Raw genomic sequence first — 576,716 nt, forward strand, 5'->3', positions numbered from 1 at the left:
TTTTTTATCCATTTTATAATGCGGCTGTAACATAACAAAGTTAATCGGTCTGAATACTTTCCAAAGACACTGTATATAACAAGGTACATCACTGTCTTGGTGGAGCTGAGATTCAAACCTGCGAACTCAACAACACAATGCATTCTTGAAGCTATTGGCTTAACCAATAGCCCAACAAAACCAACGCACTGCAGGACTCACAAATGCGACCATCACTGCGCAATGGTAAATTAGCCATTTCGCTACATCTAGATTATTTGAAGGAAAAAAAACTACAAAAACATCAGCATTCAATTAGGATAGTCTAATGTCAGCATGACTGACATACCCAGAGATACTGTATACAACATACGTCACGACTACAGAACAGACAGATCAGAGGCCGTATGTATCAAGTGTCTCTGAGTAGAAGGGCTGAGGATTCATTTGAGCTTTTAGATCACAATGAATAGGATTCCATGAGGACCTCATCCTTGACCAGCACCCCTACTCTGAGATGATTGATACATACGACACCTTGTAATTGTGAACTCAGAGATTACACAAGCCATTCATCTAACAGCGGAACATAAACTAACCTGTCAGACTACATGTCATTGTAATTATACATCGTAATATTTATGCAATTGACTATGCTTGTGAGGGTTACAATACAATGACAAGAACTGTCATGACACAAAACCAACAGGTCCTTATCATTATATTTGAAAGCAGATTGTCTACCTGTCCATCAACCTTAGTACCATTTGAATGCAAACGTCGACCCTGTGTTTATGGTGTCCATATTAGGACAGCCACCATCTCCTGCAGAGACAAAGTATGTCCTTATATGGACACCGTATGTTTAACAAATGACCAGTACATCATATGCCCTTGTGCAAATACTGTACACCAACTGGCCTACACAGCAGCTCAATGTACTTTCTGTTCATGCTCTTAACACAATGTCTTGGAGGCCCTGTCCAAGGTTCTGAATTTTCTTGGCAAATCATATCCAGTCTTCCCCCAGTGAGCTGTCTACTCACAGCAGGTAAAATCTAATAGGCCCATAGTAGACGACAAAGAGAGATGGTGCTAGACATATCTGGATCTGCTTAAAAGAATCATGATGACACATTGTCCATGCAGTTTTAAAGATATAATTTAACAACCCCCTGGTTGTCATGCAACCTAACTCACTTAAATTGAGTTGCCTAATTACCTCAAATTCACTACCCCCGCTGCTTGTTTTCCAATTGGTGCCCATCAAACTGTGATCAACACTTGACGGAACCCAACAGACTTTAAGTTGAGATTGATTCATTTATAATGTGTTTACAAGTATAATACATGTTTATGTTTTTATCAGTGAGTGCTTTTGCTGTCACATCTTCATCCTCTTGGAAGCTGTGTGTGTGTGTGTGTGTGTGTGTGTGTGTGTGTGTGTGTGTGGTGTGCGTGTGTGTGTGTGTGTGTGCCTGTGCGCGTGTTTAATAGATAAATGATAGAAATATATTTTGGAAATACAACTCAAAACATTAGAACCATCATACTGAGCTAGCGCTTATTTGTATAATTATGGACGCAATCCAACACATTGATATTATAAACCTAAAAGCGGTAGACTATGGCTAACATTTGCAACAACTCCTGGCCACAAAACTGCACCCGGGGAGGGGAGTAATAATTTGTCACTAATAGACCCATATATTTGAGCCTCACTGAAAGAAAGCCTTGAATAATAACCAGACCAGGTGTCTCACTCTGATCAACGAGCACATCTCCCAAATAAATCCCATGGACCATCAAGAGGAAACTGGCCAATGGGAAACACATTATCATGGGTCACCAAAGGTGAGTTGGGAGAGATGGATGCTGACTAAAGGAGCAAAATGTCACCTTCGAAATTACAAATCTATATCTAGTGTTCACATTAGGAGACGGAATCAGATAATGGAATCTCACTCTTCTGTTGGTGAAGGACACGCCACAAATCGAGTCGTTCAGGTGTTTTCTCTCTTTCAATTCTTTATCTTATTTTCACCCTTCTATTTTGTTGTGAGTGCCATGGCTCAATATCTAATTATGCTACCTACACTGATAAAAGAGGGGAGTGAACTTGGCATTGAAGACTTGAGAGAAAAAAAGAGGTATGATTGTCATGATTGACGTTTCGAAACAAAATAATTGTACTTTCTCATCCCATATCATATCAAATATTTAAGGAATTGTATTTCCACATCTCTATACCCTTTCCGAATTAATGCAAATGATTCTGTTTGCAATCGCAGACCTTGTACAAGGGAATCTTCAAATGGATTCCACCCCAAAATTAAACATGCAACAAAATGTGATTCATCCAGCAATGTTCCTTGCAAACGCTACTTTGACGTCAAGTGGCTTCACGTACTATATGCATTCTCCCAATATACAGTACTACACATGGATTTATCGTACAGTAAAGCTATCAGGCTGAGTTGGTGATTTAATTTGGTGAGTACAGTACTGTGTCCTTTGTTTATGGTACACATCAAAGGAAATGGCAGCGTGTTAATGGAGGGTCTGTGTTCTCAACGTCGGCACTCGGCGAACTCAGACACAAATGGAAGCGGATTAATGTCAATTAGAATAATTGCTTAATCAATTGTTAGCCCACGTCTTCACGCGTTTCCAAGGCGAGTGCTTATTAGATGGTGATTAGATGGTGCCCTTGATTAATTCAATTGTGCTTTATTTAAAGGAGAACTGTTCACGTTTCAGAGAAATGGTTGACCGTCATCCCGAGTGAACGTGTCTGAAAAGGAGAAATTCAGAACTTGAGGCGAGATCAAAGCAAATGCGTTGCGTGTCATTTCCTCTGCAAAACCTAAAACCACAATGCATGTTCAAAGCTAAGGAACATGACTATTGTCAAAGAAAATGACAATAATTCGACTGTAACACCCTGTATTTTTCCAAAACAACCACTCTAACCCCTGACGTGTTATGATAAGTTCCTTGGAAAGGTTAAAGGCCAGCTAAACCAAATTAAATCTATAGGGTGCACCGTAACCCTTCCCATGCATACCCTCTTAGCAATGCATTATAAGCACAATCTTAAGGCCTTATGAGCTATACATAAAGTACTATAAAGCACAACATATAACATACCAGCAGCTCAGAAATAGCTATAACTATATGCATTAAACATTATGAGCAGGCGCCATAAGACCTTATGAAGCAAAGTGTTATAATGCATTATACTCTATGAAGAGAGTATTCATAAGAAGTGTTACTGGTGCAGCGGGTATTTTGAGGCTGAACAGGACACACAGAGGCAAAGGAAAGGTGAAAACAAGGATATCCTGTTGTTTCATTTTGAATAAACTTAAGCAAATCGCTGGATGAACAGGCTACACAAAGTACAGCTATTACGTCGTTACCTAAAAGGCTCTTCTCTCTTCTGTAAAACAACAGAAGAATGATGCCTGTTCAACGCTAGGAGAACAGAACTGGAATTCTAATTAGAACATCCCACCCATTGTCAAACATAACCACAAGTGCTATGTCGGACCACCTGACCTGCTATGACTCGTTCGCTGGGTGAAACGAGGGCAACTAAACCAAAGGTGTATTAGTGGTTAAGGAATAGATGAATTGCTGAGATGTCTCCTGACAACTGTTCGCTTCTTAAGAACAAAGGTTAAGTGAATGCAATGACGTATACCATGTACAGATTGCTCTATACAAAAACTTTGCACGGCACATAAAATCAATTTGTGGACCGGATTTGGCCCGCATTCCTCCAGTTGAAGACCCCAGACCTAGACTGACTCAACACACACCACCTCTGCAAATAGCACTACATTTCGTTATAGAAGAACAGTGAGTTGAGACGACTGAGGATTGTCACACCATCAGACTCATGTTACAGGGGCCCCAAGAGACTACATGTGATAGGGGTCCTTCAAAAAGAGAAATGTGTGTCAGTTTGATACATGTCTCAGTGACAGCATGGCAATTAGATCTACTGTCATCTGCAATAGTCTTTCTCCTCTTTCAAGGCAACGCACACACACATGCAGAAATGTGTGTAGGCACACACGCACCAAAGGAGGCTGGTGGGAGGAGCTATTGGAGAACGGGCTAATTGTAATGGCTGGGATCTCTATGGAGTAGGCTTTGTACCTGTTGGTATTTGGGGCTTGGTGAGAATGCAAGGCTACTACTGTCTCTGCACAATTCCCAGGCTTTTGTGGTGCAGGTATTAGTGATCTCGCCTTTGCACTGCAGGTTCCATAAATCGATCCCCTGTTACAGTTCACTCTCTCTTCACATTGGTCTGTATGGGAAAAGTATTGGACAGAAGTCACTCTTCCCCATATAATGAACAATAGCAACAGTATACGATAGAGCTCACTGCTTTAGCAGTGGGCTGGTATAGAGCTATTATCACTCAATGAGGGATTGTATGGAATAATAGCATGCTATTGATTCACCGGTGAGGTGTAAGAACCAGATGTACTTGTATGTTCTCCCTGCAGTCGCTTCGATACCACCCTGGGAAGCACTTTGATTTCAACAGGTGGCCTCCCATCAAAGCACTAACCAAGCCCACTCTTACACATCTTGCCAAGAGAGCTCCAGCAGGTACCTGGCTCTCTCAGGTGAGTATGAATGCGGGCTAATATTACTTCAATCAGCAACGCAACACTGATAAATCCATGCCTTGCTTTACTGTTGTCCATGTGTAACCCTTGTTAACATGGTGCTTTGAAAGGTACAGTCCGTATCCTTCCGCCCACTCTCTGACCACTGATAGTTATCTACCTAGGTCCTAGGTTATACAAATGAGCTGTGCACGTGTTTTGGGTATGCTGCGGAAACATAGATTTATATCCTTGTTCCTTGCACATTGCCGTCCTTCCAGAGCATAATATGGATTCATTGGGAGTCTTCTCATTGTAACAAACTCCTTTCTGTATAGTTGTTGACGTCATTTCCGGTCACAACTTGCAGACTTGTTTTCGAGTTGCTGTGCGTTTTGTTGCCAACCTGTTTTGCTACCTGACAAATTTACGTTTTTTACTTTTTAATTACCGTTTATAATTATTATTTTTTTTCCTCAACTTTTTCACTCCGGACGCTTTATCTGGACACGATTCGTCAGGACCTCCAACAGCCGAAGCTAAGTAGTAACATTAACATGATGCCTTCTAATTGCAGTCGCTGTACTCGCCTTACGGCGAGGATAGCTGTGCTACAAGCCCAGCTTCAGACGCAATCGCTAGGCAAGGGTAATTTCAGTGTAGGAAAGGATGAAACAGTGTCTGTGCCACCAGTAAGTACAGATAGTAGTATAAATCCCCTGGCACAGTCCCCGCAGCCGGACAACTTTCTCACGGTTTCTGGAAGGAAACGCTGTAGGAACGCTCAACCGGTGTAGCTCATTCAGCCGACAGAAACTTTCAACCGGTTTTCCCCATTAAGCAGCGGGTCGGGTCGGAGTCAGAGGCCGAGTCTTCTCTGGTCTCTACTTCTCCCGTTACGGGGTCTGAGACGCCGAAGCTTCCCACCATTAGCTCTGACAAATTGAAAACTCTAGTCATTGGCGACTCCATTACCCGCAGTATTAGACTTAAAACAAATCATCCAGCGATCATACACCGACGTTAAGGCTAATCTGAAGATGGTGCTGGCTAAAGCTAAAACTGGCGAGTGTAGAGAGTATAGAGATATTGTTATCCACGTCGGCACCAACGATGTTAGGATGAAACAATCAGAGATCACCAAGCGCAACATAGCTTCTGCGTGTAAATCAGCTAGAAAGATGTGTCGGCATCGAGTAATTGTCTCTGGCCCCCTCCCAGTTAGGGGGAGTGATGAGCTCTACAGCAGAGTCTCACAACTCAATCGCTGGTTGAAAACTGTTTTCTGCCCCTCCCAAATGATAGAATTTGTAGATAATTGGCCCTCTTTCTGGGACTCACCCACAAACAGGACCAAGCCTGACCTGCTGAGGAGTGACGGACTCCATCCTAGCTGGAGGGGTGCTCTCATTTTATCTACCAACATAGACAGGACTCTAACTCCTCTAGCTCCAAAATGAAATAGGGTGCAGGCCAGGCAGCAGGCTGTTAGCCAGCCTGCCAGCATAGTGGAGTCTGCCACTAGCACAGTCAGTGTAGTCAGCTCAGCTATCACCATTGAGACCGTGTCTGTGCCTCGACCTAGGTTGGGCAAAACTAAACATGGCGGTGTTCGCCGTAGCAATCTCACTAGGATAAAGACCACCTCCATTCCTGCCATTATTGAAATAGATCATGATACCCCACATCTCAAAATAGGGCTACTTAATGTTAGATCCCTTACTTCAAAGGCAATTATAGTCAATGAACTAATCACTGATCATAATCTTGATGTGATTGGCCTGACTGAAACATGGCTTAAGCCTGATGAATTTACTGTGTTAAATGAGGCCTCACCTCCTGGCTACACTAGTGACCATATCCCCCGTGCATCCCGCAAAGGCGGAGGTGTTGCTAACATTTACGATAGCAATTTACAAAAAAAATAAATGACGTTTTCGTCTTTTGAGCTTCTAGTCATGAAATCTATGCAGCCTACTCAATCACTTTTTATATCTACTGTTTACAGGCCTCCTGGGCCATATACAGCGTTCCTCACTGAGTTCCCTGAATTCCTATCGGACCTTGTAGTCATAGCAGATAATATTCTAATCTTTGGTGACTTTAATATTCACATGGAAAAGTCTACAGACCCACTCCAAAAGGCTTTCGGAGCCATCATCGACTCAGTGGGTTTTGTCCAACATGTCTCTGGACCCACTCACTGTCACAGTCATACGCTGGACCTAGTTTTGTCCCATGGAATAAATGTTGTGGATCTTAATGTTTTTCCTCATAATCCTGGACTATCGGACCACCATTTTATTACATTTGCAATTGCAACAAATAATCTGCTCAGACCCCAACCAAGGATCATCAAAAGTCATGCTATAAATTCACAGACAACACAAAGATTCCTTGATGTCCTTCCAGATTCCCTCTGTCTACCCAAGGACGCCAGAGCACAAAAACCACCTAACTGAGGAACTCAATTTAACCTTGCGCAATACCCTAGATGCAGTTGCACCCCTAAAAACTAAACACATTTCTCATAAGAAACTAGCTCCCTGGTACACAGAAAATACCCGATCTCTGAAGCAAGCTTCCAGAAAATTGGAACGGAAATGGCGCCACAACAAACTGGAAGTCTTCCGACTAGCTTGGAAAGACAGTACTGTGCAGTACCGAAGAGCCCTTACTGCTGCTCGATCATCCTATTTTTCTAACTTAATTGAGGAAAATAAGAACAATCCGAAATTCCTTTTTGATACTGTCGCAAAGCTAACTAAAAAGCAGCATTCCCCAAGAGAGGATGACTTTCACTTTAGCAGTGATAAATTCATGAACTTCTTTGAGGAAAAGATTATGATTATTAGAAAGCAAATTACAGACTCCTCCTTAAATCTGCGTATTCCTTCAAAGCTCAGTTGTCCTGAGTCTGCACAACTCTGCCAGGACCTAGGATCAAGAGAGACGCTCAAGTGTTTTAGTACTATATCTCTTGACACAATGATGAAAATAATCATGGCCTCTAAACCTTCAAGCTACATACTGGACCCTATTCCAACTAAACTACTGAAAGAGCTGCTTCCTGTGCTTGGCCCTCCTATGTTGAACATAAATAAACGGCTCTCTATCCACCGGATGTGTACCAAACTCACTAAAAGTGGCAGTAATAAAGCCTCTCTTGAAAAAGCCAAACCTTGACCCAGAAAATATAAAAAACTATCGGCCTATATCGAATCTTCCATTCCTCTCAAAAATGTTAGAAAATGGTGTTGCGCAGCAACTCACTGCCTTCCTGAAGACAAACAATGTATACGAAATGCTTCAGTCTGGTTTTAGACCCCATCATAGCACTGAGACGGCACTTGTGAAGGTGGTAAATGACATTTTAATGGCATCGGACCGAGGCTCTGCATCTGTCCTCGTGCTCCTAGACCTTAGTGCTGCTTTTGATACCATCGATCACCACATTCATTTGGAGAGATTGGAAACCCAAATTGGTCTACACGGACAAGTTCTGGCCTGGTTTAGATCTTATCTGTCGGAAAGATATCAGTTTGTCTCTGTGAATGGTTTGTCCTCTGACAAATCAACTGTAAATTTCGGTGTTCCTCAAGGTTCCGTTTTAGAACCCCTATTGTTTTCACTATATATTTTACCTCTTGGGGATGTTATTCGAAAACATAATGTTAACTTTCACTGCTATGCGGATGACACACAGCTGTACATTTCAATGAAACATGGTGAAGCCCCAAAATTGCCCTTGCTAGAAGCATGTGTTTCAGACATAAGGAAGTGGATGGCTGCAAACGTTCTACTTTTAAACTCGGACAAAACAGAGATGCTTGTTCTAGGTCCCAAGAAACAATTAATCTTAATGGTTGTACAGTCGTCTCAAATAAAACTGTGAAGGACTTCGGCGTTACTCTGGACCCTGATCTCTCTTTTGAAGAACATATCAAGACCATTTCAAGGACAGCTTTTTTCCATCTACGTAACATTGCAAAAATCAGAAACTTTCTGTCCAAAAATGATGCAGAAAAATGAATCCATGCTTTTGTCACTTCTAGGTTAGACTACTGCAATGCTCTACTTTCCAGCTACCCGGATAAAGCACTAAATAAACTTCAGTTAGTGCTAAATACGGCTGCTAGAATACTGACTAGAACCAAGCAATTTTGATAATATTACTCCAGTGCTAGCCTCTCTACACTGGCTTCCTGTCAAAGCAAGGGCTGATTTCAAGGTTTTACTGCTAACCTACAAAGCATTACATGGCTTGCTCCTACCTATCTCTCTGATTTGGTCCTGCCGTACATACCTGCACGTACGCTACGGTCACAAGACGCAGGCCTCCTAATTGTCCCTAGAATTTCTAAGCAAACAGCTGGCAGGGCTTTCTCCTATAGAGCTCCATTTTTATGGAACGGTCTGCCTACCCATGTCAGAGACGCAAACTCGGTCTCAACCTTTAAGTCTCTACTGAAGACTCATCTCTTCAGTGGGTCATATGATTGAGTGTAGTCTGGCCCAGGAGTGGGAAGGTGAACGGAATAGCTCTGGAGCAATGAACCGCCCTTGCTGTCTCTGCCTGGCCGGTTCCCCTCTTTCCACTGGGATTCTCTGCCTCTAACCCTATTACAGGGGGTGAGTCACTGGCTTACTGGGGCTCTCTCATGCCGTCCCTGGAGGAGGTGCGTCACCTGAGTGGGTTGATTCACTGATGTGGTCATCCTGTCTGGGTTGGCACCCCCCCCCCCCCCCTCCCCCTTGGGTTGTGCCGTGGCGGAGGTCTTTGTGGGCTATACTCAGCCTTGTCTCAGGATGGTAAGTTGGTGGTTGAAGATATCCCTCTAGTGGTGTGGGGGCTGTGCTTTGGCAAAGTGGGTGGGGTTATATCCTTCCTGTTTGGCCCTGTCCGGGGGTGTCCTCGGATGGGGCCACAGTGTCTCCTGACCCCTCCTGTCTCAGCCTCCAGTATTTATGCTGCAGTAGTTTATGTGTCGGGGGGCTAGGGTCAGTTTGTTATATCTGGAGTACTTCTCCTGTCCTATTCGGTGTCCTGTGTGAATCTAAGTGTGCGCTCTCTAATTCTCTCCTTCTCTCTTTCTTTCTCTCTCTCGGAGGACCTGAGCCCTAGGACCATGCCCCAGGACTACCTGACATGATGACTCCTTGCTGTCCCCAGTCCACCTGGCCGTGCTGCTGCTCCAGTTTCAACTGTTCTGCCTTATTATTATTCGACCATGCTGGTCATTTATGAACATTTGAACATCTTGGCCATGTTCTGTTATAATCTCCACCCGGCATAGCCAGAAGAGCACTGGCCACCCCACATAGCCTGGTTCCTCTCTAGGTTTCTTCCTAGGTTTTGGCCTTTCTAGGGAGTTTTTCCTAGACACCGTGCTTCTACACCTGCATTGCTTGCTGTTTGGGGTTTTAGGCTGGGTTTCTGTACAGCACTTTGAGATATCAGCTGATGTACGAAGGGCTATATAAATACATTTGATTTGATTTGATTGAGCTGACGTATCTGGATGTGATCTGGAAGCTGCATTCTGCTTTGCTCTTTGCCATTGAGCTGAGGACTGAAAGTGACAGACAGTGAATGAACTCTACTCCATCTTAATATCAGCGGGCCCCCGCAAGCTATGTCTAAAGTGGGCACACATTCATTTTTTTTCTCCTCCATTTTTATTATTTCAACAGTACCAGTACTGCTCAGGGTGATTCACTGTTGAATGAAATATATGTATTGTATGTTTGGATGTCAATTTTCTAACTCCTATTACTACAGAATATTCTAAACTACTTGTCTGCTGAGTGGAGGAATGTGCAGGCCTTATAGTAAGAACATCGTTAGGCACTTCATTAAGATAATTGAAAAGTCACACATTCACTCAGTATTTCTGTGTAATACCACACACACAAGTTGCTTTTGGATGTCGGTAACGACAATATTTATGTCGAGGTAGTTATCAGTAAAAATAAGAAAAAAGACAACCACAGTAATAAGGAAAAAATATTACGGTGAATAAAGTCAGTGTCTTGAACACTTCTTAAGGCTCTAAGCTCGCTCAATAGCACAGTCCAATACTCAAGTTTTGCAATCCAAATTCAATCCAAATTAGAGTACTTTGAGAGTACGGTGTCCATATTAGGACAGCCTCAGTGTCACAAGGATTAGGGACTACACCAAAAAGACAAGGGCAGTCGACCAACTCTGAGTATTAACTCTCTCGGTCTCTCTCCAGGGGGACTTGTCTTAAGTCCTGGTCCATGTTACTTCCCGAGCGTGATATTGTGGGGACGCTGGACTGGGCTGCTCATTGTCATTCCCATCAACCTGATGACGTCAAGCCACAAGCCATGGAGATCGCCACCCCGGAGATCCAGCACTGTCTTTCTTCAGCCGGAGAGAAGACACAAACACACAACTGAGTTAGCATCAGTACTTTTGTGAGGGATGAAGACAGGCCCTTTTCAAAAGTTTAGCTGTTCACTCAGACATCTCTGTAGAGACGACACAGCCTGATCCAAATTGCTCCAGATTTAAAGTGTGATTGACATTTCAAAAACAGTCTACCGATTTGCCCAGGCTATTTCCTCTAGCATGACACACTCTCTGACCCGTTTTTCCCAGCAGGTAGTCGACCTATGCTACTGTGTAATGGCTGAAAGCCAGGACCCAGTAGAACCATGTTCAAAGCATACCAACACACACTCACAGAGATAGACACACACACACTGCACATCTGAGAGTTACATAAAATATGAATAACACCAAAACACTGTGAATACACAGTGAATAGGTTGTAAGTATTGGGTTGTTGGCCAGTATCTGTTTGCCTTGTGTCCTGGGGATGTGCATACACCCGTTTACAACGACTATTCTGAACACCACAAGATCAAGGACAACAAAAAAACGTACTCTAAAGCACATTATCTCATACATTTAAATAATTGATTAGCATGAATGTCTAACAATAAGGTACCAAGTTGGCTAACATGTCTACCACATTCACGATAGTACTATTTCAGCCAAGCTGTCTGTCTCCTGTCTAGTTATTTTGTCTTAAAGGAGGTGAAATAGAATCCTTGATTCATAGTGTCTCCGTTTGCGCTGTATCACACACAGGAGGATCTCGCAGTGAGTAACGACAGTGCGATATCTTCCCATAGCAGAGAATCTGAGCTCTGCTTTAGCTACAAAAAGCCTCAGGTCTGCAGTCTGAGCAGTATCGGTACGCTGTCGCGATCAGACAGAGAGATGTAGAAAAGGTTAGGTATGCATGAAGAAGCCTCATGAATAAAGTGGTAGGATATGCTTTCAGGCCGACCAGACTTTTGTTGGAATGTGTCACATCCGTATATCAAATTGACTTACAAGCTAAAAAAAAACGGTCAAGTATCAGGGTGGACTCCCTGCCACTGGCAAGGTCTTGTGCATGAATTACACATTTTATGATATTTTGTATTGGGTCGCTCCATGAAAAGATGGCCTCTTGCATCCCTTTGATATTTTAAGTAGATATTGTGCATCAACATTACATTTTAAAAGCCTGTTATGTTAAAATAAGTGCCCTTCAATATAGACCACATGGATAATTCAGTAAATCTGATTTAGTTTTTTTATGAACAAAGGCTTGCTAAAGTGCCAAGATTCTGCAATTCAGCACCTCTGTCAACCCTGTATCACTTCCAGAAACATTTCAACCCACTTAATCCAAACATGTATCCAAGGTTTACCATCATTGTAAAGCCCTAGTTATTTCCGAAGATTATTATTGGTTTCACGTGATGTGTGTATGTCTGTCCCTCGTTTTAATGTCAACAATCTTATGTGAGCTGAACTCTCACTTTATTATGGTGAAACCATACTTTTTTTACATAATTGTTTCTCCAATAGAAACATTGAACATCTAATAGTCAAATCATTGTGTAAAAGCAAGGGACTGGTTCTAATCTTTTTGGCCATTTTCTGTTGTTTTTTTCATGGACAATTGACTGGATCGAGCATAAAACATCAACTGTGTAACCTACAGTTGAAGTCTAAAGTTTACATACACTTAGGTTGGAGTCATTCAAATCTGTTTCTCAACCACTCCACACATTTTTGGTTAAAACACTATAGTTTTGGCAAGACGTTTAGGACATCTACTGTGTGCATGACACAAGTAATTCTTCCAACAATTGTTTACAGACAGATTATTTTACTTATAATTCACTGTATCACAATTCCACTGGGTCTGAAGTTTGCATACACTAAGTTGACTGTGCTTTTAAACAGCTTGGAAAATTCCAGAAAATTATGTCATGGCTTTAGAAGCTTCTTATAGGCTAATTGACATCATTTGAGTCAATTGGAGGTGTACCTGTGGATGTATATACAGTGCATTCGGAAAGTACTCAGACCACTTGATTTTATCCACATTATGTTTTTCGTTACAGCCTTATTCTAATATGTATTAAATAGTTTTTTCCCTCATCAATCTACACACAAAATTCCAGAATGACAACGCAAAAACAGGTTTTATTATTTATTTTTGCAAATTTATAAAAAATGTAATATTACATTTATTTAAGTATTCAAACCCTTTACTCAGTACTTTGTTGAAGTACCTTTGGCAGTGATTACAGCCTTGAGTCTTCTTGGGTATGACACTGCAAGCTTGGCACACCTGTATTTGGGGAGTTTCTCACATTCTTCTCCACAGATCCTCTCAAGCTCTGTCAGGTTGGATGGGAAGTGTCGCAGCACAGCAATTTTCAGGTCTCTCCAGAGATTTTCGATCAGGTTTAAGTCTGGGCTCTGGCTGGGATACTCAGGGACAATCAGAGATTTGTCGCGAAGCCACTCCTGCGTTGTCTTGGTTGTGTGCTTAGGGTCGATATCCTGTTGTAAGGTGAACCTTTTCCCCAGTGAGAGGTCCTTAGCTCTCTGTACTTTGCTCCGTTAATATTTCCCTCGATCCTGAATCCCAATCTCTGACGCTGAAAAACATCCCCCAGCATGATGCTACTACCACCATGCTTCACTGTAGGGATGGTATTGGCAGGTGATGAGTGGTGGCTGGTTTCCTCCAGACATGACCCCTGGCATTCAGACCAGAGAATCATTAAGTGCCTTTTGGCATTCTCCAAGCGTGCCCTCTCTTACTTTAGAGTGGCTTTCATCTGCCACTCTATCATTAAGGCCTGATTGGTGGAGTCCTTCTGGAAGGTTCTACAATCTCAACAGAGGAACTCTAGAGCTCTGTCAGAGTGACCATCGGTTCTTGGTCACCTCCCTGACCAAGGTCCTTCTCCCCCTCAGTTTCAGCTCTAGAAAGAGTCTTGGTGGTTACAAACTTCTTCCATTTAAGAATGATGATGGGCACTGTCTTGGGGATCTTCAATGGTACCCTTCCCCAGATCTGTGCCTCAACACAACAATCCTGTCTCGGAGCTCTATGGACAATTCCTTCAACCTCATGGCTTGGTTTTTGCTCTGACATGCACTGTCAACTGTGGGACCTTATATAGACAGGTGTATGCTTTTTCAAATCATGTCCCATCAGTTGAATTTACCACAGACGCACAATTGGCCCAGCGTCATCCAAGTTAGGGGAGGGTTAGGCCGGCCGGGATGTCCTCCCATCGCACTGTAGCGACTCCTGTGGCAGGCCAGGCGCTGACGCGGTCACCAGATGTATGGTGTTTCCTCTGACACAAAATTAATTTTTGTGGATGGGTACAATTTGTATGTATAAAATGTATAATAGTAATATTTAAAACAACTAAATCTGGTAATGTTGTAGACATTTATTTAAATTTGCATTTGGGCCGCTTCTGGGGGGATTCTGGTAAGATGCCGGAAAAGTCGTCTGAATTGCGGTAGACGGAAACGGCCTGATGTACTTGGGCCGACACTGGGCAGTCATTGATTTTGATTCTGGGCTAAGCCCGGCACCCGATTCCCGGTCCGATTCAATCAGTTCTGGCCACCGGAAGATGGCCGCTTCTGGGCCGATTCCTCATTGCTAGCTGGGGCCTTTGTTGTCGCCGTCCTAGCGTAGGTAAGGGTAGCCTACGGTTACCGGTTCTAAAAGGATGAAACAGAAAACAAACATTTGTTACAGCAAGATAACTTCTAAATACCAAGGTTCTCATCTCTTTCATCACGGCCATGGATAATTGTAGCCTACATCATGGAGGGGGTTTTATGCACGTCCAAGCATGGCTAAAATCATGTAGGCCTGCCTACAATACATAGATCAAAAGGGAATGTCAGCTCACTATTTTGTTCCTCTCAAACTTGATCTTTTAATAAAGCTTTGGTGATCAAGATTTATTTCCAAGCGGTCTAACAAGCCAAATACTTTTTCAAGAGTCTTGACTAGTCTACTTGATTACATTGGAGCAGGACAAAAAGAAAACAGCCTTCATTGAGACAAAGGGATGTTTGGTTTTTAATCAAATAAAACCAAAATGGGGGAAAAACATTGGTGTTTTATGTTTCTAAATAGGAAGTATACAGGCACATCTTGTTCCATGTGCAGATGGGCAGTGTGCGTCATGGTTGGACAGGTTCCGTTTCCACCCAAAATTCATGCTGCGTTACCACTAAAACCAGCTTTTGGTTGTTCTTAAAAAGCCCTTCAGTGCTTCCTGAAAATTGCATTTTGGATCGTATTTTTAACAACACAAATATTTCCACCCCGCCCATCTGAGTGCTAGCAAGCTGATATAAGACAGGTGATTTGTTTAGTCTTTGCATTAAGAAATTGCAAACTGACGTGTATTTGACATTATCGCCGCCTTAACGAAAGCTGGAAATGGAGCTCTGGTAGGCCGTCCTTGTAAATATGAATGTTCTTAATTGACATGCCTAATTAAATGTTAACTAAATCAAAAACAATGGTCCTTCATCTCTAAGATGCACTTCTATATGTACTTACAATACAGAGGGAATGACCCCCCCCCCCCCCCCCACCACCAAAAAAACTACCGTATTACCTATAAGTCTGGCTCCAAAAATTGCTGTGTTCAAATCCTGCCTCAAATGAACCCTTCATCTACCTCGCTTCACAGTAAAGCCGCTGGCCTGACAAAAATATTTAGCCCTGCCACTCTTCCGATATTGGATATGTCACCCACTATTGCTTGTGCCATGGGCCACTGTCAAACTCATTTTGCCCATAGTTATTTTCAGTACAACGAACCACACCATGGCTTTGCGATGGATGAAGCAGTTCATGAGAGGAATACTGAGAGGGGTAAATATACGGTGGCTCGAAAGGCTGTGTTTCAGATTAAGAAAAGACAATCTTGGCTCCCGGGAATAAGAGCCACTATGTCCATCTTCTGTGAAGGACATTCTGTGACAAATAAGTAATTGTGTGTAAGCAATTTTGCTGTCCAACATGAACTTATCCTGCCTGCCTTTTGCACGTTTTCACTATCCTATTTATTACACATTGCACTATTTATTGTCTGTTATGGTCTTGTCTATGTATTATCTTTGTGTCTGTTTGTTGGATGGCTGAAGCACTGCTACTTGCCCCAAAAGGATAAACACAATTGTTTGAATGTAATTGATTTTTTTTATGACATTAAGAATACAGTACGTTACATACATTTTGAACAAACTGACACTGCAAGAATTGCAGCATAGGGATAGCCCTCTCAGAGAGGTGACGTTTGTGGGGCTATTCAAACAAAGTTGGAATGACGCCTTAGGTGGCTAAGAGATGACAAACTGAATTGCTTTTATGGAGGACTGGCTTGACAACACAGTATATTTTCATCATGAGCAAAAGTGTTTCGTTTTCTAACTAAAGTTGCAAAGAAAATGTTGTGGTCCATGTGGTCCTTGTGAAACATAAGAGACCAACAAAATGTATACAATTGTTGGGAAAACTGTCACACTAATTTATGTGGGAAAATGCATAATACTTAAATGGCAAATTTATCTGAACGTGGGGAAAAAACATCACCCCAATTCACTGAGATTACATAATACGTTTAAACCAGCATTTCCCAAACTCGTTCCTAGGGGACCGTTTTGGTTTTGGCTCTAACACTCCACAGACGATTCAAGTTCATCAAAGCTTGATGATAAGTTGATTATTTGAATCAAATACCAAAACGTTGGGTTCCCGGGGACTGAGTTTGGGAAGCCCTGGTATAAACAATACTCCAAGCTTCATGCTACTTGTCAAACATAGAGAACTGATACAGTACACGGGCCGTTAGGGTGGGCTTGGGGTGGGATTTGGAGGGTCTGTGGGTGGCTTCTGACCATTTATTTGGATAATTGTTAAGAAGAGGTTTTGTCCAAATTGGATATTTATTGAATATTACATGAATCCTGTAAATTGCCAAATTGGGTGCAATCGTTATTTTCTAGGAGTTCAAATGATCTTTCAACAAAGTAATGCTCCAGGAATGCTAATCTTAGCTGTTTCTAAATACAGAAACCGTTTCAGAAAAAGCTGAGATAGTGGGGGTGTCAAAATCCTCTTTCTTGTGCCATTTGAGTTGGAACTATTCTTAGTTTTCATAGTACACTATCATTTGAGTCCAGGTATTGTAGGGATCTGACAATCTGTGCAGAATCTGTGTATCTGGAAACGTTCAACTAAAGCTGAATGTTTTTTGACGTTCGAAACCCATTTGATTCTCAGTATTTGGTTTCTGATAAATCCAGGAGCACATGTACGCGGCACAATAGCTGATAAATTCAACTAGGCCAAGACATGATTAAAACAAGTGGTTACTATTGCTGTGTAACTTTGTATTGAGAATTTAACAAAATGATTGCATCTCAAAAGACTACCAAGGATGTACCCCAAGGTTTGGCATTGTCCTTGTTTCTCCATTCCATTTTCCATTATTTTCTCCCAAGGACAAGATACATGTTGAAATGCATTTATTTGAATGCTTAAGGTTAATTGCGTGCCCTTCTCTGTGCACTTAAGTATTTATTCATGCCATGCCTGTAAATGTGTTTTTCTTTTCCGTTTTGATTGCTATCAAAACAATACATTTCCAACCTAGAATATATTTGTTCTATTCTCACATATACAGAGCCTACAAAAGTATTCATAACAGTTGACTTATTCAACCTTTTGTTATTACAGCCTGAATTCAAAATTGATTAAATAGATTTTTTTTCTTAGTCATCTACGCACAATACCCAATAATGACAAAGTGAAAATGTAATTTGAAAAATGTTAGCCAATTTATTGAAAATGAAATAGAGAAATATGTAATTTACAGAAGTATTCACACCACTGAGTCAATACCTTATATTTACAGCTGTGAGTCTTGCTGGGTACGTTAAGAACTTTGCACACCTGGAATCTACAATATTTGCACATTATTATTTTTATAATGCTTCAACTCTGTCATGTTGGTTGTTGATCATTGCTAGACAGACATTTTATGTCTGCCTTAGATTTTCAAGTGATATTAAGTCAAAACTGTGCCTAGGCCACTCAGGACAATGTAATGTCGTCGTGGTAAGCAACTCCAATGTACATTTGGCCTGTTTTAGGTTATTGTCCAGCTGAATGGTGAATTTGTCTCCCAGTGTCTTTTGGAAAGCAGACTGAACCAGGTTTTCCTCTAGGATTTTGCCTGTGCTTAGATCTATTCAATGTATTTTATTCAACAACAAAAAACTCCCTAGTCCTTGCTAATGACAAGCATACCCATAACATGATGCAGCCTCCACCATGCTTGAAAATATGAAGAGTGGTACTCAGTGATGTGTTGTGTTGGATTTAACCCAAACATAACGCTTTGTATTCAGGACATGAAGTTCATTTCTTTTCCACATTTTTTCAGTTTTACTGTAGTGCCTTATTGCAAACAGGATGCATGTTTTGGAATATCTTTATTTAACCAGGTAGGCTATTATATACAGGCTTCCTTCTTTTCAGCCTGTCATTTAGGTTAGTATTGTGGAGTAAGGTCAATGTTGTTGATCCATCCTCAGTTTTCTCCTATCACAGCCATTAAACTCTAAATGTTTTAAAGTCACCATTGGCCTCATGGTGAAGTCCCTGAGTGGTTTCCTTCCTCTCCAGAAACTGAGTTAGAAAGGACGGCTGTATCTTTGTAGTGACTAGGTGTATTGATACACCATCCAAAGTGTAATTAATAACTTCACCATGCTCAAAGGGATATTTAATGTCTGCTTTTTCTCACCCATCTACCAATAGGTGCCCTTCTTCACGAGGCATTTGAAAACCTCCCTGGTCTTTGTGGTTGAATCTGTGTTCGAAATTCACTGCTCAGAGTCCATGGAACTTATTATGTGACTTGTTAAGCACATTTTTACTCCTGAACTTATTTAGGCTTGCCATAACAAATGGGTTGAATACTTACTGACTGAAGACATTTCAGCTTTTAATTTTTCATTAATTTGTAAACATTTCTAAAAACATAATTCCACTTTGACATTATGCCGTATTGTGTGGATGCCAGTGACACAAAATCTCAATTGAATCCATTTTAAATTCAGGCTGTAAAATTATTATTTTGTTCATTCTGAAGGCACTGTATATAATGATCCAACCAGGAATTAGTCTTGGCACCACATGGGTGTCACATGGTCAGGATAACCTCAGCGGCCCTAATGTGGATGTTTCATAAAGCTTCTGCAGTCAATAATACACATTCAACAACTGTGCTTTACTGACCATTATCACAGCGTTTTACCAGGGTTTCTCAATTCATTCCTGAGGCACACACAAGGTGGGCACAGTTTTACCCTAGCCCAGTACTAACATCCCCTAATTCAACAGTAAATAAATGTATCCCAAATCCCCTGATGAGAGGAATCAGGTGTTTTAGTGCTGGGTTAGTACAAAAACGTACAACCCTTTGTGGTCTTTTAGGAATTAATTGAGAAACACTTCCCTATACAGTGAACCCCCATCTAGAGAACAACCAGTCCATTTCCTATATTTATACTTTTATTTCTCTTCAAGGTAGAAGTTCTAATAACAGGTCCCTGTCATCCGGTATATAACAATAATTAATTCACCGCGGCTGTGGTCTGGGTAATTTGTTGTTAAGTTCAGCCGGGAGTTCCGACGAAAGAGACAGAAAAGAAAGCATGCAGCCATTAAAGTGAAGCCGTATTGAGCCCTAATTTGTCATTTCTCCACCAAATGTGACCATTAGAAGAAATGGATAGCTATTTAATTGTCTGGCTGTGGCTATCCTTCACTGAGCCAGCTGACAGGAGTGTCAGTATTAGCTGAAGCCTTGTTGGATTTCCTCCTCTCCAGGTTATTTCAGTTTGACATAAAAAATTGAATTCGTCAGGTTTGTCAAGCTCTCTCTCTATCTAACTCTTAGGATTATGTTTAGAAGCATAATAGCCTGTCTAAGGACAGCCGTTGAAGCAGTTTGTTAGCATGTTTTCTTTCTGTTTTGTGGACATGATTGGAGGTCCCTATTTTTCTAATGACTCCACTTGCCAATCAAATATTAAAATAATATAATATTCAAACGGAAACAGCAGGGAAGAACGTAATGTATAATCATGTATTATTTAAAGGGTGCATTATTGATGATGTTATATAACATCATAGTGTATTATATAAAACCACCTGTTTTAACCCACCCAGGGACCACAGATGTAAATATCACACCTTACATTTGTGTTGATGTGTAAATTGGCATGTTGGATCATTTGCACTGTGTTCAAATAAGTAAGTCGCATGAATAAATGAAAAACGGAGTAAATGGCAAACGCATAGAATAACAAGTCTCATGTGTGGCGTTACAAGAACAAAACTAGAAGGATATTGGATTATTATTATGTCAGTATTTTAAAAACTGGAAACAAATCGAGTGAGTGATTTCTACCTTCACTTGAAGCAAAAAAACAAACAAAAAAAAACATGTATTGAGTGATTTCTATATTAATTTAAAGTTTTTTACGGTAATGAGTTTCAGGCCAGGTCTGTTAAACTGGCACTCTATGCATCACTTTGCTTTTGAGCAAATATATTGAATATAATACCTCATTTGAATGTTCTACCAGGTAGAACTTGTGTCTTTGTGAAGTTACGAATGCAATCATGACAAACCAGCATGCTCTTAATTATTAAAAAGCACATATTCTTTATTAGCCATAATAATTCTCGCTACCATACAGCCTCGCAGGGTGGTTCTCTCTCCAACACATTGAACCAATGAGCAGTTCATCATGTGGCCCGATCTAGACAAGGAAATAGTGGCTTGATTAATGGGGTCGATATGGCGCTAACGGGGGGTACTAAAACATGTCATGTTAATCATGGCAACCGCTTGTGGGAGAGATGGTGGAAATTATTTCATTACCATTCGAACAATCTAGCCGCACTGCGTAAAACGCCTCAAGCCCTGCAGCTATGCTGCAGACAGACCTCCCAATGCATGGATGCCACAGACGAGAGAGAGAGAGAGAGAGAGAGAGAGAGAGAGAGAGAGAGAGAGAGAGAGAGAGAGAGAGAGAGAGAGAGAGAGAGAGAGAGAGCGAGCAAATTAATAAAATAATATCTGTCATCTCAGAGGTGTTTTCAGGAGAGATTGGAGGGGAAATGGCAAGAATAGTATTATGTTAAATTGTATATCCAACACAGAGTTGGGTCAAGGCCTGTTAACTATGCATGTTTTTGGGGAGTTCAAGGTGTGTGTGTGTGTGTGTGTGTGTGTGTGTGTGTGTGTGTGTGTGTGTGTGTGTGTGTGTGTGTGTGTGTGTGTGTGTGTGTGTGTGTGTGTGTGTGTGTGTGTGCGTGCGTGCGTGCGTGCGTGCGTGCGTGCGTGCGTGCGTGCGTGCGTGCGTGCGTGCGCATCTAGAGAGTTGATCAGGTGAGGTCATGGGTAATATACCCACATTGGAAAAATGTTTTTGTTCATAGGCCGCACCGCATAAATTGCTACCTGTCCAAGCGCTGTTGTATTTGTCACAAGTAATTAATTTCTGTACCATAAAAATGTTAGCCGGCTTGATGGAATAGGTAGGTTCATTAACCCTCTAGCCCAGGCTTTCAGGGCACTTAACAATGTAATGGTAGTTGGCCCCTCAACCACCGTAAGCAGAATATGTGGCAGAATGAAACCTTTGGGATGACTGCTTCACCAGAGGGATAGGCACGGACAACAACAAAAAATAAATGGGAAAAAAAATGTTTGCCTGCTAGGGTCTTGGATTCTCTAAATACTTACCCTCTCTGCTACTACCCCTGCCCAGGCTGCCCAATGAGCACATCTGGAGACGTGTGAACACCCTCTTTTTCCTCTCCTCCTCCCAAACCTATGCCCTCCACCTTTATAAAACAACTCAACGCCACTATTTCCTATCAGCCAGGTCACACATGATATAAGTCAGCATTCAATGTCCACCCATGTCCGAGGATGTTGGGAGATGATTTGGGAACTGGCCACTAGGGGCAACAGTGCTTTAAGTAGGCTTCGATTGCAACAAAGGTTGCAAGTTCAAATCCAGCGATAGAAAGTTGTGTTTGATATTTTTAAGCCTATCCCAAACCGTAACACTTACCTTAACCATTCATGCCTAAAGCTTTAGATTTTTAAGTGAAAGCCTGAACTGAACCCTAACCATACAAATTCAGAGTTAATGCCCGAGCTGAACCCCAACCTTACAAATTCAGAGTTAATGCCCGAACTGAACCCCAACCTTACAAATTCAGAGTTAATGCCTAAACTTAACCTTAAACACTTCAAAATTTGATGTTTGGAACATCTTAGAAATTTGACGTTTGAGAAACATGGATGAACGTCTAATTCTGGCGTGTGACTGTGAGCCCTGGTAGTTCCCATAGCCTGTAATTGGATATAATTCATTTTTTCACAGTTTACAGATGTAGGATCTTAATTTGAGCCAGTTCGCTACATCGTGAATATAATCCTGCAACAACAGGAAATGTGAATTATAATGTGGATTATAATGAATGGACATTTGTGTAGGGGTTGCTACATTTTTTGTAAGGGAAAATTAAGTCTGCAATTTCGAAGTGGAAATTACAAACTTCAGAAGACTTTTTAAACCTCAAATACAAGTTTAACATTTCTGCAACAGGATGATCAAATTAAGATCCTTCATCAATATTTCAAATTTCATAGACTTTCATCTTCTAGGGAACAATGGCGCATTCCATCACACGGATATATATGAGAAGCTCAGCCCTAGCGAATGTAAGTGAGAGAAGGAATGAAATACATAAATTAATATCTGGGAGTGACCCTGAACGGTGATGATATGGGGGCTACTGCAGCGAGCCGCTCTCACTTGACGGGGTGATTGTCAGTCGCTGTTCCTCCAGCCCCGTGGCTCTAGACTTCCCCAGCTTTCAGGGACATTATTCACAAAGTGGATGTAGCTCTTAAAAAGAAAAGGCCTCTGGATGTCTTGCGCTGATTGACGTGTGTATGGGCGGAAGTGTGCAGCAGTCTGGGTACCATACCCTCCACTCCCCACGGTGTGCCGTGTGTGGCTCGATCCACTTTGAAGTGCAGCCAGGCTACGGCTAGCTCCATAAGGCAGACATCAACGCCCTTTTCTCATGAGCAATTAGTTACACAAAGGACTTGAACTCCAGTCTCTTCACAAGTCATGGTGCAGCCCTAGGCACCTCCAGGTAGTGATTTGAACGCATCTCCCGCTTCCTAAGCTCTGCTGAAGGGCAACACCGCCATCCCCTGTGATCTATGGTTACCCATGACAACAATTATTGTTGTGATTATCATCGCCAGATGTGTACAATTAGCACCTCAGTGACTAAGAGGAGATATTCCTAAATTGTGATTTGGCTGGCAGATCACTGCTTGTTGTTCAATCACACAGTTGTTTTTCAGTTGCCTGAGGTGCAGGACGTCAGGCGGTTTGCTTACAGCTAATCAACAATGTTATTCGTTTTCCTCAATATAGACTTCAATCAGGTTTTCTTGATGTTGACTACTCCTGCTGTAGTCATTCCGCTATAATTCATTAAATGTTCATTCTCACCTTTATCAATTGCTTTACTTTGTGAAATCTTAGTTGTATAGTGCTGCACCAGTTACCTGTGGATTTCATTAGTAGAGATATTATTCACCCTACTCATTTTGTTATACCTGTTGTCAAGGGAACTAAGTGAATAGTCAAGTGAATAGGGGCAGCAGGTAGACTAGCAGTTAAGACTGTTGGGCCAGTAACCAAAATATCGCTGGTTCGAATCCCCGAGCCAACTAGGTGAAAAAAATCTGTCGATGCGCTCTTGAGCAAGGCACTTAACCCTAATTGCTCTGGATAAGAGTGTCTACAAAAAATAATATGTTAAATAAAGGCTGATTAAATAAAGTTATTCCTCCTGACAGGCTGTTCATTTCTTTCAAGGTTTTAGTCTTGTACTTTGACAGCATGGTTATTTGCATAATGTTGTCCAGCGATGAGTAATCTGCATAATCTGTCTGATGGTTTATCAGGAAAACAAAACATGAACTTTAAAACCACCTTCTTTGACTGTTTTGCACCAAAGCATCAATAAGAAACACAAGTTGACTTCACTTGGCCTCAGGAAGATACAAAAAAAGATGAGTAAAACCAGTGGAAATAAAATCTGTCCAATGTATTTTTAATCTACAATGTCAATTAAAAAAATATTCATTAAAAAAACATCATTAGGATATTGTAGGGCAATAAAAAAAAAATAACACCAAATTCTGTCTTTGATTTAGATCTTCTGAATGTTAGATTTTGAACGTTTCATGATGGAATGTGTAACTTTAATGAAATGTACATAAACTCCGCAAAAAAATAAACGTCCTCTCACTGTCAACAGCGTTTCTTTTCAGCAAACTTAATATGTGTAAATATTTGTATGAACATAAGATTCAACAACAGACTAAACTGAACAAGTTCAACAGACACGCAACTAACAGAAATTGATTAATGTGTCCCTGAACAAAGGGGGGGGGGTCAAAATCCAAAGTAACAGTCAGTATCTGGTGTGGCCACCAGCTGCATAAAGTACTGCAGTGCATCTACTCCTCATGGGCTGCACATGATTTGCCAGTCCTTGCTGTGAGATGTTATCCCACTCTTCCACCAAGGCACCTGAAGGTTCCCAGACATTTCTGGGGGGGAATGGCTCTACTCCTCACCCTCCGATCCAATAGGTCCCAGACGTGCTCAATGGGATTGAGATCCGGGCTCTTCACTGGCCATGGCAGAACACTAACATTCCTGTCTTGCAGGAAATCACGCACAGAACAAACAGTATGGCTGGTGGCATTGTCTTGCTGGAGGGTCATGTCAGGATGAGCCTGCAGGAAGGGTACCACATGAGGGAGGAGGATGTCTTCCCTGTAACGCACAGCGTTGAGATTGCCTGCAATGACAACAAGCTCACTCCGATGATGCTGTGACACACCGCCCCAGACCATGACGGACCCTGCACCTCCAAATCGATCCCGCTCCAGAGTACAGGCCTCGGTGTAACGTTCATTCCTTCGACGATAAACGCGAAACTGACTAACACCGCTGGTGAGACAAAACCGCAACTCATCAGTGAAGAGCACTTTTTGCCAGTCCTGTCTGGTCCAGCGACGGTGGGTTTGTGCAACAGGCCTACAGGCCCTCAGTCCAGCCTCTCTCAGCCTATTGTGGACAGTCTGAGCACTGATGGAGGGATTTTGTGTTCCTGGTATAACTCGGGCAGTTGTTGTTGCCATCCTGTACCTGTCCCGCAGGTGTGATGTTTGGATGTACCGATCCTGTGCAGGTGTTGTTACACGTGGTCTGCCACAGCGAGGTCGCATACTGTGCAGCAGGGACCCTGGGCATCTTTCTTTTGATGTTTTTTAGAGTCAGTAGAAAGGCCTCTTTAGTGTCCTAAGTTTTCATTACTTTGACCTTAATTGCCTAACGTCTGTAAGCTGTTAGTGTCTTAACGACCGTTCCACAGGTGCATGTTCATTAATTGTTTATGGTTCATTTAACAAGCATGGGAAACAGTGTTTAAACCCTTTACAATGAAGATCTGTGAAGTTACGAAGTTACGGATTTTTACGAATTATCTTTGAAAGACAGGGTCCTGAAAAAGGGACGTTTCTGTTGTTGTTGCTGAGTTTAGTTTGTTTTTAACACCCTGATCCTACATTTCAGAGTTGGAATCCGAGAAGATACAAACTACGTCCTACAATTTGACCACACAATTGTTCCTCTTGCAAAAAATATTATGCAGGCAGTTTCAAGTAGCACTTTGAGCCTTATGTCTGAGTATTTTGTTCACAATGTTTTTAGTTGGGAGTAACCCATGTATTATTGCCACTTAAATATAGAGTCCTTAATTGAAATAATAACAAAGTGTCCTCCCCTCCCCTGTTTTGATAAAAAGCTAAGGGAAGTACTGACCATCCATGTTATCAAATGTATAATTTTAACCATGTTTTGAGGCTGTACATTGTTTGTTTACATTTATTTTCTTTCGAAACATTGAAATAAAACGCGCTTGGGGCGATACTTGCTAACATAAGCCAGCATTTAAAGTTTTAAAGGTTCTCACGCACAAAATGCGTATCAGCCAATGAAAAGCGTTGATTTACCTGCATGTCACAAAACGCTAAATTGTAGCTGGTTCCACCAGATACTGTATCTCCTTCCATTACCTCGTACCCCTGCACATCAACTAGATACTGGGACCCTGTGAATATAGCCAAGTTATCGTTACTCATTGCGTATTTTTTCCTCGTCTTATTTTTTCTTTTTTTTATGTTTCTATTATTTCAATTTTCTTCTCTCTGCATTGTTGGAAAGGGCCCGTAAGTAAGCATTTTACTGTTAGTCTGTTGTTTACGAACTATGTAACAAATAACATTTGATTTGAGTGTGACCACGGACGTTTCTCTAATTAATTTTACAGACAAAAAAGAACACACTTTGTCTCTTGTATTTTGTTGACATTTGGAAAGTTCCCATCAGGCCTGTAATTACATGTTTTATCCAACATGTACTTTATTCGCATAAAAAGGTTGGATGGAAACCTGTTTACTGAGGGGAATTTTCCCCCCCATTATGTATAACAATGTTCCTCAACTTCAGATCCTGGAGGGCAAGGAATCATGGAGGTTTCACCAAGTGGCCCTTGAAGAAATTCAAAGGAGAATGAATACTAAGTTCTCCATTGTGATATGACTGCTCGGGGTCTTCAATTTTGCCTTTCTTGAATGCTGTAAGATACAAAGCCATACATCGTTGAATCGTTAACTAGCCAGCTTAAATTTCCAATGAGATGAATGCTTTCCTTATCCTGAAACATGTGAATGACCACCCTTAAGCTGTAACATATTTGGCAACATTATTCTCAGCAAAACAAACAATTCTTCTATCTGTCAGTGATAACCTCAAGTGTCTGAATGTAGCACTCTGCTAGTGTTCAAGGAAGTTGGACTCCAAATCCATACCTATTTGGCACATTTCCACCTTTGGTCATCCAGTAAAATCAATACCAAGGCAGGCTGTGGAAGTGAGCATATACAGTAGCTTGATGTCAGGCATATCAAGACTGTCTGAATGGATCGAATTGTTTCGATTTTACTGTAAGTTTCCGTTATGATATTTGAGTATTTTTTATTGATATGCAGTATGAGGTAGCTATCTTAGTGGAGTTGTTTTCGTTTTTAATCCAGACTTCCCTTCGCATACCATTGGGGGGCACCCGAGTGGCGCAGCGGTCTAAGGCACTGCATCTCACTGCTAGCGGCGTCACTACAGACACACCCTGGTTCGAATCCAGGCTGTACCACAGCCGGCCTTGATTGGGAGTCTCATAGGGCAGCGCACAATTGGCCCAGCGTCGTCCGGGATTGGCCTGGTGTAGGCCAACATTGTAAATAAGAATTTGTTCTGAACTGCCTTGCCTAGTTAAATAACGATTAAATAAAACAATTGTAAATCAAATCTAATAAGCGGAGTGGAGACTGGCTTCAAGGGTTCTCCAATAATACTGTACTTTCTTGGCACATTAGTGGATAACATCACCGAGAGTGAGGTAGGTGTGAGATTTGAACATACAGTATGAGTCGCTGAGGCTTGGCCAGACTACTAGCCGTTCATCTTTCCCTATCACTCAGTCTTCCCAGGGGATTCAGAGAGAGAGAGCAATGCCTCAGGAAGGAAGGCCCAGTATGTGACCATTATCTGAGTCAGTAATGAATCACCTCAACGGCAGACCTGTCAATGTTTGGCTCCTCCCCTTGAAATGTCATATTGAGGTGGGTATGGTGACTGTTGTTTTGCCAAAGTGGCTGTCACTTACTGTGCTGGCCACAGCTTTTTGTTTTGCACAACATTATTTGAACTCTATTTCTAATCTGGACATACATAATCTAACCTAATAATTATATAATCTGCATGTCAAGATTGAAACTGTAGGTGGTAATGTAAAGCAAATGAAAAATAAGAAATGTCATTATTAGTTTTATATTAGGATGTTATTGACACACAGATTTGTATTTTCTGCACCCTGACACACATTACAGTCACAAGCAAACGCACGCGCACGCGCGCACACACACACACACACACACACACACACACACACACACACACACACACACACACACACACACACACACACACACACACACCCCTGTATTAGTCTACCTATCATCGGTGCAGACCTACACCCTTACTCTGTAGCTGGCTGGATAAACAACAATACTGTTGATATGGTAAGGAACCACTTGGATAGATACTGCCTGGCAATTGAGAGGAAAGGGATTCGATTCATCTGCTTAAAAAAAGGCTAACTATTCTGTCCTATGGTTGGGTTGTGTACTGTGATTTCTTGGCCGGGCATACCATTACATAATTCTGTTGCCTGAAAATATCCCAGAGCTTTAAGGAGAGGAAATAATCTCGTAGATTTAAATCAGTGCTAATCCTCATCCTAGCTCTCACATCATTCCAAATGACGGTTCTGCTATCTTCATTATAGAAATCGTCATAGAAATGAGTCTCTGCAAATGGAGCGACTTATACTGGGTCGTGTTCATTCGAACACATTTTGCAACAGAACATGAACGTTTCTCATTAAACAAGTCCAGGTAGTCCCTTCCTTTTTTAAATGACTTTCCTTCCATTTGGTGCCTAATAAACATGTATTGCTCAGCCTAATGTCAGAGTTTGTTATGGTTCTTGTCTCAACTGAACCAAGGACAGTAAGTGAGCGGACAGCATCTAAACTAGACAGCTGTAAACTAAGTATTCTTCCCCATTGTGATTCCCTGTGTCTAATTGCATTTCAATGGAAAGTGAAATGAATGTAAATTAGTAAATGAGACCCTGTTGAATTACATAAGCAAGGAAAGGAGTAGCGTTTTCGCCAATGTCCAAGAAAACGAGAGCGCCACACATGAAAACAGTTGAAATAACAATGGAATGTGTTGGTGTGGAAGGCTACCTTGGAACTTGTTCACCAGTCTGCCCTACCAAGCAAAAAGGCAGTGCTGATCATAGTGTGGAACTGAGAAAAAGTGTTTTTATTTACCTTGGTTTCACAGCAACGTTATGCAGTTACTGCTAACATGACCCCCATTTTCTCCAAAACACAATAGAGGGAGGATACTTGTCCACATTATTAAGCATGTATTTAATTGGGCAAAAATGACATTAACACATTTTTGACCAAATGAGCAGTTACTGCCTGTTTGCTTGGTAGGGCAGCAGTGACTAATGAATGTTTAGTATGTCTGCTTTAACCATTAATTCAGTGTTAGCCTATTAGCATAAAATCACTATGAGCTGAGATCCACTACTAATGACAAAACAAGTATGTGGATGATTATATACATTTCTAAATACTTATATGTTACTCATACAGAATTAAGTACACATATTGCTATATCATACCACTTCAAGCTGCTCACCAAAGGAAAAGAAGTAGGAATGATTTCCTGCTAATGCCCAAAGGATTCATTATTCTTCTATTGGCTCAGCTTGGCATTAAACAGCTTTTATTTATAAGTGTATCCGGCAGACTGGACCCAGTTCAAGGACATCAAATCGAAGAGAAAGGAGCTTCATCTTTCTCAAACCATACCTGAGAGGTGGACTAGCTGGCTCTGCCGTCTAAACATCCCAGAAAAAAAAAATCACCAGGCTTCTTCTCTGTTTCGCAGTAGTGTGATATGAGACAGGATTTAGAGGTTGGGTTCGAATTAATTAATCCTGTTGACACTGATTATTTGGGAATCTGACTCAGATAAGCCTCCACCTCTGAAGAGCATGGCGACTGAAAGAATAAAACATAAACTAACTAACTATTAGATTGTAACATGCTAATGTGACAATCCATTAGCCATTACAGGATAGGTATTGTTTGAAACATTTTAGAAGATACATTTTTCGCCTAGTTAAGGTTGGTCTAAAAATGTCCATGCTACGCCAAACAGTACCTATCCTGTAATGGCTAATGGAGCATGCACCCAACATTTTTCGATTGAGCGCTAATGGCCAAGTATATTATTTTGTAGCCTCCAAATGGACCACATTGAGTGCCATTTCAGTCTCACTGGGCATGATGCCTCATGCCTCTGTCACTATACATTCATATACAAACCAATGACTCACTGCAATTTGAAGTCATTAGACAGATTACTCTAATGCAATCAGCTATCTTCTTGCATTTCAACACATTTTGCCATGGTGCTAAGAGAAAATGTTGCTGTTTTAAAGTCAACACTTTTTTTCCCCATTACACCTCCAGCTTACCGGACACCCTAGACCCTAGATCCACAGATGATGCAATCACCATCGCATTACACAGTGGCCTATCCCATCTGGACAAGAGGAATGCCTACGTAAGAATGCTGTTCATTGACTATAGCTCAGCCTTCAACAGCATAGTACCCTCCAAGCTCATCATTAAGCTTGGGGTCTGAACTCAGCCCTGTGCAACTTGGTCCTGGACTGGCCGCACCCAGGTGGTTAAGGTAGGAAACAGCACCTCCACTATGCTGATCCTCAACATAGGGGCCCCACAAGGGTGCATGCTTAGCCCCCTCCCTTACTCCCTGTTCACCCATGACTGCGTGGCCACACACACCTCCAACTCAATCATCAAGTTTGCAGATGACACTACTAGTAGGCCTGATTACCAACAATGATGAGACAGCCCACAGGGAGGAGGTAAGGGCCCTGGCGGAGTGGTGCCAGGAAAATAACTTCAGGAGTCAACAAAGAGAGCACGCTCCTATTCACATCGATGGGACTGCAGTGGAGAAGGTGAAAAGCTTCTAGTTCCTCAGCGTACACATCACTGACAATCTAAAATGGTCCACCCACACAGACAGTGTGGTGAAGGCGTCACAGCAGCGCCTCTTCAACCTCAGGAGGCTGAGTAAATTAGTCTTGGCCCCTAAGACCATCACAAACTTTTACAGGTGTACAATTGAGAGCATCTTGTCAGGCTGTATCACTGCCTGGTACGGCAACTGCACCACCCGCAATCGCAGGGCTCTCTAGAGGGTAGAGCGGTCTGCCCAACACATCGCCAGGAGCACACTGCCTGCCCTCCAGGACATCTACAGCACCTGACATCACAGGAAGGGCATAAAGATCATCAAGGACATCAACCACCCGAGCCACAGCCTGTTCACCCCTCTGTCATCCAGAAGGCGAGATCAGTACAGGTGCATCAAAGCTTGGACCAAGAGACAGAAAAACAGCTTCTATCTCAAGGCCATCAGACTGTTAAATAGCCATCACTAGGCGGCTACCACCTGGTTACTCAACCCTGCACCTTAGAGGCTGCTGCCCCATATACATATACATGGAATCACTGGTCACTTTAAATGGAACACTAGTCACTTTAATAATGTTTACATACTGTTTTACTCATTTCATACGCAAATACTGTATTCTACTGTATTTTAGTCAATGCCACTCAGACATTGCTCATCCTAAGTTATACATTTCTTAACTCCATTATTTTACGTTTAAATGTGTGTGTATTGTTAGATACTACTGCACTGTTGGAACTAGGAACACAAGTATTTCACTACACCCGCAATAACATCTCCTAAATACTGTATGTGTATGTGACCCAAGAATTTGATTTGATTCAATGTTTTTGCCATGGGGTAGGTAATGTTTTGTAGCTCAACTCATGCTTTTGTTCAAATTTTGCCATGAGGCTGAGAGAAAACGTAGCAATTTTAAAGCTAATTTCCTGCAATTCACATTTTGTTATGCTATATATCAACCGGTGGAAGACCCCCGGGGGACTCATGTGTGTTCTAGCCTTGATAACAGTAGTTGATCCAGATGTGTTAGTGCTTGGCTAAAACAAAAATGTGCAGCCCTTGAATGACTTGAGAAAAATTACTATTTTAGGTAGAATATCATTCCCTACGAAAAACACTATACCCTAATACACAGACTATCATTAGCACAATATTGACAACATCCTCTCTCCAGAGCGTTCGATAGTCCGAATGATTAAGTAAACAAACCAATATTAAGGAGTTATATTTTCTAGCTTCCTCAGGATGCATCCAGACTACACTGATATGCGACAGAGCTGGATGCCAAAGCAGAAAACTAGGTTATATTTTTTTGTTGGCAGTTCATGAAAGAAATTCCACAAAGCAAATCCACAATAATTTAATTACCTTTAAGGTGGTCTATGGGGAGGGCCATTTAATTGAAAATGATAGAGTGTAAATACTAAAAAAGGTGGCATAAATTGCCATTAAAGGGATAGCTCACCCAAATGACACATTGGTTTTCTTACCCTGTAAGCAGTTTATGTACAAGGTATGAAAGAAATTCAAGCTTTGGTTTATTTCTCTGGCAGAGTCTGGCATTGTTTCCCAATGCTAACATTGTAGCATCTGTGGAACAAGTCCAATTCAAGTCATGGGACTGATATTAGCATTTGTTTGCGCAGCATGTTCAAATCCTTAATAAGTGACTTTGGTGAACTTCACAATTCATTTGAGATACTTTCAGATGATTTGGACATGATACGCAAAAAAATATATAATATCGGTCCCGTGACTTGAATGGGATTTGATCCACAAATGCTAAAATATTAGCATTTGGAAACAGTGCCAGGGAAACTAAACCAAATCATGGATCTCTGTCATACTTTGTCCATAGATTGAGTACAATGTAAGGAAACCAATATGTAATTTTGCAATTTCAGCAAACTCTCTCTTTAAAACAAACTTAGTGGGACATGCATAACTAAATAAAAAATGATAGACTAGACAGATGATAGACTAATAGACGAGATGATACGATAGCAGCAGAGGACTTGATTTAATACAGTCACAGATCATCCCACTGGGGTTTGTACAGTACATGAACTGTACATCTTAATACAGGTTAATGGAGACAGAGTTCTGCCATCAGACAGATAAAAGGCCCTGAGTCGCAGAATCTGACTGTGGATTTGCTTCAAAAGGTTGAAAACATCAGATTCAATTTCCTTCTAAATGGATGGAGGGCACACGTAATGTTCTTGATGTGAAGATAGGATGTTATTTTGTAAATGAGGATCCTGAACTAGAAGTCATCGGATCTACTTTGTTGCTGATCCCCCCCCCCGTCCATTGTCGATTTGTTGCATTGAATTAGTACCGTGACAGTCCATTTTGGTTCAGCCATGTATGAAGTCACAGGAATGGGATGTTGTCAAAGGCTCAAAAACTTGTCTTGGTTAGTATAGTCTGGAACGAGAAGAGCACGTCCATCCTGGAAATCGTTTCTAAATGAATACAAGGCATGTTGAATTGAAAAAATGGCTCCCTGTGAACTTCAGTGCTATCTATTGAGTTTAAAGAGGCGAAACACCTCTGACTGAGAACCATACCTCATGTGTACACTTTCAGACAACGCCGGCAGAGGGATGACACCAATAATGTCGAGAAGAGCAAAAGGAATTGCACTGCAATGATGGAGAGTCCGTGGAGTTTTCATAGCCTAGGTAAGGTGAACCAATACACCATGGATCCCTATTAAATCAAAATCATTAAAATCATTGTTTGAAGGCCCGTACTCTGTGCGTGAACACACTAAATTCTTCAAATGAAGGACTTTGGTGTTCTATGGGTCGGGTGGTTCTGTGTCTTTAAGATAAATAAAGTACTGCGATAGATAAAACGCTTTGATCTGAATTGTGTTATATAAAGGCTTTTTATCTATTATATTAGGGTTACAGTATTTTTTTCTCTCACTTGTATGACATGCACCGAGTACATAAACATTAGGAACACCTGCTCTTTCCATGACATTCAGTAGACTGACCAGGTGAAAGCTATGATCCCTTATTGATGCCACCGGTTATATCCACTTCAATAAGTGTAGTGGAAGGGGAGGAAACAGGTTCAAAAATAATCCTTGTTAAGCCTCGAGACATGGATTGTGCATGTGTGCCATTCAGACAAAATATGAAGTGCCTTTGAACCAGGTAAGGCAAAGCAACGTTCAAAAGTCTGATGATTACAACTATTATTTGAACCACTTAAGACTAATGATACTAAAGGTTCTAGTATTCAGTATAATTCACATATTCAGTATAATTCAGTAGCGGAGTATGGGTAAAATCAATGGGGATGTCAAGCCAGGTGAAAAAAGCCATTTTACAACGTATGCGTCACTGGCGTGCATTCATGAATGCCAAGGGAAGCCAGGCTTTCCCAAAAATGGTATCAATAAAAAATACTTTCCCACTCTGTATTTCATAATTGTCCTTCAAATCGCAAGTGGCTGAATGTATCTCACTGGAAAAAAACATCAGTGAGCGAAACAGTGTCTCTCTGTCTCAGCAGGTGATCAAAAAGACATGGTTGCCACCCATAGGGTTGAATTCAATAGCAAGGGAATTATCCACCAGTGGCAATAGCTAGTCACTGGAGGACAACGACACAACGAGCTGCATTAAGGGAGGCCAAATGCTCGCTGGCTTCCCTTGCTATTGAATTCAATCTTCTGGGCGGCAACAATGTCATATTCTTTTTGACCAGACAGCATCATATGGATGGGCTACACCTACTGAAACAGAGTGGTGCTGTTTCGCTCACTGTGACGCTTTCACTGAGGAGATAGAGTACATTCAGCCACTGTGATGCTATCACTGAGGAGATAGAGTACATTCAGCCACTGGCGAATTGAAGGATCATTATGAAACACAGAGGTGAAATATCAGCTATTTTATTATTATTATGATTATTATTAGTATGTATTTTGTATTTATTCAGGAAGCCTGGATTCCCTTTGCATCCATGAATGCACTGGTATAACTGCTGTTACAATTGACAGTTGCTCAAGTTGATACGTCGTGAATAAAATCAACTATATTACAAACGGGTCTTTCCTTCCCCCCCTCGCCCTTCTCCATGACAGTTAAGTGTCCTGAACAAGGCTTTCATTTGGACCATACTCTATCTATGTAGCATTTAGATCTTGCAAGGTCACCGACGGTGCATGGAAGAAAGAGCCATCCTGCTACGTAGATATTATTCTGCAATGTAATTCTTCTATGATCCCGTTACCCCTGCAGTTCTTGTACTAGGCACAAGAGCAGGGATGGGTAACTGATGGCCCTTTTGTAGGCCCGTGGACCAATAATATAGATATTTAGATTTTGGGGTGGGGAACTCATTCAGGGTCTCAACTTCCTGTTGAGAGTTACAATAATAGAATTCACAAGGTGCAATTTTGAAATTTGGTTGTGCATCAGCAGTCACTTAGTTAGCCTATGTCAGAAAATGTTTTTTTTTAGCGGCCAGCTATCTGAACTTGTAGTAAGGATGGTCAAAATACCGACTGGGGTGGGGTCCATTGATCATCAGTTATCACATTAAAAACGGCCTCCATTCTATGGCAAAATGTGTAGGGGGGGGGGGTACCAGTAAGCAGCTTGTATTGACTGCTTGCCTGGAGAGGGGAGCAGGTACACAAACACTTAACCGTGTACATTACAAAAACCATATACACTACACCTATTTCACTGAAGCAGTCAATGCCGAAGCCAGCTTGCCACCCTGCTAATAGCAGTGTTGTTGTATAAACTGCTATAAATTGCTATTCTGTTGACAGCTGCTGCCACTGGATGGCTCTGTGGAGAGGACATGGAACCTAAGAGGACTATTACAGGGTGATTTTCAGAATTGTTACTTTGTGATGTTATAAAAAAGCTTATTGTCAGTGTTCAGATGCCTAGTTATCAAATAGTGTTGAGTTCCCAACAATGCCTCCTACAGACATTGATTGTAGAGTGTTATATAAAAGGTGAACGAATGAAGAGTTTCCTTCCAAAATGCCATTTAACCACTTTCAGAAATGTTGGTAAATTAGCTTTTATTGAAATTATGAAAGAGATTGATGTGTTTTTTCACTATCTAACCATTGGATGGAGTTGTTCAATGACAGAGATGTATTTGTTTAAAATAAATTAATGATGGTTTAATTTCAGAGTAAAAGCGATCTATCCACCACACTCAGAGAAATACAGTGCCTTGCGAAAGTATTCGGCCCCCTTGAACTTTGCGACCTTTTGCCACATTTCAGGCTTCAAACAAAGATATAAAACTTTATTTTTGTGTGAAGAATCAACAACAAGTGGGACACAATCATGAAGTAGACCGACATTTATTGGATATTTCAAACTTTTTTAACAAATCAAAAACTGAAAAATTGGGCGTGCAAAATTATTCAGCCCCTTTACTTTCAGTGCAGCAAACTCTCTCCAGAAGTTCAGTGAGGATCTCTGAATGATCCAATGTTGACCTAAATGACTAATGATGATAAATACAATCCACCTGTGTGTAATCAAGTCTCCGTATAAATGCACCTGCACTGTGATAGTCTCAGAGGTCCGTTAAAAGCGCAGAGAGCATCATGAAGAACAAGGAACACACCAGGCAGGTCCGAGATACTGTTATGAAGAAGTTTAAAGCCGGATTTGGATACAAAAAGATTTCCCAAGCTTTAAACATCACAAGGAGCACTGTGCAAGCGATAATATTGAAATGGAAGGAGTATCAGACCACTGCAAATCTACCAAGACCTGGCCGTCCAAATCCGGCTTTAAACTTCTTCACAACAGTATCTCGGACCTGCCTGGTGTGTTCCTTGTTCTTCATGATGCTCTCTGCGCTTTTAACGGACCTCTGAGACTATCACAGTGCAGGTGCATTTATACGGAGACTTGATTACACACAGGTGGATTGTATTTATCATCATTAGTCATTTAGGTCAACATTGGATCATTCAGAGATCCTCACTGAACTTCTGGAGAGAGTTTGCTGCACTGAAAGTAAAGGGGCTGAATAATTTTGCACGCCCAATTGTTCAGTTTTTGATTTGTTAAAAAAGTTTGAAATATCCAATAAATGTCGTTCCACTTCATGATTGTGTCCCACTTGTTGTTGATTCTTCACACAAAAATACAGTTTTATATCTTTATGTTTGAAGCCTGAAATGTGGCAAAAGGTCGCAAAGTTCAAGGGGGCTGAATACTTTCGCAAGGCACTGTAGCTAGGTGAGACAATCACATATCACAGTAAAATATATAGGATACAAACATTCCATTCCTGCAAAACAATGGACATATAGTGTTTTGTAAAACACATTTTCATACTCATCAAAATTCTATTAATAAAAAAATCTGAGAACAGTAATATTTTACACACACATGAAGGTATCCATAAGCAATCATTTATGACAAAAAAACACATGAATAATTGGTGGATATAGCATTTTGGAAATTAACTCTTCAAATATCCCTTTTTATTCAATATCAAAAGCAAAACAGGTGTGTAGCAATTCGGAGACTAAAATACTCAAAAGTCGTCCATTGATCAAACAGTCAGAAATTATCAAATTATCATAAATGCAGAGGGCAGTTCATCTTCCTGAATAAACCGTTGTGGTTCAAATTCTATGAAATGTATTTATAAAGCCCTTTTTACATCAGCAGATGTCACAAAGTGCTTATACAGAAACTCAGCCTAAAACCCCAAACAACAAGCAATGCAGATGTAGAAGCACGGTGGTTAGGAAAAACTCCCTAGAAAGGCCAAAACCTAGGAAGAAACCTAGAGAGGAACCAGGGTATGTGGGGTGGCCAGTCCTCTTCTGACTGTGCTGGTTGGAGATTATAAGAGAACCCATGGCCACATTGGGCCAGATTGTCCTTCAAGATGTTCAAACGTTCATAGATGACCAGCAGGGTCAGATAATAATCACAGTGGTTGTTGAGGGTGCAACAGGTCAGCACCTCGAGAGACACTGTGGCACCGTCCAACGACACCCCTGGACAGGGCCAACCAGGCAGGATATAGCCCCCACATCACTAGAGGGATATCAATAGACCACCAACGTATTACCTACCCAGAGACAAGGCTGAGTATAGCCCACAAATATCTCCTCCCCTGCACGAGCCGAGGGGGCGCAAGACCGGACAGAAAGATCACGTTAGTGACTCAACCCACTCAAATCGAGTATAGCACAAAAAAAGCCTGCCATGATGTGACACACCCCTCGTAGGGATGGCATGGAAGAGCTCTAGTAAGCCAGGGACTCAGCCCCCGCAACAGGGTCAGAGGCAGAGAATCCCATTGGAGAGAGGGGACCGTCCAGGCAGAGACAGCTAGAGCGGATCCTCATTCCAGTGCCTTGGCGTTCACCTTCGCACCTCTGGGCCAGACTACACTCAATCATAGGACCTACTGAAGAGATGAGTCTTCAATAAAGACTTAAAGGTCGAGACCGAGTCTGTGTCTCGCACATGGATGGGCACACCATCCCATAAAAATTGAGCTCTATAGGAGAAAGCCCTGCCTCTAGCTGTTTGCTTGGAAATTCTAGTGACAATAAGGAGGCCTGGTTCTTGTGAACGTAGCGTACGTGAAGGTATGTACGGCAGGACCAAATCAGAGAGATAGGTAGGAGCAAGCCCATGTAATGCTTTTTAGGTTAGCAATTAAAACCTTGAAATCACCCCTATCCTTAACAGGAAGCCAGTGTAGAGGCTAGCACTGGAGTAATATTATCAAATTAGCTGGTTCTAGTCAAGATTCTAGGAGCAACATTTAGCACTAACTGAAGTTTATTTAGTGTTTTATCCAGGAAGCCAGATAGTAGAGCATTGCGTTAGTATAATCTAGAAGTGACAAAAGCATGGATGAGCTTTTCTGCATCATTTTTGGGCAAAATGTTTCTTATTTTTGCAATGCTATGCAGATGGAAAAATTATTCTTTTAAATATTCTTGATATGTTTGTCAAAAGAGAGATCAGGGTCCAGAGTAACGCTGAGGTCCTTCACAGTTATATTTGAGATGACTGTACAACCATCAAGTAGAATTGTCATATCTAACAGAAGATCTCTTTGTTTCTTGGGACCTAGAACTAGCATCTCTGTTTTGTCCGAGTTTAAAAGTAAAACAGTTGCCGCCATCTATTCCTTATGTCTAAAACACAGGCTTCCAGGGTAGGCAATTTTGGGGCTTCACCATGTTTCATCAAAATGTACAGCTGTGTGTCGTCCACATAGCATTGAAAATTGATATTGTGTTTCCGAATGACATCACGAAGAGGTAGAATATATAGTGAAAACATTAGTGGTCTAAAAACGGAACCTTGAGGAACACCAACACTGACAATTGATTTGGCAGAGGTCAAACCATCCACATAGATGAACTGATATATTTCCGACAGATAAGATCTTACCCAGGAAATAACTTTTCCGTGTTGACCAATTAGGGTTTCCAATCTCTCCAAAAGTATGTGGTGATTGATGGTGTCAAAAGCAGCACTAAGGTCAAAGAGTACGAGGACAGATGCAGAGCCCTGGTCTGACACCATTAAAAGGCAATTGACCACCTTCACGAGTGCAGTCTCAGTACTATGGGGTCTAAAACCAGACTGAAGTGTTTCGCATACATTATTTGTCTTCAGGAAGTTCTTTCAGTTGGAATAGGGTACAGTAGGCAGCTGGAAGGTTTAGAGGCCATGATTATTTTTATCATTGTGTCAAGAGATATAGTACTAAAACACTTGAGTGTCTCAATTGATCCTAGGTCCTGGCAGTTCTGAGCAGACTCAGGACAACTGAGATTTGGAGAAATACGCAGATTTAAAGAGTCTGTAATTTGCTTTCTACTAATCATGATCTTTTCGTCGAAGAAGTTCGAACAATTCATCACTGCTGAAGTAAAGGCCATCTTCTTGAAGAATGCTGCTGTTTAGTCAGCAACAGATAAAAAAATAAATGTTGGATTGTTCTTATTCTCATCAATTAGGTTGGAAAAGTAGGCTGATCGAGCAGCAGTGAGGGCTCTTCGAAATTGCACGGTACTGTGTTTCCAAGCTAGTCGGAAGACTTCCAGTTTGGTGGAGCGCAATTTCCATTCCAATTTTCTGGAAGCTTGCTTCAGGCCTCAGGTATTTTCTGTGACAGGGAGCTAATTTCTTGTGACAAATGTTTTTAGTTTTAAGGGGTGCAACTACATTTAGGGTATTACGCAACGTTACATTTAGATCCTCAGGTGGTGAACTGATTTTTGTACTGCAACATCTTTGGGTAGGTGGAGGGAGTCTGGAAGGGCATCTAGGAATCTTTGGGTTGTCAGAGAATTTATAGCTCGGCTTTTGATAATCCTTGGTTGGGGTCTGAGCAGATTATTTGTTGCGATTGCAAACGTAATAAGATCGTGGTCCGATAGTCCAGGATTATGAGGAAAAATATTACCTCCACAATATTTAATCCACTGGACAAAACTATGTCCAGTGTATGACCGTGGCAATGCATACGTCCCAAAACATGTTGGACAAAACCCACTGAGTTGATGATGGCTCTAAAAACCTTTTGGAGTGGGTCTGTGGACATTTCCATGTACATATTGAAGTCACCAACATTTTGAATATTATCTGCCATGACTACAAGGTCCAATAGGAATTCAGGGGACTCAGTGAGGAACGCTTTATACGACCCAAGAGGCTTGTAAAACAGTAGCTATAAAAACTGCATGACTATAAACTCAAAATAAAAAAATGCTGTCATTTTTTCATAATAATTGTTTTCTGTCATGAATGTTCGCAACATCTCCGCCTAACCAGGAGCAAAGGCCTCATTTAACACAGTAAATTCATGAGGCTTGAGCCATTTTTCAGTCAGGCCAACTACATCAAGGTTATGATCAGTGGTTAGTTCATTGACAATGACTGCCTTGGAAGTAAGGGACCTAACTAAATGTAGTCCTATTTTGAGGTGTGAGATATTATCAACATTTCTTTCAACAATGACAGGAATGGAGGAGGTCTTTGCTGCTGAAGTACACTTTGACTGCTTTCTGAGTTATTCAGCTTGAATGAATGACTCCCAGATTATATTTTGATGCACAAGTATGAGAACCAGGGAAGTGACAGATAAACAGATGATCAATCTGTTGTTGTTTTCCAAGACAAAATCAGCAACCATTACAATATCTATTATACATTGATGCAAAGTGGATATTGCTGATTGAGTATATACATTAATTTGAAATAAATAAATTGATTGAAGTTGAACCCCCAGAGAGAGATATTTGAAAAGAAAACTTCAGAGAACAGATTGCCCTGAATCTAGAAATGTAATTATTTCAGGGAGTGTCAAATAAATGTAAATACTCAATTCATCAATATGCACGTTGTATCGATCTAAAATAGATATTGTAATGGTTGTTGATTACACTGTCAGGCATCAAATATTAATATTTTACACTTGATTGACACTTAACGACAGGTAAAGCTCTTTACGTGTGTAAAAGTCAATGCAAAAAATGACAATATGTTGTTGGATAAAATTATGTATGCATAATTAATCGGATCATTTACAAAATGTACCAGTCATTCATTTAAAAAAAATGTTGATTCATATATCATATAAAGTACGTGTGAACAATGCAGCAAAAATTCAAGCCAAAATGTGCCATAAACAATTAGCAACTAAGTGTTCATAGTGTTGCATGCGCTTCCATTTTACACATTTGCATTACCTCAAGGTGCAATACCACCACACCGAAATGTGTGGCAGTGGCAGCACACAAGCATGAGGAGCATCAGTTCATTTCACTGTTTGTGTTTTAACCTTAGTTCTACTTTCTCCCAAGTCGAAGAGACAATACTGGCTTCATATTTATTGGAGACATGGCCTGCATCTCCTTCACAGAGAGCTGTTATTGAACAGATCCTGGTTGTCAGGGAGGGCCAAAACCCTCTCCTGTGCACCAGCTAACTGACACTGTGAGGTGATTACTGATGAGGTGCAGGAAGTGTGTCCCTTTGTGCTTGGATGTGTGGTGCTTCAACGGGTAGTCGGGTACAAACCCAGTGGCTTTTCAGTCGAACAGAATTCAAAAGAAATCGCTTGCTTTTCTAGCCTATGCCATTATGTGTCAAAATTCCCCCTTTCTTTTCAGTGTGCAAGGAGCAAGACTGTCACAGTAAGCCTAGCTTTTAGATCAATAGGAAAATGCTACAAAGTATGCTTTTCAGACAGTCACTATGAATGTTGCAGTGTATCCTTAAGAATCCTTTTTGAACTTCCAACTAGTGGCATTTTCCTGACCTTATTCCTAAAAGTGTGTGTCCATTTGTTAATTAGGCATATCACGTTGACAGGCTGCATAATGCACGTGTAGGAATCAGACAGTGGGCAAGCTGTCTAGTTACAGCTGTGTTTGCCTCTGTTTTTGGTTTATATTTGAGGTTATATACATTTCATTTCACCACATTATCGCATCTAGTAACAGAGGCCAAGCATAAGTAATTGCATAATATATATTTTTTAAACATTTATAAATAAATAAATAAGAAGCTACTGAGTGGGAATCCTTCAATAACTGGATATTATGTTAAAACTAATCAGAAACTAGGGGGTTACAACCCTGAATGATGATTGTCTGACAGCCTCGGTATATCAGACTGTATACCACTGGTTTGACAAAACATTTATTTTTACTGATCGAATTACGCTGATAACCAGTCTATAACAGCAATAAGGCAACTCCGTGGTATATTGGCCATATACCACACCGCCTCGGGCCTTATTGCTTAAATACACACTTTGTATAAACACAGTTTCTACCTAATGAATTGGTGCTGCTCCTTAAAAAATAGAATATCTACATTTTTAACATCCAAATAACTTCAAGGACCCACTCATATCTTTGACTACTCTCTGTTGGCTTGAAGAACACCTTGATATTGATATGTGTGATGATTGGTATTATGTAAAGTAACAGAGCTTTGTCTAGCTTTTTCACATTTTTGGTGTGCTGCATGTTTTTTCATTTGCATTTCCACGTAGCTGGAGTAATGATTTGAGGAAACTAGAGAGATGGAAAGAGAAAGAATGATACATTTTCTTCTATATGTCAAGGGTCCGAAAAGCACGACCTGTCTCAAGTTGACCAGGCTTCATAACCTTACAGAAAACATATTCACCTATACCTAATGTGCAGTGGAGAGCAAGGTAGTTGGTCAAAATGACAGAAAGAGTAGGCTTTCCCATTTTCTTTCTTTCTTCCTTCCTCTACATGCAAGCCTACGGTCTCATATCTGACACAATCCAAGATCCTTTCCACATTCATTAATAATGAATAATTCACACCACAGCCTAATATGAGTCTATTCATTGATACATTTTCAACATTTCCTACCACACTCCAAAAGGATTTCCAATTGAAATTAATACAATTGAGGTGAAAATTACAAGGACACGCTATAAATGAATAATTGAACTGCACTGTCCAAACGTTGATATTTAGCCTCCTTGCAGATTACTCACTCCGCAAAAACCCTGAACTGAAAAACATGGCACAGTTAATATCCTACACGCCGGACACATCATATTTGAATGGCCTTCATTGAACGTTGAATGGCAATGAAAGTTTGACAAAATTCCACCATCCATTCTGGATTAAGATGAAAATCCCCCAGTGCCTTAGCGATGATTAGATGAAAATGAAAAATACTCACAGTATGACAAATCAATATCATACGATCTCATTTTATTTAACATTATGCTAAACTATGCATTCTGCCCTGGCTATTAAAGGAGATTATCAAACATTTTGAGGGGGCACCGTTCATTTCGGTACAATATCCGATTTAGACGTCAAATATTTTGACAGGAGGAAATGCGAGTTTGCGGTCCCGGGGGATATTATGCAACTAGAGCCTCAGATTTCCCAGAGTGCAACTCTCCTCTTTTCCGAGAGGAAAATTAAATCCAGATTTAAGCAGGCTGCTGAGTGATCCAATTACAAGACATGGCATGGCATGACTTCATCCTCTGTAATAGACTGTGCAGCATGCTAGCATTGGCATCCAGGCATCTCAAGCCCCTGTCACGAAACCAGATGTAGCGTTAGACATTTTACCTTTCCATTTACATTTAGTCATTTAGCAGACGCTCTTATCCAGAGCGATTTACAGGAACAAGTAGGGTAAAGTGCCTGGCTCAAGGACACATCAACAGATTTATCACCTATTCGGCTCGGGAAATCAAACCAGCAACCTTTTAGCGATTATGATCTCTTCAGGAGATCTCATTAAGTCCCGGGATCGCAGGTGTCGACAATCAACAGTGCTCCGTGGAGAGTTACATGAAATGTATAATCTTTGTTATCAATCTGTGTGTGTTTGGAGTAAATATTAACATTTGTTGATATGTTTAGTGGCACATGGGTGGTATCCATTTATATTATGACAGAGGGATGTCTTTGCTGTTGGGGTACGCTCCTAGAACAAAATGTGCTACCTAAAACCAAATAGGGTATCTGGCTGTCCCCATAGGATAACTTTTTGAAGAACTCATTTTGGTTCAAGTTAAAACCCTTTTGGGTTCCAGGTAGAACCCCGTTGGGTTCCATGTAGAACCCCTTCCGCAGAGAGTTCTACCTGTAACTAGAAAGGGTTATCTTATGGGGACAGTCACAGAACCTTTTTGGAATCCTTTTACTAAGAGTGTAGGGGGTAGCTCTCTTGATTTAAGAATGACTCACCATTTGATGAGGGTGTTAGGCACTTTGATTGTACTGGAAGAGGCAATAGATCTTGAGGGAAGATTGTACCAATAAGGGTGAAAAGCAACTCTTTAGAGTGTCAAAGACAATACCAATGATGCCTACACACAGCTTGTGTCATTACGTTGCCGTACAGGAAAGTGAAGCTATTGTCGAAATCCATGCTCCACATTCACAGTCGACATCACGCAAAAACATGGAGGAGAGCCACATTTTGTTCATGTCTGGGTACCCTGCGATATTCGATACAACTTCTGATGTACAGTGCATTCAGAACGTATTCAGACCGCTCAACTTTATTCAAAAACAAGTTAATTAGTAAAAAACAACAACAGCAGTATCATTTACATAATTATTCTGACCCTTTACTCAGTATTTTGTTGGAGCACCTTTGGCAGTGATTACAGCCTCGAATCTTCTTGGGTATGACGCTACAAGCTTGGGGGGTGGGGTGGGGGGGGATATACAGAAAATAGCTCTATTTGGTAAAATACCAAGTCCATATTATGGCAAGAACAGCTCAAATAAGCAAAGAGAAGTGACAGTCCATCATTACTTTAAGACATGAAGGCCAGTCAATGCCGGAAAATTTGAAGAACTTTGAAAGTTTCTTCAAACGCAGTTGCAAAAACCATCAAGCGCTATGATGAAACTGTCTCTCATGAGGACCGGCACAGGAAAGGAAGACCCAGAGTTACCGCTGCTGCAGAGGATAAGTTCATTACAGTTACCAGCCTCAGAAATTGCAGCCCAAATAAATGCTTCACAGAGTTCAAGTAACAGACATCTCAACATCAACTGTTCAGAGGAGACTGCGTGAATCAGGCCTTCATGGTCAAATTTCTGCAAAGAAACCACTACCTAAAGACACAAATAATAAGAAGAGACTTGCTTGGACCAAGAAACACGAGCATTGGACATTAGACTGGTGGAAATCTGTAATTTGGTCTGATGAGTCCAAATTAGAGATATTTGGTTCCAACCGCTGTGTCTTTGTGAGACGCAGAGTAGGTGAACGGATGACCTCCTCATGTGTGGTTCCCACTGTGAAGCATGGAGGAGGAGGTGTGATGGTGCTTTGCTGGTGAGACTGTCAGTGATTTGTTTCGAATTCAAGGCACACTTAACCAGTATGGCTACCACAGCACTCTTCAGCGATACAGCATCCCATCTCGTTTGCACTTAGTGGGACTATGTTTTGTTTTTCAACAGGACAATGACCCAACACACCTCCAGGCTGTGTAAGGGCTATTTGACCAAGTTGAACAGTGATGAGTGGTGCATTAGATGACCTGGCTTCCACAATCACCCGACCTCAACCCAATTGAGAATGGGATGAGTTGGACGGCAGAGTGAAGGAAAAGCAACCAACAAGTGCTCAGCATATGTGGGAACTCCTTCAAGACTGTTGGAAAAGCATTCCAGTTGAAGCTGGTTGAGAGAATGCCAAGAGTGTGCAAAGCTGTCATCAAGGCAAAGAGTGGCTACGTTGAAGAATCTATAATCTGAAATATATTTAGATTAGTTGTACACTTTTTTGGTTACTACCTGATTCCATGTGTGTTATTTCATAGTTTTGATGCCTTAACTACCATTCTAATGTAGACTACAGTAAATATAAAGAAAAACCCTTGAATAAGTAGGTGTGTCCAAACTTTTGACTGGTACTGTATGTACTTGGGGAGTTTTCTCCTATTCCTCTCTACAGATCCTCTCAAGCTCTGTTAGGTTGGATGGGGAGCATCGCTGCACAGCTTTTTTCAGGTCTCTCCAGAGATGTTCCATCGGGTTCAAGTCCGGGCTCTGAATTGGTCACTCAAGGACATTCAGAGACTTGTCCCGAAGACACTCCTGCGTTGTCTTGGCTGTGTGCTTAGAGTTGTTGTCCTGTTGGAAGGTGAACCTTTGGCCCAGTCTGAGGTCCTGAGCGCTCTGGAGCAGGTTTTCATAAAGGATCTCTCTCTACTTTGCTCCGTTCATCTTTCCCTCTATCCTGACTAGTCTCCCAGTCCTTGCCTCTGAAAAACATCCCCACAGCATGATTTTGCCATCGCCATGCTTCACCATAGGGATGGTGCCAGGTTTCCTCCAGACATGACGCTTGACATTCAGGCCAAAGTATCTTGTTTCTCATGGTCTGAGAGTCCTTTAGGTGCCTTTTGTCAAACTCCAAGCAGGCTGTCATATGCCTTTTACTGAGGAGTGGCTTCTGTCTGGCCTCTCTACCGTAAAGGCCTGATTGGTGGAGTGCTGCAGAGATGGTTGTCCATCTGGAAGGTTCTCCCATCTCCACAGAGGAACCCTAAAGCTCTGTCAGAGTGACCATCAGGTTCTTGGTCACCTCTCTGACCAAGGCTCTTCTACCCCGATTGCTCAGCTGGCAGGGCAGCCAGCTCTAGGAAGGGTCTTGTTGGTTCCAAACTTCTTCCATTTAAGAATGATGGAGGCACCTGTGTTCTTGGGGACCTTCAACGCTGCAGAATTATTTGGTACTCTTCCCCAGATCTGTGCCTCATCACAATCCTGTCTGAGCTGTACAGACATTTCCATCGACCTCATGGCTTGGTTTTTGCTCTGACATGCACTGTCAACTGTGGGACTTTATATCGACATGTGTGTGTCTTTCCAAATCATGTCCAAACAATTGCATTTCCACAGGGGGACTCCAATCAAGTTGTTGAAACATCAAGGATGATCAATGGAAACAGGATGCACCTGAGCTCAGTTTCGAGTCTCAGAGCAAAGGGTCTGAATACTTATGTATTTAAGGTATTTCTACAAACCTGATTTTGCGTTGTCTTTGTGGGGTATTGTGAGTAGATTGATGAGTAAAAAACATGTAATCCATTCTAGAATAAGGCAGTAATGTTGCAAAATGTGAAAAAAGAGAAGGGGTCTGACTACTTTCCAAATGCACTGTAGTTGCAAAGTAGCTCAAAAGTAGTAAGGAGTTGCAAAGTAGCTAATTAGTGAAAATGCTAAAGTTACTCAGGCCCAGTTAAATAAAAAATATAATAACAATGCATGATGAGCCTTCAACACAAAACTCGACTATTGTTTCTGTCTTAAGTAATCTACTGTCTTTATCAGGATTGAAATGCACTGTATACAAAATCTTGTACTGCACACTAAGAAAATAAACATTTTCATGTGCCTTTCACAAATGTCTAATAAACAATGTGTCTATTTCACAATAACCTGTGATATTGGGTTGAGTCTTGCATGATGTTAAGTGCACTATTCATGCAAAGGATGAATAAGCGACAATCACAGGTATAACTTTAATGGAATATGTGTGCTAATTAGCATTTTCAAATCTAAACGTAAATAGAGACAAAATATTGATTAAAGTTCTTTGTCCGAGAGAGATTGACATGGTAATCAAAATGTCACCTCAGGGTAAGCTTACACGAAAAACAGCCCTGAAAGAGATTCTAAAACCCCCTAAGAGAAAAATTTATGATGGAAAAAAGATTGGAACCATTTCCCTGTTTGACCGCTAGCTTATATAGGTATTATGACACCTCCACTGGGGCTCTATTGTGTATTGTTTCTTCGATTCTCTACTCTATTAAACTGATGATTTTATCTCATTTGTTTTGTATGATCTAGATAAATGTCCTCTCACTAAATCATCACTAACCGTCAGTGGTTTGTTGGTTTTTGTTTGAAAGGTTATTAACAAGGTCAGCACTCAGGTATTTGCAGGGAAATTGTCACTCTGTGTATTCTCAAATTAAAACACTGTATAAATGGGGCTACAACATAATTAGGGTTCAGCCATAACAGGTGATAAACAAATTGTGTAATGAAGTGCTTATATGGAAATTGTATAACACATATCATAGGTGTGGGATTTCATACCTTGCCTCTCTTATATACCTTTGTCAGTGTAGTAGCACTTCAATGACAGGAAATATAGCCTCTAGCAGTGCTTCCAAACCCTCTTGGGCATCACCAGGCTTTTCACATATTTGTTGCAGTCCTAAAGTGGCACGCCTGATTCAATTAGTCAACTATCGCCAAGCTCTTGACTAATTGAATCAGGTGTGCCAGTTCAGGGCTACAGCAAATATGTTTAATGTCTGGTGGTCCCCCAGGAGAGGGTTGGGAGGCATTACCCTACATTGTAATATCTATTTCCTTTCATTGCACTGTTTTTGTAAGTCATTAGTTTATGTGGTGAATAATTTTTACTTTGTAAATAAATCAATGCATACACATAGCATATGGTATAGTGCATTGTAGGTACAGCAAATACTAGCTAAACCAATTTATGTTTTAGAATTAAGTGCACTATTCATGCAAAGGATGAATAAGTGACAATCACAGGTATAACTTTAATGGAATATTTTTGCTCATTTTGTGATACCTGTGGGTGGCTCTTTAAAGAGCCATTTGGGTGGCACTGGGGAGGAGGAAGAGGATGGTCATGGATGGATCACACCACCGTGTGCTGTCATGGTACTGCACCAGCTGGAGAGAAGAGGTAGGTGGTCAGGGTATCTATCCCTCACTTGATCAGCTTCCTTGGTGCCATTGTTGGTTCCAGCAATCCGCAGCTTGGAACTCCCACCTCTGTATGTGTCGACCGCCGGGACCCCTGGGATGTTCTGAGGACGTTGTGGAGGATGCAGGTAGCCTTAACACAGACCTCGACATCAGGGCTGGCTCTAAACTTTTGGGGGCCCTAAGCGAGATTTGGCGAAGGAGAGAATAATATAAGTTATAAAGTATATTTTGCCATTGCAGCTTTAAAGCAAGTTTTCTGTAGGTCTACATATTTTACTATGATTTATGCCATGTTAAAGATGTCTGAATGAAAGTGACTAACAAAATCAATGGGGTCCGTTGGAGGTGATTGCCCCTGGGCACGTACCCTGAGTGCCCAGTCAGTATTCAGCAATGATTACCACAAGTTTAGATAAATGTCTTGACAAACTTACCAATCTAAATATTGTTAGCTGAAATTGCTAATTGAATGACTGTCAGTGACTGACAAAAACAAGAGAAAAACTGCTGATGCACAAGCAAATTGTGAAATTGCATCTTGTGTATTTTTACGGACACATCACAGACACACTGACAGTGTGGTGAAGGTGGCGTAACAGCGGCTTTTCAACCTCAGGAGGCTGAATACATTTGGTTTGTCACCTAAAACTGCAAGGCTTTCCAGAGGGTGGTGCGGTCCACACAACGCATCACTGGGGATAAACTACCTGCCCTCCAGGACACCTAGAGCACCCGATGTCACAGGAATGCCAAAATGATCATCAAGGACAACAACCACCTGAGCCACTGCCTGTTCACCCAGTTACCATCCAGAAGGCGAGGTCAGTACAGGCGCATCAAAGCTGGGACTGAGAGGCTGAAAAACAGCTTCTATCTCAAGGCCATCAGAATGTTAAACAGAAATTGTTAGATTACATGATTACATTGCTGCACTGTCGGAACTAGAAGCACAAGCATTCCGCTACACTCGCAATAACATCTGCTAACCATGTGTATGTGACCAATACAATTTGATTTGATTTCTACTATTCTAACTCTCAACAGTATGTTGAGACCCCGACTGATTCCCCCCTCAAAAACATATTATTGGTGGTGGGATCCTCAGAGCTTGATCAAAGGAAGACTCCCAGAAAGTCCCACCATCACTTCCCCTGCCATAGGCGCCGACGTCGATGACTCTGAAGCAGTAGTTTGCATCGACCACTACCGAGAGGATGATGAAATAGGTCCCCTTGTAGTTGTAGAACTGGGACCCAGAGCATGGTGGTGCCTGGATAATCACATGTTTTCCATTGATTGACCAAAGGCAGAGAAAGTTCCACTTCTTGTTGAACTCTTTCACAATGGCCCTTCAGTCTTCCTCCTTGGAGACAGGCATGTACTCTGGTACCAGATCATCCTAGACGGCTTTCGCCACTGTGGTCCAAAAGGTGTCCAAGTTGCAAGGAATCTGCAAAAAAATAAACAAATAAAAGGTTAATATGATTATTTAGCCTACGCCCTGCTACATTAATTACATCTAAACAGTAGGCCTAGTATAAGCACTTGTTTAAATAGCCCTTACGCAGCCGGGAGGTGTGCGGGGTCATTGTCCTGTTGAAAAACAAATGATAGGGCCTCCCGGGTGGCGCAGTGGTTAAGGGCGCTGTACTGCAGCGCCAGCTGTGCCATCAGAGTTCCTGGGTTCGCGCCCAGGCTCTGTCGTAACCGGCCGCGACCGGGAGGTCCGTGGGGCGACGCACAATTGGCCTAGCGTCGCCCGGGTTAGGCCTCCCTCCCTTGGTCGGTAGGGGTGTCCTTGTCTCATCGCGCACCAGTGACTCCTGTGGCGGGCTGGACGCAAGGCTAACCAAGGTGGCCAGGTGCACGGTGTTTCCTCCGGCGCATTGGTGCGGCTGGCTTCCGGGTTGGATGCGTGCTGTGATAAGAAGCAGTGCGGCTTGGGTTGTGTATCGGAGGACACATGACTTTCAACCTTCGTCTCTTCCGAGCCCGTACGGGAGTTGTAGCGATGAGACAAGAGCTACTACAACAATTGGATACCACGAAATTGGGGAGAAAAAGGGGTAAAATTAAAAAAAAAAAAAAAAAAAAAAATGATAGTCCCCAAACCAGAAGGAATTGCGTATTGTTGCAGAATGATGTGGAAGCTATGCTGGTTAAGTGTGCCTTGAATTCTAAATAAATCACAGACAGAGTCACCATCAAAGCACCATCACACCTGCTCCTCCATGCTTCACTGTGGGAACCACACATGTGCATCTCACAAAGACTCATCAGACCAAAATACAGATTTCCACAGTTCTAATGTCCATTGCTTGTGTTTCTTGGCCAAGCAAGTCTCTTCTTCTTATTGGTATCCTTTAGTCGTGGTTTCTTTGCAGCAATTCGACAAAGGCCTGATTCACACAGACTCTTCCGAATAGTTGATGTTGAGATTTGTGTGTTACTTGAACTCTGTGAAGCATTTATTTGGACTGCAATCTCAGGTGCAATTAACTCCAATGAACTTATCCTCTGCAGCAGAGGTAACTCTGGGTCTTCCTTTCCTGTGGCGGTCCTCATGCTAGACAGTTTCATGTCTTAAAGTAATGGACTGTCATTTCTCTTTGCATATTTGAGCTGTTCTTGACATAATATGGACTTGGTCTTTTACCAAATAGGGCTATCTTCTGTTGTGTCTTTTCTATGGATTAAATGATATGTGACATGCTATTTTATCAAATCAATTCTCTGTAATTAATATTACCTGATTAAACGAATGACGTAAATGTAATTACCTAGGAAATCGGGGCACCACGGAAGAATGTTCATAGAGTTGTTGTCTTCCGAATAAATAAATAAATAAGATCTGGTAATCCTTTATATCAATAGCAGTCAATTATTAATCGTCACCTTATTCAGTCTCATCTGAACGTCGTAAAATTCTTGGTTATCTTCACGAACCCGGGCTAACAAGTTGAATCAGCAATACAGCATTTGGTTTAATTATTTATTTACTAAATAATCACACAGAATTACATACACACAGGATGGATCATACATTGATTACTAATCATGTCACAAAAGTAAATGTCCCTAGGGGACAAAACCGATACAATGACTGTTTACACAAAGAAAGGGGGTTGAGTTTGAATGAAAGAGGAGGAAGACTGAGGAACAAAAGGATTGGGTCTGTATCTGACCTTGAGAAGCTATGCTATCGTAAGCACAGAATCTTATACATTCTAAATAACTGCCCATTCAGAAAAGGACAATGCAAGAAATATATTTACTCTGAGCTGCGCTTCGATAGATTGGTCGAAGATGGAAGGCTGGGATACGTTGTAGTCTGTCATCGTGTGGTAGAACGGATACGTTGTAGTACCTTGTCGTTCTGAAGAGATTCTCTGTCCTTTCCAAGACCACGTACGTTTACAGCTGTTGCTGGTAACTCAACATCTAGGATGTTTCACTTCTTTAGTGAATAAGAGTTCAAAGTTCATACCAAGCTGCCATACTAAGCTCATGCTGTATTCTGGCTGGTGTAGTCAAAATTCCTCCTTCCAGCGAGGCGATCATCTCCTCCACGTTGAAATTAGACCTTTTAAACGTATGAACACCGGCCCTCACATCGTCAGGAACACAAGTTAATTTAGTTAGGTTGTAGTTGACATTAGGCCTTTTAAACATATGGACATCATGGTTGACTTTCGTCAATGGGCTTTTGTAGTGGGGGAGAGAAGGGCATGTTTCATAGTTCTCAACCAATGTCTGTTCACTTGGGCGGGGCCACTGAGTGAGCATAGTTAACTTATGAAAACAATTCTCTCATTTAGAAGTTAAAATTATATTTAATCTTTTCACAAATAGTTTCATATTTAAACATTTAAATTGCACAACAATTCCATGTGAATCTGATAACTAGAATGTGTAGACTTTAATAATGTCTCAGACGATAACTCATCTGACATCATATTCTTTAAGTACCAACGGATGCTTTCACCTGGTTGGATGACCGAAATATTGTTCCGTTCCCAACCTTTTGATGTTACCATCCTCTATGTTAACAAAGGGCTTTCCAAGAGTCCATTCTGTAGAGTAGAGAGAAATTTGGGAAAGGTATTTATGGGTGGTCATATACCTCACCAACAGGGCAACGTCGTGACAATTCTGTATACCACCCCTACCTTGCTACAACACAACTGATTGTCTCAAACACATTAAGAAGGAAAGAAATTCCACAAATTAACTTTTAACAAGGCACACCTGCTAATTGAAATGCATTCCAGGTGACTACCTCATGAAGCTGGTTCAGGGAATGCCAAGAGTGTGCAAAGCTGTCAAGGCAAAGGGTGGCTACTTTGAAGAATCGCAAATATAACATTTTAACACGTAAATATAACACTTTTTTGGTTTCTATATGATCCCATGTGTTATTTCATGGTTTTGATGTCTACACTATTTTCTACATTGTAGAAAACAGTAAAAATAAAGAAAAACCCTGGAATGAGTTGGTGTGCCCAAAAAGTTTGAATGGTACTGTATATATACTGTAGGCATTATTACTCTGTGATTACCATTTTGTCCATTGCTAATTTTAATAACCTTCTAACCTTTAAATAATGTGCTACCAATTACATTTTGTATGTATACATGGTACTCCCCGTGCTGCTTTCTGGGCTGCAATGGGTTGACCCAGAAAAACCTTGAGAACCACTGTCCTCTATCAAGGCAAAGAGCAAGAGCTTTCTCAACTTCAGTCTCACTGTAGTAGATTCATGAAACATTTTCAGTGAACTAGCTTATATACAGTTGAAGTCGGAAGTTTACATAAACTTAGGTTGAAGTCATTAAAACTTGTTTGTCAACCACTCCACAAATTTCTTGTTAACAAACTATAGTTTTGGCAAGTCGGTTAGGACATCTACTTTCTACTTAGGACAGATTATTTCACTTATAATTCACTGTTTCACAATTCCAGTGGGTCAGAAGTTTACATAAACTAAATGAACTGTGCCTTTAGACAGCTTGGAAAATTCCAGAAAATGATGTCATGGCTTTAGAAGCTTCTGATAGGCTAATTGACATCATTTGAGTCAATTGGAGGTGTACCTGTGGATGCATTTCAAGGCCTACCTTCAAACTCAGTGCGTCTTTGCTTGACATCATGAGAAAATCAAAAGAAATCAGCCAAGACCTCAGAAAAATAATTGTAGACCTCCACAACTCTGGTTCATCCTTGTGAGCAATTTCCAAACGCCTGAAGGTACCACGTTCATCTGTACAAACAATAGTACGCAAGTATAAACACCAGCAGCCAACATACAAGGGAGCAAGGGAAATGAACATACTTTGGTGCGAAAAGTGCAAATCAATCCCAGAACAACATCAAAGGACATTGTGAAGATGCCGGAGGAAACCGGTTCAAAAGTATCTATATCCACAGTAAAACGAGTCCTATATCGACATAACCTGAAAGGCCGCTCAGCAAGGAAGAATCCACTGCTCCAAAACCTCCATAAAAAAAGCCAGACTACGGTTTGCAACTGCACATGAGGACAAAGATCGTACTTTTTGGAGAAATGTCCTCTGATCTAATGAAACAAAAATATAACTGTTTGGCCATAATGACCATGGAGGAAAAAGGGGGTGGCTTTCAAGCCAAAGAACACAATCCCAACCATGAAGCACGGGGGTGGCTGCATCATGTTGTGGGGTGCTTTGCTGCGGAGGGGCAAATGCTCTTCACAAAATAGATGGCATCATGAGGCAAGAAAATTTTGTGGATATATTGAAGCAACATCTCAAGACATCGGTCAGGAAGTTACAGCTTGGTCGCAAATGGGTCTTCCAAATGGACAATGACCCCAAGCATACTTCCAAAGTTGTGGCTAAATGGCTTAAGGACAACAAAGTCAAAGTTTTGGAGTGGCCATCACAAAGCCCTGACCTCAATCCTATAGAAAATGTGTGGGCAGAACTGAAAAAGCTTGTGCGGGCAAGGAGGCCTACAAACATGACTCTGTCAGGCGGAATGGACCAAAATTCACACAACTTATTGTGGGAAGTTTGTGGAAGGCTACCTGAAACCTTTGACCCAAGTTAAACAATTTAAAGGCAATGCTACCAAATATTCATTGAGTGTATGTAAACTTCTGACCCACTGAGAATGTGATGAAAGAAATAAAAGCTGAAATTAAATCATTCTCTCTACGATTATTCTGACATTTCACATTCTTAAAATAAAGTGGTGATCCTAACTAACCTAAGACAGGGAATTGTTACTGGATAAAATGTCAGGAATTGTGAAAAACTGAGTTTAAATGTATTTGGTTAAGGTTTATGTAAACTTCCGACTTCAAATGTCCTGTATAGCACAAACACTTTCCTCCGAAATACACCCTAAAACCGGACACGTTTCACATGCAGATGTCCAATGTGTCCCTTTTTTTCTATATTGTTTCTATCCCATAAACACATAGACGGAAGCTACACATATGCACTTTCTCCTGTGTTTGATCTACTTCAGTTTCTGAGACTGCATGGCAAAGCATAGTACAAGTTCAAAAAACAATGCATGTGACTCCCTTCACACACCACAGCCTTGGTACGGCAGATGTTCATCATATGAGTCGCAGCGGTGTGGATTGTATCCCATTGAAAAGAATGGACTTCCACCGAAAACACACAATTTGATGCAAACTGTGTGCAGACAACTTAACCCTAAACTTAATAGCATATTTTGAGAAATGTGTGCTGTGCAGGAGTGACACATCAAATGCCACCTGGCTACAGTTCTGATCTATATTCTCAATATTCCTTTATATCTAATTTACAGGAAGCTGATCATAATCAAAAAAAAGGTCAGCAGATGAATTGATCAGTTAAATGTTTTGTCTTAATTACAACGCTCTTATTAAACTGTGTGCACTTCCATTGCCTAGGTGATCGATTGATCGCTGAAAAAGAACACCGAGAGAACAACCTTTTCCAAACATCCGTCAGATCATCTGCAAAATGTGGCCAGTCTGCACGCTGTACATTAGAGGACTTAAAGGACATGGATGAGAGACAGACGGTCCATGTTTCAAGGTTTTAGAACGCTGGCGTGGTGTCTGGGACCCATCGCACCTAGCCCACTGTGACACTATCTACCGATTCAATCTACAATATGCTGATTCTATCATAATAAAGAACATTGGCTAAATCCCTGAGGGGAAAGGTTCTAATAGAAAAATAATTCTGCCCTTGAAACACTCCGGGCCGTCTTCTGATGAGATGATGCTATCTTTGTTTAGACTTCAACATCTAGGGCAGGGCCATGTGTGCTCATATATTTAATTAAAATACCATTGCCCGGTGCAAGCCCCAACAAAGCCTACTTATCATTTGTCAGCGCTCCCTTTCTACTTTAATTCAAAGATTATCGGTGTTGATTGGCACTTTTAAACAGAGTGAGGTGGAACCTAAACCAGTGCTGTAATGTGAAGAATATATCTGCTTGTCAAAGCTCAGGTGTTCAGGGACATCTTTTTTTTCTATTACCTTGACGTAAGGCCAGACACAGGCTGAATACCATCAGGCTAAACATGACTCGCCATGTCACTCTATTCTTCTGATCATCGCACTGGACATGACAAAATAACATGAATGGGTAACAGTTTACAATAAGGCACCCTTTATGAAGAATTGTATTCCAAATAAACTGGCTGTGGCTTCATGCGAATGTCAGACGACCTGTTTGCTTGTGGCATCCGGAGCAATCCAACTCCCAAGTGACTTAGTGCCTCGACGCCGGCATATATTTAAAGGTCTGTCATGATAAGGCATATTTGACATTCTAAGGCATATTTATGAGTGAGATATGTTTTGGGGTGGCTTGGGGTATAGCCAAAGCTACAGGATGATGCATGAGACACAGAGGGACTCGCAACGGAAATTGACGATATGTATGGATGATTTTCTGAATGTTCGATATGAACATGGTAGGTGTATAGTAGGTGTTTGATAGACTTTCAGAATTCAAAGCAGTTTAGTGTAAAATAGCTGACTACAGTAGGGGAGAGTGGGGTAACCTGAGCGATATTTTACTTTCAGCATCTCTCTGTCAAGGGAGAGACAGCCTACAGGGAGTAGGTGAGGGCACTCGGAGTGTGGTGTTAGGAAAACATCCTCTCATTCAACGTCAACAAGACAGAGACAAATGATCGTGGACTTCAGGAAACCGCATAGGGAGAACCCCGCTATCCACATCACCGGGGCAGCAGTGAAGGTGGCTGAAGAAATTTGACTCGTCACCTAAAACCCTTAAACTTTTACAGATGCACAATTGAGAGCATCCTGTCGGGCTGCATCACCGCCTGATACGGCAACTGATCCCCCACAACCGCAAGGCTCTCCAGAGGGTGGTGCAGTCTACACAACGCATCGCCAGGGGCAAACTACCTGCCCTCCAGGACACCTACAGCACCCGATGTCACAGTAAGGCCAAAAATATTATTTATTAACTAGTCAAGTCAGTTAAGAACAAATTCTTATTTAATTCTTATTTACGGCCTACCCAGGCCAAACCTGGACGATGCTGGGCCAATTGTGCGCCATCCTATGGGAATCCCAAATCACGGCCGGATGTGATGCAGCCTGGAATCAAACCAGGTACTGCAGTGACACCTCTTGTACTGAGATGCAGTGTGTTAGACCACTTCACCACTCGGAAGCAAGTATTAGGTAGTTGTAGTTGTTGTGGAATTGTTAGATTACATGTTAGACATTGCTGCACTGTCGGAACTAGAAGCACAATTATTTCACTACACTCGCAATAACATCTGCTAACCATGTGTATGTGACCAATACATTTTGAACATTAATCAATCAGCAGCACTCCTCAAAATCCCCAACTTTTGAAAGCTCTCCACGATAAACCACAGCTTTGGCCATGGCCTTTTACACAATGGACCCCAGGGTAGCAAACATTGACACAATCCCCTCTATCTTAAATCAATGTTATCTCAACAGAAAAGGATAGGGAGGCAGTTTCTTTTATTTGCAAGGACTGTCAGGTCGTCCCAGTACACAAAGCCATGAGATGACATTGATTCACCTTTCATTTGGAATTCTGCGGGGCATTCAACCATTGATTTTACAGGGAGAGCCAGATATGAAATGAGCCATTTTATAGAGGTCCTATCTGACCTACTCTTCCACTGGTATTCATACATGCAATACAAATGTTCCTGAACACACACACACACACACACACACGCACACGGCGGTTTTCCAATAAAAAAACATTCTGTTTCTCATCATTTACTATAAATAACTTCACAGCCATATTAACAACGACCCACTGGGCACAGATTCCATTTAAACATCTAGGTTTGATTTACATTTGTTTGAGTTTTCAACTAATGTGAATTCAACATGAAATCAACAGAAATATTCACCATGTCAGTGGATTTAGGTTAAAATTTGGTATTAAAAATAAGAGGAAAGGCCCTTACTTTGACGACTTTTTGCAAATCCAATCGGTTGTCCACGTTGACTCAATGTCATCACACTGAATTGTGTTGTTGAAATGAGGTGAAAACAACGTTGATTCAACCAGTTTTTGCCCATTGGGTAGACCCACCAGAAAGATCAAATGGTATATTGAAAAACATACAATAAAGTTCCAAATGTTGATACTCTGTCTGTAGAAGTGCCTTCTATATGTTTTCTCTCAAACCAACAGAGGACATCTTCCTTTCAAGCCACAAATTGCAACTGCATGCACAATAACAAAGAGGGGTCCCACTCCCTAAAGAATGTGTCTCAATTGCTGACAGAGCTGTCAGAACAAGCAATGATGAAAAAACACAACTGTATGTTAATTTTGTCCCAGAATGCTTTGTGAACATTCAAATTCTTGTTCTTGATTTTAAAGTTGAGAGTTTATTTTCTCATGGCCGACAGGATGGATGGCATGGACAGGTGGTGGAGAGGAAGGAGGGCTGAGGGGATAGACAATGTCCTTCCCTGTCAGAACCAAGGATAACTCCGGTTGCACGGAATGACTGGGGGATGTGTTGTCAGAAAGGATTTTCTTGGGGAATTTGAAAGTTGAAATGAATAATTGTGTATGTGTGCCCTGTGTACCCATGTGGGGAAAATAAGCTTCATTTTTCTACAAAAGGATAGTTGTGATGCACTGCCCTTTCCTCAGATTTCATTGACTTTTTATGAGAATTAAGTTGAATATGTCATTTGGTAGTGGATGCCTGGTATACTTTTGCTTGCACCGATCATTGTGTTAGGGGAATCTGTACAAGTTTCCATGTACAGTGTGTGCTACAAAAGACAACAGATGATTATTTCTTTCAAACGTCATGTGACCTGTTCCATACATAGCACATTAGGCCCACGCCATCAATTACAACTAGTGAAGACTTGAAGAGAAAGCCTATACCAGTTTGGTTTGTCAACCCTGCAGTCTAGAGCTAAGCCTACTACTATAATACCTGTACACAGTTGTTTAAAGCCTAGGAAACCATTCAAAGCAAATTGATGGATAATGTATTAAAGTTATTGTGTTCATAAATAATACGTGAACCAAAGAGAAACGGAACTCCTCATCTCAACGCCCATGGATAAAAAGGGAAGTTGCTTTGCCTTTTCACATGAGGCCCTTACTGAGATGCCACAGTCTAAACATATATCAAAGCCTTCCCCTCACAGAACTAACACAAATCTACAGATGAAGACTAATTCGACATTTTATCACATTTCAAGTGAATGATCTGCTGGCCAAAAAAAGTTAGTGAAACCATCCTTCACACGAGCAAATTATCATGTAGCGCGCGCACACGCACTCGCACTCGCACACACACACAGGTTGTGCAGTTGTGTCAATTCCAGACCTGTGTTTACTCCTGACGGGGCAGTTTTGTGTCGAGTCAGCATGTACACGGAAACGCCGGAGGCGAGGGCCTGCGGGGCCGTTTAGGATTTAGCGTAATGACACATTAATAAGGAGGAAGGAGGCCAGAGTCACTTTTTCAGGACATTTTATTAACTCACCCGCTTTGCAAACGCCAGTCAAACTGACACGCGTCGAGGGCCATAGCTCTTCACTGCTACCGGCGAGAGAACCAAGAGGAGATCCAGCCTCATGCATATCCATGAGAGAGGAAGGAAGCATCGGGCCCGGTCACTCTTTAGACGAGCCTCCCATCTCCTTGTAATTTTTCGCTATGACTCAGCCATCAATCACAACTGCGACCACATGAATATGGGATTGGAAGTGAACATTCTAATTTTCCTACTGCTTTGTATGCAAAGCCATTAAGGAGAGGTGCTGAATTTCAGAGACTGTACATTTGATTGGGGGAAATGTTGATGCTATCGTTTGAAATATGTCAAATGCAACAAAGACAATATTTTATGTTCAGTACAATGCTGGCATAACAATAATTGTCCTATCAAATTTCACCTCACGAAAGGAATCTTGACATAGCTACCGGTTGAACAACGTGATGCTATGTCATATTGGGTCATTACCACCATCACATAGCTGACCATGATCCTGCCACAAAGTATTGGAACAGTGGAACCACTTGGAAAATGCTAAATGTTCAAAGGACAATTCAACCACATTTTGACATATTGGTTTCCTTACCGTATAAGACGTCTACGGAAAGGTAAGACCGAAATCTATTCTCTTGCCCCTAACTGCAGCAGTCTCCATACCCACTCAGTTGAGAAAGTCAATAATCTGATAAAACACCGTAATGAAAGATCTGTAAGTAAAAATCAACGTCAATATTGTAACCAATCAGCACCCCAGGGTTAGACCCATCCATTGTTATAAAGGCCAAAATTCATATGAAAATGAATGATTACTTACCCGCCGTTCGTCGTGGAGTAAATTGATTGACGTTCACTCAGTTGCTTTCCCACATATACAGAGTACATTAAACCAGCAGTGACACATCCTCCTTTATTGTGTTCATGAAATAGCTGAATGTATTGGGATTTCTTCGAAACAGAGCTCAAACAACACTATCTTCACAACCAAGGCCTTGCTTCGCCTTTTGGAGTAACAGCAATGTAAACCCAACAAAAAAAAACACAGAACCTTTGCGATAACTACGTGGTAAATCTTAATCAGTCATTTATTTGTTGGCAAACAAGTTTCACTGTTACAACAAATATTAGTTATGAGGTCATTCAACTTGGAAACCCATACAAAAATGAATAAATAAAAAGCCATAATCATACTCATAATAAAAACTACTCTGTGCTGCTGAATTCTTTACCTCCATTTATCACTGTACTTTGTCATTTGAACAAATAAATAAATATATTTCCAGTTGTTTTTCCTCACTCGAAAACTTTTGCAGTGCCCAGTTACTTATTGATGTTCAATTTGTTCACTTTCTCTCCGAGAAGCACCTGTCTCTTAACTGATGAGGAAAGAAAATAGCTCTCTCTCTCTGCAGGCCAACTCTTGGCTAACTTTTCTGACACTTGTGATTTCGTCCCCTTCTATGGTGGGTGAACCAGAATTCTCTTTCTATCCACACAGTGAAGAAATAACCAAACTGTAAAATAAAATGGTTTGGAAAACATTTGTGGTTACACCGCTATGTACGCTAATAAGTGTTTTGTGATTTTTTTTTTGTCGGTGTTATTTAGTTTTGTTGCTTTGTTTATTGTTTCTTGGAAAAAAATAGGCAAAATAATGCTCAAGACCAGCACAACAAAAAGGAAATGCTCCGAACCAACTACATTTACAGAGACAAAGGTTTGAGTGGAACAAAAATTATACTATTATGTGCAATGCTAGTATCTGTACATTTACATAGAAATACCTCAGAATTCTCTGTTATTAGTTTTTTCCCTCCATCTTCTTCAACGGTTATTATTGTTACGGCAAAAGGAAGAAAAAAAACAAGAAAAACAAAAATATGCTGTAAAGCACACGTGATTTAAATTCCTTCATTGTTCAAAATCTGTTAATGTCGAACTTGCAGGAACACGTCAGCACAAAATGTACTGCAAAATCACCATAGAGGAAGAACCCCCCTTAAAAAGCCAGTATGGATACAGAAGTATAATAAAATAGTCTTATTCTTGATTTGTTCCGATTTTTAACTCTACACATCAACTAGAGGCAGAATGTATTTTGGGTCCGTTTGTAGTTCCTTTGGACTGTCAAAATACATTTCAGAGCTCGAGATCCAGCTGTCCCGTGTGTTCATCTCCCCTCCCACTGAGAGAAAACACATCAATCCATACAAGGTTCGGCATCTCGCAAAAAAAGTGAAATGCACATCAATAGATTTCTCCAACATCGAACCGAGTCAAGTCGTATTATCCACAAAACATAACAGTTTCAATATTCTGTTTGCTGTCAGTATTGAGACAGGCATCAGTTTCGCTTTTCAAATTCGGGACACGGAGTAAAAAAAAAACAGGGGAACGTGTAGGGCGAAGGGGAGGCAGAAAAAAGCGGGAACCACGGCAATAAGGAATTGGGGCAAATGGGTCAGGGGGGTTGGGTCTGTGGGCCTATAGGCTGGTGACCAGGTGCGAGGGCTCCTGGGGGGCCTCTTCGGGGGGCAGATCCTCCTTGTTGGGGGGCACAATGAACCCGTCACTGCTGCCCCTCCCCAGCTGGTAGTAGGAGTGCAGCTGGTGCAGGTGGTTACGTGAGCCCAGGTTGGGCATGCTCTTGTAGTAGACATCGTCCTGGCTGGCCTCGGGGCTCCTGCCCCCTGCCGGTAGTCCCTCTCCTGCATCTTTATCAGCAAGGGGGGCAGTGGAGGTGCCGTTAGCTGTGGTATCTGGTAGGCCTGCCAGCACGGGCATGCTGGTGTAGAGGGAGTCCCTGTGGTGGTGCGGGTGGTGGGGTTGGGAGCTGGGCAAAGTGGGCTCCACGTCTTGGGTGTTCTCGTTGGTGAGCAGGGGGAAGAAGCTCTCACTGTTTTCCTGCGGGATCCGCCGGCGGGACGAGGACGAGGTGGTGGTGGCCGAGGAGAAGGCTGGGTGGTGGAGGTGGGGGAGCGGAGGCTGATGCGGCAGGCCCTGGTTGTGGAGGTGGTTGTGGTGGAGGTTGTCAACGGGCGGCAGCAACGGTGGTCTCTGGGGCAGAAGAGGGGCGTTGGACTCCTCCCGAATCAACTCCAGGCCCAGACCCTCATCGTGGAGGTGCGGAGGGAAGGAAGACTGATCATCCAAACCCAGCGCCACATTCATCCCCATCCCCCCCATCCCCCCCATCCCTACACCCATCCCCATACCCCCCAGACTAACATCCTTGCCTCCGTTGCTCACGTTGTTCACCAGCTTGTTCATGAGGTTGCGGTTTTGCTCGTGGTTGTTCAGGTAGGAAGGGATGTAATTGGAGGTCAGCTCTTTCAGGATCTTCTTCTCCAGCGTGGTCTCCTTGTGGTTGTAGCCCCGGTCGATGATCTGGACACAGTCACTGATGTACTCGGCACTGGCGATGCTGTAGCTGTTGCCGTGGTTACCATTCAGTGGTAGAGTATCCATGACACTTGTATCCCGGGCATTGTTCAGGATTCCCTCTGGGGAACAAAGAGGAAAAGAGGAGAGAAGCTCATATGAGAGGGACGGAAGTAGCGGTCGCTCATTAGAATGGCTAAATGTCAGCCGCTTGGACGTGGTCATGCACACATTCGGCTTTCTTTCCGTGTGTTGTGGAACCTTCAGGGTGGCTCACCGATTGTGATATGTTGGCCTATAGGTCAACAATCTTTCACTTGATTTTTGTGTTGTGTACATATGGTATGTTCACAAACTGCAAGATTGTCTCAATGATTCAACGTAGTCAGTCAATACTAGATACACTTACCTTTACTCAAGCAACACACAAGTACTCAAGCAACACACAAGTACTCAAGTACTAGTAATGCAATCTACATTTCTATCGCGATCCTCTCTGTTTGGCTTGTGTTGTGATGTTGTTGGGAATAACTTTGTCCAAACATGAGAACATTTATACGTGTGACAATTGACAACATGTAAGCTTTAGGCACATACACTCAACAACAACAAACCACAGCCATGCATTTCCTTTTAAGAGTGAGATATATTACCTACAGCTCTGTTTATACATTTCGACCCCAGTTCTATTATCCCCGACTTAAAAGGTACATTCAGCAATACGCCATATTCATAAACTGGGGGCTATTTCCTGCCTACAGCCATCGACAAAAACAAAATTGAATATAGGGATGAGCCAAAAGTAGCAGTCATGGCAGATTTGAATTGTGTGTGTTTTTTTTATGCCTGTTAGCATGGTGATGTCATACTGCTGAGTCTACCTTTAAGAAAGCGTAATCTTTAAATGGATTTGTCCATAGACTAATGTAGAAAGAAAGTTAATGGTAAACTTAATGACTCCGCAATGATACATATAGGCCATAGAGGACATGGTGATAAGGGGTCAGCTTTACAGTTATACATTAGGAAAATACTTTCTGTTCTCTCATGCAGAGAAAGTATGGATGTTTTATATTAAAATGTCCACGGTGTCTTATAGGGATGCGTCAATGCAAATGTAGGAAATGTCAGCATTCAGCCTCACACAAGGTCATCAGGATATTTAAAAGGTGTTTGAAAGAGGAATGTCTAAAGTTAAAGCCTCTCCACCTCTTTTTTTTTGTTGTTGCAAAAACTGTATGTAGGTTTGACCTTTGTTTTCTGCAAAGTGCGGCTGAACTTGTTCTAATGTAAAACAGTAACATATGCCGGTGGTGACCAAGTTCCAAGATTGGCATCGGATTTTGATTGGCCAACATTTGAGATGAATTCAATCTCTTAGGACCAGGAGCATGCTGGCTACTTTGGACAATTGAATCTTATATTATGGATTACAATGTCAGCTATACAGGATGACAATATCTTATCAGAGGAGGCTGGTGGGAGGTATAGGAGGAAAGGCTCATTGTAATGACTGGAATAAATGGAACGGTATTAAAAACATCAAACATATGGAAACCACATTTGACTTTGTTCCATTAATTCCATTCCAGCCATTACAATGAGCCTGTCCTCTCATGGCTACTCCCACCAGCCCCCTCTGGATCTTATTATATAAAATGGATGCTCCTTGGGGCTGATCGATTTGCAGAAGACATCAAGTTCTTTCAAGGCATCTCCTTTGTGAATATATTTGATGGACATTCTCCAGAAGTGGGTGATTATTTCAGAGGAGCGTCTGACATTTGGAATAGTTCAGTTCTACTTCCAAATAAGATGACTGTTTTCTCATTCCCCCTTTGTCAGCATAGAGTGAAAAGAAAGTAAAGCTAAGGTCAATTACATTTGGTAAGCAATGTTTAGTTTGACTCCCATACTTGTCTCTCTGTAGGGGTCTTATTGACAGCATGAGGAAAAGGAAAGACAAAGAAAAAACCACAAGTAAGCATAACAGTAACAGGTAGAAGAGACGTTCACACAGGCTTGATGATGCGTTTCCAGAAATGACCTCCCGTTTGTGATGTCACCATGCGTATTTGATAACACTGTCTTAGAAACTATAACCAGAGTATATTCAAGGGGGGAAGATGCGTTTACATATATGACGTACACTATTCATATTGTTATTACATTACATGCTAGTAATCTCCATTGCCAACAAACACTTGTGCACATGCCCCTATCACTCTCCCATCGGTTTTTGGTAAGCGGTGGCTAAAGTTAGCTGACATTTGAAGTGGCTTTTTAGAGAAAACCAAATCATGGATTTCAGTAAGTCATGATAGTACTATTTGGACGGGTTCATCATTGATACAGTAATTGGCTCTGCTGGTGTTACTCCATAAAACTCCTATTTGACAGTTTAGTCTTGAAAGACGAACAACCATTTCAGAAGTATTGATCTGACTAAATACATTTCAGTCACATTTTCAGACACAATTTGCCTGACATGTACTTTTAATATATTGGACAGCTTTGGTAGAAAATTCTCTCGTTTTGTGCATTATTTTTAATGAACTGCAAAACAACAGTATTGTAGTGCATTGATGTTGTTTTTTGCTGGTTGGGAAAACATACTGCTTTACAGATTTTGAGGTTCATAATTACCAATGGGATACTGGCCCTTTACATAATTACCAATGGGATACTGGTCCTTTACATAATTACCAATGGGATACTGTCCCTTTACATAATTAGGAAGGTTCAGGCGGCTTAGTGTCATAAAAATTGCCAACATCATGTTGTCTTATTGGAAAGGAGCCCGGAAGTAGAAAAGTTTTGTTTATGCTACTTCATTAGGAGCTCACCTTCTGTGTTTTTTTTTAAATATTAGAATCATTGATTGGGAGCACTAACAGAACAAGGATGTTCCTTCAACAATCTACCAGCAACACTTTGAAGTTGCAGTGCACACAGCAAGCTTCATGGACAACCACAGCAAGCTTCACGGACAACCACAGCAAGCTTCACGGACAACAGTGCAGCAAAACATCAAACGACTGGTGGTGTTTTCAGCTCCCAATTGGCGTGCTGACGTCCCTTCCCAATAGTTTGGGTTTGCTGCACCATTTCCCCACACTGAATTATGCATGCCAGGCAAGTGAGGCACATGAATGAGTTTGGAGTGTGACAAAGTGATTAGTGACGGAATGGCATGCCCCAATGGGAAGCCACCATAAACCCCCTCCCGCCAAAAGCCTCCAGCAGGTCTTTTGGGGACAAACGCAGATTTGTGTAGCAAAAAAAGTCATGTCTAGCGGCATTCCAGCGACATTCATGAAGGAATGAAAAGAAGGCTGGCACACCTTGCATGTTGTACATGCCCACTGACGGGTTGTTATAGACGGCCGATTCCCCGAGCAATGTGTTATAGGGATTGTTAGTGCCATGGGGACGGAGGAGAGCGTTAGTTATAAGATGGTTAGCCATTGCCCCTGGAGCAGCCAGATAGAGACAGAGGGAGAGAGAGAGGGAAGTAAGAGGGAGAGAAAAAGAGAGAGAACATATGTATCAGTCAGGCAGACGCAGCCGAGGCAATGACAGCAATACACATTCACATGATCATTAAGGGCGAGTTGTTAAACAGTCGGGCTACAGTCGTAGCAAAGCTTGAAACAGACATGATCATGGTTTATCACGACGGCAGCAGTGAGGTGGGTCAATGATGACTCTGCTTATTCAATGGGATAAACGTCCATTTAGCATTGTTGGAATTGGTGTGCTCACATTCAAGAGGTAGAATTGTAGGGGGGGGGGGGGGGCCCAAATTGACCATGTCATTTTACAAATGCTTTTGAGCTGAATGTCATTTCCCCCCCTCCCAATTCCACCCCATGTACAAGGTACAGATGCTCGCTGACAGTGTGCAACAGTACATACATAGACATTGTTTTGAAGCATAGACATACACAAAACGAAGACATAACACTTCAATAACATACCTGGACATAACATGGTCAAATTACCACTCTACAGTATAGAACATGTTCACTCCATTTGATTTGAAGAAGGATGTTATGAAAGCTTTTGGCAGGTAACATTTCCGGGTTACTGTATTACGTTGTGTAAATGGTCTACATCTCCCATATCATTTGTCCAGTAAAATATTGCCTTCACTTCTTGGCATTCATCTTTCCCATAGACAATCCCCTGGCAGAAATACCCTCAAATAAAACATCCTCATGGATGGTAAGTGCCATTACAGTGCTGATTGTTGTCCCTTCGCAGTCCCTTTTCCCTGTACCACGTCTTTCTACTTGACTTCGTTTGAGCAAAAGTGGAGGTTTGTGAAAATAGAGGCTCTGATTCTACTTGTCTAATCGTCACTCCGGACTATGCGGCAGTGACTGATGCCTTTGCCTGTGGGACTCATCTGTTCCCAGATCAGTTCTAAATAAACGTTTAACTTTGAGCAATGTGACTAAATGTATCTAGACTAGAAGATAACACAAATTCTATGAATGAGGAGGTAGTTTGGATGTGGGTTGAATGCCGCACAGCAGTTAGTGAAGAAAAAACAGACTGACTTTTTGGGGAAATTGAAACATTTTGCGAAATCTTGAAATATTGTGAGTTACGGTATCCAGTTGAACATATCTGCAATAAGCTCCTGTTTATATGTTATGTTCAAATTGCCGAAACATCTAAGAGTATGTTTTCTCTCTTCAGATTCAGAGCACATAATATGATATTATTGAGATCCTAACATGCGCTCTATGACATACCCCATTCAAGTGTGCAGTGTGTACCAATGACTGCATAAATATCTCCCCCCCAAAAAAAATTCAGCAGAGGCGGAAATGCATGCCAATTAGTTCTGCCGACGAGGGACACTGTTCTCTCGCAGTGCTCTGAATCTGTCAGAGCCAGGAAAAAAAAAAAGAGAGAGAGAGAGAGAGAGAGAGAGAGAGAGAGAGAGAGAGAGAGAGAGAGAGAGAGAGAGAGAGAGAGAGAGAGAGAGAGAGAAACGAAGGAGACAAACTGGTTCTCTAATGACCGATAACTCTGGTCTTGTACATACAGTGCCAGGGAATGTCTGTGTGTCTCAATTCTACGCCTGAACCAATTCTGAAAGGAGAGGTAGAGGACTCAAGGAAATGGCAAGAGTTGGAAGATGTATGACTAATTATGATAGCTAACTTTGAAGATTGTGTACAGCTCCGTTACGCATACTGTACTAAGGGCATAACGCACTGACCTAATGATAACATGTTGGGAATGAGCTAACAGTTACAGTATGTGTAATTTGGCCAGCAAGGGCATAATGGGAATGGTACAGAGGGGAATCTTCTGTTATGTGTGACTACAGGCGATATTCTGTAGCTGTGCTATCGTCTTAGAACATGTATTATTGACTAGAATTTGAACCTAAATCAGTTTCCTGTTGGGTTGTCTACTCCTCTGACCACACAGCAAAGCATGAACAAAATGGCCGACATTATAATTGCCCAAAGGACGACAACAAAAAAGATTTAAGTCCAATCAGTTATCCAGTTGAATAACTTCACCAAGTGAGTTTTAAGAGGCATATCATTTTATGAATATTTCATTGCAGGAGTATCTTCAACTCCAACAATCACGTCGATGCATCGGAACAGAATCACAATATCACAATTTACTCAACTAAACTCCTATTTTAGACTTCATTTGCATACATTGTTTGATGTGGCTATTAATATGGATGTATGTATACATTAGGTTATAATTTCCATTTGATATGATCACTATGTACTCATTTCTTGTTGCTGTTGCTTCTCTTATTCTGAAGCCTTCCAAAAATACCAGCCTAATTTTAAATTATAAACAGCTCCTCCCCACCCTCTGTTGGTTCCCCCACTTATTGGGTCTGTGTTTGATATATTGGACCATTTCCAAATCATGAATGCGGGGATAAATTAAACAAGTCGAGGCTATCAAGATGATTGCATGCTTCCCTCTCAAGAGGAGAGAAGTATGGAGTCAGCAACAGTTATGCAGAGACTGAGGCAAGGAACTGAATATTGAGTTGAAGAAGGACTAGCAGGGAGAGACGTATTCTCTTCCACACATACTGTAATTCCATAATAACATTGCAGAGAAGAGCAAGGAGAAGGTTTGTGATGTTTATGACGCTTCAGAACATGATGTGCTATCCTGCGCCAGACTGAAAATGCATCTGTGCAGACTTAGTGTTTATTCTCACGCTTTACACATCAGACCTGACGCATTTCAACGCCTTGAGCTGAAAACGTGTTAATTAATTTACTCCCTCTTCCTGGTCTTAGTGATATATCTATGGCAGTGTCTTCTAGGCCTGCCCACTCCACTGAGCTCCACTCCTTTCTCTCTCTCGCTCCCCCAGCTAAGAGCCAACATCTTGGGATGACGCTCGTCGCTGAGTGCCTAATTATTGAGATCTCGACACTTCCTCTCACCGTCGAACATCAATCCATCATCTAAACTGCGTATTAGTGTCCGGGTTGAGAGGGAGAGGGCGAGCGGATTGAGAGAGTGAGGTAGTGGCAGGGACTCAACCCCTCCGTCAAGGGACCCAATGTCTGGAGAGGAGTCGTCCCTGAGAAATGTCAGGGGGGTGGCATCATCATCTAGTGCAGATATGGTCTAGGAGGATTATATAATGCCTCTGACACTCAGACCTCAGAGTCTGCACTAGACGTGTGTATTTATTTGGACCGCTATCCAACGTGCTACTGTGTATTTATTTGGACAGCTATCCAATGCGCTACTGTGTATTTATTTGGACCGCTATCCAACGCGCTACTGTGTATTTATTTGGACAGCTATCCAATGCGCTACTGTGTATTTATTTGGACAGCTATCCAACGTGCTACTGTGTATTTATTTGGACCGCTATCCAACGCGCTACTGTGTATTTATTTGGACCGCTATCCAACGCGCTACTGTGTATTTATTTGGACCGCTATCCAACGCGCTACTGTGTATTTATTTGGACCGCTATCCAATGCGCTACTGTGTATTTATTTGGACCGCTATCCAACGCGCTACTGTGTATTTATTTGGACCGCTATCCAACGCGCTACTGTGTATTTATTTGGACCGCTATACAACGCGCTACTGTGTATTTATTTGGACCGCTATCCAACGCGCTACTGTGTATTTATTTGGACCGCTATCCAATGCGCTACAGTGTATTTATTCGGACCGCTATCCAATGCGCTACTGTGTATTTATTTGGACCGCTATCCAATACGCTACTGTGTATTTATTTGGACCGCTATCCAACGCGCTACTGTGTATTTATTTGGACCGCTATCGAACGCGCTACTGTGTATTTATTTGGACCGCTATCCAACGCGCTACTGTGTATTTATTTGGACCGCTATCCAATGCGCTACTGTGTATTTATTTGGACCGCTATCCAACGCGCTACTGTGTATTTATTTGGACCGCTATCCAACGCGCTACTGTGTATTTATTTGGACCGCTATCCAACGCGCTACTGTGTATTTATTTGGACCGCTATCCAATGCGCTACTGTGTATTTATTTGGACCGCTATCCAACGCGCTACTGTGTATTTATTTGGACCGCTATCCAACTCGCTACTGTGTATTTATTTGGACCGCTATCCAACGCGCTACTGTGTATTTATTTGGACTGCTATCCAACGCGCTACTGTGTATTTATTTGGACCGCTATCCAATGCGCTACAGTGTATTTATTCGGACCGCTATCCAATGCGCTACTGTGTATTTATTTGGACCGCTATCCAATACGCTACTGTGTATTTATTTGGACCGCTATCCAACGCGCTACTGTGTATTTATTTGGACCGCTATCCAACGCGCTACTGTGTATTTATTTGGACCGCTATCCAACGCGCTACTGTGTATTTATTTGGACCGCTATCCAATGCGCTACTGTGTATTTATTTGGACCGCTATCCAACGCGCTACTGTGTATTTATTTGGACCGCTATCCAACTCGCTACTGTGTATTTATTTGGACCGCTATCCAACGCGCTACTGTGTATTTATTTGGACTGCTATCCAACGCGCTACTGTGTATTTATTTGGACCGCTATCCAATGCGCTACAGTGTATTTATTCGGACCGCTATCCAATGCGCTACTGTGTATTTATTTGGACCGCTATCCAATACGCTACTGTGTATTTATTTGGACCGCTATCCAACGCGCTACTGTGTATTTATTTGGACCGCTATCGAACGCGCTACTGTGTATTTATTTGGAACGCTATCCAACGCGCTACTGTGTATTTATTTGGACCGCTATCCAACGCGCTACTGTGTATTTATTTGGACCGCTATCCAACGTGCTACTGTGTATTTATTTGGACTGCTATCCAACGCCCTACTGTGTATTTATTTGGACCGCTATCCAACGCGCTACAGTGAATTTATTTGGACCGCTATCCAACGTGCTACTGTGTATTTATTTGGACCCCTTATCCAATGCGCTACTGTGTATTTCCATGATTGTTTTGGGAGATAATTGTCATCATATCACGAAATTGGGAGATAATTGTCATCATATAATGAAATTGGGAGATGAGCATTTGTGGATGGTTCAACTTATTTTTAAAGAACAAAGCAATTACCATTACTTTCTTGGTTTTGCACTTTGTTGGTTGACAGCTGTCACGAAGACGGGTATAGCATTTACAAATAGTCCTGCCTCAAATAAATATTTTGCTGTTGTCCAACTGCTTTTTGGTTAGGCAAATGTATTCATGCTTTGTGCAATTCATATTGGCATTTACTTTGGTTCTTGGTTCCATCAGGTGCAAAATCCACCCTTTTGAAAAAAATGAAAAGTTTCTTAATTTGATAAATTAGCACATACACTAACTGCATTATCACATTGAAAAGCTTCATTATTTTACAAAAGTCAAGGTCATTTGGGATGAGTTGCTATTTGAATAAAGTAAGGGATGAATACTTTTTTATTAACAGCAGGACAACTTTCTAAACGAGCAGGTGAGGGGGAGAGGAATGACTCATCTTAAAACACGAAACTAAAACATGTTCATCCAACTCTTCCCCTATTCTAGTTCTGCCACAAGTCACAAAGTGGACCATCTCTTGTCAAGTGTGAGAACAACCCATAGACTAATATGCTGACTTGAAGGATCGCATATTTCATAGTCAGGACACTGAATGAGCATAACGCAGGAATCTCCAACTCCAGTCCTAGCGAGCTACTGTGTTTGTGATTTTGGTCCAGCCCAGCACTAACACACCTGCTTCAAACAATCACGGTCCAGACAGACGACCATTATTCGGCAATCATTCCAAACAGGTGTCTTTGTGCGGAAGTGGAACAAAAGCACCCATGAGCTCTTCAGGACCCAACACAAAATCCTTCCGCTTTTGTCACAAAGGCTATTTTTTCCCCTTCTTCCTCCACATCACACAACGTTGAAAACCTAAAGGAGAGGCTAGTGGGTTGCGGCGCGTTCAAGCATGTGCGGAGCAAATTGACTGAATATTACCTCTGTTCAACGATGCCGAGCTGTTGATGTCGCCGGTTATGAAAGACGACTCTGACTGTTTCCTGACTGTGTCGTTCCACATCCGACGGATCCGACTCTGCAGAGGGGGAACATTACAACTAACACATCAGTGGGGTTTTGTAACGGTAATGGAATCAGTGCTTAAAGGTGGCTTCCAGTTAGGATGTATACAGTCTGTCTTGGGTGTGTGCAGCAACATTCACCATAAAAACACACCTCAACTCTGTGCTGATACATTCATTCAGACCTCTTGTTGCTGAAGACGTACACAGTACATTACTGTATTCTTTGTTACTGTGTTTTTCTGTAAGGCTTTGTGAAGGTTTGACTTCCACATCTCACAATAGTGTTATCGCACTTGAGGCGTTGCAACTGTTATTGCTACCTCTCGTCGCTGTTATTGCTACCTCTTGTTGCTGTTATTGCTAAGTTTCACTGGTGTTATTGCTACCTCGCATAACTCCACACTGCTGTAAAAGTCAAGGCCATGTTCAAGTGAAAAAGTGCTTGTGGGAGCAGACTTACCTTCAAATAGTATTTACAGTATTCAGATACTTTAATCGTTTGATCGAGCCTGCCTGCAGTAAAAGCATGGGCAGGGTTTGCACTTTTGGGACTATTCCATTGGTTCCATTGAGAGGTACAGGCTCAATCAAGCACAGCTTAAGTCTTTGAGAGAAAAACATGATAATTCTATTTCAACCCAGCGCTGTGTGGGAGTTGGGTTGATCAGTGTTCATATTTCAAAGGTCTCTTTCTCTGTCCAAGTCTCACTTCCAACTTTCATTTAGAGAGAGAACCCTACCTCCCTAACCACCCAGAGCCCACCGGTTTACGATGTACTTTGCTAATTACACGTTCATTTAAAAGCCTCCGAGTTGCCGATAAATTACAGGGTGTTTACGACCGCTTCCGTTCACATGCGGTTGATGGCGAAAACTCGGCGTAGCGGTTAGCCGTTGTGTCAATGTGCTGCTATATGTAATTAAAGGGTTAATTATGTACGCTGAGACCAGCTTCCGTCGTGACAGGCTGATAGACTATTTGCATGATTCATAAATGTATTGTTAACAACCTATTAATTAACATTGACCAAGTAAATACACTAAATGGGCTACAATGAACTTTCCGGGTCAACATCAGCAGATAGAATGAAGTAAAAATCTATATCAGATATGCTCGTAGTCAACCAAGTACATTGCCATTTGAGGTGAGGTGAGAGGAGAGGCGCTACCTACCTGTGAACCGGTGGAATATCTCCCTGGTGGGCGGGATGCTGAGCTCTTCCCAGAGCCAATGGAACTCTCCACACTCTTGCCACTGCAACAGTGGGTACGCAGACACTTTCCGTACTCTTTACGCACCTGTGAACCACACACACACACACACACACATTCCCATTCAGATGCAGAAAACCAAACAACTTTTTGGTGATACTGTGAGAAAATGAATACTGTAGTTAATAACTACATTACACTCTAGCTTGCTACATGGTAATAAGCCATGTCATGTATAATTCTGAGCTAACCACTTTGCATTTCATGTGTGGTTTGAGAAGCTGACTAAAGCTCATACAGCACGCTAATACAGAGGCATATTTATCAAGCTACTCAGAGTCAGAGTGCTGAATTAGGATCAGTTTTGCCTTTAGATCACAAAGAATAAGATTACATGGACAGGACGGGACCTGATCCTAGATCAGCACTCCTTCTCTGAGCCGCTTTGTGAATACAGTCCCTGAACCACAAGGTTAGAGTAAAACACACACCTTCTTCTGGAGGACACAGTGGAAGATGAAGATGAACATGCCCTGCAGGGAGTTGAAGATGGTGAAGAGGTAGGCCATGATGACCGTGCTCTCGTTGACGTACATCAGGCCGAAGGCCCATGTCAGGCCCAGCAGACAGAGCAGCGCTATGGCCCCAATCACCCACGATCTGAAAGCAGAAAGAGACAACGTCAACATTCTGGACGTTCTCAGAACTGCTAGAGAAGTAACAACTCAACTTGAATACTTGCGAAAAGATCTTTGATTTTTGTAGTCTGTAATTTCCTAAAGAAATGTATGTGAATTATCACAAACTATCACCAGTGATGATTGTGGACTAGGGCCTGCATTCTGTCTGACAGATCCCTGTGCATACATAGAGTGGGGCAAAAAAGTATTTAGTCAGCCACCAATTGTGCAAGTTCTCTCACTTAAAAAGATGAGAGACAAAATGAGAAAAAAGACAGGTGTCTTTTATACTGATAACAAGTTCAAACAGGTGCCATTAATACAGGTAACGAGTGGAGGACAGCGGAGCCTCTTAAAGATGCCACAGGTCTGTGAGAGCCAGAAATCTTGCTTGTTTGTAGGTGACCAAATACTTATTTTCCACCATAATTTGCAAATAAATTCATAAAAAATTCTGGATTTTTTTTTCTCATTTTGTCTGTCATAGTTGAAGTGTACCCATGATGAAAATTACAGGCCTCTCTCATCTTTTTAAGTGGGAGAACTTGCACAATTGGTGGCTGACTAAATACTTTTTTGTCCCACTGTATTCAGTAGCTGATGGTAAAACTCTAACTATGTAAATATTTAATTGTCCCAGGAAGCTACAGGTGGAAACGCACAAACAAGGTCTTAGTTTGGTTTCGAGACCAGATACAGGAGAGGTGACTTCAAAGTCAACCAAGCCTCTGAGGTGGTCTGAAGTGGTGACTGTTCTCAGACTTCCCACTTAGCATTCTGTCGGCAGTGCACAACTCGGAAGGAGCATCGCTCACTGAAGCAAAACAAAAAAAACGGCATTTAAAAACGTTTAGCTATCTTGGTCTGTGAACATACAGATGAACCAAAAAGAGAAGAGAAACGCAGGTAAAAATAAATGTCCACCAGACAGACAAAAGTCCAAATCTAGATGAAGGGAAGGAGGGAGGAGAGAAACGAAGCGGAAAATCGACAGGAGGAGTGGAATTAAATTGAATCGTGTGTTCGCCTGCTCCTTGGGGACACCTATCATTTTTCTCTCGCTCGCCTTCTTTCAAGAGTTGCACACATTATTCATCAATTACATGACAGACCATCAGATAGTGTACTCTTTAAAATTTGAAAATGGGAGAGAGAGACTATTACTGGACCAGGAACAGTGGAAAACTCAAGGTAACTCCCCAATATTAAAATAGTACTTGGTGTATAATTAATACATAGACAATAGGCGATACAGTTTGTATGACCTCGGGGCTAGCAGGTATGGCATAATCACTGGAAGACAAATGAATATGAACACATGTAAACACAGTATTTTGAATGTGCTGCCCGAGGGTTGTCCCAAAAGCCTCGACAAATAACGAAGCTCTGAATAATTATGCTAGTATAAACCGAAATACCAGTGCACTTCAAATCAATGAAATTATGAAAACAATTACTTTTTTTCAAAGCTTAAATTGCACAGTGCATGACTACTTCTCCCGTGAGAAACTGGGAGACTTGTTTCAGCGTTCTGAGATGACTTCACCAGAAGCGTACCCATTTGAGCTAATATTGAACAAATGTGAGGTGTGGGTGAATATTCCTTCCCTACGACTTGACGGAGAGCTTCACTAAACATTTACTAAAGGCATGTGGTGGTATAAACATGACTCATTACTTTGTTATGATGAAATGTATGGATAATGAAGATAGTGTGTCATGAATGGATGACCTGTCCATTTTACTCTTACTTGATCTCAGGTTCGTAATCCTCATAGCTGACAGGAAAGAAATGAAAAGCAAAATGAAATCAATAACCAAACAAAACTCCAAAGCAAATATTCCATTAATATGATTCTGAATGACACAATATAGTAATAGGAGAGGGGGACAGACACACAGACATAAAGACAAACATGAAATAATAGTCCCCAAAAAATGTCTCATCAAATAAAGTACTATATTGATTACATCCAATAGTCTTGAAGCCAGAATCCTCTTACTCTCACTCACTCACTCGAATTTTGCGAGTCAGTTACAGGTGCTAAACGTAATTATCGTATTCACAAGCGTCTCCACTCCTCAATAAAAACGGGAGGGCCTAGCATTTCGCCTCAATCGTCTGTAATAAATGGGCCAGGTGCGATAGCAAAAATAAATGATTTATGGAATTATTGGGGCCAACCATGAAACATAATATTCACAGATCTATCTTAATGACCTGTTGGGAGAGGCACTTCATCAAGCTGATTGCCCCCTCAGGTAGATCCAACGAGGGTGGAAAAAAATATAAGAGGGAAATATTGACCTGGAACTAGGGCAATATTGCAGAGGGATGGGCGACAAACAGTGTGTGGGGGTGGGGGGGGTGTTAGGTAGAGATGCCTAAGGACATAATAGAAGTATCAGGGAGGTCAGGATATGAAGAGGTTATTTTTCATATCTTCCTTGGTTTGTATCTGGTCGCCTTTGCTTTTCACTAAGAATTGAGGATGATAGTTATTTTGCCGTAAGGGCTATCTTGGAAAAATCTGGTTCAAGGTAGCAGATATCCTCAGCAACCATCATTTCCTCCTGTTCTCACTCACTCACTCCGGAAATGTTCAAAATACTGTATGAACTGTATATGAAGAATTTGGACAGGTTTACGTGTCATTTCAAAATGCCTGTCAAAAATGCACAATATACTCCAGAAAAATATAAACATGCAACAATTTCAAAGATTTTACTGAGTTTACAGGTCATATGAAGAAATCAGTAAATTGAAATAAATACATTAGACCCTAATCTATGGATTTTACACGTATGGGAATATAGATATGCGTCTGTTGGACACAGATGCCTTAAAAAAAAAAATAGTATTTTTGGGCATTCAAATTTGCTATCGATAATATTTGAGAGAAATAAGCTTTTGTGCATATGGAACATTTCTGGGATCTTTTATTTCAGCTCATGAAACATGGGACCAACACTTTACATTATTATATATATATATATATATATATATATATATATATATATATTTTTGTTCAGTGTATATTCCTGCATCAGAATTATATATATATTTTTTACTAAGTTGAGAAACTCTCCTAATTAACCCCCTACCACTTTCAGTCCTACAGACCTGGGCCCATTTCCCAAAGCTGAAGTGGCTCCCGTAGAGCCGGTGAATACCCTCGCAATGATGCCACTCCAGCGTCACACTGAATGGTTCCACCACAGCAAAAACAGCACTTGTGCGCTTTCACCGGAAAAAACGAGGGGAAAGTGCTGATTGTGTTAATAGTCGGGTAGAAATATCAAAAATGAAAATAAATTGAGGAGCAAAGTGTTCCAATCCAAAACAACCACATTAAACTGGCACCAATTTCCTTTTTGAAAAGAGACAAATTAGTCAATTCTGAGAGGTGATATGCATTTCAAATGGCTTGAGATCGCATTATAGCTCATTGCAATTGGTCAATTGAGTCGCCTTTCACCTCAGCATAAAGGCGTCTCATTGACTAGTTGAAAGGAAATAGGAAATGCTGTTATCTACTCAGCAGGATGCCAGTGGTTTAACTAAAGTTTTGTGTACAAAGAAATGTCAATGACATCTCGAATCGATCATACCATCCTAATTTGCATATTCCTTCAGGGTCTGTTGTAGGGGAATTCTCAATACGTAGATACTTTATTCACCATGAAGCATATACAGGACACGTCTACTCACAGCGATTTCGAAGTTATTAAAGAGACGTGTCTTGAACAATCTTCAGTGCGCATTCCTACGTTTCTCAGCACCTTGTGGACTGCAGTCATTAACGCTCAGCAAGTTCCCAAATATAGGGTTCGACAAAGTTTGGTAAAACGTTTGCGCAAGAGAGGAAAACAACGGCCAATTTGTGCCAAAGGAACAACAAAGCTAAATCCTACAGAGCACAAATGATTATGGGGTCAACTACAACAGGTTACGCCAACGCAGCACTCACAACACACATCGGATGAGGAATTGACACGGGAAAGAGTCTTTGTCTATCGGGAAAGGCAATGGGGACCAAAACAATGTGGCATCTTACCAGTGCCATTCCACAATAAGAATTCCATCATAATAACGATAGCTAACATGAGGAAGAAAATATAAAAGACAAAAGATAAGAGTTAAAAAACAAAAACCTCAATAAGACAAAGCATAGCCTGCGGTGTTATTCAAGAGAAGAGAAACTGAGTGAAATGAAGTCAATGTGCAAAGAGAGAAAAAAAAAACATGGAACCTTCATTTAAAAAAAGCAACGTGATGACATCTGAACATAAAGTGAGACATCAAATGATGAACACACCGCCAAATATAAGAAAAAGAGTGAAGAAATGTCCTACTAAATTATGACCTAGCAGGAGTCTGGACATTCTTTACAATCCAGTAGAATGTTTTCTTCAAAATCAAAACGCTCACTGTGTCAGACTTAAAAACAATCCATTATTTTCATCATCAAACAATTTGATTATTAGTAGCAGGCTAAATTGTTAGCAGTAGCCTAAATCATTTAGAACTTTAAGATTTGAAACTGATACAGTCCATTCAAAGCAACTAATAGTGTGGTTAAAATAGCAGTAGGCCTATTCGTTTTGTATCATATTTGTTTTCATTGTCACAGGTGCCATTTTGGACATAGCCATGTGGAATGAGATATTGTACATGCATCTAGAGGTAGGTCTATCAGACGCCAGAGCTGGGAGAGAAGGGGTCATGACCCTTATGTCGTGGTCTGAGAGACAGAGAGGCCGGAGGTGAGGCTTCTGATTGGCCGAGGGAGGCAAGTGTGACAAATCATATGATAGAGAGAACTCTCCACAGAGAAATATATCCTCTCCACAGACAAACAAGGCAATGCATCTCAAAGAAATAATCTCTATAGCTCACTCACAGTATTTTTAGATGACATCTCCCTTGATGAATAGCTAGGGGAAGTTCAAAAACTGTACTTACTATATTTTGAGATGTAAACAATTTGTTACTAGCAACTGATCAAATCATCCAATTATACAAAATGGTGTGCTTACATTTCTCCATAGTTACATTTAAAGCCACTCAGTTGGTGACTATCAACTCAATAACCCGTTCAAAGTCGGGTCGCACTATCAAAAGCTGTGTCAACAGTGTTAGCACTAACACGGATGACACTCACAACCTGGGCTGTTGTGGTGACCCCTGTTACCGCCACACCGGCAGTCATGAGTCATGACCACAGTAAAATCCCACGTGACCGTTGAGTCGCTGTAATAGCGCTTTCTAAGGTGATGACTCATTCAAAACAGCCATACACATAGAGCTTCTGCATAGGCTTTATAAACCCCCCAAATAATAATCATTAGGATTGTGCTATTCAATACATAGCCTAACGCATATAAGGCATGTCAGACAAAAAAACATTAAACAAAACTGATTTAAGATGTCTTTGGTACATAATTGGTCTAGCTTATACTCCAAAATTAAACAAATTAGAGTAATTACCATTGAGTGTGGACTGTATTATCATGCATGCTGGGTGGACTGGTTACCTTATGCTACACTCCAAAATGTATATCAATGTGTCTGAGAGATAATGTACAGCCCTAGGCGATGCTGTTGGTTCATTGATTGTGCAGGGCTGATTACAGTTAGCTATTGTCATAATTAAATGGGTGACACTTTACCTTTAGCTATAGAGAATATCTCACCACCATGCGTTACCCATCGCCTACAGTCTCTCGTTTATTCTTTCCTCGAGCGCGCAGACAGGCTGTCAAAAGTTTAGTGAAACATGTTTATTGTGAAAACATGTCACTATGGATGTTCTTGAACAGATTTCACTGAGTTTCCCAGACTAAGCCCTGGGTAGCTACAGGAACAAGGTTGGAGAGGCCATGGCATACAGAGTTTGGGCTGAATATCACCTGTCGGGAACAGCGAGAACACGCTCCTCAAACATTAGATGAGTGAAATAAGTGTTCTTAAATGTATTTCCCAGCTGTTCATATTCAACTCCTGCTCCTCCACTATAAAACCAAAGTACAGTAGGTGGGAAAGCTACAGTAGCCGCCTCCATCCGCTATTCGAGAGCGTACAGATGACATGTCTTTGTCCCCCTGCCCCTTGTTCCTGCCCATTTGAAAATGAACCTAATTCTAGATATTACACAAGATTACATTGAGAATAGCCTGACGGGTGAAAATATGATCACTTGATAAGAGAACAGCTGTGCAATTTGAGGCAAGGAAAAGAGCGCAAGCTTTTCTTTGCTACTTTCTCAAATGATCAATAGCCTATAGTCGCACCATGCAACTATACAAACCTTAGAATGTCTTAATTACAACATACAGTGCATTTGGAAACTATTCAGACACATTGCCATTTATTATTTTTGAAGCCTGTTTTTGCTTTGTCGTTATGGGGTATTGTGGGTAGATTGATCAGGGAAAACAAACTATTGAATCCATTTGAGAATAAGGCCGTAACGTAACAAAATGTGGAAAGAGACAAGGGGTCTGAATACTTTCCGAATGCACTTTATGTTGTAATTTCTAAGACATTCTAAGGTTTGTATCATTCACAACTACAGTTGCCAAATCATTCTAAATCGAGCATTTAGGACCTGTTTCAAGTGATCACTTTTATGCTCAACATAGCCAGTTCATATGCGCCCTCGCTCTGTAATGGTAAAAAAATATCCTTTCTATTTTATTCAGCTAAGTTCAATTATATTATTCTAACTATAAAATCAGATAAAATAAAATAATGGTACAGGACTTATAAGCATATCTTGTCAGCTAAATGAACAAGCCTACAGCTTATGGCATGGAGCATAGCCAGATAATATAGGCTTACAGTAGACCAACTCATATTCTGTTCTTCTGAAATACATTTTCTCTCCAAGCATAATGCTTCTTTAGACCTGACTAAAATAAATAAAATATTTATTGTGATGGTGACCGCCACAGCCCTAATCACAAATAAACAAAACCAAGCTAAACTCATGGTCACCCTAGCTCCAATCAGAGTCCACAGAGACGCAACAGTACGCACGGCCCATTATAACATATAATCATATTCACAAACCTCATTTTAAAATCGGTTGTTATTGAGTCACTGACAAATGTCACAACAGACTGCGCAGCTCTGGGCTTTGAACTCTGCCGTGCCAACACGTCTCAGACCGCTATCGATACTATCCAAGAGAGTGCTGATGACACTGATACAGACGGCTCTGTCTAGTAGGGTGTTCTGTTGTCTATTAGGAACGGGATACACAGAGCAGGCATCGTCTGGAAAACGAGCCTCGGCACTGCAGGCAATGTGAGTGTGTGCCTGCGTGCGTGAGTAAGAAAGAGTGTCTACTGTATGTGAGAAAGAGTGTGACTGTGTGGGTGTGTGTGGCGGGGTGTATAGTGTGTGTGTGTGTACTCGCTGACAGAACTAGGCCAGCAGGGTCTCACTCCACTTTGACAAAAGCATTGACAGGCGGCTGGAGATGATGCCTAGCATTACAGCCATTAAACACAGTGATGCTTCTAGAGTGTCTTCGAACTGCCGGACAGGGAAAACACAGAAGCTCTTTATCCATCAGTAGGATATAGGAATGGTAGACAGAGGCAGAAAAACTACTTAAGCCCGGCCACAAAATAAGTCTACCCTGACACCTGGTTGGACTAACACCCCTAAGTGAACCAGAAAAATGCTGTGTCATCGTTTTGGCTGATTCCTTTCGTCTCCTAGAGGCGCAAAGGGCCTCACGGTGTCATTGTGAACTAATGTAGTGTTCCCAGACACCACCGACTCCACTTTGTTCCAAATGACCTTGAATTACTATTTAGTCACTTAACAAACAGATACACATCATGACCAAAAGTATGTGGACAGCTGCTCGTTGAACATCTCATTCCAAAATCATGGGCATTGATATGGAGTTGGTCGGCCCTTTGCAGCTACAACAGCCACCACTTTTCTGGGAAGGCTTTCCACAAGATGTTGGAACATTGCTGAAGGGACTTACTTCTATGTGGCTTACCACTTCACGGCTGAGCCGCTGTTGCTCCTAGACATTTCCACTTCACAATAACAGCACGTACAGTTGACCAGGGCAGCTCTAGCAGGGCAGAAATTTGACAAACTGACTTGTTGCAAAGGCCGCATCCTATGACAGTGCCACGTTGAAAGTCACTGAGCTCTTCAGTAGCGCCATTCTCTGCTGCCAGTGTTTGTCTATGGAGATTGCATGGCTGTGTGCTCGATTGTATACACCTGTTAGCAATGGGTGTGGCTGAAATAGGCGAATCCACTTACTTTAAGGGTTGTCCACGTACTTCTTATATATAGTGTACCACAATCATAGCTAGACATGAAATACAAAAATGATTCAAATTTAAATCAATGACCAAACCTTCAACATTTTATCTAATCTCACCATTGAGACCGATTGTTTTGCGGTGATATCACAATAGGTGGTTAATTTGTTTTCACAAAACACAGTGAGCATATTAAACACATTCATACTAATTCCTTCATTGTCACTCAAACTGCAAGCGCCAGTACACTGTGGGGTTTATAATGTCATTCAGAGTTCCATATCCCGAGTGGCAGGGAGCGCACACCCAGATGCACACACCCACACACACTCCCATTTATGAATATTCATCCGTGTGTTAGCGGATGCCGACGGGCCAGGTTCATTCTACCAGATTGTCTCGTGGCCTTTTCCCTCAGCCGACCAGTGTGCTCTTCCGATAATGAAGTACGCCTGCTGGAATACCTGTCCTGTTTTAACCCTTGCCTCCCCACCATGACACAACCTTTGGTGATAATGAGTTATGAACCTGGAGGGCTCTGCTTCCTGCATCTCTGCATGGCCCTTCTCACCCTTCAGATGTGTTTTGAGAGGTTCACAGGTAAAAAAAACGGAATAAGTTATTCTAAGCAGCGACACATGGTATAACGACACAGCTTCCGTATCAAAGTCTAGGTTTAGTACGACGTACATAACATTGATTGTTCAATATAATTTTGCTGTTTCGGCTGCATTTATGCAAAATTGACTTCGTTAACATTTGTTCAGTATATGTGGCCCGTGCCGGGATCTAACCCACAACCCAGTGGTGTATTCATCCAACTGATTCTGTCGCAAAATGGTTCTTAAAACGGAAGCCAATGGCACGAAGCGGGGAGGGAACTCTCTCAATATGTCGCCCCCCCCCCCCGGGTGCACATTTTTTATTTTTTTATTTTTTGATGATTTGGATCAGTGGTGTAGTGCTAGGGGAAAAAACAAACGTGCACCAAGGGGGGGGCCCCGGGACATAGTTTGGGAAACCCTCCTCTAACACACCGAGCCATCAGAAACTGTTCTGTCATATACCAATGTACTAACTCCCATGTACTAATGTCATGTCTGGAAGGTCTCAATGCCTGAGAGGACGAGTGACTTACTTGATGTTGTCGAGGCAACCCGAGTCGGGTTTGAGGATGGCGGTGTGGTGGAACATCTTGTACAGCGCGATGCCTAGGAATATCACGTTGAGCTGGGAGAGATGGACGAAAGAGAGGAGGGAGCACAGCTGAAATGGAGTTTGTGTGTTTGTTGTTGTTGATGCTTTCATACATTTTTTAAATCGGGGAGACATTGTTACAGTTGAGTTGAGTATGTTGTGTCGAAACCCGATGTGGTTTCCCACTTTGCCAAGTAGAGCACAAAATTATATGAAAATTGTATTACAGTATAACTGCCACATATAGAAGTGCCATGTTGTACTTGACAATGAAGTTGAACTAGTTGGCTCCTGATCAATGCAATGGCTGGAGTCTGTCCAAAATGAATGTACTAAACATGCAGTTAACCATAGGAAGCAAACTACATTTGAGACTGATAGATTTAAGACTGTTTGCAGTTCTCCAAACTGCTCTCATCAGGAGTCATATAATGTCAAACAGAACTGAACATATAGGTTCGGTAGAAATACCACAAGTATAGCCCAATAGAGGAACCAAGTAGTATGGAGCATCAGAATTGTTGCTGTTATCATTTTTTATGCCTCAAACATGAATCAGCTAAAAGCTCAGATGTCATTGTGGACAAGAGGTACAGCTATCTCAAGATGGTAGACGGAGTCCTTGTATTTTTCCCCAGTATATGCTTATGCGGTTTATGAGTGTCTGCTTGTGTGTGCATGTTACTGAGTCTGTGTCCTATCTCTGTGCCTCAAGGTACAAAGTAGCAGCAGAGATAGCGTATGATTCCAGGCGGAAGTTCTGGGCGAAAATCAATCATTATCGTGGAACGGGATCACTCTGAGACTGAATACTGAGCAGTGTTCGTCTCTCCTCTCTCCCTCGCCAAAGACATCTCTGTCGGTTGTGCGGAAAAAGCGACTAACCGGAATAATTCACAATTCACATCCTCATCCATTTCCCGCCATGACACCTGACCAGCAGTGGCTTATATTACAGTGGAAAGTGGATGTTAAGCTCTCTCTGGACCATTTAAGTGGTGCCCTGAGGTGCTAAGTAGGGTTAATGAGATAGTATGGTAGTGGGAAAGTAGGGACGCTTACCATAATTATCAAGGTTGCCGGTCCTATGAAGCTCCAAATGAAGTAGGTGTCCAATCGAAGCCAGCACCTGGAGGGGAGGAACGAGACAGAAGAGAGAGAGAAAGGACGAGCGAAGAGAGAGGAGAGAAAAGAGCGCGATGAGAGAAACGCACAGGACATACATCAACATGGAGGCTGGAGTGACAAAGAGAAATGAGCACTTCAAACACAGTGCCCGCAAGGGGGTAGGAGAGTTATGACCGTTACATGAGGGTTACATGAGGGTTTGGAGGGAGGATTTGGGTGGTTTCAGTGTCATAACTTCTTATTGGCTGTGATGGTCACAACAGTGTTATCAAAAGGACAAAACTCTAATGTGGCTCCGGGCTGAAGTTTCCCCGAAGTAGCCTTGCGGTTAAGAGTGCCGGGCCAGTAAACAACGGTTCACTGGTTTGAACCCCAGAGCCGACTAGGTGAAAAATCTCTCGATGTGCCCTTGAGCAAGGCACTCAACCCTAATTACTCCTGTAAGTCACCCTGGATAAGACCGTCTACTAAGGTACCCAATCCTAACCTTAACCGTTAGTGGAGGAAAAAGCTCAACTACATCAGGATCAGCGTCAACTTCCCCCTACTTCTCTAAAAATGATCCTGTGTGCAGCTGGTATGTTCATTGGGTTAGAGGTTCATTCCATATAAGGAATAGAATAGTAGCACAGAATTGATGCTTCGAAACGTTTGCACAGAAAATAATAGGAAATTCTGAACTTCTTAATGGAATTCCATCCCCTTAATTTAATTCCATTCCCAACACACCTCCTGATTTGACGGACTTTAAATTTAATGGACTTCAACCATACAGACACTAATACCATTTTCACACTATTGTGCCGACCAAACCATACTTTGCTAACTCAGATACATTTTCTTATCACATTTTCCTTTCGAGTACAGTTCCAGCAACTAAAGTGGATGTCTTACCAGGCCAGCTCAGAACAACTCGCCTCAGCTCGGGAGTGTGAAAAGCGCCATAGAGACAGATGAACTGTCCAGCCTCGTCGTGTTAACCAATGAACCACTCTCACGGTCACATTACCATATTAACAATGCAACACCGTGTGCTTGCTTGACTTCTCCGTGGCAGTTACTAGACTCTAGTTGGTTGATTGAAAGCGAACGGGCCCAGATATGAGAGCGCATGGGAGCAGATGTGGGATGAAGGTGATACTGGGAAGGCGAACGACAAAAAATGAAGTTGATTCATGACCTTCCGGCTAAATTATTAATAGTTTAATCTCCGGCGCCGCGCGATAGACCTCCATTTTTGGCCATCGGAAATTACAGTTTCCTACTCTGTTGTCATTTGGATGACAAAGAGGCAAAATGGAAGTGGCAGCGAATTAGCCGTAATTCAATAGCATTTTAAGGCAGATTGAAGTGTGAAGAGGAGTGCGCACTTAGCTTCGGACAGCGCAGGCCATACTCAAACACAGGGAGGAAACCCGACAATGCAACTCAAGATTTAATTATAACTTGTCACCTCATATCCCAGACTACGAGAGTGAATGTTCAAGAAACACTGAAAAGAGATTCATTTTTCTTACATTCATTTCATGGACATTTTCACACGGCATAGCCCTAATGGAATTTTTCAACGATATAAAGTGTCGGTAGCGTTATTAGACTTGAAGTGAAAAGCTCAAAAGCCTTGGCCAGGTTTTTACTAATACTTCACACACTAACATGCTCGATCACAACCCGATGCCTTGATAAAAGTCAAAATATATATAACCAGAATATACCGAGACAGAAAACAATGCATGCATTCCAAATGGCACCGTATGAGCCCTATGGGCCCTGGTCAAAGGTAGTGCACTATATAGGGAATAGGGTGCCATTTGGGTGCCAGTGGCTGTTCATTTTGTATTACTGGGACTTGATACTTCTCCCCCTGGTCAAGAGATGATGTAAACACACACAAGTAGTCAATATAATTTAAAAACATGTTTTTTTACCACGTCTGATCACAGAAAAGCAGATTTATTCAAAAGGCAATGGCTGTCATTTCTGCCTTAGTGCGTGAACCAGCAAGCCTCCCTGCCTCCTGTCCTCTCCAGTCATGACAGAATTCTCTGTTGCCTTTTGAGTCTATCTATTTTCGCTTGTGTCAGGCTGAAGCTGTATTGGTGGCCATCTCCTCAGAATCCTCTTGGTAAAGAAGCTAAGGGAATAGAAACCTGGGAAACCTAGGTTCCCCGATAAGACAGAGTAGCGTTTTCTCTCCCAACGTCTAGTGTTGGGTACTCACGTCGGTGACACTGATTCACAGCAACTTGACACATTAGTTTAGCTCAAAGAGACACTTTGTAGAGGGGGGAGAAAAAAGCGCTACAAGACAACTGAAAGAGACTTTAAGTCGCGCGTGACGTTTTCTCTCTCATGATGGGCTCCAGCTACGCCAAGTTGTTGAAATGCAGTTTGTCTATTGCAAAATGGATAGAGTGGCCCTTAAAGTTTGAACAAACTGTCATTATTAATGTCAGACAAATGACCAAGTAAAGGATTTATGGTGAAATGTGAGCTAGGTGCCTTTTTTGGTTGCAATGTTGTGATTAGTGAATATGAAGTGAGTTAATCTTCTTATGGTATAACATGGTATATGTGCGTGTGTGGTGTGTGTGTGTGTGTGTGTGTGTGTGTGTGCATGTGGTGTATACAAGCGCACTTGAACATGTCCAGTATGACATGTTTGATGAAACATCTCATGAGCAAACTGCTGATGCTGATGCTGGTTTATATTTTTTCGATCGGCTACAGATTTAGTGAAAGAGGAACGGTGTCTCCGTGTCATTGTTAGGACGGCGGTTCATGTTCCAGAGAGAAGCGCGAGAGCAAATCAAATGAGCATCTCGAACATCTTCTGCGGGGAAACAGAAGAACCGATGAAGACTGCCGTCTCGCCGTCTACCTTTCTCTCTTCGTCTCCGTCTAGCGCCCCCCCCCCCCCTCCCCAATCTCTCCATCTATTGCTCCCTCAGATATTGCTCCCTCCTTCACTGCAGCCGAGGTGAGTAAGACATTTAAACGTGTTAACCCTCGCAAGGATGCAGGCCCAGACGGCATCCCCAGCCGCGCCCTCAGAGCATGCGCAGACCAGCTGGCCGGTGTGTTTACGGACATATTCAATCAATCCCTATACCAGTCTGCTGTTCCCACATGCTTCAAGAGGGCCACCATTGTTCCTGTTCCCAAGAAAGCTAAGGTAACTGAGCTAAACGACTACCGCCCCGTAGCACTCACTTTCGTCATCATGAAGTGCTTTGAGAGACTAGTCAAGGACCATATCACCTCCACCCTACCTGACACCCTAGACCCACTCCAATTTGCTTACCGCCCAAATAGGTCCACAGACGATGCAATCTCAACCACACTGCACACTGCCCTAACCCATCTGGACAAGAGGAATACCTATGTGAGAATGCTGTTCATTGACTACAGCTCGGCATTCAACACCATAGTACCCTCCAAGCTCGTCATCAAGCTCGAGACCCTGGGTCTCGACCCCGCCCTGTGCAACTGGGTACTGGACTTCCTGACGGGCCGCCCCCAGGTGGTGAGGGTAGGCAACAACATCTCCTCCCCGCTGATCCTCAACACTGGGGCCCCACAAGGGTGCGTTCTGAGCCCTCTCCTGTACTCCCTGTTCACCCACGACTGCGTGGCCACGCACGCCTCCAACTCAATCATCAAGTTTGCGGACGACACAACAGTGGTAGGCTTGATTACCAACAACGATGAGACGGCCTACAGGGAGGAGGTGAGGGCCCTCGGAGTGTGGTGTCAGGAAAATAACCTCACACTCAACGTCAACAAAACTAAGGAGATGATTGTGGACTTCAGGAAACAGCAGAGGGAACACCCCCCTATCCACATCTATGGAACAGTAGTGGAGAGGGTAGCAAGTTTTAAGTTCCTCGGCATACACATCACAGACAAACTGAATTGGTCCACTCACAGAGACAGCATTGTGAAGAAGGCGCAGCAGCGCCTCTTCAACCTCAGGAGGCTGAAGAAATTTGGCTTGTCACCAAAAGCACTCACAAACTTCTACAGATGCACAATCGAGAGCATCCTGGCGGGCTGTATCACCGCCTGGTACGGCAACTGCTCCGCCCTCAACCGTAAGGCTCTCCAGAGGGTAGTGAGGTCTGCACAACGCATCACCGGGGGCAAACTACCTGCCCTCCAGGACACCTACACCACCCGATGTCACAGGAAGGCCATAAAGATCATCAACCACCCGAGCCACTGCCTGTTCACCCCGCTATCATCCAGAAGGCGAGGTCAGTACAGGTGCATCAAAGCTGGGACCGAGAGACTGAAAAACAGCTTCTATCTCAAGGCCATCAGACTGTTAAACAGCCACCACTAACATTGAGTGGCTGCTGCCAACACACTGACACTGACTCAACTCCAGCCACTTTAATAATGGGAATTGATGGGAAATGATGTAAATATATCACTAGCCACTTTAAACAATGCTACCTTATATAATGTTACTTACCCTACATTATTCATCTCATATGCATACGTATATACTGTACTCTATATCATCGACTGTATCCTTATGTAATACATGTATCACTAGCCACTTTAACTATGCCACTTTGTTTACATACTCATCTCATATGTATATACTGTACTCGATACCATCTACTGTATCTGCCTATGCTGCTCTGTACCATCACTCATTCATATATCCTTATGTACATATTCTTTATCCCCTCACACTGTGTACAAGACAGTAGTTTTGGAATTGTTAGTTAGATTACTTGTTGGTTATTACTGCATTGTCGGAACTAGAAGCACAAGCATTTCGCTACACTCGCATTAACATCTGCTAACCATATGTATGTGACAAATAAAATTTGATTTGATTTGATTTGATAATTGGGAGTCATGTGAACGCTAAAGACGCTAACCATAACGGCTTGACATTCACACGGCTACGGCTAGCGTTTGAGCTTGCATTTTCCACTGTTAAACATTTTGTCAAGTCAGCAGAAGTCCTGTTTGAGAATAACCGCTCAGGTTATAATGAGCAGAAAACGCTATTCATTATTAAGGGGTGATGAGGAGCATTAGTTATTGCAGCAATGCCAAATATATATCGTTGGAGGCTAACGACTACCACACATTGTTTTTACTCAAAATGAGTCAGCCGAATCAGTATGGCTGTGGGAATGTGTGAGAAGTAAACTGACTAACTAAATGTGCAAATCAAATGTAGTGTCAGGACAGGAGTTTTTCTTGTGTAGGTGACGTGACGAGGAACAACTCTGTGCCCTTTTATAGTCTACAAGATGTTTCTATTTCAGGTCACACGTTCAGGAAACCCCTCATCTGGGAACATATTCATAAAGAGTCTCAGAGTAGCCATTTTTACATCAGTAGATGTCACAAAGTGTTTATACAGAAACTCAGCCTAAAACACCAAAGAGCAAGCAATGCATCCTAGACCAGCACTCCTACTCTGAGACACATTATGAATACAGGCCATGATCTTAAAATGAATAACAATTTCTCTAAAAAAAACAAAAAACAGAATGGCACAGCAGAATGGAACTACATCTCGACAGCCGTTAAACAAACAAACGCCCAGAATAACCTTACTGAACCTATCACAACCATATTGAATAGTTCAGATATGGCCAACAGCCTGGCATTGTGTACCAGTCATGCTGGTCATACAGATGACTTCTTTGAACAAGCCATTATTTAATTTTTTAAAACTTTTTGAATTAAAAAAGTATATGTTATTATAGTATAATACATGCCACTTAGTAGACACTATTATCCAAAGAAACTTACGTTTTTCATATGGTTGGTGCCAGCAGGAATCAAACCCACAATCCTTTGCATTGCAAGCGCCATGCTCTACCAATTGAGCCACACAGGACCATATTGGCTATGCCACCAGCAGCCTTGCCTCCAAGTAAGAGCTTGTCTAGAAGTGTTTCCCAAACAGGTCCCAAGACCCCCTGTTGTTTCACACATTTGTTCAATTCGAACCCTAGCACACCAGATTTGACTAATCAAGGGCTTGCTGATTAGTTTGAATGAGGTGTACTGGAAAATATCAAATAGAGGAACACATGGTGCTTGCTGAGAGGTTTAAGCAACACTGCTTTAGAATCTAGACCATAGTAGTTAATGGGTTAATGGTGGGCATGGCATGGTTCTAACGACAGGGTTCCCTACAGCGAGGTTCTAACGATGGGGTTCTAAAGCAGTGGTTCGAGTTCCGGTAAATACTCACACTCGATCCGTGCCGTAGCTCCGGTAGTCGACGGCGGCCGACACAGCCACAACGAGCGCGGGCACGCCGTAGCCCACCAGGTAGAAGTAGCGTTTGCGCGAGTGCTCACTCTCGAACACCTCCACCAGCATAATGTAGAGCTGCACACCCTCCAGGAACATCCAGGTGAAGGCAGCCAGGAAGAAGAAGTGGAGCAGGGCAGCGAACACAGCACAGGCAATCTGAGGAGGGGAGAGGAGACAGTCCAGGTCAAAGGTCAAAGGCTTAAAATCGGACAGAAAACGTGTCGATGTGCAGCTAAGAATTCCAAGAACAATACGGACGACAGGTGTTACTCTCTCATGATTTTATTCATATTATTAAAACATGTATTTTCTATTATTCAAAAGCCCTTTAGGGCGTGAAACGTCAGTCTCATGCATTTGACAAGGTAGTAGACATAAATAAACAAGGAACTAATTACTTTTCAAATGAGCGAGAGTTGCTCCATGCTTCAAATGAAAAAGGGCATGATATCACCAACTGGAATGGACAGGAGCGCCAACACTGTGCATGCACACCCGCGTGCACACACACACACACACACAGTGTACTTGCAACGACTGTAATTGATCCGATTATTGGAGCAATTGGTCATACGCGAGGTCATTTGTTCAACGGTCATTGAAATTGGTTTCAATTAAATGACTCTCAGGTTCAGTGGCCATCACCGCAATGAGGAGGAGTGATCTTTAAATTGCCCAGTGAATCAAGACCATCACATCTTATGAAAGGGAAGAGTAGAGGGCAAAAGCACAGCCTGCAAACGTCCATCGTTCAGCGGGGTCCACGTTTATGAGAGCAGGTGTGTGTCTTTCTGTGCCTGTCAATGCACTAATTGTGGAACAGACTTTACATTGCGTACCTCACACACACACACACCCCCTTTCACTGCTCCTCCAACTCCTCTCACCACCCTCCCTACTGCACCCTGTTGATAATGACTTTGCCCTTAGTGCAGAACTCTACCAGATACCTACCACAGCCAGCGACAGTCATTAAAAACAGTCATGGCCTAATCCAGATTATCAGCAGCGTTTAGAGATCAGTCTACTGCTCTACATCATGACGGGAGGTTTAGTGCAGTGGCGGGTGGAAAGGGGGGAAAAGGGAGAGGGTGAGGGGGAGCGTGTGTGTGTGGTCATTTGATAGAAACACAGGAGCTTGAGCTGTGTCAGGTGAAGTAACAGGGTGGAACTGGGAGAACCAGGGGGACTGGGGAGGAACTGGCTGAAGGAGTATTTGGGAGAGATGCTTAGAAAGGTCTAGATGAGGGCAGAGTCAGTGTTGGCTATAGATATCCCATGGTGTTAATTATCATTGTGTGTGTATATATATACACACACACAGTACCAGTCAAAAGTTTGGACACCTACTCATTAAAGGGTTTTTCTTTATTTTTACTACTTTCTACATTGTAGAATATTAGTGAAGACATCAAAACTATGAAATAACACTCAAAAAAGTGTTAAAAAAATAAAGAAATATTTGAGATTCTTCAAAGTAGCCACCCTTTGCCTTGATGACAGCTTTGCAGCTCTTGGCATTCTCTCAATCAGCTTCACCTGGAATGTTTTTTCAACAGTATTGAAGGAGTTCCTAAATATTCTGAGCACTTATTCACTGCCTTCCGCCTCTCTGCGGTCCAACTCATCCCAAACCAGCTCAATTGGGTTGAGGTCGGGTGATTGTGGAGGCCAGGTCATCTGATGCAGCACCATCACTCTGCTTATTGGTCAAATAGCCCTTACACAACCTGGAGGTGTGTGGGGTCATTGTCCTGTTGGGAAGAAAATTATAGTCCCACTAAGTGCAAACCAGATGGGATGACGTATCGCTGCAGAATGCAGTGGTAGCCATACTGGTTAAGTGTTCCTTGAATTCTAAATAAATCATTGACAGTGTCACCATCAAAGCACCCATACACCATCACACCTCCTCCTCCATGCTTCACTTGAAAACCACACATGCAGAGAACATCCGTTCACATACTCTGCATCTCACAAAGACTCAGACCAAAGGACAGATTTTCAACGGTCTAATGTCCATTGCTCCTGTTTCTTGGCCCAAGCAAGTCTCTCCTTATTATTGGTGTCCTTTAGTAGTGGTTTCTTTGCAGCAATTCGACCATAAAATCCTGATTCATGCAGACTCTTCTGAACAGTTGATGTTGAGATGTGTCTGTTACTTGAATTCTCTGAAGCATTTATTTGGGCTGCAATCTGAGGTGCAGTTAACTCTAATGAATGTATCCTCTGCAGCAGAGGTAACTCTGGGTCTTCCTTTCCTGTGGCGGTCCTCATGAGAGCCAGTTTCATCATAGCACTTGATGGTTTTTGCGACTGCACTTGAAGAAACTTTCAAAGTTCTTGAAATTTTCCAGATTGACTGACCTTCATGTCTTAAATTATTGATGGACTGTCACTTCTCTTTGCTCATTTGAGCTGTTATTGCCGTAATATGGACTTGGTCTTTTACCAAATAGGGATATCTTCTGTATACCACCCCTACCTTGTCACATCACAACTGACTGGCTCAAAAGCAGTAAGATGGAAATAAATTCCACAAATTAAAAAAGGCACACCTGTTAATTGAAATGCATTCCAGGTGACTACCTCATACAGATGCTTGAGAGAATGCCAAGAGTGTGCAAAGCCATCATCAAGGCAAAGGGTGGCTACTTTGAAGAATGTCAAATATACAATATATTTTGATTTGCATAACACTTTTTTGGTTATTACATGATTCCATATGTGTTATTTCATAGCTTTGAGGTCTTCATTATTATTCTATTCTAATGTAGAAAATAGTAAAAATAAAGAAAAATCCTTGAATGAGTAGGTGTTCTAAAACTTTTGACTGGTAGTGTATATATCATGTCCAAACAATTGCATTTCCACCGGTGGACTCCAATTAAGTTGTAGAAACATTTCAAGGATGATCAATGGGCACAGGATGCATCTGAGCTCAATTTTGAGTCTCATAGCAAAGGGTCTGAACACTTATGCAAATAAGGTATGTGTGAATTTGTCATTATGAGGTCTTGTGTGTAGATTGCTGAGGAATTTTTTATTTACTTTATTTACTGTAACGTAACAAAATGAGAAAAAAGTCGAGGTCAGAATGCTTTCCGACGGCACTGTATATCCTCCAAACACCGGCTTCGAGGGCATTATCACTTTTATGCAACAGGTTACCAACCTATTCAAATAATAATTTACATATTTTCCAAAAAAAAAGGTATTTTGACAAATGTATTCATATTATGTTATCTTTCCACAATATATAGTCCCGACACAAATCTGTGGTTGCCACCCAAGCCGGCTGGTCGTTTGTTCTATCGGTTTGGTTGCTAGAGACGTGACCAAGTCGTTCGGTCTTTTTGTTCCATTGCCATACAAGTTGGCAACGTTCTTATCCTTTGCTTGCGAGTTAGCAAACTACAGCAAAAACAGTCACGCCAAACAGTGCAGCCAGAATAACAGAAAAGTAGTTGCATTTGTGTTTGTTTAAGCTGTTTTCTAGTGACATTTATTTGGATACATTCATAACAATGAGCTAATGATGCACGATTTCGGCTGGCATGGAAAATGTGCTCTCGCATCAGGACACTGTTGTTCAGAGGAGCTAGCCAACAACACAGCTAAAACAATCACTTCAAACTTAAGCTGGAAAGACCGCAAACTAGCTTCACTTTGTTTCATTTTAACTGTTCTATTGACATTTCTTTGTATAGATCCATAAAAATGTTGCTGATTCATGATTGACTGGCTGAGAAAAGCTGCGTGCATGTCTGTCTCATCCCGACTCCTGACCCCAACACATTCATTGCTATGGTACAGCTGGAGATCGAATTTCAATACTGAAACAATGTTGCAAATGTCAGAGAGACAGACGGAAAGGTCTGTACAAATCTACGCTATTGAAAACCAATTGCTCGTCTAAAAGAAATGGGAGATAATGTCTAGATGCTTGGATTTCAAGTTTCTAAATTGTCTGGTTGGGCTGATGACAGTGGATTGCAGTGGATTGCACGTCAAACATTTCAATGTCACAGCCGGTGGTAACTTGTGGAATAGACACCGTCTGGAATGCGGTTTTAACCAAATAAGCATTCAGGATTACACCCACCTGTTATATAAATTCCAAAAACAAGTTGAGGAACATGATGTACTGTGCTACTCATAACCATGGTTACATACAGCTTCAAAACAGAATAATTTCAAATATATAGCCTAGGCTATGTTCTCATGTTCACTTGAGGTGTCTAAATTAGAACAGACCATTATATTTGTTCTAGAGGAAACACACTCAACCGTTTGCAACATTCACTTATTCCAATTAAGATAGCAGACAGAATTTATATCCATTGTACAACATGTCTTGTTCTTCATCTTTTCGCCCTTCAAAAAACCCAGATGCCCTAGTAAGTGTACACTAAAACCTTGATGTTCCAGTGGACTGCTGAATTGCCTTTTCGAGTGTAACTGGTCGTCAAGAGATGAGAGCTGTAGTGAAGCTCACACTGAATGCTTAAGTACCAGACATATTTTTTTTAACAAGATCCAGGCAGAAAGTACTGCGTAAAGTCAGGACAGCCAAATAAAAACAATTTAACTGATCAGATTACACTGTAATAGGAAGATGTGCGCATAACGATTCAATAGGGTTAAGGTTCAAGTCTGATGGATTTTTCTCATTTACTAAATTCTTGGCTTAGCCCATGTTTGTTGAGTACTAACCTTTTTAGTGTTTGACCAGGATTTTTGTGTGAACTGAATAACTTTGAAGCAAAAGTTTCACTATAAGGAATGAAAAATGAAACCTGGTTAAAGGTCCTGTGCAGTCAGAAATATGATTTTCCAGTGTTTTATATATTACCACACTATGAGGTTGGAATAAGTGTGAGAATTATGATAATGCCCTTTCAGTTTTGGCCTGCCGGGCGACATCACTATGCGGAAAATGAGCTAATAGACCAATAAGAACACATTCCAAACCTCTCTGCCAATAACAGTGAGTTTCAGTTTCCCCCTCCAAGACAGTTCTAGCAACATTCTTACTTGATAATTTGCTCTTTGCTAATAAGCTACACTACATGACCAAATGTATGCGGACACATGCTTGTTGAATGTCTCATTCCAAAATTAAGGGCATTAATATGGTGTTGGTCCCCCCTTTGAAAGCCTTCCACTCTTCTGGGAAGGCTTTCCACTAGATTTTGGGACATTGCTGCAGGGGCTTGCTTCCATTCTGTCACCAGAGCATTAGTGAGGTCGGGCACTGATGTTGGGCGATTAGGCGTTCATCCCAAAGGTGTTTGATAGGGTTGAGGTCAGGGTTTTGCGCAGGCCAGTCAATTTCTTCCACACAGATCTCGACAAACCATTTCCTTTCTATATGGACCTTGCTTTGTGCTTTGTGCACAGGGGCATTGTCATGCTGAAACAGGAAAGGGCCTTCCCCAAACTGTTGCCACAAAGTTGGAAGCACATAATTGTCTAGAATGTCATTGTATGCTGTAGCATTAAGATTTCCCTTCACTGGAACTAAGGGGCCTAGCCTGAAACATGAAAAACAGCCCCAGACCATTATTCCTCTTCCACCAAACTTTACAGTTGGCACTCTGCATTGGGGCAGGCATCCGCCAAACTCAGATTCATCCGTCGGACTGCCAGATGGTGAAGTGCGCTTCATCAGTCCAGAGAAAGCGTTTCCACTGCTCCAGAGTCCAATGGCGGTGAGCTTTACACCTCTCCAGCCGACGCTTGGCATTGCGCATGGTGATCTTAGGCTTGTGTGCAGCTGCTCGGCCACAGAAACCCATTTCATGAAGCTCCGGACAAACAGTTATTGTGTTGACGTTGCTTCCAGAGGCAGTTTGGAACTCGATAGTGAGTGTTGCACACGAGGACAGACAATTTTTACGCACTGTGTGCTTCAGCACTCAGCGGTCCCGTTCTGTGAGCTTGTGTGGCCTACCACTGCGCGGCTGTGACGTTGTTGCTCCTAGATGTTTCCACTTCACAATAACAGCACATACAGTTGACCAGGGCAGCTCTAGCAGGGCAGAAATTTGACAGACTGACTTGTTGAAAAGGTGACATCCTATGATGGTGCCACATTGAAAGTCACTGAGCTCTTCGGTAAGGCCATTCTACTGCCAATGTTTGTCTATGGAGATCACATGGCTGTGTGCTCAATTGTATACACCTGTCAACAACTGGTGTGGATGAAATATCCGAACCAACTCATATGAAGGGGTGTCCACATACATTTGTAAACATAGTGTATTTTTTGTCTGTTTTCAACCATTTTAATTGAAACAAATCACAGTAAGGTAAGTAAATGTTACCCAGAAACGATTTGAATCTTGAGATCAAAACAGCTGCATTGGACCTGTATCTACTGTATCTAGCAGGTGGGCCTTGGTGATAATGATGGTATGATAACCTGGTGAGTGTATATACAGAGAACAGAGCCATGTCTGATTCAGACCGGATGAACCAGGTGTGTAGCCTCTCAAGCTGATCAGTAACACTAATGGATCTAATAAGTGCCAGGTTGAAATGAAAACACATGGGCACTGGCCCAAAAAGGACTAGATCTGACACCCTGGATGCGTTTCAATAGTTTAATTTGGCTCCCTCTCCTCCTTTCCTTTATCAGAGAACTGATTTGGGAGACAGGTGTTAGATAAAACATCAGACTTAAATCCCCAACAGACTTCTGACTCGTTGCTTTCACTGTTTCAGATTAGTGCAGAAAAGGAAGACCAGACAAGGATTGGGAGAAACTTTAGACTATTGAGATGAGTCCCCCAGACTGGCTCAAAAGTAGAAACCTCCCCAACTTTTCAGAGAGACAAAGAGACACAACCCTAGGCGCTCCACTAACGTACTGCTCTCATTGAAAACCATTGAGTGGGCTGTGTCTTTTGCACATCAATCGTCCGGCTTGGGAATGTTCTTACCGGTTGGTCAGCTCGGTTGATCCCCACCAGGAAGAGGGACTCTGCTATGAAGAGGCTGATGCAGAGGTTCTTGTGAATGGTGTTGCGGTCGCTCTGGAGGCCCCGGAAGAAGCAAAAGGTGAACAAGCTGATGAGCAGGCAGACCAGAGAGAGCAGGATGCCAACCCATGTGATGACGTCCAACAGCATGTCATGGACTGGGTCTGTATTCTGGGAAAGGGTACAAATAAGGAAATGCATTACATGAGATTACTGGATAGGAGTAGAAGACGCTCCACCAACATGAGACGAGGCGCAAGCAAAAAACAGAATGAACATTAGGAAGGAATAGGCGCAACTGTCGCTCACAACCAAAAATCACAGATGAGATTAACATAATTTTATATATTCTACCCGTCAACAGTTTTAGAACCCTATTCAAGGGTTTTCTTTATTTTTTGTTAAAAAAAAATCTACGTTGTAGAATAATAGTGAAGACATCAAAACTAGGAATTAACACAAATGGCATCATATAGTAACCAAAAAAGTGTCATACAAATCAAAATCAATTTTATGTTTGAGATTCTTCAAATAGCCACCCTTTGCCTTGACAGCTTTGCACACTCTTGGCATACTCTCAACCAGCTTGAGGTAGTCACCTGGAGTGCATTTCAATTAACAGGTGTGCCTTCTTAAAAGTTAATTTCTTCCCCTTTTAATACGTTATACGTTAAAAGGTTGGCTGAAACAAGGTAGGGGTGGTGTACAGAAGATTGCCCTATTTGGTAAAATACCAAGAACAGCTCAAATACGCAAAGAGAAACGACAGTCCATCATTACTTTAAGACATGAAGATTAGTCAATGCGGAAAATTCCAAGAACTTAGAATGTTTCTTCAAGTGCAGTCGCAAAAACCATCAAGCACAATGATGAAACTGGCTTTCATGAGGACTGCCCCAGGAAAGGAAGACCCAGAGTTACCTCAGATGCAGAGGATAAGTTCATTAGAGTTACCAGCCTCAGAAAAACCAGCCAACAAGTGCTCAGCATATGTGGGAACTCTTTCAAGACTGTTGGATAAGCATTCCAGGTGAAGCTGGTTGAGAGAATGCCAAGTGTGCAAAGCTGTCAAGGCAAAGGGTGGCTATTTGAAGAATCTCAAATACAAAATATATTTTGAATTGTTTAACTGCAGATGTGGCCAGGGCAATAAATTGAAACGTCCATACTGTGAAATGCCTGAGACTACGCTACAGGGAGACAGAACGGACAGCTGATCGTCCTCGCAGTGGCAGACTATGTGTAACAACACCTGCACGGGATCGGTACATCCGAACATCACACATGCGGGACACATACAGGATGGCAACAACACCTGCCTGAGTTACACCAGAAACGCACAATCGCTCCATCAGTGCTCAGACTGTCCACAATAGAATGAGAGAGGCTGGACTGGGGGCTTGTAGGCCTGTTGTAAGGCAGGTCCTCACCAGACATCACCGGCAACATAGTCGCCTATTGGCACAAACCCACCGTCGCTGGACCAGAAAGGACTGGCAAAAAGTGCTCTTCACTGATGAGTCTCGGTTTTGTCTCACCAGGGGTGAAGGTCAGATTCGCGTTTATCGTCGAAGGAATAAGCGTTACACCGAGATTGCAGGCAATCTCAACGCTGTGCGTTACAGGGAAGACATCCTCCTCCCTCATGTGGTACCCTTCCTGCAGGCTCATCCTGGCATGACCCTCCAGCATGACAATGCCACCAGCCATACTGCTCGTTCTGTGCGTGATTTCCTGCAAGATAGGAATGTCAGTGTTCTGCCATGGCCAGTGAAGAGCCCGGATCTCAATCCCATTGAGCATGTCTGGGATCTGTTGGATCGGAGGGTGAGAGTTAGGGCCATTTCCCCCAGAAATGTCTGGGCACTTGCAGGTACCTTGGTGGAAGAGGGTAACATCTCATAGTCAGAACTGGCAAATCTGGTACAGTCCATGAGGAGAAGATGCACTGCAGTACTTAATGCAGCTGGTGACCACACCAGATACTGACTGTTACATTTGATTTTGACCCCTCCCGCCTTTGTTCAGGGACACATTATTACATTTCTGTTAGTCACATGTCTGTGGAACTTGTTCAGTTCATGTCTCAGTTATTGAATCTTGTTATGTTCCTACAAATATTTACACATGTTAATTTTGCTGAAAATAAATGCAGTTGACAGTGAGAGGACGTTTTTTTGTTGTTGCTTAGTTTACATGATTCCATGTGTGTTATTTCATAGTTTTGATGTCTTCACTATTATTCTACAATGTAGAAAATAGTAAAAATAAATAAAAAACCCTTGAATGGTGTTCTAAAACTTTTGACCGGTAGTGTAATTATTGAGGGTATTTGTGTTGTAACATTATAACTACACTACATTGTGTATTGAATCAATCAAATAAATAACTGGCCAAAATGACTGTCGCAGTGTTGACAATCTGATTAACATCTGAGAATAAAGGTATTTTCTTGTTACTGATGTTACACTCAAATGTATATTCACTAATAAACTCAAAACAAGATGAAACTGACTTTTGGTAGGGTCACCATCGACCTCTCCACACAATGACCTAGCTGTCACAGATTGGACCACATGTGGTAAGGTGGAAATGGCATGAAAATGTGTCACCAGTGTGTTCTGGCTAGTTAACAAATTGAGCTACGGAAATGGCCACAGGTGGCTGTGAAAGGCACTATGGGTAATCTATTAAAGGCCCAGTGCAGTCAAAAATGAGATTTTACTGTTTTGTGTACAGCATATACACTGAGTATACAAAAAATTAAGAACACCTGCTCTTTCCATGACAGACTGACCAGGTGAATCCAGGTGAAAGCTATGATCCCTTATTGATGTCACTTGTTAAATCCACTTCAATCAGTGTAAATGAAGGGGAGGAGACAGGTTAAAGAAGGATTTTTTTGCCTTGAGACATGGATTGTGTATGTGTGCCATTCAGAGGGTGACTGGACAAGAAAAAATATTTAAGTGCCTTTGAATGGGGTTTGGTAGTAGGTGCCAGGCACATCGGTTTGTGTCAAGAACTGCAACGCTGCTATGTTTTTCAAGCTCAACAGTTTCTCGTGTGTTTCTCGTGTGCTTCCCACACATCTGTGGGAAGCATTGGCGTCAACATGGGCCAGCTTCCCTGTGGAATGCTTTCGACAACTTGTAAAGCTGTTCTGAGGGCAAAAAAGGGTGTAGAGTGGAGAGTGCAACTCACTAATATAATAACATGTCCCAGGGAAGCGATTGGGGACATTGCCCAGTGTAGGGTGCCGTCTTTCGGATGGGACGTTAAACGGGTGTCCTGAATCTCTGGTTACCAAAGATCCCATGGATCACTTTTCATAAGATTAGGGGTGTTACCCCAGTGTCCCAGCTAAATTCCCTGTCTGACATACCATCATGGCCACCTATTCATCCCCAGCTTCCAATAGGCTCATTCATCCCCCTTCCTCTCCCCTGTAACTATTCTCCAGGTTGTTGCTGCAAATGAGAACGTGTTCTCAGTCAACTTACCTGGTAAAATAAGGGCAAAAAAATGGACTGTTTTTCTTCTCAACAGCCTTCAGCTGTGATGAACATGACAGCAAATTGTATTTACATGGAGTGATCCTGAGGATGTCAGTTTTGTAGAGCAGATATTCAATCACTCAAAATGTGTGTGTGTGTGTGTGTGTGTGCAATCTCAAAGGCCTGTGCTTACACAATAGTCCTCAAGGACAATATCAGTGAGTCACAGCTAGAGAACGCACTCCTCACTGTTTGTTTTACTGGAAGCACACAGTATTAAAGCTGGGACAAAAAGCCAAAAAATACAGACACAGCTTCCGTCTATACATTTCGGTGATTTTGCTACTCAACGTTCCCGTAGAATGCTCAAAAAACATGATTTGGTCAGCAGCAATAGCCTTTGCATTAGGTTGATTCCTGCTACGGAAGTATCTGTCTGTTCCCGTTTCGCAGTCGGTTGTGGACTCTCACTCCGTCTCCCCAGTGTGCGTACGGAGGAGGGAGAAACGCATTGAGAAGCTCAAGCATAGTGTAGGTCAAAATGCTATTGTGGGGGAAAAGACAGCATTTCTCACCTCTTAATATTGAGTTAATGTCACCACTTTACAACCGGAGTAGGCTGCAGTTAGGGTGATTTTGGCGCAGTCTAGGCCTAGCGCTATAGGACACAAGTCTACATTTACCGATAGATTAATCACTTAGCCTACATGGCTATCGAGCAACACTATCATATTTGGAGTTAGCAATCTAGCTAAGTGTTTTGAGCTCCCACTTCCTCAGGGGGTGAATAATACAGCCTATTAGGACAATAGGCCTACGCACGAAGATGTCAGCAAATTCTCTGAAGAGCGCCCCCAATAATGGGATAATTCTGGATCCCATTTGGACAGGTTGTACTTCAAAATATTAATCAATCATGCATTTCCTGGACATGTTAGATGAAATAGCTGTTTGTTTAAAAAAATATATATTTTATTTGAGGCTACCATCTCAGTTGTCTTACTTGGCACTGGAATAAAAAATGTCTAGAGCCCTGCCGGTAATGTTAAGTCACTGTCCATTAAAACATTAAAAACATTTGTTGTTATCAAGCAAAAGAGTTACATTTATCACAATATGACTCAAGCACCTCCTCAAAACCTAATCTACGAGAAAAGGGTCAGATTATTGCAACATTTTATTTCACACATCACCATCATACACAGCATACATTTTTTTCACACAAATGAGCACTTCCTCTGAATCAAACTTCGACCCGAGTCAGCAGTATTAATCTCCACTGGGGGGCAGGGTAAGAGGCTAAAGCATCCAGCTGGGATTTTCTACAGCCTCCATTGTAGTAGGGGATGCTTTACATAAAGGCTTTTTGAACAGGTGCGCGGAGCATGGGCTAACACTAGCGGAGAGAGATGGGAGAACAGACGCTGATCATTAAGGGGCTGCTCTACAATAACAGTCGACGCGCTACCCTGAGTCTGGGGAGAGGCGCTCTTTACATTTTCTTGCCTGATGAGCCGTTGTGTATACATCAGGGGGACAGGGGGATGACACGACTGTGGAGCAGTGTGCCGTAGAGCAGTGTGTGTGTGTTTGTGTGTGTGGCTGTCTCTGGTCCTCCGTACTACAAAGGCATCTCATGCACTGGGTGGTGGCAGATGCAGACTGTTTTGAAAAGGGGGCCTAGGGTGAGTTGAGCTAGCGAGCTGTGCCATGGCTTCAGGCTCTATCCATCACAATCTTTACATTAATGGGGGGGGGGGGGGGGGGGGCTGAGTCAAAACGAGGTGGAGGCGTAGGGTGCATCCACACGTGTGTGATCGATCTACTGCAGTGACATCTCTTTGTTCTGGGAGGGTGGATGATCGCTAAGGTGCCAACGGCCACAACTTTATCACTACGATGAAGACCATTTTCTGGGGGCTCGACCGGGCGTCCGCAGCGGGAATGGGAACGAGGGTCCCGAAAGCAGCGGACCGTAATTCGCTCCAAAATTCAGTCTGTCATGGGAGGCCAAGGAGTCATACCACAGGACATGTTACTTACTGGGGCGGTACGAGCCTTGCGCAGATTCGATTTGTCTTCCCTCCACCCTTTAAACACACATATATTTCATTCTGGTTGGATGCCTTTGGGAGATTGGGTTTGCCCCTGATCTGTTACCACAAGGCACAGAATAGGACCTCAGGTTGATGGGAAGTCAAACGCAGAGGTGTATACATGTCAACTGCATTCCCTGTCACCCTATGCCCTGACCACTCCAATCAAGTCAATCCAATCAGATATCACACGATACCAAATGAATCACCATTGCACCCTTCATCCTAGCAGGGGTGCCTCCACTGTGCTCTGGTCGTGCTCAGATCCACTGGGCCAATGGGAGAGAGAGGAGATGAGCTTCATTCCTTGATATACCTCAAAGAACCACTTGCAGCATGAAGCCAATCCAATTAAATTGAAAAAATCTGCCTGGATGACGCCCAGGGAGAGAAAGAGAAGGAGAGAGAGCTGGAGAGAGCTTTGAGTCATCAAATACGTCAGGGCAGGGCACATGTTGTGGTAAGGGTAGCAGAGGCCCTACCAAGGGGTGTCGAGCGTTGAATTCACGTACAGGCAAGCATTTACGATCTTAAAGAGCCAGGAGGAGGGAGTTTACATTCAGTGCATGTGCCTAATAGAACCGTACAATATTCACAGCGACGATAACCGTGATATACCGTACTGCCAGTGGTGGAGCCTTCTAAAGCGGAATGCGTCCAGATAACAGTCGGAACGTAGATCTTTCCGACGTCATCTTTACTTTTAATAAACGTACAATAAAAGCACATGGATGACTTGCCACGTCATGATATAGATGGATGGAAAGCTACATATGTGGATGGATGGATATATGGAAGAAATAAGTTAGAATTAAGCAATAAGGCCCGAGGAGGAGGGGTATATGGCCAATATACCACAGCTAAGGGATGTTCTTAGCTTAGCTGTGGTATATTGGCCGTATATCACAAACCCCTGAGGTGCCTTATTGCTTTTCTAAACTGGTTACCAACGTAATTAGAACAGTAAAAAGGAATGTTTTGTCATAGCTGTGGTTTAAGGTCTGATATACAACGGCTTTCAGCCAAATCAGCATTCAGGACTCGAACCACCCAGTTTATAATAAGTTATAAGTTAATATAGTGGGAACTGTGCACACTATAACTGTGCCCTCTATACATTTCAAAGCCTGAACGTATCAGGTGAACGTATCATGATTTCAGATAAAGACACCCCACCAGAATACGGATGTATGAGGCCATTGATTTATACACTGGTGGACCCTAGGGAATGGTGCCACTTACAGGTGGCTCAATATTACCCCCAGCCAATCGCGGCATACACACTCAGCACCTAAGTAATGGCTTGTAGGTGGAGGGACAACAGGTCTATCTTTCTAAGTCTCGGCTGGGTCTTCAGATGCAATTTAAACAGTGCCCCCACAAGCCTGGGGCTGTCTTGGAAATGGAAGCTTAAATTCAAAGGAGGGTGGTTCGATAAAGAGTAGACTGTTGCTGCCTTGGGTAGCTGGCTGGGTGGGTGTTTGGTGTAATTTTGGGCCATGATATTTAAGGTATTTAAGAAGAACGTCTAAAGCAGGTCTTTCCAAATGTTGGTCCTTTAGTAACACTGGTGTACTTAGTTTTTTAAAAACTCCAATCCCTTTGTTATGTTTGATTAATCTTTTCTATGGGAACTGGAATGCACATGACCTCACCGTGTAGAAAACAAAAAGGCCTTTGAATCGAAAATATTTCATGTAGGTAACATCAAAATAGATGACACCATGTCTCTGTTGTATCAGACAACCGCATATTAAAAAATATCAAGTTGGATATTGATAGGAATGACAACCTGCTAGGACAGGTTGAAGCAATTCTCAAAAGCCATTGGAACCTTCCATTGAAATCACAACCAAATCTTCTCTGAGTAACTTCCAGCTGGAAGTATTATTGTACATTTTTAACATACTATTTCTATGCTTGATGAGAGAGCAGTTGGGAGTTGTATGAAGAGGAGACAGCGTCACGCTCTACTTTGACAGAGCACTTAAGCAATCACTCTCATCCTCACGCGAAACTCCCTCGCAATCACTTCCCTTCCAGGAGACACAAAAGCGACATAATCTCTGACTGACACACGGCTGGTTACAGCCCGTTTGGGTTTATTTTGGTGTACGAGGCCGACTGATGTACTTCAGTGCGGCGGGCAGGAACAGCTGACAAATGGGACGGCTTTCGCCATCAAGCTAGATCATGTTGGTGCACAAAAGTCCACGATCCTTTCCTTACTGTTTGGATGGTAGCTACCTCATCCCCTGTCGTTGACAGACATGGTGTTTGTTTGCTGGATTTGATAGTGAGTCACACTGTCAACTCCCCTCAGGACTGTTGACTTTTTTTGAAAGAGGACAATGCTTCAGCCAGTATAAATAAAAGTACAAATTAAATGTGCTTGACAAAATATACAAAGCACAGATTACTTTGTCATCACAACCCTTCAATAAGTGCTAGTCCACAGAGTATCAACGAGTCAAACGACGTGCCAAGAACCTTGGAACGATGAACTAGACGTGTTTGAGAAAGAAGAAAAAAAAGCTATGTGGAACTTTGTATACTGACATTTCACGGTATACTGCAGTATTCTGGAACCCCATAGGGCTGGGTCCCATAACCCCTATGAATAGCAAAGATGCATATTTGTTCTTCTTCTTTGGCAGTTCAGAAAGGTGATAATTGACCACAAAGACGACCATTGACTAGAAACCTAATTCCTCAGAGAGCCAAAGCCTGTGGATTCTGAATCCATTCATTTACAGTACTGAGCGAACATGATCGTGAGACGGTGGGGTCAGTTATCGTTGAAAGGCACCTCATTAGCTGTTCCATGTTGTATTAATGGCTTGAAACAGCATAGAGAAAAATCACTAAGTTCATGCTTCTGATATGGGTTATTTACTCTAGGTCAGCTTCAGAATGTCCAACAGGTTGAGTTCTGATTGAAAACAGGTCTGTTGGGAAACCACTGCATAGTGTGTATTAACTCCGGAGTACTATATGCCATTTCCTATACATCACAGGCGGCTGGTGGCACCTTAATTGGGAAGGACAGGCTCATACTGTAGGAATGGCTGGAATGGACGGAATATATTGACACATCAAACACATGGTTTCCTTGTGTTTGACACCACTCCATTCCGTCCTGTAAATACTTCATGAACACTACTACGGCCTCAACACCACCACAACATAGTCCAAGATAAAGACATATTACAAATGATTACCAATGTGTGCATAAGATAACGCTGCCACGCTTTCAGCAATACGCATCAACGTATCAAACAGTGCATTATCGTAAAAGCACTTCGAATTTCTTATTGTTATTTTCTGCTGGAGCACCCAGTCTATCTGGCTAAATTACAGCAACATGAAAGATGACGGTGATAGTGGGCCTCTTCCTTCTCAAAGTGAGGATGGCAATTGCAGCGTGACTATCTCTTCTGGCGATGGTGCTAAACAAGACTACAGGATTGTTTTGTCGCCATGGAGACAAAATACGGACATCCCAATTGATGGAATTTTTGTTGTTAACTGACATTTAACGGTTTTCTCCCCCCCCCATTCACTTGGCGCTTCTGGATTGGAATGCCTTGGCAGTTTGTCAAAAGATGCCTGCATTTCCTTGAAATGTCTTCCGATGACACTGCCTTTTCGACCGAGCAGAAACATAGAGTAGATGAATGCAGACATTTTGGAATTGGGATGTAAGAACCATCTACTTTCCCCCTGAATGCAACACCAGCATCCAGCGGTTTCCACACAGTGAATCACATGACAAAGCACTTCCTTCACTCCTATTCTTCACAGCTTCCCTCTGTATTCATGGCCCTGGCTAGAGATCGAGGCTAGAGCACACTAGCTCCCCCAAGCCAAGTGGCTGAGTGACAAACAGTGACTCCTGCTCACTAGGGGTAAACCTCTCTGGACCAGAGTGGCTGGTTGGCTGGGAGTGGGGGCAGACTGTCGCTAAGGGAGGTCCAAGGGCCTGTGGTTATATGGCCTTTGGCCAACTGGGACAGGCATTATAGAGTCCTCTTTCCTCGCTGACTAAAGCTAGCCTTGGGGGTCTTGGGGCCTTCAGCGGCGTGGCCCTCAAACTTGCAGTGACAGAAGTTATCTTTCTCTTTTCTGGCCAACAATCCCTTCCATCTCTCTCTCCCTTGAGAATCGCCGGTAACAGTGCCACTTTCACACCGCCGCACAGCGCAAACTACAGGCCAATCTTTCATGTGACAATCCTACACATCTCACATTATATATCCTCTCACTCTCTCTCCCTACCCACCTCTTTTCTTCTGTCAAACAGTCCCACACATTTTATTATATTTTGACTCTCTAGAACTCTCTCTTTCAACCACAGAGCAATGACAGAACTTACAGATATTATCTCCCATGTAAGAGAGCAGTAAGACGCAATAAGTAAATTAACACTTTCAAAATAAATGCAACCTTTCGCTAAATCTCTCTTTCATAAGAGTCTTTGTTCCCCCCGGAAACTGCAAGGGTTGAGGTTCGGGAATGAGAAGACATTTGAAAATTAGGAACAGCTGAAATATGCCGTGACCCCTGGGTGGCCTCTCACGGTAATGAGATGGTAATGAATTAAAATCTTCCCATAATGTCCAAATTCTTCCTTTAGTATCATGTTTATGGTTTTCATATTTAGCCCTATCCACATAGGCCAATTCCCACGAGTGTAAGGGGTTAAAAAGGAGCGGCAGGTAGCCTAGTGGTTAGAGCTTTGGGCCAGTAATCCCCAGCTGACAAGGAAAGACATCTGAGGTTCTGCCCCTGAACAAGGCAGTTAACCCACTGTTCCTAGGCCATCATTGAAAATAAGAATTTGTTCTTAACTGACTTACCTAGTTAAAAAAAACATTATTTATTTTTAAAGATGTGGATTCTCCTTCAATCCATCAACCTGCGAATATCGGGGTGTTTGGAACATCTAACCATGCATTCAGGTATAGAAAATTATTTTAAGCTAAGTAGGTACGCGGACGACTCAATGAAAGCCTCAACGATCTCTTGAAACCTCAAATGCATTTTCCTCCTGCAAGGGCCATTCTCTCCAACTACTTCACACAAGGCCAAATAGGGAATGGTCCCCACATCGAACACACACTCAACACTAAGGCTGCTTTTGGCACAAAAAAAAGCTCTTAGATTTGGATCTTAACTCAGTGCCACTCAATAGTGGTTCTTTCCTTTCTTGTAGAATGTGCTGCTGTGAAGGTCACAAAATAGAGCTATCCATCTGTAAGGCCACGCTATAACGTATGGTTTCATGGGATTTGTATTGCTTGTACTGGATCTGGGCTGAAACAAAAAATGGCTGAGCATGGATTGGGATGAGATGGTGGAAAAGGCCTTACCTTGACCTCCACATGAGCCATAAGGACGGCAAAGTTGGTCAGGTGGGTACAAGAGCACGTGGTGTGAGTCCGGTTGGTGCCTAGCAACCGGCAATCCTGCGTCGACCAGTACCCCGTCATGGTCCTCTTGGAATAACTCCAGAAAGAACAGTTGGGGTTAAAGCTTTCCTTGGATTGCTGTGGGGGACAAACCACATAACAATTAGCATACGGGCCCCAGCAGCACAATGACGCTAGTGGGAGGAAAAACACAAACACATTGATTGAAGGTTGAGTGATCCATTCTAAAAAGCCAACACTCTGGCTGGGTTAAACAGAAACGCATGGAGCTCATTTCAGGTGAGCCTCCCATAACCTTGACGTGCCACAACAGCATAACTCTACAGTGCTCCATTTCAAGACTAAATATCTCAGAAATAGCTCCTTGATTCCCTTTTCCGGTGGCGGTGCGGGTTTCCCCCCACTGCGGCGGTTGGTTTTAGTTTAATGGCGACGGTGAGCGCCGATGGAGCAGCCTTTCATTGTGTTTTTCGACCTTTCACTTTAACCTTCACTGTGCGACAATAGACTGCCCCGCTGTTTAATGGCCGCCACCGCCGCTCTCTGTCAGGCGGCAGCCTTAACGACTAGCTTCTCCCGCTATCTCGCTGGCCCGTTTTAAAACAGTCACTTTTGAGCTTAATGCAGATAAAGGGGTGAGAGGAGAAATGTGTCAATGCATACAAATGCCCTATATGAATGCCCTATATGAATGCCCTATTAGAAATGCCCTATATGATTGCTGGAAATAGGTCTGGTTTTAAGTTGAACTCATGTGGAAAGCTGCCATCTCTTGCAGCTAGATATTGCCTGACCACTTCAAATTGCACCTTAATGCTGTGTGCGTTTGAGGGGATAGTCCATAGCAGAAGTGTGTAACCCCAATCCTCAATATGCTTCTCACAATGTTGCTAAAGCTGTGACTGTGGAACATAGGCTGTGTCCCAAATGGCACCATATTCCCTATGTAGTGCACTATACTGTATAGGGAACAAGATACCCTTTGAGAAGCATCCATAATCAGCAGATCCTCTCCAGACATACATTTCCCGTCTGATTGAGTTCTCCTCCACACAGCCAACCAATGACTAGTTGGATATAGTGCAGCATGGACTGGAAAAACCAGACGAGGTGACCTTCTGTCCCATTAACCACTTTAATTAGTCCATTAAGTGCGGAGGCAAGAAAGCGAAACAATAACTAGAGGACAGCCACAGTCCTCTGGGACAAGTGATCCAGAACCTCTGATCTAAGGGCTATTAATTGTATAGTGATGGAACTAAACACTAGAGCGAAGAGTAGTATAGCCTGGTCCCAGATCTGTTGGTGCTGTATAGCCAAATACTATGGGGGTGTTTGGTATGACAATGACCACAGTAATCGGCAAAACGGCACAAATAGATCTGGGACCGGGCTATGAGAAGTACTCCTATATATCATTTTTTATTAATTATTTTATTTAACCTTTATTTAACTAGGCAAGTCAGTTTAAGAACAAATTCTTATTTAACTTTTAACCTTTATTTAACTAGGCAAGCTGGCCTCCCCCAGGCAAACCCGGACGACGCTGAGCCAACTGAGCGCCGCCCTATGGGGCTCCCAATCGCAGCCGGATGTGATGCTGCCTGGATTCGAACCAGGTACGGCAGTGTCGCCTCTTGCACTGAGAAGCACTGCGCCACTCTAGTCTCAGCATACCTGCAGTATAAACCATCCTCATATATTTGGTCCATCTTTTTTAGAAGACTTAGAAGACTCTTTTAGAAGACTGAGAAGACTCTTTTAGAAGACTGAGAAGACTCTTTACAAAAGTCTACTGTTTAGAAGACACAGCACAGAGCAGTTCAGAAGACCACATGTTCTGTCACAAGTGCAAGTCTAGGGAACCACATACACTTATATAAGAGCACTGTTTTATTGAGATTAGACCAGTGGGCCGAGAAAAAGGTAGGAACGCGGCAGTGGCCTACATTATCCTCAGACAGTTCTAGCACTGTGTCTTCTGACAAAACTAGGAATTAAGCGAAAGGCGGGTGGTCCCCGGTAATAACTGCATTGACCCCAAGTGTGACATTTTCCAGTTTCATTTTGAAAAAAACATAAGCTCTCTCTCTCTCTCTCTTATATTTTATTTTAGTGTTCCTCTCCCTCTCTTTACCGCTATCGTTCGCTCTCTGATCTTTATTTTTTTTCCTCAAACTCCTTCTCCTCACAAACTGTCCCTCCCACACACTGCACACACACAGTCATCTGCAAGTTACTCTCAAGGTCTTTCAACCTGCCTAATAATGGCTCTGGGCGCTGTTGGGAGTCGTGCGAGGGGAAGATAATGCAGTCGGGGAGGAAGTTAATGCTTCGGCAATGACTAACCAGCCTCCAGGGACGACCAATAGAACGCTAGAACGCTGCTATCACCCTAGCCTTCCAGGTTAGACAGTTCTGTTCTTAAACTAATAGGGAGAAAACTAATGAAAACAAAGTTGTGCATCATCAATATGTTATGATAGATTACTCTTTGTTCTTCATGCTTTCTTCTTGTCAAAGAAATTGAGGTAAAAATTGAAGGGGTAACTTCATTAATTTACAAGTCGAAAATGGATTCCCAAACTGCTCCTTTTAGAAGAAAAAGGTGTGCCCACCAAGGTGTTTAGTAGTGAATTCAATGATAATCCCAAAGTGTGTGTTTTGTGTGCGCTTGCACATGTCCGTGTGTGTGTGTGTCGTACCTGCAGGTGTTTCAAGGTGAATATGACCGGTTCGGACAGGTAGACTTTGTTGCTTTCTTTGTTGATGGCTGCTGTGATGACGGGAGAATTGACAATGACAGAGTAGTTGGTGGCCATGGCTTCCCTGCCCAGTTTCATGCTGGCATTCTCTGTAGACAGGTAGGCTCCGATGTGCTTATACAGGACGAAGGCCATCCGGATCTCTCCTAGGAAATAAAATATGACATCATGGCCTGAAAATCCTCTCCTAATCTCCTCCCCTTTGTTTGCAGTGACAGGTGAAAACAAAAATGGCAGAAGATCATCATTAGGCTGGCTTTCACCTGTTCAGTTCTTTCAGATCAGAGCGATTAAGGCGAGGGAGATCTTTAAGGCAATTGAGACAGCCCCTGCCACCACTGACATAGCCTGAATGTGTGTTATTGAAATGTATTGATCATATTTTACCATAGAATAGAATGCTATTGTATACAGTATGTGACTGAAAAGGGGTTAAAGGTTTATGTTGAGGTTTGAGGTTTAAGTAGCAGGGAAAGTAGTGCCAGAAAACAAAAATAAATCCAAAGGTGAAAAATTGTCTAAATGTTTTGTATTTTTTGTGAATAAAGGGATAGTTTGTAAACCTAGCCTAGACATTGCTAAGGTTTATATGCCTATGAGAAACCCAGTCAACCTTTGGAACCGTTTTGGAAGTGCCTTGCTCAAGGGCGAAACGGCATTGGATGCACTACAGTTTAACTGACAGATTGTCAAATGTTGCGGTTCAACAGAATCAATATGTTTTGAGGTACGGTAACTCATTCCTTTTAGATGTTTGATTCCACAGGATTAGGGAGAGTTGAAACTATTTAGGCCAACTAATATGGAAAATTGTTTAAATGCCTCCGAGCATGTTATCAACGGCAATAAAGGTGTCGAGGCTGAAAAAAACACCACAGTAAGGTACGAGAGGTCATTTTAATTCAACTTCAACGAAACGTCATTATTGCCTACACTGACAAAGGGAACAGTTACTCTTCATTATTTCCTTATCTCTCTCCTGGCGTCCTTCTTTAGGCTTCCGATATGAAAGCACACTCCCCTCCCGCCTCGAATCACTTACTCGAGATGAAAGGAAAACAATGTGTGCGTGCGCTACCTCTCGATGAACGGGAAAAAGAAACACAGCTCCACATATAATGAAGCACTGCTGGACATAAGCGTATTCATCGAGTGGAGAGTGGTGAGCACGCGGAAAGAGATTAGTTCGTTTGCATGAACAAGTAATAAAGTCCAAAAATTGTCAGCGCCGCTCCCATAGATAGCCCCGTATTGTGTATAATAGCCTCATTACAGCTTAGAAGCAGCTCTTGAACACAACTAATTCCGCAACCGGGGACCCTCCTTTGCCCATTTGAAGTCAGTAAAAAGGCACTATACTTTATCAGACCTTGTGTTAGGGGTGGCAAACCCCCCTCATGGAGGGCTTACCCATCTGCTAGGCTCTCTCTCCAGCCCTTATCTAACACACCTGATTATACTAATTAGCTGCTTTCCATGACCTTGATAGCAGGCAGAATCAGGTGTGTTATAACATGGTTGGAGCAAAATGTAGACCCAGTAGCTCTCAAGGAGGGTTGGTCACCTCTGCCTGAAACCAACACTATTGTGGCACTCTTTCCATTATATTGATGTTATTCAAGGGAAACTATGAACTTACGGTGTAACGGGTATGTAAATTCAACTGGTACTTATACCACTTCTAAGGGTGGATTGAAACCAGACAAACTGATGCGTAAGAAACGCAGCAACTCAATGGTTTTCAGTAAGAGCAGTGCATTGGGGGAGTGCCACGGACATGGGTTTTTCTAGAAACTAGGGTACCAGGGAGGATTTCCTACACCGGATGACTTGTTTTCGCTGTTTATAAGTGATTGATAATAATCTGACAATTTCTTTTCATGTCATTACATTAAGATATAAGAGGGGATCAATACTGTAGCTATATTCAATACAATTCACGAGTTGATTTAAAACCTCTCTCATAGTTGGTGTGTTGACAGATTTTTCACATACTGTAAAACATTACTATTCTGTCCTTGCATTTACGGCAGTGTAAATTGTTGTTATATCATATATGAATCATCTAAATGAATCATTGAACTTGAGCCCTGTAAGAATCCTGGATCTAGCTGTTGGACAGTTTTTTGCGTCGAGATCTCAGAAATGCAGTGTACCCACGTAACATGTTGTGTCAGCTTATGTTACATGGGTGAAAACAGTTCATGGGTACACAAATCCACAAAAATATAAGCGATTGTAAAATCGAATGCTTCTAACCGAAAGAGTCACCTTATTTTGATACCAGTCTTGGTCGTTTTAACTCAAATATAATTACGTCTTAGTCATATTTTTGTCTTTGAATAATGATTTAGTCTAGTTATTGTCAAAATTACAGTGGGCCATTTTAGTTAATTAATCTAATTTTTGCCACATGACATTCGTATTGCCTCAATCTATAGTAAACATATATCACTGACTTCCATGTGAACAAACATACATAGCCTTGTCCTACCAACATATTTTTATGCATAACATCCTATTCTCTTCCCAACAGTAGAAATATGACAAACATGTACACTTCCTTCAGAAAGTATTTACACCCCTTCACTTTTTCCAATGTGGTTGTGTTACAGTCTGAATTGATTCAAATGTAGATGTTCTTGTCACTGGCCTACACACACAATATCCCATACTGTCAACGTGAAATTATATTTTTCAAAACTATTACTAATTCAAAGCTGAAATGTCCTGAGTCAATAAGTATTCAACACATTTATTATGGCAAGCCTAAATAAGTTTTAAAAAATACAACATGTGTTTAACAAGTAAATAACAAATAAAATAAGTTGCAAGGACTCATGCTGTATGCAATAATAATGTTTAACTTCTTTGGGATAGGGCGCAGCATTTTCACTTTTGGATGAATAGCATGCCCAGACTGAACTGCCTCCTACTCAGTCCCAGATGCTAATATATGCATATTATTATTGTTATTGGATAGAAAACACTCTCAAGTTTCTAAAACTGTTTGAATGACATCTGTGAGTGTAACAGAACTCATATGGCAGGCAAAAACCCAAGAAAAAATCCAAACAGGAAGTGGGAAATCTGAGGTTTGTAGTTTTTCAACTCAGCCCCTATCGAATACACAGTGGGATATGGGTCATTTTGCTTCCACTAGATGTCAACCGTCTTTAGAACGTTGTTTCAGGCTTCTACTGTGAAGTGGGAGTGAATGAGAGCTGTTTGACTAAGGGGTCTGGCAGCAGCCTCGTTCTCAGTCACGCGCGTTCACATGAGAGGTATCTCTCGTTCCATTGCTTTTCTACAGACAATGGAATTCTCCGGTTGGAACATTATTGAACAGTTATGATAAAAAGATCCTAAAGATTGATTCTATACTTAGTTTGACAAGTTTCTTCGACCTGTAATATAACTTTTTGAACTTTTCGTCCGACTGGACCTGAACGCACATTTGGATTTACCAAATGCCCTAACAAAAGAAGCTCTTTGGACATAAATTATGGACATTATCGAAACAAAATAAACATTTATTGTGGAACTGCGATTCCTGAATAATATTTATAATGCTATTTCTGACTAATGTTGACTGCGCAACATGGCGGATATTTATTTTGGCTGGTTTGGGCTCTGAGCGCCGTACTCAGATGATGCTTTTTCCGTTAAGTTTTTTTGAAATCTGACACAGCGGTTGCATTAAGGAGAAGTGTATCTAAAGTTCCATGCATAACACTTGAATTTTCATCAACATTTATAATGAGTATTTCTGTGAATTCATGTGGCTCTCTGCAAAATCACAGCATGTTTTTGAACTACTAAACATAACACACCAATGTAAAATTAGACTTTTGGATATAAATGCACTTTATCGAACAAAACATACATGTATTGTGTAACATGAAGTCCTATGAGTGTCATCTGATGAAGATCATCAAAGGTTAGTGATTCATTTTATCTCTATTTGTGCTTTTTGTAACTCCTCTCTTTGGCTGGAAAAATGGCTGGGTTTTTCTGTGGCTTGGTGGTGACCTAACATAATCGTTTGTGGAGCTTTCGCTGTAAATCATTTTTGAAATCAGACACTGTGGCTGGATTAACAGGAATTGTATCTTTAAAATGGTGCCTAATACTTGTATGTTTGAGAAATTTGATTTAGGAGATTTCTGTTGATTTGTATTTGGCGCCCTGCAATTTCATTGGCTGTTGGCAAGGGGTTCCGCTAGCGGAACGGGGTTAGACAGGTTAACATGATTTTTGAATGACTACCTCATCTCTGTATCCCGCACATACAGATAATTGTAAGGTCCTTTGGTCGAGCAGTGAATATCAAACACAGATTCAACCTTAAAGACCAGGAAGATATTCCAATGACTCGCAAAGAAAAGCACCTATTGGTAGACGGGTAAAAAAAATATATAATAATATCCCTTTGAGTATGGTGAAGTTATTAATTACACTTTAGATGGTGTATCAATTCACTCACTTACTACAAAGATACAGGCGTCCTACCTAACTCAGTTGCCGGAAAGGAAGGAAACTGCTCAGGGATTTCACCATGAGGCCAATGGTGACTTTAAAACAGGTAGAGTTTAATGGCTGTTTAATGTTTAATGGCGTTATCAAACGTTGCAGATAGAAATTTCATGAGTAGAGACAACGTTATTTCTTATTTAACATGTCTGAGAGGCATGTTAAAGAGATATCCTACCTCATTTGCACATGCTGTATTTAGATTTTTCTACTGTATTATTGACTGTATGTTTGTTTATTCCATGTGTAACTCTGTGTTGTTGTATGTGTCGAACTGCTTTGCTTTATCTTGGCCAGGTCGCAGTTGCAAATGAGAACTTTTTCTCAACTACTTGGATAAATAAAGATAAAATAAAATGTTGTCTACATAGCACCTGGCTATGCAAAGCAGTGGGGAAAGTGGGAGGGTTGAGTGAGACTACAAATTCAAAGACAGCCTACTTTTCTACTCTCACGGGAAAGAAAAACATAGCTATACTGTTGTTTTACTATTCAACTCATGTATGCTATTGTTTTTAATTTCATAAACCAACTTGTGTTTCTTAACCAGGTGTAGGTTAGCTAACTAGAAGGCTGGTGTGACTAGTTAGCTACGGGGAAGCAAGAGTCACTTGCACAATGTGTATAATTGGAGGAGGAGCCGGAGTGGAGCAGTGGGAAGGACACTCATCTTGTCCCACTGCTGTACAGAACTGTGCTGTGCATCTATGCCTCTAATATGTGGCCCGTTTCAGGAAACTAGGCTATGTCGTGGGTCACTACTTCACAGGAGAGCTGTTTGAATGTTAAAAAAATTCAAATGTGTTTTTTTGGCAGAAATGAACATGTGAACTTTCATGTGTCTTAATAACAATCATATGTGCCATCTGTAAATACCAATAAAATTATGAGCCTAGTTGGTTAAGCCACAGAAAAAGTCAGCAACCTTCCCGCTAACCATGATTGGCTGAGATAATGAGTGGGTTGGACATGCCGAGAGATGAGTTTGGATTGGTCTGCCATATAGCACGCTTCTGTCTATTTGAGGTGGTCAGTATTTCTAGGTAATCTTGTTTAACGAGGCAATTTTTTAAATGTTTTGTGTAGTAAAACTGCATAAGCCTAATGTCAAGTTAAAGTGTACTGTTAGCTAGCTAACATTAGCTGGTTGGCTCACTAGCTAACGTGTATGGATGCCTGAGACACCGAGGTATCTCTCCCCCTTATAATTTGGGATCAAATATGCTCTGAAAGCAAACATGTTGACATGAGTACCCTGATATCGGGGAATTTGTGCCATTCTGAAAAAAATGTTAGATATGCTCTCCACTTTCTGGAGGACCGAGTTTTCAAATCAGTGGAATTTGAGTATGATCGCTAAGGAGATGGAGAAAACACCGGTCTCCGGATTACACCTTCAAACTAAGGGCAACCATGGCATTCGACAGGAGATGCGTCCATCCATGGTGTATACGGACGGGTAAGACAGTTTAGCTAGCTAAATTTCAAATATTACACAATTTTGAGAGATTGTGATTTCATTTCAAGTTAAAGTGTACTGTTAGCTAGCTAATGTTAGCTGGCTGGCTAGCCAGCTAACGTTACATGTATGATCTTATTATTCGTATCTCAGAGCCATTTGCTTGGCTATTTATTGCCTAATGTATGCTAGCTAATATTAAACCTGGTTGGTAAGCTACCTGCAGATTCATGCAGGGTAGTAATGTCATGAGTTGGGATTGTGGTTCATTGTTTAACTAGCTAGGTACATGTCTTAACAAAAAACTAATCTCAGTGTGCCAGAGTGCAGAATAAATGCTGAATTTACAAACGCTCAACACGCGTTGAAAATGGCTGGTGTCAGTAAACGTCAGCAAAAAGCTTAATTAAATTGTTGCCAGCAGCACAGTTACATTCACCAATGCTCTGGATAACATGAAAACAGCCTAACCAGCTCTGCTAGGGCAAGTAAAATGGTCAGAGTGTGGTGTTCTCTCATTATGAGTGGGGTGTTCTCTCATTATGAGTGGGGTGTTCTCTCAGGCTAGCCAATGTTATGCAGTTAGCTTGGTTGCTTAACTGCTGTTGTGAGGTCAAAACGTTTGGATCTTTCCCTACTCATCGGCAAGAGCGTCCAGTGTGCTGTGCGCTCTGAACGCTCAGAGCGAAACACTCTGAATTTAAGAACAGACAATCTGATGACACAGTTGCAGGCACCAACGCTCTGGAGAACATAAAAGCCTAACCAGCTCTGCTAGGGCGAGTAATGTTCAGTGAGCTGTTCTCTCATTTGTGTCTGGAAGCAGCTAGCAAGTTAGCTTGGGTGCTTGACTGCTGTTGTTAGTCCAGAATGCTCGGATCAAACCTTAAAAATATGGGTGGGGCTAAAGCTTAAGAGGATGTGAACGATGTTGAATGGGTGTAGACAAAGAAGGGCTCTCCAGTAGTAGTACTAAAAATTCAAAGGCTATTTTCTCAAAAGTGAGTTTACAAGTTTATCAACTTTTAAAGCAAAATTACTTTCCCATTGTTCCGCAACTGTATGCCATTTTGTAGCTCTGAGTCTCCATTTTTATCCAATGTAAAACATTTAAAAAAACATTTCAAATGTTGCTACATAAGGCCGATTTGAGCCAGTCGGTTACATATTAATTGTGATTGTCACTGAAACGCTCTCAATCTCTTTCAAAAAATTTGACCAGTCCTCTTAGTAGTCAGATTTTAGTCACAGCGATAATTTTGTCTCATCTTTGTCTTGTCTACTGCGCAACACCCAATGCTATTCCTATTATTTATTCTGGACACAATGACAGCCTAGTGGGTTCTCCACAACATGATCTGGTAATGAAAGAAAATCATAAATGCATTGTGTTTTCCATGTTACACCTGCAATTTTATAACAATACAAGAGGCTTGAAGTAGCCAACTTGAATTTGAATTTGGAGCTCAGAAATGGAGGTACTGGGATAGGTCTACCTTGAAAATCGGACATTTCCTCAATTTGGTGTAATTATTGTAGCAAAATTATAAGTTATCTCGTTCCCTTATAATTATTAGTGATTACATTTTTGATCGGCTCTGTGAGAGATGTGGCCACTTTCGTTTGTTTCCTGTCGCTTCAATTGTAGGGTGTTGCACTACTCTGTTGCGGTAAAACCAGGTGCGGTTAATATGAGGATGACAACATCTAATGATGGCTTCAACAAATCCTTCCGTTATAAAAGGAACCAGGTTTTTGTGACTGTGTTGGCAACATAGGCCACAGGAAAATCTACATTTATTTGGTCAGGCAAGTCCACATTATTCTCACATATTTTAGAATATAATATTAATTTGAATATAAATGCATTGGCAAGGCCTATAGAATGTGTTATTCTTAAAAAAGTCTAATACTCCATTACCCGTTTATGTTGCATGCTTTTTGGGGGCGGAGGGCTATATGTACAATTATATAAGCTACAGAGTATGCAGGCTTTCGTTTCAGCCCAGCACCAAGTGACGGAACAAAATACTGCACACCTAAAAGCTGTTCAGGACTGGAGTTGGAGACCCTTGATGTACAGTAAACATTTATTTAAGGCAAAGCCATTTACCATTTCTCCCATGCTGTTTCAAAGTGCTCGCCGACAGGGTGATGGAGTTGCCTTGGCCACTCTGTGGGAATTTCAGGTCGGGCAGATTTCCTTCCGTACTCATCCTGGCCACCTCCAGCTCTGGACAGAGGGAAATGAGAAGAAAATGACCATTTAAATAACCCTATTATGAGGGGTGCAAGTGTTGACAGTTGATGCAAAGAGAATGCCATCTGGGATAACATGAGCATTATGAGTCAAAATCCATGCACCCATCACTATGGTCTGTCAACCTACTAAAACATGTTAGCATTGAACAATAGCTTTACATTGTAATATGAAACTCAGTTCTGCTCTGACTGTGTGCATCACAACACTGCTGTTTCAGTTCAGAAACAAAGCAGACAAGCAGGTAACAGCAACAAAGTAATTAGAACCCCCCCCCCCCCACCCACATCAACGGTCCTTGGGTGTGTTGAATGAAGTATATCGTCTGATTTTGGAAAGCTTTGAAGACTAGCGTCTCGCTGAAGCCTCTGATCAAGGCTGAGCTATACACGTCTCACAAAACTTTCTTCATCGAGTGAGGAGGAGTTCAGGTGTAATCCAGGGAGCCTTGTTGCACACTTCCTCGCTTTGTACGGTTGAAGAATAGTTGAAGCCGTGGAGCGCTTTGGCCCACACTTCAAGGAAGCTATAATTTTTCAGGGTGAGCTGAGTGGAAAGCGATGGGTAGACAAGATAGAGACGGATGGTGAAGACAGCCAGGTTTTGGCGCACTGGCTCAACAGCTGTTGTGTCTGAGGCAAGATCATAATTTGTGGTTCAAAGACTGCGGCATCGTATAGCAGCGGAACAGGAAGCATTTATAGGAGATTGACAAAGAATCCTTTTATTATTTAAAAAATATATATATTTTACCTTTATTTAACCAGGTAGGCAAGTTGAGAACAAGTTCTCATTTACAATTGCGACCTGGCCAAGATAAAGCAAAGCAGTTCGACACATACAACGACACAGAGTTACACATGGAGTAAAACAAACATACAGTCAATAATACAATATAAACAAGTCTATATACGATGTGAGCAAATGAGGTGAGATAAGGGAGGTAAAGGCAAAAAAAGGCCATGGTGGCAAAATAAATACAATATAGCAAGTAAAACACTGGAATGGTAGATTTGCAGTGGAAGAATGTGCAAAGTAGAAATAAAAATAATGGGGTGCAAAGGAGCAAAACAAATAAATAAATAAAATAAATACAGTAGGGAAAGAGGTAGTTGTTTGTGCTAAATTATAGGTGGGCTATGTACAGGTGCAGTAATCTGTGAGCTGCTCTGACAGTTGGTGCTTAAAGCTAGTGAGGGAGATAAGTGTTTCCAGTTATAAGCAATATCGTACTTTTGACGTGCTTGAATTTAGTTTGAGAATACAATTCAAAACACTGACAGAAACCGATCAAAACAACAGTACCTCTATTCTTTTAAAGGCCCAGTGCGGTGACAATTATGTTTGTTCTGTGTTTTGTATCATATTGTACAACAGCTGATGAAACTAACACTTTAAAACATTTGATCAGTGTTATTTCCTGATAGTTGCTGGTCGAAAATACAATCTACAAAGGATCATCTAATCAGCTTGTTTGCATAGGCGCGAGTTTCACCTAGCCTAATGCACATCACCAGGCGATAAATTAATGATTAACCCCTTACTCTGGTGCGATTTGGTATAATTTGGCTCCTGAGTGGAGCAGCGGTCTAAGGCACTGCATCTCAGTGCAAGAGGCGTCACTAGAGACCCTGGTTCGATCCCGGGCTGTATCAAAACCGGCCATGATTGGGAGTCCCATAGGGCGGCGCACAATTGACCCAGCATCATCCGGGTTAGGTTGACCGGGGTAGGTTGTCATTGTAAAATTAGTATTTGTTCTTAACTGGCTTGCCTAGTTAAATAAATAAAAATAAAATGATGGTATAATCAGGACAATCCAAACATTACACTGTTGATTTGATGTGCATTTGACATTTACTGTACTTTTCGCACACATTTGTTGATAACGAAATCTTAAAATATGGGGAAGGTGCAACATAAGACAAAAAAAATCCAAGGGTTTGAGTGAGAGGTGGTGTCTCCAAGTGGCAACACACCTCTCCAGTGTGCACAGTTCATACATCATTTCAATGCATGTTAATGACTCAAAGAAGAGTCTTCAACTATAACGTGCTACTTTGAACTCTCCTAGCTGTGCTGTTGAGGTACAAGAACAAGCACACATGTAGTTGTGTTTGAATCACAATCTGTTCAGGTTAGCATAATTTGAAAGCGTGTTATTTTGCCAACATAGCTAAGTATCTAAGTAACAAAATAAAGTCTTACAGTGTGAGGCTTTCACAAGGCAATTCAGAGAAACCGATCATAACCAGGGGTACGCACAATGCCGTCGGGGGTACGGCAAATAAAAATGTGATTCACGTTTCATGTATTTTATTTTACAATTTCTTCACATTTTCAAACAGTACATTTATATTTTCAAACAGGGCAATACATTTGGGTGAGTTTTTTTTTAGCTTCGTTTCACTGCCAAAAATAAAATGAAACCATCCAGTGTTCAGCGAAATAACAACACAATGTCATATACAGGTAGCCTAGTCAAATAATTAACATCCAATCACATTAACCGTTGAATTTAATCAGAAGCCACTGCCAGATTTCTGGATAGGGCTGCGCTCAGAGTGTCCTGCCTTGGCAAATTGTGCTGTTAAGACACTGATGCCCTTTGCAACCACGTACCTATGTGAGAGTGGATTCTCGGGCCTCACTAGCATGAAAACTAAATGCAGGCACAGACTGTGTGTGGAAAAATATTTAAGACTGACTCTCTCCAATACAACCCAACATTGCAGAGTTATGTGCATCCTTTCAAGCACACCCTTCTCATTAACGAGTGGTGAGTTATTCACCATTTTTGATGAACAAATAAGGTTTTATATGTAAGATGGCTAAATAAAGAGCTAAATTATTTATTTTTATTTGTGCCCTGGTCCTATAAGAGCTCTTTGTCACTTCCCACGAGCCGGGTTGTGGCAAAAACTCACATTTATTAAACATGAGAATGAGTGTATCGTATAGTGTGTGTGTGTGGCAGGCTTATAATGATGGTAAAAAAACAACATTTGAGAGTGTGCTGACCCTGGTGCTAGAGGGGGTACGCAGCTGGAGGTTGAATGTTTGAATGGGTACGGGACTATAAAAAGTTTGGGAACCACTGCAATAGACAAACATCGGCTCCTTTTGTTCAGAACAACCCAGGTTATGACGCCATGTCATCTTGTAACTGCACATCAAGCCTAGTGATCATCAACGTTGACACTGTATATTACAATAGTCTTATGATATGGAAATGTGAAGCGCACGTTTGGACTTACGGGTGTTTGGCTTGATTGTGTGACATCAAAGCGGTGATCATTTTAAAAGGTGATCCTACAGCCTTCTTAGACTCAACAACACTGAAGCAACTATCAGCAGACATAAATAAATAAATCCCTAAAAACAGATCACCCGAGAAGAAATATTAGACACTTAAAACATTCGCGCGGAGAAAAACAACAGGAATGGATCGTTTTCCCATAGAATTCTATTTAACATTTTGGGACAAAGTAGCGTCCCTATTTACACAAATGTGACCCGGTTCAGGAAGATAGGCATATGTCGCACATCACTACTTCACAGGAGAGGCATTTGATTGTCTTAAAAAAATATATCTAAATGCCTTCTGGAGCATGTGAACTTTTTTTTTTTTTTTTTTTTTTTTTTTAACCAGGCAAGTCAGTTAAGAACAAATTCTTATTTTCAATGACGGCCTGGGAACAGTGGGTTAACTGCCTGTTCAGGGGCAGAACGACAGATTTGTACCTTGTCAGCTCGGGGGTTTGAACTCGCAACCTTCCGGTTACTAGTCCAACGCTCTAACCACTAGGCTACCCTGCTGCACTTAAATGTGCCTTAATAACAAACTTGTATTTATAATGCCCATTACCCCACTGAAGACATTCTTTAAAAAGGTATTTATGCTTAATCCAGTATCAACTAATCTATAGAATGTACTGTATTACATAGACAAAACTCACAAATTCTACAGCACAATGGAAGAGTCATGTCTTCAGTGTAAAACTAACAATTTCTCAATCAATGCCTTCTGGGAATGTCCAGATGGGCGGAGCTAGAAAGTTGTCTTTCAGAAGTATTACAATGTAAATGTACTTTGAATCCATCAGTCTGCATATTTCAGTTAGATACCCTATAGGTTAGATGATACGAGCACGAGTGTATAGAGCTACAAGCCCAATAAAAAAGAAAAAGAGTTCCAAACCTCTCTGCCAATAACAGCTAGTTTTCCCCTCCCCACATTCTTGCTTGAAATATTTTTTTGCTAAAAAGCTGTTTTTGTCCTTTTAAAAAATATTTTTAGTAAGGTGCTTAATTGATACTCAGAAATGGTTTGATATTGGTATAAAAATGGCTGCATCGGGCCTGCAAATACTACACTTGAATTTGTCGGGCACAATGGTACCAATGGAATATTCCCAAAAGTGCAAACCCTGCCCACCTGTCACTTCAGGCAGGTCCAATCGAATGGCTAAAAGTATTTGAAGGAAAACCAATACTATTTGAACACAGGCCTGGACAGAGATGGGAGAGATGCCATCAAAAGGTCTCAAACTTCTTTTAACGTCTGGCTTGAAGGCCAAGGTTACCTCAAACGCACAAAACAACTACAGAGGAAAGGCATAATCCGTCCTATTGTCGTTACCCTAAAAAAAAAAAAAATTGTTCTCATGCCATGCTTTCACTTTTAAAAAGAACATTAACATTCCGATTCCTTTGGAGATGGCGACATGTATTCCTATTCAACTGGAAAGATACAATGGCAGAGATACCTACTGTAACAATCCCAAAATTCCAGGGCTAACTGAGTCAGTTGGAATGTTTTTCATCCTGGTGGATGAGCGATGACAAAAAAGGCTTAAGACTGGCTTTAGGCATGGGACACAGCCGCAATAGATTCTGTTGTGCACGGGGTAGCATTCAAAGCTGATTTAAATAATATGCTAATCGGCAGAAATCTGCTCATAAGATTAACGATGAGAGGGAGTGATGCACACACGCAAACACACAAAAGGTGTACAGAAGCTTAACATACTGTATATGCAGGCAGGCACGCACACACCACCAACCCCATCCATAGGCGCGCGCTCGCACAGACACACACACTAACAATGTTACTGGGAGCTCGTTTAGTGAGGTGTACATACTACCAGTAACCAGAGCATGAAAACAGGAAACATCTCCTGGATTTTGTATTGCTTGTGAGTACATTAAAATGTATATTTTTCACACAAAGGAGTGGCGTAGAAAGTAATACATTCAGTGGCTTCAGAAGCTATTCATACCCCTTATTCCACACATTTTGTTGTGTTGTACCCTGAAATCAAAATTGATTAAATATACATTTGTTCTCACCCATCTACACACAATACCCCACAATGACAAAGTGAAAGCATGTTTGGAAATGTATTTGAAATGAAATACAGAAATCTCATTTACATAAGCAGCAGTGAGTCGTTGTGGGTAAGTCTAAGAGCTTTGCAAATCTGGATTGTACAATATTTGCACATTATCATTTTTTTTTTAATTCTTCAAGCTCTGTCAAGTTGGTTGTTGATCATTGCTAGACAGCCATTTTCAAGTCTTGCCATAGATTTAAGTCAAAGTTGTAACTAGGCCACTCAGGAACATTCAATGTTGTCTTGGTAAGCAACTCCAGTTTAAATTTGGCCTTGTGTTTTAGGTTGTTGTCCTGCTGAAAGTTGAATTTGTCTCCCAGTGTCTTTTGGAAAGCAGACAACCAGGTTTCCCTTTAGGATTTTCCTGTGCTTAGCTCCCTTCTGTTTATTTTTATCCTAAAAAAAACTCCCTATACCTTGCCCATAACAAGCATACCCATAACATGATGCAGACACCACCATGATTGGAAATATGAACAGTCATCCTCAGTGATGTGTTGTTGGATTTGCCCCAAACGTAATGTTGTATTCAGGAAAATAAGTTCATGTTGTAGCCACATTCTTGCAGTTTTACATAAATGGCTTATTGCAAACAGGATGCATGTTTTGGAATATGTTTTATTATGTACAGGCTTCCTTTTCACTTTGTCAATTAGATTACTATTGTTGAGTAACTGCAATGTTGTTGATCCATCCTCATAAAAATGTCTAAAAACATAATTCCACTTTTGACATTATGGGTTATTGTGTGCAGGCCAGTGACACAAAATCTCAATTTAATCTATACTAAAATATAAATGTAACATGCAACAATTTCAAAAACTTTACTGAGTTACAGCTCATATAATGAAATCAGGTAATTGAAATACATTCCTTGGGCCCTAATCTATGGATTTCACTTGACTGGGAATACAGATATGCATCTGTTAGTTACAGATATCTTTAAAAAAAAAGTGAGGGCGTGGATCAGAAAACCAGTCAGTATCTGGTGTGGCTACCATTTGCCTCATGCAGCGCGACACATCTCCTTTGCAGAGTTGATCAGGCTGTTGATTGTGGCCTGTGGAATGTTGTCCCACTCCTCTTCATTGGCTGTACGAAGTTGCTGGATATTGGCGGGAACTGGAACATGCTGTTGTACACTTCAATCCAGAGCATCCCAAACATGCTCAATGGGTAACATTGTCTAGTGAGTATGCAGGCCATGGAAGAACTGGGACATTTACAGCTTCCAGGAATTGTGTACAGATCATTTTGACATGAGGCTGTGCATTATCACGGTATCTCTGTGCATTCAAATTGCCAACAATAAAGTGTAATTGTGGTTGTTGGTTTATGGTTTATGGTTTATGCCTGCCAATACCATAACCCCACTGCCACCATGGGGCATTCTGTTCATAACGTTGACATCAGCAAACCGCTCGCTCACTTAACGTGAGGCCATTTGGACGTACTGCCAAATTCTTTAAATGACGGAGGCTGCTTTTTGGTAGAAAATTAACATTAAATTCTGGTGGACATTCCTACAGTCAAGCATGCCAATTGCACTCTCCTGTTAAAATTTGAGGCATTGTGTTGTGTGACAAAACTGCACCTTTTAGAGTGGCCTTTTATTGTCCCCAGCACAAGGTGCACCTGTGTCATGATCATGCTATTTAATCAGCTTCTTGATATGCCACACCTGTCAGGTGTATGGATTATCTTGGCAAGAAGAAATGCTCACTAACAGGGATGTAAACAAATTTGTGCACAACATTTGAGAGAAATAAGCTTTTGTGCATATGGAACATTTTTGGGATCTTTTATTTCAGCTCATGGAACATGGCACCAACACTTCACGTTGCGTTTATATTTTTGTTCATTTCTATTTTAAATTGAGGCTGTAACACAACAAAGTATGGAAAAAGTCAAGGGGTGTGAATACCTTCTGAAGGCACTATACATTCTGCATTAATTGCCTTTGAAAGAGCAAACATCAAAGCAGTGGACACACTGCTATGTTGTGGGTCTCTCAATACTAATGTACTTGGAGGGGTGGTCACCTGGGACCGCGGGTAACAAACAAACCTTATTGGCTGGCAAACTAGGCAGAGCAAGGCCTAGTAAATATGTCACTGTGCATGATTAACCTGACTACCTCCATGAAGGATATAAAAACACATCTGCCGAGGGGGTGGGGAGGTAGTTTGCTGTGAGGGGATTGTTTTGTTTCCTTTCAAACGGGGCTAAGATCCCTTAATATCCTGATAAATTGAGTGCCAGAGACAATAAATTCCAATTTTTTTAATTCCCCAATGCTGGCTGCTTCTTTCGACTTGGCAGACCTATATTTTTTAGGTTGCCATGGTAGCAAGAGACTAAAAAAATCCCAAATCCCTTTAAGCTAAGGGAGATATATCATCTTTCCTTAATGCTCAATACACTGGCCGTTTCTTCAGCTCGCAAACATGTTTAATTTACTCGCCTCTGTCCCCTTCCCCCGTTCCTTACAACTGTTTTCAGCCACCGTTTTAAATGTGAACTGCTGATTTGTTTAGTCCACAATTCAACAACTGATGAAGCCAGTTGTTCAAAATGTTTGTGTCATCCAACAGATCTTCCTGTTTCATCTCCCAGGGGCACGGGGAAGAACATTTCTCACAAAAACACACAGCTAAGGGCTTATCGTGGGAGAAGAGTGTCAACATTCCACTTTCACTCAACTGCTATTAGTATATTTCAATCCCCAAAAGATCCACAGGCCTTGACCAGGATGCATAGAACCAGGGTTAACTCAAGTTAAGGAATTTGTACAGATATAAATAGGGTAATTTAAGATAATTAGGTACATTTACAGGTGACCACCAATGGAGGTCAACTACTCCCAACTGGGATGAACTTGCCCCCTAAGAGTCTGGGAATGTTTAGTGGTTGACATTTGATCTCTTTTGGAATTCTCAAGAGCCCATTGGCAGTTATTAGAGCACCCAGGATCAATAGCAAGAAGTAACCTGAACTATGGTTGCGTCCCAAATGGTATCCCATTCCGAATTTTGTGCACTTCTTTTGAACAGGGCCCATAGGGTTCTAGTCATAACTAGTGCACTAAATCGGGAATAGGGTACAGTTTGGTACGCAAACTAATGAGCAGAACCAGAGATGAGACACTTGATATAGCTATACTTAATTGAAAGACAACTTAATCAAATATTCTGGAGAACAACACAATTAAATCAAGTATTTTTTTAAACCAACACTAGAACCACTTAATTTATTACTGACATTTTTTTAAGACATGACCCCATTCATCCTTGACTTTTCCTAAAAAAGTCTATATAACACACTATCAATATTAGAATCGTATTATCACAAACAGATCTGGAGATATAACCCGTTTAAGGAGGGCATGTCATTTTTTTGAATGGTTTTCCCCGTTTACCTCCTTGGCCAGACCTGTTTTTTTTTTTGCAAGTAACTTGTTCGCCAATGCCAGTGAAGTACAGAAATAGTCCTTGGAGACATTGCTCGTCTTGCCAACGTAAGGTTCCACAAGCCTCACCACCACATTCTGCAACACTCGAGCCTGCATGAACAAAGTCAGACTGGAGCTCCCTCCCTCTGTGCAAAATAAGACACCTGAACAGCAGTTGTACTCCACAACAGTGCTGAAGAATGACAAGAGGAAGGGGACCCAGTGAAGAGCGAAACGGAGAATAAGAGAATATTACACACTACAACCAAACAAAGGTATGTCAAAGTGTGTCAAGCAAGTAAAAGCTACGGAAATTGTGTCAACTGTTAGGACAAGGGACAGCAGCTAACTGAAATCCACCTGATGCCATTGTGTGAAGAAGCACATAAGCACGAGCTGACAATAACTTACTTTTTTTTAAACTTCTGTCATATCGACACCTAGTGCTCTATTTTAAGAAACCTAATGCAAAGGTAAATCTAAGCGCAGGATAGATACTGTTCCAGGGATGTGTCTGAAATATTTGAGCAATTTTCACTATTACAATTATCGGAGAACTTGCTGGCGTTGGCACCAAAGGGCTGGGTTTGATGAATAAACATGTTGTGGGTGTGTCGAGGCCCCTCACTGGCCAATCAGAACATTCTCCATGGCTAAATATGTGGTTGCTTCAACTTGTGTATTTACGTTCTTTCATGTGCAGTACTGCCTTGGAATCAACTCCAATTCCAATGTTAGTTCGTTACAGTTCCAAATACCTTCACTTGAAACCATTTGCAGTCTACAAATAATTGCATGGCTTCAATAGCATTCAAAATGATATAGGGGCTAGGCCTACTGTAAATTGCAGTATGGCTGAGCATGGACAGGCCAAAAATGGTCAATAAACAAGATTAAATAAATTATGCATAAGGCCTAAAAAGAGAAGAAATAAGCACAATGAACTTGTTTTAAATAGGCTGTGTCACACTATGACACCATTTCTCCCTGTGGGCAGTTACTATTGAAACAACGCAGACTATGGAGTGTTTAACGCACATCCAAACGTTTCACAGTGGCTGGACAAAGATCCAATAGAAATAGAAAGGGAGAACGTCCACTCACTGTTATACTGCTCCCAAATAGGCTTGCGTTTAATGAACATACACGGAAGCATCTTACAGGTGGCATTCACACATCTCCAGAAGTTGCACTGCAAGCTCGTTGTCGCCATAAAACCAGGAAGGTGTATCATTCTAATAAGTTTGGTTGTAATAAAATGTAACGAAAAACAAGCAATCAGTAAAAAAATAAAAATAATAATAATAATGCCAAATGTAATGATATCATAAAAAATACAAAAAAAGACACGCACTGCTGTTGAACCAGCCTTTGTTATAGTAGGCCAAAGGGAGGGATTGGGTTTTTAACATATGAAACGGAAAGCAAGCAGGTAAACACGAGGTTACACGAGGTTACAGGTAAACACGAGGTTCGCTGGTATTCAGGAGGTTCTCATCTCTTCATTTCACAATGGGCACTTAGCCTACATCATGGAGGCTTTACGCACGTCCAGAACTGGGCCTGCGTGGCTAATATAATGTGGGCCTGCCGACAATGCATAGATACAAAGCTCCCTGTTTTACTCCTCTCAAACCTGATCTTTTAATAAAGCTTTGGCGATTAAGATGTATTTCCAAACGGCCTCAGGAGCAAAACCCTTTATCGTCAGTCTTGACTACTTCGCAATTGTATTGGGCAGATTTTTAAAAAAGAAGGGGGAAAAAAAACATCATTGAGAGGAGGGGATGATGTGCTTGGTTTTGAATAAAATACAACAAAACATTTGTTTTTATGTTTCTAAATACAAAGTATACAGGCACCAAAAGCACATTAGGTTACTCTTGTTCCATGCCCACGGCATTTCGCTACACTCGCATCTGCTAACCATGTGTATGTGACCAATACAATTTGATTTGACTTGATTTGAAATGGGTGGTGCGCATTTCTGCTGTCAAAATTCATGCCATAACCCACTGCGTTACAGCTAAAACCATGTTTTGGTTGGTCTAAGTTTCAGTGCTGCCTGAAATTACCACTTTGGATCATGTATTTAAGGACACACACACACACACACACACACAAATATTTAAACCCTGCCCATCTGAGCACTAGCGAGTTGATGTAAGACAGGTAGTTTGTTGAACCTTTGTCAAACGTGGCGTTATGTGCTGGAAAATGTCAAACTAAAGTGTTTGACACTAGTGCCGCCTTAACGCCAGCTGGAAATGGAGCCCTTACATTCATTATAATGCAATTATTGCTTTTTTTTGCTGAGTTTCACTACTTATCAAGGCCACTTGGCACTAATAATGATGTTTAGGCTACTGAAGCTACTGATGTATTCATAATTTGACTCGCGTCTTGACCGTGCATCTTGGTGGTCGGGGTAGGGTGTTGTTTATTTTGACGTTGTCAAAATAAACTGTTATTGTGTTCCAACACATACGCTTTCTGTTTCAGAGTTAAAATTGATGCATCATGCCATTTGGTCCTCTAAATAGCTCTACAACAGCAATATAGAGTAGTTAAATAGTACTACATCAATATCCATCTTGCCTCCGTTAGGCGTATGGAACAACCAGTGGATAAGTTGTTCTACAGTATTTCCTATTATCACATTCAAGGTTCTGAATGAACTTGAATACAGTCACTTAGAATTGGCCCCCTCATTAAACTAAGCTCAAACAATGATCACTAAGACTGTGGCTGCATCTCCAATGGCATTCCTTGTGTAGTGCACTACTTTTGAAGAGGGCTCATAGGGCTCTGGTCAAAAGAAGTGCACTATATCGGGAATAGCAAAGCCCTCTCGCTTACCCTCTGTTTACCAAGACGCAGCACGATCATACAGGAATTTATTTAGTTTGTCCCAACTGGTTCCCCTTGGACGACCAGAATAATCACATTAGGATTGCTAATGCTAATATTAATGGCAATTGGAGGCGAGGCTGAAAATGTAGTAATCTGTTTAACCAGATGTGATTAGACAACAGCCACTGTTCTTTGAGACGAGACACTTTTCCTGCTGGCTTTGCCTTGAACAATTGTCTAATCTTTTTTTTTAAATAATCAAAAAGCTCTTTGCATATCTTGTAACATTATAATATAATACATGACATTAAGCAGATACTTTTGTCAAAAGTGCGTGCATAAATACATTTTGGTATGGGTGGCCCCAGCGGGAATCAAACCTACAATCACGGAGTTGCAAGGGCCACGCTCCATCTTGCTTTGCGAAATACGCTTTGCTATTCCCGATTAATTCAAAGACTCAATAATGGACACTCTGACAGTTGTGGCTGCTTCGCGTGATGTATTGTTGTCTCTACCTTCTTGCCCTTTGTGCTGTTGTCTGTGCTCAATAATGTTGGTACTATGTTTTGTGCTGCTACCATGTTGTGTGGTACCTGTTGTCATGTGGTGTTGCTACCATGCTGTGTTGTCATGTGTTTCTGACATGCTATATTGCTGTCTTAGGTCTCTCTTTATGTAGTGTTGTCTCTCTTGTCGTGATGTGTGTTTTGTCTTATATTTGTGTTTTTACTCCCAGCCCCCGTCCCCACAGAGGACCTTTTGCCTTCTGGTAGGCCGTCACTGTAAATAAGAATGACTTCTTTAAATGACTCGCCTAGTTAAATAAAGGTTCAATATTTTTGTTGTGCTGAAAATAAGTAAACCAAGTCATATGGGACCAATGTTATATATTCCAGAAGTATATATTCCAGAAGTATATTAGGTATCAAGAGATGAGACAACATCACACTGTCCTACGATGTCTATGAAAAGGTTTGCAAAACATTCAGTATTTCTTACACATCCTAGTAATCATGTTTTGGCAGGTTGACAGATCACCTCGTCTTCACCAGTGTACATATAAGTGCCTGAAGATTTCTGTTTTTACCACACCAATCAGTTATATCGCTGTGTGTATGTATTTATGTATGTGTGTATGTGTGTATGTGTGTGTGTGTGTGTGTGTGTATGTGTGTATGTGTGTGTGTGTGTGTGTGTGTGTGTGTGTGTGTGTGTGTGTGTGTGTGTGTGTGTGTGTGTGCGAAGATCTAATTTCATGTTGGTGTCGTGCTAGTGGCTGTGTAGAGCTTTAAGTCTGTACTCACGGATGTTGTTTGTGTTCTCCTGCACGATGTCCGTCTTGAGCAGGTTGTCGGCCAGGATGAAGGCCCCCTGCTCCACCGTATCCAGCAGCATGGTGGCTGCTCTCAGCTGCTCCCCGGTGCTCAGGTCCCTCCACGCCGACTGGGCCTGGGGCTGAAGCAGGTTGTTCACGGTCTCCACCATGGCCTGCACCAGACAACATGGAGAGTTAGCGACATGAAGATAGTGGAGGGGGCTAAGCAACCAGAGCATCAGTATGGAGGTAGCAAGGCAAGGGATCAGTATGGGTTATGGAAGCACTTCAGACTGTACTATCACCAGTGATATTAACAATGGGCCATTTAAAAAAAAGTGGTAGTTAACAGGTTATTAGGGATGTCAATTCAGTTATGCCAGGACTTTTCAGAGGAAGAAATATTACGCAAGGTTAATCACAGATGTTTGCAGGATCTTGGGAGATGTTAGATATTACCAGAGATTTTCGAGAAAGTCATCTCAAATAGGGCATAGCAACATTGCGCTAAGGTGAATATGTGTAGACAAACTGTTACGGTGAGTGAATGAGGACCCAAAAGCGAACTAACTTAAACAGAGCTTCTTTAATAACCAAACATAGGTAGGCTCAGATAGACCGGCAGATTCCGACAGGACAGGACAAGGTTACAGCAAACATGACGATAGTCTGGCTCAGGCATGAAACACAACAAACAAGAATCCGACAAGGACAGGAACAAAAACAGAGAGAGATATAGGGACCTAATCAGAGGGAAAAAGGGAACAGGTGGGAAATGGGGTGAATGGGTAGTTAGGAGGAGACAAGGCACAGCTGGGGGAAAGAGGGGGAGAAAAGGTAACCTAACAACGACCAGCAGAGGGAGACAGGGTGAAGGGAAAGGACAGAAACACACAACATGACAATACATGACAGTACCCCCCCACTCACCGAGCGCCTCCTGGCGCACTCGAGGAGGAAACCTGGCGGCAACGGAGGAAATCCTCGATCAGCGCACGGTCCAGCACGTCCCGAGAGGGAACCCAACTCCTCTCCTCAGGACCGTACCCCTCCCAATCAACGAGGTACTGGTGACCACGGCCCCGAGGACGCATGTCCAAAATCCTGCGGACCCTGTAGATGGGTGCGCCCTCGACAAGGATGGGGGGGGGGGGGGAAGACGAGCGGGGGCGCGAAGAACAGGCTTAATACCGGAGACATGGAAGACCGGGTGGACGCGACGAAGGTATCGCGGAAGAAGAAGTCGAACTGCGACAGGATTAATGACCCGAGAAATACGGAACGGACCAATGAACCGCGGGGTCAACTTGCGAGAAGCCGTCTTAAGGGGAAGGTTCTGAGTGGAGAGCCAAACTCTCTGACCGCGACAATATCTAGGACTCTTAGTTCTACGCTTATTAGCAGCCCTCACAGTCTGCGTCCTATAACGGCAAAGTGCAGACCTGACCCTCTTCCAGGTGCGCTCGCAACGTTGGACAAAAGCCTGAGCGGAGGGGACGCTGGACTCGGCGAACTGAGATGAGAACAGCGGAGGCTGGTACCCGAGGCTACTCTGAAAAGGAGATAGCCCGGTCGCAGACGAAGGAAGCGAGTTGTGGGCGTATTCTGCCCAGGGGAGCTGTTCTGACCAAGACGCAGGGTTGCGAAAAGAAAGACTGCGTAAGATGCGACCAATAGTCTGATTGGCCCGTTCTGCTTGACCGTTGGACTGGGGGTGAAAGCCGGAAGAGAGACTGACGGAAGCCCCAATCAAACGGCAAAACTCCCTCCAAAATTGAGACGTGAATTGCGGACCTCTGTCCGAAACGACGTCTGACGGAAGGCCATGAATTCTGAAAACATTCTCGATGATGATTTGTGCCGTCTCTTTAGCAGAAGGAAGCTTAGCAAGGGGAATGAAATGAGCCGCCTTAGAGAACCTATCGACAACCGTAAGAATAACAGTCTTCCCCGCTGACGAAGGCAGTCCGGTGACAAAATCTAAGGCGATGTGAGACCACGGTCGAGAGGGAATGGGAAGCGGCCTGAGACGGCCGGCAGGAGGGGAGTTACCGGACTTAGTCTGCGCGCAGACCGAACAAGCAGCCACGAAACGACGCGTGTCATGCTCCCGGGTGGGCCACCAAAAACGCTGGCGAATGGAAGCAAGCGTACCCCGAACGCCAGGTTGGCCGGCTAACTTGGCAGAGTGAGCCCACTGAAGAACGGCCAGACGAGTAGGAACGGGAACGAAAAGAAGGTTCCTAGGACAAGCGCGCGGCGACGGAGTGTGAGTGAGCGCTTGCTTTACCTGCCTCTCAATTCCCCAGACAGTCAACCCGACAACACGCCCCTCAGGGAGAATCCCCTCGGGGTCAGTGGAGGCTACTGAAGAACTGAAGAGACGAGATAAAGCATCAGGCTTGGTGTTCTTAGAGCCCGGACGATAAGAAATCACGAACTCGAAACGAGCGAAAAACAGCGCCCAACGCGCCTGACGCGCATTAAGTCGTTTGGCAGAACGGATGTACTCAAGGTTCCTATGGTCAGTCCAAACGACAAAAGGAACGGTCGCCCCCTCCAACCACTGTCGCCATTCGCCTAGGGCTAACCGGATGGCGAGCAGTTCGCGGTTTCCCACATCATAGTTACGTTCCGACGGGGACAGGCGATGAGAAAAATACGCGCATGGGTGGACCTTGTCGTCAGAGAGGGAGCGCTGAGAAAGAATGGCTCCCACGCCCACCTCTGACGCGTCAACCTCGACAACGAACTGTCTAGAGACGTCAGGTGTAACAAGGATAGGAGCGGATGTAAAACGATTCTTGAGGAGATCAAAAGCTCCCTGGGCGGAAACGGACCACTTAAAGCACGTCTTGACAGAAGTAAGGGCTGTGAGAGGAGCTGCCACCTGACCGAAATTACGGATGAAACGACGATAGAAGTTCGCGAAGCCGAGAAAGCGCTGCAGCTCGACGCGTGACTTAGGGGTGGGCCAATCAATGACAGCTTGGACCTTAGCGGGATCCATCTTAATGCCTTCAGCGGAAATAACAGAACCGAGAAATGTGACGGAGGAGGCATGAAAAGTGCACTTCTCAGCCTTCACAAAAAGACAATTCTCTAAAAGGCGCTGGAGGACACGTCGAACGTGCTGAAGATGAATCTGGAGTGACGGTGAAAAAATCAGGATATCGTCAAGGTAAACGAAAACAAAGATGTTCAGCATGTCTCTCAGGACATCATTGACTAATGCCTGAAAGACAGCTGGAGCGTTAGCGAGGCCGAAAGGAAGAACCCGGTATTCAAAGTGCCCTAACGGAGTGTTAAACGCCGTCTTCCACTCGTCCCCCTCCCTGATGCGCACGAGATGGTAAGCGTTACGAAGGTCCAACTTAGTGAAAAACCTGGCTCCCTGCAGGATCTCGAAGGCTGAGGACATAAGAGGAAGCGGATAACGATTCTTAACTGTTATGTCATTCAGCCCTCGATAATCTATGCAGGGGCGCAGAGACCCGTCCTTCTTCTTGACAAAAAAAAACCCCGCTCCGGCGGGAGAGGAGGAGGGGACTATGGTACCGGCGTCAAGAGCTACAGACAAATAATCCTCGAGAGCCTTACGTTCGGGAGCCGACAGAGAGTATAGTCTACCCCGGGGGGGAGTGGTTCCCGGAAGGAGATCAATACTACAATCATACGACCGGTGTGGAGGAAGAGAGGTGGCCCTGGACCGACTGAACACCGTGCGCAGATCGTGATATTCCTCCGGCACCCCTGTCAAATCACCAGGCTCCTCCTGTGAAGAAGAGACAGAGGAAACAGGAGGGATAGCAGACATTAAACATTTCACATGACAAGAGACGTTCCAGGAGAGGATAGAATTACTAGACCAATTAATGGAAGGATTATGACAAACTAGCCAGGGATGGCCCAAAACAACAGGTGTAAAAGGTGAACGAAAAATCAAAAAAGAAATGGTTTCGCTATGATTACCAGAAACAGTGAGGGTTAAAGGTAGCGTCTCACGCTGAATCCTGGGGAGAGGACTACCATCCAGGGCGAACAAGGCCGTGGACTCCCTTAACTGTCTGAGAGGAATGTCATGTTCCCGAGCCCAGGTCTCGTCCATAAAACAGCCCTCCGCCCCAGAGTCTATTAGGCACTGCAGGAAGCTGACGAACCGGTCCAGCGTAGATGGACCGACAAGGTAGTGCAGGATCTTGAAGGAGAGACAGGAGTAGTAGCGCTCACCAGTAGCCCTCCGCTTACTGATGAGCTCTGGCTTTTACTGGACATGAAGTGACAAAATGACCCGCAGAACCGCAATAGAGACAGAGGCGGTTGGTGATTCTCCGTTCCCTCTCCTTAGTCGAGATGCGGATACCTCCCAGCTGCATAGGCTCAGCTCCCGAGCCGGCAGAGGAAGATGGTAGTGATGCGGAGAGGGGGGCAACGGAGAACGCGAGCTCCTTTCCACGAGCTCGGTGACGAAGATCAACCCGTCGCTCAATGCGAATAGCGAGTTCAATCAAGGAATCCACGCTGGAAGGAACCTCCCGGGAGAGAATCTCATCCTTTACCTCTGCGCGGAGACCCTCCAGAAGACGAGCGAGCAAAGCCGGCTCGTTCCAGCCACTGGAGGCAGCAAGAGTGCGAAACTCAATAGAGTAGTCTGTTATGGATCGATTGCCTTGACATAGGGAAGACAGGGCCCTGGAAGCCTCCTCCCCAAAAACAGATCGATCAAAAACCCGTATCATCTCCTCCTTAAAGTCCTGATACTGGTTAGTACACTCAGCCCTTGCCTCCCAGATTGCCGTGCCCCACTCACGAGCCCGTCCAGTAAGGAGAGATATGACGTAGGCGACACGAGCAGTGCTCCTGGCGTAAGTGTTGGGCTGGAGAGAAAACACAATATCACACTGGGTGAGGAACGAGCGGCATTCAGTGGGCTCCCCAGAGTAACACGGCGGGTTATTGATTCTGGGCTCCGGAGATTCGAAAGCCCTGGAAGTGGCCGGTGGATCGAGGCGGAGATGGTGAACCTGTTCTGTGAGGTTGGAGACTTGGGTGGCCAGGGTCTCAACGGCATGTCGAGCAGCAGACAATTCCTGCTCGTGTCTGCCTAGCATCGCTCCCTGGATCTCGACGGCTGAGTGGAGAGGATCCGAAGTCGCTGGGTCCATTCTTGGTCGGATTCTTCTGTTACGGTGAGTGAATGAGGACCCAAAAGCGAACTAACTTAAACAGAGCTTCTTTAATAACCAAACATAGGTAGGCTCAGATAGACCGGCAGATTCCGACAGGACAGGACAAGGTTACAGCAAACATGACGATAGTCTGGCTCAGGCATGAAACACAACAAACAAGAATCCGACAAGGACAGGAACAAAAACAGAGAGAGATATAGGGACCTAATCAGAGGGAAAAAGGGAACAGGTGGGAAACGGGGTGAATGGGTAGTTAGGAGGAGACAAGGCACAGCTGGGGGAAAGAGGGGGAGAAAAGGTAACCTAACAACGACCAGCAGAGGGAGACAGGGTGAAGGGAAAGGACAGAAACACACAACATGACAATACATGACACAAACAGGCAATGGTAAATCTTATGTTTCCAAGAGAAACAATGACATTATCTAAATAATTGAACAGGTGAAAGCCAGGCTGTGGCTGATGCATTTCCATGAATGTCCCATGAATGTATTCAGCCCCAATAATCCCCATATTGCTCCATGCTACAGTATCACATGCATACAATTACAGTGAAACAGAATACTTTGAAATATTCCTAATATATTATTCAGTACAGGCAGCCAATAGCGTACAGGTTGTTTTGTTTTCGGCTCCTCAGGACGACCACTCTCTGAGGAACACTATTGTCTATTAATATTGTTTAACCTCAATTATGTTTTCCCTAATCCCACAATAAATTAACAGTCAGAAACCAATAAGCCAGGGTGAAAGAAAAGAGAGCATTCTCCGGAGAAGACGAACAATTTAGAGCAATTAAAGATGTAGAAATGGCGATGGCAAGACATTTGAATAGAATATTAATTGGTCAAGCTGAACCATTCTATCCCTCTGATGCAACAGAAGAAAATGCATAATCATAACTGAAAATAAAACGCTTATCCATGAATGCACAGCATTCACAGTTGCTCTTTCATCTCAAAACATAATAATCCAACATTGACAAGGACTATTGAACAGTGGTTTTCAAAAAAGCACCGAAAAGAGTGGGAACAAAATACGAATTTTAAAGAAATCATCACAGCCTCTTCTGATATCCCACAACTTCAAAGGCCAATTTACTCGTCCTCGTTTGCAAAGATGGAAGCCGCGCTTGATCGTAAATGCACGAGAGTCTGAGGGAGAAACATTAAGCCCTTTAAGAGGAGGGAGAACAATCTCCTCCAACGCCGCATATGGCAATACCTTGGTGTGATCCCCGCGGCCACAGCAGGTTCCGTTTTTGATCAATGGACTATGAAAGAGAATAGGAGTTTTCGAAGATGATATGATAGCACCTGGGGGACGAAACCTCAGGCAATGCAATTCGATAACAGCACATGGGAGCTGCCCTGCAGAATTCAACTGATTACAATGAAGTAATTCTATAAACATTATAGACATTACAATCCACACACACAAGAGTTATCAGCCTCAAACTGTCTCAGTTTTGGACTGAATGGCAGCTAGACTAGAGTATCTCTGGTAGAGGAAGAGTGGTGATCGTATTCAACTCCGTAGCGGGCTGCGATGAAGGGAATATCAAATAGCAGCATCTGGCTTTTCCACACTCCTCAGCGCACAGATGCTGTCATTTTTTAAAGGCTTTTTTTAAAGGCAGGCAGGCACCCAACTTTGATGTAATTATTCATTATCTCCAGCCAATCGCACCTTTTGACATCAACGGAGACGGCGAGGTTGATTCGCTCTCAATTAAGGAGCTCTTTCTCTGCGGCACTGACATATTTTCCCCTTCGTCAGGTCTGGTTTAAATATTGAAAGAATGAATCATCAGTGGCTGTGTGTTAGATGGGTGGATGTGCAGAATTCAGTGTTGGACCATTAAGTGTTGGACCATCCACAAAATGTCGCTTGGACAGTTTCAGGTACAGTACATACAGTCGACGAAAGCCAAGTGATGAATGAAAATCACGTAGAAGAAAGACCGTAGAACGCTCGGAGTATAGGGACATATTTCTAGGATGTTATGAAGTCTATCTAGTATGCACTTTGTCCTTCCAGAGATTACATGCTGGATCCATCAACAACATGATACACTCATCATTTTGTGTTAAGCCACTGAATTAGTTGCAGTCTTTGGGAATAGCACATAATGGGGTAGCATTTGCAAGTCAATGCGACATAAAGTCGTGTTTTGGATAGGGATACTCAGAAATGATAGGGCATTGATTGGAGTGCGGATTCAAGTATAAAGCCCCTAATTTTGAATCGGGAAGTCACATTTTGACAGGGCTTAGCTGCTTAATATGGGGTTATGATGCTTATCTGTGGACATAATAGAGAATCAATCAATTACGAATATAAATCTGGATTACTTGGACGGGTATCGAGTCATAATTATTCAACGTCAACAGTGTATAACACTTCATGAAGAGTGTTTCAAGTAAGTTTAATGATGTTGGGGAATAAATATATACAGGGCCTTCAGAAAGTATTCATAACCCTTGACTTATGTTGCATTTTGTTGTGTTACACCCTGAATTCAAAATGGATGAGATATTATTTTCCCCCCCTCACCCATAAAGTCACAACAGCCCATATTATAGAACACGGAATGAATCCATGCAGCTTAATACGCAATTTGTTAAGCACATTTTAACTCCTGGATTTATTTAGGGGTTGAATACTAGACTGAAAATATTTAATCTTTTCATTTTTTATTAATTTCAAAAATGTTCTACAAACAAAATTCCACTGACTTTATGGAGTACGGTGTCTAGATCAGTGACACAAAATATACATTTAATAAATATTTATTACAAGCTGTAACACAACAAAATGTGGGAAAAGTAAAGGGGTCTGAATACTTTCTGAAGGCACTAAGTTGGAGCAATTACGTTTAGCAGTGAGTTTACCCGTCCAGCCGGGAGCCTTCAGAGACAAATGAGATCGACGGTATATCCCTGGGGATGACACACACAAACTCCTCTAATTCCCAAAGGGGAGAGTGGAGGGGAGTGAAGGAGAGGAGAGAGAGGGATATGCACCCAAGCAGCACAACACACTCGGTGTAGTGGGGTAGAGGAGTGTTGATGCCTTACTGCAGCCAGGCTGCTTCTCCATCTGTCAAAAGCACTGGTTCGGCTCACAGAGCTCCAAACTTTCAACCACTGTTAGGTTTCTGCCCCCCCCCCCCCCCCCCCCCAGTTTCCTCTGCTCTCTTGAAAGATCCAAGCCACCCAGGGAAACCAACACTTTCTGGTTCTTGGCTGGTCTGGAAAGGCTAATCATCAACTTGCTAGCCTCCGCCACCAAATGCTATGGTTGTGACAAGCTGTTGACTGGGCAAGAAAAAGCCCCCATTCCAATACTTGTGAATTACATCCTTCCTTAATCCCCCTCTCCCTTCCTTAAGTAGTTACTGATCTAATTCTACTAGGTTAAAGCACAGGTTCCAATACATAGCTTTCACCAATCCAGATCAATATCAGACCAGTGATAATTCCAAATAAGGGATGAAGGAATGATGCAATCTAGATTTGAACAGGGCCAATGTATCGTGCTGCGGCCATTTATACCAATGAAGGGGGAAGGAAGGGGTGGGTATTAGTATGGGACCTGGAACTGGTCCAAGTCAGCCCGTGTGGTGTGTGTGCTGATTGATGAAATGAACTCGAGGTCGGGGAAATTGATTCTGGCTGAGCTCAAACTCCCGTCACCGGCTTAGCAGAATGGAAGAAGGATGGAGCGCGAGTCAGACTAGTGACCCTCACTTTCTCACTTTCCACTTTCTTATTCCACACGCTTTTCCTCTCACCCCCTATCTTGTTGACTTTTTTCTGCAACATGTTCAGTTGTGATATAGGAGAGGTTGCCGTCTTTCTGAGTTCTGTCTTTCATTTGGTCCTTCTCCATATGTACCCCTCTTTCTCGCCCTCTACAATATAGTATGGTAATAACATAACATACAATGCATGAACATCTCATTCCAAAATAAGGGGCATTAATTGGGAGTTGGTCCCCCCTTTGCTGCTATAACGGGCTCCACTCTTCTGGGAAGGCTTTCCACTAGATGTTGAAACATTGCCGCAGGGACAAGCTTCCAATCAGCCACAAGAGTATTAGTGAGGTCAGGCATGGATGCTGGGCGATTAGGCGTGGCTCGCAGTCGCCGCTCCAATTCATCCCAAAGGTATTTGATGGGGTTGAGGTCAGGGCTCTATGCAGGCCAGTCAAGTTGTCCCACACCAATCCCGACAAACCATTTCTGTATGGACCTCGCTTTGTGCATTGGGGCATTGTCATGCTGAAACAGGAAAGGGCTTTCCCCAAACTGATGCCACAAAGTTGGAAGCACAGAATCGTCTAGAATGTCATTGTATGCTGTAGCATTAAGACTGCCCTTCACTGGAACTAAGGGGCACAAACCATGATAAACAGCCCCAGACAATTATTACTCCTCCACCAAACTTTACAGTTGGCACTATGCATTGGGGCAGGTAGCGTTCTCCTGGCATCCACTAAACCCAGATTTGTCCGTCTGACTGCCAGATGGTGAAGCGTCATTCAGCTACCACTTCGCAGCTGAGCCGTTGTTGCTCCTAGACATTTCCACTTCACAATAACAGCACTTACAGTTGACCGGGGCAGCTCTAGCAAGGCAGAAATTTGACGAACTGACTTGTTGGAAAGGTGGCATCATATGATGGTGCCACGTTGAAAGTCACTACTACTATATCCGCAATCGACAGTTATACTAGTGAATGTGTGGGGCTTTCAAACACACATAACATGAGATAACAGTTAAGATCACAATACAAAGACTAACAGGAAAACACACACTCAAGAAAGGTCATCCAAAGGTGAGTGTCAATATGAACATTGTCTCCCATGTCAAATAATGTGCAAACAGCACCTCGTCACAAAGTCAACTACGACTTCAAGTCAAGCCTATTCACCCTGCAAATTAACTGAACACAGCAGGAAGACACTTCATGAGCAGTCCAAGGGTCTATAGGTAAATTAACTAAGAATTTACGACTCTGAGACAGAGGTACTTTTACGCTGAATGGCCATGATCTCATCGTATCCCTGTCGGACTCTGACCGTGAACAGACACGGCTCATATAACATAGCGAGGGTCGAGTCGGCAGACAGTAAACTGCAGGACAGAATGGCGGTTGGGGGGTTGGGTAGAGGGGAAACTGTCTTTATGACTATGTGGTCATTCTAACATCATCTTTTAACAAATTGTCCGGCAATAAAAATCGTAGAATCTCATGGACAAGGCAACGCTTCACTTCCGGCCTTTCTAAGGTCGTCTTCTGCAGTGACACGTTCACTAGATTACCCCCCATATACGAGAAATAAGGGGAGAAGGGGTTACGTTGAACAAGGGGTCAGTACCCAATATCCAAACAATATTCCCGGGATTTCTTGGTCTATGATCTTCACTCACGCACGCAAGATACAACTGTCCTCTTTAACGGCGTAGGAAAGTTCTACCATGTGATAAATCCCTTCGCTCCACATACACTTAGCAGAAATTCGTCTCCCTTTGGAAATGTTATGTGTCGGCGGCCATTTTAAAGAGAAGGCGTTTGACCTTAGTTTGAAGCAAAGGGGATATCATCACAGTAACAACCACAGTGTTTAAGCCACTAAACCAGAGAGTATTTACTACACCAAAGAGGATAGAAAGCTGGGAGCCATTTTGATTGTTTGAAATAAAAGAGCAGAAGCCTTTTACGTATCTGATAGGGACATCATCCTTATCCTTATGGAGAAAACAGATGCTGGGGGGGGGGGGGGGGGGTTTGCACTGAATGTTTGTAGTAAATCAAGTTAACAAATCATTTTAAAAAGAGACCAAAGAGGACCTACTGACAATACCCATGATGCTCTACACTATATTGACGTAGTCTGCAAAGGCAATTGCTCACAAACTACTAAACGAGAGAGTCAATTAATATGACGCTTTCAAAGATACGTTTTGCTTAAATTGGGATCCAATATCCTCAACCCTTTCCAGTAAGACGTCTCCACAATGTGACATGTTGAATTACAGTATCCATAAATATTGGTCTACTACAGACACCCTTGAATCTCTTTCTAAGGTGCTATTCCGTAATGGTCCCGCATAGACCCGGCGGCATGCGAATGGTGCCGTCATCCGCTCCACATAAAACAAGATGGACTCCCTAAATCAAGATGGTGAACCGGGCTCGTCTCATCTCCATTAGAGAGCAAACACCAGCTCCGTTCTCCCAATCGCCCATTAGCGTGGGGGCTAACGAGCAGTTGGGGGTGCATACCTGATCACCAATCTCAATAACATCCGCGCCCTCCGACGTGCACTGGCAGTCAATTCACCCAAGCCCATCCTTGCACTGCTATAATCTGTTTGTTTGATTTTTTAAAAAGTTATTTCTCACCCTGAGAAGTCTGGTTGAGCATTTAACATAATGTCTTTACCTTATTGAAAACGATCATTGCGCATGGTGTGCTCAGCCTGGTTCCAAAACAGAGGGTGTGTGTGTGTGTGTGTGTGTGTGTGTGTGTGTGTGTGTGTGTGTGTGTCTATGCATGTGTACATCTCTGTCTGTGCAGGCAGGTGCTGCAGAGAAAGGCATCTACCTTGGTGTCTTTTGTATGCCTTCATTATACCCCTTATGATGACAACCAGGGCTTCTGGTTGGAGAAAACGCCCAATTTCCTCAATCAATGAAAATCCCTCAAAGCCATAGCGCCGCGCAATCAAAGTCTGTGTATACGGAAGACTGGTAGGTGTTCCATTATTCCAGTTCGTCGAGCAAGATTCCTTCCCCTTTTGTTTAACACGGTCAGGAGCACGTTGACGCCATGTACACGGTTCAACAGTTTGCTCACACACACACACACACACACACACACACACACGTAGATACTAGTGTGCACATAAACATGTGTATACACACACACACACACACTCACTCACAGTATCATCGATAAAGAATGCATTTCCTAGTCAGTGCATGTAAAACAATAAGCAAACGGCAGCTGATACAAATCCGTACACACACACACTTATACATAGCCATACTCTGTGTCACACACACACACACACACACTTATACATAGCCATACTCTGTGTCACACACACACACACACACACTTATACATAGCCATACTCTGTGTCACACACACACACACTTATACATAGCCATACGCTGTGTCACACACACACACACATACACACACACACACACACACACACACACACACACACACACACCTACACACCTACTTCATCCGGTGGAAAATGCACAATAAAACCGCCATTACATATTGAAGTGACTTCAGACACAACTCGGAGGATTTGAAACAACCAATGCATGTCGCCTAACAGATGTGACGCCACCGCAGATACGTAGAACATCTGGAAGCTATAGGAACCATCTGTGGGGGGGGGGGAAGCGTGCGTGCATGCCAACTCATTCAGCAGCTCTTTTCAAGGCAGAGCCGATATTCATGTCATTTTACTGACAAGCCTGGATATCAACTCCACACTGGAGCTCAAGAAATAGTCCCTACAAATTGGGACACACATGCATAATGCCTCCCCCCCACTATATGAGTCTTGCCTGTCAGGGAAGTTCTGGTGGAGGGTGGGTTTTGACTCCAGGTTTAAATGAGGTCACTTTCGGCTGTTGACCGTGGAAGTCGGTGGGGGATTTAAATGCCTGGATGTCCTATGGAAAATCTTAAGAGTCAACTTACTTGATGGTAGTGTTGAGCGACTGCATAGCCAGTGAAGGTTATTACAATGTACTAATCGTTTCACAGCTGTGAATATATGCTACCATTACATCATCATGTGATCGTTGGCACACATCTCTGGTGATGTCAGCAAGAATATTGCTGTAGACGACTACAGGATTAAATAGGGTTCATTTTATATCCTCTGAGAGCCTTTTCAAAGTAAAGAAAAAACTCAAATGTGTTGAGTAGATGTTGTTGGTATCGCCAGCTTGACATTTCCTTCAAGCAAAAACATGATATCTTGTTTAACATGCATATCCAGAGCATAACCATCCAACCATGACCAACCAATGTCCATGTGAAATCCATGAGCAACCAATGTCCATGTGAAATCCATGAGCAACCAATGTTCATGTGAAATCCATGAGCAACCAATGTTCATGTGAAATCCATGAGCAACCAATGTCCATGTGAAATCCATGAGCAACCAATGTCCATGTGAAATCCATGAGCAACCAATGTCCATGTGAAATCCATGAGCAACCAATGTTCATGTGAAATCCATGAGCAACCAATGTTCATGTGAAATCCATGAGCAACCAATGTTATTATCACATCATATGCATTACATATGTATATAGTTTCTTTCTTCAAAAGCCATCACAACACCAACACAGGGGTATGAAAACAGCATTAAGAGGCCAAGCATGCTGGGAAGGAGTGTTGAATTGGTTGCAGGGCTGGGGGTTGTCGTTAGAATTAGGGCATCAGGATGTGGGTAAGAAAGTGAGGACCCCAAAATTTGACCTGTGGATCAAAAACGTTAACTAGCAATAGTTGCATCCCGACCAAAACATAGCCTAACTAAGTGTTATAAATGGCTCCAATTTTTTTAAACACAATTTTATGAGGTCAAAGTTTACTTAGCAGACCCAACATTGAGCAACAAATTCCTCCACAGGCAGGAATATTCACTAGCACAAAGCATGACGTTAGGGTGCGACAACAAGTCACAATCATGCTTACACCAAAACAGAAACATTTCAATGGATTGGGTAGGAGGATGCTGGGTGAAAGACAAGAGTCAAAATACCTGCACGTAAATCCTACATGAGCGCTCTCTTTTCTGCAGCTGCAAACCACCAAAACATGTTACAGTTAGCAAAAGGTAGACACATACAACTTCAATTAGCATGGTTTACAGTGTGGATGGAGAGAAAATAAATACATCATTTGATTTGTTTATATGGGTCCCCATTCGCTTTTTCAGATGCAGCAGCTCTTCTTCCTGGGGTCCACAAAAAAACACGACAAGTAACAAAACACTGATGCACGAGGACAGTCACATTAAATGCACAACAATAAACAAACAAACACAACAAATAAATATAATAATACAAACAAAAACAAATAAGGTAATTTTGCTGTTTGCTTGAGTAATTGGTTAAATCAAATAAATTAAATAAACATAAAAAATGTGACCATGTCTCTGTATGATACTCTGCGTTGCCATGAATTTGTTTTGGAATTGGGGTCTGTGAAGAGACCCCTGGTGGCATGTCTTGTGGGGTATGTATGGGTGTCTGAAGAGACCCCTGGTGGCATGTCTTGTGGGGTATGTATGGGTGTCTGAAGAGACTCCTGGTGGTATGTCTTGTGGGGTATGTATGGGTGTCTGAAGAGACCCCTGGTGGCATGTCTTGTGGGGTATGTATGGGTGTCTGAGCTGAATGTTATTTGATTACGCAGATAACCTGGAATTTTATTACAGTAATACCCCTCATAAAAACTAGAAGAGAAGCAGTTCATCTCACGTCAGCCCTCAACCAGGAAAGACTGCCATGTAGGTTGTGTAGGTTAGTTGTGTAGGTGCAGTTAAGGCCGTGCTGCTCTGTATTGAGCCAGCTCCAGCTTTGCTCGGTCTCTCTTTGCTGCACTTGACCATATTACCGGACAGTAATCAAGATGGTCCAAGCCCGAACTAGTACAGTTGATTTGTGTAAAAAAAGAAAAACTGCTGAACAAAATGTCACCTCTCGACTTTGGCTAATTAAGACTTTCTCATTTTATATAAACTGTGTGAAAAAACGGCATGCACATTAATTATTCCCTCTCATAGAAAACATCACAAAGAATCAGTCTTAATTAGCACTGAAACGAGACACACGGTCCAAGTGGGGATTGGGGCTGAGACATAGCTCCGCTTTCAAGTTGGAGTTTCAAGGTTACCACTTGTTCCTGCGAGTAGGTGGAGAGAAAGGAACTAAAGAGGAACTATTTAACCTGGAGACCTCGTCACTGCAGGAGTAGGGCTAAACCTGAAATGTGGCATACCTGGGACTGATGTTAGCGGGTCAATCCAGTAGGTTGAGATTTCAAAGTAGCACTAAAGAACTAACACCTGGCTAGGGTACATGTGTCCCCAATTGGAATTATACCATCTGAAATAAAGGAAGTCTGCTAGTTGCTTGGAGTTGGAGAACACTAGATATAAACAGAGACCTATTCTGTTAGCCTAGCCTAGCGCGTAACACTGGGTTGGGAACAGAATACATAAACAGAGGCCTATTCTGTTAGCCTAGCGCGCAACACTGGGCTGGGAACAGAATACATAAACAGAGGCCTATTCTGTTAGCCTAGCCTAGCACGCAACACTGGGCTGGGAACAGAATACATAAACAGAGACCTAATTCTGTTAGCCTAATGCGCAACACTGGGCTGGGAACAGAATACATAAACAGAGGCCTATTCTGTTAGCCTAGCCTAGCGCGTAACACTGGGCTGGGAACAGAATACATAAACAGATGCCTATTCTGTTAGCCTAGCGCGCAACACTGGGCTGGGAACAGAATACATAAACAGAGACCTATTCTGTTAGCCTAGCCTAGCGCGTAACACTGGGCTGGGAATATAATATATAAACAGAGACCTAATTCTGTTAGCATAGCCTAGCGCGTAGCTTTGAAGAAATGCTAATGCACTCCTGATTGTCTGTGGTGAGTGCCGTCTCTAGGACTCTAGCATTACAGTCAGCCCACTTTCCTGGAAGTGGTCCTGTTAGCGCCTTCAACATGGCCCTTCGGTCATGAAAGTGGTACGTATCATGGCGTTTACCAACTCAATCGGCTCTTTGTCTGCCGGCAGAGAGACTTTGTGCTTGCTATCAAAGGAATCTTTCATTGCGTTAGCTCTTAGCAGATTGTGTCAAAAATGATTGAGCTCCGAGGTAAACACACGCGCGTGAGACAGAGAAATGGGAGGGAGGGAGGGATGGAGCACGGCGCTAGGGGCTGCTACAGTAAGTCACCATGGATTAAAGGGGAAATGATGGAGGACAGAGCGGAGAGGACAACCTTGAATAGTACAGAGAGAGTGCTAGGGGAGAATTTAGCAGTTCCTTGATGTACTAGATAGTTAAGAGTATTTATCAGAGCTAAATGTAGCATTTCTTCCCCATTTGACCTGCACTGCTTTTACTAGTATCTTTTTAAGGGTATCGTCATAAAGAGAAGATGCAAGTCTAGGCTATTGTTTGTTTCGAAATATATTCACAGCGCATCGCCCTCAGTTTCAGGATAATGTGACGGCAACAAAACGAAAAGGTTACTCTCCTCTAAAGCGTTACTTGAATTTGACCTGTTCTTCATTTTTTATTTTCAAAAGGTCTACCTCGTAAAAGCCGTCGATGAGGTGACCACAAGTGCAAGACGCCATGTTCTTCTCCTCGGCCCGTTGGCTATCATTATCGTCCTGCTCTCCAATGGAGGGAGCAACACTAAAACCTCAAAGGAGACATCTGGCTGCATGCGGCAATGAAATGAAGTCGGCAAAGAGAAGCTATTGGGAAACAGGTGTTCGTGTTCCACTACAAGTGAAGCTGCTCAAACAAATTAACGGCTGACATTTTGAATTTTACCGATGTTTGCTTTTCCGTTGGTTGCTTCGACAGACATAATGTATTATTTTTATCTCACCTTGCCCGAGTGGCCCTAGGTGTACCCAACTGTGAATTCGGGGAATAATTGTATTAGTTTGAGGCGACAAACAGCAATATCTAATACATTTCCTCTGTCTCGAAGGAAACAAGCGGCATGAGCACCATTTTAGACGTACAACCCCGTAATTTATTTTAATCTTCCTAGTTTGGAATAATCCTATCCATGCGTCTGCCGGTATAATTAGTGATTGCCACAACCGACTTTGGTGTTGTAAAGCAGTACAGCCTACGAGGCAAGGCTTCAAAATACCCCCCCACCCCCACAGTTGGCTGGCTGTTGGTTCTTTTCCTTGAGCAGCAGCAGACTGCTACACGTGAGAAATAATGCAGGTTATCATTCGGTATGGGGCCGGAGCGCAGATCATTAAAACAATGCCTACTGTTCAGGTTTGCCTGGTGTGAAGGCCTTGTCAGGCTGGTGGGGAAATACAAGTTTCAGAGGAAGGAAACACATGCTAACTACAGGTTGAGAAAGTTGAGTGAAGTCAGTTCTTTCTTCGACCTATGAATACATTCTCGTGTATATCCTCCTTCCTTCATCTTGTTATTCTTGGTGACCACTGATCTGAGCAATGTGGATAACCAAGGCAGAAGGCTGGAAAGCCCACTGGTTATGTTGCTTTCACCCGTCAAGATCAGTAGTCACCTAGGGAAGGAGACGAGGAGCCGAAATCAGTAATGAGTATTGGCACACAGCCATTGCTTTTCCCCAGACACATACCTTGTTGAGGCTGCGGGCTGCGCTATCTTTGCCTCCAGGGGTAAGGTTCCTAAGCTGCACGTCGAGTAGGTCCACAAGCTGACCCATGGCCTTGACTGTGTAGGTGATGTCCCCCGCCTGAAGGTTACTCTTGGTTTGCTCCGACAGCTCCCTGGCAATGATGGCTGCAGTCTCTCCGGCTTTGAGCTGGCAAAACCACAATATACACACAAATGAACCATGCATGGTTGCATACAGATACTCATTGACACGCAAATAGCATGCAATTAACAACTGACCATCATGCTATGTGGCTATAGTAGAACCAGAAAAGGACATCGGCTGGTCAAACTTGAGCCCAGTGGGCTTGTCGAGATTGGGGGTTTTGTGCAGAATTATCAATATTTGGCAATGAACTTTTCCCTTGGAGTCCTCAAGGAGAAAAAAATTGTCCAGTGTGTTAGTGTGTTATATGATTGGTTCATTGATATGAGTATTCAATATCCCATCCAATGTTACTGAATGACCAGTGTAAACTCTCTCTCATTATACCTAAAGTAGCTAGAATCAAATCAATTCCAGTCGAACACTGTTACATCAGGAGAGAAGTCATCCGTCTCCCTTCATCCAAACACACACTCAGCCTTGGACTAATCCTTTTCAGCATACACATTTCAACCGTGACAAATGGCATTATACAAACTGTTAGAAAATAATGTTGTTTAGCATGCGCAGATTTTCTGATTAAACCACCAGCGCCTGGAATTTTATAGGTGAATGCACACCGGAACAACAGAGTATCAACAGACTTCTCCCCTGAGAGTCTATCAGCAGCATGAACCTAACTGTCTGACGTGCTGTGCTTTGGCGAGGTCTTTTGGGGGGGGGGGGGACAGCAATGATCATTCCAGTCTATTTCCCTCCAGCGGTCTGAAGCCATGAAAAATGCATTTTTCCTTTATGGTTTTATATAATTCCATTATCCTCAATAATTCCACCTCCAACTCTCTCTCTCGCATCTCTCACGCCTCTCTCGCACATCTCTCACACCTCTCCCGCGCATCTCTCACGCCTCTCTCGCACATCTCTCACACCTCTCCCGCGCATCTCTCACGCCTCTCCTGCATATCTCTCACGCCTCTCCCGCGCATCTCTCACGCATCTCTCACGCCTCTCCCGCGCATCTCTCACGCCTCTCCCGCGCATATCACGCCTCTCCCGCGCATCTCTCACACATCTCTCACGCCTCTCCCGCATATCTCTCACGCCTCTCCCGCGCATCTCTCACGCCTCTCCCGCGCATCTCTCACGCCTCTCCCGCGCATCTCTCACACATCTCTCACGCCTCTCCCGCATATCTCTCACGCCTCTCCCGCGCATCTCTCACGCCTCTCCCGCGCATCTCTCAGGCCTCTCCCGCGCACCTCTCCCTGGCCTCATGCCTGTCTCGCTCTCACGCCTCTCTCTCTCTCGCGCACTCTCACGCCTCTCATGCCTCTCTCTCACGCCTCTCTCTCTCGTGCCTCTCTCTCTCGCGCTCTCACGCCTCTCGCTCACGCATCTCTCACGCCTCTCTCGCGCATCTCTCACGCCTCTCCCGCGCATCTCTCGCGCACATCTCTCACGCCTCTCCCTCACCTCATGCCTGTCTCGCTCTCACGCCTCTCTCTCGCGTGCGCTCTCTCTCTCTCACGCCTCTCTCTTTTGCGCTCTCACGCCTCTCTCGCGCTCTCACGCCTCTCTCTCTCGCTCTCACGCCTCTCTCTCTCGCTCTCACGCCTCTCTCTCTCTCTCTCTCTCTCTCTTGCTCATGCCTCTCTCTCTCTCTCTCTCTCTCTCTTATGCCTCTCTCTCTCTTATGCCTCTCTTTCTCGCATGCCTCTCTCTCTTGCATGCCCCTCCCTCCCTCTGGCATGCCCCTCCCTCCCTCTCCCGGTCTTATGCCCCTCCCTCCCTCCCTCTCTCATGCCCCTCCCTCCCTCCCTCTCTCATGCCCTTCTCTCCCCCCCGCATGCCCCTGTCTCCCTCTCGCATGCCCCTCCCTCCCTCCCCCTCTCCCGGTCGTATGCCCCTCCCTCCCTCTCTCATGCCCCTCCCTCTCTTATGCTCCTCTCTCATGCCCTTCCCTCCCTCTCTTATGCCCCTCCCTCCCTCTCTTATGCCCCTCCCTCCCCCTCTCATGCCCCTCCCTCTCTTATGTCCCTCTCTCATGCCCCTCCCTCCCTCTCTCTCTCTCTCTCATGCCCCTCTCTTCCACTCTCATGCCCCTCTCTCCCACTCTCATGCCCCTCTCTCTCGTGCCTCTCGCTCTCTATTTCTCTAGTGCCCCTCATGCCCCTCTCGCCCTCTCTCATATCCCTCTCTCCCGCTCATGCCCCTCCCTCCCTCTCTCATGCCCCTCCCTCCCTCTCTCACGCCCCTCCCTCCCGCCCGCCCCTCCCTCTCTCATGCCCCTCCCTCCCGCCCCTCCCCCCCTCTCTCATGCCCCTCCCTCCCTCCCGCCCCTCCCCCCCTCTCTCATGCCCCTCCCTCCCGCCCCTCCCCCCTCTCTCATGACCCTCCCTCTCTCATGACCCTCCTCCATCCCTCCTCTCTCGCTCATGCCTCTCTCTCTCTCGCTCATGCCTCTCTCTCTCGCTCATGCCTCTCTCTCTTGCTCATGCCTCTCTCTCTCTCTCTCTCTCTCTCATGCCTCTCTCTCTCTCATGCCTCTCTCATTACCCTCACTCCCTCTCATGCCCCTCTCTCTCTCTTATGCTTCTCTCTCTCTTATGCCTCTCTTTCTTGCATGCCTCTCTCTCTTGCATGCCCCTCCCTCCCTCTGGCATGCCCCTCCCTCCCTCTCCCTCCCGGTTTTATGCCCCTCCCTCCCTCTCTCATGCCCCTCCCTCCCTCTCTCATGCCCTTCCCTCCCTCTCTCATGCCCTTCTCTCCCCCTCGCATGCCCCTCCCTCCCTCCCCCTCTCCCGGTCGTATGCCCCTCCCTCTCTCTCTCATGCCCCTGCCTCTCTTATGCCCGTCTCTCATGCCCTTCCCTCCCTCTCTTATGCCCCTCCCTCCCTCTCTTATGCCCCTCCCTCCCCCTCTCATGCCCCTCCCTCTCTTATGTCTCTCTCTCATGCCCCTCTCTCCCACTCTCATGCCCCTCTCTCCCACTCTCATGCCCCTCTCTCTCGTGCCTCTCGCTCTCTATTTCTCTAGTGCCCCTCATGCCCCTCTCGCCCTCTCTCATGTCCCTCTCTCCCGCTCATGCCCCTCCCTCCCTTATGCCCCTCTCTCCCTCTCTCATGCCCCTCCCTCCCTCCCTCCCTCTCTCATGCTCATGTCTCATGCCTCTCTGTCCCTCTCTCATGCCGCTCTCATGCCCCTCCCTCCCTCCCTCCCTCTCTCATGCCCCTCCCTCCCTCCCTCCCTCCCTCTCTCATGCCCCTCCCTCCCTCCCTCTCTCATGCCCCTCCCTCCCTCCCTCTCTCTCTCATGCCCCTCCCTCTCTTATGCCCCTCTCTCATGCCCTTCCCTCCCTCTCTTATGCCCCTCCCTCCCTCTCTTATGCCCCTCCCTCCCTCTCTTATGCCCCTCCCTCCCCCTCTCATGCCCCTCCCTCTCATGCCCCTCCCTCTCTCTCTCATGTCCCTCCCTCCCTCTCTCATGCTCCTCTCTCATGCCTCTCTGTCCTTCTCTCATGCCGGTCTCATGCCCCTCCCTCCCTCTCTCCCTCCCTCTCTCATGCCGGTCTCATGCCCCTTCCTCCCTCCCTCTCTCATGCCCCTGCCTCCCTCCCCCTCTCCCAGTCGTATGCCCCTCCCTCCCTCTCTCATGCCCCTCCCTCTCTTATGCCCCTCTCTCATGCCCTTCCCTCCCTCTCTTATGCCCCTCCCTCCCTCTCTTATACCCCTCCCTCCCTCTCTTATGCCCCTCCCTCCCCCTCTCATGCCCCTCCCTCTTATGTCCCTCTCTCATGCCCCTCCCTCCCTCTCTCTCTCTCTCTCATGCCCCTCTCTCCCACTCTCATGCCGCTCTCTCCCTCTCTCATGTCCCTCTCTCTCGTGCCTCTCGCTCTCTCTATCTCTAGTGCCCCTCATGCCCCTCTCGCCCTCTCTCATGCCCCTCTCTCCCTCTCTCATGCCCCTCTCTCCCTCTCTCATACCCCTCTCTCATGCCCATCTCCACCTCTCCCGGTCTCATGCCCCTCCCTCTCTCTCTCATGCCCCTCTCTCATGCCCTTCCCTCCCTCTCTTATGCCCCTCCCTCCCTCTCTTATACCCCTCCCTCCCTCTCTTATGCCCCTCCCTCCCCCTCTCATGCCCCTCCCTCTTATGTCCCTCTCTCATGCCCCTCCCTCCCTCTCTCTCTCATGCCCCTCTCTCCCACTCTCATGCCCCTCTCTCCCTCTCTCATGTCCCTCTCTCTCGTGCCTCTCGCTCTCTCTTTCTCTAGTGCCCCTCATGCCCCTCTCGCCCTCTCTCATGCCCCTCTCTCCCTCTCTCATGCCCCTCTCTCCCTCTCTCATACCCCTCTCTCATGCCCATCTCCACCTCTCCCGGTCTCATGCCCCTCCCTCTCTCTCTCATGCCCCTCACTCCCTCTCTCATACCCCTCTCTCATGCCCATCTCCACCTCTCCAGGTCTCATTCCCCTCCCTCTCTCTCTCATGCCCCTCACTCCCTCTCTCATACCCCTCTCTCATGCCCATCTCCACCTCTCCAGGTCTCATGCCCCTCCCTCTCTCGCTCATGCCCCTCCCTCCCTCCCTCCCTCTCTCATGCCGGTCTCATGCCCCTTCCTCCCTCCCTCCCTCCCTCTCTCTCTCATGCCCCTGCCTCCCTCCCTCTCTCTCTCATGCCCCTCCTCCCTCCCTCCCTCCCTCCCTCCCTCTCTCTCTCATGCCCCTCCATCCCTCTCTCACCCCCCTCCCTCCCTCTCTCATGCCCCTCCCTCCCTCCCTCTCTCTCTCATGCCCCTCCCTCCCTCCCTCTCTCTCTCATGCCCCTCCCTCCCTCTCTCTCTCTCTCTCATACCCCTCCCTCCCTCCCTCTCTCTCTCTCTCATACCCCTCCCTCCCTCTCTCTCTCTCATACCCCTCCCTCCCTCTCTCTCTCATACCCCTCCCCCCTCTCTCTCTCATACCCCTCCCTCCCTCCCTCCCTCTCTCTCTCATGCCCCTCCCTCCCCCCAAGCCCCTCCCTCTCTCATGCCCCTCCCTCCCTCCCTCTCTCATGCCCCTCCCTCCCTCCCTCCCTCCCTCTCTCTCTCTCATGCCCCTCCCTCCCTGTCTCTCATCCCCCTCCCTCCGTCTCTCATGCCCCTCCCTCCGTCTCTCATGCCCCTCCCTCCGTCTCTCATGCCCCTCCCTCCCTCCCAAGCCCCTCCCTCCCTCTCTCATGGCCCTCCCTCCCTTCCTCTCTCTCTCATGCCCCTCCCTCCCTCATGCCCCTCCCTCCCTCTCTCTCTCTCTCATGCCCCTCCCGCCCCTCCCTCCCTCTCTGTCATGCCCCTCCCGCCCCTCCCTCCCTTCCTCTCTCTCATGCCCCTCCCTCCCTCATGCCCCTCCCTCTCTCTCTCATGCCCCTCCCTCCCTCCCTCTCTCTCTCTCATGCCACTCCCTCCCTCTCTCATGCCCCTCCCTCCCTCCCTCTCTCTCTCTCATGCCCCTCCCTCACTCTCTAATGCCCCTCCCTCCCTCTCCCATGCCCCTCCCTCCCTCTCTCATGCCCCTCCCTCCCTCATGCCCCTCCCTCCCTCTCTCATGCCCCTCCCTCCCTCTCATGCCCCTCCCTCCCTCTCTCATGCGGGAACACAAAAAATAACATCTAGATATGAATGAATGAAATATTCTTATTAAATACTTTTTTCTTTACATAGTTGAATGTGCTGACAACAAAATCACACAAAAATGATCAATAGAAATCAAATTTATCAACCCATGGAGGTCTGGATTTGGAGTCACACAAAATTAAAGTGGAAAACCACACTACAGGCTGATCCAACTTTGAATGTAATGTCCTTAAAACAAGTCAAAATGAGGCTCAGTAGTGTGTGTGTGTGGCCTCCACGTGCCTGTATGACCTCCCTACAATGCCTGGGCATGATCCTGATGAGGTGGCGGATGGTCTCCTGAGGGGTCTCCTCCCAGACCTGGACTAAAGCATCCGCCAACTCCTGGACAGTCTGTGGTGCTCAATTGGATTCAGGTCTGGGGAACGGGCGGGCCAGTCCAAAGCATCAATGCCTTCCTCTTGCAGGAACTGCTGACACACTCCAGCCACATGAGGTCTAGCATTGTCTTGCATTAGGAGGAACCCAGGGCCAACCGCACCAGCATATGGTCTCACAAGGGGTCTGAGGATCTCATTGCGGTACCTAATGGTAGTCAGACTACCTCTGGCGAGCACATGGAGGGCTGTGCTGCCCCCCAAAGAAATGCCACCCCACACCATGACTGACCCACCGCCAAAACGGTCATGCTGGAGGATGTTGCAGGCAGCAGAACGTTCTCCACGGCGTCTCCAGACGCTGTCACGTCTGTCACATGTGCTCAGTGTGAACCTGCTTTCATCTGTGAAGAGCACAGGGCGCCAGTGGCGAATTTGCCAATCTTGGTGTTCTCTGGCAAATTCCAAACGTCCTGCACGGTGTTGGGCTGTAAGCACAACCCCCACCCGTGGACGTCGGGCCCTCATACCACCCTCATGGAGTCTGTTTCTGACCGTTTGAGCAGACACATGCACATTTGTGGCCTGCTGGAGGTCATTTTGCAGGGCTCTGGCAGTGCTCCTCCTTGCACAAAGGCAGAGGTAGCGGTCCTGCTGCTGGGTTGTTGCCCTCCTACGGCCTCCTCCACGTCTCCTGATGGACTGACCTGTCTCCTGGTAGCGCCTCCATGCTCTTGACACTACACTGACAGACACAGCAAACCTTCTTGCCACAACTCGCATTGATGTGCCATCCTGGATGAGCTGCACTACCTGAGCCACTTGTGTGGGTTGTAGACTCCGTCTCATGCTACCACTAGAGTGAAAGCACCGCCAGCATTCAAAAGTGACCAAAACATCAGCCAGGAAGCATAGGAACTGAGAAGTAGTCTGTGGTCACCACCTGCAGAACCACTCCTTTATTGGGGGTGTCTTGCTAATTGCCTATAATTTCCACCTGTTGTCTATTCCATTTGCACAACAGCATGTGAAATTTTATAGTCAATCAGTGTTGCTTCCTAAGTGGACAGTTTGATTTCACAGAAGTGTGATTGACTTGGAGTTACATTGTGTTGTTTAAGTGTTCCCTTTATTTTTTTGAGCAGTATATATATATATATATACACAGTGCCTTGTATTCGGCCCCCTTGAACCTTGCGACCTTTTGCCACATTCCAGGCTTCAAACATAAAGATATAAAACTGTATTTTTTTGTGAAGAATCAACAACAAGTGGGACACAATCATGAAGTGGAACGACATTTATTGGATATTTCAAACTTTTTTAACAAATCAAAAACTGAAAAATTGGGTGTGCAAAATTATTCAGCCCCTTTACTTTCAGTGCAGCAAACTCTCTCCAGAAGTTCAGTGAGGATCTCTGAATGATCCAATGTTGACCTAAATGACTAATGATGATAAATACAATCCACCTGTGTGTAATCAAGTCTCCGTATAAATGCACCTGCACTGTGATAGTCTCAGAGGTCCGTTAAAAGCGCAGAGAGCATCATGAAGAACAAGGAACACACCATGCAGGTCCGAGATACTGTTGTGAAGAAGTTTAAAGCCGGATTTGGATACAAAAATATTTCCCAAGCTTTAAACATCCCAAGGAGCACTGTGCAAGCGATAATATTGAAATGGAAGGAGTATCAGACCACTGCAAATCTACCAAGACCTGGCCGTCCCTCTAAACTTTCAGCTCATACAAGGAGAAGACTGATCAGAGATGCAGCCAAGAGGCCCATGATCACTCTGGATGAACTGCAGAGATCTACAGCTGAGGTGGGAGACTGTCCATAGGACAACAATCAGTCGTATATTGCACAAATCTGGCCTTTATGGAAGAGTGGCAATAAGAAAGCCATTTCTTAAAGATATCCATAAAAAGTGTTGTTTAAAGTTTGCCACAAGCCACCTGGGAGACACACCAAACATGTGGAAGAATGTGCTCTGGTCAGATGAAACCAAAATTGAACTTTTTGGCAACAATGCAAAACGTTATGTTTGGCGTAAAAGCAACATAGCTGAACACACCATCCCCACTGTCAAACATGGTGGTGGCAGCATCATGGTTTGGGCCTGCTTTTCTTCAGCAGGGACAGGGAAGATGGTTCAAATTGATGGGAAGATGGATGGAGCCAAATACCGGACCATTCTGGAAGAAAACCTGATGGAGTCTGCAAAAGACCTGAGACTGGGACGGAGATTTGTCTTCCAACAAGACAATGATCCAAAACATAAAGCAAAATCTACAATGGAATGGTTCAAAAATAAACATATCCAGGTGTTAGAATGGCCGAGTCAAAGTCCAGACCTGAATCCAATCGAGAATCTGTGGAAAGAACTGAAAACTGCTGTTCACAAATGCTCTCCATCCAACCTCACTGAGCTCGAGCTGTTCCCAATTTTTCAGTTTTTGATTTGTTAAAAAAGTTTGAAATATCCAATAAATGTCGTTCCACTTCATGATTGTGTCCCACTTGTTGATTCTTCACAAAAAATACAGTTTTATATCTTTATGTTTGAAGCCTGAAATGTGGCAAAATTTCGCAAAGTTCAAGGGGGCCGAATACTTTCGCAAGGCACTGTATAAATATATCTAAATGGTGGGACCAACAGCAATAATAATAGTATTAACAACAACTACAACAATATTAATGAGAACAACAATACATTAAAGCAATCATGCCCCAATGTCAACATGAGTGAGAAGACATGAAAGACAAAAAGACTGACTTTCTTAGATTTTTGCAATCATTATCAAACCATTTTTCATGATCTGTTATTTCTGGTTTGCTCTTATGCTTCTTTAAATTAGCCAAGGAGGCTAATTTGCCAAACAAAGTTTCTGTTCCAAACAGCCAAATTTACACCTTCATTGCTGTAGGAGAATGTTAAGGCTAAAAAGTTGTCCAGGAGAGACTGTATTTTTTGGCTGCTAATTGCTTTTTGGTAGATGTCTGTACTGTTTTTACTCCCTCTATAGGCCTGTTTTGTATCATGTAATTTATTGGGCCGTGATGCTTCGTGGTTGGGTTCTGCTCTTCTCAGAGCTGTGGTCTAAGAGAGGTGTTAGTGGGCTGAGTGTGAAGGCTCAGAGACTCTGGGTTTAGGTCGGGGAGGAAGTAGTCTATAGTGCTGCTGCCAAGGGATGAGCTGTAGGTGTACCTACCAAAAGAGTCCCGTCTCAGCCTACCATTGACTATGTACAGACCCAGTGTTCGACAGAGCTTCTCTCTCTCTCTCTCTCTCTCTCTCTCTCTCTCTCTCTCTCTCTCTCTCTCTCTCTCTCTCTCTCTCTCTCTCTCTCTCTCTCTCTCTCTCTCTCTCTCTCTCTCTCTCTCTCTCTCTCTCTCTCTCTCTCTCTCTCTCTCTCTCTCTCTCTCTCTCTCTCTCTCTCTCTCTCTCGTGCCTCTCTCTCTCTCTCTCCCGTGCCTCTCTCTCTCTCTCTCCCGTGCCTCTCTCTCTCTCTCTCCCGTGCCTCTCTCTCTCTCTCCCGTGCCTCTCTCTCTCTCTCCCGTGCCTCTCTCTCTCTCTCCCGTGCCTCTCTCTCTCTCTCCCGTGCCTCTCTCTCTCTCTCCCGTGCCTCTCTCTCTCTCTCTCTCCCGTGCCTCTCTCTCTCTCTCCCGTGCCTCTCTCTCTCTCTCTCTCCCGTGCCTCTCTCTCTCTCTCCCGTGCCTCTCTCTCTCTCTCTCTCCCCCGTGCCTCTCTCTCTCTCTCCCGTGCCTCTCTCTCCCGTGCCTCTCTCGTGTCTCTCTCTCTCTCTCTCTTTCTCCCGTGCCTCTCTCTCCCGTGCCTCTCTCTCTCTCACTCCCTTGTCTCTCTCTCCCGTGCCTCTCTCTCTCTCTCTCTCTCTCCCGTGTCTCTCTCTCACGTGCCTCTCTCTCTCTCTCTCTCGTGTCTCTCTCTCCCGTGCCTCTCTCTCTCTCTCCCGTGCCTCTCTCTCTCTCACTCCCGTGCCTCTCTCTCTCTCACTCCCGTGTCTCTCTCTCTCGTGCCTCTCTCTCTCTCTCTCTCTCTCTCTCTCATGCCTCCCTCTCTCTCATGCCTCCCTCTCTCTCATGCCTCCCTCTCTCTCATGCCTCCCTCTCGCGTGCCCCTCCCTCCCTCTCGCATGCCCCGCCCTCCCTCTCGCATGCCCCGCCCTCCCTCTCGCATGCCCCGCCCTCCCTCTCGCATGCCCCGCCCTCCCTCTCGCATGCCCCTCCCCCCCACTTGCATGCCCCTCCCCCCCACTCGCATGCCCCTCCCACTCTCATGCCCCTCTCTCAAGTCAAGGGTTTTGGGAAACACATGGGAAACACATGTTAAACAAAGTAAAAGTAAACGCTACACTCACAAAAGTTCCAATATATATGGGAGTTTAACAACATTGGATTTTTTGTGGGTCTGTGTAATCTGAGGGAAATATGTGTCTCTAATATGGTCATACATTTGGCAGGAGGTTAGGAAGTGCAGCTCAGTTTCCACCTCATTTTGTGGGCAGTGTGCACATTGCCTGTCTTCTCTTGGGAGCCAGGTCTGCCTACGGTGGCTTTTCTCAATAGCAAGGCAATGCCTCTCTCCCTCCCCCCATCTCTCCCTCCGCCCATCTCTCCCTCACTCCCTCTCTCATGCTGCTCTCCCCCCATCTCACGCCCCTCTCCCCCCATCTCAAGCCCCTCACTCCCTCTCTCATGCCTCTCTCCCCCATCTCACACCCCTCTCTCCCCCATCTCACGCCCCTCTCTCCCCCATCTCACGCCCCTCTCTCCCCCATCTCTCCCCCATCTCACGCCCCTCTCTCCCCCATCTCACGCCCCTCTCTCCCCATCTCACGCCTCTACCCCCAACCCCTCTCCCCCCATCTCACGCCCCTCTCTCCCCCCATCTCACGCCCCTCTCCCCCCATCTCACGCCTCCCTCCCCCCTCTCACGCCTCCCTCCCCCTCTCACGCCTCCCTCCCCCCTCTCACGCCTCCCTCCCCCCATCTCACGCCTCCCTCGCCCCATCTCACACCTCTCTCCCCCCATCTCACGCCCCTCTCCCCCATCTCACGCCCCTCTCCCCCATCTCACGCCCCTCTCCCCCATCTCACGCCCCTCTCCCCCATCTCACGCCCCTCTCCCTCCATCTCACTCCTCTCTCCCTCCATCTCACTCCTCTCTCCCTCCATCTCACTCCTCTCTCCCCCATCTCACGCCTCTCTCTCCCCCCATCTCTCTCTCTCTCTCTCTCTCTCACGCCTCTCTCTCCCTCACGCCTCTCTCTCCCTCACGCCTCTCTCTCCCTCACGCGTCTCTCTCCCTCACTTTTTTGTGGGTCTGTGTAATCTGAGGGAAATATGTGTCTCTAATATGGTCATACATTTGGCAGGAGGTTAGGAAGTGCAGCTCAGTTTCCACCTCATTTTGTGGGCAGTGTGCACATTGCCTGTCTTCTCTTGGGAGCCAGGTCTGCCTACGGTGGCTTTTCTCAATAGCAAGGCAATGCCTCTCTCCCTCCCCCCATCTCTCCCTCCGCCCATCTCTCCCTCACTCCCTCTCTCATGCTGCTCTCCCCCCATCTCACGCCCCTCTCCCCCCATCTCAAGCCCCTCACTCCCTCTCTCATGCCTCTCTCCCCCATCTCACACCCCTCTCTCCCCCATCTCACGCCCCTCTCTCCCCCATCTCACGCCCCTCTCTCCCCCATCTCTCCCCCATCTCACGCCCCTCTCTCCCCCATCTCACGCCCCTCTCTCCCCATCTCACGCCTCTACCCCCAACCCCTCTCCCCCCATCTCACGCCTCCCTCCCCCCTCTCACGCCTCCCTCCCCCTCTCACGCCTCCCTCCCCCCTCTCACGCCTCCCTCCCCCCATCTCACGCCTCCCTCGCCCCATCTCACACCTCTCTCCCCCCATCTCACGCCCCTCTCCCCCATCTCACGCCCCTCTCCCCCATCTCACGCCCCTCTCCCCCATCTCACGCCCCTCTCCCTCCATCTCACTCCTCTCTCCCTCCATCTCACTCCTCTCTCCCTCCATCTCACTCCTCTCTCCCCCATCTCACGCCTCTCTCTCCCTCACTTTTTTGTGGGTCTGTGTAATCTGAGGGAAATATGTGTCTCTAATATGGTCATACATTTGGCAGGAGGTTAGGAAGTGCAGCTCAGTTTCCACCTCATTTTGTGGGCAGTGTGCACATAGCCTGTCTTCTCTTGGGAGCCAGGTCTGCCTACGGTGGCCTTTCTCAATAGCAAGGCTATGCCTCTCTCCCTCCCCCCATCTCTCCCTCCGCCCATCTCTCCCTCACTCCCTCTCTCATGCTGCTCTCCCCCCATCTCACGCCCCTCTCCCCCCATCTCAAGCCCCTCACACCCTCTCTCATGCCTCTCTCCCCCATCTCACGCCCCTCTCTCCCCCATCTCACTCCCCTCTCTCCCCCATTTCACGCCCCTCTCTCCCCCATCTCACACCCCTCTCTCCCCATCTCACGCCTCTCCCCCCCAACCCCTCTCCCCCATCTCACGCCCCTCTCTCCCCCATCTCACGCCCCTCTCTCCCCCCATCTCACGCCTCCCTCCCCCTCTCACGCCTCCCTCCCCCCTCTCACGCCTCCCTCCCCCATCTCACGCCTCCCTCCCCCATCTCACGCCTCCCTCCCCCATCTCAAGCCCCTCTCCCCCATCTCACGCCTCTCCCCCATCTCACGCCTCTCCCCCCGTCTCAAGCCTCTCTCGCCCCATCTCACGCCTCTCTCCCCCCATCTCACGCCTCTCTCCCCCCATCTCACGCCTCTCTCCCCCCATCTCACGCCTCCCTCCCCCCCATCTCACGCCCCTCTCCCCCCATCTCACGCCCCCCCCCCATCTCACGCCCCTCTCCCCCATCTCACGGCCCTCTCCATCTCACGCCCCTCTCCATCTCACTCCCCTCTCCCCCCATCTCACTCCTCTCTCTCCCCCATCTCACACCTCTCTCTCCCCCCATCTCACTCCTCTCTCTCCCCCCCCATCTCACGCCTCTCTCTCCCCCCATCTCACGCCTCTCTCTCCGCCCCATCTCACGCCTCCTTCCCCCCATCTCACGCCTCTCTCCCCCCATCTCACGCCTCTCTCCCCCCATCTCACGCCCCTCTTCCCCCATCTCACGCCCCTAATCTCCCAACTCACGCCTCCCTCTCCCCATCTCAAGCCCCTCTCCCCCCCATCTCACGCCCCTCTCCCCCAATCTCTCTCTCTCCCTCACGCCTCTTTCTCCCTCACGCCTCTTTCTCCCTCACACCTCTTTCTCCCTCACACCTCTTCTCTCTCGCGCCTCTCTCTCTCACGCGCTTTCCCTCGCCTTTCTCTCTCACGCCTCTCTCTCTCTCACGCCTCTCTCACACATCTCTCTCACGCCTCTCACACCTCTCTCTCTCTCACGCCTCTCACACCTCTCTCTCTCTCACGCCTCTCACATCTCTCTCTCTCTCACGCCTCTCTCACACCTCTCTCTCTCACGCCTCTCTCTCACGCCTCTCTCTCTCACGCCTCTCTCTCTCACGCCCCTCTCTCCCCCCATCTCACGCCTCCCTCCCCCTCTCACGCCTCCCTCCCCCCTCTCACGCCTCCCTCCCCCCTCTCACGCCTCCCTCCCCCCATCTCAAGCCTCCCCCCATCTCAAGCCTCCCTCCCCCCATCTCAAGCCTCTCTCCCCCCATCTCAAGCCTCTCTCCCCCCATCTCAAGCCTCTCTCCCCCCATCTCAAGCCCCTCTCCCCCATCTCACGCCTCTCCCCCCATCTCAAGCCTCTCTCCCCCCATCTCACGCCCCCTCCCCCCCATCTCACGCCTCCCTCTCCCCATCTCACGCCCCTCTCCCCCATCTCACTCCTCTCTCCCCCATCTCACGCCTCTCTCTCCCCCCATCTCACGCCTCTCTCTCCCCCCATCTCACGCCTCTCTCTCCCCCCCATCTCACGCCTCCTTCCCCCCATCTCACGCCTCTCTCCCCCATCTCACTACCCTCTTCCCCCATCTCACGCCTCTAATCCCCCAACTCACGCCTGCCTCTCCCCATCTCAAGCCCCTCTCCCCCCCATCTCACGCCCCTCTCCCCCAATCTCTCTCTCTCTCTCTCCATCACGCCTCTCTCTCCCTCACGCCACTTTCTCCCTCACGCCTCTTTCTCCCTCACGCCTCTTTCTCCCTCACGCCTCTTTCTCCCTCACGCCTCTTTCTCCCTCACGCCTCTTTCTCCCTCACGCCTCTCTCTCACGCGCTTTCCCTTGCCTCTCTCTCTCTCACGCCTCTCTCACACCTCTCTCTCTCTCACGCCTCTCACACCTCTCTCTCTCACGCCGCTCACAACTCTCTCTCTCTCACGCCTCTCACACCTCTCTCTCTCACGCCTCTCTCACACCTCTCTCTCTCGCCTCTTTCTCCCTCCCACCTCTTTCTCCCTCTCGTGCCTCTCTCCCCCTCTTGCGTGCCCCTCTCCCCCTCTTGCATGCCCCTCTCCCCCTCTTGCGCGCCTCTCTCTCTCTCACGCCACTCTCTCTCATGCCACTCTCTCTCATGCCACTCTCTCTCACGCCTCTTTCTCCTTCACGCCTCTCTCCCCCAATCTCACGCCCCTCTTCCCCCATCTCACGCCCCTCTTCCCCCATCTCACGCCTCCCTCCCCCCATCTCAAGCCCCTCTCCCCCCCATCTCACGCCCCTCTCCCCCAATCTCTCTCTCTCTCTCACGCGCCTCTCTCCCTCACGCCTCTCTCTCCCTCACGCCTCTTTCTCCCTCACACCTCTTTCTCCCTCACGCCTCTTTCTCCCTCACGCCTCTTTCTCCCTCACGCCTCTTCTCTCTCGCGCCTCTCTCTCTCACGCGCTTTCCCTCGCCTCTCTCTCACGCCTCTCTCTCTCTCTCTCACGCCTCTCACACCTCTCTCCCTCTCACGCCCCTCACCCCCATCTCATGCCCCTCACCCCCCATCCCACGCCTCTCTCTCCCCCGATCTCACGCCACTCTTCCCCCATCTCACGCCTCCCTCCCCCATCTCACACCCATCTCTCCCCCCATCTCACGCCCATCTCCCCCATCTCACGCCCCTCTCCCCCAATCTCTCTCTCTCACACACGCCTCTTTCTCCCTCACGCCTCTTTCTCCCTCACGCCTCTTTCTCCCTCTCCCTCTCCCTCGCGCCTCTCTCTCTCGCGCCTCTCTCGCGCGCCTCTGTCTCTCTCTCGCGCGCCTCTGTCTCTCTCTCGCGCGCCTCTGTCTCTCTCTCGCGCGCCTCTGTCTCTCTCTCGCGCGCCTCTGTCTCTCTCTCGCGCGCCTCTGTCTCTCTCTCTCGCGCGCCTCTGTCTCTCTCTCGCGCGCCTCTGTCTCTCTCTCGCGCGCCTCTGTCTCTCTCTCGCGCGCCTCTGTCTCTCTCTCGCACGCCTCTGTCTCTCTCTCGCACGCCCCTCTCTCGCTCTCTCGCACACGCTCTCCCTCGCCTCTCTCCCTCACGCACCTCTCTCCCCCTCGCGCGCCCCTCTCTCCCCCTCGCGCGCCCCTCTCACTCTCGCGCCCCGCTCTCGCTCGCCCCTCTCTCTCTCTAGCTCCCCCTCTCTATCTCTCTCTCTCTCGCTCGCCCCTCTCTCTCTCTAGCTCCCCCTCTCTATCTCTCTCTCTCTCGCTCGCCCCCCTCTCTCTCTCCCTCTCGCTGGCGCCTCTCTCCCTCTCTCGCCCCTCTCGCTCGCCCCTCTCTCTCGCTCTCCCCTCTCTCTCGCTCTCCCCTCTCTCTCGCTCTCCCCTCTCTCTCGCTCTCCCCTCTCTCTCGCTCTCTCGCTCTCCCCTCTCTCGCTCGCCTGCCTCTCTCGCTTGCCTGCCTGCCTCTCTCTCGCTCTCGCTCGCCCCTCTCTCTCTATCGCTCTCGCTCGCCCCTCTCTCTCTCTCGCCCCTCTCGCCCCTCTCTCTCTCGCTCGCCCCTCTCTCTCTCTCGCTCGCCCCTCTCTCTCTCTCGCTCTCGCTCTCCCCTCTCTCTCGCTCGCCCCTCTCTCTCTCGCTCTCGCTCGCCCCTCTCTCTCTCTCGCTCGCCCCTCTCTCTCTCTCGCTCTCGCTCGCCCCTCTCTCGCTCTCGCTCGCCCCTCTCTCTCTCGCTCTCGCTCGCCCCTCTCTCTCTCGCTCTCGCTCGCCCCTCTCTCGCTCTCGCACGCCCCTCTCTCTCGCTCTCGCTCGCCCCTCTCTCTCTCGCTCTCGCTCGCCCCTCTCTCGCTCTCGCACGCCCCTCTCTCTCTCCCCCTCGCTCGCCCCTCTCTCGCTCTCGCTCGCCCCTCTCTCTCTCCCCTCTCTCTCTCGCTCGCCACTCTCTCTCGCGCTCACCCCTCTCTCTCTCGCTCGCCCCTCTCTCTCTCGTTCTCGCCCCTCTCTCTCTCGCCCCTCTCTCTCTCGCTCTCCCCTCTTTCTCTCTCTCTCGCTCAACCCTCTTTCTCTCTCTCTCGCTCGCCCCTCTTTCTCTCGCTCGCCCCTCTTTCTCTCGCTCACCCCTCTTTCTCTCGCTCTCGCTCGCCCCTCTCTCTCTCGCTCTCGCTCGCCCCTCTCTCTCTCGCTCTCGCTCGCCCCTCTCTCTCTCGCTCGCCCCTCTTTCTCTCGCTCGCCCCTCTTTCTCTCGCTCTCGCTCGCCCCTCTCTCTCTCGCTCTCGCTCGCCCCTCTCTCTCTCGCTCTCGCTCGCCCCTCTCTCTCTCTCGCTCGCCCCTCTCTCTCTCTCGCTCGCCCCTCTCTCTCTCGCTCGCATCTCTCTCTCTCGCTCGCCCCTCTCTCTCTCGCTCTCGCTCGCCCCTCTCTCTCTCTCGCTCTCGCTCGCCCCTCTCTCTCTCTCGCTCTCGCTCGCCCCTCTCTCTCTCGCTCTCGCTCGCCCCTCTCTCTCTCGCTCTCGCTCGCCCCTCTCTCTCTCTTGCTCGCCCCTCTCTCTCTCGCTCGCCCCTCTCTCTCTCTCGCTCTCGCTCGCATCTCTCTCTCTCGCTCGCCCCTCTCTCTCTCGCTCGCCCCTCTCTCTCTCTCGCTCTCGCTCGCCCCTCTCTCTCTCTCGCTCGCCCCTCTCTCTCTCTCGCTCTCGCTCGCCCCTCTCTCTCTCTCGCTCTCGCTCGCCCCTCTCTCTCTCTCGCTCTCCCTCGCCCCTCTCTCTCTCTCGCTCGCTCTCGCTCGCCCCTCTCTCTCGCTCTCCCCTCTCTCTCGCGCTCTCGCTCGCCCCTCTCTCTCGCCCCCCTCTCTCTCGCTCTCTCGCTCGCCCCTCTCTCTCGCTCTCTCGCACGCGCTCTCCCTCTCTCGCACGCGCTCTCCCTCGCCTCTCTCGCTCTCCCGCGCCTCTCTTGCTCTCCCGCGCCTCTCTCGCTCTCCCGCGCCTCTCTCGCTCTCTCGCTCTCTCTCGCTCCTCTCTCTCTCTCGCTCGCCCCTCTCTCTCTCTCGCTCGACCCTCTCTCTCTCTCGCTCGACCCTCTCTCTCTGGCGCTCGAACCTCTCTCACGCGCTCGCACCTCTCTCGCGCTCGCACCTCTCTCGCGCTCGCACCTCTCTCTCTCTCGCGCTCGCACCTCTCTCTCTCTCTCTCTCGCTCGCCCCTCTCTCTCTCGCGCTCGCACCTCTCTCTCTCGCGCTCGCACCTCTCTCTCTCTCTCTCTCTCTCGCTCGCCCCTCTCTCGCTCTCCTTCGCCTATCTCGCTCTCCCTCGCGCTCTCTCGCTCGCCCCTCTCTCTCGCTCTCTCGCCTCTCTCGCGCTCTCTCTCTCTCGCTCGCCCCTCTCTCTCGCTCTCTCTCTCTCGCTCGCCCCTCTCTCTCGCTCACCCCTCTCTCTCGCTCACCCCTCTCTCTCGCTCGCCCCTCTCTCTCGCTCGCTCGCGCCTCTCTCTCTCTCGCGCCCCTCTCTCTCTCTCTCGCCTCTCTCTCTCGCCCCTCTCTCTCTCGCTCGCCCCTCTCTCTCGCTCGCCCCTCTCTCTCTCGCTCACCCCTCTCTCTCTCGCTCGCCCCTCTCTCTCTCGCTCGCCCCTCTCTCTCTCGCTCGCCCCTCTCTCTCTCGCTCGCCCCTCTCTCTCTCGCTCGCCCCTCTCTCTCTCGCTCGCCCCTCTCTCTCTCGCTCGCCCCTCTCTCTCTCGCTCGCCCCTCTCTCTCTCGCTCCTCTCTCTCTCGCGCGCCTGCCTCTCTCTCTCGCGCCTCTCTCTCGCGCCTCTCTCTCTCTCGCCTCTCTCTCTCTCGCCTCTCTCTCTCTCGCCTCTCTCTCTCTCTCTCTCGCCTCTCTCTCTCTCGCCTCTCTCTCTCTCTCTCGCCTCTCTCTCTCTCTCTCGACTCTCTCTCGCGCCTCTCTCTCTCGCCCCTCTCTCTCTCGCTCGCCCCTCTCTCTCTCGCTCACCCCTCTCTCTCTCGCTCACCCCTCTCTCTCGCTCGCCTCTCGCCTCTCTCGCGCCTCTCTCTCTCGCTCGCCCCTCTCTCTCTCGCTCGCCCCTCTCTCTCTCTCTCGCCCCTCTCTCTCTCTCTCGCCCCTCTCTCTCTCGCTCGCCCCTCTCTCTCTCGCTCGCCCCTCTCTCTCTCGCTCGCCCCTCTCTCTCTCGCTCGCCCCTCTCTCTCTCGCGCGCCTGCCTCTCTCTCTCGCGCCTCTCTCTCTCGCGCCTCTCTCTCTCGCGCCTCTCTCTCTCTCGCCTCTCTCTCTCTCGCCTCTCTCTCTCTCGCCTCTCTCTCTCGCCTCTCTCTCGACTCTCTCGACTCTCTCTCACGCCTCTCTCTCGCCTCTCTCCCTCTCTCACGCCTCTCTCCCTCTCTCACGCCTCTCTCCCTCTCTCACGCCTCTCTCCCGCCGCCTCTCTCCCTCTCTCGCCTCTCTCACGCCTCTCTCGCCTCTCTCACGCCTCTCTCCCTCTCTCACGCCTCTCTCCCTCTCTCACGCCTCTCTCCCCCTCTCACGCCTCTCTCCCCCTCTCACGCCTCTCTCCCTCTCTCACGCCTCTCTCCCTCTCTCACGCCTCTCTCCCTCTCTCACGCCTCTCTCCCTCTCTCACGCCTCTCTCCCTCTCTCACGCCTCTCTCACGCCTCTCTCCCTCTCTCACGCCTCTCTCCCTCTCTCACGCCTCTCTCCCTCTCACGCCTCTCTCCCTCTCTCACGCCTCTCTCCCCCTCTCACGCCTCTCTCCCTCTCACGCCTCTCTCCCTCTCACGCCTCTCTCTCTCTCTCTCACGCCTCTCTCTCTCTCTCTCACGCCTCTCTCTCTCTCTCTCTCACGCCTCTCTCTCTCACGCCTCTTTCTCTCTCACGCCTCTTTCTCTCTCACGCCTCTTTCTCTCTCACGCCTCTCTCTCTCTCACGCCTCTCTCTCTCTCACGCCTCTCTCTCTCTCACGCCTCTCTCTCTCTCACGCCTCTCTCTCTCTCTCACGCCTCTCTCTCTCACGCCTCTCTCTCTCACGCCTCTCTCTCACACGCCTCTCTCTCTCTCACACGCCTCTCTCTCTCTCACACGCCTCTCTCTCTCTCACGCCTCTCTCTCTCTCTCACGCCTCTCTCTCTCACGCCTCTCTCTCTCTCACGCCACTCTCTCTCTCACGCCTCTCTCTCTCTCTCACGCCTCTCTCTCTCTCTCTCGCCTCTCTCTCTCTCACGCCTCTCTCTCTCACGCCTCTCTCTCTCTCACGCCTCTCTCTCTCTCGCCTCTCTCTCTCTCGCCTCTCTCTCTCTCACATCTCTCTCACGCCTCTCTCTCTCTCGCCTCTCTCTCTCTCGCGCCTCTCTCTCTCTCTCGCGCCTCTCTCTCTCTCTCACGCCTCTCTCTCTCTCACGCCTCTCTCTCTCTCACCTCTCTCTCTCTCTCACCTCTCTCTCTCTCACCTCTCTCTCTCTCACGCCTCTCTCTCTCACGCCTCTCTCCCTCTCACGCCTCTCTCACGCCTCTCTCCCTCTCTCACGCCTCTCTCCCTCTCTCACGCCTCTCTCCCTCTCTCACGCCTCTCTCCCTCTCTCACGCCTCTCTCCCTCTCTCACGCCTCTCTCCCTCTCTCACGCCTCTCTCCCTCTCTCACGCCTCTCTCCCTCTCTCTCTCTCACGCCTCTCTCCCTCTCTCACGCCTCTCTCCCTCTCTCACGCCTCTCTCTCTCTCACGCCTCTCTCTCTCTCACGCCTCTCTCTCTCTCTCACGCCTCTCTCTCTCACGCCTCTCTCTCTCTCACGCCTCCCTCTCTCACGCCTCTCTCCCTCTCTCACGCCTCTCTCCCTCTCTCACGCCTCTCTCCCTCTCTCACGCCTCTCTCTCTCTCACGCCTCTCTCTCTCTCACGCCTCTCTCCCTCTCTCACGCCTCTCTCTCTCTCACGCCTCTCTCTCTCTCACGCCTCTCTCTCTCTCTCACGCCTCTCTCCCGCCTCTCTCTCTCTCTCACGCCTCTCTCACGCCTCTCTCTCTCTCTCTCACGCCTCTCTCTCTCTCACGCCTCTCTCTCTCACGCCTCTCTCTCTCACGCCTCTCTCTCTCACGCCTCTCTCTCACGCCTCTCTCTCTCTCACGCCTCTCTCTCTCTCACGCCTCTCTCTCTCTCTCACGCCTCTCTCTCTCACGCCTCTCTCTCTCTCACGCCTCCCTCTCTCACGCCTCTCTCCCTCTCTCACGCCTCTCTCCCTCTCTCACGCCTCTCTCCCTCTCTCACGCCTCTCTCTCTCTCACGCCTCTCTCTCTCTCACGCCTCTCTCCCTCTCTCACGCCTCTCTCTCTCTCACGCCTCTCTCTCTCTCACGCCTCTCTCTCTCTCTCACGCCTCTCTCCCGCCTCTCTCTCTCTCTCACGCCTCTCTCACGCCTCTCTCTCTCTCTCTCACGCCTCTCTCTCTCTCACGCCTCTCTCTCTCACGCCTCTCTCTCTCACGCCTCTCTCTCTCACGCCTCTCTCTCTCTCACGCCTCTCTCTCTCTCACGCCTCTCTCTCTCTCACGCCTCTCTCTCTCTCACGCCTCTCTCTCTCTCACGCCTCTCTCTCTCTCATTGTATTGTGTGTAGCAGCTCCATCTTTAGACTTGGAGAATCATATTTTCAAAGCACAACCACGAACCCTTAGGGTAAACTCTAAGTGGTGTACTGCCTAAGTGTACACCACTTAGTTGTAGAGTGTACCTATTTTTATTTACCGGGCGAAACAATTCAATAAAAATCCTCCTCAGCCACGGATGAGTCTGTTAATTTGCTAATGAAGAGTCTCCATTTGCCCACATACTAACAACCACTTTGTAGTTTGGGAGTTTCTTGTCTCTTGGCTTTTCAATTACAATGTATAACTCCACCATGCAGAGAGGTATAATGATGTAAAGGAGTCTCGTTTCTAGGCTTTTCATTTATCTTGAATTGGATTATGAAGGAAAATAACGGACTTGTGTGTACTGTAGCTCTCTGTGTTTCTACTACCCGGCCATCCAATTGAAAAGGGCCTTGAAAAAGCACCTGTTCTATTCATCAAATGGGTCATGTTTTCACATGCAGATCACTGGGCTACCGTTCCGAAAACAACATTTACTCAGACTGATCCCAGGGTCAGAATGCTAAAACACAGGCCTCAGAAATAAAACTTCCGGATATATTCAATTGGACAGGGACATTGAAGAGGCGAGGTTGGATCTGTTTTGAAGCGCTTTACAGTACCGGCAGCATATTTGGATCATTTATTTGTATGATTTGTATTCATGCCGCTATTCTTACTAATGTCCTCCCTTTTTGGAATGCTAATAGCTTTGTGCACATTTGATTAGCCTCGGGTTCAGTGAATACCAAGGGACGTAGCATTTGGGCTATGTTTAGGAGTCTAACCCTGCCCGAGGCATCCGTGGAAGTCAGACATCTGTTTGTAGTCCGCTGGGTTCTCGTTCGATCCACTCCTTTCCTCTGATATTTCATACAGAACCGCTGCTGGATTCTAAGTCTGGAACTGCACCCCAAATGGCAACCTACTCCCTATATCGTGCACTACTTTTGACCAGGGCTCAAAGGGCTGTGGTTAAAAGTAGTGCACTTTTAAAGGAATAGGGTGCCATGTGGAACGCAAACCCCCAAAATGTGCATGCGGCGCGATGAGGCCTTCGTCCCGGCGACCTCCAACACATTGTAAATAGACGCATTAGGGGGAGACTACGGTGTCCGTGGCACAGGGCCTCACATGACTTACTTGGCCATCGCTTGCAATCCCTGCCCCTGTGTTTATTAGCAGAACCAATTACACCCGGCTTAATTGGCCTTTCTTCGAGAACCCTCTTCCTGTGTGGACAGTGTGTGGAGCGTAGAGAAGCCTCTTTCTCTTAATGAAAAGAGTTACGGCCACAGTAAGAAAAAGTTAAGTCTGTCAATGTCCCTCTCGCTCTCAATCCTGGTCTCTCTCCCTCGCTCTCTCCCCCTCGCTCTCTCCATCTCTCTTCCAGCCTCTCCCTACTTCACTCATAGCCCCCTTTTCGCTTGTCTCCCTCTCTGAGTCTTCCTGTTAATGAGAAGAACCAGGGACAGTGACGTGAAAATAAGGGGCAGACTGAATTCTGGGATGCCTGATCTTCCTTTAAATTCCCCGGTGACAACGAGGGACGACAGGCACATCGCTCATGCCTAATGTGCGTAATAAAGATGAATAACACTTTTGTAAAAAAAATATTTAAAAAATGAAATGCACCCACTTTCCAATAGTCACTCCCACAAGGGGCGAGACTGTGTCAAGCATTGTGCTGCTTTGCGTGTGAGAAAGTTAGGACTTTCTATAAACGGACTATGAGTTTGAGTCAGGAAATAGTGACACTATGGTAAAGGAGAAGATAAAGTGGTATCATCTCCATATCGATTTAAACAGAATGGCACTGAGCTGCAGTTAATAACCAAAACATCAGCCCACGGTTGACATTTATTGCACTCGAAAAAGATAAACGTTGCAACAACAAAAGAATCCACCTGATCTCTCTACCTCTACCCCACACTAGGTTTTTTTTTTTCAACCACCCGTTCTCCATCCAGAACCACAAAGTGCTGTTTGGTTAACGGGCATTTGCCAGTCTGGAGTGGATCATAAGTGTTATTGCTGGCATGCCTCGGGCTCCTGCGAGTTTCAGCGAGTGCATTTTGACATCTGATGCAATTCATAAACAGGGAGAGAGCTGCTACTGCTACTGGTACCTCTACAGTCCCAATAGCCGTCTCCTCTGTCTCGGAGATTCAATTACAGATTTATACACAGAAGGGGAATGAGAGAGACCCCCTCTGGGGCTAAAGAAAATGGAAGAATGGGGGGATAGGGTCATAATTGTGTAGTGGGTGTATCTGGCCACCGTTGTGAACTCGACGCAGTAGGTAGGACAGTACTCTAAGACCTCTGGTTGCAACAGTGGCGACTGCTATTCCCCTTTACCTGGAGCGAGTGGAAGACTTGACATTAATTGACCAATTACGTTCTTCTGAGCAGAGACAAAGGAAACCCGTGGAGCACAATGATCGTAGAGGATGGGTATATTCCCTTAGTCTCAGGGGTTTCCATTGTTGCAAAGTGAACAAGTGTGAATTGCCAAGCGTGAAGTGTGTGTGTGTGTGTGTGTGTGTGTGTGTGAGTGTGAGTCTATGAGTTGGTCCCATTGGGGGGCCCCCTTACCTTCTGGGTGATTACATTGACCCACGGGGACGTACAGTTGCTAAGGTTGGGCCCTTGAGGGTCCCAGTATCCTTCGGGCCCCATACACAGGTACATGGCCACGCCTGTGGAAGAAAACAAGACAGGGATTCATATCTGAAAAGCTATCGCTGCTAACGGTGAGACGCGTGCTTCTAAACAACTTTATTCTCGTCCTCGTACAATCTGTCGGTGTTTGTCTGTGTGAACATATACAGCGCGTCACTATTACTCATATCCGAATTAAACTACCACGTACCTTAAAACCAATTGCCCTTTAAAGTGGAACTGACAGCGTTTTAAACTACTTTGCAGACACGAAACAGACAAGCATAACATCAGTAAAAAAATGGATTGAATTCCCAGCTTGTGCTACAAAAGCAACTTTATAAGACGTTTAGAAAAGAGTTTCTGTTTGGAGATAATTACTATGACGTAGAGTGAGGCATTGTTGGCAGAATAGACGGGTGCCATTCAACGCGTGACTAATATAATTCAACAAGAAAATAACATTCTATTGGACACACACACATATTTAGGAGATGGCATTGCTGGTGTAGCGAAATGCTTGTGTTCCCAGCTCCAACAGTGCAGTAGTATCTAACAATTCACAACAATACACACACATGTAAAAGAATGGAATTAAGAAACATGTACACTACCATTCAAAAGTTTGGGCTCACTTAGAAATGTTCTTGTTTTTGAAAGAAAAGCACCCTTTTTCTCCATCAAATTAACATCAAATTGATCAGAAATACAGTGTAAATGACTATTGCAGCTGGAAACGGCAGATTTTTAATGGAATATCCACATAAGAGTACAGAGGCCCATTATCAGCAACCATCAATCCTATGTTCCAGTGCCACGTTGTGTTAACTAAACCAAGTTTATCATTTTAAAAGGCTCAATGTCAACAGTGAAGAGGCGACTCTGGGATGCTGACCTTCGAGGCAGAGTTGCAAAGAAAAAGCCATATCTCAGACTGGCCAATATAAAGAAAAGATTAAGATGGGCAAAACAACACAGACAGAGGAACTCTGCCTAGAAGGCCAGCACCCGGAGGCGCTTCTTCACTGTTGACATTGAGACTGGTGTTTTGCGGGTACTATTTAACGAAGCTGCCAGCTGAGGACTTGTGAGTCGTCTGTTTCTCAAACTAGACACTGTAATGTACTTGTCCTCTTGCTCAGTTGTGCACCGGGGCCTCCCACTCTTTCTATTCTGGTTAGTTTGCGCTGTTCTGTGAAGGGAAAAGAACAGCGTTGTACCAGATCTTCAATTTTCTTCAGCCTCCTGAGGTTGAAGAGGCGCTGTTGCACCTTCTTCAGCACACTGTCTGTGTGGGTGGACCCTTTCAGAACGTTAGTGATGTGTACGCCGAGGAACTTTAGCTTTCCACCTTCTCCACTGCAGTCCCGTCGATGTGGACAGGGGCGTGCTCCCTCCACAATCAGCCCCTTTGTTTTGTTGACATTGAGTGAGAGGTTATTTTCCTGGAACCACTCTCCCAGGGACCTCACCTCCTCCCTGTAGGCTGTCTTGTCATTGTTAGTAGTCCAACAAATATTGCCATCAGGTTGTAAATCACAGCTGGCCTGGTACATTGTTTGCTGCCTCCATTCGGGATGCACTGATTCAGTTTCAATGTTTCAGTTTCAATGACTCAATATTTTGGTCAAAAACGGACGAATGTAACTAAGGCTGGGAATGTCAATACAATCCCCCCCCCCCCCCCCCATATATTGTTTTTCTGTGGCTACAGCTAGAGACGCAGGGGTCATCTGGTTAGCTTGCAAGAAATTACAGTAATTACTTTGCTAGCTAGCTATGCTGAGCTTGAACGACTCGTATCCACAGTTAGCATATCTCTGAGTTTTTTCAATCAAATGTATTTGGCATCGGTCAAATGTTCCAAATCAGTCGTCAAAACGTGGGTTGGGACAAGCATGCTTTGGCAGGCAAGATGCAGAAGGGCGAGCAGGCTACTATTCCCTATCCTTTTATCAGTGAAATGTTGATGGCCAATTATAAGCTGAGAAGGTTAATCTACTGTTCCCTCGTCAGATTTGAGCTCATCTCGCTCTGGCTAACAGTATTTTATCTTGTTGTTGATGATGTGCATAGGGAACAGAGAGAGAGATGCTTTCATGATCACATATTTGCAGAAATCCATTCAGGTGCATTTTGTGGCTTTTGGCGAAGGCGTTCTAATAATCTAAAGTCACGCTACTGCCTGTAAACACACAGTCCAGTTCAAAGTTCAATGTGTGTAGACTCCAGTCCTGGACAAGACAGATGTTTTTATGGGGTTTTATTCACTGCGGTGTCTAGCACAGCTGCTTTCCCCCTCTGTATTGCTATAGAATGTTCACCGATGCCTTCCTCTGTCATTCCCAAACATTCTACGAATGTATGAAAACGTGAAAATGACCATGTGTACGCGCTCACTCGTCAGAAAAATGTTTTAAAAAAGAAACTGTCACATTCTTCCTGGGGATGTATATGAACAGATTTGAATAAGATTTCATGTTTCTAAAATGCTGTCAGTTCCACTTTAATAATAACATACAACAAATAAATATAATTGGGATATGACAAAGGAATAGAATCTACTGGTTTCATCTCCGCATGTTAAATGAAGCCCTAATTGTTTTGTGGTAGCACTTCAGGGCCTACAGAGGTATCCTGGATCGTGTGTGTTTCTAGTAATTAAGAGTTGAAGCACCTCTTTATGTGTTAAACGGGTGAGACGGTTGAACTCTGTGCAAAAAATACACCAAACTGTGTTCCAATTAAATCAGATATCCTGGAGTTCGTTACGAAAGGTCAATTAAGGGTGCCTGAGGGAGAGGACTGCTACTGACGGGGATGTGGAGTGACGTGTGTGTGTGTGTGTGTGTCTTTTGGGCCACACAAGGCCTCTGAAACCAGGCCAAAAATGGGACTGCGCCCCCACCAGAGCTTCTACTTACTCGGTGTATAAACTGGGATTGTGTCTTTATCATCTAATCAACGACACAATCAGCCAGCCTAAAACAGTACACAGCAGTGTTCCAAATGGCACCCTATTCCTTACATAGTGCACTACTTTTAACAAAGAATCCTATGGGACGGGATTAGGGTGCCATTCCCTTTAGGGTGCCATTCCCTCTATAGTAATGCACTATAAAGGGAATGGGGCGCCATTTGGGATGCATGTTATGGTAAAGGGATACAGAGAGAGAGGAAATTGGGTTCCAAATGTGGGCTATGGCGTTGATAGTGTTTATATTCAATCTGTGTATTTTTATAAACTATTAACTTCAGGACTCTGTCAAGGAAAAATGCCAGTCTTCGATTTGTACACGTTTATGGGCTAGAGGAGGAGGAGACAGACTGATAACATTAACTGATTTAAACTTTGACTGACACATCATTTCCTTCTAGTCCTTCTTGGACTGCATTACGTTTGATGGGTTTATCAGATAGACCTCCACCTGAGGGGAGGGGAGAGAGTATGGGAGAAAGGTGGAGTGAGGATGATTGATAGAGTGAGTGAGAAAAAAAAAGATGGAGAGAGAGGGGAGAGAGAAAATAATGGAGAGAGAGGTGGTAGGGATTTGAGGAACCTCAAAGCCGTCCACGCGTCGGCTAAGTGGTCTGAAGTGTGGTGGGCTTTAAAGATAGACACGCAGAGCGGTGGTGGTTGTGTGTCCCTCATCTTGCTGTACACCGGCCATCGTCGGGATGCTGTCGCCAGTTAAAAGAGGAGAAGGCGGCGAGAGACAAAACGGTCCCCACCTCTGGTTGTAACATTTCTGTGCTCGTATTCAAAAAATGTCTTAAGTGCTGATCTAGGATCAGGTACCCCCTTGTCCATACAAACTTATTCATTATGATCTAAACAGCAAAAATGACCCTATATCAGCACTTTGACTTTATGAGTATGGGACAAGTCACAATGCAAAACTTAAAATATATTGATACGGTTTCTAATGGCAACATTTACAATAATCTATTCCATCTGTCCTTGGTATCACGCTCTAATTTTGGTTTCACTGCATGACCAGAAGTATGTGGACACCTGCTCGTCAAACATCTCATTCTAAAATCATGGGCATTAGTATGGAGTTGGTCCCCCTTTGCTGCTATAACATCAGCCAATCTTTTAGGAAGGCTTTCCACTAGATGTTGGAACATTGCTGCTATAACAGCCTCCACTCTTCTGGGAAGGCTTTCCACTAGATGTTGGAATATTGCAGTAGGGACTTGCTTCCATTCAGCCACAAGAGCATTAGTGAGGTCGGGCACTTATGTTGGGCAATTAGGACTGGCTCACAGTCCGCGTTTCAATTCATCCCAAAGTTGTTCGATGGGGTTGAGGTCAGGGCTTTGTGGAGGCCAGTCAAGTTCTTCCAACCCGATCTTGACAAAGCATTTCTGTGTGGAACTCGCTTTGTGCATGGGGGCATCGTCACACAGGAAAGGGCTTTCCCCAAACTGTTGCCATAAAGTTGGAAGCACAGAACCGTCTAGAATGTCATAGTATGCTGGATCTTAATCTTAATATGTTGGTATCCATTCCTTTTGATCTGTGACAAAGGAGTAGAGAAAGAAACGAGTGAAGTGGCACCTCATGAACACAAAGTGCCTGGCCCTCGTTAAAGAGCACACACACACACAACTGTGTTTAGTGTTAATTAATTAGGCTAATTGTTTCCTGGGAGTGAGGAAGCGGAGGGGAGGATTCCGCCTCGTGGTTCCATATGTGTGGCTATCTTTAGCTCTCCTCTCTCAGCGAGTCTCTCATTAGGCGAGGGGGGAGGGGCGAATGCATACAAACAAAACAACAAACCTGTAAATAACATTCGGCCGTGTCAACCACCACACTTCAATATGCCGTACAGAGTTGGGAAAAGCAACACCAGAATGTGTTTGACGACAGATTTTGGTTGGAAAACTGAAGGGATTAGTTGAGTTCATTGTAAGACTTAAATTCAGAAATTCAGGTCCTGTGAGAAAGTTTTGACTTAATGGTTAAGCTCATCCTTTTCCGATCAGCTCCATTCCCGAGGGAGGCCAATTCAGGAGCGGAGGATTCTGGTTCGTCTGAGGGCCATGGCTGTCAGTGGTCATCATTATGTACAGTTTCTATATTTTCTCGTGTTCTTCTTCTACCTTGTTTTTATTTCTCCTGCTTTTTTTTTCTACCTTGTGTTATTTTTAGCACTACATTGGTATTGATTACTGCATTGTTGGGTTTGGAGCTTGCGAGAACGGCATTTTGCTGCACGCGACACTGAAACTTGAAACTTGTTGGTTCGATTCCTGCAGTGATCACTAATCTATTTTTTGTGATACTTCAGACATTCCGCACATGTACTACGTAGTGCTTTAAGACATCGCTTGAACTCACACCAACATATGTTACACATACAGACATTTAAACCAACATATTTGTTGCTGGTAAGGAAATGTATCACGGACAGCGATTAGCTACATTTGGCTATTACCACAGTGAAGGCCTTTGGTTGACATACATTTACCAGGGCCCAGTGAATGTTCAATTTCAGACGCACGGGAGCCACAGACTTATGTAGAACAAGCCCATTACCTATTGTTCCAGTCGGGCATGGTTGCCTCGCCACCAGTCCCTGTCTCATCTTGGGCCAGGACACGTCCGACATGATCATGGGATTACAGTAGTCAACGCTGACGTTGGGGAGCTTGGAGGACGGGGACGTCCTTGTGTTTCCCCCTGGGATATTGCCGTCCGCTGGCGGAATTAGTGGCGGCAGGGTAGTCGAGGTGGGTCGCGGTCGCTGGGCAACGGGGGTCGTTGCAGAAACCCTGGTGGTCGTAGTGGTACTGGTGGTTGATGTGGTCGTCGTGGAAACCGTCGTCGGTCGAGTTGTAGTCCGTGTTGTCGTGGTATCCATAAATACAATCACAGATGAAGACGATTCTGTATTAGGAGGGAAGAAAGAGTAAAATAAAAAGCCCCGTCTCTCCTGTAGAATTAAGTGAGAAATAACATAGCATTCTAAATGGAATAAGGATAGAGGGATAGCGAAAGAGAGAAAAAAATAGATTTCAGTCACAGTTAATTTATCTCAAGAGGCAAATTTATTTCAGGCCTGGTTGCAAAAATAGGTGTTCCATTTTTCCACCACCCCCCGTCCCGTCGGTTTAAGAGGCGATAGTTCAAACTGGATCAATTGGATCTGGCAGGTGTGGCTTGGATATGTAGGCTAGTTTTCTGCCGAGGAGCTGGCAGACTCCTGCAGCTAGGCAAAGACACACAGGCATCCATTTCCAGCTATGGTTTGTTTGTGTGCGTGTGTGTGTGTGTGTGTGTGTGCACCAAGTCAATAACAATATTGGAGCTGTATGAAATTCTGGGTGTGGAGGAAGACAATGGTGACGTATAGGACATTGTTTTTCTTTGTCTCCCCACGGATACACATTTATTTATCTTTTACTTAACTAGGCATGTCAGTTAAGATCCAATTCTTATTTACAATGACGGCCTACCCCGGTCAAACCCTAACTCGGACGAATCTGGGAAAATTGTGCACCTCCCTATGGGACTCCCAATCACGTCCAGTTGTGATACAGCCTGGAATTGAACCAGGGTCTGTAGTGACGCCTCTAGCGCTGAGATGCAGTGCCTTAGACCGCTGCGCCACTCGGGGGCCTCCTGATTCTCTCTTATCTTGTTTCCCTGAGGTCTTGAGGAAAGCGCTTACACACACACACACACACACACACACACACACACACACACACAATAAGGGCCCAAAATGTATTTAGCAATGAGCATCTTATGAATGTGTGGTCTAGGCTCAGACGCAAAGAAGCCGGGGCCAAGACAGATAGGTCAGGGCTCATAACACTCCAGCAAACAGTGGGAGAGTGAGTGGGCAGGCAAATCAATGAGACAACACACGCACACAAAGTGGAGGGGGGGGGATTCTATAATGGAAAAACAGTCCACTCTCTAACGCCGCAGTGGCCATTATCTTTTCTCTTAGTGGAAGCCAGGATAATTGGAGGTGGGACCATAGTGGAACTTAGCTCTCTAGAGAATGGAGGTTAGTTCCCTTAGCCACTGTGACGCAGCAATCCATTCCAAATGCAATCATGAAACAGACGTTTGGTTTTCTAATAGTTACCTGCAGCATAAGTGACAAGTGTGGTGGATGATAATTCCACTTTTAACATAAATGTGGATAATGCAGGATTCAAGTAATTGGTCTTCGTTAGAGTGCTACAAAAACACCACAGACCATGTGTCGGCCTGTAGATAAAAAAAAATATATACAAAAAGAAATCTTAAGTGAGGCAGTCAGTGGAGGTTGGTGTATTGAGGAAGAGGAGGATGGTTCGCTGTAAAATGTAGAAAAAAAGTAATGAAAAAAAAAGATCCTTGGTACAGTTTAACACTATGCCCCTCCCTGTCTGTTATTATGGGCTAGTACTATAGCAAAACACGTGAGTGCAGCACACTGAAACAACATTTGTTGAGCTGGGGCTATTAGCTTACCGAGACCCCCGGAGGTATACCCTGTGGTAAAACACATTCAAGGACATTCAGCAGCAAACAAAGATGTCCCACCATTTGATTAAATACATGTTCTTTTTTTTTGTTTAGTGTGAACACTTTAGACGGATCAAGACTTCATTCTCTCCAACAAAAATAGTGTTTTTAAGATCTCTAGGTATCTGTACTCTGCAATGGAGTCTCCATTGCCTTAACAAGTGTCCTATTTAATCAAAAGGTAAACAACACATAATCAGAGGTAAATAACACCGTTTCACCTCGTTCGTAATGCACATTTCATGACGTTGCTTTCGCCTGCACACAAAGCATTCGTGCACATCAAAGTTAACTAGAGTATATACAGCCATCGTTGATAAAACACAATGTGTACATATGTACACACACAAAATATGCACGCAAGCGTGTAATTCATGCACACATTATACACACACACACACACGCACCCTCATGTACGCACTTACACACAAACACGTCCAAGTGAACACACCACACACACTCTCATCAGCCCTAATGTTTCAAACAACTCTCCTTATACAGGCCAGTCAAAAGTGAATGAACGCAGAAATAGGCGTGTAACATTTCCCCGTGTCAAAGACGTCGCCATCTGCAATGACGGTAATGCACAAACATTCATCTCTGCTACCATGCACAACGAAGACTCCTGCAGAAAGGACCATATGGACATCGACATTAAATCACAGAGCACATCTTTCCATTAACTTATTCATGGTACTTTTCATTTATTCATCCATTTTGGGACGAGTCTCTCTCCTATCACATAGTAACACTTGTGTGGCGAGGCCGGTTTTAATTTCCCTTGAAACGCATTGTGATGGACCTCTCTTGGGCTGAGGGTTCTGTCCCAAATGGCACCCTATTCCCTACGTGGTGCACGACTTTTGACTTGAGCAAGGTGCACAGAGTGGCCAATTGGGATAATGATAAAAGACCGGGCCATGATTGGTATCATGCAGGGTGGCTATTTTGAATTCCCTGGGACCTTGTTAAGTTTGTATTTGTGATACAGTACCATTCCCATTTCTTATGATACAGGCCAATTATTTCCTATTTCAGAGATGTGTTATTCGAAGAGGGAGCAGGCAACCGTGACCTTAAACCAACAATGTTCACCACTGAACACACCATCAAAAAATTGCCTTTTCAAGTTGCAGAATACCACAAGGAGACTATTGCTACAATGACCATATACATTTGACTTCACCACATATCCTACTAACAACGCTCCAATAGCAGATATTCAATCTACATCTACTGTATAGTTCCGGCCGTGAGTTTCTATCGAACAGCAAGTAGACCTAACGCTCTTGCTATGTCAAATAAATGCTCCAAGTTTCCGATTCTACAATCTCGGTGATTGGGTCTTTTTCTTGTAGAAGAGCGTTGCATTAGAAAACCCTTCACGAGAATAGAATAAACCTGAAACTCTATCAACCATTCCGTAAATGATAAAAAGGAAAGGGTTTACCTCCGCGTTTAGAGTATACCTCCAAAGGTTGTGACCTTTCCACTTGTTATAGGGAAATACTGACAACAAAGTCACTACAGTAGATTGTGTGAGAGAAGGCAGTTATGGCTAGAATTAAAACCAGGAGAGTGATACAAATAAAATAAGGGCTACATGATAACCAGTACGCTTTTGAAAAAACACACTGTTTGGCTATTCTAAATAACAACATTGTTAGGGATATGTTTTGCTCTAAAAACCCGTTCCCACAGACTACTACTATAAGAGGCAGAGGAGTTCTGAAAAACAAAGAAAGCTTGACTATGTCCTTGAGCAAAGTTGTGTATTCTGCACAAAGCGATTACAAAAAGGACAAACGGGTCGGTAGACACTCGTGTTTTGGAAAAGTCTCGTCGCACAACCACTACAAGGACATTCTGTTGTGCTCCGTTGGTTCCCTAATTTTACCTGGTCGCAACAAACACGGTTCAGGGTTCAAGTTCAGCGGCTATGTGAATAGAAACTTTGTGTTCACTTTGTATTCTTAGAGAGAGTCATCCTTAACCTTACACGGCAGTTTTAAATGCCTAAAACATGCTGCTTGGTATCGCATTGTTGTGACTCATGTAGAGGGAAGAAAGAAACCAAAAATGGCCTTGGAGATATGATTGTTGTGCAGGGCTTGAGTGACCTGTTTATTTTTGCTTTGTCAGTTTAGTGTTCCTATTTCAAGCTTCACTAGGTTTTGTAGAACCTTGGAATTGTGGGATTCCATCACTTGGAGGAGACATTGTTTTTAAAGGATTCCTAAAGAGGTTAGTTTAAAAAGGAATGTACACAGGCTACTAAGCACATCCAGCAAACCTCCACAGGTGCAGAGTACACATTATGTCAGAGGAAGGAGAGAAAGGGGAAATAAGCACAATACTAAATACTTATCTCGTGGTTTAGTGGCTAAATTGCAGCCACATGAGACGAAAGAAAAAATGGAACCCCCCCCCCCCCCCCCCCCATCAAGACCACAATATTGTGATCACTTCTAACGTTAGAGGTCAATTGTTAAATTCAGCCATACATGCTCTGAAATCCATAACTTCAAACCCCCAAAATGACAAAAATATTATTATTATTATTTTTTTTATAAAATAAAACAACCCTGCAGACTTCTAATCTTAATCTTCAACTCTGAACTGTGAGAAAAGGACCCCTAAATCAGCATTTCACTGTCAGTCTACACCTGTTGTTTACGAAGCATGTGACGCATAAAATGTGATTTTATTTACGTAACATCGCTTCCTCGCAACACGCCACGATACCTGCTAATGTTTCGCCCTCCGACAGAGCTGTGTGCTCCATTTCAAAGCAGTCCTTCCTGCATAATTAGTCGTCCTCCTTTATTCTCCCCAGGCTTTTACGGTAGTTACAATTAGATGAACCTTCCACTCGGTTTCAGGAATGGGCCCGTTATTTTGAAACAAATTTGCTTTTAATGACATCATTTCCTACTGGTGAGATCAAAAGAAGAGAAGTAGGCTTTGGGGGGGAAGGAGAGAGCGTCTCACAGGATAGGGACTGTCAGTGTAAGGTTAAACTCAATTATACATTGTTAATATTTGAACTCTGTTCACAGCTTTCTGCTTGTCTTGAAACTTAAACCTCCACTGGGATTCACCTCAATCAAGTGTAGGCGAGATACTCTAAACCAGAATCAACAAATCCTTATTTTTTTTAAAGGAAGACAATTATGACAAAGTGTGAATTGTGTCATAATATTTTTATTTATTTTTCCTTTATTTAACCAGGCAAGTCAGTTAAGAACAAATTCTTATTTTCAATGACGGCCTGGGAACAGTGGGTTAACTGCCTGTTCAGGGGCAGAACGACAGATTTGTACCTTGTCAGCTCGGGGGTTTGAACTCGCAACCTTCCGGTTACTAGTCCAACGCTCTAACCACTAGGCTACCCTGCCGCCCAATATCACTTGCATAAAGAAGACAGTGGTGAATAACTGATTGAATTGTTGATGCTTTTATCATTTCATTGTTGGTTGAATTTGTTTTTCATGAACTACATGTTACCTGTTGTTGTACAGGCTCAACATACTAAGGAAGCGAGCGTTCGCTCGTCAAAACACACAGCTCTGTCGGAGGGCGAAACAAGGAAGTGTTGCAAGGAAGCGATGTTACGTAAATAAAATCACATTTTATGCGTCACATGCTTCGTAAACAACAGGTGTAGACTGACAGTGAAATGTTTTATTTGATTTATTTCACCTTTATTTAACCAGGTGGGCTAGTTGAGAACAAGTTCTCATTTACAACTGCGACCTGGCCAAGATAAAGCAAAGCTATATAGGTCTCCAGCTTCAGTGATTTTTGCAATTCGTCCCAGTCATTGGCAGCAGAGAACTGGAAGGAAAGGCAGCCAAAGGAAGTTTTGGCTTTGGGGGTGACCAGTGCAATATACCTGCTGGAGTTCGTGCTACGGGTGGGTGTTGCTATGGTGACCAGAGAGCTGAGATAAGGCGGAGCTTTACCTAGCAAATACTTACAGATGACCTGGAGCCAGTGGGTTTGGCGACGGATATGTAGTTGGGGCCAGCCAACGAGAGCATACAGGTCACAGTGGTGGGTGGTATATGGGGCTTTGGTGAATGCTGACTTAGGGGTCCTTTTCCAACAGTGCAGAGGTTAAAGATTAAGATAAGAAGTCTGCAGGGTTGTGGTTTTTATTTTGAATCATTTTGGGGTTTTGAAGTTATGGATGGGGGGGTTCCATGTATTTTTCTTTCGTCTCATGTGGCTGTAATTTAGCCACTAAACCCTGAGAGAAGTATTTAGTATTGTGCTTATTTCCCCTTTCTCTCCTTCCTCTGACATTCTCTTATAAACCAACTAACCCAATTATGCTGTAGCCATGACAACACCAGTTCATACCAATCGAAGAGCAGTCAATGACACACAACTCAAAACTATTTTCGCTGTCTCAATCCATCCTTTCTCTATAATGATAACGCATTCAGTGGTAAGCCACACATATCCCCCTATTTGTTCTGGTCACCCCCCCCCCCCCCCCCCCCCCCCACCATGCTGTGCATGTACTGGAGCGGGTAGGTAAATGATGATGAAACTCCTGTCGTTTAATGGGCCTTTTGTGGCAGGCCCACAAATCTGTCAGTGGGGTCCGGTGGTAAATGATGCATGGAAACATCCGGTAATACCCTGATATCATCTGACATCAGGAAGCCATAATGGATGGATGGTGGCCGTTGTTTGGAAACTAATTCCTCATCCCGGCTCCCCGAGACTACAGAGGGCAGCTGTGGCGGTCACTGCGACAGGGCCGAATGCACTGGTACGGGGGAGCATCCTGCCGCTCACTCAGCTTCTTCAATGCGCATACACAAATGGACATGATAGTGTACACACACACAAATACAAATGGAGCTACATGGACGTTCGTGCACACCTGCACGCAAACCTACAGTGTGTGCACACAAACGCACACACAGAAAGAAGCACACATACAGTATAGCACAACCGATGACAACAGGGCCCTGCGAGGCCTGAAATGAGGGACGCTGAGAGCTCTCTAGCTCATTCTCATTTCCAGAGACAGTCAGACGGGCTTCTGAAAAACCTGCACATGTCTAAATAACCGTGGAGAGGTTGAAAGCAGGGAGGGAAGGAGGGGAGTGACAGGGGAAAAGGGGTAGCAGGACACAGTGTCTCGCTCCCGGTCAAAAAGCCTCGAGTCTGGATTTTGAAGCGGGGCCGATTGGATAATACAAAGCCTCTCAGTGACAACTCCAACACTGCTGTTACCAGGGGGATTCTTCACAGGAAACGACAGTGGCCCAGATCCACTCCACTAATAAAAGGAAAACATTTGGGTCCGTTAATAATATTGACAAGACAAACCTGTGCGTCAATCTAAGTAACACAATAAAAAAAATCCCCATCAAAATCCTGCAGCAGCACCCCCCCCCCCCCGCAAAAAAATATTGGTCTTCTCACGAAAACGTCTATCGAAACAAAGGCACAGCGGAGTCAAACCAGTGTCTGCTTCTCTTCTACGCACAATGTGGTTACTGTTTAATTTCTGCATGTGTCAGGGGAGACGGATGGGGTGGTGGTCTGAAGTGAAGGATCACCTGGCGTTCCCTGGAACCGCGCAGATGAGCTGTGTATGATTTCTGGATCAAGGTACAGCCCGTTGTAGAGGATGAATAATGAACCCTCCCGGTTGAGGAAGCAAAACGTGCACCACGTGACGCATAAATGGGACCGCATGTATTTTTGGGGCCCGGGAAGAGTAACCGCTGTGTTCACAGCAGCTAACGGGGATACTAATAACATACTAAATAGTCAAATGGAACGTTTATGCCATGTTTCAAAAGGATGACATAGCAACTCGCCTGCTGTCCGCGGCAAGAACTAAGCTGGTTCGCCGTTCAAATAGATAACGCGATGTTTACTACCCGTGAGGAACTTGGCTACATCTGAAAGCTGCGCAGGACATGGCGTGGATAGGGGAACACCAAGGGACCACATCATCTATAGTAGGTTGTACACTGTATTGGAGTACAGCATGAGCAATACAGCATTTTAAAGCCAAACAAAGAACTCGAAAGCAAGCGACACTGCCATGCGGCAAATCTCAAGCTACATACCTAACACGTTTCCATTGTGTTTCCACTCCCTTGGTTTGGGACAAGCCTGTGTCCATGAGACTAATACACTGCTATTGTAATCCTCAACCCTGGACACAGTTTTGCTGGTGACTCACCCTGGACATGGTTAGCCGACCTCATTGGGAGTACGCCAAGTGTTTAATAAGCATTTAGGCCATGTTGCCAAGCTGACAAGATCATAAAACAGCATGAAAGACAATAAGAATTCAAGAAGCTTTTTCTGAAACAGCATCTGAGGATCTAGATAGTAAGGCAACAATGCATTCATGAATGCATTCCAAGACTTCAGGCGTAGAGCAAATAATAGCACACTTAAGCAGGTAGTAAACACACACACAGAGAGAGGAGGTCAAAGGGCAAAAAGTTGTGTCCTAAGTAACCAGCTGGTTAACAAGGCCAAACAACAGTTGCTCTGTCAGTCTGCATCTACCTGTTAGCCATTCTTATTCAATTAAGAACATCTCTGTTACTACTGACAGGACAAAGACTGTCAGGCCTTGCCCAAAACATGCCAGCCTCAGTATGAAGGTTGATGCCAATGTCTCAGGCACCCTCTGGCACACGCTGGAACTCTGCCCCGGCCAGATGGCAACATGTGGCACGATTACAGCCGGCCCGTCAGACAGTGGAGGGTATCGGTGATGCCAACTGTGTCGCCTGTGCCACAGTACCCGTCATCCGCAGATGGCTTGAGATGACAGAGAAATGTCAGAGGTTTTGCGACCCATGTGGGATATCCGGAGATCAACGGTGCTTGCAGTGAACCAACAAAGCAGATCACATGGAGAGGGATCATTGACTCTAGGGATACATATTAATTTAGAGACATAACACTGGACAACCGTCTACTAAGAGCGTTTGCTAAATGACCTGAATGTAATTAACAAGGCATGGACAGTTCAGAAGGGAAACCTGAGTGTGGTGATGTCAGCGGATATTGCACCAGTTGGATTCACACTAATTACACGTGGTCTACACGTGGTCTAAATAAGTTGACCAGTTCTACACATGCTTCCTCAATGCCCGGATGTCACACGCTCGCATATGCTGGTGTCTCTTGCTACCATGTTGCTGTAACTAGCTGTTCCTTCCGTTTCTGATATCCCATCACCACCCCAGCCCCCAACTGGGTTCGGTGTTTCTTCCTTCAGAGGATAACGATATAGAGTATTGTGCTCACTGCCTGTGGTGATATTATCATAATCCCATGATGCTTCGCTCTGGCAGTGAGCTATCCTGAAGGAGTAGAGACATGCTTTGTTATCTTTTCAATAAATGGTTAAATGTACACGTGGTGTTCTCTTTCTAAAAGGTCCTAATTAAACGAGTCCTCCTTTCAAAAAACACCTTGATAAATATGGACGATTCCATGCCAGGGGAAAATATTTTTGCTATCTCAGATTGTTCTGGAAATGTTCGTATAGAAACTTCACTGGGAGGAAGGACATTTGAAATGCTTTTTTACATTCGTATCACAAACCATTTCTGAGAAAATCATGATGAAAGGCCCTTTTTAGACCTATACATGCCTCTTGCAAGACAGCTATGAGCTCTCTCTCGTACATGCACACAGCACGGACTCCTCCCCCTGCCACCCACATACACCAGGCAGGCAGCAGGCACAAGTGGCAGGTGTCTGAGACAGGACAAATTCTCTCAAGTGAATGCCTGCACTAAGTAGCCTTGGGGACGTTCTTCCTCCTCCACTCACTGTGGCAGAAAGGTCAGCCCGAACGTCCAGCTGAACCCACACTGACTCCATCTTGGTTTCTATTCCACCTTTCGTGATCATTAGATATTTCAAATATGTATGTTAACATTTAGTTCCATGTCTGCTATTTCAAACCTATACATAATGGTCAACATATCCATGGAAATTTACACAAACATTTTAGCAGCAGTATGGCGCCGATAGAGATGGCCGCTTCACATTCTTAGGAAACTGTGCAGTATTTAGTTTGTTTATGTATTATTTCTTACATTGTTACCCCAGGAAATCTTACATCTTATTACATTCAGCCTGGAAGAACTACTGAATATAAGAACAACGTCAACTTACTAACATTACGACCAGGAATACGACTTTCTCGAAGCAGATCCTCCCTTTGGACCAAATCAAATTGATTTGTCACATACACATGGTTAGCAGATGTTAATGCGAGTGTAGTGAAATGCTTGTGCTTCTAGTTACGACAATGCAGTAGTAACCAACGAGTAATCTAACCTAACAATTCCAAAACCACTACCATATACACACAAGTGTAAAGGGATAAAGAATATGTACATAAAGATATGAATGAGTGATGGTACAGAACGGCATAGGCAAGATGCAGTAGATGGTATAGAGTACAGTATATACAGTGGGGAGAACAAGTATTTGATAAACTGCCGATTTTGCAGGTTTCCCTACTTACAAAGCATGTAGAGGTCTGTAATTTTTATCGTAGGTACACTTCAACTGTGAGAGACGGAATCTAAAACAAAAATCCAGCAAATCACATTGTATGATTTAAAAGTAATTAATTTGCATTTTATTGCATGACATAAGTATTTAATACATCAGAAAAGCAGAACTTAATAATTGGTACAGAAACCTTTGTTTGCAATTACAGAGATCTTACGTTTCCTATAGTTCTTGACCAGGTTTGGACACACAGCAGCAGGGATTTTGGCCCACTCCTCCATACAGACCTTCTCCAGATCCTTCAGGTTTCGGGGCTGTCGCTGGGCAATACAGACTTTCAGCTCCCTCCAAAGATTTTCTGTTGGGTTTAGGTCTGGAGACTGGCTAGGCCACTTCAGGACCTTGAGATGCTTCTTACGGAGCCACTCCTTAGTTGCCCTCGTTGTCATGCTGGAATACCAAGCCACGACCCATCTTCAATGCTCTTACTGAGGGAAGGAGATTGTGGGCCAAGATCTCGCGATACATGGCCCCATCCATCCTCCCCTCAATACGGTGCAGTCGTCTTGTCCCCTTTGCAGAAAAGCATCCCCAAAGAATGATGTTTCTACCTCCATACTTCACGGTTGGGATGGTGTTCTTGGGGTTGTACTCCAAACACGGCGAGTGGAGTTTAGACCCACAAGCTCTATTTTTGTCTCATCAGACCACATGACTTCTCCCATTCCTCCTCTGGATCATCCAGATGGTCATTGGCAAACTTCAGACGGGCCTGGACATGCGCTGGCTTGAGCAGGGGGGCCTTGCGTGCGCTGCAGGATCTTAATCCATGACGGCGTAGTGTGTTACTAATGATTTTCTTTGAGAATGTGGTCCCAGCTCTCTTCAGGTCATTGACCAGGTCCTGCCGTGTAGTTCTGGGCTGATCCCTCACCTTCCTCATGATCATTGATGCCCCACGAGGTGAGATCTTGCATGGAGCCCCAGACCGAGGGTGATTGACCGTCATCTTGAACTTCTTCCATTTTCTAATAATTGCGCCAACAGTTGTTGCCTTCTCACCAAGCTGCTTGCCTATTGTCCTGTAGCCCATCCCAGCCTTGTGCAGGTCTACAATTTTAACCCTGATGTCCTTACACAGCTCTCTGGTCTTGGCCATTGTGGAGAGGTTGGAGTCTGTTTGATTGAGTGTGTGGACAGGTGTCTTTTATACAGGTAACGAGTTCAAACAGGTGCAGTTAATACAGGTAATGAGTGGAGAACAGGAGGGCTTCTTAAAGAAAAACTAACAGGTCTGTGAGAGCCAGAACAGACAGAAATAAACACCTCTCTGGGAAGAGGAAGGGCGGGGGTGTATGCTTTATGATTAACAACTCATGGTGCGATCATAACACACAGGAACTCATGTCCTTCTGCTCACCCGACCTAGAGTTCCTTACAATCAAATGCCGGCCATTCTACCTAACAAGAAAATTATTGTCAATTACAGTCACAGCTGTGTACACCCCCCCCCCCCCCCCCCCTCCCCTCAAGTGAACACCAAGACGGCCCTCAAGGAACTTCCCTCGACTCCACGTAAACTGGAAACTATATGTACCCGGAGGCTGCACTTACTGAAGCTGGGGATTTTAACAAAGCAAATTTGAGATCAATGTTACCTAAATTGTATCAGCCTATTGATTGCACGACACGTAGGGGTAATACTCTCGACCACTGCTACTCTAACCTCAGCGATGCATAAAAAGTCCTCCCCCGCCGTCCCTTCGGCAAATCCGACCACGACGCCATCTTACTTGTCCCAGCTTATAGGCAGAAACTCAAACAGGATGTACCAGTGATGAGAACCATTCAACGTTGGACTGACCAATTGGAAGGCACGCTCCAAGATTGTTTTGATCACGCAGACTGGAATATGTTCCGGTCAGCCTCAGAGAATGACATTGATCTATACGCTGACTCGGTGAGTGAGTTCATAAATAAGTGCATTGGAGATGTCGTTAACCACTGTGACTATTAAAACCTACCCTAACCAAAAACCATGGATGGATGGTGGCATTCGCAAAAAACTGAAAGCACGATCCACCGCATTTAACCATGGAAAGAGGTCTGGTGATATGGCTGAATATAAAGAGTGTAGTTATTCCCACCGCAAGGCAATCAAACAAGTGAAATTCCGGTACAGGGACAGGGTGGAATCGCAGTTCAACGTCTCAGACACGAGATTTATATAGCAGGGTCTACAGGAAATCATGGACTACAAAAACAGCCATGTCACGGATACTGACGTCACGCTTACAGACAAACTAAACACCTTATTTTAAAAGTCTGCACCCCGCCTCTCCTTCTCAGTGGCTGACGTGATTAAAACCCTCGCTTTGCTGCTGGCCTAGACGGCATCCCTAGCCGCGTCCTCAGAGCATGCGCAGACCAGCTGGCTGGTGTGTTTACGGATATATTTAATCACTCCCTATCCCAGTCTGTTGTCCCCAGATGCTTAAAGATGGCTACCATTGTTCCTGTATCCAAGAAGGCAAAGATAATTGAACTAAATGACTACCGCCTCGTAGCACTCACTTCTGTCATCATGAAGTGCTTTGAGAGGCTAGACAAGGATTATTTCACCACCACCTTACTGGCCACCCTAGATCCACTTCAGTTTGCATACCGCCCCAACAGGTCCACAGATAATGCAATCGCCATCGCACTGCACACTGCCCTATCCCATCTGGGCAAAACGAATACCTATGTAAGAATTCTGTTCATTGACTACAGCTCAGCATTCAACACCATTAGTACCCTCCAAGCTCATCATCAAGCTGGAGGCCCTCGGTCTCAACCCCTCCCTGTGCAACTGGGCCCTGGACTTTCTGACGGGCCACCCCCAGGTGGTGAAGGTAGGAAACAACATCTCCACTTCACTGACCCTCAACCCTGGGGCCCAACAAGGGTGCGTGCTCAGCCCTCTCCTGTTCATCCATGACTGCAACGCCATGCACGCCTCCAACTCAATCCTCAAGTTTCCAGATGACAACAGTAGTGGGCTTGATCACCAACAATGACAAGACAGCCTACAGGGAGGAGGTGAGGGCACTCACCTCATTGTGGTGTCAGGAAAACAGCCTCTCACTCAACGTCAACAAAACAAAGGAGATGATCGTGGACATTAGGAAACAACATAGGGATCACCCCCCTATCCACATTGAAGGGTCAGCAGTGGAGAAGGTGGAAAGTTTTAAATTCCTGGGTGTACACATCACAGACAAACTGAAATGGTCCACCCACACAGACAGTGTGGTGAAGAAGGTGCAACAGCGTCTCTTCAACCTCAGGAGTCTGAAGAAATTTGGCTTGACACCCAAAACCCTGACAAACTTTTACAGATGCACAATCGAGAGCATCCTGTCGGGCTGTATCACAGCCTGGTACGGCAACTGCTCCGCCTACAACCGTAAGGCTCTCCAGAGGGTGGTGCAGTCTGCACAACGCATCACCGGGGGCAAACTACCTGCCCTCCAGGACACCTACACCACCCGATGTCACTGAAAGGCCATAAAGATCATCAAGGATAACAACCACCCGAGCCACTGCCTGTTCACCCCGCTATCATCCAGAAGGTGAGGTCAGTACAGGTGCATCAAAGCAGGAAGCGAGTGACTGAAAAACAGCTTCTATCTCAAGGCCATCAGACTGCTAAACAGCAATCACTATCTCAGAGAGGCTGCTGCCTACATTGAGACCAAATCACTGGACACTTTAATTTAATTAAATCATGTTTGCAAATCTTACATTATATCACATATATACTTTATTTTATACCATCTACTTCACCTTGCCTATACCGCTCGGCCATCACTCATCCATATATTTATATGTACATATTCTCATTCTCCCGTTTAGATTTGAGTGTATTCGGTAGTTGTTGGGGAATTATTAGATTCCTTGTTAGATCTGTGTGTATTAGGTAGTTGTTGGGGAATTGTTAGATTACTTGTTAGATCTGTGTGTATTAGGTAGTTGTTGGGGAATTGTTAGATTACTTGTTAGATCTGTGTGTATTAGGTAGTTGTTGGGGAATTGTTAGATTACTTGTTAGATCTGTGTGTATTAGGTAGTTGTTGGGGAATTGTTAGATTACTTGTTAGATCTGTGTGTATTAGGTAGTTGTTGGGGAATTGTTAGATTACTTGTTAGATCTGTGTGTATTAGGTAGTTGTTGGGGAATTGTTAGATTACTTGTTAGATCTGTGTGTATTAGGTAGTTGTTGGGGAATTGTTAGATTACTTGTTAGATCTGTGTGTATAAGGTAGTTGTTGGGGAACTGTTAGATTACTTGTTAGATCTGTGTGTATTAGGTAGTTGTTGGGGAATTGTTAGATTACTTGTTAGATCTGTGTGTATAAGGTAGTTGTTGGGGAACTGTTAGATTACTTGTTAGATATTACTGCACTGTTGGAACTAGAAGCACAAGCATTACGCTAACACTCGCATTGACATCATGTGTATGTGACCAATACAATTTGACTTGAAGTGTTCCCATGTTACAGTATATTGATCGTTCTGGGGCTGCTTTTCTCCAGCTCTTTTGTCTCAGATTTGTATTCAGCCTTGGTGAAGTGGGCATACAAATATCCTGTCAGAATAAAAAAGACCTTCCTCTTTCTTCCACTTTTTTGATTTCCTCCTATCCCCCCCCCCCCCCCCCCCCCTGCCACTTTGTAAAGAAGACCGCTTCAATTAATTGTATTTGCGCTCGCACACTATTGAATTTGATTGAAAGAATATGCCAGGAGAGGGCAAGGAGACGTGGGCTTTTAATGTTGTCTGCTTGGAAAACCTGTATTTCGCTTTTTCAATCAAATTCAGTAAATACAATTATCGATAAGTGTTGTCATAGAAACATGCTTTGAATGGAGGTGTCCTTCATCCTCAATTTGTTCTCTGGAGAGATTGAAGTACCTGCTCCAGAAGAGTAATTATGCTCTTGTAAAGAATGGTTGACAATTGTCCCACTGCCTTGCCTACAGACATACAAATGGATGTCCCCTAAGCATCCAAGTATGAAACAAGGGACATGATGAGTTAAGTCTGGCTGCAACATTTCTGCAATATATTTGGACTATTTCCACAACATTAGATGGAATAAACATCATTCATAAAACAGTGGTGGATTAGGTATAGGCGCCATGGGCAACTACCCAGGGTGGCATGGGCAACTACCCAGGGCGACATGGGCAACTACCCAGGGTGGCATGGGCAACTACCCAGGGCGACATGGGCAACTACCCAGGGCGACATGGGCAACTACTCAGGGCGACATGGGCAACTACCCAGGGCGACATGGGCAACTACCCAGGGCGACATGGGCAACTACCCAGGGCGACATGGGCAACTACCCAGGGCGACATGGGGCGCCCGCACCCAGAAACTTGGAATGGTGACATTTGTGCGATCTTTTTTTGCACGTCACATCAATGATATCATGTCACCGTGTGGGACTGTGGGTCAATTAACATTGTCGGAGTGGGCGTCCTGATTCTAGTTTGTGAGCTTGACATGCTACTGCCTGGGAAGGTTTCCCACTCAGAAGTACAAGATGGAGAGGGGGGCGGGGGTAGGTTGACCTCAGTTCTCCCCACTGGAAGCCCGGGGTAGGGGGAGCGGGGGAATCAATCAAATAGCGCACCTCTAACTTTGTACAGTACTAATGCGGTTTTAAAATCAGTCACACTATGAAATGCTACCAAAGGAACCACAATTCATTCATAATACTGTGACAATATAGTTTGACAGAAATATTGTTGCATTTTTCTGGTTTGTGTGAAATGGTTAAGAATAATATAAAACCAGTCTGCACACCACCAAGTGGAATTGGTTTAGTCTTGACTCTTGGTTGACAGTGTTGGGGGATGGGTAATGCAGTCTTTACTCTTGGTCGACAGTGTTGGGGGATGGGTAATGCAGTCTTGACTCTTGGTCGACAATGTTGGGGGATGGGTAATGTAGTCTTGAGTCTTGGTCAACAGTGTTGGGGGATGGGTAATGTAGTCTTGAGTCTTGGTCGACAGTGTTGGGGGATGGGTAATGTAGTCTTGAGTCTTGGTCGACAGTGTTGGGGGATGGGTAATGTAGTCTTGAGTCTTGGTCAACAGTGTTGGGGGATGGGTAATGTAGTCTTGACTCTTGGTCAATGGTGTTGGGGGATGGGTAATGTAGTCTTGGCTCTTGGTCAACGGTGTTGGGGGATGGGTAATGTAGTCTTGACTCTTGGTCAACGGTGTTGCGGGATGGGTAATGTAGTCTTGACTCTTGGTCAACGGTGTTGGGGGATGGGTAATGTAGTCTTGACTCATGGTCAACGGTGTTGGGGGATGGGTAATGTAGTCTTGACTCTTGGTCAACGGTGTTGGGGGATGGGTAATGTAGTCTTGACTCTTGGTCAACAGTGTTGGGGGATGGGTAATGTAGTCTTGACTCTTGGTCAACCGTGTTGGGGGATGGGTAATGTAGTCTTGACTCTTGGTCAACAGTGTTGGGGGATGTGTAATGTAGTCTTGACTCTTGGTCAACGGTGTTGGGGGATGGGTAATGTAGTCTTGACTCTTGGTCAACCGTGTTGGGGGATGGGTAATGTAGTCTTGACTCTTGGTCAACAGTGTTGGGGGATGGGTAATGTAGTCTTGACTCTTGGTCAACCGTGTTGGGGGATGGGTAATGTAGTCTTGACTCTTGGTCAACAGTGTTGGGGGATGGGTAATGTAGTCTTGACTCTTGGTCAACCGTGTTGGGGGATGGGTAATGTAGTCTTGACTCTTGGTCAACAGTGTTGGGGGATGGGTAATGTATTGATGCTCAAGTGCCAAATCAACACAAATGTGTTTATTTTTGCCTTTAGTTCTTTTTGATATTTCTGAGTCTTATTTTTGTATACATTTTTATATTTATATAGTTTTAGATGTTATGATTATTTATTTGTGTTGTTCCAAATGTCTGAGTTGTTCCAAATGCGCTGAAGGGGGGGGGGGGGTTCCGCCCAGGGACTCATTCATACAAGCTAGAACCGCCACTGCATACAGTCTCCACAGCTCTTTCATCATCTTATGTCGCTTTCATACATCAACCAATCAGAAACAAACGCATCACCGTTCAGCATGATAAGACGATGCACCTCCATGATTCCAACCCACCACAAAAGGGAAACAACACACCATTCCAAAAATACATTCCCAGAATCCCATGCAAATCACTTGTGCCCATAGTCACGTGGCATGGCGTGCTGAGCCAAGACCCAGCTGTGGGCATGGACATGGCTCCCCTGCTCCATTGCCCATTTCCCATGCTCCATTGCCATAGCAGCTCGCGTGCCTGTGGGGGAGGTGGAGACACAGGTGGTATCGAGCCTCTGTGGCGAGAATCTTACTAAACATCCCCTCTCCGCTGGCGTTAACCCCTTCATGAGTGGTCTGGTCAGGGAAAGACCATAACCTGTGGATTTCACCTCCATACCTATGCCTTTTCTAATTGTTTCTCGGTTCGCTACAGTGAGGTCCAGGTGAGGTTGACTAGTGGAGATACAGTATGAGTTACATCAACGGTGTTGAGCAACAGCTGTAGCCAAGGCATTTCATGGAAGGTCACAGTCCTGTAGGTTCTATAGCAAATCAACTGAATCCCTTCTTTATACAATACCGAAACTAGAATGATAGCGAACCCATAATATCTACTCCGATCACTTTTTCTTGCCTAATCCTTAATGAAATGAGACATGCAATCTATCTAAAAAAAAGTAAATAATAAAAAAGTAACATCCGAAACCAAACAGTACACGTCAATCCATCTATCGACCAATCTATAGTGCGGCAATCAAGTCAATCATTCACTCCTGATCCGTCTGTTTATCTGGTGCTGTTTGCCTCGGACACAATCTACTTTATCTATCAGTTTACTGCATCCATCTCCTGTGTCTGTCTCTCAATCTCTCTCGCCTCCTTGCTCGCCTGTTTGGAGGTCAGCCCATTCCGCACCAAAGGATACTGAGCTAGTTCTCCCGGAGAAGGAAAGGTTCATTAGCGAGAGAGACAGAGACAGACAGAGAGGCAAGAGAGCGCGAGAAAGACAGAGCGCGGGAGAGGCAGAGCGAGAGCGAGAGAGAAACAGAGCGAGAGCGAGACAGGCAGAGCGCGAGACAGGCAGAGCGCGAGACAGGCAGAGCGCGAGACAGGCAGAGCGCGAGACAGGCAGAGCGCGAGACAGGCAGAGCGCGAGACAGGCAGAGCGCGAGACAGGCAGAGCGCGCGAGAGAGAGACAGGCAGAGCATGCGAGAGAGAGACAGGCAGAGCGCGCAAGAGAGAGACAGGCAGAGCGCGCGAGAGAGAGACAGGCAGAGCGCGCGAGAGAGACAGGCAGAGCGCGCGAGAGAGACAGGCAGAGCGCGCGAGAGAGACAGGCAGAGCGCGCGAGAGAGACAGGCAGAGCGCGCGAGAGAGACAGGCAGAGCGCGCGAGAGAGACAGGCAGAGCGCGCGAGAGAGACAGAGCGAGAGAGAGACTGAGACAGAGCGAGAGAGAGACCGAGACAGAGCGGGAGAGAGACCGAGACAGAGCGAGAGAGAGACCGAGACAGAGCGAGAGAGAGACCGAGACAGAGCGAGAGAGAGACCGAGACAGGCAGAGCGCGAGACAGGCAGAGCGCGAGACAGGCAGAGCGCGAGACAGGCAGAGCGCGCGAGAGAGAGACAGGCAGAGCGCGCGAGAGAGAGACAGGCAGAGCGCGCGAGAGAGACAGGCAGAGCGCGCGAGAGAGACAGGCAGAGCGCGCGAGAGACCGAGACAGAGCGAGAGAGAGACCGAGACAGAGCGAGAGAGAGACCGAGACAGAGCGAGAGAGCGAGCGAGCGAGACAGGCAGAGCGCGAGACAGGCAGAGCGCGAGACAGGCAGAGCGCGAGACAGGCAGAGCGCGAGACAGGCAGAGCGCGAGACAGGCAGAGCGCGAGACAGGCAGAGCGCGAGACAGGCAGAGCGCGAGACAGGCAGAGCGCGAGACAGGCAGAGCGCGCGAGAGACAGAGAGAGCGAGCGAGAGACAGAGAGAGCGAGCGAGAGACAGAGAGAGCGAGCGCGAGACAGAGAGAGCGAGCGCGAGACAGAGAGAGCGAGCGCGAGACAGAGAGAGCGAGCGAGCGACAGAGCGCGAGCGACAGAGCGCGAGCGACAGAGCGCGAGCGAGAGAGAGCGAGCGAGCGAGAGACAGAGCGAGCGAGCGAGCGACAGACAGAGAGAGAGAGCGAGCGAGCGAGCGACAGACAGAGAGAGAGCGAGCGAGCGAGACAGAGAGAGCGAGCGAGAGACAGAGAGAGCGAGCGAGAGACAGAGAGAGCGAGCGAGACAGAGAGAGCGAGAGACAGAGAGAGCGAGCGAGAGACAGAGAGAGCGAGCGAGAGACAGAGAGAGCGAGCGAGAGACAGAGAGCGAGTGAGTTTGGAGGTCAGCCCATTCCGCACCAAAGGATACTGAGCTAGTTCTCCCGGAGAAGGAAAGGTTCATTAGCGAGAGAGACAGAGACAGACAGAGAGGCAAGAGAGCGCGAGAAAGACAGAGCGCGGGAGAGGCAGAGCGAGAGCGAGAGAGAAACAGAGCGAGAGCGAGACAGGCAGAGCGCGAGACAGGCAGAGCGCGAGACAGGCAGAGCGCGAGACAGGCAGAGCGCGAGACAGGCAGAGCGCGAGACAGGCAGAGCGCGAGACAGGCAGAGCGCGAGACAGGCAGAGCGCGCGAGAGAGAGACAGGCAGAGCATGCGAGAGAGAGACAGGCAGAGCGCGCAAGAGAGAGACAGGCAGAGCGCGCGAGAGAGAGACAGGCAGAGCGCGCGAGAGAGACAGGCAGAGCGCGCGAGAGAGACAGGCAGAGCGCGCGAGAGAGACAGGCAGAGCGCGCGAGAGAGACAGGCAGAGCGCGCGAGAGAGACAGGCAGAGCGCGCGAGAGAGACAGGCAGAGCGCGCGAGAGAGACAGAGCGAGAGAGAGACTGAGACAGAGCGAGAGAGAGACCGAGACAGAGCGGGAGAGAGACCGAGACAGAGCGAGAGAGAGACCGAGACAGAGCGAGAGAGAGACCGAGACAGAGCGAGAGAGAGACCGAGACAGGCAGAGCGCGAGACAGGCAGAGCGCGAGACAGGCAGAGCGCGAGACAGGCAGAGCGCGCGAGAGAGAGACAGGCAGAGCGCGCGAGAGAGAGACAGGCAGAGCGCGCGAGAGAGACAGGCAGAGCGCGCGAGAGAGACAGGCAGAGCGCGCGAGAGACCGAGACAGAGCGAGAGAGAGACCGAGACAGAGCGAGAGAGAGACCGAGACAGAGCGAGAGAGCGAGCGAGCGAGACAGGCAGAGCGCGAGACAGGCAGAGCGCGAGACAGGCAGAGCGCGAGACAGGCAGAGCGCGAGACAGGCAGAGCGCGAGACAGGCAGAGCGCGAGACAGGCAGAGCGCGAGACAGGCAGAGCGCGAGACAGGCAGAGCGCGAGACAGGCAGAGCGCGCGAGAGAGAGACAGGCAGAGCGCGCGAGAGAGAGACAGGCAGAGCGCGCGAGAGAGAGACAGGCAGAGCGCGCGAGAGAGAGACAGGCAGAGCGCGCGAGAGAGAGACAGGCAGAGCGCGCGAGAGAGAGACAGGCAGAGCGCGCGAGAGAGAGACAGGCAGAGCGCGCGAGAGAGACAGACAGAGCGAGAGAGAGCGAGCGAGAGACAGACAGAGCGAGAGAGAGCGAGCGAGAGACAGAGAGAGCGAGCGAGAGACAGAGAGAGCGAGCGAGAGACAGAGAGAGCGAGCGAGAGACAGAGAGAGCGAGCGAGAGACAGAGAGAGCGAGCGAGAGACAGAGAGAGCGAGCGAGAGACAGAGAGAGCGAGCGCGAGACAGAGAGAGCGAGCGCGAGACAGAGAGAGCGAGCGCGAGACAGAGAGAGCGAGCGAGCGACAGAGCGCGAGCGACAGAGCGCGAGCGACAGAGCGCGAGCGAGAGAGAGCGAGCGAGCGAGAGACAGAGCGAGCGAGCGAGCGACAGACAGAGAGAGAGAGCGAGCGAGCGAGCGACAGACAGAGAGAGAGCGAGCGAGCGAGACAGAGAGAGCGAGCGAGAGACAGAGAGAGCGAGCGAGAGACAGAGAGAGCGAGCGAGACAGAGAGAGCGAGAGACAGAGAGAGCGAGCGAGAGACAGAGAGAGCGAGCGAGAGACAGAGAGAGCGAGCGAGAGACAGAGAGCGAGTGAGCGAGCGAGAGACAGAGAGACAGAGAGAGCGAGCGAGCGACAGAGAGAGCGAGCGAGCGAGCGACAGAGAGAGCGAGCGAGCGACAGACAGAGAGAGACAGAGAGAGCGAGAGACAGAGAGAGCGAGAGACAGAGAGAGCGAGAGACAGAGAGAGCGAGAGAGAGAGAGCGAGAGAGAGAGAGCGAGAGAGAGAGAGCGAGAGACAGAGAGAGCGAGAGACAGAGAGAGCGAGAGACAGAGAGAGCGAGACAGAGAGAGCGAGAGACAGAGAGAGAGAGCGAGAGACAGAGAGAGAGAGCGAGAGACAGAGAGAGAGAGCGAGAGACAGAGATAGAGAGAGAGCGAGAGAGAGAGATAGAGAGAGAGCGAGAGAGAGAGATAGAGAGAGAGCGAGAGAGATAGAGAGAGACAGCGAGACAGAGAGACAGCGAGACAGAGAGAGACAGCGAGACAGAGAGAGACAGCGAGACAGAGAGAGACAGCGAGACAGAGAGAGACAGCGAGACAGAGAGAGACAGCGAGACAGAGAGAGACAGCGAGAGACAGAGCGAGAGACAGAGCGAGAGACAGAGCGAGAGACAGAGCGAGAGACAGAGCGAGAGACAGAGCGAGAGGCAGAGCGAGAGGCAGAGCGAGAGACAGAGCGAGAGACAGAGCGAGAGACAGAGCGAGAGACAGAGCGAGAGACAGAGCGAGAGACAGAGCGAGACAGAGAGAAACTGGGGCTGACTTCACAAACCTGTTCTACTAACACACTGAAGCCTCAGGAACAGAACATCCAATCAATCAGAATAAACCAAATTACAACACAGTCAAAACAAAACTACATTACCTATTGGGGAAAAAGGCACAAGCACAAAGCAAAACACAGTGCTATCTGGCCCTAAATCGACAGTACACCGTGACTACTTGACCATGATTACTGATCAAAACCTTAAAAAAAAAACATGACAAAGTACAGGCTCAGTGAGCACAGCCTTGCCATTGAGAAGGGTTGACACAGGAAAACTCTCATGGTGGACCTTGCGAGACAGAAACATCATCAAATTCTACATACCAATTAGGATCTGGCTAAAAATGATTGAATCAGTTATAGAACCCATTGCCCTTTATGGTTGTGAGGTCTGGGGTCCGCTCACCAACCAAGAATTCACAAAATGGGACAAACACCAAATTGAGAGACTGCATGCAGAAATATCCTCCCTCGACAATGTAAAACACCAAATAATGCACGAGGAGCAGAATTAGTCCGATACCTGCTAATTATCAAAATCCAGAAAAGAGACGTTAAATTATACAACCACCTAAAAGGAAGTGATTCCCAAACCTTCCATAACAAAGCCATCACCTACAAAAAGATGAACCTGGAGAAGAGTCCCCTAAGCAAGCTGGTCCTGGGGCTCTGTTCACAAACACAAACAGACCCCACAGAGCTCCAGGACAGCAACACAATTAGACCCAGCCAAATCATGAGAAAACAAAGAGAGATTTACTGAGCAAACTAGAATGCTATTTGGCCCTAAACAGAGAGTACACAGTGGCAGAATACCTGACTACTGTGACTGACCCACAATTATTAGAGACACATATTTCCCTCAGATTACACAGACCCACAATTAGAAAAACAAATCCAATGTTGATAAACTCCCATGTCTACTGGGTGAAATACCACAGTGTGCCATCACAGCAGCAAGATGTGTGACCTGTTGCCACAAGAAAATGGCAACCAGTGAAGAACATTGAAATATAACCTATATTTATGTTAATTTATTTTCCCTTTCGTACTTTAACCTTACAACACTGTTTATAGACATAATATGACATTTGAAATGTCTTTATTCTTTTGGAGTGTAACGTTTACTGTTATTTTTTGTTGTTGTTTATTTCACTTTTATTATTTATTTCACTTGCTTTGGCAATGTAAACATGTTTCCCATGCCAATAGAGAGAGCGAGACAGCAGACAGAGCGAGACAGCAGACAGAGCGCGAAAGCAGACAGAGCGCGACAACAGACAGAGCGCGACAGCAGACAGAGCGCGACAGCAGACAGAGCGCGAGAGAGCGAGACACAGCGCGCGACAGCAGACAGAGCGCGACAGCAGACAGAGCGCGACAGCAGACAGAGCGCGACAGCAGACAGAGCGCGACAGCAGACAGAGCGCGACAGCAGACAGAGCGCGAGAGAGCGAGACAGCAGACAGAGCGCGACAGCAGACAGAGCGCGAGAGAGCGCGACAGCAGACAGAGCGAGACAGCAGACAGAGCGAGACAGCAGACAGAGCGAGACAGCAGACCGAGCGAGAGAGCGAGATAGCAGACACAGCGCGAGACAGCAGACAGAGCGCGACAGCAGACAGAGCGCGACAGCAGACAGAGCGCGACAGCAGACAGAGCGCGACAGCAGACAGAGCGAGAGAGCGCGACGGCAGACAAGGCGCGACGGCAGACAGGGCGCGACGGCAGACAGGGCGCGACGGCAGACAGGGCGAGACAGCAGACAGAGCGCGACAGCAGACAGAGCGCGACAGCAGACAGAGCGCGACAGCAGACAGAGCGCGAGAGAGCGAGACAGCAGACAGAGCGCGACAGCAGACAGAGCGCGAGAGCGAGACAGCAGACAGAGTGCGACAGCAGACAGAGCGCGAGAGAGCGAGACGGCAGACAGAGCGCGACGGCAGACAGAGCGCGACGGCAGACAGAGCGCGACGGCAGACAGAGCGACACGGCAGACAGAGCGACACGGCAGACAGAGCGACACGGCAGACAGAGCGACACGGCAGACACAGTGCGAGAGAGCGCGACGGCAGACACGGCGCGACGGCAGACACGGCGCGACGGCAGACAGGGCGCGACGGCAGACAGGGCGCGACGGCAGACAGGGCGCGACGGCAGACAGGGCGCGACGGCAGACAGGGCGCGACGGCAGACAGGGCGCGACGACAGACAGGGCGCGACGACAGACAGGGCGCGACAGACAGGGCGCGACAGACAGGGCGCGACAGACAGGGCGCGACAGACAGGGCGAGCGAGCCAGACAGGGCGAGCGAGCGAGCCAGACAGAGCGAGCGAGCCAGACAGAGCGAGCGAGCCAGACAGAGCGAGCGAGCCAGACAGAGCGAGCGAGCCAGACAGAGTGAGCGAGCCAGACAGAGCGAGCGAGCCAGACAGAGCGAGCGAGCCAGACAGAGCGAGCGAGCCAGACAGACAGAGCGAGCCAGACAGACAAACCGGGTGACCCAGATAGAGCGAGCCAGACAGACAGAGCGCGACAGCAGACACAGCACGAGAGAGCGCGACAGCAGGCGCAGCGCGACAGCAGACGCAGCGCGACAGCAGACGCAGTGCGACAGCAGACGCAGCGCGACAGCAGACAGAGCGCGACAGCAGACAGTGCGCGAGAGAGCGTGACAGACAGGGCGTGACAGACAGTACGAGCAAGCCAGACAGAGCGAGCAAGCCAGACAGACCGGGTGACCCAGACAGAGCGAGCGAGCCAGACAGACATACCGGGTGACCCAGACAGAGCGAGCCAGACAGACAGAGCGAGCCAGACAGACAGAGACAGACAGACAGAGCGAGCAAGCCAGACAGAGAGAGAGCAAGCCAGACAGACAGAGCGAACAAGACAGACAGACAGAGCGAACAAGACAGACAGACGGAACGAATGAGCCAGACAGACAAACAGAGCGGGTGACCCAAACAGAGCGAGCGAGCCAGAAAGAGAGGGTGACCCAGACAGACAGAATGAGCGAGCCAGCCAGCCAGAGCGAGCCAGACAGAGCAGGTGGGCGACCCAGCCAGCCAGAGCGAGCCAAACAGTGCAGGTGGGCGACCCAGACAGGCAGAGCGAGCCAGCCAGCCAGCCAGACAGAGCGAGCCAGCCATTCAGCCAGCCAGCGCGAGTGAGCGAGCCAGACAGACCAACCGAGCCAGACAGACAGAGTGAGCCAGACAGACAGATCGAGCCAGACAGACAGACAGACAGATCGAGCCAGACAGACAGAGAGCGAGTGAGCCAGCCAGAGCGAGCCAGCCAGCCAGAGCGAGCGAGCGAGCCAGCCAGAGCGGTTGAGACGGACAGAGCTAGCCAGACAGACAGAGCGGGCGAGCCAGACTGACAGAGCGGGAGACCCAGACAGCCAGAGCCAGCCAGCCAGCCAGAGCGAGCGAGTCAGACAGAGCGAGAGATTCAGACAGAGCGAGCGGGCCAGACAGAGCGGGCCAGACAGAGCGGGCCAGACAGAGCGAGCGGGCCAGACAGAGCGAGCGAGTGGGCCAGACAGAGCGAGCGAGTGGGCCAGACCGAGCGAGCGAGCGGGCCAGACAGAGCGAGCGAGCGGGCCAGACAGAGCGAGCGAGCGGGCCAGACAGAGCGAGCGAGCGGGCCAGACAGAGCGAGCGAACCAGACTTTGCGAGCGAGCGAGCCAGACTGAGCGAGCCAGACTTTGCGACCCAGAGCTGGAGAGCAAGAGAGCGAGAGAGAGCGACAGAGCAAGAGAGAGCAAGAGAGCGACAGAGCAAGAGAGAGAGCGACAGAGCAAGAGAGTCAGAGCAAGAGAGAGAGCGACAGAGCAAGAGAGTCAGAGCAAGAGAGAGAGCGACAGAGCAAGAGAGAGCAAGAGAGAGAGCGACAGAGCAAGAGAGAGAGAGCGACAGAGCAAGAAAGAGAGAGCGACAGAGCAAGAGAGAGAGAGCGACAGAGCAAGAGAGAGAGCGACAGAGCAAGAGAGAGAGAGCGACAGAGCAAGAGAGAGGGAGCGACAGAGCGAGAGAGTCAGAGCGACAGAGCAAGAGAGAGAGAGCGACAGAGCGAGAGCGACAGAGCAAGAGAGAGAGCGACAGAGCAAGAGAGAGAGAGCGACAGAGCAAGAGAGAGAGAGAGCGACAGAGCAAGAGAGAGAGAGCGCGACAGAGCAAGAGAGAGCAAGAGAGAGAGCGACAGAGCAAGAGAGAGAGAGCGACAGAGCGAGAGAGAGAGAGCAACAGAGCGAGAGAGAGAGAGAGCGACAGAGCGAGAGAGAGAGAGCGACAGAGCGAGAGAGAGAGAGCGACAGAGAGAGAGCGACAGAGCGAGAGAGAGAGAGAGCGACAGAGAGAGCGACAGAGAGCGACAGAGAGAGCGACAGAGAGCGCGACAGTCAGAGCGACAGTCAGAGCGACAATCAGAGCGAGAGAGAGAGCGATAGTCAGAGCGAGAGAGAGAGCGACAGTCAGAGCGAGAGAGAGAGCGACAGTCAGAGCGAGAGAGAGAGCGACAGTCAGAGTGAGAGAGAGAGACAGTCAGAGCGAGAGAGAGAGAGTCAGAGCAAGAGAGAGAGAGAGAGTAAGAGAGAGTCAGAGCAAGAGAGAGAGGGCAGAGAGAGCGAGAGAGAGATCACAGCAGCATGATTTGTGACCTGTTGCCACAAGAAAAGGGCAACCAGTGAAGAACAAACACCATTGTAAGTAGAACCCATATTTAGCAATGTTAACATTTGGCAATGTTAACATATGTTTCCCATGCCAATAAAGCCCTTGAATTAAATTTTGAGAGAGAGAGAGAGAGAGAGAGAGAGAGAGAGAGAGAGAGAGAGAGAGAGAGAGAGAGAGAGAGAGAGAGAGAGAGAGAGAGAGAGAGAGAGAGAGAGAGAGAGAGAGAGAGAGAGAGAGAGAGAGAGAGAGAGAGAGAGAGAGAGAGAGAGAGAGAGAGAGAGAGAGAGAGAGAGAGAGAGAGAGAGAGAGAGAGAGAGAGAGAGAGAGAGAGAGAGAGAGAGAGAGAGAGAGAGAGAGAGAGAGAGAGAGAGAGAGAGAGAGAGAGAGAGAGAGAGAGAGAGAGAGAGAGAGAGAGAGAGAGAGAGAGAGAGAGAGAGAGAGAGAGAGAGAGAGAGAGAGAGAGAGAGAGAGAGAGAGAGAGAGAGCAAGTGAGAGAGAGCGAGACAGCGAAAGTTGGCAGAGCGTCGCTAGATAATTTTCTGCAGTATGCCTCCCAAATGCATGTAAAAGCATTGTTTGATACACCTTCATTTAATAAGCACCTTACAAGTTTAGTTTTTGCGTAAGCGACAACAGGGAATCAATTACGTGTAGCCCCTATGCTTGTGGGAAGTGAATACTCTAGGGTCAGGCATTAGTGCAATCACATAACAGAACTCTGAGAACTATTTTGATATTTCACCTCTGAGAATAGCACCCGGCTTCGATGTTATAGACTGGAGGCCTCATGGATATGCATTTCAGCTGAGATTCAGAGAAAAAACTTAATTGAAAAACAGCAGGTAAAAGCTGAAATTTTCACTTGTGACATTTTAAATTAGGCTGTTGATGTCCCGGCCCAAATAATTATCTTAGCGTGCCAAAATTATAATTACTACTTTTAAAGAATGAATATCGTAGGGAATAAATGTAACTTTCGTTAAAAAAAAGAGTTACGGCAAGTTTAATCAGAGCAGTCACATGGCCAGCTCGCAGTTGTAAATGAGAACTTGTTCTCAAGTGGCCTACCTGGATAATTAAAGGTGAAATATATATATATATATTTTTTAAATAAATCTCTGTCTTTACAAAGATGACTGGCACCGTACTGACACCGACTAAGAGCAGACTAAAAAGGCAAATAACTCTTAATGCTATTCACAACTCTTGTCATAGAATTACATAGAAAATAATGTAATATCTAACATAGAGCAGAAACTAGGGATAACAACTGCCCTGAAATACGATCCCCTTGAGAAAAAAATAACCCAATCACGTGAAAGCAAACTATTTTTTTTGTTATTTGATTTTGAAACACAAACCCTTTTTTTTCTTCCACTGACCCGAAAATAGTTGAAATGTCTGGTAAAACAACATTACTGCAATTATTACATTTTCCCCACAGCTGGTGTGAGGCTGTCTACTTGGTTTCTCTCTCATTTGAGGGGTTTAATTAAAAAGTAAGATGACACATTGAGGCATCATACTCCATAGCTAATTATCACCAACCCACACACTCTCGATGGTGCTAAAATACAACGTAAAACGATGCATATACTTCCTCCTTATTTACTCTGCTCTTTACTCTCCAATTAAAAGACCCCGCCAATTACAGTGTCAAACAATCCAGGAAAAACTTTCAAGTTACTTGCAGGTTGGCATTTCGTTGAACGGTGTGTATCCTGTACATAGGACTAATAAAAAAAACTTGAAACTTGTTCCTAGATTGCTTGACACTAAATTGGTGGGCTCATAGGCCATAATGTGAAAATTATGCCAAATGTTAAGACATATTGCAACACTGAAATGTGATCAAATGAATAAATCTTGAACAGTGTTTCACGGACTAAAAGCAAAGGATACATCTATCCACACACTTTCTCCTCGTCAACAACCTCCTCTTGACTTCTCCTGCTATCAAAACGACTGCCAACGCTCGTAACGTCTACCATTTATACCCATAACAGGTTACATTTTTTGGGGGGGATAGTCCAGACAGTATGACCATCTGTAGAGCATTTACAACTATCTGTTGAGAAGTAAGTGTTTGCTAAGGTTACGCTAGAATCACGGTCAAGGTTAGGGTTACGTTTAGGGTTGGGTTAAGGTTAGGGTTGGGTTAAGGTTATAGAGCTATGATTAGTAGACCGTTAGTTGAAATAACTGAATTACCAACAAGCTAGTGACAGGCAGGAAACAGAACAGATGGAAAAGAGAATAAAATCTGTCCTACCCGGTTTACTGTCCAAGGCGCCAAAGTCCAGTGAGTACTTGACCACGTGGTAATTGTTCCACACGTACAGCAGGTTGTCCCGTGGGTTGTAATCCACGGCGGCGATATACTGGTATGAGTTGGGGAAGGGGATGTCCAGGAAGCCATCTTTACTCAGCTCTGTGTTGTAGATATAGTCGATCTTGTTCCCTGTCGCCTCGTTGTCGTCGTCTTCGTAGACCGACTTCACCACGTATAGAATACCGCAGATCATGAAGGCGTTGGATGCCGAGCGCTTGTCGTAGGCGGTATCCCAGGTTCCTTCTACGCGGAGAGTATATGGGTTCAGTTGGCTGATGACGATGCGCCCGTTATTCTGCTCCGTGGCGTAGATGACCCACAGGCCGTTCTCGTCCACGGCGAGGTCGATGTCCGACTTGCCGCCCCAGCGGTATGGCGAGGTGTCGTGGTAGTTGGCGCTGCCAATGATGGCCTCGCCACTCTTGATGCGTGTGCGCAGGTCGAACTTGACGATGTTGCGCGTGCGCTCCTTGTTGAAGAACAGAGCGCCATCGTACACTACGAAGCCCGTGCCATCGACGCGGTGCGGCAGCTTGTACGTGGTCGTGGGTCGCCCGGCGATGAAGTCCTCTTTGGAGGAGTACTCGGTCAGCGTGTCCGTGCGGTATGGCGTCCAGGGCATGTAGTAGATCTTGTCGGAGGCCTGGAGGGGGTCTTTACACCAGGCACCAGATTGGTGGTCCGACTCAAAGAGGTGTTCGCTCTGGTACACCCCTCGCAGCAAGCCAGGGCACAGGAATACTGAGGAGCCAAAATGGAGGAGACAGACAAAACGCAGAGAGTTACTTTGGCATGAATTAGACTTCATTGTTGGACTACGACAACTAGAAGGAGAAAGGACAAAAGAAGGCTAGTGTAAAAGGAAGTCACTGCTTTTACCTGATGAGGATAACGTTTACAATGCATTAGTTCTTTAATAGTTAATTTATGTAGGCTATACAACAAATACGACAGGAAAAATAGTTGTCAATGTTGCTTAAATATACAATGAACGAGGTATGAGAGTATTATGATTTCAGAGCATGCACGTACGCGTACCCACACTCGGCTAGCTATCCACATATTTACAATAGGCATGTAATCAGTGACATGATCAGTGTAATACAAACATCAATACATTCCATACACTTCTTTCACCCATGCCAACTCCTCAGTGCTACTGGATCTTTGGATAATAAATAACATCTAATAGGGAATGTCTAATGCAAACACATTAAAAGATTATGATAAATAGCTCAAGTATAATTATTGGCATTTGGGGCCCAGGAACACAATAATGACTATCTATATTACTACATGAGAATATTTGTCCATTATTGAGATGTCTTCAGTCTGTGGCATCATGATTTACAATGCCCCTGCATTCTAAATTAATTATACCCTAGCTGGTTTGTACTGAGATCGTATGAAGTAATGCAGCATATGAGTCGATAGCGTGCATCCCTTGCCGAAGGTGATTCTGTTTCCAGATGGATTACACTTTGACCGCCGACTGAGTCAGTTTCAAGTTAGCCGTCGTGATAAAAAGATTACATTTGAATTGAAGTCCTACTCATACGAATTTAACATATGGAGCACGTCATTTATTTGGACCGAGAGACAACAACATACATACATAAGTATCTAAAACGGGATCATCGACTGCGTCTTGAAAAGTAATCTTTTTGTAATGATGTATATTCACTTACGCTCCCTTAAACAGACTCATGTACCGTTTAAAAAAGTAACATTAGCACAGAATCTGTTAAATGTACAGATAACTCAATAATAAATTAGGATTGAAGGAAGGAAGGTTTGAAATACTGTCGGTCTACACTTAATTGTTTTATTTTTATTTGACCATAGCATGAGATGCTAAGAGCAGTGCTATTGTCAAGCGCTAGACGAAAGCAACAAAGAATTAAGACGACCTAACATTTCCACCCAAGTTCGTTATGTTTCAGGGTGCAGCACATGAGCAATAGCAACAAATGGAAAGTGGGCGAAAGCTTCTTAATTTATGACAGGTGAGCGGCCTGACACCCCCGATGACAGGTGCTCCTGGGAACTCAGGCAGAGGTAAAAAGCAGTGTGTTCAGAGAAGAAAAACAACAAGCCTGACTCCCCTGTCATCTCTTAAGATTAAACATGTCTACCTGCATGTGAATAACATACCGTGATGCCTCCTATTGCACACATCTAAACTAACACACAACCAAAATGCTAAGGGGTTCTCTACGGATTAATAAGGCTTTCAGAACCTAGCATGCCCGGTAGGTAGTCCTTTACTGAAAGGAAACTGGGTCTGCATCCTAAATGGCACTTTGTTCCCTATTTAGTGCACTGCTTTTAACCAAGGACTATAGGTCAAAATGTAAAGCACTATATAGGGTAGAGGGTTCATCTGGGACGCAGCCTGCGCTTTGGAGAGTTGATATTTGATCTATGGGTTAAGGTTATATGAGTGCACCCTTAGCTTTAAAACATGACTGTCTCAGGGGCCAGGACCAAAACAACTGCTAGAACAACACTGGGCCCAGGTGCAGTAGTAGGCTATCTTATCATGCACGGTAGTATTCCAATAATATCTGAACATGTGGGTGTCTTTGTGCATTCTGCCATATCGACTGGGAGTCCCTGAAGGTTATAACATCATCATGTTAGGCCTATATATAATCTGGAATGCTGACAGTTTATTGAGCGAGGCTATTGATTGGTGTCCACGCCTCTCGCCTTTAAAATGATGCTGCTGGCAAACATGAACAGAATAACTTTCAATTACCTGGGAAAGAAAATGTTCTGGATAGATGCATATAGTGGAAGAAAGATACGGCGTGTATTACTGCAGTCAGATGACAGATAGCTATGCCTCTGACTATATACGAACCGCCGATGTTCAACGTAGTTTTTATTTTCAGGTGAATGGTGACAAACATTTACATCACTTCGACCATCTAAAAGCAGTGCTACTGTTGAAACACTTGACACGACATTTGCTATTTCCCCAAAATCTAAAACACTAAAAAAATGTGTGTCTGTACTGTTGAAATAACCTTTGCCTCGCGTGAACGTCTTAAGAGTTTCGTCATAGGTTCTGTATTCTAACGTTTTTTTTGGTTGGCAGTGTTTGGGTCTAGATTGACACTAGCACTTTGTACATTGTCAAAAACGGGACTGCTATTTACATGACCCATGATGTCACTCGATGTGGAACACAGTCGTTATTGTATGTCCCTCTCCCATGAATCCGATGATCATGACAATGAGTTTGGTTTCCATGCAAAACATGCTGAAAGGCTGCACTTAAAACGCATTGTGATTCGGTTTTAATGCTTAGTAAGACTTTTCAAAAGGCATGTAATGACCTCCTACTAATGTCTTATGGCGTCTTACCGACATGTCCTACTACTAGGGCACACATTGAATTAGCAGACAGTGGAAGGTCAATAAAGAGCAGATGACGTAAGAGAATAACTGCTATGGCTATGGCAACCCCCATCACCAAGCAAAGCATGAACCCCAATGAAGTCTCGAAAATAAAGGAGTGGGCAATTAGTTACCTTTTTGTTCCACTTCTATTTTAGGCATGAGAAGGAGAGAAAAGAAGAGAGAGATACAGAATAGATTAATGATGCGATAACTGGCAAAAGAGTCAAGTTTACTTCAGCAGGTCAAAACACATTGGAACATTAGCACTGTGGATGATGAGGCTGCTTCGTGGTGGAGTAGTTGAAACAAAACATTCCATCGCAAAGCGTTGGGAAGGAAACGTGTCGCTTGTCACACACAGCCTGTGGGGGAAGAGAGAGATTAAATCATATCTTTAGACATGTGAATCGTGTGAATGCGGCTTTGAAGTGACGACAACTCCAAGATAGGGGGAGAGCGAGAGAGAACGGTAATTAACTTGATCAGAAGTCAACTCCAGATGTGTTCATTAAAAACAGTGGAACATCTGGTTGCGCACTGTACAGACTCCTTCAGGAGTCACACGAGGGGGAAACAAGAGCGCCACGTGCAGATCGGAAGACAGAAACTCCACAGCAGCACATCTTCTATTTTGAAATTGATAATTGGTGATTTATCACCTGTGGGTTGATAAAGGCTATAACAATTAGCATATGGCCATCTCCATTCTAGTGATATCAGGAAAGAGACACAAAATTCAATCATTTTGTTCACATGGCAAATTCCCCTGGTACGTGCAAAGATGTCGACAACCATCACAAGAGTAATTGGTCAATCAATCATAACGACATGGAAGAAGCGCATGTGCAAACCTGTACCCATCTATGCTAGGGAAGGCAGTCAGACCGACTGACGTTTCTGTGCCATTAACTTGTATTACGTACAGATTTATGTTGCCACTCAACCTCATCGCTTATTTAAGGTCTTCTGGTGAAGAGTGGCAGGACTTTAAAGCCAAGTGTCATGTAGCCTTGTTAGCCAGCCATGCGTGTCAAAGACTGTCGAGCGAGACCAAGTGTAATATTATTGTATGGTTTGAATTTTGAACTTGATTCAGTATTGGCATTGTCACACATCAGCCACCTACTGCTACTCGCCTTGCCGCAGACCCTTATTCTTCGGTAATACTCTATCGCAAACTGATTGCAAGCAATTGGAATCCATGATTGTGTGGACATGTCCTGTTGTTGATGCCTGTGGATGCTGGTCTGAAAGGGCTTGATGACTGATCTAAGAATGGCAAACAAGTCTAAATGTAATATCAATACTGTATATAGCAAAGTGATTGCAGCAATTGCTGTACTTAAAAATGACATGATTGTCTGGACATGTCTTGGCTGTAAATCCTTGTTGTCTCTGCCTATAAGGTCCTACTCCAGTTTTGAAGTTTCCCCTAGGTCCAGGATCAGCTTTCCCCCCAATCCAAACATTAACTATTAGTGGGGAAACTACCAAACTGACCCAATACCAGCGTCTAGAGGCAACTTCACCATACTCCATAAGGTTCTAGTCTACAAGAGTCTGGTTCCCTGGTGGGGTTAACGGCAGGACATGCATCTGCCCCCATGCGACTGCTCCCCTCCTCTAATCCTGGATCTAATAAAACCGGATTAACCCCAGGGCTTATGCAGTAACTCCTCAAAACGGAGAGGAAGAGAGAGGGAGGCACAGAGAGAGGGAGAGGAAATGGGAGAGAGGGAGGCACAGGGAGAGGGAGAGGAAATGGGAGAGAGGGAGGCACAGGGAGAGGGAGAGGAAATGGGAGAGAGCGAGAAGGAAAGAGAACCACAGAAAAAGAAAAGTGAGGCATAAAGGAAGAAATAAGGAGACGAAGAAGATGATGACGAAGAGATGAGCGAAGGGAGGGGGGAGATTGAGAGAATATTTAATTCCATTTTCAAAAGACATACTGTGTGTCTGACCACGCACGGCTGATATGGCCGCTCAGCATAGATATTCTGATGCCTTTTTGTTGTTTGGGATTGATCTTCAGGAAGTGTTAGGAATGATCAATTCAGCCATATTTCAGATACAGTATATCAATGATAACAACAGCCTGAAGCGGTCAATGGATGCAAACAGCACACCAACAACACCGCACGTTTCAGGGCATTAGTTTGATCAAGGCGAGGCGCAGACTAATCTTGATTGTTGAGCGTCTGTTTCCGGACACAGATTCTATCTAGTCGTCGACTAAAAACCATGCTCAATGGAGAATCTCCATCGAAAATGATTTGTTGTTTGTGATGCGAGGGCATTTCTAGATCGGTGATTCTGTGCAGTCCGACTGCAATGTAGCCTCAAACACATGCGTTATCTCACGCCACAGGTCACAAACTGAATCTAGGTAAACACAAAACCTCTCACACTGAACTCGTCTAATCTATTACCAGATCATTGGCTCCCACACAACAGTACTGAAGGGTGTTACTGTATTTGATTGAGTGATCGCTAGCGGTTGTGAGGGAGGGTAATGATCTGTAGCAAAAACCATTAGCTCTTTTAAGAGATGGCGGGATTGCGAAGAGATGGACGAGCAAGTAGCCGTGGGACGCGCCCGGTGTCCTTGTCACAAGACGCCGCCACTTCCGTGGTTACACGTTCCGCATGTTCCCTGTCATCTTCCGTGTACGTCCCCAAGGTAAAATCACTCTGGCTGTTTGCAATTATTTATCTAGAAAAGGCGTGGCCGGGCTGCTAGCGACGTACCCAGGATAGGTTAGTTCAGTGGCACTAAGATTAAAGGAAAAAGGATGGAGAAACAAGATAATTGATTCATATGAAATGCGCCTTTTCCCCATTGTGACCTTAATACGATTTTGGTCATGGTTGTCACAGAGTCATTAGAAGTCTGCCTGTCTGAGTGTACTAAGTGTATACTGGCTCAGCCAAGCAATCTTCTCAAAGCAGAATGGTTATGAATATATCCTCTCCAAATCAAACTACTCACATTTCACGGGTTGAAATGCATTTGGACAGTTCAAAGAGAGTATCAGAGAGAAATGCCACTTGAACAACGTTTAGCCAAGAGACGGTCGTGGATATGGTCTACACAACCTGTTGGTATACTAGGGGAAGAAGGTCCACGGGCCGTATGACCTTCCGGCACAGTGAAGTGAATGTAAAATGGCTTCCAGGCCAAACAGAGTCTCTGCTGTACTAGAGTAGATATAGTCAATGTCTATTTTCATATTTGGCCAAGGGCAGAAACAGCAATATCTTTCCTGCCATCTGCTGATGCATAGGTCGTATAAAATTATCCAAGAAATAGATACCTACTTGCTATTCCTGTAAATATACAGAATAAACATTTTGTCGATGGCTGTGATGATGATGACGGCAATTAGGGTTAATTTATCTTTTGTTTGGTCATCACCACTCACCGACTTTGATGTGTACTATTCAACAGGTTTGGACACGCCTCTAACCGCACTTCCAAGTGTTGGCAGCCAATAGCATTTCACCACGCAATGGATCTAACCGGCTAAGCTACCCTATCAAATCAAATAAGCTGCATGGTCATCCTATCCATCCATATGAGGAAACTGACGTTGATATTTTCAAACAGAATACGTTGCTTTTTATACATGTTCACATCTAGGCATTTAGCTGAATTTCAGCAGTATGGACAACCTAAATAAACTTCTCCTGAACTCTTCCGTTTGTGAAGATATGGTGTTTCAAACATCATATGTGACACGTATGAATATAATCTACCTCTCAAACCTCCCAACTTCAAAACAGTCTTAATTCAACTACTTGTGTCACATATCAAGCGCTGTGTCACACCATATCTACATATTTGACATACATGTTGTCACGCCTGCCTCCGCTCTCCCTCTCTGGCGGTCGAGGGCTGTCCTGTTTGTTCCCTGTGTCTGCATTAATGTTATGTGTTCACGTCCAGACGCTGTACTGTCCCATGTCCGTCGCCATTAAATGTTCACTCTCTGTACCTGCTTCTTGTCTCTACCAGCGTCGACCCTTACACATGTACATATGGCTGCGTTCATACAGGCAGCACAATTCTGATATTTTTACCAATCACAGATCTTTTCACATCAGGTCTTTTTCCGAGCTGATCTGATTGGTCCAAAGACCAATTAGTGAACACAAGATCAGAATAGGAGCCTATTGGACCTCAAAATTCACATCACCATACTTAAATGTCTAAAGAACGCCAATTCCTTATTCAAGGCATACAGCTATCTGCAAATACTAAAAGGCCTGACTGACACTAAGCCTCGCTAGCCCTGCCCACGTAAATGACAGCTGTATAGGTGTGCATTTCAATAATTAACGCTTCCCAATGGCGGTGAGGTGGCTGAATGGTATCATTAGAAGCTAATAGAGATTCATGGTTGAACGGAGGCCATTTTGGTTATATTTCGCCCCCTTTCCTCTCCTCCCCTCCTCCTCTTCCTGTGCTCTGAACCTAGGAGGGAGGGCACGGTGACTATTCCATTTCTTAATTAATGACAGAAATTAGATGCTTTCAATAGCATGTGGGAGGTCACGGGTACAATTTTGCCCTATTTTTTTCTCTCTCCCTCCATCCATCCATCCATCCTTCATCCCTCTCTCTTAACCTCTTGCTCAGTCTATTCCTTTTCCTTCCCTCTTTCTCCATGCCCCCTGTCCCTCTCGTATTCTCCCCCGCTTCTCTCCTCCTCTGTCCTCCATTTTTCTCGCTCCCTCCCGCCGACACTCCTATCCTCTTTCTCTCCTTTCCCCCTCGGTCGCTCTCCCACCCTGGGAGTGGTAGCTGTGCTCTTTCATAACCTTGACGATGCAGGAACCCGCCAGTGTGTGTGTGTGTATGTATATGTTCAGTATGTGTGTGTGTGTGTGTGTGTGTGTGTGTGTGTGTGTGTGTGTGTGTGTGTGTGTGTGTGTGTGTGTGTGTGCGCGTTTGCGTGTGAGAAAGGTGCAAGGACTTGGCGCACGGTCAATCAGTCATGCACCGGGGAGAGGCAGCCGACAGACCGATACAGGGGAAAACACAAGCAAGAGAAGAAAAAAAACATGAAATACATTTTCAGGAACATGAACCGGAATTGGAGCAGAAGTAACTTAATTGCACTTCCTAAAGATGCCTTGATTCCAGAGACCTTGATATTTCAGAAAGGGCAGCAAGAGAAAGCATGCAGAGATGACATAAGGAGAAAGCTTTTAGTCTGGTGGTAAAGAGGGTTTGGTGAAAGACCACAGAAGAAAGAGGGTGCTTCATTACATGAGTCACAATGTCGGAACTTTGATTAGCAGGGCAATATCACAAAGAGAGACTCTAAAGAGGCCAATCTCCAATTAGAGTGATAGCCATGGCACCGAGCCGCCCTTGTGCTTTGGTTTCTCTTTTCTCTGAACTTAGAACCCGTTTCAAAAAGTGTTTGTGTGTGTGTTAATGCCTGGATCGGCTTTTTGTGTTTGTGTTTGTGTGTGCGCATGAAGGACAAAAAGAGAACACCCAGAACGAGAACCTGATAGATTACACCAGGCCCACATGGCTATTACGGGGGGGAAAGCATTCACGCCGACATTCATCCACATTGGTAATCGCACCCTTCCTGGGCAATTACTGACCCACTCTACTGGAAAAATGCAGGAAAATACAAGCATTAATGTCTATTTCCAGAAGTGTGTTGCCTCTCCATGTATCTCCTATGATAATCTAGCTTCACTCTGTATTCTTCTGGAAGTAAGAAGTAGGTCCATTGACCAATGTATTATTATGTATTCCTCTTACACTGAACAAAAATATAAAACCCAACATGTAAAGCGTTGGTCCCATGTTCCATGAGCTGAAATTAAAGATCCCAGAAATGCCCCCTACGCACAAACATAATATTTTTCTCAAATTTGTTTACATCCCTGTTAGTGAGCATTTATCCTTTGCCAAGATAATCCATCCACCTGACAGGCGTGGCATAAAGAAGGTGATTAAAAAGTATGATCATTAAACAGGTGCACCTTGTGCTGGGGCAATAAAAGGCTGCTCTAAAATGCACCGTTTTTGCACATAACAATGCCACATAACAAGTTTTGTGGGTGCATGCAATTGGCATGCTGACTGCAGAAATGTATCCAGAGAATTGAATGTTCTCTACCATAAGCCACCTCCAAAGTTGTTTTACAAAATTCTGCAGTAGATACAACCAGCCTCACAACCGCAGACCACATGTAACCACGCCAGCCCAGGACCTCCATATCTGGCTTCTTCGCCTGCGGGATCATCTGAGACCAGCCATCCGGACAGCTGATGAAACTGTGGGTCATTTTCCCAATGAAGTAACCGACTGGAGAAGTGTGCGCTTCACAGATTAATCGTGGCTTCAACTGTACTGGGCAGATGTCAGACAGCGTTTCTGGCGTCATGTGGGCGTTTGGTTTGCTGATGTCAACGTTGTGAACAGAGTGCCACATTCTGTCAGTGGGGTTATGGTATGGGCAGGTATAAGCTACGGACAACAAACACAATTGCATTTTATCAATGGCAATTTGAATGCACAGAGATACCTTGATGAGATCCTGAGGCCCATTGTCGTGCCATTCATCCGCCGCTAATCACATCATGTTTCAGCATGATAACGCACAGCCCCATGGCGCAAGGATCTGTACACAATTCCTGGAAGCTGAAAGTGTTCCAGTTCCCGCCAATATCCAGCAACTTCACACAGCCATTAAAGAGGAGTGGGACAACATTGCTTGCGTAGGCCACAATCAACATCCTATTCAACTCTACACGAAGGAGATGGCAAATGGTGGTCACACCAGACACTGACTGGTTTTCTGATCCACACCCCTACCTTTTTTTAAGGTATCTGTGACCAACAGATGCATATCTCTATTCCCAGTCATGTGAAATCCATAGATTAGGGCCTAATGAATGTATTTCAATTATCTGATTTCCTTCTCTGAACTGTAGCTCAGTAAAATCATTGACATTTTTGCATGTTGCGTTTATATTTTTGTTCAGTGTAGTAAGTAGCCTTTGCCTGCTCACAGTTGGTTAAAATCACCTGGCCCACACCAGATGTCATCAGTGTCTCTAGATCGGGAAAACATATCTATTTTTTTGCAGACAAAACCTAGAAACCCTGCGTCTTTACATAGCGCTGGAGATAATGAATTTGATGTTGAAATAGAGTGAATGTTGCCTTTAATCAATCCGTGACAAAACACAATATGACTGTGGATGTGAGGGCCTACCAGTTAAAACCATGGACATACAATCAGTTTCCAGATCAGTGTTAAAACCAATGACTGTGGATGTGGGGGCCTACCAGTTAAAACCATGGACATACAATCAGTTTCCAGATCAGTGTTAAAACCAATGACTGTGGATGTGGGGGCCTACCAGTTAAAACCATGGACATACAATCAGTTTCCAGATCAGTGTTAAAACCAATGGCTGTGGATGTGGGGGCCTACCAGTTAAAACCATGGACATACAATCAGTTTCCAGATCAGTGTTAAAACCAATGACTGTGGATGTGGGGGCCTACCAGTTAAAACCATGGACATACAATCAGTTTCCAGATCAGTGTTAAAACCAATGGCTGTGGATGTGGGGGCCTACCAGTTAAAACTATGGACATACAATCAGTTTCCAGATCAGTGTTAAAACCAATGACTGTGGATGTGGGGGCCTACCAGTTAAAACCATGGACATACAATCAGTTTCCAGATCAGTGTTAAAACCAAACGACTGTGATATTCGAGATACAGGTCATGGATTTGTCTTCCCTCTCACATTTGCACACACACTGTGTGAGATCAGAAGCCATCATCATAAGCCTTTCCCAGTTACAGGGTGATCAGCTGTCACTAAACGATGTGACAGCACTGCAATCTCCCTTCACACATGAGGAGACATAGACCTAGTCATTCAGGTGAGGGGAGACTCTCCGTCAGTGAGTAGGATAGACGAGCACATTAGGTCAATCAAGTAGGACGAGAGAAAGAGTGAGTGGCGAATTTGTACCTGGTGTGTGAATGCACAAAAAACACAACTAATGGCTAATGGCTGACTGACTGAGCCAGTTATATGTATACAATCGGCGTGATCATCTTTGATGTGATACAGATAAATACAGCAATCCAATTCTAGCAGCATCATAGGCTAGATGTTGATGCTATTAGTGACTGTGTGAATGACAAACGGCCACACCGGCACAGACAAAGTATTTTCCTCTTAAGCATCTAGATTCAAACTTATATCCTCGCTAATTTTTAATTCATATATCATACATTTTCATAACAATAACAAATCCAATTTGAATCAACCTCAGCAAGCACAATGGAGTATGACAAAGCGTCTTGTCAGCCAAACAGTCACACAGGTGCTGTTTACTAAAGGCGCGACTGTGGCGGTGCCCATAATGACAACATTGAGCAGGGGCGGAATTGTAAAAAGACACCCACGCGCCGAGGCCGCATTGATTTCACAGTTTTCATCTGCCTTCCAGCTTTGGTCAATGCCGACCGATGGGCGATGACTGCGGCAGGTGCTGAGCGTTGTGCCAAAAGAATCCGACGCTTGATTCGATTAGGCCGCCGAACCTGTTGCTGCTTATTAACGACTGATTGCTTGTCCATGCGGAATGAATTATAAGCAAATTAAGGCCAGGCACCACACCTTAAAAAGATCCTTCTTTTCCCTTAATCACATCACAATCAACTTTTGCCAGATGAATGTAGATGCAAATATAACTTTTTTCAGAGATATTGTATTAAAATATGCAAATGGGAAATGTACAGTGCCTTGCGAAAGTATTCGGCCCCCTTGAACTTTGCGACCTTTTGCCACATTTCAGTCTTCAAACATAAAGATATAAAACTGTATTTTTTGTGAGGAATCAACAACAAGTGGGACACAATCATGAAGTGGAACGACATTTATTGGATATTTCAAACTTTTTTAACAAATCAAAAACTGAAAAATTGGGCGTGCAAAATTATTCAGCCCCTTTACTTTCAGTGCAGCAAACTCTCTCCAGAAGTTCAGTGAGGATCTCTGAATGATCCAATGTTGACCTAAATGACTAATGATGATAAATACAATCCACCTGTGTGTAATCAAGTCTCCGTATAAATGCACCTGCACTGTGATAGTCTCAGAGGTCCGTTAAAAGCGCAGAGAGCATCATGAAGAACAAGGAACACACCAGGCAGGTCCGAGATACTGTTGTGAAGAAGTTTAAAGCCGGATTTGGATACAAAAAGATTTCCCAAGCTTTAAACATCCCAAGGAGCACTGTGCAAGCGATAATATTGAAATGGAAGGAGTATCAGACCACTGAAAATCTACCAAGACCTGGCCGTCCATCTAAACTTTCAGCTCATACAAGGAGAAGACTGATCAGAGATGCAGCCAAGAGGCCCATGATCACTCTGGATGAACTGCAGAGATCTACTGCTGAGGTGGGAGACGCTGTCCATAGGACAACAATCAGTCGTATATTGCACAAATCTGGCCTTTATGGAATAGTGGCAAGAAGAAAGCCATTTCTTAAAGATATCCATAAAAAGTGTCGTTTAAAGTTTGTCACAAGCCACCTGGGAGACACACTAAACATTTGGAAGAAGGTGCTCTGGTCAGATGAAACCAAAATTGAACTTTTTGGCAACAATGCAAAACGTTATGTTTGGCGTAAAAGCAACACAGCTGAACACACCATCCCCACTGTCAAACATGGTGGTGGCAGCATCATGGTTTGGGCCTGCTTTTCTTCAGCAGGGACAGGGAAGATGGTTAAAATTGATGGGAAGATAGATGGAGCCAAATACAGGAACATTCTGGAAGAAAACCTGATGGAGTCTGCAAAAGACCTGAGACTGGGACGGAGATTTGTCTTCCAACAAGACAATGATCCAAAACATAAAGCAAAATCTACAATGGAATGGTTCAAAAATAAACATATCCAGGTGTTAGAATGGCCAAGTCAAAGTCCAGACCTGAATCCAATCGAGAATCTGTGGAAAGAACTGAAAACTGCTGTTCACAAATGCTCTCCATCCAACCTCACTGAGCTCGAGCTGTTTTGCAAGGAGGAATGGGAAAAAATTTCAGTCTCTCGATGTGCAAAACTGATAGAGACATACCCCAAGCGACTTACAGCTGTAATCGCAGCAAAAGGTGGCGCTACAAAGTATTAACTTAAGGGGGCTGAATAATTTTGCACACCCAATTTTTCAGTTTTTGATTTGTTAAAAAAGTTTGAAATATCCAATAAATGTCGTTCCACTTCATGATTGTGTCCCACTTGTTGTTGATTCTTCACAAAAAATACAGTTTTATATCTTTATGTTTGAAGCCTGAAATGTGGCAAAAGGTCGCAAAGTTCAAGGGGGCCGAATACTTTCGCAAGGCACTGTATGTGTGGAGTCTTGCTTTTTAGTTTTTTTAATCCTAATATTGTTGGACGAAATACCATGAAACAAAAAAATTGCTAAGTAGAAGCAAAAATGTCATTTCAGCCTGACCGGGTGTGCCAGGCCTTAGACATATAGCTGCGGATATCCTTATTTGAGATGAATCAAGCCTTGAATTACACATCTTGGCTTAGCTAGCACACACAGGCTGTTTTGGGGGCTGGCATTGTGGGGGTTGTACATTGTCTTTATTACTGTGGAAGAACAGGGAAGCTCTGGAGATTGTTTAGCTATGGACATTCTCCCTCTCTCTCCGGCTCGCTCTCACAGATGTATCCATTTTGCATTTTGGAGCAGAAACAAAAAACTTCCTTAAAGTGAGTGCTATAATTACACTGTTCTCGTGTCAGGATTTATTTTCCAAAATCAAGGTCAGTACATTCGCCATGGTAACAGCACACAATTAGAGATGTAATTAGTCATAATAGGGAAAGAGAGAGGAAAGGGAGGTAGAGGTTGGGAGAGGCCATGCCAGGACGAAACACTGGTGGTGGTTGGTGAAACATTCCACAAGGGACATAGGCCATTTCACCCGGGGATGTGTTTTCTTTCATGACCCTGCAGGGGTCTCGGGAGCTCTCTGTTATGAGTAATGGGTGATTCATTAAAGCTGGGAAAGAGTGGGGGCAGAGGGTACTGTGAAACAGTGTTGACCTCTAAAGAAATACAACCTCTGAGGTCGGAACCTGGCCGTTGAAAGGAGTGCGTTACAGAGCCAGGTTGAGGGGACGGGGACGGACGAGACAGGCATCTTTCTGAATCAATTTGTAGGAATCCTCTTAAAATGCATCCTTCATTCCTAACTTCCTTCGAGGTAACCACCGATTTGACATGATGAGATTGGTGGAAGCAATGCAGTGACAAGCTTTCACTGAACAATCCATCCACGTTACATCAGTGATTATTTCAGGGATGAAGGAAGAGAGTCAAGGTTTGAAGGCGGACCCGGCGAGAGACGTTGACATATCGGCCATCTGATCCCTGTCTTGCTTATGTCATCCTCACAACGGGTGCATCACTCATTCCAAAGGGTAGCCGTGGTAATCCTCAGAGTGTATGGCAGAGCACGTCTAAACACTAGGAGTACATTGGACAAACACCAGTCCATGCTGACACGAACGCAAAGATGGCTTTTTTTTATACTAATTTACCCACAAGGATGGATCCATGACACACATAGGCTCAGGGGCAGCATGGTTGCCTCAATGCTGCTGCGTTCTTGTTGTATTGTATTGGACCAAATAGAAAAAGGAAGCTAGTGATTATTCCAAAATGACAGGCTGAGTAAGAGCTTGGTCTGCATTGCCCCACATCATAGGAAAACACTGGTGTGGCTGGCTCCCAGAATATCCGCCATTGCATTTCCATTACGATTCATGGCTCGAATCGAATCACCAATTAATAAAATCAATATCATATCGCATCAGCGTGAAGCTCTCTGCAGCGTATCATTCCCTATTATTACAGGTGTGGGTCTGATGGAGCCATTCTCCTCTGCTGATGGAAGATGGAGAGAGGAGCTGTAACTTATACTGACAGTGCCTGCTTTCAGCACCGGAATACTGATGAAAACGTCCTGCACAGGAAGAGAGAGAGATTGAGGGATATAGATATAGGCAGAGAGAGAGGGTGAAAGAGAGTGATGGGGGGGAGGGGGGGGTAGAAAGAGAGAGAGAGGATAAAGAAAAAATACTACGCGCTTAATATGAGTTGTCAATAAGACAGCGGTGGAAACAACCAGGTATGGTTATTTGGCTCAATGAACCAAGCTAAATATGTCAAATATGGTGCATATTCTCAATAAGATGAGAACGATTTGTTAATATAGCAAATATAGATTAAAGCACCTCAAAATGAAATGATAAGATCTGATGTGTGACATTTGTTTCATTTGATGCCAAGCAAGCAGCAATCCATTCTTCAAAGGCAACAAGCTGGATGGAAGCAAATATAATTGACTTTAAACGTCACTTCAAGTTCATTCCAAATTACAGTAGTTAATAAATCCCATTTGGTTAGACACCTTCGGTTCCACAGTAAACGACTTTCTCTTTTCGAGGTTCAGCGAATAACAATGTGGGACGTCACACGATAATGTCTGTGCACTTCCTGTGACCTCATCCTCTCTTCCTGTTCGTCTGTTTACTCCCGTCTGCACGCTGAGTATTCTATTCAAACCTCAAACAATTTCCATTTCCAATTCAGTCATGGATACCTTTGGGGTTCTTAGGCCATGCTATGATGCCACCGTGGCTGAAAGGCATGCTGTTTTTTAGGTTTTGAAGGTTCAGGCCTAGGTCTCTCATCTCTTAAAGGAAGTGTGCGTGAAAAATGGACTGGCTAGAATCTAAGCGAACACAACTGCATTTTGAATCAAGCTAAACTGCCTTTGATGCTAATGCTCTAACTTGACAGTTGGTAATAGCTCTAACAGAAGCGTGAATAGTTAGAGCAGAAGGTGAACACTCAGAAAATAATCGGTTGATGATGCAATATTTTCGTTTAGGTGTGTGAGCAAATTGATTAACCAATTCCAGAGCATCTGGTTTTGTTTCATCATCAATTAGGGCTAGCTTTGTGGTTTTATATTTACAATGACCTCTACTGACAGAAATCAGTCAGTCTTGTCAGTTTTCTGAAAACGCTGTCAAGAATTTGTGGAAGATGAATGACATCAACATCAAAATGTCAATACTGATTTCCTTATGGATGATAGCTCTTTGGTAATACATTGAAGACTAATTCTACATTAAATCTGAATCTACCTTGAATCCAACGTCTCACTTTAACATCAAACCCCCAAAGCAATCAATACCGTCAACATCAGAAATCCACTAACAGATATTTATTATAAGCCCAACATGGCCGGTGCTAGAATATCATTGACACTGTTATTCATACGTGAACATTTTAAATGATGAGTTGGATAGAAGAGAAATAGATCTGACATTCAAACAGACATATGAGACAAAGTACCTTGGTTTTGAATGAAGGTAACCATATTGTCCTGCGTAACATTCATTTTCCACGTTTGCATACATTGAGAGGTACCAGAGTCAGTTAGTGACATTTTCCAGTGCCAGAGTTGCTACCGTACCTTCCTATATACTGTAGCAGCTTACTTAAAAGGGACCACATTAACTTCAACATAAAGACATGTTAAGGACACAATCATACATTTTTGTATGTGACAGAGTGAAGTGGCATTGCTGTTACATGGAATTAAGCAAGACGAAGAAGAGCATTACAATACAACATGTATCATGCACTATGTCATGGGCTTCATCCCAAATGGCACCCTATTCTCTTTATAGTGCACTACTGACCAGAGCCACATACAGTAGGTAGTGCACTATATAGGAAATAGAGTGCAATTTTGAAAGTATCCATGAACTGTTTAGAAGAACACAAGAGAATGAAGAAATACGTACTGTAGGGTACACATTCGTACTGGACCTCAAGGTACTTATAGGTTCCGGGGCAAGGGTCAGGAAATACATCTAGTCCAGCCACTACAGCACACTGGGTCCGATTATTACATCTGAAAAGGAAGGAAAAAGGTCAGCTTAAAAGGTTAAAAGGGGCAATCTGGGATTCAAACAACAACAAATCAGTCATTCTGAAAGTGTTTTTGGTCACCAGATAAGGGATGGCGATAGAGAAATGTAACACTTTATAGACAGCTATGGATGCAAGGACCAACTATCCAGGACATCAAAATGAACGTTTTAACCATGTGTTGGACCGTTACATGGGTGTGTTTGTGAATTCAGATATACTGATAATAGAACCATTACAGTCAATATCCAGAGGTACCACAATAAAACGCTGATGTTGCTATGATAAACATTTAGCGAGTGGCTAATGAACTAGAATGAATTCCCATTTCATTTTGCTGCTCAGACTGAGGAATTGATGCATTGCGGGTTCAGTGAACATTGACTGCCAAGCCGCCAACGGTAAAATCATCCATTTGGCGAGAAGAAGAAGGTTGGACTCGGGCTAAAACAATGTCTGTGTCCTAAACGACACCTTATTTCCTTTATAGTGCACTGCTTTTGACCAGAGCCCTTTGAGACCTGGTCAGAAGTCGTGCATTATGTAGTAAATAGGGTGCCATTTGGGATGCACTCATTTTCTCTGCCGTGATATGAATTTAGACCGCGTGCAGACTCATATTCAGGGCATGACGGATTGGGAGAGGACACAGTCGGCCGAGTGCAAAATCGGCTCAGACGCGAAAGAGCTTTCACCTCGGCTTTCATTATTAACACAATTACTTGGCTGGCAGTGTCTTAAGTCTGCCATTTTACTTTAGGCAGTCATCAATCAAAGCTCGATCCCACCACACTTACTGCACGACATTAACTATCACATGCTTAAACGAGTGTATCGATTGATCTGAATAAATCATCTGTGCACATCAGTAGACCAACAGGAGGCAAAGGTCAATGTCACCACTAGAGGAGTTGGTGGTCACATGCCCCCGGCACGTGAACCTCAGCTTCATGTAAAAATCCATAAAATCATACAACCAAATTGGCACATTTACTTTTTCTCTTCTTTCTATCTTCTTAATATATTTTTTGAGGGGACAGATCAGCTTTAATAGTGCAGATAGATTGTGGCTTCCGTCAATGAAATTGTCTGCATCCCCCATATATATTTTTTGTATACATACAGTACCAAAAGTTTGGACACACCTACTCATTGAAGGGTTTTTCTTTATTTTATTTTTTTTCAACATTGTAGAATAATAGTGAAGACATCAAGACTATGAAATAAAACATACGGAATCATGTAGTAACCAAAAAAGTGTTAAACAAATCAAAATACATTTTATATTTTATACGGCTGGTAGGTATACAGAAGAGAGCCCTTTTTGTTAAAGTACCAAGTCCTTATTATGTCAAGAACAATTCAAATAAGCAAAGAAAAACGACAGTCCATTACTTTAAGACATGAAGATCAGTCAATCTGGAAAATTTTAAGAACTGCAGTCGCAAAATCCATGAGGATCAGTTCATTAGCGTTAACTAAATCAGTGATTTATTTAGAATTCAAGGCACACTTAACAAGCTTGGCTACCACAGCATTCTGCAGTGATAGGCCATCCAATTTGTTTTGCGCTTAGTGAGACTATCATTTGTTTTTCAACAGGACAATGACCCAACACACCTCCAGGCTGTGTAAGGGCTATTTGACCAAGAAGGAGAGTGATGGAGTGCTGCATCAGATTACCTGGCCTCCACAATCACCCTACCACAACCCAATTGAGATGGTTTGGGATGAGTTGAACTGCAGAGTGAAGGAAAATCAGCCAACAAGTGCCTGGCATATGTGGGAACTCCTTCAAGACTGTTGCAAAAACATTCCAGGTGAAGCTGGTTGAGAAGATGCCAAGAGTGTGCAAAGCTGTCATCAAGCAAAGGGTGGCTACTTTGAAGAATCTCAAATATAAAATATATTTTGATTTGTTAAATACTTTTTTGGTTACTACATGATTCCATATGTTTTATTTCATAGTTTTGATGTCTTCACTATTATTCTACAATGTAGAAAAAAGTTAAAAATAAAGAAAAACCCTTGAATGAGTAGGTGTGTCCAAACTTTTGACTGGCACTGTATATAACATTCTATTGGTTGCAAGAATTGGTATACATTTTTATTTATCCCAATTTCTTTTAACACATTTTGGTTAATAACAGACAAGTTCCCTACTTTTCCCCCCTTCCACTTGCGGTAATGCTGCTATGAGTTGGTTGTAATTTTGAGTAGAGGAGACATTTCCATATATTTTTCCACCAGTCCTACTTACCATATTATTTACAAAGTGTATACAGGTCTTCCTACTTACAAAGCATGTAGAGGTCTGTCATTTTTTATCATAGGTACACTTCAACTGTGGGAGACGGAATCTAAAACAAAAATCCAGAAAATCACATTGTATGATTTTTAAGTAATTCATTTGCATTTCATTGCATGACATAAGTGTTTGATCTACTACCAAACAGTAAGAATTCCAGCTCTCACAGACCTGTTAATTTTTCATTAAGAAACCCTCCTGTTCTCCACTCATTACCTGTATTAACTGCACTTGTTTGAACTCGTTACCTGTATAAAAGACACCTGTCCACACACTCAATCAGACAGACTCCAACCTCTCCACAATGGCCAAGATCAGAGAGGTGTGTAAGAACATCAGGGATAAAATTGTAGACCTGCACAAGGCTGGGATGGGCTACAGGACAATAGGCAAGCAGCTTGGTGAGAAGGCAACAACTGTTGGCGCAATTATTAGAAAATGGAAGAAGTTCAAGATGACGGTCAATCACCCAATGATCACGAGGAAGGTGAGGGATCAGCCCAGAACTACACGGCAATACCTGGTCAATGACCTGAAGAGAGCTGGGACCACAGTCTCAAAGAAAACCATTAGTAACACACTACGCCGTCATGGATTAAAATCCTGCAGCACACGCAAGGTCCCCCTGCTCAAGCCAGCGCATGTCCAGGCCCGTCTGAAGTTTGCCAATGACCATCTGGATGATCCTGAGGAGGAATGGGAGAAGGTCATGTGGTCTGATGAGACAAAAATAGAGCTTTTTGGTCTAAACTCCACTCGCCGTGTTTGGAGGAAGAAGAAGGATGAGTACAACCCCAAGAACACCATCCCAACCGTGAAGCATGGAGGTGGAAACATCATTCTTTGGGGATGCTTTTCTGCAAAGGGGACAAGACGACTGCACCGTATTGAGGGGAGGATGGATGGGGCCATGTATCGCGAGATCTTGGCCAACAACCTCCTTCCCTCAGTAAGAGCATTGAAGATGGGTCGTGGCTGGGTCTTCCAGCATGAAAATGACCCGAAACACACAGCCAGGGCAACTAAGGAGTGGCTCCGTAGAAGCATCTCAAGGTCCTGGAGTGGCCAAGCCAGTCTCCAGACTTGAACCCAATAGAAAATCTTTGGAGGGAGCTGAAAGTCTGTATTGCCCAGCGACAGCCCCAAAACCCCGGTCTGTATGGAGGAGTGGGCCAAAACCCTGCCTCAAAACCTGGTCAAGAACTACAGGAAACATATGATCTCTGTATTTGCAAACAAAGGTTTTGTACCAAATATTAAGTTCTGCTTTTCTGATGTATCAAATACTTATGTCATGCAATAAAATGCAAATTAATTACTTAAAAATCATACAATGTGATTTTCTGGATTTTTCTGGATTCCATCTCTCACAGTTGAAGTGTACCTATGATAAAAATGACAGACCTCTACATGCTTTGTAAGTAAGAAAACCTGTAAAATCGGCAGTGTATCAAATACTTGTTCTCCTCACTGTGTATATATATATTAATTATATATATAAAATCATTTTCAACATTTTTGAAAATGTGTTGTATTATTTGCCTTTTCTGGGGGATTAAACTGAAATTGCAACCAACTTTCTGTGGCTTGTTTTAAAATAAAATGTTGGAGATGATTTCATTTTAAAATAACCAAAAGTGAGAGGTTGTAATCTGAATAAAGGGAAAATATTGAATTTCTGCCCTCCGAATTCATTTTCATTACATAAATAGTCATATTTAATTTTGTCTGGCTTGCCTTTCCAAATAAAATTTGATTTATTTTGCAAATATAATTCAAAAAACAGTTCGGTATGTGTAGGCAAGACCAAAAATAAATAGTTCAACTGGGAAATTACTAAAGAGTTAATCAAGGTGATTTTTCCCACAAATAGACAAGTATTTTCCTTTCCATGGTGGCAAGATATCTATTTTTGCTATTTTTTTCTATTAAAATGTTTTATAGTGTGATTATTTCTTTCTTAAGGGATATATGTACCAAGTATGTCCACATCACCGCCAGAACGTTTTATTGGTTAACTACACAGTAATGTAAAAGTTTTATTTGTTTTGTGATCCAATACGTAATATTGGATTTGAATATCATAATTTGGATTTGAATATCATAATTTCGTTGTAATCGAGAGAGGTTAGAACAATTATCTAGATCCACTGAGGATGTGGAGGGATCCAAATTGTGGATGTAAAAAAAAGCATGAATCCTCAGCGTACAATGACACCTTTATTTTTAAGCCCTTGATTTCTAACCCATTGATATTATTGTTGGATCAGATTTTATTAGCTAACTTTTCGATGGCCATAATAAATAGATATGCTGATAGTGGACAACCTTGTTTTACTCCTCGTGACAGTTTTATACTTTCAGAGAAGTAGCCATTATTGACTATTTTACACCTAGGATTACTATACATGACTTTAATCCACTTTATAAGAGATTTGTCCATGTAAAAAAACAGTCTGATTAGCAAGAAAAAATATCCAACAATACCTTTTTAATTCTATGCGCGATGCATTTTACTAGAATTTTTGCATCAGAACACTAAAGTGTAAGGGGCCTCCAATTTCTTTAGATGGACTGGATCTTTACCTATGTTTCAGTAATAATGAAAGCAGACCTTTTTGTTGAGCATCTGATAATCTACCAGGTTTGGAGTTCCCGGACTTAAATGCTTTAATTGCATCAAGAAGTTCCTCCTCTGTAATTTGGCACATCTACTAGCATTACCTGGATTATCTAAATTATATTTACTACCAAAACTATTATTCTATCTATTAGGTTAATCTGACAAGATCTCAAATGCATTTACAGTGCTTCTCACGAGAGCCATTCACAATGTACTGTATTGACCTATGCATGTGAACCTATACTCTTGGTCATCCCTTGACAAGTGACAAATACATCTAAAACTCCTATAACAAAATCTTCTCTGATATCTACTATGCTCACCTGGCAATATCTGGAATGTATTTTCTTCGCACGAGGAGCTGTTCGTCACAATGTAAGCCAGAGAAGGTCAAGGCGCTAGCTGACACAATGATTCATATAGCACAATTAAAGGGTTCCCTTACACCTTAATTAACATTGATTGGCCCTGGACAAATCAATCGCTCCAGTGAGGGGAGAGAGTGAAGACCGTGCCCCTTTAATGAGATATGGTCCGGAGCTCCAACACCCATCCTGGCTTTATGGGGTCATGACCCCTCGCCGTCACTCACTCACACCCCAGGTTACGGGGCGAGGGGGAAAAGAGCCTCTGTCAGACACACATCTGGAGAACTGTTTGTTCATTTGAAGAGTTAATTTCAAAGGCTGTAAACGTCACTCAAATAAATAAGGGTCAGGCTGATGAAAAGGGAAAACAATTATAGTGGCCTTCCTCATCACCGGGCAGGTTTCTCTATCCTCTCTTGGTTTACTATCAAGGAATAATTGTCGAGGGTGATGGGGTGGGAAGGTGTAAGCGATTGGATGTCAGATGGAGTTAGAAAGGCAAGGTAAATTGGACAGGCAGCTCTTCAAAACATGCATATACACACAAACACACACACACACACACACACACACAGTACATCGTCTTAAATACATTTGTCAAGAAACAGCAATCATGTAATCTCTCGTGTTTATCATGATTAAATAGATTTAAATATACATTTTTGGATATTCAAAGAGAGCTCTCTTTGTAGGAGGGTTATTTTACAAAGCCAATACCATCCTCTATAGAACATTATCTTTTTGATTAAAACATGTTGACAAACAAACAGTTCCACTCAATGCCCTGTCATATTCAGCAACTTTAATCATGGTTTGTAAAACATTTCCTCTGGGGCGGATTAAAAAATATAATACTCCATGATGTAGATTGCACACTTAATCCCGGTCTTTACATCTGTCTTGACCCATATTCCAATTCCCACAAGGCATTGTGGCACATATCATTCAGCGCACAGCCTAAAATTTAACCTCTCTATCACGCTGCATCCCAAATGGCATCCTATTACCAATTTATAGCACTACTTTTTACCAAGGCCGTATTTGGTGCACTACTTTTGACCAGGGCCAATATAGCTCTGATCAAAAGTAGTGAACCATGTATGGAATAGGGTGCAATTTGGGACAAATACCTCAGTCTCGTGTCAACTGAGAACTGACTTCCTGAAGGCACATACAGTTAGGCCCTATAATACTCCAGATGAAAAATAAAATTAAACACATTAAGTGCAAATCAATAGCAGAGTGGGAAGGAATCGATGGAAGGGGCCGCATGCCGTACCACGTGGCGCTATGACTTCACAATGACCAATTAGGAGGATAATCAGGGTTTCATCAGACTCTTGGCTCAGACGCAGCCCCTTTGAACTAGCAGATTGAGCCAACAGATTCTCAGGACGTTGAATGATTCAAACATGGAAATTAATAATACGATCACATATATCCCTCAGACGCTGATCTTGGGCCAGTGTTTCATTAGGTTAGAATTGGGGAAGGGGAAGCTGATCCTAGATCAGTACCTAGGGGGAACTTCACCCTCGAGAAATGTGCGTTGGAGTGCTTCCCTTCTAGGGAAGGTTAAGAATGACATCAATGGCGTTGTGTTTAGTAAGTGTAAGAGTTAAATAGAAATACATTTGAGTGAATTGTTTTTTCTGGGTGAACAAAAATTGTGTTCAAAACATTGATTTGAGAAGCCAAGTTATAATGGCTTATGTCATGTGTATGCTGCAAACTTGGCAGACCCTTGATTACTGCAGCAGATCCTAGATTACTGCAAAAAAAGCATCAAGGACAAAGGATAACATCATTTAGAAAAACATTCAGCATCTGCAGTAGGCATTCCAGCAAAACATGAAGTAAATAATTAACTGTTTCACTGCAGCATATTCGGCCTCCTGTTCGCTTGTCATCGCCATGGCATTTGAATAAAGACTATTTCACGTCGACAAACGAGCACCACTAACATGCGTACTCTCAGAACATAGGCAGGAAGACAAAAGATGATCATATTCAATTAAGGAGATAAAAAAAATAAAAAAAAGATGTTGACATTAACAGCCTGTTTCAGGCAAATAACCATCTCTGTCGACGTTAGTATTCAACGCCATCTCAGAGCTTGTTGGGGGGGAGAACCTTTGCTCGTAATTTTTCAATTTGGCCATAAACCGCCCCTACAGCAGCCCCCGGCCAAGCCGTCCCTCCCTACACTTCGCTGCCTGCTCCCTCACCATTTGTTACAGTGGCCAGATTAGGGCTCAGACAGCACAGCTGATGACAGTGGATGCGGCACAAAGCACAGAGCACCATGTAAGCACAAACCGTAAACGCTATAATCGCTGCTTGATCCCACCACTGCCACCAAAGTGACAATGAACAGGTTCAGTCATCACAGCCTCCCCCTCATCCGAACACAGACAGCACTATGGTGTCTGTCCAATACTGGGGCTGTGCAGTCCACCTCAGATGACACATTAGTCAGCATCTGAGAACTAAAACACGGGAAAGCGTCTAGCAATATCCTCCTTCAGCTGCCAATAGACTGATATACTGATTGAAATCTGGTCAAAAAGATACAGACGAGTCCAATAAACTGCTTATGACAGAACAATATTTATGGATTTCAGATAATAGTGACCCGTAGCATTAGCTGCACGGAATTGCTACATAAGCAATTTGTACAAGAATATTGTAGAAACATTTCCCAAAACAGCCAGAATATGGTGCACTGACTGCAAAGAAGTCCACCAACAGGGACTGAGTTATTCCACAGTTCAGTATCTTTGAGGAATAAACATGTCAAAAAAGAAACAAACACTTCCATTTAACTTTTACTTATTCTGAGAAAACGATTCCCTGGTGTGTCCCCTTCATGTCTGTTTGAGTGTGCTAGCAAGGGGACAAGCATCACAGTGCTACAGTCAGGCTGACAAAGTATCTGTTATTAGTCTGCCACCAGTGGCAACAAGAAAAAAAGAATGTGCCCTACTCTTTAGAGAGTGAAAGTGGAGACCGAGGAGACCGGAGCTAGCAGTCTCATCTGACCTGGTCTGGACAGGTCTGAAATGAGTGTGGAGAAGTGAGAGAAAGAGAGGGAGTTAGAAACAAGAGCAAGAGACAGCGAGAGAAAGAGGAGAGGCAGAGGAGACAGAAAAAAAGAGAGCGAGAGAGTGAAGAATGGGTCAACATCCTGGGCCCTCTGTAGGGACCCATTATGCTTTAGTGATGGTCCTCCTGCCTACAGTACACTTCATTCATTGTCTGTCCCAGCTGAGCGCCACAGCATCCATCTCTTTTTCCTCCAGCCTGTCAGACAACTGCATGTCTTATCTCTCTCTCTTATCCCCACACTACAGCGACATGTCCTTCTCCAGTGCCAGACTGTTTTTAAAACGAGATTCAAGGATGTTGTAGAGAGCCATGTGTACTGTGTTTGTGTGTTCATTGGGTGTGCCTTTTGACGCCCTTCACTCAGTCCCCTTCGGTGTGCAAGACATATTGAGTGCGCCACACAAAGGCATGATATCTTTCTGTGGACTGAAGTCTAATCTTTTGAATTCGTATTAAAACTGCATTAGCCTTGACAGTGGCATGGATCAAAGCGACCTTAGCAAAAGCTCATATTATGAAGCTGTGCCCACACGTACATGGAACGCATCGGCAAGGTTAAACAGATCTCGCAGGGCACAATACACCAACCTACACAGACACGCATGCCGTGGACGCATAGAGCGAGCTAGCGTCCCATGTCTTGGCTCACTCGCACACCGCAAACTTGATAAATCATCTATTATGGCATCACTGAATACATGTATCACACAAATCCAGAGACTTCTTCATTCCACAGTCGGCAGTTCTATATTTTATATCCATTTGTCATGTTTCCGTCCTCCGACGCCACAACCCATGCTGAATGGAGATTAACATAAACAGTACATACAAGGGAAGGCGTGTGGGAGGGGGATTTAATGCCCAGCGCTGACGGGGACCCCCATTTTAAACCGCTCAAGCCCAGCGGTGTATTCTAAGCTCCATGGAGCATCACGACAAGCCATCAAGACAATCATAACGTAAAGGAGATACAATAAAGCCCCTTGCTGTGGCTTACGTCAACTCAAATGTTTACAGAAGTGGATGTTCAGTTAGCATTAGTGGATCATCAAATAACATTTTGTTGGTACACGTATTTAGCAGATGTTATTGGGGGGTGTAGCAAAATGCTTGTTTTTCCTAGGTCCAACAGTGCTATAATATCTAACCATTCTCAACACTACACGCAAACCTAAAAGTAAAGTAACGAAATTAAGAAATATATAAATATTAGGACTGGTTGGAGAGGAGAGAAGAGCTGTGTGCCTGTCTTTTGATGAAGCACTCTGGGCGACAAACCTGATCCCCTTTCTATAGTTCCACAGGATTAGTTACGTGGAACTAAGCAGAGGCACAAAAGTGACTGCTCAATCAAACGACTAACTTGTAATGTATTTAGAAGCTATTCTCCGGGCCCTGAATGAATGGAGTTGAATTACCCGTGGGGATATGAGTTGTGGGGGAATTGTGAAGACATTGAAAGGTTCTAGGTTGATTGAATCTGGATCATTGTGGTTTGATTTTGGAACGGAGGGGAGAGCACTTCTCCAAATATGAGCAGCTTGGGACTTTTTCCTCCCTGACAAACATAATCCTACTCAGACATTGCAATAGTTTAGTGGCTTTTCATATAGTGGGTTTTGGCTGCTCACAATTCCCACTCTCCTATATTGTATATCTGAAATAAGTCCCCATTCATCCTGTAGGAATAGTGTCCACAAAGAAGTAGACACCAAATCATAAAATGGACTCTCTCTCCTCCCTCACCATTTATGGACAAGAACCCAGACTGCTGCAAAGCTTGTGGGCATAAGCGGTCGCTTAGGGCCCACAACAAAAACATTTTTTAAGGAACTCAGTCGGGGTCTCAACTTACTATTGAGAGTAAGAATAGTAATACACAACCCTATGGTAGAATAGGTAGAATTGTTCAACCCTATGGTAGAATTAATAGAATTGTTCAACCCTATGGTAGAATTAATAGAATTGTTCAACCCTATGGTAGAATAGGTAGAATTGTTCAACCCTATGGTAGAATGAATAGAATTGTTCAAAACTATGGTAGAATGGGTAGAATTGTTCAACCCTATGGTAGAATGAATAGAATTGTTCAACGCTATGGTAGAATGAATAGAATTGTTCAACGCTATGGTAGAATGAATAGAATTGTTCAACGCTATGGTAGAATGAATATAATTGTTCAACCCTATGGTAGAATGGATAGAATTGTTCAACCCTATGGTAGAATGAATAGAAATGTTCAACCCTATGGTAGAATAGGTAGAATTGTTCAACCCTATGGTAGAATGAATATAATTGTACAACCCTATGGTAGAATGAATATAATTGTACAACCCTATGGTAGAATGAATAGAAATGTTCAACCCTATGGTAGAATGAATAGAAATGTTCAACCCTATGGTATAATGAATATAATTGTTCAACCCTATGGTAGAATGAATATAATTGTTCAACCCTATGGTAGAATGAATAGAATTGTTCAACCCTATGGTATAATGAATAGAATTGTTCAACCCTATGGTAGAATGAATAGAAATGTTCAACCCTATGGTAGAATGAATAGAAATGTTCAACCCTATGGTATAATGAATAGAATTGTTCAACCCTATGGTAGAATGGATAGAATTGTTCAACCCTATGGTAGAATGAATAGAAATGTTCAACCCTATGGTATAATGAATAGAATTGTTCAACCCTATGGTAGAAGGAATATAATTGTTCAACCCTATGGTAGAATGAATAGAATTGTTCAACCCTATGGTATAATGGATAGAATTGTTCAACCCTATGGTAGAATGAATAGAATTGTTCAACCCTATGGTAGAATGAATAGAATTGTTCAACCCTATGGTAGAATGAATAGAATTGTTCAACCCTATGGTAGAAGGAATATAATTGTTCAACCCTATGGTAGAATGAATAGAATTGTTCAACCCTATGGTGGAATGAATAGAATTGTTCAACCTTATGGTAGAATGACTAGAATTGCAGAAAACATACCTAAAAAATACATTTCTTTCTCCACCATCAAGACGGAGGCCACCTGAATGTTTTGCTGTGAGGTGGGGGATCCCCCAACCAAAGACCGCATAGGGCCCCCAAAAGGCTAGGGCCGGCCCTGCTTGTGGGTTATTGTATTTTGACTTGTATATCATACTAAAACACACCATAGGATTCGAGTACAGCAGCTTTATCCCTCTAGCACTTTGGCAGAAATCCAAGAAACTGTAAGCTCAATGCTCAGAGTCCGTGATAAACATATGCAATTCCTAGTACTGTATAGTGGTGTGTGTTTAAAAGAATGGGTGCTTTCTCAGGGCGGATGACTGAAACCACATTTCGGAGTGTAAGGGTCTCTCGGTTGGTTTACAGGTCACGATGATTGATGAGACAAATATAACCAAACGCTCCAAACATTCCCTCTTGCTGATTTTTCTATTTTTCTACACTTATTGACTCAGAAAAGAAGTGTCTTGGCATAAATGACTATTCTCTTGAATTTGTATAAATCTCTAGCTAAATCAAGGTCTCTGAAGTGCTTAACATAAAAATACTTTGCCCCTCACTAGCCAAGGTTGACCAGTTTTGAGTTCTCAATCTGGCCATAGTGTCGACAAACCTATTTGGCAGTGCCAAATTGGCACACATAGTACTAACCTGAACCACAAGAACAGGGCTTGTGTTACAGGCTAGCCGCCTTGACACTTGCTTCTTTCCCTGTGACTCACGCTGAAATGACTAAGGCTACAGATGATCGGGCGGCAGGTAGACTAGCGGCTAAGAGCGTTGGGCCAGTAAGCGAAAGGTTGCTGATTCGAATCCCTGAGCCGACTAGGTGAAAAATCTATCGATGTTCCCTGAGCAAGGCACTTAACCCTAATTGTTCCTGTAAGTTGCTCTGGATAAGAGCATCTGCTAAATGACTTAAATGTAAATGTAAAATGATGAGTAAGCGTACATAGTGCACCCCATGAGTAACTAACCTCAAGTGGCCCAGACCCTCAGATGTCACGGTTGGTGCACCCCAAGATATGGGGTGAGGAGAAGATATCGAAAGGTTAGGGCCCCCAGGGAATACAATCTGCTTAAACTCGATGGGGTCACTACACACAGTATGACTCATGGTAGTGGAGGAAGGTGGATGGAGGGTGTAGCATGAGGCAATATAGCAACACGAGGACAGACATGTTTTGTAAGCAATGAGTCATGAGTATAACACATAATAGTTAGTATGATATTAACCCTGGTTTAGTCTTAACATTCTGTATACTCCTCTTGTCCTCAGGGTAAAAATTACCCGCCTTCAATAAACCCCTAAAATAAAGCAGCTTAATTGAATTTTAAACCTCAAATCTATTTTGCATGAAGAAACAACCTGTCATTCATCACAAACGTCAGGAAAATATGGGTTTTCCCTCTTCACAATGCAGGAAGACAGCATTCAGTGGACACCACTCGTTGTTATTACAACACACCTGCCATAATTGTTTTCTTTACTAAAGTAGAGGTTTATTATTATTATTATTGCTAAATGTACTGCATAGGTGTAACATGAATTCTTTAGCAAGAGATCGCACTTGTACAGCCTAAGAAAGTAGCAGAAATGTGCAGAAAGTAGTTTTGAATGCATTTTATTGAAGGGAAACAATAACAGTCTTGAACGTTTTTGGCAACAGTGATATATTCGTACATACCGTACAATGAAGAATTCAACTACAAAATACTAGTCTTCTTCCATTTTTTTAACCATTGCCCCCACCCACAAGGTGTATAAACAACAATAAATAAGAATTAGATAGATACAAAAAATGTGAAGAACATAAATCAAATCAACTCTAATTTGCACATGTAGGACAGTATGCAAGTGTGTGTGCATGGACTTTGCAGATGTATTTCTCACGTGCAGCACATAGTATTTATTTTACAGTCCTTCTTTGGGGGCAGAATTGGCATCTCCTCCTCTTGCCTGCCCCAGCGGCAGCCTCAGGTGGATCAGGACAAGATTCAGCCCCCTGAACAGCTTTCACAAGCGCTACAGAGGTTGCTGTGTGGGGGAGGAGCTCCCTTCTTTGAATGTGAGGGGTTACAAGGGCCTTTCCCAGCTGCTCCAGGAACACCCTCTTGTTCTGCTTATCAGGCATCCAGGTAGAGTTGATCATGTTCCATATCACGAAGGCATTGTATGAGGACACATCAATGATGTTATGGAAGATGACCAGGGGCCAGTGGGCAGTCATCCTCCTGCAGCTGTAAGTTCCAATCATCTTGTCCAGGTTGTCCAAGCCTCCTTTATTGTGGTTGTAGTCCAGGATGATGGCTCTTTCAGTCCTCACGGTCACCGACCTCAACTGTTTTGTGCAGTGTGCTCAGGAGGACCACATTATTGTTCCTCTTTGGGAGGTAAGAAGCTAGAGTGGTGGTGGGGGTGAAGGCAAACTTTAATGTGAAGGCCTCTCTCCCCCTTGTTGCGATGAATGCAGGGGGGGGCTCAGACTTGTTCTTTCTAACTGCGCCAACCATGGTGATCTTCCTCTTCAAGAGCTGCTGGCTGAGTTCATAAGAGGTGAAGAAAATGTCACACGTGACATTGTGCCCCCTCAGCATCTGTCACATCAAGCCCAACCCGCGTCCCCTGGTTCTTCCCCGGGCCTCCACTGGTCGGCTTCCCTGTGTAGACTTGCATCTTCCATGTGTAGCTGGATTGTGCGTCACGGGGGGGGGGGGGGGGGGGGGGGGTCTTGACAGAGAATATTTGGTCAAAGCCCTCTTCAGTGTGTATATTAGATGACTCACCCCTACCAATGACATTGGAGCTACTGCTACTGGTCTCATTCCACATCTGCCAAAAGTACATTCACTTAATCCACATTTTGTGTTACAATCTGAATTGAAAATGTATAAAATAATTTCTTTCTCACCCATCTACACAATACCCCATAATGAAAAAGTGTAAACAGGTTTTTAGAAATTTTTGCACATTGTTGTTGAGAATGAAATACAGATGTACAGTCTCTAATTAACATAAGTATTCACACGGAGTCTATACTGAATCACCTTTGGCAGAGACTACAGCTGTGAGTCTTTCTGGATAAGTCTCCAACATGCGGACCACACTGCTCGCATAGCAAAATAAAATGTACACATACATGCTATTCAATCATTGCACCCATGTTGCTCGCGAGTGTTTGCGTGGCCAGGCGCTAAAATATAAATTGGTTCTATTATTTGTGATGCTCAACGTGCTGCGAGTCCGGCCTCTCTCATCTCCTGATTGGTTTTTAGGAGTATATACCCATGTGGGTGATTGAAAGATGAACTGAGGTCCACACTCCAGTCGGTTGTAGTAATGCACCGTAAAGTTGGTTGCCAACCACCATATAAAGTCCAAAGAAGAAAAAGAAGCCTCAAGGAAGGAGTGATGATGAAAAACAAATTTGGTTGTTTTATCTGTATTAATTGTCAGAGTAGTGGATCTTGAGCATTTCAGATAAATTAACAACTCATTGTTTATATCCCAGGACAAATTGGGAAGCTAGCTAAATGGCCATAAAGGTTTCATTCTTTTTGACCGGTCCCCAAATTAATATAAATGGTTCAGATTTTGTTTTCATATTTCAACCTGCGTGTCCTGATCGCTTCTGGTGTGGGTAAACAAAATCAACGTGCACGTGATGACGCACGAGCGTCCCAGGTTTGGTCAGAATGTAAGCGTTTTGCACACCTGGATTGTACAATATTTGCACATTATTCTTGAAAAGAACTATTCAAACTCTGTCAAGTTGATTATTGCTAGACAGCCATTTTCAAGTCTTGACATAGATTTTCAAGCCGATTTAAGTCAAAACTGACTTGGCCACTCAGGAACTTTCTTGGTAAACAACACCAGCGTACACTGAGTGTACAAAACATGAAGGACACCTTCCTAATATTAAGTTGTGCAGCCCCTCCTCCTGCCCTCTTTTTGACCTCAGAACAGCCTCAATTCGTCGCATGGACTCTACAAGGTGTCGAAAGCAATTCAATGCTTCCCACAGTTGTGTCAAGTTGGCTGGATGTACTATGGGTGGTGAACCATTCTCGATACACACTGGAAACAGCTGAGCGTGAAAAACCAAGCAGCGTTGCAGTGCTTAACACAAACCGGTGCACCTGGCACCTACTACCATACCCCATTCAAAGACACTTAAATATATTGTATTTCCCATTCACCCCATTCACAATCCATGTCTCAAGGCTTAACAATCCTGTGTGACATCAATAAGGTCATAGCTTGGATTCAACTGGTCAGTCTATGTCATGGAAAATGCAGGTGGCATTCATGTTTTGTACACTCAGTGTATATTTGGCCTTGCGTTTTAGGTTATTGTCCTGCTGAAGATGAATTTGTCTCCCAGTGTCTGCTGGAAAGCAGACAACCAGGTTTTCCTCTAGGATTTTGCCTGTGCTTCGCTCTTTTCGGTTTATTTTTATCCCCAAAAAACCTCCCTTGTCTTTGCTGATGACACTCATACTCATAACATGATGCAGCCACCACCATGCTTGAAAATATGAGGAGTGGGACTCAGTGATGTGTTGTGCTGGATTTGCCCCAAACATAACACTTTGTATTCAAGATATGAAGTTCATTTCTTTGCCACATTTGAGGTTTTAATTTAGTGCCTTTTTACAAACAGGATGGATGTTTTGGAATATTTTTACTCAGTACATGCTTCCTTCTTTTCACTCTGTCATTTAAGTTAGTACAATGTTGATCCAGCCTCAGTGTTCTACTATCACAGCCATTACACTCTTTTTAACTTATATAGTTAAACAAAGGTTAAATAAAACATTTAATTAAATAAAAAGTAACCAATGGCCTCATGATGAAATCCCTGAGCTGTTTCCTTCCTCTCTGGCAACTGAGTGAAATTAATAACTTAACCAAAGGTATATACAGTATTGCAAAAAAGTATTTAGTCAGCCACCAATTGTGCAAGTTCTCCCACTTAAAAAGATGAGAGAGGCCTGTAATTTTCATAATTTTCATCAAAAAATCCAGAAAATCACATTGTAGGATTTTTAATTAATTTATTTGCACATTATGGTGGAAAATAAGTATTTGGTCACCTACAAACAAACAAGATTTCTGGCTCTCACAGACCTGTAACTTCTTCTTTAAGAGGCTCCTCTGTCCTCCACTCGTTACCTATATTAATGGCACCTGTTTGAACTTATCAGTATAAAAGACACCTGTCCACAACCTCAAACAAACAGTCACACTCCAAACTCCACTATGGCCAAGACCAAAGAGCTGTCAAAGGACACCAGAAACAAAATTGTAGACCTGCACCAGGCTGGGAAGACTGAATCTGCAATAGGTAAGCAGCTTGGTTTGAATAAATCAACTGTGGGAGTAATTATTAGGAAATGGAAGACATACAAGATCCCTCGATCTGGGGTTCCACGCAAGATCTCACCCCCGGGGGTCAAAATGATCACAAGAACGGTGAGCAAAAATCCCAGAACCACACGGGGTGACCTAGTGAATGACCTGCAGAGAGCTGGGACCAAAGTAACAAAGCCTACCATCAGTAACACACTACGCCGCCAGGGACTCAAATCCTGCAGTGCCAGACGTGTCCTCCTGCTTAAGCCAGTACATGTCCAGGCCCGTCTGAAGTTTGCTATCATTTGGATGATCCAGAAGAAGATTGGGAGAATGTCATATGGTCAGATGAAACCAAAATATAACTTTTTGGTAAAAACTCAACTCGTCGTGTTTTTAGGACAAAGAATGCTGAGTTGCATCCAAAGAACACCATGGGGCTGGAAACATCATGCTTTGGAGCTGTTTTTCTGCAAAGGGACCAGGACGACTGATACGTGTAAAGGAAAGAATGAATGGGGCCATGTATCGTGAGATTTTGAGTGAAAACCTCCTTCCATCAGCAAGGGCATTGAAGATGAAACGTGGCTGGGTCTTTCAGCATGACAATGATCCCAAACACACCGCCCGGGCAACGAAGGAGTTGCTTCGTAAGAAGCATTTCAAGGTCCTGGAGTGACCTAGCCAGTCTCCAGATCTCAACCCCATAGAAAATCTTTGGAGGGAGTTGAAAGTCCGTGTGATTTTCTGGATTTTTTTTTCTCATTTTGTCTGTCATAGTTGAAGTGTACCTATGATGAAAATTACAGACCTCTCATCTTTTTAAGTGGGAGAACTTGCACAATTGGTGGCTGACTAAATACTTTTTTGCCCCACTGTACATGACTGCTTTTGTTTTTAACCATCTACCAATAGGTGCCCTTCTTTGCAAGGCATTAGAAAACCTCTATGGTATTTGTGGTAGAATCTGTTTGAAATTCACTGTTCAACTGAGGGACCTTACAGATGTGTGATTGGTGTACAGAGAAGAGTCCATGATGTATTATTGCACACAGAGTCCGCACAAATCATTGTGACTTGTTAACTTTAGCACATTATTACTCCTGAATTGATTTAGACTTGTCATGATAAAGGGGTTGAATACTTATTGACTCAAGACATTACAGCTTTTCATTTTGAATTGATTTGTAAAAAAATAAAAATAATAAATAAACAATTCCAATTTGACATTATGGGTTATTGTATGTAAACCAGCGCCAAAAATGTAATCCATTTTAAATATAGGCTATAACACAACATAAAAGTCAAGGGGTGTGAATACATTCTGAAGGCGGAGACAACAAGCCGACTTCAAGTAGTGTTTCTAGGAAAGACCATGACCTTTCATTCTCCTAATAGCTACCATCTCTCAATCCCATTACTATAACTGACTGTGTGGAGTTCCTATTCTCACAGTTCATATTCCTTTTGATCTTCCAAAACATGAACCATCTTTTTTTATGGAATAACTCTTTGATGCAGCCATGAATACTCTAGACATGATTATTTCATTGCTTAGATTTGAAGATACGGCATCCCCCTTTGAACATGACCATTCGTTTACAAGTAACTGCAATGGAGGTATGAAACGCAGAAAATTCTTGGGGACTTTCCAACCCTTCATAAATATGCTGTATTACTTTACTGTCTTTCTCAGATATGAAAAAAGGCAAGAATCTTATTGCATTGCTAATATTGTTTTTAAGGGTGTTTCCTCGCAGCAATTCTCAAACCAGACCCAATCAGATCATCTGGTTTTGAACACAGCCCTGGAGACAAACTCCAAATCCCATAATGCACGTGTAGTATCCCAATTCCCCAGTTAATACCATCCTGTATTCACCCTCACACTGAACCGAGACATTACTCAAATCACCTGTACCTTTTGATTACTCAAATCACCTGTACCTTTTGTTTACTCAAATCACCTGTACCTTTTGTTTACTCAAATCACCTGTACCTTTTGTTTACTCAAATCACCTGTACCTTTTGTTTACTCAAATCACCTGTACCTTTTGTTTACTCAAATCACCTGTAGCTTTTGTTTACTCAAAGCACCTGTAGCTTTTGTTTACTCAAATCACCTGTACCTTTTGTTTACTCAAATCACCTGTACCTTTTGTTTACTCAAATCACCTGTAGCTTTTGTTTACTCAAATCACCTGTAGCTTTTGTTTACTCAAATCACCTGTACCTTTTGTTTACTCAAATCACCTGTACCTTTTGTTTACTCAAATCACCTGTAGCTTTTGTTTACTCAAATCACCTGTAGCTTTTGTTTACTCAAATCACCTGTAGCTTTTGTTTACTCAAATCACCTGTAGCTTTTGTTTACTCAAATCACCTGTAGCTTTTGTTTACTCAAATCACCTGTAGCTTTTGTTTACTCAAATCACCTGTAGCTTTTGTTTACTCAAATCACCTGTAGCTTTTGTTTACTCAAATCACCTGTAGCTTTTGCTCAAATCACCTGTAGCTTTTACTCAAATCACCTGTAGCTTTTGCTCAAATCACCTGTAGCTTTTGCTCAAATTACCTGTAGCTTTTGCTCAAATTACCTGTAGCTTTTGCTCAAATCACCTGTAGCTTTTGCTCAAATCACCTGTAGCTTTTGCTCAAATCACCTGTAGCTTTTGCTCAAATCACCTGTAGCTTTTGCTCAAATCACCTGTAGCTTTTGCTCAAATCACCTGTACCTTTTACTCAAATCACCTGTACCTTTTAAATTCAACTGAATACCATAATTTCCATCCACGCACGTCATCAAAATAAAGTAGAAACAGAGAGTCCTATGTAAATCATGCTGTCATACAGTTAAACACCGGCTTACTTAATAAGATGATATAATGTACATGGTAAAAGCAATAGATTACACCAATTAAAATGACAGGCGCCACAGAGCTCGTCAATGCATTTCCTGCTTCTACTCTCTCCAAATATGATTCAGAAATAGTCATTCAAAACCAAAGCAACCTTGAGACAACTCCTTGGGGCGCACGTCTAAATATCACGCCCAAGTGTTGTCAAGGGAATCCCCCCCACGCTTTTGCTCAACAGTCAAGATTTATTGAGCAATGATGTCCCCCGTTTCCCTGAATTCTGATGGGTGATGAATGTGTCAATCGTCTGTTGGGAGGTTGTTAATCTCTATTGGTCTGTTGGTTGGAGACAAAACAGACACTTTTGGGCCTGGGTCATTAGATCTCATTGATTCAAACTTGGGAAGTGATGAATTTGATGCATTCTCATCCCCTAAACTTAGGAGGGAAATGTTTAATAATAACACTGCACTGCTAAATATTCTATCAACACAAGTAAACAAGGTGTTAAGGGTAGAGGGACTTGCTTCTTCTGTATCTCCAGTGGACAATAGAGGAGGTCTTGAGCCTCTGCTTCCAAGAATTCCTCTCGAATGTCTCTGTCAATCTAATAAGAAAGAGGCGGTCCTTATCTACAATAGGATTTAGTCACCCACACAAGCATCATATCAAGTAGATTAGAACGGAACCAATAAGGGGGGAACATACTGTAGGGGGCCTATAGAAATAAGGTGTTCCATTTTTGCATGGCGTGATGCACACACACACACATCCCAATTCATCACTTATGTATACCAAAAAGCCGTTTTAACATATTTCTCCAATAAAAGAGAAATGTGTAAATATCCCATCCACTTTAATTACATTTTTAATCTCTGTGTTTGTATGTAAATGCTCTCGCTCACAAAGGGTCTAGGGTGCGCTTGAGAGATTGGAGGATTGAAATAAGCAATAACCTCCGTGAATCGATTTGTCTGGTGGGGGAGGTTATCTACCGGAGTCTACTTCAACAGATGATTTATTGTTTCCAGAATGAATTTTTCTATTCTTGCCAATAAATGGTGCGGCTCCCCTCCCATCTTAGGTGGTGAGGCTTGATTTATCTTTCAGGCAAAAGCTTGTAGGATTCAGAGCCAGTCGCCTGAGTTAAAGTAAGCCCCAATCCGAGAGCTGCGGGATTGGGCTGTATGTTTTTATAGGGGTCAGGTGGATATTAGCATGTCAGCTTGTTGTGAATAATGATCATTTGGCATGGGAATGCATAAAGTGAGATTTGTATGCCCACGTGCGTCTGTGTTTGAGTGAGTTTCTGTCCTAAAGTGTGTAAATCGAAGTGTGCATGTTTATACATTTCTACTAGAGTGTGTATGTCTCCACACACATACAGGGTACACTGAGTGTACAAACCATTAAGAACATATTCCTAATATTGAGTTTTACCCTCAAAACAGCCTCAATTCATCGGGGCATGGACTCTACAAGGTGTCGAAAGCATTCCACAGGGATGCTGGCCATTGTTGACTCCAATGCTTCCCACAGTTGTGTCAAGTTGGCTGGATGTCCTTTGGGTAGTGGACCATTCTTGATACGCACGAGAAACTGTTGAGCGTGAAAAACCCAGCAGTGTTGCTGTTTTTGACACAAACCGGTGCGCCTGTTACCCTACCTCATTCACTTACATTTCTTGTCTTGCCCGTTCACCCTCTGAATGGCATACATATAAATCCTTCTTTAACCGCTCTCCTCCCCTTCATCTACACTGATTGAAGTGGATTTAACAAGTGACATCAATAAGGGCTCGTATCTTTCACCTGGATTCGCCTGGTCAGTCCATGTCGTGAAAAGAGCAGTGTACATGCTTTCAGTTTCCGCTCCACCATGAAGTGCTTTATTTTTCATTTTTATTTTACCTTTAACTAGGCATGTAAGTTAAGTTAAAAAAAATCTTATTTTCAATGACTTCCTAGGAACAGTGGATTAATGACAGATTATACACCTTGTCAGCTCTGGGATTCGATCTTGCAACCTTCCGGATGCAAGTCCAACGACTAGGCTACCTGCCGCCCCCATCCACTCTATTGACCGTCTCTAGGGACGCTGATCCACTGACCGACGCTAGCCTCTGGAAACAGTCCTGCTGATATCCTTAACCTTCCTCAAGAGCTCCCCACCAGATTGCCATCCCTTGGCCAGATACCTAACGGTACCACTGCTGTGTGGGTAGCTTTAGAAGGAGACGGGAAGATATGAGGAGAAAAAAGAGGGAGAAGAAAAATGCCATTGGCTTGCCTGGATCAGATTTTCAAAGCATCAAGTCCTGTTTGTTTCGCACAAAGAGCGATGACTGCACCCGTGAGGAGTCAGAAGGGGTGCTTAAAAAGCTTATAGCGGCCACATGCACTGCATAGCAACAACAAAAAGATTCTAATCCCAGTCTCCAACACGACCGCTGTTCAGTGGCCTATCACGTCTTGGAAATCTTTGAAGAAATCTGACAGAGGCTCATCTGCACGGCTGAAATGCATACCAAAGCACACGAAAGCACTCTCACACAGGCCTTAAAGCTTCTTTTTTTTGCCGTTTCCATGGTAACCCCTAATGTCCAACTCCAGCTAGTGTGTGCTTCCAGCACTTTCTCTTCTCAACACCACCCAGACCACAACACACTGTATTCCTCCGCTAAAGTCACCCAAAGCCTGGCTTCTAGTGATCTTAAACAGCTAATTACCCACTCCAACAAAGGAAGAAGGAGGGATGAAAGCGCCACACCGACTAACAACCCTCCCTGTCTGCTCAGCTACCGCCGCAGTGTTTCTCAACAAACATTATCTCCGGGACAACCTGCAAACCTCGAGAAACACAAATGAGCAGGTGAGCCGGGACTGTGCATGTAGACATGTATACATCTAGCCCCTCCAAAAGACAAACAAACAAATCTATGTTCGGGAGTGCAACACTCTTGATATAACAAAATGTTGTGTTGAAGGCCGGCCTGAGACAATCAAATATGCCACGTTGACAGATCTTTCCCTATTCACTTCACAATAACAAAAGACAGAGATGGGGCTATAAGGAACCGTCTAATTCAATAGAGAGAGGTCAGCCATCGATATGGCAAGACGAGGGCCCCTTCGACTGCTTCATGCATTGGCATGCTAGAAATCATTGCGGGTCTTAAGGAACTGTCTGGCTGGATTTATGGGTGGGATTAAAAGCTCTGGGTCGGATTGAGCTCTCCTGTCTCCTCCATCCACGTCAATACACCCAAGGTCCCTTGGCTTGGCACTGCGCAACTTTGGTGTGAGGGGAAAGTAATTTACTGAGCGTTAAGGTCTTAATTCGCTGGGATGACACATACCTCTTCCTCTGACATAGGGGAGGACGAGTGTCGGAAATAGAAGGAAGTGGACGCGAAGAGCTCATCTCCAGTGAAATCTTCAGTAAACAAGCAATTCAGTGTTTTTATGAAACTGACATTTTGATATGAACTGCCAAATGTGTCTCTCCTTTGCCTTTTGAGAAATGTTACATCCTGTACTGCATACTTAGCATGGTGTTTACTCACCAGACAATAATAGAATGAGCAGGGGCCTCCAACATCCTGTCACCGAGAGGCAGTGGGTGTGCAGGCTTTTGCTCATCCCCAGCAACAAACCTCTCATTTCCAACTATGGTCTTTAGTCTGAACCTTGATGATCTTCTTATGGCTGGGGGGCAGTATTGAGTAGCTTGGATGAATAAGGTGCCCAGAGTAAACTGCCTGCTCCTCAGTGCCAGTTGAAAACACTCTGAAGTTTCTAAAACTGTTTGAATGATGTCTGTGAGTATAACAGAACTGATATGCCAAGCAAAAACCTGAGAAGAAATCCAACCAGGAACTGGGAAATCTGAGGTTGGTCGATATTCAACTCAGCCCCTCTTGAAGTTACAGTGGGACATTGGTCATCTTGCAATTCCTAAGGCTTCCACTAGATGTCAACCGTCTTTAGAAACTTGTTTGAGGCTTCTACTGTAATGTGGGGGCGAATGAGAGGGGAATGAGTCAGAGGTCTGGCAGCAGTCACGCTCTGGTCATGCGCATTTCACATGAGAGGAATTCTCCGGTTGGAATATTATTGAAGATTTATGTTAGAAACATCCTAAAGATTGAATCCATACATCATTTGACAAGTTTCTACAGTCTGTAACGGAACTTTGACATTTCGTCTGCAACTAGTGAACGCGCTTCGTGAGTTTTGATTTGTTTACCAAACGCGCGAACAAAAGTAGCTATTTGAACCTAAATGATGGACATTATCGAACAAATCAAACATTTATTGTGGACCTGGGATTCCTGGGAGTGCATTCTGATGAAGTTCATCAACGGTAGGTGAATATTTATAATGTTACTGACTTCTGTTGACTCCAACATGGAGGATATATGCATTTGTTCTCTGAGCCCTGTTCTCAGATTATTGCATCGTTTGCTTTTTCGAAATCTGACACAGCGGATGCATTAAGGAGAAGTATATATTTAATTCCATGTATAACACTTGTATTTTCATCACCATTTATGATGAGTATTTCTGTAAATTGATGTGGCTCTATTTATCTCTATTTGTGCTTTTTGTGACTCCTCTCTTTGGCTGGAAAAATGGCTGTGTTTTTCTGTGGCTTGGCTCTGACCTAACAATTGTTTGTGGTGCTTTCGCTGTAAAGCCTATTTGAAATGGACACTGGTGGGATTAACAACAAGATTACCTTTAAAATTGTATAAAATAGGCCTCCCGGGTGGCGCAGTGGTTATTGTATTGCAATACAGCTGTGCCATCAGAGTCCCTGGGTTCGCGCCCAAGCTCTGTCGTAACCGGCCGCGACCGGGAGGTCCGTGGGGCGACGCACAATTGGCCTAGCGTCGTCCGGGTTAGGTCGGTAGGGGTGTCCTTGTCCTCATCGCGTACCAGCGACTCCTGTGGCGGGCCGGGCGCAGTGCGCGCTAACCAAGGTGGCCAGGTACACGGTGTTTCCTCCGACACATGGCTTCCGGGTTGGATGCGCACTGTGTTAAGAAGCAGTGCGGCTTGATTGGGTTGTGTATCGGAGGACGCATGACTTTCAACCTTCGTTTTCTGTTGTTTTGAATTTGGCGCCCTGCACTTTCACTGGCTGTTCGATCCCGTTAACGGGATTTCAGCCCTAAGAAGTTATTTGAATCCGGTATGTTCATGATGGGTTGAAGAAAAAAACGGACAGCCAGATGGAGAGGATTGTAGATCACTGATTAAGAGCCTTTAGACAACGTACAGTTTAATGTATCTCTCCTCTTACTAAATAAAAATATCAAACCTTCGAGAAAAACTGGACCCATACGATGTGGCCAAAGATTTTTAGACAGCATTTCCTTGACAAACTGGCTTTGAGCTGAGGTGAGTGGACAAGGCAGATAGTTTTGTTTGTGTGTGTGTGTGTGTGTGTGTGTGTGTGTGTGTGTGTGTGTGTGTGTGTGTGTGTGTGTGTGTGTGTGTGTGTGTGTGTGTGTCTGTCTGCAAGGAGAGGTGACAGAGTGTCTTTTGAACCAGACCCCATGTGGCGGCAGTGTCCTGTCGAATTTGTCGAGCACAGCTGAGACGTTTGACTCTCTTAACGTTTTCCATTCCAACTGGTCTCCTGAGATAGCAAGAGGGGGAGACTACCTCATCCCCAAAAGCTACTGCAGGGTGTTTGTTTGTCTGTGCCATTGGTCTCAGCGCTAGTTTGGATGTGCATGCAGATCATTGTCAGATGTGCCTACAGTAACTACAGGGTAAGGCAGTGTAATAGCAGTGTAATAGCATTTGCTGCTCGAGTCATAATAATTACTCATTCTTTTTTGGTCCATTTCATCATTTTAAATGATATCTGTCAGGGTAATTGAACAGAGCTAACACTGCTATGGTAACACCTCTCAGGCAACACACACAACAGAGCAGATTGGATTCTGGAGCACCTGCTGTAGAATCAGCCCCCCCCCCCCCCCCAATCCTAAACTTTACCAACAGTGGGGGAAAATGCCAAAATGACCCAAGATCAGCGTCTAGAGGCAACTTCACCCTACACCCTGTCTTGAAGAGCGGGGCTGACAGTCGTACTGTCAGAGTGCTGCAGAGCATCTGCCCCACACTGAACTCTGGCGCAATGCAGTGTGGACCACAAGCAGGGGTGTTCGGCAAGATTGGATGCCTTTGCGGCATCTAAGCCAAAACAGATTGGAGTAGCAGTGGTGCCAGTGTGAACTGCTGGGCGTGTGGATGAGCCAAGCAGTGCTCACTTCGGGTTCAATCTCTGTAGAACCACCAGTTACCATCAATGCTAATAGGGCCCATGCTGCCAAAAGGAAAGGCCTTGATTAATGAATAGTAATTGAAACAGCCAATATCATATTTGTATCTATGGACGCCACCACAGAAACAGACTAGAATGTTATTTGTTATAATATCATGGCAGTTGTCAAGAAATCTGTTGACTCCTGTAGAGCAGCCCCATAGACCCTGCACAATAAGAATAAAGTGAACCTTAAAAAAAAAGGCCATTTTGTATTAACAAAAATAACTAATATATGCCATTTAGTAAGATAGCACATAGAAGACCCAATATCAAATGGGTAACTGTTTTTATCAAAACACCAAAAAACAGGCAATACAACAGCCATTGCCGCCAATGGAGGTGTGCACGCAAAACTGCTACATGATGTCACCGAGGCTCCTTCGCATTCTGTTTAACATTCTGGCCTCGTAACTAATCAAAACCCAGCAGATGTTGTCCCTGCTGACAGTGAGGTAAACAACAATATTAGGAAACTGTGGACAGCGTCAATTCCGCCGACTTCCCAAGGTGACACAGCCGAAAATCTGATTGAGTGGCGACAGCATCTCCGGGGAAAATAAAAAGGATGTCGGGAGCACCGGCAGGTCACACAACCACCTCTTTCTTTCCATCCTTCCTCACAATAACTCTTTCCCTTTCTTTTGTTCTTCATAGAACGTTTCTCTTCAGCCTTCTCTCTCTCCTCTCTTTCCCCCCTCTATATGTCACTTACCCTCGTTCTTTCCCACTCCATAATCTCTCTCTCTCTTTACCCTCCTCCTTTCAGCTGGTCGCTATTTCAACGGTAAAAGGCAGTGTCCAAACAATACACAACTGTGAGACAAATTCGTTTTTTGTTTTTTTTACCATTCCGAGAGGCACAGAGGCAAGCAACAAACATATCCCCAATAAGGCTCTCATTTCTCATTGGCCAGTGTCTGCTGCGGGGGCCATTGACAGAATTAAGGCTCATGAATAACAATGTGGCACTGTGGACCGAGAGCTACTGAGAGCTTCCCCACTGTGTCATATTGACATGCTCCCAGTCAGAAAATAACCTGGTATAATTAGCTTTCACAAGCAGGTATGGCAGCATGAGAGGCCGCTCTCCAGGCCAATATAAACCTTGAGGGAACATTGCATTGAATTTGTTCTCAGATGAGGAAAGGATAATGAGGAAAAGCAGCTATTGGCAAGAAGTAAGCTTTTTTTTGAATAACACATAGGTCGGTATTGCAAAATGAATAACAGTGACACGAAATCATGTTTGCATTGACTCCGTGACTTAACGTAATCCGTATCTTAGCTTTTTGCGAATAACATTCGGCTCCTTCTGTACAGGTGAACCTATTGCAAAACATGCAGATATTTTGAAGTGACATCATCCAAGTATCCATGATGCATTCATTATATCATGGACTGGAAGTGAAATGGTCAAAGATATGCATTTTTTCATTTAGGAAATCAGTCTTTACCATAAATGCAGATGTGGCGTGGAGTGTGCTACGGCGTCATCATAATTATCCAAATAAGCTGATGGGTGGGGACACATGAAAGGTAAACGTCACATCCACGTAGCCACACACACACACACACACACAAGGTTTCTTGTGGCTAGGTCACCATTTTAATGCAATTTAAATGTAAAGACAGTTCTCAAAAGCTCCCAGGACTTCAGTCATACATGATACTTGACTGTAGTATGCCTTCACTAAGTATATATTTTAGGGTTGTGGGGTACAAACTGATAGAATATTCAACGCCATGTCTGACCTCGGATCAAAGTGAATTGCGCAGTATCCGGTATGAAACATTGTTTTAGGGGGATTGTTTCATAAATGTTCCAGATGAAAAATGGATAGTTGACACCTCATGCAGCCCCTTTTCCTATAATTTCATATTATTCATATTAATCCCATAGATTGTGAAGTGGAGACCCGTGGGAAGTCTAATTGCGACCATCGGCACAGAAGTTGTGGCAGCATCCAAAACAACAGAAGCGTCACCCCATGTTATAATAGTCAAACACATTTGAATGTAGACATCCTAAAAAAGACTTGAATAAAGACACAAAGTCCAGAGACTGTAACAACCATCAGAAGGCCCCTATACAAACGTATTTGGAAAGTGTTGGGGGAATGCCCTGCTGTTGAAACCTGAGACAATTATGAACGAACGACCGGATGGATGCTGCCAAAAAGATGGACACAGTAGGTGGGGTGACTCGGGATGAGCGAGGGAAGCCTGGTAGAAACAGGTCTCCACAGGGGGATGCTGCGCTCCTGAGAGAGGAAAACGTGGGAGAGAAGGGGCGTCTCGCTCCCTCGCCTCGACTGTGGAAGCAGGTGGCACCGCCGGCGCCAACTCTTTTTCTGCCCCAGAGTGCTGCACCCATAGAAGTTGTCCCGTGGCCACCCATTCATGTCCAGCTTAGGCCCACTGAGGGAGGAGCAAGTGTGTGCGTGTGTGTATGTGTGTGCGTGTGTGTATGCGTATGTGTGTGTGTGTGTGTGTGTGGTTGTGTGTGTGTGTTTGTGACAGAGGGAGAGACAGAGAAAATGAAAGGGAGCAAAAGAGAGAGACTAAGAGAGAAATATATATGCATAATATGGAGTAAGAGAGTACATTGGAAACTGGGAGAAGGACAAAGTCTCCCATAACGTCGGAGTTGAGTGCCCAAAAAGCTCATCACTAAGCTAAGGACCGTGGGACTAAACACCTCCCTCTGCAACTGGATCCTGGATTTCCTGAAGGACTGCCCCCAGATGGTAAGGGTAGGCAACAACACATCTCCCACGCTGATCCTCAACACAGGGGCCCCTCAGGGGTGCATGCTTAGTCCCCTCCTGTACTCCCTGTTCACTCATGACTGCACGGCCAGGAACGACTCCAACACCATCATTAAGTTTGCTGATGACAACGGTTGTCATCGGTGTCAGAGGAAGGGCCAAAAATGTTAAAGACTCCAGCCACCCAAGTCATAGACTGTTCTCTCTGCTACCGCATGGCAAGCGGTACCGGAGCACCAAGTCTAGGTCCAAAAGGCTCCTTAACAGTTTCTATCCCCAAGCCATAAGACTGCTGAACAATAAATCAAATGTCTATCCAAACAACTTGCATTGACCCCCCCCCCCTTTTTTTTTTTTTACACTGCTGCTACTTGCTGTTTATTATCTATGCATAGCCAAGTTACCCCGACCTACATGTACATATTACCTCAACTAACCTGTACCCCACATATACCCACTGTATATAGCCTCGTTGTTGTTATTTTATTGTCTTACTTTTTTTACTTTAGTTTATTTAGTAACTCTTATTTTCTTAAAACTGTATTGTTGGTTAAGGGCTTGTAAGTAAGCATTTCACGGGAAGGTTTACACCTGTTGTATTCGGCGCATGTGATAAATACATTTGATTTGAGCTCCGACTGGATGCCGTCCCAGACAAACAGCTTGAGTCACCGTTTGACTGAGGACCAGGGCACCTCGTTTGGGCTCGGCTCTACAAGATGAGCCCACACTCTCTCCCCATCGTCTGAGTCCACAGTGCCGCCTGGCCAATCCAGCTGACACATTTAAACACACATACAGCACTCCGACAAATGCAGTAAATCCACAGCTGTAAAAACACTGGGAGAAAACCAGAGAGAGCGTCATCGACTCGACAACTAGTGGGGCTGGCAGTGGCACAACGGAGCTAAATCAGACTCAAATCCCGACAAACAAACTCCAAGATGAGCCCCTGTTCTCATGAATGATTCAATTTCACTGCATCACTTGGACTAGCAGTGAGAGAACGGGGTAAATTAGATAAATAATCATAAACCAAGCTAATGACTTCCTAGACTCCCAGATGAAAATAATGTATCTTGTTTATTTGGAGCTAATGGACACTCCAGAAACGTGACACTAGGGCGATGTCATTATTTTCTTTCCCAGACGACGGCAGTGTTATTTTCAGGACTAAAGTACACAGAAGTATGGCTAAGTGTGCTCCGTTACCGTCGAGGTCATTCCCAAGGAAATGAAGGAGCTCGGCCCTCTGACCTCCCTCCCCCAAGTCTACCTAGTTCTCTATTGATGATGTATTAGGAGTGGAACAATATGGTACAAACAAGGAGAGGCTTTCATTACCAAGCTAATTTAGGCTGGTGTAAATCACCTGGGTTGTGGTGAAATGAAACATGGAGCCTGGGCTGACACGTGGAGCCTGATTCATAGGGGCACGGACATTCAGGTGAATTGTACCATTCTACCATTCGCACATCAATTTAAATTAAATAGCCCTTAGCGCAAGTGATTGGTGCAGGAATTTATATCAGGGGAAAGTTCTTTCGAGGGGCAGGGTGCACGGAAGGGAGTAGAAGATTCCTAGGAGGACTGGTAATGATGTAGACATGAGACATAAATCAGAAAAGCATGAAGATGTTTCATCTTCGAGGCGAGGATGGCTCAACGCAAAGTTACCCAAAGGTTAACCGAAGTCGGCCGCCTACTCCTACATAAGACGACACAATCGAGAAATTGCCACCTTAGACGCTTTCACTTTGAGTCGGCTTACTGGAGGAAGCGCTGAGCTATAGTAGACATCAAATGGGTGTCTACTCCAAGCTGCCAATTAAAAGAGGAACGGAGGACGAGGGAGGACAGAGGGATTTCTAAGGAGGAAAACATCAGCTGGGAACGAGGTCGGTGTGCTTCAAGTGTTCCGTTTAACCAACTGCCCCTGTCAGAACCCTTTTTTTTACTGTTCTGATGTATCCAAACTAAACCCACTCCCACAGCTAACAAATTCACTGAGACCTCCTCCTCCCGACCATTTACTTTCATTACGACACATGTTTAACCAGTGACCGCACCGCGCGAGGCTATTCCTCTGGCATTGTATCACATTAGGCCCGAGATATGTCAGGGTTTCCTGAGGAGAACAGTTCAAAGTTGAAAAGTCACATGTCAAATTCACACACTTTTTTTACTTCTTCAACTTGTGGGGGGGCATAAGGAAACCCAAAGGGATTCTCAAACCGCCCGGCTACTGGATTCATTCCTTCTTCTTTTTCGTCCTCTATACCTTGAGAGTTATCAATCCGCTCCCCATGGGGAAACCTCCCAAAAACATTTTCCACTGCCAGTTTAGGCATTTTTTTATTAATCACTGTTGAGTCTGGTCTAAGATCCAGGCTTGCCCGTTGGCTGGAAGGTTAGACTGTCAGGCTAAATTTACTATATCTAATTGGCCAAATGGAAATACAGCAGGTTCTAATCAAGCCGGGTGGAGAGAAAGGAGGCAGGCAGGGCTGAACAACTATATCAGGTGACATAAAAAAAGGGGGGGGATTGTACTTTTTTTTCTGTGAAAAGCACAGTATGGAATAGAGGGTTAGATGAATGAGGAAGGCAAACATGAACAGATTGGAATTGGGTTCATATTCCTAAAGTAATCATCAGACTGGATTGAATTTTATTGCTTGCATGTTCTGTGTATTCCATGGGGGGGACATTACTTTTTCTGTCAGAGCTCTCTTCTCTATTACCCTTTCTACATATTTCTGTTTGTATTGTCGGCAAACCTCCCTCGGCTTTATTTAATTGTGGCACATTTTGTTTCGGTATTCACAACACACCATTGTCTCATGCTGTGGTTGACGGATTCTATTACTGGCAGGTGCTCAACGCGACCATAGTTTGAGGGAAATAGCTTGATTCATAGTTAGTCGGCACTGCACCCCTTGCACCTCATGTATAAGTTAGGACAGATGGGTCAGAAAATTGCAGAAGCAAACTGCTCTGCCTTATAAACAATAGTGCTGGTCTCATTCAGACCTCATACAGCACACAATGTTATCAATGGAAAGTAGATAGACTAAACACAGACTCAGCATATTGGAGGCTGGAGATTCATTTCTAAAAAAATAAACCCGCATCCAATAACTTGGGTGTGTGCGAGAAGCACGCGTATGATAGTTGTGATTCAGAGATGAGATTCATGCTTAAATTCATATGACATCGCTTTGTTTGACGAGTTAAAATGCTAATGCGGGCCTTGACTTTAAACAACGGGGGGGCGACACCCGAGGGAGGGCTTTGCAGGTCACGCATGGCCAATGATCGCACTACTTGCTCATCCGCTTGGCATGGTAAGCTCCCTTTTCATTTCGGAGGTGGGTAGTTCTCCTTCTCATCAGTCTTCATAATCTCTATCCTACCTCATGCTCAGCCAAGGAATTTACTCTCAAATTTTGATTTATATGGGAAGTTCAACACCAAGCCAGAATACATATCTTATAATAACCCCCCCCCCCACACACACACACACACAATGAGCATATATCTGTAATAATTATAAACACTAAATGAAGTTATTTATTGCCTGACTGAGTATTCAACCAACATTACATATGGTTGTTGCATCTATGGGTCAAATATTTAAGATGCAAACATGTCATTTATGTACTATAAACCAAACAGTGCATTGTCATGCATGAACTGGGATACCCCCCCCCCCCCTTTAAAAAACATACAGTGCTTTCAGAAAGTATTCACACCCCTTGACTTTTTCCACATTGTTGTGTTACAGCCTGAATTTAAAATGAATTAAATTGAGATGTGTTACTGGCCTACACACAATATCATATAATGTCAAAGTGTTTTTATACATTTTTACAAGTTCATTAAAAATGTAAAGCTGAAATGTCTTGAGTTAATAAGTATTCAACCCCTTTGTCATGGCAAGCCTAAATAAGTTCAGGAGTAAGAACTTGCTTAATAATTAATAAGTCTTGCTTAATAATAACTTGCTTAACTCACTGTGTGCTATAGTGTATAACATTATTTTTTTTAAATTACTACCTAATCTCAGTAGCCGACTCATGCAATTATTTGTAAGGTCCCATAATCGAGCGTTGAATTTTAAACACACAACCACAAAGACCAGGGAGGTTTTCCAATGCCTCGCTAAAAAGGGCTCCTATTTGTAGATTGGTAAAAAAATAAATACATTTAAAAAAAGACCTTGAATATCCCTTTGAGCACGGTGAAGTTGTAAATGACACTTTGGAAGTTGTATTAATTCATCCAGTCACTACAAAGACACAGGCCTCCTACTTCAGTTTCCAGAGGAGGAGGAACCCGCTCAGGGATTTAACCATGAGGCCAATGGTGATTTTAAAACAGTTGCAGAGTTTAATGGCTGTGATCGTAGATAACTGAGGATGGATCAACAACATTGTAGTTACTTCCGCAATACTAACATTAAGTGACAAATACAAATATACCACAATATGAATCGTGTTTGCAATAATGCAAAAAAGTAATACAGAAAAAAAAATACAAAGTTATGTTTGGGGCAAATCCAACACAACCCATCACTGAGTACAAGTGTTGATATTGTCAAGCATGGTGTCCGTCGTCGTGGTATGCCGTCGTCGTGGTATGCCGTCGTCGTGGTATGCCGTCATCATGGTATGCCGTCGTCGGCAAAGACTAGGAAAATGCATGTTCCAGCAGGACAAAATGAGATATTTCTGTATTTCATTTTCAGTGAATTTGCCAAAATTCCTAAAAACATGTTTTCACTTTGTCATTATTGGGTATTGTGGGTAGATGGATGAAATAAAAAATGGATTTAATAAATTCAGGCTGTAACACAACAAAACGTGTAAGTCACGAGGTACGAATACTTTCTGAAGGCACTAAAGGCTGGCAAAACGCCCAAAGCCTTTTTTTACGGAGGTGACTTTTTGTCAGAGACAGCCAATTGATCTTCGATGAGACATTATCCCGCTTCAGCTCGGCGAACTCCTGTTACACCATGCTCGCTCGTCTACTCCATATCGCCAAGTCATCAAATGGCCAAACTTGAATTGGCATTAAAAAAAAAAATGTGGAGAAGAGCAAAAATAAATGTTCGGCAAACTTCTATGATTTAAAGGGTTGAGAGAGAAAAGGGCAAGCTACAGAATATGTGGCTGGATTAATACGCAATGGGGTATAAAGTAGAGAGAGGACTGCAGAGTCATTTGTCGGGGCCATCTAAGGCTGATCGACCCCTCTGTGTAAGGACATTCCATTTGGTTTGTGCTTCAGTGCTGTGAACATTCTCTCAAAATATTACTAGCATTTCACCAGTGATTGTAAATAAATAAAGACTCTGAATACCCCTATAGCTTGTACTAATAGTCAATTGTATACAGTCACATGCCATGTGCTCCATAAGCATTTGCTGAAACAATGAAAAATGCATAGATCAAGGAACAAATGCACAAGAATGTGCATCAACAAATTTGACTTGAGAAACAGAATTGCCAAAACGAATGATGATAATGATGAAAACAACAGAATATCCACTTGGTTGGATATTTGGCAGTGTTGAAAGAGAGTCTGCCTATCCCGCCAGTGAAATGTTCGCTTACGACATCCCAACAGTTAAGTCTGAGGATTTGAAAGAGGAATGGCATAGGAACGGAAGGGAATCTTAAAATAATCGTTTCTTTCTAATATAAATATCTCAACAAATCCTTAAACCCTGAAGTAGGTCTAATGCCAAGAATGACGGAAACTTGACCGGATTGCAAGCTCAATGGTGAGGGAGTAAGATTCTTCCCTATGCTTGCTTTCTCTCCCCCACTTCTCTGTCTTTGATGAGGAATTTTTACTTTTAATTATGTTTTGCTTGTTTCATACATTCTAGCCTGCATTTGACAAAGTGAATAAAGCCCCCAAAAACTACGATATTATACTTGTAAAAAAAGTTACCTATTGACCTGCTGTTGCTTCAAATCCCCAGTGGTATATAATGCAATACTCAACACTCAACCTGATGGTAAATATCCATCTGAATTACTGGGAACTAGTGTAAAATCAAAACACACGAGTCAATTTAGTTAAAAGAAAAAAAAAGCAGCTAGCACAAAAGCACATTTTCCTTATTACAACACGGTACTTCTTTCACATTTTCAGAGTGTTTGTCTCAACGAGGGGGGGGGGGGGGGGGGGGGTCAAACACGAAACAGCACTTGGCTGATGAGAGGCGAGACCCTTTCCTGTGTAGAGACAGAATCGGCAGAAGATAACCAATCAAGGCCCAAAAGCGATGGTGGAGATGAAAATTTCAGAGAAAAAGGGATAGAAATGAGGCGGGGAAGAGGGGAGTGGAGGAGTCTCCTTTATGACCCTCTTCTCCTACAAGGGGGATCATACACAGGCGTGACACAATGCTATCAGCCTATCAGGCGTTCCCTTAAGGTCTGCAGAGATGCCGGGTGATATATGACTTTGATATCGCCGGTAATTACTGGCCGTGAAGGCCACAACGCCTCAGGGGAAAGAAAGGGAGAACACAAAAGAGGAAAGGCGCTGGGTCGCTGATGAGAAAACGGCAGAGGCTGTTGTTGTTCGATATCGTCGCCGTTTGTTTTTGAAGTACTGCGGGTCGCCTGCACGTTGTCGAGATAGAGCCTGATTGATATGAGAGCACCCTGCTGCAGGCGGAAGCACTTCTGATGAATAATCTAGCCTCACTGCAGAGTTTATTGAGGAGAGATTTCCAAAGGCCCCCAAAAAATAAACCCTGTGTAGATTTTTTTTTTTTTAAATAATAATTTTAAAAAACTCGATATACTGGTCTAGTTGACAGCGTACTTTCATTGGGAAGGGTAGGGGGACTAAAATGTGGTAATTGGCACCAATTACATCAAATTAGTCCCGGTTGCATTGGTTGAATTACAATATCATTAGCCACCTTCCAGTCGCAACCCGGCCCCACACACAGGTGACACGTCTTTGAGTGGCTGTGATTTTCCAGACACGTAATGGCCACCGCATGCGGGAGCATCAGTAATGACTCAGAGCCATTCATCCTGTCGGGGGCATGGTGGGGAGACAGCTTTCATTTTGAGATGCATTACAGCACTCACTGGCGCGGCGGCATGCTATCACTCAGGCATAAGCTATTAGACCTCGCTTAAAAGACTGTAATGGAACCAAACACCTTGCTAGAAGAGACTCTGTACGCTGGTGGGATTTTTAGTAAGCAACCCGTCTTTCCATGGGGGGAGGGGGGTTCATTCCATTCTTCCGAAGGGAGGAAAAGTACGTTGAGCTAGCTAAATGTGTATTGACGGATAGCGGGCTTGGTGACATGGATGGGTATTTTTCTGATGATGGATGCTAGCCTGTGGCTTAGAGTTTGAGCTTGCAGCCTGGTTCGTTCTATTAACTGGCTGTGAATGATACCCAGACCATGCCCGTCAAAATGACTTAGCCAGTGCCAGCATGGAAGACAGGTGGCTCATGGGCTGGAAAAAAAAGAGAAAGAAATCCCAAAGGAGGAACATTCCATTAAGTGGGAGGCGGGAGAGGGAGGCACAGGCAAAACAGGGTAGGATATCAAATACCAGGGAAGTGTGCCTCAGTCGCTGGTCTGTATGCCAGTGCGAAATGCCCATTTAGTTTGGAGGACATTGTGTACGGAAGCCAGCAGCTAACAACGTGAAGGAAACCAATATCCTTTTCATGGATAGACCTAAAGAAATATATGAAAACAATCACTGGGGGAAAAAAATATTAGTGAGAGTTTGCCTGCTATTTTCTATTTGTTGTAGCATATATACCTAGTCTGAACACTATGCTAATGCATTTTGTTATGTGATAATCTGATCAAAGCCAGTCAATTGTAATCAGGAAAAAAGCGCAGCAAAGAATAATTACTGTGATTTGCTTTGAAGTATGTAAAAGTCTGCAACGGTGTGATGAGCGGTCCATTCTTCTTCTGCATGTATTTCACCCCACATTATCCATTCAGGGAAATCAGAGGAATCCAACAAACAAATGCAGAGCGAGCAATTTTCGGGCCTGCTTTTCATCTTGTGCCAGCTTCTGCATTATCCCTCACCTTTGAATGTACTTTTTTCAGAGTTTTTGTTTCTGTTTAGTTTCTGTTTGTTTTGTTTTATTATGAGCTTAGCTACCGGTTTCCTAGCAACAGCTATGGGAGCTTGGTTGCACCCGGGAGTGCCGCCCGTCCATTGCGCTTTCCTGCACGCTAACCCCTCGCACAGGCCTCTTCACATGCTAATGTGTTAGCCATGTTGCTAGTATTACAAATATCTCAGGACTCTACTCTCCCCGAGCCCCCCTCACCACCCACAACCTTTATCCACTTGCCAAATTTGCCTCAAATACAATAAGCGCTCGCTCTGAATCAGGTTTCACTTGTCGTTTAGCTTTTGTGAGTTGCTCTCCGCCAGCTCTGTGATGGTAAAGAGAGGTGCACTTCCCTGCTGCCGTCCATTTTTTTTCTGGTTGTCTTTTTTGTTGTTCTGTTTCTTCCTCATCTCCAGTTCGATTCATTCCGCCAGGGATTACTGTTCTGAGTGGGCGGTGCAGGAGGGATGACAAGGGAGATGCTATGGGGCGGATCAATTATCTGACAGTGGTGTTTGGACCTACCTTTTTATCCCTACTTCTCAACACCAGAGAGTATCTCATCTTTGTCGTGCATTACACTCAAAGTGGAGGGAAAGGCAGTTAGGTAATGTGCAGAACTCCATTAGAATTCTCAAAGCAGCACATGGAACGCTGGGTCTGGAAAACGAGGACGTGTCAACACTGAATAGCAATTTAGATAAACCTTATCTCGGTGGAGTGCTCGTAACCTACAGTATTCATGAGGACGTGATCATGACAAGCGCTACAAATCCTGGTACACGTCTGCAGCTTTTAAAGGGGGCTTGAAGCAAATCATGCGGTGTATCTATGGAAAATGGTTTGACAGACAACCTCGGTCGACCATCTCTCCTTACTAGTACTGAGTTACTCAACACAGGGCTATAAGAACTGTGCATAAGGATCATCATACCACAGCCAAGAAAACAACGATGAATGTGCTTACTTTCCTTAAATCGAACACATTGGCTGCATGTACAGTATGCTCAAAGCCTGTGTGGTCTGTGTACATTTGCTTAATGTAGATCCTCAAATTATGTTTACAATCTCTTTAAATCACTGTTAAAGTGCTGTATACTCTTTGTCTGCACTGACAAATCGGCCTCCATTTCCTGGTATCCCCACAATGTAGCCGTAACTTTGAACAAAGCGCTTAGGCCTGGCAGGGGAGCTCACCAAGAAAATATTTATGTCGAAAAATAAGAGATAATATATTCAAATCAACAATCATTTCTATCACAGGTCAAATGTATTTGTGGTATGAATTTACAGCCAAGACAGGGATTTATAGTGTTCAATCGGAGAATATTACAGAATTCTTGACCGCTTCCACTCCAAACATTGGATTTCTTCAAAAATTTGGATCCATATTCAGATTTGAAAAATACTCCAACAGGCTCTGGATTCAGAGTAGCAAGTACTCCTGCTGCACTGTTCAATTATTTAGCCATTTAAACATGTATTTTTTGAAGAAAACATTCCGTTTTTGCCATAGCGCTTACTGGCTTTCATGCAATTTAAACGTGAGCTTGTCTGAGGTGTTGGACTTGACAGCAGTTGCTATCCATTGGAGCGCTGCAATTGGTTGCCCAACATTCTGGGGCGGGGCTTAGCGAAGGGTCAATTTAATCTCCAATTAAACTCAATTCAGAAATGTAAATGGAACACAAATTATCAACATTGGAGAACTGTGTATTATTTTCAATGAGTACGTGTTCCCCTGAATGGACAAAGTTAGTTCATGATATCCCCCCCACTCTGCCCTGCAAACCCCAGACTAAAGGCTCAATAAAAGGTAACCAAAATTGCAACGGCAGCACTTGGGGCTCCCCTGTTAATCTCCCCTGTTATTGTAATGGTGAGAGGTTAGCATGTTTTTGGGGTTTGATGTGTGTCTAACTTTCTCAATCATCATAATTCACAATTAATTCAGGATTATCCGTAGTCATGATAGCATCCACATTAATGTAGAAGCGTTTAGAAACATATTCTATTCTTATTTACAATAAAAGTGACTCCAAAATGACGATACATTATTTACCATTCTATAGTAATAATAATCTGAAACACAACCGTAACAAACAGCAAATTAGTCCAACAAATGTTTGGAGTCACAAGCTTGGATGTAGTCATTGCGTGCTATGAATATGGGACTACATGTTTTACTTTTTACTACTTTAATGCATAAGTGAATTTGTCCCAAAACTTTTGGTCCCCTAAAATGCGGGGACTACGTACAAAAAGACCTGCAATTTCTAAACTGTTCACCCGATATGGATGAAAATACCCTCAAATTAAAGCTGCAATTTAACCTCGGTCATAGTATCATTTAAAAAATTCAATGTGCTGGAGTACATAGCCAACAACAAATGGGTCACTGTCCCAATATTTTTGGAGCTCATTGTATATAGAGGTCTGGATTCTTACCTCTGGGACATGATCTTGTAGGCATCGGGAAGGTAGCAGCGTGTATTCTCCATCTGCGCTGGGTCGGCGTCACAGATCTTGTCGTCGGTGCGGCCATAGTTGGCACTCTCAATCATGATGACGTCGGTGCCCGGGCAGCGCAGCTCGATGGGGTAGCTCTCACACGACAGCTCCCTCCTCACCACCGCCATGGGGATGGGAGCTCGACTGAAGGCTGTGGGTACATAGAGAGAAAATAACCTCAGCAAAACCTGCGTAACACTGGGGATATTTTCCATGCGGGAATTGAACCTGTGTCTCCCACTTGCCAACCTAATATCTTAACCAATAGAGCAAGATAAACAGAGCAAAAGATGAAGAGAGGGTGAGGATAGAGCAAAGGTCCAAGATCAGACATTGGGACGGAGGGAGTGGGGCTGACAGGGCCTTTGTTGGGCATGGGAGGAAAAATAACATGGCTGTAGGTTGTGTGGAAGAGAGATATGGTGAAAGGTCAATAGTTCAAAACAAAGGAGTATGTGGGGAGCATGTTAGTTGTGTTCATGATGACAATCCTACCAGTAAGACCAATACAGAAAAAAAAGGAACGAGAGAGAGAATGATAAACATCCATCATCCTCAACGCAGGTGATCAATTAACACATTAATCATGATGTCGTTATTCAATTAGAGCTGAGAGAGGTGGCCACGCCCACTTAACAGGGAAAGGTGACGGTTGGGTCAAAGAGGGGTTAACTGCTAGCGCTCTGGCAGTATTGTCATTGTTTACCGCAGGCAGCCAAATGGCAGGAGACCAGGAGACCAGAGCCTGCGGTCTGTCATGGCGTTTCTGCTTCGCCTCTTGCCAGAGGAACAGAGGAAACTCCAGGGGTTTGGTGTTTACAGTGGGAATGAAAAAATGAGTGGGAAATGTAAACATTGGGCTGAGAGATCGCAGGGGACCGTGACAATTTGAGATTTTCATAAACACCCCTTAACAGAAGTGTCTGTGTTGCAGCGCCAACACTGGACAATGGGTCCCGACTGCAAGCATTTATCATGGGCTGGAAGGGGGCTAGACAGTCTGGAAGTGTGAGAGCAATTTACCTGTGTGTGTTTTGCCTGTGTGAAGCTCTCTCCCCCTCCAGTAAATTCCACTACAATATGAGCCGTTATGACCAATCTAAAAGTTTTCAACCCCCCCCCCCCCCCTCTCCCATAACGACAACTGGCTTCTAGCAACTAAGGCACTGATACAGACTGGATTCCAAATGGCACCCTATTTCCTATTTCCTACATATGCACTACTATTGACAAGAGCCAATAGTGGTCTGGTAAAATGTAGTGAACTATGTAGGGTATAGGGTGCCATTTGGAATGCAAGTCTGTATCAGTGGAAGTGCCTTAGTTGCTAGAAGCCAGTTGTCATTATAACAGAAATTTCCTCCGGTTTAAGGAATGAAACATATCAATTATCTCCTACTTAATGGAAGTCTCTCTCTCTCAAAACAAGTGATCCAGATCTTATTACATTTCTACTTTTAATCAAGGGAGAGAAGAAGAAAAATAGCATCCATGGTGCCCGCTTGTCAAACACTTGATATAAATACAATGAAATGTGTTGAAAATCTATGAAGAATGACACAAATATTAATTTACAAAGTTTGCTGCTTCAGTGTCTTGTCAGATGTTACTATGGAATGCTGAAGTATAATTACAAGCATTTTGTAAGAGTCAAAGGCTTTTATTGACAGTTACATGAAGTTGATGCAAGTCAATATTTGCAGTGTTGACCCTTCTTTTTCAGGACCTCTGCAATCCGCGCTGGCATGCTGTCAATTAACTTCTGGGCCACATCCTGACTGATGGCAGCCCATTCTTGCATAATCAATGCTTGGAGATTGTCAGAATTTGTGGGGTTTTGTTTGTCCACCCGCCTCTTGAGGATTGACCACAAGTTCTCAATGGGATTAAGGTCTGGGGAGTTTCTGGCCATGGACCCAAAATATTGATATTTTGTTCCCTGAGCCACTTAGTTATCACTTTTGCCTTTTGGCAAGGTGCTCCATCATGCTGGAAAAGGCATTGTTCGTCACCAAACTGTTCCTGGATGGTTGGGAGAAGTTGCTCTCGGGGATGTGTTGGTATCATTCTTTATTCATGGCTGTGTTCTTCGGCAAAATTGTGAGTGAGCCCACTCCCTTGGCTGAGAAGCAACCCCACACATGAATGGTCTCAGGATTATTTACTGTTGGCATGACACAGGACTGATGGTACTGCTCACCTGGTCTTCTCCGGACAAGCTTTTTTCCAGATGCCCCAAACAATCAGAAAGGGGATTCATCAGAGAAAATGACATTAACCCAGTCTTCAGCAGTCCAATCCCTGTACCTTTTGCAGAATATCAGTCTGTCCCTGATGTTTTTCCTAGAGAGAAGTGGCTTCTTTGCAGCCCTTCTTGACACCAGGCCATCCTCCAAAGGTCTTCGCCTCACTGTGCGTGCAGATGCACTCACACCTGCCTGCTGCCATTCCTCAGCAAGCTCTGTACTGGTAGTGCCCCGATCCCACAGCTGAATCAACTTTAGGGGACGGTCCTGGCGCCTGCTGGCTTTCTTGGGCGCCCTGAAGCCTTCTTCAAAACAATTGAACCGCCCTCCTTGAAGTTCCTGATGATTTGATAAATGGTTGATTTAGGTGCAATCTTACTGGCAACAATATCCTTGCCTGTGAAGCCCTTCTTGTGCAAAGCAATGATGACGGCACGTTTCCTTGCAGATAACCATGATTGACAGAGGAAGAACAATGATTCCAATGATGTCTCAAGTTGAGGGAGCATGCAATTGGCATGCAGGAATGTCCACCAGAGCTGTTGCCAGAGAAGTGAATGTTAATTTCTCTACCATAAACTGACTCCAACGTCGTTTTAGAGAATTTAGCCGAACGTCCAACTGGCCTCACAACCGCAGACCACGGTTATGGTGTTGTGTGGGCGAGCAGTTTGCTGATGCCAACGTTGTGAACAGAGTGCCCCATGGTGGCAGTGGGCTTATGGTATGGGCAGACATAAACAACGGATAATGAAGACAATTACATTTTATCGATGGCAATTTGAATGAACAGAAATACTGTGATGAGATCCTGAAGCCCATTGTGAGGCCCATTTTTAAGAGATATCTGTGACCAACAGATGCATCTGTATTCCCAGTTATGTGAAATCCATAGATTATGTCCTGATTTATTTATTTCAATTGACTGATTTCCTCATATGAACTGTAACTCAGTAAAATCGTTGAAATTGTTGCATTTACATTTGGTCAGTATAAAATACTTGTAGCACGCACCACAATACAACAAGCGTCATTTATATGGAGAGGATGATGCCATCCATATAGTAAAACAATGAATGCAGCAAAATGTGGCCCAAAATCCAGATGGCTATGTTTTTACAGTTCTATCCAAAGGCACATGCACAGCCCATTGCATGGGATGGTTACCATAGAAACGTTGCACTGAGAATTGCAAAATACTTACCACCCCTTTATGATAAAGTACCAAACTGAATTTAAAAAAGCCATTTTGTCTCCACGATCCCTGAAATCAATAAATGATTTCATTCTTATCTCATTTATTCCACATTCTGTTTCATATTAGTCTCTTGCTATGGAGTAGCTCATTCTCAAACGCGACGCCACATCAATTTATAAGCAGATTTGAGTTCTATTGAACTGTGCTTTGCTGAATAGCTCTCCTAAACATGAGTTTGCTCTCTGAGTATTACTGATCTATTTCAATTCACTGGGCAGTGGGCAAAGTGCCGTAGTTATTCTATAAGGATCAAATTCATCTTTGTGCCATTTTAAGCAACACAGTGTGCCATCCTAGGTTGTTTGAAATCACAGCATTCATAGGATATTAAATTTTTTTCACAAGTTATGGTATTAACGTGTGCTTCACTGGTAACACTTCGATATATGGTGTGTACACACACACACACACACCCCTACTCATTCCAGGGTTTTTCTTTATTTTTTACTATTTTCTACATGGTAGAAGTGAAGACATCAAAACTATAAAATAATACATATGGATTTATGTCGTAACCAAAAGAGTGTGAAACAAATCAAAATATATTTCATATGTGAGATTCTTCAAAGTAGCCACCCTTTGCCTTGATGACAGCTTTGAAAAACCCATGAATGAGTAAGTGTGTCCTAACTTGACTGGTAGTGTACGCAGCTTCAAACGTAGGCCAGATTAAATGGGCAACAGGCATATTACATCTAAGGTATGTTAGACCGACATTGAGAGAAATTAACTGTATAAGGGTTCCCATGTTATTCTCAAAGATGGGCGTCGAAACTATAATAGCTTTCTATAGCCTATGCTATCTATGCTATGCAAACTATGCTATGCTAACTCAACATGAAAGGATACAAAAAAGGTACGAGCATACATTTGAAAGTCTATATATTTGATTGAATTATTCGGTTTGAATAGGTCTGAATAAGATGTTGGGATATTTATTTTTGGGTGAAAGTAGGGTGAAAGTAGATTTCATTTCTTCCCGGTACGGAACCTCCACATTTTTTTTTACAATTCTAATCATAGAATTACATACAGAATCCCAATGAATTTTTATGTCTTCATCTGATCTGACAATCACGCCAAAAGGCACCCTACGCATGTTCGTCCACTCAGTTCGTCCACTCTATAATAATTCCCACGTCCATATAGTGCGCTACACCCACCATTTGAGAAATGGAAATCTCTTACAAAGCACCAAAAAGTGTAATGATGACATTCGGCAATTGTGAAATAGGCCGACACTTGAAACCTGAATTGATGCATCCACTGCTGTCCTCGCGTCTCTGTCTTGGCAAAATGTCACTGTTATTGTCATACCACACCACATTTTGGACCGTACTTCCACATGGTTTCAAGTCCATTTGCTAATATTTCATGAGGTCATGATAAATAATAGTGTAATAGCTTTCAGTTTTCTTGGCTTCTTTGTTTTAAATAATTGTGATAGGCTTATGTTTTACCAATACAGCATACCACCACCCCTCCCTCCCGGCTCATTTTCACCACTGCTTTAGAATAAATCAGATGTACTACCCTGACTGTACATTGACAACTGATTGGGCTATTAGCATGACCTCAACATCCCTTGAGGTTCTTAAAAATTGACTCTCACTATAACCTATTTTCAGTTCAAGTTCTCAGAATGTTCGTCAAGCGATATCTTCCACCCAAATATTAAAAAGCAATTCAGGAGCCAGAATCCCTAATCGACTAATATAAGCATGTAACCAAATGCCCAAAATAGACGTGAATTACCAGAGTAGTCAACAATTCTATGTAATTACATTTGTACCCGGAAGTGGCGATGGATAGGGCTCAGATTCCCTGGCTACCAACACCAGCATCCTGCCTGTGTGCCCGTATCACCATCTAAGGCCAGACACCCGCTTATAGCTAAAAAGCAAGATGGAGTCTCATTGAGAGTCCTTACTGATATCTAAGCTCTCAGTTCTATTCTGTTCCACCTTCTCTTTCTGTAATCCTTGAGGAATATTCTTCTGTAGTTTTGTTCCTGCTCCTGAGAATTTCTCAGGATAGGTCTCATGACGAGCGCTCTGCTGAATACACAGAATTGTGGGAGAACTTGCTTGATAAAAACTTTGAAGTCAAATCACCTTTTAGGCTAAAGTGAAGAATGATATCTTTACTTCAACTTTTCTTCAACTTGTCTAAAAGTGTTAATTCACACAGTGAATCTACAAAGAGCGAGTCATTTCTACAGACATGACACAATTCACAAATGAATATTTAAAAATGCAATTACTCACCAAAAAGGGAATTCTAAAGGTCATTGGAAATAATGGTTGAGAGGAAAATGTCGCTCTTCCCAAGGTTTCTAATCACTCGGAGAGGCAGCAAATTGAAAACCAAAAGATGAGTTTGATTGCGGGTCTTGAATGCGGATTTCCTTAAGTAATGGGGGTAAATTGCATGTCCTCAAGAGGGCTTGCATGTAGAGCGGCACTGAGGCCCTGGGGTCATTGAAGAACAGCCCAGACGCGCTTACCTCCTTCCCGAGACACCGGGCACTTTGGGTCAGACAGAGCTAACTAGCAATGACATTTAAAAGTCATAATTAATACCAAAACAGGCCCTCAGGGTAGGCATTTCAGTTAATCTCCCAAGAAACTGAAAAATTGTCCGATTGAAGGGGGCCCAACGACTGCAGACATTATGATTAGAGAGCTTGTTTGTGTAAATGTCTGTCATAATGGAGATCAACACATGTCTGGTACGATTTCGAAGGGTCCCTTTACGGACTTGTGCAATTATTCAACTTTTCCAATCTCAACCGGTTTCCGACAGCATCAGCTCCAACACAGTCAGTGATGATTTGAGATAAACCTGCCATCTCAAATTAAGCCCGGATTGGGAAATACACCAAATCAAAACTTCAGTATGAAAAGTTTAGCTAATATTATGAAGGGGTAGAGTATTTCGTCCCAGGAGGCAGCTCGTTTCCTGTTGCAAACAACACATACAAAAACAGAGGGCGGACAATTCAAATGAGCTCTTATTGAAATGCATTAATGATGGATGGAGAGATGGAGGAAGGGAGAGATGTAGGGAGAGAAGGGCTGATTCAACACATCAAACGTCTGTCTCTCTTCCCCACGTAGCTGAATCTGCTCGGCCCACAAAACAGGTGATTAATTAGTGCATGAATCATAATGTCGTTATTCGATTAGAGCAGAGGGAGGCAGCCACACCCACTTGCGCTTTATGGTGAAGGAGATTGTGTCACCTGTGGCAAGCCGAGACGGTTTGTGGAAATGGAGGGTAGACCTACTTAAAAAATTGCTCTTAACGGTAACCATTTTTCCATAAAGAACAAAGAATTGTTCATTTTTAAGTGAGAAACTAGCATAATGAGTAAATTAAGTTTAGATATATCCCCAGGCAATCCAAATCTAAGGGTCTCTACTCAATCGAAAAGGATAAGGAGACTACCGTAAAACAAGACGATGTGTTAGCTGTGCTTTTGAATGAGTGTAGTCAATAAAAACATTTGACTCAGACATGTAGACATTAATCAAACACACTTTGCAATGCAGAAAAATGTAATTGTTTAAAAAAAAAAATAATATTCAATAGAACCCTTGATGTGTCTGCAGAAAAAAAACCGCATGAAATGCCTGTCATCGAAGACTGCACACCCAACAAAACACAGAGAGCTATCCAGTTCCAGGTGTTCTTCAGTGGATCCTAGATTGACAGGCCCTTCAAAATCACACCAATTGTTGGCTTTTGGCGCCTCAACCGGCACTGTGGTTTTAGTGTAATTAGCAATTAGCATGAGTCAGTCTAATGGGGAGAAAGCATGGTCTGAAGACACGTTCTGCTTGCCAGTGGAAACAGGCCATTTGTTTTGTTCCCACTCCTCTTCATCGACACACATCTTCCAACGCCTGGCAACACACCAAGCTCGCCAGTATAGGGGAGGCGAGTTATGCTTGACAGAGCTAGTGACAAACTAACACACGTGCCTCACCTGTCAATCTAGCAGTCAGCCATGCCGAGGGAGGAAATCAGCTCTATTTACGTCAGTGAATTACTGAATTAGCCCCAAGGTGAGATACAGGAGAACAAAATCAGCTATGTCAATTAGAGAGGCTACATCAACTGCCTGAGTAACACCTTAACCTCACTAGACCGCTAGTTCTTGCCTGAAACTTGTAATCCATCCGTTATTTTACCAGGTAAGTTGACTGAGAACACGTTCTCATTTGCAGCAACGACCTGGGGAATAGTTACAGGGGAGAGGAGGGGTATGAATTGTAAACTGGGGATTATTAGGTGACCGTGATGGTTTGAGGGCCAGATTGGGAATTTAGCCAGGACACCGGGGTTAACACCCCTACTCTTACAATAAGTGCCATGGGATCTTTAATGACTTCAGAGAGTCAGGACACCCGTTTAACGTCCCATCCGAAAGACGGCACCCTACACAGGGCAGTGTCCCCAATCACTGCCCTGGGGCATTGGGATATTTTTTTTAGACCAGAGGAAAGAGAGCCTCCTACTGGCCCCCCAACACCTAATGTTTGATGCTTGCTGTTAATGGGGGTGGGAGGGGGGCAGATACGGTCTAATAGAGCTATATTTCTATATTTACTGTGACAAAAATCAACGTTTTTGTCTGTTCCATTATGAAAAAAGGAGTCCCTACGCTGATTGCTATAAGTATGTAAAGTTTTAAAGGTGGGATGTTGAAGTGGATGCTAAACGTGAGGCTAAAGGGGCCATTCAGTTTTTTACTTCAAATTAATGATCCCATTTCACATACAGTACTAGTCAAAGAGTTTGGACACCTACTCATTCAAGGGTTTTTCTTTATTTTTTACATTGTAGAATAATAGTGAAGACAGACATCAAAACAATGAATTAACACATGGAATCATGTAGTAACCAAAAAAGTGTTAAACTAAAATATATTTTATATTTGAGATTCTTCAAAGTAGCCAACCCTTTGCCTTGATGACAGCTTTGCACACTCTTGGCATTCTCTCAACCAGCTTCACTTGGAATGCTTTTCCAACAGTCTTGAAAGAGTTCCCACATTTGCTGAGGACTTTTTCTTCACAGTTGTCCAACTCATTCCAAACCATCTCAATTGGGTTGAGGTCGGGTGATTGTGGAGGCCAGGTCATCTGATGCAGCACTCCATCACTCTCCTTATTGGTCAAATAGCACTTACACAGCCTGGGGGTGTGTTGGGTCATTGGCCTGTTGAAAGACAATTGATAGTACCACTAAGTGCAAACCAGATGGATGGAGTATCATCACAGAATGCTGTGGTAGCCATGTTGGTTAAGTGTGCCTTGCATTCTAAAGAAATCACCAACAGTGTCACCAGCAAAGAACCCCCTGAGCATCACACCTCCTCCTCCATACTTCACAGTGGGAACCACACATGTGGAGATCATCCGTTCACCTACTCTGCGTCTCACAAAGACATGGCGGTTGGAACCAAAAATCTCAAATTTGGACTCATCAGACCAAAGGACAGATTTCCACCGGTCTAATGTCCATTGCTCATGTTTCTTCTCATGTTTCTTGGCCCAAGTAAGTCTCTTCTTATTATTTGTATCCTTTAGTAGTGGTTTCTTTACAGGTCTTCCTTTCCTATGGCGGTCCTCATGAGAGCCAGTTTCATCATAGCGCTGGATGGTTTTTGCGACTGAAATGTTACACATTGACTGACCTTCATTTATTAAAGTAATGATGGACTCTTGTTTCTCTTTGCTTATTTGAGCTGTTCTCTTCTCTATACCACCAGTACCATTTCACAGCACAACTGATGGGATCAAACGCATTAAAATGAACTTTTAACAAGGCACACCTGTTAATTGAAATGCATTCCAGGTGACTACCTCATGGAGCTGGTTGAGAGAATGCCAAGAGTGTGCAAAGCTGTCATCAAGCAACTTTGAAGAACCTCAAATAAAGTATATTTTTATTTGCTTACAACTTTCTTTGGTTACTACATGATTCCATGTGTGTTACTTCATAGTTTAGATGTCTCCACTATTATTCTACAATGTAGAAAATAGTAAAAAGAAAGTAAAACCCTGGAATGAGTAGGTGTGTCCTATCTTTTGACTGGTACTGTATGTACTGTAGACACTGGTAGAGTGGTGGCCTGCCCATTATGGCGTTAGCGGCGGCACCCCACCTGTGATTGGTGATGATTTTTAGACCAGACCTGCACTGGTACAGGTGCTGTAGATGATGAATATGAGGCTAGAAAGCGGTGAATTGCGCATTTAAATGAATGCCAACAAGGGCTTAATTTAATCAAACACTATTAAGTGCTGAGCTGTAGCAGACCAAAAAATAAGCAGATGACAAAAGGAGGATGATGCTCTTCCGGGTGTTCAGAGATTGATACTCCACTTCAAAAATCAAATTATAGTTAACTACGTGGAGGTCAATTTCTCTTCAGCTCAAGGAATTTCTGGGATAATTCAGAGTGCGGTTCAATGACTTCATTAATTCTTGTTGAATATACACGAGTTGAAGTCCATTTGACTAATTTCTTGTCGAAGTGAAAAAGGGCCCCATCACGAATCCATTGAAACGAACACTTTATGAACATTTGAATATCCCAAAATATTGACGACTGAAAAAATATATATATTTCCATTTCTATTCTCGACATGGTAAATAAGTTGAATAATATGTCCGGCTTCACATCTGCGAAGCGCAGACTTTGTCAGTCCCGGGGCAGCCTAGGGAGTTGGCGGCTACTGCTATAGTGGCGGCTCGCAAGAGAGAGCGAGCGAGCGCGCACGAGAGCGAGAGAAAGTTGGGCTTTGTTCTGCTACCCGTCACATTGACATCGTTTGTCTATTTCTTCTCTTGTCATCTCCCCCGTCTTCCCCTGGCTCCAACCATCCCCTCAGGCTTCTGTGTCGCTCTGGGGACATTATGGGCCAAAACGAACACCACCTCGTTCCCCTCAAACCACCCAGACACACACCCACACGAATTGACACAGACACACACACAGAAACATAACTCAACTTGCCCTGGCCGCGACACAAAGTATAACGGAGGTCAAAAAAATAAACAAAAAGATGCTTTCCTTGCGTGAGGTGGAGAAGAACCTGCCTTTCTCACATGGACCATTGGCGCAGTGCAGACATCGGCAGGTTAGAGAGGTTAGAGCGTTGGGCCAGTAAGCAAAATGTCACTTTTTTGAATCTCTGAGCCGACAAGGCGAAGAAAAAAACACATCTGCAGATGTGCTCTAGAGCGAGGCACTTAACCCTAATTGCTCCAGGGTCGCCGTTGATAACAGCAGACCCTGGTCATGACCCCATTCTCCGAGAAGGTTCTCAGGGGTAGTTGGAATATGTGAATTTCCAATTCATATGCGAACACATTTCCAATTCACACGTGTATTAACACGCGCTTGTATGTGTGTGAAATAGGACAAATATAAGCACTCACCAAATTATTATTATCGAACAGCAACACCTGACAGCGCAAAGGAACTACATGGAACTGCATTTAGCCATGTGAAATGAGACAGCAAGACACACCACACAGTGTCTCATTTTTTTTCTCCTGCAATATAAGACTTTAGATTTTCAGATAAGAAAGCTACGTTGTCTGTATCAATCTACTGTGAAAGATCCATGACCGAATGACTAAGGGAAGTCACGCTAAATACCATTCAGCCTGACCCTAGACCTGTTATATACAATTCGAGCCTTAGGCCTATCCTAACCCTGAAAAGTTCTGGGAGTATATTTTACTGAGTTTTTCCTATGACAAAGCGTTCACGAAAATCCACTGCATGTTGTAGTGAATAGGAAAATCCTGCAATGTTCCAGTCTGAAAGGCATCTAAGCCTCATGTTAATTGCATCAACTGTGCTTTTGTGAGCATAGACAGCGTAAACAAAGTATAATGCACGCCAATACTGACAATCACCATGGATAATAGTCTCTTTAGCCACAATATGATGTGGATTGCCATTGCAGTGTATTTGAGACAACAGTGGTGTGTGAGGATCCCATCGGGTCATGTTTGTCAATGGAAACCACGACCTCATAAACTGACAGTGGAAAGCACTTAATCTGTTCTGACCTCAATCAGTCGACACTGAGAATAAACTACCCTATGCTCGCTCACACCGACTACATCCCAAATGGCGCCCTATTAATATGTAGTGCCCATAGGGCTCTGGTCAAACGTAGTGCACTATATAGGGAATAGGGTGTCATTTAGGATGCAGCCTCTTTCACTCTCCCGCACACGGATTGTATATTCAACAGCAGCAGCCATGGAGAAGACATGGATGGGGAGAAAGGAGTACTTTTCAGCAGCTAAAGGAATAATAACGGATAATGCATTTGACACAAAGCCCATATTGGCTCGGGTTGAGAAACTCGTTGCGTTTGTTATGAACTTGAAGACACTGTATGTGTATGAGAAATGTGGCAATATCTTTGTTTTCGAGTTTGAGGGAACGCTAAGAAAAATAGGAATCTTTCATTTTGGCTTGCTCTGCTGCTTATAGCATGAAAAGTCGCAGAGGCAACAAAGAGAAGTTCACAACTGATGTATCCTCATAGAAACTCATTTGACTTCAGATTCAGCAGGCTTCTTCCCTTGAGATATAAACATACTTTATTGGAGCTTCCTGCAAATAACGTACAGTAGCCTCCATTGTAAGCTTAGGTCATTTATGTATTTCACATTCTTCCTGTCTAACGCGATTTTTGCTGCAGTTTATTAGCCGAGGGGTAAAAAGCATGAATTAATACCAATTATGGCTCCAAGCAGTTATGTTTACTTGCATAATGAAAAACACAAATTATTCAAATGCGTAAATTAAAATGGGAATTCATGCATATGCCCTAATTTACTAACTAAGGCACATAGCAACATTTATATCATATCTAAATAGGTAACTGTATCAGATGCAACTGGATTAGCAAACTGCTGAACTGTTAAGAGATTGAGGGTACGCAATGATGCACAATAACGTATTGTGTGACGAAATAGGTTGTCTAACAAAACATTTTTGTTTTGAGGAAGTTTGTGTGATTTTTAAATTGGGCAAAGTGAATTTTTTCCTTGGTTTACATTACATTCTACCGGTTTTACTATATAATTTATTTCATATAGCCGCAATTCCTCATCTGCTTGCATGCTCCTCCCCTATCAGGTGTTTGGGTACTTCCCTTATGCGCTATTTTCTGCCCACTTACTATACAGTCAACTCTATCCTGCCCTCTATCAACAGTGGCAATAGCGGAAGGTGGATCGTTTGTCCAGATCTGCAATAGGTTAACTAGCAATCATACCATACATAAAATAATTATAATCTGCACTAATTGTCTACATAAATCCACAAGAACATGGAATAGCTGATTGGCAGCGGAGGCCAGGTGCGTCATTGCGAAATAACAGTCAAGGCATGAGACGCAGCTCAAAAAGTTCCCCTATCGATGTTGTTTGAGCCATACACATTTTATTTACTATATAATCGGATGCCCATCTCAAAATAGTCAAAACATTTATAAAATATGTAAAACAATTATTTTTAATCCATTTTTTTTACCAATTGAATGACACGTTTCGCCATTGTAATGTGGTAGTTGGTGTTCGGTTAAAGCTCTGTGAATCAAATTATGGGAATCAAAATAAGTATTTCTGAATCGCAAAAAGTAAAAAAATGTATTTTTGCTGTAGACTTCCTTTTGAATTGTGTTGGTGCAAAACTTATTTTATACATACGTTGATTTGAATGTTCAATTTATGGGACATTGCAACTCAACAGATGCTAGTAGTCAGCCTGAAGAATACACTTCTAAAAGTAATAAATATAGCCAATCGGTGCTATAAAATCCACGATGCATGCTGAAACAATCATTCAACATTTTTCCCCAAAAACCTTCCCAATTAAATGTTGACTTCAAAGTAGGCCTATCTGGCAGAATGATTTTATGATGATTTATCAACTGGGTGCAATACTTTGACATCACATGTGCAGTACAAAAACATTGCTACCCTAACACAAATCTACTGTGACTAAATCTCGGCTTGGACATGCTTTCAAATAGTGCTCTCCAACACCTGACACAAATAGTGGGTTAGGGGGATACCCTGACTGGGTCTCAAGCGCTGGTCCTTTTGACTGTCATTACAAAACCATTATACTGTCACAATCCTTGCTACATTATACATGATACAATTCCCACCAAGTGGGTTAACCCTATTGGCACAATGCATAAGGTATTTGCCTTTCAAATGACCCGGTTTCACTTCCTTGTCCTGCCGTTTGCTACACTGGTGTCAGAAGTGGGATGGCGGCCATGCAGCCATCAGAACGCATGGCTCGGACATGCTAGGGGGCTGATTAGTCGAAGGAGGGGGCTGTGTAGTAAACCTTGCTATATAAACCACGTTACAATTCCCAGCAAGTAGATTAACCCTATTGACACGAAGCGTAGCTTGTTTTCTTTCACTCCAGCAACCTGAGTTGTTTTCCCTGCGCCATAGTTTGCTACAATACCGAAAAGCTAAAATCTCTCAGTGAGGTCACTAGCTGTTGTACAAAAGGTTGTTTAGTATTATTACAACAGGTATAACTTTTGTTAAGTAAAAAAAGTTTTTTTTTTTTGTTTCCCCTTAATTTATTTAAAAAAATAATAATTATCCACTACATAGCTCATTAAATTTGTACGGCCTGAAAGTCAATAACATTATCCTACCTAGACTAGCCTACACCACCACAATGCAATGAAAATGTGAATTATTGTGAGTACAATTATTGTACAAGACTGTAAACTGCAGTTTTGTACAATTTCATTTGAATGATGTTGCAAAAGCCCTGTTATTCGAATGTTTCATTCTATTAATTTCATTTGGATCAGTTGTGAGTCAACTCGACAGATTAAAAAGTCTGCAAAGTCACAGTAGCAGGACAGTCTGGCTGTATTTTTACCTCTGATACGGATGTGCTGCTGTCTGTTGCCGATCCTCATTCTCACATGTTGTCCTATATAGTGTAGGCACATAGGCCTATGCTACCAGCAGGCCCAGTTATTCAGAAAAGCTTAACACGCTTGACTCCTTTCCAATCGGAGTGGTTGTTCCTTGACCTAGAACCTAACGCTTAAATATCGCCGAAATATTTGTCGTTTAACTTTTGATATGTATTACCTTATGTATGCAATAAACACAACCACTCACATTTGAGTTTGATTAGGCTACTTCAAAGGTCTTCTGTAGGCTACCTGCACACATTCGAAAGAGATATCGAAAAGAGATATCCGTCACACAAAAAAAACGAAGCCTTCAATGACATTCGGAGATTGTCAAGCCAATCCTTCGACAAGGAGTAGGAATGGATGTATTTTCTGTTTGTTGAGATAGACAATGTCTATTTGATTGGGGTGTTGAAAACGTAAACCATGATGAAGCGCTCAAAGTCATCGGTATGTAGTTATGCCTGGACTATTGGTTATATGTAGTGCTTTGGCACAGATACCTTTTGGTGGAATATTGTTGCATATATTTTATATAAATTATAAATAGAGCATAAAAATGTTTCAAATCTGATTTCCCCCTAGCTGATCATTGTCTAAAGGCGACTCTGGTCTTAGTGTAATGACACAAGCAGGGAGAGTTAGCTCAGCTAATCCTCAACCTTCTGTTCCATAGCTCTGCTTGGACTGCCACAAAAGCATGCTGAAGTTGTCAAATCGATATCCATGTTTATATACACAGGGTTGATCCAGTTAATGTTATTTGTGGTGGTAATCAAGGGGAGGGTCATGTGAAAATATTTTAGGGAGGGGGGTGCATTTTATTGAAGCCTGGGTGTTGTAGTAATGGGGGTAGGATGGGATACCCGTATACTACATGGAAGATGCTAGCGTAGCTTTCAGACAGTAGGCTATGTACAGAGTGGCACCATTCATTGTCTCCCTCCCCTCCCTTTCGTCTATCCCTCTGGGTCAATGAATGACCATGGAGGGGGGTTGAGGACACACCTCCTTCCCCCAAGGGAGGCTTTCTAGGACATTTCCCCCAAACATACATGCATGGTGGCCCCATTTAGCCTAGATTTACAAAAGGTCTTCATTCGCCCGTCTATATCCAGGACGATGAGGGCAGTGCTAATCTAGAGTCTCTCTAGGTTACTGTAGTCTACAATGGCGCTAGCTAGCTAGCATAAGATAGTGTAGCTACAGCATGTGTAGCGTAACATCTAAAACATGTGCTGGGTGACAAAAAGCTCCTGTTCTGTCGGTGCGCCGAGAGATCACAGCAGCGTGAGCAGTTAATTGAATCGCATGGCGGAGCCCTCCGCGAGATTATTATTAACAAGAACCTGCCAGTCATACAGCGACACGCTAAAGGAGAGAGAGATGGAAGATAAAAGAGGTGAGGAGAGTTGAAAAAAGATGAGGAGAGAAACAGGAGGGGAGAGGGTGGCGGAGGCGACAACTCGTCGATACCTAGCTCTTTGACCTCCCACAGAGAGCAGGTCATCTTATTGAGCGCGCATGCCACGGTGCACGCAAATGGTGTGGCATTGCTTCCATCAACCTGTGTTGCTATGCTACATCTGCAATAGCAACAGCACTCAGTGAACCCTCTGATTCCTTTTGGTTTCCAATGTTTAAAATGAAAGCTAAAATCACACACACAAGGCTATTATGTGAAGACAAGAGGCGGGACTTTGAATATGCATGGAAAGGGATGGTCGCCCTCCACGTGTGTTAATAAATGAACTGCAACGTGAAATGGGAAGACGTGTCAAAAGTTTGGAATTCTGGACGACCGTCAGACGTACACAGTACTGTGGGCATGCAGTTCACTTGAGAAGTATAAACATGAGGTGAAAACGTTTCACGCTCATACCTATGATTCTGGGTACAATACTTGAACCTAAATATGCATATAATATTGTAAAGAAAAACACGGCAATGAGCATCAACCCACTAAAAAGGTCTGCACACTTAATATGAGCCCTTACTCAACAATGAGCAGAGTACACACAGTCTACAGTGTGTCCCTTCCAGAGGGCCTATAGAGACATCTCGTGCCAAAACGCTTGATGCTGCACTGCAGAGTGACATCCTTCTCTACCGTTTCCACTGCTCTCTCCAGCCCATGTCACGAAGCAGAAAGCACTGCATTATCACAGTGAAAAAGAATCCCCTTCAAGTCCCCTATGCCACTGAACAAGGGCCAGTGATCGGGGTGTGTGTGTGTGTGTGTGTGTGTGTGTGTGTGTGTGTGTGTGTGTGTGTGTGTGTGTGTGTGTGTGGGAGAGGGGAGGGCAACACTGGGGAATGTGCACCTGCAATGTTTCTCACTTGACACAGTCAGTCTTTTGTGGGATCCCTCCATGTCACATTTATCTCCAGGGAAATCTTAGTGGTTTTCCACGGTTAAAATAAATGACAGAACCCCTAAAAGCCAGCTCTTAACTATTGACTTCTCTCAGTTTGGACTATCCGGATATTCAAGAGACAACATAATACAGGGGCTATATTTATCAAGCTTCTCAGAGTAGTAGTACTGATCTAGGTTCAGTTTAGCCTTTAGATCCTAAAGAATCCGTGTATTATTGACAAGGATAAAGACGGGCCAAGATTATTTTCTGGGGATGCAGTAAGAGGGAGGTTGTTTACACATCAAACATAGCACACACAAAAATACAATAAAAAACGACTACAACTGACACCTTAAACTTCTTCAGGAACATCTCCAAAGTAAATACATAAATATGATGCCTTAACGAAAGATACCGGACGTCCGAGCACTTCATTTATTGTCGTCTCATCTTCCTTGACGTGTACTGTACTGTGACCAGGTGTGTGCAGTAAAAGGTGGGAGGTGAGGGTCGGTGGGGGAGGAGACCATTCCTTCCTACTCCAACAAACATGCAGCCAACAGCCTTAAGATGGGCCCTGGGTGGACTTAGGGGAGGACAGTGGGACGTGACTTCACAGGGGGATCCATCAATGGCTAAATTGACAATCTCTCCAGGGGCCTGACAACTCCGTATGGGATTGAGGGCAAGCTGTGACCTCAAAGACTTATGGGGGAGTTTGTGATGTCGAGGAAGTGTGTGCCTTTCTTAGATCCCTTTCAAGGTACCACTCGTCCATTCAAGAAGTACATATATCCTCAAATCGGCTTGACCCTGACATTGTTTCAAACAAAATGTGGAGGGAGAAGGGCCTCCTTTGAGAGAAAGCTGTGTATATCTTTGTCGCTATCCTCCCTCTCCCTTTTTTCCTCAGGCACAATTAATAAGGAAATAGAACGGCCGGGCCAGCTTCCCAAAGGAGGCCGCAGCTTCTCTCTATAATACAGCTCTTCTTTTGTCAATGGGTTGTATTGAATTCCCTCCAAGGCTACTGTGCCACATTGAAGGCCATCTCCAGTATCCCTCCGTCCCTCTCTCCCTCTCTCATTCTCTTATCATCAAGGGTCTACAGGGGCTAATCTGTCTCACTGTAACATTTGATCCCAGTCTTCGGTCCCAATGCCCGACTTTACAATACTTCATATATTGATTCACCCATTGCTTTCTACTAAGCTAAGAGTAGAGAGAGAGAGGAAAGAGAGGGGAGCGAGATGGGGAGGGGGTGAAAGAGGGTGAGATGGGGAGAAAGAGAGAGAGGTAGGGAGCGAGACGGAGAGATCGTATAAGCGTCTCACTTCGTAATTGGACCACCGTTCTTTTTCCCCCCGCTTTGAACTTTAGTTTCAGGCAAATGTAATTATATACCTTGTATTCTCGGTTTTGAAGGAAAAAAAAGCTCAAATTCTCCCTCGATGGTGAAGTGGTAAAGTGCCATGTAAAAATGAGAGAGCTGGGGAAAGCAGTTTGGATTGACTGATTGGTTGGCATTGTCCTCTGAGCTCCATTAGGAAGACATTATCATTGTCCTCTTCAGTGGACCAATTGCCCCCAGGTGGGATAATACAACCAGCTAACAATACCGGACTCAAATCAATGCTCACATATACTGTAGAACAATAGCAAGGATTTGATTAATGATATGCTAAATGTGGAATCTTAATGTACTGTGCCTTTTGTGGCTATTTAGCTGATATGGTCATATTATGCTGTTCGGTCGACACTTGGACGGAAAAAAGCACACCCTTAAAACAAATAGGCCAAGGACAAATTGTGTCCTTGAGTTGATGTTCCTTCGTTCTCAGTGGACATAGGGGAACCTGTTCAGCAGGCCATCATAGCAGTTGTATCACGTTGGCGCTTAAGTGTCCCATGTCTCTTACCAACACCACAGACCAATCAATGATGATTGGCTAACATCAACATGGGATCCAGGAAGTAAAAATGCACCTCTGTACAAAAAAAAGAAAAAAAAGTTCCCAATCTACAGTAGCCTATGCTCTTATGAAACCAGATTCATCGAGATTCAAATGAAAAAGCCCATGCAAAGTGCACAAGGTCTAACCCCATATCCAATTTGCATGAGAAGTGCCTAACTGCAGATAATCCCCGTAATTAGGCAAGCATACTGTATGACCATCAGAGGTGGATATAAATTATTGTTGCCGTGGTGACATATAGTCAGGAAAGGGGATGGAGGACAGCCTTGCCTTTTTTCCCCACCCACATCGTGCCTGTCTGTGAATATGGTGTGTGGCACTGGAAGAGTTTACAGGGCCAATCATATAAAGCTTTGGGAGATTTGTATAACTATGAGCGGTATGAATATCAGGCTTCTCCTGTTTGATCGTAACACCTACCGTATCCTATCCTAGCCTTTCCATTGCATGCAAATCAGCCAGATAAGTAAAGGGTTGTCAGTGTTTTATAGCTTCATGCTGTTGCTAGTATTGGCTTAAGCATCTGGCGTGGGGTTGATACACAGATCTATCTGCCGAGCTAAATACTTCATTATGCAAATTGATAAAGTGACACGCTCTCTCGTTCTCAATGCGTCGTCTCTGCTTGGCGTATGTTTGTCCCCACCCACCTGCTCACTTGCCAATTTTCACCCAACCCCTGGTGGTTTGGGCAGGAAACCCTGTAGAAGAGCCTTTTTGCGCCTTGTGCTCGTTTGAAGGATCACTCTGTAATATTTATCTTCCCAGTCCGCCAGTCGCCACACATTACTCCACCTAATGTAAATCAACATCCTCCGCCACTTGACCCTGCTGTCAATATCCGTCCTCATTAAACACTATTCCATCCACCACAAGCCATTTTAAAATGGCATCACCCGATGCTTACCGAATTATGCAGAGGGAGCCGCAATGGGAGGATTCCTAATTCATTTGGGGGGGGTTAACCCTGCGAGCTCAAATGCCCAGCATTGCTTAATGTTAACGTCATTTGTTTCACTCGGGTTCTGAGCTCTGACAGCACTTTGGCAATGGCAGAGGCACACGATTGACTCCACGAGAACATGGAAGCCCCTTTCTACTCAAGGATGAGTAGGAACCAGGTAATGGCTCCTACTCAACATTTAGGTATGGTAGACAAGGAAAAAATATCTCCTGAGCCTGATACCAAAATGCCAGGCAGTTAGAAAATGGCGCCGGAGGGGATGGCTGGCGTTTTATGGGCTCCTAACCAACTGTGCTATTTTGTCTGTTTTTCCCCATTGTTTGTAACTTATTATGTACATAATGTTGTTGCTACCATCTCTTATGACCGAAAAAATCTTCTGGATATCAGAACAGCGATTTACTCATCTTGAACTGGAAGAATATGTTTCTTTAATGAGTCCAACGCGAAGGACATAATGCTTCTCCGAGACCAGGCCCAAATCCTTGTCATTCGCATGAAGATGGATATACAGAGGGTGGAGATCGGGGTGCCTTGTGAGAATTTGTCGGCGAGTGGGTCACCCGCTTCTACCTCCGTTCTATTGGCCAACGTGCAATCACTGGAAAATAAACTGGATGATCTCGGCTTGAGACTATCCTACCAACGGAACATTAAAAACTGTAATATCTTATGTTTCACCGTGTCGTGGCTGAACGACAACACAGATAATATACAGTTGTCTGTGTTTTCTGTGCATTGGCAGGACAGAACAGCTACATCTGGTAAGACGAGGGGTGGTGGTGTGTGTCTATTTATCGATAACAGCTGGTGCGCGATGTCTAATATTAACAGTCTCGAGGTATTGCTCGCCTGAGGTAGAGTACCTCATAATAAACTGTAGACCACACTATCTAACAAGAGAGTTTATCTATATTTTTCGTAGCTATCTATTTACCACCACAAACTGATGCTGGCACTAAAACCACACTCAACAAGCTGTATAAGGCCATAAGCAAACAAGAAAATGCTCACCCAGAAGCGGCACTCCTAGTGGCCGGGGACTTTAATGCAGGTAAATTTAAATCCATTTTACCTCATTTCTACCAGCTTGTGTAATCAGAGAAGAAGAAAAACTCTAGATCACCTTTACTCCACACACACAGAGAAGCATACAAAGCTCTTCCTCGCCATCCATTTGGCAAATCTGACCATAATTCTATCCTCCTGATTCCTGCTTACATGCAGAAACTAAAGCAGGAAGTACCAGTGACTCGCTCAATACTGAAGTGGTCAGATGACGCGGATGCTATGCTACAGAACTGTTTTGCTAGCACAGACTGGAATATATTCCGGGATTCATCCAATGGCATTGAGGAGTATACCGCATCATTGACTGGCTTCATCAATAAGTGCATCGACGAAGTCATCCCCAAATTGTACAGACAGATCCCAACCAGAAGTCATGGATTACAGGCAACATCCACACTGAGCTAAAGACTAGAGCTGCCACTTTCAAGAAGCCGCCCACTACTCCAGGCGCTTATGAGAAATTCCGCTATGCCCTCAGACAAACCATCAAACAGGCAAAGCATCAATACAGGACTGAGATTGAATCCTACTACACTGGCTCTGACGCTCGTTGGATGTGGCAGGGCTTGAAAACTATTACGAACTACAAAGGGGGGAAAAGCCGCGAGCAGCCCAGTGACACAATCCTACCAGATGAGCTAAATGCATGAGAATACCAGCTGTTCCGGACGACTGTGGATCACACTCACCGTAGCCGATGTGAGCAAGACCTTTAGACAGGACAACATTCACAAGGCCACGGGGCAAGACGGATTACCAGGACGTGTACTCAGAGCATGCACGGACCAACTGACAAGTGTCTTCCCTGACACTTTCAACCTCTTGCTGATCGAGACTGTAATACCTACATCCTTCAAGTAGACCATCATAGTCCCTGTGCCCAAGAACACCAAGGTAACCTGCCTAAATGGCTACCGCCCTGTAGCACTCACGTCGATAGCCATGAAGTGCTTTGAAAGGCTGGTGACGGCTCACAACACCATCATCCCCGAAACCCTAGACCCACACCAACAGATCCACAGATGATGCAATTTCAATTGCACTCCACACTGCCCTTTCCCACCTGGACAAAAGGAACACCTATGGGAGAATGCTGTTCATTGACTACAGCTCAGTGTTCAACACCATAGTGCCTTCAAAGCTCATCAATGAGCTAAGGACCCTGGGACTAAACACCTCCATCTGCAACTGGATCCTGGACTTCCTGACGGACCACCCCCAGGTGGTAAGGGTAGGCAACAACACATCTGCCCCACTGATTCTCAACACGGGGGCCCATCAGGGGTGCATGCTTAATCCCCTCCTGTACTCCCTGTTCACCCACAACTGCTTTGCCATGCACAAATCTAACAGCATCATTAGGTTTGCTGATGACACAAAAATGGTAGGCCTGATCACCGACAACGATGAGCCAGCCTATAGGGAGGAGATAAGAGACAACAACCTCTCCCTTAATGTGAGGAAAAAAAGGAGATGATCGTGGACTACAGGAAAAGGAGGGGTGAACACGCTCCCATTCACATCAACGGGGCCGTTGTAGAGCGGATCAAGAGTATCAAGTTCCTTGGTGTCCACATCACCAACAAACTATCATGGTCCAAACACACCAAGACAGTCGTAAAGAGGGCACAACACGTTTTCTCAATCATGAGACTGAAAAGATTTGGCATGGGTCCCCAGATCCTCAAAGAAAGTCTACAGGTGCACCGTCGAGAGCATCCTGACCCATTGCATCACCACCTGGTATGGCAACTGCTCGGCATCCAACTAAGGCGCCACAGAGGGTAGTATGAATGGCCCAGTACATCACTGGGGCCAAGTTTCCTGTCATCCAGGACCTATTTACTAGGCGGTGTCAGAGGAAGGCCCAAAATTGTCAAAGACTCCAGTCACCCAAGTCAGACTGTTCTCTCTGCTACCGCACGGCAAGCGGTACCGGCGCGCGAAGTCTAGGTCCAATAGGCTCCATAACAGCTTCTACCCTCAAGCCACAAGAATGCTGAATATCTAATCAAATGGCCACCCAGACAATTTACATTGACACCCACCCACTAATGTTTTAACACTGCTGCTACTCGCTGTTTATTATCTATGTATAGTCTCTTTACCCCTACCTACAAGGACAAATTACCTCGACTAACCTGTACCCCAACACATTGACTCGGTATCGGTACCCCCTGTATATAGCCTCTATTTGATTTTTTACTTTCAAATATTTTCTTAACTATTACTTGAACTGCATTGTTTGTTACAGGCTTGAAAGTAAGCATTTCGGCGCATGTGACAAATAAAATTTGATTTGATATATTGGCGGAATTACAACATTTTGAAAATGTAATTAGAACACAGTACAAAGAGACCAGGATCATGCATATTTAGTTTATCCAAAAACAAATAATTATTTGGAAATGAGACACCTATGAGTTGACAATAGGTGAAACGAACCAGAAAGACTGACACAGCAAAGGAACATTGCATTCAGTCAACAGAGATATGGATTAAGCTGGTATCAAATTGACAACTGTTTTGTCAACCTGAAGGAAGCTCTGGTGTACTGAGACACAAATGTGACCATCCGTGCAATTTCAAAATAATAATAATTCAAAATAATGGTTAGAGTAAAGTGTTGAGAGCAATTCACCAAGTTATTTGGCCCATGAATACCAATGTGCCGGAACTGTAGGTTATATCCTATTCATTGTGTAAAAAATAAAAAATAAACACAATCAGGTAAAAGTCTGAAAGTCACTTAAACCCCAAAGGAGTCCAAGTATTTCCTTAAAACATGCAGCGTTTCACTCTTGCTCTTAGCACTTACATACCAATTATAGTCAAAGTAAAGTTCACTTCCAACTTTAAATCTAATGACCTTCAATTCTCTTTGGCTTAAGATGCTAGCGCTATCTTTGTTCTTTTTGTTGACATTCGCATCACGTTCTCGGGGATACAAGAAAAGGGAGAACTAAAACAACTACTAGTGTGAACTCGTACAATTCAGACACCAATAGAGGTTCTACAACGACAGTAAGCCCACTCGCTCAGAGCAGACCTATTACATTACACGCTTCACAAACGCTTCATATTCACAACAAAACTGAACATGCCCGAGTAGGCTCTGTTGAAGTTTCCCATTTCAAATATGAGTGCGGAAAGTAATTTGTTTAATTAGGCAAACGCAGGGATGCCCTGGTGTACAGCACTGAATGCCCTGGCAAAATGAGATTAATTAAGGGATGTCTGGCTTGGACACATTGAAATTGACACAAAACTATTTTTGATGGGGTTTGTATGGATCCAATGGGATCGGATTAGCATTATCACATTTCTGATGGATAGCCGTGGCCGGGGATGCTGGGATATCCTCAGGTGACATTTCACTTCGGCTGCGGGGAGTGTTCCGAATTACCATACAATATGCAGATGGTGAGAGTTGTAAATACCGTGTAGATGGAACTGTGTGAATGAGTCAGATAGTGTGTGTACCATGAATAGGCTTACAGTGTATAAGATGTGTGTGGGTGTATGTCTGTAGAAAGCCTCGGGCATAACTGCCAGGATGGTCAATTACCTTCTATAGCTCCCAGCTGAACAATATTCTCTCACACACACACACACACACACACACACGCACGCACACGCACGCACACGCACGCACACGCACGCACACGCACGCGGCAGCTGTGAGCAGGGGAGGCCGAGGTTGCGTCCCAAATGGCAGAGCTCTGGTCAAAAGTATTGCATTAGATAAGGAATAGGGTGCCATTTGGGGATGCAGATAATATGTGGGTGTGATTGGAGCATATTTTTGGGCTAGGTCGGAAAACACACTGGGAGTGTGTGTGTGTGTGTGTGTGTGTCTGTGTGTGTGTGTGGGGGGGGGGGGGGGGGGGGGTGTAACTGGATTACCATCCCAAAGTAGGGCAGTGCCCCCCAGAGTACCCATCTCCATCACCCCCCTGGGGTAGGAAGAGAGACTGTGGAGAGAAAAGAAACCCCTACGTGAGCATTAAAACCAGCCCCTAAATAGAAGCATTCCAAAACATCTGGGACTAGTCTGCTGACAGCATCTAGTAATGCATGATCTTTTCCCCACCTCAAAGAATAAACACTAAGCCAATTCAAGGATAACAAAAGAATACAATTCTCCTACCTTGGCCTTGATAAAAATACCGGGGAGTTATACTTTGTGTATCTGTATCTCTATTTTCCATTGTGGAGAGAGAATTATGGCATCACAGCAGTCACAGCGTTTAATATGCAACCTATTGTCCAACACAGTTTATCTTCCGGGCTCTTTTGTCAGGTCGGCAGTAAATTAACGGCTTCATAATGCCTCTATTCCCTTCGGATCAATACAGCAATACACAGACAGGTGCGTGACACGTCGAAGTCACGTGACTCCACTCCCAATGAACATTTTTGCAAAACAAACTATGCTGGAGAGCTAGTTTTGATTAGCGTGCTGCTAAAAGCGAGCTGCAGCCCAGCCCAAAGATAAGGCACCAAAGCAATTCAATTTGCTTTGAATCTCCCGTTAATGGTTTCACCGTAGCAAATTAGCATGTTTATGGACCATGGCATAATGCCTCCCCCCGTTCCCAAACCCTAGTTTAAGCTGAATTTAAATTACTTAATTTTACTTTCCACTGAAACAATTGTCAGAAGCCAAAAGGAAAACGGTCAAATCTGAGGTGATTGCAATTTGTTCAGAGGGATAAAAAAAAATGCCTGCGAAGTGATCTCAATAATGAGGAGACCAGTGTATTGGTCATTTCTTTCTTTCGCACACATTTTACTATCTTTCCTACACGCACTATGCAAAGGCTTTGATAAATGACTCCTAGAAAGACATTTCCATTTCTATTGTCCAGAGAGTGAGAAAAACAGTGAGATAAAGTCAGACAGACTAAAAGATACATAGAAACAGGTAGAGGGACAGAAAAAGAGAGATGAGAGAGAAAGAGAGGTAAAGGAGAGAGGTAAAGGAGAGAGGTAAAAGAGAAAGAGATAAAGAGAGAGGTAAAAGAGAGAGAAAGAGAGGTAAAAGAGAGAGAAAGAGAGGTAAAAGAGAGAGAAAGAGAGAGGTAAAAGAGAGAGAAAGAGAGAGGTAAAAGAGAGAGAAAGAGAGAGGTAAAAGAGAGAAAGAGAGAGGTAAAAGAGAGAAAGAAAGAGGTAAAAAGAGAGAAAGAGAGAGGTAAAAGAGAGAAAGAGAGAGGTAAAAGAGAGAAAGAGAGGTAAAAGAGAGAGAAAGAGCGAGGTTAAAGAGAGAGGTAAAAGAGGTAAAAAGAGATGGAAAGAAAGCCAGAGACAGAGGGATACATCGGGATCAGAGGAGAGAGGGAAGAAAGAGACATCGGAAAAGCATGAAACTTGGGAAAAATATTTAGCAAATATAAATAGTGAGACGAAAAATGTTTAGCAAATATAAATAGTGAGACAGACACAAACAAACAGTCACATGAAATGGGGCAACGGCGTCCCGGGCTTACCCAGAGCTGCTGGCGCAAACAGGCTGGCGAAGAGGAGCAGGCGTGCAGACCACATGGCCCCTCCGCCTGGCTGTCGATCCGCCCAATGGAGGGGTCAGGCCTTCCCTGGTGAGCCCAAAGCGAGCGCTCCGTCTGTTAGGTTCCTTCCGCTGAACTGCAGTCCTGTTATGGTCCGGTTTTACGGTTCTCAAAGCCTATCCTGAAAAGAACGTGCAAAAGAGAAAGAGAGAGAGCAATGTGTTATAGAAAGTACTAAATTAATAGTTTCATTCAAGTTGTGAATCTTATCTGGTGTACAAAGACAAAGTGTCAAGGAATATTCCCTACATGGCAATGTTTTGTGTAATAAGATTACCTTTTAGTTTGTACAGTAAAGACTCTAGCAAGCCTCAGGCTACGAGTCACGTATTCTTCCAACTGTCAGCCAATGAAAGGTGAAGGGGGATACCTAGTCAGTTGTACAACTGAATGCCTTCAACTGAAATGTGTCTTCAGCATTTAACTCAACCCCTGAATCAGAGAGGTGCAGGGAGGCTGCCTTAATTGAGATCCAGCTAGTTGCTTAACATGACAGTATTAGGGACTGCTCAACCGTACAACACTATAACAGATACTTTTGGATTGACTGCTGGTTAACCATGTTGTGTCAACCAGCCGCAGTTACTCCCACAGAGAGTACAGTACTCTCTCACCAACAAAAATGATTCCAGTCAGTGTCTGAGTGGATTTTTGGACATCTGATGATAATTGCAACCAGAAAAGTGTGTGACATATTTTTCCTTTCCTGTGGGTGTGAGCAGTATCTTCACAGTTTGAGATTTGCCAGCGGCAGAGAATGTGTAATACAGTGCGTCACGCAATAGCCATTGTGGTCTAGCTGCCTTTTCCCATCGCCAGGAAACAAAATGGCCAACTGTATTGAGCAGCATGGAGTCGTAGTGACCATTTGACCTGTGGTAAGTGCACAGGAGTGCAGTCACTCGTGAACTTGTGACACTGGCGGATGACATCAGGATGAAGCTCTTGCCTGTTAGCATACAATGGGTTGGTCATGAACAGGAAATACTGTGTGTTGATTAGGACTTGTCAAACAAAGGTAGCATGTCAATTGTGACAAGTTAGTGAATATCATACGCATATCCTCTGCTATTCACCATTTGATGATGTATAGTTGGATAGGATTCAGAATAATATCAGGATCAAAGGCTTCATTAAAAATATCAAGGTTAAAACAGATTTAGTGAATATTAAATGATGTATTATCATTTATTCTACTGTATCGGCTATTACAAAATATAATACCAAATTATAATCTAGGTCTATTTAATCCAAAGAGGGCAGACAATGTTTATACCTTCTAAAATCGTATTATTGTTGCAGATTAGGCCGTTATGCTGCTCTTAATAAAATTAAAAAAATTAAATGTCTGAAACCATGTCGGTTTCCAAAGACACAATTGGCACGACTGACTTCTAAAGGTGAAATCATAGTTTAGAGAGCAGAACACACAACCAGGCAAACCAGAATGGCTTTACTCCGTACTTCCATCCATCCTGTACTCAATCTCAATTCCCATCCATGCTGTCTCCTCTGGTTGCGCTCTCTCTCTCTCTCTCTCGATAATCTGCATTCCTCTGTTGCATGACATTTTCAGATCAAATGTAGCAGGAACTCAATCTCTCCCAAAATCCAGACTAGATGAAGAATAATCCGATTTCGGGGATAGCTATTGGAGTTTAAAAAACGGAGAGGGGTGCAGCCCATCAAGAGTGACCCATTCCATACAATGGGATTTTGTAGAGTGCATTAATATAGGGTTATAGGTCATTGTACTGTAGTTATCAGTAGTTATATGCCCTAGTCACAGGGGTGGGCAACTCCAGTCCTCGGGGGCCTGATTGCTGATTAATCAAATTTCATTCTAAACTGAAGATCATGATTAGGTGATTATTGGAGTCCGGTGTGTTAGCTGGGTCTTAACTGTGACACCAATCAGGCCCCCAAGGACTGGAATTGCCCAAGCACATTAAAACTCCCTGAAAAACACATTGAAATAATAAAATAATGCATCTATCTTGAATCTATGACCGTAAAAAAATTGCCTAAATAAAAAGTTGGTGTTCTGTCTGTGGCTATACCTCCTACTTTGTAGCTTACTTTGTTTAACATAGCTCAAACGTTTCTGGTAGCCTTCCACAAGTTTCCCACAGTGAGTTGGGTGATTTTGGCCCATTCCTCCTGACAGAGCTGGTGTAACTGAGTCAGGTTTGTAGGCCTCCTTGTTTGCACACGCTAGGATTGAGGTCAGGGCTTTGTGATGGCCACTCCAATACCTTGACTTTGTTGTCCTTAAGCCATTTTGCCACAACTTTGGAAGTATGCTTGGGGTAAATGTCCATTTGGAAGACCCATTTGCGACCAAGCTTTAACTTCCTGACTGATGTCGTGAGATGTTGCTTCAATATATCCACATAATTACCCACAAAATTTTCCTACCTCATGATGCCATCCATTTTGTGAAGTTCACCAGTCCCTCCTGCAGCAAAGCACCCCCACAACATGATGCTGCCACCCCCGTGCTTCACGGTTGGGATGATGTTCTTCGGCTTGCAAGCCTCTCCCTTTTTCCTCCAAACATAACAATGGTCATTATGGCCAAACAGTTCTATTTTTGTTTCAACAGACCAGATTTCTCCAAAAAGTACGATCTTTGTCACCATGTGCAGTTGCAAACCATAGTCTGGCTTTTTAATGGTGGTTTTGGAGCAGTGGCTTCTTCCTTGCTGAGCGGCCTTTCAGGATATGTCGATATAGGACTCGTTTTACTGTGGATATAGATACTTTTGTACCTGTTTCCTCCAGCATCTTCACAAGGTCCTTTGCTGCTGTTCTAGGATTTATTTGCACTTTTCGCACCAAAGTACGTACACCTCTAGGAGACAGAATGCATCTCCTTCCTGAGTGGTATGACAGCTGCGTGGTCCCATGGTGTTTATACTTGCATACTATTGTTTGTAGATGAAGAGGTAACCTCAGGCATTTGGAAATTGCTCCCAAGGATGAACCAGACTTGTGGAGGTCTACAATAATTTTTTCTGAGGTCTTGGCTGATTTCTTTAGATTTTCCCCATGATGTCAAGCAAAGAGGCATTGAGTTTGAAGGTAGGCCTTGAAATACATCCACAGGTACACCTCCAATCTCCAACTCAAATGATGTCAATTAGCCTATCAGAAGCTTCTAAAGCCATGACTTCATTTTCTGGAATTTTCCAAGCTGTTTAAAGGCACAGTCAACTTAGTGTATGTAACTCCTGACCCACTGGAATTGTGATTCAGGGATTTATAAGTGAAATAATCTGCCTGTAAAGAATTCTTGGAAAATGACTTGTGTCATGCACAAATTAGAAGTCCTAACCAACTTCAAAAACGACTATTTGTTAACAAGACATTTGTGGAGTGGTGTATGTAAACTTCAGACTTCAACTGTATGTACATGGGCTGTATTGAGGATAATGCAGAGCCTGTGCTGAACCCAAACAATGGTGGTCTAGTGAGGGCAACTGGTCTAGACCATAACTCATTAGTTTTGTAGACAGGGTTTAAGGCCTGTGCACGAGGTACTGTGGAATGGCATCCCATTATGAAGCAATACAGAGACCTTGCATACGAGTTAATCATTTTTATTTTTCTACTGGGGGAGGTAAGAAAAATAGGATCTCAGGCAGGATACGATTGATACAGGAAATTTGAAGCCTGAAATGTCGGTCCCTGAACTGGGTGATGCACAGTGAAGAAAGTGTAATGTCAACATGCTACCAGGCAAGGGCCAAACGGAAGAAATCAGACAGAGAGGGACAACCTGTATTTGTCCAATAAGAAACATTCCATTTCATATACTTTGAACAGGACCTAACTAGTTGGAGACATTCCCCCCAAAAATTGAAAAACAAAACAAGATGAAAAGAAAGATCGCTGGCAACATGAACAAAGATGAAGGATTTGAGGGGACACCATCACGGATTCCTCAGTTGTCGTCTTCAGCAGTGTCCTCTTTATTTTGTTTTTTTATTTTACCGAAACTGTCAGAAAAATACATGAGGCTAGTCACCAGAATGACAGGGGCTGCTGCTACTGACAAGGGACAATGAGAAATCAAGACAGCCAATCACCATGGACATAAGTGTCGCTTTCACTCTATATCTGTGTGTGTGTGTGTGGCAAAAAAAAAAGAGTGAATGTATTTCTCAATTTTCATATTCACATCTCACTATGAAAGGAATATGAAAGCAGCTCCTAACATGAGTGTTACTTGGAATTAACTCATTACATTAAGCACATTACATGCTTTTAGAAGTCTAGTGATCACAATCATTAACATGCTCCCTCTACAAAAAAAAAAGAAGTATGAGCGTAAGTAGGAAAAGAAAGCCACTGAGGAACACATCTGAAAATACATATTGATGACATAAGGGGCTGGACCGGGTTCAATCCAAAAAAAAAGTACAAGACAGACTCCGTTGAAAACCTACACTAGGTTGCCAACTCCTTTTGTATTCAGAGGAGCCTTGTGATACTTTATAGTGGCAGGCTTTTGAAAGGTACTTGTTCAGTTTTAAGAGAACTCCCTTTAGATGAGGCTTCCAAACTCACTGCAATGATGCCGGTTAAATCCACTTCAATTAAACCACTTCATTACGGACTCAGTCTCAGACAGCAAACTTTTTCATCCGTGTTGTTTTGCTGTTATTTTAGCATTCCGCCAGTGCCAAAGGGCCTAGATGGGTCCTGACGGCTTTAATTAACTGTTTTTCCACGGTCTATCTGGTTAAAACAACGGGGAAAATAAGGTGGATGAAGATAGGAGGAGGAAGTGTGTGTGTGTGTGTGTGTGTGTGTGTGTCCCATGTTGACTAACAATGCACTCATTAAAAAGACAAGATGCAAAGACAGTGGAAACATATATAATATATGGGAGAAACAAAAAAAGGTACTGTAAATCATTTGGCTGGCCAAATGAGCAAATGTAAAAAAAAAAATTTTTAAAAAAGGTCCCTGATTCAGTTCAGATGAGTTCTAGGGAACATGGAGCTACAAGGATGGCTTACCCTTCAGATGTAATGGAAAGTATTGATCCACGCAAAAGCAATATCTAGTGTTCTCTTCACAAACCGTCATCCAGATTCATCATCGAATACCTTTTGTCTTTGATTTTAGAATATATTTATATATATTTTTTACAAATAAAACAGTGTTGGAAAGGTGATGTTTATGTATTGGTTAAAATTAACTACCTAGATGGTGCCATGCAAATGTTTCCTTGCTAAATAATGACTAGTAAGTACATTAGCTATCAGACTACTTGCTCATCAATTCCATTTCAGTCCCTTAAAGGGGAAATCAGCAGTTTCTACATACATTTTTGGACTTATAAATTCATGATATTTATCCATTGGTTCACGCCTGCCTCTTTGCAAACGAATGGAATCATGAACAGTCTTTTTTTATGTGTCGCCTGCATCCCCCAGATTTGCCTTTTTAGCAGTCTCTAAAACGGCTCACTCCACTTTCTCACAGCACCTCTTTACCTCACAGATTGGAAACATTTCTTAAGGTATTGTGTAGAAAGATGTGACTTCAAATTTAAAACTACTGAGCATTTAGGAATTCAGTGTATTGTTAGTTGGATATAGTCTAGGCCTATACATGTATGACCAGGACAACTTTCTAAGTAAGAGAACTTTAAACATTTAAAGGTGTGGGGGGGGGGGATTGATCTGAGGGCCTTCAAAAGGGGGGTTGCCCACACCAGTTGCCCATCCCTGTTCTTAGTCCACAACATTTGTATTTTTGGGTGTAGGTACCCTTTAATTAATGTGCCGCCTAGCAAGAGGCTGTTGTTTAGCTGGATTTTTGTAGCGCACGTGAATAGAGTGAAAAATAAAAAATAAAAACACTGGATTGATGAAAATAATGATGATATCATTCTGCCAGAATGAAGCACAGGTTACTTTGTATTTAACATTTCATTGAGAAGATTTTGGGTTAAGTCTTTCCATCTACCAGAATACTGTTTTAATTAGCATCGTCGCTAATGGCACACAAAGTGGTAGACACGTGCTCTGCACACACGGGCATTCTCATTGCCTCTTCAGAAAGTTGCAGGAAATAAGAATCACTGATGCATTCTGTTCATGTCTTTATGATAAACTTTGGCAATTGAATACATTTTTTTTTAATACATTTAGTTGATTCCCTACTGGATTTCGACTCATCGTTAGCACTTACATTATATGAGACATGCAAATTCACAAGCATCAATCTGTCCACAACGCACAAACATTGTACTGGGAGGCGGGACAGACTCCCAGGCTGCGTTACACTGTCATCCCTCCCTTTGTGACTGACAGGCACCTATCCTATCAATAGATCACTAGAATATGCATTTTGTTCATTCTGGCAGGAGATGGCTCAACGGACTAGCGAATTGAAACTTTTCAAATGAAAAGTAGACCTAGTTAATATGAAGTGGAAAAAGTAGCCGGCTGAAAATTTGTGTTCAACCGGCTGATTAGCTGACGCTAATGGAAAACACTGATTAATACAGAATCATAAGTAATATTAGAATAAATCATGTGAATGTGATAATACGATCATCTGCATGCTCCATTGATGTTGTTGGTGCGGAGCTTGATTAGTAATGCCTAGGAATAAAATGTGAACACTAATTGAGAAGTCTATGTAAAGGTGTGACGATTTTATGCACTTCATTAAGTGTGACTGAACAGTCGCTGACACTTCAGTGTGAATCATTTCTTATATTTACCCCCTTTCAAGGGTATAACATTACAACTGTATAGCCAATAGCCTGTGTCTGCAGATCGAATGAGGTGAATGAACCTACAGCAGCCAAGGTGATAATGGCTGGGGTCATTTTTGCACATTTTTGCTGTTCTCCAAATCGCTTCTTAATTTATTTATTTTTGTATATATGAGCTTCAACTCATTTTCCCCCCCTTGCGGACCTCACTAAAACTCAAACACTGGTTACGGACCTGAAATCTAGCTAGCTGCTAACAAACTTGCTAGTCGACAAGCTTATCAGTTGCATTTGAATTTCAGGGCCTTTAGTGTAAAAACACCTTCCGTTTACCTGACAGTTATAACCTCTTCATGGCTGACAAGTATTGAGATTTTAAGAACAGTAGAGTTGACTGTTCGACAATTAGGCTTCCAAACACCTGCTGTCTTCAGTATCAAAACAGCATGAAAACACTGGTCTTTCTCAAGGGACACGGCGGAAAAGCTAAATAAATAGCAGTCAAACACAAAACAACGTTATCCCCCACAATGCACCTGGCGGCTGTTTGTGTGTATGTGTGTGTGTGGTTAGATCAAAATGTGCGTAGAGATGCCTTGAGTATATTCAGCTTCATAGATCCAACAGCAGGGGCCTCCAACCACCTCAGGCTCCAGCAGAGCTACCTGATGTGCAGGCTTGTTCCAGCCCAACACCAACACTCACCCCAGATGGAATAACAGGTGGATTATTTGGTGTGTTACAGTAGGGCTGAAACAAAAGCCTGCACTCACAGAAGCTGTGAAGCCTGTCCTACAGGATTCCTGACATGAAATAAATGATATAATCCAATGGCATGACTTTGTGATATCATCCCAAATACCATGATTATGCTTAGTGAACCGGTTGAGAGCTCTCGCTGCATGTGTGATATAACATTGTGAGAGTGTCAATTTATTTCCCTGAACTGGTTAGAGAAGTCGGCAAGTCAAATAACTTCAGCATGCAAAGCAGTCAGTACGCTAGTCTGTGACCCTGCTTTTTCCATCGGATGATACTGCAATCAGTTGGCACTATGAAACTAGTATCACCATTCAATCTCTCGCTGCACTGCTTCTCACTCTGAATACGTTCCAGGATCCATCAGTAATCAGGTACGGCAAACCGCTTCACAAATTTGGACACGCGACCAACCGCTCGTTTGCATATCATGGTCTTCTAAAGCGTGATTGCCACAAGCTCCATGATTGAACACACACTTGTTCAGACAAAAATCCACTACTTGCATAATTCGAACAAGTGATGTATTGCTTTGAATGCTAACGCTTCAAACCTCTCAACACACACTTCGACAGCTATATTTTATAAATATAACTAATTTACTCCATGGGAGTGCGATTTTTTTAAGCTTCCAAGGTTTACTCGTCAACATGATTTGGGTTATCATATACAACACCTGTTTAGAAACGTGGGTAGCTAGGCCTATATACAGTGCCTTGCGAAATTATTCGGCCCCCTTGAACTTTGCGACCTTTTGCCACATTTCAGGCTTCAAACATAAAGATATAAAACTGTATTTTTTTGTGAAGAATCAACAACAAGTGGGACACAATCATGAAGTGGAACGACATTTATTGGATATTTCAAACTTTTTTAACAAATCAAAAACTTAAAAATTGGGCGTGCAAAATTATTCAGCCCCCTTAAGTTAATGTCTCTATCAGTTTTGCACATCGAGAGACTGACATTTTTTCCCATTCCTCCTTGCAAAACAGCTCGAGCTCAGTGAGGTTGGATGGAGAGCATTTGTGAACAGCAGTTTTCAGTTCTTTCCACAGATTCTCGATTGGATTCAGGTCTGGACTTTGACTTGGCCATTCTAACACCTGGATATGTTTATTTTTGAACCATTCCATTGTAGATTTTGCTTTATGTTTTGGATCATTGTCTTGTTGGAAGACAAATCTCCGTCCCAGTCTCAGGTCTTTTGCAGACTCCATCAGGTTTTCTTCCAGAATGGTCCTGTATTTGGCTCCATCCATCTTCCCATCAATTTTAACCATCTTCCCTGTCCCTGCTGAAGAAAAGCAGGCCCAAACCATGATGCTGCCACCACCATGTTTGACAGTGGGGATGGTGTGTTCAGCTGTGTTGCTTTTACGCCAAACATAACGTTTTGCATTGTTGCCAAAAAGTTCAATTTTGGTTTCATCTGACCAGAGCACCTTCTTCCACATGTTTGATGTGTCTACCAGGTGGCTTGTGGCAAACTTTAAACAACAGTTTTTATGGATATCTTTAAGAAATGGCTTTCTTCTTGCCACTCTTCCATAAAGGCCAGATTTGTGCAATATACGACTGATTGTTGTCCTATGGACAGAGTCTCCCACCTCAGCTGTAGATCTCTGCAGTTCATCCAGAGTGATCATGGGCCTCTTGGCTGCATCTCTGATCAGTCTTCTCCTTGTATGAGCTGAAAGTTTAGAGGGACGGCCAGGTCTTGGTAGATTTGCAGTGGTCTGATACTCCTTCCATTTCAATATTATCGCTTGCACAGTGCTCCTTGGGATGTTTAAAGCTTGGGAAATCTTTTTGTATCCAAATCCGGCTTTAAACTTCTTCACAACAGTATCTCGGACCTGCCTGGTGTGTTCCTTGTTCTTCATGATGCTCTCTGCGCTTTTAACGGACCTCAGACTATCACGGTGCATTTATACGGAGACTTGATTACACACAGGTGGATTGTATTTATCATCATTAGTCATTTACGTCAACATTGGATCATTCAGAGATCCTCACTGAACATCTGGAGAGAGTTTGCTGCACTGAAAGTAAAGGGGCTGAATAATTTTGCACGCCCAATTTTTCAGTTTTTGATTTGTTAAAAAAGTTTGAAATATCCAATAAATGTCGTTCCACTTCATGATTGTGTCCCACTTGTTGTTGATTCTTCACAAAAAAATACAGTTTTATATCTTTATGTTTGAAGCCTGAAATGTGGCAAAAGGTCGCAAAGTTCAAGGGGGCCGAATACTTTCGCAAGGCACTGTAGGTATGAAAACGATTGGAGTAAATGTACTGTACGTCACCACCTATAATTAGTTCAGGTCCCTCAACAGTTTCTCCCAGATACGTTTTCATTAGCTTGGAATGAGCCTATGCATTCATACAATATGAGCAGCAACAAAGTGCAACCCGATCCTCAATGTTATCTGATGGGAGCATGCTAAATATGATGTTACCATGTCATGCCTGCTTGAATCACTCCCACATACACTATTTAATTAAGAATAGTATTTTAGGGTTAAATGCCAGCCCAGTAGATGTCTACATCAGCCAGTAGCCTATTGGCCCTTCTACAAAGATTATTGAAGGCAAAAAAAAGCCTGACACTGTGTGGAGTAGGTAACCCCACAAATTGGCAATATTATTTCCAACACTTTGTGGGCCCTCCCCTTGATAGGATAATGGCACAGAGGCTTTTTCTCAAATATTTTATGATATTGAAGAACACATTGGGAGTGATCTTAGACCGTTCCTCCATACAGAATCTTTCCACATCCTGTTTATCCTTTGTGCTCATGGACTCCCCTCTTCAATTCAAACCACAGGTTTTCAATGGGGTCCAAGTCCGGAGACGGAGATGGCCATTGAAAAATATTGAACGTGTGGTTAATTAACAATTTGGATTTTGATGTGAGCTTGCTTGGCATCACTGTGCAATCGTGGCCAAGTTTTAGCCTCCTGGCAGAGGGAACCAAAAAGATCCTGGTACTTGGTAAAGGTCATGATGCCGTTGACTTATTCATTTATTAGTCACAGGCATAATTGCAGGGTACAGTGAAATTCTTAAGATCCGAGCTCCAACAGTCAATGAGTATTCATCCCATTTGTTATGCCAAGGATAAATAAGTACAGGAGTAAAAATGTAGATAATGAGTTGCAGGTCACGCATGGCCAACGATGACACTACTTGGTCATCCACTTGGCACGGTAAGCTCCCTTTTCATTTCAGTGGTGGATAGTTCTCACTCGTTAGTCTTCATAATCTCTATCCTACCTCATGCTTAGACGAAGAATTTACTCTCAAGTTGTGATTTATATGAGAAGTTCAACACCAAGCCAAAATACATATCTTATATTACCCCCCTTGATGAGCATATACTATAGCTGCAATAACTAGAAACACTAAATCAAGTGAGAATAAACAAAAATCACATATTGCTGTTGTATCCATCCATGAGTCATATATTTAAAATGCAAACATGTCAATGATGTACTATAAAACAAACAGTGCATTGTCATGCATGAACTGGGTTACCCCCCTTTAAAAAAACATGGTTTCTTCCGAAAGTATTCACACCCCTTGACTTTTTCCACATTGTTGTATAACAGCCTGAATTTAAAATGGATAAAATGGAGATGTGTCACTGGCCTACACACAATATCACATAATGTCAAAGTATTAAATAAAAAGCTGAAATATTTTGAGTCAATTCTTCAACCCCATTGTTACGGCAAGCCTAAATACGTTGTGGAGTAATGAGTTGCATGGACTCACTGTGGGTGCAATAACAATGTTTAACATTATTTTTTTGAATGACTACCTCATCTCTGTACCCCACTCATACAATCATTTAAGGTCCCTCAGTCGAGCAGTGAATTTTAAACACAGATTCAAATCGCAAAGACCAGGGAGGTTTTTCAATGCCTTGCAAAGTAGAAGAATTATGTTTTTATACATTTTTAGAAATTAAATAATACATTTGCAAAAATGTCAAAAAACCTGTTTTCGCTTCTCATTATGGGTTATTGTGTGTAGATTGATGAGGGAAAACATTAATTAAATACATTTTATAGTAAAGCTGTAACGTAACGAAATGTGGAAAAAGTAAAGGGGTCTGAATACTTTCTGAATGCACTGTATATAAAACACTTGAATGAAAACAGTGTAGGTAAAAAGCTACAGTATCTCGGTGTCTACATCAATGTTTTTTGTGAAATATTTGCTTGACCTTGAAGGACTTGATGGACAATGGGGTTTCCTTAAGTGAGGAAAACGTCTGTTGCTAAATAAGGTCACTGCCCCATAAAACAAGTATACAACTCGTACCAAACTGGCCTCTCAGTCATACTCTGAGAAAAAAAGTAATAACCACTAAGAACACAAAGATGGCTCCTCGTGCTGGTAAGATTGACTGATTTTTTTAAGCATCACAACATAGATGTGCAGTGTATGTCATTTATACCAGGACCTGTATTTATCAAGCATCTTCGAGTAGGAGAAGGGTAAACAATTTGAATTCAATCACTTTTTAATAGCACGCCTTTTGATTACATCCAAACTTTCCATGCATGTTTGCTAAAAGATTCAGGAGATAAATGGTGCTAAGTTGACCCCCATCATATCATGAGACATCCATGTCTTCATCACTGGAAAAGATACAAGTTTGAGTTTGATATCATTTAAAAGCTTACAAACAAGTGTTGTCAAACAATTGCATATTTTCTTTGCCCCCCCCAAAAATAGCATTTTAATTTTTAAACTAATCTGTTAATTATCTTAAAACTAGTAAACTCATATTTGTTTTCATATCCGCATGTTGTAGCTTCAAACCTTTTTGAAATCTGAGGTTGTGCTGTGACCTCCATCGGTTGAGATACAACATGCTCTTGAATATTTCAATTTACAAGAACAACAACGTTTTCGTCTTTTGAGCTTCTAGTCAAATCTATGCAGCCTACTCAATCACTTTTTATAGCTACTGTTTACAGGCCTTCTGGGCCATATACAGCGTTCCTCACTGAGTTCCCTGAATTTCATTGCAGATAATATTCTAATTTTTGGTGACTTTAATATTCACGTGGAGAAGTCCACAGATCCAAAAGGCTTTCGGAGCCATCATCGACTCAGTGGGTTTAGTCCAACATGTCTCCGGACCTACTCACTGCCACAGTCATACTCTGGACCTAGTTTTGTCCCGTGGAATAAATGTTGTGGATCTTAATGTTTTTCCTCAAAAAGGACCACCTTTTTTATTACATTTGCAATCGCAACAAATAATCTGCTCAGACCCAACCAACCAAGGACCATCAAAAGTTGTGCTATAGGCCCTCCCGGGTGGCACAGTGGTTAAGGGCACTGTACTGCAGCGCCAGCTGTGCCACCAGAGACTCTGGGTTCATGCCCAGGCTCTGTCGTAACCGGCCGCGACCGGGAGGTCCGTAGGGCAACACAGAATTGGCCTAGCGTCGTCCGGGTTAGGGAGGGTTTGGCCGGTAGGGATATCCTTGTCTCATCGCGCACCAGCAACTCCTGTGACGGGCCGGGCACAGTGCACACTAGCCAAGGTTTCCAGGTGCACAGTGTTTCCTCCAACACATTGGTGTGGCTGGCTTGGATGCGCGCTGTGTTAAGAAGCAGTGCGGCTTGGTTGGGTTGTGTATCGGAGGACGCATGACTTTCAACCTTCATCTCTCCCGAGCCCGTACAGTACAGTACAGAGTTGTAGCGATGAGACAAGATAGTAGCTACTAACAATTGGATACTGTGAAATTGGGGAGAAAAAGGGGTAATGAAAAAAAAGTTATGCTATAAATTCAGACAACCCAAAGATTCCTTGATGCCCTTCCAGACTCCCTCTGCCTACCCAAGGACGTCAGAGGACAAAAATCAGTTATCCACCTAACTGAGGAACTCAATTTAACCTTGCGCAATACCCTAGATGCAGTTGCCCCCTAAAAACATTTGTCATAAGAAACTATGCAGAAAATACCCGAGCCCTGAAGCAAGCTTCCAGAAAATTGGAACGGAAATGGCACCACACCAAACTGGAAGTCTTCCGACTAGCTTGGTAAGCCCTCAACGCTGCTCGATCATCCTATATTTAAACTTAATTGAGGAAAATAAGAATACAAAATTTATTTTTGATACTGTCGCAAAGCTAACTAAAAAGCTGCATTTCCCATTCACTTCAGCGGTAATAAATTCATGAACTTCTTTGAGGAAAAGATCAAGATCATTAAAAAGCAAATTACGGACTCCTCTAGAAATCTGCGTACTCCTCCAAAGCTCAGTTGTCCTGAGTCTGCACAACACTGCCTGGACCTAGGATCAAGGGAGACACTCAAGTGTTTTTGTACTATATCTCTTGACACAATGATGGAAAAAATAATGCCCTGCATACTGGACATATTTCCTGCATATTTGTCCAAAAATGATGCAGAAAAATGAATCCATGCTTTTGTTACTTCTAGGTTAGACTACTGCAATGCTCTACTTTCCGGCTACCCGGATAAAGCACTAAATAAACTTCAGTTAGTGCTAAATACGGCTGCTAGAATCCTGACTAGAACCAACATTTTTAATCATATTACTCCAGTGCTAGCCTCTCCACACTGGCTTCCTGTTAAGGCAAGGGCTGATTTCAAGGTTTTACTGCTAACCTACAAAGCATTACATGGGCTTGCTCCTACCTATCTTTCCGATTTGGTCCTGCTGTACATACCTACACGTACGCTAGGGTCACAAGACACAGGCCTCCTAATTGTCCCTAGAATTTCTAAGCAAACAGATGGAGGCAGGGACTTCTCCTACAGAGCTCCATTTCTATGGAATGGTCTGCCTACCCATGTGAGAGACGCAGACTCGGTCTCAGCCTTTAAGTCTTTATTGAAGACTCATCTCTTCAGTAGGTCCTATGATTGAGTGTAGTCTGGCCCAGGAGTGTGAAGGTGAACGGAAAGGCTCTGGAGCAACGAACTGCCCTTGCTGTCTCTGCCTGGCCGGTTCCCCTCTCTCCAATGGGATTCTCTGCCTCTAACCCATTACAAGGGCCGAGTCACAGGGTTACTGGTGCTCTTCCATGCCGTCACTTGAGTGGGTTGAGTCACTGACGTGGTCTTCCTGTCTGGGTTGGCACCTCCCCTTGGGTTGTGCCGTGGCGGAAATCTTTGTGGGCTATACTCGGCTTTGTCTCAGGATGGTAAGTTGGTGGTTGAAGATATCACTCTAGTGGTGTGGGGGCTGTGCTTTGGCAAAGTGGGTGGGGTTATATCCTGCCTGTTTGGCCCTGTCCGGGGGGTATCATCGGATGGGGCCACAGTGTCTCCTGACCCCTCCTGTCTCAGCCTCCAGTATTTATGCTGCAGTAGTTTGTGTCGGGGGGCTAGTGTCAGTCTGTTATATCTGGAGTACTTCTCCTGTCTTATCTGGTGTCCTGTGTGAATTTAAGTATGCTCTTTCTAATTCTCTCTTTCTTTCTTTATTTCTTGCTCTCTCGGAGGACCTGAGCCCTAGGACCATGCCTCAGGACTACCTGGCATGATGTCTCCTTTCTGTCCCCAGTCCACCTGGCCGTGCTGCTGCTCCAGTTTCAACTGTTCTGCCTGCGGCTATGGAACCCTGACCTGTTCACCGGACGTGCTACCTGTCCCAGACCTGCTGTTTTCAACTCTCTAGATCATGAGCGCTAGAGATACTCTCAATGATCGGCTATGAAAAGCCAACTGACATTTACTACTGGAGGTGCTGACTTGTTGCACCCTCGACAACCACTGTGATTATTATTATTTGACCATGCTGGTAATTTATGAACATTTGAACATCTTGGCCATGTTCTGTTATAATCTCCACCCGGCACAACCAGAAGAGGACTGGCCAACCCACATAGCCTGGTTCCTCTCTAGGTTTCTTCCTAGGTTTTGGCCTTTCTAGGGGGTTATTCCTAGCCACCGTGCTTCTACACCTGCATTGCTTGCTGTTTGGGGTTTTAAGCTGGGTTTCTGTACAGCACTTTGATATATCAGCTGATGTAAGAAGGGCTATATAAATACATTTGATTTGAATACAGGGTGGGTGTCATTTCAATAATATAATTAATAGAATGGACCAATCCCTTCAGACCACAGCAATTTATCTGGTGCACCATTGACATTTAATTGACATTTTAACTTTTAATTACTACCACAAAGATGACCGCCGGTTCACTCACCATTGAATGTCAATAAAATGGACTTAACTTAAATGGTCACCTATATTCCTATGTTTTCAGTAAGTTTCCTATGGAGGACTTACAGTATAATTTAAAACAGATATTTCCATTCAAATCGATATTCTCTGATGTGTGGACCTCCAACCATCTTTGTGTATCATTGGAAAGTTTAAATTCACAATTTAATTTCCATTTTAGTACATTTATCAGCAAAAAAAAAAATAGGGACTAAACTACAACATATGAAGATTATGCCTTTTTAAATAATTTATGTTAAAGACATTAAGTACCCTATTTGGGGAACTTTGAGCGGTTCTGGACTGGTCCCGACTAACATTTGTGTGTTTAAAGCGCTCTGTGAACGTCGTAGAGTCCCGCGTCTTATAGTGCAAGAAAGCCCCATCTCTCTCCTCTCCGCCTGAGCTCATTTGAAATGTTAGGTTTCAGATGCCACATTTTGCATAGGGAGTGAAGTGTCCCATTTTCTGGCCTAACCAGTCAAAGGCATGATTTCCGATGTCTTTCAAACTCAAAGCTGCAATTGCAATAGCACATATGAAACGGGAGAATCTAGCACATGCAACAATAGCAGTTTCATCTCACTGTGGTATTCTCAGCTGGATTTAGAGCTCTCCACATGAAAGAATACAAAATCACTTCATAGAATTCAACTAAGACCACGTTCTCTTGATCACAGACAGACAAAATCCCTTTGTGCTTACCACTAAAGTCGCAACGTGTCTGCATAGATTCAAATTGTGTCTCTGTGATGCTCAGTGGACGTTTAGGAAACATTCGCTGTTGACAGTTATATGAGATAGAGACAATATTGTCTCTAAGTAATATATTTAATTATTTTACAGTTATGCGAAATCCTATAGTAAGCAGTTTATAATTTGATTGTTACTGTATTTAGAAAGCATTTCAGTCATTTATCTTGGCCAGGTAGCAATTGTAAATGAGAACTTGTTCTCAACTTGCGTACCTGGTTAAATAAAGGTGAAATTAAAAATGTTTTTAAAAAAGGTCAAGCCCTATTATCCCACTTCTGTTGAATAGGAAAAAAAAACTTAGATTTTGTTATATTTGTGCAATGTACTTGAGCTTGTGTCCTCAAAAGTGAGTGCACTTCAGTTATTTATAGCTATTTTTACCAGAAAGGTGATATTTTAGTATTTCTTGGAGTATGCAGCATTACTAGTAATTGTTTATGGCCCTCATAATAAATTATCCATTTTTGGTATGTTAAAGTAGAAATCTACATTTTTACCTAATGGCCAAGGGGGTTATTTATTTTCATCGAAATTTTTTTTAAAAACTACCTTCCAGAATTTATAAAATAGTTTGACAACACTGTTTGTAAGCTTTTTTATGATATAAATCTCAATTTTTTTTTTTCCTTGATGAAGGTGATAGGTACGGACAATTATGGGGTACGCAAAATGGGTCAAATTTGAGCACCTTTATCTCTTACCATTCATCCATTTTCTGAGCACTTCTACAAAATCGGTAAATATGTATAGAAGGTTTTGTTCAAATCAAAAAGGGGTGCTGTCAAAAAGTGAATGATTACAAATGCTTTTACCCAGTACTAATCTAGGATCTGGTCCCCACTGTCAATACTAATCATATTCATTATGAACTCAGAGGCAATGTTACCACGCTGCTGAAACATGATTGACAACAGTTAAAACAGGACAAACATTTTGAAATACTGTTCAGTTTGCTGGTAGCCTACACTAAATGCAACAATATTTAACTCTGAGTTAAGCCTAACAAAAATTGCTGTCATTTGTATTTGCACATAACTATTTCCAAATGGGTAACATTCATATTTTCAGTTTCCTGATCAAGAAATTCAGTCACACTTGTATGACTAAGAATGTAGTTACGTAGTAATACCGACTCAGTAATAACTGTAGAAACATAGGTATTAAAATGTAATTACATATCCACTCGCTGAACGTTAATCCACATGTGTAATTACTAATGCTACTACACATTTCTGTTCCACTATTGTAACTGTTTTGTAAGTACGTGTTTGAAAGTCACCTGTGATTTACCATGTTAATAACACCAACCCAATAACCTTGGATCTGAGTCACCACTCCCTTGTCAACACTTACATGTAACTACAGGGTGTGGTTACAATCAAATCCACAGGTAATACCAGGGATGCTACCATCTTGATCTAATGAAGTAAATAGGCTAGGACCTGATAGCAACAATTGTAACAAGGCACACACACCATGCCATTAACAACAGATTATTTTCAGTAGTTTATTTCCATGTTATAGCCTGCCCAAATGGGCAATGTTACAAAGGATGCTTGGCAATTATAATATACCTACTCAGGAAGCAAATTCATGGAAAGTTAAATGTATTAATTGCCATGTAGTTACAATGTAGCAAGCTTTGCAGTCAATAGGGTAATCATGAGAAAGTAGGAAGCAGGAGAATATTAAGTATTACCCTTTTAGTTACATTGGGGGTGGGGGTCTCTATTTTGGTGGTGGGGGTCTCTATTTTTGTCTGGGACAATCTAATGCCTTGATTCCATCCGAAATACACAGCTAAACTACTGAATCCTTTAACCACTGTACATCCCAGATTAGTACAATGAATCGTGGTATTGAGTAGAAAGACAGGACTTTACAATTAAAAATCACTGAAAATGTATGAATGTTGTTTGTTCTTCAAATGATGTATTTCATTGCCTCTGCTGCTGTGGACACTTAGGGAAAGGAAACCAATTTGAACCCCTGTCAGATTTCAAAAGGAGTTGCTTGTTCGCAAACAAACCATCACGAGGCCACAATGACGAGTCACTTCAGCAGTCACTGGTAAGTCTCGACATGTGCTTCCAGTCCTAGGAAAAGACAAACAAGAGCTTTTGTATACTTGTCCCGATGCGATACCATGGACATTTGAGCACGTTTCAACAACAAAGGGACATAGGAGATTGACTTTATTCAGTCAGTTCGGCACCTTTCATAAACACAAGCTGTATTCGTATCAAATAATATATTTTCCCAATTTTCTTGGCGCATACAATATGTCAGTATTTTAACTATTTATTTTATACACAGTCACTTATCAAGGGTGTCAATAATTTCAGACCCCTCAGTATACTATCATTACACTTAAACACACTTTTTGGCAAATGCCAAACCAAGATTTGTCCGTCTGACTGCCAGATTGTGAAGCGCGATTCATCACACCAGAGAACGCGTTCCCACTGCTCCAGATTCAATGGCGGCGAGCTTTACACTGCTCCAGCCGACGCTTGGAATAGCAAATGGTGATCTTAGGCTTGTGTGCAGCTGCTCGGCCATGGAAACCCATTTCATGAAGCTCCCGACGAACAGTTCTTGTGCTGATGTTGCTTCTAGAGGCAGTTAGGAACTCGGTAGTCAGTGTTGCACAGATGACTTTGCACGAAGACAGATGATTTTACATTCTGTGAGCTGGTATGGCATACCACTTTGGGGCTGAGCCGTTGTTGCACCTAGATGTTTCCACTTCACAACAACAGCACTCACAACAACAGCACTCACAACAACAGCACTCACAACAACAGCACTCACAACAACAGCACTCAGAGCAGCTCTAGCAGGGCAGAAATTTGGTTAACTGACTTGTTAATCAGTGCCACGTTGAAAGTGACTGAGCTCTTTAGTAAGGCCATTCTACGGACAATGTTTGTCTATGGAGATTGCATGGCTGTGTGTTCGATTTTATACACCTGGCAGCAACGGGCGCGTCTGAAATATCCAAATCTACTAATTTGAAGGGGGGGGTCCACATACTTTTGTATATATGGTGTATTTCAATATATTACTGAAGTATGTATGATTTAAGCAGTACGTGACATTTGGGGGGGGGGGGGGGGGGGGGGTCTCGAATGCGGGCCTAAAAGGCCTAATAGTAAAGAAAATATATATTTTTTACGATTATTATCTTTTAACGCATGAGTTCCAAAAATCGCTAACGGTCGCCCCAGTGTGAATTTGTTTATGCACCTGATGTCAGAATGCAATCACTGTTCCAAAATGTGATTGCTCTGCAATAGGACAGTTCATCCGCGCTGCCCTCAAACCAAGGCACGCTTCCTGCTAATTATCTATTGGTTATGTTTGTCAATTACAAATGATTTCCTAACAAGTTTTATTTTCTAACAACCGTTTGAATGGAGGTGTGTTCCGCCTCCTCATTAATTTATATAAGAAGTAGCCCATTTCACTGTTGTGGACAATTTATGTTCAAGGCTTTACTGAGCTGGACAAAGGAATCTATTTGACGAGAGCCCAAGCACTTCCCCAGATCAAGTATGAAGACATTTAAGCATCTCTAGTCAGAGAAAGTCTTGAACTTTTTCCCCATGTGTGCATCCCTATCAAAGTAAGTGCCGTATTTTCTGTATATAGTGTTGTCGTTTCTACTATAGCATAACATATTTTTATGGATTTGATTGAACCTTTATTTAGCTAGACAATTCAATTAAGAACAATTTCTTAATTACAATGACGGTCTACCAGAAGGCAAAAGACCTCCTGCGGGGACGGGGGCTGGGAGTAAAAAAAATAAATAATAATAAAATCGGACAAAACACACATGACAAGAGCCACCATAACACTACATACAGAGAGACACAAGACAACAACATAGCATGGCAGCAACACATGAAAACACAGCATGGTAGCAAGACATGACAGCATGGTAGCAACACGACATGGGAGCAGCACAAAACATGGTACAAACATTATTGGGCACAGACAACAGCAAAGGGCAAGAAGGTAGAGACGACAATACATCACGCGAAGCAACCACAACTGTCAGTAAGAGTGTCCATGGTTGAGTCTTTGAATGAAGAGATGGCGATAACTGTTCAGTTTGAGTGTTTTTTGTAGCTTTTTCCAGTGGCTTGCTGCAGCGAACTGAAAATAGGAGCGACCCACGGATGTGTGTGCTTTGGGGTCCTTTAACAAAATGTGACTGGTAGAACAGGTGTTGTATATGGAGGATGAGGCCTGCAGTAGGTATCTCAGATAGGGGGGAGTGAGGTCTACGAGGGCCTTATAAATAAGCATCAACCAATGGGTCTTGCGAAGTGTATACAGAGATGACCAGTTTACAGAGGAGTATAGGAGTGCAATGATGTGTTCTTAAAGGAGCATAGGTGGCAAATCTGATGGCCAAATGGAGCACGAGAGCACCCTTACCTGTCAATCTATAAATTATGTCTGTGTAATCTAGCATGGGTAGGATGGTCATCTGAATCATGGTTAGTTTGGCAACTGTGGTGAAAGAGAAGCGATTACGATAGAGGAAACCAAGTCCAGATTAAACATTAGCCTGCAGCTTTAATATGTGCAGAGAGAAGGACAGTGTACCGTCTAGCCATACTCCCAAGTCCTTGGATGAGGTGACTACCTCAAGCTCTAAACCCTCAGGGGTAGTAATCACACCGGTGGGGAGAGGGGCATTCTTCTTACCAAACCACATATCCTTGTTCGGAACACCTCCAAAACAAAGGTAAAGGGCAGAGAAAGCTTGTTGGACATTAAGCTTTGTTGTAGAGCGTTTACCACAATATCCAGGGAGGGGCCAGCTGAGTAGAAGACTGTCATCTGCATATAAATGGATGAGAGAGCGTCCTACTGCTTGAGCTATGTTGTTGATGTAAATTGAGAAGAGCGTGGGGCCTAAGATCAAGCCTTGGGGCACTCCCTTGATGACAGGCAGTGACTGAGACAGCAGATGCTCTGACTTCATACACTGCACTCTTTGAGAGAGGAAGTTAGCAAACCAGGCGAAAGACCCCTCAGGGACACCAATACTCCTTAGCCGGCCCACAAGATTGGCATGGTCTACCATATAAAAAGCCTTAGCCAAGTCAATAAAAATAGCAGCACAACATTGCTTAGAATCAAGGGCAATGGTGATATCATTTAGGACCTTAAAGGTTGCAGCGACACATTCATAACTTGAGCGGAAACCAGATGCCATACCAGAGATTGCTATAGACATCAAGAAAGTCGGTCAGTTGATTATTAAGTTTCCAACACTTCTGATAAATAGGGCAATATAGAAATTGGCCTATAACAGTTAGGATCAGCTTTATCTCCCCTTTAAATAAAGGATGCACCGTGGCTGCCTTCCAAGAAATGGGAACCTCCCCAGAGTGGAGAAACTGGTTAAAAAGGTCACGATGATAGGGGGAGAAATCTTAACTTCTTAAGGTATATGGGGCAGCATTTTCACTTTTGGATAAATAGCGTGCCCAATTTCAACTTCCTGCTACTCATGCCAAGAATATAAGATATGCATATTAGTAGTAGTCTAGTGTCTGTGAGTATAACAGAACTTATGTAGCAGGCAAAACCCAGAGGACTACCCGTTCAGAATTGTTTTTTTGAGGTCTCTGTTCATTGAGTTCTCATTGGGAAACGATATTTCTTAGGAACTTGTTTTCAGTTCCTACCGCTTCCACTGGATGTCACCAGTCTTTGGAATTTGGTTGAGGTTATTCCTTTGTGCAATGAAGAAGTACGGCCATCTAGGAACTGCGTAACACTGTTGAGAGTTGCGCAAGACTTTAAAAGTAGCTTGGTTTGTTGTCTTCCTGTATTGAACACAGATAGACCCGTCTTCAATTTGATAGATTATTAACGGTTAAAAATACCTCAAGTTGTATTACAAAAGTAGTTTGAAATGTTTTGGCAAAGTTTACAGGCAACTTTTGAAATATTTTGTAGAGACGTTGCGCAATTTGGAAGCTGTTTTTTTCTGGATCAAACGCGCCAAATAAATGGACATTTTGGATATATATGGACGGAATTAATCAAACAAAAAGGACCAATTGTGATGTTTATGGGACATATTGGAGTGCCAACAAAAGAAGCTCGTCAAAGGTAAGGCATGTTTTATATTTTATTTCTGCGTTTTGTGTAGTGCCTGTAGGGTTGAAATATGCGGGGTGGGAGATGAGGAAATGTTGGATGTATTTATGGAGCATAATGCATTTACTGTTTTAGTCACATTTTCAAGTACTGGTGACACACCATGCATTCCGATTCTTGCATAGATTGTAATGCACACATGTAAAATACCACTGTAGCAGTACAAATAGCATTTTAAACAAATAAAGAATGGTTCAATTTGCATTATTTAGAGAATTGCCCAAAGTTTGACTTTGTTGCATTTAGGGGTACTCTAATTCAGGTTGTCTGAGACCCCCATGGGCCCCCCTGTAATTCACATTCTGGATTTTAATTTATTTAAATAATTGTCTTCATTCTTGGTGAGGCCCTAGCCTATTTACATCATTAGATCAGAAAGGTATCAACCCTGGCATTACCTGTGCATTTGATAGTAGTGGCATTGTGTAGTTACATGTAACAAAGTCACAATTTGGTTGGTGTTATTAACATCTTAATTCACAGGTGACTAACTTTCAAACATGTAATTACAATACAGTAGTTATACAATGGAACAATAAAATGTGTTATCACAGCAGTAATTACACATGTGGAATTACCTTCAGCATGTGTTTGTGTAATTAGAGAGTCTTTGTTCCAATTGTGTAGCAACTGATACCGCTAATCCCTATTACCATGTAATACCTATGTAACAACTTGTTACTATGTCGTTACGACAGTTAAGTGTAGTTACATAGTAAAGGTGCAACTTAATGTAAAGCGATACATCAGTAAGAGAGCAAAATTAGTTATTATTATTATTCTGCTTCTTGCTAAAATGGGTCAGTTATTCCCTTGGTCAGATCCACAGATTAGAAATTATAATTTTTAGCGTGGCTCAATCATTTTCAAACAGTCTAACAGTGTATCGTTTTAAAATCATTATTTTAAAGCTTATCGAGTTCGCTCTGTTTTTCCCTTCCCACAGAAACACTGTCATGTGTACCACAAAGACCTTAATCACTGTGCTCTATCTACTCCTATACAGCTGCTTTTCTCAAGCTAACATTATTATGGAATGTAAGGACAGGACAGAGCCAACATGCCCAGAAATAATGTCCATGAATTTGAAGGTGGAGCTATTCCCACAGCCATCATGGACATAAAGCTACTTCCAAACCCACAGGCATAAGGAGACAGAACAAGTCAGTAAAACCCTGACCAAGGTCCTGACAGTGATGAATACTCTGTCCGAAGTTGCATCTTGTTTCAGTTTTGTTGGCTCAATAATTGGTTTGGCTTTGGCCTTCATTCCACAAACTGATCCGAATGTGGAGTTCATGACAGAGCAGTTTTCAGAGATCAACAGAAAACTGGATTCAATCTCGCTTCAAATCAACTCCCGAAAAGATGAGCTTGACTGGGTGACCTATACGAGCATGTATGACAGAGACGAGAGTAAATTCTTGGAACACGCTCCTTTGGTCGAGGAACAACAAAACAAGTTTTGAATCCAGTTACTATGACAACAGTGGAACACGTAACAGTGTATCTAACTTTTACCGGTGCCTAACTGAGGAAAACAAAACAAGTCTCAACAAGAATCTACTGCAACTTGTCATTCAGAAGTCGCATGCTGACATCAAGATCCTGCAGATATATTCTGGCTACTTTTTGAGTCTCATGGTTAAAGGTTTGCAATTGAATGTGTATAATGACATAATGAAGGGCTATGCAGCTGCTCCTGGAGTGAAAGAGAGTGTTGAAAGGTTAACCTCCCGACTGACAGCAATGAAGAATGCTCCGATTGAGTGTGCAGACAATTCCATGATATGACCCTTAAAAGATGCAAATAAAAATCGGGGACGAAATATTCAAATAATTTCAAGCTAGCCAATGACATTAAGACAAAATTGGACCCGAAGTTTCCCTGGTACAAATGGACAGTTATAGTGCATGACGAAGAAGATAAACATGAGATAACCGTCGGCAAGACTCAAAATAGTTTAGTCCAAAAAGCAAGAATTCACCTCATCCATCTAGAGAAAGGGTTTCATGTTAATGATGGTATTAAAAGGACAATAGAAGGGCAAATTCGACCTGACCTGCTAGGTAACTTGTGTTTAAAAACAAAATATTTTTAACGACAAGATTATGAAAAATGTAGAATAGATCTACAGCATTAGTAAAGGTTCAACTTTTCCTTAAACAGCTACTTTAGGCTTTGTAGATTAAGTGTTTAATACATTATGGAAGCAACATATTGCTGTTATTTGAGAATACTATATTACTCTAGAGTGAGGATGTTGTCGAACAAGACCCTTGCTCCAAAGACATTGAAAAAATGATGGAAAATGCAAGCCACTCAGACACAACAGCTGTCTTTATGTGAATGCCCCAGAATGTTTGTTGGTCCAGAATGCAAGGAAAGTGTTGAACATTTGATTGAATTTGCAGCTATAGATGCCCAACTCAACGGCATTGCATTTAAGCCTGTCCCAGATATGACTTTTATATATTACAGTTGCAAATATTGCAAATATTCGCAATGATATAGATTGGACTCAAATATTTGTCAGGTACAACGTCATAGAGAAATCCCGTTACATAAAAGCAAAACAGTTTGAACTTCAAGCTGAAAATGTAACCCAAAGCCAGTTCCCATCCGAAGTTGGAGACGTGCGTTTCAAAAAGGTGAAACATACCTCTACATTGCTCAGCAAAGTCAATAACTTGATGTTGGGCCAAAGGTTCATGGAGGTGAGGACAATCCTGGCGATTGTTTCGAGACATGCTTCTGATGAACAATGACAAAGACAATCCAATGCTCTGAAGCATACGGAGTTAAATTCCATTTTTAATTTGTACACTACAGATTTGCCCTTGAGAAGGAAGCAGTCTCAGCCTGGTCAAATGATCTGGTGATCACTGGCCAACAAGATCGAATAGATAGTCAGTAGAACATTTACAAGCTACATGTTTGCAGCCCACTTAAGGCTCAACAACTGTTTAATAGTTACTGTGAGAAGCCTTACCACAGCACTAAACAGCAGCAGGTACGTGTCAAATGTGCCGATGGCTACAAGCCTTATCCAAAGACTTACATGCTCTAACGGGCAATGCAGTCACTTGCCGCTATGTCACACTGACCTGACTGGAAAGGAGACCATGGAATGCAAATCTGAAGGGGGCGCTACAGACAGCACAGCATCCTGTTCAAAATCACGGACCTTCCAAGATGGCAGCATGAGTTTGAGCTATAGATGCACAGAGCAGTCTTGTGAGAATGCATTCATTCTCGTCAGCAGCTGTGACAGGTGCACGAGTGACGTCTCTTGTAGGGATAGTGAAGTGTGTAGAGAAGGGTCAACGCATGGATGCATGCATTGTCTATTCCTGCAGAAACAACACTGAATGCACAACCAGCAATCATGACTACAAATGTACGTGTGTGAGTCCTTGGGTCGGGGACCTTATCCAAGGCCGGGGGTGCCGTGAACAGGCTCTATATGTTGGGAGACCTCTACAGTATTACCACGGAGTATGTAACAAACCTTATTCTACAAGAGTTCAGAAAATAAGTGAATCTTTCCCATCTATCCTTCACTGTCTTAAATAAAATAAAAAGGTGTGAGACTCAAATAAATATAACAGATGTCCTTCGTTACGGATGCTGTCAAATAGCGCCTGATATAGGTATAGGTATAGCGCCTGATATATGTATAGGTATAGCGCCTGATATATGTATAGGTATAGCGCCTGATATATGTATAGCGCCTGATATATGTATAGGTATAGCGCCTGATATATGTATAGGTATAGCGCCTGATATATGTATAGGTATAGCGCCTGATATATGTATAGGTATAGCGCCTGATATATGTATAGCGCCTGATATATGTATAGCGCCTGATATATGTATAGGTATAGCGCCTGATATATGTATAGGTATAGCGCCTGATATATGTATAGGTATAGCGCCTGATATAGGTATAGGTATAGCGCCTGATATAGGTATAGGTATAGCGCCTGATATAGGTATAGCGCCTGATATAGGTATAGGTATAGCGCCTGATATATGTATAGGTATAGCGCCTGATATAGGTATAGGTATAGCGCCTGATATAGGTATAGCGCCTGATATATGTATAGGTATAGCGCCTGATATATGTATAGGTATAGCGCCTGATATAGGTATAGCGCCTGATATAGGTATAGCGCCTGATATATGTCTAGGTATAGCGCCTGATATATGTATAGGTATAGCGCCTGATATATGTATAGGTATAGCGCCTGATATATGCATAGCGCCTGATATATGCATAGCGCCTGATATAGGTATAGGTATAGCGCCTGATATAGGTATAGGTATAGCGCCTGATATATGTATAGGTATAGCGGCTGATATATGTATAGGTATAGCGCCTGATATATGTATAGGTATAGCACCTGATATATGCATAGCGCCTGATATATGCATAGCGCCTGATATATGTATAGGGATAGCGCCTGATATAGGTATAGCGCCTGATATATGTATAGGTATAGCGCCTGATATATGTATAGGTTTAGCGCCTGATATAGGTACAGCGCCTGATATGGGTTTAGCGCCTGATATAGGTACAGCGCCTGATATAGGTACAGCGCCTGATATAGGTATAGGTATAGCGCCTGATATAGGTATAGGTATAGCGCCTGATATAGGTATAGGTATAGCGCCTGATATATGTATAGGTATAGCGCCTGATATATGTATAGGTATAGCGCCTGATATATGTATAGGTATAGCGCCTGATATATGTATAGGTATAGCGCCTGATATATGTATAGGTTTAGCGCCTGATATATGTATAGGTAAAGCGCCTGATATATGTATAGGTATATAGCGCCTGATATATGCATAGCGCCTGATATATGTATAGGTATAGCGCCTGATATATGTATAGGTATAGCGCCTGATATATGCATAGCGCCTGATATATGTATAGGTTTAGCGCCTGATATATGAATAGGTATAGCGCCTGATATGTATAGGTATAGCGCCTGATATACAGTGCCTTGCGAAAGTATTCGGCCCCCTTGAACTTTGCGACCTTTTGCCACATTTCAGGTTTCAAACATAAATATATAAAACTGTATTTTTTTGTGAAGAATCAACAACAAGTGGGACACAATCATGAAGTGGATCGACATTTATTGGATATTTCAAACTTTTTTAACAAATCAAAAACTGAAAAATTGGGCGTGCAAAATTATTCAGCCCCTTTACTTTCAGTGCAGCAAACTCTCTCCAGAAGTTCAGTGAGGATCTCTGAATGATCCAATGTTGACCTAAATGACTAATTATGATAAATACAATCCACCTGTGTGTAATCAAGTCTCCGTATAAATGCACCTGCACTGTGATAGTCTCAGAGGTCCGTTAAAAGCGCAGAGAGCATCATGAAGAACAAGGAACACACCAGGCAGGTCCGAGATACTGTTGTGAAGAAAATTTAAAGCCGGATTTGGATACAAAAAGATTTCCCAAGCTTTAAACATCCCAAGGAGCACTGTGCAAGCGATAATATTGAAATGGAAGGAGTATCAGACCACTGCAAATCTACCAAGACCTGGCCGTCCCTCTAAACTTTCAGCTCATACAAGGAGAAGACTGATCAGAGATGCAGCCAAGAGGCCCATGATCACTCTGGATGAACTGCAGAGATCTACAGCTGAGGTGGGAGACTCTGTCCATAGGACAACAATCAGTCGTATATTGCACAAATCTGGCCTTTATGGAAGAGTGGCAAGAAGAAAGCCATTTCTTAAAGATATCCATAAAAATTGTTGTTTAAAGTTTGCCACAAGCCACCTGGGAGACACACCAAACATGTGGAAGAAGGTGCTCTGGTCAGATGAAACCAAAATTGAACTTTTTGGCAACAATGCAAGACGTTATGTTTGGCGTAAAAGCAACACAGCTCATCACCCTGAACACACCATCCCCACTGTCAAACATGGTGGTGGCAGCATCATGGTTTGGGCCTGCTTTTCTTCAGCAGGGACAGGGAAGATGGTTAAAATTGATGGGAAGATGGATGGAGCCAAATACAGGACCATTCTGGAAGAAAACCTGATGGAGTCTGCAAAAGACCTGAGACTGGGACGGAGATTTGTCTTCCAACAAGACAATGATCCAAAACATAAAGCAAAATCTACAATGGAATGGTTCAATAATAAACATATCCAGGTGTTAGAATGGCCAAGTCAAAGTCCAGACCTGAATCCAATCGAGAATCTGTGGAAAGAACTGAAAACTGCTGTTCACAAATGCTCTCCATCCAACCTCACTGAGCTCGAGCTGTTTTGCAAGGAGGAATGGGAAAAAAATTCAGTCTCTCGATGTGCAAAACTGATAGAAACATACCCCAAGCGACTTACAGCTGTAATCGCAGCAAAAGGTGGCGCTACAAAGTATTAACTTAAGGGGGCTGAATAATTTTGCACGCCCAATTTTTCAGTTTTTCATTTGTTAAAAAAGTTTGAAATATCCAATAAATGTCGTTCCACTTCATGATTGTGTCCCACTTGTTGTTGATTCTTCACAAAAAAATACTGTTTTATATCTTTATGTTTGAAGCCTGAAATGTGGCAAAAGGTCGCAAAGTTCAAGGGGGCCGATTATTGTATAGGTATAGCGCCTGATATGTATAGGTATAGCGCCTGATATAGGTATAGGTATAGCGCCTGATATATGTATAGGTATAGCGCCTGATATATGTATAGGTATAGCGCCTGATATATGCATAGCGCCTGATATATGTATAGGGATAGCGCCCGATATAGGTATAGCGCCTGATATATGTATAGGTATAGCGCCTGATATATGTATAGGTATAGCGCCTGATATATGTATAGGTATAGCGCCTGATATATGCATAGTGCCTGATATATGTATAGCGCCTGATATATGTATAGGTATAGCGCCTGATATATGTATAGGTATAGCGCCTATAGCGTCTACCCTCTGTGTTCTGAGTAACGGCCGTGGTTACAACCACAGAGAATTCAAATGGTTTCCACCTGGCCTTCTCTGCAGCCAAATATGAGTGCGAGAGAGTGAGAGAGAAATAGAGAAAGAAATTAAGAGAGTGGGTTGGTGATGGTGTGTTTGTGAATGTGTGAGCATGCACTCGTTCCTATACAGCGTGCTTGTACGTATAAGTGTGTGTGCGTGCGTGCGTGCGTATGCATGTGTGTGTATATAAATCATGCAGGACTGAAGTACTGGCTTTCATAGGATCCACCTCAGGACCCAATGACCTCCAGTTCCAACTGACTTCCTTCTGCGTCATTCATTCCTTGTCACTATAAACTCCACCATCAGAGCAGGAAATGGGAAACAAAGAATGCTTGGACCGGCCAAACCTAATTGGATGCCTCTATGGCCCGTGATTGGCCACTCCATAGGGTTGGGTTAGGCCAGACAACCTTAGTCCCCTAGCATCTGGTGGTCTGGCGATACGTGCCCTACTGACAAACATGGCTGACACACAGGTCAAAGGTCAAATTGGTGAATATGGCATAGAGCTTTGCCTTGGTGCTGTCTAACAGCCCTGGGCAGTATTGTTTGACATGTCTGAATGACACACACAGAGTGTTGCTCTTGTTTTTCAAGACCTTAATGACCAGGCTGTCGTAGAGAGAAACATGTACGTTTATGGTTTGAAAGCGACAACTGTACAGTACTGTAGCTTCCACTCAACTTTACAAAGCCTTGGAGTTTCACTGTTGAGATGGAGGCATCATGGAATTCAGTGGAAAACTGATTGGCAAAAGTTCTATGCAGGTTGGTTCAAATGGTATTTGTTTTACTACGGATGCGCTTGTTTGTGCAAACCAGGCCTTATGTCACTAATACACTGCTTGCATATACCAATATATAACACTTTCTTAGACACTGTGGTCAGCAGTCCTTGATCTAATATACAATTCCAGACACATTACCGTTCAAATCACACCCCGAACGATCCACTATCCCTCCCTCCTAGCGTCCCGAATCCAACTAATCACAAAAATTCACTGAGATAATCATCTATAATTGGAAAATGTTGTTCTTCGCTGCCGGAGGCGTAGAAGAGTGGTGTCTGGAGTAGTTTGAGTGAGGCTGAGAGGCAGGCTATCAAGCTCCCCACGTCTTCAGATGCAAATGGAGTTTGATGGAAGTTTGATTGAGCTGACGGAACATGTTCGCAGGGGGGTGTTTTGTCTCTGGTCATCAAGAGAGCAATACTTAGTCAGGGTCAAGTCAGGGAAAATGCACTCAGACCTGACAAATCACAAGAGGCTTACTTGGGCTGTGGTGCTTCAAGGCACTCTGGGAAAATAAAAGCAGATGCTGAACATGTAAAACCAGGGGGTGAGAATCATGTGTCAGACTCATTTGAATATTCGCCCACCTTGGGTATCAATTCAGATATATTTCAGTCCAAATTAGCCACTAGTTTTTCATGAAGGTGTTCACTTCCTGGATTGAGCTCAAACCCAGCTAGCAACCCTTGTACATACACTTATATGTACCTCCTCTGCATGTAAAGTGCAGTCGCTCGATTACTAAAGACACTGCCCAACAACAACTGCAAAAACATTTAGGATGTTCTTGTTTAAAGCAGCAATCAGCTGCTGAAACAATAACGTGTTTTCCCTGCCCCTGTTTCAAAATCATTGACAACGCTACGGATGCAAGGACTGCCCATCCATGATATCATAAGTATAGTTTTAACCATGTTTTGGAGGCATTATAGTGTTTGTTTACATTTACTTTGCTTACAAACATTGGTGTAAAACAAGCTTATCATTTCGTTTCTGATTTGGTACAACAGCTGTACTAAGCTCATGAGGCATCTTCAAGAATGAATGGGTACATATAATTAATGTCAAAGTCCAAAAATGGAGGTAGCAACTGCAGATTGCCCCTTTAATTCAATCCAATATCGACTAGAGTCTAATTAAGTCATTAACAGCACACTCTAAAAGCACAAATCTGCAAATGCAAGGAGTTTGGAGGAATTGAACTGGAGACCCCTGACATTGAGAATTACATCAGCCTGCAGTCTCCAACCATTAAGCCATCACCGTGGAGATAGGGCACCATTCTGCTTGGAAACAGTGTGTACTTTGGGGAGTGGTATGAACTGATATAGACACCGATGAACACACACACACACACACACACACACACACACACACACCTAGTGGTTAGGATTCAGCACTCTCACCGCCGCGGCCCAGGGTCGATTCCCGGTCAGGGAACTACACTTTGCGGCGGCAGGTAGCCTAGCGGATAGAGCGATGAGCCAGTAACCGAAAGGTCGATAGTTAGAATCCACGAGCCGACAAGGTGAAAAATCTGTCAATGTGCCCTTCAGCAAGGCACTTCACCTTAATTGCTCCAGAGTCTCTGTTGATAATGGCAGGGAGTGCCAGAGATAGGCGGGCCCCTCTTTCTACAAGACCTGTCACATTGTAGTAGGTACTCTCACAAATAAGCACACTACTACTAGTACTACTACTACACACTCTGTGGATTAGGGTGTGATACAGCCACAGCTCTTGGCTGAAAAGAAGAATGCATTTGGATTTGGAGATTTCAACCTATTAAAAAGTGGTGACCAGCAGTAGCCCTGGGGGGAGGCAACCGCAGACGGACCGAGGCAGTAGAGGAAGTCTGTGCAAAGAGACTGTAAACCGCTGGGTTTAACTGCCTGGTGATTAGCACTGCGGAGTGACAGCTTACTACACCAGGCATCGCACGCTGATCTAATAGGCCTTTAGCCAAAAGATTTAAAAGGCACAATGCAGATTCAAATAGGGAAGAGGATATATTCAGGGAGGACTACTAACCATAGCTGCATAGGCAGTGAAATTAACAAGCAATTGGGAGGGGGGCTCAGACAGTAGATCATGATGAACCTAGACAAAAGTAATTGAGATAGATATACTATACTATGGGTGTGGGGGGGGGGGGGGGGGGGGGGAGCTGACACATTGGAAATAGTCTGACACACTTTTCAATACACACATACACTCAACACACACACCTCAATCATATTCCTCTAAGTCATTTGGCCTTGTGAACCCGAGCCCCAATCTCTAATTGCCCCAATGTGTAGCGATGACACTCGTCCACTTACTGCCGCAGCACTCTTGCCCCCCCCCGCCCCCCCCCCCCCCCTTCGCCATTTTATCAAACCGGACTAAAGAGTCAATGATTGCTTTTGACTTCTAGACCACACCGGACTCGCACATGTGAGAAAGTTTTTCTTGGACGCTTAAAGAGGAGCCCTTTTTAAAGAGATTGCCTGCCACTTGATGCCGACAGGATCACAGAAGGCTCTCGGTTGATAGCATTGGCCACCCAGATCAATATTGTGCTAAGGCGCAGACCCATTGGCAGGGGTGGGGAGTTGCAGAGAGCAACCTGTATTTAATTTTGTCAAAGAGACCAGGGCCTGGAGTGTGTTAGAAGCCAGCTCCAAGGCTAGGCTACTTCCTTTCCCCTTCTAACGCAATATGATATCATTACCTCAAACAACTCTTGGTTCAAGAGAACTGCGATAGCTACAATGCTAACGCTAACACAGAAAGGATAGGAGTGTGGCAACTTTCTCACTTGCAATATACTGGGCTGTTCTATATACAGCGAAGGCTAGTGAAATCTCCCTGAATACAGTAGCAGCCAATTCAATGCCATAAGGCTCAGTCACCTTCCCCTACAGTGCCTTTTCAGTCCTGTCTTGGATAGAAACTCAGCCCTTCAGTGAAAAAGCGTTGGTGTCAAAATATCTTGCCACTAAACCCAGAGTGTAGCCCCCTCTTCGTCTTTGATCCCCCCAACCCACCCGGCACACCCCCATCCCCTCTGAGCACTCCCCCACCCCTGGAGCAACAATATGGTCCTCTTCCTTTGGAGTCCCATTGGCTTGCTGTGTTCCTGTCAATACCGGGGACCTCAAAGCTCAGATGAGGGGCGCTTTTCTTCTTACCTCCCTCCCCTCCTTTTCTCGTTTTCCTCTACTTCTCATTTCTTTTTGAGCTCAATCTGACAAACTATATTACTTCGCCTTCACGACGGGGGCCATCAGGAGTGGGATAATCTTTAAAGCAAACTCGGAAACTTTACCCCTCCCTCCCCCTCTTCAATCCTCCACCCCTCTCCTTCCACGTTGAAGAGGGGCCAAGAAGGAGAAATTCATTTGGGATGCAGGGTGTGGGTATGGTATGGTGAATTCCAGAGGGTAGTAGTCTATCGTGGTGCCAGAGTTCCTCTGTTGACTTCTTGGCAGCTGACTGTGGGACAACTCTGGAAGTCTGGCATGCCTTTTCCTGGACCAGTTGGTTTCGGCATAGGGGGAGTTGGGAGGGGAGGACGGGGGTAGGGAAGGGCTTTCTGACAGACGCCCAACACACACATACCTCTGGCTGGCAAGTCTAATAACATCATCTGTGCAAGACATTACTCGAGGATTTAACATTTATTGCCCAATATGTCTCGGTTATGAGAAAATATTACTGCATGCCCCCCAACCCCCAATAGTCATGTCAAGAATTCGGATAGAAGTCAGCATCCATTTTGGCAACACTGCAGCTATGGCCCAGTGGCAACCTCAGTAAGGATTTGACAGTATATTAAGACCATTTTATAAAATATTATTAGAGAAAGTTGATGAATGAGTACAAAACCATCTGTTCCGATTGATACCCAAGTAATCATTCACTTAGTGTTAACACATTTAACACTGCGTTAAATGTTAAATGCTGCACCATTTACTTTTATTCAGCTATGTTAAGCTAGAGGCTGCAACGAATTCCGTGCATACTTCCAAACATGAGCTGTGTCATTCTACAGATATAGGTTATCATATTACTCTGCACATCATTTCCTAAACAACATTGCCCAAGTGGCCTAAAAGCTGTCTAGGCACAGCTACATAGATTGAGTGCCTTTCGGTGATATGCCCGACTAAGTTTAATACTTCTGAATGTATGCAGCACATAGTCTGGAGAATCACACAGTGTGTCCCTGTTCCTCTGGGGCATTGTCATTAGTCCAAGGCAAATTTGTGTAATTCAGTGCAAACATTCAGACTCAGCATCATTAAAATAATAAATAGCAGCTGTGGAAAAATGGGCCTACAATGCTAAGCAAGACCGTGATCGGAATGAGACAATCAGGAAATTACCATTTCAGAATAAATATATTCGCCAGCACCGTGATGGGCCTAGGAGATTAGGATTTTTTTTCCCTTGTTGGATTCAGTTGGACGGTGAATTCCCCTTCCGAACGTTATCCGATGTTGCTTCTCGGAGAACTGAACCCATAATGGTGCCGTCATCTCATTGGGATTCGGGAATCAAAGATTTCATGCTTTGTCGCACAGAAGTTACTGTGTTGCCATGGGTGATTGATGATGGTAACATTCAGACTTTCTATTCACCTCCTCCATCTTTCACGGGGAGGTTTTAAATGGGGATATCAATTCTGAGAGAGGGGGCCCAAAAGCCAATGTTCGTCTTCTCCAGTTGTCAGTGTCAAAACTAACCTATCTAGCCTTTCCCCTCCCATATGGAGGATGGACCATTTGCTATAAACTCTTTTGTTGTACCAGGCAGCAGAGAAATTGCTAAGTAATCATTTTTCTTCATGCATTGCTCGCCATTGTCCATGATTGCCTTAGCGAGATGTCTCAAACAAATAAACATTTAAAATAAAAAAATTCAACAGCCTTCCTTATGCCAGTGTTTAATACAATTTGTGACATTGGGATGTTTGCTCAAGTTGGATATTTGGATGGAGGTGGGCTAGATAGAGGACTGTGGCTAAAACACTATTGTTTCCATGTCTTGTGGATTTATGTGACTTGTCAATAACTTGCTATTATTGAAAGTAAATAATTACGGCAACAATTTCACTTTATCTTGAATTCAAATTCGACGAGGAAATATGGTTGAGCATTCACCATCTTCCATCACTGTCTTGGCATTTGCTCTATGGACTGTAACAAATACTTTAGCTCAAAGCTGACAACACAATGGATGGCATGGAGTTCACGGGATAACAAAAACACACACAAGACCAAACATTATTTTCCATGAATATCTAAGTGGGGAGAATTTTTTCGCTGAAATAGCATATACTTTTTTTTTTCGACCAAAAACTCCTGGCGACAGTGGTTGTCAAAGACAATCACAAGTAATACATCACATGGAACTAAGTCTATGATGTTGTTCTGAATCTGTGGCTATTCAGAAAACAGTAAAGAAGTGCATTGCCCTGTTTCTGCAGCGTTTCTACTACATTTCCTTCTCAAGGTTTGGTCTGCATAGCAAAAACAGCCATAGGGCCCCTACAATGCAACACCGTTCCTATCCAATCAGAGCTTGATACTCAAATGTATTTCAATCTCAAGTTAGGGTCAACAGAACAGTAGTCAAGCAATGTCCTAAACCCTCTTGGTAAAATGTCCCACTTTCTGATGCTCCATAGGCCTACATTTTCTTCCCAGACTGAGCAAAAGGTTACCATGCAAATAAGTCTCTCTGGGTAGTGTATTGATCTGTTTCACTGTGGTGAACAGCGGGGTCTAAATGGGAATGCTTGAGCTGCATGGAGCGAGAACAGATCTGATATGATGAGCTCCGTATGAATGGGAATGATTGCAGATGGGAACGCAAAGGGGAAACTACTTTGGAATTAGGACACGTGCATAAACAAATCAAGCAATCAATTATGAGTATGTTAGTGTTGCTAGTATCAGCTTTGTAATGCAACTAGGTACTACTTAGCTAGAAGTATTAACACTTTTAAAGTGTCATTTTTTTATTTTAAAGTGTAACACCAACACGATGTTACCGGGGAAAATGTAAAAAGCATGTTGATTGATGATATTTCATTGCAAATGGTTTATAATCAGGCCGATGAAGTCTGCTTACCAGACTTTTCTCACATTCTTCAACTCCGTATTTCATCACCGTGTTCCGTTAGATAAACCACGTAAGAGAGCAGCAGAAGGGTTCTGGAAACCTTGGTTTACAACCGGTCTCAAAAAATACTCTTGTTAAAAAAAAGTTGTAGAAAACATTTCTCAAATCCCTCTCCCCTGAATTCTGCGAATTACAAAAAGTATAAGAACAAATTAACTACTTCGGATCTCCCCCAAAAATATATTTTACTAACAAATTCCAAGAATCATTAAATAATATAAAGTCAACAGGGAATGTTTTATTTAATTGAAATGTTATTTCACCTTTATTTAACCAGGTAGGCCAGTTGAGAACAAGTTCTCATTTACAACTGCAACCTGGTCAAGATAAAGCAAAGCAGTGCGACAAAAACAACACAGAATTACACATGGAATAAACAAAAGTACAGTCAATACCGCAATAGAAAAATCTACATATAGTGTGTGCAAATGGAGGAGGTAAGGGAATAAATAGGCCATAGTAGCAAAGTAACTACAATTTAGCAAATTAACACGGATGTGATAGATGTGCAGATGATGATGTGCAAGTAGAAATACTGGTGTGCAAAAGAGCAAAACAGTAAAGACAATATGGGGATGAGGTAGGTAGTTGGGTGGGCTATTTACAGATGGGCTATGTACAGCTGCAGCGATCGGTAAGCAGCTCAGATAGCTGATGCTTAAAGTTAGTGAGAGATATGAGTCTCCAACTTCAGTGATTTTTGCAATTCGTTACAGTCATTGGCAGCAGAGAACTGGAAGGAAAGGCGGCCAAAGTGGGTGTTGGCTTCTTGGATGACCAGTGAGATATACCTGCTGGAGCGTGTGAGATGGGTGGGTGTTGTTATGCTGACCAGTGAGTTGAGATAAGGTGGAGCATTACCTAGCAAAAACGTATAGATTACCTGGAGCCAGTGGGGCTGACGATGAATATGTGGTGAGGGCCAGCCAACGAGAGCATACAGGTCACAGTGGTGGGTAGTATATGGGGCTTTGGTGACAAAACTGATGGCACTGTTATAGACTGCATCCAGTTTGCTCAGTAGAGTTTGAGGCTATTTTGTAAATGACATCGCCGAAGTCAAGGATCGGTAGGATTGTCAGTTTTACGAGGGTATGTTTGGCAGCATGAGTGAAGGATGCTTTGTTGCGAAATAGGGAGCCGATTCTAGATTACATTTTGGATTGGAGATGCTTAATGTGAGTCTGTAAGGAGAGTTTACAGCCTAACCAGACACCTAGGTATTTGTAGTTGTCCACATATTCTAAGTCAGAACCGTCCAGAGTAGTGATGCTAGCAGGACAGGAGGGTGCGGGCAGCAATTGGTTGGAGAGCATGCACTTAGTTTTACTAGCATTTAAAAGCAGTTGGAGGCCACGGAAGGAGTGTCCAAAGTAGGGCCAGAAGTATACAGAATGGTGTCGTCTGCGTTGAGGTGGATCAGAGAATCACCAGCAGCAAGAGCAAAATCATTGATATATACAGAGAAAATAGTCGGACCAGAGAATTGAACCCTGTGGTATCCCCATAGAGACTGCCAGAGGTCCGGACAACAGGCCCTCCGATTTGACACACTGAACTATATCAGAGAAGCAGTTGGTGAATCAGGCAAGGCAGTCATTTGAGAAGCCAAGGCTATTGAGTCTGCCGATAAGAATGTTGTGATTGACAGAGTCGAAAGCCTTGGCCAGGTCAATGAAGACTTCTGCACAGTACTGTCTTTTATTGATGGCGGTTATGATATCGTTTAGGACCTTGAGCGTGGCTGAGGTGCACCCATGACCAGCAGGGAAACCAGATTGCATAGTGGAGACGGTACAGTGGGATTCGAAATGGTCAGTGATCTGTTTGTTAACTTGGCATTTGAAGATTTTAGAAAGGCAGGGCCGGATAGATATAGGTCTACAACAGTTTGGGTCTAGAGAGTCTCCCCCTTTGAACAGGGGGATGACCGCAGCAGCTTTACAATCTTTGGGGATCTCAGATGATACGAAAGAGAGGTTGAACAAGCTAGTAATAGGGGTTGCAACAATTTTGGCGAATAATTTTAGAAAGACAGGGTCCAAATTGTCTGACGCAGCCGATGTATAGGGATCCAGATGTTGCAGCTCTTTCAGAACATCAGCTGTTTGGATTTGGGTGAAGGAGAAGTGGGGGGGCTTGGGCAAGTAGCTGCAGGGGGTGCTGAGATGTTGGCCGGGGTAGGGGTAGCCAGGTGGAAAGCATGGCCAGCCGTAGAAAAATGCTTATTGAAATTCTCGATTATCGTGGATTTATCGGTGGTGACAGTGTTTCCTAGCCTCAGTGCAGTGGGCAGCTGGGAGGAGGTGCTCTTATTCTCCATGGACTTTACAGTGTCCCAAAACTTTTGGGAGTTAGAGCTACAGGATGCAAATGGTGAGGAAAGCACTTTTAAAGAACAACCAGGCATCCTCAACTGAGGGGATGAGGTCAATATCCTTCCAGGATACCCAGACCAGGTCGATTAGAAAGGCCTGCTCGCAGAAGTGTTTTAGGGAGCGTTTGACAGTGATGAGGGGTGACCGTTTGACCGCGCACCCATAACGGATGCAGGCAATGAGGCAGTGATCGCTAAGATCCTGATTTGGAGGGCAAGTTGGTCAGGATAATATCTGAGGGTGCCGATGTTTACTGATTTAGGGTTGAACCTGGTGGGTTCCTTGAGGATTTCTGTGAGATTGAGGGCATCTAGCTTAGATTGTAGGAAGGCCGGGGTGTTAAGCATATCCCAGTTTAAATCACCTAACAGAACGAACTCTTAAGATAGATGGGGGGGGGCAATCAATTCACATATGGTGTCCAGGGCACAGCTGGGAGCTGAGGGGGGGGGGGGGGGGGGGGGGTCTATAACAGGCGGCAACAGTGAGAGACTTATTTCTGGAGAGATTCATTTTTAAAATTAGAAGCTCGAACTGTTTGGGCATAGACTTGGAAAATATGAAAGAACTCTGCAGGCCATCGCTACAGTAGATTGCAACTCCTCCCCCTTTGGCAGTTCTATCATGTCGGAAAATCATCAATTGAATAAGAAAAAGGCATCTACAACGACCCACTCTTAAATGTATTGTTGGAAATAAGACTTATTGTGATCCTGATGTTATTTCATGCTAATTTAACCTTTTTGGGATAGGGGGCAGCATTTTCACTTTGGATGAATAGCGTGCCCAGACTGAACTGCCTCCTACTCTGTCCCAGTACATGCATATTATTATTAGTATTGGATAGAAAACACTCTGAAGTTTCTAAAACTGTTTGAATGAGTGGCAGGCAAAAACCTGAGAAGAAATCCAAACAGGAAGTGAGAAATCGATTTTCAAAACAGTGCCTATTGAAATCCCAGTGAGATATGAATGAGGATGCACTTCCTAGGGCTTCCACTAGATGTCTAGTCTATGTCTTTAGAAACTGGTTTGAGGATTCTACTATAAAGGAGGAGCTCATAATAGCTCTTTGAGTGAGTGGTCTGGCAGAGTGCTTCGGTCTCATGACGCGCGCTCCCGACAGAGTTTGCTCTCGTTCCAATGCTTTTCTTCAGACAATGAAATTCTCCGGTTGGAACCTTATTGAAGATTTATGTTAAAAACATCCTAAAGATTGATTGCATACATCATTTGACTTGTTTCTACGGACTGTAACGGAACTTTTCGAGTTTTTGTCTGGAGGAAGTGCTCGCGCCTCATGAAGAGGGATTACTGGCATGAACACGCTAACAACAAGTGGCTAAATGATGGGCTTTATGGAACAAATCAGTCATTTATTGTCGAACTGGGATTCCTGGGAGTGCCTTCAATGAAGATCATCAAAGGTAAGTGAACATTTAGTGTTTTTCTAGCTTCTGTTCATGCCAAAATGGCGGATATTCCTCTGGCTGTTTTGGGTTCTGGAGCCGTTCTCAGATTCTGCTTTTTCCGTAAAGTTTTTTTGAAATCTGACACAGCGGTTGAATATAGGATAAGTCAATCTTTAATTCTGTGAATAACACTTGCATCTTTTATCAATGTTTATTATGAGTATTTCTGCAAAATCACCAGATGTTTTGGAATCAAAACATTACTGCACGTAACGCGCCAATGTAAACTGAGATTTATGGATATAAATATGCACAGTATCGAACAAAACATACATGTATTGTGTAACATGATGTCCTATGAGTGTCATCTGATGAAGCTCAAAGGTTAGTGATTAATTTTATCTATATTTCTGCTTTTTGTGACTTCTATCTTTTTCTGGAAAATGGCTGTGTGTGTTTTTGTGACTTGACTCCAACCTATCATAATCATATGTTGTGCTTTAGCAGTAAAGCATTTTTGAAATCGGACACGATGGGTAGATTAACAAGATGTTTATCTTTCATTTGCTGTATTGGACTTGTTAATGTGTGAAAGTTACATATTTCTAAAAAATATTTTAGAATTTTACGCACTGCCTTTTCAGCAGAATGGTTGTCGAGGCCCTGTCCTAGAAAGGTTAATAACTTTTTTGTGAATGTGGATTCCTCTCTGTCAAAGAAAATGTAGATAACTTATGGATATCCCTTGCATTATACTAAGGGACATTTCCCTTCTCTGCTTCAGTTTGATCCTCCTGATGTACTGGAAGTGATGGAGGTAATGGGCAACATAAAGATATCAGCACCAGGTCATGATGAGATTGGTGCCTCTAGTGAAATCGATCACGGAGCCTCTAACATAGATCTTCACCATCTATGCAAATGGGTATTGTTCCCAAAGATTTGAAAATTGCCAAAGTTATCCCCATCTATAAAATCAGGGGATCCTAAAACTTTTACAAATTAAAAAAAAAAAATCGGCCAATATCTGTACTGCCATGTTTTTATAAAATCCTAGAACAATTGCAGTATAAGAGAACAAAAAATGTAAATCAACACTATTCTATATGAGCACCAATATGGGTTTCTTAAAAACTACTCCACAGATATGGCTCTTTTACAACCTGTGGATCAAATATTTACAGCCCTTACCAATAAATACCCTCTTGGCATCTTTTTAGATTTATCCAAAGCATTTGACACGGTTGATCATGAAATTCTACTTTCGATATTTCATTATTTCGGTTTTCATAATTACACAAAAAGTATAATTAGTTATACAGTTATGTTGATGATAGAAAACAATATGTTTATGCAAATGGCTGTGCATCTACCAGGGCCAAGATATCCTGTGGCGTCCCACAGGGTTGATAATTGGACCTTTGTTATTCCTAATCTAAATCAATGACCTTGCTGTTGTGTGTCTTCTACCGTACTTCCTATTCTCTTTGCTGGTGACACCAATTTGATCTCAAAATGAATTTTGATTCACTAATTCATGAAGCCAACTCAGGCATGGTCAAATTTTCTGAATGGTTCCAGATAAACAAATTATCTTTCAATGTAAAAGAAATCCAACTTTATTGTATTCACTAGTAAGAATAAGAAATAGTCACATAGAACTCTGAGGATTCTAGGCTAATGAATGAAAAGTTAACCTTGAAAGATCCTATTGAATTTGTCTGTTTGTATCATCAGAAAGATGAGTGGTTTGGTTCATCAGGCTTGCTTCGTAACTCTTTACTATAGCTTAATTTACCCATATCTTCTTTACTATAATATTGTCTGGGCCAGTACAAACATCTACCTACACAAATGACTCATTTACAAGACTAGCCACCTCAGCTATTTACCTGGCTCCATCTGCACCTTTAAGACACTAAATAGCTTATCCATTTACGACATCACTGTACACCAATTATGCATTATTATCTACAAATACTCATATCTCCCAGACAGTTTACCTAAACCCTTCAATGGATTCTTCCTGGTTAATTCTGAAATCCATCTATATAACACAAGACACTGCGATAACCTTCACCCCTCCCCACTGCCTCACCTCACATAGTCAATTCTATATCAGATAGAGATACCACCCTACTCTGGAATTCTTATCTTCACATAGCCAAGTGAAGACTGGGGGTCAGCCTGATGAACCAAACTACTCCTCCATATATCCCAACTCTCACATACTCACATTTAAACAAAACATACACTGTTCATTATTGTGTGATTGATCAGTTCATTTGTACATTTATGATTAGTGGAGTTTGCAATATGTTTTAACAAACCTTATTTATTTTTGTACATATATATTGTATATTGTGGTGTGGTTTTTATAATGAGCCCTTGGGCATCCAACCACACTTGCAAACCTTATTATTTTATTTGTATTATTGTTTATCACTTATTTTATTTGGTGCAAATAAATTAAAACTAAACAAAAGTAAAAAGGCATTTCCATTGGAGTAGTTTAACGTGGCTCAGCTCATAAATGGACTGGAAGACAAAATCAGGAAATTACATCCCCGAACTGAAATGTTGAGCAAACTGATTAAATAGCATCTCTTACACATTATTCTTTAAAAGAAAGTCCCATTTTCAGCTAATGTAACCAAATAAAACTTTTTTTTTAAAAGATAAAAACAAATGGGGGTTGGCAGCGGAATGTAATTCCACATCTGGTTTCATAATAGAAAAGTTCTCATTTGTTTTACGCTCCTCGCTAACAAACATAATACCGGAGACAGAGTGAGATAGAGAGGAGCCAAAAGTAAATTAGTGGGACTTGTCGTTTACCTCTGGAGTGGGAGTGTATTTGTGAAATGTTCCCCCTGTCCATTAAATCCACTCTGTTTAGAAATGGAAGAGAGCTGCCAATATTCATGGGTTTCAGTACACTCTGCAGTGTGGTCAGACAAAGTCAAACTGACTTGCCCTTTCCTGTTTCTGGCACCGAAAAGCACATTGCAATGGTCTGGCAGTCGCACACGGCTTGGTGTGTGATATCCACACTGATGGACAATGCAGTGGGGGAAAAAAACAGGTTTATTACTTGGAATATCACGGGAGTGGAATGCAAAGTGAAAAAGACCACACAGCTCTCGTTGGACGTGGTTAGCTAATAAAGAGAAGCTATTTACATCTCATTTTCTTCATTAAGGTTGGTATAAATAGCCCGGCAACATCCTGGGATACAGGACAATAAGAGCAGCCCCCTCCTTTTGTTCTCTGAGGACATTTTCCTTTGAGCACTGCACTGAAAATACCTTCCAAGTCCCAGAACAAAAGCCCTGAAGACTGCTGTACGGGAAGACTGCTGTACGGGAAGACTGCTGTACGGGAAGACTGCTGTACGGGAAGACTGCTGTACCTTAACACGCCTACCTCATCTTCAACAACAGCATACCTGGGAATGTATTTATCCCCTTCAAAATAAGCTTAATGCTTTAAAACCTTCATCCCTGTGTCTCTTTGTAGATTTGCAGTATCATACCAGGCTATGCAAATGTATGCACATAAATACAATTTATACGAGTTGGCCACTTATGGAACGTAATATATAAGCTGAACACTGGTTCAAAGTTTAGATAAAGATATAAATAAAGTTCTTTCTTTCCTCCGCCTGCGTTTTATGTCCGAACAGAGCTTGTCTATTTAGTTAAAAGCAAAAGAACGTGTCTGAGGCCGTTTAAAAAAATTATGACGGCCTTGCATAAATTATGCAAAGTTTTGTCCTTGTGCCAAGCAATGCATCCACTGAATAATAATTATGAGAGGGACTTAGGGATATGAGTATGCAGGATATGAGGAGAATGCCAACATCCCTTTCCTACTGTGACCAAACACGACCAAGTGAGAGAGGGGGAGGGGGCTGTCTTGTCATATCTGGTCATTATTTCTCTTGTGCAAATTGGACGGTTAAGAATTTATATCATAATGCATGAGTGTTAACCAGCTCATAGTCCAAGATTTACAGTATATTCTGAGAGTTGATATCAATATTTACTCAATGTTTGGAAAAAAAAGTTCATATTTCATATTCAAATGTACAGATGGGATTGGCATTACCCTATTGTCATATTTAGTGGCTTACACCTCCCCCCTCAAAAAAAAGTGCTTTATGAATAAATACATTCCTAATTCAATGAGCATTTACTAAATTAAAGCACATTCACATCATAACATCATTTTGGAAGTGGAGTAGAGTATTGGAAGCTATTTTGTAGATGACATCGCCGAAGTCGAGGATCGGTAGGATAGTCAGTTTTACTAGGGTAAGTTTTGCGGCGTGAGTGAAGGAGGCTTTGTTGCGAAATAGAAAGCCGACTCTAGATTTGATTTTGGATTGGAGATGTTTGATATGAGTCTGGAAGGAGAGTTTCCAGTCTAGCCAGACACCTAGGTACTTATAGATGTCCACATATTCTAGGTCGGAACCATCCAGGGTGGTGATGCTAGTCGGGCGCGGGCAGCGAACGGTTGAAAAGCATGCATTTGGTTTTACTAGCGTTTAAGAGCAGTTGGAGGCCACGGAAGGAGTGTTGTATGGCATTGAAGCTCGTTTGGAGGTTAGATAGCACAGTGTCCAAGGAAGGGCCAGAAGTATACAGAATGGTGTCGTCTGCGTAGAGATGGATCAGGGAATCGCCCGCAGCAAGAGCAACATCATTGATATATACAGAGAAAAGAGTCGGCCCGAGAATTGAACCCTGTGGTAGCCCCATAGAGACTGCCAGAGGCCCGGACAACATGCCCTCCGATTTGACACACTGAAATCTGTCTGCAAAGTAGTTGGTGAACCAGGCAAGGCAGTCATTAGAAAAATCTATAAGAATATGGTGATTGACAGAGTCGAAAGCCTTGGCCAGGTCGATGAAGACGGCTGCACAGTACTGTCTTTTATCGATGGAAATAATTAATACTCTTGTCAATAACAATTAAAACAGAAAGGGTGATGAAACTAAATGGAAAACCAGGCATAGCCACAGTCAGGTTAGTTGTTGGTCATTTGACATGCAAAAGAAATGTCCTTATTACCTAAATCTGGTGCCATCCCTCCAGTAAGACAATGGGGTAGGATTTCAGGTTGCTCCTATCACCTTTAGATCTGTGAGTAAAGAGATCCAGGTGTGAGTAAAGAGATCCAGGTGTGAGTAAAGAGATCCCGGTGTGAGTAAAGAGATCCCGGTGTGAGTAAAGAGATCCCGGTGTGAGTAAAGAGATCCCGGTGTGAGTAAAGAGATCCCGGTGTGAGTAAAGAGATCCCGGTGTGAGTAAAGAGATCCCGGTGTGAGTAAAGAGATCCCGGTGTGAGTAAAGAGATCCCGGTGTGAGTAAAGAGATCCCGGTGTGAGTAAAGAGATCCCGGTGTGAGTAAAGAGATCCCGGTGTAAGTAAAGAGATCCAGGTAATGTGATGAATGAGACCATTCATCACATTATCTCTTACACATAGCCCTTTCTGGTTCGGCGCAGTTCGGGCAAGGAGGGTGGAAGACAAGGGACGCTTGGTCCTCGTTGTTTTCCCTCAGAAATTCTACCTTTTCTTCAACCTACTTTTGTTTGGATATTTCCCGTAAAAAAAAAATAATAAAGTGTCAAACATAGCTAGATGGGGCTGGAAAACAGACTGATAATTTCAGAGTCCGTATGGAATGTCTGCTCACTGGTAATTTTCAAAGCATGTCCTCTAGTGTTACATTACTCATGCATGTACACAAACATACTTCAAATATAGAGACGTACATAATTATACAACCACACAGGACACACACACACACACACACATCTGATCGTCACCGAGCCTGTTGGAAGGAGTCACATTCACTGGCCTGTTCCCTATAGTGGGCAGATGGTGTGGCACAATTAGGACCTCTGGTTCTCTCAATCCAACTCCTGTACATTGTATAAAGAGCTGAACACTCAATCGCACAGCTCTCTCGCTCTCTCAGTTGTTCTCTCTCAGAATCAAACTCTCTGCAACACCTGTACACTGTTGCTTTCTCTGGACCCCCCTTTTTTCTCTAAGACAACTTACTTCTGTCCATGTATAATTAGTCAATTTCCCTCCTCTGTCCACATGGTAGTCAGCCTTCTGATAATCACTATCTGCTATTTTCACCATCTCAACCCCGAATTCCCCTTTGTCACCACATACTCACTCATTTTCCTCCCTTCCCCTTCCTACTCTCTCTTTACTAGTGTGGCCCGGGTGTGGTCTGAACACATTTCAGAATCAGATACCGAGACAATAGGAAAGCGAGTGTTGCTTTCACACCCCAATTACCGTGGAAGGAATCGTGCCGAGCCACACAGCGAAGGGAACGTCACAGAGGAACACGACATCCCCTCGTATTCGCCTTCCATCCCACGTCCCGTAGCGAAAGGCGGAGGAAAACAATCCGCTGTATCCGACACTGGGCGAGGGCCATTCGTGGAGAATGGTTAAATAAGGATACCGTGAACCGGAGTGGCCAATGCCAATGCCTAGTCCAACGCTCTTACCACTAGGCTACCTTGCCGCTCCGCAAGCACACACAGACATTGGAAATAAAATGTACTTCCCGGTCTACTGTCTCATATGTCTTGACCATACATAGACAGCATTTGGTATTTCCACAGCTTCACCTACAAGTCAATGTTTTCCTCTTCTTTCTCCATCGATTGCTCCATGTCTTTATCCCCCCCGTCACATAAACACTGAATTTCCATCAGATCCAAACCCCTTGCTGAGCACTAGGCCATGAGCCGCCTTCAGACTGCCAGTAGCACAGTATTTCCCCCACCTGTGACGGCGGGGGGGGGGGGGGGGGGGGGTGATTCACCGGGGCCTGCCACACTGCATCGTCATACGAGGTCTGTGGACTAGAGCGTTCTCAACACGAAAGCAACCCAGAGAACTAACCTGACTGTCAGTTGCACTGTGACCTGCAAGAGTAGAGTACAAACTGTACAGTATGCTTATAAGCAGGTATCTCACATTACACCCAGAGGGAAAACTTCAATGAGCAAAATGCAATTCAAGTCAGTTATTGAATTAAGTAAACGCAATTAGGGCCTCACAATCCAAGTTAGCATACCGGTATAAAAATACAGCACAGAAATAGAGTTCCACAGAGTTGAAGGGTTGGCAACACAATGCATAAAATATGTCAAATGCATATTGTAGCTTTAATATGCACTACACTTCCGCTCTGTCTTTACCTCATCCTTCTTATTCTTTCCATTCTTTCCAGGTGTTCATTATTCCACCCATGGAGCACATCCTCAGGGTCGCATGGCGTTCTAATTTGTAATTAACTGTGGGGCACAAAGTTCATTGCCGGTTGTGACCCTATTCTTGTGAACAGGCCCAGTCATGGTCTCAGGGCGGTACTGGTAGCCTACTCTGGTATGCAACCGCTTCTACTCAATAAATCCCATCACAAAAAGACTGAAACTAGACCGCCGTTAGCGTCAGCACCACCGACACGAATACTGGAAGCTTTGCTTTTAGGCACAGTAGTGTGGTTTGCAAGACCTGTCCTGTCTGCTAAATTGGAGAATTTGTTTTGAGAATCTGGGGTATTTCCCATACACGCTAGCTACACATCTGTCTATCAGGAACGGTGAGTGGGAAAACAACATGTGAGTAATACCTGGACTTCACAGTTAACCTCATCCAAAGCTGCGTACCCGACAACTGTGCGTTTTACAACGGTTGAAGGATTAGCCGTGTGTACGCTAGCCGTATTGGGTATTACCACCATTCAGGTACACAAAAGCGAGGGCGGGTGAGTAAACGTCTGTGCTTGCTTAGTGGAGAGCTGCTGTGTGGCCGCAACATTGCAACACGAGTCCACCTGTGGCCTAGCAAATAGGATTCTGGGTATTTTGGGGAATTAGAGGATCATGATGAAAGGAAGAACAGACATGAGTAACCCCAGCCTCAATACTTCTCTATATGCTTGCGTTACACAAAGGACTCAGATAAGCGCGGACAAGTTCAGAGGGGAAGGAAAATGAGCCTAGGAAGCGGGTCAAGATGTAGGGGAGGGTAGTCAGTTGTGACAGATTCCGGATGCTTTGAATCGCCCGAGAACAGTTAACCATTGACTAGGGGCTGGCAGCGTAGCATTCTTGACCATCTAACTCACAAGTCTGTAAACACAAAGCATTAAGTCATTATTGGAGTCTCTACCTGCCCTGAGAAGTGAACGCAACACTAATGAATGAGAATAGAAGGTGTGTCAGAGAACAGAGGGGGGGGGGGGGGGCTGTGTGTGGGTTACGGCTGGGCAATGTATCAAATTAATTCAATTCATTTGAATGTATGTTTCAGCGCTAACAGAATGGTTCATATGGACGCTGAAAAACACAGACATTTTACAATGTAGAACACTGCAGACCCTACTAAAACGGGAGTATCAACAGACATGATTATAGAAAATGGATGCTGAGTTTGTCACATGCGGCATTGGGGTAACCAGTCGTGTAAAGTACTTAAGTAAAAAATGTTTCAAGTACTACTTAAGTCGTTTTTGGGAGTATTTGTAATTTATTACAATATATTTATATTGTTGACAACTTTTACGTTTACTTCACTACACTCCTAAAGAAAATGATGTACTTTTTACTCCATACATTTTCCCTGACACCCAAAAGTACTCATTACATTTTGAATGCTTAGCAGGACAGGAAAAATGGTCCAATTCACACACTTATCAAGAGAACATCCCTGGTCATCTCTACTGCCACTGATCTGGCGGACTCACTAAACACAAATTATGTAAATTGTGTAAATGATGAAAATTGTGCCGTATGTGTTGCTTATGTGTATATATTTTAAATATGTACGGACAGCCAAGGGGCACACCAACATTCAGACATCATTTACAAACTAATCATATGTTTATTTATTTCATACTTTTACTTTTGATACTTGTGTATATTTTAGCAATGACATTTACTTTTGGTACTTAAAGTATATTTAAAACCAAATACTTTTAGACATTTACTCAAGTAGTATTTTGCTGGGTGACCCAAAAAAAGGTATCTTTACTTTTACTCAAGTATGACAATTGGGTACTTTTTCCACCACTGGCAGTGCTACTTATCGCTAGCAGCATTTTAGCCATGGACTGTAATGTGCTAGCTGTTTTTATAAATGTGCAATGACCATAAAAAGATGCATTCACATAAGGAATTGGCAACTCATTCTGAGAACATGTTCTTACCCAGGTAGGCCACTTGATTTCAACATCTTAAAGGGAACAGGCTATGTTGTCCAAACTGTTGGGAGCCGGACAGGATGGTGTATTCATAACAGTACAATTGTTCATGTTAGCAACCTTGTTAGCAAGCGAATAGATCCAAGTTGGCTAGACTTGAAATATAAATATTAGCTGGCTACTCAATAGCACATGGGCTTATGCTGGAGAGATTGTTTATGAGACCTGTGTTAATTTTCTATAAAGCCTGCTACCAGAAGTAGCAGGTTAAACTATTTTGATAATGGGTTTTATGATTGTGGAAGATAGGGATTGTAAAATTATACCTAGGCTGAAATCATTAGATCAATTCCTGGCTGTTTGAAATGCAGTATTGACCATTAATTGTGCAACAAATTGAAACGTATATAATTTGTGTGTGTGTACCACATTTTCATATTCATTAGTGAGTCGTGTGAAAGGCAGTCTATATAACGTGCAACAATCTTGGGGACTTTGTACGCATACCTTCTGACATAGCCATAAATGTTCTGATAGAGCTTCTTTTGTTATTCCTTTGCTGATTAAATCTGCAAAGCAGAGACAATGGGAAGCTCAATGGCCTCTCAGGGCTTCTCTCAGACTCCCTCACCGCCTCACTCCATCTGATTGAGTCATGTTGTCATCGACTCGCCAGGTGTTGCACACATGGGATTTACTGTCACCTCTTATCTTACAACTTTCCCAAAGATATCATTCCTAGTTTTGCAGCACACACACCAAAAGGCGATATGACATTTATTTGTGCTATTCTCAGAGTTCTCGATGCAAATATTTATAGAGAAAAGAGAAGTTGTATATTAAAAAGGGAAAATCATTCCGTAAATGGTAAATCCGCATGGCAACAGTACTTGCCTTTCCATAAACAAACACAACCTTCACACCTGAACTTGTAACCAGCACAGCACCACACACCTAAAGCGGGATTGAAAACCTTGCTATAGGTGTCATTGTCAACACTCCCAGACATCATTGTGCTTAGATTGCCCCCTAAAACAACATGGCAATATACTCTGGCATATATTTGATTGAGACTCCATGAGAATATGAATCCTGTAAATGTGGTTCCTGTATCCTGGATGTGACATGAATAAGTCAATGTTTCGAGAACTAAAAATAGTAAAGTAATAAACTATTTGGTAGACCTAGCAGTGAATTTGGACAAATATTGACTCTATCGTTGCCCTCGGGTCAAAATTACTCTGGGTTATCATTTGATATTCAACCTAAAGCTTTATAAAAGCAGCCATGTATTTTCTATATTCAATCCAACTATGTGTATTGTGTGAAACGAGAAGACAAAATTAACTCAAATGATATATAAACTTAATTAAACCATGCTTTCTCACAACAAATTAGAAATTGAATATAAATCGTCTAAGCGGTCTTAAGTGAACGCGCTTACAGTTTCCTAGTTTTCCTCTCTACCTTAGCTTACAGAGAGAGAGAGAGATTTATACAATACCCACTTGAGTTTCATTCCTCTCTCGATCTGTTAAGTTCATATTCATTAAAACCCACCTCCAGCTTTCCCGCTATTCAATCCTATACAACAGCAATAAACAGCACAGTGGGGCTCGCTCAGGTAAAATAATGATTTGGGTAAATACAGAGTGACGAGGGAGCCTGATTCAATCTGGAGAAAATACTATCTGTTCGAAGATGTTGGCAGATTGTCGAGAGAGACAGAGGGAGAGAGAGAGAAATACAGAAAAGGTGGAAAACAAAAAAGAGATTGAGAGCACAGTTTCCTTGCTCCGCAAACAACATATTTCTCTGAAAGACAGTGTTAAGTTAGGTTACTCTGTGAGCTGTCAATAGTGTTGTCTGTCATCCTGTCCGGACACAGTCTATATATTGATTAAGCTGTATATCACTTCAATTCTACAATACATTATTTCTAATTAAAAAGTATGACATAAATTCTGGATTTTATAGGGGCTGTGGCTGTAAATAAATCCCAGGAATGGCTGAAACTGATTGCGGCGGTGCTCTGTGTCCGTCTGCGGTTTAGAACCACCCATTCAAGGGTGGACTCGTACGATGGGCCCCCAAAGGGACTCCTCCTGTATGCCAGGATCTTTCATTTGTCTCCAGAAAAGTAAGACACACATCCAGAATTTGTCAGCCCTAATCTGTTAAAGGTGGCACATTTTTCACTTTCCCTCGGAGTGAGACCGAGCATTATCATATAGCAGGAAAAAAATTGATGAATTAATCTTCACAAGTCGTCGTAGTCTTGGAAGCACAGAAAAGGGACATTATTTGTGTTACTCAAAGTCATCCGGAATCCTTCTGAGAGAAATTGGGTTAGTTTAGGCTGTGACTGACAAGATGGCGCCACTTTGCTTTCTTGTTGGGGTCCATTTTTCTTCACTTACATGTGTTTTGCTTTTAGGTCCTCATATTGATACTGGGCTCATGTCCACTGTACCCCATGCTCAAATTAGACCAGCAAGGAGACTGGAGAGAATTGCCTCTCAAAACGCAGCCCAAGCCCTTTCCATTTGACAGTTTCTGATTACCTCCGGGTGCGCGCTGGTTGTCAAGGCAGAGACTCCGGAGACCCGGTCGCTGAGTGTCGTTTATTTTTTAGACGGGCACAAAGGGACACCTAACTTCACAGGTGGGAGCTAGAGGTACGGAATGAGAAGAAGAAAAAAAAAAGAAAGGAAGAAAATAACATTACATGGTATCAACGACAACCTGCATGACAACAAAGGAGGGCATGTGCATTGGCTCTTTCACTCTCCTGTACCTCCATTTGCATACCTGCCAGAACGAGACCGACTACGACCACACTAAAGCCCCTTGAGCCAATGAAAACATAATTAACCACAGGGTGGGGTTGGTTGAGATTCCTCAGTCATATTATATGATATCCACTGGTATGACTGTCAGTTCCCTTTAAATCTGCATCAGCACATTCTATTCTAGCTGTTAGTTTACATTAGAATACATTATTGAGGCTCTGCAAGAGGAAGAGGCCCTTGGGATGTCACAATACAATTGAAGTTGGAAGTTTACATACAGTACAATTCCCCGGCTTAGGTCAGTTAGGATCACCACTTTATTTTAAGAATGTGAAATGTCAGAATAATAGTAGAGAGAATGATACATTTCAGCTTTTATTTATTTCATCACATTCCCAATGCGTCAGAAGTTTACATACACCCAATTAGTATTTGGTAGGATTGCCTTAAAAAATGGTTTAACTTGGGTCAAAAGTTACGGGTAGCCTTCCACAAGCTTCTCACAATAAGTTGGGTGAATTTTGTCCCATTCCTCCTGACAGAGCTGGTGTAACTGAGTCAGGTTCGTAGGCCTCCTTGCTCGCACACGCTTTTTCAGTTATGCACACATATTTTCTATAGGATTGAGGTCAAGGCTTTGTGATGGCCACTCCAATACCTTGACTTTGTGGTCCTTAAGCCATTTTGCCAGAACTTTGGAAGTGTGCTTGGGGTCATTGCTCATTTGGAAGACCCATTTGTGACCAAGCTTTAACTTCCTGACTGATGTCTTGAGATGTTTCTTCAATATATCCACATAATTCTCCTTTCTCATGATGCCATCTATTTTGTGAAGTGCACCAGTCCCTCCTGCAGCAAAGCACCCCCACAACATGATGCTACCACCCCTGTGCTTCACGTTTGGGATGGTGCTCTTCGGCTTGTAAGCCTCTCCCTTTATCCTCCAAACATGACGATGGTCATTATGGCCAAACAGTTCTATTTTTGTATCATCAGACCAGAGGACATTTTTCCAAAAAGTACGATCTTTGTACCCATGTGCAGTTGCAAACCGCAGTCTGGATTGTTTATGGTGGTTTTGGAGCAGTGGCTTTTTCCTTGCTGAGCGGCTTTTCAGGTTATGTTGATATATGACTCGTTTTACTGTGGATATAGATGCTTTTGTACCTGTTTCCTCCAGCATCGTCACAAGGTCCTTTGCTGTTGTTCTGGGATTGATTTGCACTTTTTGCACCAAAGTACGTTCATCTCTAGGAACGGGTCTCCTTCCTGAGCGGTATGACAACTGCGTGGTCCCATGGTGTTTATACTTGGGTACTATTGTTTGTACAGATGATAGTGGTACCTTCAGGCATTTGCAAATCGCTCCCAAGGATGAACCAGACTTGTGGAGGTCTACAATTCTTTTTCTGAAGTCTTGCCTGATTTTCCCATGATGTCAAGCAAATGTTTGAAGGTAGGCCTTGAAATACATCCACAAGTACACCTCCAATTGACTCAAATGTCAATTAGCCTATCAGAAGCTTCTAAAACCATGACATCATTTTCTGGAATTTTCCAAGCTGTTTAAAAGCACAGTTAACTTAGTGTGTGTAAACTTCTGACCCACTGGAATTGTGATACAGTGAATTATAAGTGAAATAATCTGTCTGTAAACAATTGTTGGAAGAATTACTTGTGTCATGCACGAAGTAGATGTCCTAACCGACTTGCCAAAACAAGTCGGAGTGTGGAGTGGTTGAAAAACAAGTTTTAATGACTCCAATCTAAGTGTATATAAACTTTCGACTTCAAATGTCTATCGCGAGCCCATAATGTACTGTTATTACGTCCATGTGAGCTCCTCTTTAAGGCCATACTGTCTGGAGTAAAAGATAAAAACATTTTTGGTGAACTATCCCTTTAAGACTATGTGAGCTCCCCATTAAGGCCATACTGTAACTCTACTGTTATTAAGATCTGAAACTTGTCAGGGTGCATGTCAGAGGAGCAGTGGGGCACACGACATCGAACTTCCCCAGACCGCATTGACTTAATCAGACTTGACTTTGTCAGATTTGTTCCCTCCCTCCTGAGGTGGCGCCGGGGGGGGGGGGGGGGGGGGGGGGGGGGGCAGCTTCTGAACAGCCTCATCAAGCCAAGTGGAACCTTCCTCACACAGCACAGCCCTCTGGGAAAGAACAGGCAGTGTGTGACAGAGGGTGGGGGGGGGGGGGGGGGGGGTGTAGTCAACGCTTCTTGAACACATCTCCAGGCTTATGACTCCATTTTGGTTCATTTCAGAGATGGGCCTCACGATTCAACCATGAAAGTCCCATTAATTATCTTCTAAACAGGTTATATTGTTATCACAGCCGTGGTATCAATCAATATGGTCCATACGGTGAAAGTGGACTAATTGCAAGCAGTTGCTGACTGATCTTTAGTGTGAGATGATCTGAACTGGTGATGATTGCAAAATCTTTTAAGGTTCTCAAAAAGATATCACCCAATGATTGCACAATATAAAAGCAGGGGTTGTGATTCACAATGAATTACAAACATACAACCTCGGCAGCTTCAGCAATGGAAAAAGGTTATACCAACAGTGATAAATATTCATAACACAAATAACATATTCAGAACCAATTCACAAACAGAACTAGCCGTGGTCCCACCACCTCATGCGCCATCATTATAACATGACAATGTGCCACGGATGGGCCACTGAATACATCCATACTGTATGAGTTGGTTATGTAAACCAGTGAGGGGAATAAGCTGTGATTCCCTCGTCTCAGCAGCAGCCGTAACAGCACGGCAAACAGCACGGCATGTATATTTAGAGCAAAGCAACTAAGGCCAGGGGGGACATAGGTAGAAACACAGAGCCAGGCTATGAGCTGAGCAAGCAGCAAGCATGACTGGGGGGAGAGAGGGGGCGGAGGGGAGGGCGGGGGCGGGGATAGAGAGGAAGAAGAACAATAAATACAGAGGCGGAGAAAACAAGGGAAGGGAGAGAGAAAAAGAAAAATTATGGAAGAGGGTGAAAGACAGAGGGAGATATAAGGGGGTGAGGGAGGGAGAGAGATAAGGGGGTGATGGAGGGAGAGAGATAAGGGGGTGATGGAGGGAGAGAGATAAGGGGGTGATGGAGGGAGAGAGAAAGCAGTGTGGGGCAAGTAGAGCATCACGTATGCAGAGAGCATGTTGTTTGGGAGGTGCTTCAATTCATACCAAACAATGAATTTAAGCAAGGACAAGACATGTACACATTCTGTACATTAACACATTGGAAGCGTCCAAAATAGCACCCTATATTGTGTCCTATTCCCATTATACAGTACCCCATCGGGTTCTGGTCAAAATGGGAAGTGTACTGTATCACAACCTGCAAGGACCTTTCCACCTGCTATGGCAGAGGTGACTGTAAACATGCCTCACACTTCCATGGCGCCACAGATAACAACGTTCTATGTGGCAGAGTGTCAACAAATTCTCCACTAGAGATATCAAAAGTTCATCAAATGACTTTTTCAGTCATTTTAGGTCAAACACCAACGTGATCTTCCTTTGTGACATTGAGTCATTTTTTTTGACAAAGCACCAGCAAGACCTGTAAAGTCAACTGTCCTCGGGTTGAATTAAAATTTGAGGACGCTGCTGACTTTGCTCAAAATGATTCCTCTCACGTCTACTCGAACTCCATTTAAATGACTTTGCATCGTTATAGAGAGACCTAGACAGCATGACTGTCGACTCAAACTAACAAAACAAAGGACACTGCTTTAAGATAACTAAACCAAAACCTAGGAGTACATGTGACCAGAACCCATTGTGGCCAAATAGACCTTACACTGCTGTCACTAGGGCAACCTAGGTGGGTATGCAAAGTTCTCTGGGAAAGATGTATTGGTTGTAAAGTTTTACTGCTAGCCGGGATTCTTAGTGCTATCCATCCCTACCCTAAATCCTAACCCCTACCCTAAGCCTATCCGTAACATAACCCTTACCTTAACTGTGTTAAATTTCAACTTCAAATGGGGTGACGTCAGATTTGGGACTTCCCAAGGATCCCATTCAGAGGCTCCCCCAACGTTCCACCGGCATAGTCTCCTTCCGCCCGATTGGACGTAAATCAAAGTGACCGCACATTAGGCAAAAGAAGGTGCATCAAATGAAGGTCTTAATTCCATGTCGGGAATTATTAAGATGATTTGTAATGAAAGTAGACTACGGATATAAATTCATTTGACACCTTTCAACACTAATAGAGTAGCAAACTTCTACTATTGCATGAGATCCGAGCAGCAAGCTGTTGGGGTTGAAGACCCAGAGATCTATAAAAATGGGGCTGCATCTCAATTGTTTATACTTGATTCTTCATGCCCTCTCTCATAGCCTCCTTCTCAAAAGACAATGGAGGAAAAGATTGGAGGGGAGGAACATAAGGGCGACAGGTAGCCTAGCGGTTAAGAATGTTGGGTCAGTAACCAGTGACTTTTCGGTTCGAACCCCCTAGCTGACTATGTGAAAAACCCTAATTGCCCCTGTAAGTCACTCTGGAGAAGAGAGTCTGCTAAATTATGTCAATATAATCAAGAAAAAACAATTGAGACTCGCTCTGTACATGGATAAGATGCATTAAATGTGCTAGCTTTCAGCTATAAACCCGCACAACTACCCCTCACTGTTGCCCCATGTTATTCAAATGCACAACAGCGTCCTTGTCACTTTGTGACTAATATGCCAATTACATTTGACTCTGCAGCTTCTCGTCCTTGCTTCAGTTCATACTGTGCAGAGGGAAGGACTAGCTGGGACATTAATGCATATTTATTTTACAATAAACATGGGATTACACTTAGATTAATTTTAGCCAGAACGTCCATGCTGTTTTCTGTATTATCCAGCAGAGGAGGAAATGCCATTCAAATCCCCTCGACGCCAAGTAACATGAATTGCAAAATCTCCCAGTGTCATTCCGTGTGGCGTTATTGGAAAGGGTGACATCGCACCTTACGCTGAATTTATTAACCTCTGCCACTAATAACGTGCACCATATTCAGACCGCCGACTGACGGATCCTGCGGTTTAAGATTAAGTCACTCCTGCAGCTGCGGACGATATGTCAGGCGTCCGAGAACTGTTTTTTTCAGCGAGCCAATATCTTCTCCTCAATCTCTGAGTGGCAAAGAGAAGAAACATCCGGAGTGGGGTGGCATTTACTGAAAAAAACAGCCTGCAGTAAGGAGAGGGGAAGGGTGATGGGGGAGGGGGGTATTAGTGTGGGTAAGCTCGTCAAAACCCACAGGTGGGGGGTGGGGGGGGGGCATGTGCATGACTGCATCAGATTTGGAGAGGGAGAGATGAAAGGTGCACAAGAAAACAATGAGAAATTCGAAAGCAAGATGGGGAGTGAATATGAGATGGATCAGAAGGACAGGGTTGAGAGGTAGGGGGAGGGTTAGCATGAGGCGGGTAGAGACTTGAGGCACAGCCAAATGGAAGCCAGCTGCACTTTTGCATGATTACACAGAAAACATCATTTGCATCGGGGAGCGCAATCCAAACATGCTTGGTGGATGGGTGTGGTTACTGACCAGAAAAACCTCCTGTCGCTGAGGGGGGATATTAGTGGTTTAACAGTGCTGTCCTGGAGATTTGCATATGTTAATGACCACCTAGCATTTCCCTAACCATCAACTCATCAAAAATCACGAGAGGAAACAAGTGAAATAGGAGGACCACATGAATGCTCATCATTAGAATGCGGTGTAGGAGATGAAATAGACATGCAATCTTGCCCTGTTGCATATTCATGGTTTCGAAGGAAACTTCTTTGAATTTGTGATTAGTTTCAGGAAACTAGGCGCATGTCGCGCATCACTACCTCACAGGGGAGCCAGTTCAACGTAAACTTTTTTTTTTTTTTTTTATAATTTTTGGGAAATCATTCTAGCAAGCTTACCAAAGTCAGCCAGGTCTTGACTGCTGTTGTAAGGTCAGAACGCTCGGATCAAACCTACTCCTCGGCCAGAGTGTCAAGTGGGCGCTCTGAACGCTCCGAGAGTGAAACGATCTGAATTCATGAACAGACAATCTGATATCGCTTTGATTGCGCACTCTGAGCACACACTGCCACTCCAGATTGAATTTACGAACACACCTGTAGTAGAAACCAGCCTTTAGTCTTGAAATCTTTGATTGTTTAGTACATGGCCTCACATGTGAATCCTCAAAGATGGGTGGGGCTAAGGCTTAACAGGGTGTGAACGATGTTGAACGGGTGTAGACAAAGATGAGCTTTCCAGTAGATGTACAAAAACATACAAGGGCCATTTTCTCAAAAGTGAGGTTACAAGTGTATTTACTTTCCCATTGTTCCTCAACTACAGTGTATGATATACCATTTTCTAGCTCGGAGTTAGAAATGGTACAAAAATACACCATTTCAAATGTTTCTACATAAGACCGAATCGAGCCGGTAGGTCACATTTATGCCAGGTCGGTTGTATCACTAGAAGAGGGGAACTTGATAGCAAGCTGAAAAATGTTGTTGGAATCTCCTGAATAAAATGTGTTCATGATTTTCTGTGTTTTGGGGGTGAGTTTGAAGAAACAGTGCAGGGAATAGTCTTGTCATGATATTAGCAGCTGTTTGATCTGATGAGGAAGTGGATTGACTTGTCACATACCTGTGAGTGGTTCTTCTCTCGTCAAAACTCCTTACAAATCCAGTACATCACATCTCAGAGACTAGAACCATATATCCCATCCTAGAACAGAGAAAGACACCGGTTTTTGATTAGTAAACAAAAAAAAATAAAAAGATATTCACAACATAGTTAAACGATTGAATCCATGACAATGTGGATGGTTAGGTTTATTTTGAAAATGCCATCATTGTGATCCTCACAGTCCTTACGATTATGCACATGAACATTTGCATGTATACGAGCCGTTTGTGTCTCTTCAGCTGGCCATTAGAAGTTATTTCAAGTGTCTGAAGAGCTATCCAGGCAGAGAGGAAGAGGAAGAGAGAGGCCCAATTCAGTGGAAAATCTGTCATCCTACAAGCAGTTGACATTTTGTTGTTTCGCCCACCAAACAAGGAATTTTTGTATGGAAATCAATGAGTTGCAAATTTGGTCAAAAAAAATAAAAAATCTATGGCTTATTCGCTATGTGAGGTTTATATGATCAAATATAAGTTGTTACGAGTGTACTGATACTGAGACGTGACACTTTATATCAGAGTTGTTGAGAACACGATGCATATCGATGGCATGAGGCTAGTAGCTTCTCTCTCTCCATTGAATACAGGCGGTTGACGTCAACAACCCTCACCGAATATTCAAAAAAAGGATTACAATAATGATATGTATCCACCAATCCAAAGAAAGGAAAGGCAGGAGCTAGACAGCCAGCCGTGCTGCATTATGGACAACGACTCACATTGTTAGGGCGGAGAGACGTATCTTGTCAGTATATCCATAATCTTTGATTCAGGTCACATCAGCTTTTAATGACTGATTTATTAGGACTCAACAGGTCCCTTCTGATGGGAGCCGGACAACAATCCTGATTTAGAATTGCATTAACACTGCAGTAAATATACATATAAGACATAAGAATTTTGATGACTGCTTTTCATTTTCACAGAATCTCTTACTCTTGCTCCATTTTAGCAGTCTCTCTCTCTCCCACTGTGTGTATCGCGGTCTCTATTTCTCTTATTGTCTCTAGAAATGCATCTAGGTTTGTCATTCTCTTCCTCTTCTTCGCTCTCTATCAATCTCGCTCTCTGCATCCCCTTATTTGAAAAGGCTTCAGCTGTGAAGGGGTTGACCTTAATCACAGACAAATGATCATTTAGACAATTTATGATTATGACAATGCCTCTCGAATTAGTACTTCCGAAATGTGCATAATTGAAACAGAAATACACACCAATGACTTCTTTGTGTGTGTGCAACAGAAGAACGGGACAAAACATGTGGTCATCCTCTCCCTGGAATGATGGCTTGCTTTTTGCATTTACAGGGGCTGTGAAATGGATTCCCTTTAAAATGATCTTGATTAAATTTCATCCATCACAAACACAGCCAAGACACAAATGTCTGCAGATTGAGGCGACTGAAGTCCACACATCTGATTAGAATCGTAAATCATACAAACAGTGTTTTGCACTAGCGCCGGCTATAAAGCCGATTACAGAGTAATTTTCAGCCGGGTACTTTCCCAACTCAAATAAACTTGGTTACCTTTCGATTCGCTAGTCAGAAAAAAAGTCTGCGGATCCCGCGAGAATTAACAATATGTATCTTCTAGCAATCAATTGATAGAGGCGTTTGTCAATCACAAAGTGAGCGATGGCAGGGAAACTGCTGGTATGACTGTAGTGATGGGTCTTTTCGGTGAACCGACTCATTTGGCTCCGTTCACGTAAAATAGTAGGCTCATTTGGCTACCAAACAGCTCTTATGTCAAAATGCTTATGTCGACCTACAACCATGACATAATTGCAAATCCCCATATAGAAAGGTCAAAAAGGTAGGCTACCACTATGTCATATCGTTAAATTAATGTAAAAAAAAAAATCATAATTTAAGCACCGGTAAAAAAAAATAAAAAATCAGCGTGGACCAGATTGATGCGCTCTCCCCACTATTTATTGTTTCTACAAATTAGGATTAACCTTCTTTAAATAATGATTTTGTAATTCATCTGCAGAAAAACGTTTTTTCTTTCTTTCTGACTTTCAAAAAATAAGTAGTGGTAGTAGTATGCAAATCAGGGAGACAAATGAACGGTTCTTTCACCGACGTTAACCAAAAATATCCCTTAGAAAAGTGCTGTTCGTTCACAAACGGCCCATCGCTAGTCTGCTGTCGGTCCCGCCCGCCTCTCGGTACCTGGGTGTGTGCGCGCAGTGGTTGCAGTTGAATTTCCATGTGAGTGAATTTGCACTTCCCATATAACGTTAATGTGGTAACGATTAGTCGAAATCCACTAAATCTATTGTTTTCTGGCACATTCATTTATGTTATTTTGCATGCCATTAGTCCGACATTAACCATGGTCTGTTGGCCCTGGGTCAGTAAATATATATCAGTACAGTGGCTCATGTCGGGCCAGTAAGTATACTTTCAGTGCATTTTTGCATTCCATTTCAATATTTCCCTGCTCTGTCGCAGTCAACAATTGAAGAGTACAAGCGTATGTTAAAAATCATGCTATCTGTACTTGACCATTATGATTGACCATTCATTTTTAAGCACCACCATGTTCCCGCAAGTCAACTTTTTCATTGAGAAAAAGTTCATGTTGGACCCTGGCGTTTCATATGCAGTCACGGAGTGGTGGCTCATAGGCTATTTACTGTGCTTTAATTGACGAACAGCAAGCTTGACTGATTTATATAAAAGGTGTCAATCTCATACAGTGCCTTCAGAAAGTATTAACACCCCTCGACTTTTTCCACATTTTGATGTGTTACAGCCTGAATGTAAAATATTAAATTGAGATTTTGTGCCAATGATCTCCACACAATACCCCACAATGCCAAAGTGGAATTGAGTTTTTATACATTTGTATTAATTAATACAAAAATGTAAAGCTGAAATGTATTGTCATTAAATATTCAACCACTTTGTAATGGCAAGCATCAAAACGTTCAGGATTAAAAATGAGCTTAATAAATCACATAAATTGCATGGACTCACTGTGTGTGCAATAGTGTTTAACATGATTTTTGAATCACTACCTCATCTCTGTAGCCCACACAAACAATTATCTGTAATGTCCCTCAGTCGAGCAGTGAATTTCAAGAACAGATTCAACCACAAAGACCAGGTTTTTTTTCAATCCTCGCAAAGAAGGGCATCCATTGGTAGATGGCAAAACATTTTTACAAATAAAAATAAAATGACACTGAATATCCCTTTGAGCATGGTGAAATGTTTAACTACGCTTTGGATGGTGTATCAATGCACCCAGTGATTAAAGATACAGGTGTCCTTCCTAACTCAGTTTGCCCTGGGAAGAAGGAAACTGCTCAGGGATCATTTCACCATGATGTGATTTTTAAACCGATTCAGTTTGATGGCTGTGATCAGAGAAAATGTAGTATAAATCAAAACATTGTAGTTACTCCACAATACTAACCTAAATGACAAGAGTGAAAAGAAGGAAGCCTGTACAGAATAAAGATATTCCAAAACATGCATCCGGTTTGCAACAATGCTCTTAAGTAATACTCAAAAAAATGTGTCAAAGAAATGTACTTTTTCGTCCTGAATACAAAGCATTATGTTTGGGACAAATTAAACATCACTGAGTACCACTTCATATTTTCAAGCATGGTGGTGGCTGCATCATGTTATGGATCGACAAGGACTAAAGAGGGGGGGTTAGGATAAAAATAAAACAGAATAGAGCTAAGCACGGGCAAAATCCTAGAGGAAAACATGGTTCATTCTGCTTTCCGACAGACACTGGGAGTCAAATTCACCCAAATTCTAGACGATTCTATGCTTCCAACTTTGTGGTAGGCCCTTTCCTGTTTCAGCATGACAATGCCACCATGCACAAAGCGAGGTCCATACAGAAATGTTTTGTCGAAATTGGTGTGGAAGAACTTGACTGGCCTGCACAGAGCCCTGACTTCAACCCCATCGAACACCTTTGGGATGAACTGGAACGCTGACTGCGAGCCAGGCCTAATCGCCCAACATCAGTGCCCAACCTCACTAATGCTCGTGACAATGTAATAAAGTCCCGCAAGCAATACTCCAACATCTAGTGGAAAGTTGTCCCCGTAGTAGAGGCTGTGAAAGCATCAAAATGGAGGACCAACTCCATATTGTTGCCCATGATTTTGGAATGAGATTTTTGATGAGCAGGTTTACATACTTTTGGTCATGTAGTGTACACTGGAGTTCTTTACCAAGCTGACATTACAGTTTTGACTTAAAATTGGCTTGAAAATCTATAGCAAGACTTAAATGGCTGTCGAGCAATGATCAACAACCAACTTAACAAAGCTTGAAGATTAAAAAAAAAAAGAACAAAATGGGCAAATATTGTACAATCTAGTTGTGCAAAGCTCTTAGAGACTAAATGCTGTAATCGCTGCCAAAAGTGATTCTAACATGTATTGACTCGGGGTTTGAATAGTATTTTGTACGCATCAAAAACATTTTTCAAATTTTTCTACTTTGAAAGTATTTTGTGTAGAACGTTGCAAATTTTTTATTCATCCATTTTAATCCCGATTTGTAACAAATTGTGGGAAAAGTAAAAGGGGTGTGAATACCTTGAAGGAACTGGATATCATTGCCATTCATAAACTCATACAACAGTTATATGTCTGTGGTAGCGCATCCAGACAACTAAAGATCTAATTTATGTTTTCTATATGAAGTTCATCAGGACGTGCCAGACAATGACAAAGTGAGTGACTCATCAGGAGCCTACTGAAATGCATCGGTTAGAGAGCTGTTGATTTGGTTCCCCTAATTTGCATACTGGTAGTCTTTTTGGCTTTGATCTGCAGATACATTTTGAAAACTGTCGATGAAGATGGTGAATCCTCCTCACTGCAGGAACAATAGGTAGGCTAGCGGGGTAATAGCCTCGCTCTCGTCCAAAATATATATAAGAAAACAGATTTGAATAGTTAAAAAAAAAAGATACTTGTGGTATTTTCAAAGATATTGATTTAATCAAAGTGTTGACAAAGGAGTGGGCAACTGCTGCTTTCTGTGTAGCAAAGCCCATGTTAACCTGCTTCATTCTTCTATCTTACCTGTATAGCTGAGAAAATGGCTCTTTAAAAGGAAGCTAGAAGCCTTTGGATGTCAGCAGACTCTTACGGGATTCTTTAAAGGCCCAGTGCAGTCAAAATTAAGTTGTTTGTGTGTGTTATATCATATTGTACAGCAGTTGATGAAACTAGCACTGTAAACATTTTATTTCCTTTATTTGCTGCTTGAAAATACAATATAGCATTAGAATGTACAATAGGCCACCAAATTAGGGTTGTTCGGGCAAAAAAAATGTCTTCACACAATCTGACCCAGCGTTGTTTCCTAACGTTGGATCAAGTCTCGTCATTACGTCCAAGCGGGGGTTGTTGTTCGATTGGCAGACGCCATAGCTCAATCTGGAGAACTAGGCTGGTGGTCAGACAGACATAGCATCTGTCAGTTATTTGAAGGCCCAGGGGGGTTTGGAAAAGCTTTGCCATATTACACCAATCCCCTCCAGAATGAGTTTTGCACAATGGGAACAAGCTGAATTTACAAAGCATTATGTTTACATTGGAGTTAACATCAATTGAAAATGGTATAACAAGTCCAGTATTTGACATTTACATTTGTTATTTATCCAGAGCCACTTACAGTAGTGCACTTTTTCATACTGGTTCCCCATGGGAATCAAACCCACCACTCTGAAGTTGCAACATGGGACCCGGACCTGGTTCACCTGAACTATGAAACTCCAGCACACTGGTGATCTTGATGCTCCATATGCAGATGTAATGGATTCTCATACAAATGTTTGTCTCAGACATGAATCTGTTTTTTTTTTCTTCTTTAGAACCCTTCTTCCATGCCTCTCTTTTTCTTATAATTCTGTATCTCAGCTACACATTCTGAGCGGAGGTGTTTTCACAGATAAATGTTGGATTTGTTCCACTACTTTCAGTGGGGCAGAAGTGGTGGTGGCCACTGGGGATAAGAGCTTCCAAAACCTCTTCAATGGGTTGTGAAACAGAGGCCTTTCATTACTGACTAACAGGTGTTTGAGATGATGTTGTTGCCTTACTGTGGGGCGTTTTCACTGGAGAACACACATTCATCTCATTGTCGTTCTGACTAAAGTGTATCGCCCTAGCCTGCTGGAAAGACACGTTTTTGCTGAAAAGACAAAACGAAGGAAAACATTTGAAGATCACTGGGTACTCCAAACCAGAGGGTGCTGTGGGAGAATGTAGCCCCACCCTGTGCCCGAGCCACTATTCATCTGGGTTACTCACGGTTCAAATCAACGTCAACCAAAATAAACCTCATTAGCTTTAACTTCGCGTTCTTTCAAAACTCTACCGTTTGTTGTCATTGAATCAGCTTCAGTGCATTGAAGGTAGAGCAAGTGCATCAGCAAATGTACGGACATTGAATGTGGCTTCAAGTGTGCATCATACCACGATTGCATCCAAGTCACAGCCATTGTACAACACAAGGGGTCATCACATCAACATTCTTCATAGGCCACTATACCGTCGACTAAATAGAAGTGAAAAGAAAAACATAAGAGAGCGATGTTTACCGCTAGATTAATGCAGGGCGACGGCCTGTGGCGTAGCCGCCACAAGTGAGAACACAAAAGGGACGGCCCTTGCGGTCCCTGGAGTGTATGAAAGAACAACTTACTTTATTAGCGAAGTGAAAAATGTGAGGGGTTGGACAGGAAGTCACTAATCTATTGTTGCCCGCCGCTGACCCAAACACCCATGTTACTAGTGTGGTGTTACTAGCGACACATTAGCAACAAAAAGCGGTAATGGCTAAACCTCATCTCTCGACTCATGACCCAGGGGTTATTACAGGCCAGAAAACAGCCAGAGGCTATGTGGAGGAGGTTAATGTAGACTAAATGTGATTGAAGTGTCTTGTTTATGAATAGGACCATCTTGGATAGTACTCAACTGATATTGTGTATACTATGAAGTAGAGAAGCCATGGCAGTTTTGTTCATAATTTAAATAAATACTAGCCATTTATTCATACAACATTACTGTTGCCAAAAACGAGTCTGCAAACATTACTCATAGTAGCCTATATCACAACAGGCATGCAATTACTGTCAACCCTAACACACAGCAATACTACCACAAATATATACGAATACACTGAGTGTACAAAATATTAGTAACACCTACTGACCAGGAGAATCAAGGTGAAAGCTGTGATTCCTTATTGATGAACACCTGTTAAAGCCACTTCAAATCAGTGTAGATGAAGGGGAGGAGACAGGTTAAAGCAGGATTTGTAAGCCTTGAGACATGAATTATGTATGTGTGCCATTCAGAGGGTGAATGGACAAAATATTTAAGTTGTTTTGAACAGGGTATGGTAGTAGGTGCCAGGCGCACCAGTTTGAGTGTGTCAAGAACTGCAACGCTGCTGGGTTTTTCACACTCAACAGTTTCCTGTGTGTTTCAAGAATGGTCCATCACCCAAAGGACATACAGCCAACTTGACAACTTTGGGAAGCATTTGAGTCACAATGGGCAAGGATCCCTGGTCTAAAGAAACATGATATGAAGAAAATGTAGTCTAGTTCAGAAGAACAGAATAGTATACTCAGAGTTGTCCTTATGTTAGGACCTGATCTGGCTATGCCAAATGGCTGTGGGCTACACTAGTTCATTTAGCAGACAATAATTGCTTAGAAATCCGTAGCATTATTTTATAGTATGAAGAATACAATTGAACATAGCTGAATAAAATAGAAAGGATATTTTCTCCAAACTATTTGAGGGATTGCGCACATGCGTATATTCTGTGTTGAGCAGTTTTAAAAAAAAAGGTACTCCTACATGCTTAATTTAGAGTTATTAATGTAACTTTAGTTGTTCTACAAACGTTGGGCTATATGTTTTGATTTTTAATACATTGTAAGCCTGCATGATGCCACTAATGATGATTTGAAAGAAGTAGCTTGAAAAGGCATGAGCTCTGTTTAGTTTTTTTGCGCAGGCTGTACACACTTCATCAGTTACTCATTCACAATTTGACAAGCACTTGATAAATGTCCTAATTTCACGGCGGCATCCCCTTTTGAAAAAAAAAAATCCATGCCTTTTGCAGCTAGTGGCCGTTGTGCCCTTCTCCCTGACTGATGCACGCTCCATCACGTGATCGGGTCTTTCTCATAGGCTAGAAGTGAAGACACCCACATCAGGGATGTAGGGTTAGGGTTAACCCTAACCCTTATCCAATTCCGAGGTGCATATTGAAGATATTGGAAGAACTGTTCACATTTACTTTTTGTCAGACAACAAGATGCGTATGCGTAACGAACAGCAAAAGCACTAGCCTATGTCGATTTACTATCCTCCATAGTACAAAGGTAGACCTATTCGATTCTGTGAGAGAAATAATTATTCAAAATATAGTCTGGGACAGTTGTGGGATGGGATTTTTTTTTATACTCAATGTGGCTGATGGAACAGATTAGAACGTTTAGATTAAAATGTTGATAAACTATTAGGCTATTTCTTCACATTATAAGAGCAGCAATGCACATGTGGTAGTAGCCTATAAGCGTGAATGTTCCATTAGTGGGAAATCACCATTTTCAAAGCAGATGCGATTATGCATGTAATGCTTTTATTATTAAAAGGTGCATTTTTATGATGAAAATTATCTTCCAAACTTGAAACTCACACACTGCTTATCTATGCCAGTTAGGCTCTACATCCCTTGTAAAGCGGATTCATGTGCGTAATTTTAAGAAATTATTTGGCCAATTTATTTGTGATACCAACCTTATTAAGAGTTCAAATCCCCGAGCTGACAAGGTACAAATCTGTCGTTCTGCCCCTGAACAGGCAGTTAACCCACTGTTCCTAGGCAGTCATTGAAAATAAGAATTTGTTCTTAACTGACTTGCCTAGTTAAATAAAGGCAAAATAAAAAAATCAAATATAGGCCTATGGGCTAGGCTACATGAGGTGTGCAACTATGATTTTTTTTAAATGGCTTTGTTTCTTATGCTGGGCATCATCCAGTGATAGGCTAATATTTTCACCCATCTGCCTATTCTTGATTTAATCTAATCTTTACATGTACTAAATAATATAGGTGTGAAAAACATCCTTTCACTGTCAACTGCATTTATTTTCAGCAGACTTAACATGTGTACATATTTGTATGAACATAAGATTCAACAACTGAGACGTAAACTGAACAAGTTCCACAGACATGTGACTAACATAAATGGAATAATGGGTCCCTGAACAAAGGGGGGGCAAATTCTAAAGTAACCCGTCAGTATCTGGTGTGGCCACCAGCTGCATTAAGTACTGCAGTGCATCTCCTCCTCATGGACAGCACCAGATTTGCCAGTTCTTGCTGTGAGATGCTACCCCACTCTTCCACCAAGGCACCTGCAAGTTCCCGGACATATCTGGGGGGGAATGGCCCTGGCCCTAGCCCTCACCTCACAGATTGATATCTGGGCTCTTCTCTGGCCATGGCAGAACACTGACATTCCTGTCTACCGGGAAATCATGCACAGAACGAGCAGTATGGCTCGTGGCATTATCATGCTGGAGGGTCATGTCAGGATGAACCTGCAGAAAGGGTACCACATGAAGGAGGAGGATGTCTTCCCCGTAACGCAGAGCGTTGAGATTGCCTGCAATGACAACAAGCTCAGTCCGATGATGCTGTGACACACCGCCCCAGACCATAATGGACCCTCCACCTCCAAATCAATCCCGCTCCAGAGTAAAGGCCTCGGTGTAACGCTCATTCCTTTGATGATAAACGGGAATCCAACCATCACCCCATGTAAGACAAAACTGCCACTCGTTAGTGAAGAGCACTTTTTGCCAGTCCTGTCTGGTCCAGCGACGGTGGGTTTGTGCCCATAGGCAACGTTGTTTCCGGTGATGTCTGATGAGGACCTGCCTTACAACAGGCCTACAAGCCCTCAGTCCAGCCTCTCTCAGCCTATTGCGGACAGTCTGAGCACTGATGGAGGGATTGTGCATTCCTGGTGTAACTCGGGCAGTTGTTGCCATCCTGTATCTGTCCCATAGGTGTGATGTTCGGATGTACCGATCCTGTGCAGGTGTTGTTACACGTGGTCTGCCACTGCGAGGACGATCAGCTCTCCGTCCTGTCTCCCTGTAGCGCTGACTTAGGCGTCTCACAGTACTGACATTGCAATTTATTGCCCTTGCCACATCTGCAGTCCTCATGCCTCCTTGTAGCATGCCTAAGGCACGTTCACACAGATGAGCAGGGACCCTGGGCATCTTTCTTTTGGTGTTTTTCAGAGTCGGTAGAAAGGCCTCTTTAGTGTCCTAAGTTTTCATAACTGTGACCTTAATTGCCTACCGTGTGTAAGCTGTTAGTGTCTTAACGACCGTTCCACAAGTGCATGTTCATTAATTGTTTATGGTTCATTGAACAAGCATGGGAAACAGTGTTTAAACCCTTTAAAATTTAGATCTGTGAAGTTATTTGGATTTTTACAAATTATCTTTGAAAGACAGGGTCCTGAAAAAGGGACGTTTCTTTTTTTGCTGAGTTTATATTTAGAATGGACAATTAATCATGCAACTGTCTCGAAACAGTGGCAGCGGGGGAAAAATACATGTCATCTATTCACTTAAATAGCTAATGGAGGTCGCTTTTCCCCATGGTTTATTTTCATGCCAGCCAGGTAGGCTATACTCTTGTTGTAAATATAAGCAATGTGCTTAATATTAGGGAAGTTGAGAAATAAATATCTTAGGCCTAGCCTATAGAAAGCTGATCCTCCTCTTTTTAATAGAGGCCATCACTCTGTTCTCTCGTGCAATTGCATAGCCTATTGAAATGTTGCGCAACATGAGCTCATGGACACTCACAAAGTGTTTGATTAGATTTTCAAATAAATTTGCCTTTAAAACATAGTGATTAGAGGGACAATTGAGTCCTGAGTACCAGGTAGTTACCAAGTTTGGTAGGCTACTAATGACCATCTGCAGCATCAGAGCTTGGAGAAGCCTAATTACAGTGACTAAACAATCACGTGGAATTTGACTGCCTTCATGACCACCGGTGTGGCTGTAATACGGTCACCGCAACAGCCCTAGTCCACCCTCGACGAATTGAGGCTATCCAGGTCTGTGCCCAAACAATTCGAGCTACTATTTTTAAAAATCCACATTTCCAGAAACAAGTCTCTCACCATTGTCGCTTGTTATAAACCCCCTTCAGCCCCCAGCTGTGCCCTGGACACCATATGTGAATTGATTGCCCCCCCATGTATCTTCAGAGTTCGTACTGTTAGGTGACCTATACTGGGACATGCTTAACACCCCAGCCATCCTAAAAATCGAAGCTAGATGCCCTCAATCTCACACAAATTATCAAGGAAGCTACCAGGTACAAACCTAAATCCGTGACCATGGGCACCCTCTTAGATATCATCCCAACTTGCCCTCTAAATATGCCTCTGCTGTCTTCAACTAGGATCTCAGATATCACTGCCTCATTGCCTGCGTGCATAATGGGTCCGCGGTGAAACGACCACCCCTCATCACTGTCAAACGCTCCCTAAGCACTTCAGTGAACAGGCATGGACCGGGTATCCTTGAAGGATATTGACCTCATCCCGTCAGTTGAGGATGCCTGGTTGCTCTTTTAAAAGTGCTTTCCTCACCATCTTAAATAAGCATGCTCCATTCAAAAAATGTAGAACTAAGAACAGATATAGCCCTTGGTTCACCCCAGATTTGACTGCCCTTGACCTTGTCTTTCTAAAATTATTCGCCAAAATTGTTGCAACCCCTATTACTAGCCTGTTCATCCTCTCTTTCGTATCAACTGAGATCCCCAAGGATTGTAAAGCTGCCTCTTCATAGGGGGAGACTCTCTAGACCCAAACTGTTGTAGACCTATATCCATCCTGCCCTGCCTTTCTAAAATCTTCAAATGCCAAGTTAACAAACAGATCACTGACCATTTCGAATCCCACTGTACCGTCTCCACTATGCAATCTGGTTTCCGAGCTGGTCATGCGTGCACCTCAGCCACGCACAAGGTCCTAAACGATATCATAACCGCCATCAATAAAAGACAGTACTGTGCAGAAGTCTTCATTGACCTGGTCAAGGCTTTCGACTCTGTCAATCACGACATTCTTATCGGCAGACTCAATAGCCTTGGCTTCTCAAATGACTGCCTCGCCTGATTCACCAACTGCTTCTCTGATATAGTTCAGTGTGTCAAATCGGAGGGCCTGTTGTCCGGACCTCTGGCAGTCTCTATGGGGATACCACAGGGTTCAATTCTCTGGTCCGACTATTTTCTCTGTATATATCAATGATTTTGCTCTTGCTGCTGGTGATTCTCTGATCCACCTCTACGGAGACGACACCATTCTGTATACTTCCGGCCCTTCAACTGCTTTCAAACGCTAGTAAAACTAAGTGCATGCTCTTCAACCAATTGCTGCCCGCACCCTCCCGCCCCGGCTAGCATCACTACTCTGGACGGTTCTGACTTAGAATATGTGGACAACTACAAATACCTAGGTGTAAATCACACCCAAACTACCTCCATCCCCATATTGTTACTTATCCTCTTGCTCTTTTACACCAAAGTATCTCTACTTCCACATCATCATCTGCACATCTATCACTCCAGTGTTAATGCCAAATTGTAATTATTTTGTCTCTATGGCCTATTTATTGCCTTACCTGCCTACTCTTCTACATTTGCACACACTGTACATAGATTTGTCTATTTTTTCTGTTTTTCTTTTCTTTTGTGTTATTGACTGTATGTTTGTTTATGTGTAACTCTGTTTTTATCACACTGCTTTTCTTTATTTTGGCCAGGTCTCAGTTGTAAATGAGAACTTGTTCTCAACTGGCCTACCTGGTTAAATAAAAGACGAAATAAAAAATAAAATAATTTTAAATTAAAACAATTATTTTAAAAAAGAGGCTGTTCTGAAGGCCAAAAGGGGGTGCAACTCAATATTAGGAAGGTGTTTGTAATGTTTTGTACACAGTGTATATTCCAGTGCAAAATGTTATTCCAGTCATCCTCAGCAGATCAAAGATTTTGTGCTGAGTCAGTCTAGGGGTGTTAGCAGAGGCTATCATTAGGAGTCAATGGAGGAGGACACACACACTATGCATGAGGAGCATCTGGACCCAAGGGTCAAATTAAATGCAGGCAAGCTGATAAATGACTGGGACTGTTTGATGACCCAGACCAGAGGAAGTGCAGGCAGGTTATGTATTTAAATGTGCTTTCTTGCCTTCCTTTGTGCACCCTTGTTCTCTTCCTCACTCACTCCATCTTTCTCTCCCCTTCAACTGCATAATCTTATCACACCTTTCTCTCCATCCCTCCCTTCTCTCTATCCTCCCTCTGCATTTTCCCATCTTTATTTCTCTCTAGCGTCAACCGCTCAATCGCTCTCCCTCCCTCCCTCAATTCTCTCTCTCTGAGTCCCATCTTCATCCTCTTATTCTCTCCCTTCTGTCTCACGGTCTCCATGACAATGAGGGGAGGTGGAGAAGGGTGTACATCTAACACCTCCAACCTTTTAACTACTCTGCTGGAGGCTTCCACATGCCTGTGCTCTAATTGGCCTTATTAGCGAACTAAGGAACCTTGAGCTATGTGATGTGTGTGTGTGTGTGTGTGTATGACAGAAAGCAAGAGAGCGAGCTTGGGTTAAAAATGAGTAGGCACGTGTGCATCCAGTGTTTAGAAATGCCGGGGTGCAGACTCCGGTCCCCTGTGGGTCCCATCGCTGATCGATAAAGCATTGAGGCAAGGAGGAGGCGTCCTCATTTCCCTGCTATGGGTGGGAAATCTGGATTGTGTGAAATGTCTTCTTGCTGAAGACACATTTTCGAGCATGTGTCAAGGTTCAAGCATCAACCCCACAATGTATGTGTGGAACACCGTCTTGTGGAAGATACCTTTAAAAAATGGACGCCTTTGTGCGTGTCAAATTATAGCATCCATATAAAACCTTGTTGTAGACACCATTGTAAATGACATGCGCACAAAAGGTGGTCAAGGTGAACTAGCGTCAACCCCACAATTTACAGTAAGTGTGCATAACAATGGAAGATATCTTTCAAAGACGGCCGCCTTTCTTCACGTAAAGGCGAACTAGTGTCAAGGCAACCCCCACAATTTTGCCCTCTCCCAACGCTTCAGAGGCATGGTGTGGGCAAGAAAGCGGTGTTTATCTTTGAGATCAAATATCATTATGGTAATGAGGCTATTCTTTATTTGGAATACATACTCTTGCCGGGATGACCAACCTTGCGGCAGAACATAAAAGTCAATAGAGGAGAAAATTGTATGGGTGACGTTAGTGGGACTTGACACCGTAAGTGCTTCAGAGGGCTATGGCATTGTGTGCATTAACAATCAGCAATATAGCTTTTTTTCCCCACTCTCATGATAACGTCACTTAGCATCATGTTTACAGTGCAGGGTGGTATTGTCGGGCAATGAGATGTGATCAAGATCAATGCTGAATGTAAGAGCATGATACTGTTGAATGCAAATGCCCATCCACAGAAAATTATCTAAATAAATTACTTGAAAAAATATGTATTGGCAGGTCTGTTACAGATACAGATATCCTGTGTGTGTATGTATCCTGTGTTCTTTTCTCTCCTTCTCCCCTCACAGGTGAAAATCATCACTCCCCAATCAATAATCAATCAGAAGACACACCTCCTCCTGTTTCCTACCCAATCACAGTTCCTTTCCCTTGGTTTAAAAACCCTGTCAGTTGTTTGCTCTAGAGCTCAATCTCTCTGTAAATGCCATGTCTGTAGATCTCTCTGTTTCACTCTCTATGTATTGAGCTCTCTTTTGTTTGTGCACCTCCATATCACTTTGTCCTCACCTGTGAGTATTGTTTTTGGTTGGTTATGGTGTTTGTGTTTGTTTGCTGGTGGGAAAAGGGGAAAACAAGACAAGTTGCCCATGGGCATACACTACCCGTAGGTAAACTTTGTTAAAAACACTTTTTGGTTAGTTCGTTAGCTGTTGTTGAAATAGGCTAGTCTAGCTTAGGGGTGTTTTGTATGCTTATTGTTTCTTTCCTTGGGTCCAGCTCAGCCCCTTTTTCTGCCCCCCCCCCCCCAATTACCGTGTGTTTTCTAATAAACCATGTGTTTGACGGTAATTTAGTTGTCTGTGGTTATTTCGTTCTCACTTTTACTTTTTCACTATTATAATGTGCATGAGTTATGTTACGGGTCTCGGTACCATCTCCCCTAGACTGTCGGGCCAAAAGGGATTCGTAACAAGGTCTCTGAACATTTCACTTGACATTCAGTTGTTTTAAATTTTTCTATTATGTTTGAGTGGGGGCATGGAAGAAGAATTTTCTGGTACCAAACTCAACGTGTCTGCAAAAGCACTGCAACACAAAAACAGTGTTTGGGCATTGTGAATGGGATACCAAAAAATCTGCAACTGATTGAAAATGGGAATTGAGTTACTGGCAAGGTACATCAAGAGTCCCGTTTCCATGTGTAAGTGTGTGTGCTCTGACTAACCTTCACCATCCCTCGCCTTCAACCCCCTCCCCCCAACTCCCACTTTCCAAAATGGAACTTGACCCCCTCAGAAGAGGGCGACCCCAGCATTGAATACAACCTTGATATAAGTGAGGGGGCCAATGTGTGCTTTCAATAAAACACCAAGACTTTGTGTGTGTATGTGTGTGCCTGTGTAGTGGGGTTCTGGAGTCTGTCAGTGCCGGAGGCGCTGCCGACATGGTTTGACAGGTGTGCTGGACCCAAACAGGCACCCCGGGGGGGGGGGGGGGGGGGGTCGGTCGGTCAGTCACACACAATGTTCCCATTCAGGCTTTGTGGGAGACCGTAGAGATATGCCAGGACCCCTGTAACAAGGAGTTGGGTGCCCATTTCTCCATGAGGTGACGAACAACGTCAACGCTATTCTGTACTACTACTACACACAGCTAGTGTCCCAAATGGCAACCTATTCCCTAGACAGAGTACTCCTTTTGACCCGGGTCCAGGGCTCAAGTCAAAAGTAATGCACTATATTGGGAATAGGGTTTCATTTGGGACACAGAGAACAGACCTGACTGTACCTGTATAAACATCTTAAATGGGTAGCCTGACCTCGTTTTGACTTACCATCATAACAAAGGGGAACTTGTCACTCTTTCATATCACATTGTGGACATCTGTATAGGTCCCATTGCCATAACGTTGATTGGCCTGTCCAGATGAAGAATGACATTGAGAAGAGAGGGTTCTGGGTGTCTAAATGACACTCCGCTACATATTGGAAGTCTCCACCTATGATCGGACTGCCATTTTGTCTTTCATTCGTTAGGATACACTAAATATGCAGCTAATACAACCAATGACCTTCAGTGGACAACATCCTGGCTTCATCACAGGCCTATTTGAATAATTTCACATTTTCAATTATCAACTCACTATGTATCATCTCTGGGAAAGCAGCTAGAGAGGAAAAGCCTTCCTCCAAAAAAATAACACAGAAAGGTGTCAGTCGTAATTGACTCGACAACTCCCTCATTTCCCAGTTTGGGATTCATTCCCATTTGCAAAAACACGAGACATGAACTTTGACCTTGAGGTAGTTCTAATTTGACTAGCTCCATAATGAATAATGACGTGGGAAAACAGGAAAGGTATTCCGGTAGAGTATATTTGAGCACTGTGCATGCACAGACACCACACGCACGCATGCACTAATACACACCACACACACACACCTTGGACAACAAACACTCACGGAAATTATGTAAAACAATCTTAGCAATGCACAAGCTGCTGGTGGGCTTTGACAGAAATAGTCACCGTGTGCAGGAATTACACAAGAATTACACACGGGCAGCACTGATATACATCCTAAAATGTACATCTGACAGAGGCTTTTAAAACATAGCCGACACTGGCAGAACGGCCATTCATGCGTAAAATTGGACAGCCATCCTTCAGCCCAGGCATAAATCTATGGGTGGCTTTAGATGGGGAGAAGCACTATAGAACGAGTTTCTAATCATTATTTTTTTTTTTACTCATTTCAATCAAATCAAATGTTATTTGTCACATGCTTAGACCAACACTGAAATGCTTACTTACTAGCCCTTCACAACAATGCAGAGAGCAAAAAAATAAAGAAAAATGGCTATGTACACGGGGTACCAGTACCAAGTCAATGTGCAGGGGTACATGGTAATTGAGGTAGATCTGTACATATACTGTAAGTAGGGATAAAGTGACTAGGCAAGATAATAGATAAACAGTTGCAGCAGCATATGTAATTAGTCAAAAGATTTAGTGCAAAGTGTGTCAATGCAGATCATTAAATAGTTATCCAATAGCTACCCGGACTAACTATTTAGCAGTCTTATGGCTTGGGGGGGTAGAAGCCGTTCAGAGTCCTTTGGCTCCAGACTTGGTGCATTGGTACCGCTTGCCGTGTGGTAGCAGAGATAACAGTCTATGACTTGGGTGGCTGGAGTCTGACCATTTTTAAGTCCTTCATGGCAGGGAGCTCGGCCCAAGTAATGTAGTGGCATGTGTTGCCGTGCCATTTTCACAACTGTGTTGGTGTGTGTGGACAATGATAATTCCTTAGTAATGTGGACACCACTCCACCACAGCCCCATCAATGTGGATGGGGGCGTGCCCAGCACTCAGTTTCCTGTAGTCCAGAATTTAAAAATCGGGGATTAATACAGATATAGCTGGATTACAGTTACAGAAACATGGCCATGTGAACTAACTGACTGACTGACTTGTTGGTTCTTCTCACTAAATGTATGAAAGTGGGCACTTTAAAATGGTCGAATCGCAGATGCACCTTTAAGTAATTACATAAATGTCTGGTTGTATAAATGCTGGAATATTAATTTCTTAATACTGACGATAGTTATAAAAGTGTTAGATATTATAGAGCCTATTCTAACAATACAAGTGGACAGTCAAAGTGATGTCAAAAATAGTAAGCAATTAAAAAAAAAATGACTGACCAAAGAGATTCTAAATGGTGCATTGAAAAGTCATAGGGTAAGATGCCAGAAACAACTACGATTGTGAAAGGAGTTAAGCATATGATGTTACTGACAAGGCCTATACCTCGAGTAGCCATCCATACTGCTATATTAAAGGCATCAACCACTATGTACAGAAAAAGGGTCAATCACTGAATCCACAGGTTATCAATGCAGTAAATCACATTTCTATTGCCTAGTTTACATTAAACATGAAGGCAACAAAACAATAAACACGGGCTAGAGCCGGTGGCTTACACGATAAGAACCGACAGTCGACTCCTGTAAAGTGACATTGTGCCTCGGCTAATGTGTTCACGTCTTCACAGGGATAGGGAGAAATAAGGGTCGTGTCCTCATTGGGGCATCTGCAGTGAGGGAAGTCTTGCGCCGCAACGGCTAAAATAAAACATGCTAGACTAATAAACACTCTAGCTTCCCCTTGCTAATGTTTAGCCTGGGAGGAATACAGTCAAAGCTGGCAAGAGAGTCAATAGCGGTGTTGGTGGTAAACATTTGCCTTTCAGATGAAAACGATGAAAAAGAGTGTTGGGCGTCTTCGAGAAAGCTAAGTCCTCCGATAAATCGCCTTCACTGCGTTGCCAAGGGTGACATTGTGATGAATGGAATCGCTCAAGTACAGTCAGGATTCCAGTTATCATTAACTATCCAGATAAACTTGGGCAGGATGTTGTCACAAAAATAGAGAACAGTCATTTCAAGCTGAAAGAAAAAATGACTGCTGTCCTAGCACACAAACATGGCATAAGTAATCATTATGGCAGGCATTGTGTTGTGGGTAGCAGTTCTCTATGCTTGACTGAGGAAGAGAGGGCTGCATACTAATGCTGCTGGGACTCTTTGAAGCAGATTGCGAGCTCTCGCTATCTCACTGTTGGCCGCTTTCTAATTGGGCATGTTGCAAGCAAAACATCAGACAAAACAAATGGGTAAGTCTCTATATTGCTTATGTGGTGTCTGACTGCATTTTTCTCACGTCAATGTGCACTTCCCTTTTCAAATCCTCCTCACTTCCAGAATAGCCCCTCATTTTATTGTCAGGCCACGGAGTGGTAAGAGTGATCTGTCTGACCTCTTTGCTATTTGTTAGTCGTACAGCTACATGCTGGGATGGTGCTGCCACTGCTGTTGTTGTTGTTAGGGTTTCTTTAAGGTCAAAGGAGGTTCAACTTTTAATTTAGCCCAGCAACATAATTCAACCCAGCAGTCTTGTGGGGTAACAGTATAGCATAGTTAAGCAATGGCAGACCTACTCAATAGTTATGGAACCCTCAGTAGAGATTGTTCTGGTTTCTGTTACTCTGGTCAGATATAGGTCGGGGAATGCAATTTTTTTCCAAATGAGGTGCGAGGACCATGAGATTGGATGGCGTGTCTAGCAAGCCATTAAACTTGTATACAGCGCTTGGCGCTAACAAAACAAACTGCAGGCGCATGGTAACAGACACAGGGAGACAGATGGCTGTCGGAGTGGGGTTTCTTATGCATGAGGACTCGCTGCATCTGCTGGTGTGTTACTGCAGATTTCCTGGCCAGGGTGAAGCTCAAAGAACCAGCAGGAAAGTACTCTTCATTAGGAAGCAAAACAAAAGCTGAACGCTGTTATGTGTTAAAAGAAAATCCATGTATTTTAAATTTGGGGAGAGCCAACTTGGAGCCACAATCCTATTTAGGGGGCCTTAAAAAAAGCAATCAAGGACCCAGTCAGTCTCTTAACACCCAGGTGGGCAGACAGCCTTGAAAGAAAAAACAGCAGGTTACTGCAACCCCTCCAGGGTTGGCCACCCTTGTCATGCTAGAGACAACAGTATGGGAACTGGGGTTGGCCACCTTTGTCATCTGTCAAAACAGATCCAAACATCATAAAATAAGACTGTGTGAAAGTGGTTGTATGGCCACAGTGCAGGCTGACTGTCTGTCTGTACAACTTTCAGAGACCTGCTCTAATTGGACATGGATGATAGCTTGAGAGGGGCTTTCTTACCCTGTGTGCTTTTTCCCTTTTATTAGAAAAGAAAGAAGGATGCGGTTGCTCAATTTGCATTCAGCCAGGCGATAGAGGTTACAATTGTCTTCATCTCCCTTTGTCTCGGCAGAGACCAGAGCAAGATCGATGCACCAAAAGCACTTGATTCCTGCTCAATTTCATCCTTTACTGCCGGTAGAATTAAAACTGCTCTCGACAGACTTTCCAATCCAAATTTCCCCCTAAGCCAAGACAGGCCCCGTTCAAAGTCATCAATCGAACGCGGGCGAAAAGTATTCTCCTGGGAGCTGCCGTGGCCTCACGTATCCCACACTCCCACTGATTATACGGAAGCCCAAGTTATTGACCACATCGGGATGGAGGATTCATTGGACATAGGGCTGTACTCTATTTGTAGCCAATGATGAATTCTACACGGCCACGAGCAGCCAATCTAATGCCAAGCACTGGGTGGCTAAAGGTGGTTAGCTCTTCTGGTAGAGGTTTTGGCTGATTAGGTAAAAACAAAGCGACTGACTGTTGTATTGTACAGAATACTAGGCCTTCATGTCAAGGGATTGTATAATGAGTGGGAGTGGGGATGACAGAGCATCAGGTGAGAGGACAAATAGTTGTTTTACATACAGGTTTGTCAGTTCAAGTCTAATTTCAGATTGTACTAGGGAGTCATGGAAAGATTGGATAATTTAGTAATCTGTTAAATAAAATGCATCCATCTCACTGTTACCATTATAAATGAAATGTCAGGTTGATAAATTGTCAGTGCTTTTGTAACTAATACAAAAATTTGCTCGCCATCGCAACATTTCCAACGCTTCAGCATTTCGAATATCACATTTCAGTTTGAGCGCCACAGTCTTATATTATTAGCTAATGTACTGTAAGCCAACGTCACATCAGTTTATCATCATCCAGGCGCATGTACACAGTCACATTCCTTTCATTTGAATTAAAAGTGGCCTGAATATTACAATGCATTATGTGACACATTTGTTCTGAAACCTGCGTAACCCACATTGCAGCCCTGGCCAAGCCAACAGATAGAAATCTGTAAATGACCTGGGTGTAGTGGCTGCATCCAAGCTGCTGCCCCAATTATTTCTGCTCAGCTGCAATTATACGAGGTTACCCAGCTGTGTTTGACACAAAGCTGGCTTACAGAGAGAGGGCTTACAACCACCAAAAGCATAAACAAGATTAGAGACGGTGACGTTTCACATCGACTCCTGTGTGACAGTGGAGCCACTAAGTGGACCTTTGGTTTCTCTGGCCGCACCGCCAACAAAAGCCATAAAAAAAAAGATTCACCGAAGTGAGGTGCTTAAAATGTCTTACGGCAAGGGGCTGAAAGAGGAACAAATCCCAAATGTGCCTCCCCGAATCAGACAAGTTTTGCCCGGCACAAAAGAATCTTACATTTTTCATCTCAATCAATTATTGATGGTAATTGTTCATTAGGGGGAAGTTGTAGCCACAGGAAAGGCACAGAAATATCCCGGCTGATAACACATGAAAGTTAAAGCCACAGGTGCAGGAATAAAGACGTCACAGGAGTCTGGCAGATTAAGAGCGATTTAGGCTGCATCCCAAATGGCTCCCCATTCATTCTATGTCCTCTGGTCAAAAGTAGTGCACGACATAGGGAACAGGGTGCCATTTGGGACACTCCGCCTTAGACTGCAGGATTCAGTTCATGATTAACATCATCACTGCCAGTGTCTATTAATCAGTATGGGTGTTAGTTTCACTGCGAGGGATCAAACTTGAGCTCATAGTCTAGCTACATAATGTGGTCTCACAATGTCACAGTATGATAAGCATGCTCATAAATTATTTCATCAGTCTAGATATGAGCTGATATGCAGTCGTCCATTTGTCATGTACAGCACTGGAAGGTAACAGTTCATCTTGAAAGAAAGTATTGTGTGTGTGGTCATTTATGTGACTATTGCCTTTGAGTTAGCCAAGTTAACCAATTACAACAGTATGAGCAGGTAGGTGTTAACCAGTTGAGGTCAAACTTTGCCATCAGCTCAAGTCTTCAAGTCTCAGCCAAGGTCACTCAACACCCAAGCGTGGTTCACTGAACCAAATCGCCAACAAGTAGCACCTAAATAAAGCGATATAAGCAACAACAAAATATCCTAACAATTTTTGTAGAGCAAATTTCCCTCCAACCATTGTTACCGTTGGAAAGAATACTCCCAAAAGGGAACACAGACCTTTCCTTTGTATTATGGATGTGGACATGTGTAGAATGTGGGTAGCCACGAGTTATAGACAAGGCAATCACTGCGGATGGAGTGAGCCTTGTTGAACAAAAGTAGAAGTCAAATGTCTGGTGAAGAGAATCTGACGTTGCGAGCGCTCTGTCGTACCGGTGATAAATGGATGTAATATGGCACCAGTCACCCAGCAGAACCAGTCAATACTACTGAGCTGTGGAATGCTAGAGGGACAATGGGAGACTTTGAACCTTGTTATGGAATGACAAAAATCTAGGAGGAGGAGGATTCGGAGGGTGGTGGGGAGACAATTTAATACACGTTCCAACAGCCAGCATTATCGGTTATCTCACACATGGCATCCTTTTTCCCCCTACATAGTGCACTACTGTGGACCAGAGCCCTTATAGGCCCCGGTCAAAAGTAGTGCACTATATAGGGAATATATATATGCCAGTTGGGTGCATCGTCTGGTTTAAGAATGATGGCGGAAAGCTGCCACTTGATACGCAGATTTAAAGTTGCATATTTGGCAAACGCTTTGAAAGTTCCAATTTTATGGTTAAATGATCATCAGGTTCACCCAATGTTCTGGAATACTAGTAAATGTAGGCTTCTACACCAGTGTCAACCTTAGGTATGCATTTTATGATCCATAACACTTGGTTTCTGAACCTCAATATCACGCGTATAGCTCTATTAAGGGGATATTGAATTCAGACCAAGACAGACCGAACAGAGAGACACACACACATTCCATGTTAGCCACAGCCAGCAGAGTGCGTGTCCCTCTGACCGTGAGGTTGGCAAAAGGTGAGTGAGGCTGCTGGGGGTCTATGAAAGTCTACTCCAGCACTTGACTGTAGGCGATATCTTTGTGTACACCCACGAGTGGAAAAGGCTCCATTTTCCAGCTCCTCACCCTGCGGGGCCCCTGGCTGCGCGGCAGCACCGTTATCTGCTGCTTATTATTTGGCTGAATGAGCCGGAGCGGGGCTCCCAGGGCCGCTGCTGACATAATGACTGATTACAGTCTGCCGCTCCCGCGAAATCCCACCGCTGCCACCAGCTGCAGTTTGGCACCGCAGGAGAGGTCGGGAGGAGCGGCGACAGCCTAACTGAGCTGCCTCTCTACCTGTCACGGCTGACAGAGACTCAGCTGGACACCTGGGTACTCTGTGCCCATCACCGCTCGCCTCGTCACAAACCCACTACCTCTAACGATGTGGGTCATGTTGAATGGGAGAAGTATGATAGACTATGGTAGAATGCAGGAAATGGTCATTGGAGAGGCTGTGGTGTATGACATTGCTTCCTCGTGTCTGTGAATGTTTCATTTAAATGTTTAGCCGCTAACTTCCTGAAGAGAGTTGTGATACACAATCTAATGCAGACATGATTTGATTGGCATGACATGCATGATCCCTCTCTACCCGCCTTTCAAGTTCCTCCACTCAATTAGGAGTTTGACATATACAGTGCCTTCAGAAAGTATTCACACCCATTGACTTAATCCAAATGTTGTTGCAGCCTTTTTTTTTTTTTTTACATCTCACCCATGTACACACAATACCCCAGTGGAAATATGTTTTTAGAAAAGTTAGGAAATGTTTTGAAAATTAAAGAGAAATCTCATTTACACAAGTATTTATATCCGAATACTTTGTAGAAGCAACTTTGACAGCAATTATTACAGTTGAGTGGTCTTGGGTATGTCTGTATCAGCTTTGCACATGGGATTTTCTCCCATTCTTTGCAGATTTTCTCAACCTCTTAAGTTCGATGGGGAGCGGCAGTGAACAGCAATCTTGAAGTCTTTTCCACAGATTTTCAAATGGGATTCAAGTCTGGGCTTTTTGCTGTGCCACTCAAGGACTTTCACATTTTTGTTCTGAAGCCATTCCAGCATTTCTTTGGCTGTATTCTTGGGGTCATTGTCCTGGCGGAATGTAAATCTTTGCCTCAGTCTAAAGTCGTTTTCACTCTGAAGCAGGTTCTCATTAAGGATTTGCCTATATTTGGCTCCGTTCATTGTTCCCTCTAACCTTACCAGTCTCCCCGTCCCTACCACTGAAAAGCATCCCCATAGCATAGCTGCTACCACCATGTTTTACAGTAGGGATGGTGTTAGTTGGGTGAAGAGCTGTGCCTCGTTTTCTCTAGACATAGCTCTTTACATTCAGGCCAAATAGTAAAATTGTCTCAGACCACAGAATCTTTTGCCTTATGCTCGCAGTCTTTCACGTGCCATTTAGCAAACTCCAAGTGTGCTGTCATGTGCCTTTTTAGATTCTGTCTGGCCACTCTCTCATAAGCTCAGATTGATGAAGTGCTGTAAAGAATTGTCCTTCTGACAGTTTCTCCCATCTCAGCCAAGGAACTCTGTAGTTCTAACGGAGTGGTCATTGGGTTCTTGGACACGTCTCTAACCAAGATGTTTCTTGCCTAGTTGCTTAGTTTGGCCGGACGGCCAGCTCTAGGCAGTTCCACATTTTTTCCATTTACCAATGATGGAGACCACTGTGCTCTTGGAAATGTTCAACACAAGAAATTGTTTTATACCCTTCCCCAGATATAAGCCTGAGCACAATTCATCACAATCTCGGACAGTTCTTTGGACTACATGTGATAGGTTCTGCTCTGACATGCACTGTCAACTGTGGGACATTATATAGACCGGTGTGTTTCTTTCTAAATCATGTTCAAACAATTGAATTAGCCACAGGTGGACTCCAATCAAGTTGTAGTGACATCTCAAGGATGATTTAAAGGAAATTGGAAATCGTGTCAATTCAACCCATTTTGAAATCAGGTTTGTAACACAATGTGGAATAAGTCAAGGGGTATGAATACTTTCTGAAGGTATAGAATGTGCACGCGATTGTCACAATCCATATGTAAAGGGCACGGCAGGGGGGTCTGCGATGTCGATGTCAACAGCTACCCTTTTCAAAATGTCAGGAAGAAGTAGTACCCTCCTTCAGCACTTTTCAGAGGACGTCAGCTTTCAGGCAGTCAATTAAGTTCAAGGTGAGACAAAAAACGTGTCATTTGCTTTTTGAACGGTTTTACTCCAGTGGGCCCCTGCATCAATCCGGGCATTTCCGCCTCAAATTTGTCAAAAGTCTGGCAGGCAAGATTATTTTGCCAGTTGTCTCCGCAGCACCACAGATTGAAACTGAGTGTCCTTATATACCATCAAGGGTCATTTTCAAAAAGGCACCAAATGGAAGAAAATGGACTGAAACAGGGAGGGTCAACCAGAACCTGTCCAACAAGAAAGCACATTTTTGTTTTCTGTTGCAAGATGTTTTGCTACGGTTTGCACTAATGACTACAACCCTGGTACGAGGCACGATTGAAGGTACACAGTGCTTGTGTCTCGAATAGCCTGCGTCACTCCAAATGGGGCAATCACATGCTTCAATGTGAGCAAGTGACTGCTGCAAGGAGCCTCCTGGATAAGGCAGTCCGTCCCCCTCAGTTTAAATCCTATAGCTATTGATTAGAGAAATCAATTTGGGCTCAATCACAGGCGCAGTGAGATGCTGAAATAGATTTTAATAAGACACAATCTAAATCAGATTCTGATCAAGCAAATGGATTGAGCCCCCTTGATTATATTACAAATGTGACCCACCACCTGGATTCAGTCCTATGTAGCGACATTTGAAATTGTATTTTTTACTTTGGATAAAAGTAGAGACTCAGCTAGAAAATGGTATATCATACACTGCAGTTGAGGAACAAATGGGAAAGTAATTATGCTTTGAAAGTTGATAAACTTGTAAACCCACTTGTGAGAAAAAGACCCAAGAATGATTTTTTTCACCTACTGGAGAGCTCTTCTTGGTCTCCACCCATTCAGCATCGTTCACACCCTCTTAAGCCTTAGCCCCACCCATCTCTTTAAGGAGTCACATGTGAGGCCATGTGCTAAACAGAATGAGTGGTGTAGTAAACAAACACAGGAACTAGCTATTGGCCGTCTCTGGTAAACACACACTATATCAAATTAAACGTAATGTTTATTTGTCACATGTACAGGATACAGACTGTGAAAATGGAACAATGAAATGGTTACTTGCATATTTGCATAGTAGCAATATCAAGAACAGAAAGTGTCCAGATAATTATAAGATGATGCTTCTGCAGACACTAAGTGGATGGGTCACGTGAAAGAAATTCTACAACCAGACATCTACACATGTTCATGAAATACTTTATATGGTCGTAATCACCCCCAGACACACCTGGCTAATTTGATAGGTCATGTAATCACCAGGCGAAGTGGAGTCTTTTGTTTACACATGTAGCTAGTTAGCTAAACAATGAACCCGCATAATCTCAACTCGTACTACTACCAAAGTGATCGTCATAGCTGTAGTATGAATCTGCAGGTAGCTAAAGCTAACCAACTAGGTTCAATGTTAGCTAGCAATGGATTTCTGATTTAAATAATAGTACAACACTGATCATACACGTAACATTAGCTAGTGAGACAGCAAACTAACATTTGTTAGCAAGCTAACAGTATGCTTTAACTTGCAATGAATACGACATTCTAGGAAAATTGGAAACCTATAGTATCTGAATATGTAGCTAGACTCTTACCCGTATACATGGATGAACGCTTCACGCCAGTCTGGAACCATTTATCACCATTTTGGTTTGTAGCTGCATCTTGTTTGGCCAGCGTTGTCAAGTCACTACGGTTCACACTGACCGTGGCGTGTGCAGAAAGTAGCCCATCACAACTTTTTTCAACTGATCTGTCGAGAGCGCCTGCTAAATTTAGGGCATCAATGTTGTTGAGAAAAGCAGCAAAACTTTTGTAGTTCTCAATGGCTAAATCAGCAGTAGAAAGGATTATCAACACATACTGAGAGCAGCTCACGTTATAGACAGAAGCATGCTACATGGCAGACCAATCCAAATTCATCTCCTGGCATGTCCAACCCATTGATTATCTCAGCCAATCATGGCTAATGGGAAGGTTCCTGGCTCTCTCTGTGGCTAAACCAACCAGGCTCATAATTTAACCATTTTATACATATTTACAAATGGAATACAAGTTCGTTATTAACGCACATGAACGTTCACATGTTCCAGAAGGCTTTTATGCCAAAAAACGTATTTTGATAAAGAATAACAAAAAAAAGATTATTAAATGCCTCCACTGTGAAGTAGTGACATGCGACATACGCCTAGCTTCCTGAAACGGGTCACAAATTTGCATTTTTCTAATTAAAAAATAAGCCTTCCACTCAATGATGGAGGCATAATTCAAAACATTTCAAACATGAATGGTACTAGGGCCTATTGGGCTTGATAGAAATGCTTATATGTAATATTACCTTTCAGGCATTATTACTATTATTACTACATTGTTATCCCCTCTAAATGGACTGACACTGGCAAAACATACAGTCCCCTATGGCACACTTCAGTGTAACTTGCTCCATCCTTATCAGTTGACGCCAACATACATTTTGAGCTCTATAGATATTTGAAGAGAGATTTGCTTCAGAACTATGTATAACTTATGTATCAGCTCTCTAAATTGAGCTCAGCTGTTCAGAAAAAAAAAAATCACCTCTGAAGTTTGTCAGTTTTGACCGCAACGCTGTTTGCCTACTGCACGTCGCAACTCAAGTGCTACTGTAGAAGACATGTCTGTTATTTGGCTAAACGTGTAGCTCGCTTGCTCATTTAACAGGATAATGTACTAGCTAGCGGATTAATGTACCCAAAAAATGTGGGGGTGTCTTTAGCTTGTCAGCTGACTGAACATTAGCTAGCCAAGGACTCATTTTTAAAGTTTACCTACACTTTTGATTTTGACATTCTAATTGGGTTGGCTAGAAAACAAATAGCATTGTTCAGAGCATATCAATACTTTTGATGAAATGTTCATGTTTCTATGCTAATTAGCTTGCACGACAAGCGACTGATTTTGATAGAGCATGTCACAAATGTGCATTTTGTAACATTTCCCTGAGGAGAGAAGAGAGAAAACAATCCAAGTGGAAGTTGTGTTAGCACTGCTCTTAACCATTAAAAAAGGGTTTTATAAAATTGATTGATGTTAGAGGATTGATCATTTATTCATCACTAACTAAGAAACTGATACACAAGTTCCCAATCCGACTGACAACTTAATTACATTCTCTCTCTATGCTATACACATGCACTACATCAGGGATGGGCAACTTTGATGGGAGTGTGGCCACCAAAAAAATTGAACTCACGAGGGGCCACAGTGGCTCACAGGTCTGCCCACATATGCATTCAGAGCCGGCCCTAGCCTTTTAGGAGCCCTAAGTAAAATTAGACTAACTTATCTAAAAAATGTTAGCTGACATGAGAAAATATGCTGATGCACAATAACATTTCTAAATTGAACCTTGTGTATTCAACTGTTCTAACTCTCAACAGTAAGTTGAGACTGACTGAGCCCCCCCCCCCCCCCCCCCAAAAAAGAAAACAATTTGCGTGCCTACAAAAGCAAGCCGCCATCCCTGCACTACATACTTAGGTTGGTATAACATTACATGAACTTTACACATGACATTTACTTGACCATTTGGTATTTCGCAGTCTTCGTCAGTGTCCCAAATGGTACCCTATTCCCAAAATAGTGCACTACCAGAACCCTATGGGCCCTGGCCAAAAGCAGTGCACGATGAAAGAAAAAGGGTGACATTTTGGACGCAATTATGACCTTAATCCTCTAAACACCTTAGTGATAACTTGAAGGCTGCCATCTGTATTCCTTAGGCATGTGACACATTTAGCATTGTACAGTAAGTATAGGAATAATTGTACATTGATATTTATGATAAAAACTAAAAACCCATCTTCCCCCTCTTTGATCTGCAATTATTGGTCAGATCAGGAGGTCTCCATGGTTCGGGAGGCATAAATGCTAACCGTCATCCATTCATTTGTATGCGGCTGCAGCTGCACTCGCTCATTATGGATTCAGGCCCAAACTTGCCTTCCAAACAGGCCATAAATTAACTCCCAAGTTTCTCCATTTAGCAGGAAAAGCACTGTTTTTGTTTGAGTCCCCACCACATCCTGTCTAGTAAAAAAAAATATATACAAAATAAAATAAATGCAGCAAAGCTTCAATATCAATCTTCTCCTCCGAAAACGTGTCACATTGTTAAATGCATGTAGACAAATGCATCACAATTTACAGAGTATTAAATAGGTTGATATACTGCGGCTTCGTTGGACAATGTCAGTTTGATAGCTTCTGGGTACCTTTTAGGAACACCAGGAGGGTCATAAGAAAAGATAGGATTCCTTCAAATGCTAAATCCACATTTCAGGTATTACACTTGCAGCCAGCGCTGCGGCAGCATATAAATGAATTCACATCAATCTTTTTTCACACTCACACCTCCGGTCAGGTTTCACATACAAAGACTTCTGTTTTGATTCATTCCTGGTGTGGGAGGAATAGGTGGACTGATTTTAATAAACCAATGCAACTGGCAAGTTTAATATAATGTGATCACACAACTACCATGCCTTATATAATAGTTCCACACATAGTTTAACATTATCATACAATAAGTTTTAACTGGTGAGAAAAAAAGTTACCCGTGTACACGTCCTTGTAAGTCGTTTTTACTCTTTGGTAATAAGCATGTGATTACGCTGAATGACACCATTACTTCAGGTGAGTTGAATTCATCCAGGTACTTCAAGAGTGCTACAGGGTTGGGGTCAATTCCATTTCAACTCAAGAAGTACAATTCATTCAAATTCTCTTCAATACTTTTCAACAAGGAAAATTGTAAATTTAAATTAGTGTTTGGTTCAATTTGAGTTCACTGGAATTATATACAGTACCAGTAAATTTTGGACACCTACTCCTTCAAGGGTTTTTCTTTATTTGTACTATTTTCTACATTATATAATAATAGTGAAGACATCAAAACTGTGAAATAACACATATGGAATCATGTAGTAACCAAAACAGTGTTAAACAAATCAAAATGTATTTTATATTTGAGATTCTTCAAAGTAGCCACCCTTTGGCTTGATGACAGCTTTGCACACTCTTGGCATTCTCTCAACCAGCTTCACCTGGAATGCTTTTCCTGTAGTCTTGAAGGAGTTCCCACAATGCTGAGCACTTGTTGGCTGCTTTTCCTTCACCCTGCGGTCCAACTCATCCCAAACTATCTAAATTGGGTTGAGGTCGGGTGATTGTGGAGGCCAGGTCATCTGATGCAGCACTCCATCACTCTCCTTCTTGGTCAACTAGCCCTTACACAGCCTGGAGGTGTGATGGGCCATTGTCCTGTTGAAAAACTAATGATAGTTGGACTAAGCACAAACCAGATGGGATGGTGTATCACTGGAAAATGCTGTGGTAGCCATGCTGGTTAAGTATGGACTGACGTCCATTGCTCGTGTTTCTTGGCCCAGCATGTCTCTTCTTCTTATTGGTGTCCTTTAGTACTGGGTAGCTACTTTGAAGAACTTCACATATAAAATATATTTTGTTTCATTTAACACTTTTTTGGTTACTACATGATTCCATATGTGTTATTTCATAGTTTTGATGATGTCTTGCCTATTATTCTACAATGTAGAAAATAGTAGAAAGAAAGAAAGAAAAAACCTTGAATGAGTAGGTGTCCAAACTTTTGACTGGCAGTGTGTGTGTGATGTATATGCCATTACATGCTTTCATCCAAAGCGACAGTCATGCATGCATACATTTTATATATGGGTGGTCCTGGGAATCGAGCCCACTACCCTGGCATTACAAGCTCCATCCTCTACCAACTGAGCTACCAAGGACCAATTGAATTGGAATAGACCCCAGCCCTGGGGTGCAATAGAAATCCCACCAAAGGTAACCCTATTTCATCAGTAGGAGGGCCATTCTAAGACACTAGATAAAAGGCAACGCCCAATCAATCTACAACACTCATCACATTTGATGAAAAGGACAAGGCTTCTATCCCTATAGATCTCTCAATCCATTTCTGCTGTTGTCATTAGTAGTAGGCCTTTGAGCAACAATTAAATAGATGACTTATACATATGAAGTGATTAAGGAGGCAAGTCCATTTGTGAATGCTGCAGCACTCACATCTACAAAGCAAAGACATATTTAGAGAGTCAGGTATTTGGTGTGCGGTTTGAGAGTTTGACATTTTAACACTGCTTGGTTCAGGGAAAATCGACGAGCAAAGAAATTTGACGACTGGGAGGGGGGGGACGGCGTTGGTCATGCTGGCTGGTGCTGAGCGCACGCCACACGATTGAGCTCTACTCTCGCCACCCTCACAGGCTTTTATTCAAATTGAATGCATATATTACTTGAATTAATGTGACGTGGCACTGGAACTCGGGTAAGAGGGCGGACAGGCTCTTTTTATGTGTATTGTTTCCCGTGTTTACCGGATGGACCACAAGAGCATAGCAGGTTTCATTGTAAGAGTCATCTAATCAATGGGGGTCAAGTTGATTTAGAGTGATTTTATGGTCCATGGTGGTCACATTCCCTACTTTCCCAGAGTGGAAGGGGGCAGTTTCTCACTCTCTCTCTCTCTCTCACTCGAACCCATACGTTTCCAACACATTGTCTGGTTGACAAGCCTATTGGAAGCGGCTATGACTCTTCCATGACTTCAGCTTCTCACAAGCTGCTCTTTTCAAAACACCGCAGTCTCATTGGATGGGCACGAAATCCCCCACAATTCCATCCCGCTGAAAAGCGTTCCATTAGCCCCTAGCCTCGCTCCCCTTTTCCCGACCGCATTTAGGGGCAAACTCTGCAAAGAGAAAGTAGCTGGAATTAATTTGATAATCCCCATCATTATGAGGAGGAATAATGGGGCTATTAGAGGAAACAATGGATGGGTTAGCGAATGAGTGGGACGGCGGGATGAATGTACGTCTTCACCCACACCCTCCCACCCGGCTCACACACATTCCTGTCATTGTGTGTGTGGCAAATTCTCCTCCCTGTCTGACAATGAGCGCTACATAGAAGATTAAAATACATTTAAGAAACACTACATGCCTCACAGGGCAGCTCATGAGTGAGTGTGTGTGATTGTCTGTCTGTGTGTGCTTTAAAAAAATAATTAAAAGCTCAAAACCTTTAAAAGCTCAATCTTTTCAGTTCAATATTTTGTACGGAGCCAACCATTGATGCAGAAGCACTTAACTTGTTAACTTGTACCACAATAACCCCGGTCATCTCACTACTGTGACCTTGCAATTGCCAGCCTTCTATATACAGCCGCGGCTACAAGAGTCAAATATGCCTTGTGTCACTTTCTGAAAGCAAACCTTGGGCCTTAAATGGCTCTTATGTTTTGTATCACGTAGCGTCCATCAATACGGACTAATTTGCTCTGTTGTTGAAAAGCTTTTCGCCACAACCTCTCTGCCCTAGCTCTTTGTAGCCCTGGAGACCGAAAGTGTTGAGTGAGGCGTGCCACAAGGACCTTTACTTTCCACAGCCGTGATTCTTTCATTTTCAGCCTTTCTTTTCTTCTTTTGACACATTCCTACCACAGACGGCCCTGGCAGACCAGCCTGTCTAATCTTAACAGTGTGACGACCCTCCCACTCAGGCTGCCGAATTCTCTTTTTGCACTCGTTTTCCTTAATAATGGGGAAGACGGTGGGCGGAGCTGGGAGGGTCGTCAGTAAAATGGGACACACCTGGGGGGCGTTTTTGTTTGCTTGCTTTGGCACCTTTCAACACTTCTCATTATCACCTCTATACCCGCAACCACTCACTTACACTACACACACACCATTGTTAATTGTATATAGGTTACCTCAGTTAAGGAATGACAAAAATATGTATTATTCCTTATCGCCACATTCGCTCCCTCTTTGTTACGGGTTACGAGCCTGTTCGTGACAACAGCATAATCACTCCTCTCCTGGAGAGCTAGAAAGCCAAGGCCCTCACACTGACAGCAGGGTCTTTTTTGGTGTGTGTGTGTGTGTGTGTGTGTGTGTGTATGTACAGTACCAGTCAAAAGGTTGGACACCTACTCATTCAAGGTTTTTTTTTTTACAGAATGTTTTTGTAGAATAATAGGGAAGACATCAAAACTATGAAATAACACATATGGAATCCTGTAGTAATCAAAAAAGTATGAAACAAATCAAAATATTTTATATTTGACATTCTTCAAAGTAGCCACCCTTTGCCTTGACAGCTTTGCACACTCTTGGCATTCTCTCAACCAGCTTTACCTGGAATGCTTTTCCAACAGTCTTGAAGGAGTTCCCACATATGCTGAGCACTTGTTTCCTTCACTCTGTGGTCCAACTCATCCCATGCTGGTTAGGTGTGCCTTGAATTCTAAATAAATCACATACATTGTCACCAGCAAAGCACCCCCACACCATCACACCTCCTCCTCAATGGTTCACGGTGGAAACCACACATGCAGAGGTCATCCATTCACATACTCTGCATCTCACAAAGACATTCCGGTTGAAACCAAAAATCTCAAATTTGGACTCATCAGACCAAAAGGACAGATTTCTACCAGTCTAATGTCCATAGCTCATGTTTCTTGGCCCAAGCAAGTCTCTTCTTCTTATTGGTGTCCTTTAGTTGTGGTTTCTTTGCAGGAATTTGACCGTGAAAGCCTGATTCACACAGTCTCTTCTGAACAGTTGATGTTGAGATGTCTATTACTTGAACTCTGAAGCATGTATTTGGTCTGCAATTTCTGAGGCTGGTAACTCTTATCCTCTGCAGTAGAGGTAAATCTGGGTCTTCCTTTCCTGTGGCGGTCCTCATGAGAGCCAGTTTCATCATAGCGCTTGATGGTTTTTGCGACTGCACTTGAATAAACTTTTTGATAATTTCCAAATTGACTGACCTTAATGGACTGTCATTTTTCTTTGCTTATTTGAGCTGTTCTTGCCATAATATGGACTTGGTCTTTTTCCAAATAGGGCTCTCTTCTGTGTACCCCCCTGCCTTGCCTTGTCCTTTCTAGCAATGTCCTCAAAACAATCCCATACAGGGCTTTAACTTTTGCTGCCGCCATTGTTCACGCCTATAGACAGGTTAGCTGACAACGCCACAAAAACGATGCACGCGATTCAATGGGGCAGAAGGCTATCGTTGTGATTCTGGATGGCCAGATAGCTAGCAACAATTACTAGATGCTGCCATGTCGGGAATCGTAAATTGATCATTTCAGCTAGTTTTATCTTGTCCTTGATAATGTTTTGTAGTGAGGTGTAGACTCATGTAATTTCTTTGCTAATAAGGGAAAAATTTCCTAGCTCGCTAACTTACAACTGTAACAATGTACAGAATTTGAGACGACAAGTGCTCATAGTGCAAACGCATTTGTTTTCAAGAAACATTAGAGATTAAATGTAGTTCACGTTCTCTAAACTGAATCTAAGCCAACCCCGTCTGTTTTGCCCCATAGTTGCGCACGTGTCGGTTTTATTGCTAAACAACCCACCAGTATATGGTTCACACTTGCCCTCGGATTTCTTCCCTATTAGCTACTGATAGTGATGCACAAGCTAGGCCTATTTAAAACGTTGCCATCTACTGGCAGCATTCACCCACCAGATTCAGAAGCTCAAAAACCCCATGAGAAAAAAGCTTTATAAAAGAACCCATTTGATTTTTGCCCAAAAACAAAACAAAAACTTTTATTTGAGTTAGTTTTGCAGTCAAAGAAACTATGCTGAAGCCTGTTATCCTTCATTTAACTAGTTTCAGTTTTTGTTTACTATAATAGTGAGTGTCAGTGCAAGTAGTCTAACTGTTGTTTCCTTGACATCTGTAATTCTGTCATATTCTACTTGATGGTATGCAAGGATTTAGCCAAACATGGCTATTTGTATCCAGAAAATATATGATTGATGCTACACTACCATTTCTAAAGCCTTTTATTCTAAGTAGAATCACATATCTCCAACAATGCAAACGGCAGCCGCATACAATCTGTAGGGATGCAAGGCCAATTTTTATATGCCCAAGTCATCAATCATTCATTTAGCCCCTCAAGCCATCCAGCAACCCAAAAATCTATTCCAACACCAACTTTGGCAACGACAAAATTGGCTGAAAATTCCAACCAAATTTGGTGTGACGTAAGTGTTATTTTGGTTTGTCTGGAAAGCGTTTGAAAGGGAGGGGGTAAAAAAAACACAATTACCAGGTGCTGCTGGCTTCTCCTCCCTTCCTGTAATTGTTTTTCTGGATTCGATAAAGAAACTAATTTCCCCTCATTAAACACAATGTACATGGAGACAGAAGGCAGTCGGTACAGAAGCCACAATGAACAAATGGCTTTTGATTCCAGAACAGATGACTGTACACGCAGGCGTCAAAATTAATATTAATTTCACCCCCGAATCCAATTTGTATATGTACCTGAGTAATACGCTGCACATAGTGTTACATGAGCTATGTTCAGCACCCACACAGGCAAGGGGAAATAAATTGGGTAGATATTCCACCAGTTACTGATAAGCCCAGTTCAAGGTTCAACCTACTTAATAGCTTACCTGACTGTAAAAGGAAAGTTGTACATCTGAATGCGTTCAACCGAAATGCATCTTCCACATTTAACCCAAGCCCTCTGTACTTCAAGCAGCAACATTGTTTTAGCGTTGAATGTGATGTATAGAAAGCTTCCATTGTCTTAGTTCGAAGACTACTCCTATTTAGATAAATCTTCTCGCCCTAAAGCTATCGACTCATTGGAGATCTGAAAAGCAGGAAGGCCTAGCCTGTAGCAAGGGGAAGATAAGTGCATGTTTCAAGTTTTTTTGTCACGTGCACAAGTACACTGAAATGCCATTCTTGCAAGCTCCAAACCCCAAAATGCAGTAATCAATATAAAATGTAGCATTAAAATAACATAAGGTACAACAACAAAAAATATGAACACAAGAAAGTTCAGGGTCAGTTCCAATACCATATTTACAATGTGCAGGGACACTGGAGTGATAAAGGTAGATATGTATAGGAGTAAGGTGACTCGTCATTAGCAGCATAAATAAAGATTGTATGCGTGTGTGTAGACTTATGTGTGTTGGAGTGTCAGTTAAACAAAACAATCCGCTAACTTGGAAATACCACACAAGCTTATCGCTTTTACACACTCTGGAAATACCAAACTCCGAAACCAAATTTCAAGTAATTAAACAAAATTAAACAAAACAATCCGCTAACTTGGAAATACCACACAAGCTTATCGCTTTTACACACTCTGGAAATACCAAACTCCGAAACCAAATTTCAAGTAATTTCATCAGCTTAATTATAAAGTCAGTGAGCGTGAGTGTGTAAACTCTTGTGAGTGTGCATAAAGACAGTGCAAAAATAGATATAAAATACAAAAATAAACTCAGTCTGTGTAGCCATTCTGTTAGCTATTTAGCAGTATTCTGGCTTGGGGATAGAAGCTGTTCAGGAGCCTGTTGGTGTCAGACATGATGCACCGATTCCGCTTGCAGAAAGAATAGTCTATGGCTTGGATGGCTGAAGTCTAATGATTATCCGGGCCTTTCTTTCACACTGCCTGATTTAAAGGTCCTGGATGGCAGGGAGCTCGGCCCCAGTGATGTACTGGGCTGTCCGCACCACCCTCTGTAGCACCATGTGATCAAGGGAGGTGTTTAAATACCAAGCAGTGATGCAGCCAGTCACGATGCTCTCAGTGGTGCAGCTGTAGAACTTTGAGGATTTGTGGGTCCATGCCAAACCTTTTCAACCTCCTGGGGGGGAGAGGCGCTGTCGTGCTTTTTTCACAACTGTGTGTGTGACTGGACCATTTTTAAGTCCGTAGTGATTTGGGAATTGACCGCCGATTTCATGTAGTCCAAGATCAGCTCCTTGGTCTTACTGACATTGGAGGGAGAGGTTGTTGTCCCGTCACCACACGGCCAGGTCACTGACCTCCTCCCTGTGGTTGTCTCATCGTCGCCGGTGATCAGGCCTACCCCTGGCATGTTGTCAGCAAATGTCACAATGGCGTTGGAGTCGTGTGTGGCCACGCAATCTCGGGTGAACAGGGACTGTTGAGGGTCAGCATGGCAGAGGTAATGTTGCCTACCCTCATGACCTGGGGTCGGCCCCTCAGGAAGTCCAGGATCCAGTAGCAGAGGGAGGTGTTCAGTCCCAGGGTCCTAAGGTTGGTGACGAGCATGGTGGGGACATTGGATGTTGAATGCTGAGCTGGTGCCTACTCACATAGATATTATTCTTATCTAGGTGGGTGAGGACAGAGTAGAGTGCAATTGAGATTGCATCGTCTATGAATCGGTCGGGGCTGTATGCAAATTGTAGTGGGTCTACGGTGTCTGGAATGATGGCGATGTGGGCCATTACCAGCCTTTCAAAGCACTTCATGATTACAGATGTGAGCACCACAGGGCGGTAGTCATTGGCATGAAGAGTTCTTGGGAACAGGAATTATTAGTCATTTTAAAACATGGGGATTACAGACTTGGCCAAGGAGAGGTTGAAAATGACTGAATATGCCAGCCAGCTGATCTGCGCATGCTCTGAGAACAGACCCTAGAACAGCCTCGGAGAGCAAAAATCACCCAGTCCTCTGGATCGGTGGGGTCCCACACACACACACAATGTTATTGTCGAAGCGTGCAATAAATGCATCGAGTTAATTTGGAAGAGAGGCATCGTTGGGCAGATAATGGCTGGGTCTTCTGGACTGTAGCCTCTGCCACATGCGGCGGAGCCTGTGTAGTATGATTCCACCTTATTCCTAGATTGTCCTTTTGCTCGTATCATCACTGTGGAGGTTGTAGCGGAACTTTGTGTACTTGTTCCTGTCCTCGGGCGTAGCCTCAGCTTTGTCTGCGGTAGCTCTGTCTTAGTTTCAAATCAAATCAGATGTTATTAGTCACATGTACCGAATACAACAGGTTGACCTTACAGTGAAATGCTTACTTACGAGCCCCAAACCAACAATGCAGTTTAAATAAAATACAGATTATAAATAAAAGTAACAAGTAATTAAAGAGCAGCAGTAAAATAAGAAAGAGACTATATAGAGTGGGGGTCCTGGTACAGAGTCAATGTGCGGGGGCACCGGTTAATTGAGGTGATATGTACATGTAGGTAGTGTTATTAAAGTGACTAGGCATAGATGATAACAACAGAGAGTAGCAGCTGTGTAAAAGGGGGGGGCAATGCAAATAGTCTGCAAGTAGCCATTTGATTAGGTGTTCAGGAGTCTTATGGCTTGGGGATAGAAGCTGTTTAGAAGCCTTTTGTACCTAAACTATGACTAGGGTGGCTGGAGTCTGACAATTTTTAGGGCCTTCCTCCGACACCGCCTGGTATAGAGGTCCTGGATGGCAGGAATCTTGGCCCCAGTGATGGACTGGGCCGGTCGCACTACCCTCTGTAGTGCCTTGCGATCGGAGGTCGAGAAGTTGCCATACCAAGCAGTGATGCAACCAATCAGGATGCTCTCGATGGTGCAGCTGTAGAATCTATTGAGGATCTGAGGACCCATGCCAAATAGTTTCTCCTGAGGGAGAATAGGTTTTGTCGTGCCCTTTTCGACTCCCTTGGTGTGCTTGGACTATGTTAGTTTGTTGGTGATGTGGACACCAAGGAACTTGAAGCTCTCAACCTGCTCCACTGCAGCTCTGACGATGATAATGGGGGCGTGCCCGGTCCTCTGTTTCATATCATATAATAAATGCGGCGCCTGTTAATTTATGCAACGCAGGACAAGCTAGTTAACCTAGTAATATCGTCAACCATGTGTAGTTAACTAGTGATTATGTGAAGATTGATTGTTTTTTTATAAGATACATTTAATGCTAGCTAGCAACTTACCTTGGCTCCTTGCTGCACAAGCGTAACAGGTGGTCAAGCCTGCCATGCAGTTTCCTTGTGGATTGCACTGTAAACGGCCATAATCGGCATCCAAAAATGCCGATTACCGATTGTTATGAAAACTTGAAATCGCCCCTAATTAACTGGCCATGCCGATTAAAATCGGTCGACCTCAATCGTACACAGTTAACCTGATTAAGGGAATTGAAGAGATCATGACGAGTCATACTGTACTGGCAAATTTGATACCAATGTCCAAAAAGCTCAATCAAATCGACTTTAGGGAAACAAAAAAATAATAATAAAACGGAAAAACTAAAACAGCACAGCCTCTGAGAATGAAATGGTGGCCTTTATGGAAGTAGTTAGGATTGGTTTTGATGAAACCAGTGTTTTTACTGAGGGCACCAAATTATCCCGTATCATAAAACATTTACGCCATTAGCTGGAATGTGGGGTAGCGTGTAGAAGGGATGGCTTAAATCATGAGAGTAATATACACACACACACACACAGAGAGTCATTATACAGAGAGACAATGCTGAATAAAGACCTCCACATTTCACTACCCCACAGCTCAAGTGGAGCTGGCAGGAGCCATTCATAGTTTGCACCTCTGTCACTCAGTCGCGTCATGCCATTGTTATGAACGTTCTCAAGCCGCCCTCTGCCGGCGGCGTCATAGTGGTGCCCAAAAGTCGTGATAAGCCCAATCATTCTGGACGGAGGCTAACAACTGTTTAGTCTAAATTACACAACAGTGTCCTGGAAATATGAGGACATCTCTAAAGTAGGCAAATATTTAGTTGGAAACAACTTTGCCATCATTATCATGTCGTCAAATTCCAAGTTTAGACAGATGGAAATGTCGTCATTAGCTAGCAAAATTCATCAAAAATAGCAAGCAATGCTAACGTGCATTGCAAGCAATGCTAACATGCTAACGGTCTCCCCTCAATCTTAGCTAGCTAGACAATGTTACACTGCATCTAAAGTCAATCTGGCGACATCAAAACGACAAAAGGTTTTTCCTACTAACCATTTGCCTCCTTTCAAAAATGGCATTTATTTCCAAGCCACTATAATATATTTGGTCAAATATTCATAGCACTACATCAAGCTTGTGACAAATTTGTTGGATGCATTTGCTGTTTGTTTTGGTTGCGTTTCCAATTATTTTGTTCCCATTAGAAATGAATGGTAAATAATCTATCTGCATCATTTAAAATACAAAGTGAAGGACTACAGAGCCAAAGCACTTGTCACTGTCGTAATTCTTTTGGAGCTCACTATGTCAGCCAGGTTAAGAAATATTACCATTTGTTATGCTTTTGTCAGAGAAACGTCTCAGGAAAAACATATTTGTCAAGACAACAAAACAATAGAGGGAAAGAAACCTTGAAGAAAAAAAAAAGTGACAAGAACACAATACACATTCATTTTACAGATCGACAACGAATGTAACTAGGTGAAAACTATGTACTCAAACATCTCCCAGCTACGAAACAGACTGGAGGTATAAGGGAGTGTTGTGTGCCTTCACAAACCCTTTACAAGGACCTCTATAATGCTTCACGAACCATTCATAAGCAAATGCCATGCTAAAACAGTAAAAAAGGTATTCAACGTTGGCAATGCACCAGATTAAAAGCTATCTGCCTGGCTTGTAAACACAGGTGGGACCACCTTGCAAGAATTAAACATTGATAACCATCCACCGTGTCATTGATTCAAACAACTGCTTATTAAACCAAATTAAATCATTTGTTCCACTTGATCATTTAGGCCTAGATATCTAAAACAATAAGCAGTTTGATTTGATCAGAACATTCATCTATACGTACAGTATGGCCCAGTTTGATTGAATTCCAGCCCACAACGAATAAAGTGTGATTTCATGAGAAGAAAAAACACCTACTAGACTTTAGAACACCTAAAGCAGTAATGACTGTAGGGTAAGGTTACCACTGATTGTTTTCACAAGCCAGATGGCACACAGGTAGATCCCTGCACCAGCTATGAGGTGCTATATACACCTCCCTCTTCATCATCTACCCTCTCCTTTTTCTTGATATTCTGGCAGTAAAAGGTCGTTTCCAGAGAGAGCAACTCTTGCTACCAGGATTATCAATTTTCCAGACATTCACTTTACTGCATAAGCGGTTGGCTAAAACAAATTAGGCCAGCCCTCCAGAATGCACTGCAATGGTACTGCACCACAACAAGAGGAAAGGTGAGGTCAGCATCTAGCAATATAGTCAAAAGTGATATCTGTCAGACATACACCGTTGGGACACTGCCCACAGCTGTGGAGCAAATATTATGAAGAACGACGTGGCATTGGATGAGCAAAGACAAGATGCACTGAAAGTAAACTACAGGTTGACATCCAATTAGACAAAAAAAGCAAAGCATGAACTGTCCTCTCGTTATTCCTCTAGTGGGAGGATGTCAAGGTCTTCACCGTCTGAGGTAGATGGCTCGTTTAGGTTTTGTTATGGGCATGTTTACCGTACATCCACCACATTGAAGATATGGCTGTAATCACGTGTCACCACCTTGAGAGCACTTCACAGAGGATGAGATGGAAAGTCAGAGACAAACAAGTGTTAGGTAGTAAGCCTGCTAAACCTTGGTGAGGAACTGACCAGAAGGATTCAAAACTTTGACAAATAAATGAATGTTGCAGACTCTGATCCTATTTGGAATGTTTTATGTCACACACACACACACACACACACACACACACACGTCACTCATGTTAGTCCATTCCCTTTCATATCTAAAATGGCATTGAGGACAAAATAGCAGATGTATATTGAAATGTGACAGAAGAGAAGTTGAAAAGTTCTGATAAATTCAAATGTATCGTACAAATTATTTATCAATACACCCAGTCACTACAAAAGATACAGGCCACTCAGGGATTTCATCATGAGGTCAATGGTAGAGTTTAATGGCTGTGATGGGAGAAAACTGATGGAACATTGTAATTACTTCAGAATACTAACCTAAATGACAGAGTAAAAAGAATGAAGCCTGTAGAAAATCAGAATATTGCAAAACACTCACCCTGTTTGCAATAAAGTAATTCTGCAAAAAATGTGGCAAAGCAATTCACTCTTTGTCCTGAATACAAAGTGTTGTATTGGATTTGCCCCAAACGTATTACTTAGTATCACTCTCCATATTTTCAAGCATAGTGGTGGTGGAATCATGTTATGTGTATGCTTGTATTTGTTAAGAACTGGGGAGTTTTTCAGGATAAAAAGTACAACGGAATGGAACTAAGCAAAGGCAAAATCCTAAAAGAAAACCTAGTTCTGTCTGCCTTCCACCAGACACTGGGAGATTAATTCACCTTTCAGCAAGACAACCTAAAACACAACGCAAAATCTACACTAGAGTTGCTTACCAATAACATAGTGAATGTTCCTGAGTAGCCGAGTTACAGTTTTGACTTAAATCTGCTTGAGAATCTATGGCAAGACCTGAAAATGGTTGTCAAGCAATGATAAACAATCAACTTGACAGAGCTTGAAGAATTTGTAAAATAATAATGGGCAAATGTTACACAAGTCAGATGTGGAAAGCTCTTCAAGACTCACCCACAAAGACATGCAGCTGTAATTGCCGCCAAAGGTGATTCTAACATGTATTGATTCCGGGGGTTGAATACTTATCTAATCAAGATAGTGTTGTATTTTTCATGATTTTTTTTTTATTTTTACAAAGGTTAGATTTTTTCTTCGACTTTGATATCAGAGTACATTGTGTAGAATCGTTGACAAAAATAAATGACAATTAAATCCATTTTAATCCAACTTTGTAAAACAACAAAATGCGGAATAAGTCAAGGGGTGTGAATACTTTATGAAAAAAACTGTATATAGATAGCAAAATGAGTAAATAAGTGTGAACGCGTATGGCCTACGTCAGTGGACTACTGGGGTGTCGCAGATATGGCAGTCTTGTGTGCAAAGGAATGAGATTAAAACATACAACTAACCAATTCTGGTGGCTCATGCTAGCCTATATTTAATTTATCGTGCGATGCAGATGGTCCCCTCAGGTCTGTTAGTGCGTCCGTTTTCCCATAACTTGCATGGTGGCACTCAAAATTGACAACATTATACATGTGGAAAAACATCAATTTTCATTCTATTCCAGATATTGCCGTTCATCCGTGACTCTATACACAGTTTTCCCTTGAACATCCTATTGTATACAACCACTGTTTCAAGCACCCATTGTAAAACGGACTGTGAACTGTTTAAGGGTACCCTACATAAACTTCATTCATCACCAACTTAATACTGGATTATGTAACGCATTATTTTCACATCTTCTGAAAGCTGGGTTGTGAATAGAGAAACGGACAAACGCACGTTGCCGGTGCATAGTGCCTACCATTCCCTTTATAATAAACCATACAACAAACTATTTGAAATGTGCACATTGGTTCCCTAATTTGGATAGAGCAGCAAGGACGCGCTCATTAAGTGACGCTCTTTAAATCACCGCAACTGACACCAGAAACTATTGATATCTTGACAAAGCAATTAATTGCAAACTGCGTAACCAATGAATACCAACCGTGACACACCGTCGCCAAGTTTACTTAAAAATGAAGTCTTAAATATAACAACGTATAACTCATTAGCCTACACATTACATCCACAGGCAAATAGTGTATATACGAGAAACTGCAGGTAGGCTAATTGAAGTGCATATACGAACCAAAATCTAGATGAAGATGCAGGCAAAATCGTATAGCCTACGAATTAGCATAATATTCTTACCGTGTTTTAGAAGACACTGGTGAAACGGTTATACCCTTCAAATAGTCCTCCCATTGAAAGTGTGAGTAATAAAATTGTTCACACTTATTTTCTTAACACAATTGATATCGTCCTTGCGCACAGATCAGTCTCCTCAGAGGGTCGAGGGAAAAGAAGGGAGATTCCAAATAATAATTTCGAATAACTCCGCTTATATTTTCTCAGAAGTCCGATAGTAGGCTAGAAGAGCTGGACATGTCTATATGATCCGTGTACTGTCGATATTGCTGGAGAAAGAACGGTCTCCTTGTGTATCCAGATGACAGTCCCTCAAAAGAAGTGGCGCACAACACGTCCTCTTGTGCAGTAACTACTACATCACGTCCGAAAGTAAAAGCTCAAAGGCAAAACACATTAGCGCAAAAGAAGAGTAGGCTATGCCAAATAAATGTGTCTTGTTTGAAAATCTCCACCGCAAAGAACTCGATATATTTTTTGCTTCCAAAGCTTTGCTCTCTGCGCATATGACAAACCAATTTCGGAGCACTGCCTGGGAGAAATGCGGTCTTTGACTCAAGGTAGAATGCGAGAACGGCGAGACGCAAAACTCGGATCTGGATTGTCGCTCACACAATATACTCGGGCTCCACCTAGCAGTAAACATGGGATAAAAATGCAACTAACTACCTACGCCTCTACCTGTGTCATGCGTGTTTGACTGTCAAGTGAAAGTCATATTACATTTGGTTAAGTAATATAGGTCTGTGCTTGTAGGCCTGAATCGAAATATTTATGAGTAACATACCTCTCAATAATTGCTTGGTAAGGCTGTGGACATGAGAAAATGAATTAACTGTCAGCTGCTAGCAACACTGTATATAAGTGTACCACTTTCATTCAAGTACCAAATAATTGACAGCTGTGCCATATAGATTGAAAAATAGTTGGGAAGAGATTTTCGATGTACTGATTCCATGGTTTGTGAACTGATACGCAAAACGACTCCGGATTCAAACCGTATAATTTTTCCATTTATAATGTTATATATATATATATATATATATATATATATATATATATATATATATATATATATATATATGTATGGGGGATACAACCTTCCCAGCTCTGCAGGTTTTCCTGCAAAGAGACAGTCATTAGATCATTTCTTTTGGTACTTTCCATATGTAGCTTGTTTTTGGTCAAAGGTCCAAGAATGGCTAATACTGCAGATAGCACTACTGGGTGGTTTGAAAAGTCATAGTCAATCGATCAATAATATAATAATACTTTTAGCAACAGAAAAAAATATTTCATTTACCATCTGTAGAAACTATGAGAATGGAAAGGTTCAGAGCTTTTGTCACACATCACAGCACAGTTTAAAAACATATGGCAAATAGAAGAGATAGATGGGAGGGGTTGAATGGAGCTAAAAGGTGGGACTAATAGCAACAAGATAACTCATGTAAAATATACTGTGTCTGTAAAATGTATATACTGTAGGTTCAGAACTTTTGTGAAACAGCACAGTTAAAAATGTATGGCAAATAGAAACTGGATGGACATCAGAAATAGATGAGAGAGGTTGAGGAAGGACATCAGAAATAGATGAGAGAGGTTGAGGGTAGAGGAAGGACATCAGAAATAGATGAGAGAGGTTGAGGGTAGAGGAAGGACATCAGAAATAGATGAGAGGTTGAGGGTAGAGGAAGGACATCAGAAATAGATGAGAGAGGTTGAGGGTAGAGGAAGGACATCAGAAATAGATGAGAGGTTGAGGGTAGAGGAAGGACATCAGAAATAGATGAGAGAGGTTGAGGGTAGAGGAAGGACATCAGAAATAGATGAGAGAGGTTGAGGGTAGAGGAAGGACATCAGAAATAGATGAGAGACGTTGAGGGTAGAGGAAGGACATCAGAAATAGATGAGAGAGGTTGAGGGTAGAGGAAGGACATCAGAAATAGATGAGAGAGGTTGAGGGTAGAGGAAGGACATCAGAAATAGATGAGAGAGGTTGAGGAAGAGCATCAGAAATAGATGAGAGAGGTTGAGGAAGAACATCAGAAATAGATGAGAGAGGTTGAGGGTAGAGGAAGGACAGGTCGAAAAACAAACAAAATAGAACTATTGTAAAATAGATTGTGTTCGTAAAATGTATATAGTATGCATAAGCTGGAAGTAGAAGCCTAAGTGTTGTTTTTCATTAGTTTACACCAATTAGGGGAGGGGTGGTAGGGTTAGGGGGAAATAATAAAGGAAAATGTATTTTTTTTAAGAAATATGTATGTAGATATATAAATACCAGTCAAAAGTTTGGACACACCTACTCATTCAAGGGTTTTTCTTTATTTTTACTATTTTCTGCATTGTAGAATAATAGTGAAGACATCAAAACTATGAAGTAACACATATGGAATCATGTAGTTACCAAAAAAGTGTTAAACAAATCAAAATATATTTTATGTTTGAGATTCTTCAAAGTAGTCACCTTTGGCCTTGATGACAGCGTTGCACACTCTTGGTATTCTCTCAACCAGCTTCACCTGGAATGCTTTTCCAACAGTCTTGAAGGAATTCCCACATATGCTGAGCACTTGTTGGCTGCTTTTCCTTCACTCTGCGGTCCAACTCATCCCAAACCATCTCAATTTGGTTGAGGTCGGGGGATTGGGGAGGCCAAGTCATCTGATGCAGCACTCCATCACTCTCCTTCTTGGCCATCTAGCCTTTACACAGCCTGGAGGTGTGTTGGGTCATTGTCCCGTTGAAAAACAAATGATAGTCCCACTAAGCGCTTACCAGATGGGCTGCAATATATGAGGCTGGCAACTCTAATGAACGTATCCTCTGCAGCAGAGGTAACTCTACAATCGATCTGCAACATTAAAGCTGATCTCCCACTCCTCCCCAAATAATAATAAACATACATAAGGTATAAGCTTAGTTAAAATGATTCGTTTTCACCTTATAAAGCTCTGGGCTAATAAATAGTTGATGTTTGATTGAGAATGTTTTCAAACTGGAAAATGTACTGACACAGATTATGAATTAATTAAATAATGTATCAATTATTAAATTAATGAATGTATGTTAAATGACAGGTCTGCATATCTTAAATGTTATACTGAATGTTTAGGACTAAATACATGTAAATATGTATTTTTTTAAAGTATTGTTTCAAAATCAATCACCAAAAGCGCTCTATATCACATACAAATGTTTGAATATCGTGTTGTGTAGACCTTGATAGTGAAGCACATTCCTTTTAAGTATACTGGGACACCTTGATCTAGTGCACTGCAGGCAGGCAGTGGTTCATTTTTCAACGGGGCTTCCATTTGAAAAGATGAAGTGTTATCTCTAGCCAGCACTGCTTGCAATGCACCCCCGATGCAAATGGATTTCTGCAGGAAGTGCACTGACCAAAGCTGCATGTCATTACTGTACCAGTGCTTGAGAACCCTGGTAGCTAGCTAGGTTCTGTATGGCTATATACTGTATATAATATACTGCTGCCATCTTGACTGCATTAAACAGTACATGAAAACTGCCACCACAACAACATATTCCAAGCACAATTATGTGAATATCATACCATTTATGGAAATAACCACAGTCTGAGATCTTGCATTATCACACATGTCAGAGACACAAATTAGACCAAGACAGTTTAATAGTATAGGTTGCATGTTACACCATAGCATATAAGTCTGCGTCCCAAATGGTGCCTTATATTCTATAGTACACTACTATTGAACAGAGACCTATGGGCACTGGTCAGAAGTGGTGCAGTAAATAGGGATTAGGGTGTCAATTGCAGGAGAGATTGAGAGGGACAGAGAGGCATGCGTCCTGCATCATGTAACTAACTCAGTCCGCCTCCGGCACACTTGCAGCCTTATGTGTTATGGTGATTCTATGGAGCTTCAGTGACTCGATTCACAATAGTGAGATACATTGGTGGAGGATACCATTATTGAGTCATTATTGAATAGACAGAGGCACATTTCAATTTCTTATTACTTGTAAACACGGCCATTGAGTTACTGGACAATGTATAATTCTCTGTGTGTGTGTGTGTGTGTGTGTGTGTGTGTGTGTGTGTGTGTGTGTGTGTGTGTGTGTGTGTTACTGACAAATACAGCTGCCAACAGTGGGGTTTACCCAACACAGACAGTTAAGCACCTGAGACATACTGTAGTCATAATAATTGAACATCATAAAGTGATACATGGAACCATAAAAGCTCAATGCACAAACTCAACATGCCGCTGAGAAACTATGCCAAATATAAAGCTGTTTAGGAAAATTAAAGCTTATGGGGACATGAAGCAAATCAAGTAAAGTAGCAGACATTCCCATTCATTCATGCTTGCAAGCAAGCAAGCAGAGGATTTTATTTCATCGTGGAATGTTGACACTTTAATAGTGCTGAATGCTTAAAGTGCTGAAGCAACTTAAAGCTTAGTTGTCCTCTGCTTGTTGTGTTAAAATGTGTGAATGTGCAATTGTTTTGCATTATTTACAAAGGGTTGTTTGATTTCTTGATTTTCAACATCAGTGTCAAGATAGTGAACATAGTTGTAATTGTTAGGCCATTGTGCCACTCCCTTGGGTAACCTTCTCACTACTTGATAGTAGGCTTTTGAGCAATAGCAATCGAACCTTGTATAATTATCAAGTTTGCTTAGCCCTACTTTCTGATGGTCTCACGTATGTTTAGGCCTACCGACAACCATACTGTTATCCAACAGGTAGCCAGTCTACTTTACTTGCATAACAATGGTTGAATGGAAACATGGTTAGTGTTAGATTGTCAGTGTGGCCGAGAGCTGTGACACGCTGGTCTGGACCGGAGCCAGTATGTTGGTGCAATATATTCGCTGAAAAATTTGCTTAAGCTTTGATTGTTTCTCTTAAACGTTATTTTTTTCCTGCGGGGTTGAGAACTCTCCTTCTTTGGATTTGAAAATCCAACAGTTGTGTTGGAAGGGGGCTGTATGTGGCTGTCCATGGGGCTGTTTGAGTGAGACAGAGAAGAACCAAATCAGTAAAAAAAAGCACTGCCCCCTTTATTATCAAAGCTTCAAACCTAAAACATCAAGTTGCCTTTTCAGACTCTGAAGTCAGGAAGACTTCGAGTTTGCAGTCAGCCAGACTAAACAGTCCGTGGTTTCACATGCAAAACGCTTCAGCTTTATCATATCGTGCCGATTGTCAAAGGTTTGGGTATTGAGTTTGCTATTTCTAGATTTAGAAATGGTTAGAAATCACCTTTGAATCCTCATGATTGACTAGGTGAAAGGTTTGTTGTTTCTGCTGTGTCAACCAGAGCAATGTTTGGGAACGCCAATTATCCTGTGTTTTTGGGTAGGCCTAATGTAATGTTACTAAATCCCAAGGGGGAGAGTAGGGTTTGCCGGTCTATTACATGTTCTATGCATAGTTAAACACTACTATTGAAATGCAGGCTATATACAGTATTTAGTCATTGAGATTGTATTACCTGAATGTGTGAATGGGGATTTCATGCCTACAGAAGACTATTAATTGATGATTGGTCTAAAATGGAATAGTCCATGTTGAGGGTATCCCAGGTATCCTTTTTAAAGCCTGTAATTCCTCTGCATGAGAGAGGGGGGTGTACGGTTGTTATACTGGATGCTCTAGCAGGTGTGATTGAGGCTTGATTGTTCATCCATTTATCTGAGAATGTTTTCCTGTTTGTTATTTTTGTTGTAAATATGTGTTACATAGTATATAGGTAAGTGTGGCGCCATTAGCTTCTCCACTAATAAAAGCCCTCACTCAAGGCATTACACTTCACAAACATCATAATACCTGCCTCCTCACTGCAACACCCACCCTAACACTGGAAGGCCAGCATAACACCACGCGGACAGATCAATTTACGCCTGTGTTCTCAGTGAGTCAGAATTTCATAATCAATTTGCAATGTGGTGTATCACTTGAAATGGCACGTCCTTGTTTAAAGCTGAATGTCAACTCAATGAATGTCAGAGGGAGATATGACATTGTTGAATATCAAACAGGCCAGTAATATTGACAGCAGGGTTGGGGTCAATCCCTTTTTAATTCCAGTTCATTCAGAAAGTAAACCAAATTCCAATTCCAAAAATGTTCTCATTGAAAAGCATTGAATACTCTTTACAATAGAAAAATAAAACCCATAAAGAAAGAGAAATACTACAACAGAAAATCCAGAAAAACACAGTTTAAATAGAACCACTAACACCCTTCAACAGTTGAAGCTTGAATATAACACAATAAACACCTGATCTGCATGAAATCAGATTTCTGCCATGAAATCCAAGCAACAATATGTTGAGAAAGGTGAAAGTGCAGGGAAAATGGGCAAATTAAGAAAGAGGAAGAGGAACGTACCATCCATAGCATTCAAACCCCAATTGATACATAACAATGGATCCTTCTGAAATCAACTCTGTCTTAACATTTTTTATCACAAACTGTATCAATCCGAAAACAAAAGTTTAAAGGAAGATACAGACAATTTCCTTTCAGATCATTTTACACATTTTTAAGTAATCCAAAATAAATACACTTGGATATTAACATAACCTCAGGTGAATTGTTGGAGGACATCAATAATCTACAAAACGGGACATCGTCCCAAATTACCAAAGTCTATGTTAATTATGATCACAGCAGCTCTAGAGAAAAATGTACTTCCCCGGTCATTCTGTTTGGCTACAATCACCCTACTTAAAAAGAAAGAGAAGGATCCATTGTCATGTGGATCCTTCTGCCCAGTATCACTCTTGAATGTGGATTATAAAATCATTGCTAAACTATTGGCTTTTCTCATAGAAACAGTAATACAAAAGTTGATTCACTCAGATCAAACAGGGTTTATACAGAACAGGATGTCTTTAGATAATCTCTACCGTTTTTGTTTTTCCTCAATATAAGAACTTGAATGCTCCCATGGTGACAGTATCAACAGATGCTGAAAAAGCATTCGATAGGGTGGAATGGCATATTTGGTGGCTGTTTTAAAAAGTTTGGTTTAGGTCTGGTATATTTTTCCTGGATTAAGCTGTTGTACAAAGATGCACCAAAGCATCTTTACAAACAAATGGACAGATCTCTGAATCATTGAAGTTATCAAGAGGGACAAAACAGGGACCTTTGTCTAGTTATTTATTTTCAGCAGCCACAGAACCCCTAGCCTCAATAATTAGAACTCACGGTTCAATCCGGGGCATAGAGATTGGTGGAGATCAACATGTGATATAATTTTATGCAGATGACATTTTAATGTTTTTCTCTGAACCAGAACATTCTCTATAATTTATTTTACTAGTATTGGACACATGATGCTGTAGAATTCATCATTTCATTCTGTCTAGGAACTGACATACATCCATCTCCATGATTATGTCTGTTGGGGAATGTAAACATTGTTGATCAATATCAGAGAACGTTTTGTAATCTAGGTCTAATTAGTGCAAATAAATATAAACTCAGCAAAAAAAAGAAACGTCCTCACTGTCAACGGCGTTTATTCTCAGCAGACTTAACATGTGTACATGTTTGTATGAACATAAGATTCAACAACAGCCTTAAACTGAACAAGTTCCACAGACATGTGACTAACAGAAATGGAATCATGTGTCCCTGAACAAAGGGGGGGTGGGGGGTCAAAATCTAAGGTAACAATCAGTATCTGGTGTGGCCACCAGCTGCATTAAGTACTGTAGTGCCTCTCCTCCTCATGGACTGCACCAGATTTGCCAGTTCTTACTGTGAGATGCTACCCCACTCTTCCACCAAGGCACCTGCAAGTTCTTGGACATTTCTGTGGGGAAGGGCCCTAGCCCTCACCCTCTGAGCCAACAGGTCCCAGACGTGCTCAATGGGATTGAGATCCGGGCTCTTTGCTGGCCATGGCAGAACACTGACATTCTTGTCTTGCAGAAAATCACACACAGAACAAGCAGTTTGGCTGGTTGCATTGTCATGCTGGAGGGTCATGTCAGGATGAGCCTGCAGGAAGGGTACCACATGAGGGAGGAGGATGTCTTCCCTGTAACACACAGCGTTGAGATTGCCTGCAATGACAACAAGCTCTGTCCGATGATGCTGTGACACACCGCCCCAGACCATGACGGACCCTCCACATCCAAATGGATCCCGCTCCAGAGTACAGGCCTTGGTGTAACGCTCATTCCTTCGGCGATAAATGCAAATCCGATCATCACCCCATGTAAGACAAAACCGCGACTCAGTCCTGTCTGGTCCTGCGATGGTGGGTTTGTGCCCATAGGCGACGTTGTTGCCGGTGATGTCTGGTGAGGACCTGCCTTACAACAGGCCTACAAGCCCTCAGTCCAGCCTCTCTCAGCCTATTGCGGACAGTCTGAGCACTGATGGAGGGATTGTGCATTCCTGGTGTAACTCGGGCAGTTGTTGCCATCCTGTACCTGTCCCGCAGGTGTGATGTTCGGATGTACATATCCTGTGCAGGTGTTGTTACATGTGGTCTGCCATTGAGAGGACGATCAGCTGTCCATCCTGTCTCCCTGTAGCACTGTCTTAGGCGTCTCACAGTACGGACATTGCAATATATTGCCCTGGCCACATCTGCAGTCCTCATGCCTCCTTGCAGCATGCCTAAGGCACGTTCACGCAGATGAGCATGGACCCTGGGCATCTTTCTTTTGGTGTTTTTCAGAGTCAGTAGAAAGGCCCTTCAATGTACTAAGCTTTCATAACTGTGACCTTAATTGCCTACCGTCTGTAAGCTGTTAGTGTCTTAACGACCGTTCCACAGGTGCATGTTCATTAATTGTTTATGGGTCATTGAGCAAGCATGGGAAACAGTGTTTAAACACTTTGCAATGAAGATCTGTGAAGTTATTTGGATTTTTACAAATTATCTTTGAAAGACAGGGTCCTGAAAAAGTTTATTTTTTTGCTGAGATTATATCAATCAATTGGAAAGCTGTCAGGATGGTGTATTGGAGGCGAAGTCAAGTGCAGGAGAGCAGATATCAATGAACAGGCGCACTTTATTATAGTTCCAAAGACGAGAGCACTACATGAAAAAAACGCAGTCAAAAAACGGAACATAAAAGTAGAGCGCATAAACTAACACCACCTAACATGAGAACAATTACACACAACACATGATGGGAAACAGAGGGTTAAATACAAGTGGCTTCATTGGGGAAATGTAAACCAGGTGTGTATAGAAACCAGACAAGACAAATGGATATACGAAAAATCGAGCAGAGATGGCTAGAAATCCGGTGACGTCGATCTCCGAACGCTGCCCGAACAAGGAGAGGGGCTGACTTCGGCAGAAGTCGTAACAAAAGCCTCATAATCACCCTCAATAACAAACTGGAGGAATGAACTATCTAGCTACATCCCATTAGATGTTGCATATTACAAAGTTTAAAAAAAAAACTGAAAAATTCAAAGTGTTTTACGAAATTTGGAAACCATGTTGATCACCTTGGGGAATGTGTTGTATAGTGTCTGTTTTTGTTTTGTTTCTGTTGTTTGTGGGGTGCTGTGGCAATTCAATAAAACAAAACATTCAAAAAACATTGGAATTGGAATTTCAGTTTACTTCCTTAATTGTCTGGAATTTAAATGGAATTGACCGCAGCCCTGATTGACAGGAATATTTATGTAAGGACCGATGATGGAGATGAGAAGCAGGTATGAGTAATCAACATTTAATTTTGACCGGACATAGAACAGAACAGGAACAGCGTCAGCATCGGGTAACATAAGGACATACAACAATTAATGCAGCAGCGGGGAACTGAATGAACAGGTGATTGAGTCCAATAATACGCTGATGGCATGACAGGGAAAGGCAGGTGTGCATACTGATGGTGGCAGTAGTGCGTACTGCTGGGGAGCTGTCACGCCCTGGCCATAGAGAGGCTTTTATTCTCTATTTTGGTAAGGCCAGGGTGTGACTAGGGTGGGCATTCTAGTTTCTTTATTTCAATGTTTTGAGAACCGGGTATGGTTCTCAATCAGGGACAGCTGTCTATCGTTGTCTCTGATTGGGAATCATACCTAGGCAGCCTTTTTCCCCACCTGTGTTTTGTGGGTAGTTGTTTTCTGTATAGTTTATGCACCTTACAGAACTGTTTCGGTTTTCGCGCTTGTTGAGTTTGTTCGAGTGTTTTGTGATCAAATAAAATCATGGACACGTACCACGCTGCGCTTTGGTCTGATCCTCATTACGATGAGAGCCGTGACAGGAGCCTGGTGCCTTCAAGCGCAGGGGAGGGGGAGCGGGATTAGGCGTGACAATTTATGTACTACAGTCTTTTTATTAAATTCAACAGAAAAATCTCACTCACATTTGCCCTCAAAAAAACATAAGTTATAGATATAGCTTTAGTGCAGTTTGAACTGTGAAGGTTGAAATTAAGTTTAGTACCCCACATAGACACATTTAACAAGCTCCCTAAAGAAGATAAAAACTTAGCAACAAGTCATCAAGAAAATGCACATTATAACATAGCCCTACAGAGATCTGTCACGTATACAGCTAATAACAGTAAGTACAGTTATTTTAACAGTAATGTTCCGTTTTAGCGCATAACATTGGAAATTGTATGCGCTAATTTGTTGCGGAACAAGCAGTGGCACTGGTGGGCAAATAACTGGCAAGGTGGGTATCTATCTATACGGAACAAAAATATAAACGCAACATACAACAATTTCAAAGATGTTACTGAGTTACAGTTCATATAAGAAAATCAGTCAATTTAAATAAATAAATTAGGCCCTAATCTATGGATTTCAAATGACTGGGAATACAGATATGTATCTGTGTCACAGATACCTTACAATAAATGTAAGGGCCTGGATCAGAAAACCAGTCATCGCACTGCATTTGCCTCATGCAGCACGACACATTTCCTTCGCATATACTGTAGTTGATCAGGCTCCTGATTGTCACCTGTGGAATATTGTCCCACTCCTCTTCAATGGCTGTGCGAAGTTGCAGGATATTTGCAGGAACTGGAACACGCTGTCGTACGTGTCGATCCAGAACATCCCAAACATGCTCAATGGGTGACATGTCTGGTGAGTATGCAGGCCATAGAAGAACTGGGACCTTTACAGTTTCCAAGAATTGTGTACAGATCCTTGTGACATGGGGCCGTGCGTTATCATGCTGAAACATGAATTGATGGCGGCAGATGTACGGCAGGACAATGGGCCTTAAGATCTTGTATCTCTGTTCATTCAAATGGCCATCAATAAAATGCAATTGTGTCTGTTGTATGTAGCTTATGCCCGCCGATACATTAACATCACCGCCACCATGGGTCACTCTGTTCACAACATTGATGTCAGCAAACTGCTTGCCCACACAACCCCATACATGTGGTTTGCGGTTGTGAGTCCAGTTGGACATACTGCCAAATTCTCTGAAACAACGTTGGAGGCGGCTTATGGTAGAGAAATTAACATAACATTCTTTGGCAACAGCTCTGGTGGACATTCCTGCAGTTAGCATGCCAATTGCACGCTCCCTCAACTTGAGACATCTGTGGCATTGTGTTGTGTGACAAAACTCCACATTTTAGATTGGCATTTTATTGTCCACAGCACAAGGTGCACCTGTGTAATGATCATGCTGTTTAATCAGCTTCTTGATATGCCACTCCTGCCAGGTGGATGGATCATCTTGGCAAAAGAGAAATGCTCACTAAGGGATTTAAAAACATTTTAGAGAAATAAGCTTTTTGTTCGTATGGAACATTTCTGGGATCTTTTATTTCAGCTCATGGAAACATGAGGACTAACACTTTACATGTTTAGTTTATATTTTTGTTCAGTGTATACATTGTACGGTATAGATGCTACACAAATAATTTATACACAAAGTCACTCCTTGAAGGGTGATATAAAAGGTCATAACATATGGTTTGCCAAACCGTTTTGCGACCCTTTATATGATACAGTTGCTCATTTTTCAAGTGTGATTCAGATCATTTTGGGACACTTTTTGCTAAATCTCTTTTCCCACCCATGCTGCTTTTAAAACAGGATGTTCTTGTTCAGTCGTGCATTTTAGATTCCTAGACAGTTTATTGTATCAACCTATGGGACCACCACTGAGCTAAAGCCTAGGCATTACCTCTGAGACCTGACACACGTGTTCAGTATCTATCTCAAATTCAACCATGCTATCTAGTTGAGCTTTGCTGCTCTGATCAGTGGGACGACAGTACACAAACACCTCCCCTAATCTTAGAACGTGTACAAGTCTACAATTGTATTGCTACATTTCAATGAGTGGGAATGCAGGATTTTAGTTCAAATTCAAGTTGTATTGATACCCACATGAATTAATGGATAGAGGAGGAACTTTCTTCATTAACTTCCTTCATGTTACCACAACGAAACCAAAACCAAACTGTTACATCGCTGTTCGCTTCTTCAAGGATAAAACCACAACAGGAACACAAGCATTTCACTATATCCGCAATAACAGCTGCTAAATATGTGTATGTGACCAATAAAATGTGATTTGATTTTGATTAGATTTTATCCCCAGGTCAGATTTGCTGCTGAATCACAATTTAACAGATAAAAAGGAAGTTTGTCCCCACAGGCATTTGATACATTTAACTTTGAGTAACAGCTCTCTCTCATATCAAAATTTTATAAGCTTTGCACATCTGGGTCTGAAATGGAGCACATGATCCTATAAACAGGAAATAGACAGAAAATCTTAGTTTGAATAGCATGTCATGTCCTTTCCAAGGTGAACCTAAAGGCATTCTATTTAAATGTTTTCCACATCATGATCACATAATGCTTCATACATTTTCATGCTCATCTGCACCTGGCTAATACATGCTGTGTGTATTTTGGTCACACATCCCTGCAATTGGTATTTGTGTGTGTGTGTAGTTTTGATTTTACTATCCTTGTGGGGACCAGAACTCCTCAGAAGGATAGTAAAACAAGAAACATCTAGACAAGTGGGAACAATTCGCCAGTCCCCACACGCCTAAGGGGTAAGGTTAAGGGTGAGGGTTACAATTAGTGTTACGGTTAGAATTAGGGTTAGGTATTAGGTTTTAGGGTTAGGGGTCAGTGGTTAAGTTTAGGGCTAGTTTAAGGGTTACGGATAGGGAAAGTATGATTTTGAATGGGAGTCAATTGTTTGGTCCCCACAAGGATTGTAAAGAAAATAGTGTGCGTGTGAGACAGATATTTCCTACAGATTACAGACCCACAAAGAATTTGAAAACAAATCAAGCATTGATAAACTCCCATATTTACAAGCATTTCGCTGCACCTGCGATAACATCTACAAAATATGTGTACGACCATTGCAATTTGATTTGATATCTGTTAGCCGAAATAGCGCAATGTTTTTTTCCACTTGCTTTGGTAATGTAAACATATGTTTCCCATGCCGATAAAGCCCCGATGCCGATAAATTGTGTGTGTATATATATATATATATATATATATATATTGATTTGTTTATATTTAATATTTGAGATTCTTCAAAGTAGCCACCCTTTGCCAGCTTTGCACACTCATGGCATTCTCTCAACCAGCTTCTCCTGGAATGCTTGAAGGAGTTCCCACAATGCTGAGCACTTGATGGTTGCTTTTCCTTCTCCCTACGGTCCAACTCATTCCAAACCATCTCAATTGAATTGAGGTTGGGTGACTGTGGAGGCCAGGTCATCTGATGTAGCAAGATGGCGCCGATAGAGATGGCAACTTCGCTTCTAGTCCTTAGGAAACTGTGCACCTCCCAGGGCATTTGAAGGCCGACCCAAAACAACGCCTCCAGAGAAGAGGGTGCCGGAGCGGTCTTCTGGTGAGGCTTCGGATGCGCACACACCACCCACCACTTCCGAGTATATTACTCGCTAATGTCCAGTCCCTAGTTGACAAAGTTGACGAAATCAGGACAAGAGTTGCTTTCCAAAGAGAGTTCTGGGATTGTAGCATACTCTGTTTCACGGAAACATGGCCAGCTGGGGACATGCTGTCAGAGTCCATACAGCCAACAGGATTTTCAGTGCATCGCAGCGACAGGAATAGACGTCTCTCCCGTAAGAAAAAGGGCGGGGATGTATGTTTTATGATTAACTACTCATGGTGTAATTGTAACAACATACAGGAACTCAAGTCCTTTTGTTCACCTTACCTAGAATTCCTCACAATCAAATGCCGACCGTATTATCTCCTCGGTTATCGTCCCAGCCGTGCAGTGGCAGTCCCCCCCACCAACAAAAAAAAGCACCATTCTGCGATAACTGTAATTTTTATTCAGACTTTTGGAACAACACAAAATAAATAATCATAACATTTAAAACTATATAAATATAAAAATATATACAAAGACAAGACTCAAATATCAAAAAGAAGTGTCAAATACCAAAATAAACACATTTGTGTTGATTTGGCACTCGAGCATCAATACATTGCCCATCCCCCAACACTGTCAACCAAGAGTCAAGACTAAACCAATTCACCTTGGTGGTGTGCAGACTGGTTTTATATTATTCTTAACGATTTCGCACAAACCAGAAAAAATGCAACAATATGTCTGTCAAACTATATTTTCACAGTATTATGAATGAATTGTGGTTCATTTGGTAGCATTTCATAGTGTGACTGATTTTAAAACCGCATTAGTACTGTACAAAGTTAGAGGTGCACTATTTGATTGATTCCCCCACTCCCCCTACCTCGGGCATCCAGTGGGGAGAACTGAGGTCAACCTACCCCCGCCCCCCTCTCCATCTTGTACTTCTGAGTGGGAAACCTTCCCAGGCAGTAGCCTGCCAAGCTCACAAACTAGAATCAAGGCTCCCACTCCGACAAGGTTAATTGACCCACAGTCCCACACGGTGACATGATATCATTGATGTGACGTGCAAATGAGAGATAGAAAACTGATCTCGCAAATGTCACCATTAAAATGTTTTGGTGCGGTCGCCCCGTGCCGCCCCCATGTCGCCTATACCTAAATCCACAACTGCAGCCGTGTATATCCCCCCGCAAGAGGATACCTACCTATACTTCACTGGACTTTATGTAAACTGGAAACCATATATCCTAAGGCTGCATTTATTGTAGCTGGGGATTTTAACAAGGCTAATTTGAGAAAAAGGCTCCCTAAATTCTATCAGCATATCGATTGCTAAACACGAGCGAGTAGCATGCTCGACCATTGCTACTCTAACTTCCGTGATGCATACAAGGCCCTCCCTCGCCCTCCTTTGGAAAATCTGACCATGACTCCATCTTGTTGCTCCCCTCCTATAGGCAGAAACTAAAACAGGAAGACCCCCTGCTTAGGTCTATCCAACGCTGGTCTGACCAATCAGATTCCACACTTCAAGATTGCTTCAATCACGTGGACTGGGATATGTTCCGGGTAGCCTCAAATAATAACATTGACATATACACTGACTTGGTGAGTGAGTTTATAAGGAAGTGTATGGGAGATGTTGTACCCACTGAGACTATTAAAACTTTCCCTAACCAGAAACCATGGATTAATGGCAGCATTCGCGCCAAACTGGAAGCACATACCACCGCATTTAATCATGGCAAGGCGAATGGAAATATGGCCAAATACAAACAGTGTAGTTATTCCCACCGTAAGGCAATCAAACAAGCAAAGTGTCAGTATAGAGACAAAGTTGAGTCGCAATTCAATGGCCCAAACACGAGATGTATGTGGCAGGGTCTACAGACAATCACGGATTACAAAAAGAAAACCAGCACCATCGCGGACATCGATGTCTTGCTTCCAGACAACTTCTTTGCGTGCTTTGAGAACTAAACAGTGCCACCGACGCTGCCCACTACCAAAGACTGTGGGCTCTCCTCCTCTGTGGCCAACGTGAGTAAAACATTTAAACGTGTTAACCCTCGCAAGGCTGCCAGCCCAGACGGCATCCCTAGCCTCGTCCTCAGAGATGCGCAGACCAGCTGGCTGGTGTGTTTACGGACATATTTAATCAATCCCAATCGCAGTCTGCTGTCCCCACATGCTTCAAGATGGCCACCATTGTTTCTGTTCCCAAGAAAGCTAAGATAACTGAACTAAGTGACTATTGCCCCGTAGCACTCACTTCTGTCATCATGAAGTGCTTTGAGAGACTAGTCAAGGATCATATAACCTTCACCCTACCTGTCACCCTAGACCCACTTCAATTTGGGTATAGCGTCACACAAGGGTAAGTTCTCAGCCTCCTGTACTCCCTGTTCACCCACAACTGCGTGGCCATGCACGCCTCCAATTCCATCATCAAGTTTGCAGACGACACAACAGTGGTAGGCTTGATTACCAACAACGACGAGACAGCCTACAGGGAGGAGGGGAGGCACCTTGGGGTGTGGTGTCTGAAAAATAACCTCTCACCCAATGTCAGAAAAACAAACTAGATGATCGTGTATTTCAGAAAACAGAAAAGGGAACACCCCCCTGTCCACATCGACGGGACAGCAGTGGAGAAGGTGGAAAGTTAAGTTACTCGGTGTACATATCGCAGACAAACTGAAATGGTCCACGCACACAGACATTGTGGTGAAGAAGGGCAACAGCGCCTCTTCAACCTCAGGTGGCTGAAATAAATGTGGCTTGTCACCTAAAACCCTCAATAACTTTTACAGGTGCACAACTGAGAGCATCCTGTCGGGCTGCATCACCGCTTGGTATGGCAACTGCATCGCCCACAACTGCAAGGCTCTCCAGAGGGTGGTGCGGTCTGCACAACGCATCACTGGGGCAAACTAGCTGCCCTCCAGGACACCTACAACACCCGTTGTCACAGGAAGGCAAAAAAGATAATCAAGGACAATAACCACCCGAGCCACTACCTGTTCACCGGGCTTCCATCCAGAAGGTGAGGTCAGTACAGGTGCATCAAAGCTGGGACAGAGAGACTGACAAACAGCTTCTATCTCAAGGCCATCAGATTGTTAAACAGCCACCACTAGCACAGAGAAGTGACTGCCAACTTACAGACTTGATATCATTGGCCACTTTAATAAATGGAACACTAGACACTTTAATCATGTTTACATATCTCGCATTACTCATCTCATATGTATATAATGTATCCTTCACTATCTATTCTTTATTATCTATTGCATCTGTAATGAAAAGGGGGTCGAAAAAAGTGTAGATTCACGCGCCGAGCGCAGCAGATGTTTATTAAGCCAGGAATTGTGGTCACAGGCAGGCAATGGTCAAACACAGGTAGGCATTCAAAAACAAACAATACCTCACAACCAAACAAACAGAAAGAATTTAACTAAATAGGGAGCTGATGAGAAACCAACACAGGTGAAATCAATGAACAAAAAGGAAAGACACGGCTATGTTCCAGAACACAAAGAAACAGGGCTACGTTCAAGAACACAAAGAAAAAGAACACAAGGTTGACTAAGAAAATAAAAGCAGAACCTTACAGCCTCTTAACCGCTCTGTCACTGCTCATCCATATACAGTATGTGAACCCTTTGGAAATACCTGGAATTCTGCATAAATTGGTCATACAATTTGATCTGATCTTCATCTAGGTCACAACAATAGACAAACACAGTACGCTTGAAGTAATAACACACAAACAATTATACGTTTTCATGTCTTTATTGAACACACCGTGTAAACATTCAGTGCCGGGTGGAAAAAGTATGTGAACCCTTAGATTTAATAACTGGTTGACCCTACTTTGGCAGCAATAATCTCAACCAAATGTTTTCTCTGGTTGCGGATCAGACCTACACAACGGTCAGGAGGAATTTTGGACCATTCCTCTTTACAAAACTGTTTCAGTTCAGCAATATTCTTGGGATGTCTGGTGTGAACTGCTCTCTTGAGGTCATGCCACAACATCTCAATCGGGTTGAGGTCGGGACTCTGACTGGGCCACTCCAGAAGGCGCATTTTCTTCTGTTGAAGCCATTCTATTGTTAATTTACTTCTGTGTTTTGGGTCATTGTCCAGTTGCATCACTCAACTATTGTTGAGCTTCAATTGGCGGACAGAGAGCCTTACATTCTCCTGCAAAACGTCTTGATAAACTTGGGAATTCATTTTTCCGTCGATGACAGCAAGCTGTCCAGGCCCTGAGGCAGCAAAGCAGCCACAAACCATGATACTCCCTCCACCATACTTTACAGTTGGGATGAGGATTTGATGTTGGTGTGCTATGCCTTTTTTTCTCCGCCAGTAGTGCTGTGGAACATTCAGGTGCACTTTTGCAAACTTGAGATGTGCAGCAATGTTTTTTGGGGGGAGAGCAGTGGCTTCTTCCGTGGTGTCCTCTTGTTTAGTGTTTTACGTATCGTAGACTCATCAACAGAGATGCTAGCATGTTCCAGAGATTTCTGAATGTCTTTAGCTGACACTCTAGAATTCTTCTTAACCTCATTGAGCATTCTGTGCTGTGCTCTTGTAGTCATGTTTGCAGGACAGATCCTAGGGAGACTAGCAACAGTGCTGAACTTTCTTACCATGGACTGATGAACATCATGGCTTTTAGAGATACTTTTGTAACCCTTTCCAGCTACACTGTGAATGTTTCAATGATGTGTTCAATACAGACAAGAAAAATACAATAATTTGTGTGTTATTAGTTTTAAGAACACTATGTTTATCTATTGTTGTGACTTAGATGACGATCAGATCAAATTTGATGCCCAATCGAAAGGGTTCACATACTTTTTCTAGACACTGTATTTTATACTTATATATTCATATCCCATTCCTTAACTAGATTGGGTGTATTAGGTTTTGTTGTGGAATTTGTTAGATATTATGTTTTGTTGTGGAATTGTTGGATGTTACCTGTTAGATACTGCTGCACTGTCGAATCTAGAAGCATACGCATTTCACTACACTCGCAATAACAATAACCAACCATGTGTATGTGACCAATAAAATTGTATTTTATTTGATTCCTCACACTCAGTCTTGGTCAAATTGCCCTTACACAGCCTGGAGGTGTGTTGGGTCATTGTCCTGTTGAAAAACAATGATGGTCCCACTAAGTGCAAACCAGATGGTTTCACAGACAGGGTCACCAGCAAAGCACCCCACCAACATCACACATCTTCCTCCATGCTTCACGGTGGGAAGCACACATGCAGAGATCATCCGTTCACCTACTCTGCGTCTCACAAAGACACGGTGGTTGGAACCAAAAATCTGATATTTGGACTCATCAGACCAAAGGACAGAATTACACCGGTCTAATGTCCATTGCTCATGTTTCTTGGCCCAAGCAAGTCTCTTCTTCTTATTGGTGTTCTTTAGTTGTGGTTTCTTTGCAGCAATTCAACCATGAAGGCCTGATTCATGCAGTCTCCTCTGAACAGTTGATGTTGAGCAGTGTCTGTTACTTGAACTCTGTGAAGCTTTTATTTGGGCTGCAATTTCTGAGGCTGGTAACTCTAATGAACTTATCCTCTGCAGCAGAGGTAACTCTGGGTCTTCCTTTCCTATGGCGGTCCTCATGAGAGACAGTTTCATCATAGCGCTCAATGGTTTTTGCGACTGAAATGTTCCACATTGACTGATCTTCATGTATTAAAGTAATGATGGACTCTCGTTTCTCTTTGCTTATTTTAGCTGTTCTCTTCTGTATACCACCCCTACCATGTAGCAGCACAACTGATTGGCTCAAACGCATTAAAATGAACTTTTAACAAGGCACACCTGTTAATTGAAATGCATTCCAGGTGACTACCTCATGAAGCTGGTTGAGAGAATGCCAAGAGTGTGCAAAGCTGTCATCAAGGCAAAGGGTGGCTACTTTGAAGAATCTCAAATATAAAACATGTTTTGGTTACTACATCATTCCATATGTGTCATTTCATAGTTTTGATGTCTTCACTATTATTATTCAATGTAAAAAATAAAGAAAAACCCTTGAATGAGTAGGTGTGTTCGAACTTTGACTGGTACTCTATATCATTAATGTATTCGTCCAAAAATGACTGTAGCATCAGCGGATTTCCCCTTTAAGGAGTTATTTCTTAATGATTGAGATCACTGACTTTATTGATAGGCATACATACTGAAGTATATTGAGAAACAATTCTGCATCAGCTTGAATAGGTTTCAGGACCCCTACGCTGTGAGTAATCAGAATAACACAGGACATCAGAACTTCACAATGCGAAGGACAGATGGAAAGATAAAGATGTGTTATCTATGTTTTGACAAATAGATAAGACTGGGGGTACAAGTCTTATCTATTGTTTATCATTCTCATTCTTGCCAGGGAACATTTCTTCAAGCATTGATGTTACCTGCAACATTGTGAAAGTCTGTGTTATTAAGTTACATTGCATTGCATGTTCTGCCTACGCCCGCCCCCATTATACTTTTTATGCATGGTGTTTGAATGTATGCAATAGCAGACATGCCTTTTGCAATACCCATGATTATAAAAATAGACCCCCTTATAAAATTGCCCAATGCATATGAAATAAATCACAAATCAAGTCTGTCTGAGTGCAATACTTGAGATGATTGAGATGCAGAACAGCAGGCTGCACTTTAGGCCTAGTTGTCATGGTATCCACCAAGCGGCGCTTGTGACCTCCCAATAAACTTCCACCGTCTCTCCCATAGCTGGTCTCGATCTCAGCTCTCGGTGACGCTGTTGCTGCAAATGTCTATAGAATATCGAGTTACAATACGCCCCATCTTTAAGCCCAGTCTATGCGCCGTTAGCCGGAGTACAACAGGACACGTCCTGTGTAAGCCGCCAGCCAAGGGTCAACGCCTGTGTAAGTTTCCTTCGTTCCTATAATAGTCCTTTCAATGCATTTGGCAAGATAAAAGTTAATAAGCTTTTCCGATACATACGTAACGCTGAATTCCGAGTTTGGATTTTGAGCAACAGTGTTGCTATTGTAAAGGCTACGTTTTCTGACGCTGGCGCGGTTAATGTTTCCAACGACATCTGCATTTTCTCTCCCATAGTCTATATTAAATGTTTATAGTTTTGTCTGAATGTTTCAAGCACTTGGGCGGTTTCATTACGTTGTCACAACGTTATACAACTTCTTTGGCGTCTCTGATAATGTCGAATACCTGTTGATTCAGTATCCTGAAGAAGAGATGGAGAAGGAGGGGGAGTTGAGAAAAGCGGATTGTATTCATTGCCTTCTGTTGCCGAGGCGAGGCTAGATTTAAAATAATACTATGGAAACGTATAAACAGACCGTGCCGACACTTGTACAAACACATTTCAGTTTGTTAAATATGCCTTGAGTGAGCGGTGAACGAAAACTATGCCATAGTGGTGTTATGGATCCATAGGTAGAACTATCCCAGCTAGCACATAACGTTTCTTAGAGCCAGTGGCGTGTATTGATGGAGGCCATGGGAAGCCATGCTTCCCCCAAAAAAATTACCAAGAAAAAAAAGATATACAATTTATATTTCAGCTCTGTGTTTTCATAATTGTCCTTAAATTCACAAGAGGCTGAATGTATCTCTCCAGAGAAAGCATCTGAGCGAGCGAAACAGCGCCTCTCTGTCTCTGTATGTGTAGTCCATGAGATTGTTGCAGCCTGTAGCATTGCATGCAGGGAAGCCAGAGAGCATTTGTCCACCCTTGATTAAAAAAAATATATAATATAATAGCCAATCAGCTTTGAGCTAAACTGAGTGAGCTCAACTGTGAATGGTCCTGGCACACCAAAAAAAAAGTGGCAATGGAAGCCTGTTTTGAATTTGGCTTCGGCTTCACACTAATCACATCACATCTAGAGCAAAACATCAAATGATATTCAACAAATCTAGTTTTTTTTCTCTTGTTGTGTTGTTTTCCTTTGGTGGATAGCTAGCTAAAATAGGCTCTTTCCTAAATTAGCCATGGATGGAGTTAGGGATTTTGACTTGTGGATTTTACTTAATTCTCCGTACTGGCCAATGATTATAACGCCAATTCTGACCCAACCATAAATTCATACTTTGTTCCCCTGAAAGGATGTAAATTCAGTATGCAGCTAGATGTAGTAGGCTAATGTTGACCCAGCTCATCGTTGCCCATGTATTTTAACCAGGTAGACAACAAAAACTGACTGAGTCATAGACCATTTCGTACAACTAGGGTGAGGGTCAATCATTACTTTAACAGAACCTTAATAAACAATGTTCATCTGTGGGAATTTCAATACTTCAGCATCACATTTTCTGCAGGTTTCCTCATGGTTATATTTAGTCATGATCTGAGAACATTAAGAAAACGTTACATAAAAACCATAAGAAAACATTAGTAACGTTGTAAGAATGTTATTTAAAAACCGATACATTCCGTTCTCAGCGTCAACAAAACTCTATTCTCGATCTTGTTAAGTGTGTTCAGGTGTGTTGGCCACTCCCACTAATTTGCCACACCTTATCTTAATGAGTGCTTGTTTCCATTGAAATTTTCGCTTAAGTTCTCAGAACGTTACCGTTTTTCCGGTCAGGAAACATATGGCTTCGTTCCCAGAACCAATTGGAAACCAAAAACGTATGTTCCCACAACTACAAAGACCAAATTTTCTAGCTGGGATCCCTAGAAAAAAAACTTCAAGAAACCATTATCCTATTGACTAGTAAATCTGTTTGTCCAAACCAAGTGATAGGCCCAAAATAAAGCTTGAAGTTGTTTCTATTTTGGTTTCAAACTCGTTTTTATAATGGGTGACAAAAATGGCTATTGTCTGTAAGTTTATAGACATTTGCTGTAAATATAGCCTACTGATAGGCATATAGGCTATTCTATGGCTGATAATGCCATGAGAATCGGCTCTTCAGCATGTGCACCTGCACCTAATGATTGAGCTAATAGAAGATTTAAGAAAATTAAATAATTAAGATCCTCCCCATACCACTTCTCATTGATAATGGATATATGCAATTAAAGAAACCGTTTTCTATCAATGCTTGCGTGGTTTGACTGGAGTGGGTATGACAAGGTTACAAAGCAGTTAGTAAGATGATTTACTGTACTCCAACTAAATATGCAATATTTAACTTCCAGGTATTTGTATATCGATGTACCTTTTGATGTATAAAAAATGTCCCAATATAAAAGGAAGACATTTCATTCACATTAGAACATGGACTTCATCTGCATCACTTAACCTTTCAGTTTTAAAAGCATCACTGTGCCTTGTTATAGTAACACACAACTCATTTCTTAATGTATTAGTGGATACTTGATTTACAGTAACTGAGATGTGATATGGCTATTGATTCGGCTACTGAGCATAGAAGCAGAACACCTGCCTGTTTGGCCTAACATGCATAGTAAATGACTTTGCCAAGGCCACACAGATGACTGGCGGTGACATACATGTCACAAAGCCATTGCCAATGTCAGTTAAGGCCCCAGGAATGGCAATTGACAGATGTTAATCCCTGAATAAGAGCATTAGTCAAATACAAAGGCCCCATCAACCTGCATGTGCCTAGTAAATACCTACTTCTTCTAGTAGTATTGTAGCACCTGCACGAAACCTTTGTTCTGTAGTGTAGCAGCTCTCATCTTTAGCATAAAAAAATGATTCAGCATAAAAAGGTGTATTTTATATGATGTCCTGTGAAGTATGACAATTCAGAGAGTAGGCTGCTGAGATGTTTTAATGGTCTGTCAGCCTTTAAGAACACACTGGTCAGAGTGTACATGGATATAAACACCGAATGACTTAAGTAGCCTATGTGATAATGATTGACAAAAGTAGCATTGCAACAACACTCGTAATGGTTTCATGTTGATGTCATATTCATGTGGAAAAAGGTCAAATAGGGGGTGCTTATATGGAGGGTGTGTAACACATATGTCTTTTTTTGCAGGCCATGACTACGTGAAGTGTAGCACTCATCGGTTGATAGGCAGCTATCACATCTACCAGGAATAAAATAAATGATTGAGACAATGGGTAAGTGATCAGTCAATGTGTGTTAGAAAAGTGTTGATTGCTAGTGTTGTCCAAGGTCTCACAACAAGAAAACAGGGAGAGGTGATAATGTTTTGATGAAGAGAGTGAATTAAATTGATGTTATTATTTATTTAGATAATGTTGCTCCCCATCTCCCATAAAAAAAATCCAGACTAGGCCTCAGTTATTGTAAAATCACCCTATTTCTCTAACAAACACAGACCCTGAGGAGAATCCTTGTTATGCACGCCCGAACACTCCTCTACGAAAACAACAACAAAGTACCCCAGAAGGTACATGCCGTTAACAGAGAAATGTGTCTGTCGAGACTCTCGTGTTATTGGTTTGTTTACTGTCTCTGCACAAAGAGGTGGGCTAGCTCTCAGAACGAACAGTGCTTTGGAACTCGTGCACGCCCTATTAGGTGTTAGTCACAGTCCACGGGCTTTGGAAATTGCCCCGTCCTCCTCGACCGGAGGACGTCAAACCCATCCTTGGCTAACAAGCCGCTTTGAGGAGGCGAGGAGAGCTTATGCAGGGTCGAGCAAGCAAACTGTGGAGGACCTTTTTTCTCCGGTTGCCCAGTCCGGACCTGTGCGTCTCTCGGCCGAGCCAAAGCTAACAGCAAATCATTGTTATTCTGAAAGAGAACATCATGTTGAATGGAAGTTAAGCTAAGCCTCAGGGTGGTCTCTCTCTCTCGCTCCCCCCATGAATCATTCACATAGTGCTTCACACATTAGAAAGCACGTTTGGTTCCGTGTGTCAACAGGAGCATGTGTTACTTACAGTAGATAAGACTTTTGAAGTCAATTGTATAATAGACATTCCTTCAACACTCATTCCTTCAACACTCTGCCCCTCAGGGTTGTATTCTTAGTCACCTCCTGTACTCCCTTTCACCCATGAATGCGTGGCCCGCACACGATTCCAACACCATCAAGTTTGCTGACGACAATGGTAATGAGACAGCCTACATGGAGGAGGTCAGAGACTTAGCAGTGTGGTGCCTTGACAACAACCTCTCCCTCAACATCAGTAAGACCAAGGAGCTGATTGTGGACTACAGGAGAAAGAGGGGAGAGCACGCTCCCATCTACATCGCTGTCGTGGAGCTGGTCGAGAGCTGCACATTCGTTGGCCTCCACATCACTAAGGACTTAACATGGTTTTACACGCACCCTCACATTAGTGAAGAGGGCACAGCAGCCACTCTTCCCCCTCAGGCGACTGAAACGATCCTCGGATCCTCCAGAACGTTATACAGCTGCACAATCGAGAGCATCTTGACTGGCTGTATCACCGCTTGGTATTGCAAATGCACCACCCTGGACCGCAAAGCGCTACAGAGAGTGGTGCAGACAGTCTAGTACAGGCTGAGCTCTTTGCCATCCAGGACCTCTATATCAGGTGGTGTCAGGGGAAGGCCAGAAAAATTGCCCAAAAATCCACCCACCCTAGCCATAGACTGTTCACTCTGCTGCCGTTTGGCAGATGGTACTGAAGCATTGGCTCTCGGAACAACAGGCTCTCGGAAACAACAGGCTCTGAGACAGCTTCTACCGCCAAGCCATAAAACTGCTAAATAGCCAGACTGCTAAATAGTCAATGAATGGTACCCAAACTGCTAAATAGTCAATGAATGGTACCCAAACTATCTTGCACTGACCCTACGCACACTCACTAGACTATATATACACACCATTGATGTATTATTTCATAGTTTTGTTGTCTTCACTATTATTCTACATTGTAGAAAATAGTAAAAATAAAGAAAAACCCTTGAATGAGAAGGTGTGTCCAAACTTTTGACTGGTACTGTACATTTTCAAACTCATCCTATGCTGCCTGCTGCTACTCTGTTCTCTATTTATTCGTATTATTGTCTATCCTGATGCTTAGTCACTTTACCCTGCCTTCATGTACTTTTCTACCTCAAATACCTTGTACCCCTTCACATTGAGCTGGTACTGGTACTGAAGCATTGGCTCTCGGAACAACAGGCGAAAAATAAATGTGTATTTTATTAAATTGTGTTACAAATTTGTATTATTATTGTTTATTGCATATTTGGTAAGCAGTGGAGGCTGCTGAGGGGAGGTGGCTCATAATAATGGCTGGAATGAGGCAAATGGAATGGCATCAAAACACATAGAAACTAGAGGTAGACCGATTATGATTTTTCAACGCCGATACCGATTATTGGAGGACCAAAAAAGTCGATACCGACTAATCGGCCGATTAAAAAAATACAAATAATAATTAATAAATAAATAATAATAATAATTTTATTTGTAATAATGACAATTACAACAATACTGAATGAACACTTATTATAACTATATATATATATATATATATATATATATATATATATATATATATATATATATATATATATATATAATACATCAATAAAAATCTATTTAGCCTCAAATAAATAATGAAAAATGTTCAATTTGGTTTAAATAATGCAAAAACAAAGTGTTGCAGAAGAAATTAAAAGTGCAGTGTGTGCCATGTAAAAAAAGCTAACATTTAAGTTCCTTGCTCAGAACATGAGAACATATGGAAGTTGGTGGTTCCTTTTAACATGAGACTCCAATATTCCAAGGTAAGAGGTTTTAGGTTGTAGTTAATATAGTATTTATAGGACTATTTCTCTCTATACCATTTTGTATTTCATATACCTTTGACTATTGGATGTTCTTATAGGCACTGCCAGTGTAACAGTATAGCTTCCGTCCCTCTCCTCGCCCCTACCTGGGCTCGAACCAGGAACACATCGACAACAGCCACCCTCGAAACATCGTTACCCATCGCTCCGCAAAAGCCGCGGCACTTGCAGAGCAAGGGGAATAACTACTCCAAGTCTCAGAGCGAGTGATGTTTGAAAGGCTATTAGCGTGCACCCCGCTAACTAGCTAGCCATTTCACATCGTTTACACCAGCCTAATCTCGGGAGTTGATAGGCTTGAAGTCATAAACAGCTCAATGCTTGAAGCACAGCAACGAGCTGCTGGCAAGACGCACAAAAGTTCTGTTTGAATGAATGCTTACGAGTCTGCTGGTGCCTACCATCGCTCAGTCAGACTGCTCTATCAAATCATAGACTTAATTATAACATAATAACACACAGAAATACGAGCCTTAGGTCATTAATATGGTCGAATCCGGAAACTATCATTTTGAAAACAAAACGTTTATTATTTCAGTGAAATACTGAACCGTTCGGTATTTTATCTAAACGGGTGGCATCCCTAAGTCTAAATATTCCTGTTACATTGTACAACCTTCAATGTTATGTCATAAATACGTAAAATTCTAGCTAATTAGTTCGCAACGAGCCAGGCTGCCCAAACTGTTGCATATACCCTGACTCTCCATGCAATGAACGCAAGAGAAGTGACACAATTTCACCTGGTTAATATTGCCTGGATTTCTTTTAGCTAAATATGCAGGTTTTAAAATATATACTTCTGTGTATTGATTTTAAGAAAGGCATGGGTGTTTATGGTTAGGTACAGTTGTGCAACGATTGTGCTTTTTTCGCAAATGCGCTTTTGTTAAATCATCCCCCTGCGTTGCATCGATTATATGCAACGCAGGACACGCTAGATAAACTAGTAATATCATCACCCATGTGTAGTTAACTAGTGATTATGATTGATTGTTTTTTTACAAGATAAGTTTAATGCTAGCTAGCAAGGCAGGCTCCTCGTGGAGTGCAATGAGAGGCAGGTGGTTAGAGCGTTGGACTAGTTAACTGTAAGGTCGCAAGATTGAATCCCGGAGCTGACAAGGTAAAAATCTGTCGTTCTGCCCCTGAACAAGGCAGTTAACCCACCGTTCCTAGGCCGCCATTGAAAATAAGAATGTGTTCTTAACGGACTTGCCTCGTTAAATAAAGGCATAAAAAAATATATTTTAAAAATCGGCCAAATCGGTGTCCAAAAATACAGATTTCCGATTGTTATGAAAACTTGAAATCGGCCCTAATTAATCGGTCGACCTCTAATAGCAAACATGTGTTTAATGTATTTGATACCATTCTGCTCTGGCCATTACTACAGGTCCGTCCTCCCCAATTAAGGTACCACCAACCTCCTGTGTTGGGAAGGGCTCGTAAACAAGCATTTCACAGTAAAGTCTACACCTGTTGTATTCAGTGCATGTGAAATAAATACGTTTTGATATCTCAGCAATCCATCCTAAATAAACACTGCCAACAAAATAGGAACACTTGGATGTTTAATTACAGGATGTTTTAGAGATGTCAAAGGGGGCTGTACTCAACTTCTAAACAATTTCAAAACACTTGCGTTGATCACCCTGCAAGTTCATATTGATAGCTATCCCTCTCTTCCACTTTTCTCCACGCGGCTGCCTCCCCATGCGGTCACTGGACTATGCAACACTTTTGCAGATACCCAGCGTGCCTTGCAGGCAGTGGAGCGTCTCCAGGCCAAGCTGAAGGACCGGGGGGAGGTCCCCACCGAGGAGAAGCTCAGCCTGCTCAAGTCAGTTCTCCAGAGCCCCCTGTTCCACCAGATTCTTGCCCTGCAGAAGTCTGTCCAGCTCCTCAAAGACCAGGTGGGTAAGATCAGGTTTTTCTTGGGTGTTGGGATGTAGGATCACTAAGTTAGTCAGCTAACTTTGATGAACAATATCAAATATATACAGTGCCTTCAGAAAGTATTCACACCCCTTGACTTTTTCCACATTTTGTTGCATTACAGCCTGAATATAAAATACACTGAACAAAAATATGAATGCAACATGTTGGTCCCATATTTCATGAACTGAAATAACATTTTCCATAGGCTCAAAAAGCCTATTTCTCTTACATTTTGTGCACACATGTGTTTTCATCCCTGTTAGTATTTATCCTTTGCTAAGATAATCCATCCACCTGACAGGTGTGGCATGTCAAGAAGCTGATAAAATAGCATGATCATTACACAGGTGCACCTTGTCCTGGGGACAATAAAAGGCTGCTCTATAATGTGCAGTTTTGTCACACAATGCAATGCCACAGATGTCTCAAGTTTTGAGGGAGCGTGCAATTGGCATACTGACTGCAGGAATGTCCACCACACCTGTTGCCAGAGAATTTAATGTTAATTTCTCTACCATAAACCGCCTTAGAGAATTTGGCAGTATGTCCAACCGCAGACCACATGTAACCACGCCAGCCCAGGATCTCCACATCCAACTTCTTCACCTGCGGGATCGTCTGAGAGCAGTCACCTGGACAGCTGATGAAACTGAGGAGTATTTCTGTCTGTAATATAGCCCTTTTGTGGGGTAAAACAAATTTTGTTTGGCCTGGCTCCCCAGTGGGTGGGCCTATGCCATCCCAGGCCCATCCATGTGAAATCCATAGATTAGGTGCTAATATATATATTTCAATTGACTGATTTCCTTAAAATAACTGTAACTCAGTAATATCATTAAAACTATTGCTTATTGCGTTTGTTTTTGTTCAGTATAGTTTAATTTGAGATTTTTTGTCGCTGGCCTACACACAATACCCCATAATGTCACAGTTGAAGCCTAAATATGTTCAGGAGTAAACATGTGCTTAACAATTCACATAATAAGTTGCATGGACTCACTCTGTGTGCATTAATTGTGTTTAACATACTTTTTGAATGACTACCTCATCTCTGTACCTCACACATACAATTATCTGTAATGTCCCTCAGTTGAGTAGTGAATTTCAAGAACAGATTCAACCACAAAGTCCAGGGAGGTTTTCCAATGCCTCACAAAGAAGGGCCCCTATTGGTAGATGGGTAAAATAAAAGCAGACATTGAATATCCCTTTTGAGCTTGGTGAAGTTGTTAATTACACTTTGGATGGTGTATCAATACACCCAGTCACTACAAAGATACAGGCGTCGTTCCTAACTCTGCCGGAGAGGAAGGAAACTGCTCAGAGATTTCACCATGAGGCCAATGGTGACTGTAAAATAGCTACAGAGTGTAATGGCTGTAATAGGAGAAAACTGAGGATGGATCAACTACATTGTAGTTATCCCACAATACTAATCTAATTGACAGAGTGAAAAGTGTAGCAAAAAATCAGGCACAGCAATTTACTTTTTCGGTTCAGCCTGCTTTCCATCAAACGCTGGGAGATGAATTCACCTTTCAGCAGGACAATAAGCTAAAACACAAGGCAAACTTTGCTGGAGTTGTTAGCTGGCTAATTGTTTTCCTCTTGGATGTTTTGTTTACTATTGCAACCTTTTGATGGCAAATGTATTTTACAATTCAACATAGGCTAGCTAGTTGCTAAGGGTCGACTTTTCCAGGAATGTTTTTGCACTGCAAGAATGCGATCAAGCAGATAACGGCACTGTTCTTGCACCGCAGTATATTGTCTAGCTATGTAAATTAGAATGTAGTTTTACTGCTGTTACGTTCATAGCTGACTTGTAAATTGTTGTTTTATTATACAGCAGCCTACATACTTTTTGTAACTAAAATAGGGCTACTGGTTGATATGGATCATAGGGCCCTGCAGATGCTTATGAACTCTCAGATAGCCTAGAATCTAGAGCATGTTATGATGTCTTGCCTCGTTTTGGTTTGTTGACCCGACAAAACAAAATGTAACATTTAAACAAAAGGACAAAACTGGCACTTACTGAGTCTGCCATTAACCTCTAAGCAGTCTATGGACAAGGTATGACAGCAATCCATGCTTTGGTTGTTTTTGTACTTTGAGTAAACTATCCCTTTCAGAATGAGGGTTAGGATTGGCATCACTCTAACCTTTACAGGGGGTCATAAACATGACCCAATAAAGTAAACATAGACTTAACCTCAACCCATCTCTGGTTCCAACTCCCTAACTTGTCTTTAAGTTTTTGTCCACATTGTAGATAAATGTGTTAATGGCATAGCTTCAGACTCAGGATTGACCATGCATGGTCTTTGCTACGACGGTATTATTATGTCTGGTAGTTAGAATGAAAGAAATGACTGCTACCTATTTCAATCTTGATTTGGTCTGCATTGAATCCAATTGAATTATTAGGGCTCCAGACAGATTTAGCTTGTTTTCTTCTCCAATCATGTATTACTGTGCTCATATTGCAGTCCGAGCTCATCTGGGCACTTTTAATAAGGTTCCATAAGCAGACAATACCAGGAAAAGCCAAAAGGCCTCCTCGGCTTATCCAGGGCCCATGAGAAATGTAGATTTGTTTTTTGCCCAAGAAAGAGCTCTGGTTAGGTCACTGTGGGAAGGGGCCAGGGTGAGTGCTTGAGACAGAAAATATGTGAGCTATGCAGTGGGAGGCAGGGGGGGCTGCTACATCTTTTTTTTTTTTCAACCCTGAAGGAATTCAGATTATAAAATCCTTGCAGGCATTTTTTTGTGCGCCAGTGCTTTATAGCTTATTTCAGCAGTGTCACATTCCTTAGCACAATGTAGCAATCCAGTCCACACCGTATAGCATGGGTAACTGTGTGTGTGTCATGCTAAACTATTGCTCTTCCAACCTAATGTTTTCAAGCTAAAATACATGAGTAATGGAGTCTATGTTTATAGATAAAGTGAATCAAAGAAGACATTAAATAATGTCAATTCAATTTAGAGGAACAGAGATTAAGCTGAGATTTTGCAATACAAATAGACTTTCTGGCTTCCTTAGGCGAAACCAATTTGTAGGAAAGCTGTAGTTGGTGTTTTTGTTGTCAGTCAATGCCTAGACCCACACATAGTCTGTCTGTCTACTCCTGCCAGTAGCGCCTAGCACTGTCAGTGTCGCTATGGCGACGGGGCCTGCTCGCAGAAGAGAGAGGCTGCCGCCGTGTGAAGTGGGGCAGAAACAATTTCTTAAATGTGCAAGAACCAAACTGGAACTTTAATCCTCTTAGCCCGGCTGGCTAACAAAGCTTGTGTATGGGACAGCAACTTGAGCGCTACGCTAAGTTAGCCGAGCCTGCAGGGTTTTTCTCTTTACAAAGGCTAAAACCTCACCAAAGGCTACTGGCTGGATGATATGTCAGCTAGTGTCAAAAATGCTTCTTCAATATGCTAAGCACACAAGCACAATTTCAAAAGGGCAACCGAAGCCGAGGATGCTATATTTCAAACAAAGTGCTCATGAAGCAATGCGCTAGTCCTTTTGGATCACATTCAAACGAATCATAAACAAACATTAGAGCCAATAAGCAAATGAGATTCAAAAACATAGTTTTACACATTGTCTAATTCATGTAATCCATTAGTCACAAAACCACAGTGGTTGCAGCCCAGTTATTGACTAGCATATCAAGGCATCCAGATGGCTATGATGGAAATATTACATTGGTGGCAGAGTCATTGTTGGATCAGCTGAAAGGCTATTATCTCTGAAGGATTAGACTGCTATAGATCCAGCTAATCACGGTTGGGTAACGAGCTGGCCTGCCTCCCCCGCTCCTAGACTTAGTTTGATTTAGGGAATTCACAAAATTAGCCTTTGTTTATTTTAACAGCAGTGATGGCAGGTTTTTGGTTAGAACTTGATTGGATCGGCTTGTGTGGCCTTATTTGGGATATTAGTGATACTCACTCAATGCATGTGCGTAACAATGTGACAAGTAAACATGGTTTGTGTTGATATATTCAAAAATAAAGCTGTAATTTTGTGGATTAAGTCTGTTTCTTGCTAGATGTATAATTCCTATCATCACAACATTGAATACATTTGATTTCAAATAATTGGTTATAGTGTTTGTGATCATGTCTCTCTAACTTCAATCGAACAACTGCAACAAATTCAGTAAACAGCACTTCAAACTATAACAGCCAACAGCTTTTAGCAGCTGCTCTTTCTTATAAACAATACTGAGTTTACACAGTACACAATATATCAATATGTTGCGAAACCTAGAATTCTTGAATGCAACACTTGACTGTATTTCCATTGATGGTTTCAGGGTGGTGTCACATCAACACTTAGCGATGACCTGAGTGAATGCTACACATCAGCCCAGGCCAATGGTGGCCATCTTGCCTACCCAGAAGCCTCCACTAGTACACAGGTCAATGGGAAGCAATCGCCTGAGGATTTTGAGCACATCATTCGCTCCATGGCTCAGGTAAAGACATGTTCGGATAAAACGCAAGCATTTCATACATTTTGAGTTATTTCATCACAACAAGTAACTTTCTTATAGATTCACATATTAAGAGGTACATATTTCATTATATAGTTGATTGTTTTTGTTTCATATGTTGTTGGTGGTACTATTTCCCTACATCCCTAGACTGTAAAAAAATCTCCAGAAATGTATCTTGATAATCACAAGTAAGTCTGGTTACACTCCCGGTCAATCTAGCTAAATATTCAAAGACAAGTGCGCACTACACTACACTGTGTTCAGTGTACACTCTTGAGGGGGGGGGTAAGAAGGAGGGCTAACGTGGAGAGTGTGTGATGTGTATGGGTACATTTGTGTGTGTGTGTGTGTGTGTGCGTGCGTGTGTCTCTAGGGGCGCTACGTGACGCGCATGGAGCTGGTGAAGCCACTGTCTGGGGGTCTGGGCTTCAGCGTGGTTGGCCTGAGGAGCGAGAACCGCGGGGAGCTGGGCATCTTCGTCCAGGAGATCCAGCCCGGGAGCGTGGCCCACTGGTATGGGAAAGTTAACAAGGGTCATCCCCAGCAGATAAATCTGGTTGAAATGACATCATTATAACCAGAAAGCCAGTTTTGCCTACTGGGTCAACCGTTGATTATCTAATGTGTTAGTGATGGGCTGGAACAAAATGCATGCCCGCCCTGTGCTGGGCAAATCTGGTTGTAATGAAGTCATTAAAACCAGAAACCCAGTTTTTGCACATTCCAGCTGAATCAACAGTTGATTATCTGATGTGTTAGTACTGGTCTGGAACAAAAACCTGCCCACCCTGCATCTCCCCAAGACTACTGTCTTTTTCGACCTGCATCTTTTCAACAGTGAGATTATCCTCAGTTCTAAGCCTTACAGCCCATAGATAATCAACTATTCAATAATGAATTTAGTTGCACTGAAGCCGCATCCTAATGAACTATGTTTGACCTCGAGTCATCAATGAAAACTTAACAATATAAGTCTTTAAAGGGATAGTTCACCCAAAATTACATATTGGACAAAACTACTAAAACGTTACCACTTACAGCTGCAATATGTAACTTTTTGGGCGACCTGACCTAATTCACTTAGAAATGTGTGTTATAGATCTCTCATTCTCATTGAAAGAAAGTTTAAGAAGCAGTAGATCTGTTCTATCTGTGCTATATCTATGCTTCAATATTTGTGATTATGGAAAATATATTTCACAGCAGTTTAGATGCTACAATAATTCTCTACACTATACTTGCTTGTTTTGTCACATAAACTGAAATTAAGTGAACTATTAGAATTTTAGCAACCAGGATGCCATACTGTAATTTTGGTGAACTATCCCTTTAGTTGATGTCTTGTTGGAATATTTTTTATCATGAGAATCCTCCTGTTCCCACAGCGATGGGAAGCTGAAGGAGTCAGACCAGATCTTGGCCATCAACGGTCAACCCCTGGACCAGACAGTGACCCACCAGCAGGCCATAGGCATCCTGCAGAGAGCATCTGAGTGCGTGCAGCTCACTATAGCCAGAGGACCCATTCCTCAGCTGGCCAGCCCCGTGGTGTCCCGTACCCCCTCCGCTGCCAGCACCCTGTCTGCCCACTCCAGTGCGGTGAGGGGAGTGCACACACAGAAGCTTGTGGAAGCATACACGTATATAAACACATTAGCACACACATGCACACTCACATTCTGTATACACACACACACACACACAGACTATAGTGTCTCACATTCCTGGGGGAGCTAGCATAATGCCTGACCTCTCTAGCGTGATGAGGAACACAGACACAAAAGCACCCCTTATACACAGACGGTTGTATAACGTTAATTCACTGGGGCACACACACAGCAATATTCAAATTCCTTCTTTGAGCACTTAACATATTCCTTCTCGCTCCTTGTGGCACAAAGAGCCTCAACGATGTATCTCTATCACCCTGTTCTGTGTAGTTTTCTTGACATCCTCCCAGGTGGTTCCTGGAATGATGTTTCTTCATTTCCTCTTCATTAGTCCTAGTTGTTCTCCTTGGACGGCATACCTCTCTTTTACCCTGAGGGCTACACCCTATATATAGTAACCGTCCTGTAGTGAATGTTTTGAGATGCGTATCTGACGCTGTGCTCTCTGTGTCCCTCCTTAGGCCCACTGGAATCATGTGGAGACCATGGAGCTGGTCAACGACGGGACGGGCCTGGGCTTTGGCATTGTGGGAGGAAAGACCACCGGTGTCATTGTCAAAACCATCCTGCCTGGAGGCATCGCTGATCAGGTGACTTCAATGTCATGGGTGCACCACACATTGGTATTTAGAAGTTTTGCAAGCAGGAACCAACTGGGCAAAAATGGTTTGAATCAATGTTTTTTTTACACGTTATTTCAACAACAACAACAACAAATCCATGTGATGATGTTGAATTAACGTGGAAAACTGATTGGATTTGCAAAAAGTCCTCAACATAAGGATTTCCCTAAATCCAATGTCAGGGTGACATGTTTGGTTGAATTCACGTTAGTTGACATCTCAACCAAATTTTTATAAAAAATAAATGTTGAACTGGCATCTGTGCCCAGTGGGGAAGCTTGGTTTTTGTAAGCCATACCTAATAGTAATAACCAACTTTCCTACCTTGTACTTAGGATGGGCATCTGCGCAGTGGGGACCACATCCTCAAGATTGGGGACACTGACCTATATGGCATGGGAAGTGAGCAGGTGGCTCAGGTACTGAGTTTTGTATTGAATTGACTACTGATAATGAGACTTGTCTGAGACTTTTAGACATACAACATTGAGACTTGACAAAAACTTCTCAATTGTATCCCCATTGTCCTGCTTTTTCTATGGTTCTATAAAGTATAGCCCTAAGTGACAAGTACAGTATTTAGTGTGTAATGCTGGTCTCAGTTGTTTTGTGATTGGTCCAGGTCCTGAGGCAGTGTGGTAACCGAGTGAAGTTGGTCATCACCAGAGGCCCTCCAGAGGAAACCGCCATCGTCCCAATGGTGTTGCCCACGGTCACAGAGCAACAGGTACGACAAGACAATCGTGTGGGTGGATGGGTAGGGGGGGGGAAGGGGGAAGATGAGGTGGTTTTATTAGGTTTGTTTCCTTAAAATTTTATATTTACTAATGACTAGGATAAAGGGCACGTGGTTCTGTCTCTCTTTTGTTCCAGCTCTCTTCCCCTCAGAGATGGGTATCCAATGAGAATAATTTGTGACACGTAACATCATCTGTGACTCAGCCTCAGAGGTCACAATGTTCCAAAAGGCTAACAACTGGAATTCGCTGTCCATTATCAAGCAGTATTAACCATGAACCTTATCAACATTCCATGACTCACACTCCCAAACTAGATTGTATATTCTTCTCTGTACACAGTCTCAGTACCCCATTGCTTAATGAATTTTTAGTTGACATTCATCAAATAAATAACATAACTCATCTGGCTGACAGAGTTGATGCATAGGTGAGGAATGCTTCTTGGTAAATTGGTAACAGCACGTGGAATTGGGGGAATTCGGCACCCGCGACTCGCCCCCTCCACTGTGCTCTCTGTCTGCCATTTTGTAGAATGTAGAAGCTGACTCACTCTTCCTCTGTCTCTTCACAGGGATACGAGGAAGAGGAGGCCGAAGCGTTCGACGTTGGGCTGACCAAGAACGCCCAGGGTCTGGGAATCACCATCGCCGGCTATGTGGGGGACAAAAATTCTGGTAAGACTTGGTAGCATTGTTTACTACTGGAAATAGTTTGGTTTTATTTATTTTCTAACTTATTCACTCTGCTTTGGATGGAATGAAACCACTTGGGAAGGAATTTACTTTAAAGAGTCCGATAGAATGTCTGGAGCAAAGAGCTATGTAGTGACACTGCCTCTTCTAGGGAAATTGTGAGTGTTTCTGACTTCTCTAGAACACTCAAACTGCAGATACAGTTAAAGGGCGTCTCTTGTACTGTATAAAGGATACTGCTTGTTTTAAGAACTTTATCCACACATGGTCATTGTGTCTATTTTGCCATTTTCAGAGCCCTCTGGTATTTTCGTGAAAAGTATAACTAAGGACAGTGCGGTAGAGCAAGACGGCCGGATCCATGTTGGGGACCAGATCATAGCTGTAAGTGTCTTAGACCATCCTCAACTTTTTATTTTGTTTTTTTATTGTAAATTTTAAAAATATATTTTCACTCTGACGTGAACAGATAGAGTGATGGAGGATGACAGTGGGGAGAGATGGATAGAGATTGTGAAGTCAGCCAGATTTGAACCTATGCCAACACTAGTGGCCCTAAGCGCTAGACCACATCAAGCCACACCCTTCAGATTTTTTTATCGGCTGTTATGTCAATTTAAATTCCATGCCAAAGTATAAAATAAAGTGTGCAAGGATATTTGTCTCTCATTTTGAATAATATGGAGCTTTATCTATAGATAATGTGGGGAGAGAATAATCTCCCATATTTGAATAATTTATCTTCAGCTGAGATTTATACACACTGTTCCAAGGCCGTTACGGTGACCGTATTACCGCCACACCGGCGGTCATGGCGGCAGTCAAATTCCATGTGACCATTTAGTCACGGTAATTAGGCTTCTCCAAGCTCTGATGCTGCTGATGGTCATTAGTAGTCTACCAAACTTGTTAACTGCCTGGTACTCAACACTCTATTGTCCCTCTAATCACTCTGACATCAATGCAAATGTAATCAAAAATCGAATCAAATACTTAATGAGAGCCCATTAGCTCATGTTGCGCAACATTTCTATAGGCTATGCAATTGAGTGAGAGAACAGAGTGATGGCCTCTATTAAAAATAGTATTATTTTAATGAATAGTATTATCAGCTTTCTATAGGCTGGGCCTACTGTATTTCTTTTTCAACTTTTCTAATATTAAGCACATTGCTTCTCTTTATAACAGGAGTATAGCCTACCTGGCTGGCATTGAAAATGAACCACGGGAAAAGCGTCCTCCATTCGCTATTTTCGAGACAGGTGCATGAAAACGGTCCATTCTAAATCAAAACAAATTTCACACATACAGTACCAGTCAAAAGATTGGGCACACCTACTCATTCCAGGGTTTTTCTTTATTTAAAAAAATGTCTACATTGTAGAATAATAGTGAAGACATCAACACTATGAAATAACACATATGGAATCATGTAGTAACCAAAAAAGTGTAAAACAAATCAATATATATTTTATATTTAAAATTCTTCAAGGTAGCCACCCTTTGCCTTGATGACAACTTTGCACACTCTTGGCATTCTCTCAACCAGCTTCGTGAGGTAGTTGCATCCTGGATTTGGTCGGTCTTCAGTTGTAGCCTGTGTGAAAGACCCGATCACGTGACTGCATTGGCTATTAAGAATTTAGCTATCCTAGACAGCCATGTGAGTTAGAGGTGCTTCGGAGCACGTATGCGGGAAAAGGTAATTATTATATTCAACCCAGGGGCACAACGGCCACTGGATTTTTTTTTAGGGGGCATTACAAAGGGGATGCCGCCCGGAAATTGCTTGTCAAATTGTGAATGAGAGACTGATGAAATGTGTGCTGCCTGCGCAAGAAACCAAGCAGAGTTCATGCTTTTACATGCAACTTTTTTCAAATCATCATTAGTCGCATAATGCAGCCTTAGAATGTGTAAAAAATACAAACGTTGGGCTATATGTTTTGATCACAACTAAAGCATAAATAACTATAAATTAATTATATAGCAAGACCTGTTTCTTTGTTAACTTCTCAAGACAGAATAGCCACATGTGCGCACTCCCTCAAATCTTTTGGAGAATTTATTTTATTTTATTCAGCTATGTTCAATTGTATTCTTCATACTATAAATTAATGCCACGGAATTCTAAGCAAATCTTGTCTGTTAAATGAACTAGTGTAGCCCACAGCCATATGGCATAGCCAGATCAGGTCCTAACATAAGGACAACTCCGAGTATACTATTCTGTTCTTCTTTATATCATTTATTGGGATGGTATAGGCTATATTACATTGATTTATTATACTTTTTAAAAATGTAGATGTTCCAAAGGTAAGAATGAGTGGCTTGTAGACAGGAAATGCAAAAAAAATAAATCAAAATTCATTAACAGTCAATTACCGTGAGACCGGCAGTTATTTTCTTGACAATCACCGGCTGACATAATGTCATGACCGTCACAACTCTAGTCATGACCCTAAATTGAGCATTTACTATTAATGCAAAACCCTTTCTGTGTTACATCCTGAATAAATTAATGGATTTGAAGCATGAGCAAATCTTCCATCATGATTTATTTTCTTGTTGTGATGTAGGTTTGTCTATTGGGTGGTACTATTTCTGTGTGTATGGGTGTGCCTGGTATGGGTGTGCTTGTGAGCTTGCTTTCCTATTTGTGTGTTGTCCTGAGAATGTATCCCATAGATTTGGATAGACGACTCACGTGCCACAAAGGCTGTTTAAGTATGGAGAAAGATCTCATTGACGCTTTCCATGCTGTCACAGAAGCCAACATGACAAAGATGCAAAGAGCACTCTAAGCACTCTATTCAAGTCCATGATGTATCCAGGTGGACGGTAATAACATCCAGGGCTACACCAACCAGCAGGCCGTGGAGGTGCTGAGACACACGAGCCAGACAGTTCACCTGAAGCTGATCAGGCGAGGCTTCCGTCCAGAGGATATCCCACCCGCTGTGGTGCCCAGTGTGCTCGTAGTCTCACCAACCCCAGGGGGCAGAGACACGACACTGGAGAGGACGGATGTTGTGGACGCCACCACTCAAGGTACCTGTAGTTCATTAGGGGCGGCTGGGTAGCCTAGTGGTTAGAGCGTTGGACTAGTAACCTGAAGGTTGGAAGTTCAAATCCCAGAGCTGTCCTCTTGCTCCCCCCCGAGCTGACAAGGTACAAATCTGTCGTTCTGCCCCTGAACAGACTGTTCCTAGGCCGTCGTTGAAAATAAGAATTTGTTCTTAACTGACTTGCCTAGTTAAATAAAGGTAAAATAAAAAAATTTGGCAGGAAATGGAAGAAAACTGACAGGGAGGGACTACCTGGATTTGTCCAATTAAAAAACACACTCTATTGGGTTTTCCGCTGCAAAGCGTTTTAACATGTTTTCAATGGCGTGCCCTTATGAACATGACCATGACAACTGCATATTTGATTGAGAGTCACATATACAGTGGGGCAAAAAAGTATTTAGTCAGGCACCAATTGTGCAAGTTCTCCCACTTAAAAAGATGAGAGAGGCCTGTAATTCTCATCATAATTATTTTCAACTATGACGGACCAAATGAGAAAATAAATCCAGAAAATCACATTGTAGGATTTTTAATGATTTTTTTTGCAAATTATGGTGGAAAATAATTATTGGGTCAATAACAAAATACTTTGTCATTGCTCACAAAGGGTATATAACAGAGGTCAAACGTTTTCTGTAAGTCTTCACAAGGGTTTCACACACTGTTGCTGGTATTTTGGCCCATTCCTCCATGCAGATCTCCTCTAGAGCAGTGATGTTTTGGGGCTGTTGCTGGGCAACACGGACTTTCAACTCCCTACAAAGATTTTCTATGGGGTTGAGATCTGGAGACTGGCTAGGCCACTCCAGGACCTTGAAATGCTTCTTACGAAGCCACTCCTTCGTTGCCCGGGCAGAGGCAAAACACAGTGCATATATACACTACCGTTCAAAAGTTTTGGCTCACTTAGAAATGTCCTTGTTTTTTAAAATAACATCAAATTGATCAGAAAAACAATGTAGACATTGTTAATGTTGTAAATTACTATTGTAGCTGGAAACAGCAGATTTTTTATGGATCATCTACATAGGCGTACAGAGGCCCATTATCAGCAACCATCACTCCTGTGTTCCAATGGCACGTTGTACTAGCTAATCCAAGTTTATCACTTTAAAAGGCTAACTGATCATTAGAAAACCCTTTTGCAATTATGTTATCACAGCTGAAAACTGTTGTTCTGATTATAGAAGCAATAAAACGGCCCTTCTTTAGACTAGTTAAGTATCTGGAGCATCAGCATTTGTGAGTTCGATTACAGGCTCAAAATGGCCAGAAACAAAGACATTTCTTCTGAAACTCGTCAGTCTGTTATTGTTCTGATAAATGAAGGCGATTTTATGCAAGAAATTGCCAAGAAATTGAAGATCTCGTACAACACAACGCTGTGTACTACTCCCTTCACAGAACAGTGCAAACGGGCTTTAACCAGAATAGAAAGGAGTGGGAGGCCCCGGTGTACAACTGAGCAAGAGGACAAGTACATTAGTGTCTAGTTTGAGAAACAGACACCTCACAAGTCCTCAACTGGCAGCTTCATTAAATAGTACCTGCAAAACACCAGTCTCAACGTCAACTGTGAAGAGGCGACTCCAGAATGCTGGCCTTCTAGGCAGAGTTGCAAAGTAAAAGCCATATCTCAGACAGGCCAATAAAAATAAAAGATTAAGATTGGCAAAAGAACACAGACTCTGGACAGAGGAACTGATTTTAGATCAGTACTGCTATTCTGAGAAGCTTGAAACGTACAGCCCGTGATCACATCCCTGGTGACGCTGCAGGGCTATGCCTACTTGAGGACAGTACACATAACCACAACATTGCCCTAACTTTAATTGCCTCTATCTACGTAAGGATGGTGAAGCTTCTCTCTACTTGCATCTTCTCACCACAACCACAGCTCCAGATTTAGAAGGCTGCGCGCTCCGCCCTGCGCGCTCCGCCCTGCTTTAGGAAACCCTGAACTCCTTTAACCTGTAATTGGGCCTGCCTCATACGAACCCCAGTAAACATACGCATAGGAAAATGCATGGCAAAATCAAGTCACATTTTATTGGTCGCATACACATATTTAGCAGATGTTATTGCGGGTGTAGTGAAATAACACAAAAATACACATAAATCTAAAAGTACAAACGCACATGTGCATGCTCACACACACACACTCTTGCGCACACTCACACACACTACCCATAAAAGCACAACCCGTGACGACATAGCCAGCATGTTCGGAGCTGGAACCAGGACTAACTAAAGCAGACCTCTGATGTGTTTGTGTCTTTACCATACAAGACACGATGCACAACCCATGCCATCATAACCACCATGTTTGGGCTGGGAGCAAGATGACTTAACCAAGAGCTCTGCAAGTGTGTATGTGTGTATTGATGTGTATATATTGTGTACCCCGGTGCAGGTAAGAAACAGTGCCAGGCATTGAGTGAGGAATCTGATGTCACCAACGTGAAGGATCAGTTAACTGAGAAGACCAGAGACGGTAAGTGAATCCACTCCCCTGTTATCTGGGGTCCTTTACTAAGTATAGCTAATGGATTGGAATCTGTTTAAAGTATGCTATTGTTGTGAGGACTGGTTTTAGGCTACTGTGCATTTCAAAAGAATTGAACCAATGCATCTGTAGATGCTCAACAAACTATTAATGCATGTCTATAGATGTTTCCCCTGTTGTAATTCAGCAAAAATGTTGTTGACGCGGGTTTGATCGCCTGTTGATAGTTTGTTGAGCATCTACAGATGGACTATCCAAATGAAGTGTTACATATATATATATATATATATATATATATATATATATATATATATATATATAGAAGTGGTTCTTAAAGTAAGGCCTAAACTCTTTCAAGTAGTGCGTTTGGAGTTGTCCAACTGTAGCCTACCGCTGTGACTCATTGAGTCTGAATCAATCAGATGGGACATAGTAGTTGGTTGAATGTACTTTATACGTCATTCTATTTAAGTCTACACTGAGTGTACAAAACATTAGGAACACCTTCCTAATATTAAGTTGCACTCCCTTTTGCCCTCAGAATAGCATCAATTCCACAGGGAAAGCTTTTGACACCTTGACTCCAATGCTTCCCACAGTTGTGTCAAGTTGGCTGGAAATCTTTTATCTTGCCCATTCACCCTCTGAAAGGAACACATACACTACTGTACAAAAGTTTGGGGTCACTTAGAATTGTCCTTGTTTTTGAAAGATAATCACTTTTTTTCTCCATTAAAATAACATCAAATTGATCAGAAATACAGTGTAGACATTGTTAATGTTGGAATTGACTATTGTAACTGGAAATGGCTGCTTTATTTTGAATGGAATATCTACATTATCAGAAACCATCACTCCTGTGTTGGTATGGCACGTTGTGTTAGCTAATCCAAGTTTAGCATTTTAAAAGGCTAATTGATCATTAGAAAACCCTTTTGCAAATGTGTTAGCACAGCTGAAAACTGTTGTCTGATTAAAGAAGCAATACAACTGGCCTTCTTTAGACTAGTTGAGTATTTGTAGCATCAGCATTTGTGGGTTCGATTACAGGCTCAAAATGGCCAGAAACAAAGACCTTTCTTCTGAAACTCGTCAGTCTATTGTTCTGAGAAATTAAGGCTATTTCATGCGAGAAATTTCCAAGAAATTGAAGATCTCGTACAACGCTGTGTACTACTCCCTTCACAGTACAGCGCAAACTGGCTTTAACCAGAATAGAAAGAGGAGTGGGAGGCCCCGGTGCACAACTGAGCAAGTGGACAAGTACAATTTCTCAACTGGCAGCTTCATTAAATAGTACCCGCAAAACACCAGTCTCAAAGTCAACATTGAAGAGATGACTCCGGGATGCTGGCCTTCTAGGCAGAGTTCCTCTGTCCAGTGTCTGTGTTCTTTTGCCCATCTTAATCTTTTATTTTTATTGACCAGTCTGAGATATGGCTTATTCTTTGCAACTCTGCCTTAAAGGCCAGCATCCCGGAGTCACCTCTTCACTGTTGACGTTGAGACTGGTGTATTGCAGGTACTATTTAATGAAGCTGCCAGTTGAGGACATTGGAGTCATCTGTTTCTCAAACTAGACACACTAATGTACTTGTCCTCTTGCTCAGTTGTGCAACGGGGCCTCCCACTTTCAAATACAAGGACATTTCTAAGTGACCCCAAAACTTTGAACGGTAGGGTACATCTGAATTGTATCAATGCTTAAAAATACTAATTTAACCGCTCTCCTTCCCTTCATCTACACTGATTGAAGTGGATTTAACAGGTGACATCAATAAGGGATCAAAGGTTTCACCTGAATTCACCTGGTCAGTCTGTACTGGAAAGAGCTAGTGTTCTTAATGTTTTTTACACTCATTGTATGGTATGTTGATGTTTTTAAGAAGCAAAGCTAACAGAGGATGAGGAGTTAGAGCTGAAGAAGAAGTGGCAGGAGACTCTCGGCCCCAGCAAGGAAGTAGTGGTGAGTTAACAGAAGTAACATCCACCCAAACAGCCTGTCTCAACCATGTATCTTTTAGTAGTACATTTTGCTGTTTTACACATTATATTGCAATTGTATAGATGGAAAAGCACTGGTTGCAGAATAAAAACATTATTGTATGTGTTGTAAATAAAAAATATTGTTAGTTAAAAAAAAATACTATATTGCCACACTTGGTAAATTGAATGCTGATCATTATAGGACAATTTCATAAGATGTGCAAAAGCATCTTTTTTTTTTTTACTGTGAAAAAGCTTCATAGTATTTTTGTGCCAACTGAGTTGTGCCCACCTGTTGTGCCCATGACAGGTTGCCCAAGTGGAGAAGTTCAGTGAGAGCAGTGGTCTGGGAATCAGTCTGGATGCCAACAGCGGGCACCACTACATCCGCTCCGTCCTGCCGGAGGGGCCAGTGGGACGCTGTGGGAAACTCTTCAGTGGGGACGAACTGCTCGAAGTAAGGGACACCGCCAATAGTGAGAACATGATGAACAACCGTTAGCCTGGAACTTACTTAGTGCACAAATTCTTCAACCACTGATATCAAATTGGAAAGTGCCTAAATTCCTTGGATATATGTAGAGTTTACCGTGAATAGGATCTCTGCGAGCGTGGGAACATTGCCTTTAAAAACAGCAATGCCCTATAACCTTTAATCGGATTGAATCCTGGCATGAGTGACTCAAGATAAGTGTTGACCATTGGAGGTGTGTGCCCACCCCTCTCAGGTTAATGGAATATCCCTGATTGGTGAGACCCACAAGGAAGTGGTGAGCATTCTGAAGGAGCTGCCTGTCTGTGTCTACATGGCCTGCTGTAGGCCCGCCCCTCTCCTGAAGAGTGACAGGGATTCTGGCCAACTGGGGTTGGATGAATTTGCTACTGAACCTATAATGAAGGTACTTCCCCACTCTGCTTTGATGTTCTTGATCATAAGTTGTTAGTGAAAAAACTCACCTGCTATGGATTTACATTATTTGCCATCGCATGGTTGGAGAGTTATTTATCCAGTAGAACCCAGAGAGTGTTCTTCAATGGAAGCTTTTCTAACATCAGATATGTACAGTGTGATGTCCCTCAGGGCAGTTGCCTTGGGCCTTTCACTCTTTTATATTTTTACAAATAATTTGCCACTGGTCTTACATGAAGCTGGAATTAATATGTATGCTTATGATTCCACACTCTACATGACAGCACCCAAAGGGAGTGAGCTCACTGACATTCTAAATAGGAAGTTATGGTCAGTATCAGAATGGGTCATTAATAGCAAACTGGTCTTAATTACATCTAAAACTAAAAGCATTGTATATGGTTCAAAACTTTCTCTACGACCTAAACCTCAACTGGAGTTGTGCATAAAGGGTGTGACCATTGAGCAAGTTGAGGAAGCTACACTCCTAGGTATAACATTGAATGGTCAATTATCATGGTCAAGTCATTTTACTTTACTGTACTAGTTATTCAGGCTCTGGTCTTGTCCCATCTTGATTACTGTCCAGTAATATAGTAAAGTGCAGCAAAGAAAGACCTAGCAAAGCTGTAGCTGGCTCCAAGCAGAGCAGCACGCTTTCCCCTTAACTGCTCATACAGAACTAACAATAACAACATACATGGCAGTCTTTCCTGGTTGAGTGTTGACGAGAGATTAACTGCAGACAATTCCAGATTGTTTGCATAATCAAATAACCTACAGCTCAGACACCCATACAGTTGAAGTCGGAAATTTACATACACTTAGGTTGGAGTCATTTGAAACTTGTTTTTCAACCTCTCAACAAAACTATAGTTTGCAACTGCACATGGGGACAAAAATTTTACTTTTTGGAGAAATGTCCTCTGGTCTGATAAAACAAAAATATAACTGTTTAGCCATAATGACCATCGTTATGTTTGGAGGAAAAAGGGGGAAGCCTGCAATCCCAACTGTGAAGCACGGGGGTGGCAGCATCATTTTGTGGGGGTGCTTTGCTGCAGAAGGGACTGATGCACTTCACAAAATAGATGGCATCACGAGGAAGGAAGATTATGTGGATATATTGAAGCAACATATCAAGACATCATCAGGAAGTTAAAGCTTGGTCGCAAATGGGTCTTCTAAATGGACAATGTCCCCAAGCATACTTCCAAACTTATGGCTTAAGGACAACAAAGTCAAGGAATTGGAGTGGCCATCACAAAGCCCTGACCTCAATCGCATAGAAAATGTGTGGGCAGAACTGAAAAAGCGTGTGCTAGCAAGGAGGCCTACAAACCTGACTCAGTTACACCAGCTCTGTCAGGAGGAATGGGCCAAAATTCACCCAACTTATTGTGGGAAGCTTGTGGAAGGCTACCTGAAATGTTTGACCCAAGTTAAACAATTTAAAGGCAATGCTACCAAAATACTAATTTGAGTGTATGTAAACTTCTGACCCACTGGGAATGTGATGAAAGAAATAAAAGCTGAAATCTTTCTCTCTACTATTAATCTGTCATTTCACATTCTTAAAATAAATTGGTGATCCTAACTGACCGAAGACAGGGATTTTTTACTAGGATTAAATGCCAGGAATGGTGAAAAACTGAGTTTAAATGTATTTGGCTGGGCCTCCCGGGTGGTGCAGTGGTCTAAGGCACTGCAGTGTTAGCTGTGCCACCAGAGACTCTGGGTTCGAGCTCAGGCTCTGTCGCAGCCGGCCGCGACCGGGAGGCCCATGGTAAAAAAGAAAAGCCATATGACTCCTGAAAAGCCATATGACTCCTGAAAAGGGAATCAAATGGCTACCCGGACTATTTGCATTCACCCCCCAGCCGCGTTTTCACGCTGCTGCTCCTCTTGGTTTATTATCTATGCACAGTCACTTTACCTCTACCTCAATGTACATATTACCTCAATTACCTCAACTAACCTTTGCCCCCACACATTGACTCTGTACCGGCACCCCCTGTATATAGCCTCGCTACTGTCATGTTATTGTTGCTCTTTAATTACTTATTTTTTGTATATTTATTTTCTACGTTCAATTTATTTGAGTAAATACTTTCTTAGCACTTATTTTTCTTAAAACTGCATTGTTGGTTAATAGCTTGTAAGTAAGCATTTCACTGTAAGGTCTACTACACCTGTTGTATTTGGCGCATGTGACAAATACAATTTGATTTGACACTTTAAACCCCCTATGCAGCTTTGAGACCATTCATTCAAAGTCATTGAGATCTCTTCTTCTAGCCAAGGTAGCCAAAATAATGGGCAACTGGGCATTTGTATATATGACCCTGATCCTGATGGGATGTTTTAATTGCTCAGTTAAATCAGGAACCACACTTGTGTGGAAGCACCTGCTTTAAATATACTTTCTATCCCTCATTTACTCAGGTGTTTTCTTTGTTTATGTTTTCTTTATTTTAGATGCTGTTGACATTACCATTATTACATACTGTATTTTTTAAACTGTCAGTGTTCCAGTAACTGTCATAGCATAGTCAATGCTTACTAGCCTAAACATAATGCAATATAAAATGCATGTTTGGGGTCAATACAGATTTCAATTCAGTCATATATTTTGTTCATTTTAGCAAGTGAAATGTTTAGGAAGTGATTTGAAAACTGAAGATAAAGCCAGAAAGTCCTTCACAAAATGGTAGGTGTTGGACATACAGTAGCATACAGTAAACACTTTTTTTCCCCCCACCCCTTGATATTGAATGGCTGTTTTGGGAATCGACATCAGTAAGTCCTCCTACTTCACTCCTCCACCCTCATCCATTAGTTTAACACAGTCTGTCCAATGCTCTGCCGGGCCTCCAGATTGGCAATGATGACGGATTAAGATTTAGGATTAGGGAGGACGCTGACTCTTTATTAACACCAATCCATGTAAAGTAATATCTCCGGTACTGTGACAATACATGAGATAAGGCAATTAGTAGCCAGGGACACAAAGGAAACCTGCATTTGAATTCTCCTCAGCTCATCAGATGCCTCAGTTCAGGGGAAAAAAATAAAACATACAGCACTTCTGCTTAGCATCCAAAGATTCCCTTTAATGTGCTGCCAAAGATCTTATGAAAAGGTACTCGTGGAATACCAGCAGCCTATGGGCTCGGAGTTGGTGAGGAATGCGTGCACTGGGATGATATCGAGGGTTTATCTCTGCAGATACAGGGAGACCTCGGCAGTTTCCTGGTTTTCGAAGGTTCCGAGGGGGTGGCGACGAGGGAAAATGTAACGGATGAGACACTCGGAGCTCCTTTGGCCATGTGGGAGACAGAGATACAGGACATTGAGCTGGAGAAGGGTGAGAGCGGACTGGGATTCAGCATCTTGGACTACCAGGTGAGATTTCTGATTTGGAATTCTGGGAATGATTATCATAGGAATGATACGCTTTTGTTGTGGGTCGTTCCTGTCTTCTTACTTTGGGAGGAAGTGGTCACGTGAGCTTTAGGGCCGTTGCCCACCTGGAAATGAAGTTCAACAAATAGCATAAGTGACTAAATATACTGCAGTGCGCTGTTTTTTTCCATGTAGATTGAAACTAAGTTGCTTACTCTTGTTTTTGTTAAAAGTAATAACTTGTGATTTACAGAACATTCAGAATAAACAAATCCTCCAAATAAAAGTGAATGATACATTTTCATCCTTGTTGGTATAATGGATTATCTGTTGAGTGCATCCATTGACATCACTGACACAGATCTTGTCGTAGGACCCAATGGATCCTGCCAAGACTGTGATTGTGATTCGCTCTCTGGTGTCTGAAGGAGTGGCAGAACAGGATGGCAGGCTATTGCCAGGTGACCGGCTCATGTTCGTCAACAGCACCAACCTGGACAACGCCAGTCTGGAGGACGCTGTCCAGGCATTGAAGGGGGCTAACATCGGCACGGTCCACATTGGGGTGGCCAAACCACTACCTGTAAGGAAACCCTATTGTGAGGTCTGTCCTATGGAGAGACTAGTGAGGTGTGTGTGTGTGTGCGTGCGTCCGTGTTTTATATGTACAGTGAGCTCCAGAAGTATTGGGACAGTGACCGTTCTTGTTTTGGCTATGTATTTGAAATGATGCAATGACTACGAGGTTAAAGTGCAGACTGTCAGATTTAATTTTTCCATATCATGTGTACCGTTTAAAATTACATCACTTTTTGTACATAGTCCCTTCATTTTAGGGGACCGAAAGTCATTATTGCGTGCCAGGAATGTGGGACCAAATACTACACTTCTTGACTACTTTAATACACACAAGTGAATTAGTCCCAATACTTTTGGTCCCCTAAAATGGGGGGAACATGTACACAAAGTGCTGTAGTTTCTAAACCGTTCACCTGATATGGATGAAAATACCCTCAAATTAAAGTTGACAGTCTGCACTTTAACCTCATAGACTTTGTATCATTTCAAATCCAAAGTGCTGGAGTACAGCGTCACAACAACAAAACATGTCACTGTCCCAATACTTTTGGAGCTCACTGTATATGAGCGTTTGTGTGTGTGTGTGGGCACTCAGCATTTGTGTGCGTTTTCTCTCCGGTGTGTGGCCACCCAATAATGAGGGCTCATCTTACAGATGTCTTGAATTTTTCATGCTGAGACAGTAGAGTTAGGCTACATGCTAATGCTGACATATTCACCTCTAAGCTCCCTGGCAACAGCATAGGGCAGCACAAATATCTCTGCCTTTTGTGTCATATTGCTTTATTATTGCATTTTGAGCCACCTTGGAGTCCGTGTACATAAATGCATTGAGGCAGCTGTCAAAATAAGGGTTTTCCCACAAACATATTCACCACCTGAGGGATTGCTTGTCTAGTCTTTCTGTGAAAATTGGTTGCATTCTTTCAGCTTCAGAGTTATATTTCTCTATTGGGCTTGCCATTAGATTATGATGAGAACATACAGTAAGTTCTGGCTCTGATGTCAAGGTTGTTGCATGTCCAGTGGATTACGTTGTTTTTGTGAAGCCTCTGGAGTTATCGAGCTTTCCTGCAGCTCCTGGAATGTGTTATTTTTTTTTTTGAGGGAGGGGGGGTGTTATTTTTGTTGTATTGCTTCTCAAAATTGAGTTTGACTGGTATAAGCCTCTAATAGCTTCTCCAATCTTTCTCTCTTTTCTCTATATCTCTCGCTCGCCGGGCATTGCGCTAGATACAATCAAGATTAAACAGCCCATTTAAAGCAATCTGTGGCAAAACTCCAAGAAATTATCTCGTTTGAAGTCCTTTGGAAATCAAATAACCAAGTACAACTTGTCACCAAACTATTACAAAAGTAGAGACCAAACCATGGAGACCAAATCAAGCCAATAAAACTCACACTCCTTTCGCTACTAACAACCTCAACAAAACATTTTAACAACTCCAATCAAATTTGGCTTGGAATTTGTAGACAATGATTGGAATTTCCTATGTGTTTGGATATTTTCCATTTACAGCCCTGTCTCCACAGCCATACAATGAAGAGGGCACTCCGTCGTCATTCTCGGGAATCTGTTCTTTTATATTCAATGCTCTGCTGGTTAAAGAGAGAGAGGAGGAGCCAGCAGAGGGCCACCGTTTCTGGGCAGAGCCTGCATTGGTTAGTTGCCGTTGGGGACAAGTCAAACGAATCAATGAAATTGAGGGACAAGGAAAAAACCAACCAATCAAAATTAGACACATGGTAACCATTGTGACTTCTAAAATGCGTCCTTTAAAATATTCTATCAAGGGAATTTAATTTAATTTGTAACTCTAATCAAATTTGAGCAACAAAAAACAATATATCCTTTTGAAATGGCTCTGATGGCACCCACACAGCTATCTGTGATTGGATAGCTCATCCATGGCATAGAGAGACATATTCCCCATCCAATTCACTACATTGACATTCTTTAATGCAGATTGACTCCAATGAGGTAGACCTGACCGACGAGAGGGTGTTGGCGCATCGCTTCTCTGGCGAGGAGGATGACACCTTCCAGGCATCCATGATTGCCCTCCATGGCAGCAACTGCAGCGCTGACCTGTCCTACCAGATGATCTTGCAGTCCTCCACACCCAAGGTAGGCCAACAAACTTGCACTGTGGCTAGCTAAGTCAATTTTAAAGCCATTACAGTCAGCAATTTTAGAAAGCTTGTTTCAAAGCAAAAGCAGTATCGGTATGGTCATGTCATTTATTTGAATTTCATTGGAGCAATTGGAAGCTGCTGCCTTTTTCACTAAGAAAACTCACGTAATCAAAATAAGTTAGCACAGTACTTCTAATGTACTTCTATCTATAGTTGTTTACCTTCTTCAAAATGGCGGCTATATTGAAGTGATACAAAGTTTATTTGGTTGTTAACCCCTTTGCATGTACTGTATGTTGCCTGTTTTTGTTGTTGAGCTTTGTCATGGAGTACTGGCCCCAGACTCCTTATGGATGAATGGTTGAGTGTTTTTTAGATTAGTATCTACCTATATACTGCACTGAACCGTAACAAGATATGACTACCCTATTAGAATTAAATGGTCTGTTGCGTGCTTCAGTCCTGCTCTCAGCATTTCTGCTTGTTACAGTTCTTCCAAATAGTTTGTTCTCCCAGGGATTTCTTTTTCCAAGTTTTATATTGCCATCTCAGATGCTTAAGGAATCGCTGAAGAGATTCATTGCAGCACAGTCCGGGCCTCATGAAATATATCTAGGATGATAATAAAGAGATATTTGGTGCATCGCACACTCTAAAACAGGATCATCTGTAATTATCGCTATTCCCCATCTGTCACTGATGGCTTTTCAATGGCTCATTACGAGGAGTGCAGAACGGCGACCGAGGTAGACGAAAACCCCCCAGTTGGGTGATTGTGAAACTAACGAGGTGTAACCTCCATTTTGGCTCGTCTGGTTTGTTTTACCTACATAGCGGAGTGCTCGTCTGGACTTGTTGACCGAACATCCCTTCGTGACGTTGTCCTGCCTCGCAGACGACACTGAACCCTTTTCCCCGGAGGAGAAGCCCATCGCTTTCCCCCTGCCCAGGAGTATTGGAAGTCACACCCTAATGATTGACAACAACACACTAGCTATCTCCGATCAGTACCTGGCGCATCAATTAACCCAATTGGAGCCGTCAGATCTGTCGAACTCGTGCAGTCCGTACACTGACCCCGAGCCCGGTTTGAATGATTTGGGGGAGCCAATGCAGTCTCTTCGTTTTCCGGTGGAGCCCACCATGGCCGTTGCAGACATAGGGGAGATGGAATGCTTAATGAAGGTAAACCAGCCTTCATCTAAAGAGCTGTGCCATCTGTCGGTTTGCCATCAAATGTCATTAAGTGTGCCTCATAATCAAACAATCATGTGTAAATTGGTCATCAGGAACTTGAAATGCAACAAGTTACGTTTAACAAATGTTGAAATGCTGTACGACTCTTCACAGGCCAATGTGAAATTAATTGGATTTACGAGAATAATGGCTAGTATGTTTTGTCTAACCAGTTTTAAACATTCAACTTTTTACTAGAATTGAATTTCTAGGTATTACATGCCGAAGGTAATGGCATAACAGAAAAAAAATTCAGATAAATCCCTTCCTTACCTTGTATGTTTGATTCCCTGGCCTTTACTAATCGTTCCCACGTAACCTCCCTGGTAGTTTAGATTAGCTCTATTTCATTCTGTCACAATTATTTTATTTACATTTTGTACCAAAACTTCCTCCATAGAAAATATTTTATAATTTAAACTCAATGTCATTCTGTCACCATTTGGATTTTGTACCATTAGAAAATATAAAGAAATGTGATTAATGAATACTTTTTATTGAATCGTCATTCTCAAGGGGGATGAGCCATCTGTAAAGCAGTCCAAAGAGGAAGGGGACAAGATTAGAACCACTGGGAGTAATTTTGAAAGGACAATCACTGTTGTCAAGGGCAACTCCAGTCTCGGTTTGTATTAATACTTTGGCAATATGCTGTATATTCCTATATTTCTTTTTCTAAATGTCAGCCTTGATGAGAAATTGCTGTTAAGAGAACAGCGTTCACTTTTTAATAAATCATTCCTCTTTACAACAAAAATTTTTATGTAAATAATGCAATATCTGTTGCATTATGGTCTTTCTGTCTGTTAAGGTTGTTGGATATTAACTATGATATTATCTATGTGGATCTCCAGCGCATCAACATTATTAACACATGATTAAAGATTGAACACATTGCACATAAATGTGGGGGAATGTATTACGTATAGGTTCCAGGTCTTTGAGAATGTTGTCTTTGTGTCTACCTTACAGGAATGACGGTGAGCGCCGTCAAGGATGGCTTGGGGATGCACATCCGCAGCATCATCCACGGAGGCTCCATCAGCCGAGACGGCCGTCTGGGGGTGGGGGACCTCATCCTGGCCATCAACGGCGAGCCCACGGCCAACCTGACCAATACACAGGCCCGCGCCATGCTCCGGAGACACTCCCTCATCGGGCCAGACATGGGGTAAGGACCCGGGCTATGCACTATGTTCAGTGTTTTGGAACCTTGTCCTTGGAAACCTGTTATATATGGTTTCACTATAGGCCTTTGTTAAAATATCCCAACTACAGCATATACAGTTGAAGTCAGAAATGTACATACACTTACACTCGTTTTTCAACCTCTCCACAAATTTCTTGTTAAAAAGTCACAGTTTTGGCAAGTCGGTTAGGACTTCTACTTTGTGCATGACACAAGTAATTTTACCAACAATTGTTTACAGGCAGATTATTTCACTTATAATTCACTGTATCACAATTCCAGTGGGTCAGTAGTTTACATACACTAAGTTGACTGTGCCTTTAAACAGCTCGGAAAATTCCAGAAAATGATGTCATGGCTTTAGAAGCTTCTGATAGGCTAATTGACATAATATGAGTCAATTGGAGGTGTACCTGTGAATGTATCTCAAGGCCTACCTTCAAACTCAGTGCCTCTTTGCTTGACAAAAATATAAAGAAATTAGCCAAGACATCAGAAAAAATTATTGTAGACCTCCACAAGTCTGGTTCATCCTTGGGAGCAATTTCCAAACGCCTGAAGGTACCACGTTCATCTGTACAAACAATAGTACGCAAGTATAAACACCATGGGACCACACAGCCGTCATACCACTCAGGAAGGAGATGCGTTCGTTCTGGTGAAAAGTGCAAATCAATCCCAGAACAACTGCAAAGGACCTTGTGAAGATGTTGGAGGAAACGGGTACACAAGTATCTATATCCACAGTAAAACTAGTCCTCTAGCGACATAACCTGAAAGGCCACTCAGCAAGGAAGAAGTCATAAAAAAGCCAGACTACAGTTTGCAACTGCACATGGGAAAAAATATTGTACTTTTTGGAGAAATGTCCTCTGGTCTGATGAAACAAAAATAGAACTGTTTGGCCATAATGACCATCGTTATGTTTGCAGGCAAAAGGGGGGAGCTTGCAGGCCGAAGAACACCATCACAACCGTGAAGCACGGGGGTGGCAGCATCATGTTGTGGGGGTGCTTTGCTGCAGGAGGGATTGGTGCACTTCACAAAATAGATGTCATCATGAGGAAGGAGAATTATGTGGATATATTGAAGCAACATCTCAAGACATCAGTCAGGAAGTTAAAGCTTGGTTGCAAATGGGTCTTCCAAATGGACAATGTCCCCAAGCATAATTCCAAAGTTGTTACAAAATGGCTTAAGGACAACAAAGTCAAGGAATTGGAGTGGCCATCACAAAGCCCTGACCTCAATCCCATAGAAAATTTGTGGGCAGATCTGAAAACGTGTGTGCGAGCAAGGAGGCCTACAAACCTGACTCAGTTACACCAGCTCTGTCAGGAGGAATGGGCCATAAATTCACCCAACTTATTGTGGGAAGCTTGTAGAAGTCTACCCAAAATGTTTGTCCTAAGTTAAACAGTTTAAAGGCAATGCTACCAAAATACTAATTGGGTGTATGTAAACTTCTGACCCACTGGGAATGTGATGAAAGAAATAAAAGCTGAAATAAATCTTTCTCTCTACTATTATTCTGTCATTTCACATTCTTAAAATAAAGTGGTGATCCTAACTGACCAAAGACATGGATTTTTTACTAGGATTAAATGTCAGGAATTGTGAAAAACTGAATTTACATTTATTTGGCTAAGGTGTATGTAAACTTACGACTTCAACTGTACACACATGGCAGATTTCACCTCAAATGTATTATCTCTAGATTCCCTACACATGTACACACACTTTTTTTTATGTTACAATGTAAAAGTCAGAGGATTTTTACATAGACACACTATTATACAATCAGATAAATGGTGCCTGACATCACACTAAATGCCTCTCGATCAAATGTGGAATTTACATTTTTTGTTATGTAAATGATTTGGTGGCTTTTTCTACAGCCTATGTGTACAATTATGATCAAGTCAAGCATTGAGTTAAGCTTCGTAGTGTTTTGCATTTGAGTGAATTGTGCCAAATGATCCCATTAATGTAATTTGTTCTGCACCTCTCGTAGAAATATTATCTTCTCCTAGTACATCTCCCACACAACAGCTATCCAAAGCCATTCAAATACACATTTAATTGAACTGAATTGAGATGCATACCTCAGAAACAACACCTGACAATGAATGTGTAGTAAACATTATAATGCAGTAGAGTCGTTGAGGAGCTCAGTTTAATTTTAACAATGCACTTATTGTCGATAGTAGGAAAGGTCATTGTAATCCAGTGTTGTGAGTCATAGACCACCTTAATATCACTAAAAGTTGTGCAATGCAAAGCATGATAGAATGTTCATATGTAGGATCTTAATTTGAGCCAGTTTGCTACAGCAGGGAAATACTCCTGCAGCTACAGGAAATTAATTATTATGTGGATTGTAATTAATGGACATTTTTGCAGGGGTTGATACATTTCTCGTGAGGGAAAATCAACTCTGAAATTTCAAAGTTGAAATTGCAAACTTCAGAAACCCTTTTAAACCTCAAGTAAACTACAAGTTTGACATGTTCTGCCTTGCAGAAAAGTTCTCCTGCAACAGGGTGATCAAATTAAGATCCTACATCTGTATACAGTACCAGTAAAAAGTTTGGAGACACCTACTCATTCAAGGGGTTTTCTTTATTTTTTACTGTTTTCTACATTGTAGCATAATAGTGAAGACATCAAAACTATGAAATAACACATGGAATCATGTCGTAACCAAAAAAGTGTTAAACAAATCAATATACACTACCGTTCAAAAGTTTGGGGTCACTTAGAAATGTTCTTGTTTTTGAAAGAAAATCACATTTTTGTCCGTTTAAAATAACATAAAATTGATCAGAAATGCAGTGTAGACATTGTTAATGTTGTAAATGACTATTGTGGCTGGAAACGGCAGATTTCTTTTAATGGAGTATCTACATAGGCGTACAGAGGCCCATTAATCAGCAACCATCACTCCTGTGTTCCAATGGCATGTTAGCTAATCCAAGTTTATAATTTTAAAAGGCTAATTGATCATTAGAATACCCTTTTGCAATTATGTTAGCACAGCTGTAAACTTTTGTGCTTATTAAAGAAGCAATACAACTGGCCTTCTTTAGACTAGTTGAGTGTCTGGAGAATCATCGTTTGATTACAGACTCAAAATGGCCAGAAACAAAGACATTTCTTCTGAAACTCGTCAAGACTATTCTTGTTCTGAGAAATGAAGGCTATTCCATGCGAGAAATTTCCAAGAAACAGAAGATCTCGTACAATTCTGTGTACTACTTCCTTCACAGAACAGTGCAAACTGGCTCTAACCAGAATAGAAAGAGGGGTTGGAGGCCCCGGTGCACAACTGAGCAAGAGGACAAGTACATTGAAGTGTCTAGTTTGAGAAACAGACGCATCACAAGTCCTCAACTGGCAGCTTCATTAAATAGTACTCACAAAACACCAGTTTCAACGTCAACAGTGAAGAGGCGACTCCGGGATGCTGGCCTTCTAGGCAGAGTTGCAAAGTAAAAGCCATATCTCAGACTGGCCAATAAAAAGAAAAGATTAAGATGGGCAAAATAACACACACACTGGACAGATGAACTCTACCTAGAAGGCCAGCATCCCGGAGTCGCCTCTTCACCGTTGACGTTGAGACTGGTGTCTCAGCATATGTGAGAACTCCTTCAAGACTGTTGGAAAAGCATTCCAGGTGAAGCTGGTTGAGAGAATGCCGAGAGTGTGCAAAGCTGTCATCAAGGCAAAGAGTGGCTACTTTGAAGAATCTAAAATATGAAATATATTTTGATTTGTTTAAAACTTTTTTTGGTTACTACATGATTCTATATATGTTATTGCATAGTTGTGATGTCTTTACTATTATTCTACAATGTAGAAAATAGTAAAAATACAGAAAAAACAAATAAGTAGGTGAATAAGTAGGTGTGTCCAAACTTTGGTCTGGTACTGTACATTTAATATTTCTGACGAACACCAATTGAATTATGTAGGCTACATTAAGGTAGGATTTTCAGTACTATAGAAATGCTTTTGGACTACAGCATCTGGACTGTCCTAGCATAGATGCTCAATGGTGAAATTTGAACAACTCGCTAATGCCCTTCACTTTTCTAAATTGTATTTTCTCCATGTATTCGAGGGAAGCTACATTAAAGTGTGGGGCACCATTATTTTCATTATCTCAAGTCCTGCTTGCTCTACTCTAAACTTCTCAGTACAGTATGTTAGCCCATAAAATCCTCTTCACCTTCTAGATCTGCTTGTGCACCAGAGGACGATCTGTGCCCCTTTTATGTGTGAGTATTGCTAACTCCCACGCTGACGGGTGTGCAACCATAATCTGCCATTTTAATTTGTTTCCTCACTGTCCACTCTACCTCACCATTCTCATATGGGCCTCTTCGCCTGTCCATGGTTGGAAGTTTTATCCAGATCTAGAAGTTAAAACACATACAGTATATCAACCATACTGTATATCTACTTGCACAAACCTTATCTCAGCCATATATCTACCATACACAAACCTTAAATCAACCATACAGTATATCTACCATACACAAACCTTATATCTACCATACACAAACCTTAGTCTGACCAGTTAAATTTTTAAAAGGATCAAACTATTCAAATTCACTGTTACTTCTTACTCATTAATAATAGAAACTATTGTAAAATGATGTTGAAATCTGTGGCCATTAAAATTCTCCAGATCAGATAATCTTATTGGCGACATACAGCAAAGTGACTGAAGCTAATCACCGCTTTGCAGATAAAAAATAAATAAAATACATTATTTTTTATATTGTCAAATACCAACACGGATATATCTCCAAACCTTTTTCTTTGGTGTGGCAGCTAAGCTTCTATTGGTGTCCATGCGCACAGATAGTCAAGTTAACGCAGGCCTAACACACAGTCAACGTATCTGGATAAATCTCTCACTGGACTGGACTGCACCACTAACCATTAAAACGTCACCCTTAACACTCCATTGACCTTCTTTTCTGGGACTATGGGGCTTGCAGGTCCATTTGTGTGGCGATAACAATTCATTTGGCACTTTTTGAACTTTTGCTCTATCACACACTAATCCACTTGTTCCTCCCATCTGTTTTTGGACTGCTGTTTGAATGAACAGGGATTCAAGTACCTCAGTGTCTGCATGTCCTAATGTTGAAGTACGAATTAAGCCGTCGTTGTTAGATCTGTCATCTTCACTCAAATGTGTAAGTGTGTGTGCTTTAGAATCAACTCATCACGATGAATTACTTGAAACTGGGCCTACCAAAACAAATATGCTCTTTGCTACTTCCCTTTCGTTAAATTCTTAATATTTTGGAAAGTTGTTCTTCTATTCCTGTAAATTTGGTGTTCCGATTGATGTTCCCTTCAAACCTCCATGACATATTTTGGAAAGAATTCTGCCACTCAATTCGAGCCAACTTTATTGGCCCAGACAATTATGAACGACGGAAACATCTGTTTTGGATAGTTATGTGGGGACGTCTGCTACATTATTCATTGATGGCTCACCTTGGGCTCATGATCGGCAGAATGCATTGCCAGAGAAATGTAGAGTTAATTCCTTCCCCTCCTGCAATCTTGTGCCGCACAGTTAATTTGGACGGGGAGAAAAACAGGTGCGCTCCTGCATGTAGATTAGACGTCTATGAATAAATAAAAGTCCTTTTGTAAAAGTGCCCTTTCTGTCATACCAGGTGGCGTATGAATGCAGGCACTTCCACACTAATGCTTTGTTAAACGTTCATGTCATTCCTAATGATGAATATTGACATGCTTGCACACAAGGTTGAACTCTCGTGTCATATGTTTATGTGTAGGTTCTATATTTGGGGGTATTTGCAGTGATGATGACAAATCTTGGTCAGGTTGTTATCAGGAGTGTGCTGAGGCTCATTGGTGTGTGTGTGTGTCTGTGTGTGTTATCAGCATCACCTATGTTCCCATGGAGTATCTGGAGGAGTACAAGGCCAGCCTGGAGCAGCCTAAAGATGACATCTTCTCTGATGCTCCTCAGGGCCCAAAGTAAGCTCAAGCGTTATACAACTTTATAGAAGTAATACATTATAGAAAGGTATTTTCATGACGATGCCCTCACTAAACTCGTGCTTTTGATTTCAAGCATAGACTAACTTTCGCAATATTATTTTGTTGTACTCCAGACAGTACTAAAACAAGTCAATTACTGTCAGACCAGCTATGGTTTACAAAGGCGGCTGTTTTCTGTTTGTCTCTTTGCAGAAGAGAAATCCCAGAACTCCCAGAGAGGGAGGAAGGAGAGGGAGAGGAGAGCGAGCTACAGAGTGCCACCTTCAGTAACTGGAACCAGCCCAGGAAGTGAGTAGGAAGTTTGTCTTTGGCTTGGTCCAGAACATAGAGTTGGATAGAGGGTGACCTTTCCACAAAGCCTGTTTTAGCATGGGCAGCGCCATTGAAGGCTTTCACTATTTTAAAGTAGTCAACTGGATGTGACTTCCTAAGAGCTAATTTTAAGCATTTATCATGGCAAAGATAGGGGACATACCCTCTTTCCATCTCTAATGTTAAGGAAACAACATCTTATTAGGTAAATAAGCAATAAGCACGGATTTGGACATCAAGCCAAGGTTTATGGCATTAGTTATACCACTTTGGAACTGGGCTAGACCCTGCACACATATTACCCACTGTCTGTGTTCTGCTTTGTGATTGTAATATTGTTCAAAACCGGTGTCCTCACCTCCTGTCCTCGAGAGGTGCTCTGCACTGTCTGCTGATTCTAATCAGTGACTGATTTAGGCGAGGGAACGCAAGTGTGTGTGACACTCTCCGTCCAATCAATGACAATCAAGAGGAAATCAGCAAACACTGTGGCCCTCCAGGATTATTAATAGCTGTGGCTAATTCAATGGGCTGCAACATTTAGAATGTCACAAATAGAAATGGAGCCACCTGACACAGTTCCCTAATCTAAAAGACAGAGAATCATATCAGGTCTACCTAATTTACCGACCCAACACAATGCCCCGTTTATTTTATGCAACAGATAATCATTTACAATCTAAATGGTTCAACCTTCTGTAACGTTGCTCTCTCCCGAATTTGTATTCAATAGGTTCTTACACAAGCCATTTCCTTCCTTCAATGTCACATCTTATTTTTACTTTGTGTACAAATAAATCAAATTAGAACCCCAGAACAGGAGTTGGCCAGCTGTGTCCCAAGAAGTGGTACAATAAAGAACCCCCTTTTTAAAATATATTTTCTAATGCATGTCGTCTCTCAGGGTGGAGCTCAAAAAAGAAGCTGGCAAGTCCCTTGGCATCAGCATCGTGGGGGGCAGAGGAATGGGCAGTCGCCTCAGCAACGGCGAGGTGATGCGGGGCATCTTCATCAAACACATCCTGGAGGACAGCCCCGCCGGCCGCGACGGAACCCTGAAGACAGGAGACAGGGTTGTTGAGGTACACCCATCAATATTAGGGCTCCCGAGTGGCGCAGCAGTCTAAGGAACTGCATCTCAGTGCATGAGGCATCACTACAGTCCCTGGTTCGATTCCAGGCTGTATCACTTCTGTCCAGTAGAATGTATTTACTTTGACATGGCAAAATGGTTATTGCACAGTAAAAAACTATGAATTACTTGTTTGTTTCTTTGGAATGTATCAGGTGGATGGCGTGGACTTGAGAGATGCCAGTCACGAGCAGGCTGTGGAGGCCATCCGCAGGGCAGGAAACCCTGTTGTGTTCCTCGTGCAGAGTATCGTCCACAGGCCCAGGGTGAGCCTTCTAGCTCTCTGTGTTGGCACGCTAGCTCTCTGTGTTGGCACACTAGCTCTCTGTGTTGGCACGCTAGCTCTCTGTGTTGGCACGCTAGCTCCCTGTGTTGGCACGCTAGCTAAGTGGCTAATGTCTTTCAACAACAATACTTTATTTCCTCATCTCAAACCATTAATTATCCCGTTTAACACAACATTAACTTCAAAAAGCTACTTAACCATCCTGTATCCAACAAAGACTACAGTAGCTATCTATATCTCATTATTCAGTTCGTTGATAGACTCCTTGTCACGATTCATTTCACTAAAAGTTCAACGGAAACTTCAAAACATTTGACCGACCTGTATGTTTTCTGCATAATCTTCATTGGTTTGGAAGCGCCATTAGGCTCCAAAAGCATGACAAAACTAATATCCTACTGAAATTGCAACCAGCTTTGCAATAGCCAACATATCTTGATGTCCGACTTACAATCATTCATTTTCATGCATGGTTGAAGCTTTCCAGACATTTTCCGTAACCTTCCACTAACCTTCCACTAACCAGTCCAGCATGCACCTCTTCCTCAGCCCGAGTCCCACTGTAGCCCTGCTTCGTCACCAGTCATAAAGAAATACAGAACCGCTTTAAAATGCGTGCCTTATCACGTGCCAGGTAATCTCTTGCTCTGTCTCGCTCTCTCTGTTTATTTGTATTACTTTCTTCCTCTCTCTATCTCTGCTCTATGCCCGTCAGTAGAGTCTATGTTGCTTTATCTCTCCATCCAGAAGTTTTCAGACTCTCTAATAGGCTACTGTATGTGCATGCAACAGAAACGTGCAAAAAGAGACCCAAATAAAAATTGGAATCTGAGTGCATCCAGGGGGAAAAAGAGATCAAACGTTATATGCTACAAAGGTTAACTGCTACGGGCAGGTATGTATTGCTCTTGCTCTTTTAAATGGTGCCACTGGGACCTACCTACAGATCGTAATGATGCTTCCTAGCAGTTCCCCTTTAAGGCCTTCTACTCTTCTGTGTCAGTAGTGAATAATCCAAAAGCAGCCTTGAGGATTCTCTAAAACATTTATTGTTTGGTTCTAAGAAAGAGCACCACTTTGATTTTCTTGAAGTAAAAAAATGGGTCACCTCGAGGACATTCATTACCAGTCACTCATTTTTGAATAATTTGACTCCAGAGGTGTTTTTCCTTTTGAACATTTTCTTGTCTATTCCCTTGTTTCCTGGACACCTGGTAACATGTTTGTCAGGGCTCTGCCGCCACACTTCATTTCCTTCAACTTCTGTATCCTTGACTTGCTGTTGATCCCCCGTGTTGCTTTTAGAAGGCGCCCCTACCCTTTCTTCTGCGGCTAAACACCCACCCCGGATCCAACCCACGACCCACTAATCAAACCTCTGCCGGCTTATTATTTCCTGCCTCTCCGCTTCAGGTTAGAGTGTGCGTGTGTGCGCGTGTGTGCGCGTGTGTGTGTGTGTGTGACCCAGTGTCCAATCTTCCTTCATGTAGACTGCTTTCTTTTGCTGCTCAATGTTTGCTTAATGTGGCGTGTTCAATCCTACAGTGTATAATGTACTCTTTGTATAGAATATTATCTCTTTGGCCCAGTTTCCCAGACCCAGATTAATTCTACTAATGAACTCAAGAGCATGCTCAGTGGAGAATCTCCATTGAACGTGCATTTGAGTCCAGGAATAGATTGTGTTTGCCTGGGATACCAGCTCATAACGTTTTGTGAACTGAGGAAGAGTCAAGGAACAGGAAAAACTAAAATAGCACAATAGCTCATATGTCACGTACCCCAAACCACAAGGTTCACTGCATGCTGCTGTGGTGGTTTCTAGTTGGCAGGCAGAATATATTAAATCAGCTCCTGGGTGAGAGGTGGTCAGGCCTGGGTGGAATATTGATAACGGGCTGCCTACTCACTGAACACATCATCATTTTAGTTTCCCCAATGTGTATACAGTACCCACATTGACCAAGGGCAATCCATAATCTGTTGTAGCCAACACAACCACAACTCATGAAGAAAAACAATAGCAATTGAAGTTTCGCTCAGGCTACTTTTTCTGTTATGTTCAAACAAACGTTTTTAATATATTTGGATGCTTTTACTTGTCCCATGCAAGCCTCACCAATTAAACACAGTATGATGCCTCACCGTTGTAAATTCAGCCTTTGCTGATTATGACATTTGATGGCAATGCCTAGCAGTGTATTTTTCCTGTTTCCATCCCTCTTGTACACGACAGTCCTCAACCACGGACACCAACGAGGAGAGAGCGGCGGCCATGGCACGGCGCAATAGTGACAAGGTCAGTGTCTCTATGCAACCTTTAGACCTATGTCAAATACTTTAGGTGCACTGGATTTAGCACAGCGTTTGCACTTTTGGGACTATTTCATTGGTTCCACTGTACTGAAACCAAAGGAAAGTATTTTGAAGTGTTTGGGCCCTGGTTTTGTAACCTTAGGGGACAATGCCTGTAACTTGATGTTGTATTGTCGTGGAAGTCTCAACCCAAATTCCCGCAGGGCTTTGTGTACACCTTTTTCATGCCAAAATGATTTACATCCATGTACGTTATACTATTCACCTGTCAAGTTCATGTCCCATCATGACCAGCAAATGTGTGACTGAATAAACATGACCCTTCAGGAATCGAGTTTGAGACACCTGGGATAAATCTTATTTAGTTTATCAAATGAGGATTTTTAGTAGACCTAGCACTTCACTCACACTCTCCATCATAGCGGTAGAGTGAAGTTTCTGCCCTTAGTTTCACAATGTTGTCCTAGTCCTTTGTTGTCTGTCTCACTGAAAGTCTCTGACTCTTCTCTGTTCCCTGTAGGAGGTTGAGAGTCACAGTAGACTATTCCTACGCCTCTCCCCAACTAACCCTTTCACTCCTACTCCGTTTAAGGTTTGTGGGTCTTTGTGTTGTCGTGCTTTTCCCCCTTCTATTTCCGTGTATGCTCGTACGGTTGTGTTCTGGAATATATGTGGAGACTCATATATTGGACAGGCCTTACACGCATACATGATGCCCTAACACATTTCCACTAAACCTATCTGAGTATTTACTTTCTCTTTTTTGTGTTTTGTTGGTTACAAATAGAACATTGAAATGACGAAATTGAAACTTGCCCATTTTAATCTCATGCAAAAATATGCAATGTTTTGATTCTGAATCAAAATGCATTTTAATTTGCCTAAATGTATCAACATTTTGAAATTGTGTTTCACTTGCTCCATAAGGTAAGTGTCCATTTGAATGTGTTATCAGATGGACAATGGTTGAATTGAATTCTATCAGTAAGGAACATTTTGTTATTAAACTTAGTCTTGAATATTGAGGTAATCTAAAAATACACTACTTCTGACTTGAATCAATGGAATGCTTTGCTTACAGCAGTTTAGTCAAATAACAGTTTAGTCATATGAACTAAAAATACATGCCTAAAAAGTTGGGTGACGCCATTTTGAAATGTCCACCTGCAGATGAGTGACTAAAACGTACTTTACCGACTCAACAGTAAGGCTTTTGGGTTGTGGTCAGCTAAACCTGCTACGCTGAAACAAAATGATTATCTGCCATTTTGCCTCACTACAAATCTATTGTACTGATACTTCTGTGATGTGGCAGCCACTAAAGAGGGAAGCGGGAAAGACATCGTCCACCACTCCTCACCTCTCGCTTCCCGTGGTTCCCCACGTCGGAGAGACCGACACCGATACCCTGACAGAGATTCCCGACAGACAGGCCCAGGCGGAAGACGAGGATGAGTTTGGCTACAGCTGGAGTGAGTTTGACTCTATGAACAGATCTAGGGACAGTTACCCTCCCCTTAATCCTAAACATTGCCCGCAATAGGCAGGGGCACTCAAAACTGACCAATAAGGGCAACTTCCTCCTTCTTCATGAAAGGTCACTCATTAGACCGAAGTTGACTACCTAATTATGTTATCTGGGTTCTCATATTGTTATTATGGATCATTATACAATGAACAAGACCATGGATGGACCCAGTGCAGAAACAACTCCTAGCCCCTACTCCCTAGGCACTTGAATAGAACTGAATATATATGATAGGTGAAAGTCTTACAAATTCATCATGAGCAATGTGCAGCTACTACCATATTGTTTATACCTATCAAATCCTTTCAGATTAACATGAAGTACCACTGCACTAGGGTAGGCACTAGGGTTTGTTTCCATGGATTCAGCCAACTTTGCTTGCCTACTCCCATGTGCTACCACCTAGCGGCCACTAGAGGGCCTCCACGTTGCATTTTGAACATGACCTGATCTGTGCAATCGTTGTCTTGCCAGTGCATGAATTGGGCCGGAACACACCGACACACCCAAAATAGGTACAGGCACCTATTTCAGTCTACTTCAAGCACTAAGTCTTGCTGCTAGGCTCCCAAGGCAAGTGAACTAGGCTAGCACAATCATAGAATACCTATCCAATTATTCAAAATGCAGTGCCTAGGGGATAGGGCATGGGGTGATTTCTGGATGGGGCCTCAGGCACTTCTGATTATGGACAGTATAGTCCCTGCTGGGCCCCTGGTGTGTGTGTGTGTGTGCCCTGTGGGGGATCAGATTGATGAGGTGAGTCAGGGAGATTAGTACAGGAGTGATGGTACAGTGCAGTCCGTGGCACACAGCCCAGAACAACATGGTCTCTGAATACTAGTTATTCCACTGAGAGATAGAGAGAGAGGCCTGTCTGTCTGTCAGGATCAATACAAACCTAGGTTTGGCAGTGTCTTTGTAAGTTGAAATGATGACATATTTGACTCTCTTGTGAGATGTGTTGAGTATGACTTTGCATTTTGATGTGATCTTTTAGTTTAGAACCACTGACTATGATTTATGTTAAAAGTTGTTTAATTTCAGTTGTTTCCATTCATGCCTTGGTTGTATGAGTATAGCAAGTCAAGAAAAGCTATCCAGCTCAAATCTATGCCATACACTACATAGAAAGCTATTCAGTTATAAAGTCAATCATTTCACATTCATCAGTATGATGTTTCAGTGGTTCGACTAATTTCAATCTATCCACTATTCTCTACAGAGAGCATCATTCAGCGCTACGGCAGCCTTCCGGGGCTGCTGCACATGATTGAGCTGGAGAAGAGGAAGACCGGCCTGGGCCTTAGTCTGGCTGGCAACCGCGACCGCTCTCGCCTGAGCGTGTTTGTGGTCGGGATCGACCCCTGTGGCGCCGCCGTCAAAGATGGTCGCATTGTGGTTGGGGATGAACTGTTGGAGGTAAGGAGCTTGGATTATTACTTAGTGGTCACCGACACTATAGATGGGTGGTTTTTAACCAGGAGTTGGTGCCTAGTGGGTATTACTGGGTTATGTACTAAATCACATTATGTCTCGATTTAGCTATTCCTCTCTGATTTGATATCCAATCTCCACAATATGATCTCAGGTTTGCAAGAAGGAAGCAAAACGAATGCCAGATGCTGAATTGAATAATGTGGTATGTTAGACAGTAGTAACAAATTCCATATTGTTCATTTCTGCACCCTATCAGATCAACGGGCAGATTCTGTATGGGCGGAGTCACCAGAATGCCTCCTCCATCATCAAAAGCGCTCCGTCGAAGGTCAAGATCATTTTCATCAGGTAGTGTAGTAGAAGAAGGAAATATATCACCAGTCTTTATTCCCATCCCCCACCAATTATATTTTCAACTGAACCACCAAGTTCAACTCATTTCGGCCTTGCATAAATCAATATAATCACTCATCCCAACTCTTTACAATGACAAAGAAAATGTACAGATTCTGTAGCTGAGCCCCTTCAATAGCAGAGGACTATTTTAAGCCTAATAACATCACCATACAAAGCCCAGTAGAGGGAGCTGTGGTGTTACAAAAGACTGATCTAAATTGATATCAGTGCGGACAGGCAACGCGATACTCCAAGATGTCTCCTTCCATTGTATCCTGCGTTATTCCTGGTAAGGTCACATGATCATGGAAAACCAACGGTCCAGCTACTCATGACAGGCCAAAAGAAATCTGACCAAAATAAGGCGGGCAGGAAAACACTCTACTTAACTCAACTGACAGCCTCAATTAGACTGTGTGGTTCACAGACTCGGGATACGTCCCAAAATGGCACCCTATTCCCTACATTGTTCACTATTTCTGACCAAGGTAGTGCACTGTATAGGGAATAGGGTTCCATTTGCGACCCACTCATGAGCTATGGGTCTCAGGCAGACAGAGAGATGTGTCCTGAAGCAGTGACTAGTGATTTACTCTTGAGTTATGACTGGTGGACAGGAACACAGATGCTCTGAACCAGATGGCTGTAGGACCAGTGAGGGAACATGGAGACACCCTGGAGCCCCAGACGGAGGTAAACATGTCACATGCATACATACACACATGATATGTCCCTTCTCACACAGGAACACGGACAGACACATATTCACACACGGTCTCCCTGTCATCCTGTCTATGTGTAGCTAGTTTCTCTGATTGAAAAAGGCCTTAGGGTATGAAGCAGCTCAATGACTGAAAAGGCTCTATGTTCTACTCTTTCAATCTCTTATTAATAATTTTCTCACAGCTGGAAACATGTACTTCCATTGCACCCTCGGCGATCGATGTCGACATGTTCAAGTATGTGCAGCACGTCATTCTGCCGAAGGTGAGTTACCTTGAGACTCACATGCTGCTCTGCTATTAGTTAACATAGGCTCAGACCTCTTCGTGGGGAGAGGGAGGGAAAGAGGGAGAAAAGGAGTCTATTGTCTATTCTAATTGACTCGGCTGCTACAAGAGGGAGGGAAGAAAATGAGAGAGGGAGGACAGTAATATACCCTAGGAACTGAGAGAGAGCAGGATGGACAGAGAGACTAAAGAGGATGTGAACCTATTCTAGTTTAATGGGTCTTCTGACAAGCCAAACACCTGGTTGGGAGTCTCAACCTAGCTGTCTGTCCACATGGTTTATTATATAATAGTCTATTAGAGGATCACGGTGTGAAGTCAACATCTGGTATGGGCACATACCAGACACATACTTTTCTGTTACATCCTCTCAGTCCCCAGGAACAAATGATCATGCCGTTTCAAGATGCTGAGTAGAACTGGGCCGTGTTCATTAGGGCACACCCTAGCAAACCGTTTTGCAATGGAAAACTAAAATGAGTGTTTCTTATTGGTCAAGTTCAGGTAGTACCACCCTGTTTCTATATTGCCCCGGGGGCCGCATTCGGTCTTCAATGAGGTCCGGCGGGACGTAATGAAAATTGATTATATTTCCTTGCCATCAAAATGAGCAAAATATAGTCCCCTGGCCATTGTTTTTTTCCCGATGCTCCCTGACTGTCTAGCTTTAATTTAAGTGATTATTAGCAAGCTGGACACAGTCATGAAACTGTATGAATGTAGGTCCATTATGATCTCTACACAATTTCGATTTTGTTTTAGTCATTTTAAGTGTGTGTGTGTGTGTGTGTGTGTGTGTGTGTGTGTGTGTGTGAGAGAGAGATGCTGTGACTCACCGCCCCAAGCCATGACGGACCCTCCACCTCCAAATCTATCCCGGCTCCAGAGTACAGACCTCGGTGTAACTCGGGCAGTTGTTGTTGCCATGCTGTACTTGTGATGTACCTGTGATGTGATGTTCGGGTGTACCGATCCCGTGCAGGTGTTGTTACACATAGTCTGCCACTGCGAGGACGATCAGCTGTCCGTCCTGTCTCCCTGTAGCGCTGTCTTAGGCGTCTCACAGTACGGACATTCAAATGTATTGCCCTGGCCACATCTGCATGCCTCCTTGCAGCATGCCTAAGGCACGTTCATGCAGATGAGCAGGGACCCTTGGCATCTTTCTTTGGTGTTTTTCAGAGTCAGTAGAAAGGCCTCTTTAGTGTTCTAAGTTTTCATAACTGTGACCTTAATTGCCTACCGTCTGTAAACTGTTAGTGTCTTAACGACCGTTCCACAGGTGCATGTTCATTAATTGTTTATGGTTCATTGAACAAGCATGGGAAACAGTGTTTAAACCCTTTACAATGAAGATCTGTGAAGATATTTGGATTTTTACGAATTATCTTTGATAGACAGGGTCCTGAAAAAGGGACGTTTCTTTTTTTTAGCTGAGTTTAGAACCATAATGTTCCAAACTGCCTCACAATTTACAAAACAAACCGTTCTTGCATTGGGACGTTTCGGGTTATCAATGGCTCGAGTTGTTCATGTTTAATGTGTCATTGTGCATGATTCACTGTGTCTATAATTATGGTTGACAGGGAGGTATTGAAGAAAATTCAAGTACATTATCTCTTTTGAACTCAAGGAGGAGGGTGGATTCGGCATCACTTTCAGTGAGGAAGACCCCACGAACGGGGTGGTGATTCAGAGTATAACTGAAAAAGGACCAGCCGGAAAGGTATGACACTCTGTCTTACTCTCCTGGTTGAAACATGTGTCCTGTGTAGCACTCTTCTTCATCCTGGTCCTGGGGACCCACAAGGTGAGCAGACTTTTGTTCCAGCCTAGTGCTAACACACCTGATTTAAACTAAGAGGACCTTGATTAGTTCAATCAATAAAGTGCTGGGTTGGAACAAAAGCATGCACACCCTGTAGCTGTCCAGGAGCAGTTTTAAAGAACAATGCTGGACAGAAAATAATATTGGACATCCTACATGTCATGCTAATTGGATGGATATATTTTAAGATGAAAAACATTCTCTAACACCAGTCCTGTATTACTCTATGCAGGACGGCAGCATCAAATCTGGAGATAAACTCCTGGCTGTGGAGGATGAACCAGTGGTGGGCTACACTGTGGAGAGGGTAAGATCTGCCTCTGCAGCACATTTTAGACACACCCTACGGCCAGGGTTAATGGAGGGTAATTTGATTAGTTTGTTGAGTGTTTATTAAATTAGTTTATTTTTTACTTTTTTGTTGTTGTAACATATACATACATTTTTACATAGTTTGTTGTGTGTTAATTTGACATTTATAGACCACAGGGATGGGCAAAATGTACTGAATACATATGCAAAATACCATAAAGATCAATATATCAAAATGAACTTGTATTAAAATACAAGAATACATTTGTAGCTGGCCCGAACAGCAACACCATTCTCAGTAACGGTTACAAAAACATGTTACTCGCTCTGACTGTTGTATGTTGTGTTTAACTACCTTGGCTAAGCAAGTCATTCTGTGTGTGCTAAATGACCTAAATGTATATGTGAAAATGAACATGCCAAAATTAACTGCAAAGCACACTGGGTATTGTTTTGGGGCTGAGCTCATTAGAATAATACTCAGCATGCTTTGCAATTGTTTACATATATATTAATGTTTACTTCATTTAGCAGACTCTTTTATCACACCAAAGTGTGATCAGACTTCTGATACCAATGCAGGGGTTAAAGGGTAGCCTCAAACTGTAAACCGCTATATAAAAAATCATTTTAAAAAATGGTATAGAAAAGTATTTTGTGTTTTGAAAATACAAAATGCATTGGAGTATATTCAGCCCAGTGTAATTCAAATGACAAAATATTCAGGAGTAATTTAAATACGTATCTGAAATACATGTAACAGAAGTTCTGCCCATCTCTGATAGACCATCTGTTGGGGACTATGATATTGTGTATTTTTTATCCTACGTTTCAGGTCCACTCTCTACTGGGGAACGCCAAAGGCTCCGTGAAGTTGACAATCTGCGCGAATGAGTTATTGCCCCTCCCCCCCTACTATACTGATCAGGCCACCAGCATCCCTAGCATCTACATGGCTAACCTGGGCCAGCCTGAGTCAGAGCCAATCAGGAGTGAGTAAACAGCTTGTCATGTGTTGACAGGAGGACATGCCAGACATTATTAGCATTTTGGTTTATTGAACGTAAACAACTTAGCTGAAGATTTTTTTTACATAACTTAAATACTGGTGCTTAGTTATACCTCAAAATCTGAACGAAGCATGATTCACTCAGTTAGGTAGAGCAGAGTGATATGCTTATAGGGCAAGTGCCCCCAACTTCAATACCAATCACTTGGCAAACCAATCACGTCTGTGATTGTTAGTCAATAAGTTTATGCTGATTTACACAATGAAGAATGAAACAGATACAGTATACAAATATAGTATTAATATAGCCACTAGTTGTACAGTGACTTAATATATTCAAGTCTGATTTTAGCCTGCCGTCAAATTAATAGGTGCTTTAGCCAACTCCTCTGAATATTTTTTGTCATTGCCTTATTGAATAGCATGCCAATAATAATCTGAGGAATTGGCTAAAAGCACAAAGATCTGGGACCAGGCTAGAATGAAAACATTTCTTCGATATTTTCATCTCAATTTCCCACTCTCTCATCAGGCTCAAGTCGCTCGTCCACCCCTGGCACTCTGGCCTCCTCTGACCCTGTGACCTGTCCCATCATCCCCGGCTGTGAGACCACCATAGACATCTCCAAAGGCCACACGGGCCTGGGCCTCAGCATCGTGGGGGGCTGTGACACTCTATTGGTAGGTTAGAGTGCCAGGGGTAGCTGTGGGTTTTTGAAGTGTCCCCTTGTATTGTAGAATAATAACAACATTTGTATTTTTGAATAATCTATGACAGAACGGTTGTTGGATCCCAATTAACAGATTCCAAAATGACATGTACTGACAAAGAATCTGGGTTAGTTTTCCATAGATTTATCTGAAGCTTTAAATCAGAATTTACACTGGGTTTTTGTCCAATTCTATATTTTAAAACAATACATAAAACAATTAAGTTCAACCACTAACATGAGAAGTCCAATTCCCACTACTACTTACACAATTATACAAACTTAAAAGATATGCCACCCACTTAGAAGTCTTTGGTTCTGTGTGCTTTTAGAGCTGGCAGTATTATCCCAGGTCTGAAATAGCTGTGGAGGCAGTGGAATGGCAAAGGACTATAGGAAATAATGAAGTCTGTCACACACGCACACACCCCGCTCCTCCTCTCCCCCCATGTGCTCAGTCAGTCCTCAACCACAGGAGACAATATCCTGGAATGTGACCCTTGACCTGAGAATGAGCCCCCCCCCCCCCCCCCCCCCCATAGACACCTACACACACAGACTCTAGCTAGTGTCAACCTGTTCCACTCTGTCTCTAATCTCTCATGTATTCCTGAACTCTTTCACGTTGTCATTTTATTCTCTTCATTACTCTATTTGACTATATCTCTGTTTCACCTTGGTTCCTCCCTCCGTCTTCTATTTTTCCTTCTCTCTTTTCCTTGTTCCCTCCTACCGTGCCACACACCTCTTGTATTTTAGCACTTGTTTTTCCCCCTTTCTCACACTCTTCTTTCTCTTCTCTTTCTCCAGGGGACCATTATCATTCACGAGGTCTATGAGGAGGGAGCTGCCTCCAAGGATGGGAGACTTTGGGCTGGGGACCAGATCCTGGAGGTAATGGAATGTAACAGGGCCTGCATTCATCATTTAGGATCAGTTCCACCCTCCTCCTATCCCTGTAACCATATTCCTCATGATATAAAAGGCTAAACTGATCCTAGATCATATAGACCCGTATTTCACACTCTAGTATAACACTGCATTCATATCACTGTGACTCTTAAGATAGGATTTGGTTCATAGAATCTGAAGAATAATTGTTCAAATGTTACATCTAAAATTATATAAATATAGATAACGAATGGTATATATAGTCATTATATGTATAGATGACGTCATATAGAATGACATCTTAATAGCCAGCCTAGCTCTCCACCCTTTTGCCCTTTGCTTTGTTATAGACTAGGGGTGTGACTGGGGCCGTTAGTCATGGCAACTCAGTCAATGGGGCTGGAAGCACCTCACTCACCCCCTTTCAATACATGCACGCACACACACACCAACACATATACACATAACCTTAAGACTTAATTGCCCCACCTCAGTAATTCACTTTGGGCCCCCAGCTAAGCCGTAGTATTCATACTGCTCATGATAGGGTCAGGGGGAGGGTGAGAGAGTGGCCACCCATTCTGTGGCTCAAGCAGAACCAACGTCATTAGCGACCCATTTCAGTCTGCTATGAGAAAAGCCATACATGGCTATGCCAGCGCTAATGGGCTATTTCCCGTTGATATGGACCCTTAGAAGTTGAACGGGATCTTAAGCACTTACAAATTCTGAACATATTGTACAAATTGGAATTCGTAACATATCATACGAATTGCAGGTTTAAAAAAAAGAATAACTTGCAGGACGTAGCATATAATACGACTGGATGACGTTGTGCACAGTCTTCGGGGACCCGTTTTGGCTCGTGTGTGCTACTTTCAACACTACTGGCTGAAATTGTACAAAACCTCTAGCATCACTTTAAAATAGGTTGCAGGTCTCAGCTCTAAACTAAGTACATTGTGGTGTTATTATTAGAAAAGGTTTTCAAAATACAAGTATAATTATACTAAAGTATAGGCCTACCCTCAAACATGTATGCTAGCTGTTGACCCTGTATGTTACATTATTCACATTCTTCACTAATATTCATGTTTGTCCGTGTGTTTGGGCCTACAGTGTTTCTATAAATAGGAACAATATAACATGCTATCCATTGTACCCTTGCTGCCACATTTTATATTGGCAGATCTGTTTGTTTCTCTCTCACTATCCCTTCCTCTTTCATCTCTCCCTCCCCTCTAATCCCTCTCCCTTCCCATCTCCGTAGGTGAATGGCATTGACCTGCGCGTGGCCACTCACGACGAAGCTATCAACGTGCTACGGCAGACCCCTCAGCGGGTGCGTCTGAGCGTGTTCAGGGATGAGGCCCAGTACAAGGAGGAGGACCTGTGGGATGCCTTTACCGTGGAGCTGAACAAGAAGCCCGGCCAGGGCCTGGGCCTCAGCATCGTGGGGAGAAGGTACTCGAACCTATAAGTCTTATAGGGACGTTTGACTGAAAACATTTAAGGGATGGCCTAAAAATGTACACAGTAAATTTGGATGTCCTCAAATGTACATTGTAAACAGGGATGTCCTAAAATGTACACCGTACATTTGGATGTCCTCAAATGTACACCGTACATTTGGATGTCCTCAAATGTACACCATAAACAGGGATGTCCTAAAATGTACACCGTACATTTGGATGTCCTCAAATGTACACCATAAACAGGGATGTCCTAAAATGTACACCGTGCATTTGGATGTCCTCAAATGTACACCATAAACAGGGATGTCCTAAAATGTACACCGTACATTTGGATGTCCTCAAATGTACATTGTAAACAGGGATGTCCTAAAATGTACACCGTAAAGATGTTGGAGAGAAGCTCTCTTTTTCTAGGATGATTAGATGAGTTTATTTGTCACATGCACAGGGTCGCAGATGTAATTGCAGGGTACAGTGACATTCTTAAGCTTGGAGCTCCAACAGTGCAGGTCAAAAAGTGTCACGTTCGTTATAATGAGTGGACCAAAGCGCAGCGTGAGTAGAGTTCCACATATTTATTGAGGTGAAACTTCAAACAAATAAATAAACTAAAGTACAGTTCGTAGCGCACATAACACTAAACACAAACAATATCCCACATCGCAGGTGGGAAAAGGGCCACACTAAGTATGATCCCCAATTAGAGGCAACGATATTCAGCTGCCTCCAATTGGAACCATACAAACACACCAACATAGAACTAAAATAACTAGAAAAGCCCCCTAGTCACGCTCTGACCTATTACACCATAGAGGACCCCGAGGGCTCTCTATGGTCAGGGCGTGACAAAAAGAGAAGTGAATGAAACTATTAAAGAAAATAATGCTAATAATATATACATATTTACAACTGTAACAATGATAAATGTCCATTGGGGGTGGGATCAGGGTAAATATCCATGCAGGGGGAGAATGTCCCCGAGTGGATGTCCATAGGAGGAGCAGCAACCCATCAGAGATGAACTACGACCCTACTAGCGCGCAATGGTTCTTAGTCCCATTCACAGAGGGGGGCACATTTTTGTTCCAGCCCAGCACTAATACACTTGTTTCAAGTAATCAACTTATCTTTTTATTTTTTTTATTTAGACCACAATTAGATTATTGGACATAGTTTAAATAATGTGTTGACTCATTCAGAGTCACATAAGGGCATGCTGAGCCATCCTCAGTGTGTTATCCCAGTAGATAACAACACGCGCCTTCGGGGTCTCTCAACACATGGTGTCAGAGGTGTGTGACCTCTAGCCCCTAACTCACTGGAGATAGACAGCACAGGAATGGCCCCAGCAGAGAAACCTCAGGCAACCACCAGTGTGTGTGTGTGTGTGTGTGTGTGAAACATGCTTCTCCTGTTTGCCTGAACCAATTAGACATTTGAGGAGTCAGGCCTGCAGTGATGACGGGGATTGTTTGGTGTGTGTGTGCATGCCACAGGTTATTTAGCATTGGGGGTCAAGGTGTTTGACCTTTCCCATCTCAGTGATTTAACATTGGTCATTGTATTGACTAGTTGCTATACTTGCTAAGAAACTAGTTAAATCAATGGTGACAGGGGGGAGCCAACACTTGTTTTAATATACACTTGTTCTAGTAAGAAAATGAAGAGAATATAATGAGGAAGATTAGGCATTTAAAGATGTAAATGTGTTCTTCATTCAACATAGGAAACGAAAAAGGAAACCTTCTAGAACCGGTACCGAATTGAAGAGTCTGAGCGGGAACTGGTATCGGAAAAGAAACAAATCCCAAAGATACCCAGCCCTTGCCCTAGTAGATAGATGTATAGATAAGTCCCACATACACCAAGGTAGATATACCCTGGATTTTTTTTACCTGGGTCTACCTTCAGTGTATTTCGGTCATCCTACCTGCTTTGGAACCTGCTTTTCCTTAACATATCTATAGATCCTGAACCGCCACACCTGAACCACAGCAGGAGGCAGGCATTTGATTAGCATTTTTACCTAATAGATTGTTAGATAGATTGATAGATACCTTATTGTCCTCAGAGAGCCTATTAGTTAAATACAACGTTTTAGAACAACACAAAAAAAGATCCACTTAAATACGTTATTTGATTTGCTATCGAATCCTAACTGCAAAATGCTCACACACAAATGACAGACACATGCACAGAGACCAAGCACTCACACTAACGCAACATAAACCCCGCAACCAACTCGTGTGTTGTTTCTATCCACAACAGGAACGACACAGGGGTGTTTGTGTCGGACATAGTGAAAGGGGGCGTGGTGGAGAGTGACGGGAGGCTGATGCAGGGAGACCAGATCCTGTCCGTCAACAAGGAGGATGTCAGAAACGCCACCCAGGAGTCAGTGGCAGCACTGCTGAAGGTGAACCATGGGAAGCAGGGTCAAATAAAGCCTGGTCCCAGATCTATTGGTGCCGTCTTGATATATTTGGGACTAGGCTGGATTTTTGTTGTCTCAAATTAAAATTGTTGATATGGATAGATAATTTATGTATTTAAAAAGGAAATGTATAATGAGTGCTGTATTGGCTCTTTTCCGACCGGTTGGTGTGGAATACATCACTAGCATCTCTTCTTTGGATGGTTTGTTTAGTTGAAAAGCTATTTATATGTTTACATGTTTGTGTTTGCAGTGTGGTGTGGGACCCATAGTGATGGAGGTGGGCAGATTTAAAGCCGGACCCTTCCACTCTGAGAGAAGGTTCTCACAGAGCAGTCAGGTATGCTGCCATTTTGTTTTCTGAATCTTAATTATATCCTGGGGCCTGTTCAGGTGAGCAATGTTACAGAATGTTCAGATAGAAATGCATCTAACAGATAGGACCCATGTAGACACCTTGTAAGCTCTATTCATTACAGTTCTATCTGAATATATTTCAGCTCACTGAATACTCCCTAGATCTCTTCCTTCCTCTATATCCTATTGGTAGTCCTTAGTCCTAAAATATAGTTCAGATAAAGGAAAGCAATTTGTCATTCATTTCACGTTTCTTTTTCCTTGTGTTTGGGTAGATAAGTGAAACGGGCAGCTGCAAGGTGACCCCTCACTCGCTGTCAGCCTCCTCTGGTAGCCTCCAGATGGACTGTGACAGCGTACAACATACAAGTCAGGAGTCTTAAGACCTTTTTTAGTTGATAAACATCTAGCTGTTTGGAAAGCTAAAGCTAGCCGTCATGTCGTGGTCTCATTTGAGTCGATTCATTTTGGCTGTTTACTCTTGTTTTCTCTTGTTTACTCTTTTATAAAGCACTGGACCACCAGGAGATCAGAATTGTTGAATTCACAAAGGTCAGCTTTCTTTTATAATATTTATAATTATATCGAAAAACAAATCTGTTTTAAGCTTGTCCTTGTATTAAGATTGATGCAACATGCCGATTTGTGTCAATCTAAGTCACATAATAAAAAAATCCCCATCAAAATCTGTCAGTTTAAGCTAGAGGAATCTGTTTTTGCATTGGATGCGTCTCGATACGCCGATATCGCACTTCCGCATCTGCAGAGCTAAAGCGCTGTTTGTCAGACATCCCGAAAATCGGTCTTCTCTCGAACATCTGTAGCTTCCGAACAGTTTGACCTACAAACTATTATGACTACTATGGAAAGGGGAGACTCAGAACAGGTGGTCTCCATTTTGCACTATGACCGCCACAAGTGTCCGGGGACTCGTCTGAAGGTAACCAGCACCTGTTTACAAAAATGAATAAAAATACAGTTTGAAGGTAGTTTTGTGCCTACCCAAAAAAGGGTTAAATAATGTGTAAAAAACACAACATATTTCCTGAGCTTTCTTATATCTCATAGATAGGACAAACACGTCAAAACTTTGTTTCTTATGATTTATTTTTTTACTCTTTTTTTGGCATTTATGAATGTTGTATTCGGTGTGTTTCCCAGGGCTATAGCAGTAAAGGCCAAATTCAATACTTTAACGAATAATTCTTTCTATTGATTTGATACCTAAAGGGGTAACAAAATTCCAAATCAAATAGTGAAATTATCCATAGCATGACCATTTTATAATAATCCCTATGTCAGCTTAGAATTCCCCCCCCCCCCACGGCTCCAACTACTTTACACTATTTAAATATGTATTTTATTTGTCTTTGTGAGGTAACTTACTACAACTGATTATAGTGATTTTGAAGTACTTTTGTAATTGGTTGTCTTTCCTCATAGGGTCTCACTGATTCGTTGGGCATCAGTATTGCGGGTGGAGTGGGCAGTCCCCTGGGCGATGTGCCCATCTTCATCGCCATGATGAACCCTACCGGCCTCGCTGCCCAGACACACAAACTCAAGGTGGGTTGGTACAGCAGCAGCCATAGGGACCTGATCAAGAGAATATGGGTTATGTGGGCTATGTTGTTTGTTGACTTCAAGGACCCTCAAGGAAAGTCAGACTCCGCTAATCACATGGAATCTATTCACTAAATGTTCACCCAAACGAGAGAAAGAGATTTGTTTTGAGCTACAAATAATCAAACAGCAAGGAGTTTTATCGTATCGATGAAAGTTCATACAAACGTCAGGTTTAAGTCAACTTTAGAATATTTACACTTACAGTAAGTGTATGCCTCCTTTATTTGTGTTTGGTTCATTTTGGACAGTGGGCTATTCAGATTTGTGCATGTAACTCTGGTCAATCTTTGCGTGAACATTTTATCTCAAGTCTAAATACTGCCTGTAGTCAGTCTCAAGTCATCACGTAGGTTGGTTCTATTAGTGTCGAGGGCCTTTACAGCTGAAAGCAATGGCCTCCTGCAGAAGGACAGACAAACTGACCATTGTAGCCCCCACAGACAGGCTGGCAGCAGACAATAGTAGAGCAGTAAGCCATAGGAGACCATAAATCTAGTTATACTGCACTGAGCCCATAAAATGTAACAGAATAGAGGGACTGTGTGGATGTCTTGAATAGAATATCTATGTTGGTATCCCTTCAAAAGAACAAGAAGAATGGGTGAACTAAAACCGGCGAAACACAAAGCAGTGGTTTAGAAATACTGGATATGGTTTGCTTGCGGTAGATTTAGCCTACATTAACTTTATCAGTAGTTTTCTTATTTTATCATTACTAAGTCAGTATTATTATAATAAATTGCTTTATGATTCCTGGCTGAAGGCCAGCTGATGAGCGGTAATGCATGATCAATATTCTCTATCAGCACAAACCACTATCTTCCTTCCGCTAACCCCTTCAAATCTACTTTTAGGTGTGGACTAACAGTGAAATGCTTACTCAAGGGCCCTGCCCAGCAATGCAGAGAGAAAGAAAATGGAGAAATAATGTAAAAGTAAAACACATAGTAGTAGTAATAATAATAGCTAGTGGCATACACTACAATGCATTAAATATGTCTTTGTTAATTTACACTACAATGCCTTAAATATGTCTCTGTTAGTTTACACTACAATGCCTTAAATACGTCTGTTAGTTTAAACTACAATGCCTTAAATATGTCTCTGTTAGTTTACACTACAATGCCTTAAATATGTCTGTTAGTTTACACTACAATGCCTTAAATATGTCTGTTAGTTTAAACTACAATGCCTTAAATATGTCTCTGTTAGTTTACACTACAATGCCTTAAATACGTCTGTTAGTTTAAACTACAATGCCTTAAATATGTCTCTGTTAGTTTACACTACAATGCCTTAAATATGTCTGTTAGTTTAAACTACAATGCCTTAAATATGTCTGTTAGTTTACACTACAATGCCTTAAATACGTCTGTTAGTTTAAACTACAATGCCTTAAATATGTCTCTGTTAGTTTACACTACAATGCCTTAAATACGTCTGTTAGTTTAAACTACAATGCCTTAAATATGTCTGTTAGTTTAAACTACAATGCCTTAAATATGTCTGTTAGTTTACACTACAATGCCTTAAATATGTCTGTTAGTTTACACTACAATGCCTTAAATATGTCTCTGTTAGTTTACACTACAATGCCTTAAATATGTCTGTTAGTTTAAACTACAATGCCTTAAATATGTCTCTGTTAGTTTACACTACAATGCCTTAAATATGTCTCTGTTAGTTTAAACTACAATGCCTTAAATACGTCTTTGTTAGTTTACACTACAATGCCTTAAATATGTCTCTGTTAGTTTACACTACAATGCCTTAAATATGTCTCTGTTAGTTTACACTACAATGCCTTAAATACGTCTTTGTTACATTATTCCTAGGAGGTATGGGGTTTGGGAACGATTAAGGGATTGATTTAGTATTAGTTGCTGTCTCTAACCCATATGTACCGGTATTACAAACATTGTGACCAAGGGGTTAGCACATGCTGTAACCTCTAACCCTGTGACCTCTCTGTGACCCCTCCAGATCGGTGACATGATCGTCAGTATCTGTGGGACCGCTACTGAGGGTATGAGCCACAGCCAGGCCGTCACCCTGCTGAAGAATGCCACCGGCACCATCGAGCTGCAGGTCAGTGAAAGACTAATTAACGTCATTCTCCCAACTACAGTAAGATTGTACTGGTATTTTAGCAGTAATGCATTTACAGTACAACGCATATCTGAAAACCTCTACTTCATCAGTGATAACTGTGAATACAGGTATACTGATGAAGTAGAGGTTTTCATATATACGTTGTATATGCATTGTTGCTAAAAGATCAGTATAGTCTTGTATCCAAGGGTGCGTACTGTGGAGATTGAGATACCCTTAATTGATATATTATCCATTATCGGTAGCTTGAGCATGTACAGTATAAAGCTCTGTTTTGTTTTATGTGCTTGCTGTCATCTACGTCAAGTTGTCTGTAAATGTTGATGATGAAATTGTTCTATATTGCAGTGCTCGAAAATGAGCTGATGAACTGAACAAACTAAACTAAATTACCTTTTCATGTATCATTTGTCTTGCAACAACAAAACCCAACAGGTGGTAGCAGGGCGTGATACCACAGTGACCGGCCCGTCTCAGGAGCAGACAGCTGCCGGACTCTCAGTCTCCAGCCTTACTGCTACTAGCATCTTCCACGACGACCTGGGGTATGTATGCGCACACACACCTGTTGTTTCTGTCAAACCCTTACAAGGCCTGAGAAACATTTCTCTCTGTTCTACAGACCTCCTCAATATAAGACCATTACCCTGGCCAGGGGCCCAGATGGCCTGGGCTTCAGCATTGTTGGTGGCTTTGGAAGCCCACATGGAGACCTGCCCATTTATGTGAAAACCGTGTTTGGGAAGGTTAGGGGAAATCTAATTTTCTTCGCTAACTGATGTTTCATAGAGCAAGTCAGTATTAGTATGTTATATCGATGAAATATATTCCTTTTGAATGTACATTTATGACAGTTGTAATTGTGGTAACCTGTGTGGTAACCTGGCGTGTCTGTTCTCCAGGGGGCAGCGTCAGAGGACGGGCGTCTGAAGCGGGGGGATCAGATTATGGCTGTTAACGGACAGAGTCTGGAGGGGGTCACCCACGAAGAGGCCGTGGGCATCCTGAAGAGGACCAAGGGAACAATTGCCCTCACTGTGCTCTCTTAGACACACACACACCTCACCCTACACGCATAGACAAAGACTCATACCTTGGTGTAGACACACACACACCCTAATATACGGTATATGTATTGTAATGTGAACACACCCATTCCTAAACTCTAACATGCTGACCAAACCGGACGAGCGCAAGTTGATTTTGTTCACCCACACCAGAAGCGATCAGGACACACAGGTTGAAATATCAAAACAAACTCTGAACCAATTATATTCATTTGTGGACAGGTCGAATAGCATTAAACATTTATGGCAATTTAGCTAGCTAGCTTGGTGGGTGCATTAATTGAATAACAGGTATGTGTACATTTATTTTGCAACCTTCGCAAGAAGGTTACAAGAAGCTACTGCAGGTAGACTGAAATATTCACTGGACAATGTGGCTCAGATCTTTTATACTCTAGTTTTCTATGCTCAGACATGGACTGTGTTATTATGATATTTAGGGTTAAGGGCCCTTTTTAAGCAATAACTGAAAAATATTGGTAGAATAAGACCATTATTTAAAGCTTATGCTACTGTAAACTGCTGTCCATCCTCTTCTATAGTGAAGTCACTGTCGTATTTAAGTCTAGACTCTAGACTGAATAACATTTGAATAACGTTTTGTTTGTGACGCAAACCACCTTTTCAGGAGTGAAATGATCTTAAAGCTTTGGTTTCTTGGTCAGAAGTTCTACAGACCAAGTATCTAAGGGTGTGTACATGGTCACACACTCAGGGAAAGGAGAGGGTGCGTATGAGACGTAGTGTAGTTTTACTAATGCAGATGTGAAGTATTGTTTCACAGTATTTTACCGTTCAAGTATTACCTATTTTTATGGTCATACTTTATCATAATATGATAGTAGGTGAAGGAAACCAGTTTATATGGTCCATCTCAGCTGTCTCCAACCTGGAGAGTTATTGCAGCCTTTTACTCAAACCTAGCACTAGCACAGCTGTTTCACATAATCAACCGTTGACAGTTTTCAATATGGACAACAATTAGCCGAATCAATTGTGTTGGGCTGGAACAAAAGCCTGTACACCCGGTCACTCTCCAGGAAGTTGGAGCTTCCTAATTCATTTCAAACCATTAGCTAGATACCCCATGTTCTAGTTTCACAACAATGAATCCCCTTTTTAACATGGCGTCAATCACTCTTACAGATGTAGGGTCTTAATTTGAGCCAGTTTGCGACAGCAGGAAAATAATCCTGCAGCAACAGGAAATGTGAATTATTATGTGGGATTATAATTATGGACATTTTTGTAGGGGATTCCAAGTGGAAATAACAAACTTCAGAAGCCTTTTTAAACCTGGTTCTCCAGCAACAGGGTGATCAAATTAAGATCCTATATTACAATATATGTGTACCTAGTTAAGTACATCCAGCACAGTATTGAGTTGTTCAGAGGCTGAATTAATAAAAGTTACCTTCAAGCCCCAGTTATTGATTGGTTTTATTTGAGTAATGTCATAGAGTCCATGGGCTTTTCATTACTGTGTCTAACTGTTTTTGTAACAGTTAACAGGCAATTCTATTGAGAATATCCACCAAGCGGTGGTTGTTATTGGAGGCTTACTGCGTCACACAAGACCTGCACATCTGACTAATATATCATGTGGATTCAGGATTTATGAGGATGTGAGGTGCGAATGTGGCTTATGCAGCTGATATATTATTAGCTAGAGGCTATACCTACTGTAAGATTAAAAGGAATGGCTCCAAACCCACACATCTAAGCAGAAAATGTACAGTATATAAAATCTGATACTTTCTTAGATATCTAAAGGATAGTAATGTCATACATAATACAGTTACTTCATCCTTAGTCATGTTCTTTAGGCACCAAATGGAAGAAAATTCACCACCTAGACCTTTCCAATTTGAAACGAATGTTCCTTTTCTGTTGCAAAATGTAAAGATTTTTGGATGAGAGCCCAAATGAACAAACCCAGGTTGTTCTATGGAGCTTTTTCAGTGAGAGTAGAGAAAGGATCTCTGTTTAGATTTACTGTAGGATGTCCACACAGACAGCTGTTTCACAGTATAGCATGTGGTCTGTGTGAGGTCCTCCTACACATGAAATCCTTTTCTTAAGCTACAGTAGTTTTAAAGAAAAAAAACCGAAGTGTTCAATTACCATGGGAAGTCAAGCGGACCGGTTGAAAGGGTGAAACCCAGGGCAGCATCTTTCACTGGGGATGGGAGAGATGTGACCCCCCCTCCATGTTCTGAAATTGCATTTTTGTCCACCCAAGTTTCATAATTACACTGTGATACAAAAAGAGGCATCTGTATGCTTTTGGACCATGCGGACGCCTCAGAGCGGTCAGGTAGGCTGTTTGGTGTAATGAGCTGGCTGGATTTAGGAACACACGTACACCTGCACAGAGCGTACAAGTTGTAAAAGCAACTCGTTTTCACCAGTTGGTGTACCATTAGCTCTAGCCAAAAGTTGGCTAACATTAGTGAGCTTTAGCCATTAGTTTTGCCTCAATCACAGTAGATCTGAATCAAACAATGAAATTGAAGACTGATATTCTGATGTTTTTATTAGAGTCAGTATAGCAATATAAAGTTATTGCGCTTTCAGTTTCACTAGCTAATTCCCTACTTTTCACACTGACAAGGTATAAACAGCTCTACAGGCTTCACTGTCATGGTGCACAGTCGGTACACAACACTATGCTCATCATGTCTTCGCAGGATCCGATTGTGACCAGTGTCCCAGCAGGGTCAGACAGCCAGTGAAGACCAGTCTACGGAGCTCAGGTGAATTTTGCAGTATATTATAACAACCAGTGAATGGATACAAAGTTCCCTCTTGAGTTGATGGGTGGGCTACAGTTTGGGATCTGGGAATAATGGTCATTTCAATTATTGAACCATTAATGTTATTCTTGGACCATTTACTGTTTAAATGTACACCAAGGTAATTCTTTGTCATGCCTCATCTGAGCAGGATCAGATGGTAGCAGGCATCTCAGCAGGGTCAGGCAACCAGGGAAGACCAGTCTGTTATGGCGCTACGGTGAACATTTGCAGATGCAACCCTATTATTTCTGTGCGGCAAACACTGGACAAGCCAGAAGCGTCCAAGATTGAAACGACTGTACTTTATTAAGGCAGTCTGACAAACCTCTAAAGTTGATTTCCAAACTGTATCAAGGGTTGATGGAGGCTTTTCCTGATGACACAAATTACACAAAACATGTAAAACAACAACGTGACCTGGGAGACTTGATGATGATGAATGGATACAGATATATTAGAATGCCCAGTCACGTTCATATCATCTCAGACATAAATTACTGCAGTTTAAGACCATCCATAGAACGTACTATAATGCCAATCAAACTGAATATCAGGCACTCAGAAATGTTATTCCTCTGCTGGAGGTGTAAAACACAAAAGGGGACATATTTTCATTTGTTATGCTCTTGTAAAGGCTGGATGAATTCTGGCAAAGAGTATGCTATTTTATCTCAGCATGTCTACAGATTCTCCCTTCTCCCTGTTTTTCTTTGCTTGGAAATGTTGATACTGGAGACTTATCAGAAAAAACTGTGTAACCTAGCATTTATAGCAGCTAAGAAATGCATTGCCATTAATTGGAGGGTTTGGTTATCCTCCCACGTCAAAATTGATGTCAGAAATGACAAGTTATGTATCACAAAATTGTATTTATTGCAAGATTAAAAGTGGACTGTGCAACTTTCATACGGTCTGGGTGCCTTATATGGAATGCTGTACGACAAATGGAGTTTGTATTGAAGTCACGCTCATGTCAGGAAATATACATATTTAGGCAATCTCTAGCTGCTGGGCTGCTCAGTCCTGGCCCTGGGAGTCTGCTGTACTGTTGGTTGTCACTCTGGCCATGGCCTAACACACCTGAAACCAATAATGAATGTTTCACTAAGATCCTAAAGATGAGTGAGGTGTGTTGGGTTGGGGCGCTGCAGGGCGGTGGACCCCTAGGGGCAGGATGGGGCAATCCAGCTATATTGTGTGCAACTAAAAATATCTCTACATTGCTATTAAGCCTATGATAGGAATTACAGTGTCCTCTTTAATTCTTCGGTCAGTGAAGCATTTTTTTCTTCTTTTGCCCCTATACTCAAAGTTTGGATTTGAAATCAAACAATGAGTATGAAGTTAAAGTGCAGACAGTCAGCTTTAATTTGAACGTATTTTTATCCATATTGGAGGAACCGTTTAGAATTTTAGAGCACTTTTTGTACATAGCCCCCCCCCCCCCATTTTAGGGGAGCAAAAGTATTGGGACAAATTCACTTGTATGTGTATTAGAGTAGTAAAAAGTTAAGTATTTGGTCCCACATTCATAGCACGCAATGACTCCATCAAGATTGTGACTCTATACATTTTGTGGGTGCATTTGCTGTCTGTTTTGGTTGTGTTTCAGATTATTTTGCCCAATAAAAATGCATGGTAAATAAAGTGTCATTTAGGAATCACTTTTATTGTAAATAAGAATAGAATATGTTTCTAAACACTTACAGATAATCCTGAATAAATCGTGAATGATGATGAGTGAGAAAGTTAGATTGACAAATATCATACCCCCAAGACATGCTAACATAGCACCATTACAATAACAGGGGAGGTTAGCATTTTTGGGGAAGGTATATGTGTGCGTCTATAACTTTTTCACTCATTGTTATTCACAATCCATAATCATGGTAGCATCCACATGCATGTAGAAGTATTTAGAAACGTATTATATTCTTATTTATAATAAGTGACCCAAAATTGACCCCAAACAGGTCATTAGATTGTTAGAATTCAAAAATTCTGAGGGAGGACCCCCAGACTGCCTGCCAAGTTATGTCCCCCCCACTTCTAAAACCAAATTTTCGCCCCTGATGAAACCGTTGTAAGAGGTCTCTGGCTGGGTTTTTCTCTTCACAGTGTTGGAGTGTCAAAAAGTGTGACTTGTTACTGTGGCTAGAGCTATGGGATGTGTGTGGATGTTGATATCTGTGTGTGTGTGTTGTTTGCTGTCATGCTATTGATAAGCTAAGGAATTGTCTGTGCTTACTGACTCTCAATGGGAGAACCACCCCAAGACACCCAGAACTAAGTAATCTCCTACAAAACCAAGTGACATGTTTCCTTTTTCAAAACAACCAAATGTAAACAAATACTCCAATCACCAATTGCCTCTATCCAAGTGGGAAAACTTCCCTTTTTTTGCTATCCAAATCATTTTATTGTCAATTTTGTTCTTCTGTATCTTGGAATCATAAACAAAGATAGCACCATACAAAAGAACAATGCTGCCTTAAAATTCCATCAGAAATTCTGGAATATGAGGTTCTGACTGGAAGTAATGACTTGTGTCATTTCATCACTGACATTTCACATTTTCAACCTAAAGATAAATCAAAGCCATTTTTGACCATGTCAAACTTTAACCTTGTGGATATATAGTATGTAGCTGGTTTGACCAATTGTCAACATTAGCAGACTATTGGTCCGAGGAACATTTGAAGGCCTCAACAATCGCCTTTACCACCACACAAACGTGCAATACATCACATTGACTTTACAATAGTCAAAGCGACAATAGTGTAAACGTGTGAATTTGCAGCATGATTAGGACCTTTCCTCGCTGTATTGCTAGCTAGTATTGTAGCCTACAGCTGTTAGCCCTGTGCCACAACTCAAGCACCCGACACATGCAATAGACAGCTGAGCTATCCCAAGCACCTGCTGTTTTAATTGCCTGTGGGGTTGTGTGTTAGTTACCTAACTGCTCCAGACTCAAGAAACATGAGCTGGCTGATGAGAGGAGAGGCTTGTCTGGGCTAGTTCCTGAGAAGTGAGATCAGATGCGGGCGACCAGGTTACGCTTAGCTGAGAAAGGTCAGATTTCATTAGTTAGTTCTGTCAGGTGTTTTCAGACCTCTAATCTTGAGGAGTACAAGCCCTGTGCTATCTTTTGTGTAGATCCAGTGTCATCAAGAAGTGAATAGGGAGGATTAGACAATGTGAAAATTAAGCTAGACTTATCTCGACATGAGACCACTTATGATCCAGAAAAGTCAGACAAAGTTTGAATTTGGAATGAAGTTAGAAGGGTACAATAGGGTCAAAACTATAAATAAGACGTGTTTTGACAACAATAGTCACTTCCACATATCCCCCAACAGAGAATCGTCAACCCCTGACTAATGCTTCCACCCCTGGGCTTTAGTCTTTGGTTGTGAAGCCAGGATTTGCCAGTTGTTCAAACACCTACTACAGCATCATGTTGTGGTGTGACTATGCGTTGGCCATTGAGAGGTTAAGCAAACAGAAACCAGCAGCCACAGCCAACAAGTCGTTCATGATGACTCAACTAACATGCCAAGGTAGGGTATCTCACGCTACATCACCCCTCATGACATTTCAGTTTATTGCCACTTAATGAGTATTTCCTTGCATAGCTGGAATACCGAGGGCATGCGGTGGGATGGTGGAATGGATAGAGAACAAAGAACCATGCTTTCCATTGTTACAGCAGTTTGGTTATGGAATTCAATCATTTCATGGGAACCCTGTAGCTGAAGGGTGCCTTCACATAAGGTTGTCAGGGGCATTAACATAATGATAGAATATTTTTGTCATGACACAGTAGTCATTCATGTAGCAAGTATTGACCTATGACATACACGTCGTCTTATTGACTGCAAAGACATACTGTTCCGTTTTCAAATCTGTTTTTACACTTTTCACACCCTGTGTTTTAGTCTTATGAAAAACTATCCTTATAGATGTTAGTGGCTAAATGCAATGTTTGGAAAGGCTACATTAAATCAAGATCAGCAGTGTGCAGTCAGCATGTCAACAAACATAGCAAGAATTATGTTTGTTTTGTCCTGTTTGAGAGCAAAATATATAATTCCGAAATATAAAACGGCATAACATTTGATCTGGTTAACCAATAAGTGGATGGGGTAGACAGTGGATCAGCACAGTCTATGCTGACAAGCAGCCAAAGTTTTTAATTGATGGCATTTAGTTGTTGAAGAAGCCAGTACAGACAATGAATCAAGAGGGCAATTAACTTTAGCTCCATAACAAATGGTGTCTCTACCGTTTCCTGTAGTGTAGGCATTTCCTCACTTTAAAATGTTGTCTTCATAATGGTATTCTGGAAACACTATACTTGAAGGTTGTTAGGAATCATCCTGCAACACTCGCTGGTTCCCTAAAGGAACTTATACCATGCTTCAAGTAAAGTGCTACTTGCCTGCTACAATAGACAAATAACTTTTGCAGAGCGTGAGACACTAATTTCATTGAAACCTGAGCGTAAGTGTGCTGGCTCCCTAGTCACTACTCTGATACAAAGCACATTTTCATGTCTGCACGATCTCAAAAATGTCGTAACGTATAAAAAACAACCTGCCACTCAGAACACTGATACATGTTTGCACACAGGGACATGGATGATTGAACAAATGCCTAAACATGATGTGAAAAGATAAAACGATGGGCGCACTCATGCACAAGGAAGCGATTTCTGTCTTGTGCATGGATCTGACTTCTACATTACATAAAAGGCCTTATTGTGTAGGCTACACCAAGGGAGACAGTCTACCAACCGGTTGATCAAGTTACACCTTCCTGGGTTGACACTTTCAAAGGGTCAAAGGTCATCGCTTACTGAGCCATAGTTCATTCTAATATATGAACAGACAAACTAACGAACATATACATAAAAAATATATAAACGCAATATGTAAGGTTTTGGTCTCATGTCTCATGAGCTAAAATAAACGATTCCGGAAATGTTCCATATATACAAAAAGCGTTTTTGTCTTTTGAGCTTCTAGTCATGAAATCTATGCAGCCTACTCAATCACTTTTATAGCTACTGTTTACAGGCCTCCTGTGCCATATACAGCATTCCTCACGGAGTTCCCTGAATTCCTATCGGACCTTGTAGTCATAGCACATAATATTCACATTTTTGGGGACTTTAATATTCACATGGAAAAGTCCACAGACGGAGGCATCATCGACTCAGTGGGTTTTGTCCAACATGTCTCCAGACCTACTCACTGCCACAGTCATACTCTGGACCTAGTTTTGTCCCGTGGAATAAATGTTGTGGATCTTAATGTTTTTCCTCATAATCTTGGACTATCGGACCACCATTTTATTACGTTTGCAATTGCAACAAATAATCTGCTCAGACCCCAACCAAGGACCATCAAAAGGCGTGCTATAAATTCTCGGACAACCCAAAGATTCCTAGATGCCCTTCCAGACTCCCTCCACCTACACAAGGAAGTCAGAGTATAAAAATCGGTTAACCACCAAACTGAGGAACTCAATTTAACCTTGCGTAATACCCTAGATGCAGTCGCACCCTTGAAAACCAAAAAAGATTTGTCATAAGAAACTAGCTCCCTGGTATACAGAAAATACCAGAGCCCTGTAGCAAGCTTCCAGAAAACTGGAAATGGTGCTACACCAAACTGAAAGTTTTCTGACTAGCTTGGAAAGACACTACCGTGCAGTATCGAAGAGCCTTCACTGCTGCTCAATCATCCTATTTTTCCACATTTATATCATGATCATTAGAAAGCAAATTACGGTCTCTTTAAATCTGCGTATTTCTCCAAAGCTCAATTGTCCTGAGTCTGGACAACACTGCCAGGACCTAGTATCAAGGGAGATACTCAAGTTTTTTAACACTATATCTCTTGACACATTGATGAAAATAGTCATGGGCTCTAAGCTTCAAGCTGCATACTTGACCCTATTCCAACTAAACTACTGAAAGAGCTGCTTAATGTGCTTGGCCCTCCTATTTTGAACATAATAAATGGCTCCCTATCCACCGGATGTGTACCAAACTCACTAATGTGGCAGTAATAAAGCCTCTCTTGAAAAAGCCAAACCTTGACCCAGAAAACATAAAAAACTATCGGCCAATATCGAATCTCCCATTCCTCTCAAAATGTTTTTAAAAAGCTGTTGCGCAGCAACTCACAGACTTCCTGAAGACAAACAATGTATACGAAATGCTTCAGTTTGGTTTTAGACGGCATCATAGCACTGAGACTGCAATCGTGAAGGTGGTAAATTACCTTTTAATGGCGTCAGACCAAGGCTCTGCATCTGTCCTCATGCTCCAAGACCTTAGTGCTGCTTTTGATACCATCGATCACCACATTCTTTTGGAGAGATTGGAAACACAAATTGGTCTACACGGACAAGTTCTGGCCTGGTTTAGATATTTTCTGTCAGAAAGATATCAGTTTGTCTCTGTGGATGGTTTGTCCTCCTGTAAATTTTGGTGTTCCTCAAGGTTCCGTTTTAGGACCACTATTGTTTTCACTATATATTTTACCTCTTGGTGATTTCATTTGGAAACATAATGTTAACTTTCACTGCTATGCAGACAATACACAGCTGTACATTTCGATGAAACATGGCGAAGCCCCAAAATTGCCCTCCCATGAAGCCTGGGTTTCAGACATAAGGAAGTGGATGGTGTCACATTTTTTACTTTTAAACTCGGACAAAACAGAGATACTAGTTCTAGGTCCCAAGAAACAAAGAGATCTTCAGTTGGATCTGACAATTAGTTTTGATGGTTGTACAGTCGTCTCAAATAAAACTGTGAAGGACCTCGGCGTTACTCTGGACCCTGATCTCACTTTTGAGGAACATATCAAGACTGTTTCAAGGACAGCTTTTTTCCATCTACGTAATATTGCAAAAATCTGAAACTTTCTGTCCAAAAACGATGCAGAAAAATATATGCATGCTTTTGTCACTTCTAGGTGAGACAACTGCAATGCTCTACTTTCCGGCTACCCAGATAAAGCACTAAATTAACTCCAGTTAGTGCTAAACACGGCTGCTAGAATCTTGACTAGAACCAAAAAATGTGATCATATTACTTCAGTGCTAGCCTCTCTACACTGGCTTCCTGTTAAGGCTAGGGCTGATTTCAAGGTTTTACTGCTAACCTACAAAGCATTACATCGGCTTGCTCCTACCTATCTTTCCGATTTGGTCCTGCCTTACATAACTACGTGTACGCTATGGTCACAAGACACAGGCCTCCTTATTGTTCCTATAAATTTTAAGCAAACAGCTGGAGTCAGGGCTTTCTCCTATAAAGATCCATTTTTATGGAATGGTCTCCCTATCCATGCGAGAGACGCAGTTTCGTTCTCGACCTTTAAGTCTTTATTGAAGACTTATCTCTTCAGTAGGTTCTATGATTGAGTGTAGTCTGGCCCAGGGATGTGAAGGTGAACGGAAAGGCACTGGAGCGACGAACCACCCTTGCTGTCTCTGCCTGGCCAGTTCCTCTCTCTCCACTGGGATTCTCTGCCTCTAACCCTATTACGGGGGCTGAGTCACTGGCTTACTGGTGCTCTTCCATGCCATCCCTAGGAGGGGTGCATCACTTGAGTGGGTTGAGTCACTGACGTGGTCTTCCTGTCCGGGTTGGCGCCCCCCTCGGGTTCATGCCGTGTGGGAGATCTTTGTGGGCTATACTCGGCCTTGTCTCAGGGTAATAAGTTCGTGGTTTGAAGACATCCCTCTAGTGGTGTGGGGGCTGTGCTTTGGCAAATTGGGTGTGGTTATATCCTTTCTGGTTGGCCAAGTATGCCAAGTAAGTATGCTCTCTCTTTCTCTCTCTCTCTCTCTCTCTCTCTCTCTCTCTCTCTCTCTCTGTTCTCTCTCTCTCGCTGTCTCTGTCTCCCTGTCTCTGTCTCTTCTCTCAGAGGACCTGAGCCCTAGGACCTGAGCCCTAGGACCATGCCTCGGGACTACCTGGCCTGATGACTCCTTGCTGTCCCCAGTCCACCTGGTCGTGCTGCTGCTCCAGTTTCAACTGTTCTGCCTGCGGCTATGGAACCCTGATCTGTTCACCGGACGTACTACCTTGTCCCAGACCTGGTGCTTTTCGACTCTCTACCGCACTTGCTGTCTCTAACTCTCAATGATCGGCTATGAAAAGCCAACTGACATTTACTCCTGAGGTGCTGACCTGTTGCACCCTCTACAACCACTATGATTATTATTATTTTACCTTGCTAGTCATCTATGAACGTTTGAACATCTTGGCCATGTACTGTTATAATCTCCACCCGGAACAGCCATAAGAGGACTGGCCACTCCTCAGAGCCTTGTTCCTCTCTAGGTTTCTTCCTTCTTCCAGCCTTTCTAGGGAGTTTTTTTTACGTCTGCATTGCTTGCTGTTTGGGGTTTTAGGCTGTTTTATGAATAAATTTGATTTGATTTTTATTTGATTATTTCTCTTAAATGTTATGCACAAATTGGTTTACATTCCTGTTAGTGAGCATTGCTCCTTTGCCAAGATAATCCATCCACCTGACAACTCTGGCATATCAAGAACCTGATTTAACATTATGACCATTACACAGGTGCACCTTGTGCTGGGGACAATAAAAGGCCACTCCAAAATGTGCAGTTTTGTCACACAACACAATGTCACAGATGTCTCAAGTTTTGAGGGAGCGTGCAATTGGCATGCTGACTGCAGAAATGTCCACCAGTGCTGTTGCCGGACAATTTAATGTTAATTTCTTTACTATAAGCTGTCTCTAACGTCGCTTTAGAGAATTTGGCACTACATCCAATCAGCCTCACAACAGCAGACCAAATGTAAGCAAGCCAGCCCAGGACCTCCACATCTGATTTACTCGCCTTCATCGGAGACCAACTACCCGGACAGATGATGAAATTGAGGAGTATTTATGTCACATGTATGACATCGGATGGTAGAGTGGTTTGCTGATGTCAACCTTTTGAACAGAGTGCCCCATGGTTGCAGTGGAGTTATGGTATGGGCAGGCATAAGCTACGGACAACAAACACAATTTAATTTTATCGATGGCAATTTGAATGCACGGAGATACAACAATGAGGCCCATTGTCGTGGCATTCATCCACCGCCATCACCTCATGTTTCAGCATGATAATGCATGGCCCCATGTCGCAAGGATCGGTACATGATTCCTGGAAGCTGAAAATGTCCCAGTTCATGTTCATTGAACAACCGTCCTGTCTGGTGAAGCAATCGTTTGTCCTTCCTACGCGGTGCCTATATATTGCCTGTGGGTTTATTACTCAGTGCTCTTAATGAAGTACCATCTCAGAGATTAGTGGAGGCACGTGCTTGCACAATCCTTCGTATTGTTGAAGTCGGCATACATTTTTTAATCTAACAGGTCTTGCTCACTCAACACAAAGGACTAACTGTGTACAGTTCAGGTGACGACTGTTGACATATGATGCATGAACCTAGTCATTTTGGATGACATACGTACCTATTACACCATGCTTTGATAAGCTTTTGACAAGGTAAGTATCAACATTGTTTAATGAATGTATTCAATGACTAATAAAGTCAGACAATGAGGATTTATGAGTACTTATCATTTCTGTTGCCTACATTGACTGTCATTGGTAAACAAGTTGGCGGTTTCTAACAACTTCTTCAGTACAAAATCCTCAGCAGTACACTGAACCCCATTACACTGGCTAAATAACCTTACATGACAGTACACCTGCAAAACAGTTCTTTATGGGTTCATGTCCTCATTTTCCCACCCCGGTGTCACATTTCGACCCAGACAGAGCGAAGAAAGAAGAGGAGTAAAATACACTTTCTTTGTGTCCTAATTTTATATTCTAATAACATAGATGATATAATATGTTTCAGGCTCAGTGAGGCATCATCATAAACAAACACAGTTGTGAAAGCCATACTTGACAAGGACATTAAATGCTATGATTCATGATTTTACAAAAGCTTATTCCTACTTGGGATATGGTTTAAAGGTGTGATCTGGGATTGGTACATAATTTTTTTGACTTTTATATACAGAATAGCCATTGATTCTTGAAAAATGTCCTTATAATTTGATTAGCTTGTTTGAATTCCAGATTCTCCCTTTCAGCTCTGCTAGATGTATGTCTCTTGCCTGTTAAATAGAGATGGGAGGTAACCAAATGAACCACAACATCACTGAGTGGCCTTGTCCCCTAACCTATGTTTACTAAACATAGCGGGTTGGAGGAAATTTGTTTAGAAAGACAAAGCCCTCCCAAGCCCTCCCATGTGTACTAATATATTTTTTCTTATATAATACAATGCTAAGGGTTGTGCGTGTGCGCGTGTGTGTGTGTGTGTGTGTGTGTGTGTGTGTGTGTGTGTGTGTGTGTGTGTGTGTGTGTGTGTGTGTGTGTGTGTGTGCATGTGCGTGTGCGCATGTGTGTCAAAGATTGAGTTGTCTGGGCAGGTTCTGTTTGAGATGGTTAGTGTTTCATTAAGGTGTTGACAAAGCATTATGTTGCAACAGGACCAATGTTTGCATGAAATCTCTGTCTTCAACATGAATAGTATTTCAATCTGGATTTCTACCAATAAAATAATCTTCAAACATACCATGTGTACAACATATATATTACACATCAAAGTGGGTTTGTTTAAAAATGGGAAACATGCACAGGCCTATGCAGGTGCTTATTGGGTAAAAACAATAAACCTTTAACACAACACAAACAGGTAATACGATTAACAAGTGAGCTCGTTGTTAGTAATGACACTGATTCAGATGAGACCGTGTTAATAGTATGACCATCTGTGGAGCATCTACAGATGGACTATTCAAATAAAGTGTGACCTAACTTCATCCCAAACTATCTGTTGATTAGCACTTGCTTGCTAAGGTTACGGTTAAGGTTAGGTTTAAAATAAGAGTTAGGGTAAGGGTTAAGGTTAGGGCTAGGATTAGGATAAGAGTTCAATCAAATTAAATGTTATTTGTCACATACACATGGTTAGCAGATGTTAATGCGAGTGTAGCGAAATGCTTTTGCTTCTAGTTCCGACCATGCAGTAACATCTAACAAGTAATCTAACAATTTCACAACAACTACCTTAAACACACAAGTGTAAAGGAATTAATAAGAATATGTACAGTAAAAATATATATGGATCAGCGATGGCCGAACGGCATAGGTAAGATGCAGTTGATGGTATAGAGTACACTATATACATATGAGATGAGTAATGTAAGGTATGTAAACATTACTTAAAGTGGCATAGTTTAAAGTAACTAGTGATACATGTATTACATCAAGATGCAGTAGATGGTATAGAGTACAGTATATACATATGAGATGAGTAATGTAGGGTATGTAAACATTATATAGTGTGGCATAGTTTAAAGTGACTAGTGATACATTTATTACATCCAATCTTTTATTATTAAAGTGGTTAGAGATTGAGTCAGCATGTTGGCAGCAGCCACTCAATGTTAGTGGTGGCTGTTTAACAGTCTGATGGCCTTGAGATAGAAGCTGTTTTTCAGTCTCTCGGTCCCTGCTTTGATGCACCTGTACTGACCTCGCCTTCTGGATGATAGCGGGGTGAACAGGCAGTGGCTCAGGTGGTTGTTGTCCTTGATTATCTTTTTGGCCTTCCTGTGACATCGGGTGGTGTAGGTGTCCTGGAGAGCAGGTAGTTTGCCCCCGGTGATGCGTTGTGCAGACCTCACTACCCTCTGGAGAGCCTTACGGTTGTGGGCGGAGCAGTTGCCTTGCCAGGCGGTGATAAAACTTTTAGATAAAAGTTTGTGAGTGTTTTTGGTGACAAGCCAAATTTCTTCAGCCTCCTGAGGTTGAAGAGGCGCTGTTGCGCCTTCTTCACCACGCTGTCTGTGTGGGTGGACCATTTCAGTATGCAAACTTGATGATTGAGTTGGAGGCGTGCATGGTCATGCAGTCATGGGTGAACAGGGAGTACAGGAGGGCTGAGAACGTACCCCTGTGGGGCTCCAGTGTTGAGGATCAGCAGGGTGGAGTCCAGAACCCAGTTGCACAGGGCAGGGTCGAGACCCAGGTTCTCGAGCTTAATGATGAGTTTGGAGGGTACTATGGTGTTGAGCTGTAGTCTGTAGTCTGAGCTGTAGTCGATGAACAGCATTCTTACATAGGTATTCCTCTTGTTCAGATGGGTTAGGGCAGTGTGCAGTGTGATTGCGATTGTGTCGTCTGTGGACCTATTGGGGTGGTAGGCAAATTGGAGTGGGGATAAGGGTAAGGTTAGGATTAGGGTTAGTAGATAGTTGAAATATTACTCATAGTCTGTAGATAGTCTGTATAGCATCTACCAAAGGACTATCCAAATAAAGTGTTAGATAAAATGGCAATCAGTTGCCCCCATCACAGTAAAACCACCTTAGGCCCATAATCTGTTTTAAGTACAAACGTGTTTTATTGCTCAAACTCTAATCAGCAAAGGTAGCCATTTTTTAGAACATATGTACTCTCATTGATGGGGGTCTATCAACAAGAGGACAGAAAAAAAAAATAGACAGGTGGCTTTAGAAAACAGAAGCTGAGTTACAAAAATGTAGCATGTGTGTCAGGGAGGATGGGGTGTAAGAGACAGTGTAATGTTGTGCTCAACATAAATAACACACACTTGTACCTTGTTATTATCTCATGTTTCTTAAGGATATATACTTTATATATCAAGCAGTGCTTTATATTTTTGAATGTGTCATACGTACACATTTAGTCAGTTAAGGAAATAGACAGGCGATGGAAAAATGTGTTTGTTTCTCTGCCAACTTTCATAAGATACAATCTCCCTTTTCGGTTTGTGCTATTGAAAAATAGTTATCCACCAGGATGATCTCAAATGACACATCCATTCAGTCAGTAATGGCTCACTGTTTTAGCAAGATGTCTGAAGATCATATTACCTACAGCAACACATCCCTTCCTGTGCCAAGAAGACTGGACAAGTTGTGGAGTGATACATTGTGACAGGTTGAAAACTCCTCTCTACATATTGGAATAGTCTAAATACAGTTGGCAACCTATTAGTTACAGTACAGAGATATGGAGTAAATTGAGACTTGACAAACTGGATTGTTATCTATTGTACGACTATGATTTATATTTCAATGAATTGGCAAATGTGGAATATATATTTGAATCATTCCTATGGTAAAGAATCATCCATAAATCCTATTTATTTTTGATGACACACCCCTTGCTTCAGTTAAACATGTACAGCTTTGGTTCATATACAAAAAAAAAAAAATTCTTAATACAAATTCACAAGGATTACATTCAGATTCAATTTCTGTTGGTACTAATATCACTCCATCCCCATGTAGCTGCAGTCTCCCATTTCCATGGGCCCCTCATTTCCCAAGTGATAACTGTCAGGTCAGCCTGGTTTCATAGACTAAACGTAGCAAAGTAAACAAAAATCCGTAATGCTGTAATTAGTATGATATGTTACTGTCACGTTCGTCATAGTGAGGAGACCAAGGCGCAGCGTGATATGAAAACGTCTTCTTTAATTAACAAAGAACACTAAACAAACTAACAAAATAACAAAACGAATGTGAAGCTAATACAACGAGTGCTGACACATAGACAATAACCCACCAAACCATAAAAGGACCAAGCAGCGTATTAACTTCTTATGGCTGCAGGGGCAGTATTGTATAATACAGTATAATGGCCAGCTCCTGAGTCATAGTTGCTAATATTAGCATATTATTATTAGTATTGGATAGAAAACACTCTGAAGTTTCTAAAACTGTTTGAATTATGTCTGTGAGTATAACAGAACTCATATAGCAGGCAAAAACCTGAGAAAATCCACTTCCTGTTTTTTTTCTGAGGTGGCAGATTTTCAACCAAGCTCTCATTGAAATTACAGCGAGATATGGATGAGTTTGAAGGGGGGTCGAATGACACAGGAAATAGTCACCACTGCCACGATTTGACCATGTATTCACTAAGCGCGTTCACAGGGGAACGACTTGCATTCCACCGCTCATCTGAAGTCATTCTAATTCTCCGGTTGGAACGTTATTCAAGATATATGTAAACAACATTCTAAAGATTGATTCAGTACATCGTTTGACATGTTTCTACTGACTGTTACGGAACTTTTGGACATTTCGTCACGTTATAGTGGACGCGCTTTGTGACTTTGTAATTGTTTACCAAACGCGCTAACCAAAGTAACTAATTGGACATAAATAACAGACATTTTCGAACAAATCAAGCATTTATTGTGGACCTGGGATTCCTAGGACTGCATTCTGATGAAGTTCATCAAAGGTAAGGAAACATTTATCATGTATCATGGTTTCTGTTGACTCCAACATGTCGGCTAATTTGGCTCCTGTTCTGAGCGCGGTCTCAGATTATGTGTTGCTTTTTCCGTAAACTTTTTTAAAAATCTGACACAGCGGTTGCTGGAAAATGGCTGTGCTTATTGTGGTTTGGTGGAGACCTAACATAATTGTTTGTAGTGCTTTCGCTGAAAAGCCTATTTGAAATCGGACACTTTGGTGGGATTAAAAACAAGATTACCTTTAAAATGATATAAAACACATGTATGTTTTAGGAATTGTAATTATGAGATTTCTGTGGTTTGAATTTGGTAGTTGTCTGGTAGTTCACTGGTAGTTGTCATATCGATCCCGGTATTGGGATTGCAGCCATAACAAGTTACGGAGGAATGGACCGTGGCAGAAATTTTGGACGGAGCAGGACCCTGGACGCAGGCTGAGGAGTCGCCTAGGAGCAAGAGAGGACAGCAACGTCGTCGGGGAGGTAGGCCACAGGGGGGAGGCACATGGAGCAGTCGGCGAAGTTGAGGGGTGAGTCAGAGATTGTCGAGGAGTTATTGGACAGATTGGAGGAGAGTGAACGGAGGGGAGATTATGAGACCTTCGAGGAGTTGTTGATTAAATTGGAGGAGAGTGAAGAGAGAGAGCTGATGGTTTGGCGTAGTATGCACGGCATTCGCCCTGAGGAGCGTGTTAGCTGTCCGATGCCACCTGTGTCAGTTCCTCGTACTCATCCTGAAATGTGTTACATTTTCGGAAAAATTTATGCCGGCTATACACACCAGGTCTCCAGTGTACTTTCACAACCCGGTGTGTCCAGTTTCTCCTTCCCGCACTCACCCTGAGGTGCGTGTCCCCAGCCCGGTACCACCAGTTCCAGGCCCACGCACAAGGCCTCCAGTGCGCCTCCAGGGTCCAGTACGCACTGTTCCTGCTCCTCGCACTCGCCCTGAGGTGCGTGTCCCCAGCCCGGTACCACCAGTGCTGGCACCACGCACCAGACCTCCAGTGCGCCTTGGCAGTCCAGAGCGTCCGGCGATAGTACCCAGTCCAAAGCGTCCAGCGACGGTCCCCAGCCCGGGGTCTCCGGCGACGGTCCCCAGCTCGGGGGTCTCCAGTGACGGTCCCCAGCCCAGGGGTCTCCGGCGACGGTCCCCAGCCTGGGGGTCTCCGTCAATGGTCCCCAGACCGGGGTCTCCGGCGATGATCCACAGTCCAGAGCCTCTGGCGATGAGCCACGGTTCAGCTCAACAAAGGCGGAGGGACCAGTGTAAAGATGGGGGGCGGCATCCAGAACCAGAGCCGCCACCGAGGGTAGATGCCCACCCGGAACCTCCCCTAAATGTTCAGGTTTGCGGTCAGGAGTCCGCACCTTTGGGGGGGGGTACTGTCACGCCCTGACCTTAGTTTTCTATGTTTTATGTATTATTTTGGTCAGGTCAGGGTGTGACGAGGGTGGGTATGCTTGTTTGTCCTGTCTAGGGTTTTTTGTATATCTATGGGTGTTTGTTAGTCTAGGTTTATTATAGGTCTATGGTGGCCTGAATTGGTTCCCAATCAGAGACAGCTGTTTATCGTTGTCTCTGATTGGGGGATCCTATTTAGGTTGCCATTTTCCATTTTGGTTTTGTGGGTTATTGTCTATGTGTAGTTCCATGTCGATGCGCGACTACAGGATCAAAGGAAGGAGAGGAGATTCGATTTCACTCGCCCGTCCAAGGATACCACCTGCCGGCTTCGTTGCCAAGAAGAACCCAAGTTTCCCCGAGAGTCTCCCAAGGCTGCCGATTCACCTCTTCCTGAGCCCATGCAACTAGGCAGAGCTAGGCTGTCTCCAATCGCATCCCTTTTTATGCCATGTTGCTGTCAAAATCTCTCCGGGTCCTCATCGACTCTGGGGCCAATGAGAGCTTTATGGATGCTACCCTGGCTTCCGAGCTGGATATCCCCACTCAGCCCCTCTCCATTCCCATTGACGTTGGAGCACTGGATGGGTGCTCTATCGGCTGGGTCACCCACAATACCACCCCCATCCACCTACGTGTGTCAGGGAACCACAGCGAGATGATCCAATTCCTGCTCATTAAGTCTCCTCAGGTTCCTGTAGTATTGGGATTCTCCTGGCTCCAGCGACACAATCCCCTCATTGACTGGTCTGCCGGTGGCACCATGGGCTGGAGTCCGTTCTGCCACGCACATTGCCTGAAGTCAGCGCAGCCTGTCCCGGGATGTCTTCCTGGGGCCTCGGAAGTTGCCCCGGACCTCTGTGCCATTCTCGCGGAGTACCAGGACCTCCGGGAGGTGTTCAGTAAGGCTGGGCCACTTTGTTGCCACCGCACCGACCATATGACTGTGGGATTGATCTTCTCCCAGGCACCACTCCGTCCCGGGGACGACTGTACTCTCTGTCGTGTCCTTAGACCAAGGCTATGGAGACCTACATTGAGGACTCCCTAGCTGCTGGGTTCATCCTTCCTTCTGCCTCCACCGCCAATGCATCGACTACCGAGGTCTCAATGACATCACGGTGAAGAACCGCTACCTCATTTCCTCGGCTTTCAAGCCACCCCAGTGTTCTTTAAGCTGGACCTACGGAACTTCTACCACCTGGTGCGGATACGGAAAGGGGACGAGTAGAAGACTGCCTTCAACGAGTACCTGGTCATGCCCTTTGGCCTTACCAACGCCTTACATCTGCCCCTCCGGGTGGAATCCCACAAACTCTCTCCCCGGTTTACCTGCCTGTTTCCCATCTCCAAAATCATTAGCTCCTCTGCTGTTCGTCTTCTGTTGCCCCGTAGCCTTCGTGTACATCCCACCTCTCATGTGTCCAGAGTTAAACCCATGTCTCACAGCCCTTTGTCTCCTGTAACCAATTTGAATTCCTTGCAATAAAACGGGGACGATGGCCAAATACCAAGTATCCTGTTTCAGGCTCAATGTATAGACAATTCGGACCAATGAGAACTTGCCACATGTAGCTATGAGTCCCGGACTGAAATTCCTCCTGTGTCTCTGACCCATTAATCATTAATTTCCCATTGTAATAAGTATTTCTTATAGCCCAACTATTTTCTTTATTTTACAATTTAAACACATTCAGCATAGACAATGTAATTGTTGTGGTCATCTTAGGCAAACCATCTTTGTTATCACAGTAGTATCACTTAGACCTTCTGGGAGAAAAGTACTGTATCTGGCATTGAACTTGGTGGTAGTAGTTGTGTGTATGTTTGATGTGAAGGATCCCATTATTCTCTGCTTCCAGACATTTCAGCACAAGGCATGTACAAAATCTAGATCATGTACATCCAATACATTTGTCTACCGGTATCGTTTTAAAATTGAGAACATATTGTTTACATATTATTCAACTATGTGTGAGTTAAGCTATTATCTGCTTCAGATGCACAATGTCAAGGGGTGCATTGCAAATGCCCATAAGGCTAGTGCTGTCATACTGTAGGCTAATGGTTCCCAACTCTGGTCCTCGAGTACCCCCAACAGTACAGTTTATTGTTGCCCCGGACAAACACACCTATTTCAACTCGTCAACCAATCATCAGACCCTTTGAGTTGAATCAGGTGTGTTTGTCCGGTGCTACAGCAGAATTCTGTGCTGTTTGGGGGTATTCATGGGGTTGGGAACCATGGCTGTAGGCATATGGCTGCATTGGCATTGCATGTAATTATCAGCTGCAAAATTGGGTTTACATTGCTGATATCCTGAAGGAATTATGACAATCAAATAAAACTAATTGGAGAGCTTATGACTGAACAAACAGGTTATGTTAATTTGAGAATACGACACAAAAAAACAGACAAATGAGAGACAGATTTCCTTCCCCTCTTTATTGCAGGATTGTGATCTGTGATTAATCAACATCGACAGTAGTTCATAGTTAGTTTAAATTAAGTTTAAACACTTAATTTCAAAGAATCAACACTTATGTGGGGGGGTTCCAGGGAAACAGTAACCCGGCTGCTACCAGCCGGGTTACTGTGGGGCTGGGAGGTTACCATCGTGGTAGGCTGCTTAGTAGGCAATCCACGAATTTGCTTCCCAGAATGCGTCCAATGCTAGGTTGTGACGTTAATCCATGGCCTGGAACCCTTCCATCAGACCGCGAAGCAACTCCTCGTGCCTACCAATGGTGGCACCTCGGTATGGGATGGCGTTGCGGAGCTGGTACAAGTCTGCTGGGTCAGTCATGGCCAGTTCGTCCTATCACGGTTCAGGTAAGACCCAGATGCAGACTGTGTTGAAGTAACAATGTTTATTACAGCAACAGGGGCAGGCAAACAACAGGTCAAGGCGGGCAGGGGTCGATAATCCAGAGTACTGGGGAAAAGGTACAGGATGGCAGGCTCAGGGTGAGGTCAAGCAGAGATCGGTAACCCAGAGTAGGGGGGCAAAGGTATAAGACGGCAGGCAGGCTCAGGGTCAGGGGGGGCAGAAATGGTCATTCTAATTTACTTTTTTAAGTGTATTTATAGTACTACTGATTTGATTACTACATTATTGGGAAAGAGCAAGCAGTAAAACCATTTCACGGCACATGACAATTAAAACTTGAAACTTGAATTGCAATTTGTAACATATCATATGAAATATAATTTGTAACGTCATATGAAATGGATGATGGAAATCCACAAATGAATACATACCATACCAAACATAACCTATCATACTAAATGGAGTGTCACTGATTTTCATATACTATGTGTCCCTGATTTTCATGAGTGTAGGTTTGTCAGGTCCTTGGAAGGGAGGGTTTATCTTTAAATACACACATTGTATGCTGCTTTTGGTACAGTATGTTTTCTTTCTAACTAGAGTTTCCAACTTATTTTGTCAACCTTTTATGATCCCTGTGCAAAGAGACGCAAAGACACAGCGAGTGCCGGTATGTTTGCAGAGCTGAAGTTAGGGAAACCACAAGGCTAAGCACAATATCGACATGTGCTGCTTAACCTTGGTAAAGGACCATTTTTCAACCTGACAGGGTTTAGCCGATACGTTGAGATAGGATACCTGGGATATTGGAACGAATTAAGAACAAATGGTGGTCCAAGCAACATTTTTTAGAAAGAGAGCCTTTTGAGGATCCTTTTCAATTCAATTGGATGAAAAAGTGCATTCCGACTCTCAAATTCAGAGACAGAGCTGTGGATGCAAGGACTGACCATCGCTGACATCAAAATGGTAGTTTTAACCATGTTTGGAAGCTATACAATGTTTGGTTACAATTACATTGTTTGCAAACAATGTAGGGAAAAATATATATTTTGGGTTCTGACGGCGTAAGACACCATTATTGATATACACTAGATGACTGATAATAGCACCGTGTTGAGTCCATCGTGCCTTCCATCTTGGCACTCCTCCACCATTGTAAAACATATTTTGGAAGCTATAGAAATGCATTTATTAATGTCTACATTGGTTTCTGCCACATTTATTACATTACAGACACCCTTAATGCATACTTTTTAATTATATTATGTGAGCTAAATAAAATGAAAAAATGTCTGAAAAGATTTTTTTCCTAAAAGTATAACTTTTGGAGATTACTCATCTTACTGTCCCCACTACAACAACAAAATATTTAAATACATGTAATTTTGTCCTTGAAACATTTGATTGAAATACTGTTGAATTCCATTGAAGGACTGCTCCTACTGTGGAGGTCCAATATGGCTGACAGGCGGCTTCAAGGCCTGTCAATGGCCAATGCATAGCATCAGCATTCCAGGGTTTATATACATCATTGGTCAAACAGTTGAACTAAGCTCATGAGGCATTTATAACTTACACTCTTTAACAATCAATGGCTAAATGTCATTAATTAGTGGCAGTGGCTAGGTAAATAAAATACATCCGTAGATTGCAGTCTCTCCTGGTTCATATACTGTGAAATGCGTATTAGGCAAGTAACCACATACATAATGGTGTAATTTGGGTGAGCTATCCCTTTATCAAAGATAGAACATTGTGTTACATAAGGGACCTAACTTAGTGACACAAGCTTCTCCAATATTAGGGTCTATCATATGTTTGTGTTTCAGATTGCTAATAGACTTACTGCATTATTTACTGACATGTCTCTGCCATGGATGTAAAAAAAAAATCTAGTCCATTGATTGAGTGAGGAATAGGCTTGGTTTTAACAAGCTATGCATGTTTTGAACCATTTCATAAAAATGCACTCGGATTCAGATTAGGTCCTACAATATGTATCGTCATCAAGTACGATATATCTTCTGAGGAATATGTCACGCAAGGAGTCAAGGAGGTTTCTTCAAGCTTTGATCTAAATGTCTATCCATATCTGTTCAGGTATAGCTTGGGGAGGCTTCTTTGTAAATATGTAAACACTCAAATCCCTTACATAAAGAAGTGTGAACCAACCCTAACTGTATAGACAAATAGGTTTTTTAGGGTTAGTAACTTCAAGTATTAAAACTACATATAACCATTGCCGTTCCATGTTATTGTCAGTCATTGCAAGGGCATTTGTCAACGGCAGTCAAAACAGCCATTGTCTTTCATCTTGTAATGAGGTTCAATTACAGTACCAGTCAAAGGTTTGGACACACCTACTCATTCTCTTTATTTTTTTACTATTTTCTACATTGTAGCATAATAGTGAAGACATCAAAACCATGAAATAACACATGGAATCATGTAGTAACCAAAAAAGTGTTAAACATCAAAATATATTTTATATTTGAGTTTCTTCAAAGTAGCCACCTTGATGACAGCTTTGCACACTCTTGGCACTCTCTCAACCAGCTTCACCTGGAATGTTTTTACAACAGTCTTGAAGGAGTTCCCAGATGAAACATATGGTGTAATATGTTATAATTGCGTCATCATAACAATAGCTTGATCCAAGAGTCCTAAAAATCTGTCTCTCTAATGTTGCTTCCCAGACAAAACCCCTCATTAGCTTTTTTACAGCGTTTCCGGCATGCTATTATTGTCTTATCAGCCGAGCAGTGTTCCAGTGGTGGTTATGAGAAGTTAAAGAGAGAAAATTGGTGAGGTGTCACACTGGAATTCCAGGACATTCTTGAAAGGTTGGGCACTCAGAAGGACCTATAAAACGTAAAAACAACCCACAACAGACTGGTTCCCACACTCCAAAGGAGCAGCTATACCTGTTATTGAAATATACGTATGTCTCTCTAAGTTCAAAGGTGTTGCACATGTTCAATTCACTCTGGCTTTACGTTATATTCCAATGAGATTTAAGAAATATGATAACACAGATGTAATGGAGGCCACAGAAATGAATGCCATTGTCATAAATTGTGTCAAACCACAGGGACATTTTTGCTAACAATAGTCCACTGTATCCTAATGCTGTACTGTGTATTGGCGTACGATGACCTACCAGCGTTTCATAGTAGCTGTGCGTGTGCAGTGCTTTAAATTCAGTTTTCCCCATTTGACTTACGAGCTTATCCTGGAGGGGTAGCAGTAGCGTTATGTCCCAAATGGCACCCTTTTCCATTCTTAGAACTACTTAGGTAATAGAAATGCACTATGTAGAGAATAGGGTGCCATTTAGGACGCACACTAGTAAGAGCTGCCATATGCCTTTAAAACAGAGGTGACGTGCAATATAACCTCCTCAACGGGGCATTAAAATGTGTTTACACTCCCATTGCCAGATGAGCGTTAACTCCCTATCAAATTCCGTTAAATATGTAGCCCCATAAACCTTGGCTGCTACTTGGCTTTGATGACTCACTGGTATTGACAGTGTTTCGGTTGTTGTATTATTGTGCAGAGGGTTGTGGGTTATGTCCAGTATGAGACAGAATATGTACTGTTTTACTTTGCCACTTGTAGAATCTGCGTTGCGGAGAACGTGGGCGGATGGAATCACGGAATCCAGCCATTCAAATAGAATTCAACATTATAATTGTTTCATAGTACTTAGTAGGAAATCAAGTAAATGTAGTGCTCTTATTCGAAAAATGCATTCATTTCCTTAAGATTATCATAACATGTTAACAAAATGCATTCATTTCCTTAAGATTATCATAACATGTTAACAAAATGCATTCATTTCCTTAAGATTATCATAACATGTTAACAAAATGCATCAGTGGTTTGCATTTTCCTTCAACTTTCTGGAGAGGCAACAGCACAGGAATGCCCCTGTCTGTGTGTGCATGTTTGTCTTCCACTTTGTGTATCCATTACCGATGATGCTAACGTAATGAAAACAGTCTTCTGGTAGATGGAAAGACTTTCCCCAAAACCTTCTCACTTAAATGTTAAATACAAGTAGGCTGTGCATTCGTTGCAAAGTAGCTAAAAAACAGTAAGTAGTTGAAAATTTGTTAAAATTGTCCAAGATGAGATTTGAACACACAACTTTCAAGTTCGTAGACATTCATATATGCCCACCCATCCTCCTTGACCAACCTCCTGCCGATGGTTTCTGTCTTAAGTAACCTACTGCCTATATCTGTGATTGAAATGCACTATGTACAAAATCATGTACCGCACACAAAAAGTGTAAATGTTTTTGTGCGCCTGTCACAAATTTCCAAGAGGCAATTCATGTCCATTTCACAACAATCTGTAATAATGGGTTGCTCTGGCTGTTGCACAGTTGAATTAAAGGGTAACTATACCCAAATATAGAAATTGTATAGATTTTTCCCGGACCTCAAAAGTGGTCTCCTGATGTGGTTTAAGCATTGTTGTGTACTAAGAACATTTAATTGTATTATTTTTCTATTATTAAAAATGTTTGATTTTGAAAGAAAAAAAACGGAAGATTTTTTGTTGTTGAAAAAAACAAAACCTGGAGAAACAAAATGGAGAAATGGAATTTGGGAAAAAACGACATGGTATCATGTAAAAAAAATATAACAGATTTTATAGAGCCCTAGCCACTGTACCAATCTATTATGTACTTAGCCAAATATAGAAGTAAACATTGAAGGTATAGGTTACATATTGCTATTGATTAAGAATAGCATACTCTGTTGATCTCTTTTTGGAAGTGGATTTCCTGGTGGCCATTTTGTGACACAAATGCTGTCTTTCACCTTTGCACCGTGGAGAGAGGAATGTCGCCCGGTGTCGTTGCATGTCTCCAGGCGATAATTACCGCAGAAATATGTTCACGCCGTGGATCCCTTAGTCTGTTTTAGATCATGCCATGGTGCTAGAGGCTAAAGGGTTTGAACAAGCATGTGAGACACGCCACAAACCTCGCAATTGGCCACAGAAAATGTCCAGTTTGGTGCGTCAAAAAACATGGATATAATTAATGGCACATTAAAGCACATAACATAGACAAAACTCAGACAAACGTCTGTTTAAAGTACAGATCATTACTCGTTGAGGCAAAGGTCTTCAGATTTTGAAGTGTGGTCAGTTCAGTACTTTCAAAATATTGCACTTATGCCACTATAGGGCCAACCCGGACTGTAATGTGCTGGTTCTTATACAGCTTGTCCTGGCTTGGCTAGGTTTGACCCTATAGTTTGATTTTGAACCAGAAAATGAAAGATAGCTCAGGGAGTATATCAAAACCTTTCTTGCCATTTGGTACCTACTGAACAAGACACTGGTTTGCAATGCCCCAACTGTGGTAATCGTTTTCGATAGGTCTTTCTTGGCTGCATTAAGCATCCGACACTGCTGAGGGAGCGTCTTCATTCACTGGAATGTTCTTCATTTTTCCATCAAACATGTATGAACCTGTTCATTGGAACGACAGCTTTGACATGTGCTCATACCTCATGTTAACTACTGTCCTACAGGCAATTATCAAAGAAAGAATGATAGATGATAATTCACAAGCATACTATATATTACATATCTATTTTATAGCCAGATTAGATTCCGTAGAAGATCTGACAGGTCTACATGGGTTTCTGAGCTCTCACTTAAACACCATTATTACCCAAGTGTCCCTGTTGTGAAATCTGCAGAGTCAGCACATTGTGTGGTGACATGCATAGACAGTGAACTGTTGACAGACATCCCCGCACGGCTATGCTAACACACAGTATCGATACGATATGCTTTCTCATGATCTTAGCACTACCCACATTTGTCTACATGTGTCTACTCCAAGGCTTTTGTTTTGAAATTTGAGAGCGTTGAAAACCAAGTGCCCAGACCCAAGTATTTTTTTGGTGCACTTCACAGAACATCACAGCATGCCACACTTGCCTAGATCAAACTCTGTACGTACAAAATAATCACCAATGTGGTTCATGATTAATGGTGATGTGATTCAATTAACGGGTAATCCTCCCATGTGTTGTTTTCTGTGAATGGAAGTGCGTCCGCTCACTCTGCTGCGCAGAAGTACTGCAGCTCAGAAGAAATGCCATGCTGCGCAGAGATACATGACTGGGCAGGTTCAGTAGCAAGCGGTAAATTGCCGTGTGCGGCTTAGGCCGCCCATTGTGACTCGCTCGTGGGCGTGCTGGCAGCATATGGCAGGATGTTCGATTGTGCATCAAGAATTCAACATAGAAAGTTTGTATGAAGGTCTGGTTATTAAATTGGTAAACAGTTCAATAGTAATATGCTCTAAAACGCTCTGGTGGGATAACCTATTCAAGTCAGAAAAAATACATTTGGATAATGTTTTTTTTTTTAAAGGTATTATTAGCTAGCGAGCTACAGTGCAGTCTAACTCAAATTAGCTGCTAAATGAGCAAGCTAGTTGGGTAGCTAGCTATCTAGCCAACTTTACATAATGTATCGATAGCTAGCTAAGTGAATTAAGTATCACCAGCTACCTAAGTGAATTAAGTATTAAGTACCTAACTTAATTTTAGCTAGCTATCTTGATGTATTCATCACTGTAAAAAACAAACTCCAAATGCATTTGTAGGTAGCTAGCTGACAACCATGGAGGAGAGTGAAAGGAGAGCAACCCCAATTGTCAAAGTGAGAGAGTAGGCTTATCACGACACAAGGCGAGACCCAGATGCAGGTTGTTTGAGTTTTGGTATTTATTATAATCCAAGGGATAGACAAAAGCCAGGTCGGGACAGGCAAGCATTCATAGCCAGGGCAGAATCCAAAACGGTACAGGGCGGCTCGAGGTCAGGGGCAGGCAGAGTGGTCAGGCAGGCGGGCTCAGAGTCAGGACAGACAAGGGTCAAAACCAGGATGACGAGAAAAATAGAGACTGGAAAAACAGGAGCTGAGAGAAAACCGCTGGTTGACTTCGCAAACAAGACGAACTGCCACAGACAGACAGAAAACACAGGTATAAATACCCAGGGGATAAGTGGGGAAGATGGGCGACACCTGGAGAGGGGTGGAGACAAGCACAAGGACAGGTGAAACAGATCAGGGTGTGACAAGGCTATTCTGGATAGGTCAGGTACTTGTGTAGTTCCAGTCCCTAGAAGTGAGGACGGAGATAATAGTAACATAATATTCAGTGCGGTGTAATTTGAGTATATTGAGGTCTGTTTCTTGTAAGGTTTTCTGTCATATAAAGAGAGCTGCGAAAGAATGTCTACATATGAGCTCCCAATGAAGAGCAGTGGTTCTCAGTCCTGGTCCTGGGGGCTTAAAGGGGTGCACTTTTCTTTTGTTTGCTGACACAAATGATCAACTCATCATCAAGATTCAAGTGGTATTTATGTATTCATTTGTGATGCTATCCTTGATATGATAATGTTGTCACATGCTACACATGCACATGTGTGTGCACATGCATCTATCAATCCAATGTTATCATGATTTGTTATACGGGATATTATACTTAGGTAATCCACAATGACCTGGTGATGTAAAAGTCTAATAATGACATTAATCTTCCATATTCCTACAGATACCTTGTAACTGGAGATTCTTTCAAAACGATTGCTTACAGTTGGTGTAGGGCACTGCAAGGTTGGGTGACCAGAGCCATCTGGGACTGCCTCCTGGAGGAATTCAGGTGTGTGAAGGCTACCTGTGTCCTGCATAACTTCATGAGAATGGACACGAGGACCAGGAGGGGATCTGCAGCTTGCCGCCGTGTGCCAGAGGAATAGTCTGCTGCTCTGCAAGATGTTTCAAGGATGGGGTCCAACAATGCAGCAAGAGAGGCAATCCTTGTGCAGGAGATCTTCACCTCCTACTTCTTTGAAGAAAATGTTATGGGATTCACGCCATTGGTTTTGTTGGTAGTCTCTTTTGGCTACTGTCTAAAACTGTAAAGGTACAATGTCAGCGTTGACTGTAAACGCGTGCCGGAAGTTGCACAAAATTATCATACTGTTCAAGTTTCTGCTCACAAGACCTAAAATTTGCTCAGTGCCCCACAACAAGTAGAGGGAACATTGCTTGGGGGCTAGGTCTGTTTGCATTTTAATAGCTGTCATTCCAATGCCATTTCAATCCACTTAGGTGAAACAGCCTGATACAATAGGAGAACATGTCCCTTTCAGTCAGCTCTTTTGAACGTGTGACTTCCAAACTTGAAATTTGATGGTTATCAATCACCAACCATCTACCTTAATGTTCCAGTTTTGCTAATAGGCTGGTTGGTATATCTGGTTTGCATAGAGTGCCTTCGGAAAGTATTCAGACCCCTTGACTGTTTTACACATTTTGTTAAATTACAGCCTTATTCTAAAATACAAAATAAAAATTAAAAATGTCAGCAATCTACATACAATACCCCGTAATGACGAAGCAAAAATAGTTTTTTTTAGAAATTTTGCAAATGTGTTAAAAATAAAAACAGAAATATCTTATTTACATAAGTATTCAGACCCGTTGTTATGAGACTCGAAATTGAGCTCAAGTGTATCCTGTTTGCATTGATCATCCTTGAGCTGTTTCTCCAACATGATTGGAGTCTGCCTTTGGTAAATTCAATTGATTGGACATGATTTGGAAAGGTACACACCTATATATATTTCATACATTTTAGAATAAGGCTGTCACGTAAAAATGGGGGTCTGGATACTTTCTGAAGGCACTGTATCTGCCCTGCTCTGTACATTAGACATTAGTCCTTAGTGGCAAATATCCATGAGAAAAATATTGAGGTTGAAAATATAACTGTGTATTCCACTAAAATGCTAAATGCTTAAATTTGAATAAGTAAAGGCTAACACAGTAAATGCTAATATTTTAGCCAGAATGCTACCGACAATAGCCCTTTCTGACCACAAACAGGTCCCTCAGCCAACCAGTTAGTTATTGGAATCTATCCTACTGTTTTCACTGGTGGGATTTAGAGGAATTCCTGCCACGTGACTACGCTAGCCAAGATTCAGAGATTTCCCATGCATTTTTTTCCTTCAGTCATCACCAGCAAATGGCTACTGTCAGCTACTAATCTGTGCTTATGCCAGAATTACTTTTATTTGTACAAACATTTACTCTGCTACAGACGGGAAGACTTTCGGCACCATTTGAAAAACCTCCATATCCACAGAGAATGAGCAGCATTCTTCATTATTTCGTCAGGCAATAGAAGGCTTCCTTTTTCAGAGTAACACTAAGGGAATATCTTAGTGTGATTTCTGACATCCCATTCTGGCTATTCTTTTGGGATAGTCTCTGAAGACTCTAACAAGAGATGTTTTAAAGAGATCATTTAAACGAGTAAATACAGTGAAAGCTATGAGAGAGCTACTTTCAAATTGTTTTTCACCAACGTTAAATAAACTTCTACAAGGTTCAATTGGGACAACGTGCCATTGATTTCAGCGCCAGTGTATACTTAACAGACTTTGACTCTGAGGACAGGAGAGAAATTTACAAATGATAGACCTACACAAGAATGTACGCATTCACACATCAATGACCATTGTCATATCTGACAACTAATTTGTCTTTATCAGTCTTCGCAGGTGCACAATGTGTCTCTCTATCCAATGACAACAGTAAATGAGGACTGTGGCAAGGGTTAGACATCAATCTCAATGAACAGACAAGCTCCCTGTCAGTGAGTGGCCCACCAGTGGGATGCATAATGATTAGCCTGCCTAGAGATAATCATTAACAGTCACTGCTGATTGCCTGACTGCAATTACCTCACCTGTTGGTCGCTGCAATGCACAGCCAGCTAGGTCAGCATGTAATTAATAGCAATGACTGTGTCCCGAATGGCACTCCATTCCCTATATAGTGCACTTTGTAGGGAATAGGGTGCCATTCGGGAAGCAAACATTGTCTATCTGGCGTGCATTTCAGATGACGTCATTGTAAATTGGCATAGAGCTTGGTCAGTGTCCTCAGGTAATAAGAAATCAAACACATTTACAATGTGTTGTATAAAATGTTAAAGTTGAAATTGTCCAATCTGGCCTTGTGGTAAGGACCAAAGACAAATAGGTCAAGGCAGTGTAAGGATGTAGGTTGAAGTGCAGCTACTTTATGTGTCTGGTAAAGTAATCAGGCATAGGGGAGGTTCAATGGCTTTAACTGCAAGTGATTCAAATGACTCCTGGCTCTTTAACCTCAGTTCACCGTTATTTATAAATGTAGAAATTCATTAAAGTGGAACTAAGTAGCAATGATAGCTAAGCAAGAGCAACTAAGAGCAACTTCAATTCCCTAATGCATTGCCCCCTGAAAAGCATGTATTTGTTAAGTAAAAACCAAACCATAGAAACTCACGACAGCAGATTGAACAAACGGCGTTGTACTTCCTCTTTGAACAGAAGAGGCCCTCTGAGTCCTATCAGTAACAGGCTGCTAAGAGGATTTTATCTTCAGCACAAAGAGCTTTCTGTTAGGCCGTGGGGATCCTGGGATCCCTGGAGTCAACTGGGACAGGTGGCTATCCCCACGGGGAGTGTATGTGGGGGCTGGGAGGGTGGTTGATGGGCGGCTGTTAGTGTAATCAGAGACCAGCCTGAGACATAAGCACTGTGGTGGTGTCGGCTGGTGTGTGGTGTGTTTCTTGAACGATTTCTAAATGTTGAACAACATATTTACCATGGTTGGGTCAAAGGTGTTCTGTTCACGAACACCCACTCAACCAGAGAGGAAGTGTGTATATTAGCAGTAATAAACATTGGGACAGTTCAAAATGGCCGCTAAGAGAAGGTGGTTGGTTACAAGGTTAAAGAAGGGTTAAAGAGGTCAAATGTTTTTTCCATGCTTAATTGCTTCCCTCAACAGTAGGCAATGACTTATGGCCACTTAATAGGAGAAGATTTAAAGTAGTTATAACCGACTTGATTTGCACAAATCCGCTTAGTTATCTATCAGGCTCGAGTATCATGGTGCATATGTACAACTCATTTGAAATATAGTTCTTCTTGGAAAAACAGAAGCCAAGTAACATGAGAGTCTACAATTCAAAGTCTCAGTGTTCTTTTGAGATCTGACCCTACTGGGGTCCCACTCCACAGAGGTCGTAGATGGGTCGTTGGTAGGTATTTGAACCTACAGACATTACGCTGCTTCTGAGGTGGACACTCCAAATCCCCTTCAAGTGGAAACAATCTTCTTCTTTCTTTTTGAAGTGTCCCATTTGAATGAGGAGGCTTTAGACCGTGCCAAATAACCATTGCAAGTATCAAGGCCTAATCTGTAAGGACATTAGAGGTTCCTTACCTCTTGAACCAAAGCATTCGAGAAGAAATAGCAAAGGTCCTGTTACACATAGAGAGTCTTAATGGTTGAGTGAGGATCAGAACTGGGTTGAAATAATACTTGAAATCATTTAAAATACTTTATTTGTGCTTTATTGAACTTGTCTGGCTTAATGGACCAATATAATAGTCTCAAAACAGTAAACCCTGCCCATCTGGCACTCTAAGCAGGCTAGAGCAAACATTCAAAGTATTTGAAAGATTTCAAATAGCATTTGAACCCAGTCCTGGTGAGGATTGGACGCCAGGGTAGCTTTTTTTATATACTACATCTGTCAGAAATGTCTAGCGATAGAAGGGGATTTTGTTGCAATCTAGCCTCAAATTTGATGAGTGAATTCCTATTTTTGGCACCCTAAGCCACACCAGGGGCAGCGGGATGGACAATCAGACCTTTGTCTGTTTCGCGGCGTCACATCATCAGACAGTAACAACTGGAGGTCTATGAAAGAGGAAGACATATACTAATCCGATGGAGTTAGTTACACGATCACACCAAAACCACTCAGCCAGTAGTGCTAAGAGGATTTAAAACTTAAAGACACTTATATTGCCTCCTAGCCCTAAAACAAACCAGCTCCCATCTGATATGATTGGGAACAACTGTGGTGATGTAATGATTGCAAACACAGAAAAATGTACAATCCACAATTTACACTACATCACCAAACAGATCTGAATATGTGTAAAATGTTCGTACTGTCCATACAACTAAGGTGAAATTATATCAGAGGTATCAGCCATCGGTTGGAAGAAAATCCTGAAACACATCCTGTGATCGAGATCAGAGGGAGGGATCTTGTTGGGAAAGACAGTGAGGGGGAGTGTAGTTTGTGCATCTTCCCAAGGGGATCATATCCCGCCAAGCGCTGTCAAAACGTTCCCAGGCAGGAAGATGCTTTTATGAGGTAGTGCAGACAGACAGCTTGAAACAGAGGATGATGGGCGCCCCATAATGACCTACCTGGAAATCTTTCAAATACATTTAGTGTTTGGTATAGCCTGCCTACAGTGCCAGATTGGTGGGCTTTGCACTTTTCCAACAATTCTATTGGTTCCATTGTGCAAGGCAAGCTCAATCAAGCCCAGCACAAGTACACTGAAGAAAAATGTAAATGCAACATGTAAAGTGTTGGTCCCATGTTTCATAACCTGAAATAAAAGATCCCAGAAATTTTCCATATGCACAAAAAGCTTATTTCTCTAAAATGTTGTGCACACATTTGTTTACATCGTTGTTCGTGAGTATTTCTCCTTTGCCAAGATAATCCACCCACCTGAGAGGTGTGGCATATCAAGAAGCTGATTAAACAGCACGATTATTACACAGGTTCCCCTTGTGCTGGGGACAATAAAAAGGCCACTCTAAAATGTGCAGTTTTTTCACACAACACAATGCCACAGATATCTCAAGTTTTGAGGGAGAATTTGGCAGAACGTCCAAGCGGCCTCACAACCGCAGACCACTTGTATGGCATCGTATGGATGAGCGGTTTGCTGATGTCAACGTTGTGAACAGAGTGCCCCATGGTGGCGGTGGGGTTATGGTATGGGCAGGCATAAGCTACGGTAAATGAACACAATTGCATTTGATCAATATCAATTTGAATGCACAGAGATACCACGAATGAAGAGATCCTGAGGCCCAATGTGAGGCCCATTTTTTTCAAGGTGTCTTTGACCAACAGATGCATATCTGCATTCCCAGTCATGTGAAATTCATAGATTAGGGCCTAATGAATTCATTTTAATTGACCGATTGCCTCATATGAACTGTAACTCAGTAAACTCTTTGAAATTGTTGCGTTTATATTTATGTGCAGTATATTTCAATCGATTTCAAATCGTATTTGAACCCATTTCTAAGTGACAATAAGAAGACTTGATCTCCTAGTCCGAATGAACACATTAATACAACAGCACTTACACAAGCCCAAAAGAGTGACAGAACTAAAATGAGGTTGTGCAGTCTTAAACTGCATATTGTTCTTTCCACCATGCAGAGACAAGAGCCACAAAATGACAGTACAATATATAGTTTAATGAGAAGCATTACTGTAATGAAAATTCCAGATTCTCTGCATAATCACAGAACATTCAGCTCAGACACCCATACATACACCACAAGACATGCCACCAGGGGTCTCTTTAGTCCCCAAGTCCAAAACTATGTCACGATCGTTATACGGAGTGGACCAAGATGCAGAGTGGTATGTTTCCATCCTTTATTGTGGAATAGAAAACTTGAAAGAACAAAACAACAAAAACAAACTGTGATGCTACTATAATGCTCACAGGCAACTAACATATGTAGACAAGATCCCACAAAGCACAATGGGAAAATGGCTACCTAAATATGTTCCCCAATCAGAGACAACGATAAACAGCTGCCTCTGATTTGGAACCATACTTGGCCAACGTAGAAATATAATTCACCTAGATAACCCACCCTTAAATCACACCCCGACCTAACCAACATAGAGAATAAAAGCTCTCTATGGTCAGGGCGTGACAAACTAATTCATGGCAACGCAGAGTCATGATAACATGGAACTCCCTTCCATCTCCAATTACTTAAGAAAACAGAAAAATGACCTTAAAAAAAAAGATTAAACAACATCTCATGGAACGGCATGGACTGTGAGGAGACACACAAAGAAACACACACACCCAGACACACATCATTTTTGTTTGTTTTATTATTATCATTATATTTTTGTTGTTGTATTGTTTGTGTATTGTTGTATTTTAAATTTGTGTTACTGTCCTTGTCTATCAGTGTATGAGTGTTTTGTTACTTGTCATGTTTTGTGTTTTTTGTGGACTCCAGGAAGAATAGTTGCTGCCTCTGAGAAAGCTAATGGGTATACATACGCATAAACAAACATGGCGTTCTGGAGGAATTCTCTGATGGAATGAAATAAATAAAAAAATACACAAATGCAATGAAGGTATGTTGAATTAGAAACACATAACATTTCATATTTGTATGTGTAATGCGTTTGCCACACGGGAACACAGGAACATTCTAGAGTTAAATATAATTTATTTACCATATCAGTACAGTCACAAGTGCAAGTCCCTTGTGATTCAGAGGGGTGGTCATCTTCTACAGATGTAGCATCTTAATTTGAGCCAGTTTGCTAAAGCAGGAAAACAATCCTGCAGCAACAGGCAATGTGAACAATTATGTGGATTATAGACATTTGTTGTAGGGGTTAATACATTTTTCGTTAGTGCAAATCAAGTCGTACATTATAAAGTGAAAATTACAAACTTTAGCAGCCTTTTTAAACCTCAAATACACACAAGTTTGCAAGAACATTTTCATCGACAAAAGAGTGATCCAATAAAGATCCAACATCTTTATAGTGCAGGAGAGATGACTCAATTGAGTTCACCCTGGAACCTGTCGAAAACCTGATCAAATTCACTTGATCTGTGTAAGCCTGTCATTTTTTTTTGTGGTGTCTGGCCTAATTTCACCTTAGGTTCAAAGGTCAGTGTCTGTGGTGTTGGGTGGAATCCCCAGCTCTTTACACTAATGAAGCTACACCTGTCTGCATTTGTCGTACTGGGCATGAGAACATTTCCAAGATCGTGGAAATAATTGGCAGAAATTAGATGTGAAGTAGGTCTAAACCATCTTCAAGTTCTTCAAAGTAAACAAACATCCCCCCTCCCTTCTCTGCAATCTATTCCTTCTCATGACACAAGTTAGCTTTCAAAGAACAGACAGCAAAGTCTAAAGATCTGAAGGGGCTAAAATCCTTGAAACAGAGTCTTTGATTCCGAATATAGCCATGTAAAGGTTTCCGGGCCTCATATTTTTTTTTAAAAGATCAAATGCAACCGGGAGTTTGTTTTGTTCTCTATATTTTTGACAGTTGAAGCATCCTGGCTGATGTCCCACTATGTTAAATCTACACAGTTCAGTGGATTGATCCTCTGGCTGTGTACTAAATGGCAGTCTTTTCCCTTTAGAGTACCGTTCTTTTGACCAGGGCCCATAGGCCTGTGGTCCAAAGTAGTGCACTTTATAGGGAATAGACTGCCACTTGGAACAGAGCCTCAGTACAGCGTGGTAGAGGAGAGAGTGCATCTATCCCAGACAGAGTTCAAACAGGACAGACACAGAGGGTGTTGGGAGGTGACCTGACAAACATCAAGGTGAAAGAGGTAGGAGAGAGGGTCGGGAGGGATAAAGGGGTGGGGGTGAGAGAGGCAGAGCGATAGGGAGAGGGTGAGTTGAGGGAGAGGGTGAGAAGGGTGATGAAGGAGGGGTTAGGGAAAGAGGAAGAGGGGAGAAAAGAGGATGAGAGAGGGAGGAATAAGACTATATGATAGAGATAAGGGAATGAGAGAGGGAGAGAGGATGAGATTCTCTGAAAAAAAGAGAGAAAATGGGAGCGAGAAATAGAGTGGGAGGAATAAAACTACACAAGAGTGAAAGACAGGGGGAAGGCCATGTTATCATTGATCTTCCTTACCTTGACAGAGATCTATCACAACATATTCCATACTGACTCAATCAGACGGAGATTACCTCTTTGTCCGATATTTCTGACTGTCAGTCCACTTCACTGCACTTTGGGGTTGGGGACATATAGATTTTAATCAAATGGATGAGTACTTCAGATGACCAGGGGCGCAACTTTGGTTTTAGAAGTGGGGGGACATAATGATAAACTCAGCAAAAAAATTTATGTCCTTTCACTGTCAACTGCGTTTATTTTCAGCAAACTTAACATGTGTGAATATTTGTATGAACATAACAAGATTCAACAACTGAGACAAACTGAACAAGTTCAAAAGACATGTGACTAACAGAAATTAAATAATGTGTCCCTGAACAAAGGGAAATCAAAAGTAACAGTCAGTTTCTGGTGTGGCCACCAGCTGAATTAAGTTCCGCAGTGCATTTCCTCCTCGTGGACTGCACCAGATTTGCCAGCTCTTGCTGTGAGATGTCACCCCACTCTTCCACCAAGGCACCTGCAAGTTCCCAGACATTTCTAGGGGGAAGGGCCCTAGCCCTCACCCTCCGATCCAATAGGTCCCAGACGTGCTGAACGGGATTGAGATCCGGGCTCTTCTCTGGCCATGGCAGAACACTGACATTCCTGTCTTGCAGGAAATCACACACAGAACAAGCAGTATGGCTGGTGGCATTGTCATGCTGGAGGGTCATGTCAGGATGAGCCTGCAGGAAGGGTACCACATAAGGGAGGAGCATGTCTTCCCTGTAACGCATAGCGTTGAGATTGCCTGCAATTTCAACAAGCTCAGTCCGATGATGCTGTGACACACCGCCCCAAACCATGACAGACCTTCCAACTCCAAATCGATCCCGCTCCAGAGTACAGGCCTCGGTGTAACGCTCATTCCTTCGACGATAAACTCTAATCTGACCATCACCCCTGGTGAGACAAAACTACGACTCGTCAGTGAAGAGCACTTTTTGCCAGTCCTGTATGGTTCAGCGACGGTGGGTTTGTGCCCATAGGCGACGTTGTTGCCGGTGATGTCTGGTGAGGACCTGCCTTACAACAGGCCTACAAGCTCTCAGTCCAGCCTCTCTCAGCCTATTCTGGACAGTCTGAGCACTGATAGAGAGATTGTGCGTTCCTGGTGTAACTCGGGCAGTTGTTGTTGCCATGCTGTACCTGTCCCACAGGTGTGATGTTTGAATGTACTGATCCTGTGCAGGTGTTGTTACACATGATCTGCCACTACGAGGACGATCAGCTGTCCGTCCTGTAGCGCTGTCTTTGGTGTCTCATAGTACAGACATTGCAATTTATTGCCCTGGCCACATCTGCAGTCCTCATGCCTCCTTGCAGCATGCATCACACAGATGAGCAGGGACACTGGGCATCTTTCTTTTGGTGTTTTTCAGAGTCAGTAGAAAGGCCTCTTTAGTGTCCTAAGTTTTCATAACTGTGACCTTAATTGCCTACCGTCTGTAAGCTGTTTAATATATATATATATATATATATATATATATATATATATATATTTATCCATTATTTTACCAGGTAAGTTGACTGAGAACACGTTCTCATTTGCAGCAACGACCTGGGGAATAGTTACAGGGGACAGGAGGGGGATGAATGAGCCAATTGTAAACTGGGGATTATTAGGTGACCGTGATGATTTGAGGGCCAGATTGGGAATTTAGCCAGAACACCGGGGTTAACACCCCTACTCTTACAATAAGTGCCATGGGATCTTTAATGACTTCAGAGAGTCAGGACACCCGTTTAACGTCCCATCCGAAAGACGGCACCCTACACAGGGCAGTGTCCCCAATCACTGCCCTGGGGCATTTGGATAAAAAAAATAATTTGACCAGAGGAAAGAGTGCCTCCTACTGGCCCTCCAACACCACTTCCAACAGCATCAGGTGTCCCATCCAGGAACAGACCAGGACCAACCCTGCTTAGCTTCAGAAGCAAGCCAGCAGTGGTATGCACGGTGGTATGCTGCTGGCTAATGTCTGTTAGTGTCTTAACGATCGTTCCACAGGTGCATGTTCATTATATGTTTATGGTTCATTGAACAAGCATGGGAACAGTGTTTAAACCCTTTACAATGAAGATCTGTGAAGTTAATTTGATTTTTACAAATTATTTATAAAAAAGACAGGGTCCTGAAAAAGGGACGATTATTTTTTTGCTGAGTTTGTACAGTACCAGTCAAATGTTTGGACACACCTTCTCATTCAAGGGTTTTTCTTTGTTTGTACTATTTTCTACATTGTAGAATAATAGAGAAGACATCAAAACTATGAAATAACACATATAGTATAGTATAGTATAGTAACACATATAGTATAGTATAGTATAGTATAGGAATCATGTAGTAACCAAAAAAGTTTTAAACAAATCAAAATATATATATTTTTTGAGATTCTTCAAAGTAGCAACCCTTTGCCTTGATGACAGCTTTGCCCACTCTTGGCATTCTCTCAACCAGCTTCATGGGGAATGCTTTTCCAACAGTCTTGAAGGAGTTCCCACTTATGCTGAACACTTGTTGGCTGCTATTCCTTCGCTCTGCGGTCCAACTATTCCCAAACCATCTCAATTGGGTTGAGGTTGGGTGATTGTGGAGGCCAGATCATCTGATGCAGCACCATCACTCTCCTTCTTGGTCAAATAGCCCTTACACTTCCTAGAGGTGTGTGTTTTGTGTCATTGTCTTGTTGAAAAACAAATGATAGTCCCACTAAGCGAAAACCAGATGGGATAGCGTATCGCTGCAGAATGCTGTGGTAGCCATGCTGGTTAAGTGTGCCTTGAATTCCAAATAAAGCTTAGTGGTTTTTGCGACTGACCTTCATGTCTTAAAGTAATGGACTATCGTTTGTCTTTGTTTATTTGAGCTGTTCTTGCCATAATATGGACTTTTACCAAATAACCCAAATAGGGCTATCTTCTGTATACCACCCCTCCCTTGTCATAACACAACTGATAGGCTCAAACACATTTATGAAGAAAATAAATTCCACAAATTAACTTTAAACCAAGCACACCTGTTAATTTAAATGCATTCCAGGTGACTACCTCATGAAGCTGTTTGAGAGAATGCCAAGAGTGTGCAAAGCTGTCATCAAGGTGGCTACTTTGAAGAATCTCAAATATTAAATATATTTTGTTGTTTGTTTATCACTTTTTGGTTATTACATGATTCCATATGTGTTATTTGGTAGTTTTGATGACTTCACTATTATTCTACAAGTAGAAAATAGTACAAATAAAGAAAAACCCTTGAATGAGTAGGTGTGTTCAAACTTTTGACTGGTACTGTACATTTTTTTATCCAGTTGGAAAAACACTCCAAACAGCCTACCCGACCTCTCTGAGGCGTCCGCATGGTCCTAAAGCACACCCCACCCCGTTTTGGCCGAGCTAAACCCGAATCAGAGTTTTTTCGGCTGTTTAACTCCTATATCATCTCCACATTGAATCGAAATATGAAATTACAAATTCTGAAAAGTTTATGGAAGTATTGCTGGCTATTTTCAATGCAGAAGGCCTTATTGCATATAATTTTAAATATGTTTATGATTCATGTTGCTGCTACTCTAATGCATTACTAATCAAAGCCATGCATTACTAATCAACACTTTCAACCAATGCTTGAGACGGGCTTTGCTTGTGCTGCGCTTGTGCATATTCATGTGGTTTCTGTATATTCATGTGCTACTGCTTGCTAAACTGCAGATAGGTCTAGGGCACAGATTAATTATAACACAGTATCTGGTCTTAAATGTTTACCTTCTATGTGTTTACGTTGCATGAAGGGAGACGATATTTAAACCCAACGCTCCTATGGTGATGACACATCTGACATTCACACATGGCCATTGTCAATTCAAATCTGGATAACCACATCATTATGGCATACAGTAAAGTCACCTTCAGGGCCACGTAGCCAAACATTGTTCAACACTGCAGATAGAAATGTCACGAAGAGCCGACATTTTTCATTATTCTACATGTCAGAGAGGCAAGTTTTTTTCTACATAGCATGTTTCTATCTGAACATTCCAAATCATTGAGTCCTGCTGTACGTGCCCCAGATTATAGTTTAAAAAGAGTCAGCTGTCTATATCTATTGGCCAGAGTTCACATCCTAGGCCTAAATTGTGTGACTAATACTGACAAATTAGCCCATCCCTAGTCCCATAGAAACGTACCAGAACGGCTATGTCTCCCCAGAAATGTTCACTTTACTTTATGTCATACACTGGTTCTCCAGCTGAGGATGGAGTGAGTAGGCACATCAGAACCTGGATTTTACATGTGTCTTGCGTAATAGTAAACATGATAAACTAGCAGTGGGGGAAAAATGCCTATCATCAATTATATTTCCTGCATAGTATAATGTCACATTTGATCCGTACAAGTGTATTGTCACGAACCGGCTCAAAGCCCGTAACAAAGGGAGACAACGTGGAGATAAGGAGTAACAAAATATATATTTATTAACTAAAGCAACTAAGGAAAATATACAAAGCAAACAAACAAAAGGCCACCAAGAACCACAACACAATCTACAAAGGTGTCTGCATGGAGAGAGTCTTCTCCATGAATGTGGAAGAGGTCTATTTATCCCGGGAGACACCTGGCCCAGGTGTTTCCCATGAAGCTGACGACCCTCCCAACTCCGCCCACCGGCATCCTAATAAGGAAACAAGAACAAAGACAGAATACGGCAGACATAGTGGGAGGGTCGTCACAGTATAATTAGGTTGAAATGATAAATGACTGTCACTGTGAAATATCCAATATGCTGCTGATTAAATTCCTATCTATTTCTCGCTGCATGCTACATTACTACTATTGTTATGCAGCACCATATCCCACACTATTTGTAAATGAGCACAAATTGCACACAGTAAATGAGGCAAGCACTACTGATCATGTTAATGACAAAGTAAATGGGTGAATAAGTAAATAAATATACTTAACAACTCTCAACTAGAGACCATAAGTTAACCTTAAATACCAGAGGGGAAGAATTGACCTTTAGCATTTCCTATGGCCTTCCCTTGGGAATGTCTGTAGTACTCAAGCGAAAATTACCCACTCTAAAATCTGATAAATATCTGCTTGTATTTTTTTTAAATAGTCTCACAGAAAATGACTGTGTCCGGAATTCACCACGGCAGATTTGAGGGTAGTATGTTCTCAGGGTGGTGTGCACTTGTATACTTGAGCTTCCCATAACTTTACACAATCTTGTTTACAAAAACGTACCAATGGGAATTGTAGTAAACCTCAAAGAATTTATGGTCCGAGTCTCAGACCCCTATTGTTAGTCTCGCTTGTATTGCAAAAGGGCGATGGATGACTATACAAGAAAGTATTTTGAGACGATTTCTGCCATGCTTGGTGAGACAGTTCCCCAGACGGAGTAATGGGACTACAGCTTGGACAGTGTCCAACTGGGGCTGTACTCTACATTAGAGATGCATTAAACAGTCCAAATGCTTGTGGGCTTGTGGGCACCACAGTTTAGAGTTTTCCAGATACGTAAGGGGAGTAATCTAATTGGTCTGAAATATTCAGCTTGGCTGTAAAGTTGACTGGTATCGCCGGGCAGAAAATTACATGACAAACATAACACTGTGAAGTGTGGTTAACCTTGACATTCAGTAAGTATTTTTCCAAGTAAGAAATAAGATATTATTGGTAAAAGACATACCACAGCTTGATACATCTCCCAACATGCACTCCTTTATGTCTGGGAAAGCAGAATGGTTGACACGGTGGATCCGATTCACTGCGAGGATCGCGGTTGCGAAAGAATTAGCCAAACCAAGACCTACGGAATAAAATGTGTTTGAGCTAGGCATTGACACTAATACCTTGTTCAGATATTACAAATATTCATCCAGAAATACATTTTCTACCACTTTCAAAAGTCTCTCAATGCTGGGATAACATTGCCCCATTGATGTAGCAGAGCATACTGACAGGCACCTAATTAAATGACTTCTAAATTGACTTTGGATTCTTGTTTGAGTAGTTTATATCTGTGCCTTCCTTCCTGTTTTCAGGGGCCCGTACTGTTGCTGTATGGAAACTCTTGTCCTGTTGATCCCCATACTCCACTAACCCATATCATGTTGATCCCCCTACTCCACTAACAAATTTCCTGTTGATCCCTACTCCACTAACTCATATCCTGTTGATCCCCCTATTCCACTAACCCACATCCTGTTGATCCCCCTACTCCACTAACTAATTTCCTGTTGATCCAACTACTCCACTAACTAATTTCCTGTTGATCCCTACTCCACTAACTCATATCATGTTGATCCCCCTACTCCACTAACTAATTTCCTGTTGATCCCTACTCCACTAACTCATATCCTGTTGATGCCCCTACTCCACTAACCCATATCCTGTTGATCCCCATACTCCACTAACCCACATTCTGTTGATCCCCCTACTCCACTTACTAATTTCCTGTTGATCCCTACTCCACTAACTCATATCCTGTTGATCCCCCTACTCAACTAACCCACATCCTGTTGATACCCCATACTCCACTAACCCACATCCTGTTGATCCCCCTACTCAACTAACCCATGTCCTGTTGATCCCCCTACTCCACTAACCCACATCCTGTTAATCCCCCTACTCCACTAACCCACATCCTGTTGATCCCCCTACTCCACTAACTAATTTCCTGTTGATCCAACTACTCCACTAACTAATTTCCTGTTGATCCCTACTCCACTAACTAATTTCCTGTTGATCCCTACTCCACTAACTCATATCATGTTGATCCCCCTACTCCACTAACTAATTTCCTGTTGATCCCTACTCCACTAACTCATATCCTGTTGATGCCCCTACTCCACTAACCCATATCCTGTTGATCCCCATACTCCACTAACCCACATTCTGTTGATCCCTACTCCACTAACTCATATCCTGTTGATCCCCCTACTCCACTTACTAATTTCCTGTTGATCCCTACTCCACTAACTCATATCCTGTTGATCCCCCTACTCCACTAACCCACATCCTGTTGATCCCCCTACTCCACTAACCCACATCCTGTTGATACCCCATACTCCACTAACCCACACATCCTGTTGATCCCCCTACTCAACTAACCCATGTCCTGTTGATCCCCCTACTCCACTAACCCACATCCTGTTGATCCCCCTACTCCACTAACCCACATCCTGTTGATATCCCCTACTACACTAACTCTTGTCCTGTTGATCCCCCTACTCCACTAACCCACATCCTGTTGATCCCCCTACTCCACTAACCCACATCCTGTTGATATCCCCTACTACACTAACTCTTGTCCTGTTGATCCCCCTACTCCACTAACCCACATCCTGTTGATCCCCCTACTCCACTAACCCACATCCTGTTGATATCCCCTACTACACTAACTCTTGTCCTGTTGATCCCCCTACTCCACTAACCCACATCCTGTTGATCCCCATACTCCACTAACCCATATCCTGTTGATCCCCCTACTCCACTAACCCATATCCTTTTGATCCCCCTACTCCACTAACCCATATCCTGTTCATCCCCATAATCCACTAACCCATATCCTGTTGATTCCCCTACTCCACTAACCCATAACCTGTTGATCCCCATTCTCCACTTACCCATATCCTGTTGATCCCCCTACTCCACTAACCCACACCCTGTTGATCCTTACTCCACTAACCCATATCCTGTTGATCCCCATACTCCACTAACTCATATCCTGTTGATCCCCCTACTCCACTAACACATATCCTGTTGATCCCAATAATCCACTAACCCACATCCTGTTGATCCCCATACTCCACTAACCCATATCCTGTTGATCCCCCTACTCCACTAATCCATATCTGTTGACCCCCCCCCGTACTCCACTAACCCATATCCTGTGATCCCCATACTCCACTAGCCCATATCCTGTTGACCCCCCCCCCCCCCGTACTCCACTAACCCATATCCTGTGATCCCCATACTCCACTAGCCCATATCCTGTTGCCCCCATACTCCACTAACCCATAGCCTGTTGATCCTCATACTCCGCCAACCCATATCCTGTTGATCCCCACTAACCCATATCTTGTGTGTCCAGTTTCCCATATACCACATGCACAATACCGTGTCTAATTCGCTAATGGATCTCCTCTGGAAGCCGTTTTTCTTAGACGCATGTCGGTGTTATTAATTGCTCCAGAGGAAAGTAATTGGGACTACGCCAACTTAAATGAATAAATAATTATATTGGACTTGTGTGATCTTTTTGACTTGGGAAATGGCTAGGCCCCCTGTGTTTGCTTCCCACGCGTATCGTTCACGTTCGGATGTAGTTCAGACAATGGCATGACTTTGCTCTTATGGGTTCATTCCATGTGAAACTGGAACTGAAATGCCCTATGAAATTGTGTATTTTTCTTCAGTACAAATATGTCTTTTGGAGGAAGGATCTTTGACATATACTTGGCATTTCAATTCAAAATTATTATGGAGACATACACTACCGGTCAAACGTTTTAGAACACCTACTCATTCAAGGGTTTTCCTTTATTACATACTATTTAATACATTATAGAATATTAGTGAAGACATCAAAACTATGAAATAACACATATGGAATCATGTAGTAACCAAAAATGTGTTAAACAAATAGCAAAATCTATTTTATATTAGTGATCCAAGTTAGGATATCCCAGAAAAAGTGGCCTTACCAAAGCCTTAAAAAAATGAATACGGAATGATTCTTTGCCAAACAGGTCAGATTTATGACTTGTAGCATCCAAAACAATACTAACTTATCTACGATCTGACTGACCGCATGGTAATCATACCATTGTATGGCATGAAGAGGAAAAACAGTACATAATACAACAGTCATGACATGACAGCACTGAAGGGAGATGATTATTAGGATAGTCTATTCAACCCCCTGGCTAGTTATAATGTGGTTCTTTAAGAACTCTGGCCTACAGTTTGAGCTGAATAACACATTATTGATAGAACAAAATACTCAAGATCACAGAGCAGAGGTGCCAAGAAAAAAGGTTCTGCACTTGTCAGTCGTTCTTAGCTCAAGGTTCGAGGGGAATTTATTAAGGAAGCCTTTATAAACCATATTCAGTACTGACTTTCTTGAAATATAAATTCATTCTGTGTTTACAATCTTTACAACAATATTTTATATCCTACAGGCCTTTTTACACAAACACAATATACCAAGTAAGATATGCCTTTCTTTGACATCAACTTTTCTGTTCACATTAAGTTTTGCTCAAATAGAAGGGGCATATGTCCCTTGTGATTCATTGGGTTGGCGCGCCTCTGCTGAAGGTGTACACTTAATTAACAAACTGGATATAAACTGCCACGCCCCACTCTGTGTCAAAGAAAGCCCTCTGTCTTTGCATTGTTTACATGAGCAACCAAGACGATGTTTAGCTGAGTCAGTATTTAAAGAGAGACTTGGAAAGAAAAAATAGCAATGACTGTACATGGGTATTATACCCTGTCCTTTTCTCAGAAAATCCAACACATAGAAGGGTTATTAGCAAATCAACCTGTTCTTGTTTATTGACATCTTCCAATTACGTTATGGGCCAATAGGTCTAGTCATTTATTTTTCCTGAAGGGGATAGTCAAAGAATTGCCAATGTCGACACAGTTAACCTTGTTCGACAGGAAATGATGAGCAAATGATATCTGTTTTAATGGAAGATAGTCAACCAGAAGTCACACTGTCATTCAACACTGTCATTCAAGGCTTTCTGGCGTGGTTATTTTGGCTTTGTTTAGTCTTGACAGGTGGCTTAAGTGTGCCAAAGGCACTAAGAAGGTGAATTATACCTAATTCACATAGCATATTTGGTGTGTTGCCTGAAAAGATTATTGGGCATAATTGGTCCCCTTAGAGATGTTTTTTTTTTTTACCACAATCTTGTCAGCATTCATCTTTTATAGAGACCTTTAAAGATGCACTAAATCACTCTGCCATTTTCTGATTGCTAAAATTATACGACAAAACAAGCAGTCATTGTGTCATTTATTCCTCTTATGGTGAATAAAAAGTTGGCTACAATTAAACTCAAACTGTTGTCAGATAGGTTCTGGTAATTTTATTGGAATACTGCAATACCTTTCAGATTTAAAGAAAAGTTGACAAAAAGCTGGTGGGATGCTAAAGTTGGCGGGAAAACGTCTTGGTTTGAAAGGTATATTAGCTAAGGAAATTAGTTGGAAAATGAGTTAGTTAGGGGAATCAGCAGTATACTCAATTTGACCCTTTCTTAACGCAAGTACAGTGTGGTTTCAGAAAATAAGGTGTGAGGCTGAAAAAGATGAAAGACCTATATTAAGTGATAAACAGTATGTGACCAATACGTTTGACACCCAACAATTTAGTACACAAGGCATTTACTTTACTGCGGTATTGACTGAGATATAATGTAATTCATACACTTTCATCCCAATCCGTATGCAGTGATTAATAACAATTCTATGCATTTCCTAGTTCAGTTTATATGGTGAATCTCTGCACCTTCAATGCTAAGGAAAACATGTCATTTGAACCAGGAAACTATATCATGCCCCGTGCAAGGGTATTTGTTTTTATTTTGCATGCTAACCATCCTTAGAATCATCTATGACTCAGAGGCATATGTGACTACAATGGCTGGCATTGTAGTTTGTCATTTATGCAAAAATAAAGGGAGAAGTGTCATAGTATGCAGAGTTAAATAGAGTACTGGAGAGGAATGTCCTGGGGCTGCTCATTGTACCACAAGGGCCTCTGCTTTCCAGTCTTGAAATGCACTTATCCCTGTAGAAAAGCAACAAGCTAGTGAGAATAATTAAAATGGACATAAAAAAGCACTGTGGTTAGCATTCCTTTTCTGTTTCCGTCTTCTCTCTGGCGTACATTTGTTTTGATTTACATAATCCGGCTATAATATTTTGTGATGAATACTCCCAAGGTTTATGTATAGTAACGTGATGCCTCGTCCATGAGAAGTTAAGTCATGTCAATCTTGAGTGTAATCCAAAATGGGTTTCCTTCCACTAATAGTCCAAATGTTTTAAAAAAGAAAATGTACTTTAATTTCATGAATTGAGAAGATGTAATAGCCCTCTTTGCTTTGTGTTTTTTCCAAGAAAGGCCTAGATTTAATCAGATCAAGCGTTAACCGGCAACAGCATACACCTGCATGATGTTTTGACGGTGTCGGAGGTGTTCCTGCGTTGGAGCTATCCAATCGGTGAGCAGCTGCTCTTGTGATCATTGTTACAAAGCCACACCCACCCCACTTGCATTAGAAGTTTAGAACGATAAAGAGTAGGCTATATAGAAATAATGATGCTCAAATTGAAAATCATTCAACGAAATAAGGGGGATTTATATCAGCCTAATCGAGGTGTAGATTATGTCTCACATTCCAGAGTTTAAACTTGTAAACAAGGCTGCATGGGATTTCTCTTAATGCGATTGCGTGCAGCAAAGCTTTAGGTATAATGCTGGGAGACGCTTGTAGCTCTAACACAGTTCCACCGCCGACATGTAAAAGCAACCACTATACGGGTGTCAGCTAGTGCGAATCTGATAGAATCTAGCCCAAACTGAGCACAATTTTCCATTGTACATTTTTCAAACTACCACGTTGGAACTTCACTAGTCTGACAAAAATGGAGCAAGACTGTCTCAGCATAAAAATGTGCATATGAGCGCTTCTGTGGTCTTACTAAATAATCCAAAATGGAGTCAATTTCTCTCCACTAATTGCATGTTACCACAAATAGACTATTAGCTGGCAATCATATGAACCAGTGTGTGTGTGTGTGTGTTAGCGTGTATGTAGATTAAACTAAACAGTACACAGAAACTGAGAAAGAAGAAAATCACAATATATTACTTTCCCCAACAGACTTTTCAACACCAATAAAAACAATAAGTTACAATGTTAAAAAGTAGGCAACATGAAGAGCACAACACACACAGGTCATGTGAAGACACAGAAAGTGGAATTTAAAACAAAATCATCTTTGTACAGAAATTAATGGCCTTACTTTTGTACTTAACCTTGTCAGTTACCAGTCATGAAAGTGTTGACTAGCTCAAAAATTAAGTTATTAAACGTAACCAAAAAATACCATCTAGTAATTCAATTAATTAAGTGTTGTGAACTTCAAGATTTCCGCTTTGGAACTTCTTTGCAATTAATCTCTTGTGGTAAAACAAAACAAAAATAAATTGTTGACCTGGGCATGGCAATGTTGACTGCAATCTGTCTAAATAAAAAAAGTAAGAAAGAGCAAAGTACCTGTCCAATGTTTAGCATGTAAGCACATAGCTGTCAAAATCATTTTTTTATTTCAAATTGCACTTGGATGCTATAGCCTGAAGGAAATGTAGTATTTTTGCCCCACTAAACCACTCCAGCCGATGTCTCAGCATGGAACCGCTAATGCTCCAAATTACCACTAATTCCTTATATACTACATTACCTTAGTTCTGATGGATGAATGGCTAACCAAAGACATGGTATCTAAGTGAAAAGGGAAACAAGACACAGAGGTATCAGATTTTTCGGAGTACAGTCAGTGTGCACTGAAAGAAAATTGTGAAAAATTCATCTAACTTTTGCCAAGTGAGCTGTGTCAATAAAAATAAACAGCAAAATTATTATTAAGCAATTTTGTAAGTTCGATTTTCTGTAAAAAAAAAAGTGGACTCCAACGCTCCTGGAGAGCACTGCAAGCAACCACCAAGAATGAGGAGGAAGAGGGTGCACTACTTAGCATTATTTTGTATTTGTTTTAGGTTGATTGTGGTTGCAGTTCCTCTTGTTGGGACAGATAACTTACAAATTGCACTTTTAACCTCCTATCAGTATAACAATTCAATCCCTAATTATGTTTAAAGCTCATCCTTACTTGTTTTTGTGAAGGGACAAGTAGCTAAGGTTTAGTGAGATGTACATGCATTAGACCAAAAATGAATTTGGTTATAAGATACAAAATAGCACAACTGAATAGTTGCCCTTTGTAAAACCACTTAAATGTCACTGTGACATCACTATAGAACACTTAGCAGCAGGAAAAGAATGTAGGTCATCAAGGGAACAAATCCATGTTCTATATTTCACACAGTAACTCAATGAACAAGCCACCTTATGAAACATTTCTAAACTACTCAAATTTCAACCAGTTGAAGTCCTAGTTCATAATTTTAAAATGTTATCAAAGTTACCATGCCAACTGTATTTGATTTGATATGAATTTGAAATCTTGACAACGCTAGGCAAAAATAACCCTCTGGTCTTTGTCTGCGTTTGTATTAGCCTCGTAGCCACGCAGAGCTATCCAAAGCAGTAGTACTCATCGGAGTCCACTCTGAGTCGCATTGTTGGCTTGCTGAAAGTCTCGTCCTCTATAACAGGTTTATCAGAGAATAGATCAAGGTCCGTCGGAGAAGTGTGTTCCGAAAGGTCTTCGGCTAACTCATCCAACGTATCCAGATAACTGCCCACGGATATCCCGTCCAATCCATCGCTGTGTCCGTCGTGCAGACTGGTGAAGCTGCCGCGTGAAGAGGTGTCATCTTGGCTGTCCAATAGGCTGTACAGGCTGCCTGTCAGGCTGCTTTCACGACTGGCTAGGCCCTCCTTGTCCTCCATCACCCATTTGATGGATTCGATGCCGTCGTTGATGGATATTAGCTGCTGCATCAGCTTGACATCGATGGCACGGAGGTGGGCCTGCGTTTGGTGTGAGAAGGAGATACATTTAAGGCCTTTATCATTATAGATTTGGACTAGAAACTGGACAACTTGAAACCCACATGTATTATAAAGTCACACAATAACACACTTCCAACAAGTAGGCTTACAATATTGTTTTTTTTATATATATTGCTTTCCTATTCCATTTTTGTGAGATGCCAACACCAGCATGTCTTTTGGTAATGGTGAAAAGCAAATTGCCCCTGGGGGATAGTAAAGACACCACTCTACTCTTTGGAAATGACATGTAGACAAAGACAAACAGAACAGGATGCCACAGGAAATCCTTCCATCCTTGGCATGTAACAGTAGGGCCTGTGACTGCATAGAAGGACATTCTCGCCCAGGTGCCTATACAGTACCACCATTGATTTACCACCGCAGCATGACAATCCCCATAGAGTCGGGGTGGGGGGAGGTTGCCTATGGTCTCATTCTGAAAGATTCTCCCAGGCTACCAGCGACAAATAGCCAGCCATTTACGCCAATGGATAGTTAGTGGCAGCAGTCAAAAAGTATTACGCCTGATGTCTGATACAATGTTCCTGAACAACTGGCTTTATAAAAAAGAGCCCTTTCTTGGGAGTGGATCGTGACAGGCCCCGTTTAGCTCATAATTCTGCAAGTGTTTGCTTTGCCGATATAACCCGTTCTCTATGTGTGCACACATGTTGAGCTAGAGCATAGTGGAATTTTACAACAGTATTAGCAGTGTCAATTAAAGTTGGTTCGAATGGGGTATTGAATCACAAGATAGGTCTAGCTAATGTGATTTACTGCTGCTTGCTTTTTAGTTTGTTAGTCATTATTAAACTTGATTGATTTAGCCACCCTCCAACAATACTTACAAGCGTTAAGTTTAAGATATTTTCTGAACTTCGCTTAAAACAAGTTTCATTATTCTGGGCTTTTGTCTAAAACGGGGCTAGAGGCAATTTTTTTTCAACAAAATGTTTTTATCCCTATGTTATAACAATATACATTATTTTAATGCAATATTTATTGACGAATACACAAGATTTACATGGATACAGACAACTTGTTGAATACCACCATATGAGTCATAAAACCCGGAAAAGGTTCCAATAGTTTTTTTTTACCATTCATTTTTTCATGTGGGACCGCTTCATATAAGCATATAAGGTCTGTGTTTAGTGTAGGCTCACCCTGGCGTGACCTTTTGATAAATGCGCAAATCTCTCTCGGACAAGGTAACTTTTATCAATAATTAGCATTGGGTCTTTTTTGGAGTAAATTGAGGCAAATATATTGATAAAACTCACCTTGTCCGAGAGAGAATTACATGGCTATCATAACGCCACGCTAAGGTAAGCCTACACCGAATAAACAATTAATTTGAATATTTTGTAAAATTCACAATGTGAAAAATGAATGGCTGAAAAACCATTGGAACCATTTCTGTGTTTTTATGGGTATTATGATGTGTCCACTGTGGCGGACTATTGTGAAGTGAAACAGCCAGCTGGCCAGGAGAAAAGCAGCCTGATTGGATTAAAGAATAAATTGAGATTGTAAGAGGTGACAACAGCACAAAAGCCTTAGATGGCCCAAATGGGGCATTCACTATAGTAGGGAGGGAACACAGCAGAGTACTCTTGTTGTCTTACAGTGCAATTAGAAAGTATTCAGAATCCTTGACTTTTTCCACATTTTGTTATGTTACAGCCTTATTCTAAAACTGATTAAAATATCCCTTTTCTCGTCAATCTACACACAGTTCCCCATAATGACAAAGCAAAAATAGGTTTTAATCAATTTTAGCAAAAGAACTGAAATATTACATTTACACAAGACCCTTTACTCAGTACTTTGTTGAAGCACCTTTGGCAGTGACTACAGCGTTGAGCCTTCTTGGGTAAGACAGGTGTGTGCCTATAGACAGGTGTGTGTGTGCCTTTCCAAATCATGTCCAATCATTTGAATTTACCACTGGTGGACTCCAATCAAGTTGTAGAAACATCTCAAGGATGATCAATGAAAACAGGATGCAGCACGTGAGCTCAATTGTAAGTCTCATTACAAATGGTTTGAATACTTATGGAAATAAGGTATTTCTGTTTTTTATTTTTAATACATTTGCCAATATTTCTAAAAACCTGTTTACATTTGTCATTATGGTGTGTCGATTGATGAGGAACATTTTTTATTTCATGCATTTTAAATAAGGCTGTAACGTAACAAAATGTGGAAAAAGGGGAAGGGGTCTGAATACTTTTCGAATGCACTGTATATATATATATTTCCTGCTGATATGAAAGATATGTTCCTTTCCAGAACCGTACCGCAAGCGATGCGTGTTAACATTTATAGCAAGTGTCAGGGCTCTTAACAAATCTCCCCCAGCCAGAAGATACTACCATCAAAAGGTGCTAAAGGTAGATAGCATCTATGAATGGGCTAACATGCGATCACATTATAAGTAATCCATAAACTTCTGAGACGACAAAAGTATAGCCTATGAACACAAGGGCAATAAAGTTGGATTGCCATCAGGCGTCTGGAAGTTATTGCATAACATGCTGAGTTAAGATATCACAGGTTAGTGAACGTTCAATATTGCCTAAAGCAAACAGCTGCAATAACCTTGGACAACAACCAGACTACTGCAGCTAAAAGCTCTTTTGTTAGCTTGGGTAAATTCATATACATTAAAACCAGTAGACAGTGAAAGCCCTGACAAATCCACGTATTCCTCTGGAAAACTCACGATGGCGCATGAAAACCGGTAGTATTTGAATTTGAAGCACGCCATATTGTTGAATGGCAAACATTTGCAAAGGTGGCTGTAACTAGGAAAGGATCATGGTCGATGTAGTCATTTTCATCCTGCTTAGAGATGCTAGATAAAACAAACAAAAAACTAAATAAATTATTAGAGCTGCTAGATGCAAACCCCTTAGGTGCACGTGCAATGAATGTGACTGGTTTGTGTCAGCACATGGTCCTGTGTGACGTCAAATGTAGTAGTATAATGGATCACTATTTCATTAAATATCTTCATTTGTTGTGAAATAATTCACTGCGAGGATAGAACTTGATCATAATAAACTAATTTTAGAGCCCAAAGTGGCCATCTATTATTTATATATATATATCTATTATTTATATATATATATATATATATATATATATATATATATATATATATATATATATATATATATATATATATATATATATATATATATATATATATATATATATATATATATATATATATATATATACCTTTCTAGCGATCCTAATTTACATATTCTTTCTAGGAAGACCAGGGTTTTTGGCACCACTCCGTTGCAACCTATAATTTATCTACACACTAGATGACTATTTGGGAGTGCTGTGTTGAAGCCACCATGCCTCCATCTTGGCACTCCCTCACCGGTGTTAAAAATATTTTGGAAGCTATAGAAATGCATTTACATTCTACATTTGTTTTTGCCTAATTTATTTTATTACAGACACCTTAATGCATATTATGTGCGCTAAACATACAAATAAAAAATGAAATAATATATTTTAACAAATGTCCTTAAAGTATAATTATTTTAGATGACTAATGTTACTCTCTCCACTACACCAACGAAATGCTTAAATACATGTTAACTTTGTCTTTAATTGAAATACTGTTTAATTTCTTTCATTCCTATGGAGGACTGCTCCTACTGGGGAGTGCCAATATGGCTGACCAGCGGTTCAAAGCCTCTCAATGGCCAACACATATCATCCGAAATCCAGGGTTTATATATATCATTGGTTGCTATGCAGTAGCCGATTAGCAGAGACTTCACGCTCCAGACCAGACACTGGGGGGCTGGTGTAAATTGCACTTAATGCAATGCATCACTGAATATAAAGAAAGGTTTTGAAAATGCAGTGAACTGACTTGAAAAAGCCTGGTCAAATTGCAACAGTACCTGTTTTGGATGTCTGCTTCCGTAGTCAAAAAACTTTATCAAATGCTTACTGTATGAAGCACAGGAGGCTGGTGAGGGAGGATGTTTCATAATAAATGCTGGAACGGAGCCAATGGAATGGCACATGAAAAATATGTGTTTGATGTGTTTGAAACCATTCCACTAATTCCGCTCCAGCCATTACCACGAGCCAGTCCTCCTCAATTAAGGTGCCACCAACCTCCTGTGGTATGAAGCAACTCACTGATCCAAACCGACAGGGACAGACTGAATTAAATATATTTGGAGACGCATCTTTGGGACAATCACTTACCATTTCCTGTCTCAAAAATAACATCTTGCTCTCCAGTCGTTTCAAATCAGCAGAGTTCGACTGGTTTTTCGGTGTCGCCAATTTTGTATCCTCATGTTTGTCATGATGATTATTTCCTCCTGCAAGGGAACGAATGAGACTTTCAGGAACTTTGCGACCCAACTTCGTCTCAATATCTTTAAAATCGCGTAAGACGTGTTCCCCGTCCATTGTAGAATTACAGTAAGACTAGGCCTATAAACGAAAAAATATATATATATATATGCTACGTTTTTCAAAATGTGCAATAGGAACAACCGAGAGAGCAAATTATAGGGTTCCGTGGCTTGAGGACTCGCGCTGACTTCACGTTCAAAGAAAATAAAAGGTCATAGCCTTGATGGTTTTAAACTTTCGAAAAGCCTTCTTATCCGTATGCGTCTATGAATGTTTTAGGATGGTCTGAGATCCGAGGTTGAAAGCGACTTCTATATATCTATAGGCACACAGTTGCAGAGAAAAGTAATTCAAAAACAAAGTTGCCCCATCCGATTATTCTCACCAATTCAAAATATAGTGTGCAATCCACAACAAAATAGATACATATCCCGTTATGACGCCTACTGCAAAGCCACTACACTCATTCGTGAAAATTGTAGTTTTGGAAGTCCCGTCCGCCGGTGTCAGTCGTGTCCACTGAAACAACAGTCGAACAGCACAGTTGGATAACAGCCACAGAGACACCCATATGGAGCTTATGAACCCAGACAGGTGGGACTTTGAAACCACGCCTGTTTGCTGTAATCGTAAGGCAACTGTCACAGCATATGTTTTGGTTTATTGTGCACAAAATACATCCATATGGTAACCTACAGTCATTTACTAATCATCAGTTCAATCATACAAACGACTAAATTGACATTTTATGCTAGCAAAGTAGGTTACAGTAAGCGGTCTTTCGTGCTGTATGTATTTGAATTCAAACCAATAGGCCTGTAGCCTATTTGCATAGTTGTATGCTACATCGTTATTAGGCTACATTTTATTATACCAGCATAATAAAATCAATACATTTTAAAAGCTATCTTTTAAAAGCAAACTAATTAACCTAAGCTTGATCTACGAAAAAAGTATTAAAATGTTTGCACTCGTTACTGTAAGTCACTCTGCATAACAGCGTCTGCTAACTGACTAAAATGTGAATGTAAAATCTAATTCATGATCATATGTGTATTCAAAGCAACACATTTAGCCTTGATTGACAGTCCTTTCCCTCACTACTCTGTTCAAGTTGTATTCAACTTCACTTCTACCACCTTGTGGCAATTCATGGAAATTTACATTACTTACACCAGAGTGGGAAACTAGGCTATTCAACTTTTTAGATATGACCCTGTTGTTTTTCTATTCTTTAAATTATATTTAAGGAGAGTGCTTATGTATGAATTATGACATTACACTCCACATGTGTTGCAGAAATTATAATAATACAAGAAAAAATCTTAATCTTTTATTTTCTTTAATCAACTCATATTTTCAATGGAATTAAAAATGTTCCATTTTGAACCAAAATTATTCAAATAAAATGAAATATGTTTACACATTTACAGAAAATCATTGTTATCCTCAGAATCTATAGTTATACAGGTCAAAGCATTCCGAAATAGTAATAGTAGAATGAGTGACAGGGTCGATTAGATTCCATATTATGAGTAATACATTCAATTAGATTCCATTTTATGGACTACAACAGTTGTGGTCAAACTTGGCCATGAGAGGACGGGCCGCCGTGTGCAGGTTTTTGTTCCCGACCAGCATTAACGCACCTAATTCTACCCACACTGCCACCCTCCATTGCCAACATTTGACCACTCTCGGAATATAGTTTGTGACGCATATTATACGGCATTTGAAATGATAAAAACATGAATTTGTAATCTAATTACATAACTGCAAACAATACAAAAGTATGTAAATATGTGACATTCCACTAAGCCTGAATCAAGTTCATTAGTCAATAAACAAAAGAAAATCGGACAAAAACAGGGAACGACTACACATTTTCTGTTGTGCCCTAATGAGCATGACCCTGTAGTTTCACATTCAGCTCAGACCACGGATTGGCTTTTGTCGTCATCATAGCGTTGGTACTGTTCACCCAGCAGGGGCTGGCGGCCCTCCAGTTTGCTGTAGGAGCGGGCGCGCACAACACATGTGGTGGCAGCAAAGATTACAGCCACGATGACCAGGGCCGCCACCATGGCAATGGTGATGATCTCGGTCAAAGTGAAAGGAGCAGCTATAGTGAGGAGACAAGAGTTATAACAGTTAAATTTGTAATTGTATGGAATGTGACACTAGCAAAGAGTCACAGATTGACTCTAACCATGGTAAAAAAAAAATATATATATATATACAGTGCCTTGCGAAAGTATTCGGCCCCCTTGAACTTTGCGACCTTTTGCCACATTTCAGGCTTCAAACATAAAGATATAAAACTGTATTTTTTTGTGAAGAATCAACAACAAGTGGGACACAATCATGAAGTGGAACGACATTTATTGGATATTTCAAACTTTATTAACAAATCAAAAACCGAAAAATTGGGCGTGCAAAATTATTCAGCCCCCTTAAGTTAATACTTTGTAGCGCCACCTTTTGCTGCGATTACAGCTGTAAGTCGCTTGGGGTATGTCTCTATCAGTTTTGCACATCGAGAGACTGAATTTTTTTCCCATTCCTCCTTGCAAAACAGCTCGAGCTCAGTGAGGTTGGATGGAGAGCATTTGTGAACAGCAGTTTTCAGTTCTTTCCACAGATTCTCGATTGGATTCAGGTCTGGACTTTGACTTGGCCATTCTAACACCTGGATATGTTTATTTTTGAACCATTCCATTGTAGATTTTGCTTTATGTTTTGGATCATTGTCTTGTTGGAAGACAAATCTCCGTCCCAGTCTCAGGTCTTTTGCAGACTCCATCAGGTTTTCTTCCAGAATGGTCCTGTATTTGGCTCCATCCATCTTCCCATCAATTTTAACCATCTTCCCTGTCCCTGCTGAAGAAAAGCAGGCCCAAACCATGATGCTGCCACCACCATGTTTGACAGTGGGGATGGTGTGTTCAGCTGTGTTGCTTTTACGCCAAACATAACGTTTTGCATTGTTGCCAAAAAGTTCAATTTTGGTTTCATCTGACCAGAGCACCTTCTTCCACATGTTTGGTGTGTCTCCCATGTGGCTTGTGGCAAACTTTAAACGACACTTTTTATGGATATCTTTAAGAAATGTCTTTCTTCTTGCCACTCTTCCATAAAGGCCAGATTTGTGCAATATACAAGATTGTTGTCCTATGGACAGAGACTCCCACCTCAGCTGTAGATCTCTGCAGTTCATCCAGAGTGATCATGGGCCTCTTGGCTGCATCTCTGATCAGTCTTCTCCTTGTATGAGCTGAAAGTTTAGAGGGACGGCCAGGTCTTGGTAGATTTGCAGTGGTCTGATTCTCCTTCCATTTCAATATTATCGCTTGCACAGTGCTCCTTGGGATGTTTAAAGCTTGGGAAATATTTTTGTATCCAAATCCGGCTTTAAACTTCTTCACAACAGTATCTCGGACCTGCCTGGTGTGTTCCTTGTTCTTCATGATGCTCTCTGCGCTTTTGACGGACCTCTGAGACTATCACAGTGCAGGTGCATTTATACGGAGACTTGATTACACACAGGTGGATTGTATTTATCATCATTAGTCATTTAGGTCAACATTGGATCATTCAGAGATCCTCACTGAACTTCTGGAGAGAGTTTGCTGCACTGAAAGTAAAGGGGCTGAATAATTTTGCACGCCCAATTTCTCAGTTTTTGATTTGTTAAACATTTTTGAAATATCCAATAAATGTCGTTCCACTTCATGATTGTGTCCCACTTGTTGTTGATTCTTCACAAAAAATACAGTTTTATATCTTTATGTTTGAAGCCTGAAATGTGGCAAAAGGTCGCAAAGTTCAAGGGGGCCGAATACTTTCGCAAGGCACTGTGTATATATATATATATATATATATGTGTACCAGTCAAACGTTTGGACACACCTACTCATTCAAGGGTTTTTCTTTATTTGTACTATTTTCTACATTGTAGAATAATAGTGAAGACATCAAAACTATGAAATAACACACATGGAATCATGTAGTAACCAAAAAAGTGTTAAACAAATCTAAATATATTTTAGAGTTTAGATTCTTCAAAGCCACCTTTTGCCTTGATGACAGCTTTAGACATTCTTGGCATTCTCTCAATCAGCTTCACCTAGAATGTTTTTCCAACAGTTTTGAAAGAGTTCCCACATATGCTGAGCACTTGTTGGCTGCTTTTCCTTCACTCTGCGGTCCAACTCATCCCAAACCATCTCAATTGAGTTGAGGTTGGGTGATTGTGCTGGCCAGGTCATCTGATGCAGCACTCCATCATTCTCCTTCTTGATCAAATAGCCCTTACACAGCCTGGGGTGTGTTGGGTCATTGTCCTGTTGAAAAACAAACGACTGTCCCACTAAGCACAAACCAGATGGGATGGTGTGTCGTGTAGAATGCTGTGGTAGCCATGCTGGTTAAGTGTGCCTTGAATTCTAAATAAATCACAGTGTCACCAGCAAAGCACCCCCACACCATCACACCTCTTCCTTCATGCTTCAAGTTGGGAACCACACATGCAGAGATCATCCGTTCACCTAATCTGCGTCTCACAAAGACACGGCGGTTGGAACCAAAAATATCCCATTTGGACCAAAGGATAGATTTCCACCGCTATAATGTCCATTGCTCACTTTTCTTGGCCCAAGCAAGTCTCTTCTTCCTATCGGTGTCCTTTAGTAGTGGTTTATTTGCAGCAATTCACCCTGAAGGCCTGATTCACATAGTCTCCTCTGAAAAGTTGATGTTGAGACGTGTCTGTTTCTTGAAGTCTGTGAAGCATGTATTTGGGCTGCAATTTCTGAGGCTGGTAACTCTAATGAACTTATCCTCTGCAGCAGAGGTAACTCTGGGTCTTCCTTTCCTGTGGCAGTCATCATGAGAGCCAGTTTCATCATAGCGCTTGATGGTTTTTGCGGCTGCACTTGAAGAAACTTTCAAAGTTCTTGAAATGTCCACATTGACTGACCTTCATGTCTTAAAGTAATGATGAACTGTCGTTTCTCTTCGCTTATTTGAGCTGTTCTTGCCATAATATGGACTTAGTCTTTTACCAAATAGGACTATCTTCTGTATACCACCCCTACCTTATTGCCACACAACTGATTGGCTCAAACGCATTAACAAAAAAATTGTCATCAAGGCAAAGGGCGGCTACTTTTAAGAATCTCAAATATAAAATATTGTTTAACACTTTTTTGGTTACTACATGATTCCATATGTGTTGTTTGATACTTTTGATGTTTTCTACAATGTAGGAAATAGTACAAATAAAGAAAAATCCTGGAATGGTGGACCATAGTGGAGGTGTCCAAACTTTTGTCTGGTACTGTTTAACACGTGGACCACATTGTTATATACATAGTAGATAGGACAAATATCCATAATGAATTTATATTGACAATACACATCTGGCCATCCAGCCTGTATTTATATTGGCAATACACATCTGGCCATCCAGCCTGTATTTATATTGGCAATAGACATCTGGCCATCCAGCCTGTATTTATATTGGCAATACACATCTGGCCATCCAGCCTGTATTTATATTGGCAATACACGTCTGGCCATTCAGCATGTATTTATATTGGCAATACACATCTGTCCATTCAGCCTGTATGTATATTGACAATACACACCTGGCCATTCAGCCTATAGTTATATTGACAATACACACCTGGCCATTCGGCCTCATAGGAGTAGCCAAGGTTCTCAGGGGCTGTAAGAAACATCTCAGCGTTGGTCACTGGAGGCCAGAAGGGAACCATGTTGTACCCCCTGTTGTGACCAATGGGGGCATTCTCTGAAGGATAGACTGCAGAATCTGCAAAATATATCAGCTAAGAGTCAGCTTCTGAACAAATGGCCCTGACATACAACAAAAAAAGGCTCCTAGAGCTAAACAAATGTTGCATAGTGGTGTGTTAATCATGAATCTTAGTTTACAAAGTAATCATGTAATTGATGTGTAATTACAATTTTACCATGTAATTTAGAAGTAACTACAAGGTAAAAAGCAACCTGTAAAATACAGCATATTCAACAAACACATACAGTGAGTGTACAAAACATTAGGAAATCCTGCTCTTTCTATGACATAGACTTTCCAGGTGAATCCCGGTGAAAGCTATGATCCCTTATTGATGTCACTTCACTTCAAATTCACTTCAATCAGTGTAAATGAAGGGGAGGAGACCAGTTAAATAATGATTTTTAAGCCTTGAGACAATTGAGGCATGGATTGTGTAAGTGTGCGATTCAGAAGGTGAATGGGCAAGACCAAATATTGAAGTGCCTTTAAACAGGGTATGGTAGTAGGTGCCATGTGCACCAGTTTGTGTTAAGAAATGCAAAGCTGCTGGGGTTTTCATGCTCAACAGTTTACGGTGCGTATCAAGAATGGTCCACTACCCAAAGAACATCAAGCCAACTTGACACAACTGTGGGAAGCATTGGAGTCAACATGGGCCAGCATAAATGTGGAATGCTTTCGACACATTTTAGACTCCATGCCCCGACGAATTGAGGCTGTTCTGAGGTCTAAAGGGGGGGGCTGCAACTCAATATTAGGAAGATGTTCTTAATGTTTTCTACACTCAGTGTAGATTAGTTGGCAAAAGGATGGAAGAGCATCACATTTTCAGACAAGCAAGCATAGACAAAGATACTAGCACAGGAAGACAATGATCAGGTCTTGAACATGACATCAGTCGTAGGATGGGATCTATTACCTGGGGCGTGCCTCCTGAGCCACTCGTCAAAGATGGCATCGGTGAAAGTGTGGAGCAGCACGAAGATGGGGTCGTTAGGCGAGAGGTGTGTCTGTCCGCCTGTTCCATTTAGAAACAGGTGGGCCAGGTTGTGAAGGCTCCGTACCACAGGGTCGTAGTTTCCCTGGGGGGCACTATAGCCTGTGCACACAACACAAGTAGTTTGAGATTAAATACAGGGAATAATGCTTAATGGATGTGAAACTCGCCCATAGCATTTTGGCTGGAGTACATCAGCGACATCACACCTTCCCGGAGATCTAAAGCTCAAAGAGTGACAGATTTGCCTCTTTCTCTGTTGGCTAAGACGGTTGTGTATGTCAGCATTCACAACAACCCTCAATGTTCAGTTGAGGGTTGTAAGCATATGTACAGTATGTGTAGGTGTCTGTGATATCTGTGTGCATCAATGTGAATGACTGCATCTATTGGTGTAGACCAGCAATAGCCACTCACCCTCAATGGTGTTTCTGAAGCTCTCTGAGGAGGTGGAGTAGTAGGGAGGGGTGTCAAAGGTGTTCACCTGCAGGCAGTCTGCAACATCCTGGGGCTCAGGGAGACGCTGCACCATGGGGCGGGCCACGTTACCTGCTGGGTTCCTCCTGATGGGGGTGGTCTCAGTGTCTGGGGGGGAGAGAGGAGAGGGTTAAGAGGGGTCTCAGTAACCTGGGCTAATAGAGGCGATAGTAAATAGGCTTGGGAAGTTTGCAAGTGCTAAAGGACACACCCGGGCCCAGTTTAAATACTATTTAGATGCTCCTTTCGTTCAGTCTTCCTTCCATTCTTTCTTCCTTCTTTCCTTTCTTCCTACTTCCAACCTTCCTTCCAGGAATCACCCTATTGGAGAAGAAGGTCCAAGGCCCCCTCCGCTTTGAAACCCTAGTTTCAAGTTTTACTGTCACATTCACAAGTACAGTGAAATGCATTTCTTGAAAACTCAAAACCCATCAATGCAATAATCAATAACAATGTAATACTCGGAAGACCACACAAGAAAGAAGAAATATGAAGAACACAATAAGAAAGTAAACATAATATATACAGTTCCTGTACCATATTTACAATGTGCTGGGATACTGGTGTGATGGAGGTAGATATGTATAGGTGTAAGGTGATATAAGATGAGCAGAGTAGCAGAAGCTTGTATGTGAGTGTGTGTAGAGTCAGTATAAATGTATGTTAATATTATGTGTGAGTGAGCAGATGATGGAGTGAGTGAGTGTGTGTGAGTGTGTAGGGCTCTGTGAGTATGCATAGAGAGTGCAAAAATGTACATAAAAGGTTAATAGAGATACAAGGTTTACTCAGTCCGTGTAGCTATTTTGTTAGCTATTTATCAGTCTTATTGCTTGGGGATAGAAGTTGTGAGTGTGTTTGGACCATTTTAAGTCTTTAGTGATTTGGATACGGAGGAACTTGAAGCTCTCGACCTGGTCCACTGCAGACCCGTCGATGTACCCGTTTCCGGTAGTCCACGATCAGCGTCTTGGTCTTACTGTTGTTGAGAGAGAGGTTGTTGTTCTGGCACCCCACTGCCAGGTCTCTGACCTCCTCCCTGTAGGCTGACTCATCGTCGCCGGTGATCAGGCCTTTCAAACAGTTGTGTTGTCAGCATACTTGATGCAGTCGTGGGTGAACAGAGAGTACAGTGTGGCGGAAGTGATGTTGCCTACCCTCACCACCTGCGGTCGGCCTGTCAGGAAGTCCAGCATCCAGTTGCAGAAAGAGGTGTTCAGACCCAGAGTCCTAAGCTTGGTGACGAGCTTGGCCGGGACAATGGTGTTGAACACTGAGCTGTAGTCAATGAACAACATTCTCACATTCTGTAGGTATTCCTCTTATCCGGGTGGGTGAGGGCAGGGGAGGGGAGGGTGGAGAGCAATTGAGATTGCGTCATCTTTGGATCTGTTGGGGTGGTATGCAAATTGGAGTGGGTCTAGGGTGAATGGGATGGTGGAGTTAATGTGTGCCATAATCAGCCTCTCAAAGCACTTCATGATTACAGAAGTGAGTGCTACAGGGCAGTAGTCATTGTGGCATGAAGCCTTAGAGTTCATGGGGACAGGAATGATGGTGGTCATCTTAAAACATGTGAGGATTACAGACTGAGACAAGGAGAAGTTGAAAATTACAGTGAATATGCCTGCCAGCTGTTCTGCGAATGCGCCCTGGAATAACGTCGGGCCGCACCGGCCTTGCGGGTGTTGACCTTATTAAAGACCTTTCTCACGTTGGCCTTGGAGAGCGAGATCACCCAATCCTCTGGGTCGGTCACAGCCCTCACACCCGGCACAGTGTTGTTGTTGTCAAAGCGTGCAAAAAATGAGTTTGTCTGGTAGAGAAGCTTCGTCGGGTAGATCACAGTTTGGTCTTCCTTTGTAATCTGTAATGGACTGTAGCCCCTGCCACATTGTCTGTGTAATTTGATTCCACCTTATTCCTATTTTGTCCTGTTGCTCATTTGATGACTCTGTTGCAGTCATAGCGAGACTTGTACTTGTTCATGTCCTCAGCCGTAGCCTCAGGGTTGTCTACAATAGCTGTGTGTGCGGTAGCCCTGTCCTTTGGTTTAGCTTCAACCTTGGTGTTAATCCAGGTCTTTTGATTGGGGAAGCAGCAAACCCTCACTGTGGGGACAATGTCGCTGATGCATTTCCTAATGAAGCCAGTGATAAAGGTGGTTAGCTCGTCAATGTTATCGGCAGAGTCTTGAAACCTATTCCTATCAGCGCTAGCAAAGCAGTCCTGTAGCTTAATCTCTGATTCTGGTGACCATTTCTCAACAGAGCGAGTTACGGGTACTTCCTGTTTGAGTTTTTGCTTGTAAACAGGAAGCAGGAGTATGGAGTCATGATCTGATTTTCCGAATAGCGGACAAGGGAGGGCCTTATATGCTTGCTTGTGGGTAGAATAACAGTGGTCTTTATCACCCCTAGTGGTGTTGGAGAAGTGTTGATGGAAGCTGGGTGTAGATGTTCTTGCTTTTTTCTTGCTTTGTACAGTTCGTTAAATGCCAGCTTGTTATTTTCTTGTCCTGAGGTAGACTGTAAACAACAGTCACAATAATAGCTGAAAATTCCCTTGGGAGGTAGAATGGTCGGCATTTGACCATCAGGTATTCCAAGATGTGTGAACAGTGGGTTGAGACTTCCACCGTGCTGGAGTTAGCACACCAGTTGGTGTTGATATAGAGGCAAACCCTTCCCCCCCTCAATTTCCCCGACTCCACTGTCCTGTCTGCCAGGTGAATGGAGAATCCATCGAGTTGGATAGCCATGGGGGGTATCTTGTCCGACAGCCATGTTTCCGAAAAGCAAATAATATTGCTGTTTCAAGATTCCTGTTGGTAGCAAATCCTCGATCGGAAAATAAAGTAAAAATAAAGTACACAATAATCACAAAATAGCTAAATTGGGTCGGAGCTTGCCAAACTGCGGCCATCCAGTACGGCGCCATTTTTGTCTCGTTGTCAGACAAGGTGTTGCGCCAATAGCACCAAAGTATGAATAGTGAACCGGGCGTAAGCAATGATAGTAATGATAGCAAACAAGTATCACAATATGGAATGGTGACACTGATGTGTTCCATGTGAGCATGTTTCTATAATTTCAATGACTTTTACACATTTTAACATTTCAGGAAGGTGAGCTGATCCTAGATCTGTGCCTACAGGCAACTTCTACCCACCATATAGGGTGTTTTCTTTCAAACTTGGAAGGATATAAGCGCACTACTGAATGCTTACTGTTGCAGATGGTTCCCAGTGTGTCATAGTCCTCCACACTCTCACAGATCACCCTCCAGTTGGAGAAGATGGAGTTGGTGCTGATGGAATTCATATTGAGGTTGCTCCTCGCTCCCAATAGGTCATCTGTGCAGATGTCACAGGTGCTTCCACCAATGGCAAAGTTCCAGTAGGGCAGGGCAAAGGAAGGGTCTTGGAGCATATCCTAAATTGAGAGTAGGGTTAGAATGAATTACATAAAGGGCACACAATTACAATCATTAGTTTGTGCAATTAGAAACCACAATAATGAACTGCAAATAAAATTGTTACAAATGGTCATGGAGAAGTATATCGTGCCTGCATTATTTTAATCCAGCAACATACATCTCAATCTCAATATTTAGCTGCACCTGATTCAACTTTTTCCATTGTATGAAATAATGATTTGTCTTTATTGCTGAGGCCTAATATCGCTGGCCTACTGACATCCAAGATAAAGATCTTTGAAAACAATAAACAGTCGTTTGTCAGTAATGCCAATTAGTAATGCATAATTCAAGAAATAACTAAGAGCAACAGATGCTCTTTTGTGCCCTATTAGATGGGAAATCTAGGCTCAGACTAGTAAACGCTTAAGCACATTTTCTGCAAAGCTTGCTTGATTATGGTACAACATTGCTTCATCTCTAAAGATATCCTCACGCTTAATGCGGCACTAATTCAAGCAAACAATAGGGAAAGTGAAATGACTATTGATGGGTAATAAATAGGCCCAGCCTACAGATTAAAATGGATTTTGCTGGTGGTGAAAATCCATCATACCATTAGATAACGGACTATTATATTGTGATATCCAATTGAATATCAGGCACACTAAAAAAAGTAGTTATTTGCATTATTATTGACTATTTCAGTTCATATTACATGCAGGGACACCCCATCTCACCTGCATGTCGCGCTCAAGTTGGAGCAGGTGAAACCTGTGCCAGGTCACAAAACCGGGACCTTCGTGAGAGAAGTCAACTCCGCCAAAGCTCGGCTGGCCGTCCCCCAAGAAGGTCTTGCTGACCGAATAGTAGTGGGTCCACACAAAGTAATTGTAGATGGTGATGTTCTCAAACTGCGGGGTGTTTCCATCGGGTCCGAAGACATCCTGGTATCGCCGCGTAGCTATCATAATGTCCGGATGTACGGTGCGCTTGGCCTGGTCTAGTGCGGTCACGAAAGCTCGCTTCTGATCCGCACTTAGCTGCATCACGTTTCTCCGGACTGAAGAATTAAAGAGAAAAATAACATTTGATTAACTTAGTCATTCATACGTTAATGAGCACCTTCTTTTGTGGAAAGAAATTAAGAAATTATTGGGTATGTAACCTATCAGCAGTCACGGTTAATCTTTACGCATACACCATTGCCTGAATATGAGGCAAAAAGGTAATTAATTATATTAAACATAAAATGCAGCTATATGTAACGACATTCGTGTCCTTTAAAAAAAAAATGTATTGTATGCTTTCCATAGTCTGTGTAGAAATGTGGCTTTCAACCAGTTGACTGGCAGTGCATAAAGTCAACCTTCACTCAAAGACATAGTAAACGACAATCTGGGACTCAAATTAATGTGATATGTTACATTTGGTATAATATTAATTTGTGTATTTCCATCATCATATGATATGCTACGAATTACAATTAATATAATATGTTACGAATTACAATTCGTACAATATGTTATGAATTAGCTATACATATATGTTTCAAATTCCAATTTGTTGTGGCTATGTTAGCTAGGTGGCTAATGCTAACGTTAGCTAGATGGCTAACGTTAGGGGTTAGGGGCAGGGTGGGAAAGTAACACCCATCACCAGCCAAATATGGGTAGATTTTGTTATTAGCGGGTAAAAATGTCTATTTCACCAGCCACTTTGGCGTGTGATCACACACAGCATTTGGGAACCGTTTTTTTTCAACCCAAACGTAGAAGTTGGTCAAATTGACCTGAAAGGCTACTAAAGTGTGACTTTGTCCTCCTGTTTCTTGGCTAGTTACATTGCTTTATTCAATCGCTAGATTGTTTTTCAATATTAGTTTTGAGTTTGCTGCAACTGTATGCTGGTAGAGCAGACATGAGATTATCATCTCTGACAGACAGGGAGTGCCGTTACCATGGTAATGGCCACCCTTTAAAGGGGTAGCTGAACATTTTTATCAAACCTAATGACTCAAATATTTGGGGGTAAATTGTGCTTGATTGAACATGGAACATTCCAAAAATGTTTTATTCCAGTTGTCATTTCTTATCGTTAAAACACTCAAATAATCGTATTGTGGACCTACATTTTTGTTTGTACTCCTAAATATAAATGTATGTACTCCTAATAAAAGAAAATCAGCGTTAAAGCCCTGAACTAATACCAATAAATAAGTCGTATCACTCAGCATTTTGTGGCAGGACAGGCACTTTGTTGATTCTTGATGTTCATTTGTAGAACTGTTTACCTGTTTTACGTTTTACTATTGTATCTAAATGATTTATTTTAACATACATTGGTTGAAAGACTCAGGTCACAAAAATACAATGTAGCAATATACCACATTACTTCTTACTACTAATACATTTGTTTTAAAAACATTAAAAAGCATGCTTATTTGTTATTTTTCCACCCTGGTTAGGGGTTAAGGTTATGGGTAGGAGTTAGGTTAAAGGGTTAAGGTTAATTTTGGGGGATGGGTTCGCTAACATGCTAAGTAGTTGCCAAGTAGCTAAAAGGTAGTAAGTAGTTGTAAACTTGATAATTAGCTAAAATGCTAAAGTTGTCCGTGATGAAATTCGAACACGCAAACTTTGGGTTTAGACATTCGCATCACCCTTCTTTCGTTTTTGCCTTAAGTAACCTTCTGACGTATTCAACCATACCATACATCCAGGCCTACTGATTTGAGCGTCCCGGATTTTCGTTTACTATGTTACGTCTAGTCTATGACAACAGCCTGGTAAAGTACAGCGCATTGGTGCGGTGTATAGAGGTTGTTTGTGATAGGCTATCATTTACTTATTTTCAGTAGTGGAAAAAGTACCCAACTGTCATACTTGAGTACAAGTAAAGTTACCTTAATAGAAAATGACTCCAAGTAAAAGTGAAAGTCACCCAGTAAAATATTACTTGAGTAAAAGTCAAAAAGTATTTGGTTTTACATATACTTAAGTATAAAAAGTAATTGTAATTACTCAAATTACTCAAATATACTTATGTATCAAAAGTAAAAGTATAAATTGTTTCAAATTACTTATAGTAAGCAAACCAGACGGCACCATTTTTTTTTATTTATTTAGGATTGCCAGGAGCACACTCCAACACTCAGACATAATTTACAAACGAAGCATGTGTTTAGTGGGTCTGCCAGATCAGTGGCAGTAGGGATGATCAGGGATGTTACCTTGATAAGTGTGTGAATTAGACAATTTTCCTGTCCTGCTAAGCATTCACAATGTAGTTCTTTTGGCTGTCAGGAAAAATGTGTGGAGTAAAAAGTACATTATTTTCATTAAGAATGTAGTAAGGTTAAAGTAAAAGTAGTCAAAAATATAATTGGTAAAGTAAAGTACAGATAACCCCAAAAACTACTTAAGTAGTATTCAAGTATTTATACTTAAGGACTTTACACCATAGCTTATTTTATTCAACAGATATGTGGACTGGTGATTTCAATTAAATTAAACTGCAACATTTGATTATTTGTTTTAAAGTGAGATAAAACAAAACGTACCGATAGCGACGGGTTGGTCACAGTTTAACCCGGTCAATCCATGCATACAACGGCCACAATCATAACCGGTGAAATTCCCGTTGCACTGGCAGGTTCGGTTGAAGTAGCGGATGGGCCAACGTTCACGGTCATCCCGTCCATCGTGGGGGTACTGGGGGCCGTGTGGACTTGCGTCTGCCGCTATCGAAATACACTGTCCACGTCCTGTGGCGGACCCGCAGGCGTCATTCGCGACCCCAAACGGGGATGGACAACACTGACCACTCCGAAGTCCCTCCAGAGTCACACATTCCCTCGGAAACTGCCCGCGCACAAATAGGGCGCCGAAAAGCACCAACAAACCGTACTTCCACATAGGCAATGAATAGGCAAAAATACGCACACCAGAAAGTTAGCTAAATGGAACAGTGGATCAACGAATTCTCTTTATTCAATCACACTCTAATAGAAGTCAGTACCTTACTCGAAACCACATCACTTCATAGTTGATATTCTGTGCGCACTTGTGTCCTCTCAGTGCGCACTTGTGTCCTCTTGTAGGCAGCTAATTGCCCACACACCATCCAAATAAACCTCTAGCCTTTAAATACCACATTAGCGCATGACTGGATGCCAGGATTTCTGATCCCCTCGTGATCACATCACATTTCCTACCGGATTGAGAGGGATAGAGGCTAGGCAGTCATGCACACGATTTTACTACTAGGCAGTCATGCACACTGTTTTACTACTAGGCAGTCATGCACACTATTTTACTACTAGGCAGTCATGCACACTATTTTACTACTAGGCAGTCATGCACACTGTTTTACTACTAGGCAGTCATGCACACTATTTTACTACTAGGCAGTCATGCACACTGTTTTACTACTAGGCAGTCATGCACACTATTTTACTACTAGGCAGTCATGCACACTGTTTTACTACTAGGCAGTCATGCACACTATTTTACTACTAGGCAGTCATGCACACGATTTTACTACTAGGCAGTCATGCACACTGTTTTACTACTAGGCAGTCATGCACACTGTTTTACTACTAGGCAGTCATGCACACTATTTTACTACTACGAGATACACCAACATTCTGAGAAGGATATTCTCAGGATATTTGAGAAGGATGTGATTTAACATGGTTAGAAAGTACATAACATAGACCTAAAACAGAATTTAAGCACACATGTCACCTGTGCAAGCTATTGAGTTAATGCTGTCCTCCAGTTTTCACCACATCAATTCATGTTCATGAACTTCTAGACCAATTTCACCACATTTTGTCAAAAGGTATTACACTTAAAATTACATGGCCAAAATAGTATTTTCCTGACGGGTTCATTGAAATCCACAAATTGGTATGGCAGGTGGTCTCTAATGGTATCCTAGGCCTGCCACTTTATGAAGTGATAAAGTACGCTGCAATAAAACTTTTGCCTGCTACTTGGTTATGTGTCACTTAGAATAAAATGGAACCATATTTACATGTTATTATGCCTGCATATATTTATGTGGATCTTATCACTAATAAGACCGACTCATCTTCATGTTATTTTCTAAGAGATAGTCAGGCCTAAGTGGGCTATCATTGAAATAGTGTTAATATCATTACGATATAATCATAATATTAGTCATTTTCTCAAAAAATAAATAAAATATTTATTTATTTCAACAGATAAAACTTTTTATACAAAGTTAAAGGTAATACAAGGTAAGGTAAAAAAAAAATGTTTACAGTTTAGGAAGGAAGGAAGGGGTGAGAAGTCAAAAGACTTTGGTAACATGTTCACATTCTAACATGAACTCATGAACCTGTGTAAACAATTAGGAATTATCCAAAGGAGAGGCCTGTTAATTTTTACATGTTTTTTTCTATATTTACGAATAATGGTAGAATACTGTGAAATGACAGGGATACACTTATATTTAACTTTCGTCGTGTAGAACAATATGAAATGTCAGTAAATGCGAAATACATGAAACTTCCCGTATTTTTACAGACATGCATCCCCTTTCCACAATAATAAGCTGCAGAAATACAGTAATATACATTATAAAGAAACAACTACATTTACCATTGTTTTATGGATAGTTTAGTTTTCCATTCTAAATGCAGATAATTATAGTTAAAAAAAAATACTATTTCCGATGTTTATAAACAGTATAAAACTATGCAAGAGAATGTAAAAAGAATGCTGTCGTCTGTGATTGTACTGATATTGATCACTACATTACAAACATTAACTGTAAAATGATGAGTATTTACAATACCTCAATGAAAGTGAATGCATATACTTTAACAGATGGTGACTGTTATCCAACTGATTAAGCCAGTTCATTTACTATTTATGAATGGTCAAGTACAGTTTAAGGATTTCAAAAAATGCATAAAGCTATGAAAGATAATGTAAAAATAATGATATTGTCTGTCATGTTACAAATGTTGATCACTCTATTACAAACATAGACTGTGCAGCAGCTTGGCACATGCAGTGATAGGAGAGCAGATATTTATCATACCAAGGTGAGCATTACCCCCAAACGATTGTTTAACATAACGTTTTAAAGAGTTGACGAAATTGCTAGATGTGCAGTTCGTTAACTTTGTGATGTATTTGCTAGTTAATACCGTGGAGTTTGTGGTTGGCAGCTCAGACGCGTGAGCAAGATAGCTAGCTAACGTTAATACTACCCGAGCTAGTTACCAACCAGACCTTGGCTAGCTAGCAGCAAGCCAGCTATGATAAGCAACCGTTTTTTGTAACATATGTTGACAGTTAAATATGTATTAATTCTGAATTTTGAAACATTGACATTCAGCTATTTAGCTAGATTGCCAGCTGCATTTCATAACCTAGCTACTGCGCTAACTTGCTAGCTAACGTTAGGTAGTTTGCTGTAAACCAATCCCACCTTTATAACATATTTTCTCTCTCCTTCAACAGTTACTTGAATTGGAATTGAGGAAATTCCCTGCAATCCGCAAACTGAAGTAATATTCATAGCTAGTTTAGTTAAGCAAACTGAGTCGTTTAGCATGGAAGTGTCACGAATACCACCGAAGGTGGCTCCCCTTCCTGCTCGGGTGGCGCTCGGCGGTCCTCGTCGCCGGTCTATTAGCTGCCACCGATCCCTTTTTCCTTTTCGTTTGTTTTTGTCTAATTGTTTTCACCTGTTCCTTGTTGGGGTTTTGGGATGGGTGTTATTGAAGTTCGTTTTGCCCGCTGGTGTTTGTGCGGGCTTGTTACGTTTGGTGATGTATCGTGTTTGTTTTGAGTTTTCGCTGTACAGTGTTTGTAACTAGGTTTTGGGTTTGTTTAGCGCCAGTGTTTTAGGGCATTCACCCATGTTTGGACCTGTTACGTTTTGAAGGACATTAAAGCGTTTTTCCCGTTCACTTCGCTCTCTGCATTTGACTCCTCACTCATCATTCACCCGACGTTACAGGAAGTACAAATAAATAATCGTTATTGTCCCCTTTTGAAGTCCATTGTCATTAATCAAGCAAATCAGAAAGATACACTTCTGTAGTTAATTGGAACCAAGATTAAAATCTACAAGGTACTTTTTTTCCTTTGTTACAAGTAAGTTAAGTATAGAGAAATTGGGAACATGTCAGGTCTTTCCAAATAATTGGCATGTGGCCAATATGTATGCTGTATGCTGCATGCTGAGCTGCAAATCTCAGTTCACAAAATATGCTTTTAAAAGTCACATTCGTCATCATCATAGAGAGTCTGCTGTATCACAATGTGACACGATGCAAGGGCCATTTGCATGTTAAAACTAACTCTGGTCTGGTGTTGTCATCTAGGATGCCTTACTGTTAACTACAACTTTCCATTTCAAAATAGAACCACACCAGTCCCTTGTTGGCCAATAGAAATGTAGCATTTCAGGATACACTTTCTATGCACCCAATATACTTTCTGGTGAAAAAACATTGTCGTTTAACTGTATCATAGACATTTCTAATATTACATTGGAAACATCCTTAATGTAGCCCCTTTAAATAAGATGAATTTATTTTTGCAGGTACATTGTTAGTCAACAAATCGAATTTAGGATGACAGAATAATAACTTGACCTACGTTTTATAACCAAAATGTCAAAATACTGATCTGTTCAAAAAAATAAAAAATTATTGAATTGAATTTCTTATGTTTGACACCATAACTATCAAGTGTATAGTTCCAGAAATGTTTGTACACTGAGATTACCTTCTTAACACACCCCTCCCGTCCCTCTCTGTCTACCCCTTTACCTCTCTGCCATGCCACTGCACGCACAGGTTAAGGTTTGAACATGTATTGAATAACTTAATATACGTCATAAATCTTGTAATACATTTATAGGGAAATCCCTGTGTCATGTCTTCTTTTTTTTTGCTGGAGAATACTCTATTTTCACAACCAATAATAGTTACATTGAGAGTAGGTTTTTGTAATATTATAATTATCTGTTTTCTAGCTTTATTTTGTCAACAATTAAAGTAGTTGTCTGTTTTTTTGGCTGACCAATTATCTATTTTCACAACTGATACAAGTTGAATTGTGAGTAGTTTTTTGTAATATACAATTATCTGTGTTCTAGCTATATTTTGGCATCAATTAAGGAGTAATGTCTGTTCTTTGTTTTTTTCACTTAACAATTCTCTAGTTTCACAACTGATGCCAGTTAGATCAAGAGTAAGTTTTTGTAATATTATGACAATTATCTGTATTTTTGTGTAACTTTGGCATCAATTAAGGAATTATTTAAGTTTTTTAGCTGACCAATTCTCTATTTTCACAACTGATACCAGTTATATTGAGGGTAGGTTTTTGTAATATTATGACAATCATGTCACCCTGATCTGTTTCACCTGTCTTTGTGATTGTCACCACCTCCCTCCAGGTGTTGCCATCTTCCCCATTACACCCTGTGTATGTATACCTGTGTTCTCTGTCTGTTACCAATTCATTTTGTTTCGGCAAGCCTACTAGCAGTTTTCCCTATGCTCCTGTCGCGATTGTTCCTGTTGTCCCGGTGTTGACCATTCTGCCTGTCTGCTGTCCTGTGCCTTTGCCCTACCTATCTGGATTACTGACCTCTGCCTGCCCTTGACCTGCATGCCCCTGTTCGATTAATAAACTGTTGTTACTTCGATGTTGTCTGCATCTAGGTCTTACCTGAAAAGTAATAAATTATCTGTGTTCTAGCTATATTTTTGCATCAATTCATGAGTCATTTCTGGGTTTACGCGGTCGGATTCTCTATTTTCACAACTGATAACAATGACATTTAACAGGTTTTTGTAATATTAGGATTATAATCTGTGTTCTAGCTATATTTTGTCATCAATTAAGGAGTTATTTAGGCTTTTTAGCTGGCCAGTTCATTTTCACAACCAATGCCAGCAACAACAAAAAAAGAGGATTCCAGGTTAAAATAGGAGTTAATGTCGTAAAATCATTGTTTTTATATGGATTATTTATGTACATTTTGTCTGCAGTTTTCTGTCTTATTTCTGGCACTTGTGCTGCCAGAATTTTACCGTAAATTAACAGGATTTTTTTTTACAATGTACTTTACACCTCCACCCTACCTCCTTTCCTTCCTCGTTCCAATCCTTCCCTCCTCGTGTGAGCCAAGAACCCTTGGAGGCCCTTGTGATGTTGGCAGCATGGTATAGTGAGAAAGTGTTATATCTCTTACAGACCACAGCTTTACTTTCACCTCTAGGAATGGAGAGCATATCCTGTAGGACCTTTTTTTCCAAACCCTCAGCTGGTCGTTTCAAATGACAGGTAGCATTTAAGTATTTTTAATGATCTTTTAGTTGGCACTACATCGTCATTCCCTTATCAAGCTCTGTTGGGTTCCATGAATTTTGAACACATTGCAAAACAGCAGAATTTAGTTTGATATTAACCTAATGCAACACCACAATAAATGAATCACAAAAGGACAAAACATAACCTGCAAGGCAGATAATTAAAGATTCCTTTAGAGCATTCAACGTCACAGTAAGCGCAACTTCATCCAATCCCACATTACCAATTGAAATGACGTGGAAACAACGTTGATTCAACCAGTGTGTTCCCAATGGGTATACTATTTGCTTGGCAGCGGGTTATTCTGAGGGCATCTCCGAATACAGACAATAGTTGTTCAGTTGCACTGATTAGTAGTCATTATTTCACAATAACTAGGACATGCACGATATCGACGTCCTCAGGAGGGTGAACACCTCCTAATTAGAGAACGGCCATTTTCTCTGTGCTACGGTTTGAGAGATGGGAGAAAACATCAGATGAGTGCTTTGGAAAAAAAGTTAAATGGCAGGTTCTTAGCTTTCAATTACCATATGTTTGTTTCCCACTTCAAAGCACAGACAGCACTTTAAGAAATAACTTGACAGAAAGCCAACATTCCTTAAAAATTCTTAACAATTACAAAGGTATAGAGAGCCACCTCATTTTGAAAGGCAGAAGAAGGGTGTAGGCTGGCAAGTGTATAAAGGAAGTAGAAATAATAAAACAAGTACATTTAGGGAAAGAAAAAATAAGTCCTCAATATACTTCTAACTCTCTCTGTAAGATCTGAGTTAGATTGTTTGCCAATGGTAAAGATTAATTATGAATCCGGCACATTATTTTCTTCATGTAGGCCTACAAAAGAAAGCCTGCATTTTTCCAATTTAGCTAAAGTAGAAATGATTAACAAGTACATTTAGGGGCGGAAAAATAACAAATAAAAATAACAAGTCCTTGATTTACTTCTAATATTATCTGTACTATTGGAGTTGAATTGTTTGCCAATGGAAAAAGTTCATTAAGAATCTATATTGCATATGTGAGTGGGAATAATTTGATCATAAATTAAATGAAAAGAGACACTTGCACACTGCCCTTCCCAGTATCACTTCAATGTATTAATCTTACAAATCAGCCTTCATGTAGGCCTACAAGAAAGAACCTGCCAGCTTTCTCATCTGGCTGCCAGCACACATAGTGGATGAGATTCAAAAAAAAGATTCAAACCAGTCACATGCATTTCACATTGCTGGAGCCATATTACCAGCCAGTGTAATGTCTCTTAATTGGGTTGTAAGGATAACCAAGATGTTATCCCATTCTTATGAAATACGTATGAACATACATTCCTTAGGGGTTGTAGATTCACAGGTTACTGTTGAGGGAAATAGTGAATTACATAGATTAATTACAGTCCTTTCCTTTTATAATTTAAACAGGCACGCGTACAGATAGGTCTAAGGGTACCTGAGCTCTTGGCCTTTTGCCCTCCTAGGAGAAAAGTGCCCTTTCAGATTGGCAGGCGTTTTTTTTGATTACCTTTTAATTTCACTTTTATTTTCTCTGTTGTTATTTAAGTTAATTGCCCATCACTAGCTAAGATTTTGTTTTTAGAATCTTGGAAAATTCACCTTCCCCGGTTCTCTGTCCCGACATGAGCGCGCACACTGCACTACCCCTGCAGCTAGCTAACTAGTTGATTAACATAATCTACATTCGCAATGACCATAACCCTCTTGCCTTCTTTTTGATGGGGGGTCACTTTGAGCAACTGCCCCTCTAAAAGTCTGTGCATAGCCCCAAATTGAATCATCACTAAACCTCAATGTGAATTGGTTTTGAACTGTTATTCCTTTCTTTAACTGAAATGCAAGTACATTGTCATGGTTAAAAATATTTGATAATGTAATAATTTGACAAAATAAACATTGTCTCAAACAATCCTTTAACTGTAATAATTTATTGATGCAATTGTATTTCATAGTAATATACATACATTTCATAATTAAACAAGCAATTGTCCTGGAAGATAATGTTCTCATGCATTTAAGCCATTATTATCACGTTCCAGGTAAGACCCAGATGCAGACAGTGTCGAAGTAACAAAAGTTTATTACTAATACAGGGGTAGGCAAAACGACAGGTCAGGCAGAGGTCAAAGGCTCCTGGAAACAGGAGACAAAGGGCTGTGAGACACGAGACATTTAATTCTGGACACATGAAAAGTGGGATGTATATGGAGGGTACGGGACAACAGAAGACGAACAGCAGAGGGGGCGGGGGGGGGGGGGGGGGGGGGGGGGGGTTGCAGGATTCCATAATGTGGGGCAGAACCCTGGTGGATAGCCGTACCTTCTGCCCGGTACCGGGGAGCCTGGGTCCGGTGGTGACCCGCTTGTCGTCGATACCTGGAGGTGGTCTTGAGAAGGGCTGACCGGGCTCTCTTCCAGGTACGACGACAGTGGCGGACAAACATCTGGGCAGATGGTATGCTGACCTCTTCTTCCTGCTCAGGGAAGAGCGGGGGCTGATACCCCAGGGAACACTCGATAGACCCGTGGCAGAGTAAGGAAGGGTGCTGTGGGCGTATTCGACCCACACTAGTTGTCGATACCTGGAAGTGGTCTTGAGAAGGGCTGACCGGGCTCTCTTCCAGGTATGACGACAGTGGCGGACAAACATCTGGGCCGAAGGTATGCCGACCTTTTCTTCCTGCTCAGGGAAAAGCGGGGGCTGATACCCTAGGGATCACTCTAATGGCGATAGACCCGTGGCAGAGCAAGGAAGGGTGCTGCGGGCATATTCGACCTACACTAGTTGCTGACTCCAGGTGGTGGGGTTGGAAAAGACCAGGCAGCGCAGTCGTCTTCAGGACTTGGTTGGCTCGCTCCGACTGGCCGTTGGACTGGGGTTGGAACCTGGAGGACAGGCTGGCCGACGACCCAATGAGTGTGTAGGACACCTTCCAGAACTGGGACGAGAACTGAGGACCCTGGTCGGAGACCATGTCCACTGGCAGTGCATGGATCCGGAAGACGTGCTGCACCATGAACTCGTCTCTTTGGCAGAGGGTAGCTTGGGGAGAGGAATGAAGTGGGTGGCTTTGGAAAACCGATCCACTACAGTCAGCATGGAGGTGTTGCCATCAGATGGGGGAGACCCATGACAAAGTCCAGGGATATGTGAGACCAGGGACGTGAGGGACAGATAGAGATTGAAGGAGACCAGCCGGAGCTAGCCGAGGAGTCTTGTTCTGTGCACAGATCGTGCATGTGGCGATGAACGCAGAGACGTCAGGAACCAAGGTAGGCCACCAGAAGTGTTGTCGCACAAAGGCCAGGGTCCGACGGGAGCCCGGGTGGAAGGCAAACCTGGAGAAGTGGGCCCACTCCAGGACCGAGGAGCGGACTGCATCAGAAATGAACATCCGGTTCTCTGGGCACCTTGCTTCCCTATTCCCCAGCTGAGTGCCATTGCAAGGCATGAGGTGGGAAGGATGGTCTCGCATTCCGGGGTTGTAGGCGTGGGGCTATAGCAGTGTGACAGCGCATCCGGCTTACCATTCTTGGATCCTGGTCGGTATGAGAGAGAGAAGTTGAACCAGGTGAACAGCAGGGTCCACCTATCTTGCCTGGAATTGAGGCGCTTGGCGTTGCGAAGATATTGCAGGATGAACCAAGATGGGAGCTGTGGTGAAGCAGTGTTTGAGATCCTGGAACGCCCGGTCAGCAGCTGGGGACCATGTGAATGAAACCTTGGGAGAGTTGAGTGCAGACAGGGGGGAAGCCAGGGTGTTGTAACGGCAGATAAAAGTTGCAGAATCCTAGGAAACGTTGCAGTTGCACCCTGGACGTAGGCTGGGGCCAATTCACCCCCGCTCTCATCTTCCCGGGATCCATCTGTACACTCCCTGCAGCGATGATGTAACCCAGAAAGGGAATGGTGGAGCGATGCAATTCGCACATCTCTGCTTTTATCAAAAGCTGGATCTCAAGGAGGCGTTGGAGAACCTGTCGAACTTGGATCATGTGTTCTTGGACAGAGCGGGAAAAGACGAGGATGTTATCGAGGTAGACAAAGACGAACCGGTTCAACATGTCGCGTAGAACATCATAACAAGAGCCTGGAACACAGCAGGGGTGTTGGTAAGGCCAAATGGCATGACCAGATACTCGTAGTGACCGCTGGCCGTGTTGAAGGCAGTCTTCAATCAATCAATCAAATTTATTTTATATAGCCCTTCGTACATCAGCTGATATCTCAAAGTGCTGTACAGAAACCCAGCCTAAAACCCCAAACAGCAAGCAATGCAGGTGAAGAAGCACGGTGGCTAGGAAAAACTCCCTAGAAAGGCCAAAACCTAGGAAGAAACCTAGAGAGGAACCAGGCTATGTGGGGTGGCCAGTCCTCTTCTGGCTGTGCCGGGTGGAGATTATAACAAAACATGGTCAAGATGTTCAAATGTTCATAAATGACCAGCATGGTCGAATAATAATAAGGCAGAATAGTTGAAACTGGAGCAGCAGCACAGTCAGGTGGACTGGGGACAGCAAGGAGTCATCATGTCAGGTATTCCTGGGGCATGGTCCTAGGGCTCAGGTCCTCCGAGAGAGAGAAAGAGAGAAGGAGAGAATTAGAGAACGCACACTTAGATTCACACAGGACACCGAATAGGACAGGAGAAGTACTCCAGATATAACAAACTGACCCTAGCCCCCCGACACATAAACTACTGCAGCATAAATACTGGAGGCTGAGACAGGAGGGGTCAGGAGACACTGTGGCCCACTCCGAGGACACCCCCGGACAGGGCCAAACAGGAAGGATATAACCCCACCCACTTTGCCAAAGCACAGCCCCCACACCACTAGAGGGATATCTTCAACCACCAACTTACCATCCTGAGACAAGGCTGAGTATAGCCCACAAAGACCTCCGCCACGGCACAACTTAAGGGGGGGGGGGGGGGGGGGGGGGGGGGGGGCGCCAACCCAGACAGGATGACCACATCAGTGACTCAACCCACTCAGGTGACGCACCTCCTCCAGGGACGGCATGAGAGAGCCCCAGTAAAGCCAGTGACTCAGCCCCTGTAATAGGGTTAGAGGCAGAGAATCCCAGTGGAAAGAGGGGAACCGGCCAGGCAGAGACAGCAAGGGTGGTTCGTTGCTCCAGAGCCTTTCCGTTCACCCTCCCACTCCTGGGCCAGACTACACTCAATCATATGACCCACTGAAGAGATGAGTCTTCAGTAGAGACTTAAAGGTTGAGACCGAGTTTGCGTCTCTGACATGGGTAGGCAGACCGTTCCATAAAAATGGAGCTCTATAGGAGAAAGCCCTGCCTCCAGCTGTTTGCTTAAAAATTCTAGGGACAATTAGGAGGCCTGCGTCTTGTGACCGTAGCGTACGTGTAGGTATGTACGGCAGGACCAAATCAGAGAGATAGATAGGAGCAAGCCCATGTAATGCTTTGTAGGTTAGCAGTAAAACCTTGAAATCAGCCCTTGCTTTGACAGGAAGCCAGTGTAGAGAGGCTAGCACTGGAGTAATATGATCAAATTTTTTGGTTCTAGTCAGGATTCTAGCAGCCGTATTTAGCACTAACTGAAGTTTATTTAGTGCTTTATCCGGGTAGCCGGAAAGTAGAGCATTGCAGTAGTCTAACCTGGAAGTGACAAAAGCATGGATTAATTTTTCTGCATCATTTTTGGACAGAAAGTTCCTGATTTTTGCAATGTTACGTAGATGGAAAAAAGCTGTCCTTGAAATGGTCTTGATATGTTCTTCAAAAGAGAGATCAGGGTCCAGAGTAACGCCGAGGTCCTTCACAGTTTTATTTGAGACGACTGTACAACCATTAAGATTAATTGTCAGATTCAACAGAAGATCTCTTTGTTTCTTGGGACCTAGAACAAGCATCTCTGTTTTGTCCGAGTTTAAAAGTAGAAAGTTTGCAGCCATCCACTTCCTTATGTCTGAAACACATTCTTCTAGCAAGGGCAATTTTGGGGCTTCACCATGTTTAATTGAAATGTACAGCTGTGTGTCATCTGCATAGCAGTGAAAGTTAACATTATGTTTTCGAATAACATCCCCAAGAGGTAAAATATATAGTGAAAACAATAGTGGTCCTAAAACGGAACCTTGAGGAACACCGAAATTTACAGTTGATTTGTCAGAGGACAGACCATTCACAGAGACAAACTGATATCTTTCCGACAGATAAGATCTAAACCAGGCCAGAACTTGTCCGTGTAGACCAATTTGGGTTTCCAATCTCTCCAAAAGAATGTGGTGATCGATGGTATCAAAAGCAGCACTAAGGTCTAGGAGCACGAGGACAGATGCAGAGCCTCGGTCCGATGCCATTAACATGTCATTTACCACCTTCACAAGTGCCGTCTCAGTGCTATGATGGGGTCTAAAACCAGACTGAAGCATTTCGTATACATTGTTTGTCTTCAGGAAGGCAGTGAGTTGTTGCGCAACAGCCTTTTCTAAAATTTTTGAGAGGAATGGAAGATTCGATATAGGCCGATAGTTTTTTATATTTTCTGGGTTGTAACGGTTTTCTGTATGTGAAGGAGAGTCGGACCAAAATGCGGCGTGTAGATTGCGATCCATGTTTATTGTGACTATAGCAACATGAATCTAAATACAAACAGTGCAAAATAATAAACGTAATGAAAACCGAAACAGCCTAAACTGGTGCAAACTAACACTAAGGACACAAAGGACAATCACCCACGACAAACTCAAAGAATATGGCTGCCTAAATATGGTTCCCAATCAGAGACAACGATAAACACCTGCCTCTGATTGAGAACCACTTCAGACAGCCATAGACTTAGCTAGAACACCCCACTAGCTACAATCCCCATACACACCACATACAAAAACCCCATGCCACACCCTGGCCTGACCAAATAAATAAAGATAAACACAAAATACTTTGACCAGGGTGTGACAGAACCCCCCCCCTAAGGTGCGGACTCCCGAACGCACCTCAAAACAATAGGGAGGGTCCGGGTGGGCGTCTGTCCATGGTGGCGGCTCCGGCGCGGGACGTGGACCCCACTCAATCAATGTCTTAGTCCCTTCTCCTCGCGTCCCTGGATAGTCCACCCTCGCCGCCGACCATGGCCTAGTAGTCCTCACCCAGAACCCCACTGGACTGAGGAGCAGATCGGGACTGAGGGGCAGCTCGGGACTGAGGCAGCTCGGAACTGAGGGGAAGCTCAGGAGTGAGAGGAAGCTCAGGAGTGAGAGGAAGCTCAGGAGTGAGAGGAAGCTCAGGCAGGTTGATGAATCTACCAGATCCTGGCTGGCTGGCGGTTTCGGCAGATCCTGTTCGACTGGCAGATCTGTAAGAGTCTGGTCGACTGGCAGATCTGGGAGAGTCTGGTCGACTGGCAGATCTGGGAGAGTCTGGTCGACTGGCAGATCTGGGAGAGTCTGGTCGACTGGCAGATCTGGGAGAGTCTGGTCGACTGGCAGATCTGGGAGAGTCTGGTCGACTGGCAGATCTGGGAGAGTCTGGTCGACTGGCAGATCTGGGAGAGTCTGGTCGACTGGCAGATCTGGGAGAGTCTGGTCGACTGGCAGATCTGGGAGAGTCTGGTCGACTGGCAGATCTGGGAGAGTCTGGTCGACTGGCAGATCTGGGAGAGTCTGGTCGACTGGCAGATCTGGCTGCTCCATGCTGACTGGCTGCTCCATGATGACTGGCAGCTCTGGCTGCTCCATGCTGACTGGCTGCTCCATGCTGACTGGCTGCTCCATGCTGACTGGCGGCCCTGGCTGCTCCATGCTGACTGGCGGCCCTGGCTGCTCCATGCTGACTGGCGGCCCTGGCTGCTCCATGCTGACTGGCGGCCCTGGCTGCTCCATGCTGACTGGCGGCCCTGGCTGCTCCATGCTAACTGGCAGCTCTGGCGGCTCCTTGCAGACTGGCAGCTCTGGCGGCTCCTTGCAGACTGGCAGCTCCTTGCAGACTGGCAGCTCCTTGCAGACTGGCAGCTCTGGCGGCTCCTTGCAGACTGGCAGCTCCTTGCAGACTGGCAGCTCCTTGCAGACTGGCAGCTCCTTGCAGACTGGCAGCTCCTTGCAGACTGGCAGCTCCTTGCAGACTGGCAGCTCCTTGCAGACTGGCAGCTCTATGCAAACTGGCAGCTCTATGCAAACTGGCAGCTCTATGCAAACTGGCAGTTCTGAACAGGCGGGAGACTCCGGCAGCGCTGTAGAGAAGGAAGGCTCTAACAGCGCTAAACAGGCGGGAGACTCCGACAGCGCTGGAGAGGAGGAGGGCTCCGACAGCGCTGGACAGGCGAGGCGCACTGTAGGCCTGATGCGTGGTGCTGGCACTGGTGGTACTGGGCCGAGGACACGCACAGGAAGCCTGGTGCGGGGAGCTGCTACCGGAGGGCTGGGGTGTGGAGGTGGCACAGGATGGGTTAGACCGTGAAGGCGTACTGGAGATCTTGAGAGCGGTGCTGGCACAGGACGTGCAAGGCTAGGGAGGTGCACAGGAGGCCTGGTACGTGAGACTGGCACCATCTTCACCAGCCGACTAACACGCACCTCAGGACGAGTATGGAGCGCTGACCCAGGTGCCATCAAATCCCCGACACGCTCCGTCGGGCGAATTCCATGTTTAAAACACCAACACAGCAACTCCCTCATTTCTCTCTCCTCCAATTTCCCCATTAACTCCTTCACAGTCTCTGTTTCGCTCACCTCCAACACCGGCTCTGGTTCTGGTCTCCTCCTTGGCTCCTCACGATAAACAGGGAGAGTTGGCTCAGGTCTGGCTCCTGACTCTGCCACACTCTCCCTGAGCCCCCCCCCAAGAAATTTTTGGGGCTGACTGTGGGGCCTCCGTCCGCGCCGCCTTGCTTGCTTCGCAAACTCCATTCTCCTATATCCTTCCGCGCACTGCTCCATCGAATCCCAGGCGGGCTCCGGCACTCTCCCTGGGTCGACCGCCCACCTGTCTATCTCCTCCCAAGAAGTATAGTCCATACTGTACTCCACTTTGGGCTGTTCCTGCCTGTTGACACGCTGCTTGGTCCCTTTGTGGTGGGTGATTCTGTAACGGTTTTCTGTATGTGAAGGAGAGTCGGACCAAAATGCGGCGTGTAGATTGCGATCCATGTTTATTGTGACTATAGCAACATGAATCTAAATACAAACAGTGCAAAATAATAAACGTAATGAAAACCGAAACAGCCTAAACTGGTGCAAACTAACACTAAGGACACAAAGGACAATCACCCACGACAAACTCAAAGAATATGGCTGCCTAAATATGGTTCCCAATCAGAGACAACGATAAACACCTGCCTCTGATTGAGAACCACTTCAGACAGCCATAGACTTAGCTAGAACACCCCACTAGCTACAATCCCCATACACACCACATACAAAAACCCCATGCCACACCCTGGCCTGACCAAATAAATAAAGATAAACACAAAATACTTTGACCAGGGTGTGACATGGGTCAAGGTTTGGCTTTTTCAAGAGAGGCTTTATTACTGCCACTTTTAGTGAGTTTGGTACACATCCGGTGGATAGAGAGCCGTTTATTATGTTCAACATAGTAGGGCCAAGCACAGGAAGCAGCTCTTTCAGTAGTTTAGTTGGAATAGGGTCCAGTATGCAGCTTGAAGGTTTAGAGGCCATGATTATTTTCATCATTGTGTCAAGAGATATAGTACTAAAACACTTGAGTGTCTCTCTTGATCCTAGGTCCTGGCAGAGTTGTGCAGACTCAGGACAACTGAGCTTTGAAGGAATACGCAGATTTAAGGAAGAGTCCGTAATTTGCTTTCTAATAATCATAATCTTTTCCTCAAAGAAGTTCATGAATTTATCACTGCTAAAGTGAAAGTCATCCTCTCTTGGGGAATGCTGCTTTTTAGTTAGCTTTGCGACAGTATCAAAAAGGAATTTCGGATTGTTCTTATTTTCCTCAATTAAGTTAGAAAAATAGGATGATCGAGCAGCAGTAAGGGCTCTTCGGTACTGCACAGTACTGTCTTTCCAAGCTAGTCGGAAGACTTCCAGTTTGGTGTGGCGCCATTTCCGTTCCAATTTTCTGGAAGCTTGCTTCAGAGCTCGGGTATTTTCTGTGTACCAGGGAGCTAGTTTCTTATGAGAAATGTTTTTAGTTTTTAGGGGTGCAACTGCATCTAGGGTATTGCGCAAGGTTAAGTTGAGTTCCTCAGTTAGGTGGTTAACTGATTTTTGTCCTCTGGCGTCCTTGGGTAGGCAGAAGGAGTCTGGAAGGACATCAAGGAATCTTTGTGTTGTCTGTGAATTTATAGCACGACTTTTGATGATCCTTGGATGGGGTCTGAGCAGATTATTTGTTGCAATTGCAAACGTAATAAAATGGTGGTCCGATAGTCCAGGATTATGAGGAAAAACATTAAGATCCACAACATTTATTCCATGGGACAAAACTAGGTCCAGCGTATGACTGTGACAGTGAGTGGGTCCAGAGACATGTTGGACAAAACCCACTGAGTCGATGATGGCTCCGAAAGCCTTTTGGAGTGGGTCTGTGGACTTTTCCATGTGAATATTAAAGTCACCAAAGATTAGAATATTATCCGCTATGACTACAAGGTCCGATAGGAATTCAGGGAACTCAGTGAGGAACGCTGTATATGGCCCAGGAGGCCTGTAAACAGTAGCTATAAAAAGTGATTGAGTAGGCTGCATAGATTTCATGACTAGAAGCTCAAAAGACGAAAACGTCATTTTTTTTTTTGTAAATTGAAATTTGCTATCGTAAATGTTAGCAACACCTCCGCCTTTGCGGGATGCACGGGGGATATGGTCACTAGTGTAGCCAGGAGGTGAGGCCTCATTTAACACAGTAAATTCATCAGGCTTAAGCCATGTTTCAGTCAGGCCAATCACATCAAGATTATGATCAGTGATTAGTTCATTGACTATAATTGCCTTTGAAGTAAGGGATCTAACATTAAGTAGCCCTATTTTGAGATGTGAGGTGTCATGATCTCTTTCAATAATGACAGGAATGGAGGTGGTCTTTATCCTAGTGAGATTGCTAAGGCGAACACCGCCATGTTTAGTTTTGCCCAACCTAGGTCGAGGCACAGACACGGTCTCAATGGTGATAGCTGAGCTGACTACACTGACTGTGCTAGTGGCAGACTCCACTATGCTGGCAGGCTGGCTAACAGCCTGCTGCCTGGCCTGCACCCTATTTCATTGTGGAGCTAGAGGAGTTAGAGCCCTGTCTATGTTGGTAGATAAAATGAGAGCACCCCTCCAGCTAGGATGGAGTCCGTCACTCCTCAGCAGGTCAGGCTTGGTCCTGTTTGTGGGCGAGTCCCAGAAAGAGGGCCAATTATCTACAAATTCTATCTTTTGGGAGGGGCAGAAAATAGTTTTCAACCAGCGATTGAGTTGTGAGACTCTGCTGTAGAGCTCATCACTCCCCCTAACTGGGAGGGGGCCAGAGACAATTACTCGATGCCGACACATCTTTCTAGCTGATTTACACGCAGAAGCTATGTTGCGCTTGGTGATCTCTGACTGTTTCATCCTAACATCGTTGGTGCCGACGTGGATAACAATATCTCTATACTCTCTACACTCGCCAGTTTTAGCTTTAGCCAGCACCATCTTCAGATTAGCCTTAACGTCGGTAGCCCTGCCCCCCGGTAAACAGTGTATGATCGCTGGATGATTCTCAAGTCTAATACTGCGGGTAATGGAGTCGCCAATGACTAGAGTTTTCAATTTGTCAGAGCTAATGGTGGGAAGCTTCGGCGTCTCAGACCCCGTAACGGGAGGAGTAGAGACCAGAGAAGACTCGGCCTCTGACTCCGACCCGCTGCTTAATGGGGAAAACCGGTTGAAAGTTTCTGTCGGCTGAATGAGCGACACCGGTTGAGCGTTCCTACAGCATTTCCTTCCAGAAACCGTGAGAAAGTTGTCCGGCTGCGGGGACTGTGCCAGGGGATTTATACTACTATCTGTACTTACTGGTGGCACAGACGCTGTTTCATCCTTTCCTACACTGAAATTACCCTTGCCTAGCGATTGCGTCTGAAGCTGGGCTTGTAGCACAGCTATCCTCGCCGTAAGGCGAGTACAGCGACTACAATTAGAAGGCATCATGTTAATGTTACTACTTAGCTTCGGCTGTTGGAGGTCCTGACGAATCGTGTCCAGATAAAGCGTCCGGAGTGAAAAAGTTGAGTAGGAAAAAACTAAAATATAAACGGTAATTAAAAAGTAAAAACCGTAAATTTGTCAGGTAGCAAAACAGGTTGGCAACAAAACGCACAGCAACTCAAAAACAAGTCTCTCCTGTATTCTTGGGGTCTTACACTCTTCCCCTTCCTGTATCCGCACCAGGTGTTAGGCATTCCATGGACCAGCTTGGAGAACACAGTGGCCCCCTGGAGCCACCGTGTGGCCGAGGAGATGAGTGGTAGAGGGTAGCGGTTAGTCACCATGATGTCGTTGAGACCCCGGTAGTCGATGCACGGATGCAGGGTTTTGTCCGTCTTCTTCAAAAAGAAGAACCCTGTGCCGGCGGGGGAGGCAGAAGGACGGATGAACCCAGCAGCTAGGGAGTCCTCAATGTAGGTCTTCATAACCTTTGTCTCCGGACACGACAGAAAGTACAGTTGTCCCCAGGGTGGAGTGGTGCCTGGGAGAAAGTAAATCCCGCCTCCATATGGCTGGTGCAACAGAATCGAAGTAGCCCAGGCCTTACTGAACACCTTCCGGAGGTCTTGGTCTTGGTGCCCCGGGAAGACATCCCGGGGCAGGCTCTACTGACTTCAGGCAATGGGTGTGGCAGAACGGGCTCCAGCCCATGATGGCACCAGCAGACCAGTCAATGAGGGGATTGTGTCGCTGGACCCAGGAGAATCCCAATACCATGGGAACCTGACTGAGGAGACTTAACGAGCAGGAATTGAATCGTCTCACTGTGGTTCCCTGACACACGTAGGTTGATGGGGATGGTTTTGTGGGTGACCCAGCCTATAGAGCGCCCGTTCAGCGCTCTAACGTCCATGGAAATGGAGAGGGGCTGAGTATGGATGTCCAGCTCGGAAGCCAGGGTAGCGTGTAGCATCCATAAAGCTCTCAGATGAATACCCGGAGAGATTGACTCGTTCCCCCACAGCAAAATGGCATGCAAAGCGGGGAGAGTAAGTGGAGAGGAAAAGTTATCCGTATGGCCCACCAGAGTACTCGCTCCTGCCAGTGAGCCTGGTCTTTTAGTGGACAGGTGGAGACGAAATGACCAGTACTCCTGCAATACAGGCAACTCTTAGTGTGAAGCTTGTATAGCCATTCAGCTGGAGACAGCCTAGCTCTGGAAGAGGTGAATCGGCAGTCTTCGGAGGCTCTCGGAGGAAATCAGTTAGCCTAAGCAACGGAGTCGTCATGGACTTCCGGGATGCCTCGGAAGCGAGGTGGAATCGACACTCCTCTCTTTACTTTGTTCCCGTGGTCGCCCATTGATCTGAATGGTCAAGGTGATGAGCCAGTTGATATCTGTTGGTGGTTCCCGGGTTACAAGCTCGTCCTTTACTTCCTCCGATACTCCATGCAGGAACATGTCAAACAGTGCTTCTGGGTTCCAGGCACTCTCAGCTGCCAACGTGCAGAAATCCACTGCATAGTCTGCCACACTTCGGGAGTCTTGCCGAAGCTGGAGTAACTTCTGGGCAGCCTCTCTCCCGGACAATGGAGCCTCAAAAACCTTCTTAACTTCCGCCACAAACTCCTCCAGACTGAAGCATTCAACCAACTGTTGTTCCCGTACTGCCGTAGCCCAGGCGAGAGCCCTCTCGGACATCAGCGTGATGAGGTATGCTATCTTAGAGCGGTCCGAGGGGAAGGAGGAGGGCTGCAGCTCGATGATGAGTGAACACTGGGCGAGAAACGCCAGACAGGTGCCTGCCTCTCCATCGAAGCATTCCGGGGGAGGTAAGCGGGGTTCCTGGGAAAAAGGGGTGACTAGGGAGGCGATGCTGCTAACAGCCGGGTTGCTGAGGGGGTGGGAGGTTACCATCATGGTATGCTGCCTAACAGACTACCTGCGGAATTGCTCCAGTAATGTGTTCAATGCTTTGTCATGGCATTCGGCCAAGGTCTGGAACCCTTCCATAAGACCATGAAGCAACTCCTCGTACCTTCCAATGGTGGCTCCTTGGGAGGAGATGGCATTGCGGAGCTGGTCTGAGTCTGCTGGGTCAGTCATGGCCAGTTCGTACTGTCACGTTTCAGTTAAGACCCAGATGCAGACAGTGTTGAAGTAACAAAAGCTTATTACTAATACAGGGGCAGGCAAAATGACAGGTCAAGGGCAGGCAGAGGTCAGTAATTTAGATAGGGTTCAAAATGTCCTGGTCAATAATCCAGTGTGGTGTGGCAAGGTACAGAACGGCAGTCAGGGTCAGGGCAGGCAGAAAGATAAAACTAGAAAACACTGGTAGGCTGGCAGGTTTCACAAAACAAAATTAACTGTCAACAGAAGATGGGGAAGATCGGCGACACCTGGAGAGGGGTGGAGACAAGCACAAAGACAGGTGAATCAGATCAGAGGGTGACAATTATGAGGTAATATATATAGGTCAGTGAACATTAATTCTGGTCCTTTGGTATCCATTCTGATAATTGTTTTAGTTGCAAAAAGACCTTAATTTGTATATCATTGGTTAACTCAAGCAGATCATCTGTACAATAATGAAAGGTTATATATTACGGTACCAGCCAAACGTTTGGACACACCTACTCATTCAAAGGTTTTTCTTTATTTTTACTATTTTCTACTTTGTAGAATAATAGTGAAGACATCAAAACTATGAAATAACACATGGAATCATGTAGAAACCAAAAAAGTGTTAAACAAATCCACATTTATTTTATATTTGAGATTCTTCAAAGTAGCCACCCTTTGCCTTGATGACAGTTTTGCGCACTCTTGGCATTTTCTTAACCAGCTTCATGAGGTAGTCACCTGGAATGAATTTCAATTAACAGAGTTACCTTTGCTGCAGAGGATACGTTCATTATAATTACCAGCCTCAGAAATTGCAGCCCAAATAAATGTGTCAACTGTTCAGAGGAGACTGCGTGAATCAGGCCTTCATGGTTGAATTTCTGCAAAGAAACCACTGCTAAAGGATACCAATAATAAGAAGAGACTTGCTTGGACCAAGAAACACGAGCAATGGACATTAGACCGGTGGAAATCTGTCCTTTGGTCTGATGAGTCCAGATGTGAGATGTTTGGTTCCAACCGCCGTGTTTTTGTGAGAAGCATTGTAGGTGAGTGGATGATCTCTTTATGTGTGGTTCCACCGTGAAGCATGGAGGAGGAGGTGTGATGGTGCTTTGCTAATGACATTGTCTGTGATTTATTTAGATTTCAAGTCACACTTAACCAGCATGGCTACCACAGCATTCTGCAGCGATACGCCATGCCATCTGGTTTGTGCTTAGTGGGACTATCATTTGTTTTTCAATGGGACAATGACCCAAACACCTCTAGGCTGTGTAAGGAGAGTGATGGAGTGCTGCATCAGATGATCTATCATCCACAATCACCCGACCTAAACCTAATTGAGAAATTTTGGGATGTGTTGGACCTCAAAGTGAAGGAAAAGCAGCCAACAAGTGCTCAGTATATGTGTGAACTTCTTTAAGGCTGGTGGAAAATAATTCCTCATGAAGCTGGTTGAGAGAATGCCAAGATTGTGCAAAGCTGTCATCAAGGCCAAGGATCTCAAATTTAAAATATATATGCACTTTTTTGGTTACTACATGATTCCATAGGTGTTATTTCATAGTTGTGATGTCTCCACTATTATTCTACATTGTAGAAAATAGTAAAAATAAAGAAAAACTCTTGGATGAGTAGATGTGTTCAAACTTTTGACTGATACTCTACATATATATTAGGCATTCTCTATATATTTGGCTATTGTTGGCCAATAATTTAAAAAGACTACACACAAACACACACACACACACACACACACACACACACACACACACACACACACACACAAAATGTCCCCACTTGTCAGAATTGTGTGTTCTTCTTTTACTATCCTTGTGAGGACTTCTGGTCCCCAAAATAGTAAAACCAAAAACACACACCATTTTACAAACGTACCCACAACCTTGGAATCCTCATGCATATTCATAGTTTAAAGTATCATCTTACATTATATATGAATATAAGAATGCATATCGGAAGTTGATACGTGGTTAAAATTAAGCAACCTCTTACTATACATGTCAAAAATAATAACAGATACCCCCATAAGTATTGGGTAAATATCACCACAGGTGCAAGAGAGTCAACATGAATTTAAAACTATAGTTTTTTTCTGGATGGGTGCACATTAAAACCCAAACGGCATACACATGCATGTGCACATCTCTTGACCAACCAGTCTCCCTCATTATCCCTCCTCTTAACTACTATTCTGTCTATGTGAAGTGTGTGAAGTAGCCTACAACCGTTGCAACCTCTTTGATCAAGTGAGATGTGACTGGAGCTTAATGGTAATCCTTGCCCTTGGTCAAAAAGGCACAGTGGGAGTCATTAACACTGCAACTAGGAGCTGTTCAACCTCTCGGTTGGCGCCCACTATCCCCCTCCCATCTCTTCCTTCTTCTCCTTTTTCCTGTCTCATCTCGTTCATGTGATTATGAGAATCATTCCTTCATATATCCAAGTTCACATGAATTCACAGTAGTTAAAAGAGGCTATATGGAACCTTTGCGTCTGAGGGGTCACCTAAATGAAGAGAAATATTGGATAGAAAAATTTACTAATGGGGCACACCTTCCCACACAGTTGAGTAAGCACATTAATTGTTTGGCTAAAAATGAGCATTTGTATGGTTTTGAGATAATAAATGGATTAATATTAAGTCATTAATATTATAGCACATATGTACATTCTTCATACAAATGGGAAACCGTTGAGTGTGAAAAACCCCAACAGCGTTGCAGTTCTTGACCTAAACCGCTGCGCCTGGCACCTACTACAGTAACATACCCTGTTCAAAGGCACTCAGATATGTTGTATTTACCAGTCACCCTCTGAATGACACATATAAACAATCCATGTCTCAATTGTCTCAAGGCTTAAAAATCCTTCTTTAACCTGTCCTCCTCCCCTATATCTAGAATGATTTAAGTGGATTTAACAAGTGACATCAATAATTCACCTGGATTCACCTGGCCAGTCTATGTCATGAACCACCACAAAGTAAACATGCATGCCAACATTTTGCAATTAACCAAACTTCCATAGTGTATGTAGCTGCATAAAACAATGGCTTATTGCTACAGTAAACACATGATTGCATCGTCCCATATTACATAATGTCTAGCCTAGTTGGCTTCAGAGAAAAAAACGGTCAGATTTTGTAGGCCACATTCTTATATCTTGAACAAACACAGGAATGCCCTTATGGTAATAGTGGGACTGGCTTACAACATGCCTCCTTGTGATGCACTGCTGATGGGATGACCACGCCTCATGATCGGAGCTCGTCGGTGCCTCCTGCAAATCACACCACATTGTATCAGAGCTCTGCACTCTTCAAAAAAGGGGATTCCCATAGGAGAACCCTTTCAGGTTCCAAGTAGAACCCTTTTTGGTTTCAGGTAGAACCCTTTCGGGTTCCATGTAGAACCCTCTATGGAAAGGATTCTACATGCAACCCAAAAGGGTTTTTTACCTTGTACCAAAAAGGGTTATTCAAAGGGTTCTCTTATTTGGACAGCTGATAGTTCTAGATAGCACAATTTTCTTCTAAGAGTGTACTGTGGTTCTGAAGGACTGCTCCTAGTCCTCTGTGTAGGCAGGTTTTCAAGAAATTCAAAGATACGGTTGTTGAAGTGAACTGATGTGGATACAACCTTATCAATATTTAGTGGTTGTGTTAATCATAAACATGTTCTCTGATCTATTATCCTATCACTATTATTCTACAATGTAAAAAATAGTAGAAATAAAGGAAACCCTTGAATGAGTAGGTGTGTCCAAACTTTTTTGACTGGTACTGTATATACAGTATATACAGTTGGGAGAACAAGTATTTGATACACTGACGATTTTGCAGGTTTGTAATTGTTATCATAGGTACACTTCAACTGTGAGAGACGGAATCTAAAACAAAAATCCAGAAAATCACATTGTATGATTTTTAAGTAATTAATTTGCATTTTATAAGTGTATGACATAAGTATTTGATCACCTACCAACCAGTAAGAATTCCGGCTCTCACAGACCTGTACATTTTTCTTTAAGAAGCCCTCCTGTTCTCCACTCATTACCTGTATTAACTGCACCTGTTTGAACTCGTTACCTGTATAAAAGACACCTGTCCACACACTCAATCAAACAGACTCCAACCTCTACACAATGGCCAAGACCAGAGAGCTGTGTAAGGACTTTAGGGATAAATTGTAGACCTGCACAATGCTGGGATGGGCTACAGGGTAAATGCAAGCAGCTTGGTGAGAAGGCAACAACTGTTGGCGCAATTATTAGAAAATGGAAGAAGTTCAAGATGACGGTCAATCACCCTCGTTCTGGGGCTCCATGCAAGATCTCACCTTGTGGGGCATCAATGAGGAAGGTGAGGGATCAGCCCAGAACTACACGGCAGGACCAGGTCAATGACCTGAAGAGAGCTGGGACCACAGTCTCAAAGAAAACCATTAGTAACACACTACGCCGTCATGGATTAAAATCCTGCAGAGCACGCAAGGTCCCCCTGCTCAAGCCAGCCCATGTCCAGGCCTGTCTGAAGTTTGCCAATGACCATCTGGATGATCCAGAGGAGGAATGGGAGAAGGTCATGTGGTCTGATGAGACAAAAATAGAGCTTTTTGGTTTAAACTCCACTCGCTGTGTTTGGAGGAAGAAGAAGGATGAGTACAACCCCAAGAACACCATCCCAACCGTGAAGCATGGAGGTAGAAACATCATTCTTTGGGGATGCTTTTCTGCAAAGGGGACAGGACAACTGCACCGTATTGAGGGGAGGATGGATGGGGCCATGTATCGCGAGATCTTGGCCAACAACCTCCTTCACCTCAGTAAGAGCATTGAAGATGGGTCGTGGCAGGGTCTTCCAGTATGACAACGACCCGAAACACACAGCCAGGGCAACTAAAGAGTGGCTCCGTAAGAAGCATCTCAAGGTCCTGGAGTGGCCTAGCCAGTCTCCAGACCTGAACCCAATAGAAAATCTTTGGAGGACGCCCTCCCGGCTGGCGCAGTGGTTAAGGGCGCTGTATTGCAGCGCCAGCTGTGCCATCAGAGTCCCTGGGTTCGCACCCAGGCTCTGTCGTAACCGGCCGCGACCGGGAGGTCCGTGGGGCAACGCACAATTGGCCTAGCGTCGTCCGGGTTAGGGAGGGATTGGTCGGTAGGGATGTCTCATCGCGCACCAGCGACTCCTGTGGCGGGCCGTGCGCAGTGCGCGCTAACCAAGGTTGCCAGGTGCACAGTGTTTTCCTCCGACACATTGGGTTAAGAAGCAGTGCGGCTTGGTTGGGTTGTGTATCGGAGGACGCATGACTTTCAACCTTCGTCTCTCCCGAGCCCGTACGGGAGTTGTAGCGATGAGACAAGATAGTAGCTACTACAACAATTGGATACCACGAAATTGGGCAGAAAAAGGGGTAAAATTCAAAAAAAAAAAAAAGAAAATCTTTGGAGGGAGCTGAAAGTCCGTAATGCTCAACCTCAGCCCCGGAATCTGGAGAAGGTCTGTATGGAGGAGTGGGCCAAAATCCCTGCTGCAGTGTGTGCAAACCTGGTCAAGAACTACAGGAAACGTATGATCTCTGTAATTGCAAACAAAAGTTTCTGTGTTAAGTTCTGCTTTTCTGATGTATCAAATACTTATGTCATGCAATAACATGCAAATTAATTACTTAAAAATCATACAATGTGATTTTCTGGATTCACAGTTGAAGTGTACCTATGAATACAATTACAGACCTCTACATGCTTTGTAAGAAGGAAAACCTGCTAAATCGGCAGTGTATCAAATACTTGTTCTCCCCACTGTATATATACAGTATATAGCCCTTATTTTTGTTGCCACAAAACAACCTCCATACTTCCATTCATTTGTATGGGTTACCTTCAGACAGTACCGTGACATTTGTGGGGGGTCATGGACCAAAATGTTTTCGTGAGAAAACCGATTTGACAAACAGTGCTGTAGCTCTGCCACTTTCCACGGCAGATCTGGAAGGTCGACACAGGCGGATGTGGTGGATTGAGATGCAGCCCAAGCTTAAACTGACAGGCGCTTGATGACAACCTTATGAAGGCAATATGCTGCAACTGCATACTGATTCCTGTAATCCCTGCAATTTGACTGTGTTGAAAGAAAAGGATCTAAAATATCCCTGACCTTTTCTCTACCAATACTACTTCACACAAAATATTTGGCAAGGCATGGAGGCAGCACAGTGAAAATATGTAGGGTTGGCGGGCAATACGTTGAGATATGCAGGCCTAGACAACAGCTACTTTGTTACAGTGCAACAACCAAGTCTCACAAAGCTCTGTAGTGATAATCGTGCTAAGCAGTCACAAGTTACGCTAACAAATTGTTCCGCTGGTAATCATAGTTTAGGTTGGCATTTCATAGCATTTCATTTGACCACCTAAATCCAGTTGGCAAAACAGTCTCGCACCTTGAGGGCAAGTGGTCGTGAGTGCAAGTGATAACCAGACCTGGGTTCAAACACTGTTTGAAATCTTTGAGATACTTTGAGCGTTTGTTTTAACCTGCCATGTTGACAGGGTTTAAACTTTTGGGACTTTTCTATTGGTTCCATTGCAACAGGCAAGCTCTATCAAGCTAACAGCTAAAATATTTGAAATCATTTTAAATAGTATTTGAACCCAGGTCTGGTGGAAAGTTCATGTTGGTTATGGCCAAGTCTAAGTTGTCTAGTCAGTGAAGAAAATCACAATGGACAAAAGATCTGTTCTAGTTTAAGTCCCGCCCCTTTCTGAAATTCAACTGATTATTTATTTTATTTATTTGGTTGCCGGTTTTAATTGGTGTTGTTGATTGTTTGTGTAATTCCAATCTAAGCTTGCATCTCCATCAGATTCAAATGAGTAATATCACCCATTCACCAGCAGAGGTCCCTATTACCCCATATAAAGGGCTGTATTAATTTGGCACATCTCGAGACCAAAGTATTTCTCATCATTGATCCCACTTTGAGAGTTACATTTCACAACAGTTGGGCATCATTAAGACACTAAGTAGTGTATCTACTTGAAGAAGGGGAAGGATTTATTTCAAGTTCATTGGCATACTCAGAGGAGCTAAAATGGTCAAACCACAAGGACACTGTTGAAGGCACAACAGTGACTCGTCAGCCTTAGGAGGCTGAAGATACTTGGTCTGTCCCTGAGGGCCCTCACAGTGTTCTACAGGAGCACCATTGAGAGCATACTGTCGGGCTACATCACAGCCTGGTACAGCAACTCCATCGTCACAGACCACAAGGCGCTACAGAGGGTGGTACACTCAGCCGAATGCACAATTGGGTGCACACTGCCTGACCTACAGGACACCTACAACACCAGGTGTCGCAGGAAGGCCAAGTCGATCATCAGGGACCCCAGCCACCAGAGCCACGGACTGTTCTCCCCATTTCCATCCCTCAGATGTGGGCAGTGTTTATTATTATTATTTACAATATTTGTATTGTTTGATTAGCTTCCCTTTGACCTTCGCTGTACCCTGCATTTACATCTGCAACCCTGTGCATGTGACTAATAAACTATGAATCTAAATCTAAATACACAGAATCACCCGTCTTAGGAATAGTGTTATAATGTGTTTAGTGGGTCCGTAAGATCAGAGGCAGTAGGGATGAACAGGGATGTTCTGTTGATAAGTGTGTGAATTGGACAATTTTCTGTCCTGCTAAGCATTCAAAATGTAATAAGTACTTTTGGCTGTCAGGGAAATGTATGAAGTAAA

The 576,716-nt window shown here is 43.0% G+C and overlaps 4 protein-coding genes, 1 long non-coding RNA gene and 2 pseudogenes across 39 annotated transcripts; 3 read left to right on the top strand and 4 right to left on the bottom strand.

The window, feature by feature from the left end:
- Nucleotides 1-61,276: 61,276 nt before the first annotated feature.
- LOC110531730 (adhesion G protein-coupled receptor L3) lies at nt 61,277-397,632 on the bottom strand. 8 transcript variants are annotated; one of them, XM_021615077.3, is made up of 24 exons: nt 397,019-397,632; nt 352,987-353,067; nt 293,744-293,942; nt 267,311-267,524; nt 227,863-227,972; nt 210,491-211,291; nt 181,031-181,381; nt 175,420-175,523; nt 151,682-151,867; nt 148,057-148,095; nt 134,045-134,228; nt 120,891-121,010; nt 112,726-112,931; nt 109,961-110,137; nt 98,957-99,166; nt 91,945-92,165; nt 85,647-85,713; nt 84,526-84,617; nt 74,898-75,066; nt 74,368-74,493; nt 73,109-73,205; nt 66,942-67,070; nt 65,514-65,531; nt 61,277-63,719 (listed from the first exon to the last, which is right to left on the bottom strand). In XM_021615077.3, exons 3-24 carry the CDS (start codon nt 293,796-293,798, stop codon nt 62,701-62,703), a joined length of 4,695 nt encoding a protein of 1,564 aa, XP_021470752.3. In that variant the 5' UTR covers nt 293,799-293,942; nt 352,987-353,067; nt 397,019-397,632; the 3' UTR covers nt 61,277-62,700. The 8 variants fall into 8 exon arrangements, with proteins under 8 accessions (XP_021470752.3, XP_090039904.1, XP_090039901.1 ...); XM_090183778.1 differs by having other exon boundaries at nt 65,480-65,531; XM_090183775.1 differs by lacking the exon at nt 148,057-148,095.
- LOC149980858 (uncharacterized) lies at nt 317,451-318,596 on the top strand (annotated as a pseudogene).
- Nucleotides 318,807-346,371, top strand: LOC149980859 (uncharacterized; annotated as a pseudogene).
- A 20,054-nt stretch (nt 397,633-417,686) lies between the features above and the next one.
- LOC110531733 (multiple PDZ domain protein) lies at nt 417,687-480,554 on the top strand. 26 transcript variants are annotated; one of them, XM_036987557.2, is made up of 50 exons: nt 417,687-417,814; nt 420,879-420,964; nt 425,391-425,557; nt 429,905-430,066; nt 430,461-430,600; nt 431,473-431,686; nt 432,219-432,347; nt 432,716-432,799; nt 433,003-433,107; nt 433,692-433,794; nt 434,108-434,196; nt 436,647-436,863; nt 439,297-439,377; nt 441,276-441,355; nt 441,686-441,832; nt 442,104-442,274; nt 445,514-445,690; nt 446,064-446,273; nt 448,236-448,397; nt 449,240-449,590; nt 450,158-450,266; nt 450,614-450,812; nt 455,072-455,113; nt 456,768-456,863; nt 457,080-457,175; nt 458,104-458,281; nt 458,487-458,597; nt 459,923-460,030; nt 460,854-460,916; nt 461,454-461,525; nt 462,249-462,405; nt 463,687-463,883; nt 464,158-464,249; nt 464,915-464,990; nt 465,204-465,284; nt 466,941-467,033; nt 467,368-467,442; nt 468,283-468,439; nt 468,989-469,137; nt 469,977-470,060; nt 471,328-471,521; nt 473,801-473,948; nt 474,220-474,306; nt 474,599-474,692; nt 474,835-474,875; nt 475,767-475,889; nt 477,933-478,037; nt 478,497-478,606; nt 478,684-478,807; nt 478,964-480,554. In XM_036987557.2, the coding sequence occupies exons 2-50, from the start codon at nt 420,949-420,951 to the stop codon at nt 479,108-479,110; spliced, it is 6,213 nt and encodes a 2,070-aa protein (XP_036843452.2). In that variant the 5' UTR covers nt 417,687-417,814; nt 420,879-420,948; the 3' UTR covers nt 479,111-480,554. The 26 variants fall into 26 exon arrangements, 25 of the variants coding, with proteins under 25 accessions (XP_036843452.2, XP_036843456.2, XP_090039906.1 ...); XM_036987561.2 differs by lacking the exon at nt 459,923-460,030; XM_090183780.1 differs by lacking the exon at nt 459,923-460,030 and having other exon boundaries at nt 441,279-441,355.
- Nucleotides 480,555-520,866: 40,312 nt separating this feature from the next.
- On the bottom strand, nt 520,867-522,229 carry LOC149980860 (uncharacterized). Its single transcript, XR_016483168.1, has 2 exons — nt 522,108-522,229; nt 520,867-521,081 (listed from the first exon to the last, which is right to left on the bottom strand). It is a non-coding gene; the product is annotated as an uncharacterized LOC149980860 (long non-coding RNA).
- Nucleotides 522,230-526,512: 4,283 nt separating this feature from the next.
- LOC110531734 (leucine rich adaptor protein 1-like) lies at nt 526,513-535,295 on the bottom strand. Of its 3 annotated transcripts, XM_090183806.1 has the most exons (3): nt 534,977-535,171; nt 534,436-534,554; nt 526,513-530,163 (listed from the first exon to the last, which is right to left on the bottom strand). In XM_090183806.1, the coding sequence occupies exons 2-3, from the start codon at nt 534,457-534,459 to the stop codon at nt 529,765-529,767; spliced, it is 423 nt and encodes a 140-aa protein (XP_090039932.1). In that variant the 5' UTR covers nt 534,460-534,554; nt 534,977-535,171; the 3' UTR covers nt 526,513-529,764. The 3 variants fall into 3 exon arrangements, with proteins under 3 accessions (XP_090039932.1, XP_021470764.1, XP_090039931.1); XM_021615089.3 differs by having other exon boundaries at nt 534,436-535,295; XM_090183805.1 differs by lacking the exons at nt 534,436-534,554; nt 534,977-535,171 and adding an exon at nt 532,916-533,149.
- A 624-nt stretch (nt 535,296-535,919) lies between these two features.
- On the bottom strand, nt 535,920-549,525 carry LOC110531735 (5,6-dihydroxyindole-2-carboxylic acid oxidase). The gene is made up of 7 exons (XM_021615090.3): nt 548,866-549,525; nt 546,044-546,366; nt 545,116-545,320; nt 541,827-541,994; nt 541,332-541,511; nt 540,278-540,424; nt 535,920-536,713 (listed from the first exon to the last, which is right to left on the bottom strand). The coding sequence occupies exons 1-7, from the start codon at nt 549,218-549,220 to the stop codon at nt 536,523-536,525; spliced, it is 1,569 nt and encodes a 522-aa protein (XP_021470765.2). The 5' UTR covers nt 549,221-549,525; the 3' UTR covers nt 535,920-536,522.
- Between the last annotated feature and the right edge of the window lie 27,191 nt (nt 549,526-576,716).

The sequence above is a fragment of the Oncorhynchus mykiss genome, chromosome 9, assembly GCF_057628025.1.
Source record: "Oncorhynchus mykiss isolate SJ-2025 chromosome 9, ASM5762802v1, whole genome shotgun sequence".
Taxonomy (NCBI): Eukaryota; Metazoa; Chordata; class Actinopteri; order Salmoniformes; family Salmonidae; genus Oncorhynchus; species Oncorhynchus mykiss.

What these genes read in the sequence shown, in the direction of transcription:
- LOC110531730 (XM_021615077.3), bottom strand. Translation starts at nt 293,798, where the DNA reads ATGTGGTCTGCACGCCTGCTCCTCTTCGCCAGCCTGTTTGCGCCAGCA. An exon ending in GTTTGCGCCAGCAGCTCTGG is followed by an intron (nt 267,525 to 293,743) that starts GTAAGCCCGGGA and finishes ATGTACCCACAG; the next exon opens with CCTTCAGTCGAGCTCCCATC. An exon ending in CGCCTTGGACAGTAAACCGG is followed by an intron (nt 181,382 to 210,490) that starts GTAGGACAGATT and finishes CTCCTAATACAG; the next exon opens with AATCGTCTTCATCTGTGATT.
- LOC110531733 (XM_036987557.2), top strand. An exon ending in CCCTGGAGCCCCAGACGGAG is followed by an intron (nt 464,991 to 465,203) that starts GTAAACATGTCA and finishes ATTTTCTCACAG; the next exon opens with CTGGAAACATGTACTTCCAT. An exon ending in TGAGTCAGAGCCAATCAGGA is followed by an intron (nt 468,440 to 468,988) that starts GTGAGTAAACAG and finishes CTCTCTCATCAG; the next exon opens with GCTCAAGTCGCTCGTCCACC.
- LOC110531734 (XM_021615089.3), bottom strand. Translation starts at nt 534,645, where the DNA reads ATGGACGGGGAACACGTCTTACGCGATTTTAAAGATATTGAGACGAAG. An exon ending in TATTTTTGAGACAGGAAATG is followed by an intron (nt 530,164 to 534,435) that starts GTAAGTGATTGT and finishes CACCAAACGCAG; the next exon opens with GCCCACCTCCGTGCCATCGA.
- LOC110531735 (XM_021615090.3), bottom strand. Translation starts at nt 549,220, where the DNA reads ATGTGGAAGTACGGTTTGTTGGTGCTTTTCGGCGCCCTATTTGTGCGC. An exon ending in TGACCAACCCGTCGCTATCG is followed by an intron (nt 546,367 to 548,865) that starts GTACGTTTTGTT and finishes TTAATTCTTCAG; the next exon opens with TCCGGAGAAACGTGATGCAG. An exon ending in GCTCAGGAGGCACGCCCCAG is followed by an intron (nt 540,425 to 541,331) that starts GTAATAGATCCC and finishes TATATTTTGCAG; the next exon opens with ATTCTGCAGTCTATCCTTCA.